The sequence below is a fragment of the Dermacentor albipictus genome, chromosome 3 (genome assembly GCF_038994185.2).
Source record: "Dermacentor albipictus isolate Rhodes 1998 colony chromosome 3, USDA_Dalb.pri_finalv2, whole genome shotgun sequence".
NCBI lineage: Eukaryota > Metazoa > Arthropoda > Arachnida > Ixodida > Ixodidae > Dermacentor > Dermacentor albipictus.
Window position 1 is genome coordinate 124,733,200 of NC_091823.1, and position 576,716 is coordinate 125,309,915.

The 576,716-nt window shown below is 44.7% G+C and overlaps 3 protein-coding genes and 1 pseudogene across 5 annotated transcripts in view; 3 read left to right on the forward strand and 1 right to left on the reverse strand.

The window, feature by feature from the left end:
• The first annotated feature begins 19,974 nt into the window (after positions 1–19,974).
• Positions 19,975–271,138, forward strand: LOC135909444 (MAM and LDL-receptor class A domain-containing protein 1-like). Of its 2 annotated transcripts, none has more exons than XM_065441402.2 (65): positions 19,975–20,245; positions 31,077–31,208; positions 32,898–33,151; positions 35,406–35,493; positions 55,607–55,750; positions 59,600–59,764; positions 62,668–62,771; positions 72,076–72,169; positions 79,365–79,520; positions 84,002–84,147; positions 85,884–86,000; positions 88,951–89,074; positions 89,663–89,800; positions 94,361–94,641; positions 97,559–97,667; positions 98,193–98,309; positions 101,162–101,301; positions 102,648–102,758; positions 104,419–104,635; positions 108,456–108,626; positions 111,479–111,706; positions 114,782–114,814; positions 116,366–116,500; positions 117,135–117,273; positions 118,683–118,791; positions 120,259–120,340; positions 141,436–141,561; positions 146,344–146,491; positions 153,694–153,805; positions 154,342–154,438; positions 158,008–158,058; positions 161,889–161,969; positions 169,382–169,587; positions 176,076–176,166; positions 179,557–179,799; positions 184,862–184,996; positions 186,928–187,073; positions 189,670–189,754; positions 192,155–192,274; positions 192,884–193,039; positions 194,691–194,773; positions 196,244–196,411; positions 201,701–201,797; positions 207,963–208,112; positions 211,875–212,048; positions 213,595–213,693; positions 214,539–214,693; positions 224,267–224,351; positions 225,340–225,498; positions 226,534–226,639; positions 227,685–227,835; positions 233,162–233,255; positions 238,811–238,927; positions 242,256–242,506; positions 244,569–244,800; positions 248,663–248,785; positions 251,985–252,109; positions 256,752–256,866; positions 258,652–258,726; positions 260,508–260,702; positions 261,433–261,564; positions 265,002–265,154; positions 269,167–269,275; positions 270,064–270,119; positions 270,860–271,138. In XM_065441402.2, exons 1-65 carry the CDS (start codon positions 20,134–20,136, stop codon positions 270,871–270,873), a joined length of 8,661 nt encoding a protein of 2,886 aa, XP_065297474.2. In that variant the 5' UTR covers positions 19,975–20,133; the 3' UTR covers positions 270,874–271,138. The 2 variants fall into 2 exon arrangements, with proteins under 2 accessions (XP_065297474.2, XP_065297475.2); XM_065441403.2 differs by having other exon boundaries at positions 62,671–62,771.
• On the reverse strand, positions 37,298–47,934 carry LOC139057094 (uncharacterized; annotated as a pseudogene).
• A 12,243-nt stretch (positions 271,139–283,381) lies between the features above and the next one.
• Positions 283,382–523,652, forward strand: LOC135909443 (MAM and LDL-receptor class A domain-containing protein 1-like). Its single transcript, XM_065441401.2, has 65 exons — positions 283,382–283,603; positions 289,086–289,217; positions 292,078–292,331; positions 305,366–305,456; positions 308,547–308,687; positions 313,995–314,153; positions 317,543–317,643; positions 324,379–324,472; positions 334,313–334,465; positions 336,287–336,432; positions 349,614–349,730; positions 350,298–350,421; positions 350,929–351,066; positions 352,746–353,026; positions 353,995–354,103; positions 355,269–355,385; positions 355,999–356,138; positions 361,948–362,058; positions 367,630–367,846; positions 369,144–369,314; positions 388,888–389,115; positions 390,105–390,137; positions 392,376–392,510; positions 395,881–396,019; positions 406,061–406,169; positions 410,653–410,734; positions 415,961–416,086; positions 417,628–417,775; positions 419,188–419,299; positions 419,834–419,930; positions 420,775–420,825; positions 429,990–430,064; positions 431,963–432,168; positions 435,594–435,687; positions 436,420–436,662; positions 442,359–442,493; positions 448,042–448,187; positions 449,107–449,191; positions 449,500–449,619; positions 454,562–454,717; positions 456,779–456,864; positions 457,686–457,853; positions 460,024–460,120; positions 462,520–462,669; positions 468,003–468,176; positions 470,553–470,651; positions 473,283–473,437; positions 478,558–478,642; positions 483,985–484,143; positions 485,143–485,248; positions 486,752–486,902; positions 491,586–491,679; positions 492,858–492,974; positions 495,985–496,235; positions 497,709–497,940; positions 505,074–505,196; positions 507,171–507,307; positions 510,251–510,365; positions 513,183–513,257; positions 515,341–515,535; positions 517,196–517,327; positions 520,030–520,182; positions 521,976–522,084; positions 523,019–523,071; positions 523,481–523,652. Exons 1-65 carry the CDS (start codon positions 283,492–283,494, stop codon positions 523,504–523,506), a joined length of 8,670 nt encoding a protein of 2,889 aa, XP_065297473.2. The 5' UTR covers positions 283,382–283,491; the 3' UTR covers positions 523,507–523,652.
• A 16,109-nt stretch (positions 523,653–539,761) lies between these two features.
• LOC135909442 (MAM and LDL-receptor class A domain-containing protein 1-like) overlaps positions 539,762–576,716 on the forward strand; it is a 269,265-nt gene continuing 232,310 nt past the window's right edge. For both annotated transcript variants that reach the window (XM_065441399.2, XM_070536030.1), the window contains exons 1-10: positions 539,762–539,991; positions 552,878–553,009; positions 557,821–558,068; positions 562,802–562,892; positions 564,262–564,402; positions 568,153–568,317; positions 569,031–569,137; positions 570,117–570,213; positions 574,506–574,664; positions 576,001–576,146. In XM_065441399.2, coding sequence (XP_065297471.2) covers positions 539,913–539,991; positions 552,878–553,009; positions 557,821–558,068; positions 562,802–562,892; positions 564,262–564,402; positions 568,153–568,317; positions 569,031–569,137; positions 570,117–570,213; positions 574,506–574,664; positions 576,001–576,146 — 1,365 coding nt within the window. In that variant the 5' untranslated portion in view covers positions 539,762–539,912. The remainder of the gene's footprint in view (positions 539,992–552,877; positions 553,010–557,820; positions 558,069–562,801; positions 562,893–564,261; positions 564,403–568,152; positions 568,318–569,030; positions 569,138–570,116; positions 570,214–574,505; positions 574,665–576,000; positions 576,147–576,716) is intronic.

Genomic DNA, 576,716 nt, shown 5'->3' on the forward strand with positions numbered 1-576,716 from the left:
TCACACCAGAATGTATGTTTCACAACTGTTCACAATTTTCCACAATAAAATATTCGAGCCACCTTTTATGTTCCGATGCTCAAGATTTATCGCCTTTTCAGTGACACGGTGGTCTTGCCTTTGATCTTTGGCTACGACTTGGGCTGGTTCCAAGAAGTGTTCCGGCAGCAGTTAAACCAAATCTGAAAGAAACGTGAAGTCGAAATTCTGGAATTTTGGAAGTTACCGATTAGCGGCAAGTATTATATCTCAAGTGAACGACGAGTGGTCGCTGCACCTGCTGATGTAAACAAAGCAACATTCGGTGTCTCTGCCTGTCAGCGGCGTTTCTTCGAGATACAAATGCGGAAAGTCGTGCTCCACATCTTACAGTGAGCATGCGAAACGCTTCCCTGAGAAGGGGTAAAAGACCTAAAATAATAAGCAGCACGTATAAATTTGGTGGTTAGGGCTACCCTTCGTCTTCATGTTGCAGCACGAGATGTACCGCATGGGTGCTGGCTCTCGGGGTGGAGGGGCGAATGCGAACGGAATTCGTAAGAATCATATCTGTAAATATTTCACAGATCTGAAGAGCTGGTGATGCTGACATTGTCACCTGAAGGTCCGGCACAGTCCCGATTCAGTCGAACGTCTGCTCTTCGCTGCCAGCGAGCGAGAGTGGCATGTCTTGCACGCCTTCCCCGCTGGGGACACTTGTGACGTCACACGAAGAGGTTCACTCGGCTGCTTGGTGAGGTTTCGGTTTCGTTTTAGCGCTTTTTTGCTCATTTAAAATTATTTTAGAATTTGCAAAAAAAATTCTATCAGACGCGTGACAGGGGGTCTCGGGAACCTAAATATTCCATTACTTTTACATCATCAAAAAGTCTCCAGAGTTGCACTTTAATGATGAAGCGCCCCACAGTGAACGCAGTTCTTTTTTCAAAACAGCAGCGCAATGTTCACCCCGACGAGGAACGCTATTATAATATCGCGTTACCTAATATCATTATTTTGTCTCCAGGGAGGTTCCGGCCGTCTATTTTCCCTGAGATCATGGGGTGTGATGCTGTTATTATTACCAGGGTTAAAGTAACTGATGAAAGTGTTATAGCCAATGCATTTCATAGTCATTTTAAGTCAGTGTTTACGCAAGATGACAGCTGTATTCCTGTATTTAACACGATATTCCACTTAATAGTAACGTCAGCAGCAAGCAAGCTTTATATAATCTGCTCGTTAGGCTGGAACTTGAAAGGTCCTGCGGCCCTGATGGTGTCCCAACATGAGATGGTAGGTCTAATTAAATTTAAAAATATTTGTGTGTTCTATCTTCACGAAAATTTCAAGAAGGCCGAGGTCCCGGTGGTTGTTGAAGTGCCAGAGTTAAGCCGCTTTTTAAGAATCGAAATAGGCAACTTGTAAATAATTCTCAATGCCTCTCATATCAAGAGCTCGTAAAATATTAGAGCATGAAATCCATAACTTATCCTTCAGCAATTCTAGAAATGCAATGTATTAACGGAACATAAACATGGATTAGAAAAGGTTTTATACCTGTACGCAGTTAGTCGTGACCGTGCGTTACTTTGGACACTCAATAAATAATTGTTCTCAAACCGATGTAATCTTTATTAATATTTCCAAGGCCTTTTACATGGTTTAACATCGCAATGCGGCAATGAGCATTGCTTAGACGTTTATCGCGAGGCAGTCCTGTCATCAGCGCGCGGCCAGACAATATAGACCTGTGATGCGCAAAGAGAGAAGCGCACTTCAAGGCACAACTACCACACAGATTCGTGAACCTGACCCTGAGAAGTCGAGCTAAGTGATCAAAGGGGCAACGTAGAAGGCTACTGTCAGAACCGCTTCGACCTCGGATTCCCAGATGGCTACGCGCTTGTGCCATATGCGGGGGCGAAGGTGCAATATACGAGGTGGAGATCGGGGCGGAACGGTGCGTCGGCATGGGCGGGATTTTGCGACCAATTTGTTGATTGTGATTGGCCGAGATACAGTCATCAGATTCCCTAGTCTAGTCTGCTAAGTAGGTCGATGGTTTTAAACGATCGACGACTTTAGACAATCTACGTTAGATGATCGAGCGAAGCAGTCCTTGAATTCACACAACAGTCCTCGCAGTGCCTCCTTATTGTCCTCCAACAGCTCATTGTTGATGTCGATATTTTTAACGCTTTCTTCATTGCTGCCGCTTTCCTTACAAGCGAAACACTCAATGACGTCCTCGAAAGCTTCAGCGTAAGTGACGGCAGTGCCACGGAAGAGGTGTCGGTGTTCATTTGTGAAGTTGGTGATCAAGACCATCAAGATCAAGCTTGGCCATCCCTAACGTCAATGATTCCCCTAGCCACGCTAATTCCGATGATAAGTACAAAGGAGACGTTGCACTCTGCGAGTACTTCGCCTTCGCATGTTCCCTCGGATGTTACTGCAATCATTGCACTAGCACGAAGTGGTATCGTGACGCTGTCCTCGGAAATATGAAGAGCGGCTCTATGGCGGCAGGCGTCTCGTGTCGTCGCTTTCTTTGTAGAGAACGTTGTACAGCGTCGGCGGAGGTCGATGATGGCGCCATACTCTCAAAGAAAGTCGATTAAAAGCATGAATTCACGGGACTATTCTCGGAGAACAAGGGAACTGATCGGAAACGCAGAATTTTGAACTTGCACGCGAGAAGTCCACACACCAAGTGGTTTGACGACATGTCCGCCAGCTTTCCGTACGTAGCAGTAACGTTTCGACCATTGATCAGCCCAGGTATGTTGATTGAAAAGTTGTCTCCAACCTGAGACACCCGCCGTGGTTGCTCAGTGGCTATGGTGTTGGGCTGCTGAGCACGAGGTCGCGGGATCGAATCCCGGCCACGGCGGCCGCATTTCGATGGGGGCGAAATGCGAAAACACCCGTGTGCTTAGATTTAGGTGCACGTTAAAGAACCCCAGGTGGTCAAAATTTCCGGAGTCCTCCACTACGGCGTGCCTCATAATCATAAAGTGGTTTTGGCACGTAAAACCCCAAATATTATTATTAACCTGAGACACCGGTGCCGTCAAGTCCACATCGGTCTGAGGTCGCGTCGATTGGAGGTCTAGTGCACATCGTGTCAGTGGCCTCACCTCGAAAGGTCGCTGACGTTAGTTTTCTAGGCTAGGGCTCGGAGACCGTCCTTTCGACATTCGACTTGTACTTCTCGAATAGAATGGTCATGATCGACGACCGCAGCTGGCGCCTTGATGACGGTGGCGCGCGCTGTCGGTCGATAAAATCTTCAATCTCAGGTGGCCGTTGTCCGAAACGGGGTAGGGTGAATTAAGAGGAAACCCCTGGAGTCCAAGGCGGTGGTACTGGTACTCTCGGTAGGTATGACCCGCCTCACCACAGTGGTAACAGAGTGGTCGTCGGTCGGGCAAAATTCATCCTGGTCCGGGACTTGAATCCGGGACCACCGCCTTTCTGCGGCAGCCGCTCTACTATCTTTTCTTCAACTGTGAGGTTTTTCTTTCGAGGAACGCGTATCGGTAGCAACTGCTACTAACGGATGGATGTCTGATTTTCCTTTACTTCTCTCCACCTTGCGGCTTTCCGCAGAACTATTACGTCAAACTCTTGCCTTTGCATCAAGTTGTTGACAAATTCGACTTCGCCCTACCATCTGCTAGCCGCCTAGTTAGCTCAGATGGCAAAGCGGCTGCCCGGAAAGACTGTGGTCCCGGGTTCGAGTCCCGGACCAGGATGAATTTTTCTTCAACTTCAAGGCTTTTCTTTCGAGGAATCTGTGTGGGTTTCCTTTGTATTAATTGCTACGACCGGGCGGATGTCTGATTTTCGCTAACCTCTCTCCACCTTGCGGGTTTCCGCAGAACTATTTCGTCAACTCAACGTCTATGACACCTTTCTGATGCAAGGGCCCTCGAATTTTTCGTCATACGTCCCATTTTATTAACGTGCTTGTGACACGCTCTGCACTTTCTGCGAATGGTTGCTTCATTGCATCAGATTAGGGAGAACAATGCTCTATCGCACACCTGCGATGTGAACAATATTATCAAGCTTAAGACCAGAGATACTCATTCATCAATGTATACCTGACCGTCCAATGTTATCTATGCGCGTTTGTATTGAAAGTTGGCGATAATCTATCTGCATCCTAGTACACCACGTTCCTCAATTTTCCATGAGCATTCATTCGCGGTGAGAATATAGATTGCAAGTTCCCTACTGCGATAGCTGGCTTTTGAAGAGAATACCGAGCACGTTTATTCTCGACCTTCTTCGCCACAATATTATTTTAACGATATAGGATTTGAAGCGCAGCTTTTCTTATTTTACTTTCGGAGCATTGTAAAAAAAGTCCAATGGGTCATATTCGCATAATTAAGATTTTTCACCTGAGGAAATATCAAGTGCAAAAGTGAACTGTGTATGTGTTAAACATTTCTTGACAGGTATATGCTAGTCCGAACAACTGACACATGATGGCGGCGAATCTGCATAGGCGAGTTGTCAAATCTTTCTTAAGTGCTATAGGGGTATGTTTGCTGGCTGAGGGCCTTCTATACCGAACGCTGCTGCAACGGTGTGTTTCCGGCGTGTTCGAGCCTGGTCGTGGTTGGCTGCTTTCACGGTTCCCACGCAGGCTTTGTTGCAGCTCCACTGCGTTAGCTTTCACTTCAGTCGCACAAACTCATCACCGATCTCCTATACGGAGTCAGCATACGTGACATGACTAGCGGACATTACGGACGACTCGCTAATAGTGGTTAAACATTCACGCCTGCAAGTTGCTATCTATTCGAATGAGACGCATGCAACGTCACTTTTATTCTACAATCGTTGATCTTACGTTTCAAAGTGCAATCGACGTTACAACACAAGTTGTGTTGTGTTTATACAGTTGATATCTACCACGGCGTCGCTGGCCGGCTTTCGCCACAACAAAGCCGTTGCGGAAGTCCCCTTTAACCTCTTTTTTTTTAACATGTCGGAAGAACTGCCCCCGCCTTACGCTTGCCGCTTCTCGGAAGCTTTTCCGCAAGGCGACAAGATTTTCCTGCCGCTGAGTGAATTGCTGCTGCCTCCCAAACAAAACAACCTGTCAGCACCACTTGCGACCAACTTGCTCATGCAACCGCTGCCAGTCGCCTGTGTTAACGAGCTTTTGCGTTAACGTTGCGTTTGAACTTCTAGGACAGTTGTAATGAACAGAAAGACGCACTCAGGCTCGCGCGCTCGGATCGCGGGCGCGGGCAGAGAGAAGGGTCAAATCAAACTAGGCGTTCTGGCGGATGGCTCATTCTCATCTGACATACATCATTTCGTCCACCACCGGCTTCCTGCCTGCAACCTTACCATCCCCGCCAGCCTCGGAACTACCGGTGTTCAACCGATTTCCGAATGACCCAATTCTGTGGGTGCAAGCACGCAACGTGCTCCGCACTCGCCATACCTGGCCCGACTACACAATATGACTGGTGGCAGCGGAGCGGCTTCGTGGTGGCATCGAGGCGTGGCACAACTTCGAAGGTCACAAGTACCAGTCCAGGGCAGAATGGAGCGCAGCTTTGACGGTTATTTTTCCCCCGCTCACATATATCTCCGACGAGCCCGGCCGGCATGGCTCCGCGGCAGGAGCTCCAGGGGTGCACCACTTTGACGCAGCAGTGGTGCTCAGCAACCACTGGACAGAGAGGTCCGCAGGCTGCCCCACTGCACACACCGGCTGGCTCACCGAGGGTCGTCGTCGGCTTCAAGTTGGTGGAAAGCGCATGGTGACAACGCCACCCTCTCCCGCGTCAATGCACCACCAGGCGATGCATCACAAGCCAACACCATCGCCTCCACCTCAAAACCCTAAACACGCCGCAGACCACTGTTGCTACTTTCGTATGGCAGTATACGCCCGCTCGGTTGCTGCGACGAAAACCCTGCGGAGCTTGGAAGCAGCATTATCTCGCTACTCATGCTGCACCTGGAAATAGTTTGGCAAATTGCTTCGCCACCTGCCCCGTGGAGACACCGGATGCAAGCCATTTTTAACGCGATAGCGTTAAGGAGCTCGTGTCGCAGAAAAGCCGGTGTCGTCGGCGTCGGTGTCGGCGTCGGGTGTCGGCGTCGGGTGTCGGCGTCGGTGTCGGTGTCGGCGTCGGCGTTTGCGGCGTTGACCGTGAGCGATAAATCACGGCAGGCGCTTCATAAATAAAAAGCAACTTCCAAGATTGGCCCGGTGGGAATCGAACCAGGGTCTCCGGAGTGTGAGACGGAGACGCTACCACTCAGCCACGAGTTTGATGCTTCCAAGCGGTGCAAACGCGCCTCTAGTGAATGCGGTGTTGCCTTCGAAACGAGCCGTGGAAAGTTATACTGCGGTGTATATCGGTAATTATGAACATGTAACGTACAGAAGTCACAATTACACGAGTTGCGAAGTGCGTTTCCGCTGCATTTCTTCTGCGCTTTCCGCACACGCAGAGCCATCTTGCGGCAAACACAGAAGACCCCCTCCTCTCAATGTACGGCGCTGCCCCGACAGGAGGCGCGCCGCGCGCGCATTGGGACCGCTGCCAGGCGCGTCGCGGGACTCCCTCTCCCCTGACGACGCTTAGCCGTGCTCCCGGTTTAGATCACTATCTATCTCTCTGCCCGTGCCGATCACGACGTTTGGCTGGCGTAGATCGTTTCCCCTCCGAGACACCGAGTTCTTTGGTTCGTTCCGTTCGCTCAGGCGCACGTTTCGTTGCCGCGCTGAACGCTGCGTTGCTCGACGCTCACCGCGTGATAGGTGGGCGCTAAGTCCGATGCGGGGCGCATCGTAAGTGATCGCTGTGCCGTAGCGCATTGTCGACCCCTTGGCGGGCCGACGGGAACGCTGTCGCGTCCCACTCTTGAAGGCGAAGCTTAAGCGTCCTCCAATTTTTCTGCCACTGGCCTTGAACTCTGTGTCGGCATCCGACGCTATACCATAAATTTCACCCCATCTGCACACGGATCACAGCTGGGAGACGCTTCATCTGTTACCGACAACGTTGCGAAAGGGCACGCGACGGTTGAGCCGAGGATTTCGCAGTTTGCACGACGCGTCACTGCGTCCAGCCGCTGTTCGGTGTACAAGATCTCCTACTGTGCCTGGCCAAGTGCAACGAGATAATCGTCGGCGAGACATGCGACACGAGCGCAACACTCAGTGCCGACCCCCAGAGAAGCTGGTTGTGCTCAGGATGGCCTGAACGACAACGACTCCCATTCCCAAGTCTTATCGATTATGGTTTCACAACCACCCGAGCTATCTTCAGCAATGTGGCCTAGTGTAATGAAGAGAAAGCCGCACTTATGCTCACACGCTCGGACTGCGGGCGCGGGCGAAGAGAAGACGAGGTCGAAGTAAGCCAGGCGTTTCGGCGGACGGCAAATTGCGTCCTTCTCTAGTTACAGTGTTCAACTATGCGCGAATAACACGGACGCAATATAAGTGGCTATGCCAAAATTTCTTGCACACTTATAAGCTTTACCATGCCATATAAGGCTATAACGACATCGCACAAGTACTACCGCTGCCGTAAGGTGCCGCGCCATTAAAATTATGTAACTTCCACTTTTAAGCACTGATATCGTTTTGCGCTTTCATATTTAAAAGTTTGAAAAGATTTAAGATAATAGGCCTGTGCCGTGAGTATTATGCACCATGATATTTATTTATGGGCTTCCATTCTCGGGGGAAATATTTAGGAATTATTCACAAGGTATGACCTGGTACGAGCAACTTTAGTGATAGAATACTGCAGCACTATAACCTTGAATACAGCATGGCTTATAGCATGGCATACAGCATACATATACCTAAATATATGCGGAGCCGCACGGCAAACTTCTACAACGGCGAAAATTCGCTGTTTCTTTTGCTTGCTTTGCCACATGGTATAACGTCAACATGGACAACGACGGCGGTGTTAGACAGTGTGCCAATGTAGGAAAAAAGGACAGAGAGGTTTTGTTCATTATAAAGAAGTTATGTTCGTTATGAACTACGACCAAATCCCCAAGCGTCTACCCTAATGTCACAATGGAGCTAAATATAAGCATCCCGGCACGTTTCACTGAGATAATTGAGTGTGCATATAATTGTTATCGCAATAAAACAGTTGTCTTGTAGCGCACCTACGTGTCCATGTTTGGGTAATGCTCGAGAAAAGAACCTCGGCTGGTGCAATAGGGCCTTTCGGAAACGAACGTAGGGAACAGCGTTACGTTTTCGCGAAACGAGCCACTCTGAAGTGGTTCCTCACTAAGCAGGCGGAAGGTTCGGTTCATTTTGGAATCTTATTATAGTGTGATGTTAACGAGATGTGTGGTCAGGCCCAGTGGGGATGACGGCGGTCGTATGCCGATCGACAGTTCCAAGGAAAGCGACCCTTAATCCAGTGCCACGAAACATTAGCAGGTTACAAGCAATTGGCTGTTTCCCAAAAAATTCGAAGTAATAAAAGCCATACCGAGGCATAGCGTTGAACTTAAATGTACGTAACGTGTGCTTGACGCAAAATGCGAGGCCACTTTTGCTGCGGTCATAAATAGCACCCTGGCCCTAACTAGGCGGCTGCCCGTAAACGCCCCCCCTCCTCCCCCAGAGGCTTCTGGTTGTCTGTACTGTGCTGGAGGGCCACTCGAAGCACCGCTCAGCCGGCTGCACGCTCCTGCAGGTGGCCACCTCCAAGCTCTAGAAATAGCTGGCAGAGAGAGTGCTCGTTTTGACGGACGGCTCAGTTCTCCCAGACCACGCCTCAGCCACCACAGCCTGCGCAGCATCTGCGTTCGGAAGAGTGTCGACTTGCCGACTGACCTTTACGGGGACCTCCACTGCCGTAGAAATGTTAGGCCTGCACCTGGCAGCGGACCTACTGGCGGAAGACCCTGCCGGACTGCCCGCTGGAGTGGCCTACGATTCACGCGCCACATTCCAGGCCATATGTCTGCTAGAGAAGGCTGGCTTTAGTGCCGTCCTCCTGGTGACCAAGCACCACGCCCCCCGAGCCAGTGGTGTCGAGGTCTCCCTGCATTTGATCCTACCGCACGTCGGAATCCCGGGCAACGTATAGGCCGATGCCCTGGCAAAGGAGGTGCCCCGCACGGCCACACCACTAAGCCATGCAGTCGTCCCCTCAGCCTTCGCGAGGAACACCCTGCGAAGGCTACTGCTTAGCTGCCACCTACACCCACAGGTGGCGAGAAAAAGTCTTCCTACTCTGCTGCGGGACAGCGTGCTGACAAGAATGGAGCGTCCTTCCTACTACGCTTGCGGATCGGCTGCTGTTGGACAACCGCCAGGAGCTTCCGCCTTGGCAGAACGAGCTGGTCGACCGGCACAAAGTGCGGGCAGAAAAAACACTGGAACATCTCCTGTGTCGTTGTCCCACACTAAAACTTCAATGAACCATCATGCTTACTCAGCTGCACCTCATGGGACTATCAGCGGTTACCAGACAAGAGCTCCTCTTCCTAGCCTGCCGACAAAGCGCGACGCTCTATGAATGGTAGAAACGTTTGAAAAGGGGTTTATGCTCGAGTTTTTGCGTAACAGAATTGTGTTTTCTGGTATATTCAAATTACTATCCTACGCTATCATGTCTGCAGGATGCGTTTAGGTTGTACTTTAAGACTGATGCATCTTAATTTGAAGAATTCAGTTAGTTCAGTAACGCCTCTGTGCCACGTGGAAGGCACACGTGGTTGTGATTCGGCATGATTTTTCGCCAAAAAACGTGGCTCTTCGTGGTCAAAAGTGGTGGGTGCGAACTGGACTTCCTCTTTCGAGTTGTCCATGTCTGTCTACGCGATTTTTGGATGCTGCGTGCCGAACGCTAAGGTTCCAAAAACTTCGCAAGCGTAAAATTTACGGGATAAATTGCAAACTGTAGGCATAACTCTTGGTGAGCGTTGCTTTGAGTTTGGTTAAGGATACCGCCTATGTATGAACGTAATCATTATTTGGATAGCGCAAATCCTGAGAAAGGATCTAACAAAAAATGCAAAGCAAGCTCTAAGTTCAACTAGCATCTACAGTCACCAAAGCAGGGGGATTAGGTGTTGTTGCGCGGAAGGAACATGCCCTTGAAACTTGCAAAAGAGTAGGAGTCATGCCATTCATGCACCGAAAGAAAAAAAATTGGGGTTTTACGTGCTAAAACCTGATTACGAAGCACGCCGTAGTGGAGGAGTCCGGAAATTTCGACCAACTGGGATTCTTTAACGTGCACCTAAATTTAAGTACCATGGTTGTTTTCGCCCCCATCGAAATGCGGCTGCCATGGCCGCGATTCGATCGCGCGACCTCATGCTCAGCAGCCCAACACAATAGCCGCTAAGCAATCACGGCGGATCATGCACCGAAAGGCTCACAATCTGAAAAAGATAGGCGAACAAGCGGGCATAAACGCTACATGTCGGCCCCAGAGAAGCCGTCCTGGGCCGCTATCTTGTTCACGTTCAAAAAGCCGACGCTCGATTTCGCCTCGCGCGATTGTCCAGGCTGCGCCGATATCGCGGCCTAAGATAATCTAGTCCAATCGCGTGAGGCGAAATTGAAAGTCGGCTTTTCGAACGTGTACGAGGTAGCGGCCCTGCTATGTATGACGTCTTTAACGGTTCCAAGGTTAAGAAAGAAATGCGTAATTAATCATCGCAAGAAGTTTGTTGGCTATTGAAGTGCGTGCTATACTACAAGTTTCCACTCTCTTGTGGCCGAATGTACGTAAGCCAGACCGAGGGCTGAATTAGAGAGCACGATAACGAAATACACAAAGGTGCTGACGATCAATTAGCAGCTCACTGCAACGATTGTGGATGCCGAGAATACTTCGATAACACCGTGGTGTTGTGTCGCGACCCGGACTTGCCTGCACGGCTGATAGCAGAGGCTGCCGAGATGATGAGCGACGACCTCAGAGCGGTTAATTAGCACGCCATCTATTTCGCTAACCAGTAAGAAGTTGTCGTTTCTAGAGGCAGCATGTGCCACCGTTACCTATTATATAGGTTTTCATTTACAGCCTCTGTTATATTTTACAGCGAAGCTATATGTTACTTGAAACCCACAATTTCGTCTCCGCCGTAAAAACAGTCAATAGGCGACTAGTGAAAATTACCTATATGTGCTGAAATTACGCATGCAAGGCACACCGCAGTATTCGTTTCACTAAAGAAAAGCGCAAAACAAGCGTCGAAACCACATGATAGATGATAAGGCACGTTCGAACAATGCGAAGCACGTAGCTTTGGCCGCATGTGCTTCCCGGTAACGTTAACGGTTGTACAAGCTGCAGTTGTCGGGAAGCGGCAACTGTATAGCATACGAACCAAGAAGTGACGTCACTACACTTTCATATGTAAAAGGTGAACCTGCCTAGCAACTGATGCCATTTCTGTTGTGATAGCGCTATGGGAAGGCCACGCATAGTTAGGACTCCCGGAGAGCAGCGGGAACTTGATGAGTGGCGACGAGAACAACAGTGCCAATATGCACAACGGCGTCGTGCTCAAGCTAGGCAGGACTCAGTGGTCCCTGCCCAAAGCAATCTACGCACAGTTAGGACGCCTTCTATACGGCACCTTTTAGTTAGGTACAGTGTACTTAATTATGTCACTGTCAATCATTTCATGTAGTGCATTTCCGAATCATTAATAGCTGCGTCACATTGGTCTACTGGTCTTCTAGACTTGTCCAGCACGTGCAAGACGAACATCCACACAATACAGAGCATATACAAAGCCAAGCACTTCGAACACGCCATGGTCTCCCCTGATATCCTTCGACAGACACAACAGTTATTAGTGCACGGGAGCACCCGGTCACCACATACATTAATGTTCAGACTCTCAGAGCACGCATGCGACATCTTTCACGGTTACATTCGCGCCACTTACCTGGTTTTTCTGCGCGGATGGCACAGGATACATACTCCCGTGTTGTGGCTAGTCACCGAGGCTCACTACCAGCTGGCTTAAGGCCTGCGAAGCGTCCGACATCAGCGTTGTGGTGTCTTCGGTAAATTCACCGCATGCCTCTCTGTTCCTCACATTGCCAAAAAGACTCACACGTCATCACTATCCTTTCATCGGCTGTCTCTTTTGACCTTAGGTGAGACCTATAAAGACCACGTACATATCTACAAGAAGGGTTTGGCTAGTTTTAACAGTTCTACAGGAGCTGTGATTGCCCCATCGAGCTCCATCTCTATACAGCTAAAGTTTTCGTTTGTTATGACATCGACAACAGTGGGACTTAAAGCGCTCGAAATCACCGTTGATTATGTGATTCAACAGCCGCCTAATCAATGCGTAAAAGTTATGATTGTATGGTCACCCTACAAGCGTTACAGTTTTCCTTGGGTCATATCACCCGAGAGCAGATGTAGTATGAAATTGAGCGCACGCACCACTAAAGCTTACGAGAACGGCCATGTTACTATATTTCCCTGTCGAGCTACTGGGCAATATCCGCAACGGCAGGACAGATGAAACAGCACGCTCGACTCACCAGCAAGATCAGTAGAACCAATGCCTTTGTCGAGAACCGATGGAGAGCGGCAATTTTACTTACTTGCGCGTAGCAGTACATTGCGACATCAGAATTCGTCGGATTTTATCAACTCTAGATTATATTCATTGTTCCTGGACGTGCTACCTCGCCTGCCACCCAGTATCTCCCGTCGTGAAGCAAGTTTAGTGTTCCACCCAGCAATACAGACTCAATATTGGAACAAATATATCGGCATGCAAACTGAAAAAAAAAGCAAGAACGATTCACTGTAATCAGCGATAAGACACAGCAAAAAACAGGATACACTGCCAAATGCCATGTAAGCAGAGAACATGTGTTAAAAATATCAAAATAAATTAATGTAGTTATACGTTGAAAACACAGGAATATTATACCACAAAACAGAGCACACCGTAAATGACATGTAAGTAGAGGAGGCTGCATGTTATCAAAAAGTCCACTCGGTTGTTCGAACGCGTGGCGTTTGTTTGCTACAAAAGAACACGACTCGAAAAAAAAAACATTGTCTTAACATTATCGATAAATGTCGCCATATTCATGAAACATAGCCTTTCGAAGTGGAAGTTTGGGCAGCGATAAAGCAGGAAATATTGCAATCGTACCATTTTATTCTTTGAATTTTCTACAGAGCTTGTGGGTGCGCAATTGACAAGTGATTTGGACGTTCACATTGACATCCACCGGCGTAGAACAAAATGCTGGGATGCCTTCATTTAAGCAGACCTCGGATGCTTGGTCTACAGTGCATGATTGAGTCGGTTGATTGATAATTGTTAGTGTAAGGAGCAACTCCAGTGATTTTTCGAGGTCTACGGATCTCAACCCTATCTGCTGGTTGCGTCCCTCTGTACACTGCCGTACACATCCGTCCTTTCGATGATACAGCATGCAGGCTTAAGAGTTACGCAGATTTTATACCAATGAATTTCAAGAATTCCGTTGAACCACTTCCTTGCCTCTCCCTCAGCTACCGGCTACATGTTGTGGTGACGTAAATGGTGGCATACGCAAAACATTGTGGGAATGAAGGACAGACGAGAGGGTCGAGGAGCCGGCGATCATGACCTATACAGTTTGGCCTGAGAAGTTGATTTCGCGAGAAGTTACGTTCAGTACGGACGGGCAAGTGACGGGTGGAAAGTGGGGCTGGATTGTTATCTGCACTAACCTCAGCCCTCCCTATAGCTTCACACACAGTTTGAGCCGATGTCAATCGCCTTCAGCTGATGTTAGACCTATCATGCGCAGTCGCCAAACTTGTGCGCTACTATCGGAGGACCTGAGCGACTGACCTGAAGCTATTTAGGCCATTAGGACGACGGAAACTTTTTTTGTAGTTCAGTTTTGACTGAATTCTAACTTCTTCATGTATGTCTACTTTATAGAACATATGTATTGTGTGCATGAAAAGCTTACGAAGAATGATAAGTAAGCAGTATAACGACGCGTACTGCAATCTCTCGCTCGCGGTTTCCGAAGGCGTCCGGTCGCTCACACTAGCTTCACTCTGAGTGATGCGACGGTGTTTACACGGGACAAAGCTGCGTGTTTTGCCAAGTTGCGGCCTTGTTTGACGTCCATCATGCGCGGCTTGCGTTATATTTCAAGCGAACGACGAGCGATCGCCTGTAGCACACTGATGCAAACAACTGCAAGGGGCCGTGCTTTGGACTGTCAGCGGCGTTATTCCGAGAATAATGCGCACGCTGTAAATCGACATGCAAATGCGGGAAGGAGCGCAACATCGTTTCTATTTGTTGAAATCGCAGCTGTTACTGTTTGACAGCTCCGAAGAGCTGGTGCAGCTGATATTGTCACCTGGAGACATTGTGCCTACGGTCCGGCGCGAAAACACAAATGCTGAGCGTCTGCTCTTCGCCGCTTTCCATTTCCGCCCTGGAGACACCGGCTTACCGTGCCCGCCTGCCGCGTTCGTGTGACGTACCGCCGTTCACGTCACAAAATATAAGTAGGATGCGAACGAGTTCGTTCGACTGCTTGGACATGTTTCGGTTTCGTGCTTTCTGGCTCATTTAACATTAATTTCGAATTTATGGAGAAATCATACTATCGGAAATGTAACAAAAGGTTCTAAGGAACAAAATATAGTCATTATCCTGATATGGCTAAAAGAAATCCCCGAAGTTGCCCTTTAACATACTATAGTAGCTCAAGCAGTAGATGACGGACGGTGATGTGCGGGACTTCGGAATAATTTTGACAACCTAAGGGTTCTTCAGCGTCCACAGAAGGCTATGAAGATGGAATGCAGCCGCCAGTCTATGAAGTCAAACCTGTCATACGAAGTCTGTTACAACAAAATGTAAGCAATAGTAGTTCATATCATATCGGATTTATTGTACTGGATTAAACAAAAACCTTTTGCAAAGAAACTTTTTAACATGATTGTGGCACTTCAAGTTTTCATTAAGTTGAGCAGGAATTATTTTCATTAAGCAGGAATTATTATTGCGATAGCTATACGTGGACACTCCAGGCGCATTTCTGTCGTCAGCGTCGTCGTCACCGTGAGGTTCCGTATAAAATCAAAGGGCGACGGAATCGTCGCCACGCGCCCAATGCTGCATGTGTGAGCGAATGCTTGCGAGGGTGAAGTGGCCATGTCTCGCGCATGCAACGGAGGAAAAAGGGGACGAAGCGCGCCATCTTCTGTCGCGCGTAAGGCTCCATGGGGAGGGGAAGCATGGGGGGGGGCGTGCGTTCTACTCGGGGCGGCCGCGCGCGGCCGACTGGGTCGCTCTATCTTGAAAGCCACCTGTGGCGTGGACAACAGCCCGCTGCGAGCTGTTTTCGCGGCTTAGTACATGTTGATGCAAGAGTCAGCACGAAGGCCAATTCGCTCGTTGCTGCTGCCGCACTTCCTCACACCAGCATTTTGACAGCGAGCTTCCGCAGTCATCGAGTGAGATGTGTTGAAGTTTGCTTGTGCTCACGTGACACTACACTCTAAGAAAAATCCCGGGGAAAACGGGAGTAACTGCGCAGTTATTCCCAAAAAGTACGCTTCCGTCCCTCAAGGAACTAACTGCATAGATGTACGTGCCGTGTACAAAGTTCGGAGAGTAAGTGTTTAAGTCCCTGGTCGGAAAGAGAGCAACGGGAGGACGAACGACAACAGTTACTCCCCACGCACTCTGCTGTTTCCATCCGTGTCATGGAGCGATGCGGCGAAAACACCATTGTCTATAAATCCTGAATAGTTCGAGGTTCGTGTACTGTCTAATGAACTACATGCAAAGCAGCACTTTGCCTCTTTCTGAGAAAATAGCGTGAAGTTTAAAAGCTGGAATGTGAAGAGCCATGCCCTTCGTGCGCAAACCATATAAGTGAGCGATACACATTAAACGCGCAAGTCATTGATATATTTCTAGATTTTCTTCGTCAATAGTTCCTAAGTTTATTTCGTTCCAAAAAGATTACGAACTTAACTGAAGCGATGTGTAGCTCAAACGGGACACGCTAAGCGACAGAGAAATTGGCCTTCTCTGTCATCTTGGGTACCCCATTGGGCTCGCTACACGTATACATCGCGTAGTCATCATCATCATCATCATCATCAGCCTAGTTACGCCCACTGCAGGGCAAAGGCCTCTCCCATACTTCTCCAACTACCCCGGTCATGTACTAATTGTGGCCATGTTGTCCCTGCAAAGGTCGTAATGTCATCCGCCCACCTAACTTTCTGCCGCCCACTGATACGCTTCCCTTCCCTTGGAATCCAGTCCGTAACCCTTAATGAGCATCGGTTATCTTCCCTCCTCATTACATGTCCGGCCCATGCCTATTTCTTTTTCTTGATTTCAACTAAGATGTCATTTACCCGCGTTTGTTGCCTCACCCAATCTGCTCTTTTCTTATCCCTTAACGTTACACCGATCATTCTTTTTTCCATAGCTCGTTGCGTCGTCCTCAATTTCAGCAGAACCCTTTTCTTAAGCCTCCAGGTTTCTGTCCCATATGTGAGTACCGGTAACGCACAGCTGTTATACACTTTCCTTTTGAGGGATAGTGGCAACCTGCTGTTCATGATTTGAGAATGCCTGCCAAACGCACCCCAGCCCATTCTTATTCTTCTGGTTATTTCAGTCTCATGATCCGGATCCGTGGTCACTACCTGTCCTAAGTAAATGTATTCCCTTACCACTTACAGTGCCTCGCAACCTATTGTAAACTGCTGTTCTCTTCCGAGACTGTTAAACATTACTTTAGTTTTCTGCAGATTAATTTTTAGACCCACCCTTCTGCTTTGCCTCTCCAGGTCAGTGAGCATGCATTGCAATTGGTCTCCTGAATTACTAAGCAAGGCAATATCATCAGCGAATCGCAAGTTGCTAAGGTATTCTCCATAAACTTTTATCCCCCATTCTTCCCACTCCAGGTCTCTGAATACCTCCTGTAAACATGCGGTGAATAGCACTGGAGAGATCGTATCTCCCTGTCTGACGCCTTTCTTTATTGGGATTTTGTTGCTTTCTTTGTGGAGGACTACGGTGGCTGTCGAGCCGCTATAGATATCTTCCAGTATTTTTACACATGGCTCATCTACACCCTGATTCCGTAATGCCTCCATGACTGCTGAGGTTTCGACTGAATCAAACGCTTTCTCGTAATCAATGAAAGCTATATATAAGGGTTGGTTATATTCTGCACATTTTTCTATCACCTGAGTGATAGTGTGAATATGGTCTATTGTTGAGTAGCCTTTACGGAATCCTGCCTGGTCCTTTGGTTGACAGAAGTCTAAGGTGTTCCTGATTCTATTTGCGATTACCTTAGTAAATACTTTGTAGGCAACGGACAGTAAGCTGATCGGTCTATGATTTTTGAAATCTTTGGCGTCCCCTTTCTTATGGATTAGGATTATGTTAGCGTTCTTCCAAGATTCCGGTACGCTCGAGGTTATGAGGCATTGCGTATACAGGGTGGCCAGTTTCTCTAGAACAATCTGACCACCATCCTGCAACAAATCTGCTGTTACCTGATCCTCCCCAGCTGCCTTCCCCCGTTGCATAGCTCCTAAGGCTTTCTTTACTTCTTCTGGCGTTACCTGCGGGATTTCGTATTCCTCTAGGCTATTCTCTCTTCGACGATCGTCGTGGGTGCCACCGGTACTATATAAATCTCTGTAGAACTCCTCAGCCACTTGAACTATCTCATCCATGTTAGTAACGATATAGCCGGCTTTGTCTCTCAACGCACACATCTGATTCTTGCCTATTCCTAGTTTCTTCTTCACTGTTTTTAGGCTTCCTCCATTCCTGAGAGCCTGTTCAATTGTATCCATATTATAGTTCCTGATGTCCGCGGTCTTACGCTTGTTGATTAACTTAGAAAGTTCTGCCAGTTCTATTCTAGCTGTAGGGTTAGAGGCTTTCATACATTGGCGTTTTTGATCAGATCTTTTGTCTCCTGCTATAGATTACTGGTTTCCTGTCTAACGGCGTTACCACCGACTTCTATTGCGCACTCCTTAATGATGCCCATGAGATTGTCGTTCATTGCTTAGTGCCTCATATTAAATCACCATAAGAATACTCGGGCATATTTCTTTTCGAAGTCACTTATGGTTGCAAGTACACTCAATGTTAAACTCTCCCCGCATAGCATATATCCTACTTTCGGGCACGTTTTTTTTTCTTTTTTAGCTGAGTAATTTTTTATCACGGTATAAATGCCTAATTTCATAAATTTCCACCTTTGTGGAGCCTCAGAAATAATGACAGTTACTCCTTTGAGAAGCATCGGAAAAGGGCGACTGTTAGTCCTCGAAGGAGCAACCGCATGGGGAGTAACAGTTCATCCCCTTGCACTTACCCCCTACGAGGAGGAATGGTTGTGGAAATTGAGTTCCTCCCCTAAAGGAGTAACCTCATTTTCTTCTTAGAATGTATGTTTGTGAATTGAGTTAGTATACCTGCGTTAACAAATTTATACGGCGGATAAAACCCCAATGCTTACTTCGTGTATTGCTGTCCACCAATTTGCTAGCGCACTCGATGCTTCGCCCTTCGGGCATAACTTCGACTTTTTTTGTGTGTTATCGCTTGGAAAGTCACGAAATAAATATCCAGCTTTACGAAAGTGATTGATGAAATTTGCTTTCATCACATAGCCAAACATTGAATCTTTCGTTACTATGCTTTTATTTTCGTGAGTGAATAAATGAAATTCTTCTTCTGCTTCTTCTTCTTCATTTAGCACGTTCGGTAAAGGCTTCTCAAATAGTTATTAATTCCGCAGCCATCTCTTTAGCTCAATGGTAGTGTTCGGTTCATGAAAACTACCCCAGGTATCTGGGGTAGCTTCCCTTGTGGTGATTCCCTTGCGCCAGCATTCAACAGAAGAGAACAATTTTGGAAGTCACTCACAGCGATTTTGAAACAGGGTAGCTACAGCGCGAAGGTGCAGCAAAGAGCAAGGGTGCACACACAAACACGCCTTGCTTTGTGTATGTCCCCTGAATGCCTACCAAAATATTCCAACAGTCCTCACAGAAAGCCACACTTCGCCTACCACCGCCCGGGAACCGAATGCACAACGCTTAGACAAAAACTCCGTGGGAACTGTCGATGCGACAACAAACGAGCATTCGGTTCTGCCTAGTTTACGCGGCATTCTAGCAGAGGCGGCGGAGACTTGGAGAGTGATGACATATGTGCATGTATTTCGTGGCGAAAAGCAGACAGTACGCCGAAGACCCCTAGGTATTGCACAATGCGACACTTGTGAGTCAGCTTGTGAGTGATTATCTGTGTTCTTCACGCTAAGGCAGGTCTGCGCCGTTGGCCAAGCATTCGTAGCTGACACCGGCCGAGATTCGTCCCCCACGTGTCAGGAAGCAGTAAATTATGTGCGTAGCCTCGTAAAACCGTGTTAAACCTCGAAGCTTTGCACAAACCCATCACGACTTGGTGGCCTTCGGGCTAGATTAGGATGTTTATATCTGCGAGAATATCAGTTATAGGAAAAGAAAGAACGCTTCATTTAAACACACATGACAATGTACGCTTGCTATTTGTTTTAACTAAATTTAATATTTCTAGCGGCACCGAACTCTTCCAAAAACCGTTTCATAAAAAAAAACGATAGAGAGAAAAACAAAAGAATGCCGCCAAGTGCAAGAGAAAGCTTAACGAAAATCGAGTTCCCCCCCAAAAAATAGAAGAGGTTAGACGAGGGTGGTGTGAAAGTCTAGGCTCTCGTTACGACGTCCGTGCGGGAAGCACAACGCGAGGTTTAGCGGTCGAAAATGAGGTAGCAGCGTAACGAGAGGAATGTTTCTGTCAGGAGGTTCCACAACGCGGTCCATTGTTTCCACCGATAAATGTTATCCGCACACGCTATCACTTTCAAGTCTCCCGCTATCTTTCCCAAGCTGTGTGCAGATCCGGCCATGGCGTCTGCTAGGTGACGCCCACCGCGTTCTTCCCAGGATATATCAGAATAGTGTTGGTCACGTGTAAGGTGCATAAATTCATTTTTCCGCATCGGACCTCCATACGCGTACCCTCTTACGAGGCTGCTACGGTTTTGCAGCCGGAGGGGTTTCGCCTACGATGGTGCCTGATCGAGGACCGTCGCTTCTAGCAATGTCGTCGTTTCACACCCCACGTGTCCTAGCACTGTCGCTGGTTCTGCTTTTTCCTTTCATCTCAGTCGCTGCTGCCGGTAAGTGTTACAATATTTTGCATGATGTTTTGATGCTAGGATCGTGAGAAAGTTAGGCTAGAAAAAGACGGCATTTATGAGTGAAATGTCTTAATTGCCTTGAAATGAGGCACTCTCCCAAGCTTTGCAGCTAGCCTATTCTTGTTTCTCACTTCGAAAATATTTTGGTGTTCAAGGTTTCCCCCTATGAAGAATAGAGTGAATAGTGGAAGAATTGCAGGAAAATTCAATGAAATATTTATGGTCGAATGATTCCTGCAGTAATCGTACCATTTTGCTAGAAATATGTGAGATCGAGAATAACAATGAAGGAAACTACTTTGAGAAATGTTTTTAACACCAATGTGAAGAATATCATTTATGGACATTGAGCCCGAGATAAAAAAAAAGAAAAGGGCTGACTGAACTGTAGTTGACGTCAACGTAATGTGAAACATGTGATTTGTAGAAAACGCTTGTATGAATAATTTGTAACCGTTGCCTATCGAAAGGCTACGTAAATATTACATGCTGCATTATTTACGTTTGAAGTAAGTAAGACAGAATGCTTCTAATGGCAAATATTAAGATTGAAAGCAAACTAAAACACAGTCTAACATACGCCGTGGCAACCGGGCATGCGCTCAGTTGCCCCAGCGACAATCGCCAATTAACCCAAGTGGCACACATCGGTCACCTCTGTGACACATAATTTTAGGCAGCACTATCACCACTATGAGCCTACGAAAACGGTGAGATAGGCTGCGTATCACCGGGATCTACCCACCGAACGGCCAGATAACCCCCCTCCCCCCTGTCACCTCCCGGCGGCACTTAAGAAGAATGATTTGCATTAATATAGCTATTCTTTGCATTTCACAATCAAGTCCATGCGTCGCATCACGTGGAGGTTAGGTCTCGGTGCTCTATAGCTGGAGCCCACTGCCTGCTCCATATAACCCGCCTTGGGTGGCAAGAAAATGCTTTTCAGGTAATCGGGCCATAGCCGCGATATTTAACTCCATTGTGATTGTGAATTAAAAAGTCTAAAGAACGAAACGCTGCTTAGGACACATTTAATTTTTGGCAATTCACGAGAAATACCTTAGATATCATGCAAAGCAGCACATGGAATTTCTTTATTCATTTCTCTCTCAATTTTTTTGTTCAGACTGATGTAAACGTCGCTTCTGCGATGCTGAGAAGTTACTTGCCCTATTTTTTTTTTACTAAGTGAGATTTTTGTTTAATGAAGTTGAGCTTCCGTGGGTAATTACTCCAGCAAAAACTTTCGAAATGGCCTCGCATTCCAAAGCCTAAATTTCCGCACATCGGTAGCCTAGGTTGAACCTCGGCGGGGTGTAAAGGTGCCTTCTGCTCATGCGCATAATTTCGCAGTTTTTGACTGTAAGCCCAGGTATGGGCATTACGTCTATTACATTGCCTCGCATTGTAGCGCACTCGTAAACGTGTTGGTGTACTAACACCTAACATAAATCGAGGTTTAGATAAAAAAATTGCAAGAACGTGTTGTTTTATTTCGTCTTAAGACACAAGTGTAATGGCGACGGGAAGACCACTTTTTGACGCGGGTACAAGGACATTATAAAAGAGACTTAGCAAATGCGAGTGACACACGGGAAACAAATATATATATATATATATATATATATATATATATATATATATATATATATATATATATATATATATATATATATATATATATATATATATATATATATATATATATATATATGGGGAGAGAGAGAGACAGAGAAAAGAAACGGGGTTAACCGAGAGGGCCGATCTTTATTTATCATAATATAAGAAGCGAACCAACCACGACACCAAGGACAACATAGGGGAAATTACTTGTACTTACTAATTGAATTATGGAAATCCACTTTCATTCAATCCCCTTTCATTGCCAATAATTTATTATTTATTTAAGTCCATTTCGTAATGCACTATAATAATTTTCGCTGTGTTGTCCTTGGTGTCTTTCTTGGCTTCCTATACATATACATATGTTTATTTCACTTTCCTTCAACACGTAAATTGGAAGCAATGTCAAGTTACTCTGCCGTTATGAGTAACATAAAAAAAGAAAGGCAGACCATGAACAGTGACATTCTTGTACTCATTTAAAGATCAGTGCAGAACTCATCAGCCCAGATTGATACGTGCGCCTTGTAATGCTTTATCAGCGTCCATTAGGGCATAGTCCTCACTTCGAAGTTGCTCTGAGGAAGTAATGGACTGGGAATTAATGACAGAGGATAGAGCGGTTACAGACAGAGTGGGATAGAGTGGGTCGTGTGCGCCTACCTGGCGCACACGACGTCCAGAGCAACTCAGTAGATCACTTGTTCTCTCCTCTTAAGGTCGACGGTGCCGATAACATTGTAATTGGCCTTATCTCAAAGAGAAAGAACGTGCGCGGAGACGCCCACTGTCTATTTGAGATACCACAGCTGCGCTTATCGAATGAACACTCTACGCACCTTCTCTTTCTGCCTAACGAAAGCGCACAATTCTTTTCAAACACTTTCGTGATCAGAATGAGAATGGATGAAACAGCATAACCTCGAGCAATACGCTCGCTAAAGGAATTCGTGTGCCTCGCTGCCTGCTCTGTTTTAGCGCAACGACATCGGAAGTGAACATTTTTCGCCCCACTCATCGCCATCGCGTCGAGATTTATTGCAGAGAAGGAATACTTTATTCATTTTTTTCCCTAGTATAACTACCCCACCAAGGAGAAGTGTTGGTTTGCTTATTCAAAAGACTTATTTATGGGGCATTACCTCCCAAAGGATTCAAACATCAATACACTAAATAATTTTGCAACCTCACGAGATAAGAGGACGGGTCGAGGTATCATAAGAGAAAATGACAAGCGCTGACAGCTAACTGGCGTGGTTTATTCGTAAAAGCACTATTTATAGCGCGCAAACATAGCCTAACCACAACCAACAACTACAAAGTAGAATAGGTAAAATTCCCTCAGGCATGGTCAACCACACGCACCTTGTCATGTCTACCATGTCCTGTAAGCTGTATTTGTGTTCTTACCCTCGCACGAATAAAAGTGGCAAACTAGTCTTATTTCTCACTTTCTTAAGGTCGCCCCGATGAAGGGTTATTGATTGAGTTAACGCGCCTATAATGTATATATATTTACGGAACTATCAGCAAATGCGGACCCAAAGGAAACCGAACTTTTATTTTTCACACCTCTCATTGTCGTACTTGCACCTTCGACCACAAAGTGTAGCTAGCTACAAAATTCAGCTATCAGTGCCTTGACGGATGTCACCGTTGAACCAAATTATTTTGCGCATCGCTTTGTTTTTAAAAATTTAAACATTATGTGTCTGCGAAACCATGGTGTGCGATCATAAGGAGCAGTGCGTCTGTATTCGATTTTGCTTTCTTTTGGAAAAAGGCGAACCATCTATTTCGATAGAAGATTAGTGGACCGCTATACAAAATAAGGATAGTAGTTCTGTCGGCCGTACGAACTTGTAAAAACACGCATACTTACTAAATTCACAAGCAAGGTGTCAGGCGCTTACAAGCCAACGTGAACACATCTCACACGATGACCGCGGAAACTCGCCGTCAAAACGCAGCAGTGAAGAAACGCGGCCGCAGCCACGAGCGAATCGAACTTCGTGCAGCCGCTCGCATCAACGCGAAGAACGCCGCGAAAACACAGCTCAGCCCGGACTCTGTACCCGTCGCAGATGGCTTTCAACGTACAGCCGGGCGCACGCGGCCGCCCGGGCTGCCCGCAATAGAACGCGTCCCGCCTGCCTACCCTCCCCCTGAAGCCTTGCGCGCGACGGAAGGCGGTGCGCTTCCTCCCCGCTTTCCACCATTGCGTGCGCAAGATCGAGCCGCGATCTCCGGCTCACCCTCGCAAGCGTTCCTCGCACGTACCGCAAACGGCACGCGAGGACGATTTTTTCGCACTTGGACTTTAAACGGAAACTCAGGGCGATGCCGACGTCGATGCCGATGGCAGAAATACGCATGTAGTTTCCTTGTAATTGCTATGGCAACAAGAAAAAAAAATATTCGCAGAATCCTCCTCACATTGACTGTCGATGATACAGCCTTTAGTATTTAAGCAATACAGCGATACAACATATGGCCACCATCCAAAGGAATTATGATGAGGCGTCTACTGCAGCGGGACTCCGCTTTCACGGTCCCCTAAAAACACCCGGCGCCATCTAGCGGCTACACACCGAAGCCTGCGGGCATAGCATTCGAAATGCATGACGCACCGGTGCGTTCGAATGCTGAGAAATGGGCCTCGCAGCAGGCGGGATTATCTCTCCCGCTTCGATGATGACGATGTTTATTTATCGGCATCTCTTATGATAAGGGGCTGTGACAAACTGCCCCCAGGCTGCTCGAGTTACGCAGGCATGCTTTACATGCTTTTCATTCCAGCATTTTTGATAACATCAGTTTAATCTTCTTTCTCGCCCTGAAAACTTCTCCATCTACATTGCATCGATACCAATGCCTGTAATAAATCCTGGTCGCATCAATTTCCTCCCCTATATTTTCCACTAATACTCTAAACGTATCTTGCTATTCTCGACCAATGACCAGTTGATGCTTCCGTCCACGTTACATCCAAGCGTTTCTGGAAGGTGTATCTTACCTATTGGTCTCACCTGGTGAATCCCTTCGCATTCCATTGGGACGCGCAGAGTGGACTGCAGATTTTTGCTGCAGCATACGCATGCCCATCTTGTTGCAAATATTCATTCTGGTATGTTTTTGTCCTTAAGCAACCAGCTCGAGTCTCAGATAGCAAGGCACTTTTGTTTTATCCTACATTTGTTCTCTTGAAATTTGTTTCTTCTCATTCTTTTAAATCTCCATAGCCTTGTTTTGTTTCCGTTCATTTCACCCAATTCAGTGTCTGTTTCTATCACTGTCTTTTTGATGAATCCTGCCTGTCTATTTGCACTTTCAAGTACCCTTCAGTTGTTTGCCAACAATCTTGGCCTGTTCCTCCATTCTATGCCCGCGGTTTTCAGGTAGAGATATTTGTGCACTCTAGCCACCCATTTAGTTCGATCGATGTTCTTGAGTCTTTCTTCAAAACTAATTTCGTTCTGGGCCTCTCTGACTTCAAATGAAGCCCTACCTATGTCAGCTGCACTGCCTCATTTGTGATTTCGCCGTGGACTCCCGAAGCCAACCGGCCTACCAATCGTTGGTTAACTTGCAGTTACTCCTTTCCAGATTGCACGCACCACCACATATTTATTGTGGCCCCAAAGTACTCTATTTCATTATCGCGCTTCCCCTTTACTTTCAGATTATCTTGGTGGGTGGTTGAGCATGGCTTTCCTTTCTTTATGCATGCGCCAAGGTACTTATATTACCTCACTGTGGCTATGGCTTGCTGCTGAATTGACACCACGTAATTACTCGTCGTTTCATTAAAGGCCATAATATCCGCTGTCTCTGGGTTAAAATTATGGCCTAGATTTGCCGTTGCATTGTCACAGATATTCGCAAGTATTTGTAAATCTCCTTCGTTGTCCGCTAGCAGCACTATGCCGTCCGCATACATCGGTCCGGGCACCTTCTGTTGCACCATTTTTCCATTACGCATGTACGACAAATCAAAGCATAGCTATATGTTTTCAAGTCCTCTTTCTGCCCCCACAACGCAAAACGTGAATAAGAACGGAAACAGGGGACATCCTTGCTTCAGTCTTTGGTGAATTTCCCCCACTTCCTTACATTTTCGGCCTTCCCATAGCATTTGTACTTGGTTGTCTCTATATATCTTCCTCAGCGGCTCCATGAAATCGTCCTCTATGGCTTCGTACTTGGAATACAGCATAATGATTCCCTCTCTATGTAGGCTCCCTTAATATCTAGACATGCTATCCATGAAGTTCTATTCTGAGCTCGCTAATTCTTTATGCACTGAGTTAGTAAAACAATCATCTAAGCGTCTGCCTGGCCGGAAATCATTCTGTATTTCCTTCAGTACGTCATTTTTCTTCATCCACTTCGGTAGTTCTGATTTTGTGGCGTGCATAGAAATTCTATATGGAACCGACGTAACTTTAAACGGCCTTTCCCAGTTCGACGTATCCGTATCCCCTTTGAATTTGTAGATGAGCTTTCATCTTGCTTTCACACCATTCAACCGCAATCTCCTTCATTCTAATCAGTTGCTCTACGGCATTAGTCAGCAGTGCCTTACTTTTCGGGCCGAGCTTATTGTTTAACTATATTGCGATTTCATCGGTTCCTACTGCCCTGTTATTAGGGGCATTTTCTTCTGCTTTTTCTTTTCAGTAAAATGTTTATATGCTAAATTTTGATCTCTCAGGCTTACCCGTCGTGGTTGCTCAGTGGCTATGGTGTTAGGCTGCTGAGCACGAGGTCGCGGGATCGAATCCCGGCCACGGCGGCCACATTTCGATGGGGGCGAAATGCGAAAACACCCGTGTGCTTAGATTTAGGTGCACGTTAAAGAACCCTAGGTAGTCAAAATTTCCGGAGTTCTCCACTACGGCGTGCCTCATAATTAGAAAGTGGTTTTAGCACGTAAAACCCCATCAATTTCAATTTTCTCTCAGGCTTCTCTGTTGTTGATGGACCTGTTCCAGTCTGAACTACGCTTTCTTTTGGGCCGAAGTTATCACTAATAACGTCTCTGATGTACCGCAGCGTATCGTCTCCTTTGAATATGTTACTGCCTTCACCCCTTATAGCTAGCTCTTTGTGAATTTACATGGTTACAGAATATTTTTAGTGGGCCTTTGACTCTTTTGCGAATGTCCATGCCTCCAATGTTCACTTCTGCATTTCATTTCGTCTTGCACGAGCTCACTCGCCACACTTTTCTTTTGCCGGTCTGCTTAAAAGTTGAAAGTCGTTGGAAAGAAGAAACCTGATTAACCTAAGCTCTTATTAGGCAAAAAAACGTTGAAAGTTTACCCCTGCGCTTTGCATAGCCCTGACTTAAAGGGGTTGGCTAGGTACGCAGTCGACGTTGTCTTTTTGTTGTTTCTGCTGTTTATGCGGCCGGTTAATGAAGGGTCAAGGTAGAGAAGCAAATGAGGACAGTGATTGTCCAGTAAAACACACCTGAAGCTTGATGCCCCATGGTGTTGATTACCAGGCGCCGTTTTCCTGCTGAAAAGTGCACATTGTGAAAAATGTAAACTTGCCGGACTAGGCGCTGCTTCAAAGTCCCCATGAAAGAACACCGGAAGTCATTACAAAGGCACACCCAGTTCCCATTTATCTAGCCGTTGTCATCCGTGCGGTTGCACATTGGATTTTGCGAATACTGATATCATCATGGGACAACAAAACTCCCGTACTCGAGAGAAAGCTAGAACACTTCATATTCTTGTGCACTCGCACCTGCGGATAACTCAGCGCTTCATTTCTCCAAGACAATAACCAATGCGCATGCTTGAATCACATGTGTACACACGTGCAGGGTCTCGATAGGTACTTTCGAAGCATGTTTTCTTGGATTTCCATCCGTTTTCGTTTTGCGGCGTTTCGCCTTGCATATACGGTATACATTTGTCATGCATTTTAATTGAAGCTTCAGCTGTAGAGCGCTTGTGCCGGGTCTTCTGTTTCGCGTCCGTTGGTGGCGGTGATACATGATGCCTTCAATTTTTGCCGTGTTTAAGAAATATACATCAGTAGTTGCCGCTAGCCTCAACAGCAACAATCAACAAAGACGCGCGCAGTAGGCGGCTGCAAAGATAGTGACTGGCATATTAGGGAATGAAATGAATCTGTGTGGCCACGTTCGCGGACCGCTGCTGCAACTGTCCGTACTTGTTACCGGCACTTCGAGATGCCCGGCTTTCCTCGAGGAACCCAAAATTTGCTCATCCACCAGCGTTGTATCACTAACCTTCAAACAAAGTTCTTCAGCCCTGGAACGTCGGCGAAAGTGAGCCCTGCTCGTTAAACAACGACAAAGGGAGTAGCGCCGCTTCCTGCCATAGTAAGTATCGCGCACCACTGAATCGTGATTTCTGAAGGGCTGCAGAAAATAGCGCCTCTTCCTTTTTACAATCTCTCTCTCTATATATATCCATACACATCTACCCTAGCCAGCACGGAAACTTATGCCTACTCTTTCGCCAGTGTGTCGATGAGTAAATAGGCGCACATTTGAATATATGCGTACCACATACGCACAATAAGCGACGGGCTGCACTGATATAGCACCAGAATGGTCGAAGCTGAATGCTTCGTGACGGTCCACAAGAGTAAGCGAGTTATTAGCGATGATACAACTTTGCTACAAGGTATGACAACGTACAAAACAACAACGTTTCAAGCCTACTTGCGCACAGCAAGAAAAATCTGTGGAAGTCAGCAATGTGACAAGCCGCTGCTTCAAAATATTTGCCAGATAAAGAACGAAGAGCAAAATACACTAATCCTGATTCCATTCACGAGCGGAAAGTTTGGATAGCTTGGAACACATGTATATTCGGCACCGCTTTTAGAACAAGCACGATATACGCAGCACGCGCCGTTTGGATACAACTTAATCAGCAATGTCCAAATCGCTTTCGCATGTTCTCTGAAGCTGTGGCCAAAGCTTCATATTGTCCACCCAGTCACCGTCTACGATACCTCCCTAAACATAGGTTTGTCAAGCCGCACCCTCGTCATACTAACCTATTGTAAACACGGACGCAACGGAGGCAGTTGAGGCACGCAATGGACGCGTCACCACGTAAACAAACATGGCAGCGACCACGGCATCGCCACGAAAAGGGTCAATAAACTTCACAGGTGGGCCTTCATGAAAGTGCGCCTTAGCTTTACGAACTTCAGATGCTATAGCTTCTGATAAGCTAAGTTACCTCCGTACAGATTATAAATGCGTAAGCATTCGTATGCCCACCCAACGAGAAAACTCGTCCGTCGTGCGCCCGTCTGTCACGTGAGAAGAATAACTATGAAGAAATTAATGCATCAAGCAAAATAAATCCGATAGGAAAAACCATCGCGGTGGTGAGTTGTGAACCTACGATTGACCACACGATCAGAAGCCGAGTGTTTTACCCACTGGCTAAACATCCACGCTTGCAGAAGGTGAATGTATGAATGTGTTTTACCGGCGATACAAAACAAATGTCAGATGAAAAGCGTTTGTCTCAACGCTCTGTTGAAAAACTGAGTGATGGTGAAGTGAAAGCCATCACATGGACGATATGTAGAGGTGACTTGGATCATTGTAGAAATCAGGAAAATTGCGATTTTACGAAAATTAAATGTTAAACACGCCACATCCCGATGCTTTTCGGTGGTCGCGGGATGCGCTTCCGTTTGGGCGTTTCTTCAGCGGCTGAAATGCGACCGATCTCTGAGGGCTCATGTGCTTCACGTCGTGTGACACAGACAGATAAACAATCAGTGAGTTAATAATGATGATAAGGTGTGATGATGGGCGTTATATGGGTGTCGTCGTGGTTGATAAGGGTTTCACGCGGATAGATAATCTGCTAAAGAGCGATAAGGGCTTACCATTATGATAAGAGTAATTCTGATTAGGTTGTAAAGGACCGATAAAGATTTACAAGGCTAGGATCAAGTCCGAAAAGGTTCATAAGGACCGCTATGAGTTTATGGGCGTCGGATCAGGTCCAATAAGGTTTCTAAAGACAGATCAGGGTTGATAACTGTCAGATCGATCGCGATAAGGCTACTACCAACCCATAAGAGCTGATAGTGCTCGAACCTATCCAGATAAGGCTGATAACGACCGATAAGGGTTGATAAGGATTTATGATGGTCAGATCAGGTCGACAAGGGGCTGTGTGGAGATAATCAAGTTGCACAATGATTACGCCTACTTCGACAACCACCAAAGGAGTTCTGCGTGAACTTTTTATATACTTCGCCACACCCATAAATTCTTAATAAAACAGTCGGAGAGGACGATGATGACATAAGTTGCAGCATGCAAGTATAAGTGCAAGAAAATTCTCGTTGAATGGGCGGAGCGTGGAAAGCAATAGCAATGTTTGCTGTTACGCTGAAGCTCTTAAGACGGTGTGCGCACAATACACTAGGCAGGCGTCTTGGCACGACACAAGATACGAGGTCACTCAATCTGTGCAGCATAAACAAGGCCTTGGCAACTATTAGGCGTTTCAGAACGCTGGCGTAGGATACTTCGATAGCGTACTATGGAGGCATCCAACGCTGGTGCGATGCGGAAAGCCGGCACCGGCTTTGCAGGCCTCCAGCTTTAATTGTGTACGACAGCTGACAGAAGTGAAGCTGGGAGCACTTGTAGCTTGAAGCGTACGGTTGGTTTTGCATGTGCAAAATGCTGTGGTGTGCCTATAGCTGCAAATAAGAAACGCCAATGTTTGCGCGCACAAGAATAGTACCAGCAATGCAAGGAACGCTGCCCCGACTCGACAGCAGAGGATGCGTCGTTTTTGTAGCCAAAGGCTCTCCGCGCGCTTGTAGACACTCTCACCATCAACGCGTGAACAGCGCATGCGCCGTCGATAGCAGGAACTCACGATAGTACCAACGGAGCGACGAGCATCAGCATATATATATATATATATATATATATATATATATATATATATATATAGTAGACATGCAAGTAGCAAGATTAGACATGCCGGCCTTCAAGTACGCACGCTGCATAGTTGTCATGCGTGCGCCGATACGAAATTAGACTTTCTGCTTAATCTCCAGTTCACAATGTGTCACTACGCTAGCACACGAAATGCAGGTAACCCGAAGCGACCTACGTGCAACAACCTTTTGTTCCTTCTCCAATTCGCAGACACTTGCACTTTCGACAAAGGCATCTGCCCTGAGTGGGTGTCGTCGAAGTGCAACATAGAGGCATGCTTCGAGGCTCGCAAGGTGGCCTCTATGAAACTCGGACCAACCTATGACCACACTCTCAAGACTGGTAAGAAAGAGCAGCGCAAGTTATCCCCTTCATTGATGTGCGTGCACCGCTACAAATGATGAAATTCTAGCGCCCTATGGTATACTGTGCTTCACCTAGGTATCGGAGTTTCTTCTTTTTTTTTCTCGAGCTGAGAATTAAAATGAGTTTCGTCATACCATATTATGAATCCATATCATAGTATATATTATGAATCCATGTTATATTAAACCTGAAACACTTTTATGACTAACTGTAGAATGACATCCCTATCAAATGACATGGCCTAACAAATCTTCTGCTGCGAAAATTTCTCAATTCCTTCGAACACAAACGAAGCCAGACGTAAATATCTGACCAATGAGTGGCTTTTTTCAGGTTTCCTTTCACTAGCACGCTGAAAGATACAGAGAGGAGTCGGCAAGGTGCGGCAAGCAATGCCCCGCCTCGACCGTCTAAATATCGAATGCTTTCGCCGGGGAAACAGCTTGTGGTGGCCCCACGTGACGGTCGCGGTATTTACGCTACGCTTTTCATCTCGAAGGCCACCCGTAGCAGACGCATCAACGCAACAGTCGTGTGTAGACCGGCTGTGCAACGGTTAAATGTTTTTTCAGTTTTTTTTCCGACTGCTGACATTAATATTTTTCGTTCATTCAAATCAAATGAGCTATAATTACTATACTGAGAATGTCTTCATGATTACGAAATCAGCCAATAGCTGTTCGTGGGTACATGTGCATGCGATGACGCTGCTTGGCAAGATTGCGATAGAGAGGGCATGCAATTTTTCGCTGCTTTGGAGACGAGATTTAAAATCCCCTGCTGCATGCAGCGCAACAATATTTGGCTCGCATGTTCGCAGGACACTTGTTAATAGATTGTCAGTGCTTTCTTGCTGTGTTCATGAAGTGTTTCAGGGCCCCTTTATTTAAAGTTCTCATGACAACTTTCGCCATCGTCAGCGACCTTGGCTTGTTTCGCGAGCTAATGGTGCAGTTAGAGCCGTATCGGAAGCGTCCTACCTCTTCTTTTACATCTTCTACATACGTCTTCTAGTTCTCTTCTACGATTTCACAGTATTCACAAATTGCAAACAATAACCATACGAGGTATAACAGTTATTACATGAACAATGCGAATAACCTTAATACATTTCTAAGTAAGGTCCACAGCACATAGCAGTACGCTTTTCGGAAAAAAGCTGTGATTGCGACTTCAATCAAAAACGTAAACGTGGACTTGGGAGCTTAATCAAAAATACGTCACAACTCAGATGCAGACCGCAAATTGAAGGTGATGTGGCGAGGGAACAGAGTGGACTTAGGATGCAGTAAGTGTGTAGTAATAAATTGGGCCACTTTTAGTAATTACACGTCGCGCTTACAGCTTCGATTGATATGGAAATGCCCATATATATATATATGTATATATATATATATATATATATATATATATATATATATATATATATATATATATATATATATATATATATATATATATATATATATATATATATATATATATATATATACGCATGTTCAATGGTCTGTTTTGCTTACCTTTAGGTTGTGTTTTTTATACTTTGTCCCCCCCCCCCCCCCAAGTGTATAGTGACATAAGTTTGTTCAAATAAAAATACGTTTCCGCCTATCGCAGTCACAATACTTCATCGCCCCCCTCTTTTTTTGCGTACGTCGCATGCAGCGGACGGCTGGAGCGCTTACGCGTCGAGAGGAACATCAAAACTTGGGTTGCCGAAAGCTAAACTGTCCCGAAAATTTAAGGGACCTTTCTGTTTCACTGCCTGGTACCACCAGTCCGGCACGCAAGCTGCAAAGGCCTCATTCTTCCGGGATCACAGCATCAGACCACGAAAATTATTTTACTCCACTCAGCCGGACATGGCCGGCCGCTGGCAGAGAGTGCGGTACTCAGAGAAGCTCGCCGAGGAGTTTGAGGTTTGTGGAGCCATGTACTTGGGATCTTGCCGTGTGCTTTGTTAGCGAACGCACGTAGTCTCTTGTGCCGTGGTTGACTCGCTCATAGAGGGAGAAGCGTTACGAAGCTGAATAGACCCCGTATTATCTCTTGTTTATACACTTTTCTGCAATAATGGAGAACTGATAAGAGCGGTACACATACGCCAGAAGAAAAGAAATAACAATGAACATAGGCGGAGACTCGCTGTCGCCACGTTCGACTCTAAAAAAAGAAGAAAATAAATAGATAAACAAATAAATAAATAGATAAACAAATAAATAAATAAATAAATAGAGTTTTCAGATACATGCTGAGCAGCGGGTACCACTGCACGATGTCACATGATACAGTACCACCGTGCGGTTTTTACCGTAGCGTCAGATATCACTATATTTGGAATCAACCCACGACAATGGTTGGACAGCTACAAGAAAATTACGGTTATGCACAGAGACAGCTAACGCTCATTGCTCAGAAATAATTGCTTTTGTAGTCCTTATATGACAAACTGTTGCATTTTTGGTAATTTGCCAGACAAATGCATCGCCCCAATATGGTAAAAATAAACTAGTGCGCTTGCTCAGACAGAAGTAGATACGTGCTTTATTTTAGCGCTACTACCAATTCTTCTTTCATGCTTTTTTATATGGTCGAGATGGAAATACGGCGTATCTACATTATTAAGGATAGCGGGGCATCTCATGTAAATTTGAAGGCGCGGGATCGAAATTTGCAAAATAAGTTCCGCATTAAATTAAATTATGGGGTTTTACGTGCCAAAACACTTTCTGATTATGAGGCACGCCGCAGTGGAGGACTCCGCAAATTTCGACCACCTGGGGTTCTTTAACGTGCACCTAAATCTAAGTACACGGGTGTTTTCGCATTTTGCCCCCATCGAAATGCGGCCGCCGTGGCCGGGATTCGATCCCGCGACCTTGTGCTCAGCAGCCCAACACCATAGCCACTGAGCAACCCCGCGGGTGAAAGTTCCGCATGTTATTTTATCATAGCAAATAACCTTAATCCATGATCTCCGAAAATAACGATTAGGGGCGCTGTAACGTAAAGCTATTGCAAATTTTTCTATTTTAGTTCTGCCCTCAGTCCACCATGAATGGTAAAAAAATTTCCGGTCCACCCCCACTTCGTCTGCCCGTCCCGCGACGTCAGGAAAACCGCGAAATCAGTGTGCACACATCATGATGATGTGTGCCCACTGACTATGCGTGATTAGACCGAACGAAAGAAAAATAATTTCTGATTTGACTCCTTTTTAGCCACAGTACTCCGCTTTTGATCGAATTTTTCCGGGCCACCCCCACTTCGCCTCTCTGTCACGCGACGTCACGAAAACCGCGAAAACTCACCGCGTCAAAGAAACGTGTACGCATTAGAGACGAATGAATATTCCGAACCAAACTGAATTTTTTGTTGAATAGCCGGAGGCTGCCCCGTTCCAAAAGAAATAAAAAATGGCTGCCTGCCCACTGCATAGGCACTAGCTACTCGGAGCTAGTGCTAGGAGCTAGGAGCTAGGAACCATTCAAGGGGCAATTTGAACGTGCCGTTGCTCGCCGCCGCGATTTTCTATCAGCCACCGCGAGCTAAATAAGTGAAAGCCTACCAATCGCAGAAGCCGGCACCAGCCTCGTTATACGGTTATCTACTTTCACTGGGCTGGCTCGGTTCTATCAAAACCCTCTCCAGTTGAGCGTTCTCCTCGCCTCTTTTTAACCAATTCTATAAGGAAATCCGCTCAATGTAAGGAATGCTACTCGCTTTAAAAAAAAAAAATGACCTCCTATAAACAAGGAGCGCGTTTGATTGGGCTTTTCAATAAACGCTGCGGATTACCGCGCACTGGTGGCGTCGTTGGCTGCGTAAATTTGAAGTCAGGAAAATGCAATAAAAACAGACTGGAATAGTTTTACGTGAAAGGGCCCTCAATTTGTTTTTTAACAAGACAAATTGCCACTGCAATCGATACGGCCGATAAAGCTACGAATCTTACCTGGGATAGTGGTGTTATCTCGGATAATAGTCTAATGCTTTGCTATTCGTACCAATGCTTCGAGTTTCGGGTGAAACTTCGACATTTATTATGGACAAATATCGCTGGAACTCTTCTCTCATGTTATACGATAACATGAGACAAGATTTGTCTGTCTAAATGCTTATAGGAAAATAAGTGCTTAACTGTGTTGTTTTTCTGTTTCTTAATTTTATCAGATTATCATCCTATACTCCAAGACAAGGCCAGATGAGAGAGGAGTGTTCGCTCTGGATGATTTGAGCTTGGAAAAGGGGGAATGCACTGGTAAGTCTAACACATATGTACGAGTATTGCTGATTAAACAAAACATCCGGGGAAACCTATGCACTTTTTATGAGTTGGGAATGCTATAGCATTAATGTCTAGTTGAACACCGCTGAGCGGTCCTTCGAGTTTTGCGCCGCGAATAACACACTATAGCGGCAGTGCTGCTCGAGCCAGCACGCAGCATCAGCCTGCGGTACCAACGCTGCATGCCACCGACGTCCTGCGCGAAGAGAGACCGAGCAAGCAGCAGCGGCCACAAAGGCCGACAAGCGCGCGCAGCAGCTAAGCCCTGTGCAGGTGAGAGAGAGAGATACGGGCCACGCTGTTACGACTTTGCACGGCTGCACCACTATTACGACTTTGAGGTGGTCCCGTAGCGCTCGTCACCCGTTTCGTGACAGAGCATTGGTAGCGAAGACTCCGAGTCTGGCGTCGGTGAGAATAACAAAAGGGACTTTATACACTATATACAGATCATTATACAGGACATGATCGGATCGGCACTGGGGCCGAGAGCTCACAGCAAACGCGACTGTTCTAGCACGCCGACGTCGGGCGAAAACGCGTGACACATCTCACCCCAATCAAGAGCGGCACTCTGCTCCTGGTGGGTCGGCGGATCCGGTTTTCGAGGCGGCCGCCTCGCGGCTTTATAATCCCCGAGAACCATTGTCACTCAAACGGCCCAATACAAAGCCAGCACTCGACGGTCGTCCGAGAGGTCCAACCAGCGTCCGCGCTGGCCACCCGGTTCAAAGTTCGCGCGCGCGGTGACCTCCAGGCAAGAGGACGTGCGGCGCCGGGCTGTCTGGCACTCGGTGACACGTTTGAACATGTTGCCCGCTGATTCTTCTCCGCAGGACACCGCTGCCTGACGGCTCAGCATCTTGATTTGTCAAGGGAGAATTTGGACGCTCGCAGGATAAATTCTGCATCTTGCAGATTCGGAATACGGGCTGGTGGTAATGGCACAAAAACGCGCAGGCTTTCCCAGAGCAAAAATGACTTGCCGTCGCGGCGATGCCCTCTCCTCTCAGGCAAAACCTGGCGTGCGAGCACTAGTAGATGCTCGACTGGCACAAACATCGCTCTCGTAGCCAGCGGTCACATTGCTCCTCGCTCCGACGACTACGTCTCGCCCGCTAATTCTCGCGCGCGCCCGCCTTCGCCCTCGACCGCGCTCCTGAGCGCAGCCCTTCTTAGGGCTCGCATGCCAGCTGGCATGGTTTTGTGAGCCGCCCTACATCCCTGAGGTCTGCTATCTCACGGATGACGCTCAAGGAACTGTTCCTGGTTTCCGCCTCCAGCTTTCGTACGGCCGCTCCTACGCCGTTTACCTCCTTCTTAAGGAAGCAAGACGAATCCTGCAGCCACATATACCTGGATTGCAACATCACCCCCGTCCTGGGTGCGTGTCACCTCCCGCCTTGCGCAGGACGCGCGGCTTGCACGCACGCTCCCAACGTGCTCCGTGAGCTGCCACGACGCCATCTGAAACAGCTGAGGATTACCGTTGCGCCGCCTAGTCGTGCCCGCCTACGCCAGTGAGCACGACAGCATCTGCGGGCGCCCCATCTGACCTGGAGGCTCCCTTCCGCGTATTGCCCTTCGTGGTGCCGAATGCGTCTGACGAGGGCTACCTCGTCGCATCCTACACTGTAAAATAATTTACACCCTTAAAGTGAAAAAGGGTGTAACTGTGTCTATAATGACACCCTTAGGGTGTCATCTATATGACGGACACCCGAAGGGTGTGAGTTATAGACACACTTAAAGCGTTTTTCACATTTAAGAGTGTAAATTATTTTACAGTGTACGCTGCAATGGACCACTCGGAAAACACCGAGGAGGAGGCCTCTACTTCGGTTGCCTCTGCCGGCGGTTGTGTCAGCTTCCCGTCGGAGGCTGGCACCCCAGAGAGCGCCGACACGTTCTTCTTGCTCTCCGCAAATATCGATGGTGCCGACACTTCCCTCTCCCGCACGGACTGGACCAACTCGCCCGCGACAAGTCCTGTCCGACCGGATCGTCCCTCACTTTCATCGCCGGCAGCCTGCCCGTCGCCCCCATCTAAGAACACGGAGTCGGCCACGCCCTCAGTGGAGGACGGCCCACGCTCTATGGCGGTGGCTGTTCGCTCTGGAAAGGAAGGTCTCGCCGACAGCCCTTCATCATCATCATCATCATCATCATCATCATCATCATCATCATCATCATCATCATCATCATCATCATCATCATCATCATCATCAACATCACCATCATCATCACCATCACATACTGATCATCATCATCATCATCATCATCATCATCATCATCATCATCGTCAGCCTCCTTATGCCCACTGCGGGGCAAAGGCCTCTCCCATAATTCTCCAACTACCCCGGTGATGTATTAATTGTGGCCATGTTGTCCCTGCAAACTTCTTAATCTCATCCGCCCACCTAACTTTCTGCCGCCCTCTGCTACGCTTCCCTTCCCATGGAATCCATTCCGTAACTCTTAATGACCATCGGTTATCTTCCCTCCTCATTACGTGTCCTGCCCATGCCCATTTCCTTGTCTTGATTTCAACTAAGATGTCATTAACACGCGTTTGTCCCCTCACCCAATCTGCTCTTTTCTTATCCCTTAACGTTACACCTATCATTCTTCTTTCCATAGCTCGTTGCGTCGTCCTCAATTTGAGTAGCACCCTTTTCCTAAGCCTTCAGGTTTCTGCCCCGTACGTGAGTACTGGTAAGACACATTTGTTATAAAAGTTTCTCTTGAGGGATAATGGCAACTTGCTGTTCATGATCTGAGAATGCCTGCCAAACGCACCTCAGCCCGTTCTTATTCTTCTGATTATTTCAGTCTCATGATCAGGATCCGCAGTCACTACCTGTCCTAAGTAGATATATTCCCTTACCACTTCCAGTGCCTCACTACCTATTGTAAAATGCTGTTCTCTTCCGAGACTGTTAAACATTACTTTTGTTTTTTGCAGATTAATTTTTAGACACACCCTTCGGCTTTGCCTCTCCAGGTCAGTGAGCATGCATTGCAGTTGGTCTCCTGAGTTACTAAGCAAGACAATATCATCAGCGAATCGCAAGTTACTAAGGTATTATCCATTAACTCTTATCCCCAATTCTTCCCAATCCAGGTCTATGAATACATCCTGTAAACACGCTCTGAATAGCATTGGAGAGATTGTATCTCCCTGCCTGACGCCTTACTTTATTGTGATTCTGTTGCTTTCTTTATGGAGGACTATGGTGGCTGTGGAGCCGCTATAGATATCTTTCAGTATCTTTACATACAGCTCGTCTACACCCTGATTCCGCAATGCCTCCATGACTGCTGAGGTTTCGGCTGAATCAAACGCTTTCTCGTAATCAATGAAAGCTATATATAAAGGTTGGTTATACTCCGCACATTTTTTTCATCACCTGAATAATAGTGTGAATATGGTCTATTGTTGAGTAGCCTTTAAGGAATCCTGCCAGGTCCTTTGGTTGACGGAAGCCTAAGGTGTTCCTGATTCTATTTGCGATTACCTTAGTAAATACTTTTTAGGCAACGGACAGTAAGCTGATCGGTCTATAATTTTTCAAGTCTTTGGCGTCCCCTTTCTTATGGATTAGGATTATATTAGCGTTCTTCCAAGATTCCGGTACGCTCGAGGTTCTGAGACATTGCGTGTACAGGGTGGCCAGTTTCTCTAGAACAATCTGCCCACCATCCTTCAACAAATCTGCTGTAACTTGATCCTCCCCAGCTGCCTTCCCCCTTTGCATAGCTCCCAAGGCTTTCTTTACTTCTTCCGACGTTACCTGTGGGATTTCGAATTCCTCTAGACTATTCTCTCTTCCATTATCGTCGTGGGTGCCACTGGTACTGTATAAATCTCTATAGAACTCCTGAGCCACTTGAACTATCTCATCCGTATTATTTATTTATTTATTTATTTATTTCAAAATACTACAGGCCAACAGTTATGGCCCATGCAGGAGGGGCTATACAAGGCATGTAAATACACTGGAACATCAAAAAATAAAAAGAAAGAACGGCAGTTTAACAGATTGCCGCTAACAGACAAGCAGAAAAATATGTATACACACGTACATATTCATATATATATGCTTTCGCACATATGCAGCTCTCATTCACTCAAACAAATGCTCTTCTAGAGCTTTAACAAAATTAGCGGACTGGAAGATGGCCCCTGGAAGACAGTTCCAGTCGGAAACGGTCCTCGGAAAAAAACTGTGTTTGAATGTTTCAGTTCTTGCAAAAATTGGTTCCAGTAAATGACTTCCTGTGTGGTGTGTTCGTCTAGACGATAACTGTTTAAGTTCTGTGGGATGCGAAATGTTTAGTTTATGTGCTAAAAGGTTATGCAAAAACAACAAACGGGACATTTTCCTACGTACTTGAAGTAGTTGGATGTTATTTGTTTTCATTAGTGTCGTAGGTGAATCAAGCCTTCTGTATTTGTTATAAATAAACCTAATCGCTTTCCTTTGCACCATCTCAAGCTGGTAAATGTCCTTCTTTATGAACGGGTCCCATAAGACCGACGCGTACTCTAATTTTGATCTGATGAATGTTATGTATGCAAGACGTTTAAGCTTACTTGGAGCGCCTCTAAGCTTCCGCCTCAGAAAGCACAGCTTGGAAAATGATGAACAAATGTCTGAAATATGCTCAGACCAAGTTAAATCGTTTGTTATTGTAACCCCTAAGTATTTATGATGTGTGACCTCCATAATAGAATGATTTAGAAGGCTGTAAGAGAAAGGAGAAACCTGTTTTTTGCGCGAAATTCGCAAAAGGACAGTTTTATCTAGGTTAAGTTGCATATTCCATTTAAGGCACCCTTGATGAACAGCTAATAGTGAGTTTTGTAAGAGGTAATGATCATTACGCTCGTTTATGCTCTTGAAGAGAATGCAGTCATCTGCAAAAAGCTTGACAGAGACATTTTCGGAAATAGCAGCCGGCAAATCATTAATATAAATTAAGAATAGCAGTGGGCCTAAAACGCTTCCTTGGGGTACACCTGACGTAACTGGAAGCACTTCAGATTTACAACCATTAACCTCTACGTACTGTGTCCTGTGTTTTAAATAAGCATTAATCCAATTAACAAGGTAAGTAGGGACGCCAATACTTTCCAGTTTATAAATAAGTTTACTGTGGGGAACTGTGTCAAATGCCTTGCGGAAATCTAAAATAAGTACATCAATCTGCCCCGATTTATCAAGCACAACAGAAAAATCATGAATTGTTGTAACTAACTGTGTCACAGTGGACATTTCTTTCCGAAAGCCATGTTGTGCAGGTGATAAAATGTTATTTTCAGCAAGATGAGAGTTAAGATAACCCGATACTATGTGTTCAAGCAGCTTGCAACAAGAGGAAGTGATTGAGATTGGCCGATAATTAGAAATGGTTAGCTTGTCCCCTTTTTTTAAATTGGCACAACGCGGGCCATCCTCCAGTCCTCCGGTACATCTCCCGATAGTAACGAGACTTGAAAGATCCTCGTTAAGAAAACAGATACCTGTGCTGCAAAACGCTTCAAAAAGGCATTTGGAAGCCCATCGGGACCCGCGGATTTTTTATCTGCGAGTTTACGCAGCATACACACAACACCGTTCACAGAGATAGTTGGTACGTCACCAGGATCTTCAACTGGAATTCTTGCTGTGGTTGCCCGTTCCATAAGGAACACGCTTTGAAAATACGAGTTAGAACTTTGCGCTATGATCGTGGAGTCGGTTACAACGCTGTTATTAACTTGAATTTTGGTCAAGTGGTCAGTCCTGCGACCTAGGAAATTCCAAAATTTTTGGGGATCACTTCTGATAAATTCGGGGAGCGTCGTGTCAAAATAACGTGACTTTGCTAGTTTTAACTTATAGGCAAGTTCCTCTTTTAGAACCTGGAAGTGTTGCGGACAAGGTAATTTTTTCTTCCTACAGCGCCTTACTTTACGTTTCATTTGAATAATTTCGCGACTTATCCAAGGATTGCGGCGATTAATACAAACCTTTCTAAGGGGAACAAAATGTTCTATAGTATACTGTACTGTATTCTTAAAGTGCTGCCATAAACTATGAAGGTCATCGCTGCTAGGGTTATCTAACTGTGATTGTAAAGAGTCGATGATTGCGTAATCGTCAGCGCGTGCGTAGTCCTTGATCATTTTAATCGGTCGCATCCCGGCAACAACTGACGAAACACAACAGAAGAACAAGAGACGATGGTCCGAGATTCCAGCTTCAACACTAAGCACTCCATCAAAAAAGGTTTGACTAACAAAGAAAAGGTCTAAGACAGATGTCTCTCTGGTGTATGCATGAACGGTTTGCTTAAGGTTTAAAGAAAACATCAGATCAAGAATAATATCACATGAGGCAGACAGGCCATAATACGGTTTATCCCAATCAATAGCAGGGAAATTAAAATCACCGGTAATAATTAAGTTCCTGTTTTGGTAAGGCAGTAAGCGGTCAAATAAACTATACATGAAAGAATCCGCTGCATCAGGGGCACGATACACAGCGCAAAGAAGAAAAGTGAGACCATGCGCAGTAACGTGCAACAACAAACTTTCATGCTGATCAATTTGTTCAAGCAGCGTTACGCTTACTGCACGTTTCGCAATCACAGCAACGCCTCCACCACGTGAGCCGCGATCGCGTCTGTATATGACGTAGTCCGGTGGCACAATTTCTTCATCAAGAATACCGCTATGTAACCATGTCTCGGAAATCACCAGTAGGTGAGGATCGTAAGAAATGAGCAGAACTTCAAGGCTATCTATTTTGTTTACAATGCTTCTAGCATTCAGGGATATCACACGTAACTGGCACGTATCTGGCGATGGGGTCGTCTTGACGTCACGACAACTACCGGCATTAATATTAATCGATGGTGGTTTATGCTTCGCTTGATTCGAAGAACCATGTGCGTAAAAAAAAGACAGTGATTCTGAACTTGTGGCTTGTCAAGTACTAGAAGCATTGGCGCGTTTCCTTCGCGGACGACCTGCATTTTTCCCCGGTTGTAAGGCTTGCGTTACACTGCTCTCATAACTGTGATCAATACCGCGTGAAGCGGCTTCAGGTACTTTAAACCTTTGATTTTTCTTTTCGTCCCACGCGTAGACCTCTTTGTTAATGACTAATTTATCATACTTAAGGTACACTTTATCCTCAGGCGCCTTATCTTTAGCAGTAGCCCAGAGCAGCTTTCTAATTGTTCTTAGCCTAGGTGAGAAGTCTTCCGAAATGTACGTTTGAGTTCCCTTTGTCATAATATATGGTACGCGGGAGTGCGAAGCCTAAACATATGAAGACGGTGCGCCGTGCGGTGGCGAAGAGGACCATCATCATCATCGACACCGATTTGGGAGCGCCGGCAGTGGCGCCTCAAAAAGCGTGGCGCGAGAGTGTGGCCCGTGGCCTGTGGCGTGAACAGTGCGCGAGGTTCGGCGGTCGCCGAAAAGCAGCTTCCTCGCTGGGCGTCTGGCCCATAGGAGCTATCGCCGACCACGCCAATTCGCCACACCTGAAGCAACACTGTCGCCCTCTGGGAGGCTACCTCGCCCCGCTCTTCGGCTGGGCACTGGTCCAGGAGGGCTGGCGGTCCGGAACCAGGGCACTCGAGCGTTCGGGTGAGCGGCCACAGGGCTACCCCGCCAGCTGTGGACGCGACCCGGTGACTGCGGCCGGCTACCTGAGCGCCGCGAGGCGGTCCGACCCGGCCGTCCAACCCGGCCATCCGACCCGGCCGACCGTCCCGGCCGTCCGACCCAGCTGTCCGACCCGGCCGTCCAACCCGGCTGTCCGACCCAGCCGACCGTCCCGGCCGTCCGACCCAGCTGTCCGACCCGGCCGTCCTACACTGTTGTCCGACCCCGCTGGCCGGCATCGGTTCAACGAGGTCTAAGACACGGCGACACAAGCTGCCGCCGGAACTGTAGGCCGATCGTAATCCACCGATACATATAGTGCATGTCGCCTATGAGGCATTTTGGGACATTGTGACGCGTGTGTGCCATTATCCGTGTTATGTATGTAAATACATGTCTGATGTGTGTTTTTGCTTTGGCGTGCTGCTTCTCCCTTTTTCTGGAGTGATCCGGCCCAATAACATCACAAACTGGCGAGCCTGCCAGGATCCACTCGTAAATACAGTGAAAGGGGGCAGTTTCGCTTGAGCGCAGACACACATTAGTAGACGGCACCATGGATTTAGAGAAAATCACGGCTATAGGACTCCAAATAGGATTGTCAGGCGCAGAACTTCGCAGATGGATTGAGGCCGAACAGGCAAAACAAAGGGACGAGAGAGCTGCGGAGCGAGAGGCAATCAAGGAAGCTGCTGAGTTAGCGCGCTTAGCTGACGAGAGGCAGCGTGAGATCCTCCAGCTAAAGCTGCAGCTTCAGGAAGGAGCTCGCAATGTGCCGGCAGCTGCTTCTGAAATTTTGACTGCGCCCAGCACCTCCTCGTCATCCCTCAATCCACAGAAGTTACTTCCTTTGTTCGACGAGAAACGCGATGACTTACACGCGTATATACAGCGGTTTGAGCGCGTAGCAACAGGGCAGGACTGGCCACAAGAAAAATGGGCTCTTGCTTTGAGCATGTGTCTGACTGGGGAAGCGTTAACTGTGATTGGTCGGATGACTGCCACCGATTCATTAGATTACCCGAAGGTAAAGAAAGCGTTGCTACAGAGATTTCAATTCACGGCTCAAGGCTACCAAGAGAAGTTTCGTAAAGCACGAGCAGTAGAGGGCGAAACTGGAAGACAGTTAGCAGCAAGAATTTCAGCCTATTTTGACCATTGGATTGAGATGGCTAATGTGCCTAAAACATATGAAGGTCTACGAGATCACATGATCTCTGAACAGTTTCTGCGTTGTTGTGAGCCAAAGCTAGTCATTTTCTTGAAGGAGCGAGAGTGCAAATCTCTTGACGAACTTGCTAGCTTGACGGATCGCTTTCTTGAAGCGCAGAACTGGACAAACCTAGGAAAGGGTCCCGATAACGCAAAGGATTCTGGTGGAAAGAACATTGAAGCTCCGAGGAAACCACAACTTATGTGCACCCTTTGTCATCGGTTTGGACATTTGGCTCCTGACTGCCGTGCCCCACCTAAGCGTATGCTGAAGTGTGAGTTGTGCGACAGAACGGGACACACAGCTGAAAATTGCCGAACTCGGTACGGGGCCAACAAACCAAGTTCAGCGTGTGCACTCGCCAAATCTCAACCAGTCCGAACTCGTCCAGTGAATGAATCAAAGCGTCCAGGAAAGAAGACTCGCCAATCAAGTGACAGCGACGGCAAGAACCCTGGGACTGCAGGAACTTTCCCCATCGACGGGATGCCAGTGGTTGAAGGCCGGCTGCTGGGAAGAAGTGTTCGTGTATTACGAGACACCGGTTGTAATACTGCAGTTGTCAGACGGGAACTCGTTCCACAGGTATATATGACGGGAAGAAAGAGGAACGTTGTTCTTCTGGATGGCTCAACAAGCTACCTGCCTGAAGCTGTCGTGCCAGTGAACACGCCGTATTTTACAGGCAAGTTAACAGTGGCATGTATGGACGAGCCCCTCTATGACCTTGTTCTGGGAAATCTTCCAGGCGTCAGAGGACCATACGATCCGGACTCTGACTGGAAGCACCCCGCTGCTCCCAACGCTGAGTCGTCGTCGATAGGGATGAAGCGTAATAAGGCGCCTAGGAAGCCTCACCATGTATCGAGCGTGGCTGAAGCAAAAATGGAAGAACAAGAACAAGGCAAGATTCGTCCCTTGTGCGTTCCAACAATCGTCTTACGTGACATGACAAAAGGACAACTCATTGAAGAACAGCGGAAAGACCCGACGCTGAAACATATTTTTGCGAAAGTAAGCAAGTCGTTTAACTCAGGAAAGGGCCACAGCTACGAGTTCGTGGAAGAAAAAGGATTGTTGTATCGCCTTTACCACCGGGCCACTGGCAGAACCTTTAAGCAGGTGGTCATACCAAAAGCATTTAGATCTGGCATATTAGAAGGGGCACATGGAAACACCATAGAAGGGCATAAAGGTATCAGGAGAACAACCAATCGTATCCTACAAGAATATTATTGGCCAGATGTACACAAAGACGTAAAACGCTTTGTGAAGTCGTGCGACAAGTGCCAAAAGACAACCTCTAAAGGGAAAGTACAGGCCGCTCCACTTCCTCGTCATTGTGTGCTTGTGTGTGCGTGCAAGAATACAAGTTCGTTCGGTCCTGAAGTCTTAGAAGCGCCGACACAAGACCCTCCGAAGTCGAGAAAGCGCCGGGGACCAGGCCAGCGGAAACAAGCCCACAGAGGAGCACGCCAGGCACGTCAACAGAGTGTTGCGTTGGAGTGTCCTTTTGCAGGAGTATTCTTTTACTGTTAACCACATAAAAGATTGTGACAATGTCAGAGCTGACTACTTGAGTCGAGTCGCGCGTAATCACCTGTTTATATATCAAAATGTGATTAGACATTGCGACATCTCAAGTGCTTAGTATTTAGTTGAAAGCAAACAGACTTGTGCGTTCGTTCTTTGACTGGGTGCAATGCCCTGTGAGCAAGATGTGTCGTGTACTCATATGAACAATCGGACAGACGTACATGACAATTTTCCTTTTTGTTCTGTTTCTCATCCCGCGTCCTTGTGTTAGAATAGTTGCGAACAACTTTCTCGAAAAGGGGGGTATTGTCATAATATATGGTACGCGGGAGTGCGAAGCCTAAACATATGAAGACGGTGCGCCGTGCGGTGGCGAAGAGGACCATCATCATCATCGACACCGATTTGGGAGCGCCGGCAGTGGCGCCTCAAAAAGCGTGGCGCGAGAGTGTGGCCCGTGGCCTGTGGCGTGAACAGTGCGCGAGGTTCGGCGGTCGCCGAAAAGCAGCTTCCTCGCTGGGCGTCTGGCCCATAGGAGCTATCGCCGACCACGCCAATTCGCCACACCTGAAGCAACACTGTCGCCCGCTGGGAGGCTACCTCGCCCCGCTCTTCCGCTGGGCACTGGTCCAGGAGGGCTGGCGGTCCGGAACCAGGGCACTCGAGCGTTCGGGTGAGCGGCCACAGGGCTACCCCGCCAGCTGTGGACGCGACCCGGTGACTGCGGCCGGCTACCTGAGCGCCGCGAGGCGGTCCGACCCGGCCGTCCAACCCGGCCATCCGACCCGGCCGACCGTCCCGGCCGTCCGACCCAGCTGTCCGACCCGGCCGTCCAACCCGGCTGTCCGACCCAGCCGACCATCCCGGCCGTCCGACCCAGCTGTCCGACCCGGCCGTCCTACACTGTTGTCCGACCCCGCTGGCCGGCATCGGTTCAACGAGGTCTAAGACACGGCGGCACAAGCTGCCGCCGGAACTGTAGGCCGATCGTAATCCACCGATACATATAGTGCATGTCGCCTATGAGGCATTTTGGGACATTGTGACGCGTGTGTGCCATTATCCGTGTTATGTATGTAAATACATGTCTGATGTGTGTGTTTGCTTTGGCGTGCTGCTTCTCCCTTTTTCTGGAGTGATCCGGCCCAATAACATCACACCCTTCAGCTTCGAAGCATTTCTGAGAAGTTCCGCTTTTTCAGTGAAGTCAAAAAACCTTATAATCACCGGACGCGCTTTCCCTACCGCTTTTCTTCCTAGGCGGTGTAAACTTTCTAGGCTCTCTACTTTTATTTCAAGTTTACGTTCAAAAATTTGTTAGAATATGTTCCTTAAGACTATTTACCGTCTCTGCTTCAGACTCCTGAATCCCATACACGACCAGATTGTTTCGTCGAGAATAATTTTCAATGTTGTCCACATTTCTCCTTAGTGAAGCAATCTCTTCGTTTAGTTCCACAAGCGTTTGCTCGCATGTCTCCATCCTTTTAGCTGTCTGTGAAAGCACTTCCAGTTTACCTTCAATGGAAGACAATCTCACGTTTGTCGAGGTAATGTGCGAGTCTAGCTTAACTCCGATAGCCTTTAGTTCACATGAAGAAGCTTTTTGATTTCGGAGAATTTCTTCGAGTTGATCTGCTATCCCTGGGCCTGGATTAAGCTCAACGTCCCCGCTTAACAACAGTGCAAGCAGACAAAATGAGTCAAAACACTCAGCAAAACATTCAAGCAAGACGCCTGGGCAAGGCAGCACAACCAAACAGAGGGAATCGCTTTTAAATTCACAGGAATTGCGATATCTACTAACCTGCATGAAAAAGACGAACAGGTTTAGCCGTGACTGCATCCTTCGGGTGCTGCCTTGCCCACTGGCGAAGAAATCTTGAGGGGCGGTTTCCATGAAATTTGATGATGTCGATGTTACTTGGGATAGCCATGGCGAATGCCGACAACGTTCATTGCAGCAGCCATCGGTGTCGTTGCGAAATCCAGTGTTGGCATGGAAGAGCATCGTCATCGTCATTAGTAATGATATTGCCGGCTTTGTCTCTTAACGCATACATCTGATTCTTGCCAATTCCTAGTTTCTTCTTCACTGCTTTTAGGCTTCCTCCGTCCATGAGAGCTTCTTCAATTCTATCCATATTATACTTCCTTATGTCAGCTGTCTTACGCTTCTTGATTAACTTCGAAAGTTCTGCCAGTTCTATTCTAGCTGTAGGGTTAGAGGCTTTCATACATTGGCGTTTCTTGATCAGATCTTTCGTCTCCTGCGATAGCTTACTGGTGTCCTGTCTAACGGAGTTACCGCCGACTTCTATTGCACAATGCTTTATGATGTCCACAAGATTATAATTCATTGCTTCAACACTAACGTCCTCTTCCTGAGTTAAAGCAGAATACCTGTTCTGTAGCTTGATCTGGAATTCCTCTATTTTCTCTCTTACCGCTAACTCATTGATAGACGTCTTATGTACCAGCTGCTTCCGTTCCCTCCTCAGGCCTAGGCTAATTCGAGTTCTTACCATCCTATGGTCACTGCACCACACCTTGCTGAGCACGTCCACATCTTGTATGATAGCAGGGTTAGCGCAGAGTATGAAGTCTATTTCATTTCTAGTCTCGCCATTCGGGCTCCTCTACGTCCACTTTCGGCTATCTCGCTTGCGGAAGAAGGTATTCATTATCCGCATATTATTCTGTTCAGCCCTTCATCCCATGGCAACCAGCCGAGTATGCCCGCCCCTGCCCCAGACACTCAGGTAACCGAGGAGTGCGTGTCAAGCAACTCGCCCTCTCCGCTATCGCCCGCAGCCGGCGATGACGCGCAAGCCTGCGGGCCCACAGCGGTGCAGCCCAAGAACGCCGGAAAAAGGAGGCGCCGCTTCTCGCGGTTAGTGCACTGCCCCATAATTCCCTTCGGCGACAGTGGTACCGCTCACGATCCTGCCGTCACGGTACTGTACCAGCCCACCGGTCGAAACACCACCTTCCTCGCTCTCTCGAGAGACGCCATCGCCGCCCAGCTCTCCTGCGTATTAGTCGCGAGACGCGTTCGCGTCAATTTCCGCCGAAATATAGTGGCCGCGGATACGACTTGACACCTCTCCTTGAAGCTTACGTCATCGGCAACGTACCAGTGCGGTCGAAAGCCCTGCACAACAACTCCTGTGAGGGCATTATCTATGGTGTCGACCGTTCCTTTGATACCCACACAGTCAGTGAGATCATAGAAGGCCTCGTCGCTGTGTTTCTTTTGCTCGTAAAGTGGCGCGAACGTCAGTATTACCTTCGCTGGGGGCGTCGTGCCTATCAACGGGTGGCTCTTTAAACAATTGCGCCCCGTTCGTGCTCGACTGCCCCGGCCACTCCTATGTGACGGCTGCGGTGTTTACGGCCACGCCAGCGCCAGCTGCTCATGTGACGCCCGCTGCCTCCGCTGTGGTGAGTCGCACGCAACGAAAGACTCCCCTGGAGTGATACCGCGTTGCGTTAACTGTGGCGGCCGTCACTCGTCGACTGAGCCGTGCTGTCCTGAGTGGCAGCTCGAGAGAAGGGCGGCCGTGATTTTGTCGTCCTCAGGGCAAAGAAGCGCTAGAGCAGGCCAGAGCCCGCGCCGCATCCACCAAGCCGCACGCAGCTACTCCTACTCTGTCTGCGGGCATCCCACATGGACGATCTTACAGCGACACCCTGCGTGACCACAGCGCCCAAACAGCTGCAGTTGAGCCATCTCACGGCCCTCCAACCGCTCCGAGCAGCGACCCAAAGGACGCGCTCGTAGCCGCGCTCGCTACTGCGCTCCGTGCCCTGCTGGACCACTGCCCAAACATCGACGGCAATGTGCGCCAAATGTGTCGAGGGCCGCGACGCATTTACAACTAAATGCTCCTTGAGAGCCGCATACGCCGAGGCCGTCGCCTGTGCAGATCGCCGATAGCAAAGTCGCCTTTCCGCGTCTGTGGCGTCATGGTGCTGTTAATGCTGTGGACCACCTCCTTTCGTTCCCCCTTCGCCATGTACAGATCGGTTGAGGTGTCTTTTACTGAGAGATCACCGCACTTTACCTCCGTTTTCACCTCATTCCTTAAAAACCTCCTATTACTAGTAGTAGATGGTCCCTTTCGCCCGCTCAGCTCCATCGAGGCGCACTCGTGCCATAGCGTTGCAGCTAATGGGAACTCAGTCGAGGCGCTCTCTTGACGCGGCGTCGCAGCCAATCGAACTTTAGGTGCCGACTGACCACTACAGAATTCAGACGCCAAATTTTCAGGTCAATAGGCCCTTTGACCTTTTCGTATCATAAAAAAAAAGAAATCTCAGTGCCCTTCCATTCTGTGAAGAAGGATGACCAGCGAAGCTCTTTATGTGGGCCCCATATTGGCGAACTGCATCTCCGCCGTCGGTCGGCCCGGCATTGCACTATCTTCAGGATCTGCCCACGTATGGGGAGTGCTTAACGCCTGCTTCACCTCCACTACAGGTCGGCCCGGCATTGCACTATCTTCGCGATCGGCCCGCGTTCAGGGAGTTTTTTTTTTACAACAACGACATGAAACTACGGTCGTGCAGGACGGTATTGCAGGTTCCTAACGAAAATGTGAGCAGGCTGACATCAAGCAAGCATGCAAATTTTAGGTCACCGTTATCTCTGGAAAAAGTTTCTTGTTCAAGAGATACTCGTGACTTGAAGTTTTTGTAATTTTCAATGTTCACAAACAACGTATCCGGTAAAAAAATTACCGACGATTACGTTACTTCCTAATGCGAAATTTGAGCGCAGCAAATAAACTGTTTCACCTTTTCGATAGATTGAGGCAAAGAAATCGAGCAACACATGTATGCGCTATCACATAATTTTATTTTTATTTTTCACACGTATTCCTTTAACAAAGACTCCACTAACAGTTCTTGACAGTCATGAAGGAAGCTTTGTGGTCGGAGAAATAGACTGATATATGTTCGACTTGGTACACCAATGCTTGATTCTCAAAGACGAGATCTATACAAGTGCCTCGCGAGGTTGTCACAGCCGTGGGACGCGTTACGAGCGAGAGGAACGGGATGTTCTCCCGCATAAGTGTTAGGAAATTGCTGTTTGTCTTTATGTCAACATTAAAGTCCCCCACTACTAACATCGGTGTGGATCGATGGACGGTTAATGCGAGTTGCAGGAAGTGCACGACGTCTTTCGTGAGTGCGGTAGCGGACTCACGAAAGCGGTATCAGTCGGTCGCTGCTAGCGCTGGGGGGATGAAAGGGGGGCGGAGCTGGTTACGAGGCCGACGATAACGCCGACGACGACGCGAAACCCAGGAACGGACGCCAAAGAGCCATTTGTGTAGCCAGCCCTCCTCCACAGTCTCTCCTCCTCCCTTCCATCATCCTCCCTCGCCCGGAGAGCCGACAGCGCGCATGCGCGGCGGCGGAGCAGCAGATTCGTCGGCGAGCTGGTTACGAGGCCGACGACAACGCCGACGACGACGACGACGCGAAACCCAGGAACGGACGCCAAAGAGCTGCGCTCTAAAAAATCACCAATAATATTATGCATTTTCGAAAATACCACAGTGAGATAAAGGCGCTGTGTGGCCGGAGTTCATGCATCAAATTGTTAGTCGCGTTGAAGGAAGGCAAACGTCTGCAATTCAATCTATATGATTTGACTGGAAGGTCCCTGACCAGCGACAGTGAGAACTTTATGAGGTTTACGAAGCACCCAGTAGAATTGCACACAAGGTAGGAGTAAGGCTGAGCATCATTAGCTCACTGCAGGTATGAGTCTGGTTCAAGGCTCACGACAAAATGTTGTCGCTGCTAATCCTAAAGTACTAATCATCAGGCTGCACTCTGTTGAGGAAAGGTTGCTTTTCAGCATTACGCATCTGCTTTGACGGGACAACTTAGATGGTTCACGTGGCAGAAAACATTACAAGGAATTCTTGCTTCAGGGCTTGCAATGCTGCTAACGAAAATATGCACGGCTACACTGGTCCCTTGGTTCATATATACAGCAGACTGCAGCCCCGAAATTCAACAACACTTGACTCGTACAACTTGACCTGGTACTTACAGTAGACCGTGAAATACTTCCATTGGAATGAAAAGGACAAGGACGTTGGACCTTCAACATACCCCACATTGACAGTCGGTAACGCCGATAGTGCTTGTTCACAAGAATAACGGCTCCAACAGCGTTAGCGGCAAATACAGGACACGGTCAACACAGTAGTTAGGAAAGCACCGCATGCTCGTCCTAAACACGCTGACAGAAATATCTTGAGTGAGTGTCTATCCGAGTGACATACTTATATCTGGAAAATAACTATTGACCATGCTGAATAATTTGACAACGTATTGTCGAGCCTAAGGGAGACTCAAGCTTGAAAAAATTCCACTTTGCTGGTAATCTGTTCAATTTCTTGGTCGCAGAATTAACAGGAGTGGTGTGCATGTAGAAAGACACACCTTTAAATTGGGGTAATTTGCACCAGAGAAAATTTGAAATGCTCAAAGAAATTGGTAAATGTTTGATGGTGCACTGGTATTGAAGCGAAGCCGTTTCTGCTTCTAGTAGATGTAACATGGTGTGGCATTTGCGTGGTGCATGCCCATGAAGATGACATGGGACTGGAGGGTGAAATTTAATTCAGAAGCATTGAAAATTGGTTTCTTCGGAAAAAGAAACATTCAGAGCTACACGAAAGTCTTGTAGTTCTTTTCGGTGACAGTCATTTTCATCACATCATCCATGGGCATGTAAGAGCATGTGTAAATTGTAATAACAAACCATCAACGACTCCAAGAATTTCTATGAAAAAAAAATCTTGTCCCACAAGTTCTGTCGCCGCGTACGACACCTTGGTCCTCTAATCTGGCTACGCATGACTACACCCTTGTCTATTGGCCCGACCGTCTGCATTGAAACGCTATCGCACTCGTTAGGCTACAACTGTCATTAAACAGCGATAAGCCGCGCCGACTAGCTGATGTATTCAAGGTGGAACTCATGGCGAGTTCGCAGCTCACGGCACATCAACTAGCGAAGTTCACGGCACGAAATCTGATGCTAGCTCAAGTTCTAGCAGCGTCTTAGATGGGAAACAAGCATTTCGAATATATGTCGCTATATGCCTGATTTCAAGAAGACATTTCTATTGCGGATTGGTGCTGTTGCAACTGGGTCGCAAGCCCCAAGGGTAGCGTTGGCCTGGCGGCCTGGGGCACAACTGGAAGCATCCGAAGGTCCTGGCAAAGCATGAGTCGACTGCTAGCAGAACAACTTGTTTATTCTAGCATCGCAAAAGAGCGGCCGGTCAGGTCGACCGAAGTGGAGAGACGGGAGAGCACGCTACTCGACGAAAGAATTCGGAGCCTCTCTCTTGGCGTCCGGGGGCAGCTGCTTTTATACTCTCGGAGTCGAGGGCAAGGAGGAACGCCTCGCCAGAGGCACACTTGACGGGGCACGGACACGCTGAGAAACACGTTGAGACGAGTGTAGTGACGCATCCGCCGGGCCGGCGCCGGTCAGACCTCCTCGCTTCACACTTGGGGAGCTCCTCTCCCCGGCTGCCGCGCTTCGACAAGCGTGGGCAGCAACATGCACACACACACACACGCACACACGAGTACACGTGGCATTGAAACATGCCTGGACGCGCTTGGCGAGGAGGCATTGCGGCAGCGCTGAACGGGCGAAAATGTCCGCCGCTTTGAATGAAGCCCCGGCGTCCGTTGCATCCGCGCCGGCTATACCGCACGTCGTAGGCGAAACGTAACAGTGCTCAATTCAGGAATCATGAGCCGTAATCATAGCAAAGGCACGTAGAGATGTGAGAGTTTGCACACGCAAGTCACAAAGGGACAGTGGCGATGAAGAATTGGCTTGCAGCTACATTTTGTGGCGGCTAGGTGTAAACAAAGATATTCAAAATCATGTCAATGCTTGTGCTACCTGTTGCCAACATCAAAGAGCCGTGGCTAAGGTACCATGCCCAGTGTTAAACTGACCGACCAAACCGTGACAGGTGATTCGTGCAGATGTTGCTGGTCCCATGGGAAGAAAGTGTTGAAAATCGTAGGTTCCTACAGCACATGGCTCGAAGTGCGGAGCTCAAAGAAAATGCAGTCGCCAAGCCTCATAAAGAACTGCGAAGCATGCTTACAACATTTCGTGTTGTTGATAACACTGTGCCTGATAAAGATCCATTGCTTGTTTTCGGAAATATCAAACTGTTCGTAAAAAGAAATGGTGTAAAGCACGTGAAAAGCACCCTTTACTTCGAGCATAGAATGGGCAAGCCGCTCAAGTGGTGTCCAAAACGAAATGAGTTATGGTGAAGGATAAAAATAGGCTCTTTGTTGTGTTGGCGGGCTTGTTTCTTACTTCAAGAGCACGCCAGAGTGTCCATGACAACAGGTCAAACAACCGTTGCTCTAGTCTGTTGCCGTGAACTGACCACTGCACTTTCGATCATGGCCATTGAATTCTGATACTGTAGGACATATTGAAGCAGATTATCGAAGTGTCATAAGAGTCTGTTTAATTATGCACGCGACTTCACCCGGGCACCAGTCTGTATAGAGGGCACCATCGTATAAAGGCTGGGAAAGCGGTCATGGACTCCATCACCATACAGCTGATCATTCTTCCTTCAGAACTGCTGATTGTAACACACGTTATACTCCCCTATATAATGCTGTATTAGCATTGAGAGTGTAAATTAACAAATAAATAAGGTGCCAACAGGGTAAAGTTCGTAACCGTTAGACCATATCAAAGCTGCCCTGAAGGAAAGTCGAAGGAGCAGCACCTCGCTAATATGTGACTGTAACGACATGGCAAAGGTAATATACACAATCGATTTAGCATTAGCGGACAACCGATACGGGATTTCAAGACCTGCGCCGAGTGTCTCCACGCCGAGAATGCTGGAAGAGCAACAGCATTCGGGGACAAGCAGGACCACACTTTGAGAGCCAAAGTCACAACGTTATCTGCTCGCTTCAGATTGCTACCAGGCATCTTCTAAAGGGGAGGAGAATTGCAGCCGTCTGGCTAACTTAAATGTAGTTTATTGTGGACAGCTTTTCATGGTCTGTGCCTGTCTCCTGACTACGAAGGAATGGAAGTTTTGCACGAGCTCACGTGCAAGGAAGAGCATCTGCAATGAACAGCAAGAAGCTTTTCTTGATGTAATACGTTCAAGGGCTGCAGTTCTTGAAGTAAAATTGCATTCAATATGAGCATTGTCCGTGACGTCCCCGGATTTTGCTAAAGCACAGACAATTTTGGAGCTCTGATGGTGTGATAAATTTATGAAAGCCTTTTTGTTTCACCGCTTGCTTTAAGTAGGTCAGGGTGTTGAATTCATTCTTTTTAACCTATTTTCCTTCACGCAGAACTTCCACAATACTTCGAGGGCCTTCCTGGTTCATTCATACATGTAGCAGAGAATAACTAAACTAAAGAAATAATAATAATGCCTATAGTTAGTCTTTATACGAAAGGAGAGCAGAATCACTTTCTTGAGTTTTTGTACCTAAAATCACAATTTTAGGCGTTTTAACAAAATGAGCCGGGATTGTATAACCCGTTTCATACCAAACTTAATACCCTGAGCGTTTGATGAGCATTTGCTTGTTTTGTTCACTGTGCTCAATATTCGCTACAGAGCCAGCGGATGGTTCATGTGACTTTGACTGGGGTGACACCTGCGGCTACAACCTCGGAGACAACAGCAGCCGTTGGCAGCTCCTTCAAGAACAGCGCAGAGACAAGTTTTTTTCACAGGATTATAACACAGACACGGAGCTAGGTAAGTTGGCAGTTGTGGCCCTGGCAAAGGTTGCAAAGCACCAATTGTCAGCTGAGTAGCATTGAGTCACCATGTTGATTCCTAGAGCTGGTCATTGCGTTCAAGGACATGGGGTGGTAGTAAATGCTGGAGAATTGCTAAATTAAAAATTCCTCCAGCTGGGTACTGAGCGCCTTCTAAGAACGCACGATGCCCATTTATTCGTTGTCACCACTAGCTGTGGCGTTAGAGTATCATCTGTATTGGTTCGTATATTTCGCTGCATTACAACTTTACTTGGTATGATACCTTTGTCAAAGGAACTTTCCAAAACCTTAGGGGACAATAATATTTTGCTCCGGAGCGTTCCTACATGAATTCAGTGTTTGTGAATAGCACTACTGGCTGAAACTTAAACGGAACTGCATCGTGCAGACTCATACACGACTGAAATATTTTATTGTGAAAACAACTATATGGACACTCCAGGCGTATTTCTGGCATCGCCGTCGGCGTCGGCCTCGGTGTCGCCCTGAGGTTCCCTGTAAAGTCCAAGGGGGATAAAAACGTCGCCCCGTGCTGTATGCTGTATGAACGAGTGAAAGCGCGCGAGGGTGAGAAGGCGATCGCGGCTCTATTTCGCGGATGCAACAACGACAAACAGCGAGGACACTGGCCTTACGTCACACGCAAGGTTTTGGGGGTAGGTTAGGGAGCAGGGGGAGGGGGGGGTGCGTTCTACTTTAGGTGGCCCTGGCAGCCACGCGTGCCCCACCGGGCCACTGTAGTTTGAAAACCATCGGTGACGGGTACCGAGTCCGCTCTGCGCCATGTTTTTGTGGCGTACTTCCCGTTACTGCGAGCGGCTGCAGGAAAGTGAATTCGCTCGTTGCTGCTGCCGCGTTCCCTCAACACAGTATTTTGACAGCGAGTTTTCGTGGTCATCGAGTAAGATGTGTTCATGTTGGCATGCGGGGGCATGACAACATGGTTTTTAGTTAGCATGCCTATGTTTACATGTTTGTACGGACGATAAAACTATTGTCCTTATTTCGTATAGCTTTCTATTATTTACTATTGCAGTTGATGCTACGCCTTTCGTGTGAAACTGCGAGCCACATCAGATTTGGCTGAGGTACAACTTCCATAGGAATACAACACTGACAATTCTTTGGCAGAAAACGATTTTGTTTTTCTTTTACAGAAGAGACCTATATGTTCGCATAGTATAGCCTATACTAACGTCTGATATCACCGGCGAGTATAGAAACTGCACAGGCATGCGCGTGCGACTTTAACTACGGAAGAAATCGTGCAACCGCTACAGCGGAGTCGGCTGTCAAAGGTGTGTGATTCACGCCCAACAGGTGGACACCCACTGGTTTATGGGCGGATGCAAGCACGGCAGGTGCGTGGCGTTTCAAGGGTGTGCCGTTTAGGAGAGGTGTCGCCCCACCATCGCCGTTGTTAGTGTCTCGAATGTAAAATAACCAGTAAATTTACCAAAACGATTTTCTCTATTCATTTCCTGAGTCGTCAAGTTGTTCGTTCGCTATCGTATTACGTCCACTAAAGTTGCAGCATTATATCTTCATAAATCAACCGGTAAACATAGACCTCTTAAGCTACCTTAGTATATTCAACTCAATTGGGATCGCCATGGTAGTAATTAACTTAATGTCTAACTTATTTTTCATGCTTGGAAAAACACTTTTAAGCCGCACGTATTGAGCAACAGAAAGCTGTCTCTGGAGTTTTTCATGTTTCTCTACAATTACTGAAACTTTTCGTTTAAACTCAATAATAAATAGTTTAATAAAAAATTAAGACTAATTATGCAATCAGGCGGAGTACAAAATATTATCTGAGTATCTCCAAGCAATGACAAGCTATACTGCCCTGGTCCTCTCCAGCTACGTGGCATTAGCATATTTTTAAAGTTTGGCTCAAGTTACGTGAAACACGCGATATTCTCAACCCCCTACTTTTTCTCGCCGGGTTTTTTGGGCCTATTTCTGACTGATTCCATTAAAGGTTATAAAAGCGGTTGTGGCATCTGTTCTGACTGGCTTTATCAGAACAGGAAGCCGTGGTCGTCAGCATCCGTGGTACCGGCAGGTTCGACAGCACGGCCTGGCAGGGTGGTAGGGGTGCTGGTAGATGCTATGGAGCTGGCCTGGGTTTGTGAGGACAGTTCAGGACCTGCTATGAAAAAGTAGTTTGCATCGGTCGGCGTCTTACAATATTACGTGTATTGGTGATGTTTGGATGAGTGAAAATAAGTACATATACTAATATAACCAAATTGGTAAAGCCTATGGTGGAATGGTGATTGATGTTATGCAATATTTGAGCGCCTCAGAACAAGGAGCAAGTATGTCGCTGTCATATTTCTTAGTGGTCCAGCATATGACGCGTTTCCTCCTCTGTGCATGATAAGAAATGTGGCGCAGCCTTTGCCGATCTCATTTTGTTCCAATCAACTGTGTCGTCAACTTGTCTTCGTCAAAAGTTCTATGGGATCTTTTAAATGGACTGACAACGAATTTTCATGGCACCAATTCCCTTTAGTGTAATAAAATATTTACGAGTCAGCGTGCCTAATCGTGAAGTGGTAACGCGCGAAAAGCCGTGGAACATATATCATTAGAATTTTTTTATTTGCCGTGAGCAAAACATTTGGATGTTTGATGGGCCAGAACCACAATCTGAGCGACGCCGTGGCGGGGGACTGCGAAATAACTTAATGTGCACCAAATGCACATTACAGAGGCGTTTTTCGAATGTCTTCCCCTTTTGAAATGCGGCCGCCGTGGCTAGGATTCGATTCTGCCATGTCGTGCTTAGCAGCGGAACGCTATGGATGCTTAGCCACCACGACCGTGAGGGCGTAGTCTCTCATGGTAGACACGCGGAAAACAGTAATAGGTAGGCGCGATTGGGATTATACGTCAACATGGGTGAGACGCACGCGACAATGCGGCCGTAGCTGTCAGGAAGTATTATTTTCTTTATGAAGCAGATGTTTTGGCGATTCAGGTTCTGCGAAGTGTTCAAACATTTCTGCAATAATGGCAACGTTTCTTTTTCCCCGTGGTTTCCTGTCCAACTGCTGTGCTCATTCAGCAGTCAAGAGTGTTTTTTTTTAGCCGAGCCGAATTAAGTTTTCGAACACGAAATAACGCTTTTACATGTGACACGCAGTACAGCGTGTATCCACGCGTGTGCTATTGTTGTAGTGCAGGCACCCACTTACGTCAGAACTAGTCGATGGCATTGTGTATCGCTCAGGAAGAGCGCACAACTCTGGGCAATTATTCGCAAACTCGCGCGCGTGCAGCAGCAGCACGTGCGCCGGCATGCATTGTGGGGAAGTGCGTGCCACTCGCCAGCGGGGGCTTTCTTTAATGCGTAACGCACGTAGAATACAGGACAAGCTCTAACAAGGTACGAACTGCAATTTTAAGCAATAAGTATGCCATGCCTAATAACAGCCGATTTACGTACAGTAATCTCATATATTACGTCTGGGGTACCAAGATTTACCAGCCAGCGCACGCTACTTACTGCTTTTGGGAAGTTTCACCACCAATTCAAAATTATAATTGTTTCTTAAATTGCGAACAGCGTCCTGGATTAAATCACTGTGAGTCATGGTCCGTTCATGTCCTTCAACGTCTCACCGCACATTCTGTCAGTTGTCAATCCCTTTAAAGAAATGGCGCTTGTTAGCCAATAGAGAAACCAGCAATGTATGTAGGCACCGATAAATGACTGCGGCAAGGTAAGTAGTGAAACATTGAGCGTCTGCTCGTAATGTTGAGGCTAATTTGCATATGCCTGGGGACTGGGGGTCTGACTTTTTCGCAGGTGGCTTGCTGTACCTGGAATTAAAGGACAACAACGGAAGTGGTGTGATAACGTCGCCAAAGCTGAATGGTAGTGGTGAAACCCAGTGTCTTGATTTTCATTACTACTTTCCTGGCTGGTACGCAGACTCGGGGACGGAATACCGCTTAGATGTGGCTATACAAGGTACGTGAAACATCTGTCTCGACACATATTTTGGACACAGTGTAGGATTGGAAATGTGCTGTCTAAAAGGAAGCCCCAGTTGCTTTAAGTATTAGAGGCCTGTGCTCGAACTAAAAAGCAGGGCCTTGGATGTTTGAGTCCTTGTGGGCCATCCTTATATAGCTGGTGGCCTGGAGTTATCGTAGACAAATTGGGTGAGCTTAGCCCAGAGCAAAGCAACGTTTTCCAGCTTGCTGTGGTGAGGTTGAATTCAATCTTTCATTGTGGCTGGTAGGGTCCTGGTAGAATTCCTCGTGGTATTCGCTCTTCAGTGCAATTTCGGATGACCTCGTGGTTTGGACATTCCCAAACCAACGTTTTGTAGAGGCCTAATGCTGGTACGTTGTGCGCATCTCTTAATTTCACACCAATTCGCATTAATTCGCACCAAAGCGCGAATTAAGTGCTTATTGCAGAGCCACACGCGTGATATTTTTCGGTGGTAGCACCAGTGACGTATGATGTTACGCAATAAACACGCAACTGCGTTTAATCGCCTGAACGCGGAACCATGTAAGGGCCACGGAAAAGCAAGCAGTACGACATGCCACCAACCGCCAGACAAAAAAAAATAAATCATTAAAGACCAGGCTCACACTAGCAAGTGATATTTGTTAAGCACCACACAACGATGCAAAGTGCATATCCACGACAAGGCATTCATAACAGCTCGACTGAGACATGTCAAGTTAAACGCCGTATATGTCAAGGACGTCTACATATGTCATTGCTTTTATGGACCGTGATATAGTAGCGATGCCGTTCAATGCTATTTCTTGTCACGCTTTTTGCGCTTCTGCAGTGGTCCTGCCCCCGTTATCAGTGAGATTAGCCGGCCGTCAACGGTGGATGGTAAGAATCGCATAGAAATTGAGTGGACAGCACAGCTTAAATATCCCGACGATGCTCAGGTTTCGTGAAGCAGTGCTTACGAAGATGCATATTGTATTGTAATAGTGAGGGTTCCTTCAAAGATTTCTCAAAGCACATTGCCGCTTTCGTGGTATATTAGTGCCGAGTCATGAAAAGGTGGCCCACCGCACATTCTGCAAGATTTGATGTGACGTAACCGGATATGTGCGCTGCTAAAGCTTGACGAGCGTCAGCGATACTTCTGTGAGTGCGGGTGCGTGCATGTGCGGGACTTTGTCACGTGCGATACAGTTATTAGCGCATTTCTGCGGTGTAAAAGTCGGCCCGTCTCATGTCAACCTGTCACCGTGTCGTATCTAGGTGCTTTCTTATCATTTCAATAGCTCCATATACCAGCAGTTTTCAGCTAAATTTTTTACTAAACCAACACAATGCTGAGCGTAAAGTGACCAGTCTTTGCTCAAGCATTTCATTCCTGTGATGATGGATATCAAACTGCTAATCAGTTGAACTTTCGGCGCGCAATGGCCGCCCAACGGGGTCGAAACCAAGTTAGTTGGCTCAAGTATATGCAATTTTGGAATGTTTTATTTTCTTATGAGGCGTGTCACATCAAGTAAATAAGGAAGTCAATTAAATAATTAATGACCAAATTATCATGACGCTGCTTGTGTTAATCTGAGGAAACTGGAAAATACGGTCATCGCCATACTTTGCGTCTTTTGCGGTCAATCAATGCTTCTGACTCCTGTATATTAACGCGCATGTGGAAAGAATCTGTTAAAAATAAAAAAAAAGTTTATAGGGGTGGGCGAAATTTTGCGGTCTGTATGCAGAATTTTCCAACTAAAATCAGCCACGCTATCAAAATGAGGTCGCACAATCGGCTACTTACGGTGCGCAGCATGAAATCCCACTGTCGCCTTGAAACACAAGCAGAAGGCCCAACGATTTCTTTATGCAATATGACGGCAACATCTTACGCGTCGCATCACCATAAATCCTGCCTTGGAACCCATGGTAAAAAACGACTTTGTTTTTCAAAGAAACTGACTATGGATGATGAGAATAACCTAGATAAGTCTGTAAAAAATGGAAAGTATTACTGTTTACATGGAAAGTAAAAATGCATAAAATTATTACTTTTTCTCTTTATTAGCAATTTACCATGCCTAATTAAAAAAATAACATAATTGAAGGACATCGCTTCGCTTCTAAGTTGTGCAACCTACGAGAGACAATGCACATAATCGTCTACTTTCGCTGCAATACTTTCTGCTGCGGCCTCTAAAAATTTCGCACTCGAAATTCACTCAAATTCTGCGGGGCCATCAAAGTGAGGATGGTGATGACTAATGCTCATGGGCATATTATTGTTTAATAAGAGCCTATGCCACTTGCGATCGCGGCAATAATGACGCAAGGAAGTTGCTTCGCAACATAAAAAAAGATGAAAAGAATGGAAAATTGTTCGGATCTTCACAAAACACTATCCCGGGTAATCCTGTGGAGTGGCCTCGAACTGACAGATCAGATTCTCGAGACAAATCGTATCTAAAGACGAGAAGAAATCTTTGAAATCAAGATTCAAGATAACGCATTGAGAGCAGGGGCAGGTATCATTTGCAGAAACAATTAAATAATTGTGTGCTATCTTTTGAAATATTAAGATACTTATGCGGTTGTTATTCTGTTATCTGTTTACTACCGCTCCTGAATATACAGTGCTTGTGGGTGGGTGTGGGAATCAGTGTATCTCCAGGAAGCAAAAATGACGAATAAAGGAAACCCTCGAGAACACTGTGCGATCATGAAAAATAAATAGCAAAATGAAAAGCAAGAAAAAAGTACGCAGCCATATTGAGTCACTCGATGAAAATACCATCACGACGATGCTTAGCGGTAGGCAAAAGCGTCTGCAGAACTGTTTTCTTAATTTGTTACTTTATTTTGTGCGTAAGAGCCCTAATTTGTTTAAATTTGTATTCCAGAAGGCTCGGAAATTAAAAAACTCTGGACGTGGTCTTCGCGCGAGCTAATGAAGGGATCATGGACTGCAGCCCACATCGCATTCATGCAACAAAACGAGTTCAGGGTAAGTCCATAGCGGAAGAAAGGCAGTTGAATGTGTTCTGCAACTTCGAAGCTATGAAAAAAAAAAATAAGGAAGCCAATGGTTGCATCGCCAATTGCATCGATATTGATACAATCTAAGGCACATTACAGATACATTGCTCCGAGTGTCCTGTTTGAGAAATGGCATGTTACCTAGTGCTCGGCGTCCGTACTTCAGCATAAGCTCGCCTTGTTCCATGTAAGGACGCATATCAACGGCGTACATGAGCAGGCCAATAAGCGAACGAAGAAGATTAGATTGAACTAAAAAGAAGGAGTGATGGCTTTAGGCCTCTGAGGCCAGCCGTCACAGACGTTGCCGTGTACTATGAAGGCTGTTTCACAGCAGACAGTTCTTGTGAAGCTTTCAAAAAAAAGATTAGAGAGCCACCACATTAATAATAATAATAATAATAATAATAATAATAATAATAATAATAATAATAATAATAATAATAATAATAATAATAATAATAATAATAATAATAATAATGGTAATAATAATAGCCATCATCATCATCATCATCATCATCATCATCAGCCCGTTTACGCCCACTGCAGGGCACAGGCCTCTCCCATACTTCTCCAACAGCCCTGGTCATTAGAAGGGTTAAAATCTGGGCCAGTTGCTACATACTTGAACGAAAAAACCAGTCAAAAACACAAAGGACAAAGGAGAGGTTCACACCACAACGACTGGTCACCACTACCAGTCGTTGTGGTGTGAACCTCTCCTTTGTCCTTTGTGTTTTTGACTGCTTTTTCCGGTCATGTAATAATTGTGGTCGTGTCGTCCCTGCAAACTTCTTATCAATCTCATCCGCCCACCTAACTTTCTGCCGGCCCCTGCTAAGCTTCCCTTCGCTTGGAATCCAGTCCGTAACCCTTAGTGACAATCGGTTATCTTCCCTCCTCATTACATGTCCTGCCCATGCCCATTTCTTTTTCTTGATTTCAACTAAGATGTCATTAACTCGCGTTTGTTCCCTCACCCAATCTGCCCTTTTCTTATCCCTTAACCTTACACCCATCATTGTTCGTTCCATAGCTCGTTGCGTCGTCCTCAATTTGACTGCTGAGATTTCGACAGAATCAAACGCTTCCTCGTAATCAATGAAAACTATATACCGTATAAGGGTTGGTTCTATTCCGCACATTTCTCTATCACCTATTCGTAAGCCTCCAGGTTTCTGCCCCGTAGGTCAGTACTGGTAAGACACAGCTATTATACACTTTTCTCTTGAGGGATAATGGCAACCTGCTGTTCATGATCTGAGAATGCCTGCCAAAGCACCCCAGCCCATTTGTATCCTTCTGATTATTTCCGTCTTATGATCCGGATCCGCCATGACTACCTGCTCTAAGTAGATCTATTCCCTTACCACTTCGAGTGCCTCGCTACATATTGTAAATTGCTGTTCTCTTCTGAGACTGTTAAACATTAGTTTTCTGCAGATTAATTTTTAGGCCCACTCTTCTGCTTTGCCTTTCCAGGTCAGTGAGCATGCATTGCAGTTGTCTCCCTGAGTTACTAAGCAAGGGAATATCATTAGCAAATCGCCAGTTACTAAGGTATTCTCCTTTGACTTTTATCCCCAATTCTTCCCAATCCAGGTCTCTGAATACCTCCTGTAAACACGCTGTGAATAGCATTGGAGAGACCGTATCTCCCTGCCTGACGCCTTTCTCTATTGGGAATTTGTTGCTTTCTTTATGGAGAACTACAGTGGCTGTGGAGCCGCTATAGATATTTTTCAGTATTTTTACATACGGCTCGTCTACACCCTGATTCCGTAATGCCTCCATGACTGCTGAGGTTTCCACAGAATGAAACGCTTTCTCGTAATCAATGAAAGCTATATATAAGGGTTGGTTATATTTCGCACATTTCTCTGTCACCTGATTGATAGTGTGAATATGGTCTATTGTTTAGTAGCCTTTACGGAATCCTGCCTGTTCCTTTGCTTGACAGAAGTCTAAGGTGTTCCTGATTCTATTTGCGATTACCTTAGCAAATAGTTTGTAGGCAACTGACAGTAAGCTGATCGGTCTATAATTTTTCAAGTCTTTGGTGTCCCCTTTCTTATGGATTAGAAATATGTTAGCGTTGTTCCAAGATTCTGGTACGCTTGAGGTCATGAGGAATTGCGTATACAGGGTGGCCAGTTTCTCTAGAACAATCTGCCCAGCATCCTTCAACAAATCTGCTGTTACCTGATCCTCCCCAGTGGCCTACGCCCTTTGCATAGCTCCCAAGGCATTCTTTACTTCTGGCGTTACCTGTGGAATTTCGAATTCCTCTACACTATTCTCTCATCCATTATCTTCGTGGGTGCCACTGGTACTGTATAAATCTCTATAGAACTCCTCAGCCACTTGAGCTATCTCATCCATATTAGTAATAATATTGCCGGCTTTGTCTCTTAACGTATACATCTGATTCTTGCCCATTCCTAGTTTCTTCTTCACTGCTTTTAGGCTCCCTCCGTAACTGAGAGCATGTGCAATTCTATACATATATACTTCCTTATGTCAGCTGCCTTACGCTTGTTGGTTAGCTTCGAAAGTTGTATCCTGTCTTGTCTCCTGTCTAACGTAGTTACCACCGACTTCTATTGCACACTCCTTAATGATGCCCACAAGATTGTCGTTCATTGCTTCAACACTAAGGTTTTATTACTGAGTTAAAGCCGAATACCTGTTCTGTACCTTGATCCAGAATTCCTCAATTTTCCCTCTTACAGCTAACTCATTGATCGGCTTCTTATGTACCAGTTTCTTCCGTTCCCTCCTCAGGTTTAGGCTAATTCGAGTTCTTACCATCCTATGGTCGCTGCAGCGCACTTTGCTGAGCACGTCCATATATTGTATGTTGCCAGGGTTAGCGGAGAGTATGAAGTCTATTTCATTTCTAGTCTTGCCATTCGGTCTTCTCCACGTCCACTTTCGCCTATCCCGCTTGCGGAAGAAGGTAATCATTTCCGCATGTTATTCTGTTCCGCAAACTCTACTAATAACTCTCCCCTGCTATTCCTAGTGCCTATGCCATATACCGCCACTGCCTTGTCTCCAGCCCTCTTCTTGCCTACCGCCCGCAGGGGCGTCTGCGCAAGCAGGCGTTTGGTGTGTTGCGACACCACGCACCCGAACACACGAGGCTTGGACCCTCCCGCGTGTAGCCGTGCGCGGCATAGCCGTGTCTGGGGAAAAGGGGATCCTGGGGGTTGACCCGAAGCTGGGTGTTTGCACCTTTAAGGCCCCCCCGCGGAGGCAACACACCTCTTCAGCCTCGGCTTCACATAGACGGCACCTCCAGGCTGACCCACCTGGAGGAAATCGGCAGTCGTCTTTTCCTGTCCCCCTCTGCAATCTTCATCTTTCTCTCCCACTTTCCCATCTTTCCTGTCTTCTCTTCACTCCCTATTACTTCCGTATTTCCTGGCGGCAAGGGTTAACCGTGTCTGATATATTCAACATTGGGTATATACATTTGGTTATAGTGGCGCGGTATAGCTGGTGTCTGCAGGATTCTTGGAACCTGCAGCGTCCCCTTGTTGGGCTCCATGGTGGGTGGCTACCACCGCCGCCGAATTTTGAAACCATCCAATGGCAGAAGCGTTCCCGCGACTTTCAGATCGGCCTCTGAAAAGAGGTCGCACCGAAGCAACATTCCAGTTCTTTTTAAAACCTAGCGATGACACATTTCCGAAATAACACGTTCTTCATAGTGAAGGCAACAACACCGTTAGAAAACTGTCACCATTCGCAGTATCGAAATGCCTAGCAAACACAATTGGATCGGGTTACAAGGCCTCAAAGATGGCTAGCGGAGACCTCCTCCTTTAACTGACCAAGAAAAGTCAACTAGAAAAGCTCGCGGAACTCACCAATATCGGTGACATGAAAGTAACCATCTCTCCACACCGCTCACTCAACACTAGCAGGAGAGTTATATCTGAAGAAGACTTCTTGAACCTCAGCGACGAAGAGCTACTCGAAGGATTTCAGGAGCAAAACGTAATTAAGGTTCAGAGAATAACACTACGACGAAATGACCAACACATCCCGACAAAACATGTGATTTTGACATTTGGTAGTAGCACTGTCCCTACTTCACTCGACGCAGGATATCTGAAAATCAACGTCAGACCGTACATACCCAACCCAAGGCGGTGTTTCAAGTGCCAGAGGTTTGGGCATGGATCACAATCATGCAGAGGGAAAGAAACATGTGCGAAATGTAGTGCCAATGACCCTCCTTCTGATAACTGCAATGCTCCCGCAAAATATGTAAAGTGCAAGGGCGATCATCCAGCTTACTCACGGAGTTGCCCTTGCTGGAAAAAAGAAAAAGAAGTAATTGCTCTAACAGTCAAAGAAAAAATCTCGTTCTATGAAGCCAGAAAGCGGCTATCGTAGCTTCCGCGAAGAAGTTACGCCGATGTGACGCAGATGGGGGCGGCGTCACAGAGGTTTCACGAGTCCTCCGAGCCCACGCGTAGTGGTCCCGCAGTGACCCCTCCCGTCCCCGTGATGGAAGCAGCCGAAGCTGCTCCATCCTCTTCAAGTGCCCTGCAGACACCAGTCCCGCAGGGCCCTAAGATCAAGCGAACCCCAAGGCCCGAGACACGTGTCTCGGCGCCTAACTCTCGATCCTCCAGCGCCTCAGAGAAAGGGATGGAGGTCGACACAAAAATCCCGGTGTCATTGACACCAAAGGACAAGCGCTCTCTTGAGCGCGGAAAAAGGGACAAAATCCCAATAACCACTCAGAATAAGAAAGCGATAACCTAAAGGTTATCGCTCATTTGTATAAGCCTTTTAAATCCATGTCACCTAACATCTCACCCCTTATTCTTTCCGTAGTGCCAATTCTTACCTTTAATTTTAAAATGGCTTTTATTATTCATCGGAATTGTGGAGGTCTCATGCACAATCTAGGTGACATCAAAGATATCATCAACATCTTTTCACCAGTTGCTGTATGTCTTCAGGAAACAAATCTCGGTCCAAAAAATAGTCAAATTCTCAAAGGTTTCACCGTTCTCCGAAGAGACCACGAATGTTCCACCCGTCTGTCAGGCGGAGTGGCTATAGTCGTGCAGGGCGGCACTCCTACCAGAAACGTCCAATTAAATACATCTTTAGAAGCCGTAGCTGTCACCATTCTATCTCAAAACCATCACCATTTGCTCACTGTATATTCCACCCCACACCCACTTCACTACTAAACAATTAGAAAATTTAACAGATCAGTTACCAGAACCATTTGTTTTAGTAGGAGATTTTAATGCTCATTGTACTCTATGGGGGAGTGTCAAAACTGACCAAAGAGGACAGTTGGTTGAAGATTTTATTTTATCCAATGACATCTGCCTCTTAAATTCAGGCGCCCCTACCTACTTTTCACCAACTTCCCGCACTTTTAGTTGTTTAGACTTAGCTATTTGCTCACCTTCACTTTTTAATCATCTTAAATGGGAAGCTCTCAACACGTCATATGGCTGCGACCACTTACCCGCACTCATCAGACTCCTGTCATCACCAAAAACCCTAGTAACTAGACCACGTCGATGGAAATTACAGCTCGTGGACTGGCCGGTCTTTATGGAGAACGCGATACTAGAAGATGTCTTTTCGCCAGAGCTAAGTATTGACAAACTTAATAAAAAATCACTGAGGTTATAATCTGTGCGGCCGAAAAGGCCATACCCCAGTCATCAGGTATTGTGCACATAAAGCTAAACCCCTGGTGGACGAAGGAGTGTGCTGACGCTAAAAAAGCACAAAATAAGGCCTGGGGAATCCTACGAAGGTACCCCACCTATAGCAACCTCTTAACCTTCAAACAAGCGAAAGCCAAAGCACAGTTCATTCGTAGACACGCTGAAAAATCATCATGGCAAAAATACATCTATTCAATTAATAGTTCAGTAACATCAAAACGAATGTGGGATAAGGTGAGGAAATTTAGAGGAGAGTACTCATCTTACACAATACCACTACTTACATACCCAGACACACATACAACACTACAGGACCAAGCCAACTCATTAGGTGAACACTTTTACATCTCCAGCTCGGCAAACTATTCAAATTCATTCTTAAAATATAAAGAGTCGGCGGAGAAACAGAGACTGCTCACCACTGGGGCTTCAGCTGAAATGTATAATAACCCCCTCACAATACATGAATTGAACAGAGTTTTCTCTGCCGGTAAAAAAACGGCAACAGGTCTTGACCGTCTCCACTACACAATGCTGGCACACTTACCTCAAGCATCGGTAGGGACACTTCTTAAATTTTTCAATATGATATGGGAGTCTGGGGTAATGCCCACAGATTGGAGAAATGCGATAGTAGTGCCCTTTTTAAAATCTGGTAAACGCGCAGCATTCTCTAGTAGCTATAGACCCATTGCATTAACAAGCTGTCTAGCTAAATCCTATGAGAGCATCATAAACACAAGACTCACATTTATTCTTGAAACAAGACGCCTAATAGATATGCACCAGTGCGGATACAAAAAGGGTTGCTCCACCATTGACGATCTCGTACGACTAGAACAGGAAATACGTGACACCTTCCTACACAAGCAATATTGTCTCACGGTTTTCTTCGATTTAGAAAAGGCCTATAATACGACGTGGCGATATGGAATCCTAAGAGACCTGGCTGACCGGGGAATTCGCGGCAGAATGCTAAATTGTCTATGTAATTTCATGTCAAATAGAACATTTCAAGTACGTCTCGGCACAACACTTTCACGCACATTTACAAAAGAAAATGGTGTACCACAAGGTTGCATTCTGAGCACGATACTTTTCATAGTCAAAATGAACTCTGTTAATAAAATTATCCCATCATCTGTTATGCACTCATTATATGTCGACGGTTTGCAAGTTTCTTGCCGCGCTTCAAATCTACCCGCCTGCGACAGACAACTACAAATAACGATAAATAATCTGACACAATGGGCCGACAAGAATGGTTCCCATTTTTCAACACACAAAACTGTTACAGTTCTCTTTTCCCAGAAGCGAGGTTTACACTGCACTCCAGTTCTCACATTGTATGGTACAACGCTGCCGGTCAAAGAAGACTACAAATTTTTAGGTGTAACTTTTGACACAAAACTGAATTTCCGTGCCCACATTACCTCAACTAAGATAAAAGCAAATAAAGCACTAAATATCATTAAGGTTTTATCGCACAAGCACTGGGGTCTGACCGAACATGTCTATTACGTATATACCGGTCTCTTGTACGTAGCATTCTCGACTACGGTAGTGTAGTTTATGGTGCAGCTAGGCAGTCCTACATTAAGCTACTTGATCCAGTTCACAATCTTGGCCTACGACTGGCGAGCGGTGCGTACAGAACATCGCCTGTCCAAAGTTTATATGTTGACTGCAATGAGCCATCCATACAGCAACGCAGAGCACTACTTACACTTTCCTATGTATTACGAATTCGATCATCACCACAATATATATGCTACAGCATCTTTACACAGTGCAAATCACGGATACACTACACAAACAAACCAAACATGACTCGGCCACTAATCTTACGACACGAAGAATACTGTCAGAATTACGATGTTCCTCATGAGGCCCTGCAGGTTTCTGAAAGGCCACCAAGGTTGCCACCATGGTACGACTTTTCACAGCTATGTGACTGGACACTAACACATCTAAAGAAAAAAGACATTTCACAAGAACACATAATACAAGAGTTCCGAGCCATTCAAGAAAAATATAAATATTACACGGAGGTTTACACTGACGGCTCCAAAACACAAGAATACGTAGGTGTTGGGATCGTAACAAAAAATTGGCAAAATAGCATTCGTATAAATAACTTTTCTTCAGTGTTTACCGCCGAACTTTTTGCAATATGGACGGCAGTAAAAAAAATTACCAGCGACAGGCAGATGAATGCTATAATATATACCAATTCGTTAAGCGCACTCAGACCTTTAAACCTTAACTCCGCGTCTGAACCCCTAATTGGTAATATCCTAAACATGTTGGCCTATAATGAATACGGAAGAACCTTACGATTCTGCTGGGTCCCAAGTCATGTCGGGATACCAGGGAATGAAGCAGCAGATAGATGCGCGTTCATGGCTGCGCACAAAGGTATAACACAAACAACACTTCCATACAAAGACAGTATCCGAGCGATTCATAAGGCCCTGACATCAAAGTGGCAACTAGAATGGGACTCATGCACAAATAACAAGTTACACACAATAAAATCCCTGCTTGGAGAATGGAAGTCGTGCAGTCACCAGCAACGCTTCTATGAGGTGATCCTATGTAGACTTCGAATCGGGCATACACACCTGACACACAATTTTCTACTTCAAAACGAAAACCCGTCAACTTGCGAGAAGTGCCATGAACCACTCACCATAATGCACATTATTATGACATGTCGAAACATTGAAACACAGAGACAAAGGCTTTTACAAAATCTCTACAACTTACACATACCTATACACCCCGCATCAATACTCGGAGATGAACCGCTAGTGCCCTTCACTGACTTGTTCATCTTTTTAGAAGAAACTGATTTTTTACACAAAATCTAAAGTATCGCAGCTTGCTGCTTTAAGACTTGAATTCTTAATATCTTGTGGCTGGCGCAGCATAGCCTTAGTCACTTTTGTGCCATTAAACCCGAATTAACTAACTAACTCGTCTTGCCTACCTTGGCATTGAAGTCGCCCATCAGTATAGTGTATTTTGTTTTAGCTTTACCCATCGCTGATTCCCCGTCTGCATAGAAGCTTTCGACTTCCTGGTCATCATGACTGGATGTAGGGGCGTAGGCCTGTACGACCTTCAATTTGTACCTCTTAGGTTCCACAACGAGACCTTCCACCCTCTCGTTAATGCTATAGAATTCCTGCATGTTACCAGCTATATGCTTATTAATCAGGAATCCGACTCCTAGTTCTCGTCTCTACGCTAAGCCCCGGGAGCACAGGACGTGCCCGCTTTTTAGCACTGTATATGCTTCTTTTGGCCTCCTAACTTCACTGAGCCCTATTACATCCCATTTACTGCCCTATAATTCCTCCAATAGCACTGCTAGACTCGCCTCACTAGATAACATTCTAGCGTTAAGCGTTGCCAGGTTCATATTCCAATGGCGGCCTGTCCGGATTGCCGGACAGGCCGCCGGTTATACTGGCCACATTATATTTAATTAAAGAAATACGAGAACGAAAAACTTTGCTGCTTGGCGTTGATAAAGAAATAAATTACCTACAGGTGAAGCTCCAGTGTACTATAGGAGGACGCAGCATCTTCAGGGCATTCTGCGCTATAGATGCCATCCGACTTCGGGAATGCCAAGGCAAGCGAGGTGAGTTTCTTTTCTTCTCCTTCAGCGCAATGGGATAATTGGTACCGTCATCGGGCCATCAAGAGTTCAGCGACCCGACGTGCTACAAGTAAACCTTGGTTCAATGCAGCCCTACGTTGTCTTCCCAATAAGACCCAAGGAATATATGCTAAATTTACAAACGGAGACTGCCTTATTGGAATAAATTATGTGATTTATTGAGAAATGTCCACGCAAAATATCAATAGAAGCGAAAAAGAACAACATCTTTTTTGACTCTTTTGACAGGCGGTTCAATATGAACCCGAGGAAATTCTGCAATAATGCGGAACGTATCGTGAAAAATTAGGTAGCTGCCTTGCCGCTTGAGCCTTGCAAGGGATAATAAAGAATGGGCTTGGTAAAGCCAATTGCTGCAACAACTTCTTCGCCTCCGTATCTTCCTTGATTGTATCAAATAAATACTGCCTTATCCTTCTAATGTCAACATTGACGATGCAGAAGATATATTGATTGATCATAGTGGTATTGGAGCACTTCTGGAGCATTTTAACCCAGTTGAACTTACAGCCGTGAACTTACTGAAGTCACGCACGTAGTTGGTTTTACTTTAGCAATAGTGCTCATGAAATCATTATCCACGTGCTGCTTTTCACATAAGTGAAGACTGGCCCGTGTTGTAGCCGATCCTAAATCCGAACCCTGGTAACAGGTGTATAAATACAGAGAGAAATCACCAATAAATATACCATGTATGAAACGGGAACACGTTTTACGCCCTAGCATTGTCAAGCGCACCAACAGTAATTGGCTATATATATATATATATATATATATATATATATATATATATATATATATTGTAAAGAAGAAGTGCGCCGTGCAGAGCTACGCAGCCGGATCGCCCGCGCTACTAAAGTGGGGCTCGGGCTAGACGCTGTTCCTGGTCTGACTGGTTAAGCGTACGCTGTTGCGTGTTCTTGTCCGCGTCCTTCGAGTCGGACTTCCTTTCCATATAATATATATATATACATATATATATGTATATATATATATATATATATATATATATATATATATATATATATATATATATATATATATATATATATATATGTATGTATATATATATATATATACATATATATATTACTTGGGCCGAAATCCCCAGTATACAGGAAGTAGCTCGTGATAGAATGTGCGGTAGCGCGCTTCTGTAGGCATTAAGCTTCTGGGAGAAAAGGTGAGTGGGCACCAGGAGTTGCGTGCAGGAAGCACCTGTGATAACACACGTTGGTGCCACATGCAGAACATGCACCAGCAGGGTGGCACCAGACGATGCGTTCATTCATTCATTCATTCATTCATTCATTCATTCATTCATTCATTCATTCATTCATTCATTCATTCATTCATTCAAATAACTTTATTCAGTGCCCTGCGATTTGGTGGGGTGGGCTTGGACCCCACCTAGGTTTCAGCCAACGGTTGTTGGCACTTGGCAGCTTCCTCGGCTCGCTGGACGGCCCAGAGTTGGTGATGCAGGAGAGAGCTGAGCAACGCAGACTCCCAGCGCGCGTGGACGTTGTCGCTGTTAGAGGCTGCATCACCGTTACCCTGTATTACAGCCGTACATTCCCATAGGATATGTTCTAGGGTGGCTCGATAGTTGCACTGTCTGCAGTTGTCCGTTGGGCATAAATCTGGTTGTATTAGGTGCATAATAGCTGGACTCGGATAGGATCTGGTCTGTAACTGCCGCCATTCTACAGACTGGTCTTTGCTTAATTTTGGGTGCGGAGGCGGGAATGTATGCCTCTGCAATCTCTGGTGTTGTGTAAATTTGTGAAATCTGTTCATTCGATCTTCCCACTCCCACTCATCGGTAGTCGGTGAAGCGGGGCCAACCGAGGCTCGGTCCGTAAGTTCTCGATCCATGCTGTGCGCCACCTCATTGCTACCGTCAAGTAGTGTGTGAGCGGGTGTCCAGGTGAGATCGACACTTTTCTCGTGGTTATTAGCTAATCTTAGGAGTCGTAGTGCCTCTGGGGAGATTCGACCGTCGGCGAAGTTTCGTATGGCCATCTGGGGATCACTGATGATTACACTCGCTGGTGTTTGTGCTATGGCTAGCGCAATAGCTATTTCTTCTGCGGTTTCTGCATGTAGCGTGTTGACTTTAGCGCTCGTCGTGCAGGCGGCTTGTCGTACGGCAAGAGTCAGCTGAAGCAATCAGTGACTCTGCAGCATATTTCTGTGCCAGCTGCAAGTGGAACGGCACTGACGTGCTCGCACAGAATTTGCTGTAATAACAGCAATACGCACCGCGACGAGGGCCAGAGCGGGAGCTCAACCGAGAAGGGAACTTGGAACGGCAATCGCTATCGCACTGATGATGGTGGGGCGATGACCATAGGGCAGTAATGGTCGCAGCAAGTTCGCCTGTAATTTGCTCAATACGAGACTACCGATGTTGGAGGTGTGACAGGGGAACGAGTGTTGTTGCCACAGTATCTCCTGGTTAAAAGCCAGCGATGCGGTCGGCCAGCAATGCAAGATTGTCGAGGGACATGTCTTCTGGTTTGGTGTCCAAGGCGACCACCAGATTCTGAGGCAGGCGCTGAAGGAACAGTTCTCCCAGCAGCTAGTTGTTTGCTGCGAACCTACAGTCACTGGAGCCGCCGTTGCTCAAGGCGATACTACCCATCTTGGAGGTGCGACAGGGGAACGGCTGTTGTTACCACAGTGTCTCCTGGTGAATAGCCAGCAATGTGGTCGGCCAGCTCTGCAAGATTGTCGAGGGACATGTCTTCTGGTTTGGTGTCCAAGGCGACTGCCAGATTCTGAGGCCGGCGCTGAAGGAAGAGTTCTCCCAGCAGCTAGTTGTTTGCGGCGAACCTACAGTCACTCGAGCCGCCGCATATAACGTAGAAGTTCCGACAGTCGACGGCCGCTGAGCTCCTCTTCGTGGAGAAGCTGCTGGAGATGCACGCGTACAGATATGGACTTGCATTGCTAACCGTCGTTTTGAAGTAGTCATAGGGGGTGGTGTCGTGGGGTGCGTCCACAACGTCTTGGAACTCCTCAACCACTTCTTAAGGAAGTGCCGAGAGAGCGTGGAGGAACCTCACGCACTGCGAGGTAATGCACCATAGGTGAAGAAGGCCTCCACGTGAGTAAAGCAGCCTGCAGGATTTTGTGGCTAAAAGGGCGGCGTGTGAATCGTACGCCGTGGCATAGGCCTCTGCGCGGGTCGTTGGTCTCTTTTTTGTGGCTGCGACGTATAATCACATCCGGGTCACCAGGTTATAGAAACTGAGGTTAGGTATACTACAACAATGCGCGAGTCAGCTGCCGAAGGTCCAGAGAACCGTTCGAACCGATTGCGGGCGTCGAAAATTAGCTTTTTTTATTCTTCTTCTGACTTCGCAGCTCGCAGCATGAGGCAGGAAACGCGTGCAGCAGCCCGTTATACATGTAAAAGGCGGCTGTGGAGGATGATGATGGCTGGTCGATTTTGCAACCAAACACACAATAACTGTTCACATGCGCTTCACAAAAAAAAAGGAAATCTATGCACGGCATTAGTTACTATATCGATCCTGCTTGTTTGCGTAGTGTATTGCAATACAAGTACCTATAGGAGTCCAGCATAGACTATCAATGTGGCGAAAGCCTGCAAAATAATGAGTTCCTGTGACGGAACACCAAGTTCTTTCAAAAACAAGCTCGTGGTCTACTAAACACGGCCACCGTAAGGTTCTCATTGGAATAAGGTTACACATTTTGGGATTCTTCAACTTTCATCGGAAGGGATGAGACTGAGGAAGTACAAAATCTAGGTGCCCGATACGTCTTATGTTAATACTGCAGACAGCATGACTACCGCAAAGTAGGCATAGGGATCATAGCTGCTTCAAAAGAGAAACAAAACATTATGGCCGAATTTCTTTTCACATTTCTAACTCTAGAACTTCCATAGTGCGGGATTATTATATGTTGCCGCCTCATTATGTATCCACGCGCGTGGATTATGCGCGCAAGTAGAGAACAGAACAGTTTAAAGGTTTATTTTGCCCGAAAAGGAATCGTGAGGGGAAGCAGCTACCATCTGTGCTTGTTGATACTGCTGACAAAAACAGTTTCGCTGTGGCGCTTTGAATAATATTTGGGGTTTTACGTGCCGAAACCACTTTCTGATTATGAGGCACGTCGTATTGGAGGACTCCGGAAATTTTGACCACCTGGGGTTCTGTAACGTGCACCTAAATCTAAGCACACGCGTGTTTTCGCATTTCGCCCCCATCGAAATGCGGCCGCCGTGGCCGGGATACGATCCCGCGACCTCGTGCTCAGCAGCCCAACACCATAGCCATTGAGGTGGCGCTTTGAATGTATACGCTCATTTGTTTGCTTTGAAAATGGTACTACGGTCCCTTTAATTGTATGACGCGCTCACTGTTTGTTTAGTGCAGCCTTGTTTGTGATTGTTTGCATCTACATTCCAAATGTAAAGCCACCTAGGTGCTGTGGGTAAAATAAATAGATAAATAAATAAAAATAAATAAATAAATAAATAAATAAATAAATAAATACTTTATTCACTCGGGTATATTAGAGATCTGTGAATATTCAGTCTACTGAGCACTGACTAAATACAGTAACGCTAAGATATGTATTGAACCATACGAAATAGTGTAGTTTTTAGAATACCTAAATGGCTGAATGCAATTTGTGAGTAAGCATCTCAATCCTGCCATTATTCTCAACGTTCGCCTAACGCGGCGACCGTTGAGTGTTCTTTTCGAATTTTGTCCGGGTAGTAAATGATGACTTAACTGTAATTATATATTTAAGAAGGTGCTTTATCCCACAGTACCAAATGACGCACAGAAGTTTATGTAGGCTGGGTCAATTGATCTTTAAAAAAATTACACCAATGCTCATTAAAAAGATATTTATCTTGAGATATTTCGCATGGCGAGAGAGAGAGAAAGGCAAAGGAAAGACAAGGAGGTTAACCAGAGATTATTTCGCATGGGCGGATGAAGTAATAAATACGACTAAAATTTTCTTTTGTCCAGTCTGCCATAATCAAAGGCGTATTCTCAAATGCACACAATAAATTCCAAAGTGACAAAGGTGTCTGCCTTTTCCATTGCCATATGACAACCGAATTCATGATATATTAGCTGTTATTTTCTCGCATTTTGGGCCCGAATCAGCACCGTGTTTGATTAACGGAAGAAATTGCTGGCCTTCATTAGACTGTGCACTTGTAAGGCTATAAGCTGGCTAACAGCCATAGAGTTATTATACTAAGTCCAGGGGAAAGGCTGGACGAAAAATGTTGCAACGGCAAAGGCACCACCATGTTCTTGCGCTTCATTTTGTAATGTTAAAAATAGTGAAATTCGAAGACAAGCCTCTATACTTAGCGTGTTCGTACCGACAAGGCGTAAAGTTCGTTCCCTATATTTTTCAGAGAGATCCGAAACGTATTCGTAAAATTTTGAAGTAATATTTACGCTGAGTGAAAGGATGCGTAATTGAAAAGGGCGATTAGAGATCACAGGGGGAGGCCTCCGTCCTGCAGTGGACATAACTGCTGCTGCTGCTGATGAGGAAAGGATGCGTTTGCAGGTTCCTGCACTAGATGGTGCCACACTACTGTTGGAGGCTCGGCATCGCGCTAATTGCACGTTTCATCTGAATCTCATCTCGTCGTCTGCGCCTACCCACCTGCACAGAATAGCGACATAACGGCACACTCACGGTTACCGATCTCAATGCGTAGGCGCTGCGGGGAGCTTTTCCTCTAGCGTTGATTATATTAACTCTATGTTGACAGCATTTTTCTGTTTAGTCACCGCGTTTCAATTCTGGCAGGATAATTCTAACGATGCATTGCAAACATCCAACCAGTATAAACAGGTTTTGAAGCAACCCTTCTATATTTTTCGTCATCGCTACTTTGCGGCAGTGAACGTGTAACTAGTAATTGCATGTTTAAAGTGTCTTCCCTGTCGGGACATATAAAAATTTATATAATCTATAGCTTCGTAATAATCACCTTTTTGTAGGCTTCGATGAAAGGAAGAGTGCGTGTGAAGTAAACTGGAAAAATACGTCTCGGGTATATTACGCTCCCTGTAGGCCTAGGGTACAGCCATTTACTCACTTCCTCTTGACATCTCAGCCTCTCAACGCTGCCTAAGGTCATTTTAGCAGGTTGTTTATCTATGAGAGTGACAGCAGTTCATTCGTCACTTATTGCGCAGCACGTGATCCTGTGATTGCGCATGAATGCCTGGTGTTACGTATTCGTGCTCTCCCTCTATTTTCTTTCTGCTATTCTACTTCCCTAGTTCCCTAGCGTACATGATGCAAACAGTGTTGTTTGGCTTAGTTTACCTCCCTGTCTTTGTTTACCTCCGATTTTTTTCGTCTCCATCTGTCATTTTCTGAACGACTCAGTGTCACGAAAAGCGGGATTGAAGGGTGAGTGCAAGTGATGAATAGCCCTTAGAAACATTACGCGTTTATGAAAATTCCTTAGGTGCTTCATTTGCCCTTGGGTCGAGAGAAGTCAAAATCACTGGAATAGCTTATTGTGAAATCATTCTTTGCTTGAAAACCGGGACAGATCCGAAGATATTTTTTCATTAATATGAGCGTTCACATATAAGTCTCCTGAGTGGGTGCTAACTGACTGAATGAGTTAAATAAAAATGTGAGCGATTGCTCCAAGTGTATGAATGAAGGGACAAAGTAATTCCTAAAGCAAATCTTTGATGTCAGAATTGTTCATAGAGAGGTGGAGCACCCAGAACATTTTGTTATACGAAAACGCAGTCACCAGATCAAATACTTTATTAGGGAACATTGGAGAGCTCCCTTGGAGTCACAGAAGATGGACAATGACTCTGAAGATTCGTTACCAATAAATACCTCCCTGCCTTTTCCTATCCTTTTTTTTTTCTCTACTACGGAACAAGCAAATTCAGAACTTGTGGATGAATGGCGTTTTTTTTTATTTTCTTAGAGATCACGAAAAGCAATATAGACAGCCAGGAGACTACCTCACTTTTGTCCTTGGAGCATCTTACATGTTCACAATTTACACTTAGAAATGACGGGACATGTTGATTTCACAGCTTGCCCACAACAGCAGTATTATTAGCAAGAAATTCTCGCATAATTTTTTATTTCACAGCTGAGGATGATGGCCTCTGCAACTTCGAGGATGGCTGGTGTACCTGGAAAAACCGCGCTATTAACGACAACGAACCACGTTGGCTTTTGGGTGGCGGTAACATGAAAACCACTCTGGCAAGGCCACCCAACGACCACACATTCGGGAACACCACAGGTAAATCCGCGTTTAAAATATTAGAAAGCGAGTGACATACAGCATCAAGTAGAGACTACGCATTGCACTGTGACCTCAACTTGTTGCATGAAAATTTGAGTGTTGGGCAATACTGAAGGTACATGTATCTTACATACTACCTTAAGGTAGTATTTGGGTATCTTGTATCTGCATCTGCATCTTGTATCTGTATCTGTATATGTATCACTATATGCGTTTTGATGCAATATGTAAAGTATCGCGTAACTGAAGATGCAAGATACACCTAAGGTGGAATTCACATGCCGAGAGCTAGTGACGGCAGCTCAGTGGACGCTTATACGCTAATTTTTCTAATAAACAATCCCACAGTGTAAATGGAATGCTGTCTGGCCCTGCTTCGAACAATTAACAAACTTTTACAAACTTTTTAATTAGAATCGCTAGCAGGAATGTTGCAACTGCAGACTGTAGATAAAGTCAGTGCTCATGGCATAGTGTTTTGCTGGAAACTTTGTGCTTGGAGAACTTTCATGAACAACGTCCTAAAAGTCGCGTAATGAAATGTATTCCTGTTCCAGCTCAATTGCCGTCAACGTTACCGGACCCGCAACTCGCCGCACGCCGTCTGCCTCACGCGGGCCGCCATTCGACGGCAGTTTCGCGCGCCAACGGCGAGATCAAATCGTCTCAAATGTAGACGATTGTAACTACAATTACTCCACTGAAGAATGGAGTTCACTAAAATGACCAAATGCGGCCAGACGCCAGTGACTTAGCAAATACTAAACTGTATCCAATCCGTTGTGCGTTACTTTCCCCCCGACATTCATTGCACAAATACCGTAAATACAACGAACAGGCCATGTTCCTTCATTGTGTCCACTGCAGTCATTTATACGTTCTTTCTTTTCACAGTTTGTTAAATTTTTCTTAGTCATCTTCTTTCGTTTTCTCATGAAGGCAACGGCCGCCGAAACCAGAACTCACTCGATGGACACTCTGCTAGGAAGGGCTGTGTTGTAACACACGAACACCTTGAGCACGAAGTTGTGGTCACTCAACGCCGCAATGTTCGCGTTAGTGTTGTTTCTGTACTGCAGAGTTTCATTGTTCTTCGTGCTGGGATGAGGCGCTCCAGTAGGGATAATTAAAACTGAGTAAGTCAGCGGCCATATACATCGGGCCACAATGGTACCAAGTAAATTGATGAGCCAACATCTTTAGATGACGAATCAACTACTGAGTGCCAGAATTTGCTTGTGTGAACACTCGAATTCGTGAGGTTGCTGCGTTGTACGACCGTGTTTTCTTAATTGTGGTTCCCTGCAAATTCAAGTGATCCAAGCTGCATCGCCTGTTGCAGTTTTTTCTTAATTAAATTTTCTGGTCATATAACTGGTCAATAAGGTAACTGGTTACATGTGATCAGTCACTGAAAAGAGTAACTTAATTACAGCGAGCGTTCCCAAGTAAAAAAATGAATCGATCATTTAAAAACTTACAAGAAATGTAGTTGTTTACACGTAAATAATTACATGTAATTTGTTACGTAAACGTCTTACTTGAAGTCAATTGGTCTAAGAGACGCTCTTTGCCAGCTTATTCAACTGCTGCTGCACGAAATATGGCCAGCAGCTGACCATAAGAAGTGATTTGGACAACGTGAAACGGAGCAACATGGCTGCCAGCACAATTAGCGAACAGCGTGAGAAGGTGTACAAAAGGGAACGCGGGACCTGCTTTCCTTTTACTGTATCCATCCAGCCATTCTTTCTGTTTAGAATGTAGCTTCATTATCCAGTTTCGATGTATTTTTAAAGCTCACTGCCTCTGGCAGGGTAATTTGCTCCTTTTTTTTTCTTTATGGGTACTTTGACATGACAAACTAGGATGAACAGTTATGGCGCTACTTAAAAAAATACATTATGGGGTCTTATGCGGCAAAATCACGATCTCATTGTCAGGCACGCCGTAGTGGGGGACTCCGGAAATTTGGACCAGCTGGGGCTCTTTTCTTTTTGGATGGGGTTTTACGTGCCAAAACCACTTTCTGATTATGCCGCACGCAGCTGTGGTTCTTTAACGTGCATCTGAATCTAAGTACACGGGTGTTTTCGTCCCCATCGAGATGCAGCCGCCGTGGCTGGAATTCAATCCCGCGACCTCGCGCTAAGCAACCAAACACCATAGCCACTAAGCAATCACGGCAGGTGCAATATTTTCTGACACTGCAGGCGAATTGTCATCGGCAAATGTTCTCCTAACACCGAGTTCAGAGTGTGAGATACCCTTGTATCGGTTCTAAGACAGTACGCAGCTACTCTGAGTGTAATGGCGTCTCTCTCCTTGATTTCATTCTCTGCTGTCTGATACAGTTCCACAGCTGGTTTCACAACCATGATCACTTTCCACATTTTTGTTCACCCACTTCGCTTTAACTTCATTTTCTCTGCCGCAGTCCGTGAACATGACACTTACTAGTTAGTTTCGAGACCCATATGCATATTTTCTTCACTGTCAGTCAAATAATTTCAAAAGCTGCCGACGCTTTTAAAAGATGTATTTCAAAAAAGAAAGTTAGAACGAGTAGAATCATTATGAACTGCATGGCGACTCACTGTCACTTTCAGGGTAAAAAAACTAACAGCCAAAATTCGTAAAACTTTGCACTTAACCTTTTCCTTAATTTTTTTAGAAAGCTAGTCCGTAGGCATAATAAATGGTTGTTGCTACAGGTACACAAGGAGATTCGTTCGTGCAACTCAACTTGTTTTAAAACAGGAAGCATCATCAAGAAAACACCGTTCATTCCGCAGTCGTTTCCAAATTTCCTGCGACAGGACAAGTGTTGCTTGCGGCACAGACCCTTTAACGTGTTCTTTTTTGAAACTGTGGCCGTTTTGATAGATGTGAGGCTCGAATATGAACGTTCATGCCTATGGTATAGGACATCATATGCCAGACTACATTGCGACTCTGAACATTACAAAGGAGCTCGGCAGAGGAATGTTGTATTATATGCACAACCAGTTATTGCTCAAAGCATCTTGTGCACAACATTTTCTGGGTCTGAGGAAGTAGCGAACACAAATGTAGAAGCCTTGCAACATTAAAACTCCATTTGTATTCCGTGAATGCGAAGTATCACTGAATTGGCGCAAGACGGATCGCTATCTACGGCAAACAGGCTGATGTCCAGAGATCATGTCCCGCATGTCATGTAAGAGCTATCCTTACTGAAGGAGTGCGCCTCCTTGATAAAGAACGATTTTTTTCTGACACTCAACCATTTATTGTTTTTTAATACATTGGAACTTTCTTCTTTCTGAGCTATACGATACACTTGTTAATATGTTATTTCAACGAGAAAATTGTAAACTCGCACTCTAAACTTGAGCTCCTGGAATAAATACAGTGGATTCAAGTCGCAACTTAAGACTGAACGAGACCATGGCACAAAATCTCCTGTACACGCAAAAAACCTGCAGCTCTATTGACAGCAAATTTACTGAATTTTGGTAATGCAGACAAAAAAATATGTAACGTAGAACAATATCCCTATCGCAACAGGCATTAGAAAGTAAGTAAGGGCGTCACTTAGATGGCACCCTGTTAACGCTTCAGACACGGCGCTCAGAATAAAAATTACCTTCGTTTCACGAAGGGTACACTATTTTGCGTGAGCATTCTTTCTGGCATTTCTGCCGTCATTGTTTCTCTAATTATGGTCTCAGATGCAAGATCACGAGAAGGACTCGGACCGTCCACAATACTTCACAGCAATGATGCACCGACTGTGCTTCCAAAGTGTCGATATCAAACTGGTTACGCGTCTTTCTGAGTGCCGAGTTGTCTGGCATATTATTAGTTATTTATAGGTGATAACTCGTTCTACTGAAACGGCCATTGCAAATATAAGGAGTCTCATGAACGTGACAATGACATCAAGGACCGACGTCATGGTTGCCAAAGCCATAGGGTTCAGAATATAAGCGGCGTACAGGCTGAAATTTAGAATGATGCCAAATCTTGTGTCAACTTTATTTAGACATGCATAAAGCACTGTGCAACATGCCGACAATATTTAGCAAAAAAAGACAGGCAAAGCATGCCTCCAGGTTCTTATACCCTAGTTATTTATTCATTTATTTTCATTTAGTCAGAATGCCCCTAAAAGCCCTGAGGGTATTACATAGGGGGAGGGGGTGCTGTTATACATCATCATTACCCTCTTCACGACCTAAATTGGAGGCGGAACCCCGTTATCGGATAGGCAACGTGGGATCACGTTAGGGCTTCACGTTACCTCTAACATTTTCTTGCACACGTTGTTCTAAATATTTAGGTACTGATGGTGCACGCGAATTAAAGATGACTTAGTTTTCTTACACCTGTCTGAAATTCTCGCTTTTGCCACGAGTGTAGTAATGTAAGCCTTCATTCAATGGAGACCAACTAATACGCTATTTTGTGCATGTTTTTTAATCGCTTTATAACAGGATCATACGTGTTCTTCAGTAACTTCGAGCAGAGAGCGGGAATAAAGGCACAGCTTATCAGCAATATTCTTTCCTGGAGCAGCAGGATAACGCAGTGTGCAGAGTTTTGGTACATCATCTCTGGAGAAAAGGGGACGGAACTCAAGGTAAATCAGCGTGTAGACATTCCTATTGGGTAGCAATGTTCAGCATTCTAAAACAACCAAGTGCCTATTTTCTATTTCAAGGGCCATGTGAAGCCTGAATAACATAAGCGTATTGTTTTCTTTACCGTGTGTTTATCAGAATTTCTTTTGATTGATCGTCAAGCAAAGTAGACAGTACAATAGTTGAAAAATTATGCTTCATGTTATGTGGAGAATAAATTATATTATTTTACTTCATTTCAATCTGGTCGGAATGTGAGGCTGCTTTACAATATAGGTAAATGTGGAATCTATATGCTAACTTGGACGTTGAAGCAACACTCGCGGTATATCACAGAGACGATGGCTTTGATGATCATATCAGTACCCGCAGGATATGTAGCTACTATGATAGCACCGGCCAAAATTCGAATGGCACGTGAAAAACGTCATGAGTAGTTGAGTTGTTTCGTCAAACATTGAAAAAAAACGAGAACAAGGTAAAAGCACGAGCCAACGTTTCGACAAGTGGACTTGTCTTTTTCGAGGCGTTTCGACAAGTCCACTTGTCGAAATGTTTGATCCCGCTTTTACGTTGTTCTCGTATTGCTCACCATCTTGAATTTCCATCTCCCGTTTTCCATGTGTTTTCCTTGGTCGAGCATTGTTGTATATGTCATTTTCGTGTAGAACACTTTCAACAGTACAGAGAAATCTCCAGACTGCTATACAGAAAATAATTATAAAATTTTACCAGGGTCCATATTGAAACATGCCCTCCGATAGTGGCATGTAATAATTAAGGTCACATATAGAAGGATTAGTTTACTTTCGACTAAAGAAGAGTTAAATTCTTAAGAAGAAGCTTCAGCTCGGGAGCTCAATATGAATACATGGGCAAGCAGAAATTGTTTTTCTCGGAAACCACTGCGCCAAATTTGATGAGCTTTGTTGCATTATAAATGAATACTTGAAATCCAGTGACTGTTGTAGGGGATTTTTCATTGAGGTCGCCGATAGTTCAAGTTTGGAAATTTTCAGAAACCGCGACTGTCAACTTTGCAGCTTTGTACCTCAGCAATGAAAAATGACCCAAGTCTCTCAATTCTATCTATTACTACATCTAAAGAGGAGAAAAAGAATGTGTTTTGCATGGCTCATATATACATGACTAATCTGTAAGCAGGACTTTTGCAATGTCCTTGTAAACATTCTAACAAATTCACGTAAGGCAGGAATCACTAAATCAAAGCTATGCGCTTTGGCTGTTCTAACTGATGCAGCTTGCAGAACTGCAATACCTGTTATTGCTGCAGAGTTGCTGATTGGTAAACTAAGACCTTCTATATTTTTCAACCTTTCCGTCTCCATTTCTTATAAAGAGTTCAAGCCCTAAATCGAAATGTTGCTTCTAACATTGACTAGAATTAGACTTCTTATCTCCAATGCAACAACTTTCATTGAAACCAGTCCAGAGGTTATCTCAGAGAGAAATTTTAGCCTTTTAATGCGTTTCAATAAGCGATATGTAGTTAGGCCTGAACTAAAGCTTCTTCTTAACGCAAATTTTCGGCAGTGTTTGCTTCGTCAGAGTCACCACAATATATGCATATCATCAAAACAAGCAAAAAAAAAAAACTAACTTAAGCAGACAGCGCAAATAGATACAGGCTTTCCGGGACACCCACATTCAGTGCTGTTACAAGTTGAGTATATCATTTAAGTTTTTTCACCCGTATGTGCCCTCGTGGTTTCAGGTCCTCACTCGCAACCCGTCTGACACGACGCGCAACCATCTTCCTCAGTGGACGCAGAAAAGCGGCACGTCCTCAGAATGGCAGCAGGGTCGCATCGCTGTGCCCCACGGAAATCAGGTGAGGAAAGAAGCTTCCAACAACCCTCACCAGTCGAAAGTTGCACTTTAGTGTACACTCGCCTGGTTGGTCTCGAGCGCTCCAGGTTGCCCTGGTGGCTTGTTCTACGTTGGGCAGGTGGACATCGAGCACTCGGAACATATTCGACTGGTTCTTTCAGAGCACCGCGCTCTAGATCGCAGTACTCCGAGGCGATTTCACCTTCGACATGGCAGCGCGACCGAGATTTGGGAGAGTTCTAATTACATGGCTTGTGCAGCTTCACTTGACGCCGTGATGTCTGTCGAGGCGCCATGCTCAGTGGTGCCTCGACCTCCGTATACGCATGGTTTCGGTGCCTTCGCTCTTTGTTTGTTTTCAACAGAAAAGATTCCTTGTTCCCTATTCCGGCTTTCGATTGCTCAAGCAAGTGGCTGAACGTTCGGCTCGGTCACGCCTTCTTTCGGACCAATCAAGAAAGGCCACTGAGTTGTTGAAATTCAAGTGAGAATATGGTAGAGACAAGTCAAATGTATCATTATATCTGCCTCGAAATTTAACCACATTATCAGAAATAGGCGCCAAAACTGTATCCTCACAGTTTTCGATAAATTATTTCATCCGTAAGGGCTTCTAGACTTTCCTAATAGGTCAAATTATTTTGTCAATATTGTGATACGTACGCTGCTACATTGTTATAGGCTTCGTTTACATGAATAAGACAGTAGCTTATAGCACCATGTTTTGGCGAGCTTTGCGTTCATGTGTACGAAAATGTTGGGCCGTACAAAGATGCATCGGTTTATTGATCCAGCAGGAAGTAGCAGTTTGAGTGGGCGAAGTCAGTATCCGTTGAATCGATGTAAATGGCCTGCAGGACGAATCAAGGGATGAAAAGAAAACACAGGACGCCTGGCGGTTGCTTTCTTTTTCTCTTGGGCGCGAGCCACAGTAGAAACAGATCTCAGCAAGTCTGGGACGCCGTTGCAACAGTGTTTATGAGCTACACATAAGCGCTTGTAAATCACATTTTGCTGAGGCCCCAGAGGAAAGATGCGTTAGCGATAGCATTCCCGTAAAGTAGGCTGCAATATTCTACTTTGAATTTGAAGTTACCTCACACATTGGTAAGTGAGTGTTTCTTTTTTACGAGAGTTCTAGTAATACTGATGCGTATTTCGGTCTCTTAGTGTTAAACGCGAAGGTTCCCTTTCCTTGTTTCTTTCAGACCTTGTATATAACGAGTTGCTAGGGCGAAGTGACACTGCTAGATTTCCTTTCTTTTCGGTTATAAAATGTTTCACTATAAGTTTCATTCCTTGTAAGGATTAGATAAACTGTAAAAATAACGCTTTTGATCTCCATGTTATTTAGAGAGCAATCGAACCTAAAACTATTTACTAATTTTTAAATTAAATTATGTTATGTGCTTCGTGCTGCTATGGAAAGAAGAATGATAGGTGTAAAGTTAAGGGATAAGAAAAGAGCAGATTGAGTGAGGGAACAAACGCGAGTTAATGACATCTTAGTTGGAATCAAGAAAAAGAAATGGGCATGGGCAGGACATGTAATGAGGAGGGAAGATAACCGATGGTCATTAAGGGTTACGGACTGGATCTCAAGGGAAGGGACACGTAGCAGGGGGGGGCAAAAAGTTAGGTGGGCGGATGAGATTAAGAAGTTTGCAGGGACAGCATGGCCACAATTAGTACATGACCGGGGTTGTTGGAGAAATATGGGAGAGGCCTTTGCCCTGCAGTGGGTGTAACCAGGCTGATGATGATGATGATGATGATGATGATGATGATGTGCTTTTCAAGACCAGAACAAAGCTCTGATTATGAAGCATGCCATAGTGAGGGACACTGGAATAATTTTGACTACCTGGGTTTCTTTTTGACTACCTGGGGTTCTCGAAAAGCAAACCGTATACAGCTAGGCGAAAAAAAAAAAAACAGACAGACGCTGGTGCCAAGTGTCCACAATTTGTATTTCAGCAGAGCCCGATAGATCAGGTGCGGTCCTGATTCCGCTGATTCCACTCGGCGCGTACCGTTAGCGTGCTGGGCGTGTCTTCGTCGTCTTTGTGGCCAAAACTTTGTGGAACGTAGTAGTGGGCTACATACATACAATTGCAGGATATACACAATATACTGCTTAGTATTGGGAAGGAACTTTTAACCAGTGGTGGGTTGCGCAATAACCCTGTTAACCGAACTCATTTGAGAGGCTAGGAGGTGGAAACTAAAAGAAATCGAAACTACTTATGACAAAAAATTCATTAGCCGATTAAGTCGCACTGAAATCAAGAGGTCAAATGGCTTTCAGACAAAAAAGTTATCAACCTGAATATAGCAATACCCTACAAACGGCATTCACATCACCTGCTAGTTTCCACATAGGACAGGAAACAAGGTTCACAAACAGGTTGCTCTGTAATCACTTCACGAACAAGCACACATTTATGGCGGCAAATGACGTCTATGGTTTCACAAGGATGCCATTGTAGCGTTTTCATTTAGCACAGCACATGCGAAATGAAAAAAAAATATTTGCGTAACAGATATCTGAAAAAGCTGTACATACATTTAAACGAAAGACATCATTGCTATGTAAAGTATATAAGAAAGGTATCAAGAATTTTGAACAGCATCGATACATCTGTCTGTTGACCGCCATGTGTAATTGTGCAGATGTTTTCAACGCGGCTGTCTGCGTGTAGTTTGCATTCTGGGCGTTCAATATATGGGTACTAGGCAACTAGCATTGTTGCACTCTAAAATACCACAGGTTGTTTTGCACAGTTCCCGCACTGTTTAATGATTACTTGTGTTTTACACTACAATGCAGTATAAAGGCAAAATACTATCTTGCACTGATAAGAGGTGTCAGCAGTTTGATTGTTCCGTCGCTCAAGGCAGACGACGAAAAGGAAAATGCTGCTAACAAGACTTTTGATATTACTACCAAGGTGGTGTTCCAGGCAACAGTCAGTCCTCCCCCGACACCAGCGTTCGTCGCCCTCGACGATATCTCCATTGTGCACCACGATCGGTGCGAAACCCTTCCGAAAGGCAGTGAAGCCTTGTCTGCAAGTGAGTGTACTGCAATTGCTTATGAAAAGTCTCGCTAAATTAGCACTTGTTCGATGTTTTCATTTCTTCCTTTCTTTCTTGATACTGGAAAGCTTAATTTTTTCTTATTGGGTGGTACTTTACGAGCTACAAGGCAGCGCTCTTTCAAGAAGCTGCTTGCCTACATTAGTTTACCTTGCCCCTACCCTACACGCTTGTTAACGAAGGTAACTGCAACGTAACGTCATTTTAACCATGCATTCAAGGAGCGGACATATCAAAGTCTCGTAGTTGTCTGAATATCTTTTGATAAGTGGATACGACTTCACCAATATCGCGCGTCATTTATTTATATGCAACATGATGTTATAATAGAAAGGTATATAAAGTGTATTAGCGACACCTCTCTTTTCTTCACCATTTCAACGATATTTGCAGTACAAATAAAATGTCCATTGCTTTAGTTAATACTTCTTTCACTGCAGTGCATGGGATTTATAAATGGTGTTTTCCCTAGATAATAAAACAGAAGAAAAGAAAAGGTGCATGGCACATGACTAGCACAGAGAACGACTTTGTGCATGCTGCGTCTTTGACGTTTAATTGCAGCGGAGCTTCTCAGCTGCGATTTCAACAACTGGAACTTGTGCCGCTGGTCATCTACGGTTGCATCGAGGCAAACTTGGACGTTCGTAGTCAACCCATTTTCTGCCCTGGGCCCTACCTCAAGACCGGATAGTGAGAAAGGTGCAGCGTCTCACTTAACAACCAGAATCCCCCGTCAGTGCGGTTTTTTGGAACACACTGGTGATTTTTCATTCACGGCATAATTTTGATGGCCACAGCACCAATTCGTGAACATGATAAAAACCTACGAACTAACAAAATCAGAGAATGGTGTCATCATTCGCCTAAGTGATTCCTGCGGCCCTATAACGTAAAGCTATTCCCATATGTATTTATTCCAATCTCCTGACGTCAAATTTGCTTAACCGCCGACGCAAACATCGGGCGGTGGCCCGCGGCGTTGACTGAACAGCGCAATCGAACGCTGTTCTAGTTTACACGAAGTTACTTTTCTTTGGTTTCAAAATGAATAACATTGCCTACAATGAGCGGCTTTTCATTTGTAATCGGCTGCCAGCAGGCGAGGAGCACCCTCAAGTGGAGAGGGTTTCGATCGCTCCTAGCCAGCGCACGGAAAATTCATAACCGGATGAAGAGGGTGGTACCGGCGTCCGCAACGGGACCGCTTTTCCTTACTTATTTTGTGGTGGCTGGTCTAAAATTGCGGTGGCGTGTAACGGAAGGCTAAGAATACCGCTAAAACAGCACCTCAGCAAAGAAGAGTTGTCAGAACGATGTCGTATACGTGTTGAACGGGCTCCATAACGGTAAGCGGCCATGCCAAAAGTTTTGTTATACGCAAATAAACCCATGCTCTCCGGCAGGTAGGAGTAGTCAGTGCCTGGGCGATCAGCGGCAGCCATCTTTTATTCCTTTCGGAACGGGGCAGCCTGCGGCTATTCAGCGAAAAATTCAGTTTTGTTAGGCATATTCATACATCTTTAACGCGTAGACGTCCCTTTGACGTTGTGAGGTTTCGCTGTTTTGTGACGTCGCGTGGCAGGCAGGTGAAGTGGGTGCAGCTGGAAAACTTGTGACCAATAGCACAGGACTAATGGCGAAAAGGCGTCGAAACGGAAATAAAATTTTTTTTTGTTCAGCCCAATCATGCATGATCAGTGTGAGCACGTAATGTTAGATGGGGATCTATTTCGGTTTTCGTGACTGCGCGTGAGAGACAGGCGAAGAGAGGGTGGCCCAAAAAAGTATTTGACCAATCACGGAGGGGCTGATTGTAGAATTGGAATAGAAAATTTGGAATAGCTTTACGTTATAGCGCCTCAGCATTGCTTTCGTCTGGTTTCGTCTCTGCTAGCACAGTGGCCGCTATTATGGCCACTTGATTTTGAGAAGTGACTTCGTTGCACATTCACGATGGCGCCACCTGCTAATGACAACTGCAAATGTTGACATCGGAGGCGACGTCAACGAATAAAATGCATGAGCAGCCGCTTCACTAACTTTGAAAGGATCCCCTTAACAATGGCGCTGGAAGTTCAGTGTGTACATGTCAAAATAAAGCATTCCTCAGCAATGCTCGAGGTGATCTAAGCACGTATCTTATGTGCTATTATGGCGCTTAGAACTACTTGAAAGTAAAATTTATTATCCTTGACACTCTTCTAGAGTCACAGGCAGCTTGTTGCGAAGACTATGCTGTATCGTACAAGGAGTAGGTGCCTTTAATTACGCCGTATGTTCTTGTTTGAGAGCTATCTTTCATTGTGCGTGACGTTTCCTGCACTCAAACAATGACGCTGAAATCACAAAAAAAATATTAGCACTGAAAGCCTGTTTGAATTATATGGACACAATATAGATGTGTCAGTTAGTGTTAATGCAGAAGGGGATAACAAGAAAAGTACAGTGATTAGTACATAAGTAACCACAGATTAGACACATTGTATAGCGTATAGGAACAAAGTTTACTAACACGATTAGGATACATAATATAAAACAGACTGCATCTTAGCATGCCTGTTCGTTCAGAACATATCCTTTGGGAGCCTATTCAAGATATGAGAAACACAAGCTTGCCCTGCACGCTTACCAAACCTCGTACGAACATGTCATTGTACGAGCGGTCATGGAACCGAGACTATGTGAAGGGTATGTACTATAGTACGAATTTAGGGGCTTTTGGTGACAATGACCGGTTGTGATTGTGTGTCTACGGTCCTTCCTTTCCTTATCTCTACTTTGTTACCACTTTACCTCCCCCTCCCCTCTCTCCCCAGCGTAGGGTAGCCAACCGGATCTTTTTCTCTGGTTAACCTCCCTGCCTTTCCCCTTTCCTCTCTCTCTCTCTCTCTCTCTCTCTCTCTCTAGGGGCTTTATGCACAAGATTTGTATATTCCCGGTTACTTGAACACAATCAACCCTATTTAGAGCATATAGAAATTCGTAATTCGATAGAAATACATTGCTTCCAAGGAATCCAAAGGCATTGTCCTCGTTTGCGCAACTCCACACAATATCTGGTGCTACAAACTCATGTACGACAGCTTCGTCGATCACGGGAAACAAATTCTCTATAGCAGAACCCACTCGGAAAAGTCCTGTGGTTTCCCCAACGGAAAGAATGATCTCGACTGAGGGAAACAAGAATGTGGAGGAGAGACGGAGAGAGAGAGGGCACAGTCAGGGAGGTCAACCAGAAGCAATTCTCCGGTTTGATTCCCTGCATGTTATTTGAAGAAAAGAGTGTTAGCAAAAAGGGCGTAGGAAAGCGAAATAAAAACAAGAAGTGCTGCAGGCGCTGACTGAGTACGGATGATCGCAAAGAAGAAGAATAATGCTTTAACAGTTGTCTGACGGGATATAGTATAATACACCTATGTTGTAGGATTCTCCCTTTCGAGAGAGGTTGGTCGACTATGCTTAGGCCCCAGGGGTGGCGTTCACATACGCCTACGCCTTCAGAATAGGAATGGACGACACAACAGCCTGTGACCACTGCTGTGGAGAGCAAACCATCAGCCATAATTTGTGGCAGTGTCCGCAGTACTGTGCACAGAGGCGGCTGCTTACCGCTGTTCGCTACAAGCATATGGATTATTTCTATTGCGCGGATGATCTGCTACAATATACTGTCCCGCTTTTCACAGAGTAAGTATAGTATATTTCAGAAAGGCCGAACCACCGTCCTCGTGACAGGGCAATGACAGTGTCTCAAGCTTCGAGATAGGGTCGCTAACATGGCGTAGTAGCAAAACGCCAACACGGTACAATCATAATCAGGAGCTTGCAAGTACTGTCGTCGAAGGTAGTGGCTTGGCACTTTTGCGATTGTTGGATTTTTCATCGAAGTGTTACCGTATTAAGTATATTGGCTGAGCTCTGTAGCTTTTCGCGCGTAAAAGAAAACGTATTCGGCAGTTTTTTATTGTAGTATTCATCACAATGCTGGAAAGTGTACTTTGTTAACGGGATGTTGTATTAATGACATGCGTCGTTTAGCGCAGTTATTTATCCCGTCGTGAACACGGAGCTCTCTTCTGCGTCAGCGATCCGAGAATGATTTCCTTTAGTAATGACGCAGCAGCGTTTAAAAATATTAGACGAAGGCAAAACGTATATAGGCGATGTTGTCCAGGATAATTAGGAATACATCTATAATAGCCTACCGATGCTAAAAAAATTTGCGCAGCCATTTTCTTTTACTTTAGAAATGGTACAGCAGCACAATACATGTGGGTGAAAACAAGACTTTTGACACAGCGTTTGTGTCCGTGTGTCAAGTCTTCATTTCTTCCATGTCTTTTTGTGTTGCTGAAGCCTCCATCCTGGTTATGTTTCCCCGGTGCTTCTAGACTAGATATCCTGATTGTCTAATACGCGTAGGTGTACTAAAAGACAATGCTCGAACCAGTAACTCGCTATTATGTTTTAGTTTAAGCCATTTGACACTAAATGAAATTTTTAACGCATAACACCGTATAGCAGCATGCCGTATATTAACCACGTAAAGATTTCTTTAACGCATGGTGCAGCACTCAGTAAATAAATCCGTTTAGTCGCCGAATACTTTAGTTCACAAGACTGTGCGGGGAGCTGGTGGTCCCCGGGAAATCAGCATTTAGAACGTAACCCAAAAACGTCTTTGCAAATAGGGGCGCCGTCATTTTGAAACAAGGGCTTGCAGCCCTAAATACTGTGAACTGAAATTTTCAATGAATTACTTTATGCAACCATGAATTTCAATACTGAACTAGACTGAGGTCTGCAAAGCGCGTCTCTTAGTGAGGTCTTTGTTTGCCGATAAGATATCTTCTATTCATTTAAGAGTGTCTTCCTGTCATTCTGATAATATGCAGAAGTCGCTCCATTCCCCTTCGAGAAATATAAACGCGCAGACAGTGATGGCTTTCCCGGCCGACAAAGCGTTATGAAAATCCTTGAGGCACGCAATATGCGAATCTGAACTTTAGAGGTTGTTCTTGACGCCACCTGGAATGGAAACACAAAGTCTAAGTAACTGTTACGTGATGAGAAAGCTGAGTTTCGCGCCAAAGGAAGGGTGCACTCGAACGTGTGCGGAAGTTGAATTTTTTCCTGGAGTTCGGAGCCCCCTGTATTGTTGAAGCGATAAAATGGCCATGCGCCTCTTGCAATTAAATAACGGGCACAGATGCATGTGCCAATCTTCTTTCACTGTTGTCGCTACTGTCTGCAACACAGGTGGCTTAGTCTCCGTCACAGGGGCAGCTCTGGCAAGTCTTCAAGGGAAAGTGACGTTTCAGTCTCCTAATGTGGGACCCCAGTCGGAACTGGCCTGCTTCTCGGTGTGGTACCACATGTTCGCCAGCCGGGGCGCGCGGCTCACGGTGACATTGGAAAAATCACCCTCACCGGGAGGTGTGAGAAAACGCTCGTGGCTCCTTTTCCGACAAGGCCGAACCACAAGCGACCGTTGGTACAACGTGCGGAGGACAGTGAGCCTGGACGGCGTCAATAACAAGGTATATACACTGCGCACTGCATAATTACACTGTTCTTATCGCGAACAATGGCGACTGAGAAATGTTTCTAGTAGAGTTGACTGTTGGGCTAGTTGGTCGTCCATATTTGAATTAGTAGCTTAGCGCAAATAAAACCATGAACACAACGGAGACAGACAAGGACAAGCGCTTGTCCTTGTCTGTCTCCCTTGTGTTCGTGGTTTTATTTGCGCTAAGCTACTACGAGAAATGTTTCGCCACGCCATGCACATGTATGCCATCGTGAGCCAGTTATCTCAGGGAACGCCAACATTTGCATTGGATGATAAGTATTGACAGAAAGTCTACGCAGAAAGTAGGACTGTTTTGTCAGTGGACGTGCACAAATGTTAGCGAAAGGGAAAGCTACCTGCTACAACCTATCATGTAATGAAATGCAAGGAAGGGTACTGCTCACCGCTTGAGAGAAATTCGCCATTGTCTTTCCGACTTCTCAAGAGGGCCCCTATTACTCCTGCAGTATGACCGGGACCATGGACGCAAAGCGAACAGGCTGGGCTGGTAGACGACAGCTCCTGGTGCTAGGCGTAATAATTATGTGCAATGGGTGCTCCTCTCTTGCCCGAATCTTGACGCTGTTACGAAAGCAAATGAGAGAAAAAAAAGCAGCAGCGTGGCCAAAGAAGTGTTGATTTTCCCTCCTTCTCCCCCTTAACAGGGACGCAATAGAGAAAAAACTATTTTACCTGTGTTAGTAAATTATCCGTGTACAATCCCGAAAACGCACTCTTAGCGCGAGAACACGCTTCATGAGCGAGAAACGATGGTAAAAGAAGAGGCGGGTTTGCGACGACACTTTGAAATTCCCCACATGAGCTCGCCGTGGCCCCATGAATTTTGATGATGTCTTCTCGATTCGGTTTAAGATCTTATCGGCAAGAATGGACTACATTGTATTCCGAAATTGCCAATGAATGAATACAGGAAACGTAAAGAATTTTCATTGAACTGCAAAGGTAGAAATACGAAAACCTTTGGGACCAGGGACGTCATAGTGACGCTCAGGCCCTGTGATTCCCACACGAATATAAAAAAATTAAACCTTGCCCGTCATTTTATCTGTTAGTAATGAACAAAATAATGCGGAATGAACGCCTAAAATGTTTTGAAAGTACTCTTATCAACTCAAACTGATTAATTGCTTCTGCTTAGTATTATTTTATTGTTCGTGTGCTCATAACTGCATATGCAGTAAATTGCTTATGCAACCAATCAGAAATGCAATGAGCCATTATGCACAATCTTTATCAGTCTCTGGGGTCAAGGAAGAGTGGGACAAATTTTAGATTTCCAGGAAAGGGTCACCATGCAGAGCGTTTTAGGTTGGTATAGTTAATGTATCTTCTGTCACTACTGACGTTATAGTAAATGACTAGCGAGTTTTAGCTTGCTCGCGAATTTCTTATCGTATACGGTTAACGGGGTCACTATAGAAGTGTGTGGCAGCAAGAACGCTACCAGCGACGTCTTGTGATGGTTCGTGTAACCCCAATGCCCTGGACATGTCGTCGTGTTACATACCAAAAAAAAAAATATTAAAAGGTAACGCGTTCGCGATTGCGACGTTGTCGAAAATTTTAAACAGCAGCGAATAAGGTTGAATTTGGTTACTCTAATAATAGCTCTGGTTTTGTCTCGCTGAGCTGGCGGACAAGCTAAAATCTGCGGACAAGCTAAATCTCCAAATTGGTACAAGCTTTTGAACGCGTTGCGCACGTGTTTTACGAACCGTGTAGATTGTTTCCACTGTCCCGAACAACTGTCCATTGCACCAGCTTCATTGGTGGACATTGTGGGCGGGGGGAGAGGGGGAAGGCACAATTGTATGTTTATTTTGCTCACAAATCCAGGAGTGCAGATTTATGGGCTAGTGGGTTCGTTGCAAAAATTGAAGTCATAGCGCTGGATTGACAAGGACACGAAAGACGACATGACGTGTGGTAGCTATAGATAGCTAGCGGACGTCCTGTCGCCTTTCTTTTCCGGGTCAATCCAGTGCTACGGCTTCAATTGTTGTGCGCAAAACATAAAGTGTGCGCTTTAACTGCCCTCTTTGTAAAAATTACTTATTGTAACGCTCGAACTCACAATACGAGCGTCAATCTAACGTCTTTTCTTTATGTATACTAAGAAACCAAAATGTGACCCCATCTTTAAATTTGTACAAATTGGGGCCATGCTTTGTGTGGTAGGCGGTCAATGTTTCAAAGTTTGTGATGTCATTGGGCGAATTACAGAGTAATAATAGAACCGCGCAAAGGAAGTGGCCTCCCTGATGGCTGCAATTCAGAAGGGTCGCACAAGTTTGCATTGTGTGTGTGTGTGTATGTGCGTGTGTGAAAGCGAAGGTTAAAATAATCGTGAAGTTGTTTACGGCTCCGATTGATATTTAATTGTTTTTTTTTTTGCAAGCGTCCGTATATTGCAGTTTACGCTGTTTAAGTTGGCATAGGACTGTGGTTGCGTCAGTTCCGTTAGTATGAAATTCCCGTTACACATTATGGTAAGGATAACCCTTGGATAATCTAAATTTATTTTTTGAAACATACACAATATTGTTTAGCTAGAAAGCTGGGAAACGCTTAATAGCGCTGCTTAAGCGGCCAGAAATTGCAAGACATGCAATCCAGAAAAAAAAACAGAAAAAGAAATCATGCTTGTTAATTTTGTAGTGTGTCTACCATTGTGCTATCAATAAGACAAAGCAGCTTTTTTTTCTTGATCACATGTTCCCTGAGTCATGCAACAAGTTTATGTTGAACAACTGCAAACAGGGTGATACTATCCGTGGGCCGAATGTCCTAACTTAAAAATTTTTGGCTTTGTAGGGTGTGAAACGAATGAGTGTGACATCGTGCCAAATATTTCTACTGCGCAGATGCAAATCGCCATTCAAAATGCGCCCTCTTTGCGTAAAGACGGCTTGGTGGTACTAGGACCACTTAAGTTAACCACGGGGAAATGCGACGTTCTTACGGACGGGCTAGGTAAGTCTGATCATCTTTCGCTTCCTTTCTGAATGCATTTTTATTGCTTATGTTTAGACGCCCTTTTTTTCTTAATTTTAGCCCTCTCAGATTATCGTTTGTTCTGTATTGTTGACATGGGCAATGGCTGCAATGCTATGCCACTTTTTCTTCCGGAGGCTGGTTGTAGTGGTGGATGAGTATATGTTTCCGTTTGCCTTACGCAGAAATATTTTCCGAGCTAAAGTTTGCAGCTCAAGTATCTAGCGTGAAACGTAAGTAGGGAAACGTAATTGGATATAAAACTAAATACGGAAAATATTCCCCGTAATCTACTTGCATGAGTGGCGAATAAATTAAGATATACCACTAATATGTGCGCCTTAGATCCGAGTGACGGTGTCAAAAGGAAATAAAGACCTTGTAATTATAGATTAGTGAAGTTTTCTAACAATATGAGCGTAAATACCGTGTTCTTTTTTTTGCGTTTCTTTCTTGGTATTTTTAAGTAATCACTGCTTAAAATACATTTTGTTACTTTCGCAGGTTACTGCGACTTTGAGTTCGACACGTGCGGGTGGACAGCTGACCCCGCATGGAAGAGAACGACGTCCAGAGCATCATATTATGGCACAGATGCATTCTCAGGACCATCAGGTTCTGGTGGGTGAGCCTTGCTAATATTTTACTCATCTATTTTTTTTGTCTCTGACATATAGGGAAAGAAATTGTCGGGTTCAGCGTCCCTAAACTTCAGAGTGCCTAATGAGGAACGTCGCGTACCGGGAGGTCTTCGCAGTAATATTAACCATCCAAGGCTCTTTCACGCGCACGGAAAGCGAGAAAGACGAGAGTTCTTGCGTTCCGACCCCATGAGAATTAATGCGGCCACTACTGCTCGCAATGCAACCCAGCACCTCGGGTTCGGCAGCAGAATGTCATAGCCGCTGGGCCTCGTAGTGCCTCGTAAGCCAAGACCATGTCATAGCCGCTCGGCCTCGTAGCGGGTCTGCATGTTAGGCGAAAGCGGTATGAACTTCTTCCTCATTTATAAACGCAAAATATCAGAGGAGTCGCCACAGATGTGGCCGGCATTACCAAAATTTATAGGTGGGAAAAGTACCAATGAGAAAACAAAAAGTAATCAAAGCACGAAAAACTCATGAATGTATAACATATTGGAACAAACACCAGCAGAGCAAGTCACACACACACACACACACACACACACACACACACACACACGCACACGCACACGCACACGCACACGCACACGCACACACACACACACACACACGCACACGCACACGCACACGCACACACACACACACACACACACACACACACACAGACACACACACACACACGCACACGCACACGCACACACGCACACGCACACGCACACACAGAGAGAGAGAGAGAGAGAGAGAGTGCTGCATATTTTGCCTTATTTTCTGTGTTTCACTTTGTCTGCACCCGTGTAGAGTCCCGCGCACTCCTTCTGCTGTTACGATAAGCAACCAGCAAACCAAACTTGAAACGTAACCAAGGCGTCGTGCTTCAGTTCAGTCTTGATAAAAAGACGGGTGACGGGTATCAACGATGGGCGAAAATTATTTGCAAGCAGTGTAAGCCCTTGAATGTTTCTCTGATTCCGGAGTGTTTCTTCTGGGAACGAAAATTTTAGTCAAATAGGCGGATCGCAAACCAGTTTTTTACTTCGTTTTTTTATTTAGGAGCATTTACCACATGTCAAAAGAATAGAGAAAAAAGTTTATTAAAAATTTCCATCTATGCATTGTGCAAGGATTGATTTCATAGAACCGATCTATCTCGACTTGCAACTGCTCCGGTAGTCCATGAATGCGGATAGAAAAATTGCTAGGGAAATAATTGGAGCACCTTAACTAAACCGATAGCTCAAAATCAAAAGCTGTCCACGACGGCGTCATTCGTAGATGCTGTGAGACTTTCGGACGCTAACAATGTGTACCGACAGACGAAAAGCTGTCGCAAAGTGCTTCAGATGATTACCCTAGCTCGTTGACTCCGTAGCAATAAAAAACAAAGAAAAGAAAACGTGGCTGCCTTTCGCGGAGCCGCCGAAGAATCTGAAATGAAGAATAGTTGGGTTTGCTTCGTCCCGTCTAAACGCTTTTAGGATCATAAGTCATTTCCAGCCGACCCGCGGCTACTCTTTATTAAGGAGGAGGAGGAGTAGAAGAAGCAGTAAATAAAGAGCGAAGGCAGGGATGTTAACTAGAAATGCGTCTGGCTGGCTACCTTACTCTGGGAGACGGAAAAGAGGGAACTGATAACGCCGGCGGGAAAACTTTTTTGCTTCAGCCTGAAGAGACAAGTTTTCGTTCTTTTTCTTTGTTCCGATGACGTCTTCATCGCGTCAAAGTTGGAAGCTTGAAAATCATAAGGTCACTACGCCACGTGGTAGCACTTCCGCGAACTAAATCCTGATGTCCGGAATAGATCAATTCGGGTAATAGCTTACTGTAGGTATTCGACATCTAAACTTTGTGAACAGGACTTCGACGATGTAGGTTGTTTCCATAATCGTCATCTGTTTCGTGAGTCTTTTTTCGAGATCACAAATAAAGCCTCCTCCCCCCCCCTCGCAATATGAAAGCGAGAAATAATTAAAAAGAAAGACCAACATCTGTCCTCACTTTCGTCTCTGGATGGAAGCGCTCGCAATCGTGTTTCAAAAGATTGAAGCCTGCATGGCATTTGAAAAAATCAAGCGTATTTGAATTTCTCTTTAACGCGGGCCTAACTTGGACCATTGCCGGTTTCGATCTTCACGACGAAGCTGCTGATCTTCAACGCTGGATGACGTGGCGAATGGCTTCCTCAATTTTTTGATGGGTGTGCGGGTTTTGTTCTTCAGAAACACAATTGAGAGCAATCCAATCAAGACCTAGAAGTGCGCAGTGACAATATTTTTCTTAATATTTTAAGGGCTTTCTTCAGAGCGCGGGAAAAAAAGTCCCACTAGAGTTAACGACATAGAAACAACTTCACTGAGTGTTATTGAGTGAGATGTGGTTCCTTTAAGTGCGCGACTCACGCCGTAAAAAGAAAATTTACACTTTCGTCTACATAACGAATATTAGGCACATTTGTTTCTAATGATGCAATTGGTAATAAACTCAGTAGTTCCAATATTAAATTATCAGTGAAGTAGTAAATGAAGTTTTCACCAATAGCACTTCGAAAAACAGTCAGAATAACTAAAGATGACTACGAACAATGCGCGGTGGTTACGACATATATGATGTGCCACCACGGCGTTAATGCGTGGTTCTAGTTGGGTGATCTTACCGGTATAATATAACCACGCAATTACGAGCTGCTTCGCCACGTAGAAGATTCTCTAGACGCTCCGCTTCTTTAGGGGAATAAGGAACAACATTTAGTGTGCAGGACAAGACAAGAACAATACTCCGCCTCGATGCCCATTTCGTGATCTTGAAGCAGAACGAATCGTTTGTCTCTTGCAGTGTATGCCATAGGAGTCACATCAATCCAGGCACCACGTGACGGTGCCTTGCTCACTAGTCCAGAGTGGTCAGGGCAAAGCCAGCCTCAGTGCCTCGAGTTCTGGTACGGGTACGGAGGAAAAACTGCCCCAAGTTTACAGGTAAGCCATTAATGCGGCGTTTTGCGGCTTTCATAATTCGATGTTATTCGTAACAGGGGGGCGACGGCGTTCAGGTCAGCAATAAAAAATGCACCGAAACCACGCACTGTGGGAATCGATGCAAGCAAAGCTTTGCATGCTCTTTGCTTTTATTGACGATAATTAACGGTGATTTGGGCGGTAAACGTGTAGTTTCTTCAGCTTTTAGCCCGATACGAGAGTGGTGAGTTGTAGTTAAACCATTTATTGCGTGCACTACTGCTGTTTCTCCGTGTTGTCCACGGAACACGGAGGGAGATGTGTTTGCTTCAGGCGCTATTGCGCATCATTGTTCATAATCTGTGAGAGGGCTGAACATTGCCGTTGCCTCATATTTCACTGCGACTTGCACTAATGACTCCGGCAACTACATGGAGCACAATAATGCCACAAACCTATACCATAGTCCTTACAGTCTTCCGTGTGCTTTAAATTATTTAACCTTAGTGCTGTTTGATCTAAAAACGACTCATATTAGTGAGTGCTCGAGAGGTGAAGTATAAAGTATTCTCTAAGCGTAGCGCTTCCCTCTGTCCTTTTTTAATTGTGAGGTGGGTAGAGTTACTGACAGGCACCGCCTTCAGCTGGCAATCTGTGAATCTGAAACTCAAATCATCGGGGGCGTCAGCGACTTCTTAAGAAACTTCATGCAAATAACATTGGGATTTGTGCAGTGGATACTCCGGCAACGCCAGCACACGCACGCGATACCATTCAGCATGAAAGCAACTAGGGTACTGAGCGCACAAGAACTATCGCTGTAAAAAAAAATGTTGGCTGTTGAATTGTTGAACAAGCCAAAGTTACCGCATAAGCTGCGGCCGCTGGGTATCACAGCGGCTGTTAAAACAACCCCAAATAGGTGCGAAAATGGATGAAATAAAAGTGTGTATTACCACACACACAGAAAAACAAGAAGACAACGTTTCGGGAGCGTGGGAAAGAACGACGTTGCTAGTACCAAACTTTGGACAAGAGGGCAAGAAAAGATTTAGCGGCGAAAAGCGTTACTAGTTTTCTGTTGCAATGTTGATACAGTCTCAAGCTCGCCTTGTGTGAATCGCCGAAAGAAATTTTCGTAAGCGGCACCACATTTACACATACATAATTTGAACACACGGAACGAGATCGTGGAAACGAATATACATTGCCAAAATTCACGTTTCTTGTGCTGTTTTCTCTGCGCTGCATAATATCCTTGAAGTGCATGGTTACATCAAGGTACATTTAGGTCGGATTTGAAGACATCACGGATCCCTTAGAAAGCAATTTTCAGTAATTATATGGCCGTTATTCTTCGCACGCAGGTGGAAGTAAAAGCGAATGGAAAGAGTGAAGTTGTGTGGCAAATGCCGCGGTACACTACAGAGTACTTGATGCTGGCCCGAGTGCAGATCTTACAAGAGGGAAAATTCCAGGTAAGTACGAAAAGCCAACACCTGCGGGCAAAGTACGGTGTGCCCTCTTGCTTCTTTCTGCTTTTTTCTGCATTGGATTTATGCATAACCTTATTGTTTGCTTGTGCTCATGCGAGTTGGTTAGTTACTTCACTAGTTGGACAAACTCGCAAAAAGGTTGTAAGTGGGCAAATCGAATCTTTAAGCGTTAGCTGTGGCGGGGCATTCTCGCTCCCTATCTCGGGTTCTCCCAATCGCATTGGGGGTTTGAAGGGCCTGCTTCCTTCGGCACAGGGATGCCTTTTTTTTCTCGTTTAAACTACTGAATTCCTCTCCGATGCTCAAGTGCCCGCCGTCTTTCCAAGCATAGCTCTGCCAACAGGGCCGCTGCACTTCCAGCGAGGCACAGCGAGCGAGCCTCTTGGTGCAATGATCTTATGGTAAACTTTGATTTATATGATTCGTGTTGTTAACTGTTTCCATGTATAATTACGTCACATCACTGTCTAATTTTTGTCCTTTTTACCTTTTCTTTGGTCGGTGCTGGCTTGGTATATTGAATTTACTCTGTATTTCTTTTATGTCATAAGGAGCAGCCGGTCAGCCTCGAGGCGCCAAGATCTCGTAAATACGTAATAATTAAACTACGCGGACGCAATTATTTACTTGTCTGTTACAGTCCTTACAAAGTAAGAGCTGCAGAAAGAAAGAGAAGGTTATGGACACACCTAAAATATTGTCATGCTAATTTATGACGAACGATTAGTGTGAAAGGACGCCACTAAGTTGATGCGCACGCTTTGCACTCGGTTTCTTAAAGAAGCAACATGGTTGAGCTGCTGGCCACCTTCTTGTTTGAGAATTCGGTTACAGCTGGCCTGCCGTAAAGTTTGCATCGCTAAAGCAATTTTTAGGCAAGCAAGTGGTTGGTAGGACATTCATCAGAGAATAAAATGGCAATGTTACATGAAGTTTGCGCAGGGAAATTTAGGCAAGATTTGTTGAACAGTCGTTTACTCTGTTCCACTGATGCGGCCTTCAATCCACTCCAGCAGTTATCTGCCGGCTTGTATGGTCCATGACAAAACTTTCCTGATGGCTAAGCTTTGCTTGCTTAGAACGGTGGTCTTTAACTACCACTTATGGCGAGGTGTAAAAAAAAGAACTATTGCGTTCGCGACTTGATGGACATACTTGAGATAAAGCCAATACATTTGCGTATTGCTCAGAAAGCCCGTAACGTCGCTTTAAAAAGGTGGAATGGAGTTCTAAGCAATGCACGTTTTGCCAACGTTCAATAAATGACATTGGCTGCCTTACCAACATCTGTAAACGTAATGACAAAAAAAAAAGAAACCACCTATGCTTGGACGAGAGAGACTTCGAAGGAAGATCGAGTGGCCCTAATGTTGCAGCCGAGTTGGTGTTATGAAAACAGTTTTTCCATCAGTGAAAATCAAGGCGCAGATATCTAGGATGAATTGTGGGTTTGCTTCAAGTTTACTTTACTTTATTCTTAAACTTCGCTGTACTGTACAAAATCAGCGTAGATATAGCGTCGCAATGGACGGCATCTGTACAATATTTCAGTGTAGATGCATCATCAACCTAGCGTAGTTTCCGGCGCTTTTTTGTTCCTAAAGTTGCACTTGCGCACTCGTACCTCACTGCTTTTTTAAAGGTGGTATTCCGCGCAAAGCTCGGGACCGACATGAGTCAATATGTGGACTTGGACGACGTCATCTTGCGACCAGAGCCATGCGTCCATCCAGTTGAGTGCAACTTCAATGACGGCGTCTGCGGCTACACGAACGACTTCCAGGAAAACTTTCGCTGGCTCGTAGGAACCGGTCGGTATGAGCAGCCTCGATTACAGCCACTCGTGCCTCGTGCAAGGGGTACGTGTAAATTTTTCTACGCTCAGTCACTGCGCATGTCCTGCGGCTATGCCGCTGTCACTTTATCCGCTTCGAAGGTTAGCACGAGCATCGGTGTTACTTAAAGGGACGCTAAAAGGGGAAAAAAAATTTGTTTGCCTTTAAGAGTAAGTTGCCCTGCCCATCAGTCATAAAAAATACGCCACGCTTACCACTGGCTTGGTAAGCCAGTGGCCACATAATCACTTCATTCCAATCGTCTGATGTCAGCGTTACGTAATTGTCGACGAAAGCATCGGGCGGTAACCGATAGCGTTATTTGAACAGCCCAATCAAATGTGTCCCCTTTTTTTACAGAAGGACAATTTTGATAGCTTTCAAAGCAAATAGCATTGCCTACCTTGACAGCTTTTTCGTATATAACTGGTGTACACCCGCCGTGGTTGCTCAGTGGCTATGGTGTTGGGCTGCTGAGCACGAGGCCACGGGATCGAATCCCGGCCACGGCGGCCGCATTTAGATGGGGGCGAAATGCCAAAACACCCGTGTGCTTAGATTTAGGGGCACGTTAAAGAACCCCAGGTGGTCAAAATTTCCGTTGTCTTCCACTACAGCGTGCCTCATAATAAGAAAGTGGTTTTGGCACGTAAAACCCCAAATATTATTATTATAACTGGTGTACAAGAGGCGATAAGCCCGCGTGAGTGGAGAGGGTATCGCTGAGTCCGAGCTAGCGCATCGAAAGCAGATACCCGGATGCGGAGTGCGCTGCTGACGCCTACGTTTGGTCTGCTCCCCCTTGCTTAGCTTGGGGTGGCATTACGAAACTTTTGCCGGCGTGCAACGTAAGGCCTAAAAAGTTGCCAAAACAGATCCCCAGCGCAAAAGAGTGGGCAGAGCGGTGTCGTATGCATTGCCGAAAGGGCTCGACAATGTTATACTGCCACCCGAATTTCTTTTGTTATACTACGAAAAATACGTTGTCGCCGGTAACTTCAAGCAGCCAGTGCGAGTGCAGTGCGTGGGCAGCTATGTGGTGTTCCTTTCGGAGCGGGGCGATCTCCGGCTATTCCGAAAAATTTTCGGCCCCTACAATCGACATTATAATGCATCTTTACCGCGGTAAGTTTTCGCGGTTTTGTGACGTCGTATGACAGAGTTTAACTGAGCACAGCCGAATTATTTTTTTACCGATAACGTAGGGCTAAAGGCGACACAGGTGTACAGTTATATATATATATATATATATGTATATATATATATATATATATATATATATATATATATATATATATATATATATATATATATATAGTCATATAATGCGAAGCCAACAAACACTGACACCAAGTACAACATAGGGGAAATTGCATGTGCTTAATGAATGAAATAAAGTAATGATAAATTAATGGAAATTAAAGTGGATGAAAAAAACAACTTGCCGCAGGTGGGAACCGAACCCACAACCTTCGCATGTCGCGTGCGATGCTCTACCAATTGAGCTACCGCGGCGGCGTTTCCCCATCCACTTTCTTGGGTATTTATGTGTACTAGTAGAACCCTGGGAGTGTTAGCCAGCGCCCCCACTCACAGACCTTGGCGGCGGACGTGGAACGTCTTTTTTGCCGCAGGCGTCACGAGAACGTGATCTTTTCGGGTGAAGGCAACTGGTCAATAAACCCACATATGCTACCTGAAGGCATCAATGTTGCCGGATTCGAGACCCTCGTTAGTAATAAACGAGAAGAAAGGGGGTTAACCGAGGGACCCGATATTTATTAGTCATATAATGAGAAGCCAACAAACACTGACACCAAGTACAACATAGGGGAAATTGCATGTGCTTAAAAATGAAATAAAGTAATGATAAATTAATGGAAATTAAAGTGGATGAAAAAACAACTTGCCGCAGGTGGGAACCGAACCCACAACCTTCGCATGTCGCGTGCGATGCTCTACCAATTGAGCTACCGCGGCGGCGTTTCCCCATCCACTTTCTTGGGTATTTATGTGTACTAGTAGAACCCTGGGAGTGTAGAACCCTGGGAGCACATGCAATTTCCCCTATGTTGTACTTGGTGTCAGTGTTTGTTGGCTTCTCATTATATGACTAATAAATATCGGGTCCCTCGGTTAACCCCCTTTCTTCTCGTTTATATATATATATATATATATATATATATATATATATATATATATATATATATATATATATATATATATATATATATATATAGATATATATATATATATATATATATACACAATTTGGTATATTGTTACATAATCGGTGTGCACACGTCATGTAAGGTAGTTTTCGAGATTATCGGGAAGCCGCGTGATAGTTTAAGTAGCGATGACCTGAACGTGGGTTCGCCAATCCTGAAGGGCTAGTGCTGGAAATAAGATTTGCATTTAGATACAAATTGAATTATCTTTACGTTATTGCGCTCCAAAAGACAAGCGAAAAAGAAAAAGACGGGTGGCAACGTCGCCTGGAATTTCTCGTACTAGTTCACTCTGCGAGGAACAATTCGCACCCTGGCGTTTTATCGTTTTTTTTTTCACACTGCTCTGCCTTGCATTTCTCACTCCAATTTTTTGGTGGCTCGTAACGCCTGTTTCAAATAATCTAAATATGTTTTATCAAATGTTAGAAGTTGTGTACTTAAGTTTCTGCGCATCCACCAATATTGACCTCCATATATTCTTATATATTCTGTAGGGTTTTTGACAATGCCACCTTCAAATCCTCTACGCCATTAGCAATGTTAGCCATTAGGGACGCATGCGAACAATTAATTTGATACCTGAAGCATAAGCAAGCTACCTTTGTAAGCCAGTTATTTTGCGTCGAAAAAGCCACTTTGGCATTCATTTGCCTAAATTACAATGCGCAGTGGTAGCTAGCATAGAAAGGAGCTACCGAACTTGAAAACTTGCAATAAGTGATGAACGCAATATATAAACGCAGCACGAAAGAAAAAAAAAGGAGTGGACAGGGTACCGTTTCTTTCTTCCTTCTTGCTGAGTTCCTTTTTTGTGATCTTACTGATGATATGTCCAGTATGCATTAACTATAGGTCATCAGCAAAAAGCTTTTAATAAATATGGATTTGCAAAGATTTCGTTTCATTGTTATCGCCCCCCTGCCTTAGTACATCCAATAACGTTTTCGTTACAACTGGTAATCACTGGTTCTCACCCATAACCGCTCGAATATTTTACGCACTTCTAGCGCACGTGCATATTCTTCGTGAATAAGCGAAGGGGGGTTGCATGAAATAAGACTGGCCTGGCGTTGTCTCCATTTTGTCCAACGTGTGGTGTGTGCGGTGACATAGAACATTGCCTTATGTGCTGTACTCTGTATAACGCGAAAGGAATGTGTTATTCAGGTCCCTCAGGACGACAGGAATTCCCCACAGTTCTCTTCAGGACATTGTTTTTCGCGCGGGAACCAGTTCAATAGGAAGGAGGTTTCTCGCCTTCTTTTAAATTACTTGCATGACACGGATTTGGCCTCCACATGGTGACCTTAGGAGTGACTTTGTGATGTTGGGAGGTCTGTGTCTGTTTTATGTGATATATGTATTTTAAGTGTCGCTAGGGTGGAGCAATTGCCGGCAGCTACTGCAAGGCTAATCGAACCAGTAGCCTACAACCCCTCAACTCAACTCAACTCAACTCAGGGGTACTTATAATTTCATCAGCAGTGGAAGAACAAGGAATAATTCACACAGATGTCTGCCTGGTTCTCCCGGTGTTGACGAATTTCTTATCAAATAAGTGAAATCTTGTTCGGATGTTCGAATGACCCTCCCACATTACCTACGTGCAGGTTCACCTCCATTCGCCTACCTTGACTTGACCGCGGGCAAGTCAGACCCCAAGGGTCCAAGTGTACAGAGGCTCACGTCGGGTTACGATACCGTGCGGCTACTTAGCCCTCTGTTCGATGCTTCAAACGACGACACCCAGCTGTCCGTTACGTACTACAGGCGAGGACCAGGTAAGTGCCACTATAGTGCCCGTCTTGCGTGAAAGCCCAAGTATTAAGATGTACGTGCTCGTAGTTTTACGCACGCAGGTGTTCTGCAAATGCATGACGATCTCGCGTGATCCAAGTGCGCACGCGCAGAACGAGGACCATCTTGCGTCTCACGTGTGCACGCTAAATCGAGGCACTTCAGTAAGGCACTCTATGTACAATCGAAGCCCTCTGCAGGCAGCTTTCGCGAGGAACTGCATTAGCCTTTGTCATCACGAGGGCTGTTAATACTGCCGAAAACTGGGCTAGTTGCTTAATAGCAATATGTACACCGGTTAGTTAACCACGCTTGAGGGAGGTTAGCACTCCGTGCTTCATAAAACATCACAAGGACGTCTATTATTCGTCCCTCCAAGAAGTTTGTCAGGAAAGGAAAGTCACAGGGAAATGTGCTTAGAACTTTGCGCCTCAAGACCATGGAGTGACAACAACGTAAAATAACACCAATGCGTAGTTCCCGAACTTAACATCAGCGTCGCCTAGAAACCTGCTGGTTAGAGGCAAGTTTCGCCGTGGTAGTTTTCTCGTCTCCCGGCAGAGGGCGGAAATATGTATGCAAAAGCAATTATTGTGTATTAGTTGTTGTTTTTTACATGTCTTTATTTACATTTTAGCCCTTATCGGGCTGCAGTGAATTGATTGTGCGTTAGTGGTAACCCTCCACACATACTTATGTGCGAAGTTGTATACAGGTGCTCCAGGTATGCAGCGCTTGAACGGTGCCTCACCAGGCCACATAGCAAATTCTCGTTACACGCTGGACGTTGCTCCGTTCCCTCTAGAGAGAGCATCCCACGTCAAGAAATATTCAAATTAGTTCACAATAATAGCAGAGATAGAACTATTTGAAGTACCGCGAGCCCATGATTTCAGAAGGCGAGCGCCATCACCAACATAGAAACCCTCTCAACTTGCCTCCGTATAACATCCCCAAGCGAAATTCCTTCTCGACGTTCTCCCATACCGGAGGCAGAAGGTCACGTGACAAGTAAGTCATGGGCTTCGCCTTCTTTTTTCTCTTTCTGGCATTCTTACTACGCGGCGCACTTCCGGTGACGGGCTAGCTCTTGCGTTTGTCTCGTTTCACGCTGAACGAAAACACCTCATTAGCGGTATACATCAGTGATACATGGGCACTGAGGCAGACGCAAGCTGATCACAGAGCCCAATTGCGCCGTGGACTCCGGTAAAAAAACAACAACAAAAAATGGCTGGTAGTTTCGTTTTTTTTTGCGTGCGAATGTAGGACTTGCGAACAAGTAGACGAAATGGCCCATCTTGATGGGGGTGAAGCTCAGAAAACGCCTATGTCTGGTGCTGTGGGGCGCACGTAAAAACCCTCTCGCGGTCAGAATTAATCTGGAGACGCCCACTACAGCGTGGCTCATGATCAAATCGTGGTTCTGCCACGTAAATCCCCAGAATTCAATTAGATTTACACAGACAAAATGGAAGTACGTTCCTTTTTGCCAAGAAGCTCAGACTTCCGGTTTGTAGGTTTTTTTACTTCTCTAAACCATCCATTGTCGTCCATTGAAGCAAAATATGTCAAAGAAATACCTGATGTTGCCATTAAGAATTCTAGAAGTCACGCGTGTCGGCGAGTGACGTCACCACGCTGCCATGTGCGTAGGCGCGCTTGTGCGATTGACGCCGATTATCCAGGTGGTGGCACGGCGCCCGCGAGAAGAAAGGCGCACACATTTGGCTTGAAAGTTGACCTCTTTTCACGGCGTGTATCGATGTAATACTTTGCAGGCACGATCCTTAGTGTGCAAATTTCGCAGTGCACTTGTCAGTTCAACATGGTCAGACCTGGTGACGGGCCCTTTAACGAACGCAGAATTCTCACGTGTGCGTGCACATGGCTTCTACGCATATGAAAGTAAAAAAAAAACCGCCAGGTATAGTCTCGCGCTGTGTCACATATGTCAGACGAGTATCACTTGACTATGATAGCCCTGTGTGGTTGCATGGACGCGAGAGATGAGTGAATAGCACGTTAATTGTGACGCCAATCACTTCGTGGTGGTCCATACTGAGGAGAGAGAGGGCTTAGCAGCCTAAAGGGTGTAAAGTAGTTTTATTATTATGTTGGCCTAAAAAAGTGAATTGTCTGAGATGCATCTGCTTAATAAATGAAATGTTCAAAAAGAGTGATAACCTTCCGATAAAAAGAAGGATTAAAGCTCGACTATTTTATTTAATAGAAGTAATAAAAGTGAAGAGGCAGTTTATTAACCAATTTTTACAGTGGTAATTTCAAGCTTGAGCGAAAAAAGTTAACATTCTTTATATTTGTTCTATGGATCATCATGACCTTAGGAATTGCATGCAATGAGCGAAAATCTGCATATACCCGCCAGAAAGAAAAGTGCAGCTATGGGTAGTCACTTAACATCGTTGATCAAATTGGGCAATATATATAATGGTACACAGATGATACGGTTCTTACGGCACGCGCAACATGTAATTTTCTTGCGTCTGCTTAAAATTTTCCCGTTTCTTGTGCGCCACAAACGACACGTTTAAGGGAAAAGTAATCGCAAATATTCATTCGAGATAAGCTGACGCCAGTTAGCAAATAATACAGCCAAGAGCTACCTAATGCATGGCGGTAGCATTGGTCTGAAAATGACGGCCAAAAAAACAGCCTATACCTTGTAGCTGGCAAATTTGTCGCAGACAAGCACTTTGTATTGCGCCTACGTTGGCTGCACGTCGTGTACTTTTTAAATAAAATATTCCTATTTATGCGCCGAGATGTTCATTCTTCTTCTTTTATGCACTTGTTTGTCCTTCACATTGCGCAGATATAACCACGGCCAATCTCTCCGTGTCCTGCTACGGAAAAGCCTCCGACAAGGCGCAGACCGAGTTGCAGTCCACTGTTGAAATGCCCGAGGTGTCCCAGTGGACAACGCTGAACGTGACAGTGAAACGGGGTGCTAGCTGTCAGCTGGCGGTAGAGGTCACTCGGGGTCAAGACACGAACGGCACCATGGCCATCGCGTCGGTACAAGCCACAGTCTCGGAGACAGGTAATGCCAGTATCTTGGGAGTGGGAAAGGGGAAGTGCCAAATATAATTACGATTCCACACGCAGCATACAGATATTCTGACAGCCTCGCACTCCAAATGTTAGATCAGGAGCTGCAGGGAAGGTATAGGCAACAGATAGATTAGACCACTCTATCCATTGCAGAATGGCGTCTTCACTCGGTCTTTTTTAATATTGCTGGAAGCAGCCGAAAGGGAAGCACCACAGACTATAAAAAGAAGAGCGCGAACAAGAGGCGGCAAACGATTCCGCTGTTTTCTGCGTTTTTTTGTTGATCGAGCTATTATCTATCATGTGCAACATTAACAAGCTGCCAAAGAAATATTATGAATGTGTTTTTAATAGGCGTAGCGCCAACTCGAGGGTGCCTATTGCTAAAGACTCCAAAGCACGTCGTAACTTCCTGTGCTATAGGGGGCGTTTTACGAAACTTGAGCCAAGGTTCTGACAAAAGCGGTTAATCGCAGCTGAATGCAACCTATGACATTTGATTTGCCGTCATGTGATGCCCTATAGAGTGTTTTTTTATATTCCATTTATTTGGTTCATAAACTAAGATCAGTTATGCATTTCTTTATTATTCGCTTTAAGGCCACGTGTGTTTCGTTACGCTGTAGATGAAATTCAGAAACGTATGATCTAATTGTTAGAGGGCAGCTCTTAGGCGTCCTTTCCTCCGGCAAACACCGGCGTCGGCGTAACCGAGCGAACAAGCACAGCGAATGATGAAAGAGTGAACGCGGTGCACAGTGCGGCTTAAAGACACGGGGAGGAAAGTGGAGGAGGAGGGTATGGCGAAAGCGTGAGAAGAAAGGTGTATTGCAACGAAAGAAGGCTACGAGATGGTGCCATAGTAGCGCGAGTCATTTGGGGGTCTGCCTGTGGTGACTTCTGTGAATGGCGCCCACGCATCACCCATGAGCTGCCTCTCGCGATCTCCAGATTACTGAGGCAGTTGCGTCACCCTTCGCTACGTTTGCAACGCGCCGCACGAAACAGATGGTCCGCGCCAACCAATAGATGTATATCGAGAAATGGCAACACGTACCCAGTCCCACTCAAACTTCAGATTAGGGTGTATCGTAATCCTCGGTGAATATTTTCTTCCTAGTTACCACTACAATGAGTGATGATAACATTAACAATGCGCCGGAACAATTCACAAATTTTACTAAGGTTTAAATGAAAGTTCAACTGATCATCTCTGATTTGAATTGTTTGTTAAGGCAAGGGTACTTTCGAGATTGAAAGACAAGGCGGCGCGACAAATAGAAGAGGCATAGAAGAGGCCATGTACATGCTGCCTGGTGATCTTCTTTTTTCAGCATTTAAAGGGAGCCTGCAAGCGCCCGCTTGTAGCAGCGCTCTCAACCGTTTTCCAGCGTTCAATTTCATCTGCGCGTGACGCCGTGTACGGTACTGACGCACTGTGAGGCCGGTGCCTAGAGCCACGGCCACTCGCTTCGCTACGGCCCGCGCGCGCGGTTCTTTCGCCAGAAGCACGGTTGAGAGCACTGCAATACGATAGCCAACCTCTAGCACTGTTCAAAGCCACCTAAGTTGATCTTGGTAGTTGGTTCTAATAATCCGAGGACACCTACTCACTTCTTATTGTGAATGAGAAAGCAGTAAAGTCCAATGGAACTCTGCTGAGCGGTCCTTCGAGTTATGAGCTCCTCACGGGCAAGCAAGGGCGTTGAAACGCTTGGCGTGTTTTGATTTTACCTTACCGAGGCGTAGTTAGAACGCAGACGAGAGCTTGCACGGACGCGAAACGCGCCGACAACACAGGCTTCCGGGAACAAGGGCGAGGTTGGCGCAGCGTCACGGCGATGCGCTGCGATGCGGGCCGCTCCCCGGGCCGCCCCGATGTAGGATTTGGGGGCGATCCCACCGCTGCCACCAGTTGTAGGAGTTGAGGAGGACTTCGGGATGAAAACTTGGGGGGTTTACTTAGGTTATTTACAGTGAGAGTCAATTACCAGTCTTAAAGTCATTACGGACCGGCATCAACTCGGACGCTGCGGCCCGTGGCGAGAATCTCGAAATGAGATCAAGCAATGCTCTAGGAATGCTCTCTTGCTGCTCCCGGTCTGCGTCTTTTAAGCCCTTTGGTGTCTCGAAGACACGTCACGTTCGGCCAATGGGAGAGCCCGCTCGGGTGTCGTCATTTTCGGCCAATGGTAGGCGCCCGTGCGATGGTGTCACACCCAGCGGAGAGGGTCGCTTCTTGGTTCCCAATTGTCCGAGGGCTTACTTCTCCATGCGGTCTTGCCTTGCTGAGTTGCAATGCGCCATCACAATAGGCGGATGGGGCGACGCTGCAAGTTTTCACGGTGCATTACAGCCGTCTTGCTTCGGGACCCACTTTCCCTGCAACAGTGCCAGGCTCTCACTTCACTTTCGGGAAGAGTCAAGCAGTGAATAGCCCCACCTGCGGCACACGAAGTGGGGGCCGCCAACTTGTTTGCACGTGCCGCGCCTCAGGAATGTGGTATCCGTGCTTCTGCGCTCCTTAGTTAGTTGTGGTGCTATTCGATGTGGTTGGTGAACTCGAAGTAGGCTCAGGAAACGGTCCCGTATCTAACACCGAGTAGAACACGCCCCTTTCCCTATAGCCTTCCCCCGAAGCCTAGCGCGCGACGGAAAGCAGCGCGCTTCCTTTTCGCTTTCAGCCTTTGCGTGCCTGAGATTGAGACGCGATTGCCGGCTGACCCTCGCACGCTTTCACTCGCATATACAGCGTACGGCTAGCGGCGACCATTTATCGCCTTGGTAACGGCGACTCACGGTAATGGCGACTCCGACGGCAGAAATGCGCTTGGAATGTCCTCATTGCTACGTTCCAGTATTTGCGATAACGAAGAGGTCATTAGTGTAAAGACGACGATGACGATTGCTTTAACAATAACATTGAACATCTTGGGTAGATATAAGTAATGTACTTTGTCACTGATGTTAACCAGACTGTGGTAGTTTGTGTGCACTCTTTTGTTGCACTTAGCATTGGTCTAATGCTGCGTTGGAACTGACAGTTGGGCTTTATTCATTTCAGCTATCGAGCGAAACGAGACATCGGATTCTCCCAGTGAGTATGCGAACTTTGTACACACTTTAATTTTTTTCGTCGGTGGGCTGAATTTTAGGCTTCAAGGAAGAATATGCCTGATTCTGAACCAGAAGAAATTTGTCGTGCATCTTTTTGATAATATAAGTAACATTACATACCTTGATAGCACATATTTTAATTTCATATCACGTTCACGAGTGTGTTACTTGATGTTTTGTATGAGAACAATATGTTTGTTCACTTTGACTAAAGAAACAAATTACGACTTATAGCATAGATTTGAAGCGTGTGTCCGCCCATCTGTTCTGTTTATAATCTTTAGAAAGTATAGATCACATGTGCCAAAGCACAGTGCTGACTTTGCTAACTATTGGTCTTGCGAACATTGCTGTGCATTTAGAAAGATGGCGACATTAATGTTGTCTTCCTGCCGAGAGCAATTACACTTCGATGGGAAGATACCAAAGAAAGCTATGAGAATGCGTTAGATGATTCGACAGCAGTAATTCTACGTGTCGTTGTGGTCTAAGTCCATTCAAGATAATGTTTATTTATATAGGTAGTAAAATAGCACTATAAAAATATTACCAGTGCTCATTCGACCAGAACCTCCACTTTTCGCTACATTATAACAACTTTCTGGCGATAAAAATAATTGAAATTAGTGTGCTTTAGCTGCCGCCCCAACAATATTTTATTGACTTGCACAAACATGTATACTTGATATTCTCATCAAGGGAGGTATTCTGTGAGAGTCCACCTATTAGATATGTGTATGTCGTCTCCTGCTGAAGTACTCATTGGCTGTGGCGGCTGGCCGCTGGGGACTCGCAGCGCAGCTTAGCCAATCAGAAGTTCAACAGCCGCCAAAATGGAAATGTCCACTTCATGGGCTCTTACAGAATACCTCCCCAGGTACGGCACCACTTCTATGTTATATGATTAGGTTGTATGAGGAGTGATTCGGATTATTTGAAAAAAGTTGTTACGTGATTACTGTTGGTAAGCGCAGATGCCAGCCACTCGTGGTGTTGGACATATCTGACAGCGGATGCGGCCGGTCAATGGAAAGCAGCACTTACTGATGAAAAGTTTTGTGACTTCGACCTTCGATATATATATATATATATATAAGCCACACAGCCTGCACACAGAACGAATTCCTTTTGGGACCTCTAAGTCACTTGTTCTTGCGTTAGTTTGTGCATGTGGAACAGTAATGAAGTTTGCGCCAGAAACATGATGAAAGAAAGGCGCCAATATAAACGCTCATCCTGTCTTTATGTCCTCCCTTCTCAGTGATCGAGTTTGCGACGCTAAATTCATTACTGCAAGTCAGATACGTACGATGATGTTTGGTGCGACATAAAACGAAACACTCCTTCTACAACTGCTTATCCGGTTATGTTTCCTGAGGTGTAGCATAGTTCTGATTTCCAAGATGCTTGCTTGTGAGCTGTGTATTTGAACCGTAGCATGGTCCATTGCTCCATGATTCACGACAAGCTGCTGCTGCTGCTCTTTTTCGTGTCGCAGTTCCTGATTGTCATGCAGAACGCTTTATTACAGCTCACTGCACATTCGAAGATGGCACAATGTGCGGCTGGAACGAGGATGTTATGTCGAAGCAATGGTTGCTCAACGATCCTTCCAAGAAGCTTCCCGAGTTTCCGCGATCCGACCACACCCTCAAAGCTTACAAAGGTGACTTCGTAGAGTGCAAGAATATATCATTTCTAAAAATATCAGACTAATGACAACCGCGCAGAATGAAGGCATGCTTTGGGTGTTACTATTATTTGTTATTGCGATATTGTGCAAGGTGCCCCTTGTATCCAAAGGTCAGCTGAATAAAGCGAAACATACAGGGACCGAAACTTCCGCTATAATGATGCAAACATCGTAGTGTCTGCAGAGGCCTAAGTGTCGATGCAGTTGGTGCTTAACTATCCGTGGAATTATTTTTTTTTGTTGCTTCAATCGCAACCTTCATTTTCACAACCTAGAGTTAAACTATTCGAGCACCCATGTCTCGTGCATTGGGGATCCTTTGGTGGTCAAAATTAATCCGGAGTCCCCCGCTATGGTGTGCGACAGAATCGAATTGTGGTTATGGCACGTAAAACTCCAGAAATGAATTCAACCCATTCAGGAGAGCGAGCTATATGTTTTTTTAAAACATTTTTTAAACTTGTCCGGTGTCCGTATTGTTTCAACTAGTGAGTTAGAGAAGTTATATTCAATATCGGCGCTCATACTGCACATACTTTTTGTTTTGCAGTCTGATGTCTAAGTGTTCATGTGCCGACATGATTGTTTTGTTCTGTTTCTTTTTTAGGACGTTTCGTATATGCGAAGTACGACGTTGACTACGACTTCGGGTCTCCTGTATTTAAAAGTCCCGAATTAGACGTTAACGCAACTCAAGGGGCCTGCCTCAGCTTCTGGCTGTTTGCCGTACATTCAAGGCACGTCGGGTAAGTATTCGTGAGAGACTGAAAAGCTGGATGGGGAATCGAAAATGTACTGGACCTTGAAGAATATGTTGAACTCTCAGTCCATTGCGGTTTATACGAGTAGTTGGGAAAAGTGCCATAGGCAAACTCCGGGAAGTTAATGGCGGATACGTGATCTGGTTGATTAGTTGTAGGGTTGCTTGCCCAAAGTAGTACCTTTGGGCCATACTCAGGAGCATTTACATATAAAGTGCGTCATCGAAGACAGAGTCATGCTACGAATAGTAGTACAGCTTCGAAAGCACAAACAGGCAAGAACATGATTTGCTAACGTACTTAGATAAACCATAAATTACCTAAGTTATCTGATATATCATAAAAAGCCAACACTGACACCAAGGACAACATAGGGGAAATTACTTGTACTTAATAAATGAAATAAAGAAAGATAAGTTAATGGAAATTAAAGTGGATGAAAAAACGACTTGCCGCAGGTGGGAACCGAACCCGAAATACGAAGGTTGTGGGTTCGGTTCCCACCTGCGGCAAGTCGTTTCTTATTCCACTTTAATTTCCATTAACTTATCGTTTCTTTATTTCATTTATTAAGCACAAGTAATTTCCCCTATGTTGTCCTCGGTGTGAGTGCTGGATGGCTTTTTATGATATGACTAATAAAATGGGGCCTCTCGGTTAACCCCCTTTCTACTCGTTTATTACATAACGAGGGTCTCAAATCTGGCAACATTGATGTCTTCAGGTGGCATATGTGGGTTTATTGACAGGTTGCCCTCACCCAAAAAGATCACGTTCTCGTGACGCCTGCGGCAAAGAGGACGTTCCACGTCCGTCGTCGAGGTCTGTGAGTGGTGGCGCTGGCTAACACCCCCAGGGTAATATTAGGACACATAAATACCCAAGAAAGTGGATGGGAAAACGGCGCCGCGGTAGCTCGATTGGTAGAGCATCGCACGCGAAATGCGAAGGTTGTGGGTTCGGTTCCCACCTGCGGCAAGTAGTTTTTTCATCCACTTTTTTTTCCATTAACTTATCGTTTCTTTATTTCATTTATTAAGCACAAGTAATTTCCCCTATGTTGTCCATGGTGTCAGTGTTTGTTGGCTTTTTATGATATGACTGATAAAATCGGGCCTCTCGGTTAACCCTCTTTCTTCTCGCCTAAGTTATCTGAATGAGATTAGGCATGATAGCAGTTTTTCAGTGGAAGTATACTTTCGTATTGGTTGAAATACATTGGGAATCAAAAAAACAAACCAAAGTCTTGTTTGGATGTTGGTCTCACGAATGGACTATGAACCACCAAGCTGCGTGATGGGAACGTAAATAAAAACGCAAGATATGAAATAAGCCGGTATAGAGAATATACAAGAGAAATGTCACGTACTTAACACGTGAACTTCACAATGCAGCTTCACCGTGTGGTCAGGGATTGATCGGCTATATGCTGCCACCGCTCCCTCAAGCCACCAATGGGAACACGTGCTGGTGAACTTCAAGAGGCCCGAGGGGAAATTCAAGGTACATCCTGAAATATTTATACAAGTGCAACGTTTGTTGCGAAACATTGGTAGCCTTTGAACATGCTTGTAAAGCTGCGGCACACCCTGTCCACTTGTCTCGGAAAAGGAGAACTTATGTCAGGGGCGACAACTTGAATTTCAGTTTCGTAACTTATGTGGTACTCTATCTTTCATGATGCGCTGCGCCCTCTGTGACGCCAAGTCATCCGATTGTGCTCATCAGTCTAAATCTGGAGCCATCCGCAACGACGTCAAATGAAACAGGTTTTATGAACGTGGATATTCCTTAATGTAAGGGGGAGGAGTGTGCAGTGGCATTGTGCTGCCAAATATAGTAATACCGAGTCTCATCCAAACTTTTGAAAAAGAAAACACTAGCTAGTCTCTGGGATGCTTTCTATATGTGCGAATTAGCAGACAGAATAAGCTTCTATTACGGCTGTTCAGTCTTTTAGCATACCGCACGATAGCTTTTCTGAGGACACTCTGCTTTCAGACGAGGAAACCGGATGGTGTAGCTCCTTGTAGAGAGCTGCTTACTGTACACACACCGCACCACACTATCAACGCTTGCGAACTTCGGCTTCATCTGGACATCGGACAGAACAGTCTCGTCTGTTGTCAATGTCGTCTCACACATCCAATACTGCACCTGCACTTTTCGTGGCCTCCGTGATCAAGGCGCTCCTTTCGAGTCTGTGCCAAATATGTGGAAAAGTGCATCATAATGAAGCAGTACGCAATATTTTTACACATTTCGTCAAGACAAGGATTGCAGATAAAGAAAACAGGCATTTCATCTCATAATATATGGTAGGTTAGGTATTCAAGGCAATATGAAAATGCAGAATGCAGCTTGTCATTTGTATATACCTGTTCTCTGTGTAAGCTGCACAAGTCGTTTTATTCAATTAGATTACAACCCAGTTCCCCAACACAGCCATATAAAGATACCTAGTACCTCATTGGACTTACACCATGAACTGTTCTAATTCTTCCCACACCTGATAATGAATTTTGTGTAATTAGGCACCAAATCATACCAGAATTCGTTCAATAGTGGCACAATCACTTATATATTGAGAAACAGGAAAATCCCGCACAACTAGAAAGGGAGACGAGTTGCATACCTAATCGAGCCAGTTCACTTAATTAACGTGACCTACCCTGCTTTCACGGTTGCTATGCGTTCACCGCGACAATACGCTGCATGATTAAAAGAAAACTGCGCCAGCCACCTTTTTAGAAATCTTCTGTGTTGGCCGCGTTGTCACTTTTTGCCAGACTGTCATTTTCTATTAAGGGATACTGTCAAGACGTGCCGCTTAAATGGTGTTAAATGCTCGTAGTTGCGTATTGCGAGGAATTGTAAAGATACGCTGACAGTGTTGTTATAGATATCATAGTTTGTTAAAAAAGGCCGTTTTCTGCGTAATAATTCCACTTTTATATGTGTCAATTTCAGCTATGGATTGTATTCTTTATTAAGCAAGCCCTAGTAGCGTTGGATGACATAGAAGTAACTCAAGGATATTGTCAACAAAGAGGTGAGTCTGCGTGGTAACTACACACTGGTACCTGTATTAGGCATCGTTTCATTGTTGGCGTGCGTTCCATGCAAACTTTGCAAATTGTAGGCACTCTCGGGATGAATGTTGCGTGAAACATTTGACACTTGATTGGTAAAGATTGTGAGTTCAGCGGGTAGTTTATAAACCTCACACTGTGATTGCCGAAGCGCTTGCAGGGTGGAAAGGAGGGTCATATGAGCAACTTAAAAAACCCATGTTTAAACTCGGAAAGGTTGATACCTTAAATACTATGATACGAGTGCTCGTGATGGTGTTCGTCTCTTTCGTCTTTGTCTAGTTGTTGCGCAGAAAGTTCATAATAAGTTATCATTTCGTACTAAAATTTTTAGAGGGTACTCTGGCATTTCGACTGTCGGCTACGTGTGAATGGTGGTTAGCAAATGAATTTTTCTCATGTTTCCACTTGTGGCAAGACATCTTGTGGCTTAGTGCACTTCGCTCTATCTGGAGGATTCAGGTATGGAAAGGCTTCGGGCTAAAATGTGTAGGATGCTTCGGTAAAAGATAGCACGAAAGCTTGCCACGAAGGACACGAATGTACTATAAAGATGAAAACGTGGCGGCAGAGAAATAAATAGAGTGTAAACGGAATGAAATAGGTATGCCCTATCGTGGCTGTCTTGCTTCGGTGGTGTAAGGCTGTAATGCACAAAAAAAGAAGCAACCTGCGGCGGTATTTTGTAAGAATATATTGTGACGGGGACGAGAATTAGACGGGGGTATGCTAATGTACTAGTAACAGAGACAGGCAATATTGATAGGGCAATGTAAGTGAAGGGGCACGCATGCGAAAGCTACCCACACCATCGCTATCTTCATGGCTCTTCGAATCGTCTCATTCATCGATGTAAATCTTTGTGCACAGTCGGTCTGCAATGCATCACTCCCGGTTGGGGAAGCACCGTCGCAGCGTTAGTTAGAACGGTGAGCAGTTAGCACAATAATGGTTTTAGTAGCTGAACGCGCATGATATCATTCGACAACGAGGAGGTCAAATAAGCAAGGTCTTATAGGGCCACCATAACAACGTTTTACATTCCATCGTTCTCGCTCTTCGCCATTGTCTTCGAAGTTGCTGCGTCGCCGTCATCACCAGGATCAGACACTTGGCGGAAATTAAGACAAAGTATAATTCGGCAATGGATACTGAAATTGCAGTCTACGGCTTATGGTGGGAAACGCTGAGGCTGCTACAGTAAGGAACTCGCTTCTTCACCGCAACTTGTGAATCAGAAAGCACCGCATGGCAAAAAAAAAGTTTTTTTTTTTCGTAGTGGTCACAATACGGCGACTGCGCAGAAGCGGCATTCGCAGGTGACCGACGAGATGGGGATGATGATGCCATGGTAACTTCGACCATGGCGTGCAAGATTTGAAAACGCCGGCTGATTTTCTTCCGGTCGTCCCAATCGCACGGATAGAGCGGAACTTCAAAGGTTGGCGTGGCCAGCTGCTACTCCGTGCCTCGGCTCCCGCAAGCGATGACTATTCATGCGTCGGGGAGGCTTTCGTGCGCTCTGGTAATGTTGCCGCAGCTGGGATGAGGCGAGAAAAGAATGTTTTTGCCTTGCCTTATGATTTTTTACTGATTTGGAAATGACGGCTCAAGGTGTACGAGGGGCAAAGTGCATGCCGGAGCCTATCTTCTCAAACGCGTTTTCTTTCCCTGCAGAAATAGACTCGCTACATTAGTGAGTACGTAAAAGTGGAACGTCTCTGCAAAAGATCGTCATGTGCTCGAAATACACTGTACTTCGAAATTTGCGGGCTATTTAGATAGGTCCATCATTCTGTAAGCCAGGTTTTAAAGCTGGCTCACCATAGTAGCCAGTATGAAAGCAGTTTAGCCAACTGGTATCGGCGCTTGCTTTCATCTGCGTATTTCGCCGTCGCGATATGGCGTGAGGCAAGACGTAGCACGATCCACCAACAGAAACATGCCGCAACCACCCACGTACTATCATTGAGGTGCACGTAAGAGAACTCCGAGTTGGCAGAAAAATTTCTGAGCTTCGCGCTACGGCGTTCCTCATAAATATATTGCTTTTTTTTCAGACACCTAGAATTTTGTATTGCGATAGCAATAATATGGGCACTCCAGGTGGTGATCAGTTGCGATGAACTCCAGCGCCGCATCTGAACAACTCAATAACGCAAATGCTCAGCTTAAGCAGCATGCGCGTGTTACAAAGAAGGAAGGACGAGTGCCACGCCGACGCTGACTGAACCAACCAAACTCGACACTCGGAACATGCTCGCCTCTCGCGATGTATCCGGCGCCACTGGCATCGCCAGTCCCTGCAGCGCCTGCGGAGAAAGCGAAACTATGCTCGTATTGCACGCAATATTGGCCTCGACCTCCACCACTGGAAAAGCTGGCGCCACCGTCGGCGCGGCGTCCTATTAGGGATCACGTGGACATAGCGGCCACGTCGGCTGCTTCGGGAGCGCCGAAGCGAGCTGAAAACGAGAGTTTAAATTCCCTCGTACCCTGCGGTCCTCATTTAGTGGCGAGATTTTTCGCGCTTCAAGTGTCTCTTTTACAACGCTTGAAAGCACTACACTAGGTAGTGGCTGCCTTTGAAGGCGCGCAACATGGTAGACCACTGCTCGGTGCCGCAGTGCCGGACGTACGCAACGGAGCCCGGTGTCAGCCTTATTCACACGTAGCCGCAGGACAAGAAGCTGCGTGAAGCTTGACTTGCGAAACATAAAACCGACAAACAGTCGTCGGCTACAACTCGGGTATGCAGCAAGCACAGACGCGAGGAAGATTTCTGCTATGGCGCCGGGTTTGCGATGTTCGGAAAACGCGCATTGAGACGCTCGCTCGAGTCCACTGGGTGGAGGAAGAAGAAGTTTGATTCGACACAGTCGCACTGCTGTCTAACTCCCTAGTGTTTTTGAATTTTTTCGACGTTATGTCAAATAGATTCGTCAAACACGATGGACGACTCGCCAAGGTACCTTCCCTACCGGAGGCCGGGGGGCCTTCGCCTCCCGTCGCTTCGATAGGAGCCTGCAGAAGAGCGCGATCTGGTAGCGGCGAGAGCTCCGTCATGACTACGCCTGACCTGAAACCGGGCCAGAGGCCACCGACTGACCCTGAGAGCAACCGTGACTGTAAGCGATACAAGGCTACTGAAACAGATGACGAGTCTACGCTTATTGACGATTGTGACATAGCTGACATCACAGATCTGGACGATGAAGGCTTCAGGCTTGTGCGTCACCACAAGAAGAGGACCATCGGAATCCCAGTGATTGTTACGCCTGCCACAGAAGGAGCCGACCTGAAAAAAGAAAATCCCATTGTTCTATCTACGGAAATTGAAAAGATTCTTGGCGCATCGCCAGTTAGGAGCCGATTTACAGCTCAAGGAGCCCTGCTTCTAGATGTACAGACAGAAGAGCATGTTAATTCCCTTCTCAGCTGCAAGTCAATTTCAGGGACTGGAATCTCAGTACGAGTGCCCAATTTGTATCTGCAAAACACGTGCATTATTAGAGGAGTGCCGAAGTGGTACACTGACGAGGGACTGTTCCTATACCTAAAACCACAAGGTGTTTACTATGCAAGGAGAGTCACGCGACGCGTCCAAATTTCCGAATCCGATTGGGAGTCCAGGCGAACCAGCTCCGTGGTTCTTATGTTCACTCCAAATACAGACTGTCCAGAGAAGATCAACTTGGGCTTCACAAGACACGAGACCATTGACTACGTTGAGACACCACCTCGGTGCTTCAAGTGTCAGCGCTATGGACATGTGGCCAAGTACTGCTGTGATGAGCAGCGGTGTAAGAGATGTGGAGGACCGCACGATTTCAATACATGCACGTGCAGCGAGAACTTCCTATGGGCAAACTGTAGTGGTGGTCATCCAGCTAGTTATAGCAAGTGTCCTACACGGGCAGTGACAATAAAGCGTAAAAAACGTTTATCTTGGGGCCAACAGGAAACGGTGAGAAAAATACAACGAAGAAAAAGACAAAGTCACAGAGAGTCAGACGAAATCAAATGGAGCTCAAAAAGTGAAACTGATTTTCCAAGCCTGAAGCCTTCTCCAGGAATCCAGGACACAGTGGTGCCATCACGCAGCGGACCGGCTAAAGCAGTCAAATCAATGAACAGAGGCCCCGTGGACGAGAAGACTGCTGAACAACCGCAACAGCCAAGTTATGTGACTGTACTGCAGCAGCCCCAATCGCGTTGCGATGAAAAAACACCACAGGAGGACTGTCAACAGGTGCTACGTGCTCTCTTCAAGGCCTTGCGATCCCACATGGAGAATATGCCGGCGAGCTCGATGAAGGAAATGCTCGAAGTAGTCCTGGCTCTCGAGTCGGTGATTCTAAGCTCTGCCTCTTGTTAAAGCACCTAGCAATATGGATGCGGTCAGGACACAGTGTTCACCATCTCGTCCACAGGTGCCACTTATTATGCAATGGAACTGTGCGGGTCTTGCGTGCCATTTACCTGAACTGTCGCTTTTCTTACGCAACATGCCTGTGCCAATATTGGCCCTGTCCGAGGCTGGTCTTCCAAGTTCCAGATCAATTTCTGGTTATGTCGCACATGGAAACCAAAGTATTCCGACATTTCCTAACGGAAGCTCCATGCTATACGTGAGACGTGAAACACCACATTACGTTCTACCAGTTCAAGACCTTTGCAGCAGTGCTTTGGAAGTCACTGCTGTACAAGTGTGGCTGGAAAACCGAAGCCTCAGCGTGGCCTCCGTGTATGTGAGCTCTCGCCTGAAAGTCTCGATGGGAGAAAATAGGAGACCTCTGCAACCGCTGCCCAGCTCCGAGGATTATATGTGGGGACTTCAACGCGCACCATACTCTCTGGGGCGACAAGACGACTGATGCACGTGGAAAGCAAATTGTTAGTGCTTTAAACACCGAGGGACTCTGCGTGGCAAATGACAAACAGCCAACGTTTTTTCGACCACCGGCTTCTTACGGTGTCATTGACTTGACGTTACACTCAACGACATCCTCGCATCGTCAACGACTAGTGAAGATAGAATGGGCAGTGATCATTTTCCTGTCTTCGGTAGCATTGCTGGATATAGAACCAACGGCCGAAGATCCTGTCCTGTGACGCATTGGGATACGTACAGAGGCGGCCTAAGCGAATCATCTGGAGACGTGTTCGCGGACATGCTACGTAGCAAGAGATCGGCTACCGCTGAGCAGAAGCTACCGGACCACTTCCCCGCTCCGGATCTAAAGCTCAAAAATCTATGCGCTGCCCGTAGAAGAGCGGAACGGAGGCTGATGAGGACGAAGGGCGACCCACCAATGAACACTATATATAACAGGATTAACGCAGTGATTCGACGTTATGCAAGGGAACTAAGAAGAGATCAATGGGCATCATTTTCTGCAAGCCTATCGGTCTTCACGCCAGTTCCAAGGATATGGTGGGTCGTTAATAACCTTGCCGGAAACTTTCGACCAAACAAGCCATTTGAAGCCCTAGCACTGAAAAGACACTCGCTTGTTTAGCGAATGCCTTCGCTGAAATATATTCTTCCGGCAGGTCAGTCGGCACAACCAACCCACCTCCGCCACTATCGTCGTCTCTAATGGATGCTCCTTTCACACTCAGAGAGCTGGAACTAGCTATGAGCAGCCTCCGACGTCGCTGTGCGGTGGGACCTGACCTCATCAGTAATCAGATGCTGACTAACCTACGGGTTGAGAGACGGCGTGATTTGCTGGCATTCTTCAACCAAGTCTGGGCCAGTGGGGCTATCCCGCATTTATGGAAGGTAGCATGGGTGGTACCGGTTCTGAAGCCTGGAAAGAATCCTGCAGCTCTGGACTCATACAGACCGGTATCACTGACCTCGTGTGCAGCGCAGCTAATGGAGAAGATGGCGCGCACAAGACTGACTTGGTATGTCGAGCAGGGTCGAAAACTACCATCGTGCATGACTGGGTTTCAGCAGCGTCTAAGCGCTCAAGACAATGTGCTGGACCTGTTAAGCAACATAGAACATTACAGTGCGGGCGGCCTGTCGACACTTGCTGTTTTTATGGATGTTTCTAAGGCTTACGACTACGTGTCTCAAAGAGCCATCATCAGCCAGCTACAAGTTATAGGCGTCACGGGTCATCTCTTGCACTTCATGCATACGTTCCTCAATGGTCGTCGCATCAGAGTTCGTCTTGGCGACGCTCTGAGGGATGAAATACGTATCTTTCGCGGTGTGCCACAGGGGAGTGTTTTATCTCCCTTATTATTTGACGTTGCCATGAGTAGCCTCCCAAGAGCACTAAACCATCGAACACCAGTGAAGATATCTACATATGCCGATGATATCTGCATGTGGGTCTCCGGCTACCAGCATCGCCGCCTCACACGAATAGTCCAGGGAGCAGTAAAAGCCATTCAAGGCCACTTGGCAACAATTGGATTATGACTATCAGCAGAGAAATCATCATTCGTACTATTTCCTGGAGTGAAAAAAAATCTACACGCTTGACGCTGAATTTTGACGGATACCAGATTCGACAAGTCACCAATGTCCGATTTCTGGGCGTTACCTTAGACCACAGGCTACTTTGGCGCCACGGTGTTGAACACGTTGTGGCGTCATCGTCACCCTGGCTACATGTGCTCAAGCGAGTCGCTGGCATACGGTGGGGCAACCACCCGATGTCGATGCTACGGCTACATACAGCGTTGGTTACCAGTCGAATGCTGTATCACCTACCTCTGATGTCACCCTCAGACAGCCAATACGAGCGCTTAGAAGCCATCCACCGAAAAGGTATCCGAGTTTGCCTTGGAGTCCTTCAGCCAGCGTCGAACAAGAAAGTGCTCTACGAAGCTGAGTCACGCGGTCTACGACTTCAGGCTTCCCAGGCTCTGATGATCCAGCTACTACGATTGAGTGAGTCTACGCCCGGTAGAGCCATCTTAAGACGTATAGGCAACAGGCCACGCTCACATTTTTATGCAGCATTGAACACGCTTCGCGTATTAGGATTGCGCTGCTCGAGACAGAGGGAAAGGATAGAACCGCACTGGACATTCGAGGACATCACATGCAACTTAAGTGTACCACGATTGCAATCAAAGAGCTGCATTCCATCTGCAGAAGCCAAGTCATTAGTCCTGGAACACCTGAACACGACTTACCCGAATCACCTACAAGTATACACAGATGGATCTGTCAAGGCAGACGAAGACCGCTGCGCAGCTGCATTCTGTATTTTCTACATACGTGGTCTGGTCGTCTGGACTGTGTAGCCTCGTCGACAGTTATGGAAGGCGTAGCAATAGCTTCCGCTCTGCGCAAATAAAAGACTTTGCCTCCGCAGAATGTGGTGGTCCTTACGGACTCAAAGGCCGCATTACAAGTATATCATGGTTTGCCATCCCTCAAGTTCCCACGCAAATCACTAGCAGTCGTGAAAGAACTCAACAACAAAGGCTTCACGGTAAAGCTTCAGTGGATTCCCTCCCACATTGATATCTCAGGAAACGAAAAAGCTGATGCGCTTGCATACGCAGCGCTCTATCATCCTCCCAAAATCAAGGCCCCAAAGAGTAATCAAGTGAAAAATCTGACATTCGAAATCACTTTGCGTCGCTTTGGGCTCCACCGCATCTGCCCTGTGCAACCAAGAGATTGCACCGAGAGGAAGCTTCACTTCTATATCGAATAAGGACAGGATCTGCTAATACACCGGCCTGGTTATTTGAAACAGGGCGAATCAATTCTCCGAACTGTACGGCATGCAACGAGACCGGAGACATTGCGCACTTTTTGTGGTCCTGCCAGCAATTCCAAGATGAAAGAGACACTCTCCTGAAGAATCTGCAAAACAAGGACCTTCCGCATGCGCGCCTGCAACACCTCATATTTCCCGAGGGATCAGCTATAGCCCGCAAAGAAACTTCACGTCTCCGCATCAAATTCTTAAGAGAGACTGGTTTGATGGACATATGGTGAAACCCTTCAGCGGTATTGTGCGAGGCACTCGGGCGGAGCAATTGCCGGGCTTGTTCGCCAGGCTAAACCCGCCTGTTGCTACAATCCACCACCACCACCACCACCACCACCACGAGTCCACTGCCCGATCTTGTCGATGCTATAGATACTGGCAAGTTCACTGGAGTGGAGAGGGAGCTGTAAGAAGCACATTTAAAAAAAGCATGGCATATGGTCATGTTTGTGTTACGAACTAATGCACTAGATTACAAAAAGCAGCAGCATGCAATCACACGCTGAGAACACCGATAAACTTACAGTGTGACGCAACTCGACAAATAGTATTGAAACGTCCAAGAATTTAGAAGAAAAAGAAAACATTAAATCGTCGCGACGGCACATCCCAGTCCCTGTAGGCGTCGAGGTCTCTACAATGAAATTATTTTTGAACAGCTCTGATAGCGCCCACGCAACAATGATTACTTGTATACTGTCAAATGCTGATATTCTGCGGCCTAAAGCTCATGACACGGTGCGAAAACGCGCACGCGGCGAAAGCGAAACAGTGTGCGGACAAGCATGCAGACACGCAGGCAGTCGCTACGAATCTGCGTGACCGCTGCATTGAGGCTTCATTCTATTACGCTCCATTTAGTTACACAAACACTATAAGAACCTATTTCACATAGTTTTCTCTCAGCATTTACCTACCTTTCACGCAAGAAGCCGGTTCGGCAGACTCCATCGCGGCGACCGCGTGCAGTGGCGTTCACCGTACGTAATCGGTAAAGAGATAGCGTCTGTAAACGATTCTGTGCTTTCAGTTTGCCCAAGATGATTATTTAGACAATAAAAAACTTCTCTCGTTTCGAAAGTACGTACAGAAATGTCCTGGAGAGCTCGTGCGTGGTGTTTTCAGTGAGCGCTGACAGCAAAACCTATGAGGAGCGCGTCGCAGGATCCCTCGTACTACGCCAACGAGGCGCTTCCGATAGATGGCGACTCCGTAACTCCTCGCCGCCAATATGCTTCGCACTCGCCTGTGACGAGGTTTACCGCGTTTTCCTTCCGAAGCGCATCTGTCGTGCCGCAAAGGAGCGAAATGTGGACATGCACTTTTAGGAGCAATACAAGAAGCCCCGGGCAGTGAGAGCCGTAGAAGTGGCCTCACGTCTAGTCTGAGTGTCGCCGCCGCTGCGTTCGATGCGTCGGCTCCATACTGGAGCTACAGGCGTGTACCTCTATCTTGTATGTGTGCGTGCGCGTGCGCGCGTGTGTTAAGAAATGGGAAACTTCCGCGCATGCGTGCGATCCAGCGTTGTGCTACTCATAACGCGGCTGTCGCGCAGTTCTCTGATGGGCCCTTCTTTGCCCTCAATACAGTGGTTCAGAGCCTGGTGCGCACCGCTTGGATAAACTTTTGACCTTGCCGCCGTGGCAATGCCTTTAGCGATGCCTTTGAAAATAATTTACCGTATAGTAATAAAATAATCGGAACATCTTTTTTGCTTTAGGCTCACTCAGACTCAGACTCACCATAATTCTACTTAGTCAACCTAGCACCGGCGGTCAGTGTATGCTTGAGTGAGTGGACTCATGAGTTTGCCGACGTATGCTATACCCACTTTCCATTCCCCTTTGAGCTCAGCGCTTTCGTTAGCGAGGTGGCGTGACAATAAGTACAAATGAGGATACGGCACCCACTCCAGAATTACTATCCCGAGATGGCATTAAACCAGCTTCCCTATGGCAATTTTGCTATGGCAATTGGGACTGTAACGAGCGGGCTTGTTGCTGCACCAACTATCTCGACAACGGATACCGTTTGGTCTTGCTAAGCTTGCGGAGCCACTTGCAGGATTCAAAGGACACAAATGACTTGCGTAGACATAGATAATAATAATGCAGATAAAAAACATAAGAACATAAGTCACGAATGGGTGTCAGGAGTCAGAATGCTTTAAAATCTTTCAGAGCTGTCAGGATTCGTTGCGCAGCGACCCCCAATGGCTTCACGGTTCGAACAGGCTTCTGATAACACAGAAAGTAGCCCTTCTTAGGTATGTCCGCACTTCACCAACATCAATGTGCGATCAAAGAATAAGGTGTTATTTCACGCGATAAGGACCATAGAATGCATCAGCGACCACAATTAGCCCAATTTACAACCAGATATCTCTTAAGCAAAGAAGGATGCCGGAACATCTTCTTCCCACGTCAGAATACACTACACTGCCAAAAAGTGGGGCACGAATAAAATAGCTTAATACAAACACAGACGGAAAGGTATATCTTTAGGATAATCCAATTTTGAAAAACTGAGCAGTGGCTGTTATTTACTTCTTATATTAGGCCAAAATAAATGCATTTGGTAGACCTGGGCACTGCTGCTTCCCCTTGGGTGTCATATTGCCCCGCAAAAAGAGAAAAATGAGCCAGTGCGCTCGCTGAGATTTTGTGCGGTTTGTCTTCTACCGCGGCCTCCGCTGGCATCGCACGCCTTAAGGTCCCTGAATAAAACTAATAGGTAACGACATGCTTTTACCTTGCCACCGCTGTTGCTAGGAGTATGAGAGGAGGCAGGAGAGAAGGTTTGCGCCTCTCAATTGGTTCAACGCCGTCACGTGGTGGTTTTCGCGCCTATCTCTATATTTTTTCTTCTTTTACGTGTCTCAGCTAGCTCACGACTAAGTCAGTTAGCCGTGGAGCTTCCGCGGCATGGCTTTTGAAAGAGATGTTGTATGTTTCGTCTAAGTTTGGTGGCTAATCGCGTCATTGAAGAACTCTGTTTCTGTTTTGTTTCATGCTAGGGATTGATTTTAAGAGTTTTGGAGGTGCGAACGTGCATTAACAGAGATTTTGTCTTTGTCAACGGTGTACGGAGCTCATGCATGGGTAAACTTAGGCACCGGTGCGATTCTCGCTGCTCGTTGAGATCAGTTTTCCTGATGGCGCTATTGTCAACAGGCTATGGAGTGCGCAGGCTGTGTTCTCTCATATATTGTGCTAGAAACGTTAGACGTGTTATTGCCGTAATAGTGAGAGTGCGTAGCTTTATCAGTCCATGCTTTCGTTAGGCGCTGCGAACATATTTATTTATTTATTTCATGTACCCTCAGGACCATTGGCATTGGAGAGGGGAGTGGTTACAGGCATACAAAACAAGAAAAATAGGAAATGTGATACAAGGAATAGGAGTATTGCAATAAAAGTTAACAAGTGTGTCTACTCATACAATATTAGCTAAGGCGTTCTTGAAAAGCTGGTAATCTTTGATGGTGGCTGTCAGTGCGGGAAGGTGATTCCACTCTGCTGCTGTACGAGGTATAAATGACTGGAAGAAAGCGTTAGTTCTACAAAATGGAACACCGACCTTGTAGGCATGATCTAATCGAGATGATAGGTGACGTGGGGGAGGGATTAATTCGCTACGCAGGTGTGGATGATGAAACATCTTATGGAACAGACAGATACGAAACGCTTTGCGACGTGAGGCTAGGGATGGTAGATTAAGGCTTGATTTCATTGAAGATATGCTAGCGGTCCTGTTATAGTTGGGAAGAATGAAGCGAACCGAGTTATTTTGGACCATTTCTAGTGAATGTATTAGGTTTTCATGATGAGGGTCCCAGATGGATGCGGCGTACTCTAGTTTCGGACGTATTAATGTTTTGTACAACAGTAGTTTGAGGGATGATGGCGCTTTAGAGAAGTTGCGGCGGATGTAACCGAGCATACGATTAGCATTGTTAATTATGAACGTGATATGTGCAGACCAAGTGAGAGTGGAAGTGATGTGTACGCCAAGGTACTTGTATGAGCTTACCGATTCTAAGAGGACATGATCCAAGGAATAAGTGGGGATACTGTTGCAAGTTCTTGATACACGAAGAGATTTACATTTTGTGATGTTAAGTTCCATTAGCCATGTTTTACACCACAATGAAATAGCGTTCAGGTCAGTCTGAAGAGCGGTTACATCGTCACTGCTTGTTATTTCTCTGAAGATTACGCAGTCATCCGCAAATAAATGGATATGAGAGGAAACAGAAGAAGGCAGGTCGTTGATGTAGATTAGAAAAAGAAGAGGCCCGAGGACAGAGCCTTGTGGGACGCCGGAATGGACAGGGTTTGAGTTGGAGTTAAGATTATTAGCTGACACGTATTGCGAGCGGTTTTTAAGGAAACACTCAATCCAAGCAAGAAGTTTGGGGTCAATGTTCATGAGCTGTAGTTTGTGAAGTAGCAGTTTGTGAGACACTTTATCGAAAGCTTTGGAGTAGTCTAGGAAAATGCAATCCGCCATTGAACAAGTATCAAGAATTAGGTGTAGCTTATGTATGAAAGAAGCCAGCTGCGTTTCACAAGAATATGTTTTTCGAAAGCCATGCTGTGAACTTGAAAAAAATGAATTGGACTCAAGAAAGTTAGCAAGCTGTGAATATAGGATGTGTTCTAGTATTTTGCATGGGATACTGGTTAGTGAAATAGGCCGATAATTGAGAGGAGAATGCTTGTCACCTGATTTATAAAGTGGAATCACCTTACCGACTTTCCAATCAAGGGGCAGGTATCCTGTGTCAAGTGACTGTTGAAAAAGTTTTGCTAGTAAAATAGATGAATAAACAACAGTGCTGTGCAAAAATTTCACGGAAATTAGGTCATGGCCAGGAGCAGAGGACAGACGCAACGATTTAATCACGGTTTCAATGCCACAGGGTTCAATTGTAATTGGAAACATAGCCTGGTAATCATAACAAGGTGCAGTGGGTGGGGAAACATTACAGGTTACGGAAAAGTTTTGGATAAATGTTTCATTGAGGACGGATGCGATATGATCACAGGGTATGGCATTCCCCGAGTTATCTACAAGAGTTATGGTGTCATCATCTTTTTGATTAATAACGCGCCAGAATTTCTTGGTATCATTTGTTAACATGGATGGCAGTGTGTGACATAAAAAATTGTTTCTGGCGTTTCTTAGCGCTGATACATATTCGCTTGAAGCCAATCGGTAGGCGCTCCAACGAGCTTCACTCGAGGAAAACTTTGCCGACCTGTACAATCGGCTCTTTTTATTTGATAACCGTCTTATATGAACATTATACCAGGGAGCGTCTGACTTGCTAGTTACGATGCGAATGGGAATGTACTTGTTGGTTAGGTAAGTGATTTTTTCTGCGAAGATTGCCCAGTTAGTTTCTACTGTGCGGCTGTCGAAATCCTGGAGGAAAACATCAAGGAATGAACATAATTCTCTATTAATCGCGTCAAAGTCTGCTTTATTGTAATTACGGATGGTTACAGTCCTTTTGGTGTGTTTAGGTTGTGTGAGATTTAAGTGAAAAAAGAGTAAAGAGTGGTCGCTCATTCCTGGAACGTGAGTGATGTTGGAAACTAGGTCGGGCTGTGAAGCGAGAACAAGGTCAAGTGTATTCGCAGCAGAGTCTGTGGTTCTAGTCGGTTCAGTTACAAGCTGTTCGAGAGAAAAAACGGAGCACATTTCTAAAAATTCTTTAGCTAGCGTGGAAGGTGGGTGTATCGTGGGGACAGTGTTAGACCAGGTTATGTTTGGCATATTAAAATCACCAAGCAAAAGTAATGGGCAGTTTGGGTAACGGGATGAAACGATGTTAACAACATCGTGTAATTCATTTACGAAGTTCTGTGTATAGGTAGGGGGCCGATAACAGAGCCCAATAATAATTTTTTTATGATTCAGGGCGACGCATGCCCAGACAGTTTCTAACGGGGAGTTGACGTGGATGCACTGTGAAGCGCAATTTTTCGTGATAGCGAGCAGTACGCCTCCTCCTTGTCGCCCAATGCGATCGCAGCGATAGACAGAGAAATTATTTGCAATAAGAAAAAGTTCGTGGTCTCGAATTTCAGGACGTAACCAGGTTTCAGTTAATACTATGATGTCAGCGCTGCAGGTGTCGATGGCGGAGTTAAGGCAGTCACGTTTGCTGATGATACTGCGGATGTTAGTAAAAAGAACGGATATCTGCGAAAAAGAGCGTCCACATCCCCTCGCGCGTCCCTACGGACTGCCGTGAGCCGAACTGGCGGGATTATCAGCTGAGGGTGGTTTCTGCACGTGCGGTTTAACAGAGTTAGTAGGATGCCTATCATGTGATAGCGGTTGCTTCGTATGCTCGTTAACGCAGTTAGATTCGGGATCGTACATGTAGTATTTCTTATTCATTAGTAATTTGTTATATCGGAGCTGATACGGACCTCCATCGGATGCACTTTTGGCAAACTCGGTTAATTTCTTTCGAGCGTGACGTGTAGCAGGTGAATAATCTTCATTAACTGTGACGTTTTTGTCCTTCAGCTTTTTCCGGGCAGAGAGGACTATCTCTTTTATCTTAAAGTTAGTAAATTTTACAATGATCGGACGTTGTTTTCCTGGCGAATATTGACCTAGGCGATGAGCGCGTTCAATGGCTGAATCCGGAAGGATATCAAGTGCGTCAGCCAAAACTACTTTAATTTTTTCTTCCGACTCAGCCCACGATTCCCGGTGGTCATCTAATCCATAAAAAATGAGGTTGCAGCGTCGCGATTGATCTTCAAGTTCGGTCTGCCGTGATTGCAAAGCAGCAGAATTGATTGACAGTGACTGTACCGAGGTCTGGATGGTGGCTATTTCGTGATCAATTTGGTCAAGTGAGTCCGTTTTATCTTCTAGGTCATCTAGTCTTTTTTCGATGGCGCCAATTTTGATTTCGATATTTTTTTGACTGGCTTTGATGGCTTTAATGTCAGTGACCATATCGGACTGGCTTTTTGCAGCTTGCACGGACCGAGCCTGAAGATCTTTTAGAATATGAAATATGACTTTCATCTGTTCGCCTGGCTCGTCAGGCAAGGACTGCAGTTCAGCCAGGGACTGAGAACGAGTCGGGGGACCTGGGTTCGACTCGATATCTCCAGAGCATAGTAATAAAACACCCATTGAAAAACAATCAACAGCAATATCACGGAGCACTCGTGGGCGCGGGAACAATAATAGGAAACGGTCGTCGCTCCTTCTGGCATACATGGAAAAAGCGTTACACACCTGTAATGCGCAAAAGTGCGGAGTGTGAGGCATGTTGACAGTGATGGTCCCGCGCCCACTGAAGAAACTGTCGCACTGGTGCCTTCTTATATCGACTGTGGTTGGTGACGTCATCGTAGACTTGGATGATGCGCAGAAGGCGGAGATGACGAGCGGAGCAGTACGGTAGGGGTAGTGCGGTTGATAGCAGAGCGGCGTCAGTGGTATCGGGCTGGAAGGGCATTCGGGTTCACCAGGGAGCAAGGCTGTGGTTGACAGCAGGAAAAGCGGCAGGAACGCCTGTAATGCGCAAAAGCGCGGAGTGTGAGACATGTTGACAGTGATGGTCCCGCGCCCACTCAATATTGCGAGGACAAGCTGTTCACTACCAGCGCAAAGAATTTAGCTTATTGTGATTAAGCTTTCTCTGCAAGATAAAGTGCTGCACTAGTTTGTTGGCTCATACTGACTTGGAACTGCTTAAAGATAAGGGGGAAAGTGGTCATTGATGGGAGCCATTTCTATGTTTAACTTTTGTCCTTGGATGAGCTTTGTTCACAAATGAAGTACAGTTGGCAATGTGATGTCTGCGCTTGAGAGCCAACAGATCAGTTTCACTGCATAAAGAGATGCCAGCGTCATGACGAAACGACAAGAATAGCTGAGATGCTCTGCGTTGATCGCGCACGTTTTTACATGACGCTCGCGTTATTCAGGCGAATATGTCACGTGCCTTGGGTCCGGTCATCATGGTACTAAGATGATTACATTATGAAGCTGCACAAGCTGGACACACGGCAGTCGACTGGGTGCACGCAAGTACACACGTACGCACTTCGAGCACCGCAAACGCGTCGGAGTTGTTGAATAGCCAGCTACATTGTGCTGCGCACACGCGAGTGCATCGCCTTTGGCGTGTGCCGAAACCTTCATTGCAGTCGTTTCATGCCGGAGAAGTGTCTTTAGAAAACCAAATAAACAATCTGATCAATGCAATAGAAATAACTCCGGAAGCGGGTTGATCTGCGCAAGCAGCGACATTGTTTTTGGCCAAGAGTACAATGCATGGCTGTGGACGACATAACACTCAAGCAAAGCTCTGACATGTATATAAACATCGTGTACATTACTCATACGTTATGGCCATGGCAATTTATTATGATTTGGTGATAGTACTTATACTGCTGATACTGGTACTGATATAAAAGGAATTTGACCACCAAACTAGCCTCCGAAGCCTTCTTCTAACTGGAAGCAGCAAGCCGACCCGAAGCCAAAGACAAGCGCGCAGTTACGCGCCAAAAAAGCATAAAAAGCACCTGCTTCTGCCAGTTTCATAGCATTTAATCATCGTTCCTAGCACAGCACACAATTATCAAGCCTTATGTACGGTAAAAATGTATGCATAAACACCCAACAACAACTTTAGTGTCTCAACTCGTGTAACTCTATGGGTGCCTTCCAACGGCACGACCAAGCTGCGAGGGTGAGCTACGAGAGAGAGAGAGCTGTGTAAAGACAAGGAGAAGGAGAGGCCGGCCGAGACGGATTATCGCTAGCTTTTAGTTTTATTCAGGGACCTTAGTACGCCTTGAAGCCCCTTAAACTTCGTAAATAGCGCCACGCTTCGAAGAATGCCTCCTCCTCCTCGCGCGCTCTGGCCGAGGCCAACGCCACGTCGCTATTGGCCTAATAGCATCACGTGGGCCCTCGCACCGTGCATCAGCGCCATTTTTGCTCGAGAAGCGTCTACGGAGTGGCGAGGAGCGCATGTTGGCGCCATTGCTACGCTCGAGCAGTGTAGGCAGCCCCATGGTCGAGGATGGCGCTTGAAAGAGAGGAGAAACGAGGAGGAGTGAAGACGGAGGAGGAGACTGTCACCACTTTATGAAGTTTAAGGGGCTATAAGTAAACCTCGGCTAACAGCACCCTTTCGGGGTAACCTGGGCGCGAACGCCGCATTACACTTTTCTTTTTTTTTTTTTGCTAGAGAGCGGGGCGAATGGGACGGCGGGAGCAAAACCAACTGGTGCGCGCAAATCTCGGAGGCCATATGGTGACACATTTTGCTGATAATTGCTCCATCGCCATGCTCGTGTTCTGTCTTCCGCTGGGCTGTAGTCATTTTAAAACAAAACGCTTTGACTCATTTTCTGTCATGTTTGTCCAGCGAATATGATAAACGACTGTTGTGTCTGCGCTTAGCCCTAGTTAGGGTGGGTTTAGATTTGCATGCGGTGTTATGATCGAGCTGTCGGATATGAGAGACATTTAGGCGTACATTCCCATGGCAAGATGATTTGCCTCCTCCCAGAAAAGATTGTTATGGTAAGCCTGGACATCAACCTGTCAAGTGCGATAAGCGTTCAAGCGGGCATCCTCAAGTCAACATAATTGCCCTCTTCTCCAAAACGGTGTCAGCCCTTTTATTCCTCGAGCTGACCCAAAAGAATGGACGAAGGAAAGATTGATTGATTGATTCTTTATTGGTTTATCACATATACATGCGATGGGAGGCGAAGGGAAAAGCCGTTCAAGGATGGCTTGAGGGAGTCCTTCGCCCCCATACTGGCAAAGACAACAGCAGAGCCACACATTTTGGTCACATGGTCGTACACTTCAACAAAACCATCATACTAAGCACAACATTGTCATAAACTTTGACTAAACCATAAAATTAAACACATTAGTTATTGTCCTACGTAGGGCATCATGCGTTAACGTACGTAACTTCACTTCAACGTCGAATGACAGCACATTTAACAACGTACGCGTAGTAATAGTGGCATTGAAACAATATAATTAAACACCAATCGTAGCAGCTCTAGGGGTCAATGTTAGGTTTGAAAGAAAGTGTACAAGTCAGATAATTTTGCTTCGCGAATATCGATTTGTTCTTTATTAAAGTCATTTAGCAGACGTGGAAGTTTGTTTTGGAGCATTTGCCGACCATAGCCAGTGCGACAATACGGAACATTCCATTTTCCTGTTGTTCTCGTGGCATATGATGCTTCCTTCAAATGGAGATTTACTAAACCCATGAAGAGATAATTATGACAGTCATAGTTAGGGCGATATTCACGCAACAATTTATACTCGTACGTGTCTTGTACTCTAATTATTTTACATTTTTAAAGAGCTCCACAGTAGAATGCCAGAGTGGCACATTCTCAATTATTCTCAAAACTTTTTTTGCATTACTAATAGGCGCGAGAAATTCGATTGTGTAGTAGTCCCCCAGACCAAATGACAAGAGTTTAGATAAGAAGTGAAGAGGGCGGTATAGATTAACAATTTTATTGACTTCGGAATTAAGTAGCGGTTTCTGTTCAGAATTCCCGTTATCGCACCTAACTTTTGTAATATCGCATTGATATGCTCAACCCACTGCAGCGATTCTGAGAAATGCACACCAAGTACTTGAACAGACCTAACTAGCTCTATCTCTGAGCGGCGATAAACAAGGTTACGTACTACTGAAACCTTCCTACCTATAGTATGAAACATCACAACCTTTGTTTCCTTTGTATTTATCTTTAATTGAGTATTATCTGCCCACGTGCTTAATTCCTCTCAAATGGCATTACCTTTATGAAAAAGGCAAACCGAAGGGCGGGAGGCAGTCGACGACAGAGTCTGACGAAAGCACTAATGCTTCCACAGGCTACCTGGGAAGACGTCGACAACCACAAGACAGCAAGGGGTAATTAAGGCCGTCTTGGCCCCCGTCTGATTGACCTGTCAAGTCGATAGTGATCTGTCAGTGATTGACCTGTCCCCATGTCGACATAATTGTCGTCTTATCCGAAACAGCGTCACTCCTTTTTATTCCCGGAGCTGACACAAAGGGAAGTACGAAGGAAAGAAAACCCGAAGGGCAGGAGGTTGTCGATGGTAGAACCTACGTCCACAGGCTTCCGAAGAAGACGTCGACGATCATATTGCTGCAATGTGTTATTTATGGTTGTTCTGGCCCCCATGCTAATCAGAACCGCTCGAGACTCGGATGAGAGTCACAACGATATACCAATGAAGTGAATACATGCTTTTCGACTTTTTTTTTCATCATCACGATGCCGTGCGTCATCGTCGTTTTCTGATTCTTGCGGTTAAGACAAACCTCCCCCGATCGAGATCGTATCAGCTGCTCCTTACGGAGAGAGAAAACTTGGCAACCTTGGCACTTGGCTTGGGTAAAATTGTATTAAATTTATCATGTCCTAACATCGGGAAAGTAAAGTAATTGAGAATGAGAGATGGCTTCACGCGCTTTCTTATATATTTGCATGTACGGGGGCCATAACATACAGCACTGCATGTGATTCGATTTCATTGCTGTGCGTCATGGCAATGCAACCTTACTGCGAAAAAAAAAAAACACATGTTAGGGCGTTTGAGACTGCTTTGAAATGGTTCCATATTTGGTATACGTTGACCCCGGGGGTTAGATGTTGTAACATGAACGCACTTCCGTGAAAGGGTCCTGTTTATCTGCAAAACCACAACGACATCTATATGAGGTCGCATATCGCTGGCCCTGTTGGCTCCAAGACCACCAATTTCTCGAAAATCACTCTGACGTAGTAGATGTTGGGCTGTTTACGCAAATTGTAACACATAGTCTCCCGACATCAAACATTTCTGGAGAGAGATCTAAGTGAAAATTTCCGTCGTGGAACAGGGTTGTGTGTCATGTGTCTGGGGCGACATTATTGTCCCAACGAGATCACGTCGTCGTGGGATATATGGATCGTAAACAGTTGATGAATTTATATGGGTGGGTGGGGATGCCAGTGAAGCGCTCGTCTAACGTGCCGCTATATTTGTAGCACCCACATTGGGTGAACTCTCCTCTGTATTACATTTTCATTTTCAGCTGTGACCTTTGATTGTCGTCTCGAAACATATTTGCCACAAAGTGTGGTAGTACTGTTGGGTTACAAACAAACCTTGCTGTTATCAGCGACCACAGCGTTCTGGTGGCTTTGTTCATGATTAATTTTGCAAATCAAGGGAGAAGGTTATGAATAAACACGCCCACTCCGGGACTAAGTACAATAAATATTCGAGATTCTATACGCTATACGATGCTACGAACACGCCATTTATTTAAGTCAGCTCGTTAGGTTGTCCGCCTAAGTGTGTAACCTAGGCAGGGATAAAAAGCACCTAGGGTAGTGTGTAGAGAATCCCAACTCGTAAGTTTGTAGACCGATTGATGTATATGTGCATTCGCGTAAACAAGTGCAAAACATCATTATCCACTTGCTTGGCGAAGAACGCTTTAAGCAGGCAAATGTATAATAGCGTGTCAAAGTGTCTGGCTCAAGATATGCACAGCAATATTTGCATGTGCAAGGCAAGCGCAGGTCCCTGCCCCCGAGCCTCCGACACACTAATAAAATTTGAATACTCCATGCAATGCGTTTCATAAGCCAAGTAAAAAAGTTAGAACCAAGAGTAGTTCTATAAAGCTGTATTCATCCCGACATGGTATGAAGAACTAAGGCTTCAATAGGCAGCCTGCACTCCATGTGTGCCTTGGAGACCACTGAGGATAATCACTACAAGGGCCTAGTCGTTCTGGGCAGAAGCGGGATCGGAAAAGGAAGAGATTGAAGGAAAGGCAGCTACTTTGACTAGAGTGTGTCCGGTTTGCAGCCTTGCACTCAGTGAGAAGAAAGTAAAGCAGAGATAGAAGGCATCACTTCTGTGAAGAAGTGCGATAAGTGGGCCGGTGATGACAGTTGTTCTTAAGAGCAAACGCGGGAAAGAATATGGGTTTCACAAGTGTCGGATGGTAAATCATAATGCGCACTTCGTTCGATCCCCCTTTTCGCCTAAATAATTTTTTCCTAGTGTTCGTTTCTCCCAGTGCTGTACCCTGGAGCAGGTCCATAGTTTTACTGGATCGATGACATAATCTGTATTTCAATTGATTGTGCGTTGGTCACTTCTTTCTTTCCTCTTTTGGTGTAGTAGCGATCGATGAACTTGTAGCAACCAATGGTGTACATGTGTTTGCGTTTGTTTTTCTCACGCTCAAGACTTTTGCTCTTGGGAGCCAGGCTCCTCGTGTCCTGTGTTCTATGGTCCGGGCCGTTTTGCCACCTGGATGCCCCGCAATGGCTCGGAGATAGGCTTTCCCGACCACACTCTGAAGAATCTGACAGGTGAGTGAGTTGGCAGCAACTTGTACAGTACACGCAAATATGAGCTGCAGCAAGAATTCGGGAGTACCTTTCGACCGTTCCGAAAGCCCAATCTCTTTTCGAAACGGGCACCCTCTTATACGTTTGCTCGTACGTCCGATGACTGCGCAAATAGTCAAGTGCCAAAACTTTGACATATGTGTGCCATAGATAACTTCATCTCAGCAACTTTCACTTTCTCACTTGGCCGTATACTTGGCCTTTCCTTTATGGGCACAGACGTTAATGGAACAGAAAGCTCCAAAGTAGAGCAGAAACGCTGTCCATGACGCCATTTGACATGATGTCTGGACCACAAGAAAATACTTTTGGTACTAATCAAGAAGCCCAGTGAGATATAAGTGAACAGACTCACGGCTACCTTGGGAAATACATTGGACGCGTCTTTTTGTTCAATGACTGCGTAGAAAATGGTAAACCAAATGCTTCATCCATGCTGTCACCATGCATTTTTGAAAACAAGTCACTCGAGATTGACCTCTGTTTTGTGGGTGATCAGTATGTTGACGACGAAGCATATGATACCTTAAGAATTTCAGTACATCTGTTTTCTGTAAAGGAGATTAACTGGCTCCAGCTAAGCTATGTAGCCATAGTAACAAGGTAATAAGATGCATAGAAAGACATATCTGAATATCTTAGAATATGCAGAGATTCATCCCAGTCCTAGCGTTATTCTTCATAGGCGGGAAAAACTTAATGTATTTATAGGGATGTAAGAATTAAGGAACAATAATAATAATGTGGCAAATCATTACCGCAGAAGTCCGCAAAGTAGAAGAAAGTTTACGAAATGCAAAAATGTACATCCATTTGTCTTGAAGCCCTATAGGCAACAAAGAATACTTGCTTGGGTTACCTGCGGAGCTTCGGGTACAAGACGAGTGAATATCGATTTTTACTTTTCAATAATAATACATTTAATGGTAATACTACTAATAATAGTGTAATGAATTACTTCCATGATTGCAGTCTAATGAAGCATGACCAGAATCATCAACAGCTTGACTGAGTCCTAACCCCCAAAACATCGCTATAGTGACGGAGTACTATGGAAAAACAAACCCGAGTGAATACATACCAGAATACATAAGCAATAAAAAGAGCAGCAGAAGCTTGATATGGGCGAGTTGGTTTCACATACTTGAAGAAATATGATTGCTTTTCTGATGCGATAGAGAGGTCGTGAAGTCACGGTTGTGCTTTTCTTGTTTCTATGTATATAAATCCTGTTTCTTGAAATAAACGTTTTGTTGGAAGTTAGCGCCTGTCCCTCGAACATATTCTTCTTTTAGCCCGCGTCGTTGTAGCGCTCATTTTTTTTCTGCAAGCAATATAAAGAAGCAGTGTTAGTGAATAAATACTAAGGTTTATCGGGCATGCCATAAAAAAAGAGGGAAAAAAAAGGTAATAGTTTAGGCGGCAAGACAGCACATATAGACGCTTGAAACATCGAAAGCAGTAAAGCAACGATTTCCAGGAGTGGAGTGGGCGGTGAAAAACTATGACCGCTTGGATTGCGTACGAAATGTGTGAAGCTCGGAATCGCTCATACTCTGGAAGGTAATGTTGGCTCCATTAGGCCTGTGTGAGATCCGTGAAATGCATGGACAGTTTGCAGCTTGCGCGTAATATTGTCTGGTTGAATAACGCAGGACCTAACATACAATAAATAGTGCTGCCTAGACTAGGGAGGTCTAAGTGTACGTTAGAATATTCATGTTTGTGCAAGAAACTATGGTAAAATAACTTAGTAACTAAATGTTGGCTTATAAAGAGAACTTTGTGATTAACAGACAGCCTCTTTGGAAAAGCAAATGAGCACGTTTGTCTAGGGCCTACAGTTACAGGGGACATGAATTATGAGAAGAACATCTCCAGAAATAAACAGTTCTTACGAGTGGATATGGCAGACACTGTCAAACCATAAACGTGAGCGTATTAGTATTCTTAAAGAGAAAAGCATATGGTGGGTGAATTCTGTCAGCAGTACCCTACCAGGCGATACTAGAAGGACCAAAAGGCCACTCCATAGACCATACAACGAGAGATGACACACATGATACGCGTAACATTATGCGACACAACGATGAGAGAAAGGAATGGTGAACAATGGTGCCTATATGGTATTCTGGTTTAGATGAAAAGCCACAAGCTAAGGTGCCGGGCGAGGTTATTCGTAGAACAAAACAGTGCATTATGGGAGTAGAGCAATACATATCTATTAAGAATAACGCAGTTAAAGTTGACATAGAGTTAATTGGCGCAAGAAGGTAAAAGAAATTTGTAGGCATTGCGTGCATTAGGCTAATGGGAAGACATCGGTCAATTCGAAACATCGTGTGAGGCCTTCGTCCACTGGTGGTCATAAGCCTTTTGTGATAATTGTGATAGTCATGATGACTTTTTTTAAAGACCGCAAACGCGTGTAGAATAAAAGAACATAATTTCCTCAGAGGCTGTAGGTCTGACACAAACGTCGCCTCGACATACCTGTGCTTCTGGAGCAGATTCGCATAAAACGTAATGGCCTGATACGAAAAGGAACAAAGTTAAAAAAAAACTTCAGGCTGCTTATACCGATGCGTTTCAACCTTGATGGCTTGCACAGGAGATAAATATATTGAGAAAAAAAATGAGGCAGAAGCGAAACCAGCGCCTTTATCTGCGTTGTGGCACCATTGTGTTCGTGACCCTAGAAAATTTCCGGTCGCTAGTTTTTGGCGCTGGAGTTTCACGAGGACAATCCAAGTATTTTGTGCCGGAGTTGACTATAGGTACGCCTTGATGTGTTCCAGTGAAATAAACATTCCTCATCAGTCGAACTGATGTATGCGACTTTCTTGTGCATTTAGGAGTAAAATTATTTGATCAATGTTTTACCAGCATAGTTAAAATAGTACCCACCCGAGGGTCCTGCATATTCGCCGGCTCATGGAGCTTGCGTATTCTCTTCGTTGCACGCTTAATTTGGTTGGCTGAAACGAATGTATTTTGTGACCACTGTATGTAAGGTAAAGGGTCTTGGTGTTCGAAACTGCGAATCTTGCTATCGTGCAGGCCCCTAGAGAGTATTATTTATTTATTTTGTTTAGAGCTACCGTTCGTTGGGACAATGCGTCCAACTCCTTTTCCTCGCATAACGCATGACTGTTCAGTTTGTCTCGCGTGTTTTGAAGCACTTGCGTTCCCGTAGTGTAACGTAAGCAGGCAGAAATAAGGCCCGCCATGTAAAGCCACGACCTGGGCTGTCATATGTGAGCCAGGTTAAAACTCGCTTAATAAGTAAAAATCGTCTGGTAAGCGCCGCCAAACCGTTAACGCTATAGAAAAGATTCTTGCCGCGCTTGTTGTGTAAAACGCATTTTCAAAAACCTTAGGAGACGAAGTTGTGATACAACGTAAGGGCAGGGGGAATAAATGAACGACGCGAAATTTCGCGAAAGAGTCATGGAATGCATATGCTCGATATCGGCAGTCCGAGGAGTCTAATTAAACGACGCAAGTTCCTCTAAAATGAAATTGTAAGACATCAACCGCAGTATCTGGCAGAAATGCGATGTCGTTCTTTCACAACCTCGGTAGCTTTCTCATTTCACTCTTTTTAGAGCGCAGCTCTTTGGCGTCCGTTCCTGGGTTTCGCGTCGGCGTTGTCGTCGGCCTCGTAACCAGCTCCGCCCCCCTTTCATCCCCCCAGCGCTAGCAGCGACCGACTGATACCGCTGGATGCCGCTGACGCCGCTAGAGAGTCAAGATAACGTGACTGCATAGAACACCGTCGCCGCCATGCAGAAAGAGGAGGAAAGGGTGCCCCCCCCCCTGGTTCTTAGCGCTGCGGAAGCGAGGGTATCATATTGTTTGTGTCGGCATCGGCGGCGTTGTCCCTGAAACCAACTCCGCAGCTGGGGTTGACTCACTATCGGCGTCAGCGGCATCAGTCAGTCGCTGCTATCTCTTCCCTCCTCCCTTTATCGTGTTGTCCGCTTGCTGCACGCGCTTCTGCCCCCATCGTTTGCCGCTGGGTGTACACGCCGCCCCCCTCCCACCCCTTCCTGCGAGTCTCCGGTTGTCAAAGCGCCGGCTCGAACTTTGAAGTTGGCGAACTGTGCGCCGCAAAGTTGCCCAACGGCTTGCTGGTAGTAGCTGCCTACTTCGCCCCTACCGCACTCACGAAAGACGTCGTGCACTTCCTGCAACTCGCATTAACCGTCCATCGATCCACACCGATGTTAGTAGTGGGGGACTTTAATGTTGACATAAAGACAAACAGCAATTTCCTAACAGTTATGCGGGAGAACATCCCGTTCCTCTCGCTCGTAACGCGTCCCACGGCTGTGACAACCTCGCGAGGCACTTGAATAGATCTCGTCTTTGAGAATCAAGCATTGGTGTACCAAGTCGAACATATATCAGTCTATTTCTCCGACCACAAAGCTTCCTTCATGACTGTCAAGAACTGTTAGTGGAGTCTTTGTTAAAGGAATACGTGTGAAAAATAAAAAAAAAAATTCTGTGATAGCGCATGCATGTGTTGCTCGATTTCTTTGCCTCAATCTATCGAAAAGGTGAAACAGCTTATTTGCTGCGCTCAAATTTCGCATTAGGAAGTAACGTAATCGTCGGTAATTTTTTTGGAGGATTTGCGCATGATAGGTTTGTTCCTTCTGGTGTTATACTTTAACCAAGCATTGAGCTACACTAAAGAGAAAGGCTATGCTTTTTCATTTCCCTCATTCATCGCAGGAAATTACCTGTACCTGAACACAACTGCAGTGGACTCTCACCATCCAGTGTCCAGGGTGTTCATGTGGACGCGTCCACCCACCGAAGCAACGTGTGTCACTTTCTGGTTTAGCGGCCATGGAGCCCCGGGCCGTCTGAACGTGTACAGGTCAGTACAGCCGAACTCAATATTCCGATGTAAATGCCGGAGCGTCAACAGACTACCCACTCCCTATCAGATCTATTTACGTGCATCTAGTTAGGCGCTAATAGGTTAGATGGCTGGATCACGCATGATAGTTAAAAAAGACATTGCTTCCAGCAAATAACCTAACCTTTCCGAGCACTAGTGGATTCAATAGGAAAGGAAGTTCGGCAGCATATTACGCTCCTCTAACAAGTGAAGGTGAAAGCCTGCTAGACGCGTGGTAATGCGTCAAGGTATACAATTGGAGGGGTCAGACTTTTTTCAAGACATAGCGAGTCGATTTGTAAAGTAAACGTATGGCGCTGCAGGTCGATATCTTACATGACACGTGTCATGCGAGCACTTAATGCCCTACCTCAAAGTTCTTTCTTTCTTTACGTATTTATTTATTTATTTGTTTATTTACTTATTGCATCTTTTAGTTTTTTTCTTTCGTTCCTTCGTTCTTTATTATATTCATTCATGTTCAGCCACTGCGTCTTTGCTTGGTTAGCGGGATATGAGCCATTGCTTTGGCGTTAAAATTTGTATCACTGGACTAGACTTTCGGGTACGAACCATTGCAATGAGCCACTTAAGGCTTTCACCTTAACAATGATGAGGTATTACGTGCCATGACCATGATCTCATTATGAGTCACGCCGCGGTGGCTCACGGTACAAGAGTGTTTATCCATTCTGTACCTATAGGAATGTGGTGTTAGTGGCCGATATCCAACCCGCGAAGTCGGACTGGATTTTAGTGGGATTGCCACTGAAGCCTTAGATATGCTGCCTATAAATATGGCTCAATATGGAGTGCGAAGTGTTACTATATGCCCGTATTCAGGGTACTTCTGCACGCTGTGTTCAAGACGCCCAGGGAAGCAGAATTTCCCTTATCTCAATGAGCCCGATTCAGCGCATTTCAATTCAAAGTCGTCGATATTTTCTCTGCGCATATAGCACGTCTGGCCTTGCTGCGATGGGTAATGATATCAAAGCGAATGGCCTAATTATGCTGACACAATCCAAATAACTCCCAGCAACATGCTGGGGCACTTTTACTACACGAAAGTAAAAAGCAGAACGGTTACCTTGCAGTATTGTCAATTAAATTATAAGCCTCATAGTTCATCGTATTTTTCGTTCAAGCAACATGTTTACCTGTGAATTTGATATTTCTCAATTTAACAGACCCCCCTTTCCTCTACTGTAATGCCCACTGGGCGATATGTAAATAAGTGAACCCAGGTAGTACCACTAATAACTTGATTTAACTACATTTTGTCATGTTGTAGTGACGATGAGGAAAGCACCAAAAAAATGTGAATGATAAAACTAGCGTTTTATTTCCTGATTCCCCCACTATGGCCTGACTCCTAATCAGAAGGTGGTTTTGGCACGTAACACCCCATAATGTTTTTAAAGGAGCATTTCTTGGGCGACCCTGTGCCCTCAATATCACGCCACACTCAAGGAACAACCGTAGCGGCGAACACAGCCGGCGATCGTCGAAAATATGATCAGTGGGTCAAGCGCGTCCGCTTTTATACATCAGTCATCGAAGGTCCCGGTGTAACCGCTGGTGCCCGCGTGCTTTCGAGAAAATACTGCACAATTCACATGGAGCATACCTTCAGTCAGATAACACAAGGTTCGCTGATAACAGACAGCGGGTAGAAGCATCGGTGACATTCGAGAAACTTCCGGTACATGCAGGCGCATACTGCGCTGAGCAATAACGTTTGTTAGGGGGTGAAACACGGTCACCTAATAAAGACAAACAAGTACACATGTCAATAACTTGCGCTTAAAAAGCATCGTCTTGATGCTGCAAATAAGCACAAAAGCGAGAAGCAGACACCCGTACTGAAGAGACAACAACATAACAAAGCTCTTCAGCGTAAAAGGGTTTAAAGGCACCACATGAACCACAGATCGTGTGCGGCGCCGCAGTATTTGCCAAATGTCGTCTGGGACGACCTCATAGTCCAGTACGCCAATGCGTCGGATTCTCTTGTAGGGTCTGAAATAGTATCGCAGTAGTTTCTCGCTGAGTCCTGGTGGTGGTGGTGGTGGTGGTGGTGATGTTGAAGCAGGCGGGGTTAGCCTGGCATACATAGCCGGCAATTGTTCCGCCTGATCCTCCTTCGAGTTCAGATCAGTGGTGTGTCACCAGGTGTCGATGAGCCCCGTGTCTCGCAGGAAGGCTAGCAGGTGGGTCGCTGAGTCCTCATCGGCGTATCAGGGTCCAACTCCAATACCGTCACCGGGCTGGTATTCGACGTAGCACCGTCGGACATTCTAGTGCTGGCTGTCGGTCCTCTGCTGGTTCTTGATCGGCAGGCGAGCGAGCTGTCAGGCCTCTTCAGCACACTAGAATGAGTAAAGGCAAGGTGCGAAAGACCAGGACTGAAGAAGGACACAAATGACAGGACCGGCGCCCTTCTTGAGTCCTGGTCTTTTGCGCCTTGCCTTTACTCATTAAAGCATGAACCAACTAGCCCAGGCAAGTTTTACTTGTGCACACTAGAGATAGGCTGCGACGTCGACATTTTCTTCGTCGGTGACGTGCGGGAGCATGGCGTCGAGAATCGTCGTCGGGTTCCTTCCGTAAACCAGCTTGAACGGCGTGACCGGTGTTGTTCCTTGTATTGCCTTGTTGTAAGCAAAGGCGACAACGGAAGCATGGAATCCCATGTCTTGTGTTTGTCGTCGACGTGCATTGCTAGCATATCCACGAGTGTCTTGTTCAGTCATTCCATTGGGTCATTTGTCTGCGGGTGGTAGGCAGTGATTCTCCGGTGACATGGATGGCTATGCTATAGAATGGCTTGAGTAAGATCAACTGTAAAAGCCGTTCCTATGTCAGCAATGAGTACTTCTGGCGCACCATATTGCAGCTGGATGTTCTGTTCTCGATGAAAAATTTGGCTAGTTCTGCTTCTCGTTTCCTTGCCCATTTCGGCGTAATGGGCAAGGCAGTCGGTGGCCACGACAATCTACTTGTTTCCAGATGTTGCGGTTAGAAAGGGCCATAACATATCCATCCGATCTGCCAAAACGTTCTGCAAGGAGGCTCAATCGGCTGTAGTGAGCCCGTTGGCCTTGTTGGTGGTACATGCGTCGCAGGCAGTAAAGGCATGCCTTGACGTAGCGGGTGACGTCTGCGGTCAGGTGGGGCCAATAGTACTTCTATTCTTGTTAGTGTACGGGAAAACCCAAAGTTCCCGGCTGTTTCATCATCGTGCAGGGCATGCTAGACTTCTGGCCGGAGTGCTGCTGGCACAACGAGAAGATAGTTTGAGTGCACTGGGGACAAATTATTTTTTTTTTATTACGAGGACGTCGTTGCGCAAGGAAAACGAAGACACTCCACGCAGAAATTTCCTAGGGACAACATCGGTCTTGCCTTCTCAGTAATCCACAGGGCTTCGTAACTCTGGGTATGCTCATTGCTGCACGGCGAGGTCCTCTGCACTTATTGCTGCTAGGAAGACGTCGTCATCCAGTTCGTGTTCCCGTAGCTGAACAGTAGGTGCGTGCGACAGGCAGTCAGCGTCACAATGCCTCCTGCCACAATTATACACCATGGTTATGTTAAATTCCTTGAGTCTGAGACTCCATCGTGCTAGTTGACCAGAAGGATTCTTTAAGTTTGCCAGCCTACGGAAGGCGTGGTGGTCGCTTACCAGTTTGAAGTGCCGGCCGTATATGTATGGCCGAAATTTCACCGTAACACAAATTATCGCAAGGCACTCTTTCTCCGCCGTAAAAACATTCGTTTCCACTTTTGCAGTGACCACCAAACATAAGCTATTACGCTTTCAGCTCCGCTCTTCCTTTGAACTAGCAAGGCACCGCTGACTACGCTACTTGCTTTGGTGTGGATTTCCATCCGGCGGTGACAAAAGCCGTCAATCAGCTCCTGAAATGCGTCATCTTGCCGTGTTTCCCGCGTAACGTCGACGTCGGCTTTCGTGAGGTGAGTTAATGGTACCGCAATACTTGAGAATTGTCTCTTAGAAAACGCCTGTAATGAGAAAACAAAGGAATTGGCGCGTAGCCTTTTTGTCGACGGGCAGCGGGAACTCAGCGGTGGAAGCTGTCTTCTGTGGGCAAGGACGAATTCTAGAGTTGCTGATAACGTGCCCTCGGAACACAAGTTCTTAGTGAACCGGCACTCCTCCAGCTTCAGGGTGAGTCTAGAGGGTTTAATCTCCTCTAGTACTGTCTGAAGCCGCCTCAAATGATCTTCGAAATTCGTGGCAAAGACTAGAACGTCATCCAAGCAAACGAGACAAGTCTGCCCCTTCAATCCTGCCAAGCCTGCGTTCCTCACGCGCTAGAACGTTGCAGCCGCAGAGCAAAGTCCGGATGGCATCCCCTTTAATTCGAGGAGGTCGTCTGGCGTGATAAACTAAGTCTTCTATCGATCCCTTTCATCGACTTCAACTTGCCAATAACCAGTCTTGAGATACACCGACGAAAATTGCTTGGAATCGCTCAGTCGATATAATGCCTCGTCTATAGGTTGGAGGGGTACACTTCTGTCTTCATTGTTTTGTTCGAGCAGTGATTATCGACGCAGAAGGGCAGAGTTCCATCCTTCTTCACGAAGACCACAACAGACACCCACAGGCTATTCGACGGTATCATCGCGATATCGTTGCACAGCACTTCGTCGACTTGTTGCCTTTCAGCTTCTCGTTCTCACGTCGACGCTCGATAAGGGCTCTAGAGGAGTGGTGGAGTGGATTCTTCGGTTATTATTCGATGCTGTCGAAAAGCAGTCTTTGTATCGGCGAAAAAAAAGTTTTCGAACTGTTGTTGCTTACACATCGGGATGCTTGGATTAATGTCGAAGACTGGTTCTGAAACTATGGGGGTCGCAGTAGATTCGGCGTAATCCGAAAGGACAAACGCATCACTGGTCTCCACAACTTCCTCGAGGTATGAGATCGTTATGCCTTTGATGACGTGCTTGAACTCCTGACTTAAGATGGTCAGCATCAGTTTCGCTTTTCCTCCATGTAGTGGAGCCATCCCTCTTGCGACACAAATTTCACGATCTAGTAGTAGACGTTGATCGCCCTCAATGATGCCGTCGATGTCTGCAGGTGTTTCGGTGCCGGCGGAAATGACACTGTTGGAGCGAGGCGGTGTGCTCACTTGTTCTTCGAGCACACACAAAGCGTGGGGCCTACGAGAGCTATCCGACGGTATCGCGTGATGTTCAGACAGCATTATCAACTTTGATTTCAGGTCGATGATTGCACCGTATGGTTGAGAACGTCCATGCCGAAAATGCCATCTCCTGAACACTATCAGAAAATAATGAAGGTGGCAGGGTAGGTCCGGTCAGGAACGTAATCCTTGCTTTGCAGATTCCTGTCGGCATTATTAGGTGACTCCGACTTTGAGGGCCTTACCATGCAGTCTTTACCTTATTCAACAGGGCATCGACTCTTGATGGAGTAGTCGGCTCCTGTTTCCAACAAAGCACTGACTGCCCGGCTGTCGAGAAGCATGTCGTGGTCGGCGGTTCTTTGTCTTGCGTTGTAGTAAGGTCTTGGCATTGGATCGCTGCTGCACCGTGTTGACCTGTCTCTGGAACGTAGCGTTGTCGAGTCTTCTTTTCTCAGCGTATTCTTTGATTCTAGGCGTCATCGGGGTGGCAGCGTTTCGTTCATATATCGTCGAGATAGTCTTTTCGGCGTCTTCGTCGTCGGCAAAGAATCTTCTTCAGTTCGACGAACAGCAACCGCACTTCCATCAGTTGCTGCTTCAGTTTTCCGGATATGGGCTCGCAGAGCAGCCTCGGGCTGGGCAAGCGTATGGTCTGCTTTGCGGGGACAAATAGCGGCCTGGTGACAGCAAACGGGACGGTTATCGAGGGCTCCACTGAGTAGCGGCGAGGAAGTTGGGGTTATCACGAGGGCGTTCACCTTGCTGCGGGCGCATTGCGTTGACGGTGAATCCCCGCAGTGCCATCTCGTGGTAAGGAAATCAGTGGTAGATGTGGCCGACTTCTCGGCACTGATTGCAGAGCGGATGCTGGCCGAGGGCACGCCATACATCAGTATTTCTTGGAATGCTGGCGGCGGCGGTCATGGACGACGGAACTGTGACGTTGCTGGGTGCTGCTGCAGGCGCGGAGGGATACGTGACGGCGCGCTATGGCGGCGCACGTGATTGCTTCCGGCCGATTGCAGTGAGCACAGTCGGCTATCATCGATAATCTGCGCTTCGGCTTTTCTACATGAGTCATCGAAGGTCACAGAGTAATCAGTGGTGCCAGGTGTCTTCCAGAAAGAACTATACAATTCGTGTCGTGCATACATGTAATCAAATTACGCAAGGTTCGGTGACAACAGACAGCGGATAGAAGCATGGATAAAATTAGAGAAACTTGCAGTACATGCATACGCGACCTCTGCTGAGCGATGACATTAATTAGGCGGTGAAACGCGGTTACCCGATAAAGGTAAACAAGTACGCATGGCAATATACTTTACCGCAGATCCATCGTGCAATTACCATGAATTTAGAACATAGCTAACTCATTCCCACATGGACGCTTCCATTCGCGATGTACAACGAGCAATATCTCCCTGTATACAGCCAGCTGAAGGTTAAATTACTGGCTAATGACTCGCTAATTCTAGGATAAGGTGCTGTTACCATGTTATTGGTAAAGGCAGAGCACAATTTTTCGTGCTGAAAAATACAGCAAGACACAGAGGTGGCATTACGCTTAGCTTAGCGCTGTTGGTTAGATAATCATGGAATATTGTTACTTAACTTGCGACATCTAAAAAAATGATACATCTGAAGAAGCATGCTCGTAGCACTTACTTTAAAATAATTACGCATGTTTATACAGCTGCTCAATTTACCATTGACAGTGTATGCTGCACAAATCGTGAAAAATGGAGCATATTGATCGACAAAGTTCGTATTGAATTAATTCAGAAAGTTTGCCTGAATCTGCCTTGTGAAATGCGGTGAAAAATAGAACATATGCTCGTGAAATTTAGATGCCTAGGTTGGATGACCTGTTTACATCTTTTGCCATCCACTGAAAGTCACAACGTGAGTGACAGTTACCAAGCTAACTTCTCTACAACTTTGCGTATTGAATTCAATCGCGTGCCCTGTGTTTTCGTATTGCTGTGACAGATTCACGAAAGAGACTGTGATACGGGACCCCCTGGTTTCTGTGTCTACGCTAATGACAGACGGCCGATGGATAGCGCGACGGGTGACCATCGCATCTAGAAATAGGTGGAACGTGAGTTAAAATTTTATTTTCCTTCTGTTAGTTACATTTGTACTTTTATGTTCCACTTTCCACGCTCACGTTCCGCGGTGAGTGCTGACATGAGGCTTGAACCTGCTCACGCACTATTTGCTACTGATTTAAACCGGAGGACTGCCTTACATTCATGCGCGAGAACTCGGCCATCCCTATATGTTTGAAGAGCCACGACAATAAGCTTTCTTAATATCTACAAGCAGATGGCAGTCGTAGTTTCTCCGCGTTGCTCAGAAAAATTATATTACTTGCCAGACTACGAGCCCTCATTACTTTTTCTTCAAAATGAGAAGGCGCCATTTTATGACTTTCTGAGTAGTCTTTGCGGAAAAGATCGATATTTATCCGGCAGGAGAACTAGGGCAAGAGCGATGACATGATAATGCAGGAAGCCACTTCAGAGCAAACATTGCTTTTTTTTTCATCTTCATTGCAATTATGGTTGCAATTATTTAGTGTACATATGCATGCTGTGCTGTGGTACTCACTCATTGCTTTTCTTTTTATATCAGCTCGTCTTTGAAGGCGTCGCTACCCCAGGAGCGACCATGGCTTCCGGAATAATGTTAGACGACATTGAGTTCCGCGACGGGGAATGCCCACCCTACGGTAAGATGCACAGCGATCATTTATGCGATATGTCGTAGGTCTCTTTCATCACATCGGTGCTTTGTGCACCTGGGTTTCCACGAGTGGACAGGGCGCAGGTTCAGATGCAAGGCTGATTTTATTAATGTGAACGGGCTTGAAAGCTCTGTTAGAGAGAGGAAATGTTCCATCTTGCACATCACCACTTACGACAGGGACAAGCACAGTTCTCTTTGTCTCTGTTTTAAGTGGTGCTGCTGGAGATGGATTTTACCAGCTTGCCAAATTTCTAATTCCAAAATAACGTTCTCCGAAGTATGGGCCCGACAACGGACAATTAATGATTCTGCAGAGTTTCCCTATCCGGGCGTCTATCACTTGCCTCTGTGACAACCACGGCGGCCGTAATTCAATCGGCGCGAAATGCAAAAACGCCAGCGTACATAGATTTAGATACACGTTAAAGAATCCAGTTGGTCAAAATTAATCCGGAGTCTTTCATTAAGGCGTGGCTCATAACCTTATTGGGGTTTTGGCAGGTAAAACCCCATAATTTTGCTTCTCTGACAGAGGTAACGCTTGAATGCCCGAAGCTTTGTCACCTTTCGTGCGCTTGTTCTTCATCTTGCAGCATTCTCTGTGCCTGGAGTAACGTCTATTTCGTTTCATTCGCTTCGTCATAGCAAACAATGGACAGCATGGATAAGCTCATCCTTCCTTGCATTGTTCACATCTGTCTCCTTCTTCAAACTTAAGACGCTTGAAATAGCGTGCACCATATCGTTGACAACTTATAGCTTTTTTTTTGCCTGAAGATGAATATTTGAATAACAACCGAAATCCACTATCACTCTGCAACCCTTTGAACAGCAGTAGTTGTACAAGGAGTGTCGCTGCAGCGGGCGTTTTGACAGGGGAACTTCGTCAGGGCCGCAACTGCTTTGTTGGTGTAGCAGTGGCTGCCCTGACGAGTCCCCTTGAATAAACTTTGGCTCCAGCGACACTCATTGTCCAACAACTACTCCTAACTTCAAGCCTCCATCTTCCTGTAAATTTTTGTCTTGTGTGGATGTCGCATCATTTGCTATCCCGGGGGAGATTTGTAGACGCCTTTAAAGAAAACTCCAACTGTCGTGTAGCGCATAACAATGCCTTTATAATTGCACATTTTTGCATTGAACAAGGTCAACCTTGACAACTGAAATGTCTCGCATCATACGGCAGTCTGTAAAGCAGTAATTGATGCAGAGGTGGTGACTTCAAGGTATGCACCTAAATGAACACAGCCGCACAAGTTTCTTGAGTGTTCACCCTCATCGGAAGCACCATGTGCAAATGGTGGCTTTCTTGGTCGAAAATATGACACACTGAAGTATTTTTGCTGGTTGCCCACGCATGACGTTCAAATCAGGATTTCTCTCGTTTAAGGGTCCAGTTTGTATTTGTGAGCGCAATTTCGACCTTTCGCAAAATAGCGAGAGCAGGCTGACTCAGGTTAAGGATGCTTGTTTGGCGCTAGACGTCACACTTGTAACCAAAACAGTCAAGCATGCAGGAGGTGAAGATGAGATTTTTTTGCATCGTCATCAAAGAAGTCACTGAAGTTGCCATGAGGAACACAGGGTATGGTTTTCTTCAACGACTTAAAGCTGAGCAAATTAGTAGGGATTCACTTGAAAGGCAGGCTTGAAAAACAGGCGTGATTGGCAGGTGTGATAACTAGACAGGTGACAGTCGGCGTTTGTGTAGCGCTTCTACTTTCGACCGTGCTTTCATGTCTACCCTTGTTGGTTTCTCTTGTAGGCGCCGAGGAAAGCTTGTTGTAAGTGCGGTAGGCAAAGTAACTCATCAATACAATCAAATTCGATTCAGGCCTATATTCTGGTTGGCTGGTCTACCAAGCCGTATTCTCTAAGGTTCTTTCTTCTGCATGAAATGGCCATTGCCTAAGGTCTATCGCTTGCTTCAATATCAATCGTGGAGTGTGACCATAAGGTATGAATTCACTTGTTTCCTTGCGTTTTGTAATTGAACGAGTAGCGCTCCGAATCCTGTTTGTCGAGCCTCTGTGCACACTCCTGTGTATTCAGGGTGATATATGGCCAGAGTAGGCATGAAATTGAGGCTACTTTTGGTGTCTTCTTGGTCAGTTTGATTTCATTTTTTTGCGAAGCCAAATCCCCGATAACAGTCTTGTGACTTCTAAAATGTGCATTTTTTGGTTTTTTAGCAATTTCGAAGTATCCGTGGACCTTAGGGATAACATGACGGCAAAACATGTCGACTACTGTCACTTACGAACTGTCTGGAGCATGGTCCTCGACTTGGATGATAGTCGAAGAGGCACTCTCTCAAGTGAACTCAGACAGCTCGAAGCTCCAATTACAACAGAGTTTCTTGCACGAATTGCATGTCTCGTCACAGTAAAGCTTGGTACCCTTCAATGATTCAGGACCCGGTAGCTTCCACGTTGTTGACAGTATCACATATGATATTCGTTATGGCGTCGGATGTTTCCCAGAATTCCCAGGTTATCCAGAAGTATCACGGCTCTGAGCTGGCTGCCACTTTCAAAACATCTTCGGCTTCCATAAGTGGACGAGAATGCGTTGAGCAATGCAACAAAAAAGCAAAAAAGAAACATTACACTCTGACATTGCATTTACGTGAGATGGAAAAACTCGATCAGGCCTCGCAGCACCGAAGTTCTCCAGTGTGGGCGTTGTTGTGATCTTTTTTTTTTAGTCTAGCACTGTGAGTGAGTGAATACTTTATTGAGCTTTAATAATTGTGTTATTCTGCAGCTGGCGCGGATTCTTCAGGGCAGACTTCCGCCTTGTATCTTCCCCGGAGGTTTTCACTCACTGCCTAGTCCGTCCTCTATACCAATGGTTGGCTGCCCTCAGTCCAGGGCTCCGCTGGCTTCTGATGTCCGTCGTGCACGCCACACTAAACATAGCTGGTCTTCGCAGCGGTCGCTGGACAGCAGTTCCTCCCATCGCTCCGCACTTGGGTGTTACATGATTGGGACTACGTCAATTTGTTGAGATGCCCATGTTGTGTGGTAAAATGTTGATTTCTCATTGAACAATGGACATTTGTCCTTATATAGAGCGGGTGCATTTTACTTAGCACGTTAAGGTTAGGGTATTACCCTGTTTGTAGTTGTCTCCATGCGACAGCTTCTTCCCTGCTAAGGGACTTGGGCGGCGGGGAGTACCGCTTTCTGCTGTCTCTGTAACTGTCTAAAATGACCGAGTGCTCTCGGAGTACAGGCGTGATGATTCTTCAACGCTCTTCGAGTAGAGTTAGCTGCTTCAAACATTTTAGGAGTAGTAGTGATGACAATTCTAAATATTTTGCGAATGCGTGGGCTGAGGTTTTGCAGTGGTGTTCGAAAGGAGCCTTGTCCTGGGAACAGTGGAAAAAACATCATTATGTGTTAACACAAAGTGGCCTTAAAATAATTTCTTACTGAGTGAAGTCAACATTGCCTATTTAGTACAAACATATGCATTGCGTTATTTGGATGACAGCTACTTTTACTTATGTATAAATACAACCTTGTTACTTTTTTCCAAACTTCTTAGAATACTGTACTTTCGAAGACGAATGCCTGCCTTGGTTCGTTAAAACAAATGGTAAGTACGTGCCCTTATTTCTATTCTTATTAGTACCTGCCCTTATTGCTATTGCTATTTATTCTAAACTTACCTTAACGAAGGAGCTTTCCGTACTTCGAAGCGAGATCATCTCGCATTGCTTGTCCGCGAACTGATAGTACCACCATAATCACATGGTGTACAAGAACAATGCTATTCGTTTCTTATGCGAATAATGAATAAAACAGCCCACATGGTGCTTCAAAATGCATTGTGGAATTGTTCTACAGTAAAATATACAGCATTGACGCTATGATTTTTCATATGCCATTAATTTCTTCTGTGTCAACAATAAGGTTATTTAAAAGTCTGCACAGAACAATGTAACCACTTACGTAAGTTTCACTGATCAAGAAAAGGAATTTGGTTCCGCCGAGACGCCACCACTAGGCACTAGGAAATTACTGCTAGGAAAAACAACTCGCACAGGAACAAAAATCAAAGGCAAGCAAAAAACAAGGACAAGAAAAGGCAAACACTAAGAGTACTGCTTGTCTTTTCCTTTTCTTCTTGCGTGAGTTGTCTTTTCATCTGCGCTAATTTAGCTCGTCAGCAGTGCAGGACCATGAAGCCCAACAATTATTCTAGAGATACAAGCACTTATGAAGGCATGGCGTAATCAAGAAGAACATGAGGTGCACGTGAATATATTTGAAAATATCTTCAAATATTCTACAGCTCCCTTGCTTCTCAACAGTAAAACTAGAAAATCACCTATCAAGAAAGGGATTAGGCAAGGAGACGTAATATCTCCAATGCTTTTAGCTGCATGCTTAGAAGAAGGACTCACGGCAGAGGACTGGAAAGTGCTTAGCAGTGAGTATGCGAATATCTCAACAACCTTCTGTTTGTAGATTACATTGTCCTCTTCAGTAACACTGAGGGTAATTTGCAACAAATGATTTCGGACCTTAACATAGAAAGTATATTGGTAGGGTGGATGCATAGGACTCAGGTAATATTCAATAGCCTGGGAAGGAAGCAAGAATTCATGATTGCCAGTCAGCCTCTACAGTCTGTGTATGAGTACGCTTATCTAGGTTGATTACTCATGGGGAACACTGATTATGAGAAATAAATTTCCAGAACAATCAAAATGGGTTGGAGTGCACACGGCAGGCATTACCAAATCCTGACTGGAAACTTACCACTGTTGTTGAAAAGAAAAGTGTGCAATCGTTGCATTCTACCAGTAATACCATAGGTTGCAGAAACTTGGAGGTTAGCACGAAAGCTTTAAAACTAGTTAAGAACCGCAGAAAGAGGGATAGAACGAAAAATTAAAAGCATACCGTCCAGAGACAAGAAGAGAGTGGTGTGGATCAGACAGAGAACGGGGATAGCTGATATTCAAGTTGGCATAAAGAGAAAGAAAAGGAACTGATCAGTCCATGCAATACGTAGAGGAGGCAACAGGTGGACCACTTCAGTTATGGAACGAGTGCCAAGGGAAGTGAAGCGCAGTCGTGCATAGTAGAGAATGGGGTACGGCGTTGAAATTAGGAAATTTGTAGGCGCAAGTTGGCATCAGCGCAAGAAATGGGTAACTGAAGATCACTGGGAGGTGCCTTTGCCCTGCAGTGGGGTTTAAATTGGATGGTGATGACGATGATGGCTAATAACAATATTTGCAGCTAAGGTAAATTTTGTGTAAGCGCTTGGCTTTGGGCCAAGAAAAGGGGCGTTCTACTCCAGTGTTTCGCCTTTCGGGCGAAAGTGAAACTTTTTTACTGGCTCTAGCTTCGAAGTTGCTTTAAAAGTAACGTTTCTTTTTTAAAAAAAGACTGTTGCTGCAATTAAACTACACAGCACACGTATTGGAGTTTAGCTCTAAATAACCGCGGCATATAAGGCATTGCTGTAGCCTCACGATTCATTGTTTTCTATCTCCGCCTCATCATCTTTATTAATTAGCTTCTCTTGTTTTGCTTTCAGACAGCGCAACTAACACAAGTGCACTTTGTACACAGCTATGGTAGGAAGAAAATTGCTTTCAACTGTCTGGGTTAAAGTTCATGATGAAATTAAGACGAAGTGAGTTTTTCAATGAGGTTATGGAAGAATTACAATCGATGAGTCAGGAACCTTGTGCTTTTTTTAATTCTTGATATCACACTGGTTATAGTGGGGCTGTCCTTAAAGGCCACAGTTATTAAATAAACATATTTGAGTCTAGTTTGTTTTGTTGTTTTGTTTTCTAAATTGAATAATTTCTTCAAACCTGCTACTGGGAGAGCATCGGAGTTTTGAAAATGAAGGGCAACTGTGTGTTACACATATATACCTAAAACTACATAAATACATGTGAGAAAATAGGGCAGTTCTTTCGCTTTTTTTCTCAAAGTCCTACTGCCAGTTTGACATGCTTTTCACTTATTTACTAAACGTTCATTAGCATGCTGATAGTCAATCTAGTTTAAAAGTTGTAAAAGCAGTATCAGAAATCTTGACAAAATTTACTGTACATACAGCTCGAATTTTTTAGAAAACGTTACAAAGGTGTGCGAAATTCGAAGCTGGAGAAAAATACAAATAAAATGTTGTCAAGGTGCTTTATTTTATAAAAACGTACAAGGATGATTGTTTGTTTTTCTTCTCAACGTTACTGTAACCTTTACCTTTGTTTTTGTGGACATGTCTATGCTGTTTTGCTTAGGCCTTCCGTTTAAAACCACGTTTTTCTTTAACCTGCCACAAGTCGATCAACAAATGGCACATGGACACATATATTGACCGATCAATGACCCGTATGTGCTTTAGTGCGCTTTCTCCGTGCGCTTTAGTGCGCTTTCTCCGATGCTATGGAAATTGCGTTTTCGTACCAGCCTTTGCGTTCTTCGCATCAAACGATAAAAAAAGCACGAAAAACAAAAACACACCAGTTAATCCATAAATTTGTCAAGTATCGAGAAAAGGCATCAATATTACGAGCGCCTCGCAAACAGAGGGAAAGGGGGATATCGGTGTGCGTATATTTTTCTAAGTGACTTGGTCACACCAGCAAGCACTTATGGCAAACAACTGCTGAGCATAGGGAAAGTGCGGCTCAAGGAAAACTTCTTTGTGACAAGTTAAGCGTCAGTGGAGATTCTTTTGTTTGGGATGCAGAAAATCAAATGCGCATGGGGCTCAGTAAAAGATGAATCTGACGACACCCAGAGGCAGATGAACGATTGCAAAAGAGGGTGTTTCTGTTTATATGCAATAATTTCGGGCCTGCCTCAATGACACAGTTATCAGAAACGTCTGCACATAAACGTCTTGCGTGATTAAATCCTAAGTGCAGACTAAAATTCCGGATTCGCCACAAGGCAGACACTATAGCTAACTTTATAAGTCACGTGTACCCGAGGGTTACATATTTTCGAAAGCTAAAGACATAACTCTCACAATAGAACAATAAAAATAAAATTGATATTTTGACCAAACAAGGCTGTACCTCACCCAAAAAAAGGTAACGCCTCGCGCCTTATCAAGATGGTATTGGCTGCGTTGAATATCGAGTTAAAAAATGTTTGCAATAGTCCATTATTTAAAAAAAATACTAAGCGAACTCATCGTTTGTTGAACAAACATTGTAAATGAAATATTAACCCAACTTATGTATCGCTGTAGATGACACTCCGAAAAGATCCGATCTTAAAAATGTGCTGGCAGACGTGGACGCTTTTCAAGATTTTCTAGTAGTCTATGGTATGTAAAAGCATACTTTACCTATAGCGTGTATATCTGATGAAAAAGAAATTTTCACAAACCAGAAATTATATACGAAGTTTCGTCTATGTTTTCAATCGTCTCATTATGATCAGGCAATGGGTCCACCTTTGAAGTGGAGCGGGCAGGATCCTTCGACAGGCTGCCTCGAGATCACACGACGCAGACCGAGGACGGTGAGTTTCCCAACAACTACGGTATGCGCTACATTTGAGAGCTTCAGCATCGCGAGAACGTCTTGCTGAGTGACTTTTTCACCTTGAATTCATTACTGCTTCAAAAGTCGGCAAACAACTTTCACGAAGTGCCTAATAAAATCTCACACAAGGAGTTGGGTTCGTCATTTCAAGTGACCATTGATTTGCAGTGTACTCTTGTAGATGGTAAAATACGAGCAATAGTTGAAATTTAAACGAACGCATTTGCAGCATTTTTGTTTAAAGATTATTTAAGGTGCCCTTATACGATTTGCGGAGATGAAGAAAACTTATAGAGTTCTGTGTTGTATCTTTTTTATTTTCCAAAGATACAGAGTGCGTATTTTTCGATTTCTTCCACAGCAAAATTCAATGTTTTCATGTGAATATATTTTTTTACAAATACGCTTTTACTGGCTTTGCTCGATGGGCAGTTTCTCGCTCGAGCCTTCTGTTTTCGTTTTCTGAATATCTGTTTCACTGTTTTCGTTCACACTAAATTGTTCTGTGTAACCGCAGACCTTGCACTTTCGCACTGTAGCCTATACAATTCACAAAATAAGGTACTAGGAAAACAGTGTAGTTCGGGTACAACGTAAATCTGGTTATGTATAAATTAGGGTTTGGCACAACTGCTATTCGAACACAAGTAGAACACACTTTATCCTTAGCATTATGCGGCTATCGGCCTGGAACGAATCATTCAGAAAGTTATGCTGCATAGAAACATTGCCGCCTTACCGTCCGTGAACTTTTCCAACTGCCCCACTGCAGCAAGCGCAGCTAAAGGTCTGCGAGAACCAGGGCATGACGTATTTTACGACAGTCATTTTCAGCCATATCACTTGAATTGCGCGCTTTTTGGTTGGTTGATCTGATTTGCTGGTTGATGCAGAGACTTCATCGCCCTAAGTGCTCGTCCGAGAATACGCGTCCAGGGTAGAGCTCCCCTGTCCTCATTGCGTCTACCCCCCCCCCCTCCCCCATCTCATCGTTTTTATTACCGTGGCAGGCAACACACCCACAAATAAAAAAAGTGAAACCGCTTCAACGTTTATCTGACGTCAACGGATGACAGCATACATTCTTTAGTGAGTTGGCGTGAGAACGGTGCGGAGTCACCGTGTCTAGTGGCCATCCTCATCATCCTCGGCCACCTTTTATACATGGCGCGCTCCAGCTTGCATGTCTCGGGCCTCGTGCTGCGAGTTGCGACATTAGAAGGAAAAGGGAAGATTCAAACGGAGCTTCATCTGTTGTTGCTATCGCTCCGAATGGTTTTCAGCTCTCTTGTTCACCGACTGACTCGTTGTAGTGGACCTAACCTCGGTCTCTATAACGTGGAGACCCGTACGTCATTGTACAACGAGCACGACTTCATGGACGAGGCCATGAATAAGAGACCGACGACCAGCGCGGAGGGTCTGGCCACGGTGCATATTCACCTACCTGTCCTCTGGTCACAAAGTCCTGCAGCCTGGTTTGCTCAGGTGGAGCTCATCTTCAAACTTGGGCACATTACCTCGCAGAGCGCGAGGTTCCTCCACACTGTCTAGGCACTCCCTAAAGAGGTGGTTGAAGAGTTAGAAGACTTTGTGGACGCCCCCCATGACACCACCCCCTATGACAACTTCAAAATGACGCTTAGCAACGGAAGTCCGTGTCTGCACGCAGGCTCTTCCAGCAGTTCATCCAGAAGGAGGAGCTCAGCGGCCATCGACCGTCCGCACTCCTACGTCGTATGCGGCGGCTCTTCAGCGACTGTAGGCTGGACGCAAACAGCCCGCTGCAGCGTGAGCTGTTCCTTCAGCGCATGCCGCTGACTCTAGCCGAGTTGGCTACCACATCAGCTGGCCGACGACATCACTGATAAATAAACAAGAGGCACTGTGGCAAAAACAAGCGTTCCCCTGTCGCACCTTGAAGATCGGCAGTCTCGCCTTAAGCAAATGATTGGTGAATTTGCTGAGAAAATTACTGCACTACGGTCTTTACCGCGACTACGATCGCTGTCCCAGATTCCCTTTTCGGTCCCGGCCTCGGCTTTCTCGTTCTCGGCTTGTCGGTCTCGGTTCCTGCCCTCGTCGTGGCGCCTATCGCTCGTATCACCACAAATTTGGTGCCAGAGCACGTCAGTGCTGTTCCCCTTGCAGCTGGCAGGAAAACATGCCGGAAATTCACTGATCGCGATCCGGTGACCCTTGCCATACGACAAGCCGCCTGTTCTACGTCACCGACAGGATTGCCGGAAAGCAATTTCTTGTGGACGGAGGGACAGAGGTCAGCGTCGTTCCTGCCATGTGACAAGATCGCCAGTGTGCAAAAAAAAAGAACGCGCTCCTTCAAACAGCCAGTAGCATTTCTATCCACTCATATGGCCAGCGCTTTCTTACCATCGATTTGAGTCTGCGACGCGCCTTTTGAAAGGCATCCATGGTTGCAGAAGTACGCATTGCCATATTGGGTGCGAATTTTCTCACCTACTTTGCCCTTACACTTGCCCTCCACGCTCGTCGCCTTGTGGACACGACTACTAGTATGTCTGTACAAGGCATCCTTGCGCCTATGACTTCAAGCGCTAGAACAGTACCACAGACACCCCCATCTGCGTTCACCACAATTCTGTCAAACATCGCAGCCATCAAGAAACCTTTCAGTATTCAGATGCCAGTACGTCACATTGTCACGCTTCATATTGCGAAGGCCAGCCATTGTTTTGCCAACTCAGACGCCTATCTGGTGACCACCTTGCCAACGCAAAGAAAGAGCTCGACCAGCTGCTGCAACTGGGTATCTTCAGTACTTCGTCGAGCAGTTTGTCTTCTGCTCTTCACATGGTACCAAAGCGTTACCCAAGGGTACCCGTGCGGTGACTACCATGCCCTCCGGGCGTGCATCGTCCTTGATCGCTATCGACTCACTGATATTCATGACTTCGTAGCCGACTTAGCTGAAACGGCAATATTCAGCAAGATAGGTTTAGTGAAGACCAACCATCGAATCCCTCTACAGCCAGCGCACATCCCAATGACTGTAATTGCGGCACCATTCGGGCTTTTCAAGTACGTCCGCATGCCGATCGAGTTGAGAAATGCTCCTCAGACCTTCCAGAGGTTTATCAATGAGGTCGTGCGGGGACTTCCCTTCATCTTTGTTTATCTTATTGATGACCGCCTGGGGGCTAGTATTTTCCCCAAGCAGCATAGGAACAATTTGCAACTGCTATCGTCTCTGCTCCAGGAATACGGCCTTCTCATCAGCCCCGCAAAGTGTGTCTCTGCAGTTCCTCGGACACCGCGTGACTCCCAACGAAATTAGACCATTGGACAGGAAAGTTCAAGCCTTACGTGAGTTCGCTTGCCCAACATCACTGCGAAAGCTCCTCGATTTTTTTTCGGCTGGTCAACTTCCACCGCCATTTTCTTCCTAACATCACCCGAATTGTACAGCTGACCGAGCTTCTCAATATCACTAAAGCTCCATCCACTGCACTCTCCTGGACATTCGGTGCCGAAAAGTCCTTCCAAGCTGAAGAATAGGAGTTGGCAAGGGCCACCCTGCGGCAATTACAGCTTGATTTGAATGAATTTGTTCATACTAAATAATGTAGAAACAGCGCAAAGGGACACTAAAGAACCCTGCTTGTGGATCCGCTACGTGTTACACCAAGGCGTCTTATCACGGATGCATCTAGTGCGGCTGTCGGTACCCTTCTACAAGGGGTCCAGAGCCACTGCTGGTGCCCACTCGGGTTTTTCTCTGAGGAGCTGAAGTCTGGAGAAACGCGCTACAGCATGTATGGTTGTGAGCTGCTTGCGGTATACTTGGGTGTTCAGGCTTTCCCACGCCTGGTTGAAGAAACGAGCTTTTACTTCTTCATGGATCACAAGCCTTTGACGATCGCTTTTCGCGGTAATCACAACACTTACACCGCACGAGGGATACGGCGCTTCAATTTCATCTCCGAGTTCACGGTAGACATACGATACATTGATGACCCAGTCAAGGAATCCTCAGGTGCCATCTCCCGTATCGACGCAGTATCCATCGCCACACTGGACTTCGAGGAAATTACCACGGCGCGGCGTTGAGACTTTGAACTTCAGACCTCGGGTCCTCTGCTACGCCATTAGCGCTGCCCGACATGTTCCCTCCATTTTCTTCAGGCACTATCACTTGCGACGTGTCAAGGGCTTGAACACGCCCATTCATTGCATTCCGACTCTATCATCAGGTATTTCACAAGCTACACGGCGCAAGTCATCTCGGTGTTCATGCCTCCCAGCGTCTACTTACTTCTCGTTTTGTGTAGCCCAGTCTGAAGTATGGTGTGCGCGGATAGGCTCGAGAATGCTTTCACTGTCAACTCTCCAAGATGGCATGACGCGAGAAGTTGACAATTTGCTCCTTTTGTCCACCTGACGCCCTGTTTGATCGAACATCGACATCGTTGGCCCGCTGCCACCATCCTCAAGCGCTTACTAAATACTTGTGTAGGCCGTTATACCCACTCGCTTGAAGCATTGCTCACTGATATAATGGCACTTACAGTGGCTTCCGCGTTTGTCAGTGGCTGGATCTTCTGCCCCAGCGTTAGTACGACCGATCGCAGCAGAGAGTTAGTATGTGATCTCCCCCACGAACTCACGTGCCTGCTTGGCCTCCGCCATATCCATACTACCGCGTATCACCCCTCGGAAGATGGAATAATTGAAGGCCTTCACCATAAACTTCAAGCCGCCTTGATGGCCCTCCAGGCTTGCTCTTCTTGGGTTGAAACGTTCCTCTCATCCTGCTAGGCTTGCGCTCCTCTTTCAAGTAAGACTTCGAGTGCGCAGCTGCGTAGCTGGCCTATGGCACAACGTTGCGGTTACCGGGTGAATTTTTGGCATCAGCTACTACTGCTACGCTATGTTCCAGACAGCTATGTTCAGCAGCTTCGGTTTCTGTTTGCCCGATTGCATTCTGGCCCTAGTAGAGGTGCGTCCTCTGTTAATGTTTTTGTCAGCAAAGACATGCCTACCGTGAGCCATATTTTCTTGCGGTGTGAAGGCATCCGACCATGTCTTACGCGTCCCTGTGACGGCGCTTTCAAGTTACGCAAGCGGGGATAAAACATTTTACCTTCGACCTCAGCGAACGTGAAGAAGTCGTGGCGATAGACAGAGTCAAACCAGCCAACCTAGAGACCTCGTCATCCTTAGCCTATTTCAACGACTTTACAACCAATGAAACGACGGATCTACCGGATCACCTGACATCAAAGGCTGTTTCTTGGACACGGCTGCACCGTTGCTCATCGACTTAAAGGTGGGAGCCTCCCAGCAGCCATTGTAATTTTCCTCGATCATGTTTTACATATTGCACGCTCCGGTGCCTGTGCCTCGCGCCTAGCAATGCGAGCTGCAAGATTAGATGAAAAAGGGATGAAGACTGAAAGAGAGCTTCTTCTGCTCCCGTTATCGGTCCGAGTGGTTCCCAGGTCTTGCGCTCGCCGACGCACCGATTGTTGTGACGGACCTAAACTCAGTCCCTATACCGTGCATGGCATTTATCGCGTCACCCCTCGCATGAGAGAAGTAAGAGTTGCGTCGAACTTCTCAAATTTAGTTACGGAACTATCATCGCGAACGACGCTCATCTATAGACTGTACTTAGCCATGGGCACTAATTGCACTATATCCGAGATCAGCGTGCATAATAGGGAAGAAACGCAGACACCCGATACGGAAATACGGAAATGGAAACGCAGATACCCGATACGGACCTAGCCAGGGTCCGGCTGCACAGTGCATGCAAGCTCGAAATTGGGCGCCTGGTCGCCTTCTAACGTGCTGGTTTATTTGCTTTCGCTGGAGATTTTGGTGAAAACTGACTTAAAATAATATAACAGGTACATTTAATACGAATGGCACTTTTGCATGGTCAGACCAGTTTTTGTTCCGGCTGCCTATCTAACAAAAAATATGGGCCGATCCCGAGGGTAATGCCATCCAAAAACGACTCGGGTCACTGTGTATATGCAACTGTGCATTTACCACTGGGTATGTGCTGCCCTTCAATGATCCTCTTTTACGCCAACTTGGGTCAGTGCATAAATGTGGCGTTTCGAAAGTTAATCATCAAAGCACATAACACACATAATCTCCAACCACACGATGATACTATGGTATAGTGCTAATAAAACGTGCAAAATGCATGTAGTGCACAAATACAAACAAACATGCATTCGGTGCACCATATTTGCAGATTTCATTAGTAGTCGCAAAAGAATGGTACCCAACTCTGTGTTTCGTTTTTTCTTTCGGTATAAAGCGATAACTCTGAACCCTCTTTACAGGCGACAATCTGGAATATAGAGATCCTCTTTCATTGGATTTTTGCGTGCCTGACGTTAGAGGTTTTACTATTTAAGAATTTCCTTGTGAAAGCAGGTTTTCCGGCCTGTTTTCTGCAGTGGGGTTAATGACATTGTTGGTAATGACTTTCAATGTTACAGAGTAGCATGCGAACTTTAACGCGACAGCGTTAAGGATCTCGTGTCACAGAAAAGCCGTTGTCAGCGTCGGCGGCGTTTGACATGAGCAAAAAATCTCGGCAGGCAATTCATAAATAAAAACAACTTGCAAGATGGGCTGCGTGGGAATCGAACCAGGGTCTCCGGAGTTTGAGGCGGAGACGCTACCACTCTGCCATGATTTAGATGGTTCAACATGGGACAAAAACACCTCTCATGAATGCGGTGTTGCCTTACAAACGTGCCCTAGAAAGTTATACTGCTGGGTATATCGGTAATTATGAGCATGTAAATTACAGAAGTCGCAGTTAAACGCGTAGCAAAGTACGTTTCCACTACATTTCTTCTGCGCTTTCCGCTTACGCAGAGCCATCTTGCGGCAAACACAGAAGACCCCCTCCTCTCAATGTACGGCGCTGCCCCGACAGGTGGCGGACCACGCGCGCATTGGGGCTGTGCGGGGACCCGTGCGAGGTGCGTGGCGGCCCCGACTCCCTCTCCCCTGACGACGCTCCGCCGTGCTCCCTCACGGGTTGCAGAATCAAGTGTCCTTCCTTTCTTTAGATCACGATCTATCTATATCTCTGCCCGAGCCGATCACGACGTTTGGCTGGCGTAGATCGTTTCCCCCTCCGAGACACCGAGTTCTTTGGTTCGTTCCGCTTGCTCAGGCGCACGTTTCGTTGCCGCGCCGAACGCTGCGTTGCTCGACGCTCACCGCGTGATTGGTGGGTGCAAAGTCCGATGCGGGGTGCCTCGTAAGTGATCGCTGCGCCGTAACGCATTGTCTTACACCCCTTGGCGGGTCGACCGGAACGCTGTCGCGTTCCATTCTTGAAGGCGAAGCTTAAGCGTCCTCCAATTTTTTTTACAGGCTACTATCTTCTATTCAAGTCCCAGGGCACCAAGGGAAAAAAGACGTCGTTGGCGTTGCGAGAGCCCCTGCTTTACGACTGTGGATCATTATGGTACTTTCTGCCCAAACTGTCAGATGGGGTAGCGCTCTATGTGGATGATGAACAAATACTCAACGGGGCCAATGTCTGGAAGCGTTACCAGTGGCGGGACGCAGCGTCGGGGGTAAGTTTGAGCAATCGCACTTGCTCTCCATGTATTGCATGATATCTGTGATATCAGATGGCCCTGCGGGCAAAATCAATAATCGCCCACCAATTCCATACTGACGCCAGTGCCAATACACTTGGCATGACTGAAATGTAGTAGGAAAACAAGGCTGGCATGCCTTTCACTGGATAAAAATTGACTTGCACTTTATTTGACAGCCTATTTGTTCTATAGCAAGATAATTGGAAATTTTTGTCCGCGAAATCCACGTAAATGCTTCGCAGCCCATCGTGTCCAGCGAAATCCACTCGCGATGCTGGGAACTCAGCTCACTTATTTAACATATGTTATTTCGTGGCACGAAATTAACCAAGTTACTGTGAAGCAGTAGCTGTCGTAGGAGATTATCAGTGCAAAGAAGAGCGCTTACTTTATTCTATTTTATTTAGCAACCTAGTGAAACGTATATATTTGTATACTCGGTTTTGATAATGCATGATCTTTTGCCAATAGAGAGTTGGTTCAGCGGCAAACGATACTACCATCATGCATGCAAGGCCACAGAGTGTTACGTTGGAAAAAATAATTCCTATGCATAGGCAGTTACGTTGGTGTAGTCAAAGAAAGAAAGTGAAGTCAAAGAAAGAAAGAGATAGCGAAAATTTAAGTTTAATTCTGGTACTCGGGGTGGTCGTGAGTTCTGGAGCTACCAAAAAGACATAATACAAATGTCTAATAAAGTGTAATAGAAAAAAAAATGCTTATAATTTTTGTGAATGCATATACCTTGTCTATTTGGATTGACATTTCCAGCGATTGTGACAAAATCGAAACACCTTCGAAGAATACACGACGGAACAGAAGGACGCTCTTTTAGATGATCGGAGATGGATGACTGCAAATAATTATGCAATGATGTGGCATTGAGATAAATATCATCGTCATCACTCAGATTTTAATGTGCACTGCAGGACACGGCTGCAATTTGTAGCTCCACCGTCATTCATTTCGCATCGCCTTGATCATACCACAGAGTTTTTGTTCCTCAATGCAAAACTGCAACCTTTTCAAGCTCATCCCACAGCTTGGAAAGAGTGGAACCAGCTGCCACATAATAATGTGGGTGCCACGGGTCAGTGACATTTTCAGCATGCCATAACAAATCTCAATGCATCCTAATAAGTTAAGGTAATATTACACTTGTATTATTGCTATTATTATTATTGCACTTAACTACCAATAACATTGTGTTAATTATTGTTGTCCTTTTACAGTGTAATTATTAATAGTGCTGCACATTTGTATTAAAATCCAGTCTTTTTATATGTTCATTGGATTTCAAACGAAAAATGCTACGTGCCATACTGATATTTATGTACTGTAAATTTGTGTAGTTTGGCTTACGTGGCCACCGCCATCTGCATTGCCGAAAGGCCCTGAGGGTAAAAATAAATGAAATTATATTAAATATAGCGAAAGGATTTTCCAGCGATCTCCAATTACCGCTTCTTTGTGCTAGCTGACTCAATGTTATCCTTGCAAATTTCCTAATTTCATCATACCACCTAATTCTCTGGCTTCCTCGACTGCGTTTCCTTTCGCTTTGCGCCATTTCTGTCATTCTAATAGACCACAGGTTATAGGCCCTACGTATTGCATGACTTGTCCAGCTCCATTTTCCTTTCTTATAGTCAACTATGGTATCGGATATCCCCGTTTGCGCTAATATAATCACTGCTTCCGTTTTTTTTTTAAAGTCACGACAAGCATTTTTCGTTCCATCGCTTGTTCCGTAGTCCTTACTTCTTGTCAAGTTTTATGGCGATAGCAAATTATATGGGCACTCCAGGCGCATCTCTGCCGTCGCCATCGGCGTCGCCGCGAGGTTCCGTATCAGCGAAAGCGTGTGAGGGTTAGCCGGCGGACGCCGTTCAATCTCGCGCGCGCGAGCAAGAAACGTGGCGCGCCCGGAGAGAAGGGGATTCTTGATGATGGGAAGGAAAGGTTGGGGTAAGGCCCAGACGCATGCCCTCTCCTGTGGCGAGCGAGGCAAGGAGGGCGAGGCGAGAGAGGAGCGGCGTTTCTCCGGTGGCTTTGGCGCAGAGTGTGGACAACCGCTTCGTCTACTACGGCGTTGGCCACGAGAATCGCGAACGCCGTAGTAGACATTTGAGACAGACTGCCGACGCGAATGGATACTATCTCCTTTGATCGAAGCCCACTGCTGCAGCTAAGATTAGACCTTCTTAAACCATTCACTGAACGTCAAGGCATTCCGGCACCTTGGACCTGTATGCGAGCGTAACTTAGATACTCCTTGAATTATTAAGGGCGCTAAACCGACAAAGTGTCCGCCCTACGTCCCTACGTCAACACGTCCCTACGGCGTCCGCCTTTGGCGGACGCCGTAGGGACGTGTTGCCGGCACTCATGTGTCTTGAAAGCGGTCTGCAACATGGCTTAAGTGCGCGCCTGTGCGGGCCTCATCTTCGAAGCGATCTGCGATGTTTTCAGAGTGCGCGTAGTGCCGGTAGCTTCGTGTACGCTGTGCTTTCGACCTTTCGTTCGCGTTGAAGCGACAGATGCGCAGAGGTCAATTGGCTCGCGGCTGCTGCCATGATTCCTAACTCCAGCGTTTTCACAGCCATTTTCCGCGGTCATCGAGCTAAATTTGTTCATGTTTGCGTGTGCGCGCGTGTCACCGTGCTGGTTAATTTAGTTAAAACACGGTGACGAGCTAGTTGGTTTGAATCCATGATAGAATGGGTAAGCGTGAATGAACAAGGACGTAGAAAGAAGCAGACGCGCAAAGACAGCGCTGTCTCTGTGCGGCTGTTTCTTTGTACGTCTTCGTTGAGTCACCCTTACATATTCTATCATTGTTAATTTAGTTAGTAAGAGAATGTTTACAAGTTTACACGGTCGATAAAACTACTTTTCTTACTTCGCGCAGCTATCTACTAATTTGCAATCGCAATCGGTGCTTTGCCTTTCGGGCGGAACTGCGAATTTTTTCTTCACGTGGAAGTTTCTGCCTCATACGTTAGTACTGGTAGAGTGCAACGATTGGACGTTTTTCTTTTCAAGTATAGCAGTAAGCGGCCGCTAAAGACTTCGTAATGTCTGCCGCATGCATCCTAACCTGTTTTCATTCTGCTGTTGATTTCCTTCTCATGATCAGGGTGACTTTGCATGAAAAAGAATTTATTCATTTTTTTATGCTTTTTGGGCAAATTATGAAGGGAAAGTGGCAAAACAAGATGATGGTTGACTGATTCCTGGCAATTTGTAAAATGCACCCGCACAGCTGGAAAACACAGTAGCCAAATGAAAATGTAGAACATTTTCAATGTCATCGTAAAAAGACACACTTTGTCGGTTTAGCGCCCTTAATAATTGAAGGAGTATCTAAGTTACGCTCCCATACAGGTCCAAGGTGCCGGAATGCCTTGATTTTCAGTGAATGATTCAAGTAGGTCAAATCTTAGCTGCAGTAGTGGGCTTCGATCGAAGAAGGTAGTATCTATTCGCGTCTGCAGTCTGTCTCAAATGTCCGTGGCCGCGCAGTGGTGTTATTTCTGCAAGGCTACAACTAAGGGTATTCAGACGCATAGTCTCTGCTTTAAAAACTGACCAGGCATAGCCATCTGTGCCCCGCAGGACTTCGATCTCGACTTCGAGCTCGAAGTCGACTTCGAAATCGACTTCGAACTCCGGTCTGGCATCGCAATTTTCTGAAGAAAAAAATTTCGTTGAGAAGCTCGCAACGTCGTCTTCATCCACTTTACTTTTCCCAGCTATGACTTTCGAAATACATTGACAGTTGACTGTGCTCCCGGAGTCTGTCTGTCGTGTACCACGAAAAGCTACACACTAATTTCACATGCGAGAATATCACACGATTGCTCCATGGTTAATGTGTGCAGCTCTTAAAACATTGCCGCAAAGGCACGTTCTCAGTATGCAACGGCTGATAAAGTTTCATTTTCCTTTGTCATATAATGAGCGAGGGCACGACGCATAATCAGGTAGGGCAGATAATCAACCGTCAATTAGAGTTATAGAACGTGTGCAAGGCGAAGGAAAGCGCAGTCGGGTACAGCAGGAAACTTGGCGTTGTTAAAAAAAAAAGGTGATTTGCAAGCATTAGCTGGTGTCAGCTGACACAAGCCAGGGACAATTTGAGAAAAGTGGGAGAGGCCCTCATGCTGTAGTGGACATTTATAACATGATGGTGGGGATGATGATTGAGAAGTTGAGGATTATGAAGACGCCTGACACGGCGGTAAAGGCTTCAAAACTATGACAGCGTGACAACATGACGTACACATTAAACGAACATTCGAAATCAGCTTTGTTTCATGTCGCAGGAAAGTGGAATATTCGTGAGAGATGTGAACGTTTACGTAGATGTTATGTAAATAACAGGGTCGTGCAAATAAATGAAAGTTTATAACAAGGAATAGAACAGTGTCCCGTTAGATCCAGCCTTCGAATGCAATAGTCACTATTTTTAAATGCGAACATTTTTCGCATAACTTTCGTATCTTTCAAAACATCAGGTGCACCTCATTTCATCAAAATTAGAGCAAAAGTACGGGAATATTTCACTTCTGCGTACATAGTACGGACGTAAAAGATGAGGACTTGCGTAGTGGAGCAGGCTACTATGCTTGAGCAGCCACTCTTCACAGGCTATACGGCCACCATTCGCACAATTTGAAGAGTCCTGTGCATGCGAAGCAACTAGTTGTTTGCTCCAAATGGCCCAGTTGTGCTTTTAACAAACAGCGCTTGATAACGTACTATGTAATGACTTAAACTTGCAAACTTTAAGAATATAAGGATGTGAACATAGTTTTATATTAAATGTGATAACAGCTGTTCAATATTCAAAAACTATTCGACCACTATTCGATATTTCAGTCGGTTTCTTTCTGGCACTAGGCGATTGGTATTGCATTCGGTATAAATATCAATATTCACACCCCCCTAGTAAGCCGTATGTTTTTGTACGATAGAAGCTCTTGCATGTAAATGCGTGTAAAAATGAAGGAATTTAGAATAACGAAGAATTACGTAAATATCTTTACCACAAAAATTTTGCATTTGACGAGTGCTGAGAAATGTGCTCAAAATAGAAATTTAAGTTTCAGTGAAGCAGCATTACTTTGTCTATTATGGTAGATGTAAAAGCTTGTATCCTTGCCTCGAAAAGTAAACAGGCTTTCTGCTCCTTCCGTTTTTAGTTGGCAGCATACTTATTATCTTCATTTCGTGACTGTCACTTGTATTATACACATATTAATAAGCAAGCAATCATGAGAACAACTGTCTAAGAAATAGTCTAATAAAGTATCCGCTAGATAATTCGGCACAGAACTTGGGATACGCACTCACTAGAGTCAAGCCTACGGCTCTACAGTACAATGGTTAAAATGTGGCTGCTGACGATCACACGTCTCGCGCGTTCCGTCCACTTTCACAGCTTTCTGGAAACAGAAAGTCTTGCGACGCCTCGTCCTATACTTCAGTCCCAGGCAGGAGCACGCAAGGAGCTGCAACACCACGCATTCAAGGCGTTCTTAATCGATTTGCGTTTTGATAATATAGGCCACTTTGATTGCGATAGAGAAAACACTCGCATACAGGTCTCCTTTAGTTTATGAGACTGCACATCTTGTACTACGAGCTCCCGAGAACGTGTAGCGTCCTGTGCGAAGGATGTATAATAATATTTATGTGACTGCTCCAGACTTAGCAGTGGAAGTGCGAAAGCAGAAGGGTCACACTTTTGGAGCAAGATAGTTTGCAAGACATAGCACGGCAATTTGCAAAGGGTAGCGGTTGGCTGCGTTTAAGTAGCTAGTTATTTATTACGAGTTTAATGGTACAAAGTAGCGATGTATGTATGTATGTATGTATGTATGTATGTATGTATGTATGTATGTATGTATGTATGTATGTATGTATGTATGTATGTGTGTGTGTGTGTATGTATGTATGTATGTATGTATGTATGTATGTATGTATGTATGTATGTATGTATGTATGTATGTATGTATGTATGTATGTATGTATGTATGTATGTATGTATGTATGTATGTATGTACGTACGTACGTATGTACGTATGTACGTATGTACGTATGTATGTATGTATGTATGTGTGTATGTATGTATGTATGTATGTATGTATGTATGTATGTATGTATGTATGTATGTATGTATGTATGTATGTATGTATGTATGTATGTATGTATGTATGTATGTATGTATGTATGTATGTATGTATGTATGTATTCTGCGAAACAAAGTTACAGTAAGAAACAAGCGATAAGCGGTTAAATATTTGTTATTAGAGCTCAAAGGTTGAGCAGCTTTCCTCCTAAAGCGCTTAAGTACTCATATGCCGTATTTTTTTCCCTTTTACCAAAGCACTAGTAGAACTATCACTTAAGCGCTTCTGCCATTCTGTGTTTGATATATTCTTTTTTTTTTGCAGTACTTTACCATTGATGCTGTTTCTGGAACGAATGAAGATGGCTTCGTTGCCATTGACGATGTGCTGATCAGCGAACAATGTAATCAAATGAGTGAGTAGCAAAAAGTATTTGTATCTTTTTTAATAAGTAAGCAAGCGAATCCAACGATCACGCCAAACCGGTCACATGTGACCCTGTCTTGGGTATTCTGTTAAATCTTATGTATCCACACTGAAAGACTATCATTGGGACGTCGTGGTCATCTCTAAAAGATTCACACCTTGCCACAAAAGTTTATGGGTGACGGAATCTCAGAAGGCGTTCAGTGCCCGAGCGGCCTGTAGCAGTAGCCAGTAAAACTGCACACAATTTTGTTAGCATGTTCGAGTCGAGGCCCGAAATGCAAGTACCAGGCTGTGTTGTGAGGCTGCGGAGATATTCAGCTTTTTCACAGATTCCATGGTCCGTAATATTTTCTGGTCGCGTGTACTTAGTCTAATAAGTGTACTTATTCTATACATAACGTTGCAATTTAATCTATTGGACATGTGCAGATTACACGTGAACTTCGGTTTTGTTGGCCAACACCAGTGTACTTTCTGTAAACCAACTTAGCGTATATGGACGGCAGGTAACTGAAAATATATTTATAAGAAGGCTATAATAATTATACTGGCTAAAAGAACAAAATGAAATAAATGTCGCAGTTTCGCCCTACTTGCGAAGCATAAATAACGAGAGCAAAGTGTTACACTACTACAACGAAGTAACGTTCGTAGTTACGGCAACTGTAAAATTTGCACTGAATGTTCGCTTGCCAATTAAATTACAAGGCATTATGTCACGCGTGCAGAGGCAAGCGACATCAGTTATTACTCGGTGCCTGCGAGCACTCGCTGTCACAACGCTGACGTGATGAAGAGTGGCGGCAACGAGGAGCAATGGCTTGGTGCTGCAACACACTTGACCGCACGTCTCCAAAACTTAAGATTACGCAGCCTCATAAACTAGGCGCGCGGGAAGACACAGCGTGCATGTGGGCATCAGCCATCTCGGCTCGTCCTTGGCTTTTACACCCGCCATAGGTTACACCCCAGATACCGCGCGCGGACCAGGTATGCACTCTCTCCTGTGGAGAGGCATGCGCAGATTTGACGTGGATAGAGGCGGTGACGCGCTCTCTCTTTTCGTAGGGCATACTTGATCGCGTGACCTCCTATAGCGGGCGTAGGGGAAGAAGGCAGGCATTAAGCTACCAATCTTCAAGGCTTGCGCTTGCGCCCTTTCTCTCGCAACCGCAGGTGTGTCTGCGGTGTCGGTATAATTCGCCGGGAGTGTCCGTATGGTATTGGACTACCTAAAGGTAGCCCAATGGAAGCACACCGATTGTCTATGACTGCATACATTTCCTCTTTTTGCGAATTTCCCTGTTGACGCGCCTTGAACATAGATACGCATTTCCAGCAAAGCTTTCCAAAGCAAAAAGTGTGCGACACGGGTTTCAATGCAGTTGCTCAAATTTTAGGCGCAGTTGAACGATGACAATGGGCTTTTTATAATAATAATTGAAGGCACATGCGAGCTTATTGTGTTTGCATATCAAACACGGCCATCGTACACTGCAAAAGGATCGTATTCCATCGCTGTGATCTATGCGAATCGAATGACAGGATGAAGTAAAAATGCCATTTTAATGCGGTAGCATTCCGCAGTGTATTCACAGGCTTTAATGACACATCGGCAATACTTGTATTTCCGGTTTGCTAGCGTCTTCTAGTGAGTGCCCGGATAGATGACGGCAGGGCTAATATCGTTTTCCACTGCAGGACTTTCCGCCTAGCACCGTAAAATTTTGACGTCACTGCAACCTTTTTATAGAGTGATTTGCGAAGAATCTGTAGTTATTAGAATTGCTAATTATTCATATTAGGGCATACCTTGCAACTGGGAAATGAAAAGGCGATCATTAGTGTATGTATAGCTGCTTAACGGAGATCTCATGAAATAACATGACTTCAGAGTGTCCCCAAAATAAACTCTAAACATTCAATGGCGTTCAAATCTAGACGGTGCAGAAGAGCTAGAAGGACGCTTTTATGAAATTGCCACACCTCTGCGTTGTGCGGTCCATTTTAATGACAGGCACTTTTCTAACACAACATTTTTTACGTGATGTGGTAGTTTCCTGAATAAAGGAAGGCGCCTTTAGAAATGTAAACTCTTTTCAGCAGGCCGAAATTTACAATTCATTTGCATAGCGCTGATGCTGAGAAAAAGATTTGTCCACTAGAAGATCAGAGATCGGTAATTTGCGATTAAGACAGAAGGGACTGAGTGATTTAACGAAAGAGTAGGTCAGTGACTAAATGTGTGGGCCAACGAGTTCATCAATTCGGTGAGAAAAGTGAGCATAGCAGAGGCTAAAATACTGGGAAATGAAATTTAAATGTTTGGGCGATGGAGGGGCGAGTTGTTGAAACCAGTGTTCTGACATCGCAAGTAGTGCTTATGCTGCAGAATAGGGCCAGTGTCTTGTACCTTCTGCCATTTTATATGAATGAATTCATAGATTTTTTTCTGTTTCAGTTTCATTTAAAATGTTAGTTCTGCTCTGTCTCTATTGGTGCTCTGAGTTTTAGAAAGAAGGAAATATATACGGTTTCTATTGCAAACTGCGGAATCGTCCTTGGGGAAAAAATGGCATCATGGGCACAGCGTACGCCAGAAACACAATATACGCAAATTATGTGGCATATGGCAAATTAACTGTGCAGTAGCTGAGAACACAAAGATAAAACGTTGCATACAGTTAGGTATATTACCTATAAAAATAATGGGTATTTGCTACGTATATATTCTACCTTGTTTTCTTAGTGGTGTTGAACTAATTCTGCAATATTGGTGCTCATATGCGTTTCAGCACTTCAGCCCACATGCATTTATTTCTCTGCAATTTATGTCTGATTCACTGATAACATTGTGGAACTGTTTCTCCGTCTTATTCCCGGACTAAAGTATATAATAATTTTATGAATTCGAAGCTAGCATGTTCTAGCAACTTGAGTATCTGTTCCATAGGAAGTTGAACCTCATGAAAAGTATGAAGGGCCGTAAGAAAAAGTCGTACGTAATCAGTACATAACTATTGAAAATTAAGCAGTTTCGTTCTTCAGGCATCCGGTAATGTCGTTTTCTGCAATAAAGAGCATTCTTGCAGCTATAGCAACGAACACTGAAATTTATAGAGAATGTATCTTTCTTACTTTAGGATTAGACAATAATTTGGTGTCCCTACGTGTTTTCTTTCTATTCCACTCGCTGTGAGACCAAGTCAAGTTTATCGTGCTAACATTTAGTTTCGACGCTGCCAAGATGGGTCCACTTTATAAAAACTTTAGTCGTCTTCAGTACTTGCCGCACGAAGCTTCACGACTTAGTATTCTTCAAAATTATGTAAACCTGCAAAGTTTGTATTTGTTCTCTATCTCTCCTTTACCGCAGCACGGTCGACACAGAGGTTTGATTGTGGCAACCAGACTGTGACGATAGAGCGCGTGTGTGACTTCGTGAGCGACTGTGCCAACGGTGACGACGAGCGGAACTGTGGGGCCTGCGACTTCAGCGAGGGCCTGTGTGGCTGGGTGGCCGACAGCCCTCTGAACCGGGGAACGACGGCATGGCGCCGCAAGTCGGTAGGCGAAGTCGACAACTCGCCGCTCACCAAAGCGAACAATAAGCGGAACGGTGAGTGCTCGTGGAAATAGCTGGGCGTTCATTGGAAGGTCTGGAGTCGCCGGAGGCTATGAAACAATTGAAACAAGAAATAAGTACGCGCGAAGGTGGAGGCAAGAGATCGTTAACAGTGGTTGAGCGAGGAATGCGGCCTCGGCTAGCATCTATTCGCTACAACTTGACTTCGCCAAGGAAGCAACTGCTTTCTCTAGCAGGTTTTTGCTCGCGTAGCATGCTTTCCCCCACCCTCAACGGAATCAGAAGGAAAGGGCGAGAGAGAGAGAGACAGAACAGTAAGCTTACTCGCTGTGTAAGGTGAATAAGATCGAAGTTTTCAAGCAAGTGGGGGAAGGAAAAGAAAAAAAAACACTTTGGCTTCCCTTACCCAACAATTCGTACAAGCTGATTCTCCTCTTTCGCCGTTTAGGGTTTGGGAGTACCAGCTAACGTATACCGGTACTGCTAAGGAAAGCAGTTCCTCTACTGATGAAAACACGTCCTTTTGTGAAAGCATTGGCACACAGAAGCTGTCAGTCATTGCTGTTCGTGGAATGAGATTCAATAAGCAAGTAAATGTTTTACGAAGGTTGCAAACAATTCATTTGGCACCGTATTTTTAGCTTTTCGAAGATGTCGCAAATATATTTATGTGTTAAAACTATATACCTTTTAATCAACGCTGAACGTAGAAATATTGTGATCCTACACAAAGCTAAAATTACGTTCGGCTGCTGCTTTTGTTTCTGTAAGCTAAGTTTACGTCACAATATGCGATGAATCAGTCACTATGCCACTCTGCTGCCGAGCATAGCTACGTGGTTTAGACCGTGACCATGTGCCGTAACCCAGTCCGATGGAAGCGTGAACTTGCGTCTACAGCGCATCGAATACAAATTAAAGGGTCGTAGATGGTCAGAATTAATCCAGAGCCTTGCTGTACTTCTCATCCCATAGCCCTGTGTTCTCTGGGACATTAAAGCCGGTTTATTGATAAGGCTTTAACAAAAACCATTTGATCATATCGTTCTCATTGCAAAATACTATAGTGCCACAACCATTACTCGTATTTTCTTGCGTTTTCTATGCGTTGCTTCGTTTTAATGCGTAAGCATTATAGAAGGGAAAGTCGGGCGAATTGGTTGTAATTCATGTTTCGGAAAGTAACAGCACTAAACAGACTAAGACGCAGTCAAAGAAACCCGGCATTGCACTCTCTGCGGGATCGGCCCACGTATGGGGAGGGCTTAAGACCTGCTTCATCCCGCCGTTGATCTGCCCGGCCCTGCACTATTGCCGGAATCGGCCCACAATAGAGAGGGCTCAACGACTGCGTCACTTCCGCCGCGGGTCGGCCCGGCATTGCACTATATCCGGGATCCGCCCACATACAGGGAGTGCTTAATGGCTGCTTAACCTGCTCCGCGGGTGCCCGGCATTGCACTATCTCCGGGGTCGGCCCACATAAGAGCAGTGCTTGAGGCTTCCTTCACCGCCGGCACGGGTCGGCCCGGCATCGCGCTATCTGCGGGATCGGCCCACCTATGGGGATATTTTTGCTTACTACGCCAACGACGACACGAAGATTTCCTTGGACGGTATAGGTAGACAGCTTCGCTGTAAAAGAGAATACCCATAGAGATACCTAGGACGCCTTAGAAAATGCACGTAAAGGCTTATAGTAGGGCTGGGCTAATTGAAATTTATAGGTGGGTCATCTTGAAATTTGCAGGTGCACCAACTAATATTTGGGTGTGGGCTTACCTGAAATTTGCGGCTCGGCCTACTTAAATTTTGGACTCGGCCAGCTTAAGTTTATGGGTGAGGCAACTTAAAATTTGCTAAGGGGCCAACTTGAAATGTTGGGTGGGCCAACTTAAATTAGGCGGTGGCCCATCTTAAATTTTGATGGTGGGCCAACTTAATGTTTCAACGTGGGCCCACTGAAATTTAGTGGTGGGCCAAGTAGATATGTGGGGTTGGGCCAACTTAAGTTAGGGGGTGGGCCAGCTTGAAATTTCGGGGTGAATCTACTTAAATTAGGGGATGGCCCAACTTGAGACTTTGGGGTGGCCCAATGTCCAATCGAACGCTGCTGAACATCCTTCGAATTATGAACACCTCACGGGCAAGCGAGCACGCTGAGACGCTTGGTGCGTTTACATTGGTCCTTAACGAGGTGCAGTCATAATGCAGGCGAGAGCTTGCGTGGGCCGGGAACGCGCGCATAACGGACACTTGCGAGAGCGACGGCGAGGGTGATACGCTGTAGCGGCGATGCACACTCCTCTCACGCAACACCTCACGTGGTACTGCGGCAGCTGGTGTTCCCTTTCGACCGATCCGCTGCGTGCTCTGTCGAGGCAAGCTCGAGCCCAACGTTTCGGCTCAATTCGTACGCTTGCATTGAAGAAGCCGGAGGCGGCGAGAAAATCTGGCCATTGCCTACTAAAGCCCAATAATTCTTTGCGACCGGACAGGGCAACGGTAGACGCGCATAAGCTAGACAAAGCAAGTATGCAAAACTAAGCAAGAACAAAGTCACGGCCGAACCAAACAATGTTCACGTTTTAGTAGACAATTATCAGAATTACTGTAGCTTTTCTCACTCCCTCGATAGTTACATTTCGGTCAACAATATGTAAAACTAAAAGAGGTAATGAATATTGCCTTTTGAAATGACGCTGCAAGATTGCGTGGAAATCAGAAATGCCGTGCAAAACGTGTTCGCGTGGTTAAACAATTTCTGAAGGTGGGAGGCGGCAGGGCAACAGCGTTTTAGGATAAAAAGAAAATTTCTTGAAGCACTAGAGGAATACACCTGTAATAAAACAACCTAGCCGAGTGATTGAACAAAAAACTGAGCAGCCATTTCACCTTGTGAATGTGGTTGACGAGCGAAGCTGCTCTGATGGTATAAATTATGCTGGTATAGAGTTTTGTTGGCAAGTAACTGTGCATAGAATTATTTATATGTCATTTATGCGGAATACAATGTAACATCAGACGCGCACTATGTAAAGCTCCATGTAATACATACACAGAGCTACCACCGAAGAGCTTTTACGGCGCAGCTCTAAAGGCGCACATGTCGACGCAGCTGCGACGGGGCGTCGTTTAGACGCAGGTGGCCGGTAAACTGAGCATCGACGCGAACTACAATATGTCAATGCCTCCTTTACTAGATGCCAGCCGCGTTGTCCGGAAACTCGGTTCCGGGCCTTCTCGCTTTTCTCTCCTCCGCGAAAAGGCAACGAGCGCCTCTCATGGCAAGCGCCTGCCACTTCGATCACGTGCTGCGGCCTGTGACGTTAACGCGGCATCGGTTAACGTATCGGAGGCTTGCGATAACGCTCGCTAACAGACGCCCGCGCACACAATGCGCCGGCGGATGCATTCAACTACCGCTGCCACATCCGCCGGAAGTTGAAACGGCAACGAGCGCCGCCTCACGGCATTTATGCTGAACTAACTTCATCTAAGAGAACGGCCGCTACAATAGGAAAGCGAGCAACACGGTGGGCATCTAGTAAAGGAGGCATTGGATATGCATTGACCAGGGTGCAGTCAAAGGGAAGGCACGAAACAAAGCATGTTTATCTGTAATTCGTGATTGAGCATACTACCTAGTTCACTAGCTGAATGAAGGTTGTAAGGACTATAGTTTTATTCTAGCGGACAAAATGGGGCTGTCCGTTTCCCTCCCGCGGAAGCCCATGTATCGACAGCAGACGGGAATTCCACAATATTTGCAACTTCAATATGAGCTATGTAATCATAAAGAGTAAATAAAACTCGGCGTAAAATTAAATTTGTCTTACGGGTAATTGTCATATAAGTTTCGGGGGGATAGCTTTGATAAAACAAGAGTTGCAGGTGTTTCCTCTAACCATACTCCTTCTGTAGATGGCCATGTATTAACAACAGATGGGAATTCTGTAACGTTTGCAACATCACTGTCGAATAACTAATTATGACAAGTAAATGAAACTCGACGTAATGATTAGTCGACTTAGCGGCTAATTTCAGTATGATTTTTTTCAAGATGTCCACATTACATTGAGAGCAACAGAGCATTCGCGAGAAAGTTGGCTTCGTCGCGAGGCGTTTTATGTTCGCCGCCACGATTTTTCCGGAGGGTAGTCATAGATAGCTTCACTGTAATAACAATTGCATTGAATTTATCCCGAAGTTCATGCTATTCACAGTAAATAAGGAAAAATCGGAGATGACTCTGAAGGCGAATTGTTTGGATATTTCTAGTGATATTCGATTCTTGTATCAATGAAAGATGCATGCACTTGTTCAAAAGAAAGAGAGAGAAGTACGCTGTTCTAATACTGGAGCCCACACGGCTCACCAATTTCGGATGCTATGGATTGGAAACCTGAAAATTAAGTACAATGAATATATTTTTACTCACAAGCAAAAAAATGATACATTTTCATGTTTTCTCCGCGCGAAAAGTCATTGCGTTTCGTCACGCTCAGACACTACTTGCTCCATCAGGTGTTTGTCTTGTTCAAATTATCTCATTTTGGTTTGTACCCACGCTGGTGACTCAGTGACTATGTCTGTCTTTAATTTTTGTGTGCAAAGTTCTATTGCAGTGTGAGAAATGTAGTTGCTTTACTGACATCTGTTGTGAATGTTCCTGCCTATTACCAGTGAAGAGTGAAGAGAAAAATAGAGTTAAATCGCCACCGTGAGCATTCAACCAAACAAAGCAGACTAAACTTGTTGGTTTTCGAAATGAAGTTTTGTGTCGAACACAGTAAAGTAAGCATCAAACCTCAGTGAGAAGGTGCGCCTTGTTGAAATATAGAACCAGAACCATTCGTATAGTTGAACACAACAACCCAGTGTGTCAAAAAAGCAATATATGTATAACCTAAAAACACACTCACAGTTCAAGGTCCCTCTATGTGCCCATTTCGAGTTCCGAATTTATAGCTTTATGCCAGGAGTTTCGTGGTGCCGCAGATAGTCGCCAAAGGTACGGCAGAGGATAGAGCAGAAATGACAACACTGCTTATAGGTGAAGAAACAAATCGACCATTGTTTTTATCCATTTCAGGATTTTACCTGCTGCTTCATTCAAATGCAACGAGGCCCACTCGAAGAACTACGCGTGCAGGCATCAATTCTCCAGTTATTAGGAACACTGACAAATTGTGCACGCTCATTTTTTGGTACAGCTATATTTTGAACGGTTAGTACGTTTATGCCAATTTCCATCCGCTTTTTTGGTATTTATTAGGTTTTATAATTGTTACATCGCTAAGAACCTAAAGCTTCTTAGCGATCACTCAAACTTGCTGTGTAAAGTAATATGCAATTTCGAACACTTTGGTTCTGTGCTCTTGCTACAAGCGCATGGGCGAATATGAAAGCATACAAGGACACAAGGACGTTTTTTCTCCTTACCTCTCGTACTGGTCTAAATGAATACTGCTGTATAAACCTTGTAGCTCTGCTTCCTACGAGAATAGACACATGCGAGTGCATAAAATTGATGGGAAATATACAATAAACAGTGGCTCACTTGAGTATCTTGCTTCGGCAGTCTTTTTTCATGTTATAACTGTTTTTGTAACTGTCACTCCTGGAGCAATAGTGTTCGTTTAGAAACGTTTTGATGCAATAAAAAAGCAAATCAGTGGTAACCGTGGACTGAACTTAATCGAAGTCTTTCCACCTGAAGCAAGTTAGCCATGAATTGATGAAGAACGTTGTGAAGATATGTGTACCTAATAAAAATAAGCTAAAATGAAAAAGAACGCCTTGCATTCATGTTCAGCTCTAAACTTTGGCAACGATACGTCACGATATTGTAAGAAAGGACAACTTGCCGCCAGTGGGAGCTGGAACCCCGGCCTCAGAATGACATGTGCGAACTTAAAGATGTGCTAGGTCAGCGGATGAACAATAAGGTAGATACAATGTCCTTTTTATTTCTGCAAAATATTCATGAAATAGGTTTCTGGACTAGAACCTGCTGTCTGTAGTTTGACAAAGGCCCGGAAACGATACATAAAAGCAAGACTTGACATCATGGCGCTATCAGTGCTCAACTTCGATGGACATAATACCAAGTTATGCCAAGCCTGAGCAGAAACTTAGCAGCAATAACATAGCAATACCTAATAGAGAAGTAAATAATCTATCTTTAAATTACACGAACATTTTGTAATGCAAGAAAAAAACGTCCCTCGAATGTTAATAGATACCTACATATTGACATGCACGGCTAAGGTAGTTTTGGAAATGTTTGTGGCTATGCAGTTGGATATGAGAAAGAGATAGATCGCACACACTTCAAGGAACGTGACTGCCAGAGTAGGCTACATGCTAGTAAATTACTCCATGGAAAAAAAGAGTTTGCTCTTAGAACTAAGTGACCATGTTGTAGAAAGAAAGCGGGCCCTTCCCTATCTTAAGCTACCTTCAGTGTTTGTGGGCTTCAAATTCTAGATGCCTGAAAGAAATGTAAACTCGGTTCTGTAGGGCTTTTTCTAATTTAAAAGAAGGGCCTTGCGTTTTATGCTTTAGGTTTCAGAGAATATTTTTTAGGCAGTTGTCTCTGCTGACATTCGTGTTTGAATTTGTGCTTTTGGTTTAATGGTCGCACCACATTCAGTTTTTTGGTAGTAAGTTGCGCTGAAATGAGGAATGAATCTTGCTGTCTGCATTCAGCAGCATATAAGTGTCAAATGACTGTATGCATATCTGTCTTTAGAAACAACAGCATTAGGAACCTTTAACAACTATAAAAAGTCGTAACCTAGGTAATGGCAGTCACTTTTACTCAACCAATGGCATTTTCTGGATCAGCAGTTTCATGTGCGCTCTGCTTGATTTTCATAAATAAGTCATTTCTATTGTAAACCTATATTCGCAAAGCCGAAAACAATCAGAAACAAAAACCAAAGTACATCTTACAATTTTCCTATCCATATTCGTCACACCACCTATTCATGCGTCATTATAACGCAAGAAAAGGAAGCAGGGGTTTACACCTCTACGGAGACAGGGACAAACTATAAAAAGGAACAATGCCAATGCCAACTCACGGCCAGAAGAAACGGTGTGTGGGTGATTTTTTTCTCTTGTGGTTTATTTCTGTATCACCCTCTTTTTCAGGAACACGTATGGATATCGACCTAATAATGAGGACTGGCGGCTATGGTTTGCCAGTCTGGACTCTTAGTGCGCTGAGTGAGACTCCTGAAGAAGGAACCTGGAATTTCGAAGTGGTCGAAATAGGCCGCTATCCATCAGAAATCAACGTGAGTCATGCAAAAAGAAAAGTTGTTTGTTGCCCCCGATGTGCTTACAGTGAACAAGCACAAATGACCTTACAACAAATGCGACTCAAGTGGCGCCTCAGGTTTTAGAGGCATCAGCTCAGCGTTTTCACTTAGCAAGTAGGGCTTTTTGCACATATGCACCTACAGCTGGAAGTCCGTAAGAAAAAGAGGGAATCTAATTTCTCTGCAGGGATAGAGTTTTATTGCAATAGCTATTACATGGAGGCTGCAAGCGCATTTCGGCCGTCGGCTTCGGCTTTGTCATAAGGCTCCGTAGGAAATAGAAGGGCGATAACACCGTCGCCGCGTTCCATACTTTGTCTGTGCGAGTGAAAACGTGCGAGCGGAACCCACAATCACGGCTCAATCTAGCCTACGCGAAAGAGGCGGAAGTGGGCAGAAAGCGCGCCGTCTCCCGTCGTGCAGGAGGCATCCAAGGTTCAAAGGCACCGGGGGGAGGGTAGACAGGGGGCGGCGTTCTACTCCGGCTGCAACTGCGCCTCTGGCAGCGGCGCGCGGTCACCTTGCCGCATCTTGAGAGCGACGACCTACGTTGGGGGCACAGTCTATGTGCGTCAGCTGCTCGCAGCTTTGTGCGTGCTGTGTGTTCTCGGCGCTCACTTTTCTTTGACGCTATAGACACCACGAATGTCACTTTGCTCGCTGCTGTTGCAGCGTTTCCTCGCGCGAGTGCTTTCACAGCGAGTTTCCGCGGTTGTCGAGTGAGATGTGTTCATGTTTGCTTGTGCGTGCGTGACACCATGGTTGTTACTTTAGCTGGTGTTCCTATGTTTACAAGTTTATACGGCCGATAAAACTAATACGCTTACTTCGTGTGCCTGTCCACTAATTTGCTATTGCAATCGATGCTTTGCCTTTCGGGCAAAATATCGACTTTCTTGTTTCACAGTATATGACTAACACACTTACCCCGAGATAGAACGATAGGACTACCTAGAGCAAACAGAGTTGCGTAAGGTGTTCTGTTGTCGCACACAATATTGCGTTAGGTAATCCCAACCCAGACACCACATTGAAAATAGGGTGGAATAAAAAAATGATTCTTTGCACAGTGGCAGGCGCCGACAGAAAAAATGCCCAGTAACCAGTCATCGCAGAGTCCTCCACTACGGCATTCCCTGTGGCATAAATGGGTCGTTTACTCAGCTTTAGCTTCGAAATTAGCACCTGTTCAATACATGGGCCTCTTAGTGCATGCGAACTGCTTGGGTAGAGCCTGCCGCCTTCGGTTATAGCATGCAAGCTTCCATGAGTGGTCAGGGCCTGTTCTCACAAATCCCTCTAGCATGGGACGTGCTCTGTATGTACGAGCTCAGATCGTCTGCTAGAGACAACGTAGTAGGGCCTTCCTGGCAATTGGTACCACCAGGAGGTTTTTGACATGCATGCCACAGGAACATTTATATATTCGGCATCTATGGAAATTCTGCCTTGGGGTCCAGGAGTCATATGGACATTACATCCTGCCAGTTGAAATAAAACAGAGTTCATAAAGCAATTAGCGGGGAATACTATAGCATAGCTGCCAAAACTAGGACCACTTGACGGTCGTGACAGTCTTCCAGATTATCTTGCTTAACAATCAACAGAAAATAATAAAGTTATCGTTAACTAAGATAGCAAAATATTACACCTCATTGAAAGATTTCCATTTACATTCCTATAGGGACTTAAATTTCCTGCATGTTTCACATAAAGGTACAAAAGCGTTCATATGACTTACTTATCATTTTGAGGAAACGATTAGAGAAGTCGAAGAATTGGTGTCAAATCTCCAATTTGTTTCCGTAAAGATTACAATTATCCTCTAGGAATTGTGAATTGCAGGTTGCGTTGTGCAAGTCACGTTTGTGTTCTATTATACAGATATTTTCTATCTTCGAAAAGTGTTCCCCGCAAACTAAATAACATAGTCTCTCTGTCTAATGAATTGAATGTTCTAGGACAGGTATGAGTGTATGTCAGCTGGCTGCTTCTGTCTTGTTTGTTACCTTATAAATGCCTTGTTAAATATTTAAATTTTGTTAAGAAGTGGGTTACTAAGGTGATAAATGTGCCATCATTAACGTCTGGTTACTTTCTCAGTTTGTGCTAAACGCAACTAATTTGCATGCTACCCTACTTGTGGTCATCTAATTCATTCCGTCTGTCTGTTCTCCATCATAAGGGACGAGATTATTTTCATCGCTACCACTGGTGAACTACAAAGACATGTTTGACTAAATGACTTACAGCTACTTAACTCTTTGAGATGTCTCTTGAAGTATTTTTACTTGCAAGTTTCTTAGCCTGGTACACATCAATACGCTTTCACGTAACCACTTGTCCACCCCCACTGTGTCCATCCCCCCTGTCCATCCCCATCTTCATTCCAATGACGAAATGCAATTTAAAACCTTTCTTGCACAATTGGATGACGCTCTGGTCTATGTTACTCGAATAGTATTGCTGTGTGAGAAAACCAAAAGAAAAAGGGCAAACGTGCACAACGAAATTTAAAAGAAAACTTCATGTGCCTGGGAAATGTTTACTTAGAACTTGTCCTTTCTTGCAGTTTTTTTTCTCCGGGGTTCACTTTGTACCAGGGCGCTCTATGTTCGCTGTGGACGACATCATGTACAGGGACTGTGCATTGCCAGGTGAGAGCACGAAGTATATTTTTCTTTTCTTAGTAATACATATGCGTTTATCAGTAAGCACGGAAATGTGATTTGGTTTACGCAGCTATTGCGAAAGTGTTTACTAAGACATGGTGCTACATTTACATTCAATGCAGAGAATCACTCAGCCGAAGCAGTTCTCGGCTCATAAGAAAACACTGCTTTTATACACTTTCCGTTATGCTTGAGGAATTTTGTTCTTCGGCTAAATGCTTTGTGGTTAAGTTTGATTTTATAGGGACGTCGCCAGGGACGCCTTCTGCATTGGCCGATTTATTGAACTCACGTGCTGTTCGGCGACCTTGCAGGCAGAACGCCTTACGTAGGCGCATTCGTGCCTTTCTTTGACTTTCGGGCTCAAAGTGGGGTTCTCACAAGAGGAAGGGTGCGAGGTCTATTCTAGAAATTTAAGCTTTGTACAAAATTTCAAGGGCAGCGAAACTACCCCGTGATTGGCATCGGGTTTCTTCACTCCCTTTTGAAGGAACTCTCCGTGTCAGAGCTGATAGTGGAGTATACGAAAGTAACATCCACTTGGGAAGCGAAAGAGGTAAGGTACTAATACAGAGACATAAAAAAGTCAGAACTTCATGAAACACTTGATTTGAGCAGAGGATCTGTCAATCATGAGCCGAATGCCTTAGCGTGGCGTAACGAAAGTCGCGCGTAATACAGCAAAGCTAAGTACAAACGGGGCAAAGCACGCCTTCCTGCGTCGTACTGTAGTCTCTAGGAAAAGGCAGATTTCGAGGAGCAAAAGTCTCCACATGACTCCTGCGTAATTTAAACATGCGCGCAGCTCTCGGGAGCACGGGTAGAAGGTATCACCAGTTGCGGAGCGCCTTTATGTTGTCCAGCCTAGAGCTGCTGGGCGATCGTCGTCCGGTAGCTATCGAGTACTCTAAATTGTGACAGTCACGTTTATTGTCCAGTGAGTATTACCGCCCCCACCAACGAACGCAGCCACGCCCGTTAACTTTTGCACTCCCGGGTATCGGTCAGGATGGCATTCTCAAAAGGCGTACCATTGGGAAACATGAACCTTTGCTGAACCACTTCTTGCGGTAACGTGCTTGAAGGTTGAGCTAACTACCCTAAAGAATATCTCACATGCTCTCACATACTCAACTGAAATTTGTGCGATGAACAAGTAGGACGTGATCCAGTTTCTGTGGCAACGAGACCATTTCCTTTCCTTAATTATTTGAATTCAAGAAACGATAAAGTAATGCAAACGAAAGTGGATGAATAAACAACTGTTCGAAGGTGGCATACGAAACCAGGTATTCGCATTACGCGCGCGATGCTTTTACCAACTGAGCTACCGCTGGCGCTGCTTTACCATACATTTTCTCGGGTATGCATGTTTATCTACTAGAACTAACCCTGGGAGTTTTAGCCAGCGCCACTACTCACAAGCCTTGGTGGCAGATGGGGAACATCTCTTCTGCCGCAGGCGTCACGCGTATGTGAACTTCTACAGCGAAGCTATTAAAGGATAGCTCTACCAGTCAGTGTGTTAAAACAAACTATCATCATCATCAGGATTGGTTCCAGCATCGTCTCCTTCCGCAGCTGGCTCGTTGGCGCCCCTTGGCGCTAACGCGTGAACGCGCTCGTGGCACTGCTGCCACGTTCGTCATCTTCATTAATTGATTAATTATTAGGTATTTATTTATTTATATATTTATTTATTTATTTATTCATTTATATATTTGTTTAGGAATCAATAATGCGTCACCAATCTTACAGCGAATTTCAGCGAAGCTGTTAAGGGCTAGTCCCCCAGGATCATGTCCGTGTGTAGGCACAAAACTACGAACTTGGGCCGATCCCAAAGATTGGGCAATGGCGGGTCGACTCCCGGCAGAGGTGAAGCAGGCGTTAAGCACTCCTCACACGTGCGCCGATCCCGAAGATAGTGCAATGTCGGGCCGTCCCGCGGCGGAAATGGAGTTCTCCATTGTGGGGCCCACGTACACAGCTTCGCTCGTCATCCTTCTTCAAACAGTGGAATGGCACTGAATTTTGGGGTGAAGGCTACTGGTCAGCGAACCCACACATGCTACCTGAAGGCGTCAATGCTGCCGGATCTGAGACCCTCGTTTAGGCGCCGGTTGTTTTTTGATCCACTTACATTTTCCATTAACTTACCGTTTATTTATTTCGATTAGTAGCTACGAGTAATTTCCCCTACACTCGCCTTCGTGTCTTTGTTCATAGGCTTCTTATGCTATGAGTCATAAAAATCGCGGCCCTCGGTTCTCTTTCCTCTCGCTAATGCCAAGGATATGTCACGGAATACCAGCTCACCGAAACCGTCACCCTTACGACGTGTGCTGATTTTCTTTCTGCTCATTTCTGCTTCATAATGTGCAGCTAAACAAGAAAATTGCTCAGACCTCCAATTTCGCTGTGCAAACGGCGCTTGCGTGATGAGCAACGAACGCTGCAACTACGTGGACGACTGCGGAGACAACAGCGACGAGCAGAATTGCGGTTAGTACCGTCCTGCAATACTTCAATCCAACTTAGGTAGTTTGAAAGATGACTCCATAATATATCTGAAGTTATCTAGCTGGTTTAGCTGTCTTACAGCAACAGGGGGCACCTAAGGCATCCGTAATTGGAAGAGGACATAAGAAGATCGTTAAATTGAAAACCCAGTCGCCGTATTATCGGCTACACATTGTAAAGGCTATGTTTGGGCCCAACTATTTGTAGCATCACTATCTTTTTGTTACTTTAATAAGTGTGTCTATATTTTATTCTGTAACTGTATTTTGGTATTGTGAAATTCAACAGAGCGTACAGCTTCTCACAGAACCATATGAGTTGACGAAGTCAGAAGGCCGTAGCCTAAAAATTCCAATAATCAGAATGCACCCTAATGACATTATGCACAGGTGACAGATGACAAAAGCGATGCATTGCTATATTTGCGGATACCTATTTAGGACTACAAGAGTGTATGCATCATTTCTGTGATGTATGTCGTCAGTATTCTTCCAGAATAAACTTTATTTTAATGTAAGCGGCTATTATCTTGTATTTTTGGAGCTTTTTTCTCTTATTCAGTCGGTTTGATTTTTGTCGTAAAATTATCAGGTGACCACCGACTGAGCTGCAACTTCGACACCTCCTTCTGCAACTGGGTGCCCCAGGCGCCGACGGACAAAACGAAAAAAACATGGAGGCTGACACGTCCATCACCATTCCTGTTACACTCACCGACGAGAGACCACACAACGGGAACGCCAGAAGGTACATTGCTTCTTACGAATGTTTGTAGGTCGGTAAAAGAACTGAAGCTCAATTGCACTTTTCAGCCGAGAATTTTCGCCGGAGATTGAAGGCGAGTTTAAAATGGCGTCATAATTCGGCATAGTGCTCATCGTCAACGTAAGACTACGGGGAACTCTGAATCTCCTTAGATTTATAATGTATTCTTCCTGAACCCTAGTTTAACTTATCCGGTGGAAGAACATTAATTTCTAAAGCGTCAAATGAAGGTAATCTTTTCTGAAGTTTCGCGCGGAAATGTCAGCGTTGGTACTTCACTATGACGTAATGGTTTTCATTGTAGTTTCTGGCAAACGTGGGTAAATTTCGCGCGCACATTCAAAAGATGATATTATTTGGGCATTGGAGTTTTATTTATTCTACAACGCATTACATTGGTTTCTTTCCAATAAAAATAACAACACCTAAGTATACACGGTTATGATCAGTGACGTTGCCGCTAGCTGATGCACGATCCAGAGTGACGTCGCCACCCATCTTTCATTTGTACTAATGAAGTTGGACATGGAATTTGTCTGTATTAAACTGATAAGCTGTAATTCATATCAACAAAGATACACGTTGGAAAAAGTAAGAAAATATGCTGTGAGGTAAAAGCAAAGTTGAGGGGGGGGAGGGATCTGTCTAGAGATACGCAAGTACTCCACGAGGTGTCAAAATGCTGCGGACGCAGCCCACACAACGCGTTGCTTATTAGTTCGTAAAACAGTCAAATATTTCTTACAGAATGTTTTCTTCGTGGAACAGAATCCGTGTTCATGTGCGCAGCTCCTAATACGCGCAGCCTACGTGGTCGCTGAGGGAGACAGTGTACAGTATCGACGACCTGCAAACTATTGCAAGACTTGCGCCAGGACCGGCCTTCTAACATAAAAAAGTTGCTTAGCTTTACCCTACCTCCTTACAAAATTGACAAAAAGGAAAGATGTCATTTTTTTCAATCTTGTTATTAAGTAGCAAACTAGCGATCTTTCTAGGAGTGGCTCATCTGAAAAAAATGAAAAAGAAGTCATTATGTCCAGCTTGCCATCGTGCCCGGGAGAAGCTCTGTATTGTTTTCATTAGCTTCGCATGACGACATTACGACTAGGGGTTTCTCAAAACGTCACTCATGAATGTTTCTGAAATACAGTAAATTTACGACCGATCTTAATAGCCTTTGCTGTGCGTTCCAGCGCCAAGATAACTTACAGATGTTGCAGTAAAATGGCGAAAGTGTTATTTTCACTGAAGCTTTACCGCTTTACCATGCAAGTTCGCAAGGAAAATTACTGATATTCTTTAAGATCCTCTGATTTTCCCAACGACACGGAACAATGAAAAATGTAAGAAAAAGTAGCCGACCCTGCCACTATGATCAGGTACCATTGAAGATTAAAAATTACTGAAAGTTAAATTTATTATCATGAAAGATTTGTGGCCGTTATAAGTTTCTCATTTTTATTTTCCGTTTGTTCCCTAAATATTAAGGCGCAGGCAAGCGGAGATTCTACTCAAGCAGTAAATATAGCACACCCAGATTATTTGCTGTCAAACGTTATATTTTTTCTAAAAATTACACATGCTCTAATATCACTTTCATTTTTCCTGATATCTTGCCCAAACTTTTCAGGGAAGTTCATCATGGTCGGATCGCGTACAACGATAAACGCAACCATCATAGGTCCGACACTTGACAACTCGACAATTTGCGCCGTGAGTATGCGATGTACCAATAAGAAACATCCCGACTCTTGTAGCGCACCTCCCTACCCTTGTGGTTTGTCGCGCACAAGATGGCGGACGTCGCTCTAGACGTGGAAATAAAGTAGAAGTGCACGAACTAGTGGCCAATAGGGGGTGTCCAGATCCAAGCTCCAGAGACGACCCTCTGTAGATGACAGAAATAGATCGCGAAGGCAATGCTTCTGCTTTCTGCATTTGCAGGAGGCGGTTTGGGAGCAGGAAGCACGTCAAAGACTCCACGTAATAAAGAGCACATATTTTCACCACTATTTCTTTTACTGCATCCTTGCTGTTCGCTCGCCTATACACTCTCTACACAATGATGCCATAAGCGGGAGGTCAGCCATCTCGTGAACGGCAATCGAATAGTTTGCCTGCATCCAATTTTTCGCTTATCCAAAGCTCGCTTAAACTTACGGGTCTTTTTTTTTCTCACGTCGTTGATCACTGATATTATCCTCAGAAGTGATCATTGGAGAATTACTGTTAGTAATGCAAACACATATCGTGCTTGCTTTAGCGCGCATTTGTTTCAGTTGATACACGCCTTATACCAAATCGCAGCTAAATTTAATTTGGACCTACGTTTCACGAAAAAATGCATGCTATTAGGGCTCCCAGCAGCAATAATTTACTTAGCTCAGTATATATCCTAGGATAATAGGTATTGTGCATACCAGGGTTTATTTATGAGTGGAGATTCTTTGCTAAAATTTTCTGCGGCTTATAACCAATCTACTCATTGAGGTGGTTTTCTAGAGGAGGTAGATATTGCACAAGAAATCACAATGCACAATTGAAAAAGAAAGTAACACAGTTACTCTAACCAATCGTGTAACCAAAGTGCACGTATTGCAGTTAAAGGATTGAAGCCAGTGAGTTCTCAAGGCACATCAACCAGGAACCAATTTTGTATATAGCCCCAGTTTTAGGATAAACGACGTCACGCTTGTGATAAGGGTGCCCTGTCGTTCCCCGTACTTTCCCATTTAACAGAACGCTTTTTGATACATTGAAGCACAAAAATATCAGGAACACGGACGTATTTCTTTTTGGAAACGCCTATCTTCAAACTGGTGTCATGGTCAGTATTTGGTAGAGATGGATATGGCGACTGCTTTAAATGTTATTTAGCAAAATTTTGGTAAATGGTTCAACGATTATATTGGCTTCTCACTCAACTATTGCTCGGATCTTAGAGAAATTGTGCTCAACGATTAAAGTTATGCGACATCCTGCAGATGTTTTCTGAAAATTGTGCTACCTTTTAAATGTACTTTAGAGAGCATACGGAAAATTATGCAGACTTCAAGGGTAAAAATTTTTCATTGTACAATTTTTTGGAATAGTGTCAGCCAGGTGGTTCCTATACTCGTCATGTAGAATGGTGTTTGGCTGTAGCGGTTCGAAAAGCCTTTCGATGTCTTTGTTACGTTACAGGTAACGTTTTCCTACGCTATGCAAGGAAAAAGCAAGCCATCGCTCAAACTCGGATTTCGCACAACGAAAGACGGACCGTGGGAGACTGTGTGGGCTGCACGAAGGCCGAGTTATTTCTTTCACTTTGTTGGCATCAGCATAGGGTTACCGAGACGCGCTCCTTACCAGGTAAAGTTGCAGACACGTCAACAACATTATATATACAAGTAATCAGGCCATGTGCTTTTTCTTTACGTATGTTGAGAGCGTAGATACTGGCCACTATAATCTTCAATATAATGGGATATGAGGTCTTTGTGTCACAATGTGAGGGTTGAGTGGTGGACAATCCATCTAAAATGTTTGTGCACTCGCAAACGTAGCAGTGGATGAACTACGTTTCTCGTTGGAAAGATTGTGCTTGCGCAGACAGTATTCCCTTTATCAACATCTTGAGATAGCTTGCTCAAGGCAATAAGTTACGGCATTGCATTGCGCAAACTTGCTATTTGAAGAGCAGCTGAAAAGGATGTCAAATTATTGATAAAACATGTGTCAAATCTTTCGGCACATGTAGTTAGACTGTCTGGAGTTTTTAAATTTTTGAATATTTTGTTTAGGGCTTGTCATAATTGCAATGCAATTCGCATACTTTCTATGCCTCCTGTACATATGTAGAGTTGAGAGGCCGGTATGTTCTTCCTATACGGTAAGATAAAATGCGACGGCTCCGCGTTAATGGATGTTTCAGATCCACTGCAGTTTCCGTGAGTGGAGATGGCTAGCATTGCGACGTAATAGAGATTAGGAACCGGATAGTCTGTTTCTGGGAAGCAGCCACCGTTGGGTGCGTGAAAAGGCTTCCAAGTGCTGGAGACGGTATATTGCACCAGGGCACTGAAATGACACCGGCCAAATGCACAAGTTGCATTTATTCCCGCATTAGAGAGGTCACATGCCTAAGTTGTGTTACAGCTACTGGGGTTCTTGCGGCCCAGTTTTGCAGTCATTCCCACTCTAAACTCGTACTGAACGCGACTGTGTTGTAGAGAGTGTTTGGGCACTACGGTAAAGAAATGACCCCCATCTCTTCAACAGGGAAGCTCTCTAATGCCCTGCGCCGCTGAAGCTCGCCGTATTTGTAAATGGTTATTGCCTCAATTCTCTGCCGTTCCGCTCGCTACGGAGAGGGACACATCTCGCCGCGGACAACGCGCTTGCATGTGCCTCCGTCTTGTTGCGTGGGTCTCCTCACGCAGCTTTGGAGCACGCATGTCGAACGCAAGGGAGGAGAGAGCATAGCTGAGCAAATGTGCAATTTTGCGACATAGGGTACCTTCGCAAGTGTTACAAATGCTGTTGAGTATCAGCTGTGATGAGCATCAAAAGCGAACATTCATCCTGAGAAGGACACAAGTTCTCCCGAGCTATTCCTCTCTCAACGCCGCCCGAGAGGGTAACTATAGCTCTGATTACGTTAGCATCCGTGCAACAGCAGCGCCACCTGCGCAAGTTACACGTGCATGGTCTACACCGCGATATTTAAGCAGTGTGCGTGGGTAGTACGGCTGGGAAGATATAAGGAATAAAGCTATATCATGTTTTAGATGCACCGGTTTCTGCAAGTAATCCACGTAACTGTTTTTACAGACGTTTCACTTCACAAACGCTAGGGACAGCCATAACCGTGTCTTAACTTGTACGAAAATCGTACACTCAATAATGGACAGCGCTTATGATTGTGTAAGAAAACACGATTTGCTACCGGTGGTTACGACATCCTTAGCCTCCACTTAATGCTCGCAGTACATCGTGTACTGTACGCATCACGGGGAGGTGGAGAGTGTGGTGAACACCTGTAGGAAGTCGCCTTTTCTTACAAAGCCATAAGGGTTTTCCTTTATAGAGTGCACGATTTTTTTCGTAAATGCAATCTTTCTGCAGAATTATTGAAACAGATCAAAAGATGTTCATGTTACTTTCTTTGCTTCCACTGTTTGTTGGCGTCATATGTCTCACACTATTAATCAAGCTCCCCCGTTTTGTTTTTAATTGCCGCTCTGTTGCAAGGTGTCCTAGCCAATCACAGATATCTCTTTAAACATTATTGTGTGTTATAGCAGATTGTGACAAAAAAAAACACATTGCCAGGCACACTTGGGATCAATTCGCAAGATTTTCCTATTCCGTGTATGTGCATTGATTATATTGGTTATTCACACAACTTTGAAATGTCAGGGAGGGAGAAACATAATAATCTTTTAACCAGACGCGCATTTTCTACCCCCAGAGGTGGGTGATGTCGTTACTTGAGGTGGCCATGGTTTGTAACCCAGGCGTGCGCCCTTTACCCTAGCTGTAGCTGGTACTCAGCGTGACGTCAGGAGCGCTTCCTGCTGGTGTTTCGGACCTTGTTCGGCGATTTCTTCCAAAATTGCTGGGATGCCAAGATTGTTTCCAGCTTAAAACGTAATAAAAATGTCAAATGAGAGCATCGTGAAACGCCCATTGAACGTCTAGTTTAGCACTGTTCACTTCGTGCCTGTTACGCAGTATCTGTTTTACACATCATAAACAAGGCCCGCCTACTACGAAAAAATCACCGCCCAAGCACTCTGTACAGATGGTTCACCAGCGAAGCTGAAACGTGCGGCCCCGGCGTTTATCACTGGGTTAAACCCGCCGCTTCAATAAATGACGGCTTGGTAGCCTGCCGGATCCTCGGTACGCAGTTCCTGCTTGCGTTCGGCTGCACGAGTCTTTTCTTGTGCCCGGGCTGCAGTATCGCCACGGCGGAGACGAGCTCGTTCCCCGTTCTGCTTGTGGCGTTGCTGATCGAACGCTGCCTGCACCTCAGTAGTACGTATGACACGTGGCCTGTCCATTTCGGAGCCGGAGAGAAACTGCTGCGGACGCTCTCGACTGTGACGGAGAGCAATGACGTCACTACTGCCGTAGCCAATCACGCACCTCTTTTGCTCTTTTTTTTTCGCGCATGTGTATCGGGTTGCGCCGGAGGAGTTTTCAGCGTACACGCGACAGATGGACGGAGGGACAGACGAATCAGATAGCCATATACGGCTTCGCTGTAAAAACTCATATGGCTACCATCTTGCGTAAGACGGTTGCAGCGCTCTCAAAAATGCCACGTCTAAACGAATATCGCCTTTATCCTATGCCGTTGTTGCTGAGAAAGTGACTGTGCATTTTTCAAGCAGCTCCTCATTAGAATTATTTCACCCGCATGAATTGATGGTACTACGACTGGCCGCTTTTTCTGGCACACGTTTGAGTAATAACAGGTGTCATGTTTTCAAACAGCGACGGCGTCTCTGCCCTGTCGGTATCTCAGCAGTAGTAACGAAGTTAAAAGTAGAAGTTTCCTATGCACAGCACGTAATAAAGCACTGTGCATGCAGCAGAGAAGCAGGAACGGGGTCATGTATCTGGACCTAAAGTAATATGCAAGTTGTTATTATGATGCAGTAAAAATTATTTATATACAATGTACAATATACAAAACATTTATATACAATGTTTTATTCATCAAGATAATCAAAGTAAATTGCCCATGTTTGTTAGGGTGAAGTTCATTAATGACTCATAACAAAAGTATAGATAAAGCAATGTGCCGTTTGGTCAACGCTTTCTGGACAATCTTGCTCTTCTTGTCAGCAGCAAACCTCATGTGCATAGGCCAAGTATGTGTGGTTTCCTGCAGCAACCCTGATAGATTTGCGCTTCACAATTCCTCCATCTAATATGGGCTAATACATGCAAATGTTTACAATATTTTGTCTTTCAATAGAAAAATAGCGCAGTCCCGCGCGAGCCGCGAAGCATCGCAGGGGATAGCAATTTATTACACAGATGCACGAAGTAAAAGTAGTATTTTATTGGTCGTTAAAACTTGTACACATTTGCTTGCTAACTACATTAACAAGCATGGTGTCACTCACGCACAGGCAAACACGAGATCACCTCACTCGATGACCGCGGACGTTCATTGTCAAAACACTGGCGTACGGAAGAGCGGCAGCAGCCGAATCGTCCATCTCGCTCCCTATCGCTTCTATGTGCACTAAGCGGCGGGACTACAGCGCACGCGAAGCCATCAGCCCTCGGTGTGGCTTGACTTTGTACCGATCGCAGATTGCTTTCTAGTGGGACCCACGCGGCCACGATCAGCCGCGTCGCATGCGCGCAGCCGTCGCCGGAGAAGAACTCCCCCATGCCTTGCGCGCGACAGAAGACGGCTTGCTTCCTCGCCGCCTTCCACCCTTGCGCTCGTGGGATTAGGTCACCATCCTTTTGGGCTCAGCCTGGCACGCTTTCACTCGCACCCACAGCACACGGCGCACGGCCGCGACGTTATTACACTTCAACTTCATACGTAACATGATGCGACGGTGATGCTGATGGCAGGAATGCGCCTGGAGTGGGCAAGTGATTGCTATCATAATTAAATAACGCACATTAAGAGCACGTGAAATCTGACATCTACAAATAAAGGACAAATTCTTTAGGCGAAGTTTCTTTAGTGTACTTGGAAGCAATACGTGGTTTTTGAGTGTTTATACGCGGATATGGGCCAACGAATATGTCACTGTTTATGCGATAGCTCTTGTTTTACACCTTCAGGGAGCATCGCTTTACAGTACGCGTCGATTGGTCATTCAAAGCAGACATTCTACCGGTTACTTCAGTCAGGCGTTGGGGTTGACGTTGCGACCTGCAACAGCAAAATTATTCCGAACGTTATTCCAGGAGAATAATATTCGTGGTTACAGCAGCCGGAGGGGACCTATGTTTTTTCGCAAGCGGAACACCTCGAAAACTTCGTTTGGGTTATTTGTGTGTACATATGTAGAAACTATGCCAGAGCTTTTAGCGATAAGCGTACATTGTTTAAAATCACCTCAACGAAATTTATCGCTGTGAATTCATGGAATGACTTGTGGGTCGCCAAAGTAAATCAAAGTGTACCTTGACAGGCAAGTACGTTTTCGCATGCATATCTGAACAGGCATTAGCTTTCTGCTATCTCCATCCTGGGTATGCACCTGGAGAATATTAGTGTAGTAAGTAAGCACTCGTAAACGCATGCAGTATAAGAGAACTTACAGTGTAGGACTCGTGAATGGACAAAATTTGGCTGTTTTGCCTCAGCAGTTATGGTGACCTGACTTTAATGCTTATCATTTGAAGCACTTTCTAAAATATTCGTGCGAATTGAACACGCAAGAATAACGACTAGAAATACAAAAGGAGTGGTCGTTTCGAATTTACCAGTTTGTTGTTTATGGCTGTTGATATGAATTTACTAGTTTGTTGTTTATGGCTGTTGATATGAATAAGCGACGCAGCGAGCTTGAGTTCTCGGTCAACTGCGCCATTTCATTTTACTAACGGAGCTTTGCACACACCGTGTTATCACCGGAATGTTTTAAGGTTTACTGTCTTCAACTGGTCTTATAGGTGGCGTTCATAGGAGAACACAGGATACCTGACAAGAAAGGTTACATCGCTATTGACGACGTCCATTTTTGGGAGAGCTGCAAGACGTATTTCAACCGTGAGTTGATGCCAACTGAAACGTTAACACATCTGTGTTCTAAACGTGTGTCATCAAGAAAGTATGTGTGCTGCGTGAATAAGCGATATTGCAACACACATTGCTAATGTGCTCAAGCAGGAGTAGTTGTACTGTAATAGAACTAGAGCATTGCAAGAAAGCTGAGCTTGCCATTTAGGCGTCATGCATTGGACAAATTATACGCAATGCAGCGTGCTTTGCGCGGCGTCGCACTTTGCCATAATGTAGTTATAGATGCATGCGCGTAGGGAAAGGACCGCGCACATGCTGTCTGGTCTTTTATGGACTGTACCTGTATTCTTGAAATACGATGATTTTCCCAGGAGTGCTTCACGTGAAGGTATCGGATTCATTATATCCCTGTGTGGAAGCCTTTCTTACTGGCGTTGCTTATGTGTATGGTTATGTTGCTTTGTTTTTTTCTGTAGTGTGGTGATCCGGTTCTGCGCTTCGTGGTTCCGATACAGGCACCACACTATGGATCACTGGAATACGCCACCTAAGCGCCTAAAACATGCCACCTGGCCTGTGCTTTACTGGGGTGTAGCAATAAGCTTGCTATGCGGACATATGCCGTCGTCCGTATTCATTGGCAAAAGCTGCTTGATTGTGACGAGATGAGGTCGGGAGGATAAATAAAACAGGAAGCGAGCTTATTTTACAGGTACAGAAGTTACAACTCAAACGCTCAATTGATATGGGAGCACGCTCCATGTCGGAGCAAATTACACGTCTGATTACAGTACATGCCTATGCACAACATGTAAGCACACACGTCGCACCAAAGAGGTCCTCGCTTAAAACATTCATTTCTTGTTAGGTGACTAGACGAGGAAATTTGACGACCGTGTCTCAGCCGATCACAGTGGTCGCGCTGTTTAAAACACTATGTTCATGGTCTCACCGCCTAGCTGGATTCCACCTCTGATGTCCTACCTTGGAACCCGCCTTCGATGCAATGAAGAGACAATCAGGAAACAAAGGTCCATGCTACTCCCACGAAAGTCGTCGACGTCAGACCCTTGCATGAATTAGCGGGCTCTCCATGACGCTCAGATTAGTGGAAGTTGATAATCCTGGTCTTGACTGTCGTGACAGCTTCCATAGAATGCCGTGGCTGCTCTCAACTGGAAGGCTGCTTCTTTGTTGACCTATGAATAGTAGGAACCGGTCTCCTTCATAGTCTAGGCGGGCGCTGGTGAAGTGGGCACTTCGTGGCCAGCGCCCAAAGACTGTCCTTCGCCGTTTTCAGACGTACCAACTTACGCAAAATTTGCAAGTACTTGAAACACATCGTGTATTTATCAGCGAATACTTTATGTCAAAGTGCGATGGCACACAGTGCTTTCGAGCACTGTGTGCCATCGGACTTTGACTTCGTGAGGATTTGACAATTGCATCATTTGCCCAACGACAATCCTTATGGACACGGAATGCAATGGATGGCAAAGGATTAAGATTTTCTGTGCCCAAATACAGCTAACACACCAGCTGAAAGTGATCTCTTTCCATTTTATACCATGAAAGAGAGCGAGAGAAGCTTTTTATTAGGAGGTAACAGATTCCGCGGGCCCGATGAACGGCTACGCTGGGCTGCTTCATTCAGAATCATTAAAAACTATAGTTTTCCATTAAATCCATCTTTGTCATCATCATTTACTTAGCTTTAAGACTTCAAAGGTGTAACATAAGAGGTGAAACGAGTTATGCGACTTTTTGTTCACTCAATAGTGTGAACCGAGTACCGACGGCGAAAATGCTTACTTAGAAATCCTTAATGAGAATTGAATAACAATTACGCAATAGAGTTTTTGTTTAGATTGCATTCGGGTGCTCTGCACGCCGTCGTGGCTCCGCAGGCAGACAAAGAAACATGGACGCTGCACATGGAGCAAACCTCTTTTCACTCCGTCTGATATCGACGCAGATATGTTTCCACTCGTGAAGTCAAGTGCAACGGGCTTCATTGCCCGACCACGTGGCCCTTGCGCAGGCCTTTTACTTTGCACATAGCTCGTCATGTTAAAGGAGCTGGGCTAGAAAGGCAGCCTTTATAGTTAATTATCACGCTGTGCACTCATGTTTGCCTGCATCAACAATTCGGTATTTTTACAAATGAAATAGCAATTTTACTCGCCTGCCCTAATGCTAAACGTTCATAGAATATATTACCTTGTTGCACCTGTAAATTGCAGATATTCAACAGCGCTATTCGTGTTAGAATTGTGGGCACAGGTATATATTTATAGAAATTATTTATTCAGAGCGATTGCGTGTCCGATTTCTTATCGCTCATTTTTCCTTGCGGGCCTACTATTCTGATATCTGTTCTTTAGCAGAAAGATAGAAAGCCTTAGTCCCCATCTGATGAAATCACCCAGAAAGATAACGGGGATTGGCCCCATCTAATCCGTATTTAAGATCATCTTTAGGACTATTGTATCGGCATACCTCAAATTACTCAGTTATTCTCTAGAATCCCACGATGGTATTTGTAATTTCAAGAGGAGGGAGCGAAAGATTGATATCTCGAGCGGTTATCATAGCGTCTAGAAATTTCAGTGTTTGTCTGTATTGATAGCATTATCTTCCTGTGACAAATACTCTCTAATATGTCTCAATTTTGTTCCGATATATTTCCCTAGTATTGCTGGCAGACATTGATACGTACTCAGACATCTGACTCCGTGTTTTTAGTCTTCGAATTTTGCTGTACTTACTCTGTTCCGCTTCCATATCGTCATTAACTGCTCCTGATTCAAAACTTCACGTTCTTGTACATTGCTTACATTTGAAATCGTCCTTTTTGATATGGTTTTCTATATTGTACTTGTGTATCTGCCCAGTCTATTTAAAGCCCTCCCAGGATATACATAATAGAGAAATAAACGAGCATCAGTTGTGAAGAAATACCTGGTGACATTGAACTAAGATAGAGATAACTTGCGTTAATTTCAACTTTCTGAAAGGACGGATATTATTCTAAATATGAAAAGGTTAAAGTGACATCGATCTTTCTCTTACGTCGTTACAGACAACATCGTGTTTTTCTTATTTGAAGGTATTGGACCTCTACACCCTGGAAAAGTAGTTAGAAGATTATGCGCCGTTAATAATTCAATATAGTAGCTTTTCTACTTTCGCTTACAGTTTCATTTCCCAGGATAATCATGACCTCACAACACAGTAGGAGGGCGGGCGGAAGCGTGATATTGCAACGTTTTCCCACTGCTCCCGGCGCGCTCGTTTGTCGGCTTTGGTGCACCATTGGCTCTCACAATAAGTAACAGCACGCAGGGCGACCAAGCGAGCCGGAGTGAGATGAAAACGTTGCAGTGTCCTGCTCCCACGTGCCCAGATACTGTGTCGTGACCTCACGACATAATATGTTACTGGGAAGCGAAACCGAAACTTGCTCCTGAAAGCTAGTTTATTACCTTTTTATGGTCTCTGAGTTGTGTGATTATTTTTTCTCGGGTTTAGAAGTCTAGGACCTTCGATGAGTGGAAAAAATTGTTAGTTGAAAAGATAATGGTAGTTCCTTTTAAAGGATTTGATTATGAACAAGCTTTGCAATATAGTAATGTCGCTTCCTGTACAAAGCTTGACATAAGAGAGATTTTAAAAATTCTGAGAGCGACTGCGTAGCCATGACCTCGATACACAATGCAAAGATTGACTGACGGGCAAGCTGTTACGTTATCACAGAAAGAACAGCTCTTAAAGACGGGACACAAGGAAGGAACCAAACACACACACTGCGCTAACAACTGCGTGTTTATTATCTTGCTTAGCCTTTTATACAGAGCACTCGAGCTGTACCAACAAGACCATGAAAAGAAAGCACATCTTGTCAAAAGGATGAGAAGAAAAAGAGACCTCACGCCCAGTTCATTCTTCTTTCAATGCAGTTTCAAGAAAATTGATTTCTTTCTTGGACAGTTTAAGAGATGGCATGCTGAAGCACTTAACATTTAGGCGGTTAATCTGAAATCGCATTTAAAGGGACACTAAAGGTTACCAGAAACTCAAGTTAAAGTGGTAGAGCAATGTTCTAGAACGTCTAAGGTGTCAATTTAATCGCGAACAGAGCTTTAGTAACCGAAAAATTGAGGTAAATGCATGACACGATTTGAGACCCGCCAGCGACATTCCGGTACTAACACGATGACGAAAGGACTCCTCATAATTTGTGTTACTAATACTAAACTATTCGTATTAAAAATATCATTTCATTCAATTATATAAGACGGAAAAAATGCTACTTGTCTACGTCTATTCGATTCTAAGAAAAAATAACATTTTGACGTTACCCTTCAGTAATATGGGTGTTCGAAAGGTTTCGTTTTCGCTCGACTCTGCGCACTCGACTCTGCGCCGCGCACGCTTTGGAGTTTCAGTACTTTCGATATCGCGTCGTGCTGTGAGGGTTCTGCTGGCTCGCGAAACTTTCATTTGGAACAAGCAGCGAGAATGCCACGTCCATGTGATGTCGTGGGAAGCCCTCGTTGCTTTCCCGCTCCGGAGAGCCGGTGTCGAGGCCGCCGTCGTAGTACGCAACGACGCCGGCAGTGCGAGCCCTCAGCAGCAGGTCGCGCTCGTCGGTGCTCAAATCGCTGAAGTTGAGCTCACCATCATCATAATCATCATCATCATCAGCCTGGTTACGCCCACTGCAGGGCAAAGACCTCTCCCATACTTCTCCAACAACCCCGGTCATGTACTAATTGTGGCCATGCCGTCCCTGCAAACTTCTTAATCTCATCCGCCCACCTAACTTTCTGCCGCCCCCTGCTGCGCTTCCCTTCCCTTGGGATCCAGTCCGTAACCCTTAATGACCATCGGTTATCCTCCCTCCTCATTACATGTCCTGCCCATGTCCATTTCTTTTTCTTGATTTCAACTAAGATGTCTATAAGCGTCGCGAGCCAATCTGTCGGTGTCGGGGTCCATTGCGACGAGCGTCGAAGTTTGCGTCATAGAATGAAGTACCAGCTTATGGGCGTCTTGCGCTGGAGTTTGAGGTATAGTAGCGGCACCTGGTGGTGGTGCGGGAAACGACATCTGGGTCATGCCAGCTTGGGTAGTATTGAGCCCTGGCTGTGGCGAAGCACGTTTCTAGGCCGAGTTTTGCGTCAATGCGCACTTTTTTATGCCCTGTTGCGGGTGCGAAAAGGCTCACAGACCACGCCGACCACGCTGCGAGCTCGCCGCAGCCTATAGTTTAACGAAAACGGACTCTCCGTGTGCCGTGGGACGTAATGTGGGAGGTAATTCGTTTCTCCTTCCGCTAGCCACCATACTCCCGCTTTCGCTCTGCTGTCGGCTCTGTCTTGGCTCTGTTTCTGGCCGCGCGTTTGCGTTTTGCGCAGAAAAGCCGTAGCGCCGTCTGCGGACGCCGTTCTACTCACCGATGGCGCAACGTCACTATGAGACCATGATGTCAGTATTCCTCGATCGGAGGGCGGGCGATTTGAACTGCGCTAGAGGTACGCGGACGCTTCAGAACGCATTTTCTCTTAAAATAAGTCTCTCCTTGGCACGAAACAAGCGTTTCGAGGTTTCTGTGATGGTATTTCAACAGTCCACGTTGACCTAATAGTAACCTTTTTTAGTGTCCCTTTAAGGGCAATGTGCATTCTGTGCCTATCTTGAGTCCCCGTCTTAAAGCGCTGTTATTTGTGGATACAGATATTTCTCGAGGGATCACCAACCCGACGCAACAGAATCTCGAAATCTGGATTTGATCTGTGATGCTGCTCTTAACGAGGCCCTTCAACCGGCACTACAATATAAACAACAAACATAAATGTATCATCATTTAGGTCTTAAGAATTGTGTAGGACAAAGCACATTCGCCACCGTTAGTATGTCTATAATTTTGAGTGAGCTGAAGACCTTACAATTGGCATGAAAATAGATTGGAAGCTCTAGATTTTAGGGCCGGTAAATTAAGCTGGTTAGCGTCGTCATCAATCTGGCTAGCGGGCCTGTTTCCTTTTTATTCACTTCTTCCGTCTCATCAATATCCACTTGTGCTGTACATACGCAGATACATGTAATTCGACAGCTGCTGTAAAATGCAGAGGCAGTGTTTGCACTTCTATATTGTTTCTTTCAAAATGTCCCCCCGGATTGTAACAGGTTTACCAGAGACCCCGGTACCAACCACGCCACCATTTACATGCGGTGAAAAGGAATTCCAATGTACCGGTATCAAAGAATGCATTGCAAAGTCGAAAGTGTGCGATTTCAAGGAGGACTGTTCCAACGGAGCTGACGAATCTCGATGCGGTGAGTGAAAATTTACTCTAAGCTCCGTTCATAAGGACTGCTCAATAGAGAGCTTAGAGGTTGCATGGAAAGCATTAAGCCTATGTCAGCGCACTGCAAAAATGTCAAATCATTCCGTGAAATATGCTTGTATCGAATGTTTAAGGATTCTCTGTTATATATGACTTACATATATGCAATATGTCATTTATGAGTAGCCGTTATCAATCATTTCACTATAATTATTTATGCTTTGTTTTACTTAAGCAGTTAATAATTTACCACCTGTTCTTGCATTTAAAAAAGAAAGCCTGTCACAGATACCTCTATGCAATCGCCTTCGATATTTTACTTTATGGATTGATCACTAGCTGAATCAAAATTCATAATGTATGTATAGTCGTGTTGTAAGAAGCCAACACACATTTGCTTTTGGCCTACGCCATATCCATGATGGTGTTGTTTGTTGTCTTATGCTATCAGTAATATATATATATATATATATATATATATATATATATATATATATATATATATATATATATATATATATATATATATATAGAGAGAGAGAGAGAGAGAGAGAGATAGATAGCGAGATCAGGTTTTATTGTCCACCTTCATATGTAATAGTTTAAGATATTTAGAATAGCGCATACACTGGAAGTCTCGAGGATGACAAACACAGGCATAGCACTGACACACAAAAAAGGTTGATTCATCGTTAGCGCGATATAGACTTGAACATTCTACAGCAAGGACGGATAAAAATTCACCCAGATACTCATCTGGGTGTTGCCTAAGTATGCGTATTGTGCCACTAGCTCATCTCCACGCTGACCGGTGTTATTAGCCATGTCATGATATTTGACCCGACCAGTATAAACCCTTATCAACCCTTCTGAGTCTTTATTAGCCTTATCGGACCAGATCCGACCTTTATCAACATTTTTAGGTTGTTAACAACATTATCATACTCGATCCGAGGCTATTCAACCCTTATTGGTCGGTACCAAATTATCGCAATCGATCCGATGCTCATCCATCCTTGTCAATCGTTACCAACGTTATCGCAATATATCCCATTTTTGAGCCTTGATCTGTCCTTATCAACCTTATCGGACTTGATCCGACCTTTATCGGTACTTATTGGTCCTTGTCAACCTTATCAGAATCGTATCAGAATTGGACCATTATAAGTCCTTAACCCATTTTGGCACCTTATCCATCCCAGTGGAGCCAGGCTCAACTGTGATAAGACTCATAGAGCCCCTTATCATACCTTATCAATCTTGTCACCTCATTGGTTGCTTATGTGTCCATGTTGTGCGACGCGAAGCACGTAAGCCATCAGATATTGGCGGCATGTCGGTCGCTGAAGGAACGTTCCAACGAAGGCACATCCCGCAAACACACACACGCATCGGGGTTGAAAATTTTGGCACATGCAGCATTTTGCTTACGTCTACAAGGCTCTAAGCCTGCTCTACATTTGGTCCTAGCGATGTCTTTAATTACACAACTACCAAAGTTTTGAGCAGAGCCTTCATATAAAATGTTTTTTGACATCTGCGTTGCGTCGCCGATACTACATATTCGCATGGTTCAGTTATATTCACAGTGTGGTAGTCTACTAACTGTACCTGTGTGCACTGGCGCATTCGGACGCAAGGTGTCGAGCTCTGCAAGGGCAGTTTTAGTGGCCGCGTATGGCCTTGGTAACAGGTGTTCTGTCGCCCTGCCGGGTTGTCGGCATGTACTGCCGACTTTGCCATCAGGAGAAACTATGAAGGATTGGTTGTTTTACAGAGAAGCGATGTGTATGTATACATACATATGCACATGTATGCATACACAGTGAACTTGTTCCATATATTTTTCATGTTTGTGCGTTAACAACAAAAACAGGTGAACGTGGCCCGATCCGCGATTGATTAGCGAGCCGACTCGCAACGGTTGTGGAGCAGGCGTCAAGCCCTCCGCCCCTAATAATAATAACAAACACAGTAAAAATGAAATAAATAAATCAAGATGCATTGTTTAAAGCCGATGGGTGCACTGTAATCGTTTGTGGCGAGCACACGAATTGATGAGAAGGAGGCATTGCCATATACGCAACGGACTAAACGTATGTACAACCATACACCCTTGACTCGCAAGAAGACAACGCCATCTACTGTGGGGATGTCTGTGCCGTACAAACAAAAGATGTAATTGTGGTGTCCACTGTGTATATATCTCCGGGCATGTACAGGTGTGATAACGAGAAGTTCATGTCCACGCAGTTTTCATTCGTTAGCCATGATGACACTACACCTGTGAGCATTGTTGGAGACTTCAATATCGGCACTTCAAAACCAGACAAGAAATAGTTGATTCAGTTTGGTGTTAGAAGAGTTTGGTTTGAAGTGCCACAACAATGCAAGCCACTCAACTACTCAATAGCGTTCGTGTATAGATTCCATTTTGGCCAAGAATTTAACATTGAAAGCGAACCAATCAGTGTATATCGCGGTAATCATAAAGCAATCGTCAGTACCATTATCAAATGAAGAAAATTAACAGCTGTCCCCTTGTGCAACCCTGAGTGATATGCTAGTTTCGCTGGTCATCAATCTTGACGGAATGGAATGGCTCCTCAATGTTTTCCTCAATGTTTTCCTACTCAATGTTTCGTCACTGTGACGTTGCCGGAGGGCCACACCGTCTGGAAGATTTCCGTGTCCCGTTGTCAGAGCTCGGTGGTATGGAAGACGTGGCCGGTAGAGGGCCCTTCCAAAATACGCAGTGTCTGTTATCAAGCTGCGAACGCCAGAGGTAAAGGAAGCACTGTTTAACGCTGGTGGCCTGCAGGTCAAATTGAGTTTTTACGCCGTCATTGACCCTGTACAGCATGACATCCCACTCAAAGTTAACTGGGCTGTAGGACTTTCCATCATCATATAGCGATGCGAAAGAAGTACGACAAGAGGGCTGGAAGGTGAGAGGTTCTGAGTAGGCGGAGTCAACCAAGCGTGTTGTGCGGTGACACTCCAAGACTTAACACCAGCCACTCTACCCCATTTCTTCAAGATCTTTGGCGGGTTCAGATGAAAGATGATCTCATTGACCCCTCCACCCCCAAACAGGGCGCAAACGTCTTTATGGATTGAGCATAATTAGAGAGCTTCACGTCATATATTTAGGCGAAGTTTGCTTAAATATCTTGTATCTGCTTTTTAAGAGATAAATAAATGAAAGCTTCTTTTTCACGGTAAGAAGCAAAGCAGACCGGAATGTAAATATTCCCTTAAGGAACTCAAGGTTTCACGTATGAAAAACAAATATGAGGGAATATATAAAAGGAAACAAAAGCTGTATTTTATTTCAAAGACGTCTGGCTATGAAATGAAAGCGCCGGGAATGTGCGTTCTGAGGACCTGTGCTATTTTGGTGTCTTTTTTCCGTATGTTAAAGAAAATTGCTGCGTTCTCTTTCTACAGAAATGGTATATATATATATATATATATATATATATATATATATATATATATATATATATATATATATATGTACTATTGACCAATCTTTAGCTAAGCTCTCATCACTATAAATGTTCATAAGAGGGTCTGGAATACTGGCAGGCATGACCATTTGTCTTTTAATTTTACATTATATTTTTGCGCTCCAAGCACCAAATCAAATGCAACAGTGTATTATGCCGATTCACATCTCTACTGCATATTAGCCACTCATGGCGATTTATTTCATTAAGCCCGTGAGTTATATGTCCATAATCTCCAGGGTCTTGCTCGTTTACAACGGACTTGTGCGGCCTGGAGAATGAGGACTCGGGCGCGCGCTTTGGTTGGAACTGGACAAAAGCGGAAGATGGCAAGAGGAAAAAAGGCTTCCCGTCCACAGACAGTAGATCAAATGTGCAAGGAGCCTATGCAGCCTATTCGCTGCTTAACCCAGGTAAGGTACATTTCGCACGTATCTCTTGATTCTAGCCTTTGCTTGGACTCTAACAGCCACTAGGCAATACTGCGTTCGGAACAATGCGATGTTTCGCTCATACCGTTTAAAATGAATTCCTACAGTGTGCACCATTTGTAGATAGATCACTAGGATATATTATCACAGACTACACCTTTATATCGAGGTAGTGACAGCCATCACATTGCTCTATACGGAAACGTACGTGATTCCATACACTCCTAAACAGATAAATTCTAAGGCGCTTTAAAACCAACCCTCAAACTTGCTCTTGATCACCTGTAGCTGCAACATGGTGACCTCCCCATGGAGGCACGTCAATTCGTGCACTCATAGAGCCAGTATGTGTTCATGCCGCGTCTGCTTTGGTTTCAAGATAATTATACAGTTTAAAATGTATTTTACTCTTTACTTCGCTTGTATATGGCGGCGCCAAATATCGTCTACGGTGCCAATCATATGACTGTAGTCATTAGTCTCTCAAGCACCTAAGTCTATTCTAAAAACAAGAACTACTAGCCTTGAAGTTGTCGGAAATATTTCCTCTTTAATGCGTTCCTTAGCTTCAGCATAGAAAAGTGGGCGATTGATGAACGTTCATAATCTGGCGGCAGCATTGTTGAGATCTCATATCCTGTTTTTACTTCCTTCGGTCCTTGTCCCAGTAGAGCTGCCACCACAAATGCATCTTCCTTCGCTGTCCTCGGCGATTCTAATTGTCATTTATACTGTCTTAGCGGTTTTCTTACAATTCCTATCGGAGTGTCTTAGACTAGGAATAATTTCAGCTTCTTTATTTAGTGCTTTATTTTGACGTGCGCGCTTACTTGCAAGCAACCATGCTGTTCTTTAATTGTTCTTCGCACGGAAGACATTACTTGAGATGTTGAGAGCATGAAGCAGACAAGTTTTCTGCAGTGCGTAAGCTGGTTCAAGTGATTACGTACAAATCTAATGCTGTGGTAGGCTGTTAACATCTGCTAAATTCGTCGTAGCTGTGTGCGAAAGAGGAAAAAAATAATGCCCACAGTAAGACGTACATAATCCGAAGAAACTTGCCTCAGGGTGCACATTGAGCGCGCACTCATACTTGATGAAATTTTTCTACCCAAATATTCGACATAGACTATTCAACTAATACATTTTTGCATCGAGAACATGAAGGCGGTGCGGCGTCAGTAATACGGTTGCCGAATTATAAACAAACATGTTTTTGTTTCTTGTTCCTTTGAAGGCGCGAAGCGAAAGTACGAGCTCGCGTTCTGGCAGTGCTGTCACACTGCGCGCTCATGTGCTGAACATACTGAGTGTGTCGAACTGGACAAACAGACGGCGGGCGCCATCAAAGCGAAGTAGCCCCCGAAGCCAGCACGCAAGTCCTGAACCAGGAATAAAGTATGTTAGCGAAAAATGTGCAAAAAGCATATAAGTTTTGTTGCGATTTGTTTTTGTGCAGTATTTGAATGAAAGAAACTAGCGCAAGTGCTTTGTTTTAAAACTATGTATTTATTTTTTTTTATCGCAGAAGTTCCAAAAGCCCAAATGAAGGGTTTGGCTACACCTAAGCTGGGACAAATCGCCCACTCCTGCATGGTTACATTCTATGCTTACCTTCCAAATAGATGTAAGTATGTGTCACGCTCAGAAGATTTTTGCATGTGCACGTTTGAAGTGAAGCTGTTCATGAGGTATACCTAGCGGAATTTTTCAAGCCTCTTGACCCCTGTGATTCATGCAAGCAAACCAAAGAGGTAAAACAAAACTTAAGTTCTACCTGCAGTATGCATAGTTTGCCTTGTTGAGCCTTTCAGAAAGTCATGTCTTAGTACAAAAGTTTTCGTATCATTGGTTGCATGTGACTATGCCGTTAAGGCCCAATTTTCGTGCACAATATGAATATGTGTTACAGGGGAACTTTATAATGCAGCGCTCACGTATGAGTAAACAGTATGCTGATATGAGCAGAGGTTCCCTGCCTATGACTTGACAGCTAGTCTGCCTTCCAAACTGACGGGTGGAATATCTTCGAAATTAAGCCTTTCATAGTAGTTCCAGAGTAATTTTCTTTTTCGAAGCTGCACTCTAATGAAGAACACCAATGAAAGTTTGACTGAATTAGTTGCTTACATGCTCTAAAGAAGCTCCTAGTACTGCGCTTCACTGTTTGGCCTTAATGCATCAACATAGCACAATGTGTATTCAACCCTCCTGGCTGTATTAACAACCAAGTTGTAGTTACAAGCGGCAAATTCTTGTGTTGACCTATAACAACCACAGTGTTTCTGCAGCAAAGCGCTGTTTCTGTTTGCTAGAAGTACACCACCGCCCATTATGCGGAGCGTATATACGTATATCCGTATATTTATTCACTATGCATTACAACTAAAAACATGCAACAAAGGCACAACGTAATATTTTTATTACGGAAGACTGCCTACAGAACCTGAGTATAGTTGTTTGTATTTGCAGCTACAGCATGGCTAATGTTCGGGGTGCGTCCACCTCCGGGGAACAACAACCAGCAACGTTCCTTGACGCTTCTTGGCGCCATTAGAGGAACGCAAGGGAAAGGTCAATGGAGAAAAATGTACGCAAAAGTCGGAAATTGGGATGCTGGAGCCAGAGTAAGTTGTTTAAAGCACATCTTTTGAAGTAGCTTACTAAACGCCTGGGCTTTTCTTGTAGATATGGTGGCTAACTAGTGGGTGGCGGACCGTGGAGTTTAACACAAAATGCCCTGAAGGGCCAAATCGCAAAGTGCATATTTATTTTCAAGGGAAATAAATAGCATTCCTGAAGAAGGAATGCAATATTGCATTGAAAAGAAAATATTCGAACCCTCCGTTGAAGGAACGTCGAAACCGGAGGAAATCCTATTAAGCAGTTCCACAAGAGCGCAAACTGGGAAAAAATGTACTGTCAGGAACTTTCATGTTTATTTAGAGCACAATGTTCTACCTTTCCGAAAACTTCACAATTGGCACCCGTATTTGCCATATGTGTTTCGCATATTTATTTAAAAAATTTTAATACACTTTGCATGACCTCCTGCCACATTATTTGTATCTGTGATGGAACAAGAGCACTTCAGCCTAGCACCACTCACCAAGGAACATAATCGAGGCATGATTGAAAGCACCAGGCATAATATATTCACAACATACAGGCATTTGATGAGATGGATACTTATAGGAACTATAGTAACCACATACAGGCCTATGGCTGATAACTACAATGTCTATCTCAATATGAATGATCTCTCGCCATGCGTTCCTTTGCTGTGGGACCCGCTCACGCATTGAGGCCGATGTGCTTATTCTGAATTGTTGACTGGCTTGCGGACGACGGTGCCATGGGTCTATCCAAAGCATGGTGTGGCTTGCAGCCACTCTGATGATAGCCATGGTATTGCGTATAGCCACGTAGTAACTCCAGCTGCTGCTGTCATCCCCGACAGCAAAGCTATAGCAAAGCCGTCATGGCAGTGGCCTGGGACAGCGTCTACGTCACCTGGTTCCCTGGACTGCTTACCCTGCAAAAGCACAGGCCCTCTAAACTTTAAAATCTTCATCATGTGGCATAGAACAGTGACCCATCTCGTTTAGCTCCCTGGAGTAATCATCCACTTCTGCTTCCGTGGACCGGTTGGCGCGCCAAGAGTGTTGGTCTTTGATGTCCGAGAATCATGTAGGAATTGGTTTGTGGTTCTCTGGACCGGGCGTCCAGCAACAACCGGCTTTCTTTGAAGGCCGAACAACACAGATAATCGGCACGCAACAGTGCTCCACACTTCTTCGTCATGCCTGCAGGGCCAACATCGGGTTGTCTTTTTTCCGCGTGCTCCTAGATATGCCACGACAACATCTAAAACCGTGTACTGGACATAAACAAAGGAAAGATCACTTAAAATACGGTCTTAAAACATGGTGGATGCAGAATGAAGAAAACCTTGGATTTTGAGGTAAAGAAGACTTAGTGACAGAAACTAAAGTGAAACCGTTACACGGTGTCTCATATCCGCTGCGTTTATCGGTGACGGAAAACGCTGGCAATAAAATCAAGAAAGTCTTGAAAATCTACAAGAGCAACACTTCCACTGTTGCAGGAGTATTAGATGAATCCATTGTAGCACAATAAATACAAACGTAAAATACAGTGGACCGCACGCCTCGGTTCTTTGGTTTCTATTGATTATGTTGCACTGGCTTCATTGGTTGCCCAATTCAGTGCTCACAATCAACAAAACCACGAAAGAAAGGTGGAAGTGAACACCAATGCAGCTAACTAAAACTTCATTTAAAAATAAGCGCAACAAATCAGGGGCAGCCTAAAGAAAAAGGAACACGAAAAAGTACACACTGGCAAAAAATGCTATATGTAGCACACGCAGAGCAGAAGAGGCCGAATCGGTAAAGGAAAAGGGCGTTTTCAAGATGTCTCACCTTTATCAAAAAGTTCCACTTAAGGCTGGCTAACATCGCTCTCTGCACCCTTCTTTATGTGAAACGCTTTTCTTTCTTGTATGGCTTTCTTGATTGTGCGTGAACAAATCTACAAATAAAGAATTCGTACCAACTCACGCAACTTTCCGTTCTACTAAAGTGGCTTCACGAATTATTAACTAAGTTACTTAAGAACAAGCTATTGCAGAAGTTGCTGACAGCATAAGCGATGGCTTATTCATTTGATTCGAATAGCAATACGACACGACGATTTCTCAACATGATGTCCTGCTGCAAACGCATGTTCGAGTTCTTGTCCAGCAGAGGGTCACGAGACGCACCACAGCATTCAGAACACCAACTACAAAGCTGAAACACTGAACACCAAATGCGCAAAAACCAAACTTATATCTAAGAATTTATCCGTTCACAAACACACTTCACGCGATAGTTTAGTGTACTGACAAGTCCAGTATTGTGAACTGTTTTCATATTCGTTCTTAGTCAAATCTGAAATATAGTGCTAAAGCGTGCTCTGCACTTTATCTATTTTTTATTGCATAAGGTGTTCAGATGCTTCGATTTGTCACCTGTTATAATATGAAGTTCCGCCAATGGCGTATCAACAACATCGCGTGCATACTGGTTCGACTACAAGGCCATATTTTGTAATATTCACGCAGCGCCTTTCTTAGTGCAACTAGCTTCGTGCTGTTGGAGACGAACGTTTATATGCGACCCGAGCATCGCAATAAATTACAGCCCATAAAATTCCATAATGCATTGGAAAGCTAAAGCCCACGTTATCTGTTATAAAAATAATCGCGTAGGCACAGTAGCACTCCGTCAATGACTGCACGAAGTAGCTCCACTCCTATATACCTTGTCACATGGCCTACCAGCCATCGGCGTGCAACCTAACAATCGTTTCCATTACCAATGCTTCAGATATGCGTTCGCTCGAACGTCACGGCGCATAGGGCAGTAATGTTCGCCTCATCATTAACTCGAAATCGTGCAAATCCATTGACAAAAATACTTCGGGTTATCATATAAATAATGTTACTTGAAGTTCTTTGCTTTGTGAGATGCATGAGCGAGGAAGAAGGCATCCAATTACCGACAGCATAACGGTACAACATACTAGAAAAACGGAAACATGCTTTGTATTTAAGCTTCATATACACTTCAGTTCTGAGAGTCGCGCGAAAAAAGTTACAGCGTGTCGTTGTAGATCTTGAAAGCCATGGAATTGACCAAAACTCATCACTGCCATGCAATGCGTGCCGAAACAATTACAATTTCACAATACTCTTCAGGCATATTTTAATTACAAAACGTCCTTTACAGTTTCTTATGCTACCTATGTGTGACCTGTTCCACCTATATCAGAATGTATATTGGGAACGTTAGGATGAGACATTTTGCAGATTATATAAAAGCGCTGTTTTTTCACAGCCGTGCAGTATTTTTCGGTATCTGGGGAACGGCGAATACTATTCTTTCCTAATGTGTTATCGTTCCGGATGGTTTCGAGCAACGACATTACGTGACGCTGAAAAAATGTGCTAGCTCATAACTGCGTGGAGTAGAATGATAAAAGATATCGTTTCGATGAAGTGATGAAATTTCAATTTATTCTGTTAGAGTGATGACGGGCATAACACAGAAACCAGCGAAATAATGAGCTGAAGTTTTCCTCTATTCATTTTTATTGCCATTTCGCAGTTAATGTTTTGCTCTAGCTACTACTACTACTAACTAGCTGATAGCTACTTAGCGCTCTAAAATATTCATAGCCTTCTTATACTTCAAAATATTTATAGGGGATACCGAAACCTTAGGTAGCATATCTCGTTTTAGCAACTCTATTGCGAAATAGAAGCTGGAGATATGGCGTATGTCGCTCACGACATGTAAAAGTAGTTATGATATAATGGTAGTAGGCTGATTTAGTATTATAACAAGCACAATGACATAAAAACGATCATTGGCAGACCTATCTCTTGACTGTCAAACCCCCCGTTACATCCGTGCTTCTTTACCTATTGTGGGAACGGCGGGGTCCCTCGGTCCACGCCAGCATGACAAAGTCCTGGCCGGCCGCACCCAAGAGCACTCAGCCGAGCCTCGAACCACCATTCGCACTCAAGAGTCACTTTGTCCTCCAACTTTTCAATTGCTGGCTCCGATGTAGGATTTCCATTCTTCCCCTCTCTCTGTGAAGGCGATGATGCCACTGGCCCACGGTGGCTTGCAGGGATGACGCCACATCCCCGGCGGCGGGCAAACCTTGCAGACTGCTGCACCGAACGAGGATCGGTGGAGCAGGCAACGGCCGGGTGAGCAAGGTCTACCAGGAACCCGGAGGCCCTGAACCTAGCTGACTTCCCGGACGTACACTTCGCGAAAATGCAGCAGACCACGTAGTGAAGCCTCCGAGTTGTCGAAGTCATGCAGGAACCAGAAGGCCCTAAACCATTCCCGGAGGCACACCTGGTGCGGCTTTCTTTCTCGACCTCGTTCTGACAAGTGCACGCCGCAGGTCGCCAGAAGCAGCTGCCGCCCGCTCGCTGCTAGTCCACCGCACAGACACCACATGGCACCGCACCACACAATTAACAGGAGGGTAAAATCGCAGGTGATGATCGGTGCTCGAGTGGTGCCGCTTCCATTGCCGTTGGCAAGTGACTTCTAGCGCCCATGAGGTTCTCGTGTGTGAAGTGATTTTTAAAAAGAAATGGAAGAGGTAAGTGCAGTGCCGTAACTGTCGCTCACAGGTTCTCGTCGCAGCCGTCGTAGAAGTGCTTTTTTTCGGTATAGTCGTTATCGTCGTGTTCGCTGCCGCTGCTGCCGGCCTTTGCTGAGGAACCACCGCCAGAGTCCTAGACTCCGCCCTCCACGGGCTCGGACGAGGACGATGCGCCGCTCTTATTCGCGGCGTGGCTACCTGACGAGCGGTTCTTCCGAGCCGTTTTCTTCAACAGCTTGCCTTTGCGTGCCCTGTCTTAGAGCTTAAGCAGAGCGCAGGAGACTGCTCCATCCCCATGTGCCATGCCAGACCCGATCACGGTGGCAGAGGAGGAGCCGGCGGAAATGCTCCCGAGCGAACGGCAGAACTGCAGCTCACAGCATGGACGTTGTCACGCACCAGGCAAGGCAGGCATCGCTACTGGCCATGGAACGGGTGCCGCCCGCCTTGCCCACGATCACGGTCCATCCTGGAATGCAGCCGGGACGCCACGTTACACGCGCCAATGTGGGAACGTACCACGCCCTGGGTAGACGCCTGCAGGCTCCAGTCCTGGCCGGCCGCCTCCATGAGCGCCCAGCCGAGCCTCAAACCACCACTCGCGCTCAGGAGTCACAGTGTTCTCCACCCTTCGACTGCTGGCTCCGATGTGGGAGTTCCCATACTATTCATATGGTTTAATCACTACGAGGCATGGTTTAAATCTGGCATTTAAACCTGGCAGGAGAGGTATAAGATTAGTAGATTACGTAACAGACAATGATGTGAAAATTTTGCAATTAACACAACTGAAACATTTAAAACTCTTGTGGTGAGCTTACGTGGTGAAAAATGCGGACATCACAATACCTAGCTCATAACTGCTTAGCATATTAAAAGTTCTCTGCGAAAGCAATGATAAATACCACGTAGGATTTCAGAAATGGAGATGCACTATAAAACTGTTCTCGTCGTTACAGTGGCCAACATACCGATTGCCAACATTCCTTTAATTACAAAAAAAGACAAGGGTGAAACAATTATTTTCTTCTACGTGATTGCCTTGGAATTAACGGAAAAGAGACAAACAATATTATCTTATAGTGAATATAACCAAGGGAGTATTAAGTAGCGTCGTGGCATGTGAAAACAAAAACTGCCTAGATTTAGCTTTCCTGAACAAATGATGCCGCATATAATGCATAAAGGGAACTTGTGACAGGTTTGTAGAGTAATAAGCATTTGTACTGTAGACAATACCAACCTTGTGACAACACACAACGATTGGATTACATGAACTGAGAATATAAAGAATTAAGGGAAATACTTTGTAGATTGCTCATACATAAACCTCTGAATATGTTTTTGGTGAAGGTCTTAGCCCTACCATGAACATCAATGATTTGACGGTTCATGCGATAATAAATACTAGGGTAGCCTAACACATTCAAAGTAGCTATTACAGAACAGCACAGTCGCAAGTGGCTGCAATCAACTTTAGCTACCGTAGGGCATTAGCCGGGCCGACACATAAACAATTTTATTAATTTCGCTGAGTAATCTTACCATCCCCGAATGCGAACGCATTCGAACAACATCAATCAGTTCTTCATAATTCTGCACGGTGGAGGAAGCTTCACGGATGGAAAAAAATGTCATGCACCTGAGTGTTCATTGAATTATGAAGAAAGCGGTTTCTGAGAAAGAAAACTTGGAAAGTCAAATAATATATCTCGTACGGGATTTCAACTAGGGACAAACGCCTTTCTGGAGCGATCGCTTTATCATCGTAGTTAACCCGGAGGCTAGCAGATCGAAGGGCGAGGGCGAATTTTAGGCAGCCCAAAGAAGAAGTACGCTGAAAATGGCAAATGAGCGATGCGGAATGCCGGAAGGGGGAGGAAGGTCCTTTTGGCATATGAATACGTGTGCTGTTGCTGTAACCTGCACAGTTATTATACTCCTACTTTGTAAATGCTCTGTAGGATTGTTGCGCGTCTTTTTTGCGGGCGAACTGATTTCAACGTTATCCACATGTGTATCGGTATTACCTACAGTTGTGTGATAATGATAGGCGGTAGCACTTTCGGAGTTCGAATGCCTAGAGGCTTCTCAGAGTAGCAGGTGAGCCGCTAATGCAATAACAACCACCGTATAATTGCGCTTATTATGCAATGTGTGTGTAGGGGGGACAGGGAGGCATGCAAGATAAGATCACTCAAAAAATGGCTGCCCTTTTAATGTAAACGTATTCTTGGTTTCAGTGATCACTCTTTTATTTTGCTTTCAACTTTATTACATTTATTGTGTTAACGGTATCATCAGCAGCAGACTAAATTGAAATATTATATCTGACAAGAAAAACATATACGGCACAATTTATTTCACGAGGACAATCGACGAAAATGAGAATAGTAATCGAGCACCTCTGAGACTTTCGTTGCTTCGGCTATGTGCCACATACTCTAATATTCTCTCACTTCGCTATGGCACTCGCTCATCAAGGCTGACCATGAGCATGAAGGCATGACGCCGACTGTATGACGCCGACGCACTGACGATGGAATTACAAAGAGATAATACCAATCGAAAAACAAAGGCGTATAACCACGATGGCATGACGAGAATAAGATGAAGGTTCTTAAGTAATGACGATGGTATAACAACGACAACGTGACGACGATGACATACACATACGATGATGATAAAGATGTTACGATCACGGGATTAAGAAGCATGAAAGACGGCCATGGCTCGACCAAGATGACATTACGACGACAGTATGATAATGGATGCATGATAGCATCTGTATGACGACTACTCAATGATCAGGATGGTATGGGAACGGTGGCATAATCAAGATTTAACGACGACAGAATGATAACAATAAAATAACGAACAAATAATGATTTTGCTGAATCGACGAAAGCTGTATGACAATGTCGGCGTAACGACAATAGAATGACGATACATTAACATACGGTGCGATGCTGAAACGACAGCATGACCATTGTGGCACGACATCGGTATGACGACAACGGCATTATGATATTCGGTGTCGAAGTTACAGTAATCACGATGGAACAACCACGACGGCACCCCGACGCCAGTATGACAACAAACGCATGAGGAAGACTACTTGATAGTGATTTACTGACTACAATAGCATACCGCGGGCATCAGGACAATGGTATGACGACGAGTGCATGATGGCAATGACGGCTCGACGATGACTATGTCACGAAACCTGTATGACGATGATTCCGTGGTGATGAAGGCGTCAGGAGAGTTGGATGACATAGCTGGAACGACGGCCCGACGATCACGAGGCCCTACTTAGTGGCCCAAGGTGTTCGATAAATTCGGTCATTGGGTCGGCTTAGAAACCATCATGAAGGCGCCATGACAAGAGTAAAATATTACGAAGGTAGTATAATGACGATGGAATCAGGCCAGAAGCACGTACCTAGTGGCCTGAGCAGGTGGACACACTAGGTTGGCGTTAGATTCTAGAATATATATATATATATATATATATATATATATATATATATATATATATATATATATATATATATATATATATATATATATATAGAGAGAGAGAGAGAGAGAGAGAGAGATAGTAGATAGATTTAAAATGAAATTATGGGGTTTTACGTGCCAAAACCACTTTCTGATTATGAGGCACGCCGTAGTGGAGGACTCCGGAAATTTCGACCACCTGGGGTTCTTTAACGTGCACCTAAATCTAAGTGCACGGGTGTTTTCGCATTTCGCCCCCATCGAAATGCGTCCGCCGTGGCCGGGATTCGATCCCGCGACCTCGTGCTCAGCAGCCCAACACCATAGCCACTGAGCAACCACGGCGGGTATAGATAGATTCAAAACGGCTTAAGCAGGAAAGGAATGCTATTCGCAATAATATAGGATAGGGACTAAAAATTTGATCCTTTTGTTTTCAGCAAGAGGCAATGACACTGCTATGTTAGTTCAATGGTCACAGCGTTTCCCTCGGGAGTACATCATGGATATGCGACCTGTTAGGTATGCTATATGGTAAAGATCAGAGAATTACTGAGTTAGGCTACATCTTTGTAGAGCATGCGAACGTAGCACTTTGGTTCATTTACGAAATCTTACCACGGTCATTCTCTGCCATCTTGTGTCAACGACGTTCAAGCTCGAAACCTGCTAGGTATTACGCATGGTATTTATACTCAATTACATTCGCAAGCTTCAAATAAAATATTTTAAGTCTGATTCATAGAAAACGTGTTCACTTCGTTCCAGTATGTGCGTTCCTTTGACAAAATTGCAAGTAGTTCAACATAAATAATTTTGCTTAACAGTTTTCACGATTTGTGGCTCAGTTAATAAGTATTTAGGTGAATAGGTAGTTATCTTAAGATTGATGCAAAATTACTTTTGAGTGGCCAACTTATGTGGAAGTCGACCTAGTTTTTGTGAGGCAGCAAGATTTGTGCCAAGGTTAATACGGATGTAGTAAAATGGGTAGCAGGAAAAGAATTATTCACGATGAAAGACGACACCATAGGAGCTTACTCGCGACTGAAGTTTTGTTGAAAAACACGCATTTCTTTTTCTACGCGTGGTGTCTTCATTCTCAGTTATGTTACTCTGACATGTGTTGTGAAGAACTCAAGGGCTCACACGAACGTTTTGCTGAGTTGCGTTGCCTACGGAATGTTGGCAACCGAAATTGATAGCGTGTAGTGGCACAATTTCATTTGTGAGCAATCCACATGACGACATTTTGCGTGTTTTGTTCGTAGAACTGCTAGCTATCACGTAGACCATGTTCTCTTAGTCGATCCGAGAATTCGCAAGAGAAGCTTCTCTCAATCAATCCAAGCATTCTCAAGAGAAGCACTACCGCGTGAAAAACTCGGACAAACTTGCTGGGGGCGTTCTAGTCCGTCTGCTATTCTGACACAATGCGTAGCACCTGTTTGTGCATTATTGACATTCATAATTAGGGCTGCCGTCTGTTTTTATTTCAGTTCGTGTACATGGCTAACACTCCTGGCGTGAGCATTGACCGCCCAAGTTATGACATGTGCCATCCAGACGCTCAAAGTGAAGGACGTGAGTTTTACCAGCATGTGGCACAAAATTCAATTTATGATTCATTTACTCTGACCTGGCAGTTAAACATTATGCTGGGAGTTACAGCCAATATTTACATCAGTTTCATCTAATAACGATAACAGAAAGCAACAAACAAAATTGTCAGGCTATGCATTTTATTTTTCCGTAAATTTAATACTAGAGGTCCTTTGTACACATAGAAGTACGCACAATCAACTGGAGTGAACAATTCTTTATATGCAGAATGCTAAAATGTCCCCTAACAACAGTGAGCGTTCAGAAAAAAATTGTAAAGAGGGAGACGAATTTTGAAGATTATCAACCCTAATAAAGAATTGGCTTAGGCTTTCTCGCCATTTTCAAAGATAACCACGCAAACCACGCGTAATGAAGGACTTCCAAATTGACTTAAAAACTATAATGATGCGCAAAAAATAATATATTCTTTCTAGAGCCAATCCCCCATTATTATTGCAAACATTGCAAGGCTTTTTTTTTATGAGACATATTTGCTGGTATTACATATTATGGCTATAAGAAGGAATGACAAGACGACTGCTTCGAAACATACCGGTTGTAATCGACTGTGTAATACGAAATAGTAGGTACGTCTTTTCTCTCATCTAGAGATGCTACTTTGACTATCCTTATTGATAGTAGGGGATGAGCTGGCCGGGGTTGAACTGTAATAACTGGCATAAAAATATGCGGCGTGTGCGGGAAATATCTAATTTGCGTACTAAAAATAATTTCCACTATTTATCTACATCTCACTCTAGTGCTTCCAAGGGCTGTGCATGAGCTTGTGCAGTAGCCAAAAATACATCTTTGTAAATAATTTGTACCTTCCGTTTACGTTAAAGAGTACACTTAGGTTGCTTTAGACTATCTGCGACTCTATCACTCTGGAAGTGCGTCTTTTTTTTTTTCAACGAAATACCAATGACAAAAGAAAACTGCTGACAGATATTTTCTTTTCCTTCAGGGGAAGCTGCCGAGAAGGTAACCTGCACCTTCTCCAATCCCACCGACTGCGGCTGGTTCCCCGAGAACAAGGTCACTGATACGAAGTGGGTTCTCTTCACTGGAGGTTCCAGGTATCCTGGGCTTCCATGGCAGCCCCCTTACCGTGATTCACAAAAAGGTACACATCATAATTACAAACGTCCGCGATTGCAATCCCCTACATGCACTGCTCATTCAAGAAATAGTGCATTCGCCTGCTACTCACTTTGAGCAGAGTCAATTTCCGGAAGTTCTTCTTCTTCAACGAGATTCATGTCTATTGCTGATCAAGAAATTCAGATGCTCCGTAAGGTGGCACACAAATGACTCCCATTGAACGTACAGAGCTCTAAGCAATAAAAATATATTGATTTCAACATTATGTGGGCATAACATAGGTCTAGGACAATTCGGCTTGCTTTCTTTTTCTGGGCTTTCTTTGTGAAGATGTGAAGAAATCTATAAGCTCCAGAAAAATTTTCCAATAATATCTGCAGTAGGTAATGTGGTTTAAATGCTTGGTGCGTACATGCTCATTTGCGTTCTCACAGAAAAGTTTTTGTGGGAGCTTCACGAACATTTGATACCACAATGAATGTAAAGCGTCTTTCATGTAGTACGTCTGCTAACTCGACATAGCTAGAAGTTCTCTTCTTAGTATCACTTTCATTTTCAAGCGGCATTGCTTACAGATAACACTGGAACTGCTGCAGTTGTATGGACATACAGATAGTTTAGGGTTAGGCTTTCTAACAATACGCGGACATCTTTTTAGTTTGCTTGTTTGAACATACGTTAGATGAAAGTAACAAAATGGTATCATCGTAAATCTAGAACATTTTTGCAATACTACGGGTTCGAAACTGCTCAAAATCATTTAATTGTTGCACACACGAGCTTTTTTCTTTATTAATTGTATTTTCTTCACAATTAACTGTATACGTCACATGTTTCACACCAGATATTTATGTTTAATTTATGTTACTTCAAGAGCGGCTATCGTTTGTGTTGTTCCCAATATATACCATGAAAATTTTCAACTTTGATTCAACAAGAAAGATATTGAAATCAAAATGTGAAACATAAAACACAATCTTTTGCTGAAAACAAAGAAACAAGCACCGACTGCGTATGTGGAATCAGGCGTTGGTGTTTCTATTCTGCCGTTATGTAGGAGCCTATATGTTTGCTCGGAACACACTTTCCGGCATAAGGACTGCCCACCTGGTTTCCGTCCAGATGAGCCCGACTCCAGACACTGGCCGGTGTTTCTCGTTTTGGTAAGTTACCATTGATTTCATTCACTGTCCTCCCATGCAAATGATTTTGTTGCCTAATTCATGACATCTTACGTCCGTAAACTGCGTAAGATAAAGCACGAAAATTTACGTATATCTGCGTAGAGTTACGTGTTACGTATGTACCTTGCTATTGTAAAAAAAGAAATACTTTCATACCATGGACTCCAAACCTTATTTGCAAATAAACTATCAAAAGAAGCTTCCATAAGCACTAAAAAGGGTGTTTCACGTCAGATCGCAAGGCACGATAGTGGCACTAACTTTGAAGTGGACTTTCAAGCATGACATTTTCTCTGCCTACAAATAATTTTAAACAGGACATAGTTGAAACGTTCAATACAGGAGTAGTGCTTCTGGAAATGTGGTGAGGGGGCGTTTGGCGAAACAGGTCAAAGCGTACTTTGCTGAAGCTCTAACTTCAAAATTTATTTCTCGCATCAGTAAAACTGCGAACAACTCTACGCCGTATGGAAGCAGTAGTGCGAAAAGCGTAAATCTAAACAGATAGTTCTAGTATATCCGGTATACCAATATACACAATGGCGTTTGCCTAATATCGGGTTCCCAGTCGCTGGTGGCGAGAGCTCGTCACACTTCGTCTAAAAGCAACGCCTTACAGACAACGTTTTGTGTTAGGCGGGTGTTCTTGTGAAAAAAAAAAGAAATCGTTTGCAAAGGCAACATATTCGATACTACGCGCCAGCCGGAAATTTACACCATGAATGAATCTGAATGCTTTGGGTTACCTGCAATTGTAGCTCTCTGTTTGTCAGGTGGAACTCCTGGTACGCTATGGTGGACATGGCAGACTAATGCCATATGATCAATCAAACACATTATTTCGGTCACTTTGAACCCATCAAAAAAGCCCAAAGGGCTGCTACTTTGTCTGTGATTCGCTCAAAATACCGCGATCACCAAATTCGGCAATATAGCGCAATTTGGCAATGTCCTTAATAGCGCCCCTGGTGATCCACAAGCGGTAGAAGTTTGCCCACAAACTCAAACTCTAATTTCTTTTTAGGTACAACATGTGGCAGCCAAACACTGGCTACCTGAACCTTATACAGCGTGCGGGTAATGCATCCTCCAGCCTGTTATGGACTCGCCGGGGACCTCAGGGCAAGGAGTGGAGGCAAGGTCAAGTACAACTGCACTCAGACGATCCTCATCAGGTGGGTTAATAGCGCGGCCAGCAGTTCCTTCGAAACATTAATATTGATGCTGCTAGCCAGACGCCTAAGTACTTGGAGTGGGAGAGTCGAATGCTGCACTGATGTCACAACACATGTTGGGTATTAGGGTACTACTGTTCGCATTAAAGTCCTCGTCAAACTGTACAGAGGGACCTTGCGTATACGCCTGGGAGATTTCTTCCATCTTTAATAGATTGAAATTAGTAGTTTTGAACATGTTTTTTTTTTGTAAAGGAACTTACGGTGTCACTGCATCTTTTACTCTGCACTTTCTGTCTTTTGCTTCATGCGGCAGCTAAAATGGTGCACTGTAGTGGTGGGTTTTCGTCTTGAGCGTTATCGAGAGAGGTAAAGGTCGAGAGTGACGCTAGGTGCGAAACTTATATGATGGGATAAGATGATGTTGTACGCATGCACTTAATATTGGAGCTCTGGGTCGGGCCTTTCCTCCGAGAGTGCGCACCAGCCATATACCATATATAATGGTACCATATACGTCCTCCACCGGTAATCGGGAGTTCAGAAGTTTGGTGCCAGGAAAAACGACCGAGACCACAATAATGGCGCTCTGCACAATGGCCTAGGCTGACATGATTTACCATGGTGCCGCGGCCGCCAATTCCTTCCACTTTCTTTGGTGCAAGACACGCAATGGGCGGTGCATACGAGGAAATAATGCAACGTTTGGTGTACAAAAGCATTTGCACGAAATCTATCAGCAACACGCAGTGACCACCCACATCACGTACGTGCATTGTCCGCGTCCTCTAAAACATGCTTATAGAGACCTGTATAAGCAGCTTTCCAGAAAAGTCTAAAAACACTTAGGGGTACCCGAATATAGCTAGGTAATTATTTTGTAATTCATCATCCGTAGAACTTCCGGCTTAATAAAAAAATGAGCTCTATGCTAATCCTCATTTGGGCATCATTCTGCCGGCCAAAACGATTTGATCAATATTCGGCAACTGGCCACAATGTAGTAAGTATAATGGACATTATAAAAATGACAGCTGCACCCCATTTTTTTTCGTTTTATATGAAATGCAATGTGTAGAGTAGTAAGGTGGACCGTCACGCCTGCCGACGTGTGGTGTGGTGAGCAAGGACTCAAGGGTGATAGTCGCACATGTTACACCGGTGGACATTTAATGAACAACACTGCACTGATACAAAGCCTCAGACCTAGCATGAATTGAGGCTTTCCTCGAATGTGGCGTGGGATACGACCACGCGGCACACTGCTCAGTTCCCGCACCTCGCCCACCAACACCCGAAGTCTGGGCGTCGCGGCACACGTTCCAACTGAGCTCGCTCACGTGTAGGGGTGACCTTGCTGTAGGCGTAATCGTCGCTTGCCCGATGTACGCGGCGGAGGTGGCTCGGGTTGCGTAGGCAGTGACGGTGACACGGCGACAAGCTGCTGGGGTGGTGGCTCAGGATCTCTGCTAATGCCGGAACTCCGAGAGTACAGCAACCCTGAGAACACTGGAACCGACCAGACACAGGACATGGCTGACCTTGCCTCGATAGCCCGTCACGAGACTGCCTAGCGGTACATCCCGGATAGCCATCTCGGGACTCGTTGTTCGAACTTCCCCGGCTCCTTCGATTCTCCGTGCTCGCTGCTTCCCGCTCGCTGCTTTCCGCGCGCTCCATCCTCCGCTTCTTCTTTCTCTTTCACCAGCCCTCGAGCCTGTCTCTTCTTTTCCCGCGTCGTGCCGCCTCTGCCATCGTCGTCTTTCACTGCACCATGCATTTCATCGTCATTGTTAAACTGGTTTTATAGAACAGTTACAGACATCAATCTGTCCAATTCTTATGCCGCTTCCGATTGTGCCTCATGTTAGGGCCAGAGTGCAGCTTTTTAGGTCTATGTACTGGTTATTGGTTACCCAAAACTTGCTACGGCATCTCTTGCAGTCTACAAGTAGAAATTATTCCTAATACAACCATAAATTCATTTTTTTGTTTTTTCTGGAATTCAATATGGGCAGTGATTTATTACAAGTTATTGATGTTTAATGCAAGTAAACAGTAACAGTGAATGAAATACCAGTCTCATTGTTACGGAAATCCTCAAGTATAACGTGTGATATTATTAGGTCATTGCCCAAATATTTTTCTCAATATGCAGCACATGGAGATATCAAATTTAGTGAAATGGTGGGTATTTCATTGAAGTGAGTTACTGTTTTTTGCACACATGCATGCTCTATCATAAAGCGCCTAAGCATTTATGTTCCACGACTAAACGAATATTACAAATATGAGGCATTTTCTTCATAATATTTGTAGTTTACCTAATTGGAACATTGGGCCTTACAAGGAGCTTTCGGCGTCCAACTTCTTATCAAAAATGTTCGATCCAATTTCAAGCTAATGGATCCGATAATTGAGCTTTGTAATGATCAACGCTCACCAAGGTTACCCCACGACGACAGGAAGAGGACCGTACACCGACTGCACATGCAGTGACGACGATGGAATTAGCAAAAAGAATGGGGTTAATAAAATGTTGATGGTATTATGAGGATGATGGCATAAAGGCAATAGGTGATTCTGAAGAACTCACGATAAGTAACCTCTACACAATTACCATGTCATGATGACTGCGACATTATCGCGACGACAGCGTTACGACGAATGTTTGAGGAAAATGGCGGGACGATGGCAATATGGCGACAATCGTATCAAGGAGCTGGAATGAGGACAATGACAGGAACATGACACTATCACGACCGTGGTATGACAACTAATTCATTAAGATCACCATATCTCTACGGAAGACGCAATTACAACGCTGGCATGCCATTTGTGACATAATCACGATTGAATTATTAAATTATTTTGTTTTACGTGCCTAACAGCGACCTGATTATGAAGAATACCGTAGTGGGGAACTGCGGAATAATTTGGACCCCCTGGCGTTCTTTAACTTGCGGAACATTATAAAAACACCGGTGTTATTGCATTTCACCCCATCGCAATGTGGCCGTCGTGCCCGGGATTCAATCCCTCGACCTACTGCTTAGCAGCCCAACACCACCATAACCACTAAGCAACCCCGGCGGGTAATGACGATGGAATGACCACATCACAATTATGATGGAATGACATCGTTGCAACAGCGAAGGCGGTATAACGATGAGCGTATGACGAGAATTTGATGACGTTTCTGAAATTATGACCATGTTACGACAGCGTTACGAGAGCGACAGGACCAAAACAGGAGAACCATGATCATATGACGACGATGGAACGACCATGACCACGAGGGCATACGTAGTGGCTCATGTTAGTGGACAACGATAGATAGATAGATAGATAGATAGATAGATAGATAGATAGATAGATAGATAGATAGATAGATAGATAGATAGATAGATAGATAGATAGATTGATAGATAGATAGATAGATAGATAGATAGATAGATAGATAGATAGATAGATAGATAGATAGATAGATAGATAGATAGATAGATAGATAGATAGATAGATAGATAGATAGATAGATAGATAGATTAAAATTGATCACAGGTACCGTTTTCTCCGTTCCCAAAAAACGCCGCTAATATACATTGATGTGTGTGGCGTACAGCCGATGTGTCGTGGCCTCCCGTAGACCGACAGACACCACTGAACTAACATTTGAATAAGGCTACAGTTTTTATAGTATTTAGTTTTCTGGAGTTTCAAATAGCATGTACGGGCGTAATGTGGGCCTACCCGCCATGGTTGCTCAGTGGCTATGGTGTTGGGCTGCTGAGCACGAGGTCGCGGGATCGAATCCCGGCCATGGCGGCCGCATTTCGATGGGGGAAAAATGCGAAAACACCCATGTACTTAGATTTAGGTGCACGTTAAAGATCCCCAGGTGGTCGAAATTTCCGTAGTCCTCTACTACGGCGTGCCTCATAATCAGAAAGTGGTTTTGGCACGTAAAACCCCGTAATTATCTTTTTCTTTAATCTGGGCCTGACTGAGGCCCGGGCGCGAGTCGAAGCCGAAGCTCCTATGGGCAAGCCCTGCCCCGGCCCGAGTCAACAATTTCTTAGCCGGCCCGAGCCCGTTCCTGGCTTTAGGTGCAGCCTGGGTCCATGCAGTGCTTTAGTGAGGAGCATAGTTACCAGGCATTTTTATAACTGGTTCCAATGCAATTTTTGTTAAATGCAGCAATGGCAAAGAAACTGCGGTGTGGCTAACAAAGCCCTACCTAATGTTCAGCGGGGATAACGTGACAATTAGTTCCTCAATCTGTTAATTTTGCATGCTGTTAGCAGGATCAATTCGTTGGTACAGCAAATGCAGAGACGTAAAATAGAATAAAAAGGGAAATATCGCATTATTTGACAGACGGTTGATGCCATGTATGAAAATAACTGGAGTGCATCATCCACTATAAGTTTACTTTTCAGGGAAATAAGCTTTGCTTAAAAAAGGAAAAAATGCAGTATTGGAGCAGCATTAACTGATAATTACCACGTCATTGGGGCTAAGAAACGTTCATCACGAGCTGCTCTGGTAATTAGCATTATGGCTGTCCTGAGACTCAGTAAAGCCGTTCGTACCTTACTTGACAAAGGCCCAGAATTACTATTTTGCATCTCACAGGTGTTAAACTGCCATGTATTTCAAATAGACGAGTCTAATGTGTTAGGCACATGGGATTTGTGATTTGCGCGAGATAATTTGGACTCGTGGCACTCATTAGCGAACCGTAAAAATACTAAAGCAACTAAGTTTTCGGGCTTATCAGCTTCATTTAGGAAACAAACAAGCAAGTATACGGCTCGTCTATGTTTCACGTAAACTTTAATGAAACCTAATGAAGTGGCATGTATTAGCTTTATTTTAGTAGTGAGCACTATCTTCGCCTTATCAGTTTTGAAGCTACTTATATGTCCTTGCAACATGAGTAATTGCCAGCGGAACAGTCGTGAGAATATATTCTGTAAACACAATGACAAGGTAATTTGACAATGTTCTATTACTTTTGGCCCATACAAATACGTGGGTCATCAGTGTTTGGGTTGACCAATACAGGAAAGCATTATCACGGCCTTTCGCGCTAAGAATTTTTCAGATTTGCCTTCATGCCCACCTTTCAGGAGTTATCGGTAGTTTATTTGAAAGACGGGTATATATTCTTGCTCAGAAGAGTACTGAGAGATGTGAGTGTACAAGCGGGAAAACATTGATACGAACATGTTCAGGATGCTTTGTTCGTAGATATCGATGACCACTGGCAGTAATTTTTTCCAGCTGTCATTAATGGGTGTTTATTTTACATAACATATTGCAGCTTGTCTTTGAAGCCATGCTCATGCCAAGCAACCCCGGCATGATCGCCATTGACAACTTCGTCCTCAACGACACCCGTTGCAACAGCGATGAATGTACGTAATACTTCTTTTAGCATCGTAGAGTTAAATTTATTCGGAGCTTACTAAATGGTAATTTACTAAATAAGTATTCCTAAGGTATCTGTAGAGTTCAATGGAATATATATTTCAGCTATGACACGTGATGCAAAACTATAGAATGCACTATGGTGCTGTGAAATATTAAGGCCTATGCCACATTTCCTTGATAACGTTGAACGCTGAAAGAGAAGGGGTGGCCTTCACCCCACGAAAGCTAACAGTGCTGCATATACATTGCAGTTTACAATACATCAAAATGATATAGGTTAAATAATGAACAGTTGTATTTTGACAGGGGCTTAAATTGCTATTGCTATTGCGCAGCGAGGAGGAGAATATTTAAATTAGTCTGCTAGGTTGAGTGATACGATTTAGGCAGGAGTGCCAGCAATAACAGTAGCAGAGACTGGCAGTTACGCCGATGGGTGAAGTACTAGTGCTTCGGAACTAGCCAGCTATCACTCCCAGCTGAGAGTAATAGCTAGGCTTAGCGCTTTGGTTTATCATTACCCTTGTACGTTAAGGAGAGTCTATGCGTGGGCGCAATTATACGCGGATGTGACGTACGTGTATGGAACAAAATTACTGGCAACCTGAAAAGCTTCAACGGTCCGTGTAGGTCTTGTAGAGGTGTCGCACAGGCGCTATCTTCACTCTCCTGTAAGCAGCGGCGCAGGAATATTGCATGGCTTTCACGTTGCGAGACGTTTATACAATGAGCACTAATACTTCGTTTGCAGTTTCTAATATTCAGAAGATTTAGAATAAAATACATTCGCTATGAATCGAAGTTCTCTCGCCTGTTTGCCGGGCTGCGACACTCAAGCAATTCTGTCATGCCCAAAAACATCGGAGATTTCACCCGCGAACATTTGTCGAAATTTACCCCTGCGCACCAGTCGAACTCCATAGGCAACGCTTAAAAGGATACTTTATTTCAAGATACTGGCCGAGTTCCAGCAAATTTTAATGAGCTGCGTCGGGATGGTACTTGGTTCTAGTGACACACACATTTCCGGTATTTGACATTGTTTTCGCTTTATAGCAGTCTTTTGGTCAGGCCAAATCACTGCTATAACACAACCCTAAGTGCCGACATATTTTCATAAATGCTATGTTATTGCAAGGACATACGCTCTACAAACTATGTCGGTCTTTTCAAATATATTTCATGGAAGCGCTGCCCATAGATTTGCGCTGGTACTTTGCGGCGATGTTCAGCAGGTTGTCAAAGGGCAATGCGAAAATTCCTGGGGCAATAACTGAATCAAGAATATAGACCTATTTGAGCTGCTTTGGCGGCAGTGTAGCGTAGCATCTACCATGCATATACCGCATAAGTAAACAGGACGAAGCGTAAGCACAAGACTTGCTGGCAGGCTCCCTAGGTAAAGATATAGCATGCTGAAATCCATGGTGAACACCACGATGTCAGCGACAGCAACGCTGACTGCGGAAGTTCACCTGGAAAGTGCACATGATTGCGATTCTATTAAAAGTAACTTGGAGTAAATTAGAGTAAATAAAAGTAGCAGGGTTGAAATGGCGCGTGACCCCGGCGCAAGACCCCGGCGAGGGTGAGTGGGGCTATACTAATCCAGGTACAACCAAATTAGGAAGGCCCACTAAGCTTGAACAAAGACACTCCCTCACCAGAATAGAAATTAGCCTCCCTAGTGCATCATTCGGCCACAACCTCCCCAATGATACCTACAATTAACTCATGGCCCTCAGTCCCCAGCCGCTGCGCAGCACCTGTACAAGGCGGCGGTCAGACCTGTAACGCAGCAGAAGAATCTCTGGGTCCGGACAGGCCGCCAATGGAAACTGACCCTGTCAACCTTTAATTGTCTAACTCTGACGAGTGAAGCTAGCTTAGCAGTACTGTTCGAGGAACTATCAGACATTGTTTGGGATATCATCGCCCTTAGTGAGATTAGAAGAACTGGTGAGGCTTATACGTTGCTGAATAACAGCCATGTCCTCTGCTATAGTGGTCTCCTTGATAAGAAGCAATACGGAGTAAGATTCTTAATCCATAAGGACATAGCGGGTAACATTGACGAATTCTACAGCAATAATTAGAGGCTAGCGGTAGCCGTAATCAAACTTAATAAGAAGTATAGTTGAAACGTAGTACAAGCCCATGCTCCGACATCCAGCCACGACGATGAGGAAATAGATCAGTTTTATGAAGATGTTGAATTATCGATGAGGAAAGTCCAAACTTGGTATGCAGTTGTAGTGGGTGACTTTAATGCAAAAGTGGGAAAAAAGTAGGCGGATGAACAGGCAATTGGCAATGGCAACTACGGCGTCAATTCTAGGAACGCTAGAGGAAAGGTGCTGGTAGAATTCGGAGGAAGGAATGAGCTGAGAATAATGAACACCTTTTTCAGGAAGCGTAGGAAGAGAAGGTGGGCCTGGAAAAACCCTAATCTTGAAAGAAGGAATGAAATTGATTTCACACTTTCTCATGATCCCAGCATAGTGCAGGGTGTTAAAGTGATAGGTAGGTTAAAGTGGAGTGATCATAGGTTAGTAAGGACTAGGATTCACCTCAATTTGAAGAGAGAAAGGGGAAAATTAGTCAAGAAGAAAGAGGTCAATTTGGAGGCAGTAAGGGTAAAAGCCGACAAATTTAGGCTGGTACTTGCAAAAAATTTTCACCTTTAGTACAGAGAGATGATGATGACATACAGCTAATCAATGAAACCGTAGCGAGGTTGACTTCAGAGGCAGCAAATGAAGTGGGAGGCAAGGCACCAAGGCAACCAGTAGGCAAGCTCTCCCAAATAACAACAAACCTAATAAAGAAACGACAAAGAAAGATAGCGTCTAACTCAAGAAATCAGGTAGAATTCGTGGAATTGTCAAAAATGGTCAACAAGGTGAAAATAAGGGATATTCGAAATGATAACGCGATAAAGACTGACGAAGCCATAAAACATGGACGCAGCCTTAAATCAGTGAGAAGGAAACTTGGCATAGGACAAACCAAGATGTATATACTGAAAAATAAGCAGGGTAATATCGTCACCAATCTCGAAGGTATAATGAATGGAGCAGAAGAATTCTATACTAACCTGTACAGTACCTAGAGGACTCCATTCCGAACGATAATGAACAGGATACAGAAACTCCTCCTATAACTAGAGATGAGGTCAGAAGGGCCTTGCAATGCATGAAACGGAGAAAAGTGACAGGAGATGATGGAATAACAGTCAATTTAATCAAAGATAGAGGAGCTATAATGCTTGAATAACTGGCGGCTCTCTATACGAAATGTCTATCAACTGCAAGGGTCCCAGATAACTTGAAGAATGTAAACATTCTATTAATCCATAAAAAGGGAGACATTGAAGAACTGAAAAATTATAGGCCTGTTAGCTTACTACCAGTAATATATAAAATATTTACCAAAATCATCTCCAATAGGATAAGGGCAACACTAAATTTTAGTCAACCAATGGAACAGACGGGCTTCAGGAAGGGATTCTCTACAATGTGTCACATTCATGTCAGGCTATCGAAAAATCCACAGAGTGCAATAAGCCTCTCTGTATGGCTTTCATAGACTACGAAAAAGCATTTGATTCAGTACAGATACCAGCAGTCATAGAGACATTGCGTAATCAAGGAGTACAGACCGCTTACGTAAATACCTTGGAAAATATCTACAGAGATTCCACAGTCACCTTATTTCTGCACAAGCAAAGTAGGAAGATACCTATAAAGAAAGGAGTGAACAAATATTCAAGCTATTAAACTGGGAAGGTTTAGGAGTAAGCATAAACGGTGATGAGCTCAGCAACCTTCGGTTTGCCGATAACATTGTTCTACTGAGCAAAAACGTGGACAACTTGCAACAAATGATTGAGGACATTAACAGAGAGAGTGCAAGAGTGGGGCTGAAGATTAATATGCGGAAGATTAAGATAATGATGAACAACCGGGCAAGGGAACAAGAATTAGGATTACCAGTGAACCTCTAGACTATGTGAAGGAGTACGTTTACCTAGATCAACTAATCACAGGGAACTCCGACCATGAGAAGGAAATTCTCAGAAGAATAAAAATGGGTTGGATCACATACGGGAGACATCGTGATCTCCTGACTGGAAGCTTACCATTATCATTGAAAAGAAAGGTATACAATCAGTGCATTTTACTGGTTATGACATATGGAGCAGAGACTTCGAAACTGACAAAGATGATCGAGAACAAGTTAATGACTGCGCAAAGAGCGATGGAACAAAGAATGCTAGGCATCAGTTTAAGAGACAGAAAGAGAGTGGTTTGGAACAGAGAGCAAACGGGTATAGACGACATTCTAATTGACGTGAAGAGAAAAAAAAAGGCACTGGGTAGGTCATGTAATGCATAGAGTAAATAACCGTTGGACCATTAGGGCGACAGAATTGGTACCAAGGGAAGGGAAGCCCAGTAGAGGATGACAGAAGGCTAGGTGTTGCGACGAATTGAGGAAATTTGCGGGTGCTAATTGAAATCGGCTGGCGCAAGACAGGGGTAATTGGAGATCGCGGGCAGTGGCCTTCGTCCTGCAGTGGACATAAAATCGGATGATGATGATGCTGATGATGATGATGATGATGCGCCAAAATAAGTTACATACGAATATATTTAGCAAATATTAGAGACTAGAGATACACCATGACGAAACTAAAATATAGAGAAGCTTAATTTACCCATGAATCAGTGTACCCCTTCAGCATGAACTGCAGCAGCTTTTACTTCTTTCAGGACAAATGTACTTGTAAATATTCATGTGTCATAGTAATCAGCACAGTTCAGTATAGGAGGTTAAGCAAGTTTCCCAATCAGATCATGACGTTTAAGTTTAACTATGGCCTCATTATTGCAGCCAATGAAAAATGCCTTCATGTTATAGTTTGTTGTCTCTAGTTTCCCAAAGATTGAGTTTGCAACATAGTTGTTAGTTATTGTTTACAAGATAAGCAATAGAAAATGATTGCTGGTTTTTAATCACTTAACTTTATCTATAGTAATGATTATATATGTTCACTGCAGAGGAGACAGTTCAAGTACAGCTTCCTCAAATCATTTGGGAAAGAAATGTAGGACAACCTGCGCTCTTTTTTCCAAATTCGCTCGGAGCTTTGTTTTTTTGCATATGTGCAATGTCTCCGCTCAACCGTACAAATCAAGCGTTTGTTACAAATATTTTTGAGGTACTTTTCCCATTAAGATGGGATATGTTTATTATCAAGTACGGTAATCTGTTATGGATTCATTTTTACGTGGAATTTTTTTAGTAGTAACATTCTGCTCGCAGCTCTCAGCAGCCACACAGCCAAGCCTTTTAGTCGCAGATCCGCGAGCGCACAGTAACATGTCACTCTGCAAAATTGTGGCTCTTTTCCCCTTTAAGCACGTGGCGCAAAGCAGTGAGGGCGTCATGAAATTTGAAAACTGTATGGAGATACTTTTTTTCATGGACTGCGTACTATAAATATTGTGGTCTGTTTTGTAATTCTTTCAAGCAGCTGGAGTGTGCAACTTTGAGTGGGACTCGTGCGGATGGCAGTTGCACAACTGGGAACGTACAAGTGGACGAAGCAGCAGGTTGCCTTTAGTTGATCAGTCTACTAAGTCACTCTCAGGTAAGCTAAATAATCACTTGGAGATTCTGCTACTGTTTCAGAATTTCATGGGGCCCGTATACTAACTTCTTGTCCAGAACTGCTACTCGCTACACAAAGCTTTCAACCCGCCACGGGGGCCAGTTAAATATTTTTTCTCGTGAAACACTATAATTTCACCCAGTTTTCAACCAGCTTTGACGTTTTGGATGCAGCTGCACGTATTCTGTATTCTGTATTTTGATGAATCTGGTAACTTTCTGGCTATGCACAAATCATGTTCCAGCTTTATTTCCGGAAACTCCAATTTATGCTGCCAAAGGTATGCACGCGCACGTTTTCCAAGGTATTTCAGGGAAATGCACTTCTTTTCTCAAGAGAGGCACAGATATACTTCGTTCAATGTCAAAGATTGGTAACGCATGAAAATTGTTAGCAGTGTTTGCTCGAAATAAACCCGGATGTCCTATAACCCCCTTCTCTAATAACAGTGTCTTCAGTTCTACCTAAAGGAACCTCAGGCACACATCTGAAGACTTGTATGAAGATACAGGCCTGGTAAAGGCCTGTATAACCTACGAGAACAAAGTAATGTCATATTGCTGAGCTCATGTAAAATGCTATTCAGCTAGCTATTTTACTTCGATATTCAAATCGCTGGTTGTGCTTCTTTTAGTATTTATTCATGTGTGTTTACCATAAAAAAATATCCTGGACATTTTTAATTGTCATGGCGAATACAGGAGGTATTCAGAGACCTAGATTGGGAAGAAATGGGGATAAAGGTTAATGGAGAATACCTTAGTAACTTGCCATTCGCTGACGATATTGCCTTGCTTAGTAACTCAGGGCACCAATTGCAATGCATGCTCACTGACCTGGAGAGGCAAAGCAGAAGAGTGGGTCTAAAAATTAATCTGCAGAAAACTAAAGTAATGTTAAACAGTCTCGGAAGAGAACAGCAATTTACAATAGGCGGCGAGGCACTGGAAGTCGTAAGGGAATTCATCTACTTAGGGCAGGTAGTGACTGCGGATCCGCATCATGAGGCGGAAATAATCAGAAGAATAAGAATGGGCTGGCGTGCGTTTGGCAGACATTCTCAGATCATGAACAGCAGGTTGCCATTATCCCTCTAGAGAAAAGTGTATAATAGCTGTGTCTTACCAGTACTCACCTACGGGGCAGAAACCTGGAGGCTTACGAAAAGGGTTCTACTCAAATTGAGGACGACGCAATGAGCTATGGAAAGAAGAATGATAGGTGTAACGTTAAGGGATAAGAAAAGAGCAGATTGGGTGAGGGAACAAACGCGAGGTAATGACATCTTAGTTGAAATCAAGAAAAAGAAATGGGCATGGGCAGGACATGTAATCAGGAGGGAAGATAACCGATGGTCATTAAGGGTTACGGACTGGATTCCAAGGGAAGGGAAGCGTAGCAGGGGACGGCAGAAAGTTAGGTGGGCGGATGAGATTAAGAAGTTTGCAGTGATGGCATGGCCACAATTAGTACATGACCGGGGTTCTTGGAGGAATATGGGAGAGGCCTTTGCCCTGCAGTGGGCGTAACCAGGCTGATGATGATGATGATTCGTAAATGCGCACGTAATGCACTTTCTCATCGTGCGTATTCGCTCCAACCAGAGCTCTTCAATTGTCCCAGTTGCGAAACTACTTATTGGCTAATTTTTCAAAATAAGTGGATGCTGATGAAGCAATTGCATATGGCGTCTTTCACTGTTACATCAAATGTGAGACACCTAAATGTAGCAGTACCACGAGGTTGTGCAATGCTCCTCCATCCTCACTAAAAAAGACAAAACAATTGCGCAGTAAGTGCGACTTGCTTCATCTGTTCCTCAGTCACAACCTTCTTTCAGCACGATTTGCTCTATTGAGTGCTGTGTCACAGGAAATTGGCAGTGATGCGCTCAAGGAAAGTTATTTTGCCGGTGACTGGTGCCGCGTCATTCAAGTAATCCCCGCATGTTGCCCTTCAATGAAACTCCACGTTTAAGGTGGTTTCGCAAATGGAACGATCGAAAAGCTCTGCTCCCTGACATTGTTACGTGCTCATTTAACTAATATTTTAATGCGTAAGCATTTTTTGGCGAGCTCCCTAGTCCTGTCAGTGAAAAGTGTAATGCAGTGTATTTGCACAAAAATTTCTCATTTCGAAAGTTAGGATGTTTAATCCTTTGGATAGTGTAAATCTAGATGACTGGTAGCTTTTAGGAGGTTAGGAACAACTTAAAGTAAAAAATTAACTTAGTACATAAGTAGAGACACATAATAAATGAATAAATACAGGCACATAGGGCTTGTTAGAAAACGCATGGGGAAGCCAGTAGCAGGGGTGGGCCAAATGAAATTTGGGGGTGGGCCGACCTAAAATTCGGGTTTCGGTCAACTTGAAATTTGGAGGTGGGCCAAGTGAAATGTGGGCGTGGGCGAACTTTAAATGCGGGGTGGGCCAACTTAAATTAGGGTGCAGGACAAAACGAAGTTTGGACATGGGTGAAGTGAAATTTGGAGGTTGCCGAATTTGAAATTTGAACGAGGGCGAACTGAAATTTGAGGGTGAGCCAACTCGAAATTTGATGATGGCATAACTTTAACTTGGTAGTGGGAAAGCTTAAATTTGGGGTGGACAACATGAAATCACGATGTAGGCCGACCGATATTTGAGGGTGGACCAGCGTGAAATTTTGGCGTGGACAAACTTAAATTTAGGGGTGGGCGAACTTAAATTTGGTGATTGGCCGAGGTGAAATATCGCAGTGGGCCAACTTCAGATTTGGGGTGGCCCAACGTCCTATTGAACGCTGCTGAGCGTCCTTCAAGTTATGAAGATCTCGTGGTCAAGCTAGCGCGTTGAGATGCTTGGCGCGTTTTGATTGGGCCTTACCAAAGTGCAATCCGAACCGAAGCAAGAGCTTCCGTGAGCAACGAGCGCGTGCATAACATAGGCTTGCGACAGTGAGGGTGACATGGCGTCGCGGCGATGCACTGTCCCCTGGCGCAACGCTTCACGTTCTGCCGCGGCAGCTGGCGTGTCCTTTCTGCCGCTGTGTTCCGTCAAAGCGCGCACGTGGCCGTCGTTCCGGCTCAATCGGTACGATTGCATTGAAGGTTGCGGATGCGGCGCGAAAATTGTACAATTGTCTACTAAAGCCTGACCATTCTTCGGCACCGGGTGGAGGCGCATAAGCTAAGAAAAGCAAGTAAGCGAAACTAAGCATAAACGAAGGCACAGCCGAGGCAAACAATGATTACGCATTAGTAGGCGATTCTCAGAATTTCCGTAGGTTTCTTTCGTTTCAGTCAAATGATGTATAAAATTACAGGAAGATACGCCCTGGCGAAGGCCCCTGGCGGCCGCATGGTGAGCCCTCAAAGCTGGTACGATGGCACTCAACAGAAGTGCCTCCGCTTCTGGTACTTCCTCGCTGGCTCCCGCGCGGAATCGCTGAATGTCACCCGATTGCTCAACGAAGGCCAAGATGAGTCACTCTGGTTTGATACTACATTCAGTGGCAGAAGTCGAATGTGGTATCAAGCATCTGTTAACCTGGCCGTTTACGACAAAACACCTACGGTAAGCGGCTCTCAACTATCCTTGAGCCATACATTACTAATAGAGAAACTAACTTCCTTCAATGCTGGGTAGTCAACCTTCGCATGTCCATGCCTGCTAAGCATGAATATTTTAGCATAGCAAACGGAGAAAACGCAAGCAAACTTGTTTTGATGTCTGACATTGTTCTTGTTGTGTTAGTGTTGGTTAAAAAATTGGGTTTATTTTCAACCTGTGCTATGTGCAGTCTGAATCACTATTTATACTTGAGCTACACAAAGGTGACAGCTGCAATATGTTTCAATATTCAGAATAATGCATTACACTGTTCACCACCTGTGGTCATGAGCAAACAACAAATTAAGCACATGCGCAATTTGTGATGTGTGGGCAACGATGTAACAAAGACAAAGGTGATGCCTGACTTTTGTTGAGAGAAAGGTGAAGGCAGATATATACACGAAGAAGTACGGTATATCTCTAAATAACTTTAAGAATTCAGCGCCTATTGTATCGCAGAAGCACATACCAATTCTCGAGAATTTACCAAGAATTGGCACACACCATATGGCACATGCCCAATATACAAACAAAAAATATAGTCATTGAAAGAAACCATTAACTGCCATGAGCTGTTGCAGTAAGGCAGGGCTGCCAAGCATGTGGCCCGCGAATAGGTTATGAGTGGTCCGCGACAGAGTTTAAAACTATAGTGCACTGCAATATGCATGATTGTGCTGCAATCATGCATTGCGCAATCATGCACTCAGGCCTAGCATTGTGGTATGATGAGGAAAACAATAACTTTTTTTTTGCCAACAACAGCGAACGACATGAACCATTGGTGGCATCGCAGGCACGTTAAAAATTTCCTGCGAGCGTCCAATCTCTTGCTGGGAGCAGAAACGGCACACAAACACCGCAAAGACTCGTCAGTGTATTGTTGGGACACTATTCTACGGTTCGGCTTCAGGGCAGGGTGTCACGCACAGAGCCACTTGTCTACACCTACCGAGCGCCTAAAATGTGGCGGTTGGCCTGCGTAATACCGGGGCGTCGCACTAGGCCGACTAAGTGGACCCACGTCATCGTTCGTCTCTATAGCTGAGTGTTGCTTGTTATTAAGAGATGAGGCTGGGTGGGGGGCAGGGGGGGGGGGTGTTTGAATGAAATGAATGAGTTTATTTCACATATTTACAGCTCGCCCCTTGTTATGAAAGCACAGAATGCACAGAATGAAAGCACATACCTTAATAAAAGCGCACTACATGTCGGAGCACTTTCGATACCTGAGCAAACACCACACACAGCACCCGAGATGTCCACTTTTAGGTATTAGTTCTTCCTAGGTTACTCAACGAGGGAACTGAGTGACCTTATCCCGGTAGATATCAAAGGTCAAATTGTTCACAGCGCTCCACTAAAGTTGGTCCTACCAGTTCAATAATTCAAAGGTACTTCAAATAGTGCTTGTCTTACCAAGTTCTTCAGCCTCAACTTAAAACGAACAAGGGAACCAAGAAGGGTTTATAAATAACCAATTCACAAGGCTTTTACATCTGGCCGAAGTGAAGGTTGCAAGAAACACATTTGTGGGAAAGAATAATTTTGACGGTTGAGAGTGTTTGTTTTTCAGCTAAATGCAGGAAAGCTCTAGCATTACCCAACCGGTATGATGCCGTCACAGCTATTGAGAATTATATATGTGAGCTCATTAATAATAAGGTTGTGCAGTGAAGAAGCTGCATGGTTTGGTACAGTTGACAAAGCTTTCCCAAGACAAGGCAGAAACACACACACACACACGCACACACGTACACGCACACGCAAAGAAACAAATGAAACCAGTAGCTTCGTATGTACGACTGTTCGACTGTTGCGTCTTCTGCTGTGTGTAGTTTTCGTTGTAAGCTCAAAGGTGTGAATGAACTACGACTTCCATTTCTGCTACAACCTAAGGCTATTACTGCGGAGGAGTGTATACTGATGCCAAAGTATGCTATTCTTACATCATTTGTACACAAACGCATCACTTCTTCTAGGCTTTTGAAAGAACAGAAAAATTGCTTTTCGCACCCCACAGATCGTCTTCGATGCAACTACCTCTGGTGACCCGGGAACAGCTGTAGCCGTGGACGACATCACACTGGGGAATGTACCTTGTCCTTCCCCCGGAAGCTGTTCCTTCGAAGAGGATATGTGTAACTGGTTCAACAACAAGGATTTCACCTACGCCCAATGGTATCGACACCGTGGTGCTACAGTTTCTAATTCGAGTGGTGTGCAGAATGACCACACGTTGGGCACAACTGAAGGTAAGACATTCTTTTCATTCTGTAATATGTTGCTATTCACCGAAGAGTGTTGTAGAGATTGAAGATTTAACCAGTCATGCCCAGTTGACTTGTCATTATTCTTGCATCGGATTTTCACATCAATGATCCTTGAATGCAGCAGGCAATTAGCGTTGCATTCAGATAGTCAATGCTGATCACCGTTATTAAACCGCTCTGGGGCTGCAGAACTGGAAAGGGTGTCCCGCGTGCTATCCTTTTGATAAATTGAATTGCATCGATGCATCTTAGAAGGTCAAGTCAGGCCACTAATTTATTAATCTCTCAATAAGCACACATTGTTGTCAACGTTGTTATAGCGCTCTAATCAAATACTTGATAATAAAGGAGTGACAGAATGCAGACACCTCGAAAACTGAAAGCTTCCGCAGGGTCAAGCAAGCATTTCAGGAAACAAACAGCATATGTTTTGTACAGAAGTCGCTTATGTACATGTACAGCTGCAAACAACGTGAAAGTAGAAGCGTGGCACATATTGGTTATCAAAATATTAGGAGCAAGTGCGGCCTCAATATTTCTGTTATGCCAACTTCAGTATATGTAACGGTAGCTGAATACAAATGCCGGTCCACAGTTCAATATTCGACAAAGCCTGCACTCCCATAATCTCCTGACTTCCATCATAGTGTGTGCCCATCAAACATCATATGTATATATATATATATATATATATATATATATATATATATATATATATATATATATATATATATATATATATATAAGAGGGTGGTGCCACATTTAATTTGTATATATATATATTTACATGTATGCACAGGTCTGGTATGGTTTGGTTCCCGGTGTGCAATTTCCGCACAGTACCTGAACTTCTTAATTTTTTTGACCTGCCACACCAGTTTTTTCGAGAAACACAACTTTTAGAATTTCCCTTTCCACAACTTAGGTTATCATTAACTACGCCCCCCATTTTCTTCCTAATGGCATCTTCGCTAAATTGCAGCCACAGTGACGCCTTTATATCAATGCACAACTTTATTAGGCACTTAACCATATACCTTAAGAAATCAACAAAACATTGTCTATTAATCGTTTCACTTCATCTCTTGATTTGGAATCTTTTTATTTCAAAACTCTATATAGCTTTCTTGTTTTAATTTTTTTTTGCTCTCGCCCAGGCTTCATTGTTAGTTTTATTTTGGGTATAGTTTGATAGGGCACTTATAAAACCACCTGCTTCTTGCCCATAGTGAGTATAAGTCACTGCTGAGAACGTAAACAAAACATAACACATGAGGCATCGTTGGCTTCGTCTGATCTTACTGCATCAGATTTCTGCAATTCAGGCTTTCTTCCTCATTGTTATCTCAGCCATTAAGACTAATCCTAACAACTTATCGCACCAAAAATTTGCGCACAATTCCTCCGTAATTACTCTACACTTATGCGAACAGCGGAATCGCGTCATGCATCATGCTACGAATACTGCAGCCGGTTTCTTGCCTCGCGGTTTCCTCTGGGCAACTGCGGCGTCTTAGCGGTGCCGCTGTGAAGTCCGTGTTAACCGGGTGGCGCATACACACTGGGACCCAAAAAGGCGCCAAAGAGGTTACCTAAAAAGCGATACATACCCAGTAGCACATACCCACGTGAACGACTCACATTTTACACGGCACTTAGTCCCCGATCGGCCCTCATATATAGACTGCACTGCACTACTTTCGGGATCGACCCCCATTTTTGGAGGGATAGCTAGGTAGCCGTAAAGAAATTGGTCTGACTGCCGACAATGCTCTTAGAATTCAAAGGCGGCTGAAGTTTCTAACTGCACGAACCAGACAGTGCTTTGGGATTTCTTTAAAAGCTTGTGCATGCTTTGATGGCACCCATTTCCACCAAACGGTATTTTCATTCCTGCAATTTCTATTTCATACGCTGTTTAGCCTGCTTTCTGGGATCACAATTTTTTCAACTCTATGAATTTCATCTATGACGCACCGTATATTTAACATGAGAGTGAAGAATACTAGCGAGAATTTTCTACAAAGCACTAACCTACATGGTATAAATAATTTTACGCATAAACGAGGAACCGGTCTATGAGTAAATCAAGGGAATCCTCGCTGCTTGCTGCTTCAGCAACTGCCAGCTGTCCAACCCCTGCTGGCTCTTTTAGTGTGACATAATTTATATACCCAGAAAGATGTATGCTAACGATGTCACAAAAATGTGTACCAGCTGCAATCATGAATGACCCATTCAACAGCGTGGACACTTTATCTTCATAGGATTTGGTATTAAATATTTCCGGTGGTTGCAGCCCTTTAGTGCGTTAAGTAGCCGGGATGCTTCTGTGAAAAATTGTTACAGCATTGCTTTTAGCGTATTGTCCCCACATGTTTTACCACAGTCTATTAATGCCACCAAGTATTGTTTCAACGTATCAAATAAGATTATACACTATTTGACACTATACACTATTTGACTATTATACAAGCCTATGAATTATTCGCCATAAAACTATGAGATCTAGATTTCTGCCACGGAGGCCTTCGTGGAGCTGCCATTTTTTCGCAATGCTAAGAATACCCTACAAAACATTAGTGGCAGACATTCTCATGAGTGGTCTTGAAAAAGAAATTTTTCTCAAAAGAAACTATTTTTCCCTTATAAGTGGGCGCTCAGCATAGAGAAGGGACCAGCTCTGTTATTTTGTCAAGTTTGATGCAGTTTAAAACTGTAGATGACGTCCGACACTTACGAACAGAATTATTTCTGCTAGAAGACACATCGTATTTTTTCTCGTAGTTTAGCCAAGTAAACGACATACTCCTGCTGTGCTTAAAATGCAATGGGGACGCGCACACAAGCAAAGAAATAACGAAAAGCGCAGACTGCTTATTTCTGTCTTTCATTTATTTTTCTACATGTGTCCTCGTACCCTTTGAGCATTAGTTTCAATAAATTTGAAATGACACGCCCAACTTGCAGTAATTCTGCGCTCCTGCTGTTTCTTTAAAATAGCAGGGAGAACTAGGCGCTTTGTTTCAATGCAATGTCAAAGGAGTAAATGAATTTAAATAGTGGTAATAAAAAACTCTATATGGAACAATATATCGAATGAGGTTGCCTTACGCCTGATCCTGTAAGATATATTGCGCCCTCGCGAGACAATATATCGAGGCGAAAATCTACTGTTGCACAGGCGTTCAAATACTATGAGTAATTGTACTTGCCACCCTTTTGATTAAAACTCGACCGGCACATCAAGCGAAGTAGAACAAAGATTAATGTGGGAGAATAATGCTTTAATACGAGGCGTTTAATTATACACGGACACCAAATATTTCGTCAAACAGTGCTGTTTGAGAAGATAGCACCAACAATGCGACAAGGTGGTGGCAAATACACACATAGCGCTGTGTGTGCCTGTTTTTGACCGTATGTTGCATTGTTCCATTGAATATGTTACAATACATTCTAGCTGAATTGAATTGAATTGACTGCTAGGGGTATACGTGTCAAAATCACGATCTGATCATGAGGCATGCCACAGAGTGAGACTCGACAATATTGACCAAATGAGGATATTTAACGCGCACAAAATACACGGTAAAGAGGTGGTTTTACATTTTGCCCCCATCGAAATGTGGCTGTGACAGCCTGAATTCGATCCGGCAATCTCATGCTTAGCAGCGCAAGGTCAGAGCCGCTAAATCCCCACGGTGGGTCCTCCTAGCTGAGACTGAGGTCTAAGCGTGGTGTTTTTTGATGTCCTGCACGTATGATTATATGCTGTCTTGAGTTTTCCCACTCATTCTACATTCCATACCTCAGCGTTCGCCGTATTTGTTTCACTCTGCAGGGTACTATCTCCTGCTCGACGCAGCTGACTTGGCAAGGACTTCAACTGGTAACCTGAAGAGTGAGAATATACCTCTGGGTCCATCGGCGTGTTTCAAGCTTTACTACTTTATGAAAAAAGATTGTGAGTTTGCTGCTTCAACATATATTCATAGTGATATGAAGTAGAAACCAACAAGGAATGACGGTTAGAAGATTCCCCCCCACTGAAATGTTTCGTACGCACTCCAATAATTCCATATCTTGCCCGCTTGATTCCTATTGAATTTTCACGAAATTTAAGTTTATTACATATAGATTCTTTAACAGTTATTAGGAAAGCACAACGATAATACATAAAAAATTAGACTGAATTATGAAACGTTCCTTCAGGGTTATGTCACTGCCAACTTTAGACTACTTTTACTATTTCTGCAGATCAGTATATAACAATCGAATACAGCCGTAAATAGTTCAACAATATAATCACCACCTCCAGCAACATACAGTTTTTTAATCCACAAGGGCAACAATTAAAACTAAGTGCTAATACCCATTTGCTTTACTGTCGCTATTGAATGCGCAAATAGAGCAAAAAAACGATCTTTCACTTTGAGCAATAACCATAGAGAGCTACTGACAAGAAGCCTTTTGTTTGCAGTCTCAATACACTGACTGACTGCTGCAAGTTAGTTGTACAAAATATTCCTCCTCGCATATCACTTGTAAGCTGTTGTGAGAAATGTTCACAGCTTGCCATAATAAGAACACATTATATAATTAGGTGCCTTTCTTTCGTGCCAATGTTTGCACGTACTTCCTAATGTTCAAAACTCGGTATCAGAGCGAGAAGCAAAGAAAAGCAAGAAGGTTAACCAGACGCACTTCCTGTTTGCCGCCATGCCCTGGGAGATAAGAGTAACTGGGTGACAAGAGAAAAAAGAAGACAAGATAGAAAGAGCACTAATTTTGCACACGCTTGAAGTTGTACACCAAGTTCAAATCAGTAGTATCACTTTATTATACAGGGTGATAATTTCTAAGTTTTATGGAATTTTTCAAACCACCGTGTTGCAGATAACATAATTTTTGTCCTTGGGCGGGATTATTAAAGCGAAAGCCTTATATGTCTCGTAAGTCAGTCGACCTTGAGCAAAAACGCGTCGATGATACGAAACGTCCAAAAAGGCTACGAACCCTCGACCTGTCATGGGAGTCGAACTAAGACCAATTGTGGGTGTCGAACGCAACAACTTTGGTGTTAGTGAAGGTGAAGTTAATTCAGGCACAGTTAATGAAGATAGACTTAATCCACTCGAACCCATCACTTCTGATAGGAATCCAACCCTTCACCAATGGGCGAGTCGAACGCATGACCTTCGGTCGGAGTTTTTACCCTCGGCCTTTCGTGAGAGTGGAACGCTACACATTTGCTGGTAATTAAAGCGAAGGTAATTAGGATACAGGTAGTCAAGATATAGTTAATTAAGACACTCGAACCCCTTAGCTTGGTGGGAACCGAACCGACGACGTTTGGTGTTAATAAAGGTGAAGGTAACTAAGGCATACATAATTAATATAGTTAATTAGGACATTCAAACCCATGACCTCGGGTGGAAGTCAAACTCTCGACGTTTGGAATTAAGAGGGATCACTAAGCGAATTAAGGGGGATGACTAATAAAATTATAATGAGGAGTAAGGGAATTAACAGGATGATAATAAGCGAATTCAGGGAGATGGGTACGTCATGCATTCATCTTTAATGCAACGAAACTTGGGCTTTCGTCTTCAAGGGGTCTTAGGGGTAACGTAAGAGACCCTGCGAATTTTTTCACAGGCGAACATTACTTGCAAGAGAAATAAAAACGCAAATTCAACTAACTCATAAAAATGCACAAATTATTCTTTTGAAAAATTTACTTTAAGGCACATATTGCAATTTACGAATTGTAGCAGGTGAGTTTACTTGGAACCCGCTTGGAAGGAATTTCCGGAATGACGCCAGTTTACAGATATGCGCCATCAAACTTGACATGAAAATGCACTGTTGTTCCACTTACTTTTCAACAAAACGGTCTTTTCTCTAATGAACCACGAAACTCGAAAGCCCATGTATTCCGTTCCACAGTTTCGGAAATATCCCAAAACTAGCGTCATCCTGGAAGTTCCTTTCAAATGTATACGTTTTGCAAGATCACCTAACAATTCCTAAATTGAAATATGTGCTGTAAAGCAAATAAGGAGTTCATATATGACTTTTCGGTAATTATTTGGAGATGTGTTTCAATTTCTCCTGCTAATAATGTCTGCTTCTTAGAATAATCCAGCTGAAGGGCAAGAATAATCATATCTGCCACAGGCGATCTTTAAAAGCTCCAGAAAACTTAAAAATGATCACCCTGTATATGTCAAAGCCAAAGCATGGACGCGCTCTGTGTGCCACCTGATTCCAACATTCTGTAGAGGCATGGCTAATTAAGATAGCTAATAAGGGAGCTCGAACCCACGCCCTTGGGTGGGAGTCAAACCGTCGACATTAGGAATTTAGAGGGATCAATAAACGCATTAAGGGGCATATGGCTAAGAAAATTAAGAGAAGATGAAAATTAACAAAGATACGTGACTCGTAACATGTTAATTTTGCGTAGATCGTCTCTTATCAATTTGGTACCTAGCACCAGCATTGCTGAATCCGTGTACCCGCGCCTTTTATTCCAGGAGGGTGATATCGCGCAGGCGGGTTGATTCGAAAGTGCAGTGCGGTACCGGACTTTCTTCCCAGCTTTTTCTCTCATTATTGCCATGCTAACATATCAATGAAATTTGCTTGTTCGTTCACTTCCAAGCCAATAAATTGTATTCTTGCCTGCGATGAAGACTGGCACAAAGTGGATTCGAAGAGATCGGCCATCGCCTCTCGTTCTTAAGAGATTGGAGGTCCAGAGTAAGGCTGTGTGGCCTGACAAGTCTCGTGGACGTCTTGGCTATATAAGTTTAAAGTATTTCGAAAACGCTTCGCGTCCAACATCCCTAGAAAAAGAATTCTATTATAACATGCAGAATACGTTGTTGTATGGATCCATAAAACATATTAAAACACACATACTTAGTGTCAGAATTATGTAAAACATACTGTTTTCTACGCACTGACACCTATAGGAACAAGAAAATTTCTCCATAGTACTTCCAGCTCAAGCGATGAACGCGTTTCATATGGCTAGCACAAAAAAAATGAACGCCAGAGAGGGCATTGCGTCATACAGCATTTAAATAAAATTGTTTATAAAGTTCAAAAAATAACAAACATTTATTGTGTGATCCACTTTTTTTTGTCCTTCATAGCTGGAGCATCGTTGACTGTTTCATTCTTCGGTGACACTGGCCCCCCACGGACAGTGCAAGCCACTAAGCCAAGTGAATGGACCCTTCTCTCTATTGAACGCTCCGACCTTCCTCAAGTCTTCTCGGTATGCAGCCATGACGTGTTAGATAATTCAAGTTTTATGCAGATTGAGGCGATGTGCGGTTCAATTGCATGCACAAATCACTGCCCTTTATAACCTACTTGCGAGTCGCAGTGCACGTGTAACCATCATATATGCGTCCATTGTCTGGTATTCAGATGAACAACCAACATTAATATGTTTGCATCACATCCTTTAAAATCTGTGATTTTCGGCATCACTAATGTCTCAGTGGTTAAAGTGTGCTGCTACTTGGCAAGAGTCCCAGCAACGGAGGCCGCTATTTTATGAAGTCAAAATAAAAACATACTCTCATATTTTAGTTGATGTACACAGTAAGGAACCTCAAATGAGAAATTAAATATTCAATAGCCATACAGCACGACATATATCAACAGTGGAGGTGTTATGTTGGAATGGTAAGCACATCATTAAACTTTATTATCATACCTTCATAGGATGACAAGCAGCAGATACCTATGCCGAAAAAAAATTGCAGAAAGCTGTTGCAAGCAGCATTTAACCTTCGCAGCATGCTGCGAAGTGCATTACCTGATCCTGGGTTTTGTAGCGTCAATAAACACCATGCCACAAAACGAGTAAGAAGACGCAAGCAGACAGGTTCGTCCATTTGGGCTTTATTTAGGTTGACAAATTGCACGTGATATGGCAGAATACATCTATTTTAGAAAGCGAAGTTGGGGAGCAAAGTAATGCAACCAATACAATCACAATCATCAGCCTCTTTTTGTGTCTACTGCAGAAAGAATGCCTCTCCCAGCGATCTCCAATTGCCCCTGTATTGCGGTAACTAATCGCAAATTTTTGGTGGTGTGAAACTAGTGCAAGCAAATGTACAGCGTTTGTCATAAATATACGGGCTACTTCGTGCCACTCCCACACAGTAACGAGCGTGTTTCTCCTAAAATCACAAAAGGACTGAATTGGCCGGCTACGGCTGTTCGGTCCGAATCGTTTTACTTAATACTCGGCACTGATATGACTGTGTCACGCGGGCACTCGTGAACACCCTTCAACTAATGGAGCACGAGACTCCCTAAAGGAGTTCGATATCAAGGGAGTCACACGGCAACTGTCACACACAGTCCTGTCACACGGCAACTATAGCGAGCCTTGCACAAAAGCTGCCAGTGGCACACAAGCGCATCTTCGACTTGTGTACGCGCACAAAAAAAATTCACGTCTTTAAAGAACCATTTTAGCTAGAGTTCATTCAGTGAAATATTATGTTCAAAGTACCACGAAAATTTGACTCCTTGTTTGCAGTTAAAATACAATCAATAAACATAGCGATACCCAAAGAAACGCTGCCAACCACTTGATTACTCGTGGTTTTGTGCATGGCGTGCCGTGGCTACCGACTTTGGCTCTGTTTGTCGTACTCCTGTGCCCTGACCGCAAGATTTTAATCGCGGCCTTTTCACGCATGGTTGCGAGGCACCACGCAGCACAATCACGATGTTTATAGATGCGGAGGAAATATCGCCGCGAGCAAGAGGAGGATTGTACCAGCGATAGGAACTCTCGCTATAGAGAATATAAGGAAGCACAGAACTCGGGGAACTGCGGTGGTTCCAGGATGCAGTCCACTGAGGTTTATCCTGGCTGGAGCCCCATAATGACAGATGTGGCCAAGGTCTTGGCCGAATCCGTGCTTGTTGGGCGCCCGGTGGAATTTTCTGGAACGTGTTGTTCAGTGGTGTGGTATCACCACTGTTATGGAGCAGGAAAAAGGTGCTCCTACGTTGAGAGAGAGTAGTGGTTCTTTATGAAGAAGGGAAAGCACTGTCTTCTTCAGCCCTTGAGGGAGCGCGGCTCAGCGCGATGTTGAAATGCAAGAACCAACGCGTCATTATCTCTCCTCACGCGCTCGCTCCGCTGGCGCTGTCTTGGCGCATTTCGTCGTCGTTGGCACGACAGCGGTGCCGTCATACATACATACATACATACATACATACATACATACATACATACATACATACATACATACATACATACATACATACATACATACATGCATGCATACATACATACATACATACATACATACATACATACATACATACATACATACATACATACATACATACATACATACATACATACATACATACATACATACACGTTCTCCGATACCTCCCATCCACTCTCTAGCTATATTACGTGAATGGCTTCCCACACTTCACAAATATCAGTTTTACAACTTTAACACTACTAATGCAAACAGATCAAAAGTAGTTGCGGCTGCCAATGTGACACGTCTACTACTTTGCTGGTTGTTAAGAAAAAATATTAGGTGAAGTTGCTTTCGCTTTCATGTGTGGAGGAGCCAGCTGCTGCGAAGGGGGCGCTAGCATAAGCTTGTATCGCCGCCTTTCGGGGGCAGCGGATGATGGCCGTTCTGCGAGGGTTGGAGCGCATTTCAGAACAGCGGTTCACTCACGGTAACTCTTGTGGAACGCCTGGCGTCGACAGGCAGCGGCAAAACTTCCATTTAATAAGCCAAGCCGGCTTGGAATAATGAAATGGACTTCGCATATTACAGCGTAGCTGTTATACCTCAGAACTAAAAGAGTGAAAGCATAAAGCAAAAGCGTATCGCCGGGTATTCCCCAGCTGCGTTTAATCGCGAGAAGTGCCAAAGCATATTGTGATAAAGAGTATCGCGATTAAAACAAGTAAAACCGGAATAGACACTGTTTAGTATGGATTGCGGTATGACGTCATGGGCTCTCTGGGCAAACTGCGTAGCCTCATCTCAGTTTCCTTCCACTCGTGCAATGGGTAGGCCGCGTGCCGTGCGGAGTGCGGAAGAACAGCGCACCTACAAAGAACACCGTCGCGAACATAATCGGGAATGTGCGCGGCGGCGGCGGGTGGCACGTAATACGGACGACGATCGTGCCGCAAACGCCAAGGGTGTGCACCTTTGGTTGGATCACCCCTACCGACTTCACTCCCACGGTAATTGTGGGTGATTTCAATATAGACGTTCCCCTGTCAGACGGCAAGTGGTTCATGGCGTGTCTCTTGAAAAGGTTGGGCTTTGAAAGTTACACAAGCTTCAGTGTGCCCACGATGGGTCATCAGTTGTGTATAGGCCTCACTTTGGCCAAGAACGTTTCATGTGTCACCACAGAGACATTGCCCGTATGTCATAGCGATCATAAAGCGGTACTCACCTTGCTGACCAAATGATTAATTAAAAAAGCAAATGAAAGAAGGTTAAAAATAAAATAAGAGTATGCAATTTAATAAAAGAACAAAAAAAATCCGGGAAAGTGAAATTCATTGTGGCGTGTGAATCAACATACTTATCACCTAATGTACAGCTCCGCTGGTCGTCCACCTTCAAGGAGTGGAATGGTTCTGATATTTTTAAATTATAAGTGAGTGATTTAACTCTGCCAAACTTTACATTAAAGAATTTCGGCTATGAAATGCGGCCTTTCTGCAAAGTTTAGTAAGAACAGAGCAGTGGTAAGCGCAACATCATTTTCCTACCATTTTGAGAAAAGAAAGCGTGCATTCCTGTATATTTTTCCGGTTGTGTGGTGCGGTTTCTGCAGCACTCTTGACGTCACAGGCCATTGTATCATGAGCACGACGGATGCATTCACTCTGCAGGGCGTTGGCTTACCAGAGCAGCTCCTGCTAAGAGCAAGTGGACACCCTAGTGGTAGCAGGCAACATAGCCCGTATAGCTCGGAACGATACTCTACCTACTCTCACGTATAACTATGGCACGTGAAAACCTTGGCATTGTGTGCGACTAATGCACTTCAGCTTTTTGAACAATTGTTGTCATGGGAATTTTTCTGTTTTATCTCGGGAGACGTGTAAATTAAAAAAATATGATCGAGGCCGTGCTTTCTCGTGCACATACCGGCCAAGAGAAGCTGGTAGGTTGCAAAAAGATTTTATGAACAGAAAGCACATATGGCGTAACAAGAAACAGAGTGTCATAATATCGTTACCAAATATTTGATATTTTACCCTAATATATAAGTCGGAAGAGAAAACTTATAAGATTACGCTCCAGAAAATGTCACAGCGATCACTTCAAAAACACTATCAGTGATAAAGGTCACCTGTTACTCAAGTTGGTTACGAGACAAAGGGGAAACGTGTTAGTGGAATGACTGGGAAACCTATTCCGGGTGGATATTCGCAAGGTGAGCAAGAGTGGTTAGACCTCTCATAAATTAGAACGCGTCAGCACTTCCACCATGCAATAAAACCTACAAGCATTAATCCCCGTATTTCTGCAACGTAATGGTGCTGGTCCCAATGTGATGGTAAATTCAAGGCATCGAGCTGCGAAAGCACAGCTAACTGTGTTTTTTGGGCACATTGGCGGATATTTATCTTACTACAAGGTGTAGCATATTTTTTGGGAAACCTGATAACTTGAAATTATGTAAGCTCAACAGTTTGTAAGCTGATGAAAAGTACACGCCTAAATGGCAGACAGCGTGCGCTGTGTGAATTGCGCCTGGGAACAATTAAGGAAGAAATCTTTATTCTATCTTCACGGCTTTCTGACAGCAGGCCTGGCCCACGTAGTACAAAATAAATATTACTTTTTCCAATTATCAGCGAGGGTTTGTATCTTATTGCGCAGGTTGTAATCACTGGCCGGACTGCTGGTGGCCGTAGTGACGTCGCCATTGATGACATCGACGTGCGCCGCGGCAAATGCGAAGGGACACCGCTTACTACGAAATCTCCAGCGCCCGGTATGTTCTAGGTTACCTGGATAGCCGAACACTCGGCAAAAGTGCAGGTGCTCTTAAGGCAACAGTTTATATTAGAGTTGGACGGCATGTTAAAAACAATAACAAAACAAAATCAGTGCTATGACAACTATGTTTTTGAACATTCTTTATGCTAGTTCACAAACAGTGCTTATCTCTGAAGGAAAAGGAAAAAAAGAGGGGGATCTTTTACTGCTGCTTCGCATAATTTGCCCCACCTTGTGCAAATCAGCGGAGTGTTACACTAGGGTCTTATGTTTCGAAATGAACAGTTCTCTCCATGGAAACTTCTCATAGCAATTTCCTGTAGCAAATGAAAAAAAAAAGAGCCAGTGAAATAAAACCCAGAAGAAAACCTGGAAGGAAATGCGGCACATAAAATGGCGACTCGGAAGCGCAACTAGCAGGCGAATTTTATTACATTTCCTATATTTATACAAGCAGAGTACGGTGAAGGGTATCGAACCGAACCGAACTGAATCAACAACTGGAATGGAACCGTTATTTTCTGCAGAATCGGAACCGAACCGGAACCGAACCGGGCCTTTACTTTTCCACCATCTTGAAACCAAACCTGAACGGAAAACCGAACTGAGCCTGAACTGAACTGTAGCACCGTTCTGAACATGTTCAACAAACAGTTCAGAAGAGTATGTGGACCCCCTGCCAGGGCACGTGAGAGGGGGAAGGTGGGTCAAGGCTAAAAGCCTCCCGTAGTCACCAAATGATTCCCACGCAACCGCCAAGATTCCTTAATACCCTAAAACAATATCAATTCACTTGTGACACTCACCAGGTTTTCAGGTGTTTTCAAACCGCAAGTACATCTTGTCAGGTCACCAAAACCGACTGACTACCGCAATGCTGGATGACGGTCTGCTTCTGGGTTCGTTTTAAGCATGCGAAAATACAAGTGCAATTGACAGGTAATTTTTTATTCGGTGGTGAAATAGCAAATTGGAGAGGAAAGCATCCGTTTGAATGTAAGGGCCCTGTAGATGCACTTGGTAACAGGGTCACTGAAGGAATACATCAAGACGAGCTCGATTGCAAGTTTAGGCTTGTGTAATGTGAATTCGTCATTCTTTGCGAGGACAGCGCTTTTGTAAGCAACAAAAGGATGAAAACAAGGAAAATCACAATGGTGGCACGTATTTTTAACCACGGTACCTCTCATGCAGTGTCAGCACTGGCTTACGGATTCACAGAGAGCGGCAAAGCGGTGGGAAATGTTGGCACTGCATCAACTCGTCCGCTTTAGGCAAGGGTGATTCAAATTTAGGAGCCGCTAGCAGCGGAACTTTGGTCGCCAATTTTCTGCGCAACAAAGCCATATATTGTCCCGCAGAAGACGAGGATATACATTTCCGACAAACGAATTATCGATCAAATATAGCCCAATATAATCCTTTAGCGTTCGGTTGAGAGCCAAATTTAGAGAAATGCGGTTGAGCAACACAGCTAAAAAGGAAACAACACGCACACTGATACCGCGAGCAGCGAGCATACGGAATTTCGGGGGCGCACGCCATCAAAACGGGTCCTACGTCGTGCATTAGCACATCTTTCGTTTTTCTCATTTCCCAAGGAAATTGCTTACCCCGACAGCGATGTTTATTTGGTTTCCGCGCATCTTCTCATTTGCCATCTGCATTTTACCAATAGCATTTGTACTTAGTGTTTTTTGTTTGGTTGTTTGATGCTTAACTCTGAACAAAATACTGTTACGAAAGTAATAAATTTTTCGTTTCGATTATCCTCTTACAGAAACCACACCTTCTGTTGAAATTACGACACCAGTAGTTACGCAGCCAGTGTCTACGCAGCAAACTACTTCAACAGGTAATAAGAAAATTATATTCAACCTATTGTGTGCCTTTTCCAGATCCTATAGGAGCCAGAGGTCGGAGTTTTCAAGTACTGTTGAGCATTAAGTACAAGTTTTGAAGGCGAATAGTTCTATGTCTGAGCGCGTTCCATTATTAGCTCTTGTGTAAAATTTAAGTCTTGTCAACTTCAATTTTTTCCTAAGTGCATTAGTAAACCACAAGGGAAACACGCGAATCTATGTATGCTGCGATTGATAGATGGTACATCCTAACGTTACTAATAGCAGAACCAACAATTATTGCTTGGAACAATACCTTGGCTTAAACTGCAATTCTAAAAATGAAAGCTTGAATTGATTGCGCTGTTATCTTGACAACACCGGCAAGATAACTGCAAATATAAAATGTATGTGCAGAGGGTGATGCCTTGTTTTGAAGTTTAAAAAATACGATCCTTCTTGAAATGCTCCTTTTTTGTTGCTCACTTGCTTTAAGCATGAGTAATCTAAACTATCTCTTTGTGTGTATTTATCAACAAAGGTTCTTCAGCGCAACGTTTGCGATATCATTGAGAGTGTATGTAATCACAATTTCGAAGCAAATCGAATAGTGTTTGCTGATTAATTCGTATTTGATTCTAGAATTCCCTATTAGAATTGCGACTTGTCTAAATTATTCTTGTGCGGGAAAGCCAAGCTCGTTGCACGAAGTATCCAGTTCCTCTTCACACACGTGATGGAGTTCATTTACGCACGATAGTCCTCAGTCGGTGGGTGAGCCTGTCTCCCCCGAGGCTGGTTATTAGTACGTTGTCTTTATTTTAACAATTACATAATTTTATTTTCACAACCTTTATTGTCATTGCGCAGTTAATATGAGAGTACGTTCCTTTGCTTCTCTATATAAAGTTTTGAGTTTACCTGACAGCGAAATCTTAACGCCTGTACATGTATCGAATTTCGTAAACATGCGTTTTAATACCAATCAAACTTAACAAAATTTCGCGTTTTCCTTTGTGTATATCAGAATATGTAGCTGTCTTTCTAAAATAGCTCTCCTCATTACTATTTCAAAGATACCCGTATATATATTAATGAATCCTAGAATGCTATAGGTAACACCAAAGTGCATAAAAAAGAGCTCTGATAATCTGATAACAGGCTGTACTTTTTATACGTAGCATTCGACATGTAGCATTACTAATATATTGATTTTTATGCAGCTTAGTAAAGAAGTGCACAAAATTGGCTCATTTATTGATCTCAGTTCTGCAGACTTATACAGAAAGCCGGAATTCTACGCTCACGCCATTTGATCGAGCCAAACAAAATGAATAGGTTTGCAGAACGGTCCCTCTACATCTTTGCTGCTGTAGAGTTCTAAAAATAACGCTCTAGTTTGAGTACGAAGCACGCTCTAAGCATAGCTGGGGTATCTATTTTTAATATATTGTTCTCGGCATGTATTCATTTGCTCCTAATGCCTTGACTGCCAAATTTAAACACATTTAGTCAGTCAGGAAACATATGTAGGATGAAATGATGGGGAAAGACTAACTAGAAAAGGCGGGGAGGTTCAGCAGTATCGGTGCCTGATTGAGTACCTCACACCAAAGGAAGGAATAGTAAAATAACATCGTGCGCGGCTCTCAAGCTGTACTTCAGTTTTATTCTCTGCGTACATACTTATGTTTGTTATTTTTTTTGGGGGGGGGGGGTAGAGGTAGGGTAACCAGATACGGTAGGTTTTATAGAATGAATCGTTACTTACGCAACACTTTATGTGACATTCTAGAGCCAGCTCTTCTGACTACAGGAGTGGTAACTCCGGAACCAATCACTAGTGAATCTCCAGCCCCTCCAAAGCCGAAGCCTGCCTTGGTATGCAGTCGCAGCGAGTTCGATTGCAGAGACGGTAGCACTTGCATTCCAGCGGCACTGCTGTGTGATGGCGTTAACGACTGTCCGAATGGGCTCGACGAGAAGTGCGGTGAGAATTTGTTTTCGCAATAAGCTTTACGTTAGTGAGCTCAAGTGTAGTCGTTGGTCTGCTGAAATCTCTCTAAGTTTTTATTGCTAGGAGATGTCGCACTCTAACTGCACATTAATTCACACGGGCACTTGAATGGGAATCGTAAAAACGTGTTTGCTTGCGTTCAGTCTGGTGAAAAATAAAGATTTTGAGGCGTCTGCAGTTCAGCAACACATTGTAACAGTGCAATTTTAGATGTGCAGTATGATTTGTGTTCAGATAATAACCAATGAAATGTCCAGATGGTCGTTTGCTTCTTCCATGTCAATAGAACTATGTACGTTTCGCAGCAAAAGGGTACAAAGTGATTTAATAAGTTCACCGCCTAAAGGTGGTGTGGCTTTAAACATACTTATTTTGTTTATTATTATCTGTCACAACTTCTCTTCACTTTCCCATTAGTACTAAAATTGGTTTCCACAGTACGTTCTGATGTTCGAACAGTTATCATGATGTTCCGCGAATTAATTTGGGTGTTTCTGAATTTTTATGGTTTTGGTATCGGCCTTTAAATTACTCCAGCCGCTAAGCTAAGCTGAAGTAGTCTTCAAATTATGCTTAGTATAAGACAGCACCTATAAACGCTCCCTCGATATCTTTCGTTTGTTAAGGAAGGAACTGCTTCTCATATTCTAGTAACTATACGTCAGATTCCCTTGTTCTGTGTTTCTTCTTTCACCGACCGCAGGAAGCTTCATGCCATGCAAGGAAAACGAATTCTTCTGCGCTACTCGCTCTCCCAGCGCTTGCCTTCCGCGCTCTCTGCTCTGTGATGGTCACGAGGACTGCGCTGGAGGCTCCGATGAGTCTTTATGCCGTGGTAAGAAAGCATTCGCCTCTAAAAAACTTTGCCACTGGCATCCTCCTTACGTGCATAGACTTAATTGAACGATTTCTCTCTGCCAAAATTTTCATGAACTAAATCACTGCACCATAAAATATGATTATTTAGGTGCCGTTCTACTAGAAGATCAAGATTGCGCGTAGGTGCATGTTTCAGTACATTATTTTAAGTATTATATGAGCTCGAGACATGGGTCCATGCTCCTAACGCAGATTCTAGACAACGAGTTTCTTAGAAAACACGTGCTGGCTCATTGTGATATCAGTAACATTATTAGCACAGAAGGCTCAGAAATGGTGATTCTTACAAGTTCATAGATTCATGAATGGGGTAGTAGAATCATTAGCAATTTCTTACTGTTTTTATCTTTCCTCTGAGTTCGTTGCTTGGTAATGTTGGCTACCATTCGGTTATTTGGTCCCATGGACGTGAAAGTCAAGAGGATGAAAAATAGTAACCATAAATACAACGCAATCACCATTTGGTATAGATTGCTTAGTTCTTTTTAATTATTTCTATGATGTAGTCTTAACCCAATAACGTAGTATCAGCTTTGAAGTTTTTACTTATAGTTTAAAGATTGTTGTGGAGGAGCTGAAAAGTGATCTGCAACTAACGTAGCAAGTTGGTAGTGGGGGTGTAGCAGGAGGCGGGTTTCACAAGTTCGTTCTGCTTCGAGTAAACTGTAAACTTAATACTAACTCAATCATATTATCACACGAGCAGCTAGGATTTTTTATTACCCATCGACATCGGCGGTTTTATGCAAAATCTGTGGCGGTAACCGGTGTTATGTATATGGATGCAATGTAGAATAATGGAGAGCAGGGAAACTTCTTGCACTCTTCATATGTAGACTAGATAGCGAGAGTAGTAGTTATCCAGTTTATAAAAAAGGCCAAGCCAGTTGTGCCACAGCGTTATGCTATCTTTGATTTTTATTCTTTGCCATCTTGTCATCACACTGCTTAACCAATATATGTGAGGCGGCTTATTCTTGCTATGATGAAACAGTACACCGAAAGATATTGACTCCAAGAAGCGTGACAAGTGCTCGTTATAAACTAAAATTCTGCAACAGCTCGCATGGTTATTGCAGAAATAAAGCACCCAAGCGTGCCCTATAAAGAATGAAAACGAAAGACAATCATGAACATCTTTTTTGACAGAGTATAAACAAAGGGTAGCCATTGCGTTTTTTTTCTGATGTTGAATTTGTTCATTATTACGCACGTGACGTAGCTAATTGTGTCCTGCAACAATGCTCACAACTTTGAAATGAGAAGCACAGCCGCCATTTAGCAATGTGTCACCATGAGGAAAAGTGCATTACTACTAGCATATTTCAACTTCTTTATTTTGTTCCACTATGTTCACGTGAGACTGAGGGAACTTGAGAATTCATGTAACAGTGAAAAAGAGGGTTTGTGCTAACTGCTTTCTCGTTTTTGTTTTGTTCCATTGCGGGAATGTTCAAAAAGAAGCACGGGAATCAGTTAACGATAATATTGCTCCTCAAATGCCGACAGATTAGAAAAAAGTTGCGGCTTCACCTTAGTTTCCAGAAACACGGGTATTATTGTCAGGCATACAGATTAGCTCATGTGCAAGATAACTGCGCCATTCAACACATGGAAAACATTCCTCCAATTCCCATCTCGGAATAACAGTGAACGGTGGTGCGATTAGAAAGAAAGCAATGTAGCGAGACGTTTTTATTATCACCGCAGACAGACGCAGTAGCAATCTCACTGCCTGCCACAATACCAAATGATACCTAGACTCAGTGTATCTCGTTGTAAGCACTGCGGCCCAGTTAATATTCTGTGGTACCAGCAATATCAAGGCTGCAACTTCGTTGTAATGGCGCTCCGTCCATCGGCCGCGCTATCTTTTGCGTATCCACTAAGGGGGACCTGCCAAGAATGGGGACCCACCAATAGCACATACGCAGTACCCAAGTTGTTTGTCAGGACACGCATGTGTCCAGTGGCCCAAAGTTAGTCACCCAAGTGTTCTTCTAGAGCAGACAGCAGCCAACACTAAGTTGTCTATTCAGTCACTTGCGCAGTGGCCCATATTGTCTGCTCGGCCAGAAAGCAGCCAGCAAATACCTACTGGCCCAAACTAGTAGGCAACTTCGGTCAGTGGTTGAAAGAGGTCAGATGTAAACAGAGAAACCAGAACCTCTGGAATCTTCCGAAAGTGTGCTAATTGAAATAAAGTTAAATACAAACCGTCGAAGGTAATTATAGAAGTATGCGCTTATTTGTAGCTCGTCACACAGCACGACAGTCCAAAGCACCGGTGTAACAAACAGCAGCGCATCGCTTCAGCCACCACCAAGTGTGCAACCTCCACAGTGGACATAAAGTCACCATTTACGCAACCAATGAATTAATGTGGCCACCTGCACATGCCCTCTCTGTGTCCACGTTACCCGCTCAATTGCTCATCTCCCCAGGCCGGCTTTGAAAATTACAATCACTTCTCTACAGTCACGCCTCTCACGATATCCAAATCCGCCCTGTTGAGTTAGACAGCAGCGTTTTAAAAACCAGCAAATATATCGGCTACCCTTCAGTTTCACTTAAAGAAAAATAGGTTATGCATCTGAATGGTTTTTATTTTGTTGTCACTGTTTACAATGTCAGCTGCGGCAATTAGGTAATAAAACTTTATGTGACAGTTTCTGGGTGCTCTCGTGTTTTTCACTCCACCTTTCGTGTGCACTGCTTAAATGTGACGAAATACGATGTTCACAACATTTCCGTTCATTTCATCTTATTCTCTGTGGACCCAGTTATGATGTTATGATGTTATGATGTTTTAAGAACTGTTGTCGGCACGAAAGCAAAATATTTGTTTCTCTATCTTGTAGCGATGGCGAATCATTTGGTGATAACAGATAAGTTTTTTTTACTGCGGTGTTTTTTCCGTGGTGCCTACCGTAGCGTAAATTTTGTAAGTTATAATGTAGCTGTTGCTTAAAAACGAGGTAAGATTTTACAGGCAACATGGGTGCGTAAATAGAATGTTTACGCTCAAGCTGCCTGTAATAATTGAAGATGCATAGTCAACTCTCATTGCTTACCGCCAAAGTTTGTTACTATTTCTTGATCATAATCCAACCACTGCACATTTATTCCACGGCGATGGTATTTCAGGTTTGTAGATTTACTGGTACAACTCCGGGAACCCGTCGGTCGGCATTTACTAAGACTCAAATAACTATGACAGATCAATTCCCTGTCTTGACGTGAACAGCATATAGTTACACAGTGTAATTCACCCATCAATAAAACTGGCCCAAGGAAATTGAACTCTCGGCAGAACCTTTTCCAAAGCTCCATGGACTATTTACAGTGCACTTTTTCAAACGCATTCTGTTCTATTTCTTTCTGTACAATCAGCGTGCCCATCTTACCTGTGCCTGAACGGCGCCATATGCGGATGGACACCACAAGCACCAAGCCCCACCTGTGACTGTAGTCGTGGATACGAAGGCCGTCGCTGTAACTTGTTGGCCAGCAGCGTACCAGAAGCAGACAATTTGACAGGGAAAGGTACTTCTTTCTTCGACGCTCATTATTAACCACATTTTTGGGGATATATGTCGGTTTGGCTCCGGTCGACGTAGTTTGCTGTCAGAGCGAATACGTGAATATGTAACAACCATGACAGAAAACTGCGTTTTCTTGGGGGGGGGGGGGGAGGGTCAGCGCTGATAGCGACTGCATATCAAATTCAGTTAAAATGCATTGTGTAGCCATGTTCAAGGCTGACGTCGAAGCTCAGGCAGCTCAACAGTGTTTCAGCTGTTGCAGATCCAGGAGAAATTCTTACGGGCGTAATTATTTCAGTAAAATTTCCCAGACATGATTGTCTGCCGACGTGGCTATATCGAGAAGAAAACAAGCAAAAAAAAATTCGTGCTTCTCGACCCATACTAGTCGTTTTCAGCATCACATCAAAATGACTAAGAGCAGCACGACGTGTGAATATGCCGCAGAATGATGGGATGTAATCTTCTTTACCTATCATTGTGACAGCAATTGTGTATACACTCCACGCGAGGTTTCCCCGTCGGCGTTGGTGTCACCGTTTAGCTCGGTGGTAATTTAGGTATATGTATCCTATATGTGATACGAGCCGCCACGATTTCTTACGATCCTCAAAAGTGACGCGCCAAGTGACGTCAGAAGAGACTTACAAAAAGCGAGAACCTCCAGGAGCACAGCCAGACAGCATTGTAGCTGCCACCCAATGAAGTCCTTCGCAGCCCCCTTATCACTTCTTGCTTTCTGCAACCCTCGAGCGCCGGAATGCGCTTATCCATGCCCTATATGCGGATTATATTGCAGCCCCATTCATTCATCACAGTTGCTCCTACCATGTTTGACGTTTTTGACTAAATGATTCCTTATAATTTTGAGAATCGCAGCCTGCCAACAAATGTAATAAAATATAATGTTCACAGCTCGTGCCTTTTATCTTGGATCTTCTGAGTCCTTTAATAAAGATACAAAATTACATCAGGACTTAAACCAGAAATTGATGTAGTTTTACTGGAGCTGCCCTTTACGGGCAGCTCAGAGGCGTCCGTGTGATGTCCTTACAGTCTCCACACGGCAGGTTAAGGCTTTTAAGGGTGCCAGAAATATTTGCCCACCCACGTATCTCACGTCAACGTTAGTCGGGCCCACGTGATAATAAACACTGTCCGAGAAAATTGGGGGCAACACTAAACCTTGCTATAAAAGTCAGTGCTTCTCCTTTCGGGCAAAACTTCATTTTTTTTCACGTGTCTGATTGAGAGTTCCAGCGGAGGTTGTAAAATTAATACTCCAGCCATATGTATTTAGTTCAGAATGATGGTAGTTGTCTCTAGACAGCCCATATTACGGCCTGTATTTACGAGATATTCAGCCAGGTTGTTAGAAGAAGTCAGCTTTGTAAGAATTGGGCACGTCTACGTCTATTTTGGGGTGCTTAGGAAAGTGTGTTAGAGTTGCCTGACCAAGCAAGTAACCGAGCACAATATCCTACAGATCGAATTGCTCTCGTGAATGTCATCATGCGCGTTTAGTGAAAAATGGTAGAAGATTGTGCAAAACTCTGAGTTATGCTCTGCGAAAACAAGCTGTCTAACTATGAGTGGTCCCGCAAGCTGTTCTCTTGCTTATATCATAGGCTTTGTAAAGTAGATACGGTTGTTCGTTAGTGTAGCGTTAACACAGTATTTGAAATCTTTTATAGAAGAATTAGCAAGCTGGTGAAGGCTCAGCCTGATTGCGGTAGAGATAAATCACAGATTAGGACAAGAATCGCCAGAGATAGAATCTGGTGACCCGTGGTGGTTGGTTGTTGGTTAGGTATAGGGCTGCTAAACATGAGGTCGGCGGATCGATTCCCAGCCACTGTGGCTGCGTTTCAGTGGAGACCAAATGCGAAAACACCTGTGTACTTAGATTTAGGCGCACGTTAAAAAACCCCTGATCACCTAAATTATTCCGGAGTTCCGCACTATGGTGTGCCTCATTATCAAACCGTAGTTTTGGCATGTAAAAGCCCACAATTTCATAGAATCAGATGCACGGTACATTCCTGAAAGGGATAAGTTGTCACCCCGTTTAATCGTAGCTTCGTGCTACAATTAGGGTGGATGACATTTTTCGTTTCTTTCATGTACGTTCCTCCACCTTTCAGACTTGCGCAAAACCGATTTGCAAATGCAGGTTTTCTTAAATCGGGCTTACACATATTTGCCTCCATTACAATACAATGGGCAATGCTGATAATTACAATGAATTGACACTCTGTCGTATAATACAAATCACAGGGCAAGAAAACTGTGCTAGAAGCATGCAATGTGCCTCGAGGTCATATTATTTGCACTTAAGATCCGAACATAGTAAATATCTGAAGATATTACTCGAACCTTAAACATCTTGTAAGAGTCACTGAATCAATTTTTTATATTTATAACATGACTTGTTTCGAGAAGCCTGTAAACTGCTCAACTGGAAAATGCTGTTCCTTCTAGCCTTGGTATGACATCTGAAGAAAAAAATCATTCGTAAATCAATTTTTTACTGCACTCATAGCCATAACTTGTGCAACTTCACTGCATTCAGAAGAAAACATATCTGCAGATATACAGGGTGTCAGTTTTGGGTTTTATAGAATTTTAAAAATTACATGTGGCAGATAGCATAACTCTTGTCCCTAAAGATGAAACATCCACCCGAACAAAGGAAACCCAAACGGGTACCTCGAAAGGAAAGCTTCACAGTTGAAGAAAAATTCGTCCTGATCCGGGACTCGAACCCTGGGTTTCCTTTGTAGCACTTAGCTACGTTCGGGCTGATGTCTCATGTTCCCTTAGATAATTACTTTCCTCTGCCTTGAGGGTTTCCGCAGAACTATTACTTCGAACTCTTGTCCTTGAGCTTGATTTTCCTCAGAAGCGGAGAATACAAGCGCGCCAAACCGGAGCACATATGTTCCACTACATACCCAAAACTCAGATTATGAATTATTTGATTTACGGCACATATTACAAATCACTAATTTTAGCTGTTGAGCCTGCAGGACTTATCTACTTAAAATTAATTTCGAGGATAGCGCCAGTTTCGAGATAATGTTTGCTAAAGTGCAGAACGAAATAGATGGGTGCTCATTCTACTTTTGTGCTGCAACACATAGACATTTTTGTTAGAAGTGTGAGTAGAACAACGATGCATTTTTGGGGCAAGTTTGATGGCGCGTATCTCATACTGATGTCATTCTCGAAATTCATTCAAGCGGATTCGCTTTGCAAACTCACCTGGCACAATCTCTAAATTGCAATATTTGCCGTAATGTAATATATCCAAAACATAATTAGCGGATTTTTGTTAGTTGATTATGTGTTTCTATTCCTCGTGAATGTCTTGCAGAAGAAGCCTTATGCAAGTATTGTGGTTTCTTGAGTTATATAATCCAGCGCAGGGATGTGAATTGTGTTACGTGCAAAAGTCTATTTTTTTAAAACAACTTCACAATACTTTAAAATAATCACCATTTGCTGGTATGTTTTTGTTTCAAACAAGTTCAGAACCGCGTGTTCCGGTTCAAACTCAGAACACCTCAAGTTATGTTGCACAGTGTAGTGCTTATTGTTTTGCTTTTCTGCCACATATGGAAAACTTATCACATGCCATCAATAGTAAATGATATTAGAAAAATAGACGTTAGGCCATCCTGAATCCATGTTCACAAAGCAGTTTGTGCTATAAATCGCTTGTTGATACGCATGGCAACATAGGTAAAATATGGTGATGTTATCGAGGCCAGCCAGCGAGTGCTGGCAACTTATATGAACCAAAGGCTTGATTAACGGTGACCCAAAATTCATTGAGTTCTTCTAGGCCTGAGTTGTCATACATGCAGCGCTTCGTATCGCCGATAACTGGCTGGATAGTGTTGATGCCACCAAAGGAGAGAAACATATTGCTTCAGTGGCAACACCATGAGTACTTGTAACCATTGCTCGATGTCATTCAGGCTGAATAATTTTCTCGACTTGTTTTACAGGTTCTGGATCTGCTGCCGGCATTGTTACAGGCATAATTGTTGTTTTGGCTATCATTCTTATAGCCGCAGTAGCCACATTCATTTTTATCCGCGGACGGCGCAAGGCACAGTGAGTATTTCCCCATGATTTCTAAAGATGGTTTTGTTTATTCGGGTATTATTTCAATTTTGTTGAACTTCACATCGAATCATAAATGTCCATTTTTTTTCTGAGTCATGTAAAATACGCAGCTTTCTGTTTTGATACTCGGGTCAGTATCAACGCACAACTAATTTTTTCATTGTGCAGAAAGCAAGGAGAACGAATAAAGAAATACACTTTCACATACCACTTCCAAATAGGCAACCAGCTTATTTATGCTCACTGCGTTCCTATGTCAGGTCGGACTGATAAAAATATTGTTGCAGAGGAATTTCGAGCACAGCCTCCTTCTATATAGACAAGTCGTGATGAGCGTAACTTCAAGTGAGGGGCTAAATTTAGCTCAAAAACCCATTTGTCAATGCGTAATGCTGTAAAGGATCAATGTCGGACTGTTCATGTCTTTCGGTATTTTTCTTCTGATAGATTCACATACAAAGACTGTCCTATAGCATTAATGCAAGTTTTGTTATTGCTATGTTGCGTTAAAAGTCAGCTGCCTTAACATACCTTAAAATACCTTACCTTAAAGGCAACAGTGCTACCAACGCTGCATGTGTCAAGCTGCAACTGACATACAGTAGTGTCAGCATAGCCTTGAAGCAGCGTTACCACTATGGTACCTTTCTCGCTTACTTTAACAATATCTCACTCGTAGCATTGTTGCATGGTACGAAAGTATAAAACTGCAGAACTTGAGCCATTCGTGAGTATTCGGCATATTGTGCTGACTGTATATTGATGCTTCTTCGTAGGAACTCACCAGTCTTTCTCGACAATCCTTCATACGATGCTTCAACTGATGAAACAAGTAAGTAACGTATGTCAAATATGAGTTCAACACAGAACTCACATTTCCAGTCCAGTGTCGTACTAACAAAACTCACGCAGGATAAATTACATGTGAGGCTTATCCTCCACTTGTGAAAATTTGTTGAGTACTTTGTTAGGGTTACGTTTAAGGCCACAATAAAGGAAGAAAAAGAAACTGCCCGTCCTCATCAATTCTAAATGCATTGTGAAAAGTGCTAGAGAAGCTACGTAACATTCTAATGTTCATCGTCTTGCTTATTAAGAAAATATCCGCGGTCTGTATTTATACTACTCGTGCTCTGCAGCAGACGTGACTTTGACGTGCATGGCGGAAGTGCTCTCGGCTTCAGTATTAGAAGGTGAACGTATACAGGATGGGCCCCCGCGTCGTAAATTTATTGGAGTTCCTGTCAGGGGAAGCATCGTAGAAAATGAATTTAGAACTTTTGCGCAGCTTTCTTTTATTTTTCAGTCTTATGAATCTCCCGCTTCTGCTGTCATTTGCAATAAAACTACTTTCTTTTTCCTCTGTTTTTTTTGGGGGGGGGGCGGGGTAGTACTGTCCAGTGAAGATGTTACCAATAATTCTGGCAGTAAGCAGTAGGTTGACTCGCACTTTGTTGTTTAAAAGGCTGGCTTTTCACACTTACCCTCAATTGAGGCTAAAATTTTACTACAAACTTTAGGGTACACCTTCTTGATTAAGTAAAGACTTTCTGTTCTCTTTCTGCATTCTAGGGATCTTCAACTGACGGGCCAAGGTACTGCAAGCGTACTGTGACGTGATAAGCTCATGGAACATGAACACACTGTACAAAGCGAAGAGTTGACCTCTATTTATATCGTTTATATGTTATGTTGTTTATATGTTCGCATCCAAACATACTCATCAGCAGGAAGAATAGAGAAGCCGGAGTAATGATGTCAACATGTTACCTTTTTGCGCAAGTTCACTCGACAAGCTGCAAGGCATAAATCATGTTTGTTTATGGCAATAAAAAAAAAAGACGTAAAGTATGATGGTTATATGTAAAAGGAAAAAAAAAGCATGAATGAGAAGAAGGCTACAAATGCGCCACTACACATAAGGTTTCTAATCAGTAATATGACAGTAATATTAGTGAAACAAAAAGCAACAAAAGAGGCAAATAACTTACCTGGGTCATTGTACAGCACGTAGCTACTGATCTCATAAAGAGAAAACAATTGAAGTTTGAACAAACTATCTGAGATAATGCAAAAATAAAGGAGCCGAACGGGAGTAAAATATCCTACTTCGTGTGTGAGGTGCAAGGCTATCTGGCATAATGATTTTGCTTTCGGTTGAATAGATGTGTACACCACGTAGGCCTTCTGCACTGAGAGCACTAGCCCAGTGTCGCGTCGGAAGATCTCAAAACACTACAAATCGCTCATTTTGTGACGCATACCATTGAGTTAAATTTATAGGTTTGCTCAAAACTATAATCAAATCCTAATCCAAAACATTTCCTTGTTTTCTAGTAATTGTCGCTTATGATAAGTTTAGGTGTTGACTCTTGGTAGTAAACACACCACCCGAGCTAACATCGTGATGGAAGATGCGGCAGTGTAGTGTGTAGGTGAAAAGCGTTGGGCGCTGCATAGTGAACGAAAACCTCGTTCAAAGTACTCGTGGAGCTCACATGCTTTACATAAGCGTCTATCGGGCCTAATGAAACCAGGCCTGGTCCTTCGCATCGGTTTAACTATTGTCTGAGAACGCGGAAGCGTCCTGTTCTGCTGCTACGGAACGGATGGAATATTACCGAAAACGTCACAAAAAACGCCTGCAGAGGAGGCCTGTCCGAGTGGGGCAGCGAGAGAGTGTTTTAAGTCGATGGGATTTGGACAATGTATGTGAATAGGTTGTTAGAGGTTGTGATTGCCTAGGTACTATGGCCACTGTGTAGACTAACCACGTAGATGGTAAGAAGCCTATCTCAGAGTTGGGGCTTGACATACGGCATCGAAAAGTGGATTGCTTGGTGTGGAACTTGACTTGGTACCGCATTTTATATTGTTTATGGAATAATCGGACGCACGAACCCAAAAGTGGATGAGTTGGCTTAATTTTAGCTGAAGTGAACCGAAACGTCCAATCCTCTGCACACGAATGGAGGAATGTTGCTTTTAAGAAGACCCGCCATTTGAGACCAATGACAATGGATTTTACTGTGCACATGCAGGCGAACGTAGGCAATAATAAAAAAGTACTTGGGGAAATGTTGAACAAACATAGAAATAATTTTTGTTGACAAAATTAAAAATATTTTCGCCCTTTTCATTTGAATATTTGGCTAGCAGCACAGGCCACAACTTTCACAGGCTCGGACATCAGTGCCAGTAGCTGCGCAATGTGCGTAATTGATTAAACCCTCTGCCTAATAGAGTCAGAAAAAAATGACAGTTAGGAGAAGCTCGTCTGCGCTAACACGTGCATTTTGTCATTCACAGCAGTCGAACTCATGGCTTCAGCTTCAGGCAACTTAGATGTGGTATTGACTGACCGAAAAGGAAGCCTTTGGACGCATACCTACTAAATTATTACATTGGTGGATTCATTGAACTCTACAAAGCAGTACGTAAAATAAGCTTCAAGAATGCCAGGGGTGGCTCAAGAGGCAATATTCGCTCAAGAAGCACCCCGCGAACTGACGTATACGTTGGTTACACCGGCAGCTTTCATGTCGCTTATGCAAATCAAAATTAAGAAGGAAACTACGGAAAATGATTGATTGGGCACACGGATTTTTTTGTTTCCTTGTAGAACCACTACCTTTGTTGTGTTCTTTCGCCCGTATTCATGCTCTGTTATTGGTACTGGCCAAATTTTTACCGCCCATGAAATGGGCACGCGCTCTTGCGCAACAAAGGCGCGGGTGCGCTCGTCGCCGCACAACACCTAGTGTGGCGGCTTTATTTTCCTTTTTTTTTTTACGCGCGATGTAGTTCCAGAGCTTTGTGGCACGTGACGTTTTAGACGCTGTGGTGGGTAGCGCTCGGCAAGCGGCAACTTCTCACTACTCTCGCCACCCTCACCCTCTGCGTCGGCTGCGGGAGAGCAGAACGGCAGCGGGTATCCACGGTGGCACTCGCCCCGAAGCATACTGCATATATATGACGAAGCTTATAAGTATATCCACCCACCGAAGCGCTGCAGGTGTGCTAGAAGTTTTGAAAATATTCATTTATATTCTTCGATTGCGTGCAAAATCCCCGACATGATTACGAGGCAAGCCGTAGCTGGAGAGACTCCGGATCAATTTTGACTAACGGGGGTTCTTTAGCGTGCACTCAACGCACGGCACAGCGTCGTTCTTGCATTTCGGCCCCATTGAAGTGCAGCCCCGGTGACCAGGATCGAATAGCGTGCCTTTGGGTTTAGCAGCGCAATGTCAAGGCCACTACGCCACGACGACTACGGGTTGCGGATGTGCTGGTTAACGGCTCTGTTCGCTACATAATTACACAATTAAGCAACTAAAGCTAGCCAAATAACCACCTTGCAATGCTCACACGCCTTCTAACACCTTAATTTCTTGAATAAATCGTATAGCTCCCTAGAATGATACGGCTGCTGGCTTGCTCCGATAATAATTGTTGATGGTTTCCATAAGATTTTTTCCCCGCTTTAGTGGAACTAGTGCAACAACGTGCAAATAGCGCGCGATAACCAGGCCCACGTAGCAAGTATGCATTAATTCTACCGGCGGAGCTCGTCAGCCTTCGCTCGCTGGCTTAACCGGCAAAATAAAAGCATATCGCATTTTTTTATCACTCATGGTGCCTAACATAGGGGTGACACGAACAATCACGTAGATAAATTTGACACAGACGTTCTGCGAAATTTGATGTTACATGCCTGCAACAGCACAAACAAGTCGTAGTAAATAAGGCAGGGATCAATGAGCGATCACAATGTAATCAAGCAGAGTCACAATAACGGCATACCTAATCTCACGATGACTGTAGCAACGCAGCCATTCAGGCAATGTGGCGACACACCGTACTCATAAAAAAACCTTTATTAATAATCTGTAGCGGTAATTATGAAATTCCTATTACTCAGGCTGTTTAACTGTTTATTTATTGGGCTATATATTATTACTACGAAGCATTCTTTCGCTCATGCGAGGTACCTTGCGGTAGGTAGGCAAGTTCCTGTCTCGCTTTCTCACAATAAATGAAAATTCAGGCCTGATGCGCTGAGCCTCACCTTCAACACGTTAGGCATACAATCGAATTTCGCCTTTACGCGCGCATTTTTTTTATGTGCCAACGCAAACTGCCTTCTTGAAAGAGCTGGCGTGTGCCTCACGTGACCTAACACGAACTAGAGTATGTGCGCGCACGCCGCTTTCCAGTCAGTCGCAGACAATTACCAATGTGTTTCTCTTGCGTCACGAGCGGGAACGTGCCAGATTCTCACATTTTTGCTTGATTGCCGCTAAAGCTTTGAGACGCTGTGTTAGCATGCCTCAAACTTTTGGGATTGGTCAACGCTTCCATTTCATACATCTGTTTCAGACATCAGCTACAACGCTGTGGAATGTACGCGAGAAGTGCGGTGACAAAAACTGATCACTCCATACGTTGCGTCTTTGGTTCGCTGTGTGCCAAACACGCTTGCTCGCGCAAACGTATACATGAGGCTGCAAAAAAAAAACGAAAAGAAAAATCTGAAAAAAAACGCAACAAAAAACAGGATGATCTAAAGTCACGCATTTCTATAGCCGCGAGCCACAGTTTGTTTCTCAGGATTAAATTTTTTTTGTTCAATATTTCGCTTAACAATAAAGAGACCTGTTTCCCACAATTGCGATGAAGAACATCGAACTATTGCTAAGTGCGGACGCAGTCACTGCAAGAAGTATATCTAGCCTCCACAGCGTTGCACCTAGGACGCCGGGGGGGGGGGGGGTCGGAGGCGTTCAGTGGTGAGGTAGAAGGGGCTTTTCTGGAACTGTCGACCGGGTGGACGTGTCATTACACTTCGCCAGGTGTTCCGACATGTAGTAGGTGCATATACCAGTTGCATGCTGCAGGTTGCTGCATCTGGTGAACTCAAACTGGCTTTGTTACTATTAATCACCACCCCGTTTCGAAGGGGATGCCAGTAAACCGTCATTAACATCATCATCAAGGAAATCAACGTACCAGGCCATTGGTAAAGGGATGTGACATATATGCGCCACGTAACCTGGATACCTGTGTTTATTCTTCGGTTCACGTTATGGCGCCTCCTCGCAAGGTACGAACCGTTGCTGAAGAAGTGAATCGTGGAGTTACGGGCGCGGCTGCAACCAGGCAGCATCGGGCTCAGCAGGCCGCTGGGCAGAGAGAAGCACAAGCCGAAGCTCGCTGTCGACGCCGGGCGGGCAGTTCAGATCGTTCTCGTGAAAAAGACGCGAAGAGACTTCGGCGTAAACAACCTGTAGCGTGTGGTGCCGAAAACAGAGCTCCTCTAGAGTCGCTCCTCCAGCTGACGCTGTGCCTGTGCGGCGTGTGCCGTGCACGCATACTTTTTTTTTTACAGCAAAGCTGTTTATGCGGACCCTGTGCCGTCGTTGTCGGACTTCAATAAAAAGCTACCAAGTGACCTAGCGGGAGAGAAAAAGAAGAGCTCAACAAGGGGAAAGGAGTTGGAGTGACCCCTCTCCCCTTGTGAGAATGCCATGTTACACGCGAATGTTGTGCGGTTGTCACACGGTGCATTTTCGGCGATCGAGTCAGATCGGCATCGAATTTATCGACGATTGATTCCACCCTGCAACGAAAGAAACATATGTTTGCGGCAAGCGGCACTTCCTGCGACCGCATCTTGCTCTCACTAATGGCGCGCAAGAAAAAAGGCCAAGCAGCTGGCACGCGCAAAAAAAGGCACGGCACAACACAGACAGAAACCTGATGGGCAAAAAAAAAACAAGAAAAAGTACCGGGAGAACCGCAAAAAAGGCACTCCTATAGAACGCTCACCACACAAAGCAGGCAGAAGCAAAAATCAGCTGAAAGAATGGTGAAACAAAACATCTACAATATAAACTGCTTGCACAGTATGACTTGAATGATGTAACACTCGTTGTAACTAACAAAGCTTCGTTGTTCGACCGTCTTCACTGACTGAAAGGGGCACGAATTTTTTTACATGGAAACTGCTGGTGTGTTCGCAAGGTGCTGTATTACTTACGATACGTATGTTTCTTTGTAATATGAAAGCTGCGACTTCTGCTTTAGCAAGGCAAACACTTTAGTCAAGGAAAGATGAGCTCCTTGTGCCTTCCCATGTAACTTTTGTAAGAAATTACTCAAGGAAATGAAAATATGCTACATAAACAGTCTTGGGAATCTGCTAACTCTGTTGTGACATTCGCCCACCAGGCTCATTGATGACCATCATGGCATAATGACTACTTTATGAGAGCAACTGACAAGGTAAGCAGGGATGCAAGAAACACGGCGTCGGCGCAACGCGCTCCGTCTGAAATGACCTTCTGCCATAATAATGCGCGTATCCTACTATAAAAACAGACTTCCCTGAAGCGTTGCATTTTGGATCGAAACAAATTTCATTGCTTCGGCTGAGACGTGGCTAAAAATTGATATCAGGGACGCTGAAATCACCCCGGCAAACTACGTAATTGTACGGAAGGCGGATTACAGGAACTGAGAGAGCCATATAGCGAAAACATCAGGGGACACGTGGGAGTTGAGAGGCCCTACAGTGCATGTGTGTGTGTTTCTTTAGCCAAGTGCCATTGCGGAACTGAAATATGGTTATACTACCAAAGATCAGGCTTACTACATACGTTCACAAACTGGGCTCGGCTGAACTCAGTGGTTCCGTGAAAGGCACTAAAGAGTTTTGCTAGCGACAAAAACTAGTCCTACGTCGTCCACCTGTCGACAGATTTTACACTATAGTTTCGGTTTGAGAAAATCACTGGAGTTATGCGTGGTGGTGGCCCTGTTCCTTGCTGCTCGCTTTGTACTTCAGTTTTAACTAGTTTTTTTACATTGTGCTTGGCCTTCATAATCATCATCAGCCTGGCTATGCCTACTGCAGGGCAAAGGCCTCTCCCATACTTCTCTAAATATCCCGGTCATGTACTAATTGTGGCCGTGTTGTCCCTGAAAACTTCTTAATCTCATCCGCCCACCTAATTTTCAGCCGCCCCCCTGCTACGCTTCCATTCCCTTGGAATTCTCTCCGTAACCCTTAATGACCATCGGTTGTCGTCCCTCCTTATTACATGCCCTGCCCATGCCCATTTCTTTTTCTTGATTTCAACTAAGATGTCATTAACTCGCATTTGATGCCTAACCCATTCTGCTCTTTTCCTATCCCTTAACGTTATACGCATTATTATTCTTTCCATAGCTCGTAGCCCATAGCCATACCTATAGCCATACCATAGCCATAGCCATTTCCATACTCATAGCCTGGCCTTGATTGGTGGGTAATTCAATTAGAAGTGTAGCGACCTACCAGCCCATTGTAACAAGGTACAAAGCCTTTTTTGCCTTTTCTCTTGGAGTGTCTCAAACAGCTTCGGAAATAGGCAGCCGAGATCGGTGGCACGAGCCCTAAGACCACCAGCGTGTTTTGAGGCACATGAGTGAAACACAGGAGCGCGTACAAGATTCTGCCAACACACACCATGGGCATGACTTCACCATGCCGGCATGGCTAGCCCCTGAACATCAAGGCGCTGACAGCCCGCCTCCAGTGACCATGGTAGAACCCAAGGATGGTGAGACCAAGAGGCCTCGTCTTGATGAAGCACCCGACGAGGAGAACGACAGTACTTAAAACTATGATTGACCTAAGCAATTATGAAGCCATTGACTGCCATGAAGACCCCTTCAAATTCGTAACCCACAAAAAAAGTGAAGGAATACCGGTGGTCTTCCGACCATCAAAGGAAAGAGAGAATTTTTAGCAAGTGAATCCAAATCATAGTGCATTAGAAATAGTCTCGGCAACAAATGAAGGAGTACAGTCGTTCCGAGTAAACCGATACGGTAGTTTTTCAGTGAGTGTTACCTCAGTAGCATCGGCAAAAAGCCAGCTTTTACTGCGCAAAATAGCAGGGCTAAGAGTTCAGCCCTATATACTGGTTTCCTACAGTCAAAATGTCGGAAAGGTTCATAACGAGCCATTCAGTACAACTGGTCGAGTTTTTGAAAGATTTTGGAGTAATATTAGTCCGCCGACAACCAATATACTACCGTCTGGAGGATAGTATAGTTGAATCCTGCTCTTTGCACAGTGGAGACCCTTCACTTCAGAGATGACAAACCAATGCCTCAGGGTATCTACTTTGGCTTCACCAGCCAACCGGTGGAAGAATACCTTGGTCATACCTTGGGGTGTTGTAACTGTCAGAGGTTTCGACACGTGGCAGAAAAGTGTCGTGGATTACGTCGACGTAAACTCTGCTCCGAGAACCATGAGCATGCTGAATGCAAGTCTTTGCGACAGCCTAAATGTGCAACTTCTGCGGGTAATAATGCGGCTTCCTTGTCAGGATGTCCACAGAAAAAGGATGCATCCATACTATGCAAACATGAAATAATTCATGGAAAGCAACACCGACACAAACAGCCTCTTTCCAACCTTGATGCGATAAGCGTACAAAAAAAATTGACCGTGTACAGCAACTGAACCAATGTCCAAAGAAGCATTGTATTCGATGGAATTAAAGCAGCAAGGTGTACAAGTGTCCCAGCGACAGCGGAGTCATCATTCTGCTACGGCCACTGAAGGTCGCAAATTACAACAATATCGGCGACTTAACCTTCTACAACTTCAGCAATCTTCTCAGAACACTCCTCAGCTATCGCCGCAGACGGCGACCGAAACATCGGCATTCAAGGATAACACCACGCCAATCAGTATTGGACAGATGATAATACCCATGCTGTCGGCTGCAATTCGAGCAATTGTCACAGCTCTACCTCAAGCAAACAAGCTTTCCGAGGTAAAACCACTGTTCTCTATGGATCCATTATTAAGCCAGCGGTCCACATCAGTGCTACCAGATGGAAATCCTGCATAGTCGTTATGAAAAATGTTGTAATGTTTCAGTGGAACTTTAATAGCCTACGATCCAAATCTGCCGATTTTCGCAAGTGAGTTGCACAATATAGCTTCCTTGTGCTGCGCATACAAGAGGCTGGAGTACATAATGACTTTTGTCTTGCTAATTACATAATAAACGAATCCACTCGTCCAGCTAGAAATAGTACAACAATGCTCTGCATTCGGGAGGATTTGCCCTCTCACCTCATTCAATCAAGCAGTTCAGATTTTCCTTAATATGTAGCCTGCTAAGCATATCTCGCTAAAATTTGGGGAACAGTCGTAAGCATATAGCTGCAAGCATCAAGACGTATTACGATTGATAATTTGGTACATATTTTTAGCATTAGAAGAGCAAACATTAATACACGTTGGGACTTTACCGCACACACAGTCACAAGGGGGAGCAATCACTGTCATGCCCGTGTTAATATCGTTCAATGCGCAGCCCTGAAAATGCAATTTGTCACAATTTAATGAAGGATCTGTGGATTATTGCATCTATGCAACGGCAGTTGCATAGACGTAACAATCTGCTCTAATGATCTTGTTACCGATGCTGGGTGGACAACAGATACAGAAACGCGTGGAAACGCATAATCACTGCTCAATTCTTGTATCACATCCGCGATTAAGAAGTACTGTGAAATGAATATCAGTGGTTATAACAAACTGGTAGCTCTTTTGTCAACGCTTGTCCAGTCGAGTGTATTGTGGAGCTGACGAAGAGAAATCTACAGCTGTGATACAAGAAACAATGACAATGTGTGCGAAACAAGTGCACACTCCTGATCAGTTGATGGAAAATATGAACAGTTGAGAGCTATCAGAAGAAAAGAAATACCTGCTCACCGGAGTAGAAATATGGAAGTGTACAGAAATACGCAGCAAATCCCCTCAGCCATGGGGAGACGACTACAAAAATTAAGGAAAGCAATCGCTTGAATTTGGCGATAGATTGTCGCCCTTGACAGCAGTTCTACGACTATGGATAATTATCCGTGCATTAAGTGGGCGTTAAGGACCCCAGGTGGTGCAAATTTCTGCGGAGTCCCTCACCGCGGCCTACCTTATAATCAGACCATCGTTTTGGCACGTAAAACCCCATATTTTAATTTTTTATTTTATTCGTTCTTAAGAAGTTCACCACCAGGGGAGGAATTGGCGCTGTCTGTAGGCCTGGTGTAATCGTAACACAATTTGACCTGCCCAATGGGAGGCATACAGAGTTTCCGCCTCCCGACTGTAGTCCTAATGGTCTTAGCTGCGCACTCTCGCCCTGCATTAGAAAAATATTTTCTGGCTTGACACGGAATGTTTGGACCGACTCACCATATAACACTACGAATTATAAAAAGATCGCGAAAAACACAAAATTTGACGCACACGCGAGCTGCGCGCAACCAGCACTACGGATAACAGCGGGAACGAGCGACGGATGTTGGCGGTGGCATTGCTGTCGCGTTGGCTGGTGTCAAAGTGTCAAACCTTTCCGCGCTTGCCGTCTGGAGGCAATGCATGGCGTCTGCCACTACTGTACACGCTATTAACTTCTAGCACATCTAGCTGAGACCCACCCTTCTTTCAAGTCTATCAGCGCTGCATAGTCGACTTGTAGCCTTCCTATGACGATTAGCCTGTCAGACGGCCTATTGTACCGGACACGCTCGCGGAGTGCATTCACATGCGATTGCCTGCACAATCGCGGCGATTTCGGCACGACGGATATCCATACAGGCACAATGGTGAAGCCCGATATGTCGTTAATGTCACTCAATTCTGCTTCGGCGTGTCGAAATTTCAGGTTGTCCTGCAATCTACCTGTTTGTTCACCAGCAGTCTAGAGGGCATCACCGCAAAAAAAAAAATTAAAAAAAAACAGAGAGAGAGAGAGAGAGAGAGAGGAAAGACACAGTGCGTTTTTTTTTTATGCCTGAAACGCGAGCACTTTTTTTATGCCTGAAACACGAGCACGAACACTGTAGCAGCGAACTACAGGTTAATTTTGACCACCTTGAGTTGTTTACTATTCACCAAAACCTAAGAGCACGAGCGATTTCACAGTTCGCCCCCAGCGAAATGCGTCCACTGTGGCCGGTACCTAACCCACGACTTCGTGCGGAGCAGCTCAACGCCGTGACCACTCACATACCACGGCGGGTGGCCGCAGCCCATGCTCTTAGTGTACTCGGTTGGCGAGGCATCAAGATCAACCAGTTTCATCGCTTCCCTTTAGCTATTCTGCTGGTAAGCCCTGCTTTCTTTCTGAGTGCGCGCCGCGGGTGCAGCGTCGCATGTGCCAAGATTACCATGTCATGTATACGCTTACGCTTCGCTTCCATCTATCGACAGAAGAAGAAAAAGAATTATGGGGTTTTACGTGCCAAAACCACTTTCTGATTATGAGGCACGCCGTAGTGAAGGACTGCGGAAATTTCGACCACCAGGGGTTCTTTAACGTGCACCTAAATCTAAGTACACGGGTGTTTTCGCATTTCGCCCTCATCGAAATGCGGCCGCCGTGGCCGGGATTCGATCCCGCGACCTCGTGCTCAGCAGCCTAACACCATAGCCACTGAGCAACCACGGCGGGTCATCTATCGACAGACCCGTGTGGCATGCAGCAGAAAGAGCGCCAGCCTAGCTATTATCTTGATCATTAGTCATGCACCGAGAATTCCGGAAAGTCAAATGGCATTCAAACGGTACATATGTTTCCTATGTACGGGTTTGTATTCTATTCACATCGAATTAATACAATTTTTCACAGCTCTGAAGATGAATCTCGACCAACCATCCCATCTTTCCATCTCCTGCAATAGAATGTTCTATATATCGAAATGAGTCTTGCCAATTACCTCCCCAGAAGATCTACGCGTCAATGTAAGACGCAAATGCAAAGTCAGTGTTGACCCATGTGACACATGCGACTTCTCCATACGCTTCTTCCCACCTTCAGTAATATGAAAGTTTTCCATATGCGTATTTACTAAGGAAGCATTGTACCCTGTGTAATTAGTCTTTGTTGTGCCACTCTACGTGGCATGCTTTTGTGTAGTTACCAATAACGCAGATACCTCGCTGCATGTGATGTTGCAAGAGAACACTCTTAGGAGGCTACAAACTAATACATACCCAACGCCAGCTAAGTTACACCAATGGTACCCTACACTATACTCTCCGCAATGCCCGCACTGTGGAGCGGTAGCTGACCTCTACCACATGGTGTGGGCTTGCCAGTTTAATCCCATAGTTGACCCCATCCCAAATCCCTCAAAAGAGCAGTGGGAGGCTATTCTGCTCAGCGATGATCCTGACCGTCAGCACTGGCTGGTGGGGAGGGCCAGCGCAGCAGCAGTAACCAGTGGGCTACCGGAATAGGCGGCCCACCCACGAGTTCTACGAATATCCTGTAAATAAAGATGTTTTCAATCATCAATCGCTGCATGTGATGTTTGGTAGATATGTGCGCGCGATGAAGAGATTTAACGTGTTTGTTAAAAGGGAGAAGTTAGATAGCAAGTATGGACGTAAGGTTTGCGGACGTAAGGAATGGACGTAAGGTACACCACGGTCCACCCCTAAACGGAGCAGTTAAATTGTGCTTATGGATTAAGGTAAGGAGTCAATGCGGATATCCATATGTACAGACTTATTCACAATGTTTTCGCGTAAAAACTGGCTTGTGTTGAGAGTCCTAACAAAAGTTTTTGTCGTTAAAAGCGGGTGGAATCGTAATTTTTTTACATCTTGCACATCAAAACTGTATATAGCAATGCAGCAAACCATTCAGAAGGCAAAACGTTTTTCGCTTATGACCAAACACACACAACAATATTTACTGAGTAAACTATAAGCGTAACTCTTAGCTATCGGACTCCCAGTGGTGCACCATATAAATGTCCGTTAGTGCATCGGTAATGCTGCAAATGCAGAATTGATCTGACCAGTATAATCGTAAGCAAAAAAAAAGCATTTGTTGAAATGAAAACAGGCACAAGCTTGACGGATGGGGACAATTTTGTTTGGCAGGGAAGTGTTATCTGGGCCCGCTAAATGTTGCCCCGTCTCGTGCACAGCTCTATCTCAGTATGTGTTCGAGCACCTAGATAATGCCCACGCGGAGCTTATCGGGAAATATCCGATCCGTGCCGGTCGCTCGCACAAAACGTCAGCTGTCTTTCTCGCATCCAAGTTCCGCCTCCCTACACTTGGGGACGACGGCATACGCTTTCACAGGCCCACCACCCATGCACTTGCCTCTACGATGGTGCCTGACCGAGGACCTACAGCTTTGACAGCGCAAACGTATAGCATTGAACTTCTTTTTGCGACTTCTTTGGTTCTGCTATTCGCCGATGCGTCAATTGCCGCAGCTCGTAAGTACCTCAGCGTTTTGTATCTCTCCCACGTGTGAACCTCACGCCGAAGAAGAAAGTTAACGCCACGTGTAACAGTTTGTTGAGCGCATGTCTTCGCTAGCTTCCTTTACTTGAACTCGATGCAATCGGAGTAAGTGGGCTCGTGGGGTCAAAATCATTTCGCATGCTCAGTGTACGCCCTAGTGCCTCTGACTGAGGCAACGTCAAGCCGGGCAGGGCTTAAGTGCACCTGCAAGGAGTAGGCGAGCTCACTTCACACACTTGACAAAATTCACGTAAACGTTGTCATCTCGGTCTGTGTCAATACCAAAGGTGACTAGACTCGCTCGTGTCTAGTTCAAACAAAGCTAGTGTCGCTGAGCCCCAGTGAACCATAATGCATTTGTATGAACGTAGGATTATATCACTGTGAGCATGTCGCGCTTGATTGACTATTTACTAAACTGGCTACGAAAAGAAAAACACACCAGAAGGAATGGAAAAGAAAGTAGAAAATGTCCACATTTTCGGATAAGTATGACATTTTGGAGTAACCATGGAACTATATAGGACTTGTAGATACGGCAATAAACTATAAGTGGTTTAGAGGATCCAGTGAACTGTGATGAAAAATAGAACAAATGACACAGCGCTTATGGGGGCAGGTTAGAATGGCTCTCCGGCTCAGATAATTTGAAGTAAATGGAAGAAAAAATTCGAAGAATTTCTTATTCTTATGCCAAAGTGGGGTAGATGGAAGTATAGAGTTATATGTAGATTTAAAATACATGTTCACTTTCACGGAAGGTAAGTTCTCCGTGTAATAGTTAGTGTGAGAATTTAAAGGATGCATTATAAACTCTGTTTTGAAGCTGTTTTCTTGTTCTTCATATAGATGAAATTCACCAGCTGCTCTTCCAATACGTTTTCACAATGCAACCATTCATCCGTTTGCTTAAGAAGATGATAGTGTTTCGAATCAATTCGAGCGCGTATGCGGAAACGCATTAAAATAATTGACCTTTCGGAATATTTGTGTTAATTTATATTTTTTGTTTGAAGGCCCAGGCCTACAGGACCTAAGAGAAGTATTACAAGCTACTACAAGCTACGCAACTTGATAAAAATTTATTAGTATACTGAGTTTTTACTTGATCATCTAGCTGTCGTGCTTATTCAGCTTGCAGATTCTGGTCCATTACTGGAGACAAAAATTTAAAAATAAATAAATGAGCGATCTTACTCTTTGAAGGTGGATAACCAGCGAGGCTGCTGAATAACACCACTACAACTGCTCAGGGGGGGTATTCAATGCTTCAGGGCTCTAGAGTAACCGTAATAGTATTATGTCAGCGTAATGGAAGGAAAGGGAGTAATCATAATTTCGACAGTATGGCGCCGCCTAAAGCGGTGCTGCAGCAACAATGAAATCACTTGGTAGGCTGGGTATATTATATACGAAAGACTAGGACCGTCCCATTCCCCGTCGAAAGCTGGCGTCACCACGAAAGTTTGCGCAGCTGTAATCTTTAACGAAAAACGTTTGCGGGGAATGCTACGTGTTTCACATTGCTATCACGAGCGTCTTATGATCAATTATGTGGTTGGGATGCTTTTAACATCGAAGCTCTACTTGGCTCACCCATTGGTCCATCCGTTCGTCCGTCTGCCAGTCACCTGTACGCTGAAAACTCCTTCGGCGCAACCCCATGCGCATGCGCGAAAAAATAAAAGTGAGAAAGGGAGGCGTGCGATTAGCCAAAATCACTTAAATAGCACAAGGCCTATTTACTCCCATCCATGACGACACGCTACCAGGCCCGAAATTTTCATTGAAACGGCTGGCGTGATGAAAGCGGTGACATCAAAAGCACTGTTGCCTACTAGAGAGCGTCCCCATTAGATTCTATGGCAGTCGGGCCAGGTAACATGACGTCATGGATTGGACTGAAAAGGCCTTGTGAAAAGGTGCTGCCGGATTAGCTGTGCCTGTAGTGCCGTCGTTGCTCTCCGTTACATCCGAGCATGCATGCAGCCGTTTATCTCCGGCTACGAAATAGGCAGGCCACGCGCCATACGTACTCCTTACGAACAGGCAGCTTTTGACAAGCAACACCGTGAGCACAACCAGGAACGAGCTGATCTACGCCGTGCCGATGCTGCAGCCCGGGTACGAGAACATGCTCGTGCAGCCGAGCACAAGCAGCAACTCCGCACCGAGGATCCGGAAGACTACCAAGCCGTCGTTTAAGGAACCATCGGTATTAACCCGGTGATACACAACGCAGCTGCACGTTTCAGCTTTTCTGGTTAACCATCTGTACGGAGGGATTGGACAGGGATTGTTTTAGCTTGTTCTTTACTGAAACGTATGCTGTTCTGCCTGTGGTATGCATTATTCCAAAGAATGTATGCACTGTTCACTGCACTTTGCTGAGTGCTTCTAGCCTCTACCTTACTGGGCCATGAGCCATTACATTTTTTCCTTGCTTACGAGGGTATGAGCAATTGATGACAATAAAATTTGTTGAAGGAGAACAAATTACACGGATCCCTAGGCATATACAGCTTCGCTGTAAAAACATAAATGTGCCTATTCTTATGGTGCACGGTGTTCACACTTGACTGTGATGGTGCATTGGGCTCTTAAAGAAGAAAATGAAATTGAACAAACAAATTATATTGGCTAGCGATGCGTAAGAAAAGAGTTCCAATAGCAATTCTTTTGCTCATGCATCAAAGAGCTTGAATGTCCTGAAATGTAGTACTTTGCACGAGTAATAATGGTAAAATATTGATGGTGGAATACACACTTAAGAAATTGTTGGTTATAACTACTCTGTAACCGAGCACGGTATGTAGTTCTATTCTCAAGACATAAAACGTATGACGTTCATAGAGGTGGACCTCCGAGCATGTCAACTGGATTTGCGAAAATTTCCCTGGCAACATCCTGTAGCAGAGAAATGCATTAGCACCATTAAAACAAACAAAAAAGGAAGAACACCTGCACAGCAATTGCTACAGGACACCGAGAATACATAACTACCCTTTTTCATACGAATCTTATTGTAATGAGGTCGTAAGCGGCTTATTTTTACTTCTTGAGAAGCGCTGCAGTCTTTGCGCATACATTGTAGGTTATTTTCTCTACATATTTATCTGGAAGCCGCGCCCTTTGTTATATAATTAGTATTAAGTGAAGCAAAAGAGGCGGTGGTGGGGATGGAGATAGTGGTAGCACCCACAGCGCACAACAAAACGAAGATGGTAAATCCTTTTTTTTCTTGGCTGCTCTCGTGGTTTCTCCTGCCATCAGCTGTGTAGCTATCAGTTTTATCTGTCCTATCTCAAGAAATACGAAGAGTTTGCGGAAGAAGCAGCTTGTATTAAGCGACGAAAGTAGCTCAAGTAGACACAATATAGGTATAGATTGGCTTATGGACACGAAATATCTTTCCGACACTGCTTTCCTGCAAAAGAATCACAAATAAGTAAAAGGCGAAACTGGGCAGAATGTCAGCGATGAAAGCCCTTTGACTTCGTGTGTACTCCAGCTGTATCACAAGGACAGCGCGCGCAATATATATTGTTTTGCATTTTGTTGTGAATTTCATAGAGAAAGACAAGTTTATACAATTGCCTCAGAACAAAAAAAAATTATGGGGTTTCATGTGCCAAAACCACGATCGAACTATGGGGCACGCCATAGTGGGGGACTGCGAAAATTTGAACCAGCTGGGGTTTTTTAAAGTGCACATAAATCTAAGTACACGGGTGTCTTCGCTTTCTGGCCCCATCGAAATGCGGCCGCCGTGGCCGGGATTTGATCCCGCGACCTCGTTTAAGCTTAGTTTCGACAAAGAATCCACTTTCAGTTCAATTTGAGCCAGTCGGTTTTCTTTGATGTCCTCAATGTCAGCTGCGATTTCCTTGACCTGCTTGAAAATGTGAGCAGAGTCAGTACCAGGATTAATTTCAGTGTCCCCTCCTGAAAGCAGTAATTTCCTGAGGGAGATAACAATATGCAGCAAGCAACACAGCCGTATGCACGGCAGCAACAGCAGAAATACGATCGCTTAAACGGTAACATTTGCCGTGATGTCTTCTCACATGCACAGCAAAAAGCAGAGTATTGCCAGTGATTCATGTGCTTACGGTGCTCCCGTGTCTAGTGATTGCGCAGCCCAAGAAGTGGTCACTGATACTCGTCCGGCTTAGTATCGCTGCATGTAAAAGCTGCGTACCTTCCTTTGCGCTTGTTGTCGTCGAGTAATGTAGCAGCCGTAATGGTTATGCCAAAGTGTGCTCCCCGGCGTGAAGGCGGTTGAAATCACTGTGCTCATGCGTAGCCGCAGCAGTTAAATCGAGGGGAGGACACGTCATATATATATATATATATATATATATATATATATATATATATATATATATATAGAGAGAGAGAGAGAGAGAGCGAGATTTATACATAGATACATATACATATGCTTTCGTTCAAGTTATTGTAGGCAATGTAATGTACTTAATTGTGCAATAGTGTAAAAAGTGTTACATTTTCACCTCTCTGCCTTCCCCCCCCCCCCCCCGTATATAATACCCACATCTATGGGCCTTTATTGCTTTTTCTGAATAAAAAAAGAAAAAAATAAGCGTAAACAATTAGATATATAGGTACAGAATTTTTCAATGGGTCCAACGTATTAGGAAGAGTGAGAAACACAACTTCGCGGTGATCTTCCGTTTACTTGGACCAAAGATAAACGCGAACATGTACTTCTCATCCTTTCTCATGCTTCTCGTCAAACAGCGCTCGCAATAGAATATATATTCGACAGTTTGTGTAAAGTTTCTTATGTTCATTTGAGATATCTACATTCTTGGACCACTGCGTGTGTACCACTGTGTACCACGCCTGGCAAGTGCTCAAGAATGTCTATGAGCCACTGTAACAAAGGGGGGCATACACATATGATGTGTACTTACATATCTGTAGTGTGACACGAACGATATATTACATATGTGTCGTTCATATTTCTGCATGCACCTCTCCACACGATTCTTCTCATGACAAAGGTCGAACTGGGCCGACCTCATGTTGCCTGCATGCACCTGAACTACTGATAGATTTCAGTATAGATTATATAAACATATACTTTGCATGACATATGCAATTTATTACTTGTGCAATCCATAAACATTGCATGAGACTACGCTTAAAGCGAAAATAAGAATTGTACGGATCGTGTTTAGTTGTATATAGCATTGTATATTTAACAACAGAAAATAACTTCGCTGCACGCAGATTGCAACATGTACGTCTGCGCTGCGCAATTGCGTAAGAACAGCGCTACAAAAATGTTCTGCGCCAGTTACGACTACCCAAAATGCTTCTTTAAAAAAGTGCAGTGCTTCACGGCTACCGGTACATAGGTGACACAACGTTTCTCTAGGAACAAGCCAGATAACGTGTCTTAATCAAGTTCTGTTTCTTCCTTTATAGGCCATTGCTCGTTTGAAGATGGGATATGTCCCGATTGGGTATCTACAAATTGCAGCAAACAGGCTTGCTTTCAGGCACGCAGGGTTGCCGAGATGAGGCACGGACCTACCCAAGACCACACACTCAATACAGGTAAGAGAGGAGAGCCCATTCATTGAAAAATTCTCTATGTAAACGAAACGTTTGCGTTTAGCGTTACTTGTCTTGTTTCGTGCCCTTTATCCCTTTTGGAGATGCATATTGATTGCACCTGTTCAAAATAAATTTAGCCGCATGTCATACGTCTTCAGTGTCTGAAGAAGTAAACCATAGTTTCACTAGTATTTATGTTTCACTGGATATTGAAATAGTCACGAAAGTGTACTCAGCGCCTGAACTCCATCAAAACATAGACTTATCTACAGCGTGCTTGTAAAGCCCACCTGTTTCGGAATGTTTTGGAGCCGCTCCAGTCAGTTGTAGTGGCGTTACGCGCCAATCATCTTATAGATCGTGCAGCTTCCGTTTCAGATAGAGGCGTACCGAGTGGCACGGTGCGCGAGATTATTGCCGACGGTACCGCAATGACAGTCTGTAGAAGAAGAAGGAACACTAATATATATAGATGATATCGACTTTTGTCTATATGTAGCCTATTAGAGCGAAAGTAGACAAAAAGAAACGAACATCTTATCGGCTTTCTCCTATAGACAATTTATAAAACAGGAGGGGACAAAAAGAATCCACACCCTATCGACTCTCGTCTATAGACAGTCTATAGATGAAGAATGAACAATAATATATAGAGACTATATCTGCTTTTGTCTATAGCTAGTCGATATAGCGAAAGTAGAAAAAAGAAATGAACATCTTATCGACTTTGTTCTATAGACAATCTATAAACCTGCAGTAAACAAAAAGAATCAACACCCCATCGACTCTCGTCTATGGATCGTCTATAGACGAAGAAGGAACAACAATAAATTTTGGCGATATCGACTTTTGTCTATTGGTAGTCTGCAGAGCGGAAGTAGAGAAAAAGAAACAAGCATCTTATCGACTTCTACAGGTAGTCTATGAACCGTGAGTAGGCAAAAAGAATCAACACCTGATCGACACTCGTCTATAGGCAGTCTGTAGACGAAGAAGGCGATAGTGAGAATAGGCGAGTAGGCTAAAGAAGGCGAGAATAGTGGCGATATGGACTTTTGTTTATAGATAGTTTTTAGACCGAAAGCGGACAAAAAGATACAACCATCTTATGGACTTTCTTCGATAGGCAACCTATAGAAAAACAATGAGCAAAATAGAGCCTGTATCGACTATAGTTTATAGGTAGTCCATAGAGAGGAAGTAGACAAAAAAATACAAGCACTTTATCGCCTTTTTCTGTAGACCGACTATAGAATGTTAGTAGAGAAAACGAAGTAGAGACCTTATCACCTTGTGTCAGCACAATGTCTGTAGACTGTGAAAAAAAGACCGAATCTATAGAAAAGCAAAGTCGTGTAAAGAAGTCTGTAGACTTTCTATAGACAGTCTCATCTCATTTTTGTAAGGGACCTCTCATTCTTTCTTTCCTTGGTCCTACCGCGTGTAGTGTGCAGATTTCCCCGGGCTAGATTCTTTGAGCGATGTGAATTAGTACTCTCGTGCAACAACATGCGACGTTTTCGTAGATCGCCGTTTCCAATATATATAGTTATCTAAGCGGGTCATGCGTATTTAAAACTAAAACAAGAAAATTCATAAGTTTAGGTTTACTGGTACTTGACCGAATAAGTAGTTGAAGCGCAAAACACAAAAAAAGAGGGTGGAGGGGGGGGGGGGACGTATGAAGGCGAAATGTTCACAGGCGCATCTGCGTTTTTAAACATATCTTTTTCTGCATGGTGTCGAGTAGTTGAACAGAAATAATAGTAGGCTAGCCTAAACAAACATATATTTTTTCTATATTAGAAAGTGGTAATGAGATTTATTTGCAAGAAAAATAGTTAAAAGCACGCATAATAATTGGGAACAATAGCGCGTGGTGCTCCACTAATGTTCAAGGTGAACTGCTTGTCATTAAAATAACGAGACCTTTCTGGTCAGAAAGTTTTATATATGCAACACCGAGTGACTGAAATGATGAGCGAATTGAGAAATTGGCATTCAACTGCGATATCGCTTAGTCAACGTGAAAATTTTGGGAATGAGCACTTGCGATCGTACGTCATTTACAAGCCTTCGTAGCCACTTATTTACTTGCTCGGTGTTATGTTTTCAGCAGAAGGTTTCCAGCAAAAAAATTTATTTCGCTGGAGTGCGGCAGCTCAGTATGATAGGATAGTGAAGCCTCTTCATTTATTGCTAGTTTGCTAGTTAAACGAGTATTACTCACTTGAGTGGACACGAGGTGCAGAGATGTACTTCTTGTCATTTTTCTTGCCTTTTTTGAAACAATCTGCCAGGCTGTCTAAACAGCAGTGAGCCTCCGAATTTTGGTTAATATATGGGAACTCATATCCTGGCTACCTCTAACTTAATATATAAAAAATAATGAGATGAAGTTTATTATATTAAGACACTTTGAAAGTAATCACAATTAATTACCTTCCGACTCATATCTCTTGGCAGACTCATGAGAACTCTTTATTCAATTGGACACCCGTCCTTGTCCGTTCTCAACATTGGAGCATTTCGAATAGGATTTGAAAGATAATAAAACAACCATAGCTGCACGATGTTTATTTGTCGTTTTACGGCATTTCAACTATTTATATGCTCTTCAATATATAAATATGTAGGCGTGGCATGAAGGAAAATGTAATATATGTGGACTAAATCGCTCACCTATGAAATGCTAGGGATTTTTAAATCCGCAGATGTACTACTATCTAGTGTTCACTTCCTTCGAGACACGGATTGTACGCTGCACATTGCTGAGAGGCCAGATCGACTCAAAAGCCTCCATTGCGTCATTCACTTGTGAAAGCCACACTTGTGTTCATCGCTTCCGACACGCACGCAGGTGACGGCTGGTGCGCTTATGCGACGACAGAGCAACCAGCAGGCGGCCTCTCTGTTGCCCAACTTTCGAGCCTCGCGGAAGGACCTTTTTGCTTCACGGGGTGGTACCACCAGTCAGGCACGCAGGACGACCAGGTGAAGTTCTACGCTGGCCATGCGCCTGGCATGAGCAAGTTGTTCTACGCCACTCAGCGAGACATGGCCGGCAGGTGGCAGCGGGTGCGGTACTCTGAGAAGCGCAGTGGACAAATTGAGGTCAGTGGAAATTTGTATCATTTCAAATACAACTACTGTGCTACCGTAATAATAATAATAATAATAATAATAATAATAATAATAATAATAATAATAATAATAATAATAATAACAATAAATTCAATCAATCAGTCATTTAGTGTGTCCAAGAACAACACTGAAGTGAGGGTGCTGGCCCACAGAAAAAGCAAAACAAATGTAACTGGACAAAGTGCTACGTGATTAAGCACAATACAGCAGTTACAAGCAATTACAAAACGGAAAACATGTAGGGAAGGAAAGAGAAAGAATGCCGAGTCAGGAGGGGAGGGTACGTAGAAAGAAAGCTTAAAAGAAAGTGTGAAGCTTGCAAAAGAAAGAAAAGAACACGTTTAGAAAGATATCAATGTGGAGGAAATGGCTGTTGTAGAGATTTTCCGTTCGGTTGACAGGCACGTTTTATAAAAGAGGCAGGAGCCTGGAAGGACCTATGTTTGCTGTTACTCTTGTGTGCAACCCGTGCACAGAAGCAACTAGAAAAGAACATGTATTAATTGTATGAATGATTTTCCATGAAAAGAGGACGTTGGTACGTCTACGTCCGCAGGTAAGTGAGGGAAGTGTCGAATAATTATTCAGACTTGAAAAGTTGTTGCTGCGAGAAGCCAGAAAATGGCGTTTGCATAAAATAATATTTTCTACGCACCTTCAATAGAAACACTATTTGATTTGCTCGTGCCATTCTACACCACTAGGGATATCCAAATATCGAGAGACAGATGAATGGAAGCAATTTCAGGACGGCAAGTTGAGTAAGGAAATCTCACTGAAGTCTGCAGGAGGAAACGAACGCATGCATGCCTCGTGAGGCTGAGCGCTTAGAGTGGGTGGAGAAGCTCAACGTTGTATCAAAAAGCACACCGAGGTCGTTTATTTCAGCAACTCTCGTCAGCACTGCATGATCCGCAGAAAGAGGGAAGAAGATAATATGTGTTTGAGGAGAGTGTGACAGAACTCTTGTTTTCCATGAACTTAATGTCAGTCACATTAACTGGCGCATTCAGAGAACGAGGTAAGATCAAGCGGCAGACAGCGCCAGTGTCCCAAGGAACCTAGGGACACACCATTAAGTACTCTAAAAACAAAAGAAGATTTATCATTGACGTTCAAGAACCACTAACTATCCACGAGATGGTTGCGTAGTAGAAGTAGAAGAGCAGCTTCGACGCCGCAGTGTGCAAACACTAGGAAATGAATGACTACATGATTAATGAACTATTGATATTCATATTTGCAGATATACCATGGCACAACGACGCCAACACCAGATATGTGAAATGGTGCATAAGCTGCACCTGTTAATATTTCCCACCCTCAAGCGTCACCACCAAACACGTTGTTCCCATTTCAAGAGTGGTCTTCAAAAGAATGCTTTTCACTAGAAGGTTCGCAAGCACGAACGCCTCATCAAGATGAGGTACCGGCCTGCTGTAAAGTCAAATTTATCAAAAATTTCTTTTAGATGGATTGCCATTCGAGCCAACTTAATTCGTGAAGATAGGACTGGTTCGGTTTTATTATCTTGCATATGCGTTTTCCGCAAGCTGTGCATTCCCATTAGAAATAAAATACAGATTAATGGTTCATCCTACAAGAAATTGGCGATGGGCACTGCGCATTGGTGGGGGGGGGGGAGGGGGTGTTGAAGTTCGAGACCTTCTTCAAGAGTCCCCACAAAAATGTGGCATATGAGAATGGCATCTGAGCCAGGCTCTCGGGCAACAGTCTTCAACCAATGGAAAAACAATGTTCAGCTGTCTCGGGCACATTACGTATACGGCAGCTAACAAAACAAACCAAAATACTTCTCTTTGCAATCATGTTTTCACTGGCGGTGTTTTTATTGCTTCGCTATCTATCGCCAACATTTACACGCTGCTCTTTACCCGATAGTTTACTTCCCGTGATTCTGTATTGCATTGCATATTACAATTTCCAATGCTTCTACTTTTTAATTTCTTCTTCAATGCATACCACATGCCCTTGTTTGTTGCAGTTCTTGCCTGAAGTTTACTTCGCGCCTTGCTTTCTTCGAGTTCACTTTTTCATCGCGTACTTGTATACAGTGTCACTCAAGACACTATACAAGGATTTATTATCCCTGCTTCTCCCGCCCCTTTTTTTACCGGTCAAAATATTGCTACGAATGAGATGGGTTTATTTACAAGATGGTAGATGGTTAGCGTAGAGATCAGGGGACATGTCTGTCATACATGGCCAACAGGTAGCATCCAGCTCCACGCGCATACCTCTCCTTTCTTTTCCTTCGGCTAAGTTGTGCAGCGTGACAATATATTTTTTCAGGTGAGAATGTGCTAAGAAGAGTTCGCTAAATGTATATTCCTATTATCTCAAAACCCCTCTTTATAAATGACATTTTTATCAGCCCACAGGCCATAGAAACTAGATCCTTCAGAAGTCGCAGCGTGTTGATAATGATCACGATTTTCTTACTATAGCACATACCTATAAGGCGAATTCGCCAAGAAATGCGTGGTTCATATTGTACCGCCAACTAGCTTGCCAATCTGATCGCCGCGTACAGAATATGATTATTATTCCTGCATTACGGCACATATCCATAAGGGTGGATAGGCTGCGAATCGTGTCGACTTGTTGATAATCACGATTCTGATTTCCACATAATGGCCCATACCAACAACGAGGGAGTGGAGAAGAAGCGGGCGGTAGATATCATGCCCTCGCCAATTTTCTCTCTGAGATATGTGCGTTTTGATTACTAAACTTTTCATACTAAAACTTTCGCTTTGAGACAAGCACGCCGGTGCTCCTTAGAACACCGGCGTTCTGATAGCGAGTGCTCGTGGCCATTGTGAGATCCTTTGTTTATTTGCACCATGCTTGTTTAGTTAGCAAGCCAATAATTACTGCAATGTATTCGGCCAAAATAACTTCCAACGTTAATTTATGCGAGTGTCTTATACACTTCCATATAAATATTATTGCTAAGCTTTAAGAGCGAAACTACTTTTTTATTTGGAAGACCTTCATTGAGACGTCTACTAGCGCATGGCGCATGCCATGCCTATACATGCTTTTTCTGGGTGTTTTCGCCCTGAGGAGATGTCACTATAATAACATGTTAGTGACTGGGTTCTGTCCATGAAGGCAGTGATTGATAAAATTTTATTGTGCACTAGCACAGTAGAATGTAATAGCGCAATTTCACAATGCGTGCGCGCATAATACGTGTTTGTGGCCGCGTCCTTGCAGAACGTTTGCTCTCAGTGATAATAGATGCTGAAGAGCAAGTATGCCTTAGTTTTAGCAGATAACACGAGCTTTGTACGCGCTCTTTTTGTTGAGCTCTCCGCGGCCCGCTAGCAAAGAACTGCTTGCCTTCTTTAACGTTACACGATAAGCACCGAAATCAAAGAGAAAACACACGCCCCTTCTAGGCTGACTCCTCAATTAAGCATTTAGGCTCCTTAACTTTCAATACTGAAATGACTTAGCAGGTAAGCGTACGAACATAGCGGTCGGACCAAAGCTATCCTGCTTTGCCGTTTTCCTGTCAAAATAACGTAACGCAGTCGACCGAGGCCAGTGATCGGCGATCAAGTACATTCATGTGTACGTGAAGCTTCAGTTTTTATGGAAGTTTTTTGTGCTTTAATGCATTGTGAAACAGTTTTTCATTTGTTTAAAACAAACTGCATTCATTTCAGTCATGTAGTGGTGCCATTACCACTGCCACGCGGGTGTCATAACGTCTTTCGTGTGTTACAGTCCATAGCACCCGCTACGTCAATTTTTCTGTCCTCATTACATGGAAAAGCAAACTGAAAGTATATTACACAGCGAAAATCGCTATACACACGAAGCTCGAGTAAGCATACATGTTTCCCAGAAGCGCATCTAGCCAGGCGGAACTTCCTGGTCAGCGTACACTAATTCCAGCATGCGCTGCATTTTCCCGATAGAAGGATCTTGTAGATCGCCGGCTTTCGGCATGATGACCGCATACTCTCGATCGCCAGAAGCTGTATAACCACACAACTATGGACGTATCGTAAGGAGGACCACAAGTATATTATAACGGAGCTCTTAGGCGCCCGTTGCGGGGTTTCGCGTCGTCGTCGTCCCTCGTCGTAAACGAGCGAAGTAGTACATCGAAGGATGAAGGAGCGAACGCGGAGAGCAGCGGGGAATGAAAGACGGCAATAGCGAAGAGAGCGTGAGGAGGAAAGCAGAGTAGGAGGGGTGCAGGGGTACCATTAGGCAGAAAGCGGAGAAGGATGGCATGGCGAAAGCGCGAGAAGAAAGGCGGAGTACCGCACAAGACTCTGCGGCGACAGCTGCTAAGAAATGGCTTCATAGTAGCGCGCCATCGTCTGTTCACCGATGGCGTGCTGCGAGCGCGACCACCGCGACGAGCGACACCATAAATGAAAACAAAGCGCTGTGTGAGAAGGGGTCTATCTGCGGCGTCTACTGTAAATCGCGCGCACGCGCTGCATCTCGCGATCTCCCGATTAGCGTGGCAGTCGCGCCCCACTTGGCTCCGTTTGCAATGTGCCGCACGAGACAGATTGTACATGTCAGCCGATGTAGTGCGAAATGAAAACAAGTATATGCTGCGCTCAAATTTCTCATTAGGGAGTATCGTAATCATCGGTGAATTTTTTAACGGTAATAACCTAAAGGAGCATGGCATGGCGTCAATATCTTGTCAGAGTGTCCGTTGGACGATGTCCCAAAGAAGTATAGCATCTCTACAATCTACGAAACAATGATCTGAATTCTCCGCACGTGGACAAAGTCGACCCTTCGTTGATGAAGGCAAAAAGCAGCCTCTCGAGTTTAAGCACGTTTTAACAGGAAGTGTTTTCGTATGCAATTTAAAGAAAATGTTTTAACTGATGGAGTAATAGTCATTTTGCCGACCCAATTAAGTGCATCCTGTTAAGGCAGACCTAAATAACGTGCACGATATAAAGCATCTGGGACAATTTCATACACTAACAAAGGAGAAATTGCTTTTCGACTCGCAGTGATCATGTGATCCAGGCTGAATTTCTATTTCCGTAAAGGAAATGAGTCAACAACCCCCTTGAGAAATTTTCAGGAAGCATGATGGACATATTTGTAATCTGGTGTCACTGTAGTACATAATGAATATAATGAAATAATCGGAGCTGTAACATTTCACGCGAAAACGGATGGTCACGATGTCAGAAGAAACACAGGCCATTTTGTCTTAGATATGGACTAAACTTTGGACACCACGTCCATTGTGGGAGGAACAGATTATCATCCCACACGGATTCACAACTCGAGCTCTAAATGACTGTTGCAAATATGCAATGCAATGTCTGATTGCGAAGTCATGATCAGTGCAGTACTTGCAGCACATACATGAGACGGCAAACTAAGAACACATTGCAAACTTCAGCATGACTGAAGGATGACAAATTACTCCCCCGCCATGAATTCGCTTTACGTTGTATTCTTCCCACTACTCGCGACCAATAAGTATCGCAATTTCGATGGTGTAAGGGGCACTCCGAAATAGAACAGATCTTTCTTTCTTTTACATTGAATGCATGCGTAGTGTGATGGCGTTGTAGTCCCTAGCCCATTCAAATACCTGAACCACTTTCAAAGTTAACTATAGCACTAGAACCCGCGCAAAACTCTTCTGTACAAGAGCAGTCCTTACACTCTATTTATCAGTACATAAAACAGCCCCGTCCACATATGCGAGGACCCAAATCTCACTCGACAGCAGTGTAAACACCTGGAAATTTTGGTTTCTGAATGCGCATAAAATATGGCTTTAAATACAATCAGAACAGATGCGGTGAGATAGAGCATTCTTGTCTTACTGATGATAGAAACCTCATCGGTTCAATAAAGAACCGTTGACTATTACCTGCATCGAGCCATTAGCATAACATATTCTGTCACCTTCAAGGAGCCAGGATGTATTATTTCTATCCTTGTAAATATTTTCATGAAGTTTTTGGCAAGTTTTTTGGCAAATTACCGGACTTTGACGGGAAGCGCTCGCCGCTAAGCCTACCGAGGTTTAGCACGACTACGGGCGTTTGCGGGCAGCCAGGCCCGCTCAGCGATAGCGATGCAGCCTGGACCCGACTCCCGCTCCACGAAATATCCGAATTTTGAGCCATCGACGAGTAGACTAGCCCAGAATTTGCTAGAAGCACAAGAGATGGATGACGACCACCTCGGCGCCTCCGACTCCGAGAATTCGGCGGACGGGGAGATCGAGGACTCCGCCATGCAGGAGCAGCAAGACACTCACAAAGAAGACGAAGCAAATTGCGAATTCGTTATGAACAAACGCCAAAAGAATCGACAGAGGAAGAACGGACGGAACGCCGCCAGCGCCGGGAATTCCCCGGCCCCACCGCCGACAGCTGGGGCGCCAGCTTCCGGCGCGCTGAAAAAAGACGGGAAAGGAGCGCAGCGGCAGCCTAGGCAGAGGCTGCCCCCGCTCCCCAGAGACGACTTCAAGATTATTTTGCGACCGAAGGGACTCGTAGTCAAGTCGCTCCAACAATTTCAAGTGGCCCGGGCCGTAGCCGCGGCATGCAGCAACAAGTTCGAGGGAAGAGACCTAATCACGAGACTTCGCACAGGGTCCAACATAATAATCGTGAGCACACCGAACGAGGAGGCCGCCCAGCTCGCGAGGCGTGTCACTAGCCTCACTATCGAGGGACGCTCATATGACGTGAACGCTTACGTGGCCGCACCGCAAAACACCCGGCGTGGCGTGATACACGGAGTGGACCCCGGAGCGACACCGGAGGAACTGAAAACCGACTTGTGGACGCGCACGCAGGGTGTCACTATTCACAGCGCCCGAAGACTAGGCAAGACCTAGACGGCCGTCATCACCTTTGACGGACCCATCACACCGAAACACGTCATCTACTGCGGAGCCGAGTACAAGTGCTACCCGTACCGGCCCACAAGACAAATCTGCTACGTTTGCTGCCAACAAGGTCACCACTCCGACGTGTGCCCAACACCGGACGCCCAGGCTTGCAAAGAGTGCGGGATGCAGAACCCGCCAAAGGATCACCAGTGTACCCCGAGATGCCTGATCTGCGGAGGCAACCACGCTACCGGATCGCGGGAGTGCCAAGACCGACTAAAGAAAGCCAGGGACCTGCGAGGAAAGGCCAACAGTGGCAACAACGGCGGTGGACGCGAGAGCAGACGTCGGAGCCGGGACGACTGCGGCAAGAAGCCGAGATGGTTCAGCTCGGAGGGGGAGACTTCGCGGAGCCGTTCGAGATCCCGGGCGTCGCGGAGCCGTTCACGGAGCCGCTCACGGTTCATCCCGCCCCTGCCGCCCCTGGCCATTAAGGGAGGGAGCCAGCTGCAGCAGCAGCAGCAGCAGAAGAAGAAGATGAAGAACGAGCCTACCCGAAAGAGCGGCGGCGTCAAGGTGAGCTGGGGAGCCGAAAACCCTTGGTTTGCTCCGCACTCGGGTGTGGTAGCTAATGAAAAGAACAACACAAACAGCAACCGCGAACAGCCTAGACAGGAGGACGCAGAGAAAATAGCGCTGAGACGCGAATTAGAGCTTTCACGCGCTAGGCAGAAAGAGCTAGAACGCCAAATAGCACAGCTAACGAAGGCAGTGCCAGACCTTAGGTCGAACAGCCCTCCGCAGCCACAGACCGTACAAACCCAAGCCCCATGGCAAGCAGGCAACGAGGATTTCGCCACGTTTAAAGCAGAGATTCAGCAAAGGATGCAGCAGATGATGCAGCAACAGCAGCAACAAATGCAGCAAGTGCAATTACAAGTCACAGAGCTCCGGAGCAGCATCCGCAAGCAGAAGTTTACCGAGAACATTAGAGAGAAGGCCTACCACCGCCTCGCGCTAGTATCCCTCGCCGACACATCCGCAAACAACACCGAGGCTTAAACATGGCCAGTACAACTTTACGCAAGCAAGAAACCTTATACCCCTGTTACACGGGCACTTTAACGGCCGTTAAGGAAAACGGCAGTTGGCCTTAACGGCCGTTAGGCGGAGTTACACGGCTGCGCGAGCGCCGTTGGAAATCCAACGGCGATTGAAATCAACGGAGCTCGCCGGTCTCCGTTGCGCCGCCGCTTCCGTCCGTTTCGTCGTGCAGTAGACAAGATGGCAGGCCCCAGCAGCAACGTGTCCGCGCTTCAGGTGAGCGCGCCGGCGCAAAAGCGCTTTGCTCGTAGTGCGCAACCAGGAGAAGCAAATCGGGTGGACAATCACGGTCGCAATCATAAGGTGGCCGGCTATCCGCCATTTCGCGGCTGTTCTGGGGTGCGCGTCGCAAAGTCGTACCACGTTCAACACTGCACCTGCTGAATCGCGCAGACGGTCACTCGCGGTACGAAAGAAAAAAGGATATGCACAGTGAAGCTGCGGTTAGTACAAGCGATGAAACGTGAAATGGGACGCTTCACCACGTTGAAACCACAACAAACGCAGCCATTTTGCAACGCCATGGATCGGATTGGATCAGCTAATTGAGCTCCTTCGCTAGTTTTGCAAACAACTTTTGCAAATAGTTAAACAAACACATTGTACAGCATGTAGCGCAGAAAATAATTGGAGAAACAAAATTTTTTTTAGAGTTGGCGAGGTAAAAAGTTCAAGAGTCACGTGATCAATCGTCGAAACGGAAGTGAACCGACTGAGCATGGAAAGTGCCGTGTGAGCGCTGCCACCACCGTTCCGTTCCCACTGCCGTTACGGCGTTCAACTGCCGTTCGCGTTAACGGCCGTTGCAAGTGCCCGTGTAACAGGGGTATTAGATATATGGCAATGGAACTTCAGAGGCTACCGTAAGAAGCAGGGCCTCCTCCAACAATACATTCACACGCAACAAACACCGCCTGACATCATATCGCTTCAAGAGACGGGCACGACACCAACACTCGGCGGATACACGTGTTACGAGACTCAAGAGCAAGGACGAACGGCAACCCTAGTCAGCAAGGCACTCATCGCCATAAGCCACGACAGGATAGCCGACACCGACGTAGAGCACATGATTGCAGAAATTATACCTAAGAAGAAAAGAAAGAGGGGCAGCATATTTATTGTAAATGCATACAGCCCCCCGAAACCGAGGAAGGCAAAATTCTACGAGCTTTTTCATGGCGCACGCAAACTAGCGAAAGACAGCACGATAATCATCCTAGGAGACTTTAACGCCATGGACAAAAGCTGGGGATACCAAACAGCAAACCCAAAAGGCAAAACGCTAGTGGAGGCAGCAGAGAACACCGACTGCAACCTCCTCACAGACCCAGACACTCCAACCAGAATCGGAAACAGCGTTAGTACCTACACCTGCCCCGACCTCAGGTTCATACGAGGAGCGGAACAAGCAGTGTGGGAGAACCTGTTAGAGAACCTAGGTAGTGACCACTACATACTCAAGACGCAAGTAACTTCGGACAGGCTAAGGCGTCAGCTGGGATCGGCAAAAATTACGAACTGGAGCGCTTTTCGAGAGGCATGCGATAGGAATCTCGCCGAGAACGGGATCCAATCGATAGAAGAGTGGGGGAAAATGCTCATTGAAAAACAGCGCAAGTACACCAAAGAAATCGCGCGAACGACGCAGACGCCCGAGGTAGACGCCAGACTGCTCAAGCTGTGGAAAGCTAGACGCAGGCTCACCAAGAGGTGGAAGAAACAAAAATACAAGAGGAAGCTAAAGATAAAGATCGCAGAAGTCACAGCGAAAGTAAAGGAGTACGCGGCGCAATTGGCAAGGCAAAATTGGCAGCAATTCAGCGGCTCCCTCAACGGAACTTTGAACACAGCGAGGACATGGCATATCCTCAAGGCTCTCATAGATCCGACCAAGACCAAGGCAGAAAACAACAAAACCATCTACCGGTTCATCCAATAGTTCGAGGGACCAGACTCGGAATTCCTGGAGAAGGTACGCGTTAAATGCTTCGGGGACACAAACCCAGCAGCTTACGCAGAGCGCTACCGAGGCAGAGAAAACGTTAACCTGGACAGACCCATCACGCGAGAAGAGGTCTACGCAGCGATTCGAAACACAACCAGAAACACGGCCGCGGGTGCAGACAAGATAAATAACGCACTCATCCGCAACCTCAGTGAAGAGTTAGTCGCAGAATTAACCGACTTTCTCAACAAACACTGGGAAGCTGAGACCGTTCCCGAGGAGTGGAAGCATGCGGAGGTAGTGATGATTCCTAAACCAGGCAAGAAACTGCAAATTGAGAACCTCAGACCGATCTCGCTCACATCGTGCCTGGGAAAACTGTACGAACGAGTGGTGACGCTGAGACTACAACAGTACATGGAGGACAACGAACTGTATCCCCACAGCATGTTTGGATTCAGAGCAAAACTATCGACCCAAGACGTACTACTTCAAATCAAAGAAGAAGTACTCGGGAACGTCCCCAGGAGCGGGGAGAATATAATAATGGCATTGGATATCAAGGGGGCTTTTGACAATGTAAGCCACGAAGCTCGGAGGATCGGAGGATGGAAGATCGGAGGGCTCCGATCAGAGAAGTTCCTTACTCCAAACAAAGGGACGCCTCAAGGGTCGGTCATCTCCCCCACGCTTTTCAACATAGCAATGATTGGCTTGGCAAAACAGTTAAAAGAAATCGACGGCATACACCACGCCATGTATGCCGACGACATCACCATCTGGGTTAACACAGGCTCGCTCAGACAGAAAGAAGAGAAGTTACAAGAGGCAGCCACCTGCGTAGAGGACTACGTCAGAACAAGAGGGCTAGCCTGCTCCACTGAGAAGTCCGAGCTCCTGAGAGTTTGGAGATGAAAGCAAAACCGCACAGTCCCCACCAGCGACGAGTTAAAGCTCAAGGTCTACCTCGAGGGGAAGCCGATACCGGAAAAGACGCTCATCAGAATCCTGGGGATGTGGATACAGTCAAACCAACGCTGCACCCACACCCTCGCCCTACTCAAGGCATCCACCCTACAAGTGGCCCGCATGATCACGCGCATCTCACACAGACGCCATGGCATGCGAGAGGAGGACACACTCAAGCTGGTCACAAGCTTGGTCGTCAGCCGAGTGGCATACCGCCTTCCATTCTACAATCCCATCAAGAGTGAGGTACAACAGGCGAACGCGATTCTATGCAAAGCCTACAAAACCGCACTCCACCTTCCCCACAACACCTCTACCGAAAAGCTCCTAGCCTTAGGACTACACAACACCTTCGACGAATTGAAAGAGGCGCAACTAGTCTCCCAACAACGCAGACTACAGCAGACCCCATCTGGCAGGGAGCTCCTGAAGAAACTAGGCTGCGCCGATCAACTTCAAGAAATACAGAGGACCGAAACAATTGCGGACGAGTATCGCAACACACTAAATGTAGCGCCCATACCCCGGAACATCGATCCCAACCTACACAAAGCAGGCAGAGAAGCGAGGGCTGAATACCTTCAAAAGACACTAGCACCCCAAGAAACGACGGTATACGTGGACGCAGCCACATACGCCAGAGCAGCTGGGCATAGCAACAGCAACGCTGTAGCAACGGTGATTGATTCGAACCTACGCGAGATAACCAGCGCATCACTACAAGGCTGTACGATAGTCGAGGCTGAAGAAGCGGCCGTCGCTCTAGCGGCAGCGGAGGGATATTGGTCTAAACGGTCTCTAACAATCATTACAGACTCGCAAACAGCGTGCCGCAACTACCTATGCGGCAGAACAGGGCACGTAGCGCTCCGCATACGCCGCTCCGGAGACCACATAACAGCACGACAAACAAAAGAAGAACGAAATAGGCATACTATAGTATGGGCGCCGGGACACACGGGAGTGGCAGGGAACCAAGAGGCGGACAGGATAGCTCGAGGGTATACTTATTACCGAGCATCCAACGTAGGCGACCTCGAGGAGACCGAACCTGTACCCCAAGACTATTCGGCGATACTAAATTACTACAAGGGCTGCAGAAAGCGGTATCCACCACCGCACAACTCCCTCAGCAGAGAGGACTCTGTCGCGTGGAGGCAGCTACAAACGGGCTCGTACCCGAACCTAAACGTACTCAGCAACATTTATCCCACACAATACAATGACAAATGCCCATGGTGCCACGAAACACCCACGCTGTACCACATAACGTGGGCATGCCAGAAGATAGACGTGGTACCCGTTATACCAAACCCGAGTGCGGAGCAATGGGAGGGAGTGCTCTCCAGCGATCGCCAGGTCGACCAAGAAGGTCTGCTTCGGCGAGCACAACTGGCAGCAGCATCCAGCGGAGCCCTGGACTAAGGGCAACTGACCGTCGCGCTAGAAGATGGATGATTCCATCTGAAGACCGCAGAAGACCAACCAATCTAGAGCTAATAATGTTTTTCACTTACTCACTCATGAAGTCTTGTCTGAATGCAGCGTCAGACTAGACTTATACTGTTTGGAGCTTCTTGGCCTATAGTATAGCCTGCGCAGTAAGAGAATGCCACGTTTCAATTCTTAGATTTGGTACATAAATACCGGCGCCGACAACGCAAGCGATTCGTTTGATTTCGCAATATTTTTGTTTACGTGTCCTTTCGAAGCTGCGAACTCTATCGTTGGCGGAGATGGTTTGCTTTTCCTCAATCAGGAGCGCCAGTCTTTCGCCGTCAGGTCAATTTCTCGGAAGCCAGGCTTTGGGTTCTGTATACCTGACGCACCTTGCTTTCCAGAAGTGTAATTCAGAAATACACATAATATTTCATCGAATGTCCCTTCACAATTGCTACCATACGGCCGGTCACTGTAGTTGAAATTTCCAGCGGTGCATACGTTTCCCTTCGGTGTAACATGAAACCGGCTTTTGTAGTTCAGCACCTCGAAACCTCCAGATCAGAAAGTACCAAAAAGCAACATTTACGTGGTCACTTTACGAATGTCTCACAGGACATTTGTCTACATTTCAGAACTGATTTGTTATCGTCTCAATATTTGCAGATAATGATTCGCCTGCACGTCCAACGTTCCCCCGAGAGAAGCGTCTTCGCGTTGGACGACTTAAATGTGGAAAGCCAGGAATGTGCACCTGGTAAGTTGAATTTATTCATTTATTTAGATGCATATATTGATCCTTTCCATCGAGGGAAGCCTCTCCAAAGAGCAAGGAATAGAATAGAACCGGCAAGAGTGACAGCCGTTCTATTGATGTTCGTGGTGTTATAAAGGGACCTGATACAGTTTGACAGGTGGTCCGAATTTTCTGGGTATTAAAAAAATTACAAAACTAACGTGACTTCTTAAAGTGCCCCTCAGCAGCCCCATAGCACATTTTGGTTATACGCTGCAAGTTGTTACGTGCCCTCTAGGGAGCGTAACAACTTGCTTGATTTGATTTGAACTTGATTTTTTTTTAAAAATCGGCTCATTAATAGCCGAGATAGAAATATTTCAGTGCCGCGAACCAATGATTTCCCCCGAAAGAGGCGTCCGCTGCGAAGCAAGACGCTCTCTCCACTTGCGCCATCTAGTCTACGCAAGCGATATTTCTTCCTTGCGTTCTCTCATACCGGACCTCGAGGACGCGTGATGCATACGTCACAGGCCCCGCCTTCATTTTTTTTTATCCTCGCTTTCTTTTTGTCTGCCGACGGCATTACGCACGAGCTGTTGCCTCGTTCGCGCAGCGCACGGTTTTGCGCGCTGTTCACAAGGAAACGTGACTAGCGGTATAATTCAGTGCTACACGAATACTGAGGCAGAGCAAGCGGATCGCCGAGCATGATCAAGCGCTGGAGGACGGTAGAAAACGGCATCGGGCGAAAGAAAAAAATAATGTGACGGCACATCCGTTAAAACAGAACTGACGTCATTTTGTTTTCGAAGGCGCAAAATTTGCTTTGTTGGACTGCCTTTAGAGCAAATGTTCCGCCATTCGACTTGATGGGCGTTTCGAGCTTTTAGCGCGGAAAGCGATGCAGGAAATGGCCAGCCGTACGGTTGTCGAAATCGCACCCCTGCACAGGGCATACATTATTTGAAGGCCGACGAAAGCTTTAGGTGTAGAATGCTGGTCCAATCGTCGGACGCCAAGCCCGTTGGCCATCACAGTCACACGAAAACAACATCATCATCATCATCATTATCATCATCATCATCACCTGGTTACGCCCACTGCAGGGCAAAGGCCTCTCCCATACTTCTCCAACTACCCCGGTCGTGTACAAATTGTGGCCATGTTGTCCCTGCAAACTTCTTAATCTCATCCGCCCACCTCACTTTCTGCCGTCCCCTGCTACGCTTCCTTTCCCTTGGAATCCAGTTCGTAACCCTTAATGACCATCGCTTATTTTCCCTCCTCATCACATGTCCTGTCCATGCCCATTTCTTCTTGATTTCAGCAAGGATGTCGTTAACTCGTGTTTGTTCCCTCACCCAGTCTGCTCTTTTCTTATCCCTTAACGTTACACCTATCATTCTTCTTTGCATAGCTTGTTGATTCATCCCCAATATAAGTAGAACCCTCTTAGTAAACCTCCAGGTTTCTGCCCGATACGTTAGTACTGGTAAGACGCAGCTGTTATACACTTTTCTCTTGAGGGATAATGGCAATCTGCTGTTCATGATTTGAGAATGCCTGCCAAATGCACCCCAGCCCATTCTTATTCGTATGATTACTTCAGAGATCACACAACCTGCAAACTCGCAACGACGAATAATGTTTTAAACTCACACCTATTGAATTCAGTGGACACACACTTCCGAGATTAATTCATTTATGGTCGCGTTAACTGGGAAGCCCGCGTAATGCGTTTCCGTGAGGAAAACCTATTCAGATTTTATCAAAAGTCTCCCTTTCTCTGTCTCTCTCTCTCTCTCTCTTACTCTCAGTTTTAGCTTGTGGAGTGTAAATTTGTAAAACATACCAACGCCGTGCACTACAGAGCAAGAGGTGCCGTAGCGAGAACACTGCAATGAGACTTCTTATAATATACCGAACAGATAAATAAAATACGAACCATTTCAAAACACGTGAAAGAGGCATGTGCCACTTTGTGGTATAGTGCATCTTAATCAGTGCTCACCCTAATCATTCGCCAAAAAGAATAACAAGCCAGTTTCCCCCGAAAAGTGACAAATTGATTGCAACACCGGAGTACTAGACAACTTTGTGACGTCAGGGTGGCAGTTTTAGCGGCTGTGTAAGTTACAGTAAACATTCGCTTACTAATAAATAATAAGTATGGTGTCAGGCCCGTACAAGCAAACTTCAACAGGTCTCACTTGACAACCCCGAATTCTCAATGTCACAACGCTGCCGGGATCAAAAGTCGCAGAAGTGTCGAGCGAATGTTTCGTTTTGTCTCTACAGCATAAATGTGTGCCCGAAGTTTGAGATTGCGCGACCTCGAGCACTAGGCAGGCAATAGCAAAGCGCACATGAAACCAAAAGCTACCGCGGCTCGTCCCCTCCCCCCGTCCCCCGGTCGAGTTGCACCCACCGCAGATTAATTCTAAAATGAGTTGCGCGGGGCCGCACTCAGCCATGCAATACGCAGCAGAGACCGCGCTAAAACAGGCGACACGTGCTCACCTGACCGCCCCCCCCCCTAGCATGTGCTTAATCACGTTACAGAGCACTCACCTCGCCTTCCATCTCTTGCGCGCACAACACTGCGCGAGCAGGAAGACGGAGTGCATCAAACCACCATTCTTGTCAGCTCACCATGGGATTCTACCTCTCGTGCCTACAGTATAAAGGCGCACGATAGGATCTTATCGCACTAGAATTGTATACGCAACCTCATGGCGACGTCGACGGAGGAAATTTTTGCTGGTTTGTCCTTGTAGTTGTTCTCGCACTAGAGACAAAAACCAGGGACACAATACTTACAAAAAGAAATACATTTTGGAAAAACATGGGAATTTTTTCCAAAGTGTATTTGGAAAAACTTTCCTTGTTTAGGGCTATAGGGAACGAGTTCAAGAGTATTGTGGGAAACGATCGAAGTGAAAGACATTGCAGAGCTGTGGTGGCTGGATATCATATTCTCTCCCGCGAGTTTGTAGACCCCTATTGCCCTGAACAGAAAATTTGGAAGATTTTATAGTTGGCATGAATTTAGTTTCTTTTATTCATTTTTCTCTCACTGTTTGTAACCTTTTGTCGATTTCGTTTCAGAGCGCCCGAGCGGTTCCTGCGACTTCGACTGGGATGAAACGTGTGGATATAGCCTGGGAAACGGCAGCGAAACATGGCAGTATGCAGGCGTGCATCGACAGCCCTTTCACGGAGTAGACTATTCAACAAACACAGACAGCGGTTAGAAAACTTCTCGCTAAAGCTATTTTTTAAATGATTTCTTATACTCGCGGACAACTTTCTGTGGCAGTGAAGAGGACGCTACGGAGGCAGAACATGCGCACGCATAAAAGCGCTTATGAATGATTAACGCCGAAAACATCATTGTTGATTACCTATGTCATACCGAGTATTTGTATGAGGTGTAGACCACGCAAATAGGTGCGAAGAGTGGCGACAATAGTTTGGCGACGATGGTTTTATAAGGACTACATGACAACCATAATATGAGGATGCTAGAGAGAATACTGCGGCACGACGAGAATGGTTTGACAATAGCTGCGTGACGGTCATAGTATGACGACAATGTGTTGGCAAGGACACCATGGCGACCATGAGGAGATGACGGCTGAGTGACGACAATGACGTCACGACAACGGCGAGACGACGACGCGACGCCGATGCTTGTGCGATGCCAATCTGGTTACGATGTTAAAACGACCACATGACTACAATGGTGCGACGATGACTGTATGACGAAGACGGCATGATGACGATGGCATGACGTCAAAGGAATGACGAATGTTGAACCACGGTGATGGCGTAAGGACAAGGACATGACGACAGTGCGTTGACAACAGTGCAATGAATAAAATAAAATGACGACGACGGAAGAACTCTGACTGCATTTTGATATTGGCATTACGACGGTGGGAAGATGACGTGTTAATGACGATATAACAACGTAGTGACAGCAACACAGTAAAAACGGCGGGAAGATGACGATGACACGGCAACAAAGGAGTGAACACAATGTCATGAAGGCAATAAAATCATGACGGTTGAATGACGACGACAGCATGACAAGGACATGTTGATCTCAGATCTCACCTGTGTGCTCACTTGCATCAAAAGCCACCGTGGGCCACATTAGTTCACACTCTATACATACAGTGTTTGCTTGCACTACGTCCGGTGGCTTTCCGAGCTTAATTATCGCCGGAATCAACCGAAAATCTTTCGGTGAGAATATTGGCACGTCACTGCGTGCGACCTGGCTATGACCTTGACTCCCAATGCGCGAAGAGTTGTTTTGCATTTCTAAGTCCCACATTCTCATTCGCCCCTGTTTAAGGTGGGGAAGAGAAGACAAAACTCCCGATTTACACGACCAAACTAAGGCAAAATACACCACTGAGTGTGGAATTTCACCTATTTTCCTGCTTTTCTCTCGCGCGTTTGGGCGATTGCGAGATCGTTGCAGCTGCAAGGTTGCACTGATTCCGTATCTGTTTTGAGCAAGAAAAGTGTTGTCGAATGCTATCAGAATACTTGGCTGAGTAACACATGTCCAGAAGCACCACTCCCCCCCCCCCCTGTTTTCCTTTCATTGCCACAGAAAGCTGTCCCGAGTACAGGGTCATTATTGTTCTGCGTGCCTTATCGTTTTCTGCTCTCTTCCTCAAAGCAAGTTACTATCACGGAAAGAGGCCAGCTCGGAACATGCACTGAATTTGCGACGCAGCTTAGGTTGATGCGAAAGGGAATTACCATTGCAACGGGAAATCACCATGGTAATGTTACGTTATAAAGGAAAGTCACAGCATTCTTAAAGCATTATACAAATATGTGATGGACAGGGAGGTTTGCTCAGTTTGCTAGTATATCACCGAAATTCCGAGAGGCTCAAAAAGTAAGAAACTTGTTTCAAGCGTCTTTAACGAGTCTAGAAACACCACATGTATCCATTAGATATTACGATTCTTCGTTGTCTACAAATGAGTTCTATATATCTATTATACCTAAAGGCTGCTGAGCCCCATAATGAAACAAGTGAGTTATTATTGCCTATGTGTACGTTACTGACATAAAACTCTATTTTTTTTCTTTGAACCGCCTAGTGAATGTTAAAGGAAAGATGTCTCGTAGGTGGAGAAAGGCGTCTCCGCTTTTTTATTGTCCTTAAAAAGTATTTTTCTGACTTAAAAACATAAATTAAGGCGTAACAATAGACAGATAGAATTTATTGAGAAGAAGGACAGAGAGATCTTCATGAGCTATTAGTTCGGCCTTGTTCTACAACTCTGCAGTGAGGAAGAGGGAAGGGGAGTGAAAGTAACAATGCGTGTTAGGTTGCATTGTGATGGTCCATCTTTATTTTCACGTCAAAGCCTAATTACGAAAACATTTCAGGTGTGCTTTTCGTCGTCTCTTACAACACAACCAACAAGATAATGTTGGTGCCATTTCTACGAAAGTTGACGGGCAAGAAGGAGCTGGAATATCTTACGTACAGATCCGCTTACAAGTGACGGACGTTAACTCCCTAATGGCTATTATGCGTAGCCTTTACAAATATCTATTTTTACTGGTCCTTCGATTATTGTAAGCCCCAAGGGATACGGCTAAAGCAGTGAATATGCTTGACGAAGAGCGTAGCACTCAAAGTGGCAGCCACAGCAAGATAAAGGAACAGACGTGAACACCAGAATAATGAAAGAGTAAACAACCAAGGTATTACATACCGCATATTATGCGAAGAAAAAAAAGCCAGCAAAATTTCCATCAGACGTTGTTAACGCAATTTGAATAAACAAGAAGTCATAGGCTCCAAATATATGCTATGGAAGACATACAATACAAACCTTAGGCGTCATAGCTTCTGCTTTGTACGCACTGTTATAAAACGAACAGAGCACAAGGTCTGAAAGCAATGTGCAAGGGAGCGCACAAAGCTATGCTCTCTATACAAGCTAGACACAGGAGTGGTATCTTCACTTGTGGACATATTGTTGTTTAAAGTAGTTTTGAGGCCCAATATGCGAAATAACACAGGCCTGTGAAGGTGTGATTAGATCGCACTCAACTTCAGCTGATACGTGGAGGACGACGTAAAAAAAAGAAACACTGATGCAGTTAGTGTGGCAGAAAGCACTTCATTAGCACCGCGCCTACCTTTCTACACGGCGGGGGGGGGGGGGGGGGTGAGGAATCATCTTTCTGGCAGCGAACAGGGAAAACGCTCTCAGCATAAAATTTCGTTCAACTTTCTCCAACCCTTTTCCTGTTAATGCCTCACGCCCTTCGCCATAGTTTAGGGCCGGGAAGATTCGTTGCCACCACAGCAATTTTGATAGCGTTCAAGAAATGGTGGCCATGACGTCACTTTCGGTACTTCCAGTAGGCGAACGCATGACCTTAGAGACTCTTTTCCGCTGCTCCCTGGAAGCCATCGCTGTGGATGAGATTCGGATACATTGCTCGAAGCGCCTCTTCTGTGGTCCTGCTACAGACCGCTCCGCGTACGAGCCGCGCATGTGCGGATTGCACATGAAGGTTAGAGGGTCTCCAAAGACTTGAAGTTTGCCTTGTCGCGAAGAAGCACAAGGCGAAATGGATCATCAACATTCCGCGTAATGGTATTCTTGGCGGAACTAGGGCAAGTATTCTGCCTTCCGTCCATGGCATATGTATTGTGCACAGGCAAGCTATAAGCAGACGCATTTCTCGTGAGCTTCAGTGCGTAATAATAATAATAATATTTGGGGTTTTACGTGCCAAAACCACTTTCTGATTATGAGGCACGCCGTAGTGGAGGATTCCGGAAATTTTGACCACCTGGGGTTCTTTAACGTGCACCTAAATCTAAGCACACGGGTGTTTTCGCATTTCGCCTCCATCGAAATGCAGCCGCCGTGGCCGGGATTCGATCCCGCGACCTCGTGCTCAGCAGCCCAACACCATAGCCACTGAGCAACCACGGCGGGTTCTTCAGTGCGTATTGATTGGTCTGAGCGGAACGCAAAGTAACCATCAAGCTAACGTTGTCTAATACTTCAATTAGCGCTGACTAACGCCGACGGTTTTTCGTTGGTCTCATCTCGTGCACCATCAAGTTGGGGCGCCTGCAACGCCACTGGTGGTTATGCTCATCGCGCTAGTGTTGTGAGATTCTTGGTAGCGTCCAGGGTGCTGTTTCTTTTGCCGAGAAGCAGTTATCTGGCGTGCTTTTCCCGCCAGCATTTCACATTTCGCAGAGTTGAAACACCGCCCGAAGAGTTCAAGCCCAATGCTATACCTTGACATCGCAGTCAGTGCTCTGCCCTTTGCGCTAAATTGCCATTTTATTTTTACTGAGCAATGTAATCATACCTTACTTTATGGTTGCATGATGACAGCAAATTTTTATCTACGTGATCACCTCACTCTAATGTCTATGACGCTCGATACAGTATTACGAGCTTTTAAGATATTACGTATTTCTCAAAGTACACATTTGTTAATTGTTCCCTTTTAGGGGGGACAAGCATGTGGTAGTTTCTACAAACTGAGTAAGTAACATGTGCACGTATTTCTTTACAGACAGTTTAAGAGGAGGAGGCGCTCTTTTCTAGGGCCCTTTTTTCTTCTCATGAGATCACTGTAGAAGTGGGCGAATGTAAACTTTTTCGAATACGATTGGAGTAGGAATAACAAGTTTCGAATATGGAATCGAAGACCTAATGCAGATGGATATATTTAAAAAAGGAGTATTTATTTCGGTATAATTACGTACCGCGATTCTACGGGCTGGAATAGAAAAGACAGCTAACTTCAGTGAAAAATAATTGGTTTGAAGATCAAGGTCACTAGTTGTCGTACAAAATTTACGCGAATTACCGCTCCACAGCTTTACAGTCTGGTTGCACGCCCGTATTACAACCACAACAACAACAACAGAAAAAGACGTCTCCTGGATGAGTAACTAGCTTCACAAAAACGTTAAGTAAATGTTGGCCAGAGAAACGTCAGAAGCTGTGCAGCTGCGGGAGGACTTGGTTGCCCAATACATGCCTCTAAAAGAGCCCGTCGCAAGGAACTTCTGAGATTGTAGCCTAAAAGATCACTGCTACAGGAGTAGACTTGCAAAAGCGCTAAATGACCGACTAAAGGTAACAATAACAAATTGTCAAGTAGAGCTTTGCCGCAAAACCAAAATAAAGCTAGCATTACCAATTTGCTTTCAGGATTGCTTCGCAAACTTTTGCCGTCTCGTTCGACTTCTGATGATTCGGGGTAATTCGTTCAGCAGACGGAGAAGAGTACCCCTACTTTACCACTCGGTTGTTGTTAAAGAACTAAAGGCTAAAAAATACCGAGGTAATCCTTTTGGAATATGAATTTGTAGGAGGCAGTATTTGGCGTAATCGAAGATTCAAAAAATCGGCTTTACTCAGAGAACAAATATGGACACAAAGGAGTATGTAAGTTCCTTCGTGAAATACAGTTCTTGAACACTATACGCGCCATTTTTTAAATAATAATTTGGCTTGCTTGATTTCTGCGCAGGTGGCCTGGTATATATACACGCGAAGAGTAACTACACACGGGCTGTGCTGACGTCACCAACAATCCCTGGCCAGGAGAGTCCACACTGCCTTCAGTTCTACTATTACATTGACCATAACAGTCAACCCCAGCAGTACCTCCTTAGTGCGACAGTGGAAGGTGAGAATTATACTTCTTCTAAGGACAGAGAAAATGAACAGATGACTCCGAAAAATAATTACTGAACGTTTATAACATGCTGTGATGTCCACTAAAGAGGAGCCACACTGAAAGACAGCGGTTAACCAGGCAGCAGAGCATAACGATGTATGTTGAGATGTTCGCGGGTTCAGGCTCGCCCCAAAAAACGGAACTGCACACTTTACCTTTACATTACCGGTGTCACACTGTCTGGCATCGCTTTGAAAGTTAAAGAGTCGTCTAACAGAAAGTAGAATGAACGTACAAACGAATCATATACGAGCTAATTGGAAAGAAAAGTTCTCAGCTTTGGAAGCTTCGTCCACCTCGGGATAATAATGGGTCATGATACCGCAGGACTTAGCTTTCATCTTTTTATGTGTAATGGTAAAAAGATGGAAGCTAAGTCCTGTAGTATCATGACCCAGTAATCTTTATGTGTAGCGGTACAATCAGTGTGTTCTTTCTTCCCAAAACCGGGACTACGAGTCCCGTTTACGCACAGCATGCTCACTGAGAACCCCCAACGCAATGGAAGCCTAAGAGGCCGCCATCGCTCTTTCAGCAGCGGCAGGCTTCACCACGATTCAGAGCTACTCCAAGGTCGCCATAAAGAAGCTCTCTCGTGGCACCGTAGCTCCTATGACGCTGCCACTGCTTCACCCCCATTCTCTCTTCTCGTTCTCACCTTCCCCCTGAGTCGGGAAGCGAGGAAGACGATGACGACGAAGAGGTTTTCACTTGCCCCGTCAAACTTGTGTGGGTCGCGGTGAAATCGAAAAACCCGGGGAACGAGACCACCAACATGCTCGATGATTCATCCACTGATCGGCGGGACAGGTCTCCGACCCGGATGTTTCGAATAGAGAAGCTTTGGCTTCATACAATGACATCACCACCTACTATAGAATCTCGAGACGATCGAGACCACCACTTCACTCTAAACTCACCAAGTTTCAGGAGATCATCTGGCGATGACTCCAGACCCATTCCTTTGCTTGCCCCCAGATCCCATCTTCCGTATACATCAGAACACCGTGAATTCAAAGGGCGCCGCCATATTGACGAGCGCCGGTCGCGCCATCTATCCCAACCGCCGCGAAGTCGCAGGCCTGGGCTGCCACGCCGGGAGATGCGACCCGGCGCGAAAGCGCAACTTGGGCTTTCTAGCTGGGTGGAAGGCGTGTTTCGTGTTTTTTCTAGCCTGTCATTTTCGATGTCTCGATTCAATCAAACTTCAAGACCTCATGCAAGTCCGCAATGGCCACACGGAGTGATGTGCAGACTGCAGAAGCGAATACATCGGGTAACCACGTAAGCACGTAACCTATGAAGGATTTTACAGTACTGTGTTGGTGCCATATATTATTAAAGCACGCAGAACATTGTCCTCTGCACTTTCAGTTTGGTCTTGTTTGTCATGGTCACTACTGGGTTGGCCGCGTTTGGGAACCAACTGGCGAGGTAGTTTGACTGCCTGATTAGCAGATGCCTGCCCTTCACCACCTGCACATAGAAAACAAAATAGATGTTATAGTAAAAAGGGCTGTAGTTCTTACCCATGCCATCAATGTTGCGAAGATATAAAGTCCTCTCAAAATGAAATAGAAAATGCACCAGGCCAATTGTATCGTGCAACCACTTAAGAGTACAACATTCGGAACACAAGCCTACAGCACTCGAACAAGCAGCATATGATGCTAAACCTGCACTCATTGGAAAATGAGGAACTACAGTAGTTATAATGTTCAACTACATGTGCAGTCAAAGCCCGTATAACAGGGCGAGCATGACGGATGCAGGTGTTGTACAGTTGCACAAACCATGACAGGGCACATAAAATTACCAACCCTACTTAAAGCTGCATCATCAGGGAAGCCTTTGGTACAAGACAACAATCGCACCTGCATTCCAAAAAATTAGCCCCACCAACTGCAGCTACCTGGTATCAGACCTGTTTCGCTTGTGCGAGGCCATATCGGATTGTTCGCGCTCCCTTAGAAAAGAAAACAGTAAAAAAAAACTGGTGCGAACGAGCAAAATTTTTTTACAAAATACAACAATAATAAAGCACCTTATTTTCCTCGCCTTATGAACGGAAAAATTTTGCGCTTATCCCCGCATAACAACCCGCACGCAGTTTAGAGCTCAGGAGGCTCAAATGAATTCGTTACGAATGACACCTGCAACACCAGCTCGTAAAGACAGGCGCGCTGCAAGAACGCCTTCGGCGACGAGCAGTCGTCGTTTACGTTTTTGTGGACGCATGCTACGTGACGAGCAGACTTCGGTTTACTTTCATTAGCAATAACGCTCACCAGCAGGGCAACATACTATCGCCTACAACTTGTCGTTCACGCTTGATGGTCATGCCGTGCACCAGCTGCAAGGATCGCTAACCGCAAACTCAACTGTTCCGCTTAACCGTCGGGAGCTCTGCCTGAATGAAAACACGAAAAGGCTTGCCTTCTTGTTATAGCCAAGGCAAAGCACCGACGCGGGATTCTGCTCTGTGGGCTTGTCCAGAAAGTGCTCAGAGTAAACCTGCGTGTTACACATATTACGTTCGTAGGGCGCAAAGTTGAACGTGGCACCAAAATATACACAGATCGAATACTGACTCGTGCATTTACACTGGGTTGGTAGTTCTTCCTATTCACTGCAGCTATCCACCGGTGGCGCAGCTTGTCATTCTTCGTTGTGGATGGAAATCGGTGCAGGCTGAAAACACCGCACCGGCACGATTCCCTACGCGTATTGTGCTCTTCGCCAACAGCGCTAAGCAACCTGCTCCTTTTCCGCTGGTTATTTTGGCACCCAAACACGACGCAGCGATGCCCAGTTGACTTCTTGTACTTTGGATCCGCGTGAACGGGCACATTTCCGCATTTTGGAGTCCTAGAGCTAGCGCTAGCCATGTCTGCTGATCGCCGGCGAACACACTTTGGCAGCCCAGAACAAAATGGCGCTGGTCGACCGGGCAATCCGGGTGCGAGAGTATGCGTTCGATTAGTCTGGGTGCGAGGCTAGCGTATTCTGGTCTATACCTCGAACTAATCGCACCCTACTGTAAGCTATGTGGAGAGATCGCCACACTCAACCGCATTATCTAGGAATGCCGGAAGCACTCCCTCCTCTTCTCTCTTATCGCGGCTCCCTCATCCGGGACAGGGAATAACATCCTCGCTGGTACCAGCCCGGAGGATCAGCTCCGGGCCCTGAACAGAGCCGCGGAAATGACCGGCACACACGACCTGACATACTACTCCCCCCCCCCCTTTACAGACACCTTTTGTCCAATGAAGTTGCACCTACCTATCTATGTTTAGCGGTACTGAAATTCTCTATGGCGCTTTTTTTTTGAGCAGGCGCAAGTAGTCGGAATGTCTGGATGAGATCTTCGAGCGAGCTAAGCAGAGGATCTTGGACCGCAGCACACGTGACATTTCAGGAGGAACAAACCTTTAAGGTAAGCGTGTGGTGCAAAGAACGCATAAAAACTGTCAATCTGCTTTAGTGGAAGTTCAGTATCGAACGCAAGCATGACTATTGAGTGGATTCAGTGCATATGGAGTGTTTTCGTCTCCGCGGGTCATTTCTTCTTGCCTAGAGTACCCAACATGAACATGTACAGGGTTCTCTATTTCTTCTGTGCGCCGAATTAAAAAGGGAATGCTATGCCAGACATAGCAATGGTAACACTTGATCTATAAAACTCGTTGAGGTGGCCATTACTTAAAAAAAATGAAAACAACTTTTTGAATCTTCAACCTATTTACGCTAGTTATATTTATATTTATTTTCCTTACGGCACATATTACGATATACAAATTGTAGCTAATGAGCATGCAAGGCATATCGACTTAAAACGAATCTTGAGGATGGCACCGGTTTTGAGATATCCGCCTGCAACCGTGAATATGCGGTGTTGTTCTACGGTATTTATTAAGTGCTAGTGTACGCATTCAAGCAAAAATATCTTCTCGAAACTAGTGTAGTACTGAGAATTCGTTTCAAGTGGATATTACATGCTCATTCACTAGTTAAAATTCGTAGATTGAAATATGTGGCGTAAATAATTGATTGCGAAGTTCATTAGCGTAATTGTGTAAAATATTTAGTTATGCATTTTCATTTCTCGGAGAAGCAATGGCCGCTTCTTCGAGTAATTTGGATCATGGGTTAGAACAGTACTATCTGCCACAGACAATCCTAAAAAAATTGGAGTAGCTAAAAACTACCCCGCATATTTTAGAATAAAGGAACACTAACTCATAACATTAAGTCAACCTAAAGTGCTAGAATAATGCTCGTGAACGACTGAGGCGTCAATGTTATCGTTAAAGCTTCAGTATTTGAGAAAGTGAGGTACATGCCGGACACAATTTGAGACTCCCCAGGCGTATTCAAACACTAGCGCGATGACCTAGACACTCCTCATTAGAGTTCCGTCATTAATACTCATCCACTCGTAATGAAGACATCGCTGGTCATTAATAGATGGAAGGAAATGCTACTTGTCCGATTCTATTCCATAGTTAGCAAAATATAAGTCCGTGACGTTGCCCTTGACGACGACGAGGGTGGCCTTAAGGTTTCGTTTCCACTTGACTGTGAAAAAGGAGCGGCGCCTTTCGAGCGCCGTTTTACGCACCTATGGCGGTGATGGCGTACGTAACATCACCAATCGCCGCTGGAGGTGGGCGATTTTATTTGCGCTGAGGGTATGCTGGCTCTCCAGGCGCAATTTAGGTTTAATGAAAGTGTTTTCTTGGCAACGAAACAAGCATTGCAAGGCTTCTGGAATGGCACTTTAACATTCCACCTTGACTTAATGTTTGAATTTAGTGTCCCGTTAAGTGCTTCATAGAAGCGCACTTGCGTGTAGTGCTTTTTACTCTGCAATGCGGATTTCTACGAGTGGTAACGCAGGTTATCTGGGAAGAAGCTAACGCACGTAAGCTCTCGAAAAGTGTTGCGCTGCGGCGATAAAAAATGAGGTCGCATTTCATCGACCAGCTTCATACCAACTAGAGAATATATGCACTCACTCTGGAGAATGTTTTGTCGTGTCTATAACTCCCGAATCTGTACCAACAGAAAAGGATCTACAGGCGAAGTAGTACATAGTACATCTACTTCAAAGGCAGATGCTTTCTTTTAAATCACATACATTCTCTCATTGTGGGTTTTGCCGAAATGTACAGTAGGTTTTATTTTTGCCAATGATGTCTTTTATTCTGTCAGTACTCTATTCTTTAGGACGTCCGCTGAAGTAATCACCAAGCGTGTTCCGAGACATTAAGTAAAAGTAAAGGGGGAAAGAAATAAGCTACCCTAGTGGCGTTGTGCCTAAGGGCTGGATTCTGAAATGCTATTAACCTTATACCCTACCTTTCGAAAGGAGTCCTCCATGCTACCTAAACGTTAGGCGCCCTCGGAAGGCCACCGCGATTTCTAAAAGCTTCCTTTCACCTTCCCTGCTGAGGAGCGCCTCACCAAAGGAAGTGTAACGTTAGAGGCTTCTGGTTTCGAGATTACTTACAAAAAATGCAAAATATTTGTAATGAATTGCCAAGGTAAAGTGCCGGGACTGTTAAAATTGCATTTCTACTTCTATGCCGGGGCATAAGTTCCATTCTTTGGTTAATAACGTAAAAATAGTTCAAGAATGATGCATATGGCAAGGAAGAAAACTCAGCCTTGCAACTATGGCAGCATCTGAGTTCGGTTTGTCAGGTGTCGCTTTCTTTTTTTTTTGCGTACGTTTTGTTTCGTGTGCGTGTGTATTTGCCGAGAATGCCCCTTTCCTGTTTCAGAAGACTTCTGCGTCGTCTCCACCGGGACTTTTAATGGGTATAAGAGTACATTCGATGTACCCAGTAGCCCCAGGGAGTCCTCCGATTGAATAGAACCTGGTCATGACTAAAGCCTCTCTATACACGTTTCCACCGACCAGGCGGCGGTGGCGCGTGTATAGAGAGGCTTTAGTCATGACTACCCTCGCTTCACTGGCGTTTGGTAGCCGAACGTACTTGGAATACAGACGTAGGCATATCAGCTGTGTCACCTCCCAAATACATCGGCACAAAGAGGGTTGGGATACACACACAAAGTCGCCTAAAACACTTTGCATGGCACCCGTTCCCTAAAAACGCAGTGCGATGAGGACCTTCAAAAGAGCAGGCAGCTGCTCTCCTCTGTTGTGAGTGTTACAATGCAGTAGCAGCTCTGCCAGTATGGCTGTAACAGCTCGCTTGTAAAAACTTTGCCGGGTAGAAAGTCCACTTCGCCGTGGTATTCCAGTGGATTCTGCCTGTCAATCAGACACCCGGCTGTAGTCAAAGGAGGAGGCCTTGTACACAGTGCCGTAAAGGAGTTAATTTGCTCGTCGAAGAAACCGTGCATAGCTTTCGAAGCTATCGACTTCGGATAAATATCGCACGGCGGTCATTCTCGCCACTCGCTTTTCACAATATCAAAGTAAGAAGATATGGCACAAAACGCGACCCGCGGAACCAAACTGGACGTCAATACACGGCGCCTGGCTACGCGGCCTTGGCTGCGCACGGCACCTATTCTAGCCGAGCGTACCGCGTACAAAATCGTGCGGAGAAGCATGTGTTCTGTGAGAGGAGCACAGTTAGAAAGCACGAAGGTAGCATTCCGGCTCCCTAAGCGCGGGGAAGCACCAAGGAAGCCCTGACTTAGTGCACCTTAGTAAGGTACGTTCCAGAATTGACGCCAGGTCGCCTTACAGCGTGTGAGACATCCTTAGTAAGAAAAGGAGTGTTTCAGAATCCGGGCCTAAGCCTTTTAAGATGCAAAGCTGGAGGTCCCGAGATCAAATCCCAGCCGCGGTAGCAGCTTTTCGATGCGGGCGATGTGCAAAAACACCCGTGTACTGTGCACTGGGTGCCTGTTAAAAGACCCCAGTCGGTCTAAAATAACCAGAAGTTCCCCCACTACTGCGTGCCTCATAATCATGTCGTGGTTTCGCCTCGCACAACACCAGAATTCAATTTTCGCAATGTTCTTAAAAGAAATGCGCGGAATAAAAAGAAGCTACCCAACATGGAATCAAACTGTGACCCTATAAATAGCCAGTCGCAAGAGTTACAAACACTGGGAATGATAAAGCACATTAAGAGTTCAATGGCACCTCTATAGCTGCTCTGACAGACTCACCCCACGCTATTAAGCTCTTCAGTTCGTCTATAAATCAGCACCAAGGTGAAAGAATTTAAGCGAAGCTAGAAGTTAGATGTGGAGGCAATTAGCAGCCAAGAGCACAAGGTAGTTGCGTCTTTGTACTTTACGACCGGGGCGACTCGGGCTATATAGACACTTCCACTATAAATGCCATGCTCTCATTGGTATAGTAGATTGCTAAGCGTGCACCTGGGAATGTTTATTCCAACGAATACTGCACAAAACAGTGTTATGCTTCATGTGCATAATGCTGTGCCGGCGCCGATGCTACACCAGAAAAAACATGCGTCTCTAGAAGTATGATTGCCTGCTACGCGATGATCCTCTGACGATTGGTAGCTGATCTATACAACAGCACTGAGCTGAAACTACTTCCACAGAGCCAGCCATAATCTTTGAAAGGCGAGTAGAAAATCATAGAAAAAAAAGCAATGAATTTCCACTGCACCCCCAGGGATGCTATCTACATGAAGTAGCAAGTTAACATCCGTCCATACCATTTGACCATGTGACGTGCTCGAGCTATGACTTGGCGCAAACCACCGGGAAATACACTTCTGGGTTTTTCATTTGCTTCAAATGTTCAAATGCTCGAGCACCCAGAATATTGCAAGGTGTATGTTTCGCAGAAAATGTCCTTTTAGCACCGCCCAATTATTAAAAGGGTGCACTAGGAGCTCTTTGCTAACAAAATCGCGCACTTACGATTTTTTAAGAGAGAATTTAGGTCCAATAAAGTTGTTCCGACATCCAGTCCGCACGATGATGTTGAAATACTGATTGTGTATGCTTCGCCAACTGTTTAGCATGAAAACTTCGAACCGAGAGAAAACTTGTAGTCTCATGACAAGTGCACTTTCTTTCGGCCCATTAACGAAATGTGAGCTTTCATGCAGCTTATAATATTAGGCTACGAATAGTAATGCGGCTACAGTTGGTTCTCAGGGAAAGCAGCCATGTCATAGCCCGGCTCTTCATTGGTTAACTATTTGTATTCGAATGCTTAACTGCATCGGCACCTGCACTAACTAACCAGTACTTCTAACAACCAAGTGCGCAGTATTCAGTATACCAAACACTGACGTTTCTCTGAATTAGTAGGAGATTTGGATTTGGATTTATACATTGTTTATTGTTATGACACGTACAAAAAACGGGCTTACCTATTATATACAGCATCAGGAGGTCCCAGAGTGAGAAGCTGCCAGGGGGACCTCCTATCATTAGTGGGTGCATAAGAGTATTAGAGCAGCAAGTAGAGGGCGAACAAACAAACAAAACAAAAAAACGCGTTAAAAATACAATTCGTAGGGAACAAGTGCAAATAAATAGAAGACAATTAGATATATAGTAAGAACAGCGTTATACAGTAATATCACAATAAATACTCATAAGCAGGAATATCTAGTAATCTAGCAAAAATTTGGCTCTTCTGCATATTATGAACAAAGAAAAATTCAAAGTGTTACAAAGAGGTACGACATTGCTTAATCTCTTACCACCTTCCATGCTGATATTCATCATTTTACATAGAACATTCAGTAGGTACCATACACCGTGTATTAAGGAAAGTGAACCAGCAGTAGGGAGTAGTTTTTTGCTGTCGACTATGGCAAAAATTCTTTAAGTGTGCCCCCCGTACGACTCAGAAAAAAAAAATCATCGAGGATTACGATACTCCCAAATGCGAAATTTGAGCACAGATGTGTACGTGTTTTCATTTGACGTTATATTGGCTGGAGCGGACAATTTGTCTCGTGCGGCACGTTGCAAACGGAGCGAGGTGTGGTGCGACTGCCTCGCTAGTCGGGAGATTGTGAGAGGCGGCTCGTGGGTGACCCGTGGGCGCGATTCACAGCAGCCGCTGCAGACAGACATCGTGCAGCGCTCTCATTCCATAAAGACGACGCGCGCTATTCGGGCACCATCTCATAGCCATCGTCGCTGCAATGTCCGTCTTGCGCGGCACTGCGCCTTCTCACGCTTTCGCCGTACTCACCTCCTCCGCTTTACTTCTCGCGCTTTATTTCATATCACCGACTGTCATCTGCCACAGCGCTCCGCGTTCAGTTTAATCTTTCGCTGTGTTCGTTCGCTCGGTTACGAGGGACAGCGCTGAAGCTCGTCACAGGAACGGGGGCCTAAGAGCTGCGCTCTAATAGTGCAAATTCAATAGCGCTGCCATACATGGGTGCGACGCAAGTTCGCAGAAAGTTTGGTGGTAATTCCATTTTTTTTAAAGGTGGATATGTGTATATAGAAGGCTGCTCTCTAGGTTGGGAAGAATTCATTTCTGCTAGCCCATTTAAATTCCATCTCGACAGCGAAGTTCACCGCCACTAAAGATACAATAAGTGCTACATTCCTGGGGAACGTCGGAACAAATGAACTATGAATGATGAAAGTTACTGAAAATAAACGTTGTAAATCACATGTAGTAAAATCGAAAAAGAAAGATAGAGTATGCGGTGTTATAGTGAAACACAATTTCAAGAAAAAGTACGTTCAAATTGTGCAAAAGTACGCACGTGGTCTGTATTTCGAAGGTATAGGACATAAGAAAATGTGAAATGGCTTATAATTCTCCAAACAAAAGATTGCGAGAAGTGTCAGGTAATAATAGTAGCAGGATGAGAAATTTTGCCGGTTGAAGTCAGAAATGTCCTGATGCCGAGAGCACCATATGTTGTCGACGGTACCATGGTGGTTAGGCACATAATCTCTCTATGCGTGTGCGAAGTAGGCTTGGAACTCACTGATAGACAAAACTTGTCAAGCTTTAGTAAACAACGTGTGACGCCATCTAATAGTTGAGCTTTAGTTCCTTTCGATGCTCCTATGTGAAGTGCTTGATGGTCAACACGCATGTCATGCAAGAAGAAAACCAAACGAAAAAATGTTGCACTGCACTGATTACTATGGCTGCTAATGACTTAAAACCGAATAAATCTAGTGTGTGAATACTCACTACCACATCTTTTTTTACGCGCAGATCAAGTTCAACTGCACCATCACAGGAAAGAAGTTCCCCCACTCCCTCTGTGCCATCGATGCTATTTCGGTTCGAGGCTGCAATAGTAACAGAGGTGAGATCTGCTACAAACTGCCGGGATCCATAAAAGGTGTCTCAGCTAGCAGGAGGAAAGTTTCTCTTAAAGAAGCGAAGCCCACTGTGGGAATCCAAACAGCTGCACTTTGGTAACGGCGACCTGGGAAATTCTCGAGTGCTTCGCATTTTCCTGATTTCATTACCTAGCAATAATTAGCAACTAAGTTTTATGATGATGAACACTATGGCAGACAGTTAAATAGCGTGCAGTTAGAGCACCTGTGAAGACAAAGCCTTTTATTCAATTGTTGGAAGGACGTTATCTTTTGCGTAGCTCTCCTTTCACATTTATACGAATACATGCAGAGCATCAATAAAAAAGTTAGAGAGGCACTTAAGTCCCCTTGCGAGCACTGAATGAGAAAACATTAGGACTCTCCAGCGCAATAATTTTGATTTGGTCATGTGCTTGAGTTTTGCAAAGTCAGTTTTGAGTGGGCCACCCTAATTTTGGGGGTGGCTAAGTGAATTTGGGGAGTGGGCCTGGTCGGCTTTTAACATGAACCTACCCAATTTTCAAATTGGCCAAAGTCAATATTTTGCGTGTGGGCCATGGCGTCCGTCCGATGCCATGGCTATTCGACATGCTATTTCCCAGTGTGAACCTAAGCAGATCCAGTGCCGGGAACATGACGTCGTCACTTGATAACGTAGGTTTTGGTAACATGGAATGTTAACGCCGGACGAAATCCGAATTTTCCGCTTCATGAGGAATGTAATGCTATCGCATTAAAAAAAGAAAAGAAAAACTACTAACTGCGCAAACAGGACGTATGGACTCGACAACGCTTCATCTGTCCCATTCTGCACATACCGTTCTTTGCTTTGTTAGTCGTCTTTCTTTTTTGGACATCGACGAACCGGCCTGAGTTAGCCACTTATTACATTATTGAAACAGTGTAACCACAACAGTGCGTCTGCCTTGTATCATTTATGCGCTTTACCATTCATGATAAATAAACAAGTTTAGGTGTAACCCTTACTGGCTAAGTAAAGCTGCGCTCTTTGCCATGGCTAATCTGATCTATTGTTTGGTATGTAAAAAATAAATGTAAAAAGCAGGAAAATCAGATTTCGAAAGTAGTAAAAAAAGAACATTTAGAACAAAATACCCAAGAAATTCGGCTTCATCATACTACGCTCACGGGGAAAAAAGAAGTGTGATTGTTAACCTCGGAATGACAACTGCTGACCAGCTATTTTGTACCAAGGAGCCCCAATGTTCCTTGGAGCATATTTCATCTTACTTTTTGTCTCATTCAAAGAGAACTGATTTCATTGTCGCGGCACTATTGACTGTCGTCTCCTCACTAGCAGTACTTCATCATCATCATCAGCCTGGTTACGCCCACTGCAGGGCAAAGGCCTCCCCCATATTTCTCCAACAACCCCGGTCATGTACTAATTGTGGCCATGTCGTCCCTGCAAACTTCTTAATCTCATCCGCCCACCTAACTTTCTGCCGTCCCCTGCTACGCTTCCCTTCCCTTGGAATCCAGTCCGTAACCCTTAATGACCATCGGTTATCTTCCCTCCTCATTACATGTCCTGCCCATGCCCATTTCTTTTTCTTGATTTCAACTAAGATGTCATTAACTCGCGTTTGTTCCCTCACCCAATCTGCTCTTTTCTTATCCCTTAACGTTACACCTATCATTCTTCTTTCCATAGCTCGTTCCGTCGTTCTCAATTTGAGTAGAACCCTTTGCGTAAGCCTCCAGGTTTCTGCCCCGTAGGTGAGTACCAGTGGCGTAGCCAGAAATTTTTTTCGGGGGGGGCTACGCCACTGGCCCAACATATATATATATATATATATATATATATATATATATATATATATATATATATATATATATATATATATATATATATATATATATATATATAGCTGCACGTTGCAGCTCAGCGTTCTCCTTAAGAGGAAGCTTTAGCTCGGGTGCTCCTATTTAAGTACATGTAGAAGGGGAATTCGCTTTTCCCTGCAACCACTTCACCAAATGTGAGGAGGTTTGGCATTTAAAAGAAAAAGTTTAATTCTAGTGACTACTGGCTTCGAATTTTTCATTTAGGAGGTCAATTATTTATTAAAAATTGGCCAAAATTGAACATTTTCAGGGAACGAAACTATCAAGTTTAACACTCCGTGACTCAACAATGAAAAATGATATCACAATTCTGCGAATTGCATCTAATAGTACATCTACAGCGGACAAAATAGATATGTTACACATGAATCTCAAAAAAATTTAGTATTGTAGAAATACGGCTTTTGCAGAACGCTTGTACACAACGTAACCAATTCACGTAAGATACAAATTGACACAGCAAACTTGTCCGCTTTGACTCTTATAATAAATGCCGTTTACAGAACCACAATATCTGTTCTTCATGCATAGCTATTAGATCTCAGAAAAGCGTTTCTGCGTTTTACAAGTATTTGAATAGGCCGCGTCGGATTGGGCCCGAGCTAAAGCTTCCTCTTAAACAATTTATCGAGGGATCAAATACATGAATAATAACTGCATTGTCATTGCCAAAGATGCTGCAAACGAATTCTTGAAAGCTACGCTCTGTAAATACAAGTAAAATATGTATTTTTTTCATAAATTTTATACTCGTATGTGCCAGAAATTGTGCCCAACATAACTGACCTCAACGCTTCCATGTTTTTTGTCTATTTATTAAGTAAAGAAAATATCACACGAACTTTAGAACTATATCAGTTCGAAACCAGGAGAGCAGTGCATGCCGCTGATATGAATAATTAAACGGCAATGAACTGAACAAGTTGAGGACAAATATCTTAATGAAACTTTGTCATTCAAGAACCGTGCTTACATTCTTGTATATATGCAATGGCCAGTGAAAAATCTCAATGACGCTGTCGTTTGTTCCAATGTATTACGCAGGAGTAGCTGTCCCTTGTCGTGTATCGTGAGTAATTGCACCGAAGTTATAGTCGCGACAGAGAGCACGTATAAAAAGCAGGAGTTCTGCAAGATATATGAGCGCAAGTCAAATGAATGAGCCAACAACGGGGTACTTTATTTAAAAGTAGTCTTCATGAGAATTTAGACATCTGTCCTATTGACTAACGAGTTGCGTGATTCCCGTCTTATAAAACTCCTTGGGTTGCTGCTTCAAAAAGTCTGTACCTGGTTCCCCTGAGCTGTTTTTTCGGTTGCCCCAAAATGCAGAAGTCGCAAGGTAACAGGTCTGAGCTGTATGGCGGATGTTGCAGCGTTTCCCACTTGAACTTTGCCAGTTTTGTATTAACCACATAAGCGACGTGGGGACAGGCATTGTCGTGGAACAAGATGACCCCATTCGTCAATTTTCCACGTCGTTCGTTCTTGATTGCGACACGCTGCCGTTCTGGCGTTTCACAATATCAGAAACAATTGATAGGCTCTCAAGATTTAGCAAATTCTATCAGTAATGGACCCTGTCGATCGAAAAAAAAGTCAACAACACCTTTCCAGCGGAAATGATGGCCTTTACGTTCTTTGGACGTGGTAAATTCGAATGTTTCCGCTGTAAGCTTTGCCGTCGTGTTTCAGGCTCGTAGTAGTGGCACCAAGGTTCGTCCCCGATCACAGTTGCAAACAAGAAGTCGTCATGCTCATTGTGATACCCGATCAGATGAGTCAAGGCAGCGCGAAACTTCTCCGTCTTCTCGCGATGGATAAAAATATTGGGGATCCATTGCGCACCAAAGAGCCGATAACCGAGAAGCTCATGAATTATGGCGTGAACCGAACCGTAACTGATGTTCAGACGGTCTGCCAGTTCATCGATGCTTATCCTCCGTTCTTGTTTCAGCAGCTCAGGAACCTTTGAAATTGTGTGGGGGGTGATTGCACGATGTTTTTAGCCCGGTCTTCGAATTTCTTTGCAACGTCCTTTGAACCGTTTGCTCCAACGCTTCACAGTGGTCAATGAAACGCAGTGTTCAACGTACACGGCAGTCATATGGTGATTAATTTCTGTTTTGGAAACACTTTCAGCTGTCAAAAACTTCGCGACACCGAGTTGTTCAACTTTTGAAGTGTCCAGTATGTGACGCAACCATATTCAACCCAGTGTATGAGAGCATTAAAGAACATTTATCTTCACACCTGCGTGTCACTTTTGTAAATGAGACATGCCGTTCTCCTACGCGCATGCCGCGCAGATAATGAACCGAACCATTATTGCGCGGTTAGGGTAGGCTCACTTTCATTTGACTCGCCCTCGTTCATAAGAAATGCAAAGATACAATGGGATATGCAAATGCGAAAATACGGCTTGATAAAGGACAAAAAAAGTGTCACTGGAAACAAAGTTCACTGCATGCATACACAAAACCTCGCAACAAGATATTTAAGTATACGTATAAGTCTCCGATGAGTTTATGTATGTAACTGTATAAGTTAACTGTATATAATGCGTCTAATAACTGTATAACTGTAATAACTGTACAATGCGTATATAATACTGTAATAAAGAAGTAACTGTATATAATGCGTCAAACAAGGCAAATAAACATGTTGCACAATCATAGATTCACAGAATCCTAGATTCCGCCCCCATTCCATCCACTCCCCCGATGTATTGCGCGCGACGGAAGGCGGTGCGCTTGCTCCCCGCTTTTCTCCTTTGCGCACACAAGACTGAGCCACCATCGTCGGCTCACCCATTCCACCTCCCCTCCTACGCTTTTACTCGCACATACAGCATGCAGCGCGTGGTCACGATGTTATCACCCTTGGACTTTATACGAAACATGAGGGCGATGGCGAATGCGCCTGGAGTGTCCATATAATTGCTTTCGCAATAATATAATAAACGTATCCGGCAACTGAAGCGTCCCGTCGCCCATTACTTTCCGCAAGGGAAGTATCAAAATCGAACTTTCATCATACGACAATTCGCTGCGCCGCAACAATGTATTTTTTTCCTGTGAGGCGGAGGCACCGAAACGAAAAAAAAAACGCATAGGAAAGTATCTTGGCCAGAATCTAATGCCTACTTCGGGCACCTAATGGGGCTACGGAAGGAATACCGAAGAAAACATGAGACGCTTGGTCCACTGAGAACCATACGCATACTGCTCAGTATCCTACAGCGGCGAAAGACGACTTTCCGGAAAGGTTCCGCTCAAGGAATGCGGTGCAATCCTTCGAGTCCCCAAAGTGATGGCGGCGAGCGACCATTGTTTTTCTTCTCGTCTGCTAGCCAGAAAGCGTCCAAAACTCTGTCCGATGAAAATCCACTTGGCCAGAGCAAACCGAACGCGCACCGAAGTCGGGGCCATACGAGAAAATCGTATGCGCCCTGGTTGGCTCTGGCATCCCGCGGGTAGGGCAGCGAGAACAACAACAAAAACAAATTGACGAGGCTCAATGTGTCCTCGCGAATAAAGGTCAAAGCAGAAAAAATAAATAAGAACGTATTTACTTTGGCTGGCTTTAGTGTCTTGACATGGATGTTCTGGCGTAAGTAAAAAAAAAATGCTGATATTTTTTTTTATGTGACATGACGGCACAAATGAACCACCCCAACGCTTCGTCTCATTGCACCTCGCTGCCTGCTTTGTCAACTCGTCTGCTAGTGTGTTGATTTGGCTTGTCTCGTTGTATGTTCCGATGTAAGACTTTAGAAAAGTCAATAGACCTTTGGCGTCAAATGTTTATAACAACACTAAACCCACAAAGTTCCGCAATTGAAAATCTAAAGCACAACTTTGGAAATGTTAATGCACCTTTCACATCAAGAGCTTATGAGATTTATACCCATAAAGTTTCGCAATTGATATCCATGCGCTCCATAGATTCCGTGGCCTCAGTGAGATGCCGCGGCGAGCCCGCTCACCATCAAAGCGCCCTTGAAACTTTGTGCTCGGATGGGACTGCTTGGCGTTATGTGACTCCCGGTGTAAGGGCGTTGCCACGAAATCCAGCCCGAGTTTGCAATCTTCGCGGTTAAATGTCTTTTCGATCATCAAAAAGACATTCTAGACAAAATCCAGTGATTTCCTGCGCCGGGGGTCGCTTTGGTCGGCGGTGCATGGACAGCACGAAAAAATTTCGGGGGGGGCTGAAGCCCCATAAGCCCCCCCCCCCCCTGGCTACGCCCCTGGTGAGTACTGGTAAGACACAGCTATTATACACTTTTCTCTTGAGGGATAATGGCAACCTGCTGTTCATGATCTGAGAATGCCTGCCAAACGCACCCCAGCCCATTCTTATTCTTCTGATTATTTCTGTCTCATGATCCGGATCCGCAGTCACTATCTGCCCTAAGTAGATGTATTCCTTTACGACTTTCAGTGCCTCGCTGCCTATTATAAACTGCTGTTCTCTTCCGAGACTGTTAAACATTACTTTAGTTTTCTCCAGATTAATTTTTAGACCCACTCTTCTGCTTTGCCTCTCCAGGTCAGTGAGCATGCATTGCAGTTGGTCCCCTGAGTTACTAAGCAAGGCAATATCATCAGCGAATCACAAGTTACTAAGGTATTCTCCATTAACTTTTATCCCCATTTCTTCCCAATCCAGGTCTCTGAATACCTCCTGTAAACACGCTGTGAATAGCATTGGAGAGATCGTATCTCCCTGCCTGACGCCTTTCTTTATTGGGATTTTGTTGCTTTCTTTATGGAGGACTATAGTGGCTGTGGAGCCGCTATACATATCTTCCAGTACTTTTACATATGGCTCGTCTACACCCTGATTCCGTAATGCCTCCATGACTGCTGAGGTTTCGACAGAATCAAATGCTTTCTCGTAATCAATGAAAGCTATATATAAGGGTTGGTTATATTCTGCACATTTCTCTATCACCTGATTGATAGTGTGAATATGATCTATTGTTGAGTAGCCTTTACGGAATCCTGCCTGGTCCTTTGCTTGACAGAAGTCTAAGCTGTTCCTGATTCTATTTGCGATTACCTTAGTAAATAGTTTGTAGGCAACGGACAGCAGGCTGATTGGTCTATAATTTTTCAAGTCTTTGGCGTCTCCTTTCTTATGGATTAGGATTATGTTAGCGTTTTTCCAAGATTCCGGTACGCTCGACGTTATGAGGCGTTGCGTATACAGGGTGGCCAGTTTCTCTAGAACAATCTGCCCACCATCCTTCAACAAATCTGCTGTTACCTGATCCTCCCCAGCTGCCTTCCCCCTTTGCATATCTCCCAAGGCTTTCTTTACTTCTTCCGGCGTTACCTGTGGGATTTCGAATTCCTCTATACTATTTTCTCTTCCATTATCGTCGTGGGTGGCACTGGTACTGTACAAATCTCTATAGAACTCCTCAGCCACTTGTCCTATCTCATCCATATTAGTAATGATATTGCCGGCTTTGTCTCTTAACGCATACATCTGATTCTTGCCGATTCCCAGTTTCTTCTTCACTGTTTTTAGGCTTCCTTCGTTCCTGAGAGCATGTTCAATTCTATCCATATTATACTTTCTTATGTCGGCTGTCTTACGCTTGTTGATTAACTTCGAAAGTTCTGCCAGTTCTATTCTAGCTGTAGGGTTAGAGGCTTTCATACATTGGCGTTTCTTGATCAGATCTTTCGTCTCCTGCGATAGTTTACTGGTATCCTGCCTAACGGAGTTACCACCGACTTCCATTGCACACTCCTTAATGATGTCCACAAGATTGTCGTTCATTGCTTCAACACTAAGGTCCTCTTCCTGAGTTAAAGCCGAATACCTGTTCTGTAGCTTGATCTGGAATTGCTCTATTTTCCCTCTTACCGCTAACTCATTGATCGGCTTCTTATGTACCAGTTTCTTCCGTTCCCTTCTCAGGTCTAGGCTAATTCGAGTTCTTACCATCCTGTGGTCACTGCAGCGCACCTTGCCGAGCACGTCCACATCTTTTATGATGCCAGGGTTAGCGCAGAGTATGAAGTCTATTTCATTTCTAGTCTCGCCGTTCGGGCCCCTCCACGTCCACTTTCGTCTATCCCGTTTGCGGAAGAAGGTATTCATTATCCTCATATTATTCTTTTCCGCAAACTCTACCAATAACTCCCCCCTGATATTCCTAGTGCCTATGCCATATTCCCCCACTGCCTTGTCTCCAGCCTGCTTTTTGCCTACCTTGGCATTAAAGTCACCCATTAGTATAGTGTATTTAGTTTTCACTCTACCCATCGCCGATTCCACGTCTTCATAGAAGCTTTCGACTTCCTGGTCATCATGACTGGATGTAGGGGCGCAGACCTGTACACTCTTCATTTTGTACCTCTTATTAAGTTTCACAACAAGACCTGCCACCCTCTCGTTAATGCTATAGAATTCCTGTATGTTACCAGCTATATTCTTATTAATCAGGAATCCGACGCCTAGTTCCCTTCTCTCTGCTAAGCCCCGGTAGCACAGGACGTGCCCGCTTTTTAGCACTGTATATGCTTCTTTTGGCCTCCTAACTTCGCTGAGCCCTATTATATCCCATTTAGTGCCCTCTAATTCCTCCAATAGCACTGCTAGACTCGCCTCACTAGATAACGTTCTAGCGTTAAACGTTGCCAGGTTCATATTCCAATGGCGGCCTGTCCGGAGCCAGTGATTCTTAGCACCCTCTGCAGCGTCGCAGGTCTGACCGCCGCCGTGGTCAGTTGCTTCGCAGCTGCTGGGGACTGAGGGCCGGGGTTTGATTGTGTTGTTCATATAGGAGGTTGTGGCCAAGTACTGCACCAGGGTGGCCAATCCTGCTCTGGTGAGGGAGTGCGTTTCCGGTTCTGGTCACCGGGATCAGGCCACACTCCAGGCCTGTTGATGCAATTTGATCAACACGCGGATTTTTTCTTTTTTTTTTATCCGGTGGAAAATTGCCGGCACCGGGATTCGCACCACGGACCTCTTGCACGCGAGGAGGGTGTTCTACCTCTACGCCGCCGCTGCACTTGCTATACTTATATTCAGGCAAACATTTGAATAGCCGTTTGAGACCACGTATGAGCACAGCGGAGATTAGTTGCAGATAATCCTGCCGCATGCTGCTAAATACCACTTTACGGATGGGTTTGAGTGCTGCTTTTTTGAGCAAATAACGCTGTTATTGATTATCTGTAGCAACCGCGGAAGGCTCTACAGTCAATTATTGTACATGAGAATCGTTGCAGAGAGCCGCTTTCTGTTGTGACCCTGTAAATTTCACTTGACATGAAACTTAGAAATTGTTCGCAAAGCAGCCTAAGATAGCACCACCGGTGAAAAATAAATAAAGACTATAAGCACGGAAGGAATGCTACAGCAGCGCAAAAGGACATCGACTAAAGGACGACGTCAGACACACAAACAGGCGTTGTCTTACGACTTTCAGTCGTCCCTTTCTATTGCAGTGACTGTATCATACGTATTGTCGAAGCCCAAGTGCACTGTTCTCAGCGATCCAAACACGGCGATCAGTACCCACGGTGGCCGGCACCTTTTGCGCAACCGGTGAGGGGTGGATGGCCGCTGCATGCAGTGACCATGCTTCACTGGTATGCATTCACTGCGTACCAAACAACATTAGTTCGGTGTCTCTGAGGCCCACCGGTGAGGTAAAAAACCTCGGCCGCCCCGCGGGCCCATTATCGCGCTTGAATCCCTGAGCACTGTGCATCCTATAGCCACAGGTGCGCTTATGCACAGCCCGTTTTTATGGCACTGAGCCACGTTGCACTCCTTCCCAGAGCGAATCAGTGGTTCAATCCACCATCGCGCTATCTCAGTTTCAAGCGCACATAAACACGAGAGGCAAGCCAGTATAGTATCCAACGTCGTCGCTGAGTAGTAACACAGGAGGCATTGTCAGCGTGATGATTGGTTTGCAGCCACGGAGAACTTGTGTGACTTTGAAAACGGCTGGTGCACTTGGAGCAACCGCGCGGCTTATCTCAACAATTCACCGTGGATACTCGGCGGCGGGACAACGAAGACAACACTGCCGAGACCACCCCAAGACCACACCTTCGGGAATGCCACAGGCAAGATTGATTTTTGAATATTGTTGCCCAAAGAAAAATTTATTATCGCGTTCACAACATTACCCGGAGACAATTTCGTGCTACATTTCGTACTCTTGAGAAAGTATTTTCCTCTAGCCAAATTGCTCGCCTGTAGGTCAGTTGCCAATCCATATACTTTCGCTGTTAATCCGTGTGGATTGCTCACTGAAACTACCCTAATACTGCGGAGACAACTTTTTCATGCAAGCGCCAAAAAAGATTGCCGACCAACATTCACCATAGCGTGCTCGCTACACGAGCTGTGTAGCTGTGAGCTGTGTTCACGCTCAGCAGACGGAAACAAGGACGTTTCTAAAATATTCAGTCTTATGACTTCTTTTTTCTTTAAACAAATGTTAAAATTCGTTTAAAGCTGCAACTATTGCTTTCCTATACCTGAATGAAGACAAAATGAAATTAACTTAGCTAAAGTGTGAGTAACAAGACAAGGCTGTCATTGGTATGCTTTCACTGAGCTATTTGCAGCTTTGACAGAGTTTTCTCTTGAAGCGGGAACGCTTTGCTATTGTTCTATTATGAGCAATGCTTCTAAAGACGAAACCATCGTGGGCGCAGCGTTTTGCGTTCATGTTAAAACTTTGACGCCGACTTCTCTTCTCAAACAGACGAAAACATCGACTCGTTTTGATCCTCGTTGGTGGCACAAAGTGTTGTGAAACGTTTAAATGTACAAGCCAATTAAGCAAAGACCATTTACTTTACCTTCTTGTAAAAGGACGGACATTATCACTAAGGACGCGGCAAAACCAAACGAGCAACGTGCTCTACATATCCATAGCGAGATAGCTGCAAGGCGTTACTGAGTGAAAAAAATAGCGCGCTTGTTGCGGTGGAATAAATTTTGCAAACGTGAGTTCAGCAATTTATTTATCGAAGTTTTTTTCCTGGCAGCAGTTGCAGGATTTACCTTGATGTATCACAGGGAAAACACGCAACGTAACTTTGCGAATAATGACAAGTGGTGAGCTCTTTTACTTTGTCTCACAGGGCAACCACTCAAAGATGAATGCTTCAGCATATAGTACCTTCTATCATGGAATAGAGCCTACATGCTATTTCTGAGTATGCTGGAAAGACATGACGATCGCTGTGCGGAAAATCGAAGCAGTAAGCTTTGAACCATTGCTGAAAGTGCACTCGGTTCATGACGTCAAGATTTCCTCTTAACTGAAGTGCAAGTCATATGCCTTATTTATATCGCGAAGACCAAATACTGAGTCAAGTGAAGTGCTCGTCATTTATGTAATTTGTCGGTGGCGCAACGCGCGTTTAAACACACAGTCTTTCCTTCAAGAGAGTGTCGTTATACAAAAGAACCGACGCCATTACAATTGTTGACATTAATGACATTTCACGCTTTGGTAAATTTACTACCGACTAACGGGCGTTACGAAAATGACGTTATGCTGTAGGACAGAAAAATGACACTTAATAAAGCAACCTTTCCTATACGACAGCTGGCAGCGTGGCATCTTCGGTAAACTTATCCACGTGTGAAGCACTTGGTGCTAGCTGCCTCTTGTTATTTGATAAAACCAATGCGTAGCTGCTCTATGATATCGGAAACACTTAGTGTAATGTTTTTTCCGAGATATTCAAGCATAATCAGTGGCGATTATTAAGCGCGAATGTTAATTCTAAAAGCGGAATGTCTTTCCGCAAAGCTTTTTCACTATGGACGTCCTTCAGGGTGATCAACGGTGTAGTCCGAAGGCACGAAATTCATAAGTGATATTGACCACAGATCATCACGCGAGCTTTCCGTTTCTTTTATTGCAGGATCCTATTTGTTCTTCAGCAACTTCGAGCAGAACAAAGGCAATAAAGCGGAACTCATCAGCGAGATCCTCACCTGGAGCCGCAAGACAACGCAATGCGCACAGTTTTGGTACATCATCTCTGAAGATCCGGAGATGAACCTTGAGGTACACTATCATTCAATAGGTGTTTAGTTGCTGTTTTTTGGAGCTCAACTTACCAATGAAAGAACGCACTTTTCTTCTGGACGACAATCTCCCGAACACTCCGTGAAGTACTTCTTATAGCACTTCAAGACTCGTAATTTAGTTTCGCCTTCTCAGCTGTTGCTAAGCGACGTAATCGTAAAAACATAAATCCGAAAAATAACAACGTACTTTACGCAGGCATCCGATGTGTGGCATGCTGCTGCTCTTAGCATTTACGATATCAGAATAGCACTCCCTTGAAAACAATACGCCAATGTGTCAGCAGCGTAAATTCAATAAAATTGATGCTGTCGCCTTCAGTTGTGTTTGAACGAAGAACCGAAAGACATCGTATAAGCACTCTACGCCAATGAAAACAAAATTGACCGACGATTACGACACTCCCTAATGCAAAATTTGAGCGCAGCTCTATACGTGTCCTCATTTCGAAATATATCGGCCGGTGCGGACAATCTGTCTCGTGCGGCACGTTACAAACGGAGCGAAGTGTGACGCGACTGCCTCGCTAATCCGGAGATCGCGATACGCAGCGCGTGGATGACGTGTAGGCGCGATTCACAGCAGCCGCCACAGACATACATCCTCCGCTTTTCGCCTCATGGTTCCGCTGCATCCTCCTCCTCCGCTTTCCTCCTCGCGATCTTTTCGCTATCGCCGTCCTTCATCGCCGCTGCACTCCGCGTTCGCTCGTTTACCCTTCGCTGCGCTTGTTTGCTAGCTTACGAGGGACCTCGAGACCAATGCTCGCCCCAGGCACGCGCACCTAACAACTGCGCTCTAAACAGTTGAATAATAATAAAATAATCATGAGCCATTCCGATCTGTGAACGTAGATGACCAGCGATGCTGTTTTGCACCCGACACAGAGGTGTCATAGTATGTTCAACAAAGCCATGAACTCATTAATTATCGTTAACAGATGCCATCGAGACAAAAGGTACGCACACACATTTATTGGCATTCGCGTAGACGATGGGACTGCCACCCCGAGAAGCCCAAGGAAACTGAACACGTGTGACATTTGGACGGGACAGTCACCACGGGAGAGCGGAAAGGAAGGAAACTAGATACGCAAGCGCTTGGAACGCTGACAAAGAGAGGGCAGTGCTAGTGTAGGCATTAACGATGTGGATCGGTCTTTTGGGCTAAGATCCGAATGTAGCCCTCATGCGCGGGACCCCTTTGAATGCCAGGTGTTACAAGGGTGGTTCAAGGGGACGTTACAGGTCCCGGAGCCCGTCATCCGGAGTCAACAGGGGTATGTGGTGTTGCGTTTGGACTCTTTCTGCACTATCTTCGGGATCAGCCCACGGATTTTTGCACAAGAACACGCAAAATGCACGGAAGCCTAGCCATAGGCAGCTTCGCTGTAAGAACATTACAACTGCATCCCACGAAGCTTTAAAAGCTAGAGGGCGTTTTATAACTCCACTCATCTTGTTTACAAGAAGCTTTAGACGGGTCGAAATAAACGTAGCCATCGACAATCTCAACGCCTTTCATTCGTGATTGAAATTAGGGAAAGCAGGCCTTCACTAACGGAGAAATGGGGGGGGGGGGGGACTGGTGGGTTGTTCGTTAGCCGTAAGTCCCACAAAGAGAAACGTGCCGCGCTACAGCATGCAAAAGTAATTTATTACCTCAATTAAAGACTGCAATGGGGGTCATTAAATGATTGCTGCGCTCGCTAAACGAAAACTACCGCTTGCCGATCACAGTGCGACAAGACGTCCACAGCGACGCAATCGAAGACTGCCCATCAGATGCTCTCAAAGAACGCTAAGCATGACAAGCTTGCAAAAAAAATGCAAATTCTAATAAGATCAATCAAGGTAAGCGAACAGCTCGAACGAACGAACGAACGAACGAACGAACGAACGAACGAACGAACGTTTTCCTCGACAAGTCCGACCATCGACCATCGGTCACCAAGCAGTCACAAGAATGGCCGAAAACGGCAAAGGATTCTATTCGCTTTAAAATCGCTTCGCGCGTGTAAACAGCTCACGACACATACGATGGTCAGGCGGCACGTCACGTCGGGGACCGCTGCATTGCACGAGCTGCACGTTGGACTCCAGGCGCGGCTCCACGGGGGTCTCGCTTCTGCGCTAGGTGTCTCTTTTATCCGGTGATTCCACCCAGGTTGGGGCCAATAGACATAGTCCTTCGGCGACGGCCCGGGCGCTCTGGACAGCCTTGAGCTGAGCGATGAGCTCTGTGCTTCTGAGCGCTGAGTCCCAGGAAGACTGGTCGGGAAAGTCCGTGCTCGCGTTGGCAGGGCACAGCCAGAGCATGTGTTCGAAGTTGTCGTATTTGTGGCCGCAGTGTGGCATTCAGTAGGAAGGTCAGGATTGATCCTGCTTAGTGTTGTTGGTGTGACGTATGTCCCAGCCTGCAACTCTCTGTAAGTGGCGGCCTGTGATTTTTTGAGCTTAGGGTGAGTAGGAGGAAAAATTCTTCGTGATAACCTATGATTTGAAGTAATTTTGTGGTATGATACGAGCGGTTCTGATACGAGCGGGTCTAGGTCCCTCCAGGCTGGGCTGAAGTGAGAGGGCGGACCGCAGACACGGAATTCATTTCATTTCATTTCATTTATTTTACCCTCAAGGTACATAGTACATTATAGAGGGGAGGGGCTAAGGGAATACAAAGTAAACATCGGTAAAAGTAACTCAAACAAGAAAATAATTATAACAGCAGTAATAATTGCTAATTGAGTTGACATCCGATGATAATAAACAGAGGTACAAAAGATACAAATACAAATGTGATGTACACAATGGTAAAGAGATTCAAAAAAACATAATATGTACAGTAGATTTACAAAATGCATTGTTAACTTTTTGATCATGATGCTGATGAAAACTGATGAAAACGCTGCAATAGAGAAAGGTACATACACATAGGCAAGACAAATGGTAAGTATATTACAAAAGTCCGTTTTCAAGTGCGTTTCTAAACATAAGTGGATTAATTATACCTGTTAATGAAGGGGATAAGCTGTTCCAGTCTTTGCTAGTCATTGGTAAGAATGAATTTGCGCCCATGATAGTATTGAAATGAGATATGCTAACCTTCTGATTATGATCACGACGAGAAGAAATGAAAGGTGCTGGCCTGATCCAAAGAGTGTGTAAAAAGGTGTTATGATAATAGATTTTGTGAAAAAGACAAATGCGTGAGTGTTTTCGGCGGTCGGATAAGAGAGGAAGGTTTAATAAACATTTCATGTGTGTTACGCTTGCTGTCCGATTGAAGTTATTTAAAATGAAACGGGCTGAACGGTTTTGTATAGCTTCCAGCGTATGTATTAGTGTTGAATGCCAGGGATCCCATATTGATGAAGCATACTCAAGTTGCGAGCGAACGTAAGTGGTATATAGTAATTGTTTTAATGATGATGGCGCACGAGAAAAATTTCGGCGTAGGTACCCTAAAGTGCGGTTAGCTTTGGACACTATGATATCAATATGCGATTTCCAAGACAAATTGTTAGTTATGGTTACTCCTAAATAACGATACGAGGTGACACATTCAAGTGATATATTAGTGAGAGAATAATTTGGAGAACTAGAGTTAGTACGAGAAACCCTCATAGTTTTGCACTTCTTAATGTTAAGTTGCATTTTCCACGTGCTGCACCAATTAGTTATTTTATTTAAGTCTGTTTGTAGGGCTGTTACATCGCAGTTATTGGAAATTTTGCGGTATATCACACAATCGTCTGCAAATAAACATATGTTTGATGAAATATTAATAGGTAAGTCATTAATGTATATAAGAAACAAAAGTGTGCCCAGGACAGATCCTTGAGGGACGCCTGAGCCGACAGGGGCTAGAGAGGAAGTACATTCATTAGCAGAAACAAACTGAACGCGCGATGTAAGGAAGCTACAGATCCACCTAAGTAGTGTAGGGTCAATGTTTAAAATGCTTAGTTTGTGTAAGAGTAGAGCATGACACACCTTGTCAAATGCCTTAGCGAAGTCCAAAAAAATACAGTCCGTCGTGAAGCCTGCGTCAAGGTTAGAGTGTAAATCGTTTGTAAATGTGAGAAGCTGTGTTTCGCAAGAGAAGTTTTTTCTAAACCCGTGCTGGTGAGGAGTAAAGAAATTATTATCGTCAAGGAAGTTAATGAGATGCGTGTAGATTACATGTTCCATAATTTTACAAGGTACTGAGGTAAGAGAAATTGGTCTATAATTAAAGGGATTATGAGTGTCACCTGATTTGTGTATGGGAACGATTTTTCCTGTTTTCCAATCAAGCGGAAGCATGCCAGAGTTATATGATTGCGAGAATAGATATTGCAATATGATAGATGAATATTCAACTGTGCTAATTAAGAATTTGGTGGTGATTTCATCGACACCGCAGGAGGAAGTAATTTTCAAATTTTCGATTATTTTTTTAGTTCCTGTTGCATCAAATATAATAGGGTCCATAAGAGGAAAGTTACAGCCCTGTAAGACGGGACATTCGTTGTTAGGTGCGGGAGAGGAAAATGATTGCACAAACGCGCTGTTCAAGACGTCTGCGCAAAGATAGCTGGGAACCTGACTACCAGACTGTGTTAATGCAATCTTATTTCCACGTTTACATTTTACTACGCTCCAAAAGCGCTTTGCATTTGTTTTTAGTAATAATGGCAGGGTTTTGCTAAAAAATGTGCGCTTAGTATTTTTAGCAGTGATTGAGTAGTTGGAGGCAGCGTTTTTATATGCAAGCCAATGTGCAGGCTTTTTCGTCCGTTTAGCAGTGCGAAAAAGGCGTCTCTTCCTATTTGAGAGCATATTAAGAAATCTGTTATACCAGGGGGCTTGATTATAAGAATAAACGCGCTGGAGTGGAACATGCTGATCGATTAATTCTAAAATTTTAGTCTTGAACATACACCAATTTCTTTCAACTGATCGTTCAAAAAACTGCGGCAAGAAGTCGTCAAGAAATGAACATAGGCTTGAGTTTATGGCAGAAAAATTGGCTCTTTAGAAGTTTCTAATTGTCTTTAGTTGTTTGCATTGATACTGCTGGGGGAATGTAAGCGTGAAGTGCAAAATGTCATGATCACTCAGACCAGGTATGTGAGTTATCGATGAGACGTTGTCGGGAGAAGTTGTGAGCACGAGATCAAGTAGTGAGGTTGAGTGCCGAGTTATTCGCGTTGGTGAGGTGACCATTTGTGAAAAACCGAAGTCAGAACAAAGTGTAATGAACTCATTACATTCAGTAGATGAGGGCTCAGAAAACGGACTGATGGGTGACCATACGATGTTTGGAAAATTAAAATCGCCCATTAGATATATTGGCACTCCAGGATAGCGTATTGTTATTTGGTTCAAGTTGTCATACAGGTCATTGCAAAAGGACAAAGGACTTGAGGGTGATCGGTAACAAACCCCTATTAGTAGCTTTTTAAATTTTATTGTAAGGCAGCACCAGATGATTTCTAAATCTGAAACAACCGGCACACAAAAGCCCTCTAATCGGTCACTGATTGCAAGAAGCACACCACCGCCTACTTTACCGGTGCGATCGCTCCGAAAAACTGCGTATTTATTTCTGCAAAAAAAACAACTCAGAGTTGGCTACCCTAGATGACAGCCAGGTTTCAGTTAACGCAATGATGTCAGCGTCACAGTCATCAATAATGGCACACAGTTCGTCCCTCTTTGGCAGAAGACTACGCATGTTCGAGAAAAGCACCGAGCAAGAACACAGCTGAGAACCACCTCCCCGTTCGTTCCCCTATATTTCTTTTAAAGGGAATTCGCGTCCAGAGTGAAGAGTACGAGGGCTGAGGTCGTTCTGTGTGCTATCGAAAGCTTCTATTTCAGTAACAGTATTATGAGCTTCATTGTAAACATACGTTTTTCCACCGATAATCAATTTATTGTAATGCAACTTGAATGACTTTTTTGTGTTTTTTCCAAATTCGATCAACTTTTTGCGGCAGTGTCTTGTTGCTGGGCAGTAATCTTCGCTTACGGATATTTTTTTTTTCATCCTTTAGAACTTGGCGCTTGGAAAGGACTAAGTCCTTACATTTGTATGTTTCAAATTTTACTATTAGTGGTCGTGCTTTCCCTGTGGCAAATCGCCCGATTCTGTGCGCTCTGGCTATGTTGTTACTAGAAATATCAACTTTTAAAGTGTCGGCAAAAATTTTCAGTATTTTTTCTTCCGATTTGGAATAGGTTTCATCAGCGGAGTCAGGCACATCGTAGAACAACAAGTTATTCCGGCGAGCGCGGTCTTCGGCGTCGTTTAGTCTTGAGTGGAGTGTGCGCGTGTGCTTTTCGACGCGGACTACGGAATCCCGCACGTCGTCGAGATCTGTCTGCTTTTGTTCAATTGCAAAAGTTTGCTGTTCAACTTTTTCTAATCTGGCTTTTATATCCGATATTACCTGACAAACTGACTCCTGCTTTTCCTTTAGGTCTGATATTGACGTAGCCATAGATTTCTGTAGGGTTTCCATTCTTATAGATCGCTCGTCTAGATCCTTAAGCGTTTTCAAAATTTCTTCCACAGCATTCGAAGATTGCGCTTTTTGCGAACCTGTACTGCGACCGGGATTGCTCTCAACGTCACCACATAACAACAAAAGCAAAGAATAAAAAGGATCAACCAAGGCTTTTGGGCATGGAAGCACGACAAGGAACAGGTCATCAGATTTGAAAGAAGCGTGAGGTAGTTTTGGGAACCTACTAACCTGCACAATGAAGAAAAGCGTGCGTAAGCCCATCGTTGTTTTCCCTTGTCGTACCACCATGCCCACTGAAAAGCGATGCAGCCGGGCCTGGTTATATATCCTTCGCCACCAATGCTGTACACGATCTTGCAGCTGCGCAGTCGTGAACATTGTGCACGTGCACGAATGTGCGCATGTGCTGTCTGGCTGTCGGTAGAATGACGGGCGAAAGGTAGGCGAAGTCGTTCTCGCTTTCCAGAAGAGTCGATGCGTTGCCGATGGGCGGACCCTGGTGCTGGAAAGCCGTAGTCGAGCCGCACTGCCGTGCAGGTACCGAAGAACTGAAGAACTGCACAATGAAGAAAAGCGTGCGTAAGCCCATCGTTGTTTTCCTTGTCGTACCACCATGCCCACTGAAAAGCGATGCAGCCGGGCCTGGTTTTATATCCTTCGCCACCAATGCTGTACACGATCTTGCAGCTGCGCAGTCGTGAACATTGTGCACGTGCACGAATGTGCGCTCTCGGGCCAGTTGGTGTGCCCGCTCGTTCGGATTACAGTCAGGAAGTCCGGTAATGGTGCCCATGTGGGCCGGGAACCGGGTGATGTGTGTTGACGTGAGGTTGTCTCCTCCCGTTTCTTGGAAGAAGATGGTGTTGATAACCGTAGCTGCTTTCCTAGAGACGAGGGCCGACGAGATGGTTCTAATAGCTGTTCTTGAGTCCGAGTAAACGACTGACGTGCTTTGCAGCTTTGAAGGGCCACCGCAACAGCCATTTCTTCTGCTTCGTGAGTGAAGTTGGTAACTACCATGGCTGCGTTGACGAGTGAGCCATGGGCGTCCACCACAGAGACCGCGTAGGCGCCTCGATTCCAATATCTGGCCGCGTCAACGAAGAGGACTTGCGTTTCGTTACGTTTGATGTTGTCGAGGATTACCTTCGCTCTCGCTTTTCTCCGCCCTTCGTTGTGGATGGGGTGTATACTTGGTGGGATGGGTTCAACGGTTATTTATCTCTTGGCGTTTGTGCATAGTTTCGACTTCTCTGGTGGCATCAAGAGGGGCTGTATGTCTGCTTCTAGTAAGATCTCCATTCCCACCCTAGTGAGTGAGAGCCAACTAGTTTGGGAGTTTCGCTGTGCCTCAAAGAGTTCGTTTGCCGTGTTGTGTAGCCCCAATTGGAGGAGTCGTTCCGTGCTAGTGTTTCTAGGGAGGCTTAGGACCTTTTTCAATCCCGTTCTGATTAGTGTATCAATTTCATTTAGCTCCGTCTTCTTCCAGTTGAGGAAGGGGGCGGCGTAGGTTACGTGTCTGCCCAGTTGAAAATGACAACAGAGGTTGTGTTCAGTACTACAGAAATTTCTGTTGTACAACAGGATTTTCTGTAGTAACTACAGATTCCTGATGGAGCGACAGACTTTTCTGATGTACAACAGACATTTGTTGTTGCTACTACAGAAGTACAGTCTGTCGTATGTCTGTTGTTACAACAGAAAGCTGAAGCTCTACAACAGATTTTTGTAGTACTACAGAAATTTCTGTTGTACAACAGGATTTTTCTGTAGTAACTACAGATTCCTGATGGAGCGACAGACTTTTCTGATGTACAACAGACATTTGTTGTTGCTACTACAGAAGTACAGTCTGTCGTATGTCTGTTGTTACAACAGAAAGCTGAAGCTCTACAACAGATTTTTGTAGTACTACAGAAAAAATTGTCATCACTACAGGCACCCTGTTGTCCCAACAGAAATGTTCCTGAAGTAACCCGAAAAACATCTGTAGTGCTACAGAGAGCTGTTGAAATACTACAGAAACCTATTGTGGCAACAGGCCCCCAATTGTCACAACAGAAGTGTTCCTGAAGTAATGCGACCAACTTCTGTTGTACTACAGGAAAATGTTGTACGACAGAAGCCTATCATTGCAACAGGCCCCCATTTGTCATAACAGAAGTGTTCCTGAAGTAATGGACAAACTTCTGTTGTACTACAGAGAACTGTTCCACAACGGAAACCTATCGCCGAAACATGTACCCAATGATGACAACAGAAGTGCACTGAAATTGTGTGATGCGACAAGATTCTGTAGTGCCCGGTTGAAAAAGACAAAAGGAATTCCTGTCGCAACTACAGAAATTCTGTTGTACGACAGAAGTTGTTGACATTTCTTAATTGGGAGACATTTCTGACATTACGACAAAAATTCTGATTTCGCAACAGAAGCATTCTGTCGCGACAACAAGAGTTCTGAAGTCGGAACAACAGCTTTATATCCTGACAGCGATTCCGACGTTACGACACCAATTCTGACGTCGCAGCAGAAACATTCGGTCGCGACGGCTAAGAGTTCCGAAGTCGCAACAGAAGCGCTTTCCGTCGCAGTCCTTTAAAATTGTATGTTTTCGCATCGGTGGTGTACACTGTACTTTTCTCTTGCGCGGTATTCAATCGCGCTTCTCTGAAGCCGGCAATGCTGATGGCACCGACACCGGTAATAAAGTCGACGTGGCGAATAGTTATAATTGTGCCGTGACGACGCGGCACCAGCAACGCCCTACCGGCCTCCTCAAAATCGGCCGCTGATCAAAATCATACCATCTGCGGGAATGGCTGCGTATCCGTTTTTTTGGTAAGATGTGGCACACAGGCCTGTGGACTTACATGTGCTGTTACACTGACACATTAGTTAATTTCCCAGGAATATTTCACAAGCTTATGCGAAGCGGAAAAGAAGATTTGGGTTGTTCCACAAAGTTGCGTGAAAAGCTGTCTCGCTCGGGTCTCATTAATCTGGTACAGTGCTGCCGTGAGAAGCCAGTATGCTGTCAGAAAGAACTCTCATCCACGAATGTTCATGTAGCTATTTTGCATTGAACACACGAATTATATGCGCGCTCAAAAGTGTAAAGAACGAGAGACAACTGTCGAAACTAGCAGTAATAACCCTAAAAGTCAACGTTGTCTATTGCTGAATTTCTTATTTAATAAGGATATCGTACATCAAAATCGATGTTCTAGCACTGCAAGATGTACCTGTCGATGGTACGAACACTCTTGCTCTTCTAGAGATGCGGCACTTGACGCGGTGGAGTGATAGCGGATCTTGGCTCTCAAAATGCAAATGTAAACATCAACGCATCGGCACGTCGTACTGTTCACATGGCAAAAACGTACACTCGAAAAGCATGTCAGGGGTGGTGCAGTGGTAAGATGCCGAGCTCGGAATCGTGAGGTCGCATGTTCGAATCCTAGGCGGAGACGTTTTTTTTTTAAATTTTTTTTTACTTTTATGTTTTTCTTTTTTCTACTAACAAATTTACATAACCTTACGGACGTCTCTGTCAATTTTTTATTAAATATTGATCAAGAACTACACAACTTTCTACTACAGGACGTCACACTACAGACAACAGAACTACAGACAACAGAACTACAGACAACAGAACTACAGACAACAGAACTACAGAAACAACGTCCCAAAATACGACAGTCTCTTAAAATTTCCTGTTGTGTTTTTCAACTGGGTGAGGTTGTCCGAGGCTTTCGTGTCTGAGGCTTTCGTGAGGTTGTCCTCTTTCAGTCCGTCCCTTTTGCTGGCAACCCATGATATGACCCTGGTGAAGTTGAGGGTGCTCTTTGTGATGCGTTTTAGTGCCTCCCCGTTGTCATTGCTGTAAGCCCCTATGACCATGCTTAGGACCTTGATTGTGTTACACCTGGGGATGTTTCCTCCGTCCCTGGTGTGTAGGTGAACGGGGAGGGAGCTAAGGGGCTGTTTCAGCCTGGGGCCTTGTTTGCACAGAAGGAGCTCCGATTTGCTGGGGCAGAGCTGCGGTCCCGTGTTTGCAAGAAAAGCTTTCGTGGTGTCCAGCGCTTGCTGTAAGTTCTGCTCCAGAGTGCCTAGCTGGCCGCTCGTTGACCCGGGACTTTCGAGAGTTTGTTTGCGAGATCATGCATTGCAATGTTGAAAAGAAGCGGCGAAAGCACTGACCCTTGCGGGGTACCGATGTCACCTAGCAAGTGCTTTCTGCGTCTGATCCGTGCGGCGTTTATGGTGGCTGTTCGATTATCCAAAAACGATCTTACAGAATTGTGGAAATGTACTCCGAGATCTAAAGTGGAGATTTCGTTGAGGATGTGCTCGTGCCTGACCGTGTCGAAGGCCTTGGTTAGGTCGAGCACCAGGATGCCTTTTATATCCCTGGATTTGTTGCCTATGATGGCGTTCCTGATGAGTAGCATGGCGTTTTGTGTGGGTAGTGATTTTCTGAAGCCTATGAGATTGTGGCGGAATAGGCCGTTTTCTTCAATGTGCTCTCCAATTCTGTTGTAGATGGCATGTTCTGCGACCTTCCCGAGGCACGACGTAAGGGAGATGGGTCTCAGATTCTCTGCATGAAGCGGTTTTCCGGGTTGGCAGTTCGCCATTGGCAGTTCGCCATTCTTCCTGCACCCGTCCTTCAGCCCATACCTCGTTAATTTTGCTAGTAATCATTTTTATGGCTTTGTCATCTAGATTTCTGAGTAGGTTGCTTGTTAGTCCGTCTGGGCCGGGGGCCGAGCGTCCGTTTAGTTCATGAAGAGCGTGCGCAATCTCCGAAACTTCGAAAGGACGATCCAGCGAGAGTCGGGTCGTCCTAGATCTCTCGTGTACTCGAAGATAAACACGTAATGGGCTCTCGTTCGAGCTGAAACCCTGAGATCAAGAGCCAGGGCGCTTTGCTTCGACACGGACATACCATTTTCTGAGAGGTTGTGGAAGTGAATTTTATAAAAGCTAATGGCGATAGATGCCTAAGACAAGCTCTCTGAACACTACCAGTTAGCGAAACTGCCCTTGAGGAACACGGGTGATGGATGGACTGGATGAAATGCTGCGATTTGACGTGACACAAGCGTTGCGCATGACATTTGTTTTCAGGCACTTTGTATGCTATCCCACCCTCTCCTTATGATAAATTAAGACCTATTATTTTTGCAGTCTTAGTTCGAGAATGGGATAATGGTAACGAGATATAATCTTCAGGCAAAAGGCCTTTTCTTTCTTTTTCTCACCTCCATATTGTACCTATTTCACTTACAACCACGGACTATGGGCCTATAAACATTTTAGTGGCACTTTTATTGTGCCTGTAATGGCCAATTTCAATGTTCTTGCCTATATTAGGCTTTAAGAGCCTAAAAGTGCCTTTTTTTCTCCTTGTCCTAGCCTCATTTCGTTTATAATGCTTTACTCGCTGGAGAATTTGTATGAAGGCGCCCACTTGTTACCGCAACCAATTTCCCAATCTAATGAATGTCAGTAACAGCTTTAAAGGAAGCCGATGGCGTCGCTGTGGGAAGGGCTCCAACCGCGCTATGCGACAATACATTTGAAGGTGACGTAGCATACTTGTGCGCACACAGCACTTTTTTTAATCGACATCATTTAGAAAGTTATATGCTAGGACGAAACTCTAACAAAGAATATCCGGCTCGTTTTGGACATTCAGGAAGTCAATATAATTGCATAAAGGAAGTCAGCAGTATTGCTTACGGTCACCGATTAAGAAGCTTATTTTTTAACACAAGCTTTATGGCACATTTCAGATATAGTTGTTCGCAGGCTGACAAGAAGATGCCCCCAAGAAATTTAAAACTACGTTGATTTAGATAATGGCGTTTATTTACTCAAGGAAAGTCACGGATGTAGATAGATGTACTTGTTGGGGCGTCCAGAGTAACTTGGCCCGCCCAGAGTTACTTATTGTGCACCCAAATCAAGATAAACAAGTGTTCTTTGTTTACCTTGAATGCTGTCACCGTAGATCGGAATCCAACCCAAGTCGTAGTGCTCAGAAGCGCAATACACTAGCCACCAAGCCGCAATAGACGATCTAAATCAAGTGTACAGCAAATAACGCGCATAATTAGATAAATACATAAATTTTATGAAGTAACATTAAGGTAACTGGCTCTGTGGTGAACGTTTCTTTTTTTTGTGACTGTGTGTGGAAGTTAAATGGGTTGATGCTAGCCATTGATGTTATTTCGCCGTACTATAAGTGTCTCGCGCATTGGGCAGAACGAAATTGGGACGCCAAGTAATTTCGTCGCGCGGTCTCAGGGATAGACGTTTCTAAACTAATCAATGGGAACGTTTGTAATAAATCTACACAATTTGGTCATTGCTGAAAAACCAAACAACTAGTCAGATGGTGCATCATGTGCTTTAAAGTGATTAATTATGAATTTAAGTGCACTATCGTATAAGCTAATTGTGCATAGCAATCTGTCGCGCAGTAATCAATTCCATCTTCACGCATTCTAATAGGCGAGGATTTGCACTACGTGGGACAGCCAATAATAAAGAAAAGTATGAGACCGAAAGGCCAGCTGCATAATATAGGAGGAAGCGCTTATAGTTGTATACTCTGTGTCTCCCTTCATCCTACAGGTGCAAGCTAGAGACACGTCCGGCGATTCTGAAAAGGGCGTTCCCCTGTGGGCACAGAAAGGCGGAAGGTCACTGGCATGGCAGCAAGGTCGCATCGCTGTGCCCCATAACCGAAGGGTGAGAACCTTTAAGACAAGAAAGTGTCCCCAAGCTGAAAGTGGCACCTCGATCAAGAGTCGCCGCATTTACGCCGCTGTTTATGGACGTTTGTTTGCTCCAACGACAAATACTATATATCCGCTTCAGTAGAAAATTATGGAAAATTGTTAATAAAATTGAACATGTTATGCTACTTTATTATCTGACACTCGAAACTGCAATAAAAGCATCATTTCTCTTTCACAAACTTATCCTACCAAAATTATAATAATTTACGCATCTGCCCGTACTGTCCCGGGCTTCATTGCAGCCGCAGGCTACGGCGGTACCTGGTTGATAGAATTTTCGCTCTTAGTGCTAGAAGCTAGCAACACGTGTAATTTTTTTTCTATCACTATATAATTCTTTTGCTTAATTAATATGGTCAATCCTATGCCACTGTGAGGCGAAGAAAAAAAACCTATACCGATTTTATACAAGAACAAATATAGTCACTATGGTGTCATAATGTGCTGCTTCCCTTGATGACAGCACGGAATCGAAAAAAAAAGTTGTTCTCTAACGCTTCTTTGCGTTATCCCCAAGGTCCTCTTTGTGGGTACTGCCAGCGCGGCCTCGAAGCCAGGCTACATCGCGCTCGACGATATTTCTATCGTGCACCATGACCGCTGTGAAACGCTACCCCAAGATGGTGAAGCCTTGCCTGCAAGTGAGTGTCCTACGTTGAGTGCATGCAGTACGGAAGTATCGTGCAAAGTAAAAGTTTATCCCTATAGGCTGCACTCCTAAAAATAAAAAAATTACGCTTCACGTATATCATAAAAAAATGAATATGTTATGCCTAACAAAACCGTAAGGCATTCTAAGCCCAGCTACGCAAGCACTAAGAAACAATTGTGACAAACGATGCTGTGAAATTAAAAGAGCGTAGAGCTGGCACACGCTGCCACATAATTATTTTTGCTGGCCAAATCCTTACCTTAACTAGTTCACGAGGGCCTGAAATGCATCTGTGACTCTTAATGCGACAACGAATGTTTTCGTCACGTTAGGAGTTGATGTTGCACTTGGCTAACTAGTGCGACTTCAACATCGTTGGACTTTAAGATAATGCCTCCAAAATACTTTTACTTGTAAACAGTGTATGCTAACCCTAAATGACTACCTAACTTGTTTGGTGAATAGCCAATCACAAAAGCAACTCCTTGAAATGCAGCGCACCTGCTGAGCTGCTCTTTGGCGGGATGGAACTTCTGCCATTGGTCTTCGACAGCTGCCTTGTTGAAAACATGGCATTTCGGGCTCCACCCTTATTCCAGCCTGGCACCTACGTCAGCTCCGGAAAATCCTAAAGGTAGAACACCTGTATGCAATATAGCACTGAGAATGCGCCCAGAAACCGATCTTCCATGATCATACGCTTTATTGCATTTCATTCCACTACCACAGAGTATGCGCCAGGGTGAACGGAACCTTTAATATAAGGAAAGAAATCACTGGGCAGTGCATTCATTAGTGTATGCGATGCCCGCTCTCTTATCCGCGTCTTTCAATTAGAGCGTTTTCATTGCGTTCCTGGTAGTGTGCGTAAATAACACTGCAAAATGGGATCGTGCTACTGTATACAAAGTGTCAGTTTTATGAAGCGTCCAATGTTGCTAAAACACGTAAAATAAATAACATCAGAAGCCATGGCTTGAAAACAGGCGTGCCCACATAAAGGAAATGAAAAGTAAATTTTAAAGGCCTTGTAGACATCTTCAAAGGCGAAAACGTTTGCTGCAACAATTTTCTTATTTCGAATTGTTTGCACTCCACTGGGAAGACAAAACATCAGAATACAGTTGAGCTACACATCTTCAAGCAAATAACTATAGGTACACCGAAGGATGTTCAAATTTTAAATCATCATCATTGTTACAATCTTTACCATCATTGTCAGCCTACTTATGCCGTCTGCTGGCTGAAGGTCTCTCCCGCCGATTGCCAATTCCCTAATCTTAAATCACAGTCTCATCTTAATAAAAACGAGGACCAATAATGACTCTGCAATATACCAGACCAAAGGACCAGTATCTGCTCCTAGTACCTTGTCTCGAGCCTAGCCAACACGGCACCCAGTACTGTCAAACCACCGTGCAATCAAAAAAGACCGGCCATCAAGCTGCCCCCTAGGTTCACATGGGTCACTATATAACCCCCTCCTATGCTCTCCAGAAAAAAAAGAATAAAAATACAAATCTGTGTGTACATTACTTGCATTTGAAAGAAACTCTCAATGGATCCTTAGTTTAACCGAGTAATAAACGCTTACATAGGCTGAAACAATCGTTAAACTGCGGAAGAGGGCATGTTACGAGCTTCGCCTAATTGTGCGGAGGCGTGCTTTCTATGCGCATCTTTTTTTCTTCTCCTGACTGTATACGCATACGTGGTACGGGGTGCAGGTCCGGTGAAGCCCTTCTTTTTCTGTTTCTTTTTTGTTGGCGCTACTGGCATATGTATGCACAATGTCAAATAAATAATTCCTTTAAAATGATTCCATTTAATTTCATTTGGTATACAGTGTCCCATTGCTTCAAATTGACGATCAATTCCGTCTTACGCTGCAATGTGACAGCTTGCTGGTTACCTCATATGTTGGAGCGACCACCTCACAAAGGCGTTAATACAGGCTTTGATTCAGTGACAAGGATGAATTTTTCTCCATGCACGAAGCTTTCATGCTGAGAAATCCATGTAGGTTTTTTTTTTTGTGTGTGTGTGGCTTTGAGGTACAAGTCAGGGGGAATTCAAATTTGGCTTTCTTTGTTGTATCTGCTGTAACTGTTCGCACCCTTCAAATAAGTTCATTCTTCTGGTTACCGCCTAATTTAGGTAACGGGGAAAGTTCGAAGTACTATTTATTTGCAGCCTCGCAGAAGAACAGTGGATAGCGGTTATGAGGGATGGGCGGAGCGTCATGGTTGACTTAAGCTGATCCGACTATAAGAAGCATTTGATTTCTCGAAAACGCTTCTTGTTTCGACGCAGGCAACATCGCATACCTGGAAGGAACAAATTTGAACAGCAACCAGGGATCAGTGGAGCTTTACTCCACTGTGGTGGGACCCCAGTCGGAAGTAGCGTGTTTCTCGGTCTGGTACCACATGTTCGGTGGACGGGGCGCCGTGCTGAGGCTGAAGGTCGTCAAGTCGCCAGCCTCGAGCGGGGTGCGCACCACTTCGCCGCTGTTGTTCCAGCGGGGCCGCACCACAGCAGATATTTGGTACAACGTGCGCAGGACGGTGAGCCTCGACAGCATCCACAACAAGGTAAGCCGTGCTCGGGTCACAAATTCAGTGACAACGCTCATGTTTGCATTTGAAATCCCGGCCGCACTGTGATTTGACCATCTTACGCCTTTAACAATAGCGAAGACAGTGCCGAAAGGCAGTTAAGCGACAATAGCTCCCCTGACAACAACTACCCTATTATAGGGGCGACGACTTGTCACGTTTACAAATATTTTTGATTGCGGCTCCCTTTTTTTCCAATATACCACCAAGAGAGACTGTAACGGCACTTTCCATCTGACAGTACACATTACCGCGCATGTGTTTCATTTTCACTGTAATAGGCATGGTCTTCTTTATCGGTAAAGCACCCTCCATATTTGAACTTTCTTTTGTGTTGACCCAAATTAATATATCCTATTCGGAAATAGCATCTGTCACGCAATCAACCGTAAAAAGATTAAATTGAAAATTTCTGTGCCAATGCAATAAGCTTTCGAGAAAAGTTCTAGGTACGCCATAAAAAGAGGCATTAGTGATAACACCGACCTTTACTTTGTAAGTACACGAAATGAACGAAGATTAAGAAAAAACAGCTCAATTCGGAGCCACAAAAAGCAGAACAACCTGTCAGAGTCCGCACCAAATCTCCACATCTTTGCACCTTAAAAGAAGGAAACGTTTTTAAGTGCTCTATAGGTTCTGCTCAAGAGCTGCCACAGGCAGCCTTAGTGGTGCATTCGGTACTGGCCAGCGTCTTCTCTGTGCTGACACTTCCCACAAACTATAGTGTAATGCTATTCTCCTTATGAAGTTCGCTGCAAGAAAGCCTTGCGCTTCGGGGAACGTCCTCGTTAGAGATTAGCGCTCTAGAAAGTGACAGGATGGATTCAACTTTTCCAGTGCATGTATTAACTTTGCAAGCAGAGAATCAAGCGCCGCAAGCACGATGGACTCTGACGTTGCCGTTCCTTATACATATATATTTTTTTTTTACCATGACGCAGCTTGTCTTCGTCGTATCGAGCGAAAAGTCAATGAACAGAGAAAATGGGCTGGCTCTGGGACCTATGAATTTTACCTCTGGAAAATGCGACGTGCTTACGGACGGGCGGGGTAAGTGTCGTTTTCCTTTGCTGGTGGTTGTTCTCAGGACTTGCTCTTGCGTGACTGAAATGTTGTACAGAATAATGGTGTGGTGGCGTGCCTGCGTGTAAGCGTAATGTTTTCTTAAAAGCGATAAATCTGTCTAACCGGCCTCAAAGCCGCACGAACTAAAGGTAAGACAACAATACAGTCACAGTGATTAGATTGGTTCGAACTAATAATCCCATGACGGCGACATGGGTTCGCTACCACTACTTCGCAATCGATGTGCAATGCACGCAAAAGCAATTTAGTAGCAGGCCTACTCTCCTAGCCTGCAAAGTAGTGTTAACAGGTTGCGCTCAGTGTACCGTTGCAAAATATGAGATGTCGTTGAAACAACCGAAACCGAAACAATAAAATGATATCGCATTCTCACAGATCACAATATGAGATTATTCTGCAATACATTTTAAGTTCAGTTCATAAACGTAGCTTACAATTAACCTGCGACCTTTCTGTGGCATTGAACCAGCTTGATACTTCATACTACTTCGCACAAGATCTATAGTCTGTGTGTGTCGCTACGTGCATGTCTGCGCGCGTATTTGGCGGTTGGGGAAACAGCCGTCTCGGACGTCGTAAGTGTCCTACTTTAGCCGTACAACTGTAGCACCCTGCAGCAGAACGGGGATCATCTGTGCTCCCTTTCTCAATCGCATTCTCTTCTAAAGTTCCGAATTAACTCCATGCTGCTTGCCTTTGGGGATCGCACGAGAGCCGATGCATTCAGAATTTCATGCGCGATGAAAACTATGCTAAAGACAACAAGAAAGCGGGAAACTGCTTGTGTCCATACAGCCAAGGGACGAACACACGGATAGATTGGAAGGTAAACAACGGTTCTAGTTATATACGGATCCGTCTTTCTGTTCCCTTCTCCTTTGGTGCTTTGTTCACAAGGAATCCGCAGCATGATTTCCCTGTTTATACTCTCGCTGAAATGGTAGCTGCATTGTTAGTTTACGTCAAGCAAAAAGAATGATCTTATTTTTACGCCAACCTTTATGCAGTTTCCTGACATCATTGTCGGCTAATGTGAAATGATATGAGCACTGTATCCTTATTACCGTTTTGTCTTTGCAGCCGAATACGTATCATAGTTCACCAACGACCACTGATTGTACTGTTGCAGGCTACTGCGATTTTGAGTTTGACACTTGTGACTGGGTGGGGGACAGTGGATGGTGGCGGCAACAAAAATCAAGCGCATATATTGCATTGGACCCGATTTCGGGACCTGTCAACTCCGGTACGTCAATCTCCTCATTTTATTCTTTTTAACACGTAAAAACAAAGAGCAGAGTTGTTTCAAATGCACAGGCGCTCCCACGTCACCTGCACCAATTCTTTTACTCTAGCGGAACACGAAACCAGTAGTCTATATAGAATAATAGAACGAGTGCCACGAATACGCAGCAGCAGAAGGTAAATGATTAGGTGGTGTTATGGGATAGGGCACTTTGCATGTATAGCACGTAGTCAGCTGAAAGGAGCCAGATCAATTAGTGATCGCTGGGGGTGGCCTTTTTCCTATAAAGGAGACATAAAACACAGTGACGACGATTTTTTGAAGGTACTCGTGAGTATATTAAAATTAAAACGCCTGTCGTGAGAAATGTGTACATCACAACCGGCACAATCAAAACTTATCACTCGATGAATACCGCGTGTGTAGCGAGATATAAACTTAAACCCAATACTAAGTCCTCCTTTCGGTGATGCGTCAAGTGTGGCCTGCACAACAGCTGTTTTAATGTAACGAGAACGAATTTACGCACTGGGGAATAGAGAAGCGAAAGGAGGCACATCAGCCATTACGTTTGAAATTCCTTCAGCGAAGCCGGCCGTTTGGTTTTTCGCAGTCTTCGTCCTCACTGCGACGAAGCGCATGGCGTCGCCCGCTGGCGCCACTGTCACCAGTCCAGAATGGCCAGGACAGAAGGAGCCTCAGTGCATCGAGTTTTGGTATTTGCCGGCCGGAAAGAACGCCGCTCGCTTACAGGTGAGGTGGCAGATGCCAAGAATCTAAGACTTAATTTATTCTTAGCGTGAGTGGGTCAGGATCGTTATGAAAAAGAAGTAAAACAAATTGCACGCTAATCGCAACGCTGGCGTTTTCTGAGCTTTTGAAAGTGGGGCAGAAGATGAAACAGAACTACTATGCAAAAGCGGCATGAAAAAGTAATTCAGCAAGAGAAATATATATATATATATATATATATATATATATATATATATATATATATATATATATATATATATATATATAAGTATAGAACGAAAACCGAGTAGTGCTCTGTCCTCTCGCCCTCCTCTTATTGCAATAGCAATTATATGGACCTTCCAGGCGAATTTCCACCATCGGCATCGCCTTGATGTTCTGTATAAAGTAAAAGTACGACAACATCGAGGAGATGGTGAGCGCCCTCTTCCCAGGCGCGCAAGCGAGCGAGTGATTAGATGTGTGCTAGGTAGGAGGGGGGGTGGGGGTGGCAGGTTAGTGTGCTTTTCTTCTACTCCGGCTGCGGCGGCTGGGCGAAGCAGGCCACTTCTTGCGAGAGCTCATGTCTTCCTGTGTTTTCCTCACATTTCTCTGTACTTTCCATCATGTCAGGTGTTATCCGCACAAACACTTCTGAACTAGCGACCGCTACGACAATTTTTCAGTTCGGAAAAGACGTTCACAAAGACTGCTTTTTTATATAAAATGCACACAAACCCCACAATGTGCAAGAAGCCAGAACGTGGCAGGCAAAGTGTTGAGAAGCGATCAACAGAAACGTTTTCACAATGCCCGCGACAACATCAAAAGGACTTGGCATGACTGTGCCGCCTCGGCGTTGTGCGGATAACGTGCAGGAATGGGCTCATTAGTTCCGAACAACTGTTTATATATGCATTGCACAAGTGGGGACAGCTGTGCTACCTTGGCAATATTCATGTTATTGGAGCACGAATAAAGAAAGACTCGGAGGCAGAAATTACCAAAGCTTGCTTATTGGAAGCATAAAATACCAATGTACATAGTACAATAGGGGATAGGAGAATCAGGCAGAAAGAAGGCAAGAAATTAAATAATAAACAACAAAAACAGGGCACTTAACTAATTTTCCGTGAAGATATGAAATGTGCAGATTAATAATTACTTTTATGAGCAGCTAACGCAAATGATCGGGTCATTTCAATAAAGAAGCCTAGCTATTTCCCTGGTTTACTCTGCGAAGCTCACCGAGCCCGCTCTGCCTCGTTTCGAATGTTTTAGGACACGTGATGTGATCCACTTGCTACGGCAGTCATGTGAGGGTGAGAAAAAGGCCGAGCAGTTTAAGCGGGAGCACTGCTGCAGTGATGCGCGCTGTCTTCCCTCTCACCCGGTATTGGATGTCTCGTGTTTTGTTCACGTAAGGGAATGTTAAATGGTGAAGGGAATGAAACGGAGTGAAGTGGTGAACGAAACCTTCGCTCCCGGAAGAGCATGCGCACTCCTTGCTGGCGGCGCTCCTGATCAAGTTAAAAAAAGATAAGGTACAGGCTCGTCCACTCTTAGGGTGAACACGGCTCACCGTCGCCGCGCTCCGCGGGGCGCCAGTGCGTCCGGCGCGGCGGCGCATCGAAGCGAAGCGGCGCAGGCGCACACGGACCCAGGGGAGGTGCTTCGCGTCGTCTGCTACAGCGCTGGAGCGCGCCGCATCTTGCTTTGCTGTACACTTCGCTAGACCCAGGTGACTGAGTGCCCGAGGCGGCATTGCAGGAAGGCGCACTTCACTAACTTTAGCATTTTCCAGCTGGTGCCGTCTACAGCTTGTGAACAGCCTGCTTAATCAATATACATAAACAGAAGCAAGATTCTCATCACATATGTCACTTAGCATGTTTTTTATATGTGATGAGGATAAAAATTAATAATCATTTTTTCGCGCTCTTTATTAGGCTGGGACACTCTTATTTTACTCTCACAGCACTTGGTGTCGTGCATACCGAGAAACCTATTAGGCGCGCTCTTGGTTGGAGTCATCATGGGATGAGCCTAGCGCGCCGTTTCGCGCATGTCTTGATGCTAGAACGAATGTGCTTAATTGACTTAAGAAAACGACCGAAACCCGCTATAAATTTCGCAGAAAGTTAGAGAGCGATTGTTCAATCACGCATCATCATGTTTGCCATGGATTTTACCATTAAAGGGGGCAATACTATTACTTCGACAACAACTAAGAAGTGATATCCGCTGCTTCGCACTCTCTTATTGACGCGCTAATGTCGCTGGTAGGAGAGCATGGAGCGCTGTACGCGATGTAGGAAAGTGCTCTCCCCGGCATAGCAACTGATTTGGCGGCGATTTTACTCCCCCTTTTCATCTTTCTGCATCCTTTAAAAAAAACTAAATTCATTTTTGCTGTCACAGCTTGTGTAAAATCACCGAAGCGGTGCCGGTCCGTTGACGGCTACCTGATGCGAGATGTCGCATTCTCATTTTGAGGAATCGTCGGTCAATTATTTGATTACATTGATTAGGTGAAGTAAAACATATGGCGCCGACGTTTCTTTTTTTGATGTTTTTTTTCTCCTTAGAATCAATGCACGCCGCATGCGAATGCTGTTTACGTCCGTTTCGAATAGGTAATTAAATTGTAAAATCTATAATCTACATGTCTGTTTTCTAGTTTAAATTACGTCTTGCCGGGTAATTAAGTCGTTATTTGCTTCTATTTCATTTCAGTACTTCCTCAGAATAGGCCATATGCATATTCTCACTTGCATATAATAATTTGCTAATTGTGCGGTATACGTCCCGAAGCGACACATGGAGTTACGCCATAGAGGTGGGCATCGGATAAATTTGGAGATTAGGAGGAATTTATTTCTTTTTCTTTGGGGGGGGGGTAGGCGGGGGGGTCTGGGCTGAGTGGGTAAAACCCAAATATGAATACGGCACAGGAACCCTTGCCGCGGACAAGCGATGCTGTTGCCGTCGCGGGGAAGTGGCCGGTCCGTGTGTTGGACGAAGGCGGCCACGACATTTAAACCGACGGTCATGAGGCCGGCATGGTGTCGTCTGCCCACAGCATGCCGGTGGTCGGCAAACGGACTCGCCGTTTGTAAACCCTAAGCCCGGACCAAGCCAGATTGCTGTGTTAAGGCCAGTCTACTTTTTAACTGACCATGGTTGTCAGCCCGATCAACCGCTGCGCCCCCCCCCCCCCCTTTTATTTGCGTAGGTCATGCTACCCCATCCTAGCTTAATATGATGATGCGGTGCAGCCAACGACTACTCAACTGGGTGACTGGCCACTCAGGAGTTACAGTTTCTGGCATGACTCGCCAAATCGAAAGATACCAGAGGTGTTTCTATTAAACGCATTTCCGTCGACTTGCATGATGAATTGCATTTTGTTCGGTTGCTGGTTGCCATGGCACTTCGGCGATAAAAACGCTGTAAACGTGCAGGATAATTTCATTTCCCCGGTGCGCTTTGGAAACTAGCCATGTCGCGGGTACTGGAAAAAGAACGACGACGCATTGTAGATGTGTGCCTACAAAACTATTCTCAACGCGTTATATCGGAGATGACAAAAAGGCCACTGAAAACTGTAAATAGAATCGTCCAGGCTATTACAAGAAGGATGGAAGAATTGCGGATGCTCCCCGTAAAGCCCGGCAAAGAGTGACCATTGTTGAGGCGGCTTCAGCAAACCCGACCTCCACCATTCGAGAAATTAAGAACAGCCTCAGGCTGGGTGACGTCCCTGACATGACTATCAAGCGTCGCCTCTAGGCCCCAGCCTAATTAAGAACGCGAAAAAAAAGACCGTATTTTTACCCTCATCACATATGAAAAACATGCTAAGTGACATATGTGATGAGAAGCTTGCTTCTGTTTATGTATATTGATTAAGCAGGCTGTTGACAAGCTGTAGACGGAACCAGATGAAAAATGCTAAAGTTAGTGAAGTGCGCCTTCCTGCAATGCCGCCTCGGGCACTCAGTTACCTGGTTCTAGCGAAGTGTACAGCTAAGCAAGCGGCGGTGCGCTCCAGCGCTGTAGCAGACGACGCGAGGCACCTCCCCCAAGGTCCGTGTGCGCCTGCGCCGCTTCGCTTCGATGCGCCGCCGCGCCGGACGCACTGGCGCCCCGCGGAGCGCGGCCACGGTGAGCCGTGTTCACCCTAAGAGTGGACGAGCCTGTACATTAGGTTTATGCGCCAACACTACGATATGATCATGCGTTGCACTGTAGTTGGGGACTCAGTTTTTTTTTATCACTTTAGGTTGCTTAACGTGTACCTAAATAGAAGCACATAAATAATGACATTTTAGTTGAAATCAAGATAAAGGAACGGGCATGGGCAGGGAATGTAATGAGGAGGGAAGATAACGAATGGTCCTTAAGGGCTATGGACTGGATTCCAAGAGAAAGGAAGCGACTAGGGTAGGTCATGACAGCGAATTCAGATAATGAAACCGAAATAATTACAAGAATAAGAATGGGCTGGGGTGCGTTTGGCAAGCATTCTCAGATCATGAACAGCAGGTTTGCTATTATCCTCAATAGAAAAGTGTATAACAGCTGTGCCTCACCAGTACTCACGTACGGGCAGAAGCCTGGAGGCTTACGGAAAGCGTTCTACTTAAATTGAGGACGACGCAATGAGCTATGGAAAGAAGAAGGATGGGTGTGACGTTAAGGGATAGGAAAAGAGCAGATTGGCTGAGGGGAACAAACGCGAGTTAATGACATCTTAGTTGAAATCAAGAAAAAGAAATGGGCATGGGCAGGACATGTAATGAGGAGGGAAGATAACCGATGGTCATTAAGGTTTACGGACTGGATTCGAAGGGAAGGGAAGCGCAGCAAGGGCGGCAGAATGTAAGGTGGATGGTTGAGATTCAGAAGTTTGTAGGGACAACATGGCCACAATTAGCACATAAACAGGGTACTTGGAGAAGTATGGGTGAGGCCTTCGCCCTGCAGTACTCCTCCCATACTTCTCCAAGTACAGGGTACAGGGTAAGTACAGGGTACTTGGAGAAGTATGGGAGAGGCCTTCGCCCTGCAGTGGGCGTAGCCAGGCTGCTGCTGATGATGATGATGATTTTTTGTTTGCCTTTCGATCCTATTGAAAAGCCGCCACCATTTGTGGTGTCAAATCCGCAACCAAGTGCTAAGCAGCCTAATGCCATAGCCACCTTACCTACCATGGCTGGTTCTCATCAAACCACCGTTGTGCACTGGCCCGAGGCACCAAGCGTGTTTACTAAGTAAGCATCGGCATTTTATACCACCCATAATACTACAAGCCGTACTTAGTTTATCATGATTCTATTACCTTTGCGCGACTGTCAATTATTCGCCATTGCGGTAAGCTGCAGCGCTTTGTTCAGCCGTCTCACGGACTCTTACAAAACGAGAAGAAAGGGGGTTAACAGACGGGCCCGATTGTTATTAGTCATACGATGAGAAGCCAAATAAAGAAGCGATAAATTAAGGGCAACGAAAGTGGATGAAAATACAACTTGCCGCAGGTGGAGAACGATCCCATATCTTCGCACTACGCGTGCGATGCGCATGCGTCGTCGAACGCGTGCGATGCGATGCGTCGCACGCGCAAATCATTTTTTCATCCACTTTTATTGACCTTAATTTATCATTTCTTTATTTCATTTATTAGGCACAAGTATCTTCCCCTATGTTGTCTTTGGTGTCAGTGTTTGTTGGTTTCTCCTGATACTCTTACAAAAGTGATTTATGACTCAAGTGCTAAAGTAGGTATGAAATATTTTCATTTTTTGGCTCACTTCATTATTGCATACAGGTCAAAGTAGTGGTCAACGGGAAGAGTGAAGTTGTTTGGCAGCAGCCCCCCTACACGAGAAGCGAGTGGATGCTAGCGCGGTCACAAATCCTACAGGAAAAGAAATTCAAGGTGAGCATTATGGCTTACCAACTGTCTTCTTCGGGCATTGACAACACTTCTTGTTTTATTTATTCGGCATACCAGCCATAGACAAATCAGGCCTGTCATGAGAAGCTGGATTTACACTACTGGACGAATCTCTGAATTAATATGTGCGACAAGCATGTCGTGGCTCAGCACCCGCGAGTCATGTGCACAGAATGAAGCCGCAGACAATCTTCTGGAGGCGTATCACCTAACATCTTGTCAGCCAAGCGCTGGTCTTAGGACTGAATAAGCGATCGTTTCACTCGTGTGAACCCATTTTTAGGCTCGGTTCACAAGGCAGACTGCATAGGGGAGTTTGAAATGCACGAGCATTTCTATGGTTACCCAACCACAAAACTGACCGCCCGTCCCTTCTTCCCATTAGACGACCGCTTTCAATATAGAGCCATCCAGCGGTGGAAGAAGACGATGAACGCGCCAGCAGTGGCACGAAAATTTGAACGTGGGCCAACTTGAAATATACGGGAAGGCCAAATTAAACTAGGGGGTAGGCGGACTAGAAGTTTGGGGGCTGGCCAACTTAAATTTAGGGGTGGCGAACTTGAAATTTGGGGGCGGGCAAACGGGAAATTTCGGTCTGGCCCTACTAGAGATTTTGGGGTGGCCCAACGTATAATTAAAAGCTGCTTAGCGTCCTTCGAGTTATGAAAATCTCGCAGCAAAGCGGGCGTGTTCAGATGCTTGGCTCATTTTTATTGGGCCTTACCGAGGCACACTCAGAACGCAGGCGAGGGCGTGTGTGGAGAGTGTGATCGTGAAGAGGAAGAGGCGCTATTTTCCGCAGACCTTTAGAGAGCAAGAAACGCGCGCTTAACACAGGCTTGCGGGAGCGACAACGAGGGTGACATGGCATGGCGGCGATGTCAGTGCTCACGGAATGAAACGCGGCAGCGAGTATTTCGTAGAACCCAACATATGTGCAGAGAACTCGAGATTACCATATCATGCCGCTTTGAGTCTGGTCACTAACGGTGACTCTGACTCAGCTCTAAGTGTACACACCAAAGTTACGTCGATGTGACACGACCTGCAGCCGGTGTAAACGAAAGTATGGGCATTAGTTATCCCTAAATTGACACGTTTCATTCCGTGAGCACTGTACTCTCCCCTCAAGCAACGCCTCACGTGCTACTGCGGAAGCTAGTGCTCGCTTTCGACCACTCTGCTCCGTCGAGGCGGGTTCGCGCCCGGCATTCCGGCTCAATTGGTACAATTGCAATGAAGCGGTCGGATGCGGCGAGAAAATTTGACGACTGTCCACTTAAGCCTAAGCATACCTTGCCATCGGAAACGCCATGGGTAGACGTGCATAAGCTAGGAGTAGCGAGTAAGCAATAGTAAGCAAAAGCGAAGCCAGAGCCGAGCCAAACAATGCTTAGGCTTTAGTAGATAATTCTCAATATTTCTGTAGCTTTTTGTGTTACTTGATGAATCACGACGCGCTTAACAGCGACTGGGACTAGTGGCTTCTGGTGCGATTTGGTGCAGCCGAGCCACAATGCGCTCCTCGGTGGAATGAAATAGCGAGAGTGCCTACTATGTGAACATAGTCTAATGGCACTAAAGCTCCGTGTCAGTTGCTCGTAGAGTGAAGTCATAAGTGAAAGGTAGTGAGGTTAACCAGGCTGAGCCAATTAGGCTACCCTGCACTGGGGAAGGGGTAAAGGGGACTGAAAGAGGAGAAAGAAGGAAGTTCACGCTTTGCCCAGTTACACGGACAACCGTTCATCGCTGAGTTCGTCACAGGCAGTCATACAGGCTGGTGCATTTCAAAAGACGCAGCAGTGCCTTTGTAGCGTTGCACCTCTAGCAGACACACGAGGCAACGGACCCAATATCTTCTCCTCCGTAAAGGGTCTGTTATCTGAGCGCTCCAAAGCTGTCCGAAGGGCACTCCTCTCTTCTTGTGTGTGGAAGTCACATAAGAAATGTTTGGTGGTTTCCTCAACAACACATGTGCTGCAATTGGCACTGCGTGTCATTCCAATTAGAAATGAGTATGCATTTGTAGAAGAAACTCCTATTCGCAGGCGGTAATGTTTTTTCCCGTCGTTTGAAACACGGTAAAAGCTGTAATTACATATGTGGGTCCATGGCATATAGGCGTTGGTTGGTAAACTCTGGGGTATTCCATTTTCATAGAGTTAGAACGTGGGCAAGACCGCTGAGGTGCCGCGCTTCATTCGTTCTCGACAATGGTATCGAAGTTCTTTCAATTATATATGTGCCTCACGGGCAGCTTGGTCGGCGCATTCATTGCCAGTCATGTTGCAGTGCCCAGGTAGCCACTGAAATACAATGTCGAAGCCTCTGTCCACCGCTTAATGGTAGCGTATAATCGTATCTCTGCGCCCAGTTGCTTATGTGAGTGGCGGCGTAGAGCTAATAAGAGCGATAAGAGTGATTTCACCAATCACCGGTGATTGAGGCACAGAGAGAGAGAGCAGCGAAACTCATTCTACGGAACACAACATTCTATTCATTTCACTGTAACAAGCTACGGCCGACAGGGAAACACCTACGTACGACAGTCATCGTATGAGGCCTGAAGTAAAGAATACAGCAGAATGTCACTCATTCAGGCAAGCGGATTGTGGTTCAGCGGACCCATCACCTCTGGCGCTGTTCTTCTGAAATAGGTTAAATCACCCCACGGCATTTCTGCTCTTAGAGGCTCTCGTGTGCGTGTCCTTTTTAATGAGTTAGTATTCTTGGGTACTTCACGCACTCTGTATCTATCTGCACTTCTAACCATGTTTCTGTCTACCTTGACCACTGGATAGTCATTTACGAATGGGTAGTGCATCGGGCTGCTGTGCTGAAGGAGCAGGGTTGAAAACAAGCCGTCACACCGACATAGATCGCTGAGTGTGTGACAATGCGTATATATGTGCCGCCCTTCAACGTACCTCCTTCACGCTGATATTTGTCACTGTACACGTGAGACTGGGTATGTGCTGCTCTTTTCAGTCGGTATATTTCGCAATGGTTTAGCTAGCTCCACCATCAATGCACTGTTTATGTGCCGTTCATCAGTGATCCTCTCGCCAACTCTAGTCACTGTCAGTATGCCATTAGGAGCGCGACGAGTGAGCCAACAATCCTCAGCATTCGCACGCGCCGTCGCGCATCCTCCTGCTCTCGAATGCCACTGGCGGATTTTTCGGCAGCGTACCTAGATGGTGCAGTGTGTCCTGAAAAAAAAAAGAGCGAGGGGAGCCCGGCTGCCGCATGACGCGTTTCTCAGCGTTCGCATGCATCGGCGCACCATACATCTCGGAGGCCCCGCGCAAGCTTCGTTGTGGCGGCGCTAGATGCCGCCGAGTGTTCTTAGGGAAGCGCGAAAGAGTAGTCCCGCTGCAGTACACGCCTCATGCGTAACTCTGGTTTCGGTGGTGCTAATGCGCAGTGGCGCTATATTGATTTCAAACTAAACGCATTACCGTCGGCAGTGATCGTGAGATGTGTTGTGCTGAATTTTTTCTCCTTTATTCTTTTTCTCTCTCTCACTCTCTCCATCTCTCTGTGTTTTTGTTTTTTATCGTTGTTGTTTCATTTAGGTAATTTTAAGGTAAGTTAAGGTAAATTAGGGTAAGGATTAAGGTTTAAGGTAACTTAAAGTAAATTAAGGTAGAATTAAGGTAACTTTGCTACCCAGTGCATGGTAGCAAACCGAACAATATGTTTCCGGTTAACTTCCCTGCCTTTTCCATCTCATTTATCTCTCTCTCTTTCTCAGCCTCTCGTTTAATGAGGAAGCGCGATACACAGAGTTTGTAAAACAAAAAATGAAGTTTGCTAAAGATATATATTGCGAGAGTCTGTTGGTGCGTTTTTAATAGTACCTTCTGAGTAGCGCAACGATAATAGTAAGCGTTAGAATCAGTTTAAGGGAAGTGATGGCGTATTACAGAAGGCTAACAGCTTCTTTGCCCTCACCACCCTAGCTCATTGCAAAAAACATCGAAAACATACTTAGTGTGGCCTATTAGGCACGGCATAAATATATTGCGCAAGCATTAAAACACAGCAAATTTTACTGCTGTGAGCCCACATATATTGTACCAGTATTGAATTATTGCTTGAAAATGTATATAGAATCAGAATTTATGCAAACATTTGTGACATAGTTTGTTTCAGTAGTCCTGAAATATGAAAGCATCAAATTGAAACGCAACAAATCAGATGGAATATCAAACAACTCAAAAATGCGCTACCTATTGTTGAACAGTTCGCAAACTTACGCCACCCAATGGGTCAGAAGTTTTCTGCCATTAACGTACGACAGAATCATTTAGGTATCGGAACAATGAGTGACGTTGGCCTATGATTTCCTGGCGTGTGCATATGATACGAATTTTCCACTTCTCTGCATGATCAACGTTCTCTAAATATTAACTGGAGGAAGATACGTAATTTTTATGTAGACGACTGCACAAGGCGCCTTAGAATGTGGGCATGAAAAGTAGAAAATAACTGCCAACGTACACAGGTGAAAGAGAAAAGGATGGTATAGAAAGGCAGGGAGGTAACTAAACGTTGTTTTGGTTGGCAGCCCTGCACGGGAGGAAGGAGTAAGGAGATAAACAGAGAAAGAGAGAAAAATGGGCGAGCACGAACAGAGTACACTATGGAGCGGTAGGGGGTGGTGTTCCTAAGGTATAGGGGGAAGGCTCTTAGACATCACAAGCATCCGTAACGCTAAGAATGTCTTCTGCGTGGATGTTCTTTGGTAGCACTGGCCTAGAACGCTTAGTTCTGATAGTGGACGATTGTCCAATTGATCCACCACTCTGCACATCAATTACCTCTCGGCCCTATAGCGCGGGCAGACGCAGATAATGTGTGCGAGCGTCTCTTTATAGCTGAATGTGTTGCAGACTGGACTGTTGGGCATTTCAATGAGGAAGACATAAGAGTTAGCAAATACAACGCCTAGCTACAAATGATACAGCATGGTCTGTTCATGTCGTGGCAACGCAGGTGGTGTGTGCATCTATATGTCCGAAGAAAACGAACACGAAAGGACACACGGCGACAACGTTCGAGTGCCACAGGTGCAAAGTGCACTCACGGGACATAAATCGCAGCCCAGCTGCAGCGTCTGTTCGCGAAAGCGGAACAAAGACACATTGAGCACTTGCATGTGCAGATCGGGTGACCTCACCGGCATTTTCATTCCCGTTGATGTTGGAATGACCTTGAAGCCTTTGAAATATTATGTTGCGTCCCTTGTCATAACTGCAATGAAGTATCTGTCGAATTTCTCAGGCCAGGTGTTCATTGGGTCTGTGGCGCATTGCACTTTGTATGCACATGATTTTGTAATTAATTGAATCATAATGGTACATTCAAATTTTGTACGATTTATAAGTTTTCGAAAACCACGTTATATTAAGACTATGCACGTTGCAAAGCTATTGCCGTTGACGTGATCTTGATAGTACGGAGCTTTAATGCAAGAAGCGAATTTTTGCTGTCAACTTTTTCCACACGTATTCATTCACTGATGGCTTCCTCGTTCTGGTTCAGGTGGCATTCCATGCGAGATTCTCGGAAAGCCAAACGGACCCGATCAGTCTGGACAACATCGTTCTGCGGCCAGAGCCATGCGTCCATCCTGTCCAGTGCGACTTCTTCGATGGCCTCTGCGGTTACATCAACAAATTCCAAGGGGACTTTCGCTGGCTTGTAGGAACGGGTCGGTATGAGGCTCCTCGCATGCAGCCCGCCGTGCCACGAGAAACAGGTATGTTGTGCATCGACGAAGTAACCTTAAACGACTTGCAGTGACTCCCGTGCCAACGTTTACTGCTTCGTACAGCTACGGGAAATTACGAAGTTTTTTATTCTTCTAGTTACCTATACCTCGTTCATTGTTAAAGTGGTGTTTTGTGTCGCAAAACTTACCTCGAACCACTTCGGTTGTTCAAATCATGAAGAAAGCAACTGGTCGAGTATTAAGTCACAGTTTAACCGTTAGCTTTTCTGAGCTCGTTACTGAGCTTCGCGCCTTTGACGCCATCCGCAGGGGCGGGCCGATACCAGAGATAGTGCCGTCTTCAGCTTTCGTGCGCATGTGCCGCTGGGTATGTGCCATTAGTTATGTCGCCAGTCACTGGGTACGTGCAATCATCGTCACGCCAACCTATTCATACACTCATCGTTGAGCCATTTCACTTCATCGCCTTCATACCCTTGTCGTCACACAGTGGCCATCGTGCCGTCGTCGTCCTACACTCGTCCCCATTGCGTGCTCGTCATGTCATCGTCGTCATAGCACCTCCGTCATTCCATTTACGTCCTTCCATCATAATGATGTTATCATTCAATCGCGAATATACCAGTGTTGTCATGTAATTGTCGTCATTCTAGCTTCGTCATCTGATTCTCGTTATGCCGTCATCGTCACGTCCTCTTCCTCATAATGTCGTCATCACTATGTCGTCATTGTATTATATTTATCATTTTAAAATCTTCATCCCATAGTCATGCTGTCTGTACGATAGCGCCTGCATGGAGCTGTGTCAGTGTATGCTCAGAAACAGGGTTAGGAAGTCAGTCCCTAACCCTTTAGTCCATTTGTCGAGTAGCAGGCCAGATACAAGCGTCTTAGGCCAACCCCCCCAACTTTCCTATCATTGAACTTCTCTATCTTTCTTTAGAAAGTAGGCGAACTTTCGAGCATAGAAGAGGGGTGTAATCGTTAAAACGAGCATGCTAAAAACATGCGCTACACTGAAATATACCATAAAATAAGCAGGGTCTTAAAACACCCAAACGACTTGGTGAGCTGGATGTAGGGAGTGACAACGCCTAGCACACACCACAGCTAACGCTTGGACGTTCGCGCTACATACACGTAACTATGTTGTAAGTGTTTTTGCTTATAAAATACCTCATACATGCCCTAGGCAAAGCGACGCCCTTCAGTGGTTGTGGGCGAAAAGTGAATGATCCACACGAATTTCGTTAAGAGTGAATGCTTTATAACTGCGTAAAATTTTATTACCCAAATTGCACATTTCCGACGCGTCAATGCGCAGATTCCCCTCCATTCGCTTACCTGGACCTGACCACGGGCACATCGGACGTTACCGGACAAGTCGCAGACAGCACCTCAGGGACGGCCAAGGCTGTAGGGCTTCTAAGCCCTCTATTCGATGCCCCTGACGATGGAACTCAGCTGTCCGTCCAGTACTACAGAAATGGGCCTGGTAAGTATCATTGCGCTGGCAATTTTCCAAATACGAATAATGTTTCTATATTCGCTGCATTCGCAGGACATTTGGGCAGTGAGATGAATCACGCAGAATGGCTTGTTGCATAAATTAAAAATGTGCACGTTGAACTAAAGCTAGCCAGATCAACCCCGTCAAGCAACTAGCGCTTACAAGAACTTCTTTCTGGTTGGTGAACATTGCCGTGACACCAAGTACTTTTGTTGAAACACCGCGAAAAAATGAAGAGCAACGCAAGAGAACTCGCCTTTACTCATTACAGAAATGCGGTATGTGTCGGCAGAAACACACTTAGGCTGACAAAGACAAGGGGTTTTAGAAGAGTGACGCAAGTTTTTAACCCTTTGTTGTAATCCAAGGGAACAGGTTGTCCCGGTCACATGAACAAGGGGCCAGAACGTACGCACAAGTTAGGTAATGTAACCATTTTGGGTACAATAAAAACTCGGTGCCCTTCCACTCCGTGAAGAAGGATCACCAGCGAATCTGCGCATGAGGGCTTCTTAATGGTGAACTGCACCTCCGCTGGCGGGTCGGCCCGGCATCGTAGTATATTTGTGATCGGCCCTCGTATCGGGAGTGCTTAACGCCTGCATCACATCCACTGCGGGTGGCCGCGGGTCGCCGGTCGTCGGCCCGGCATGGCATTTCCTTGGGATCGGGCCACGTATGGGGAGTGCTTAATGCCTCCTTCACTTCCGCCGCGGGTCGGCCCGACGTTGCACTATCTTCGGGATTGGCGCACGTATGGGCCGATCCCGAAGTGCATAACGCTTGTGCCATCCTTGCCGCGGGTGGACCCGGCATTTCACTATCTTCGAGATTTTTTCCTGCCCGCAGACACAATAGTGGGGATAGTAACTCTTGACAGCTTCGCTGTATTCTTTGTATTTATTGTCGCGTTCCTAACTAGAACGGCAGTATAAGAGACATTACTTCAGCGAGACCGCTGTCGTCCGCCATCTTATTCTAACTCCTTCATCCTGTTCTTATTCCTCTTCCTCGTCTTGTTTGACCTTGCTGGAGCAGACCGCTTCACTCCTCCGCACTTCGTTGTTCACACATCCTGGTGTAAAATTTAAAGACTTTGCTGATGGAGGCATACTCAGTTTGCCCAGAGTCTCCCAAGTACCAGATGGTGTCCAGGATACCACGCTGCGAAGCAGTCCTGATTACTTGAAAGGGCCCCTAAAACTTGTCATTGGAAGTGTCACTGCCTTTCCGTATTAGAACGTGGTCACAGGGTTGTATGTTAGGTATGTCGCTGCTGCGTCTTCTGTCAAAATTTCTCTTCATTCGATCTTTATATGCCTCTTGTTGTTTGGCACTTTTCTTACTCTCAAAAAGCTTTGGGTTATTATGAGAGCCCAGTTCGCGAACCGCTGAAAAAATAGGCACAGTCCCTGATGCAGCGAAAAGGCTGCATCCAAGACCACTCCTGCAAGACGGGTTGTGATGTCTCACTGCGGCTTCGAGGCAGCACTTCCAACCACTTGCAAATATCGGATACATGTTTATGTACTGTTTCGTGTCTCGTACAGCATGTTCGGCGAGGCCATTACCAGCTGGGTGATATGGTGAACAAAACTTGATTGTCATTCTGTTATTTCCCGCCTACTTTGCAAGGTTCTTGCTCCAAAAGGCAGGACGATTACCACACAATAAAATCTTTGTGTCTCGAAAACACTTAGCCTTAAGAAGAGCAATGATGCTGTTGGTGTCTTCCTTTTCTGCACTGGTCATAACCATCTTTGTACATTCATCAATAGCCAGAAAGAAAGCTTGTGTTTTCCTGATGCCTTCCCCTTTCTTTCAGAGCTCTGCGAAATCCAAATGAACGACTTCAAACGGTATACTTGAGTGGTCTGTGGTTATCAATACATCTGTGGGTTGCCTGCAATTGGCTTTATTCGTCTGGCTCAGATGGCATGTTCGGATGTAGGTTCTGGTATCATCCTTCATACCTGACCACGTAAATCTCCTGAGCAGTTTATTGTACGTGCACCCGAAACCGTCATCACCAACGGACTCTGGGGTGTCATGATAGAGATGCAGTATTTTGGGAACCATTGAGCCTGTAACATGGTATTTGCCATCGATACACTTCATTTCTTCGGTGCACTCCCAAACCTTCATGTGATTAATTTCTTGAGGGTAATCAAATGTGGTCGGTACCGGCAAGCTGGACAGTGCATAAGCTTCGGCGAGGAGAAGACCGGGGCGATGGGAAATAATGAAATCAAACTGTTGGATATAATTTACTAGTCTAGCGATGCGTCCTCTTGGTTGTGTCATGCCAAGAAGGTGAGTCAGTGCCTGGTAATCCATGAAATTGGTGAATTTTGTGCCTTCAAGGTAAGTTCGAAAATACTGCACAGCTTTCAAGACAACCGGTGCTTTTTCTTCTGTTGTAGAGTAGTTTATTTCAGTTGGCTTCAGGGTATAGCTGTAGTACCCGACTACATAATGCTTTTGGTGGTTAGATTCGGATGAGTTCTGGTAGAGAATGGCGCCGGTGGCATAATATGACGCATCTGTTTTCAGTACAAACGGCAGGGAGAAGTCTGGTATCCGTAGGATATGGTCCGGCGATATTATTCTCACAAGTTCACCGTACGCAGTCTCACTTTCGTCATCCCACTGGTCAGGTATACCTTTCTGCGTCAAACGTGTGAGACATCTCGTCTTAATGGCATAGTCTTTGATGGAGACCTGAAATATGTCCCGCTAGACCTAGAAAAACACGCAGTGAGTGTATATCATATGGCTTTACTAATTCTCAAACGCTTTCAAGCGATTCCTGCTTTGTACTTTTCGTGGATCCGTCAAAAACTCTTCCAAGTAACGCCACCTTTTCTTTGAAGAAGGCATTTTTCTTGAAGTTCACTTTGAGATGTGCAAGTGTGAAAACGTTCAAAACTTGTGAAATGTGTTTTTCGTGTTCCTGCTTTGTTTTTGAATAAATAATGATATCATCAGTGTAAACGTTGTAGAACCTGTCCACGTATGGCTTCAGGGCAAGCAAGTGGGCACTACGTGAGCGTCATCATACATTTGAGGCTTTTCATAAACACTGACTTGTTTCTGTGGCAACTATTGACGTGTACTCATATCCTTCAGTGTGGCATGTTGACTACTCCTCTCGAAACAATGAGTAAGGGGATACGAACTTTCTTTTAGGTTACATGTTGGGCTGGGTGGAGAAACCTTTCGTTGATAGGCGTTGAAGTCATCTTTTACGTTCAGCTCAGTTTAATTAGGAATGTCTCTTGTTGTGCGGGCCTCTAGTTCTTGTGTCGATTCCGCTGTTGGTAACAAGAATTGTATGCACTGCAGACGGTCTTCAAATGTCACTGGTGCTTTTATCTGAACTTGGTTTTGTATATCTACAGATAGGCCTTGTGTAATTAAAGCTGTAACGGCTGGCGATGTGAGCTTAGGTTCCGCTTCATACAACAAGTGCGTTTTTCGAGTAAGTACTGTAGTAAAGAACCACATTGGTATGTAAAGTGCAGAGCCGCATCCCAACATTCAAGAGGGTTTTGATGGAAAGACGCCGAAAAATTTATTTTGCAATTCCTCCAGCAAGCTGGTACCTTATCTAAAAACAGCATATCATACCACTTTCTAGCGGTGGCTCCGAGGTAGGGACGCATATTATGAATCTTCTCATCGTCAGAGAGCCACCAATTCTCCTCACATGTATAATTGTAAAACCAACGCCAGTTGTTGGGACTCGCAGAGCTTTCCTCCAATATACCTGGTTCCACAATGTTCCCTTCGAGGTTACGCAACCTGTGCAGAGTTGACATAAGTTCGCTCTGATGTATCATCTTTTGTTGCTGTTGTTCGATGACATTAAAAATAAGGCTCACCTCTGTCGATCTTTCCTGCTTAAGGGTGCATCTTTACGAAGGCTCCAGGACCAAGTCCGCAAGCTGCCGCAGCTGTAGATCCACTTTAACTGCAGAAGTTCTCCGCGGCTCATAGAACCTCGGTCCAGCACCACCTCTACGAGGTTGGCCGTTGTGACATCCCAGGCAAGGTCTTTCGCTGGCTCACCTAGCACTTGGTAACGGCTAAAGTATACGTCTGGTCGTGACTTTGTGTTAACGAAGAAAGTCATCCACATGTTCACTTCCACGGCTGCGCCAAAATATAGCGTTCCTAACAAGAACACCAGTATAAAAGAAATAACTTCAGTGAGGCGGGTGCCGTCCGCCATTTTATTCTAACTTCTTCATCCTCCTCTTAACCTTCCTCGTCCTCTGTGACTCTGCTAGAGCAGACCACTTCATATATATATATATATATATATATATATATATATATATATACAGTCAAACCTCGATATAACGAACACGCATATAACGAATTATTGAATATATCGAAGTCTTCCGAAATATTTTTGTCAAACACATGTATTTTTAACTTCCTATAGCGAACGCGGTTTGGCATAAAATGGATATAACGAACTTCACGACGCCAAGCCCTACCTCACTTTAATAGCAGGCGGCAGGCTTCGTTGCACTACAAGTTTGTTGTGCGGCGCAGCAAACGTTCAGGACTACCTCGCAGGCGCTGACAGCGCCACAGATGCCACGTCGTCATCGTGAGTTGACATCCAAAGAAATCGTCCGCATCTCACAACCGCTGACAGCGCCGTTTCCGAACATTCCGAACATTCCGACTTCACAAGAAGCACTTGCTGCGTTGGATTTACTGCGCCGCCACTGCAGTGCTATTCAGGGCAGGGGGTTTGCCCATGTTGAGTGTTTGCAAACTGTGGAACAGGGCGTGATACGGAATGCGATCAACACCAAGAAGCAGGCCGCGATAACGCAGTTCTTTGTGCGTAAATAAATGAACGTGACCCAAGTAAGCATCGTTCGAGTTGCTGTGCCTTCTCTGATTGAATTTTGCTGCTCTTGCATGTATTTTTTACGAAATTTTATATTACGAATTATGGATATAGCGAACTAATTTCCGACTTTTTAACTGTTCGTTATAACGAGGTTTCACTGTATATATATATATATATATATATATATATATATATATATATATATAGAGCAGACCACTTCATATATATATATATATATATATATATATATATATATATGAAGTGGTCTGCTCTATATATATATATATATATATATATATATATATATATATATATATATATGAAGCGGTCTGCTCCAGCAGAGTCACAGAAGACGAGGAAGGTTAAGAGGAGGATGAAGAAGTTAGAATAAAATGGCGGACGGCACCCGTCTCACTGAAGTTATGTCTTTTATATATATATATATATATATATATATATATATATATATATATATATATATATATATATATATATATTGTAACGATGTTAGTAAAACAAGGATATTTATTAAAGGCGAACTTGTGCCCACAAGTAAAAGTCACTGAGGTCGTGCAGAAATCCGCGGCAGTCGCGTTCTCAAGCTGGGCTCGAAAACGTCTTCCTCTTCTCCTCGCGTGACACCTCGTGCGCGTGGCGCGTGCGAGCCGGGTCCAACTGGCTGCCCGTGCCACGAAGATCGCTGCCTGTTGTTGCTGAACAACGCCACTGTACGGCGTGCACAGTGCCCAATGCAAAGGGCGCGCAACTTGAATGTCACCAAGTTTGTCGTGGCATTATCCCCCTCCTTACCGCATCGGCCCGATGCGTGAGAGGAAGTAGGGGTTCCTGTGGGCGCTTACTTTTTTGTTGTTGTTGCTGTTGTTCATGACCTCTCCAGGTAGGGTTTCATGCGGACAACATGTACAACTTCCGTGGAGTTGCGCCGTCTTGGGCTCTCGTGTCTAGCGGATTTCACTTCGTAAGTGACGTCGCTTATACGACGAAGTATTTCGTAAGGGCCGAAGTATCTGCACAGAAGCTTTTCAGACAGTCCACGGTGTCGCACTGGGGTCCATACCCACACCTTGTCACCGGGCTGGTAATGAGCTTCACGACGGCGCTGGTTGTACCGGCTGGAGTCGATGCGTTGTTGGCGGCGATTTCGGTACCTTGCCAGCTGTCGTGCCTCCTCAGCTCGTTGCAAGAAATCATCCAGGTCAGATGAGTTATGGGTTTCTTCATCTAACGGCAACATAGCATCCAAAGTTGTGGATACTGCTCGGCCGAATACAAGTTCAAACGGGGTGACTCGTGTTGTTTCCTGAACGGCCGTATTATATGCGAAGGTGATGTATGGCAAAATTTCATCCCACAGCCTATGTTCAACGTCGACATACATCGAAAGCATGTCGGTCAGTGTTCTGTTAAGGCGTTCAGTTAAACCGTTTGTCTGAGGGTGGTACGCCGTAGTTTTCCTATGATCAGTATGTGTCATTCGCAACAAACATTTCATTAGGTCCGCAGTAGAGGCCGTTCCACGATCGGTAATAACAACTGTGGGAGCGCCATGCCTGAGCACGATATTGTGGACAAAGAATTTTGCGACTTCGCCAGCCGTTGCATTGTACAGGGAATCAGTTTCTGCGTAACGGGTCAGATAGTCCGTGGCCACAACTATCCACTTTTTGCCTAAAGATGATGTTGGGAAGGGTCCAAGGAGGTCGATACCGACTTGTTGGAATGGGGCTTTTGGTGGCTCTATTGGCTGGAGGAGGCCGGCCGGTTTTACGGATGGAGTCTTGCGCCTTTGACACTCGCGACAAGTCTTGACGTAGTGCTGCACTGATGCTAATAACTTGGGCCAGTAGTATTTCAGACGAATCCTGGCGACTGTACGGCTCACGCCCATGTGTCCAGACGTCGGCTCATCGTGACAGGCATGCAAAATTTCTTCTCGCATAGATGTGGGTACGACAAGTAAAAACTTTGTCTCGCTGTTCCCGAAGTTTCTCTTGTAGAGTACACTTCCTCGCAGACAGAACGAGGATAGCCCCCTAGAGAAAATACGCGGCAGTTGAACGTCGAGTCCCTCCAGGCGCTGTATAAGTGGAAGCAAGTCCGGGTCATCTCGTTGCTGTTGAGCAATTTGTGACGCGTCAAAAATGCCAAGGAACGGGAAATCCTCTTCTTCTGGCACAGTTGTCTCGACGGGTGCGCGTGACAAGCAGTCGGCATCGCTGTGTTTCCTCCCGGATCGGTATACGACAGTAATGTCATACTCTTGAAGCCTGAGGCTCCATCTTGGCAGTCGTCCAGATGGATCCTTGAGATTCGCCAGCCAGCAAAGCGAATGGTGATCGCTGACTGCTCGGAATGGTCTACCATAGAGGTAGGGCCGAAATTTACATATTGCCCAAATGACTGCAAGGCACTCTTTCTCGGTAGCGGAGTAGTTGGCCTCTGCTTTCGAGAGCTTACGGCTGGCATAAGCAATTGCTTTCTCCTGGCCGTTATTCCACTGCACTAGTATGGCACCGAGGCCGACGTTACTCGCATTGGTATGAACTTCAGTGTCGGCTGTCTCATCAAAATGGGCAAGGATTGGAGAAGCTTGCAGGCGTTTCCTTAACTCGTCAAAGGCGTCTTGTTGTTCGCTTGTCCACATGAAAGGTTGATCTTCTCTTGTCAGTATTGTAAGGGGCTCAGCAATGTTTGAAAAGTTTTCCACAAATCTTCTGTAGTATGCGCATAAACCCAAGAAACGTCGCACTGACTTTTTGTCTGTGGGTGTCGGGAACCTCGCAACAGCTGCTGTCTTTTCGGGATCTGGCCGAACGCCTTCAGCACTGATGACGTGTCCGAGAAACCGAAGTTCATCGAAGCCGAATTGACATTTTTCCGGCTTAATTGTCAAGTCTGCTGCGCGAATAGCTTCTAACACTAGTCGCAGGCGCTCTAGATGTTGGTCAAATGTGGTGGAAAATACGACCACATCATCCAAATACACTAAGCATGACTGCCATTTCAATCCTGCAAGCACAGAGTCCATCATTCACTGGAAAGTTGCCGGTGCGGAACAGAGGCCGAATGGAAGTGCTTTAAATTCGTAGAGGCCATCAGGGGTTACAAGTGCTGTCTTTTCACGGTCCCGTTCATCCACCTCTATTTGCCAATATCCACTCTTGAGATCCAGGGAGGAGAAAAACTTTGCACATCGGAGCCGATCTAACGTATCGTCGATACGCGGAAGGGGGTACACATCCCGCTTGGTTACGCTGTTCAGTTTACGGTAGTCGACGCAGAATCGAAGCGTGTTATCTTTTTTCTTAACCAGCACTACCGGAGACGCCCATGGACTGCTGGAAGGCTGAATAACGTCATCTGAAAGCATCTCCTCTACTTGCTTCTTGGTGATCTCCCTTTCTTTTGGTGACACCCGATACGGGTGCTGGCATACCGGTCTTGTGGCGTCCTCTGTTATGATTCTGTGCTTCGTAACAGACGTGCGCCGTACCTTCGAGGACGTGGAGAAGCAGTCAGAAAAATCCTTTATCAGGGCATATATCTGTTTCTTTTGGGCTTCAGGGAGTCTCTGGTTGACGGTAATTGATCTGTCGATACTGCAGGTTCCTGGTAGGGCAGTTGACGTAGTTAGGCTGCATAATTTGGTCGCTTCACAGAACTCGTGGAAATAGGCAATAGCTGTTCCTTGTGCGATGTGTTGGAATTCATTACCGAAATTTGTAAGTGCGACATTTGCACGGCCATCGCTTAACTGAACAAGGCCCCGAGCCACACAAATGCCTTTGTTGAAAAGGAGCTCTATGTTTCCATCTGCTATGCCTTCACGGTCAGAAAATCTTTCATTCTCCACAAGAACCATTATACTGCAGCGTGGCGGCACAGTTACGTCATCGTCAACGACGCGCAGTGCAGCGAGACGTCGCTCCTCCGATTCTTCCACAGGTATAGCTTGTTTTGTCGAGAAAGATACACTGGACCTACGTAGGTTAATTATGGCGCCGTTAGCTTGTAGAAAATCCATTCCCAATATAAGTTCCCGTGAACATTCTGGCAGTACAATAAAGTCAGAAACGTATGTGAAGCCTTTGATCGTAAGTCTTGCGGTGCATCGGCCAAGGGGCGTAATAAGATGGCCGCCTGCCGTGCGTATCTGCGGGCCAGTCCACTTCGTCACAACTTTTTTAAGGTGCTTCGCCATCTTGAAGCTTACTACTGAATAATCAGCGCCTGTGTCGACTAAGGCATTCAGCTCGCATCCGTCTATTATCAACCGCAAATCTGACGTAATCGTTTCGTTCCTGCACCTGTAGACTGGAATTATCTCGTCACCGCACTGGAATCGCGTTGGAGGATCTTCGAAACTCTGGTTATCAGCGGCCTCACCTCCACAGGTCGCTTGCTTCAGTTTTCCTGGTGCGGGCTTGGTGAACGACGCCTAGGCAATCTTGGAGACGCGCGTGGGCTAGGCGATCGGTAGCGCATGGGCGACGGTGCCCGTGGTTGATGTTGGCGAGGAGTAACGGGGCTTTGGCGCATCGACAAGTATTCTTCGATCTCCGCTGGCCGTTCACCGTTTCGGGGGCACGGTGCGCTTAAGAGAAAACCCCTTAACCCAACTTGACGGTACGGGCAGAACCTATACAGGTGACCCGCTTCTCCGCAGTGGAAACACAGAGGCCTGCGCTCGTGGTCACGCCAGACGTCACTTTTGCGGGGCCTTTGTTCCTCGAAACGAGGTGCACTGCGTGCTAAAGGCTGATAGGCAGCCGGTGGTTCCAGTAGACGAGCTGCACTGCGTACTGTCGACGGGTAGGGAACGGTCGTCGCAACTGCTCCACTACTGTGTACCGCGGGTTGCCTGAGTACGTCGGCGTACGTTGGGGTGCGCCGCATCGGCTGTGGCTCACGCTCTGGATCCCGTATGACGTTCCTGAGTTCGTCCCGGACAACGTCGACGATAGATAGCGCAGCTGGAGCCTGAGGTATCTGCAACTTGTTGAGCTCTTCCCTGATCACTGACCGGACAAGCTCCCGCAGGGCTTCCAGGTCGTTTGGCAGGCCTCCAGGGAAGACATGGACAGGTGCGCAGCTTGCCTGACGGTTGTATTGCCGAGCCCGCTGTTCCAGTGTCTTTTCGATGGTCGTTGCTTCACATCTGAACTCGGCGACCGTGCGCGGTGGGTTGCGGACGAGAACTGCGTAGAGTTCCTGCTTTACTCCACGCATGAGATGGCGCAGCTTCTTATCTTCACTCATGGTGGGATCAGCACGCTTGAACAGGCGGGACATGTCCTCGATGTACATCGCCACGTTCTCGTTTGTGAGCTGGTTCCTGGCTTGAAGTGCGATTTCCGGCTTTTCTTTACGATCCGTGCTCGCGCACGTTGCTAGCAGTTGTCGTCGAAATTCCTCCCAAGAGGTCAAAGAGGGTTCGTGGTTTTCATACCACGTTTTTGCGAAGTCTTCCAACGCGAAATATACGTTACGGAGCTTCTGTCTTTCGTTCCATTCATTAAAGCTCGCCACTCTCTCGAACAGTTCCAACCAATCTTCCACGTCTTCGAACGAGTCACCATGGAATGTTGGCGGCTTGCGAGGTTGGCTTACGACTAGCTGTGCCGGTGTTACCTGGGTAGTCATTGTGGCGGCGTCCGTTGTGGGAGTTTCTCTTGGCAAGAAGAGAAGAGGGCCGAAATCGGGCGAGTCACCTCGAAGACGGCGGCTGGTCCGCTGGTGTACAGGTGTCAGTTCCACGGGATGGACTCGCGGGTTGTCGGGGCTACGCTGACTTGCGTTCGTGGGGCTTCGACTCATACCCCGCACCTCCACCAGAAATGTAACGATGTTAGTAAAACAAGGATATTTATTAAAGGCGAACTTGTGCCCACAAGTAAAAGTCACTGAGGTCGTGCAGAAATCCGCGGCAGTCGCGTTCTCAAGCTGGGCTCGAAAACGTCTTCCTCTTCTCCTCGCGTGACACCTCGTGCGCGTGGCGCGTGCGAGCCGGGTCCAACTGGCTGCCCGTGCCACGAAGATCGCTGCCTGTTGTTGCTGAACAACGCCACTGTACGGCGTGCACAGTGCCCAATGCAAAGGGCGCGCAACTTGAATGTCACCAAGTTTGTCGTGGCAATATATATATATATATATATATATATATATATATATATATATATATATATATATATATATATATATATATATATATATATATATATAATATATGTATATATATATATATATCCCCAAGGTGTTCGCCTACAAGCAGCTTATGGCAGACGAGGTAGAAGAGCAGCTGATTATAGGCGCCATCGCTATATCTGACATATAACTTGGCCTATCGCCCTTAGTGGGTGCGAGCCATGACAGAGGTTCATCATCATCATATGTGATAGACCAGTAAAACTTTATTGAGATTTTCTCATTAGTCTACATGACAGGTTGGTGGAAATACTGGGTACAACGACGTGCTCCATGCACCAGACCCCGTCCAGCAGCCGGAACACGAGCCCTACCGTCGTTGACACCCCAGTGCATCGAGCCAGCCGAAGGCAACGAGGCCTGCAAAAGACATGAAGGTCATCATCATCATAATAATAATAACAATCATTATCGTCATCACTAGATCTCTTAGTCGAGAGAGCGCCTACGATGCCAACTCAAACCTCCGTGGGAAGCCCCACGCCAACCTATCTGTCGTTCAGAACCCGCGGACGCCAAATACCTTTGACGGATAACTGTTTGAAGACATGGAGGACTGGCTGAGCTAGCTTGAACGTATCGCTGACTTGAATGTCTGGGGCGACGCCATTAACCTTTGCAAGTCTACTTCAGCTTAGAGGACGGCGTACGCACGTGGTTCTAAAATATGAAAGACATTTAACAGCCTATCATTAATTCCGCCGTTGGCTTCTCGATTCTTACACAGGCGCTGATCGCTGAGAACAAGTTCAACTTGCGCTTCGGTCCTGTTTTCAACTGCCTAATGAGACGATTACGACGTACGTTGAAGACATGACACGCCTCTTTATTTGAGTGGATCCTGTCATGCCAGAGGTGCAAAACCTGCGTCATTTTATGCGTGGTGTGAAGGAACCTCCCTTTGTTGGTATGGTGCGGAGACCCCCAAAGACAGGGAAAGACTTCTTCGCTGAAGCTGCCACGATGCAGAAAAAACCTCATCAGCGTCCAGCCTCATTATACCAGGAAGTGAACGCAGCATCAACTGCCGACATGTTCATAGCCTCCAGGAGCAGCAGCACCGAATGACTTCGCGAAATTACTCGTACTGCCGTTTGCCAGGAAATTCAGAAGATTTACGGAGTGAACCAGCCTGTAGTCGGTTCCATCACCAGTGTTATCCGTGACGAGGGCCACCAGGATCTCAATATTTCTTGGTCCAGCGATGAGACACCGGCGCTTGTGCCCGCATCCAGTCAGCGTCTGACATATGCGGAAGCCTCCTTGATATATTGAGTGCCTACATCTCACTCCGACATCATTCAAATCAGCACACGGTGGTTTATGCTTCGACGGCAGCCGTGCGTTGCAGCGAAAGTCTGATTTCTGGCACAAATCGGACAGACGACCACTTTGCTACCAGGGCTGCGAGGCCGGACACTACTGCGAGTGAGCATGCGGATAACGTGCACTGCGTGGCTTTTACATCGACTCCTCTGGTCGCAAAGTTGGCCAGAGGAAAAGGGAAATTGAAGATTATCTCGTGAAGCAGCGCATGCCATTGTCGCGACATCAGTCACAATCAACCTCTCCGAGGTGATCCTCACCGATCTCCTCACGTTTTGAAACAATGGCACAGAGGCACTCGCCAAGTACTAGACAGAAAAACTGAACACACTGGCTGTCGGGGGCGAAATCGCTGAAACTCGACTTGCGCAAGACTTCCCATCGGCGCTTGTACGACATCATGAAGATTCAATGAAGACAGCAGGGTCGACACGTAACAAATACAATTTATCCACACTTATCGAAGAAAAATTTGATTATGGAGTTTTACATGCAAAACCTACGATATGATTATGAGGCATGCCATAGTGGCAGACTTCAGTATAATTTGACCACCTCGGGTTATTTAATGTGCACCTAATCTATGTACACGGGTGTTTTTCGCATTTCGTCCTCATGGAATTGCCACCACCATGGCTGGGATTCAATTCCGTGACCTCGTACTTAGCAGCCCAACATCATAGCCTCTAAGCAACCACGGCGGGTTCATTCCCTCTTGAGTGAAGTGACAAAGAGGCGCTGGTGGTGACCACATCTGAACTTGGGGACCGGGTCTCGGTTGACATAGCTGGTGCTGATAAATAGTGTTCGGGTCAGTGCGTTAGTGGATGTAGTTGCGGAGTATTTTATTATAGGTGACAAACAGGTGACAGTTACTGAAGAAAAGTTATGACGCGTTGGACAAGGACGCACATTCGCACAGCTCCTGGTTAGGTCACGTGGTTATCCCTCTAGGTTGCTGTGCCGCCAGAGTGAAAATTCGTGCGCCGGCGTTTGCTGTTACCTGCTTCAGCCTCCATGACTGTTCTTGCCAGCTTATTCTCGGCGTGCATTTTCTTCTAGAGTACGGTGCAGTGACACATCGTGACATTCTTAACAAACCGGGCCACAGAGCGAGACGTACACCACAAGCGTAAGCAACGCTGCGCATTTTAACGATATCGTGACGTTACCTGCCAGGGTGACTGTGCTGGTTGAGACCAAGAACGAAGGACATTAAGATGGCGCCGCGGTCGCTGAAAGCAATGCATCGCTTTTATTGCTACAATGTGCATGCGCGAAACGAAGCCTTATGGAAGTTCGTGACGGGTGGTCACGTGATGCTTGTTACTAATTTAAACTATGAACACCTGCACCTTTGTCGCTACGCTGCCGTGGCCTACGAAGATCCCATAGCCGACATTACTTATTGCTTCGCATCTGGAGAAATCCTCACTTGTGGCGCTTCTCCTGGATGCATTGACGTGAACTTGAAGCTTTCGGACCAACTGAAGGTGGCGCTTCACGACCTTCTAACGGAATTTTAGTCATGCTTCGTCTCTTCCTCTAAAGTCTGTCAGACGCCACTCCCCAAACATGGTATTATTTCCGATGATGAGGTATTACACATTCGACAGCAGCCCTACCACGTTTCCACTAAAGAATGCCAGGCTATCCTGGCACAAGTAAAGAAAATTCTCGACGATGGCTTCATCCAACCTTTCAGCAGTACGTGGTCCTAAAAAAATACGGAACGCTACGCTCCTGGGCCGATTACAGGACGCAACACATGGTCACATAAATAATGCCTACCCTCTGCCGCATGCCGGTGACTCTGTAGGCAGGTTGAGGCACGCTAAGTATTTTTCATCCATTAACTTAAAATGTAGCTATTAGCAAACAGGTTGATGAGCGAGAACAAGAAAAGACTCCGGATGACCCCTACGAATTGCAAGTTTCTTTTGGCCTCTGTTCTGCTCCAGCCACTTTTCAGCGAATGACGCACACCGTTCTCGCACAGTCGAAGTGGCAAAGTTGTTATGTACATCTCGACGATGTGGTAACCTTCAAAAGTTTCAAAAAACAACTAAAGTGCCTAAGAAAGGTCCTTGAAGCCACCTGCTCAGCCTATCTCTCGCTGAAACCTCATAAGTGTCATTTCGGCTACGTGGAGCTGAAGTTTCTGGGACAAGTTGTTAATGCAGCTGGAGTTCGACCCGTCCCTGACAGGACTACGGCCATCGTCGCCGTTTGCGTCTGATCAGACCAAAAAAAAACAACGTTTTTTCTCTTGTGCGCTTATTGTCGTCGATTCGTTGCTAACTTTTCCAACATAGCCGAACCTCTTTATCGGCTCACCCGAGAAGACGTATCCATCGTCTGGACCACAGAGCCAGAGGCTTATTTTAAAAAGCTAGGACAGCGCCTGCCGACAACACCTGTCCTTGCCCACTTCGTTAAGGAGGCAGCTACAGATGTCCACACAGACGCTAACAACATCGAGCATGGTGCTGTTCTTGTAGAGCAACACGGCGGCATTGAGTACGTCACCAGCTTACGCAAGTTGCACTCTCTCACGAGCGTAGTCCAATTATTCCATTTCAGAAAAAGAGTGCCTCGCAGTCATGTAGGCGACGAGAAAATTTCTGCCTTACCTATATGGACGCCCCTTCGAAGTTGTGACTGATCCCCACTCGCTATGCTGGCTGGCCAATCTCGGCAATTTCTCTGGCCATATAGCTCATTAGAGTCTGTGCTTTCAATAATTTAACACCAAGCCCTTTCGTGCGCACCCGTAGAACCTCCCGCTCTGGGCTCGGAGAACAGTGGTTTTCTGAGAGCCGTTACTCGTTCTAACTTGATGTCATGGCAGCGAACAGATGAGTTACGCCCACTTATTCATGAACTAGACGGCCAAAAAGCTGAGCTTCCTGGGTGCGTCACTCACGAACTGTCCTCCTTTTGTTTCATGAGAGATGGTCTTCATATTAAAACCTCCCGTGGCAGTGGCAAAACCTATTTATCGCCCTGCGCACTGAACACCGCAATGACATAAATTTCGCATGCCAAGACGAGCCTATATCAGGGCACTTGGGCTTCCCACGTGCTCTCGCCCGAGTGCACCAACAGCACTATACTGTCCACGCCTACCGACTAGTGTGAAACGCTACGTGTCAGGTTGTCGTGAATGTCAGCGCCACAAGAAATTGCCTGTGGAGCCAGCAGGATTACTTCAACCGATTGAACCACCCTGGAGACCGTTTGATTTCGTGGGCTTGGACCTTCTCGGACCAAGCCCGTTGTTGTCTACGGGAAACAAATGGAATGTAGCGCAACAGACTTGTAGTGCTTGTCCCCATGTGTTTTCTTCTTTATGCATACGTTTTAGTTTGCGCTGCTATAACCTCGAGATGCAAAACCGACTGGCCCATTCTTTCACCTTACCTGGCGATGGAGTACCTGATTTGTTTTGCCGAAGCCAATGCCTTACCTCATGGCACAGCTGCCGAAGTTGTCCAGTTTTTCGTGCTCCACATCCTTTAAAGACATGGCATCCCGTAACACGTAATCACAGATAGAGTAACGGCATTTACAGAGCTGAAGAAGGAAGAAGTTTTCAAGCTGAGTTGTACTAGCCACCGCGAGACAACCGCCTACTTTCCTCAAACAAATGGACTAACACAGAAATTAAATAACATTGCAGACACGTAGTCAATGTACGTGAACGTCCACCACAAAATTTGTACGAGATTCTTCCATGCATTATGTTTGCATACACCACTGCAATGCAGGAAACAACGCGGTTAACGCCATTCCACCTGGTCTGCGGGCGCAACGTGCAAACCACGCGACAACGATGGCGACTTCCTCTAGGCGTCCCTCCATATTCTCAGTGTGCTGAAGAAGCCCGTCAAGTGAGCCATCTGTACTTCCATTGGCGGCAAAGAGCAGAAGCGTGACGTTAGAACCTCCACCACCTAGACGTCGCCGCGTCCGCGGTGGCCTGGTCTGCGTTCGTACCCCTATACGACGCCCCGGCTTGTGCGAAAAACTTCTAAAGTGCTATTTCGGACCCTGCAAAGTCTCGATACGCATCACTGACGTCACATACGAGGTCTTTCCAGTCGGTGTCTTGTTTCCGCGTTGACAGCCTTGAACCGAAACTGCACAAGTACTCCTGATGCCATACTTCACACTGTTACGTCTCAACACCATCAAGGGTGTTAATTGACCATGAGCCATGTGTGAGCCATGAGCCAACCGCACCTCACCGCTAACCACACGTCAGCGCGGCATGGACAACAATTAAAAGCACTCTCCCCACCATTACCTGGAAACCGGAGAAAAGGGTGAACGGCAAGGAACCACGACAACGAACGGATAGGCGCAGTTAATTAGACGACTCAAAGCCTCACCCGTCCCTCGGCACTTATCCAGCCGTCACGACAGCGCGTAAACCAGCCAGCTGTTGCAGGATTCCACGAAAGGCCCTCAGCCCGCCCTTCACCTTGCAGACTGAGCGAAGAACGGGGTGGACAACGACGAAAGAAGCAGATGTCGCCAAATGATTTCTATCTTCTATAAATTCCTAACCAGTTTCTTCGAGGCTGAGTTGCTGCGAGTTATAGATAGCATGGGCGTGGTATCGCAATGGCGTCGACGATGGTGACTTGCTGCTAGACAGTCTTCAGATTCCCTAGTCGACGCGCCTAGAGAAGACGACGGGATTAAAAGCAGATACTTTTTCGAGAGTGAGAACAGAGAATCCTGGTGTAAACTGAGACGTTTAACTTGGCCCTGCATAGAGTCGGATTCCGCAATGGAGCCGTGTAACTTAGCTAATAAACCCATTTTCCTTCATTTTCTACAACCTGACGTAGCAGTCGATGAGCTTGGTGGATTCCATGCCCCGAACGCCACCCTAGGCGTGACAACGCGGTTGGGTGCCTGCATTTGCGCTGCTTCATAGGTATGACAGTGAGACAGTTTATTTATTTCGTTTCGTCTCATGCCTTCGCCTATTTTATTGGGTGTATTAATGCCTCCGCTTACCAAACATTGGGATTCCTAAAACGCGATCTGCGTCATACACCTTATCACGTTAAACTACTAGCATGCAAGGCACTTGTACCCACCAAGCTTGAGTACGCCACATCAAACTTGCCTTATCCATTCCAACGAAAGCATCCAGAATTGTGGGGCGAGGTTTATTCGTTCACCGTATTCTTATAACGCCACCGTATCTCTACTAAACACACAGTCCGCCTTAAACACACTACCATCCCGGCGTCGCAATCAATGCGACGCCGAGAGGCCCGGGACGCCGACCCCACATTCTCCCGATTCCCTGCGTGATACTGAACTTTCTGAAATGATACTAGAACTTTCTCTGCATTCTTTTTTGCCGATCATCGACGAACTGTAACGACCTGCCTCGCCACATCGCCGAAATCACTTCTTCATCGACATTTGCTAATAATCTTAATACTAACATAGTTCACTGAACACATGTGGCCACTAATTAGAACAACCAACATTTCTAAACCCCACCATTTATGTATACCCTCAGTGAGAGGTCTTTACGCAGACAAGAGTGAAGCGAAGTGTGCGCGTGTATAGTTATGTAGTGTTCGCATTATTTTTTGTTTCTCTTCCTTTGTCTTTCTGGGGACATCAATTATCTCTTGTTCCCTGCGTCTAAGCAGATCAGGGTGCCTGTGTGTCTTTTTTTCTCGCGCAGAGTCGATGTATCTAAGGGCGGGGGGGGGGGAGGTGGGGGGGGGGTCTAATTTCACTTGGTGATGTTCTAAAAGCAGCGTATAGAATACGACGTAGAAGAGGTGCAGGTTTTGCTTGCCATCGCTCGATCTGACCGAGCAGTCAAACTTAAACCTGACCTTTGTTCAATCGTTCAAGGCACTATATATGTATATCCTACAACAGGATCACATTAGCTCAATTTTCGAAAGTCACCATCCTATGAAATCACCCTACAATGACACCAAGAAATGCATGCAATGAATTCATTAGTGCATTTCAAGCATACAAATTATACTTTATACTTAAAGGTGGATGAAAGGGGGCGAAAGACTACTGGCTTAGGTAGGATGCGAATCCACCTCTTCGGATTACGTTGTAATGCTTTTACGCATAGAGCTACTGCAGCGAGGTTTTCCTATCCACTTTCTTTAGTGTTACACGTGCAATAAATCTCATCCTGGGATTGACTTAAATCCGAAATTTAAACGATATTAGATGGAAAATTTAAACTCGCTGCCAGTATTAAAGAAAATCCCTTCTCGCAAGGCTCATTCTCTGATGCCCAAATGTGAAAAGCTGCAATCAATTCTTATGTTTGACGTATTATTAGCATAGGTGACCAGCGAATCATCAAGCGCAATTACGAAGAAAATATTTTTTTAATTTTGTGCCAGGTGTATATTTTAAATATTTCCGAATCACCAGATGAATTCTTGATATCTGTTAATTTTTCAAGTAGATTAACGAGTAGATTAACAATAGGGCAGTAGTGGCAAATAAACACATAACAATTTGGAGCGGTAAAAAAATGATTTCTTTGCTGTTTCACTTCTTTGTTTCCTGCAGGAGCTAATGCGCTCATGGTTGTATGTAAGGCTTTTTTGTGTTTCGCTACGTTCCAGTGTCGTAAATGCGGCTTCAAATATGGAACAGTGGCAGCGCTGCGTTCGCATTTGACACAACCTGTGTCGACAACATCAGAATGGTTAGACTAGTACCCGCCGTGTAAGCTTAGAGGCTATGCCGTAGCGCTGCCGAGCTGGAGATCCCGGGTTCGACCTGCGGCTGCGGCTGCTGCTTTTCGATGGGTCGACATTCAAAAACACTTGCGTACGATTGTCACACCCGGTGGCCAACCCCGGTGGTCAAAAAAAGTTTGGAGTCCCCCACTACGCTGTGTCTAATATTTATATTGTAGTTTCGGAACTTAAAGCTCCTGAATTTTTTTTTAAATAGCACGGTTTATCCCAAACTCATATTCAGAGTACAAGTGTGCACTCTGTGGAATTGTGCACTTCGTTGATTTCCTTATATGGGGTAAACTTTCGAATTACAAAAAATAATCAAGTGGGATCAAGGTGTAATAATGTGATTATTGATTCTCGCATTCTGCAGATATAACAGCAGCCAATCTCTCCATCTCCTGCTATGGAAACGTGCACGACCCAGTGAATATCACGGCCCAGTCCTACGTCGAACTGGTCCAAGTGTCTCAATGGACAACTCTGAACGTGACACTCAAACGGGGCACCCACTGCCAACTCTCAGTGTGGGTGACTCGCGGTGACGGTACCAACGGTACCATGGCAATTGCATCCGTGCAAGCCACGCGCACAGAGCCAGGTAATACTGCTTCCCCGCACAACTATGGCTGGAGAAATTTCACCGACTTGCGCGCCTTCTTGAATCTATGTGTTTCAACTAGAAAAGTGTGGCCTAGAAAACTTGTGATGGAGGCAGAGATGGAGCAATGCCGTGCTGATTTTATGGCAGGATTTCTCACCAGTATGTTGGCCGTGCGTTTATTAACATTTGAAAGCAAATTGATGAAAGTAATAGTAAGAGTCTACAAGGAAGTCCCTTTGACGGAAATGTGATGACATGCCCCAGTGACGCTCAACCGGATCGATTTCCGACCTCAATTGCCTGTCTGAACCCGCCTGTTGCTACAACCCACCACATCACGGGAGCAATTTAAACACATGAGCTAAACTGTGTCCAGGAAGCGAAGATGTAGCGGTTTATACTTCCCAACGTATCTCCATTAAAGCATCCCCATTATTTTCCAAATATCTAAGGACAGTTCGACATTCCTGCGCACTATCTTTTCATTTAAAAAATCAGAAGCTCTATGACATTTGTCGCCACAACGGATTAGAAATTAATTTGTTATAAAGACTTAATACGTGCTTTAGCTGTCAGCCGTACCTGCTTCATATATGGAACCTATCGAGTCGCAAATGTCGTGTTTGCTAACGTAGTAAGTGCTTTTTTTTAAAAGCCAGATTACTACTTTTTGATCTCCACACAACATGTACACACTCTTTGCGCAGTGTCTCAGCTGCGTATGTGAGTTTACTGCTTCCATCCATTCTAGTTTAACTATACAGAAGTCACGATATGATTTAACACATTCTTTTTTAAAAAAATATAGCACCAAATGTGTGTGTGAGATGTTTTATACCCATAAAATTTGCCACTTGTTTCTAATATGCACCAACAATTCTTCGATCAATTATCCTGTTTGTGCGTTTCTTGCGATGATTTCCTTCGGTAATTTTAGATGTGATGTTGAAATGTTTATTTGCTGCGAATTTTCTTTTCTTTTTCAGCTGCTGCACCGAAGGGGAACTCTGATACTCCTTGTAAGTTATGTCATCTCTGGATCTGTTGTTTTAAACTGCTTTAATGCACGGCTGCTAACAATGTTTGAGCCTAATACTGGACTATGTGCCGGTTAACTCAGTGCCATAAAAATGTGTACCTGATCAGGAAGTTAGTTGTTTTATTTTTATCCTAGAATATCCTGTACGTGTCAAAAACATTTAGGCCGTTCTTATGCACGCATTTCTTCACTTTGTGTACGCATTCCATATACATCTCAGTGATACGTGCAATTGTGATCAGTAAGCTTAACTGCAAATCAGCTGTCGCCTGTGCACGAAGAGTGGCGTACAGAAAGGTCGTCTTCAAGAAATTGAAAACGTTTTTCGATATTTAATGCATAACGTTAAACTTCGCAATGTTAAATTTTATGTGACAACTGGACCTCTGCTGCACTTCAATATGCTCTAACTATTTAAACAGCCCTCACACTATACGGCACCTCGGAGCCTTGAAAAATATAAATCAGTTAGTTAATAAGTAGGTAAGTAAGCAAGTAAGTAGGTAAGTAAATAAATAAATAAAATTACAGAGATGCTTCCGGGAAAACCGTTTGTGCTGCAAGATCATTCATGAACGCGGAACTGTATCTCCTGCGAGAGGCAGTGACATATATGTGGTAAAAAGTCTGTTCTTTCATAAAAAGAAGTATTGTAAATGTTGATGAAACACGCGGTAAATAGCACGAAGAATGCCAATATTTCGGCTTTTGTAATCACTATACACTAAAAGACTACCATCCTAAAACTTCTGTTCTGGCTACGACTAAATTTAGTTACAGTCAGAGAGCCTACATGTTTCACATGTTATTAATAATTACTACTTTCAATTCTTGAACAATGTTAAAGATTCTATTTGGTCAAGAGACATTCATGGTCATCATTATCATCATCATCGTCGTCGTCATCGTTGTTGCTGTTGTTGTCATCGTCATGGTCATCAGCCTATTTATGTTCACTGCAGGACGAAGGCCTCTCATTGCGATCTCCAATTACCCCTGTCCTGTGCCAACCGATTCCAACTAGCACCAGCAAATTTCCTAATTTCGTTGCACCACCTAGTCTTCTGCCGTCCTCTACTGCGGCTCCCCTTCACTTGGTACCAATTCTGTCACCCTAATGGTCCAACGGTTAGCTAATCTGCGGATTACATGACCTGCCCAGCGCCACTTTTTTCTCTTGATGTCTATTAGAATGCCGTCTATAGACCCGCCGTGGTTGCTCAGTGGCTATGGTGTTAGGCTGCTGAGCACGAGGTCGCGGGATCGAATCTCGGCCACGGCTGCCGCATTTCGATGGGGGCGAATTGTGAAAACACCCGTGTACCTAGATTTAGATGCACGTTAAAGAACCCCAGGTGGTCAAAATTTCCGGAGTCCTCCACTACGGCGTGCCTCATAATCAGGAAGTGGTTTTGGCACGTAAAACCCCATCATTTAATTTTTTTTAATATCGTCTATACCCGTGTGCTCTATGATCCAAAGCGCTCTCTTTCTGTCTCTTAATGTTATGCCTAGAATTCTTCGTTCCATCGCTCTTCGCGCGGTCCTTAACTTGTTCTCAAGCTTCTTTGTCAGCCTCCAAGTCTATGCTCCATATGTCAGCACTGGTAAAATACACTGATTGTATACTTTCCTTTTCAATGGTAACGGTAAGCTCCCAGTCAGGAGCTCACGATGCCTGCCGTATGCGATGCAACCCATTTTTATTTTTCTGTGAATTTCCTTCTCATGGTCAGGGTTCCCTGTGATCAGTTGACCTAAATAAACGCACTCCTTCACAGACTCTATAGGCTGACTTGTGATCTTTAACTCTTATTCTCTTGCCCCGTCATTTATCATTATCTTTGTTTCCTGCATATTAATCTTCAACCCAACTCTTACACTCTCCCTGTTGCATGTGTTCATATGTTTTCCCCTTCAGGACACATCTCTAGGTCACACGTATTGAAATTAGGGCATTCTTTCAATTATAATGTCGCGTATACATGAAATGTTCTTTGTTTTAAGAAGTTCTTTCACTTGAAGCCAGTACACATATTTATCCTTTCCTGCTCCACGCGGTCAGTGTAGAGAAGGTTTAAGCTATGAAATGTGCACGAGCTACTTCGCATTTAAAACGAAAGATATATTGATTAAGATGTGTGGTGATTTCTGACGGTCGATGAGTTTTTTTTAATGTTGATGTTGCCAATCCATTACAATAGTTTTTTTTTTTCAGATCGGTGCACATTCGAAAGTGGAACTATGTGTGGGTGGAGTCCGGGAAACTTCTCCCTTAAATGGGCTTTAAACGATCCAAGCAAGAAGAGTCCCGACTTTCCGCGGTTTGACCACACCCTCAAGGCATATAGAGGTGACCCGGTTATGTCAATTATTTATCATTTGTTATGTGACTGTAAAAATATGGACGAATGTAACCAAACGCTATTAGCATTGATGTTATTTTCTACAGATACCACCTTGAGATTCCGTATGGAAAGAACCCGATTAATGAGTTACCTAAGTGGACTGCGGAATAATAACCCGTTGCTCTTAAGTGCTACTCAGCAGTGATACCCGCCTATTCAAGGCCCCACGCTGAGAATGCGTATCCTTGGCATTGCGGCTGCGCAGCACTTGAAGCAGCTATTTTTCAACGCACTGTTTTTACCACCAAATACAAAAACGAACACATTCCTATAATCAGTTATGCTATAATGCACTTACTGAAGCAGAAAACATACGGGCGAAGCAGAGCAGTTATGGCTTTTGATGTGCCAGAACGTCTTACTATTTATTTCTAAATATTTAGTTATTTGTAATGATAACCATTCTAAACGCTTCTACGTAACAAATTTTCATATAAATTGCCGGTCCGAAAGTCAATGCCACTTGGAATTGTGTGGCGATATTGATTACATGAGATCTAGAAGCTAATAAAATACCTCCGTTTGCCCAACTTGCCTTCTTTACAGAAGTGAAAATGTAAATATGCTTCTTCTTGCTGAGACTAATATAAAATTTCCATGTGAGCCACTAGCTCAAAGACACCAGCTTATAGATGCACACCTACGAAGCTGTCGCGGTGGTCATAATCGACAATTTATATTTTGGCGTATCCCATCTCGAAATAGCACAGTATATTATGAGGGACTATGCAAATACCTACCATTAGTGGGGAGCTTCACAATAACTTCGACCACATGTGGCTTCCTTAATGTGCACCTAAATTTAAGTACATGAACGTTCTTTCCTTTTTAAGTCCGCCCCCCTTGGTATACAGCGGCCCTGGCCGGAACCAAAGCCAGAACCTCATGCCGAACAGCAGAACGGTATGGCAACTGAGTCATATTGGCTGGCAGAAACACCCAAAGGCCTGCAAAAATTTGGAAATACAATGAGTAGCACAGGTTAGAGCATGCCGGCCGTTACGTAGTTTTAGAAGTCTCCAATATTGGTGCCCTCTCTGTCGAATAAGTTGCACTGCACATCGTACTATTCTATAAAGGATGCACATTTATGAAACGCACGCTTCAGTGCCCTCATCACTAGGGCTATAAGGTCTACTCTCTTTCAACTAATATTTGCATTTACACCTGTTATAAACTGCCTGTGGTGATTGTTATAAAATTGCCCCCAAACGAACGACAGACGACGCAGTACGCGATGAAGCACTCATCAGTCCTTAACTGTTGATGCTGCCATATGCAGCTGCCGCTTGCACCTTTCACGGGGCCGGGCACTACTTGACATGTAGCCGTGAAACAAGTGACCACGTGTCACCATCAGGTGCAAGTTTGTGAACGTTGCACGCGCACTCACGACCAAAGCGCTGAACTCGGACGGGGACGCGTTGAAATTGTCATTTAAAGCATAACAACTTAATTTCGTAGTGAGTTTTTGACAGTGAGCTACAATGCACACCGTTCGGAGTTACTGAAAGGGATACCTTTATAAGAATTTTCGTATCCTCGTGCTTATTTAGACCGTTGTTCGATATAGGGATGTCACAGCGCGACAGCAATTGCACAGAGGCACATTAAAGAAAAGTCACCCACAAGTGTGGCCTCAGTCGTGAGATATTCGTCTTATACACCCGAACGCAAATAGCCCGGAAGTGAAATCGGCGATGGGTAGTTTGCACGCGCGAAGGAAGCGAGCGCTGAAGGGGAAAGGTGCTTAGAGGTGAAGAAAACTGCGCACCGAGGAAAATAGGAAGAAGTGCTCTGAGCACGCTGTGAGTCTAGGGAGCGCGGCAAAGCAACGCCACGCAGATGAAAACCTAGGTGCCATTCAGGGAAGTGGTAAAGGAGAAAAAAGTCGAAGCATCGCGGAGGAGTAGAGTAGGCAGAAAGGCGCTGGGTTGACCTCCTCTGGTAGTCTCTCGTCCATTCCTCTGTCTGAGGAATGGACGTACGAGTTTCACCTCGTAATAACATCGTCCCCTCGCGCAGTATGTTGTTTGTGCGCTTAAAAGCGTGAATTAATAGCGTGCGCTTAATAGCGTGAATTCTCGTGACAATATAAAAGTATACTGCCTCCTTCAACCAAAAGTGCACGATTGTTTTACAGTAAGATAAGGTAGATTCTTTTCATTTTCACTATATTTTAAAACAATTTGCCCTGTCGTCGGGCTCATTATAGCGGACGAGATATTGCCTCTTCTGACTGCGCATGGATTCAGGCTAGGATGTTTTCGCAGCCAACTTCGTGGCCGAAGGCCCTCAATACCTCCGGCATCAGGAATTCCGTTTTGTGCATTTCCAATCGACACCTGTTTCTTTTGCGAACATGCCTTGGAATCCAACAGAGAATTGAAGACCGTACTCTGATACCAGTTCAAGATTAGGTGTGAGCAATGAGTGTTTTGCTAATATTGTTGGTGAAACCCCAACTCCAATTTTCTTGCCCACATTTTTGCAATTAAAATGAATGAACTAGTAAAGCCTATATTTCCCTGTTTTCTTTCAAGGTTTCTTTCATGATTCGAACAAAGCGCTAGCTCATTACGTTAGCGCCAAAATTAAAGCCGGCAGCAGACACTAATAGAAGCTACATCAGAGCACGTACTAGGAACAATGGCGGTCTTGATCGCCTGCAAGAGGTTATCTTAAAGAATACCATGAATAACGCTGCAAACGCACGACGCATAGTTGCCAAATGGCCTAAAGCAAGATAAGCTACCGCTGCCAACACTGGTACTCTGTGCACAGATTAAGATGACTAATGCAGAGCAGATTAATTCTACCTCATTTGGTCCTGCGCCGCTTACCCCATTCCCCTCCCCATGTGTAGGAACTGGACTCAGTCTGGTTAACCTCCGTGCTTTTCCTTCTTCCCCTCTCTCTCTGTTCTCAAGGGAGCTCCCTGATATAACCCTTACAATACCCACTGGCGGCTCCAGAAGAAAGTTAGGCTCCACCCCCCTCCACCCCACTGATTATGCCGGAACTTTACTGCTCACAGTACTAAGCATGCAGCAAGCTCCCCTCCTTTGCTGCTTATTTTGATGAGGGAAAGCAGCGCCCCCCTTTCATAGAGGCTGCACTGCATCCACCCCTGACCACACGGTCACGCGACACCTAGTGAATATAATATAACCTAACCCTGAAGCCTAAAAAGTCATCGCTACAAACGGCAATCATACTGGGGAAAAATGTATAATATTGACTATCTTTTACTATGTGCAGAAGTATTTTGATGTTTTTCGAGATTCCATGTTCATGCATAAGCCACTTTTGCAGGACGCTTTGCATTTGCCACAAACAACGAGGACCAGGAACCGCAGCATGCAATTCTCATCAGTCCCGATTTGGATGTCAATGCAACTGGTGGAGCATGCCTCAGCTTGTGGGTGTTTACCGTCCATGCACAACACGTAAAGTGAGTACTCGTATTTAGCAGAATTAAAAAGATGATTATGTGAAAAATAATTGTGCGAAAGAAAAGGCAACGAACATAGATGAACTATGTCTTTTGTGTCGCAATATTACCAGGCATTCAATGTCAGTAAAAACAAAAATACACTGCAATAAAGTTGGAGGCCAATAACGCGAGATAAATTGGCAGGAGCGTTAACTGCGGTGTACAATCCCCTCAAGAGGATTCCGGCAGATCCCATGCACGATTATTATCTAAGTTACGCGAGAGCATTCGCACAGCACACGTATTGTATTCAAGTTCAAGTACATCCGATTGAGCGGAATGTGATGCCCCGTCCGGTTAGGCTTCATCCCTCCTCGCGTCAGCATCGCATGGACTTGAGAGATGGCGGCAACGCGAGGGTGGCGGTGCTCTTTTGCTCTGCTGTTGCTCGTATTGGGCGCCGCTTCCCAGGTGTTGTCCTTGCACCAGGAATAGCTGCTCGCTTACTATGCTGCATGCCCGGTTTAGTATCGCCGTAGCGGCTAGACTCTCCTTTTTTTCATGGCGATGTCATTGCGAGACAGAGAAAAACGGGGTAGCATAGCCAAAAAAAATTATCTCGCGTTTCAGACATTCGCGAAATACCTGGACACGTGGAACTGTGATGCTGCAAGAGGCACCTTTCAGACCTCACAATGGTTACCTGCCTCAACGGTCACTTCTTTGGTGTATATCCGCATGCCTTGATGCTTTCATAGAGTAACTGGCGTTTTAGGCTAGTTGGTTCCTTGTCCACATCTCCTAGCACAAGAAAAAAAAACTTGAAGTTCATTTTGCTTTCATAGCACCTCTATACCTTTTGTTCAAATGACTAGTCACTATTCCACAGACGCTTGCTCTTCTTCATTTCATATTTTAAATAAACTTTATTACAGTTACAGTTAACAGAAATGAAATCTAAAAAAAGTCTGCATTTATGTTATCCGTTATATTATCTATTGAATGTTCTAGCCCGTATGTTTCAATTAAGAAGTCCTCTGTGAAATATTTCACTAGTTTGTTAAGTGTTTCCCATAAAAGATAGCAGTAAGGACGGCAATTTTCTTTCACGCAGGAGAAAAGTAAATTAGGGCCGCTCAGATGGGGTCATGCTCAGAGAAAGTCCTAATTATGCTAACATCATATATCACCGAGATACTCGATGATCACTCGCAAACATTCACGCGTAACAACAATGAGCGAACCCACAAAATGAAAGCCGTTGATTACAACGTGAGAGTTGCGCGCTCTGACCAGCGTTTACTCCTTGTCTCTGAATCATCTTTTCGGATGCAGCTTGCCCTTTCGCGCGCGTCCCCGCTGTGCATTCAATCAGCCCTGGTGATTCGTGCTCTATAGAAAGAATGGCTCTTCGAGCTGAAGTTGGATGTGATAGTTATAGAATAAAAATTGTTGTACAATTATGACAATCTTACTGTAGTTACTCATGACTACGTTTACTCGAGAAATTGTGGCTATTTTAGTCATTTTATGACATGCAACCACATTTGATCTTCCTAAGATAAATTTGATCATATGAGGTAACGCTCCAAACACTTTCGGTTGTACATTCCAGCAATTCATTTATTTACAGCATTTTATACCCTAGTTTCTAAAGAACATAAGCCATATATGGAAGAAGACGCAAACTACGAGCAGTTTTGTTTATACTCTAGGTAATTCTTTTTAGAGGGTGAAAATAGTTTACTTACACGTGGAAGGAAGGTAAGAAGAACTATAGTACGCGATAACGAATGTCTTTCATGACTATGTTGATGTACTAGGGAAATGACTACTGCATTGCTATATTTATCATGCATTAAGTTTAGCGATGCCACTTGTTCATACACGTTCATTATTTATTTTTATTTTTCGGTAACCATTCGTTTTTCATGTGCTAACAACTGCTAAGATTACCACTCGGCGTAAGACGCGCCTTCATATACAAGAACTTTCTTCGAATGTTTCTTACCCATTCTCTCTCAAGAGAATGTTCTAAGCAGATTGCATGCGCGACCCGAATACTGGTGTACATTTCGAGAACGTATGAAAGCACCAGCGATTTTTCTGTACGACGAGTACTGTATAAACAGCCGATGGATTTGACCCATAGATAAGCATTTCGATGATCCAGAGAAGCTTCCTCGAGTACTTGAAAGATAAGATTGATTTAGTCCCTCGGCTGTACAGGCGCTGATTGTCTTTGCTTTAGTTTACAAGCGGCGTCCTCGTAAAGCAGTGCTGCTCGCCATTCTGCACCAGCTGCCTACTGGCTGTGCCTTCAGCACTGCGGCGAGAGGTTCGGCATGCCCTTCCCGATGACCCAATGGCAGGGCACCTCCTGTTCTTCCCGCATGGTCACTAAAATTCAGGACTGTTACTGGCCACGTCTGAACTGCGAGGCCGCCAATTACGTTGAGAGATGCCGATACTGTCACCAACACAAGAGACAACCGAGAAGGCCAGCCTGATTCCTGCAGCCAATGGAATCTTTTCGCCGACAATACCAGCAGACCCGGATGGACTTTAGCGGCTGTTTTCAACTGCAACCTACGGGAAGAAGTGTTGTGTCGTGACTAGCGACTAGCTTACCCACTACAGCGAAACAAAAGCCCTTCACAAAGATAGTGCGGCCGAAGGAACTAAATTCTTCGTCGAGAGCATCCTGCTCCGACCTGTGGCCCTAGAAGTCCTCATAAGCGACAGAAAAACGGTTTTGACAGCGGAGCTTATCAAAGCGATTCTGCAATACCCCCAGACAAACAACCCTAGGACAGCCGCCTGCCACCCGCAGACGAATGATGCCATGAGAAGCCTAAAGAAGACCCTCGCCGATATGTCGGCAATGGACACTGATATTGAGCACAATACCTGCGATGTCGTCCTTCCGTGCACAACGTTCATCTGCAATTCCGTTGTACAGAAATAACGCATATCACACAATTCAAGTTCTTTACCGAAGGAACCCCGCAAAAACGCTAAACATCATGCTTCTGGGCGTCAGCCACGAAGACAACCTCGACACTGTCACATATCTCCATATATTCCGCATATTCCAAAGAAGCCCGATGGCCAGCCCGTCTACGCATCAAGAACGAGCAAATAATCGAGAGTTTACACTACAATGTTCGACAACACTGCTAGAAATACAAACCCATCAACCGTGTTAGGACGCCACTATGTCGACGTAGACCCACTAATAATGTTCTTGACCATACAGGGCACTCCAACGTCCTGGCGTATATTGGACTATGAGGTTGTGGCAGGAGGCGTTATAGCAGCCCGTATGACTTACCGTAGTCCGCGTAGCGCGCCCAAAACGAAACGCACACTTACGCACACTTACGCACACTTACGAAATTTCGGACTTCATTTCTCACTTATTTTGTTATTTTCCTTTCATACGCCTACTTCTTACGTTACGTGCATTTCAGTTAATTTCTCGATAGGCAGTCGCTAGCTAAAGCCATGTATAGCCAAAACATATCGTAATATCATCGCTAAGATCGTTGCAACGGTACTACTAACTCACCTTACTTTGGCCCTGTTTTGGACAGGAAAGAAGCCATTACTCGATCATACAATTTACATGCGTATCGTACATAAATGGCACCGCTTTCGCGCTACAAATTACGCAAACGGAGCTATTCATGCCTCTCGCTCGGCGTTCAGAGAGGCACTGCTCGGCAGAGCGTTTGTCGGTCTGAACGGGAATTGTCGCGTGCGAGAGCGCTCACTCTCGCCATGGCTTGCGGAAGTTGTAGGGCTTGCAAGCGTGCAATTTTTGTTAAACCGATAGCTTGAAGGGCCTCGTTACGGAGAAAATCCGCCTTCGTCGGCGTTGTGCGTGCATTGACAGTGAGCCAAAATTTGGTACCAATTTGGTACCGCTTGCAGCTGCTGCAGTTGCCGGGAAACGTGACAAGCAGTCAAGGACCCTTTATTGTTATCGCGTTCTACTCTTAAAGGCGAAGCTCAAACGTCTCAGAAGCTTTTTTTAGAAAGCTTTCCCTTGCTCGGCTATGGGACCCCGTGTTCGACCAGCATAGTCCAAAAATGGTGCGAAGAGACTCAGGTGGCAAAACAGAAGTTTGCTAAACGCGCCCACCGCGTTTGGCCATGGCAGGCCCACTAGAAGTAAGGAGCGAGCGCGATTGAAAGAAGAGACCGTAGAACCCGCTCTTCCTGTACTCTAAGTTCAAATGTGAGCTTTCTAATCCCTTAGTATATGTCATGCGCCTTGGCATTCTTGTTTAGAGGAAAGAAGTCGTTGCTCAATGGTTGGCACGGTTGTCGCATCACGCGTAACGGAATCGGAGCTATGTTTAACCTCTCACTGGGCATACAGAAAGGCACACCTCGGCAGTACGCTTTTCGATCCAACAAGGACTGGTCGTGTTCAGTATATCTCACTCTGCCCTAGTTGGTATAATCCATCGAGCTTAAACCAATGCTCATCAGGAGTAATGAGGCTCTGAATATGTGGCCTTTCTTCCACAGTCTAAGGGTTTCTCGGTTATGGTGACCCTGTGTTCGAAACGTAGGGTCTAAAATGGCGTGAAGAGACTCCGGCAGCAAGAGAGAGGGATGTCAATGCACGTTCACCGCATTTGAAGGGTCCACAGCGTCCAGGTACTGCCACTATGGTGCGCCAACTATAAATAGAAAGCGAGAACCATTGCAGAATTACACCATGGGAGCCCCACAACCTGTGTCGTGAGTTAATGAAAGGTTTTCAAGGCGTGAGTAAATGCTACTTGTCTATTTGGTTACGTCACGGCCTTCCCTCAGGTGTTTCATCGAAAATTTGGTTGTATGCGGATGACTGCGTCGCATACGGAAACATTCAAGGGTTTATGACCACATCCCTCTTCAACAAGACCTTAATCGAATCTCCCATTTGTGTTACTCATGCTTAATTACGTTATATACAGATAAACGCAAGTTGATTGCCTTTAGTCGTAAACGTATGAATTCTTCGTGTAACTACTTGCCTAACAATTGTTCCCTTTCCAGAACATACGCGTATAAGTATCTAGGCGTCCATCGTACACCAACTTTTTCACGATCAACTCATATCAGCACAATTACAGCAAAAGCAGCCCGTACATTCGGCTATCTGAACCGTAACCTTTACAATGACGCTCAAACTACTCGCAAGCTACCATATCAAACATTTGTCCGCCCTCAACTTGGATATGCTGCGCCCATTTGGTCACCTTACCAACCTTATCCAGTCCATAACCTTGAAGCTATTCATAACCGAGCCACTCGATTGGTCATCAGAGGTAATAGCATACACTCTAGCGTAACAAGAATTAGGATAGCACTTACACTCCCGCTTTTAAAGAAACGTTGACCTATTTCGCTACTTTGTTTATTGCGCAAGATAACTCAACATGAGTATTCGTTTTCCCTAACTTTAATTCGCCCTGCCGTTCTTGAAGACGTCCGCACAGTGAACATAGCTTTCGATACCTATTTGCTAAACTAATGCGTTTAATTCATCGGCCCTGTCACACGCCATTAGGTATTGGAATGAGCTTCCTGATATAATATCTAATATTGTTAATCCCATGACTTTTAGACATGAGTTGCGCACATTATTAAGATTTATTTTGAATTGATTATGCGAATATTTCAGGTCACCGTGTTTAAAATAGAATTACCTCAACATTAACAAAGTTCTCACTCCAGTCTGAGTTGTATAAATTGGACGACCTTTATCGCTAGCCATTGTATAATTTCCATGTCCAAAAGGGTGAATTTATGCACAATAAGTTCTTAGCTCTTTTTCATTGTAGCCCCCATCACGCAAAACTCAACTTCGGAGCCTGTGACGACCATCATTACACTAGCGCCCATACGCTCTAATCTGCACGTGCAAGACATCTTTGTGGCGTAATACCCAGCAAAGCCTACGCAATTTTTGCGAATAAGCGTACATGCACCGTCTGCGAAATCACCGACATTTGTCCCCGAGAGGGAAGCGAGAGCCGAAGGAGGAAAGCGCCTGGAGATGGAGAAGAGAATCACACGCCAGAGTGCCAGGCATCAGACCGTCGTTGTCAACGTAGCGTCCGCGACCGCGTCCGCGCCCTTTTCGTTTGTGCTTTGACTCCGCGGTGCTTGCTGTGCATGTTCGCAGCCTCACCCTAGAGGAAAGTCTAGGTGGCGTTGAGCGAAAAGCTGAAGGAGAAAGGAGGCGAAGCATCGCGGAGGAGGAGGGTAGGCGAAGGATCGCCGGGTTAACCTCCTCTGTCAGTTACTACGGGTTTTTGTGTGTTATGTACATGCCGGGTTCGCCTCGTTATCGAGATACCGAACGTCCAGCGAGAAGGGCGGAGCAGCAACGCAAGCGGTGGCAGGCCGAGCGCTGGTCGACCAAGCGCCGGGCACGAGCTAAACATGCCCGGCAAAAGGCGCGAGCTTGGCTTGCCCAGGAGACTCCCTAGGAACGTGCTAAGCGGCTTCCCACAACGCAAATATTCTACGTGCAAAGCACAAAAAGAACATAGCATCCATACGTTTGCGCGTAACCTGCGTTCCCGAAGCGAAACGTCACTGTAATTAATTTTCACTTTCATGTTTTGTTTGCAGCACCCCGACAATGATATTGGAATACTGGGGCCTTGAAACCCGCACTTATGAGATATTTTTTTTTTCCGTAACCGTTTTCCTTCGGATACAAACTCTTACGGTAATTGCTTGACGCAAGACGCACCCGCATGTATTGGAACTTCCGAATCTGTCGCGAAAGAATCCTGTCTAATCTAATTACATGCGCACCTTGAATATTGGTGCGCATTCTATACGCGAGCGTCAACAATGACGCCAGACTGCACAAAGAGTTCTGAATTCCACGAATTCTGAATTCCAAGACGTCCACGTAATACACGTGGACGTCGGCCACGTGTATTACGTGGCCGACGTCCTTGATACATAGATCAGATTTTCGTCGATCGGCGAATGCGCTCGCCGCTGTTGTTGTACTTTCTTTATCGTTTACTTTGCTGGTTTATCTAAACTGATAAGTCATGCATTTTTCAGTTTTTTGTTCGTCACCGTTGTGACAGTATGAACGCAGTTAAGTATCAGTAAAAAGGGAATTTTAGAGTTTCGTCCATGCGCGACTAAAGTAGTTTGTAGTGGTATCGCTGGCTCATTGACTTCTCACTAATAAACGCATGTTACGAGTCACAAGAAAAAAGCGCGTAAAGTGGCTGCTCACTATAGCCGTTACAGGAAAGTCGGGATCAGAAACCTTACAATACGGTTAGGTCAGGCACAACTCACAAGCTGGCTAACCTCTGAAACCCATGTGTATCCCTCGCCATCAATTGAAGTGTAGGAAAAATCTATAAATGTGAATGTTTTTTACAATATATTTACCCTAAGAGGAGACTTTCTGTGAACCACAGAAGATATCATTGCTGTCAGTATAACGACTTGTAAGGCGACCGTTGTCTACAGAGGGCTATAAACAGTAATAGGTGAAGAACACTGTTGTAAGTCTTTTGGAATGCAACCCGTATTGAATATCTAGACAATTATAATCGCTAATTTGTCCTATTGTATTCCATGGGTCTGCGCAAGTTGCTTTTTCATACGTAATTTAAAAATCATAGCTCGATGGCCACCCGCTTGTTTCAGCATGTGTTCATAATCCATCGTGATGCTGAGTGGCGAGCGTATCTCTCTCGAAAACGGAATTAGCCGGGAGCCGATCACGCAGCAGCAAAGATCCGACAGGCAGAGCCTCTGACGTCTGCGTGTGTGTGCTTGCAGAACCCGTATTACATGCACGTTAGGCGAGCATATCTTCTTAGCGACATGTCTCGGCATGTCTTCGCCATCTCTGCTTGCTGTTGACATGACTATTCTTTCTTCGTCTTGTTCCTTCAAAAATTATGGCACGTACTCACGAGGGGGGGGGGGGGGGGGGGTATTGGCCATGGTTTTCAATGGAATCATGATATCAATGTCTTCCTTCCTGTTAACTTATGGATCTGTATAGTATGTATACCTAATTAATAGCGATTATAAATTATTTTTTTATTTCTTGAAAGCTGGTCGTGCCACTTTTGACGAACATGCTGTGGTATGAAAATGACGCAGTTCAGGGTTAATAATGAGAAAAAGATGTTTAACATAAGAGTCTCCCACAAGCCATGAATTACTCATGCACAATCTGACACACTTCGTTTCAGACTCGACGAAGGGTACTTGTCCCGAAAAGATAAAATGCTAATCACCGAGAGAGAAAGGTCCATACGAAATAGGGGCTGCTTTAAGTGGGTATTTCTTACGGAATTAGATTTCTGGCAGAAGAGGAGGAAATGGTCCAGGGATTCTATATCCCCACATGTTGCATAAAGGTTCGATGGTGCGAACCCACACCAACTCAGGTACGGATTTAGTTGCAGTATTCGTCATCGCGATAGGGTAATAGAAGCTTGGCATTGCCGAGAGGGATAAGACCGGGCATTCCAGGGAACGCTAGATGTTCGTAAACCGGTGCAGAAACGAAGGGCTCATTTTCTCTACGTAGGTATCGTTGTCGCCTTCGGAGTCTTGTTACCGCCAGCAGACTAAGGTTAGGTAAAAAGAAACATTCTGGCCTACCAAGCGCTGCTTTTTGCAAGCTGTCTGCAGTCTTATTAAGTGCTAGTCCACAACGTGAAATTATCCACAAAAGCCGAATTTCTTTACCATAATGGGGAATGAAAAAGTGTATTAATTGGTACAATAGGCAATTATGTGTACTTTCTAGCGACATAACAACTGACATCAGTCTGAGAGCAATATTATGAGACACATTTTCGGAATTTTGTAAATTACTAAGCATGTGGCCATGAATTAGGCCACATAACTTTGATTGTAATCGGGAAGGCGGGTAGCAAAGCTTCATGATAGTGTTTCAGAGTCAAAGCGTATCGCTGATTTCTCAAAAACTTTTGCTTGGGCTAATAGGTTCATGCTTTTTATTCTGTTCTAGGTTCATGCTTTTCATGCTGTTCTAGGTTCATGTTCTCATCTTTTTCTGTGGCGTCCATGGACACTACATTGTAGGAAGGAAGATCTTCCAGATACTATTTCAAGAGTCCGACTTGTGTCTGTTTGGCTATGAATTGAGCATTTTTCAGAAATACGTAATCAAACTTAGGAGCATCACATGTTGTTGTTGAAGTGGCACATTGAACTTTTAGTAGGTTAACGTTTATTTCTGCTAAAGTACTGCATAAATACTACCTGAAGGAACATGTACCGCGGCCACATACAATCAAGAAATAGTGCAGTTTGTGCGACAAAGACCGGGTAACTTGTCCCAGAAATATGTTCGTATGCCCTGAAAAAAGTTTCAGTGTTAGCAGCTGAAATATAGACGCTAAATCTTGTATGTTTGCGCCTGGATACTGTCCCAGGTTTGCAGCATACTTAGGGACACAAAGACGCTTACGTAGGGGCCGTCTCTCTATCATAAATAAAAGTTGCAACTTATAATTTGGACAGCCAGATATCAACGCACAGCCGAATTGAAGACTGCTCTTACATAAGCGCGATAAATGTGCATGATTCCTACGCATACCAAACTTCCTGTTGCATTTTATCGTCAACGAAGAGCGATTTCACCTTTTCTCACAAAGCTCTTTTTTTAATATGAGGACGCAAATCTTATCCAGGATCGTAAATGATTCCCAGATACCTTATAGCGTTGGCCTGTGGAATCAGTTGATTCTGATACTCATGGGATAAGGAAACTGATTGATGTGAAGGGAATACGGGAAGGTCTATTCATTCGTTAATACAGCGAGCTTCACTTTCTTCTTTTTCTCACTTTCGTTTCTTTTCGCTGAGTGTCTGTGTTGTCCATTACAATGCTTCGCATTCTTTCTGGGTGTCTGTGTCTGGCCGCAGTATGTGTTTAACTGCGGATTCACTGCGGCACGTGTCCCTCAAAGTCCTAACATAACTTAGGTCCTGCGATGTCTTACATATAAGGCTAAATCTTTCCTGCAGTCTCTACATACGGTGTGGAGGCGATCAGCGGTTTGGAACAATCACTCGCGCCAGCCACAGATGGGATCACGTAATCGTCGACTTCGAGAAGCCCGAGAGTAAATTCAAGGTGGGCGCAATTTCTTCGACATTTTTCTGTGTGCACCATGGGGCATGGTTTTGTAGCTTTGCGCAAAACGTTTTTTTACAGCCTGGCATATTCAATGTATGATCCAGGTTAGATATAACCCAATAAGCAGAAGTGTATTGCCCCTTGTCTATTTTCTAGAGATGTCCTACTTTTATGCGTGTTCTGCACTCTTCGTCAATACCGGCTTAAAACAACGCATATACGCGCCGATAGATTAAAATTTAGACGTTTATAAATGGTATCCTCCAAGCGGCCTACTTTATGCGGCCCGCATATAAATGGGCCTATCCGTTGCAGAAGAGGGCCGCATGAAAAACGGCGCGCATAACACCAAATCTTTATGCGGTATTTCGGATCCAATCTGCCCTGATTACTAGGCGGTTTATGCCTTTATGCGCTTTTTCCAGCACAAGGTAGGTCGCTTGTATTTACACTGACTAACCTGCCTGTCTTACTATCTTTTTTCCCTTCTTCCTCCAAGAGCATGTGTCAGCATTATAAAACTGATGTGATGATGTGATGTGACATGCGCAATGAGGACGACAAAGAATGTAGTCATTCTAGTCAAACGTTACATTGCTAACATGCGCCTGCTGAATGTTTTTAAGTCATGTTCGCAGCAAGCTGCGGAGAATTTTCTTAAGTAGATTGAACGACTAATTGAGGCAGGCTGCCCACAACCTGTGCTATTTTCTGTAGCAGAAAAAAATCCTGAAGAAGTCTCAAACCCGCCAACTGGTGCAGGAGCCACCTCACGAAAAATAAAAGGTAGCTGTCATACCTTAGATACACAGCATGTCGCATAATTTGAAGAAAACTGCCAAGCGAGCTAATGTAGAGGCGGTGTGTTTTACCCCGTGCAAGCTTTCGAGGATCTGCAGAATGACCAAGCCTGTTTTCGCAAGGCACTGGCCTGTGTCACAAATCAGGAAAGCAAGCACATCGATATTAAGGCAGGAGTCGCTTACGAAATTCCGTTTTTCATGTGGTAGAGAGTACGTAGGCCCGTCCGAGCAATGCCTCAATGATAGACTGAGGCATCATCAAAACAGTGTGAGAAATCGGATAGAGGGCAACTTTAAATTCATTGTAGAGGTTTTAAATATAAGGCAAATTTTCATGCCTGCCAGAAGCCGTGACAAATGGGTTAGACTAGTAATTGAGGCCAAACGGAACGTTGAGGCAGGTGATAGGTGCGTGAGTGTTGCATCAATCCCATTATCACACAAAGGACTGCTTTACCTGACTGCGAATGTGCGCAGATGAACTGTGATTGCGTTCCTCGTACAACATAGTGGCGTTATTTTCCTGATTATTCATTGTTGGAAGTAAATAGGGCACCATGTGTGTGTGTTTCTCTATTTGTCCGTCGTCTTCACGCTATTCACATCAGATATTGCTCTGTCAACACGCCCAGTTATTCATCTCAACACTATAAAAATAGGTGGCGATGATTTGCGGCAGAAAGCAGACTGTTCTATATCATACACTTTTACATGTGCATAACTCATAAGAGATTGTGAACAACATGCGAACGTGTCCGACCTTTCAAGTTACAGCGCTGTGTTTCAAATTTCACTCGCATCATTAGCACAAAAGTCCATCCATACTTAATCTGAATACAATGACTGCATACGTAGTTTAAGCAAATTAATCAAGCCGTGACAATGGACAAACAGACATAATGCTCTGAGCAAGCAACTAAAGGGAGCAAAATGCGTTCAATTTCATTCTCTACGCTCTGCACGAACACATTTCACATATGCTTGGGCTTATGGTTTATTTTTCACAGCCATATTTCCTTACACTTGCAGGTGATAAGCAATTAGCCCACATTGTCAGCAGGCACTAAGGTGTACTCATTTATGTCCTTTTGACCTACTGGCATTCAGCTACACTTGCGCTCATTTACACTCACCTAAACTGACTTAGTCACTTCTCACTCTTCTGAAATCAGTGGAAATGAGTGACAGGGCTTCTGAATTTGTGTATACCTATATCGACAGTACAGCGTGTCCAAGTGCTTTGTTGTAAATTTCATGCGAGCAATATTGCAAGGATTTCTCTCTCTCTCTCCGCCCCACGACACATTTCTGCTGGAGAAACTGCTTTTTCTTCGTGTGCTTCATAAACATATGATCTTTCCTCACTGCAATGAACAATAATTCTGGGCCTGATTTTCATTTACCGATGCTGTTGTGAACTCTATAGTTGCACTGGAGAATCGGAAGTACTCCTTTCTTTAGTGGCGTTGTTATTAGTGATATCTCCAGCTTTAATTTTGCCTAGAAAAAAATTTAGGCAGGTGAGAACAAAATGAAATGTTAGAAATTTGATAATTTGAGAAACAAAAGCTCAAGAAAATGGTCTTACTAAGGCCTATTTTGGGACTAGTGGGTACCTCACAGTATAAAATCAACACTACGTGGCGATCACTAGACAAAAGGAAAATGCCGAACTTGTAGAGATGCTTTTTTTTCTTTCATACTATTTTAGCAGTGCAGCGCCACTTTCTGACAACATTCTGAAATGACGCAAGTACTGAAATTCACAGATTTTTCAGTCTGCAATAAAACTTGAAACTGCTAATTCCCCGTGAGATATCGCGCCGTTAAAATTTTACCAGTGGCATAGACCTTCACTCCTTCGACATGTAACGACTGTACTGCTCCTCTCCAAGAGATATTGTGGCAAATTCTCCTTTTGGCGCAAACCGACACTTCGGTGCTGGCGCGTCGTCGGTGTTAAACGATTATTTTCTCGTGAAACAAGCTCCAAGCTAAATTGGGCCTTGAATTCCGATGAACTCGAGGCATTCAACAGGAAAGTCAGCAACATCCACAAATCACACATGACAAGTTGAAAGTGCGTAACGCGCCATAAAATTGTTCAAAATAAATCCGTAGTTCGACCAATATCAACTACGAAATGCAATGAGCTTATTCCGCAAAAGTTCACGAAGGTGATAAAAGAAGAGAGAAAGACTTCATGATTAGAAGGCTACACGCGATTACTGGCGCCATTGTGAAAATCCCCGCATGAAATTTCATCAAAAGGATGTCTGGCTACGCAAGAAAAAATCCCGCCACCGGTAATCCAATTTGAGGAAACCCTAACGGAACTACGCTTGCAGTTATGGTTAATTCACATGCCAAAACTTGAATGTGCGTGTCCACTTTAGTACTACACTTTCAGATGTTTAATCACCGAATATCGTTATCTACTGGCTCATAATAATGCAATGGTAAAATTAGGTTTTTAGTAGTATGGTCAGCAAAAATCAACCTACTGAATCAACACTGGTTCCCGGCTGTACAGCACGCACTCCGACGATCCAGCACACATGGAGGTCCACCGCCGCTGATCGTCGCACTGTTGCCGCACACCCACGACTCGTCGAAGTTGCACTGGCTTCTTAAAATTCCCAGTAATGTCGGTGAAGTTCAACGTCACTGAGATAACCGAGATAGTTCCTCGGCGTGGTCAGATGACGTCCCAACGCAAACACAGTCGCATAACACTGTTGGCACAAAGAGATGACGACAGTTACCACCGAAAAGTATCGCCTCTTCCGCCGGCCCACGCCATGTTTTTGCTCCGTCCCAGCCGGAGCAGTCTCTCCTCTTTTTGCGCCACGCAAGCTGAGCACAGAGGCGACGACTGTTTTCTTAGTCGATTCTTTCTATCCTTCTGGCTTTCGCTTTTCTTTCTCCCTCACAGCTTCACTCTCACCACTCCTTGAAGCTTGGACTTTGTAACGCTCTCTCAAGGTTTCGGCGCCCTGTCTGGGCGCCAAATTTGTAGGTGTTTGGCCGCATACAGTCGTGAGCAGCGTGCTGTCACGCATAACTTCGCTTGAATGCACGCTTATATGTGGTTGTCTGGGCTTATTCGAGAACATACCGCTCATATGGAGGACGTCATGCAGTACTTCACTAAGAGTGTACCCTTTAGACTCATGAGGTAGTAGAAAGGCTGCATACTTAGGCCTGCATGTTACGCTTAGGCATGAATTTTTATGCTTTTACCCTAGATTACTGCCTTCTGATTTAGTGTTTGTTTTCAGTGAAAGACCAATTTGAACAAAAGCTTTACAGCTACTTTACACTAAGCCAGCGTTTGTGTTTTCTATATGAATAATATAAGTTAATTGCATTGCAAAAGTTATTTCCAATGCAGAAATGCTACAGAAAAGCTGAAAGCTGATAAAGCAATGTATTGCGGCTTTCTTCGTCAGCTTTCAGTGCAGATCATTTTGCGCTTCCGGAGAACGCAGTATATGGTTAAATCTGTACGATTCGAAGGAGTAATATTATTAGCGATCACCCTCGCAGCAGCGAGTATTTCTACTCCATTTTCAGATATTAAATTACACGTCCGATGGTTTTGATCGCATTATTTACGTGTGCATACAGTTCATACAGAATGTCACGTTCATCCCTGTTTCTCTTGTATGTTTCAGGTGTGGATATCATTTTACATGGAGCCCGGCCTAGTTGCTCTCGATGATATACAAATAGATTCGGGACCATGCCCGCCAAGAGGTAAGCAAGATTGTGCCCCTCCTTTAGAATGCAGCTCTTAAGCAACCGTTCCTTCGTTTAGCACCGGCGTGCCTCGGCGTTTTTTATCTCGTAATCGAGCGAACGCGGAGCGCAAAGGCAGATGAAAGAAAGGCGCGCGAGGAAGAAAGTGGAGGAGGAGCGGAGGGGAGACGGCCTGCGCAGGCGCTGGGTTGCCGGTGGCCAGGGCAACTTCAGCCGCATGGGCGATCTCATCGGCGCTTCCGAGGGGAAGGGGATGCACGGCGGCGTGAGGTGAGGAGAATAGGTGTTGTGTGGAGGGTTACGCTCGTCCTCAGCGTCAGCTGCTGAAGTCAGTCCATGGTACCAGCGTGTGTGGTGAGGATCACTGCTCTTGCAAGGGGCGATGGCGAGCAGCTGCGAGTAAGGCTCGATTTGATTCTCCCTTGGGGGCTGCCGCTGACACTGGTGGCACGATTCCCCCGCGACGACGGGCCCGCTCTCGTAGTTGGTGGAACGAAAGCCTCAAGAAGAAAAGCGTAGCGCCGCGCAAGACGGACTGCGCGGCGACGATGGCTACGATACGGCGCCAGAGTAATAATAATAATAATATTTGGGGTTTTACGTGCCAAAACCACTTTTCTGATTATGAGGCACGCCGTAGTGGAGGACTCCGGAAATTCTGACCACCTGGGGTTCTTTAACGTGCACCTAAATCTAAGCACACGGGTGTTTTCGCATTTCGCCCCCATCGAAATGCGGCCGCCGTGGCCGGGATTCGATCCCGCGACCTCGTGCTCAGCAGCCCAACACCATAGCCACTGAGCAACCACGGCGGGTTGGCGCCAGAGTAGCACGCGGCGTCTGTATGGAAACAAAGTGCTGTGCCAGCTGCATGGAGGCTGCTGTGAATCGCGCCTACGCGTCACCCACGCGCTATCTCATTCACCCTCCCGATAAGGAGGCAGTCGCGCCACACTTCGCTCCATTTGCAATGTGCTGCACGAGACAAATTGCCGCATCAGCTACGCTGCTCATAGCGCCCTCTTCCTGATATAAACTGTGTGCCTACATATTCATAATACAATATTCTGACACGCGAAATGAAAACACGTGTAGAGCTGCACTCAAACTTCACGTTAGAGAATATCGAAATCATCGGTGATTTGTTTTAGTCAAATATCGAACTCCCACGTTAACATAATTATCTAAACTAGACTCCTGAAATAACTGATAGTTTCACATCGGAATAACTCTTTCGGTAACTTTGTGATGCCATGTCGCGGTAATACACAATAGCCGCATAAAAAGCAGGTGAGATAATATTTATAAGTAACATAAGATGAAGCAATAAGCAGGCACTTAATTTCCAGCACCCGCCGTGGTTGCTCAGTGGCTATGGTGTTAGGCTGCTCAGCACGAGGTCGCGGGATCGAGTTCCGGCCACGGCGGCCGCATTTCGATGGGGGCGAAATGCGAAAACACCCGTGTACTTAGATTTAGGTGCACGTTAAAGAACCCCAGGTGGTCGAAATTTTCGGAGTCCTCCACTACGGCGTGCCTCATAATCAGACAGTGGTTTTGGCACGTAAAACCCCATAATTTTTTTTTTAGTTTCCAGCATGCAGTTTCACTTTGCGAAACGTCACCAGATGGATTTTGTGTGCGTCCTGCAATTGTGCGCCTGCGACTCGAGCGTATGCGTCATGTGAGCCGCAAGAAGACGACGGCGATAGCGACTTTCGCGTTAGAAGTGCCTCGCTGTACTTTCCCTCTGATAACGAAACCCGCGTAACGCTGTGGGGACATTTAATAGAGCGCCCGCTGTGGACGCACCGCAGCCCTAGTGACAGGTAGGTCACCGCAGATGTTCTCTACATAAGCCTGCTATTACGCAAGGGTCGACTGTTATTATTGCCACGTGAACATTGTCAAATGCCTTTGACAACTTGCAAATCGCCGCCCCTGGCACTATGCTAAAAATTTAAACGCGAACCATTTCGACACCACTAGAACGCGTTGCTTCATTCCCAGATTTGTCCATTTCCACATTCAGTAACAGAGGCCTAGATCAGAATGATAAATGCGTGAAAGGCCTGCGTTTTGTCTTTAGCTGCTAGCGTTTCAAACTGTGCATACAATTTCATGGGGGGACTGCATGCTTCGTGATAATAAATAATTGTGGGGTTTTACGTGCGAAAACCACTTTCTGATTATGAGGCACGCCGTATAGTGGAGGACTCCGGAAATTTTGACCACCTGGGGTTCTTTAACGTGCACCTAAATTTAAGTGCATGAGTGTTTTCGCGTTTCGCCCCCATTGAAATGCGGCTGCCGTGGTAGGCATTCGATCCCGCGACCTGCTGCTCAGCAGCCTAACACCATAGCCACTGAGCAACCACGGCGGGTGTCTTCGTGATAGCGACAACGCCTAAGATTTGTTGTGTCTGCGTGTCGGCCCAGTTGCAAAGGCGCCTAAACAAACCAATTTACTAACTAAACTAATAACTATGTAATACAAATACAATAATAAAAACTAACATAACAAAAATACTAATTTCATTATTAGTCACTGAGCTAATTAGACTCAGTAATACGGAACTTAACTAAATAGCTCAACTTTCTCACAAAGCCAACTAATAAATAAGTCAGCTTATCGAATTTAGTAACCAATTTAACTAACATGTAGGCCAACTAACCAAACTAACTCTAACTCGGTATAACTAACCTTACTAAACCAAATAATAACTCGCCTATCAAACGAAATTTATGCAACTATGAATAACTTAACTCATTACCTAACCTAAAAAACTAATAATTAGACTAAGTAAACTAATTATCTAACTATTAACCATCTTAACTAACTAACCGAGCTTACTGACGGTATTAGGCACTAGATCAACTAAGCTTGCTGGTCAATTAAGTTTATTTCATAATAACTAGCTGGGCTAACTAACTAGTCAGCTACCTTAACTAACCTCTAAATAACTTATTAACCAGCCAAATATGTTTAACTAGAACAAAGTATCTAAGTAACGACTAATCGAACCGAACTTACTAACCAACTACTAACTGAACTAAGTAAACACACTAATTAACTAATGACGTGCCTAATAACTAAGTGAGCTAAGTCAACTAACCAAATACGTAACTTTCTTAAAGGAACATGGCCAACTTAAGAAACTAAATTAACGAAAGTAACTGAACTAATATTTGTTGAATAACTAATAATTTACTAATGATCTAACTATACTAATGCATTTTTAGCGAACTCACGAACCAAACAGATTTCCTAAAGTAACTAATTAACTAACAAATCTCATTACTGAAGTATTTTTGAAACGCAATAATTATTTACCTTTAATTGCCTTAACTAAGATAACCAAGCAAATATAACTAGCTCATCTTACTAACAAGAGGGACTTTTCCTATTGAACGATATTCATGTTCGCGCATCAGGCGTAGCGCAATAATTCCCTTCAACTTAGGTCAGTGGCTCTAGAGCTACTATCTCTGTATATATGACACTTTCGGCGGAAGTTTCATGACCAGAAAGAAAAGCATAAAAGGACCCTGGTATTACTGAGATTGTGCGATGCCTGATTTTTCCTACATTGGCGAGAAAGCGTTACACTACCAATTTCTTAACACTGAGGCCAACCTTAAAGGCGGTACAGTCTAACGCAGCGTCTCAAAGAGCTATCAGGCAGTAGGCAAGAGCGTAAGAAAGTGGCATGCTCTCGTTTTCAGTCACCTTGTGAACAAGGGAGGTGGTGCACGCGAAAGACAGTGGTAAGATTGGCAATCACAGGAGCGTTAGTTTCCGTGCTTGTGGGCGAAGGAACACTAGCGCATGCACGCGTGCTCTCGCTTGTGCTCTGCAACATTGGAGGAATTATTTTATTTATTTATTTATTTATTTACATATCTACATTCACCCCGAGGCATTGCTGTACGGGGGTGTTATGGATTTTGTACGAATATTCACCTTTACTACCGCTACAGAGAGGCTGGTTAACTCGTCCACATGTTCTTCTCAAAATAACGCACTGAAACAACACGCCTAACCTAAATATTCTCACTCAAACAACTACACGTCTTCGATTGCACCATTCCTTGCACCATTCGGCTAATCACGGATTGCACCATTCCTTGCACCATTCGGCTAATCGCTTGCACTTAAATGCATCGTCGATAGTAGTTCCTGCACAATTTCTTATTCTGCGTCTTTTGAGGTGCGACGGTGTGGTGTTGTCTCGTTAAGTGGAAGCATTAGCTCCACCCCGACTCCAGCGCCGCCTATTCAAGTCTATGTCAAACGCAGAAATGCTATTATAATGGAACCCTTAGGCCGATTTTAATGAAATTTGGTGCATTTGAGAGAAAAAGTTAAATTCTGGCGACTGTCGGCAGCAAAATACTAATTTATGGCATTGATTTTGGGCAATGATGTCGGAAAATTAGTTAGATCGACAATAATAGGGGCACAACTCTTACCAATCCGTGAATATGCATAAAAAAAACATATATTCCAGTTTTGCAAATTGCATCCATCAGGATATGCAAGGCAAACTAATTCGATCTATTAAGTTAAATCTTACGTCGGTTTGTACCACTATTTACGAAGCTTTTTAAAATTCCTACTGAGATGTTAGGGCTCTATTTTAGATCCATTTATAATACATATAACATGCCCGCTGTAGATGTAGTATTAGATGCATTTCAAAGAATTGCGATATCGTTTTTTATTGTTGAGCTAAAGTTGTAAAATTTATAGTTCCGCTTCCTGAAAAGTTGCGATTTTAAACAATCATAATACAAAATAAATGTATAACTAAAAAATTTGTTTCGAACAGTCACTAGACTCTGTTTTTTTATAATGCAACAAACTTCGTCAAGTTTGCTGCAGTGGTTGCTGAGAAAAATTACTTCCCCTTTCCATGCACTTCGATAAGCGCTGCCGAGCTACATCTTCCTCCTAATAATACCTTCCTAAGAGAAACATTCCATTTGGAGGAAAAATATGTTTTTCCTATACTTCTTAGACAAATAATTTGAAGCTTATAATGGATCCCAATCCGTTTCAAAAGAAATAATACCGAATGTGTATGCAAAATCAACAAACTACTTCTAGAAATTGCATAGTGGAATGCCTGTAGGAACATTTCATTTGGGCCGCAAAAGTTCTTGGCAAATATTTGGTACTGGATGTGTTGTAATGCGCCTACGTTGTGCTTCCTCGTTCAGATTTTTGCTCCTGGGAAGTGGGATTTCCGTGCCCGATAAAACAAGCTCCTAACAGCTTCGACGCCTGGAAAATTCGGCGCGCCGCGGATATTCGATTTGTAGACCATACCAAGAAGAATTTGACAGGTGAGTAAGTGACGAAAACTTGCTCTGGACGTGCTTGCACGTGCTCTGGAGACTTGACGAACGTGCTGTGATTATGGATGCACTAAAAGTATGCTAAATAAGTTTTAGAGATATAAAATGTGGCTTAACACACTTTCTTGTTAATATTATGGGGATAGGTCGGTTACTGCGAGAGAAAACAAATGTTGACAGTTGAACTTTGCGCCATGTGCCCAATGCCGGTGCGTCAGTGTGACGTCACGTATTTCAAAACATTGTTTGGTGTTTGAGACCGTTGTGGCTCAGCAAAAGCTCCTAACACTTACTATAGTCAGCTTTCAGCTCATTCAGAGTACAATGCTATCAATCTCTACCGTTTAAAGCTGAACTAAACGCTAGGGCAAGCGCCTTCAATTTCATGACTTCACGGGGAGCTTGTGCGAGAACTTCAAGGTAGTGACGTCACTCCTCTTATGTACTTGTGCTTTTTCTTTCGTTTTTGCGCCGTATAGTTGTATACACTCTATAAATGTGAAGATGTAAAATTGTGTGTAATCATCATGTCTGACAATGCAATGTCACTAAACATTTATACTTCACAACTTGAGGTTGTATGTCTCGCTTCAGAAAATTAACGCCGCTCGAGAGGGCCCTTCTACTACCAAACAACACTTCGCTTGGGCAGCTCTCAAATGCAATTGTGGGTGCCGCTTTTTTTTTCTCCCGACCAGACTACTTTCTGAGAAATATTCAATTTTACCTGGACTTCTTTTCCAATAAACATGACTGGACCCTCTAAACCTGCTTGACGTACCACAATATTTGCGTGACAGGAGAAGTTAAATCAATCCACCAATGTGGATTTCGTGGAAGTCGTGTTGCCTGGTCTTGTCCCGCTTTCGCGAGCTGTCACCAAGTATACACGTACATAATATAAGCAAGCTCAGCCTACAAGCATTCCTTTTTTTTCAAGGTTCTTTTTTTTTCTTCTGATAGAGAGCGACTCTGTGCTGTGTTAAAATCACTGTGGCCCAGTTGGCTTTCAGCCATTTTATGTGAGAAGGGAAAACAAGGACGTGCGATCGTAAGACACGAGCCTCTTTGACACCCTGTAAGAAATTAATATGTCCCTATAGACGCGACAATGAGCAACTATACAGTCGAGTGTAGTTTCGTGGCACTTCCATATTACCGCAGAGGCTAAAGTCAATCTCAAATGTCACAGGTCAGAAGAGCAATGAGTGCAGCGAATAGTTTGAGAAAACGTTCGAGCATCGTGAACCCAATATGCAATCACAAACAGCGAAGGGGACAGATAGCCGCTCCTATATTTGTGGCTTTTGAAAACGAAATCAAAATCTCTATGCTGTCGGGAGTAAGAAACGGCTTAAAATACCTCCGAACCATCCAAGCTGATGCAGCGACGGGCCACCAACAAGCGAAATTCTGAATGCTGGCAGTGTATGACTTGCTTCATCTAAATGAAAGTTTGACCTGCAATCAAGCTAGCTGTATGTCAGGCTGATTGGTTAATTTTTTTCGTTTACTTTTTCTTATTGCAGGTCGATACTTATACCTAAACACAACTGCAGTGGTCTCGCACCACCCTGTGTCCCACGTGTTCATGCAGAGACGTCCACCCACAGCGGCTACTTGCGTCACCTTCTGGTGGAGTGGCCACGGCGCCCCTGGCCGGCTGAATGTGTATAGGTTAGTACGCTGAAATTTATAACCAGAGACAGCCGAAGACCTGCTTTTTGCATTGTAGAATCGAGTTTGACGAAAAGTGAAATGACCTAAGCGGACGTGATGACTGTGGTTATGAAGCTTAATGAAAGGAAGACGTCCTGTTTAGTCCAGATCAACGGTAAAGGAGTTGAGTAACCAGTGCACACCAGATGACAATAAGAAGAAACTAAAAACTGCAAAAGGAAACCGCCCTCTAGATGCACCACTTGACGGTGGACACCTCAACAGCGAGCAGCAGTCAGTGGTTAATGTTTTCCGTTATGTTCTAGGTACACACAACTACAGGATACAGCGAGCAGTAGAAACATTTTGCTAGTGCTTCTGCAGCCTTCTTCGTCAAGTAACGGCAGTCCTCGAGCAGGAAACGTGGCGCGAGAAAAAATATATGCTCGAGGTAATAAATACGATCCGCGAACGAATTGAAAGTAGCCGCAATGAATAAGACTTTAGGCTAACTGAGAGAGAAAGTGTAGTTTTTTTGTACTCCATATTTTAATAAGTTGTTGCCATGTCCCATAGCCACAGTACTTGCAATCACCCTATTTTTGATATAATACCCGTTATCGGGTGTACGCTTTGATGGGAGAACAAAAGAAAATCAACCTGTTGGACTGGGCAAAGTCAATATAAGCAAACCTGAATACTTACATACTTGTAAATAGTTCCAGAAGCTATTCAGAACTCGCCGCGGTTGTTCAGTGGCTATTCTGCGTTGCACTGCAGGACACAAGATCGCGGGGCTGGTCCCTGCCGATGTGACCGCATTCTGTTGAGTCGAGAGTGGAAAAACGCTCATATATGGTGCATTTGCGTACACGCTAAAGGGACGCACTAAAGTGAAGCAGTAGATCAGTTTGCACTGACTGATCAAAAAGTAGCTTTTTCTTTAAGTTTTGTTGTGAGAGGTTTCTTACTGCAGTGGGAAGTCAGGGTCAAAGTTTCATTTTTTTTTAGCGTCACGCCGAAACTCCTACGTCGGTACGGCATTGAGACGTCACGAATTCCGAAGTATTTTCTTCTATTTTGGCCGCTGCAGCTCTGTAGACGTTTTTCAAACATCTGAAGTTCAGTCTTAGGCACTTTTAGAAGACAATGTTGACAATATTTGCAGAAAAAAATTTGATAGGGACCAATCAGACGCCGAAAAAATTCATTATGTCACAGACAGCGCAAACAGCGCAATATGAAGACAGCAAAAAAAAGGAATACAAAGATGGCACTTGGACATCACAATGACTTGATGCCTCTGATCATACAAGTTCATCCACATATCGCAAAGGATTTGTTATTCGTGTTTGACGCTGCTGTTCCCGCAATTATATCCGCAATATTAAAGCTACACTAAGTATGCCATGCTCGTATTACAATTGCAGATTCACGACGGAGACAGCGCTAAGAGATCCGCTGGTTTCAGTGTACTCCCACTCGCAAGACGGCGAGTGGCTAGCACGCACCGTGACCATCACCTCAAGCAGAGAATGGAACGTGAGTTAGGATTCTTCGGTAGCTTTTTACAGCGACGCTTTAAGGACATCCTTGCACCTGTTTTTGGTGCGGTGGTGAAAGCTGTCCGTACGATGGCGGGCTCACTGTCAGAGTTTCCCGGCTGCGCTATAGTAGCATTTTCGTCAGAATTAAAACACTCCTGTGATGACCCAGAAAAATTACGACTAAGTGTCATAAATGCGTATGTTATTATATGGGAGTATCCTCTTGACGACACTAATTGAAGGTTTCAGAATTTCGGCTGAACTTCGTAAATATTATTATTACTTCTTTTTTCTTGAAATGATGCCCATTGAATAAGGCTGGTGCATTTCGGTGAAGTTAGAAAGAAGTCTAAGGAGCAATGTCCCGAATTCCTGGATATGCAAGCAGAACATTCAGAAGATAATTAGCTGATGATATGGCTTCCATACTTTTGACCTACAAATGGAAACAAATGCAACGAATGCTAGCAAGGAATTATAGAGACTTTTATATATTTCACCGTCATTTCCTTTATTATTTCTGTTTCAGCTTGTCTTTGAAGGTGTGGCCGTTGCAGCAACAAAAACAGGGTCCGGGATTATGGTTGACGACGTTGAGTTTACCGACGGGGAATGTCCACCGTATGGTAAGAGTACCAAGGATTATTTAAGTGCTGTAAAAGTCAGGTTGCAGAGTGGTTTTGCAGTCAAAATATTTCTTTGCAGCCTCCTTGAAATGTTTTCTCGAGGCAAATTGTGGTACAACATACAAAAATCTCTTTAAAGGCGGGAGCAATAAATGTAAATAATCGAAAAAAAATTGAATTTGCCTTCTTGCTGCTATGTATCTGATTACACAATATTCCATCGTACAACGTGATCCTTATTTCATGGTTATTCTTTGCTTTTTTGTAAATTGGATTCACTTCTTTTGAGTTGTAAGTTGTCAAGTATTGTGCCTCAGAACCTCTAAACACAGGGCACTTATGTTTGTTACGGTGTTCTTGTTGTTCGAAATGCCACCGTTCTTTTTGTAAACGTTTATACCACGATGCAGCAAATCAGAAGACGCTGTGGCATCTTTTGGTTACTGTTCTATTTAGGTGATCTCTTGCAAGGCAATTCCGTAGTGGGCTTTTATTCACTACACTACGCTTCCCCCCTCCTCCAACGAGAAGAAGAAAAAGAAACCCTTCACAGTTCGACAGGATAATACGTGGACAACGTATGTGAGCTTCAGGGTGCGTCAACCTTCCATTGCACCAAGGATTGAGGGGGGCAGTACGTTTCGGTACCTTTATATAGAGCACTAGAGCACCAAGCATGCTAAACGAATCTTAATAGTTGCAAGCGGTAATTTGATTTGCAGAGACGCTTTGAAACTTTTGAGAAGACCACCCCCTGCGTGCTTACTGGCTGCTTATTGCACTTTCGATGGCTGTTCTTGCAACGCTCATATGGAATTCCTTTCTCTACATGCTTGCACTGAAGAATTATGCTCATTCGAGGAAGAGTGTCTGCCATGGAGGATTCCGAGAAAGGGTAAGTTCTCAGATGTACGATTATTTCATTTTATGCCCTAAAAGAAACGACGCTTCCTTCTGTCATGCAAATTATATTAATTAGAGTTCTGCCTTGCAATTGTAAGTTTTATTGCACGTGCACTTCGTTCATCTGATGAAAGAAAGCAGTTTGAATAACGAGAAAATAACGGTGAATGTATGCCTAACCTGACTATTAAATTATTCACACAACCAAATGGTTAATTTTAATGCTTTTTGAAACTCTGTCCGGCTTTCGTAATGGGCGAGACAGAGAGGGAGAACGCGTAAGGATATTGCGGATGTTAGCCTAGCTACAGATGTGGCATGCCTTGCTTGGATGAATTTATTGCATATATATATATATATATATATATATATATATATATATATATATATATATATATATATATATATATACATGCACAACATCTTTATGACGACAATGAATTTTCTTACAATCAGCAGATGCATTTGTGTGAGTCCTATCATGTCGGGTGGCGTTGAACATCTACTGGCCTTCTGTTTACCACTTTCCAACACTGATGATGGTAAAGCTCTGAAATTTTCACTATGGAGGTAACTTTTAAACTCACAACGGATAGTTTGTTACCATTGTAGTATAGCTGAGATTAATGAGCGATGCTTTTTATGCATTTGTTTTCAACACCACAGGTATTTTGATAAGCGTCGTTATCTAATTCTGTTAAGAGCATATTGTCACGTGGTAGTGACGGTGAAGAAAGAAGCAATAACACAGTAGCAATACTGTGAACGAGAAAACTAACTTTTATTGGGCGAACCTGTGCCCACAAAAACAGGCTACACTTATAGCACAACGATAGCGGCGAACACGGTCGGCGATCGTCGGAAAAACTGATCAGCGGGTCAAGCGCGTCGGCTTTTATAGATCAGTCGTCGAATGTTCCAGATTACCTGATGGGACCCGCGTGTCTTCCACAAAGTTCTACACCATTCGTGTCACGCGATGAAATCTGATAACACAAGGTGCGGCGACAACAGACACGCGGATAGAATCATCGACAACTTTCCAGAAACTTCGGATACATGCAAGCGCGTCCCGCGCTGCGCGATAAGATTTGTTAGGCGGTGAAACCTGGTCGCCCGATAAATATAAATACACGTGTCAATACCCCCCTCTTAAAAAGCATCGTCCCGATGCTACAAAGAGAGCGAAACACAAAGGGACACTTATTAAACATAAGCAACAAAACAACGAAAAGAAATAAAGTCCAAAGGTCAGTTACGCGAAGTCCCAAAGTTCGTCAACGCTGGTGGTACGGCTTGAGCCGCACAACGTGGAGAATTTCAGGTCGTGAGCGGCGCCGCTGTGACAGCGAAATGCCGTCTGGCACGACCTCGTAGTCCAGTGCACCAATACGTCGGATGATCTTGTACGGTCCAAAATAGCGACGCAAAAGCTTCTCGCTCAGTCCTCGTCGGCGTATAGGGGTCCATACCCAAACACGGTCGCCGGGCTGGTACTCGACGAAGCGTCGTCGGAGATTGTAGTGTCGGCTGTCGGTCCTCTGCTGGTTCTTGATTCGCAGGCGGGCGAGCTGTCGGGCTTCTTCGGCGCGCTGGAGATAGGTAGCGACGTCAAGATTCTCTTCGTCCGTTACGTGCGGCAGCATGGCGTCGAGCGTCGTCGTCGGGTTCCTGCCGTAAACCAACTTGAACGGCGTGATCTGTGTTGTTTCTTGCACCGCCGTGTTATAAGCGAATGTTACGTACGGCAGGACGGCATCCCAGGTCTTGTGTTCGACGTCGACGTACATCGCTAGCATGTCGGCGAGGGTCTTATTCAGCCGCTCCGTAAGACCATTCGTCTGCGGGTGGTAAGCCGTTGTCCTCCTGTGCCTTGTCTGACTGTATTTCAGAATGGCTTGGGTGAGCTCCGCTGTAAAGGCCGTTCCTCGGTCGGTGATGAGGACTTCTGGGGCGCCATGTCGCAGCAGGATGTTTTCGATAAAGAATTTCGCCACTTCGGCTGCGCTACCTTTCGGCAGTGCTTTTGTTTCAGCGAAGCGGGTGAGGTAGTCCGTCGCCACGACGATCCACTTATTTCCGGTTATTGACGTCGGAAAGGGTCCCAGCAAGTCTATCCCGATCTGCTGGAATGGTCGGCAAGGAGGCTCGATTGGCTGTAGTAATCCGGCTGGCCTTGTCGGCGGTGTCTTGCGTCGCTGACAGTCTCGGCATGTTCTGACATAACGGACGACGTCGGCGGTCAGGCGCGGCCAATAATACTTTTCTTGTATCCTTGATAGTGTCCGGGAAAATCCGAGGTGTCCAGCGGTCGGATCGTCATGTAGGGCATGCAATACTTCTGGACGAAGTCCTGACGGGACAACAAGAAGGTAATTGGCGCGGACTGGCGAGAAGTTCTTCACGAGTAGACTGTCTTGAAGCGTGAAGGAAGATAATCCGCGCTTAAATGCCCTGGGGACAACGTCGGTGTGCCCTTCCAAATAATCGACGAGGCCTTTAAGTTCCGGGTCCGCTCGTTGTTGTTCGGCGAAGTCTTCCGCGCTTATTATTCCAATGAAGGCGTCGTCATCCTCGTCATCTTGCGGCGGCGGGTCAATGGGGGCGCGGGATAGGCAATCGGCGTCTGAGTGTTTTCGTCCGGACTTGTATGTTACGGTGATGTCGTATTCTTGTAGTCTGAGGCTCCACCGTGCCAGCCGTCCTGAGGGATCCTTTAAATTCGCTAGCCAACACAAGGCGTGATGGTCGTGACGACTTTGAATGGCCTGCCATATAGGTAAGGGCGAAATTTCGCTGTAGCCCAAACGATGGCGAGGCATTCCTTTTCGGTTGTAGAATAATTGCCTTCCGCTTTTGACAACGACCGGCTAGCGTAAGCTATCACGTGTTCATGTCCATCTTTTCTCTGGACCAGGACGGCGCCGAGGCCTAGGCTACTGGCGTCAGTGTGGATTTCGGTATCGGCGTGATCGTCGAAGTGCGCAAGTACGGGCGGCGACTGCATGCGTCGTTTGAGTTCTTGAAATGCCTCGGCCTGCGGCGTTTCCCACTTGAACTCGACGTCGCATTTAGTTAGCTGCGTCAGCGGCTCAGCGATGCGTGAAAAGTCCTTGACAAAGCGCCTATAGTAGGCACACATGCCAAGGAATCTGCGCACTGCCTTCTTGTCGATTGGCTGCGGGAACTTTGCGATGGCAGCTGTCTTCTGCGGGTCGGGGCGTACTCCAGATTTGCTGATGACATGGCCTAGGAATAGAAGCTCATCGTAAGCGAAGTGACACTTTTCCGGCTTCAGGCTGAGCCCTGATGACATGATGGCCTCTAATACTGTCGCAAGCCGCTTAAGGTGATCGTCGAAATTTCCGGCGAAGACGACGACGTCATCCAAGTAAACAAGACAGGTCTGCCACTTCAATCCTGCTAAAACCGTGTCCATCACGCGCTGGAACGTTGCAGGCGCCGAGCACAGTCCAAACGGCATAACCTTGAATTCATAGAGGCCGTCTGCCGTGATGAAGGCGGTCTTTTCGCGATCCCTTTCGTCGACTTCTATTTGCCAGTAGCCAGACTTGAGGTCCATCGATGAGAAGTATTTAGCATTGCAGAGCCGATCTAATGCGTCGTCTATCCGTGGGAGGGGGTATACGTCTTTCTTCGTGATTTTGTTCAGTCGACGATAATCGACGCAGAAACGTAGGGTTCCGTCCTTTTTCTTCACTAAAACAACTGGAGACGCCCACGGGCTTTTCGACGGCTGGATGATGTCGTCGCTCAGCATTTCGTCGACTTGTTGTCTTATAGCTTCGCGTTCTCACGTCGAAACTCGGTAAGGGCTCTGGCGTAGTGGTCGAGCGCTCTCTTCGGTGATTATGCGATGCTTTGCGACTGGTGTTTGTCGAATCCTTGATGACGTCGAAAAGCAGTCTTTGTATCGTCGAAGCAGACTTCTGAGCTGTTGCTGCTTAATCGCGGGGAGACTAGGATTTATGTTGAAGTCTGGCTCGGGAACTACGGTCGTCGGGGTAGATGCAACAGAATCCGAGAGGACAAAGGCATCGCTGGTTTCCTGTATTTCCTCGATGAATGCGATCGTCGTGCCCTTGTTGATGTGCTTGAACTCCTGGCTGAAGTTTGTCAGCAACACTCTCGTGTTTCCTCCGTGCAGTCGAGCGATCCCTCTTGCGACGCAAATTTCACGGTCGAGTAGTAGACGTTGGTCGCCTTCGATGACGCCTTCTACGTCAGCGGGTGTTTCGGTGCCGACCGAAATAACGATGCTGGAGCGAGGCGGGATGCTCACTTGATCTTCGAGCACACTCAAGGCGTGGTGGCTACAAGGGCGCTCCGATGGTATCGCTTGATCTTCCGACAGCGTTATTGACTGCGACTTCAGGTCGATGATGGCGCCGTGTTGGTTCAGGAAGTCCATGCCGAGAATGACGTCTCGTGAACACTGTTGCAGGATAACGAAGGTGGCAGGGTAAGTCCGGTCATGAATGGTAATTCTTGCCGTGCAGATTCCAGTCGGCGTAATGAGGTGCCCTCCAGCGGTCCGAATTTTGGGGCCCTCCCATGCAGTCTTAACCTTCTTCAACTGGGCGGCGATGCGTCCACTCATTACGGAGTAATCGGCCCCTGTGTCGACTAAGGCAGTGACTGCGTGGCCGTCGAGAAGCACGTCAAGGTCGGTGGTTCTTTGTCTGGCGTTGCAGCTAGGTCGTGGCGTCGGATCACGGCTGCGTCGTGTTGAACTGAAGCTGGAACGTCGCTTCGTCAAGTCGTCTTTCGTCGGTGTAGTCTTGGCTTCCAGACTTCGTCGGGACGGCGGCGTGTCGTCATTAGGTCGTCGAGATGGTTTCTTCGTCGTCTTCGTCGGCGGCGGAGGATCTTCGTCAGTTCGACGAACAGCAACCGCACCTCCATCGGTTGCTGCTTTTAGTTTTCCGGATATGGGCTCGGAGAGCGGCCCCGGGCTGGGCCGGTGTATGGTCGGTGCTGCGGCGACAGGTAGCGGCCTGGTGACGGCGAACGGGACGGTCGTCGAGGGCTCCACTGAGTAGCGGCGAGGTAATCGGCGATGTCACGAGGGCGTTCACCTTCCCTCGGGCGCTGTGCGTTCACGGCGAAGCCTCGCAATCCCAGGTCGCGGTATGGGCATCGGCGGTACACGTGCCCGGCTTCGCCGCAGTGGTAGCAGAGCGGGCGGTGGTCGGGGGCGCGCCAAATGTCCGTCTTCCTCGCGTAGGTGCGCTGGGCGACGGGTGGGCGTGCTGGCGGCGGCGGCGGCGGTGGACGACGGAATTGCGGCGTTACAGGGACCTGGCGTTGTCGCGGAGGGGGAGCTTGACGGCGTGCGATGGCGGCGTAAGTCATCGCTTCTGGCTGGGGCTGCGGTAATTGTGGTTGCACCTCAGGAACTCCTAGCGATCGGTGCACCTCTTCTTTCACGACGTCGGCGATCGAGGCCACTTGAGGCTGCGACGATGGCAAGACCTTGCGCAATTCTTCGCGCACGATGGCCCTGATGGTCTCGCATAAATCGTCCGTGGCCAGTGATTGAATTCCGGAGTAGCTTGTTGGCTTGGTGCGTCGGTCAAATTGCCGGTTCCGCAATTCCAGTGTCTTCTCGATGCTCGTCGCCTCACGAAGAAACTCGTCGACGGTCTTCGGTGGACTTCTTACCATACCGGCGAAAAGTTCCTCCTTTACGCCACGCATCAGTAGACGTACTTTCTTTTCCTCGGACATTTCTGGGTCGGCGTGGCGGAACAGACGGCTCATTTCCTCAGTGAAAATCGCGATCGTCTCATTCGGCAGCTGCGCTCTTGTCTCCAGTAGAGCTTGGACTCGCTCTTTTCGCACGACGCTTTGAAATGTTTTCAGGAAGCCGCTTCGGAAGAGGTCCCACGTCGTCAAGGTGGCTTCTCGATTCTCGAACCACGTCTTGGCGGCGTCCTCCAATGCGAAATAGACATGTCGTAGCTTGTCGTCGCTTGCCCAGTTGTTAAACGTAGCGACCCTCTCATACGTTTCCAGCCAGGTTTCCGGGTCCTCAAATGTGGAACCGCGGAACGTCGGTGGTTCCCTGGGCTGCTGCAGGACGATGGGGGACGCTGGGGCCGCCATTGCGGTTGCCTTGGCCACAATCTTCTTGGTCTTCTCAGGTAGAAGTCCGTGCTCCGGGGGCAGCCGTTGAAGACGGCGGCTTGCTCGGTGGTCCGGGATTACGTTGGTGTTCTGTTCGCGGTCTGGGCTGGGATCACGGCTTGTCGGGGGCGTCCTGTACATGGACGAAAAGCACCTCCACCAGATGTCACGTGGTAGTGACGGTGAAGAAAGAAGCAATAACACAGTAGAAATACTGTGAACGAGAAAACTAACTTTTATTGGGCGAACCTGTGCCCACAAAAACAGGCTACACTTATAGCACAACGATAGCGGCGAACACGGTCGGCGATCGTCGGAAAAACTGATCAGCGGGTCAAGCGCGTCGGCTTTTATAGATCAGTCTTCGAATGTTCCAGATTACCTGATGGGACCCGCGTGTCTTCCACAAAGTTCTACACCATTCGTGTCACGCGATGAAATCTGATAACACAAGGTTCGGCGACAACAGACACGCGGATAGAAGCATCGATAACTTTCCAGAAACTTCGGATACATGCAAGCGCGTCCCGCGCTGCGCGATAAGATTTGTTAGGCGGTGAAACCTGGTCGCCCGATAAATATAAATACACGTGTCAATATATAAACAAGTTACAGCACTCTTCATTGTCGTGCAGTAAAGAATAGGTTCGTTCTTTAAAGCTATATTCAACTTGCCTACTCAAAATTCTAAGACATACTCTTGAACAAGATGCAAGTTTTATACGGATAGATCGAAAGGCAATGATAATATTTGCCAAAACTTGTTGCTGAGCTAATTCCTTCATGACTTAAAAATAAAGGTGCCGGCGCTAATTAGACGAGAACGAAGTGACACAAACGGTGCCTGAAACTCGAAACGTGAATATACTCTAAACGTGAATCAATCTGTTACTCAGTGTCAGTTCAGTTTACGTAATTTTCACGAGCAAAGTATATGTATCCTATTTTGCTAATGCAGGGAAATTGCAGATTCATTGCATACTTAGGAAAGCCGATAGACCAGTGCCGAAATTGTCTGACGCAAGACTACACTGTAGCGCGAATATTCTGCACACGAATTTAATATTGTCGTGGTAAGAAGCTGCAAAAAGAATCTGCGAGCGCTTTGTATTGAAGACAAGACAATCAGGCTTGTAAGCATCTTATCACGCAATGCCTTACTATTCACTCAAAACGACCGCATAATGATCACATGATGTATACATCGAAATGTAATCATCACGCCAAATACAACATTTAACCGCCTCCATGTCGAGCACATAATCAATCAATCAATCAATCAATCATTTTATTTCCTTAAAGAAGGAGGAGTACAGGACTAAAAGCTTGGACAGCTTGACGGGGTCCCGACCCCTTGTAAGTTGGCATAACAGCAAGATGACAGCCAGTCATACACAAGAAATGAAAAAAAAAAACATCACAATGTAACGGGTAATACAGAGTGAAACAAGACGGCAAGAAATAATCAACACTCATAAATAACAGTGGAAAACAAAATTAGGAGAAGGCAATGTCTAGTCTTGCAAATAAATAAGTTGACAAAAACGTTTAATGCGAGAGTTTCGGTTTCTGGAGGGATCAAAATTTTGTCGGTCTAATAGGTTTAAAAGCGAAGGTAATGTATAGGATAAAGATTGCTCATCATAAGAGGTTCTTGGGGTAGGTACGAACCACATTTCTTTATGTCGGGTCTGTAGAATATTTGTATTTTCCCCATAATAATTCTGTCACCTCATTTTTTTCGTACATTTTATCCTAGGTGATATGTTGCTGCGAAATACCTTGAAGCTCTCATGTGGTCAACTTCTTTCCAGACTTTCATGTATTCATCTCTCTCTCCCTCAAGCAACTCCTTGGTACAACACAAAAAAAGAACTAGCTCTGCTACCTTACGTGTCCTGTGTTAGGCACAACATTATCAAGTTTTTTTTTAATTTAATGCGACTAACTCTTTGCTGTACACGAGACACTGGACGGAAGCGCTTCAAGCCGTCGGGCCTCTTCAGTAAAAAAAAAAGGGGGGGGGGCGCCTTATCAAAAGTCGACGGGAACGTAGAGAAAGTCGAAGTTGGTGGCATACCATTTATATGCACTGAGATCAGGCAGCATAAAATATAATGTACTGATGAATAATTGCATATTTTTGCTTGATTGGCATCATGTTTTTCGTTCCATTTTCAGAATTCACATGTTTTCGCGATCCTTTATTTCTTTTATTATAGTCGAGCTTTTCAGAAAATTTTTTTTGTGCGTTCCATTTTTCTGTGCCCTCATACACGTCGAACCTGTCTTCTTACGCAACGAATTTGGGTGACAGGCCTTTGTTCTTGCACAACAGGTCCGGCGGGTTGATGCCCAAGATATTGCAATCAATTGCGCAATATGGTTAATTTGCTAGTACATTATCGCTAATTACACCCGTACCGTAATCTTCACCTGCTCTGCGACTAATTCTTGCTTGCTGTATTGTTGAGTCCCTCATTTTGATAACTTTTGCGATGTTCAAAAGCAAGGAAATTGCCCCCTTTTTTCAAAGATTATATACACAGATAGTAAGATCAGATACGGCAAACAAATACGAAGGTCCTCCGAGTTAAGAACTCCTCGCACTGAGGCGCCAGGCACATTTTGAATTGGCTTCACCGAGGCCCAGACTGAACGCAGGCGAAAGTTTGCGCAGTCAAGAAACGCACGGGTAACACAGGCTTCTGCACCTACTGCCGCAGCACGTGTTCCATTTTGTCCATTCTGTGGCGTTATCTGCCAATGAGAATTTAACGCATTCGCATTAAAAATAAAAAGAATGGTAGAACCAGGCTCATTGCGTGCATGAAGAATCTTGTGTCGGGAGCAGATTTTTGCCGCACTTGCTGCGTGGGCATATAACCAACGCATGGGCATAGAAACATTTCCCACATGTTGATTCGGCTGTCGTCAAAAGGCAGTAGAGTCATCGGGAAGGGCTAAGCGGATTAACTCTATTTTCTATGCATGCTCCCCCATCAGAGACGGCGTTCGAAGTGGAGCGAGCGGGATCCTTTGATAAGCTGCCCCAAGACCACACGACGCATACCGAAGATGGTGAGTATTTCTAGAGCCAGGTAGCGGGCTGTTTGGGAATGTTGCAGCGTCTGTGCAGCGTCTGTAGCGTCAGGGGCCAGTCGGCCATAAAAGGAAAAGCACAAGAAGCACAACTAGGTTTGACTGCATTGCCAGTTACTTCCTTAAGTGTAAATACGTTATCCTCAGGAAAGCCAGAAAAGACGCCGAGACAACCCACAGCTGGCAGTCCTACGTGTAGGCTCAAATGTGTTGGCACAGCGGTGGCCACGCAAGTCCACGCATAGTACTGTGCGTTTGTGTATAGTGGATGCAAACGTACAGTGAGACTGCCTCACCGACATTTCAGCTAACACAGGAGAAAAAGTTTATTTTGTAATATTTGATGATAATATATTTCTCTTTCGAGAATGATATTAAGAGCCGTTTTAAGCATGCATCGTACTGTTTTATCAAATATTTCTGTTCACAGAATATTTCCATTTATATCCTATTTTTTATCACTTGAGATATAGGTTCCTGATGTACTACAATATAGCTCCAGCGTTGTATTTATTTAGTTATTCATTTAGAGCACCATTAATGTCATTATGTAGTCACAGTAAGAAGTGGTACAGCAGTCGTTTTAAGCATGCATCGCGCTGTTTTATCAAATATATCCGTTCAGAGAATATTTCCATTTATATCTTATTTTTTATCACTTGAGATATAGGTTTCTGATGTACTACAATACAGCTCCAGCGTTTTATTTATTTACTTATTTGTTTAGGGCACCGTTAATGTCATCATGTATTAAGAAGGGGTACAGCTATGGCGCATTCCTGGTGAAGATTTGAGTCTTGGACGCAGATTAATACGGGTCGCTGGCGATGGAGGTGTGAAAGGGATTCTATTCCGCTTATGCAATTAGCACGAATCAATGCGAGTACAAGTTGGCACGGCAGGATAGCACTTTAACTATCGGCTGTAAAAATGTTAGGCATAGATTATAAACAGAAAAAATAGTTATATGAAGCTAACTAACAAAAATCCCAACATTCATTTAGCTCGACCCCTAATTCCACCAGTAAAAGTGCCCCCTTTAAATTAATATAGTCAGGGAGCAATAGGCATTAGATGGGGGTAATTAATAAGCAATATGAGTCTTGACATAATTACATATGCCGACTCAAGCTGGAAGAGGCAGCTGAAGCACATTACAACGCCAAATATCTTCCCAGAACTCCAGAAACAGCGCCAACATGAATATTTCTTGAATCTCGAGAGCATAAGGCATAAAAAATGACGCCACAGACAGGTTACGTGACGTGCAAATCAGTTTCTTGTGCTCAGCTCGACAGAAAGAAAAAGAAAAAGATCGCCTGCATCTTCGTGCAACTAATCCGATGAGAGGGCGTTGCAGCGAGCAAACATTGTTTCCTGGGTCAAATATTTCGTCAAATAGCGTGCTTGCTTCGAACTTTACATCATAGACAATGACATGTTGAAATAGAGTTAACCGACGGGCCACATTTTTGTTAATCGTATCATGAAAAGCCAAAAACAGACACCAAGGACAACATATGCAAATTAGTTGTACTTACTAATTGAATAAAAGAAATGATAAATTATGGGCAATGAAAGTGTGTGAATAAACAGCTTGCCGCAGGTTGCGAACGTTCTCACGTCTTGACATTACGCGTGCTATGCATTACGCGTGCGCGTGAGCATCGCACCTGTCACCTCACGGCAAAGAAAACGAGGTCTGTTCCGAGACTCGATCACAGGTCGCGTCGTGTGATCATACCAATCAACGTGGTGCCTCTAAATAGTAGCTCTGTAGACGAGATATTGCAACCTTTCGAGGTGCATTTTGATGCAACTTACTGTTGATTTGATCATTAAACTGAAGTGCCTAATGCTTGGCTCTTATTTTTAAGGTCACTACCTTCTCTTCAAAAGCCCTGGCACCAAGGGAAACAGGACATCTCTAATATTGCGGGAACCGTTGCGATATCAGTGCATCACCTTATGGTACTACCTACCAGATCTCTCCGATGGCGTTGTGCTGTACGTGCAAGACAAACCAATATTAAAGGGAAACGGTGTGTGGAAGAGACACCAAGAGGAGCACCAGATGTTCTGGGTGAGTGCGTAGTGATATCACTCATCGTACACGAGTTCTATCCTATTTTTTTCTTGTTAAAGTGAAGTCATATATTTAAGTATTTATAGTGTCAGGTAGCGCACTTATATTTCTTCGAACAGGATTGCCTAAAGAGGCGGACAGTGTTTGCACAATGAATCGAAATGCCCGAGTCACTGTTTTAAAACGTATACCTAGATATTCATAACTTAATTGTCACTTCGTGGTAGATATTGCGTTTTATTAATTGTAGCGGCACGAAATGTAGCCATACGATTTCGTCTCGGTTAGATTGTGAGATATATTTCCTTGGAACATGTTTTATGAGTAACACTCATGCCCAGGTAAGCGGCGTCACACTAGCAGCAAAATTGCACGTTGTTTACGATTTATTGTTCACGATACATCGTTTTCTGCATCGAAGAATGAATAGACTTCCAGAGCCAGTATACTCTACTATACTTTGTGAATGAACAGCCGCCGCGGTACTTCATTGGCTACGCAGCTGTGCTGCTATGCTCGAAATAGCATTTTTGAACTCTGCCGCGGTGGCCGCACTGCAACGGGCGTGAAATGCAAAATCAATCGTGTACCACGCATTGAATACAAATTAAGGAACTCCAGGTGGTCAGAATAGTTGGGGAGCCCCCCACTGTGGCATGTATCATGATCATGTTGTGTTTCCGGCACGTAAAACCCCAGAATTGAATTTTTTTTTTATGAATCCGGAATGAGTATTTAGAAAGTGCAAGGTGCTATCAGAAGCAGTGCCACTGCTTCTACGTATATCTATAGATATGCCACCTTAGCTCACCGGCCACAATTCTTACGTGAATTACAATAGGTGCTTTAAAGTAGTTCGTTAAAACCTAAATAGTTAAACCCAGGTAACCAACTCACAGTGTGAATTTAGATATCTTGTCCAAATAATGTCCGCTTCTTCGAGTAATCTAGCAAGAAGAGTCGTACTATTGTATCTGCTATGGGCCAATTTTTTAAAAATTAAGTTCAGGTAGTAGTCACGGTTACCACTCTTACTTATGAATTTCAGTTTATAAGTTACTAAACGCTCATTGAACACCGCTAGAAGATTGGTTCAGAGAACCCTAAGAGATTATACGTAGCCCTCTAGGTCTCAATTCGCTTGAAATGTGCGGGCGCGCTTGTGAAATTTTAGCGGGCGCGAAGGGACAACAGAAACCCCGTATCTATGTGCTCGCTTTGTCTATGAGGTGGGACGGGCTCCAGTTACAGTTTAATGGGCTTCTGGAGTGATCTATTTTATAAAAAGTACGGGCCTTTGCTATCTGAATGAGTGTTCCTGCTAATTGATGTGATGGCCACGCTGAGCTAACCTGCTGAATGCTTATCTAATTTATCCGCTTATTCGACTGTCGATAAGCGATGCGTGCGTTTCATGGCGGTACGATATGTTAATGACCGATTACAAGCGGAGGGTAATTTGACGTCTCTTTATCTTTGCTGAATGCGCTAAGCTAAGAGGAAGAAGTAGCTTTCTTGCTGGGTAAAAATATTCCTGGCATACTCGTTGGCTACTCAAGTTGATTCTCTAGTCTACAAGTTACGCAGCCTTTTGTACAATTGTCAAAGGTTTTCATTTGACCTCCCAGAATGATCTGTTGGTGCCGGGCATGTCATTCTTTTTATTTTTAAAAAGGCATGCGCATCTATCTGTCTAAGAACTTTATGTAAGCTATTTATTTCAAAACTTTCGTCAGCCGCTGGTTAGTACCTGAAAAGAAATATTCAGTAGAACAGGAGCAACACATGACCCGCGAGATGGACCCTGCCATCGCTTAAAGAAAAGGAAGTGAAAATAAAAAAAGTACGCTACAGTCAAATTTCTGCAGAGTAGATATGTTACCTACTGGTACTCCTACCAATCTTTATCAAAGCGTAGCACATATTTTTTTTTGGCGCGATAAAAACATCTCCTGAAGGCACACAACCGAGTGTTATGCAGTCGCCTGTGGGAAACATGTAATCATGTGCAGTTTCGGTCTTGCGATTTAACGGTCCACGCGTGGCGACAATCCCTTTTCCAGCTCCACCAGCACTGGTAGCGACGCCTTCAAGCTCACACCTATCTTACTCCCGCACGTCTTGCCCTCCTCCTTATGTGACCGCTGCGGTACTGATTGCGCTCACGTCTTATTCTTTTTCCCGGCACACTTGTCCCCTGCCTCTTGGCACCTAACCAGTCCGCAGCTATCTTTACATAACTGAAATCTCTTTACATGATATCTTTTACATAACCTGAAACTAGAGGACAAATTAGGGGATAATTTTTAATGGCGCCTCCTCTGAATCAGCGTGGCAAAATCACGTAGCTCACGTTAGTTAATCATTTTATTACTTAAATTTCAATTGAGAATTTTGCATAATTCTTCTCAGATCTTTGTTTGTCGTGAAACATTCATGTTCGTTTGCATCTTCTGAGCCCGACTTACGCTCTTTGTTTCTCTCACTTTCTTCTTAATCATTGCGGACTCTCCAATTTGCACACTCCTGGCAAGCTTGAGTATGTCAGTGCACTTCTCTAGAAATGTGAAAGCATACGAACTGAATCTAAGCGCAGGATAAATAAATAAATATTAACCGAATATAGTTCGGTGCTACTTCCGCATGTGTATCGTGTACAATAAAGTAAATAATTGGACAGTTATTGAAACTTTTCTAATTGTGTAACATCCCTCTGCAATTGTCCTGGGAGCAATGTCCGCCGCTTCAAGTGTTCCGTACCCGACCGCAGAATGGCGACATTTACCAAGTCCACGTCGACTCGCTCTTTTATATGTCTCATTCCATAAAAAACCAAAAGTTCGGTTAATGGGAATAGACGCGTTTTCTCCTTTCATATCCCATTCGCTTCACTACATTTTGTAAGCGCAAGCTTCAATTGAGTTGTCCTGCGGTGTCCAGAAATATGACAGTAGCAGCTGCAGCCACACTCTGTTTCACTGAAACGTTTTTCTGAAAGCATGTACCAAGTCACTGTCTAATGAGTTGCTTTGGTAAACAGAGCAAGCCTAGTCCACTGCATTCAACGCACCACTTTCACATTACAGAAGGCCAGCTTACTATACACGCTGTAGGCATCATGTCAGTCCTCTTGAGGGTTATTCATTTAAATCTTGTCTTAAAGTTCATCCGCGTGAGCTATTCTCTACGCTGTCTCAAATTTCTGTACCGATGTTATCAAAATGTCTTGCTACTGCCTTCTTTTTATTAAAATCGTCGCGGGGATCTTTCTTTTATGAGGCCGATTATTATCAATAGCGGTGGGCGGCTGAACAGCGGCCTCCGAATACATATCTGTACAATTAGCTACCTATGATTTCGCAAGTATGTGTGTGTGCGTGTGTCCGTGCTATAAAATTCCTGTCCGTTTATATTTTTCCCAGGAGGATCCTATTGTCGCAGTTTCGGGGCTCAATCCAAAAGGTTTCATTGCGATCGACGATGTGTTTATCAGCAAGTTGGCATGCGATGAGACGAGTAAGTGACGAACTTAAAAAATCGTATTATACGAAGGCGCGAAATAGAAAGCAACTAACTCCAAGAGAGAACACTGCATGCGTCAGCATTGCCCTCTACTTATATATCACGGAATCTTTAAAAAATTAGGTGTGAATTCATTGCTGTTTCAAAAGCATAGACCCGCGGCATCTACATCTGGCATGCATTTGCAGCGCTAAACGACTTTTTGTGCCACACATACAATTATTCTGAGGCCTACAGTCGCAATACTGATGCTATCAAGAATCACGAATAACGAATAATTCCCAGAAATGTGTGTACTGATTCTGGCTATCGCGGTTGCTATATTAGAGAACTTCGGAGAATGCGCAGTTTATTGAGTCTGAAAGTTCAGCCGGTGTATGTTGTACAACAAAGAATATTCAAATTTATGTCGCTTCCCGTGTTGCCCCAGGTAAAAATTATTCTTGTTTAAAAAAAATAAATTTAAGACTATACATCATGATTATGAGCCCTCGTTATCTTTTTCAATCATTTCAAGAACTAACATGAACATAATGGAGTGACGAAATAAGCGACTATCTGGCTGTAAGATGGAAGCTGCTGAACAGAGCACGTGTTGTTGAATGTAAATGGGGACACAGTTCACTGATACGAGTTTCATTGGTTCAGTATAGGTATAGGAGAAGTTTCGGAAACACTCAGATCTTGTCGGAGCAGGACGCTCAGTTTCGCAATTTGTCTCTGCAGCGTCATCAACGGAGAGGTTTGACTGCGGCAACCAGACTGTAACCATTGAGCGGGTGTGCGACTTTGTGGTCGACTGCGATAACGGCGAAGACGAGCGAGACTGTGGCGAGTGCGATTTCAGCGAAAGCTTGTGTGGTTGGCACACCAATGACAAACTGAATCATGGCGCTATGTCGTGGCGGCGCTCTGCCATAGCAAGCGTCGAGAACTCTCCTCCAATAGGGGCCGATGGCCGTCGACATGGTGAGTGCTAGCGGTAAAATACATGAAGTGAGCGAAAAAATTGAAACCACTGAATGTTGTGAAAGTAGAAACGGATTCATGATGTGGAAATGCAGGCGTAACATTCTGTCCCATTTTGCGGGATTAACTTGTCATAAGCATTTCTATGCTTATGAAAATTTCGCAGTGTTTACTTTTTCCAGGTGCAGCGCTAACTACCTTAGTATAGAGCAGTCCGTGTGCTGACTGAGAATAAACAAGGCGAAAAGCCTCGGAACATTCGCTCTCCGGAGCGAATGCATGCAATATGACCTTCAGAGTGACATCTTAAGTCGATAAATAATACGGCATCGATATAAATGGATCATAAGCTTTCATTTTTTTAATACGTTCGTTTTAGGCGGGTCGATTTCACTTTTACATAGTATAGCGGCAAACACGACGCCTCACTGAAGCGAAGCGTTTTCTGCTCGACAGTTTAACCAGTCAGCGTTCATCATCAGCCTATTTTTTTATGTCCACTGCAGGACGAAGACCTCTCGCAGCGATCTCCAATTACGCCTATCTTGTGCTGATTCCAACTTGCGTCTACATATTTTCTAATTTATTCACACCGTCTAATTTACTGCCGTCTTCGACTGCGCTTCCCTTCCTTTGGCGCCCATTCTGTAACCCTAATAGCCCGCTAGTTATCGGTCCTACGCATTGCATGGAACGCGCAGCCCCATTTTTTTCTCCAGCTCCAGCTTGGCTGAAACAGATTTGCCTGTTACCATGACCTCGACATGACCACTCTGTCACTAAGGCAAAAGAATTTGGTGGTCGCAGGCGGTGAATAATAATCATCACTGATATGTTGTTTTATGTATAAAAATACTACACCTTAGAATCTTATGTCGAGCTTGCTCGGTACGCCACTATTTTTTTGCAGCAGATAAACACGCGTACTTGTGTATATTGTGTTAGCGTATAAGAGGGAAAAGTCGTAAGAATATTTAGCTATCGTTTGAAGTCATTTGGCTGGAAAGTTCTAACAGACGTTACCATCTCGTGGATAAGACAGAACAACTGAAGATGAAACCGTTTCGTAAGCACTGCTTGAAATAGAGGAAGGCTACTGCTGATGTGAGCTCAGTAGCCACTAGAATGGCCCGCATAGGTTCTATAACGTATTCGAAGTTTTCTGGGGCAGACAGGGTGCTTATGCTCAGTTAAAGGAGTACCTACAAGCCGTAGAAGAAATGATAGTGCTCCACGGTGTTTCTAAATTATTATGCCAAGAATAGGCTAAAATTTTATAACAGCGGCATGCACCTCTGTGGAATTTGCACACTTTTGGGACCAGTCGCTTGAAATCTCAAATTTAAGGACAATGTTTTACTAAGCGACCGCCTTCGCTGTTTCGTCATTCCCCGTCACAGTTGCTCAAGGCCTGAATGCCCGAACTTCTCTACTGTTCGAACACATAGGTCGTAATAAGTAGTTCTTAAATGACATGCGATTTCCACGCAATTCACGACGCTGTATTGAAGCCTTAAAGACGACCACGCCCGTGGCTGTAACATTAGAAAGCGTCAATGTTCCTTTTATTACTTTTATTTTTTTTGCTAATCTACCATCTTCGTATTAAACGTGTCCTGAAGCACCATTCGGCTTCTGTGAAAAAAAAGAAAAACAAAAACGCAGTCCGCGGTTCACATACGCTGCTCTGAATATTGCCTAATTTTGCAGTCGTGCGCGGCGTGTGCAGCTATCATGCGGAACGCGAAGACACCTTTTTCTCAAGCACTCTCTTCTCAACAGAAGCCTTCTCCTCACTTTTTTTCTTGCGTTGTGTTTGATCATATTACATATTCCCACAGGTGGCTGTTATAGACCAATAGTTGACATTAATCAAGAAGGGCGTTTGGATCAGTGTGCTTCTCGCTACTTTTATTGTGTTTATTATTAACGCCGTTTCACAAACAGGCCGAAGCAAGCGAACATCTGCTTACGAATTTCAATAACAAATGTATACTTCCGGAAGAAGCCGACCATCTTCTGCTCGCGCAACCTTACGCGAGATCGCTTATTGGTGTCTTAGACGTCGGGTCTCGGTAATTTTGATTAGTTTTGAACACTCGACTAGCCTCCAACAACGCTAAACTTAAGGCCAGACCACACGAGCACTTGCCACCGCTCGCTCACTACTGGCCGCTCCTGGCTAGACGCCTTTGCACACATCGTTCCGTATATAGCTATTGACAGCGCTCTGAAAATGCGCAAGTTGAATGTGGCTACTATCCTGCAGTCAAGTTGGGGCAATACAAAACAGGTCTGCACCACGCAGCACGGCCAGACGAGAGAATATGAGCGCGAGCGCGCACTCGAGCCCCTGAGGTACACAAAGCCAACGCTGCGCATACGCACTAAACTTGCATGCATAGCTGCGGTCTGCCATGTCGCGTAGACAGGCGGCCGCCGCGGGGTGCCGCGATGAGTCCGCCCGATGAGTACAGTGCGGCTCGCTGATGGCAATCGCGTTTGGCTATGTGGTATTGCGTTTGCCTATCTTGTGACTCTACGTTTGGGCTCGTCGTAAGCGCCAAAATCGGAAATGTTGGCGTCTACGTGAACTTCCAAAATCAAATTGCAACTCTGCGCCACGGTTGGAAGTTGATTTTGGGTGCGCTGCGTAGGCTATGGCGGTGCCTTCGCAGTGCAAGGCACAGATGAAGGACTGGCAGCACCGCGAAGACATCGAAGGTGACCTTTGATTGCAAATATCTCCGCTTCTGCTGAACTCTTGAAGTACTTAGCGGCAAAATATGTCTGAACTAGCCTATTCTTACCTTAAATGGATTCCTGGACTTGGAGAAAAAGTGGCTCAGAACCCCTTTAAAGGGGTTCTGAGCCACACACACACACAGTTAGTTAGAAGTTTTGGTTACACATTGTAAGGTGCATTCCGCTGTTCAGGGAGCTTTATTATATCGCAGGGCCTCTACAAGCTGGTTCATTAATAAAGGCGATAGCAGAAATTAAAATGTGCGTTGTAATACTGCCAGGAGGCAAGCTACGCTAAGAATATATACGTTCTCGCCCATTGCTTCGGTCAGCGTGCGCAAGCAATCTTCCTTCCGTACCTTCTTCCATGCCATTGCCAGGATACCACGCCACGTTATACCATGAGCCCTGCCTCCTTTATTTACTTTCTTCCTGTGTTGCTAGGCAGCGCATTTGCCATGCTGGTATGGAGCGTTCTGCATTGGGTGGTTTACTGCAGTCCCGTGCTGTTAACGATAGCGTTGCTGGCAGTGCGTCTCACACATTAATTTGAGCGTGTTACCTCTATTATTTTATTGGAAGCGGCACTTTCTCGAAAGAGAAGGCGTGTAGTGCTCTCTTCAAAGTTTCAGATGCCCTCACGGCGTGCAGCCGTTCGATAATTTGCATACAGACACGATCTCTACCGCGTGATCTACCATGACCTTTTATAATGAGCGCGCTTGCATGTTTTACTCCTGTCGTCACATTGGCACGGAGAAAGTGTAATTCATTGGTGAGCGGGGCTGACTGCTTTTATGCACTGTGGCGCTCGCGACGGAGGACTTTTGATGCGTCGGGGAGGCTCTCCGACGCTCCCGTACTGTTACATATGGCTTGGATGAGGCGAGAAAGAAATGATCTTGCGCTGCTAACTGATCGCTTGCTTATTAAGAAATGACGGCTGACCGTCTAGGAAGGGCAAAGTGAATGCTCATGCCAATATGTTCTCAAATGAGCTCATTTATGGCCAAACGCATGTTCCCCACTACATTAAAAAAAGAAAATTACATTATGGGTTTTACGTCCCAAAACCAGGATCTGATTATGAGGCACGCCATAGTGGGGGACTCCGAAAATGTGGACTGCCTGCGGTTGTTTAACGTGTACCTAAATCTAAGTACACGGATGTCTTCACATTTCGCCCACATAGAAATTCCGCTGCCGTGGCCGGGATTCGATCCTGTGACCTCGTGCTTAGCAGCCCTACACCACAGCAACTAAGCGACCTTGGCGGGAACCCACTACATTTACATTGGGTATCTTTAAGTGGAATACATCTGGAGGAGTTTGTCATGAGCAGGAAACGCACTATACTTCCCAATTTGAGTGTTTTGTGAACTTGATTCTAAGTTTTTAAAGGGCCGACTGCTGGTGTCGGCGCTTGCTTTCGCCTTTGCATGTCGCTGACGCGATAGGGCGTGAAGCTGGGGGTAGCATGGCCCGCCCACAGAAATGTGCTGCAATAGCTCGTGTACTTGCAGATTCAGGTGCATGTTAGAGAGCACTATGTGCTTAAAATAATCCGTCAACTACGGCGTGTCTGGTAATCATAGCTTGCTTTTGGCATGTACACCACTGAATTCGTTCATTCATTTACATTTTAGCCGCAATTGCCATAGCAACGCATTGTCCCGCTATCTGTAATGCTAACTGTAATGGGAGTCACTTTGTCATCTGATCATGAAAATATTAACCTTGTTTACTTGCAGGAGTCAGTGCTGCGAGTATTCGAATGTATCAGCACACAAGCGATAGCATTCAAAATTATACACGACTATTATGCCACAGCACCCCCCCCCCCCCCAAAAAAAAAAAGATCCTTTCATGTGTATCAGTGTTGTCTTTGTCAGCAGGCAGATGAACCTCACTGACTGGATTAGGTATGCAAGTCCAAAAGGAAAATCTGCAAAGTAAGCGTCACTAAAATGAGCGAATGCGCAAACAATATTTCAGCTGTAGTGTAGCACGCTTTACGAAAGGTGTTGTTTTTTCTTTTTTGCTGCTAAGAACTATCAGCCTAAGCACTTCGTACAGATGGTTAACCAGCGAAGCTGAAACTTCCGGCCCCGGTGTTTATCCCTGGGTAAATCCCGATGGTTCATTAAAGTATTTCTCAATTATTGCTTACGTCATCGTTTTTCTGAATTAATTAATAACGATGACGAACGCGGGAGCAGTGGCACAAATGCGTCCGCGTGGTAGCACTCAGGGCAGGCAGCGAGCCAACTGTGGAAGACCACGACGCTGGAGCCATTGCTGATGTTGATAGCTTTGTTCTACACGCGGACACGATGCTGAGGAAACTAGCCCTTAACAACTTCGCTGTAAGGAACACCCGTGTGTTCTGCTACATGAGTTTTAGCGCCATTACCTACTGCGTGTCGCCGTCTCAAGGCTGCATGGAGTCAGAAATTGTGCACTAAAGGTGAAAGAACCAATTACGCATTTATTTATTCGATATTAGTATTCTAAGTGCCACGCAAGCGGGCATTAGGATAAAAAAAGGTAATAACCAAATGTTAATCATATTGAAGACACTACTACTAGTAGCTTTTCAGCATGTCGGCTTACAACAGGTTTATTTTTGTATATATTTATTTATGAATACTTTACGTACCTTCAGAGGCATCTGGCAAGGAGGGAACGCGGTTAGGTCAATGCAGAACAAAGGCTATTCCGAAATGCAAAAAAACATATCACGTACCAAAAGCAATATTCCCACAACCCAATAGCCCGCAACATCAAACTAAACACAGTAAAAAGCAGCAAAGGCTCCGGCGCGCACAATGTCGGATGCCAAGGATGTACGCATCGTGCTTGCATGCTTGCGCGACCCAAGCCTGATGAGGGGCCCTGCAACATTACTGACGCGGCACGATATTCTGATTGAAATGCATTATCTCTTCCAGGGTACTACCTCCTCCTTTATTCCAACCGCACTAGGGCCGTGGGCACAACTGGACACTCAAGAATTTTTTCTCCGGCAATCAGGAATACCAACAAATTGTGTACTCTCAACTTTTGGTACAACTACTTTTTCAATGGTGAGTGCACTTTTTGCCATTTGTATTTCGTCCATGGCCTTGTGAAAGGGGGGCGGGAACACAGAGTTTCCAGTGCTAAATTAGGTATACTTATACAAATGCCTTTATTTCCATAAACGTACAATTTATGGGCGATTTAAGGAAAAAGTTGCTCGCAGCAACTTGACGGGCCTTAAACCCGGTCTGAGGGCAGCAGCAGAAGGCACAGGCACTGATTTAGAGCCGACAAAACAATACATAAGCGAAAAAAAAAACAAAGACAATGACAACTTGGCTTAGACAGTATGCCAGCAAACAGAAGTGCAATGGAGAAAAGAAAAAAAAAAGAAAAACGTTACAAATCATAAAAACTACGCGAATCCACAGTGTACAGTATTGTACAGAAGAAGCAGCAATAGAACAAGGTAATCATTTTAGGAAAGAATAAGACATGATTTGACAGAGGCTAATATCAAATTGAGATATTTGACGACAGTCTACTTCAGAAAATAGTCACAAACAGCCCATTAAATCATCTTCAAAATGTCACTGAAATGCTCATATAAATGCGATACAGGACAGGAGGTGACATCTATGTTATTACATTTAAGCGTGTTTAATAGGCGTGGTAAGCGGTGGTACAACATTTGAAGAGAATAGTTAGTGCGAGGGTGCGGCACATACCAGTGTTCAGGTGACCGTGTACTGTGTTCTGTTCTGTTTCTAGTTAGCTGTGCTAACGATGTGATGTATAGCTGGCTTTGTTTTGCTTCTTTACGATAGGCTAGTAACAGCCTCAACTGCGACAGAGAATGCAGTGTGAGTAAATTCAACTGTTTCAATAGAGGTGCAGTGTGAGCGTCTACTGGAGCGTTACAGATACTACGTATGGCCTTTTTTTGAAGCAAGAATAACCGGTTTATGTTTGTGGCAGACGTCGTACTCCACACGAGGCAGCAGACTCAGGAAGAGAGCGTTGAGAACAAAGGTATTGAAATATTATTTTGCTAGAGCGCACTATTGGAGAACCACTTAACGGAGTATTGAAGAATGGTCCACAATCTAGAGGGGGATTCTTGCTAATTCTTCATTCCCGCTGGTGTAGCCGTTCAGGATTATAGCGCAGAACTTGAGGCCACATTATAGACCGGTGAATGCGCCCGCGTCAGCCAGCGGCGCGGGCGCGGTGCATTCTGGTTGACGTGGCCGGCGTGGAATGCAGCATGTCGCATGTCTCGCCGGCTGCAGCAGGGGCACGCCGACAGACGGCGGATACTTCAGCCGCAACCTCCCATTCCATTATTCCACAACCTCCCATTATCCCCGCAACCTCCCATTCGCGCAACGACCACTGGCCCTTGGGCCACCCCATATGTCTTCAACGTAAATCACCAGCTGTGGAACTAACTTTCATGTCAGATGATGATATAACCAGCGCTGCAGTAGACCCGGCGCTTCACACACAAAAATCACTTCCTTCCAATTTTCCTCGTTCTATTCCTCCTTTCACTTACCTTCTGTGTAGGGCAGCAAAACGGTCACTCGTCGGGTTGACCTCCCTGCCTTTCCTCTCTTGGCTATCTCTATCTGTCTCTTTATTATTTGCTAATAGCGATATTCCTTTATACAGAAGAAGTGTCACTTGCCCTTAGTTTTTTTCGAAGGGATATAGCTAAAATAAAAATGGCGAATTTTTGGCAATATTTCGATTTTTAAGCAACTCATAAATTTGGCGAGCAAGAATTGATGAAATAAGCGCACAGTCATGTCCACGTAGAGGACCGTTTGAGCTTCATCCCTTGGGCTTAGTGGGAGCAGTCACATAATTCTCTAGCACCTTGTACCGAATAGTAAAAGGTAAACTAGCTATTTTATGTGAGGGCGATACAATTGTATTTTGTGCCAAAGTTACATCTAGCGAAATTTTATTGCGATAGCAATTTTATGGACGCTCCAAACGCATTTGTGCCTGTCACCATCGTCGTTGCCATCGTCGTCCCCGTCAGGTTCCGTATTAAGTCCAAGGGCGCGAAAATCGTTGCGGCGCGCCGTATGCTGAATGTGTGAGGAAAGCGTGCGAGGCAGATTCGGTGATGGTGGCTCAATCTTGAAATGCGCTGTCTCCTGTCGCACCCAAGGCTCCGCGGAGGGATAGGACGGGGGGCGTGTTTCACCCAAGGCGGCCCGGGTGGGCGCACGCGGCAGCCCGGGCCACTGTATCTTGAAAGCCATCCGAGGCAAAATACTACTATGAACTACGAACCAACTATGTATCTTGAATGAACAATGAACTAAACTGTAACTGAGGCGGGGTCGGAGTGCGCTGGGCGCTGTTTTCTCGCTGCATAGTTCGCGTTGATGCGAGGCCCAGAACGAAGGTCAATTTGCTCGTTGCTGCAGCCGCGCTTCCTTACTTCAGCATTTGACACCCAGTTTTGATGGTCATCGAGAGATGTGCTTATGTTTGCTTGTGCGCGCGTCATATCATGCTTGGCAATTCAGTTAGCATGCTCATATTTACAAACTTACACTGCCTATGAAACTATTATCCTTACTTCATATTGCTGTCCACTAATTCACTATCGCCATCGTCGCTTCGCTTTTCGGGCGCAGCTGGGACATTTTAGAAAGCGAAATGTTACGCCAAACTTTCTTGGAAAAGGTGGTGTCATGACCTGTTACACCATTTTCTAACAAATGTTTCATTTTAATGCTTTAATACAACTGCCAAGCTTCCACACAGAGTTCGTGCTTTTCCACTTGGCAATACTGGATGTGGCTATCAAAGCTGGTGCCCTGTAGTTACAAATATTGTTTCCTTTAGGCCTGAAGAGAGCAGCACAAGCACCATGACTCATGTAGGTATTGCGTTCTCAATAAACCCTGTCATTCCAAAGTAACAAAATGAAACCAGGACCCGCATCCTCAAAATGGTCTTGACTAACGTCTTTGTGAGAGAAAATTTCACCTAATACTGAGGCTGGACATTCTACTAAGGAAGGCGGTCAGCCAGTGGCAAAGAACACTTTCGGTCAAATAGCTTGGAAAATTCAGATCCAGAAGACATAAAATTATTATTGCATTTGACATTCTGGTAAATTACCGAGAAAGTGATCCAAATATTCAAGATAATGAAAGAAAAAGAAAATACTACTTCATGAAGCGGAAAGCCAATTCTCGTTGAAGGTTGACGTCATGGTGAGTAGATACAAGGACAACGCCATCAGTAGCAAAGCATGATGAACAAGGAATGCTTCTATTTAACATGTCAGCTACTATATCATGATGTCAATGCCTTTGCGACTTGTCGAGCTACAAGAAGTGAGCCATGGCGTCGCGAAATGCAATATGATTGCATGCAGTTAAGAGGAAGCCTTAGCTCGAGCCCCACTCCAAGCCTCCTATTTAGGTACATGTGAAACGTAAACATACTTTGCTGACATAACCTCTTGGTTGATTTTAATGAAATTTGTTGCATTTGAGAGAAATACTTAAATTATAGCGACTGCTAGAAGTGGAACATAGATTGAAGGGCTATTGTTTTTATTAATGTTGTCGAAAATTGCTATGTCTGAAAGAAACAGAAGCACGAAGTTTAGAACCTGTAAGTGTCTGCAAAAAACAGATGCTGCAGTTTTGTAAACTGCATTTGTTAGAATATCTAAAGCGAACAGACTTGTTCTAAATCTTTATATCTTGCGAGAATTTTTTACGATGTTTACAAGTATGTTGCAAAGGTCTTACTCACATATTAGTACTATACTTAACAGCCATGTACAATATATCATTTTTTCACTTAGAATCTACTGTTACATGCAATGTACACTATTGCGATACCATCTTTAATTGCTCAGGCACATCGCTGTAAACCTAATAGTTCTGGTTTCTTAAAATTGACGATATTTAACAATATTTACGTAGGAATTGATCGTCTAAGGAAAAAATCCGCAACGAATTGTAAATAGATTACCACTTTCATTTTAAATGCTACGAACTTCATCAACTTTGTTGCAGTGGTTGCGTAGAGAAACGAATTGTTTTTCTCCATGTATACACAATTGAGCACCGAGCTAAAGCTTCTTCTTAATATTGCAGTCGATACCTCAGCACAGAAAATATCGGCTAGCTTCCATTTCTAGGAAAGAGAGAGAGAGATGAAGAGTAAAGGCAAGGAGGTTAACCATATATTAGTCACCGGTTTGCTACCCTATGCTGGGGATGGGAGATAGGGGTTAGAAAGAGGACAGAGAGGAAAACTTAAAAAAAAAAGAAAAAAACACGCACACATGGAGGCAGACACACACACAAGAGGCGTTGCAGTTAAATACGTTCACAAAGGCCGGTAGATCGCAAAAAGCGCAATAGTGCTTGCACGGCCGTCTTCTCTGACGGTAGGTTTTTTCGGTGGTGTAAAATTCTTTTTTCCGATAGCGGTTGGTCGTCCAGCTGGTCAAGTTCGTGGTGAAGGCATTCCCTCTGTGGACTGTACTGCGGGCAGGTGCACAAAATATGTTCAATTGATTCTTCATGGCCGCAGTGGTCAGAGGTTGCGGTGTTGGTCATCGCCATGTAGAATGCATAGGCTTTGGTAATGGCAACGCCCAACCACAGTCGATATATAAGCGTGGCATCTCCATGGCAAAGCTGTGATGGCGCTCGAAGACTTAATGTAGGATCAAGGGAGTATGGTCGCGTATTTCTTAAATGTGGCTCATTCCATTGCGACGCGGTGCGCTGCCGAGCTAGTAGGCGCAGCTTCCGTGCTGCGTCAGTTCGAGAAAGTGTAATTTGTACGTGGTGCTCCTCAATATGGGCTGAGCGGGCAGCTTGATCAGCCCGTTCATTGCCGATAATCCCACAGTGACTTGAAACCCACTGGAAGGTTATTTCATGACCTGCATCACTTATATGGTGTAACGTCTCTGTAATATGAAATATTAGTTGTTCGTTTGGTCCGCGTCGTAAAAGTGACAGTAGAGACTGCAGTGCTGCCTTCGAATCGCAGAATACCTTCCATGTGTGTGGTGGTTCGTCACCAATGTAACGAAGGGCAGTAAAGAGCGCTGCGAGCTCTGCTGCCATCGATGTTGTCGCGTGAGCCGTCTTAAATTTCATTGTTGTAACTTTCGTTGGTAAGACGATTGCCGCCGCGGAGCTGTTTGGCAGGACGGATCCATCAGTGTAAATATGCGTACAGTCACGGTAGTTCTCGTGCAAAAATAGTAGCGTGAGCGGTTTAAGGGCTGGTAATGATAGATAACGTTTTTTTTTTCGCGATGCCAGGTATTGTGAGGTTGAGTTTTGGCTGAGCGAGGCACCATGGAGGAATCGCAGGTCTGGCAGCCGTAGTGAAACAAGCTGGCAATGATTCATCATGTGCGGTTATCGTTTGGCTGAAAGATGTGCGTGGTCTGTCCGCTGGTAGAGAGGCTAAATGGTGACGAGGAGTCATTATTTCTAGGAGAAACTATAAGAAGGCAATACGCTTCTTTAAGCAAGCATTTTATATCCAATGTGATTACAATGCCTGCGAGAGAACTAATATTTTTTCATCTGTCCCTATTCTCAGGCAGCAAATTGGCCCTCGACCTGTACATGGACCTCGGTGGTGAAATTTTTCCAGTGTGGACACTTGATGCATTGACCGAAATCCCCGAAGAAGGAACGTGGAATGAAGCAGTTGTGGAAATCGGGCGCTACCCGTCAGAAGTCAGCGTAGGTCACACTGACTGGAATCGAAGGATTCTCTACCAGCTGTTTTCTTGCTGGGTTGCAATGGATGGTTACCGCAAACGTGACACCAGCGATATACGTTATGGAAAACTCTTTAGATGCTGATAACACGTTTGTTAGCTTAGACGCACGTAGAGTCGTTTCATTTTTACTATGATGGTCGTTGAGCCATCAAGAACAGCACGTGTTTGTGGCCAAAAAGTCCAAATATTAATTTATTCGATAATCGGAGATCTTAAGTGAATCTAGAGCTGGTGTGGTGGGCATCTAATAGCACAAGTACTAACCCTAAAAAGTAAATAAACATTGATGACATGACCAGGTGCAGATTCAGCAGAAGAATGTTGTTCTATATTTCAGAATTTATTCAGCTTTGATGTACTGAGAATACAGTGTAGACACGAGAACCAGCTTGCCGCCATAAGCTATCTCAGTGGCATATATACTATTTCAATTGTGCACGTCTATAGAGCTAATGTTGTGAACACTTACGTTTTACTAACATATGTCTGTAAGTAATCAAAAATCTAAGACACGTATGTCAGACACACAACATATATTGATTGATATTGATATACTGATATTTGAGGCAACCCTACGGTAATTTTTCCTAGATTTTCATATAGTGAGGGACATACAAAGCAACTGAACAAGCACAAGAAAAAGTTCAATATTGCGAATTATGGTTAACCATTTACCTTCCTCGAGTGCATTGTCATTTGTACGGCACATCTGAATTTGCCGTCAAATTTTTTCTTCACGTTAATTTGGTGATTTCTTCAGTAATATCAATGTCTTCCCAATCTGCAAGAAGAATACGCAAAAACCTTTGTACATATTCAAACACCAAATATTGTGTTTTCGTGAAGCGTGTGCTAAAAAAATTCTGTCTTCTTTTCAGTTCTTTTTCGCCAGCAGTCATCGTTCGCAATCATCATCTGTGTTCGCCGTAGACCACATAACGTTCAGTGACTGCGCTTTGCCAGGTAAGACCCCTTAAGTGAAGTATACAGCAATACGCAGAAACAGTCAGTTAAAATTACAGAGAAAGGAAACAGCTGCTGGAAAGTCGATGCAAAACACCACGAAAATTACTTGCTCATCACACAAGCTGCATCGAAACGCCAGAAACTAAAACATGGCAGTAAACCTACAGAAGCATCGGAAGTACCAGAGTACAATAGTCCGGAAGGAGCATTAGACCTCAATCAGTTGCTGTGAAAGATAAAAGGAAAACTGAAAAGATGTAATCGTCCAATTTTTTCTGCACTTTCTCTGCTTCTGCTATCCCCAGCAAAAGAAGGCAACTGCTCTGATGTGGATTTCTCCTGTACAAACGGAGCCTGTGTAATGAAGTACGAGCAGTGCAACTATGTGGACGACTGTGGTGACAGCAGCGATGAACAAAACTGTGGTGAGTTTGCGAGCGTTGGCTATGTTGGTTCTAAATTTGTAATGCTTTTTTATAGTGCTGAACTCTTTCTGCATGGATTGGTAAAATTGTGCCCATTTTCCGCGTCCTTCAGATTTATCAATTGCTTTCAAGAGCCATTTCTCACAAAATAAACTGTTAAATGTGACATTTTAAGTAAAACATGGGAATTTATAATGCAAGCAATTAGACAATTTTCTGTAAACGTTCTGAAAATTCGTATTTGAAAGGTCAAAGGAAATAGAATGAAATGCATGCACAAAATATTTCTTTGAGATGTTAATCAAAACGCATGAGCGTAAGAGGCATCATAAGTATGAAAATTTAAGTCCACCATGGTTGCTTAGTGGCTATGGTGTTGGGTAACTGAGCACGAGGTCGCGGGATCAAATCTCGGCCAGCGGGGCCGCATTTCAATCGGGGCGAAGACACCCACGTACTTATATTTAGGAGCACGTAAAAGAACCAGGTGGTCCATGATATTGCGGAGGTCCCCACTACGGTGTGCCTCATAATGAAATTGTGGTTTTGGCACCTAAAACACCATATTTAATTTTTTAAGCATGGAGACTTACTCCCATGCGCTCGTTTTATAACGTTTACCTAAATAGGGGAAAGCTGCAGCTCCGAAGTGTCAGGAACATGCCTGCCGCACTTATCGTGCAAGAATTGTTCATCTTTGCTAATTATAGCGTGCTTCTCGTTGCTTTCGTTTAACATTATTCCAGGCTTCGGAATAGACGAGTGTTAGGAAAGAAAACGTTCGACACATTCCTCGCACTTCACATACATTTGAACCGTTCTGACAGGAAGCTTGGCTATCGGTGCATTTTCTGATGGTATCAGAGCCTGCGTGTGCTCTTTCGGGCGCTCCCAGTAAGCAACAAGGCCGTTTGTAGGACTTGTGATAAATTATAAAATAAACATGTCAACAAGTCAATTCCTTGTGATTGATTCCGGCGAAATAGTTTGTGCGCTCGTGGCTCAGTAAAATTTCTTATGTCGGAAGGCATCTTTAAAGCTTCTGAAGTACATGCTTAAAACACTAATGAAGGAAAGTAACGCACGGCGCAAGAACTTTTGGGCTACAACAATAAAAGGGGAGTGTGAAACATAGACAATGCCGGGCGGTAGAAATCAAATGATCGTACTAGCGATACTTGGAAGGTCACTACTGACATCGATAACGGAGTATGATGAAGGCAGGACAAATCACTAGCGAGTATTATCGGCCTACGGCGTGCCAGTATGCCGATGGTGGTGCGTGATGACGATGGTGTGACAACATGGAAACGGCGACCATTGAGACGAAGAGCGTGTTACGACAACGGAATCATTAACAGAATGGCATGCAAAAATAAAATTGCGACAGCGTTGCAGTGATGACAGCTATGTGATAGACGCGATTAGAACTGAATGAGCGTACCACTGGTGACATGACAGCTGCTGCATGTGCACTTCAGTCTCCATTCGTTTGCTCCACAAAGGCCGGCTACCTTTCCGACCATTCGCTTTAATATTAAACGGGAAATGTGGCGCATCTCGGCGGAAAAAAGCGCAACCTGCAACTTACACCGTAGGCCATGGAGGAAAGTAGCACAGAGCCACCTCTGACCAAAGCATATAAACCTTCGGACGCCACAAAACTTTCGCGCTATAAGCACGTGCATCTGAAGAAGCTAATTGGTGCTCGGCTACGAGTGTTCACTGCAGCTTTCGTCCTCTCCCACCACTGCCCTCTTCCATCTCGAACCACTTTCCCAATACAAATGGAACACCGATTGACCTGTTGTTATCATGTCATAAAAATTTTGCAGCCGGGGCGGCTAAGTGGAAGTTCCGTACAAGGTCCGTTCCGTTATTTGGTAAGTGCGCGAAGCACTTGACGATATTGTCTGTCGAAGCTTTACCTTTAAGAAGAAAAGAAACTGTCTGCTCTGCGAAGTACAGAAATAACTGAGAAATAACAGAAGTGGAGTGTTTGATGTCCACAGGTAATGGACAATGCATCTCGTAAGTCGCTCATGAAGCACCAGCATACAACGGGTCTACATGCTTCTATGTAATTTAAATTGGACTTCGTGCTGCGTAGAAACCACGATGAAAAAAAAGCCATTTCTGAATTGCACAGTTCAATGCAGGTGCGGTCCGGATAAATGGTGAATTTCCTAGGGCTCTGATTGAAGAAAGTGGTCGAATTCTTTCCTTCTTACAATTACGTGTTTTGAAAACTAGTTTTGTTCTTGTTGCCCTAGCCTCAGCTTGACGACGATGACACGCCGCAGTGAGGATTAAATTTCTGTATGACAGCTCATACAGAACCAAAAACATTACTTTAAATGTTGCGCCAGCATAACCACACATGTTCGCGCTTTGCACCCGTTACTTGGGCAACATCTTTTCAGAGGCCAGCTGTGTGGCATCACGATGGTGAAAAGTGCACAATGACTACGCACCAATGTAACGCTCCCGCCCCTCCAGCATGATGTGCACAAGGCCTCGATGAAATAGAAACTCACGAATGGTTCCGGTGACAAAATAAAATCCTGCCGTATTTTAAAGTATGCAGAATGTTAATTAAAAAAAGACGTGTGTCAAAGCACAACCGCCTGCTTCCGTTTTTTTTTGCCTAATTAGGAAGTCCAAAATTTCAGAGCTCATTCTATCAGTGAAGCATTCATAACATGAGCACAGCGCGGTAGACCGGGAAAGAGAAAGACACATGCGGCGCCGTAAGCAAGTATGGAAGCTTTGAAGCACCGGTCGGCCGCCTATTTGATGTAGCGGAAAGGATCCTTAAGCAGATCAGATGTCTTGAATACACGCTCAGCCACGACACCATTTAGAAAGAACCGGCTTGCGGAGCTCTTGTATCTACACGATGTATCCCATAGACTGAGCAAGATTTGGCAGCGCATTGGCATAACGACGGTTTTCTTCGGATGAAAAAAAGGAAGATGTTCAATCGCCGCAAGCTCGTGAGCTTGTCAACACTCCAGCCTCCCAACAGAGTGGGTCCTCTATGAAACACTGCTGCCCCGTGCCATAGCCGTGGTGAACTTGATTCTGCTGTTGTTTTCTTTTCTTTTTTTTTGGGGGGGGGGCGCAATACCTTGGGTAACGTGGTAGGCGCCTGTAATGACAGTTTATCATGGAAAACAGACTCCAAGGTCGTCTAGGAATCCACTGCCGGTAATGGGGCTGCATTCCTTTATTTGAATTTTTTACTTACAAGTACTGTTAGTTTGGTAGAAAGCAGCACGTACAATAACGCTACAGTTCGTAAGTGACGCAATAATAGATACAAAGAATGAAAATACATATACAAATATATAGAAGAGTGCAGTAGACAATCACGTAAGGCACTGAGCATGCACATTTCGGTGTGTATATATATATAATCGTTGTACACATGTTAAGTAGGGATTCTCGCTGTTATACTGTTTCTCGTGTAAAGCGCTGTTTCTCGTGGTTATACTAGTGAAAAAACGAGAGAGAGCAGCTAGTAGCATCATTGATGAAGTACTGCTTGTTGACAACATATTCATTCTAGATTCAAACATTTCTATGGTAGAGCTTTCACCTACGAATGCAGGTAAGTCATTCCATTATTTGATCGCTTTTGGAAACAACGAGCAGGTAAGGTGCGATTGTGCTTGTTGAAAAAGGCCGTCTCTGTTTCTCCTTAATTGTCCACCTTGTGCTGTTAGATATGGCGCGCTGTCAATGTTAAAATAGTTTTTAGAAAGGAGGAAAACGTTTAGCCGAGCTGCACGCCGTGATTTGGCTAGTACAGGCAAGTTTAGTTTTCTTAGCATTTTGGAAACAGTCTGTCTGCGAGCGTGTTGGAAAGGATAAACCTTGCTGTCCTACGTTTAAATTTTTCTATTTTATCGATCAATCCAGTCTGAACAGGGTCTCATATAATTCTGGCATATTCTAGTGTAGGTGTATTCTATGATAGATATGGGTCAGTTTTGTTGACTGAGATGCTGGTTGTAGTTTCCGTCGAAGGAACCAGCACTTATTTTCCACGTTTTTCCAGACGTCCGTGATGTGGTCTTTCCAACTTGAGCTTGTTCATAATTTTAGCCCAAGGTGTTTCAATGTGTCAACTCTAGCAAGTATGACTGTGTTCACTGCATATTCATGTTAAAGCACATATTTATCTATGTGTTATGCGTAATACAGAAATTTTGTCATCATTCATTTGGTTGTTTCATCTTTCGCACCACCTTTGAATATTCGTTGAGGCTTCATTGAACAACTGTTCATCTTCTTTGGTATTTATTACTTTGTACAATCAACAATGATCAGCGAAGAACGTTCAACGAAGATTTTCAGCGAAGAACGTCTGCCTTGCCAGGCTGTGCCTTGGCAAGGCACAGCCTGGAGCTGACGCGTGATATTATAGAATTAGCAGTCTACATTAGGAGGTTTGATAGTTGGTGTGTTACTTCCCTGCCTATTGCCTTGAACCAAGACTATATACCTAAATCTGTTCCGAAGGCTTCGCATGTGCCTTGTGAAATGTTACACTTGACCTTTAAACGGATATTTATATCCCCTCGTTTGACAAGAAGCTTCCTGCTCCATTTCGTGGTCTTAGCGCAAACGCCTCTTTCTATACGTATATGGTCTTTTCGTTAGCACTAAACATCTTAGAAAAACAGCCTCACGTGTGTGGTTCTTCATGTGGGCCTGTCTTCCGCGCCATGCTCGTTTTCGCATGAATTACAAACTTGTCGAGTCATTGCCAACATTCACTACGTTGATGTGGAAGAGATACAGAAGATGTGAGCGTCTAGTTTCAAGTGGAACAATGCATGGTGGCAGCGCGTGCAGGTTCACGTAAAAGATGATTGATGGCGCAAATTCTACAGACTACGAATGCGCGTCGTAACATCTACCGTGCACTTTTCAGGCGACCACAGACTGAGCTGCAGTTTCGAATCCTCCTTTTGCGACTGGGTGCCGCAAGCCCCACCTGATGGAACCAAGAGTACTTGGCGATTGACTCGTCCGTCATCGTCTCTACTAGAGTCGCCAACACGAGATCACACGACAAGCTCTCTTGAAGGTACGTCACTCACACGCACGCACTAATTGCCTCTTGACGTTTCGGAGATTATTTCCGACTTCTAACGCTTTTGAATGAGTACTGAGACGAACATTTAACATTTCACTTTGCTTGCTTTCTTTAGGCAGCTGTGAACTCTACAATTGCGGTCCGTGGCCTCATTTCATAGGCGGTGTCCCGAATGATTAATTACAGCCCATTTCGTACGACCCATTCAGAACACGTGTCAAGCGCAGCACGGCTGCTGACCTAGAATAAGAGACTCACCGCGCCGCCTTAGCCGGAGGTGGTCGTCCTGTCGTGCCACAAACAACTATAGCATAAATCAGTCAGTGCAGTGCACTGGTTAAAGGCCACCCGGTTGTTCGGTCCACCCGGTTGTTCGCTTCTCGGAAACCGAGAAGATTCACTCTCCCCGCTCTCCCATCGAGGGATGAACGGACTAAGCTTTCATCAGCACGGCCATAGAGCGTGTGTAAGCGTCAATTGTGTCCGGTGTCATAGGACCGCCACGACAGGTTTCGATGACCTCATGACTCTCCTTTTTCACGTCCTAAGCAGCATTGCGCACGGCGCCTGTTTGAACTGGTCGGGAAGGGCCCGTTATTTATGTGTTACCATCTCAGAGAACTGGGGCTCCGCAGCGTAACTACTGGGTCGGCGGCTCCACCGTAAAGAGATAAAAGCAAGACTAAGGTTTGCAGGACGCTTAAGCTTCGCCTTTAGGAGTGCAACGCGAAAGCTTTCAAAGACTCCTGACTGCTTTTCACACTTTCTCGCAACTACAGCTTATGTAACCGTAATGTTTACCGGGAAAGGGTGCCAGCGAACACTATGCACAAAGGCGAGCGTTCTGGTTGAAACGCAGCCTCTTGCGTCGGCCGATCCAGGAGGTAGTCCAAAACCATGCCCCCTGCCCTCACCCCCAATATTACATCATTTTTGGGTTTCTGTTATTGTTTCGCACTTCTAATATTTAGGTCTGAGAAGAAGTCTGAGAAAAGGCATGCGCTGTCGGTGATTTCTTTCAATTACATTTCTTTGTGGGATGTCATTCTCAAAATTGTCAAGAATGTATGACGCGGTATCAGTAACTTTATTGATAAAATGACTTGGCAATATAATCCGTATACACCGCATGACATATAGCAAGGCGTGGCAGATATATATACCTAAATGTGTATGGAGATTGTATCTCACGGACAACTCCGCCGACGTCGACACCAGATTTACTGCGACATGGGACCATTAACACTATCGCCTAAAAACCGCACATGCTTTCAAAGTAGCAGAAGCTCAACCACATGGTTCCCAAACGAAAATGAATGACACTGAGCAGTATGAGGATTGAGAAACATAATAGGATATTTTAATTTGCTAGATAAGTGGTGTGGAACTGCCAGGCTTGGTGACATCGACATCACCTTGACGGTTTGACTTCAAGGCAAATTTGTTGTCTTTTAGCAATAAGGCTTGGTATAATGTTGTTACTCACAAAAAAATGAAGAAGGGTGCTTTGCACGTTTCATCGGGACGTGCCATAGCGACAGCAGGAACAGCGCGAGCGACTTGTGTCGTGACATCATGTGGCCTCCACCTTTTCGGCACAGAAACCAAGACGGGTTCTGAAAAGTGTTATAGCAAATTATTTTCAGAGATGCAGCGCTTTTCAGCATGAACCACCAATTCCGATCAATGAACGAATTCTTCAGCACGAACCGACAAGTCGCCTATCCAGAACATTTGGAGCACTCACGCGCAGTACCTGGCGGGGTTCGCCGTATATGAAAGTTGCCAGTGTAAACTTCACTGAACGTAGCAGTGCACTTACTGAATGCTGTAGCAAGATATAGAGACAGTTGCCGGACACATAAGATTAAGGTTGACCAAATAACGAACTGTGCATCAAGCTTAATTTTAATCCCACAATGAATCTCTCGTTACCTGCTCCTTACGAGAACCTTTTCAATGTGTTGTTTCCATAGCAGCTTCGCGCGTGCTTTTGTACTATAGGGGTGTTCGACCACGAGCAGTATTTAAAGCTGTCTCTCGCTCTTTCAGGACATTTTATCATGTTCGAGTCTCCTTCGAAAGCAGAGAATGCAACCATCATAGGTCCAACTCTCGACAACTCCTCGTATTGTGCCGTGAGTATGCGATGTGTTATATTCTATTTACTTTGTCTTCAAACATACAACAAGTAACAGTGCAAGGGACAGAAACAACATATTGAAACGGACAAAGCACTGTTCCTTTTGTTCGTTTTGTTTCTTGCGCTGCTACTTGCTTTAACTTTACCGTGCACTAATAGGCGAGAGTTAGCACTGTTGTGGTGTTCAAAGCATTCTGTGCTCTTTTTTTTTTACTTATCAAGCAAACGCAAGTGTTTTTGAGGTAAATATGTTTACTCTTCTGACTCTTCTCAGATGTAGTACATTTATGTCTGTTCTTACATTACTACGCTGTTAAGACAATATGCAGACATGCATATTGCAATATGCAGACATGCATCGACCAACTGAAATAAAAGCGCGAGGAGGAGGAATAAGTTTATTTGTAGAAATGAGCGTACGATAGAATCGTCCGAGGTAGGCGGTGTCCATAGTCTAGGATGCCGTGGGCCTGGACCGATAGCTTCGCCCTGCTCACCAGACGATGCTGGTCTTGAGAGCTCGGGCTTGTCAGCTGGGCCTCCCACTGCTCGATGGTTGGTCCGGTGATGAGTTGATGATGACAACAATGCCTCGAGGAAACACGTCTCTCTGGGTGTTCTTCGTACTACGCAGGGAAACACAACTGGTGCACGCAAGGTAACGCTAAACATCCCATCACGACTGTCTTACGCAATCAGCATCACCGTCAAATATCGTCAATGACAGCAAACAGCACAGAAAGCTTCACTTGCATAAATTCCCACCGTGCGTAGGATCTGCATAAAATTTTTCTTTTTCTTTTGTAATTCACACAGGTGACGTTTTTCTATGCGATGCAAGGAAGAAGCAGGCCGCGGCTTTCGCTTGGCATCCGCTCAACTAAAGATGGACCATGGATGACAGTTTGGAAGCAGTCCAGGACAAGCAAATTCTTTCACTTTGTGGGCGTCAGCGCCGTATTCAAGAGTGGCGCTCCTTATCAGGTGATCATATCAAGACCCATCTGACCAGCTTCTCAATTTGAGCGGCCCCTCACCACACACTATCAGATATTTTGGTCATAGTGCACTCGGCACCGTAAAGCGCCATCTAGGGAGTGATTTACCGGACAAAACAAAGTCCAGTTGGTTCATCATCAGTGCAGATAAGCGAAAGTGAAATGCCACATCGTTTTAGCTGCCGGGGAGTGAGCTTCAATGTGGACATTGACACTCTTGTCTCGATTAGCAGGCGCGAGTGACATTGATACGCTAATAACAATATTCATGGCAATTGAATGGTGAAGTGCAGCCTAGCGAAGTATTTCAGGCAAACTTAATACAGAAACAGCTGCAACTGTTGCAAAGTTGGTGGGTACAGATTGTGATCAGTAGTACACGAGCCTGTAAAAGAAGAAAGGCTCGTGCGCTCAGATAACGCCATTACATATATTACGCCTGTGGCGGTATTCAACGCATATGTGCCGCTGTTTATTTAGCAGACTTAGTTCATAAAGTCAGCCTGCTCTTACGTTGATAGCAAATTTACAAAGAACGTTGCCGGATCGTGCGCCTCTAGTATTCTCAATTCTTTGATCTTGCACGCCAACTCAAGCAGATTAACTTCTGAAAGAACGCTTATTTATTTTTTTTAGTGTCGAACTAACACCATATCAGCTGGATTGGGGCTATGTAGCATGTAACATAACTATGAATGTAAGGCGGCAAGAATGAGTTAGCAGGTCAAATGTGCAATAATAAAAACCCTGACAGCCAAGGATGTTATCAGTGCAAAGTTACTTAATTGTATCTTGGACGCACTTCTCTGTAAAGAAAGAGCTTGCAGTTATTTAGAAACACACTAAACATTGCAACATTCAGGAAGCACGTTTCAGTCGTCGCTTTATCTGATGCGCCTTTAATATTTCCTATGATTTTAGTCGCGCATGTTGTGTGTAGTACACAAATTTATTTCATGTACGATGAATTGTTTAAGCTGGGAAGCTTCAAATAAATTCTAATTTCTGTTGCAACTGAATACGCATCTTTACAAGTGTAACACCATGTGATCCAATCACCTATTCTCAGAAACAAAATAGGCTGATAGGCGTTTATTTTGTCACATATGATCGGTGCCATCTTCATGTCCTCAAATATTTGCTGGCACAAATTTGCAGGTTATACATTGAAAACCAAGAGTGGCTGTAAATCACAAAGTGTGCCACAGATATTTGCAAATGGGTGTGCTGCACGACACCATAGGGGCAGTTATATTGCGCAGACTCACACTGACTTTTCACACTTTATTTTGAATACGTTAAACGAAGTTACAGAGGCGCGCAATGTGAAGAAATCAGCAAGAAGTCACGAGGTCACGTAGAAACTGATCTTTCTTATTAATACCTCCTGCGATTTTTCATTCTCTCACCATGTATGTCTATAAATATGGCCTAACCTTCATAGTTTTCTATAAAAAATGACGAGGAACCGTTGCCTGCGTCTGACATATGCATGCCTTTCGTGCATCTTCATGTTAGGGCTGCGGTGCTCTTTTGAGAAAACTTCGTAGTGTCTTTCAGTGTAACTTATTGGAAACAAGGAGCTAGATTCTTGTATGCCTTTATGTTTAAGTGCCGAGGACCATCACCACTATGCACCCGCCAAGAAAAATGAAGCGAGTAAAAATTTGTAAACGTTTATAGGTCTGTATCATTATTAATAACTTATATGAAAGTCCTATGTTGAGCTTTTGCTATTTCTCGAATAGAATGATCTGATTAATGCAGTTTCAGTAATAGATAGCTAACAGGCAGCTGAACAAAGAAATGATTTTTTCTCTCTTGTAATACCTCTCTTTATCAACTCAGAAGTGTTAATCAGTATTGGATTTACTTCTCAATGACAGTGTTTCATTATCCGCTATACGTTAGCTGGCTACCACGTACTGTCTCGTAAAATCTTTTAACGTATGCAATGCACTGCTACTATTTATTCGTTATACTAATGCCATTTTTCGGCTCTGCTGTATGGAAATAGCTTTGTTTATTCAATTGTACCACACGCAATGTTTAATGTGCTCTTCCTGCAAAAATACTAACTCGCAATACATTCTGATAAATCAACAAATAAGTAAATAATAATATTGAACTTCAAGTTTTTTCATACGGCTTAATAGGTGGCTTTCATAGGAGAACACACAACACCTGAAAAGCAAGGCTACATTGCTATTGACGACGTCCATTTCTGGGAGAGCTGTACAGCAATGCAAGAAGGTGAGCTGATATTAATGCGATATCCTCCTCTCCAGCACCGCCTCCAATATAGGAAGCTTCAGCTCAGAAGCTCTTAATACACAAAAATGGAGAAATCAATTCTCTCGGCATCTGATGCACCAAATTGGACGAGGGCATTTTTTTGCATCTCAGTGGAATACTTCCGTCCTACCGACTGCCATAAACAGAATTCAAATTAGACGATCGATTTTTTCGACAGAACTTACTTAAAATAGCAGAGAAAAGGAACTGAAATATATGGCTTAGAGCTTTGTAACTTAAAAATTGAAAAATATATAATTTTGAAGACTACACACATTCAGGCATCTACAGCAGCCAAGATTGATACATTAAACACAGTTTTCGAATATATTAATAACTTTTAGTTGTACTTCTGCAAAACCCTCGTAAACACTAACAATTTTCCGTGACCTGTAAACACCTACATCACCTTCGTTTCATTGAAATTCTCTAGCAGATGCAGTGCAGGACTGGGACATCTGCTTTTGGTGAAGAGTTGTACATTTCTAAAGTTCTTTATTCAATTTGGTTATTTTACTGATTTCTGAAGCTGTTCTTAAAAAGCTCTGATGCCCTAAATCAAAATTCTGCTTTCTGCAATCTGTAGAATTCAGAATTCGCTCTCATTGAGGCAACGATATTATTCAAATTGCTCCAGTGGATGGCTAATGCGAGTATTGCTTTTTGTTATGTGTATTCGAATGTAGAAATCAGAGTTGGCCATGTTCTATAATTTCCTGCTAAGGCCCAATCATGACAAAAAAATGCAACGAAGTATGCGTTCAAAACGACGCTATCGCCTAAGCGATGTTGTTTTCTGTTACCACCAAAGTATAAAGATGCAACCAGATTCCTTTCTTGCAAGCCTTGTGCCATGAGTTCATTTGCTTGAAAGACGAAATGATTGCAGAGATGTCGCTTTCCGAACGAGGCTGTTCTGTATGTCACCGAAGTCGGGATTTATATAAGGAAATTTCAATTCCAGTAACGTACTTTAAAAAGAAGGAAATACCATTTGCGCTCATAATATTTAGCACGTATTCTTAAGGTATTTTGCGTGGGTGAGATGAAGAATGAAATATTACGTTTCACAGCGTCTGTTAAGGGAACACGTAAATTTTTAGAAATCAATTGAATCGATAAAAGAATGCAAAGAATCTTGTGAACAAGCGAGTTCTGTAGGCTCTTGCAGACAGGAAATTTATTAACCATTCATTTCTCTATCCCTCCGAAACATGGATACAAAAAATATTGAAACAAGTTAAGATGACAAAGCGCACTGAGAACCATTCGCAGAGAAAGCAAATTCACCAGTGAATGCTTGTGCAGAAAACTAGCGCACAAATAACTATACTTAGGCGAATTTTTTTTCTCGCTAAGTACGCATTGTGAATTTATGGAGGGGATAAGCGACACGTGAGAAGGCTATGAAGGTGCGAACAAGTTACGCTACAACAATGAGGATACAGTGAAAACTGATTGCACTTCTAAGGGTGCTTGTTTGTACTATGACGAAGTCCCATATGCCTTTACGACTGTTTTGCCCCCATCGTCCACGAGGGCAAAGCAACCTTTTGTCTTGGCTACGTCTTGTGGCAAGTAAACATGATGGTGGCTGCTGCAGGTGATATGAAACCTGCATGTAGTAATCTTTAATAGGTATAGTGGTCAGTCTCTCGTGTCGAATGTTTCTGTGTGCCCCAAGTCCTCAGAATAATACAGATTTTTAAATTATGACTTCTGTCACAGCAGCTGCACTTTGGTTTCTCTGTCGTTTCAATCAATCTTGACAGCCTTAAGGGCAAATGTATTAGATGAGGGACAAGCCAGCACCTTTAAAGTTTGACTAACGCTCACAGCGTAGCAATAAGATTTGTGTTTTTTTTTTGTCCTTAGCAAATAGGTGTAACACCACAAATAGGATTAACGCAAAATACTTTTGTGGCTCTTAGTAATCAACAACCCCCCTTTTTTTTCTTCACGATCTAGCTCTGATACACACTGCCTCGGGCACAAACCCTACCTTTGCCACGCACGGAGAGATTTATGGTTAGCGCTTGTCCATTTTGTGCGTGTGCATATAGGACTAATGCATTTGGAGCGACGCACAGTCGTTGTCTTTGACTCACACAGTGAGTGTTCGGTAACAGCGGTCGCGACGTGATCTGACATTCACTGTCCTTTCTGCACGTTTTGGCTCCTCATAATATTTTGTCAGTCTTGGTAATTGGATGTTTCAAGTTTTGCACATGATCCGATTTAGAGTACGAGAAGTCATAGCATAATAGCAATTGTAGGCTGCTTATAAACCACTTCTTGGTAGAGCCAAAGTTGAGTTTACCTTTGATTTTTCCCTCTCTCATTATGACTTCTCTCAGAACTGCCAGCAGCACCTGTGCCAACCATGCCTCCTTTTGTATGCGGAGTAAATGAGTTCCAATGCGGTGGTCTCAACGAATGCATTCAGAACTCCCAGGTGTGCGATTTCAAGACGGACTGCTCCAATGGAGCTGACGAATCTCGATGCGGTGAGTGAAAATTTATATAAATAATCAATTTTCTAAAGAAATGGGTATGGCACGTGAAGCAGTATGCAATTGTTGCTGTTACAGGCTTTGGTGAGGTATTACCACAAACAGACTACTAATTAGCTCTTGGTTGGTTTTAGATCCAAACATGCTGCGAAGAAAATTCAGCGCAGTTATATATGTTTGTGTTTCTCATAATTATTACTCTATGAAGACCACGGAATGACCAGTGCAGCTTCGAAGCGACAGTACTCAGACACACAGAGACAGAGAGAGAGAGAGAGAAGTGCTGCATTTATTGTAAGCTGGCGATGTTTGCCAGCCAGATGGCCTGGCTTGCTGGCGTCGTCACTAACTATCGAAAATACCTGAATTACAGAGTATAGCATTTCCTCTAATAGGCAGTCTATTAAGTTTCAAGTTGTTGGACTTTGTCAATCAATATAAAAAATACGATGTTGGTGTAATGAACGAAAGCTTAAACAACAAACAAAAGTTCTTGCCCCGTAGTGTTCTTCCATGTTTTCTTCCTGTAAAAAATTTCTATTTTTACTAAAACGCTCAATCTAGCAGTACTTTATCATCCTTTTTAAGCATTATTCAATGCTTCCTAAACATTAAAGGAAGCCAGAAAATTAAGGTCGAGCAACCCTTTAGGAATTGTGGGCACACAGCACTAGCAAGGACACTTTTGTAAGGCCATAAGCTTTCAATTTGTTAAGTATACTATTTCGTTTGACACTGAGATATCTAAAACGTTTATGGTTGAGCCCTAAATTGCGTTTACCAGTATGATGTACTTGGCTATCAATGAACAGCCATTGGTGGCCTCCTAGTTACAGAATTTGGCTTTAGAAAAAGATGCTTACGGAATTTATATGCAGCATGTAGCACTCCGTATATCTTTTAGGTTATCGCCTAAAGAAAGAAAGATTGCACAGAGCGTGGTATGTAATGACAGCAGTTCTTGGTGTTGAGGTACGCCTACTCAAGGCAAACGCAGCGTCTAGTTCGTCCGCAGAAAAAAGTCACTCCCGGTGGGTGTCACGTGAACGTGCAGTAGGGTCGGATGTCCACAGTTCAAGCGGCACTCCTGCTCCGGTACAATGTCTCATGGCAGACTGGTACGGTTCCACAGGAATAGGCGTCAAGTTGCTTGCTTCAGTTCCAGTAATCACGTCACACCGTACGATAGTGCTTTCCATTAGCGTAGGAAAGGTAATAAAGCTGATGCTCTAGCAGTAGTCAGATGTTCTCATGACCCTCAAACTCCGTCTTCTAGGCGTGGAATTTCATTAACGAAGGCTGTGACCTGAAGCACCGTGGCCATACGTAGGTCGGTACTGTTAGCTGACAATTTCCTTCATACACAGCAATCTCTACTGTAGCGGTATAAGATTGGTTGGTGCTTGGAAACTTGGAGAGAGCGTATGAACATTTAAATAATTTACCTACGCTTAGGCTGGTGTGGAGCATAAAGCCAGCGCATCAATGTTTGTAATTCTGACTCTCAAGGTGCCTTGGCTGCCCGAATAGACTGGCAGCGCCTCATCGACCATAAGCGAGAACGTGGCAATTGATGCAGCCTTAAGAAAATGGATGTCGCAGCGGGCGATACGCGCTGTGATGCTGCCCCATAGCAAGCGTACTCAACAGTTGTTAGAGCAAGGGTATTTTCCAGAGAAGTGTACGAAAGGCTCGTTACGTCTCGAGACACTGCGAAGACTTGAATTTGCTATAATATCACAATGGCTACCCTCGCATGTAGGTGTAGCGGGAAACGAAGCACCTTCGTTTTTTGCGTTTTTTTGCGATGCAGCTTATATAATGCCCACAACAATAATCCTAAGGTGTCCTGAAACATGTCCTGAAACGAGCCACTGCCAATCAATTCCAGTCATGATGCTCACTACCACACGTCTTCTTTGAAGAGGTTGGTAAGACAAGAGGCCTTCCTGTTGTATCGCCTACGCATGAGGTTAGGGAGTGTTCTTACATGGCTAAACACAATCACAATTACCATGTCGTTTTTGTATGTGACCTAGAAGACTCGAGAAGATGTGGGACATTATTTCTGGCAGTGTCATAGACTCGCTAAAGAAGGTAATGTCTTGTTTGAAACACATCAGCGTCGACGTGCCCAACACGCTAAAATAAGCGACGCGTTTCTACCAAGGCCCTGGACATTCAGGCTGGAAATGTTCCAATCTGTATTGAAGTACATCAGTGTGTGGATTTAGATTATGACTGGTAACGTTAGAATCTCTGTTCAGGGTATTGTATTGTGGGGGTGTGTGGGCCGTTGCGGCATAGTGTACTGGATTGCTTACAGCTAGGCTACGATTTCACGGTCATGCTCATAGTAGTGTTATAGGGACACTAAAGTGAAAAATGAGTTCTTCTCCATCAATAAATTACCGTTTACAACACCAAAAACACCACTCTTGCAACGATAAGACGTTTGGTAAGCCAGAAAAAGCGCAAGAACGAAATATGGGTGGCGACGCCTACTGAAGTTCCCGCCCCTGGGGGCTGTGACATCTTGGATTTTTATGGCATCTTCTAGGGCCTACTAATTATATATATCGGTACAGATTGATTACATTGTGTTCTAAAGGAACCAAATATTAAACATGGCAAGTTTCGGGAATCTTTACTCAGCTAACGCGGCCCAAATGCGAAAACATACTTTGGAATCCTTGACGTCACGCTGACGTACCAGCGCTGGGGTTTCGGCGCAAAATTAAAATACAGATACTTGGACCTTCATTTTCTCATCTAATAATGAAACTATATTTTTGAAATGACTGCCTGCATGGTTCTCAAACAGTGTTTCATTAGTCTAAAAACTGATTTATTGTTTTGCTTTAGCGTCCCTTTAAGCACCGTTGTGAATGTCAGCTTGTTCGCCCGTCCGGCAATGCGCGTTGAATTAGGACGCACTGAACTTTACACCCGTAGATTTTAGGTTTCTTAAACTCTGGTGAAAGGCGGAGTCGACGTGACATCATTGCCGGCTATTACCAGCAGCCATAAACATCCTCTTCCTCCTGATTCTTGGTGTGGTATCTTGACCATTACGAAGTCTGTCCAGATGAAAGACAGGATTCATGCGTGAACGGTCATACATAGACAACGTTGCTGACATGGTGACATAGGTCGAACACGAGGAAGCATGTAAGTGATTACCTGTTGATCTTGCTTCTGATCTTAAATGGAGTTACAATAACGTCTCCCACTAAAGCAACATTAAGGCGTTACAAGTAGTAAAAATTGGTGGCAGGTTTTATCTCTGTATTTGTGGCTTCTTACCAAGGAGATCGTTTTATGGTGCTCACTGAGGATGACCCGTTTTGCTAGCATAACAGTAGCGCAACACTGAGCCCAACGCCTTTTAATTGGCCCTCGCAGAAGTCGTGGACAGCTATTCAAAAACCACTCGACGCTCCAGCTACGAACGCAAAATTTGTATTTGAACACCACTTGTCCCACAGGTTCACTTAAGCACATGGCATAAGAAGGCAGTCATGTTGATATCGAGTCATTTTTCCAAAAGGAGCATATCAGGCAAAAGTGCTCGTTGTTAGAATTTACCTAATACCCACTGTCTGCATAGGGTATATTAATAAACAGGCTGCTCACACCATCCAGCAGATGTCACACGTTCTGACTGAGGGGGATCTCTCTTGGACAGTTCAGATAAAATACATAAAGAAGGGTCTCGCTGTGATTGGCCATCTCTTCAGGTTATTTGTAGGAAAGACCTAGAGGTGCACATGCACTGTATTTTACAATTGTGCAACGGAGAGTAATATTTGTGTAATTCCTTTCGGCTACCAGTCTTGCCTGACACTTGCTAAACCAAAAAGTGCATCTTTTGGAGTATCCATTCCCAAACGTTTAGGATATGCCTTGTCTTATAGCGCAGCGATATTACCGGCTAAATCTATTGCCTTCGCTAAAGACTGTGCAATCACCAGGCACGTTGCCGCTGAGACAATGCGTGCACACGTCCGGAACTTAGCCCCGGGCACCTTCCCATAATCTTGCTATTCTTTCCGCGGAAAGGCCTCACACAACATTCAGTACAGCGGCCTGCACACATTGTTGGTCGGTAATAGGTGAAGCAAGTGGTCACGCATGCTTCTTCTATAATTTTTGGGCCGTTGTCAAGTGCACCTATATATTCCAGAGCTTCAGAAAGTATCGCCTCCCATTGTTTGAACTCGAACAACTTAGGTTATTTCTATTGTACGATAACTTCATTATCCACACGCGCACTTATGATTCTACTATACAGATGATTTGTGGCGGTGGTGTGGTTATAACTACACAAGGAATAACGCTACGATTCTAGATATCACATATTGCGAAGGCATACAGCTGAAGAACTTATGTATCTGTGCTCTGGACTTGAATTCTTGTTGCAGAAATTGTGGAACTCCACTGCGCAAGTAAAAAAAACAACAAAAATGAAACACGAGATTTCCTTCTAGTGGCGGCATCAGTGGAACTGATGACGCACACATGCCTGCTCGAGCACCACAGTATGACCAGCTGGTTGTCTTTCCTCCTACTAGGAGAGACACTGCGAGGTAGCTTCGCAACCTGGCACGTACATTTTCGTAAGCGAGCTGAACACAAAAGATATACGGTGTACGAAACTACAGTAACGAAATCATCCGCTGCAACTCGACCCAGGCTTCGCCGACCCGGGGTATTGCTGCTGCATCGACTGTGGATAGGAATCACCTTCGCGAGGACTAAACAACACTAACTCGAATGAAGGATAGTGCTGCCTGCGACGTGTGCCCTGGCGAAAGGAGCATGGACGAGATGTTCTGCCGCAGACCTTGACTTTATTTAGATGGACAGGTACTCTCCAACGTATTGCAACCATGGGACGATCATCCATTATCCGTGAAGGTGCTACATGAAAACCATCCCCATTACTCGCCGGCGCACTAGGCAGACCAGACACTTTTGGGCCTCTTCATGATGACTGGCCTATGGAAATGTATTTGAGCGCCTACACAGCCCACGTGCAAGCATGCAATTACACTGTCTTAACTTTCCTCATGCGATTCCCCTGTAACCATTCCCCTGCCTAAGGTAGCCAACCAGACGTTTTTTTTATGTTAATATTCATTCTTTCGGGACTATTCTCCTGTCCTTCCTTCAATCAAACCAAGCCTACACTCTCGTCCATCTTGCCTAGTTGATATGTTAGCTTTCTTCCGGGCTAGTGTATTAGTTTGCTTAATGCAACATTTCCCTTTAGTGGGTACATTTCAGGAGCCTGCACACTCCACTTATCATTATATTTCACACAGGGTTCTGTGATTTCACCACGGACTTGTGCGGCCTTGAGAATAAGGACTCGAGCGCGCGATACGGCTGGAACTGGACCGCGGTGCAAGACGGAAAGAAGAATAAGGGCTTCCCGACCACGGACAGCCACTTAAGCGACCAAGGAGCCTACGCTGCGTATTCCCTGCTTAATCGAGGTAAGCTACACTCTAAGAAAAATTTCCACTCAATCGGCTCGTCTTGTGCCCCAGCAATATTCGTCATCCATCTCATCTAATCATCACCTACCTGTCTAAAGAGATCCCCTGAAAAACTTTTCATAATCGTGAGAAAACATGGCCTATCTGAAGTAAAGGCTGCTATGAACGTGTGAGCCAAATGTTACTGCACTGCATACAACATAAAATTTTCAAGCTTGTGTCAAACACAGTGAAAAATCACTTTGCCTCGCTTCCGCAGTGCCGTTACATCGAAAGCAGTTGGCCGACCAACGCTAGTGGCTGATTTCATGTAAGCGAAAGCATTCTCGGTAATAATTGCTAATTTTGAGTCAAATCAATGAAAAAAATTCACCCATGATTACGATACTCCCTAACCCTAAATTTGAGTGCAGCTCTATATGAGTTTTCATTTCCCGTGTCAATATTTTGTATTATGGTTATATATTGACACGTGTACTTGTCTTTATCGGGCGACAAGTTTTGTCGCCTAACAAATGTTATCGCACAGCGCGGGACGCGCCTGCATGTATCCGAAGTTTCTGGAAAGTTATCGATGCTTCTATCCGCTGTCTGTTGTCGCCGAACGTTGTGTTATCTGATTTCATCGCTTGACACGAACGGTGTAGAACATTTTAGAAGGCATGCGGGTCCCAACGTTTAATCTGGAACATTCGACGACTGCTCTATAAAAGCCGACGCGCTTGACCCGCTGATCAGATTTTCGACGATCGCCGAATGTGTTCGCCGCTATCGTTGTGCTATAAGTGTAGCCTGTTTTTGTGGGCACAGGTTCGCCCAATAAAAGCTAGTTTTGTATTCCACCGTATTGCTTCTTTCTTCACCGTCACTACCACGTGACAATATCTACGCGGTTTATATTAGAAGAGGAAGCTGTGAATAGCCCTCTTTGTTTCCATAGTGACGACGTGCGCTACTCTGGTGCAATATCGTAGTCATCGTTGCTGTATAGCCTGGGTGGCGGGCCACTACAATGTTTTTTATCACTTTCGTGTTTTTCGCGGTCCTCAGGAAGCGTTACCCAAGGGAGCGTCACATCGAGCCTTGCTCTTAGTCGATCTCCATCGCTCCTTGCAGGAGCAGTAATACACATCACATGCGCTGGAACTGCAGATTGACCTCAGCAGCTAACGCCGCAGACAAGCGTCGCCCCCCGCCCTCCCCCAGCTCAGGCCACAATGCCCCCCCTCCGAAGCCCACATGAGATCCGTGCGGTCTAAAAAAGTTACAATGACGTTTCACTTCGTAATCGTGGCTGACACGCAATCATATTGCGCAGACGAAGCTATCGGTCCTCGTTGCGCCCAGATGCCTACACTGTCCTCATCGCAGATCGCATTAATCACAAGGCGGCCTCGCCATACGCAACAGCCACCGGAGTAGGACGCCCCCTACTGGTGTTCGCGTGTCATCGAAAGCAGGTGTGTGCGCACAACCGCTGGATTAAACAACAAATTAACGACGTGATTTTCAACTGGCACTATTTCACGGCGCTGAGATCACACGTGTGCGTAGTCAGGTTTTTTTTTTCGCAGACTTTCTCAATATGGAGGAGAAACTTAACAAGCAAAATCTACCTTGTTCGAAGCATTTCGATTACGTGTCCTACAATTATCTACAGCCCCCATCAGTAACATTTTGTGAGTTAGAAAAGCGATTAAAAACTAGCTAGTTACTTTTATTTGCTTATTGAACGCCGATGACTCAGACATTATTGGCAGTTTCTTCGCAAGTGTCTCAGCAATAGGCACTTGGTCTTACTCGCGCATAGTATTCCGTCTTCTTTTTTTTAAACTATGTGCTTTATAGGCGGACCATTCCTATTATAGTGAATGTATACGTATAGAAAACAATTCCATTAGGCGTTAGTGATAGTTTTAGTTTTAGCCCAGAACAAACGTGCATAGCGCAACACAATACAACGATTTAAGAGTGCACAATGTCTACAAATTGCTAATTTCATTTCCGCGCAGCGATCAGCATGGGAAATCCATCTGAGAGATTGTTGAGCCCTACTTTAGAACAACTAGTTTCTTTTATCTTGTTCAACATGATCACGGATATTTTGCGTCACAAATTATAGGTTTATAAGGTTAAAATGCTCGCTATTGGAACCCTCCCCCTTTCCCTTCCCTTGCTCCCTTCCTAGTCTCCCATAGGAGGTCGCTGAAAACAGGTCCAGTGTACGTTGAGCCCAATGCACAATCTTGCGCTTAAGAGATTAACGTACCACTAGTGTATTGTTTAATAAATTTGTTCGCCAAATTCACGAAAAATACTCGCTCTTAGGGCAGTTATTAACACAACATGTGTACTTGTTCTGTAATATCGCAGAGGCGCCCGAAGGCACCATGACGGCTTTGGTTACGCCGAAGATGGGTGAAATTGCGCACTCCTGCGTGATAAGTTTTTATGCCTACGTTCCCACCAAACGTGAGTATATGCATTACATTCTACGAGCTACTAGTTTGCTCCCGAAGGGAATATTGCATAGTACAATTCCACTAACAGGTTTTGAACGTGTGCATGAGAATTTGCGAAAAACCATACGAAACAGCCAAAATTTGCAAAAACGTGCCTGAGTGATCTGACGTAGCTTGCTTCTTGGCGCTCGCCACGAATATATATAGAGTTTCAACTACGGTTCCTGAAGCTTAGAATGCCTCATGGTAACTTCAATTCTTTAGTATCGCAAACGCTTCCACGCCAGTCGAAAGCTTTAGGGCTCCATTTCCATTTCAGTTGAAATATATGTGAAGTGAATTTACTAATTGCTGCTGTTTGAAGCCGGCGGAAGATGCAAGAACCCGGAATTGCTTCTGATAAACCTTCAGAGAATTGCAGAACACAAGATGGCTAATGGTATAGCTTACACATAAATGAGGTTTATTCGTAATTGGATATCAACGAGAGGAGCGCAATTATTAAGTCCCAAATTGGCAAAACTGCGCTGAACACCTTTTCAATTCTTGCGCATTCAGTATGTCATGACAATGCAGTGTGTTTGTTAGTTTTCGAGCAACGAGTGTGTAAGAAGGCACAGAAATTTCTGATAGCAGTACTACCACTAGCTTCCGAAGAATTTCTTTTTATGCCGGAGTGCGTTTCTGGCATAGGTTAATAGCAATCGACGTGATACTGCAAAATGAGTAGGCCGCAGAATGTTTATGTACACTACTCGTTGGAGTCACATATGATGAAAGTACTTGAAAACTTTAGCGCCGAACGAAACAATACCATCTATTCCTTGAGGTGTTTCCGATGTCTTTATCATTTGCGAACTGAAGCTTCATTCGTACAAAGCCGTTATAATTAAATATTCTTTGAAAGTGTTTCGCACGCGAAAGTACTCAAGCGTAGCTCCGCACTAGTTACCTAGTTTTGCCATTTGATACCTAAAGCTACAGATGCTTAAATCTGACGCCCTATATTTCTTATTACTTCTTTTTATTAAAACGTGTTGAAACCATGTTGAACGTAAGAACAGTTTATTTCTGCGGTGAGATTTCATCTTCGGCGCAAAGGTCTCTTTAGCGGAAATGCCTTGATATCCAGTCACAGTCAAAAACCGGTGGTAACTTGACATCTTGATAACAGAGAATGCAAATCTCGTTATTCACGCACGTATTAACATATGATGACCAGGAAGTCGAAAGCTTCTATGAAGACGTGGAATCAGCGATGGATAAAGTCAGAACAAAATACACTATACTGATGGGCGCCTTCAATGCCAGGGTAGGCAAGAAGTAGGCTGGAGACAAGTCTGTGCGGGAATAGGGCATAGGTTCTAGGAATAGCAGGGGAGAGCTATTAGTAGAGTTTGCAGAACAGAATCATATATGCGGTTAATCAATACCTTCTTCCGCAAGCGGGATAGATGAAAGTGGACGTGGAAGAGCCCGAATGGCGAGACTAGAAATGAAATAGGCTTTATACTCTGCGCTAACCCTGGCATCATACAAGATGTGGACGTGTTCGGGAAGGTGCACTGTAGTGACCCTGGGTGGTAAGAACTCGAATTAGCCTAGACATGAGGAGGGAATGGAAGAAATTGGTACATAAGAAGCCGATCAATGAGTTGAGAAGAGTTGATCGATGAGAAAAAGCCGATCAAGAAAGAAAGCAACAAAATCTCAATGAAGAAAGGCATCAGGCAGGGAGATACGATCTCTCCAATGCTATTCACAGCATGTTTACAGGAGGTATTCAGAGACGTGGATTGAGAAGAATTGGGGATAAGAGTTAATGGAAAATACCTTAGTAACTTGCGATTCGCTGATGATATTGCCTTGCTTAGTAACTCAGGGGACCAATTCCAATGGATGCTCACTGACCTGGTGAGGCAAAGCAGAAGGGTCGGTCTAAAAATTAATCTGCAGAAAACTAAAGTAATGTTTAACAGTCTCGGAAGAGAACATTAGTTTACGATAGCTAGCGAGACACTGGAAATGGTAAGGGAATGCATCTACTTAGGGCAGGTAGTGACTGAGGATCCGGATCATGAGACAGAAATAATCAGAAGAATAAGAATGGGCTGGGGTGCGTTTGGCAGGCATTCCCAGATCATGAACAGCAGATTGCCATTATCCCTCAAGAGAAAAGTGTATAATAGCTGTGTCTTACCAGTACTCACTTATGGGGTAAAAACCTGGAGGCTCATGAAAAGGGTTCTACTTAAATTCAGGACGACGCAACGAGCTATGTAAAGAAGAATGATGAGTATAACGCTAAGGGATAAGAAAAGAGCAGATTGGATGAGGGAACAAACGCAAGTTAATGACATCTCAGTTCAAATCAAGAAAAAGAAGTGGGCATGGGCAGGACATGTAATGAGGAGGGAAGATAAACGATGGTCATTAAGGGTTACGGACTGGATTCGAAGGGAAGGGAAGCGTAGCAGGGGGTGGCAGAAACTTAGGTGGGCGGATGAGAATAAGACGTTTGCAGGGACAAAATGGCCACAATTAGTACCTGACCAGTTTAGTTGGAGAAGTATAGGAGAGGCCTTTGCCCTGCAGTGGGCGCAACCAGGCTGATGATGATAATGATGATGATGATTTACAGGGAGCGCGCAACTGACTTTCGGACTTCAACATCGTCCGGTCGACCGGACCAGACGGCACGCTTTCAAAATTCTGGCAACTATCGCCGCAGCGGAAGCCTCCGGGAAATGGGTCAAGCTTTCAGTGAAAACTGGAAACTGGAAAACTGGAGTTCAGGTGAGCTTCGCATAGAATCCCCTGTTCAGACAGTGAAACTTTCTTCACTCTTCTCGCCTAACATATGTTGAATAATGATCGGAGGGTCCTGCTGCCAAATCAGCACAACTGTATTTCATTGGGCGATTCTTAGTATCGGCATTCTCTGGGAACTCACATGGTAAAGGAAAAAAATGAAAAGAAAACAAAACTCGTTTTAGCGTTATGGAATTTCAAACTGCTGCGCGTGCCCTAAAGTATTGCTAATTCATTATAATTTTTTTGCAGTGTTCTTCTCTATCCTGGCATTCTCTAGCTTGCGGTAGCAGCAGTGACTTTTGGGCAGTGCTACGCTGCTTTACCATTGCATTTTAACTGTGCTAGTAATTACGCGGACCCCCGAGGCGCATTCAGGCCTTCGCTGTCGGCGCTGCCACATTGTTGTCCCAGTTCCGACGGCACATGCGCCGCTCCCGCGTCGAACAGGCCGGCGAGTGCACCGAAACTACGCGGATGCGCCCAGTTTTGGAGGTCACGTGACCTGGGCCGGTTGTCATGGTGAGCATAAAGAAGGATAGCGGAGAACACCAGCGCCATGAGGCGCACCGCAACCTTTGCGACCGCGAACACATAAACCGTTACGGGCCATTACGCACTATACGAGCGTTATATTGTGTAAATATATCCAACATTTCCCTTGTGGTCAATGGTGCGCCTTTAGAGGGATACTACGGCGCGTATTTTTGCAACTTCTCACGCAAAATCCTCCTACATCCTTGTTCTATCGCATGATCGGTAAATTCGGGCGTATATATATATATATATATATATATATATATATATATATATATATATATATATATATATATATATATATATATATATATATATATGTCATATATATATATATATATATATATATATATATATATGACATTGTTTCCTCAAGACTACGCGATTACATGCGCATATTACGCTAACACGGTGTAATGATGTCATTCCTAATGCGCGAAATCCAGTCTCACTAGAGATCACGACACGTCGTTCTGTAATAAGCACACGGACTACAATTCGCCGGATAAGACACCGCCAAATATATTTTTACCTGGCCAAATGAGGTTAAAAAAAAACGCCATATCAGCACGCCCGACGTTGACCTTCAGCGGCCGCAATGTTTATACGAGCCTAACACTCTTCCAGAATTTTTGATGATGCTGGACATTAATTCTGCAGTTACCACGCTCCAACGCGGTCCGTTGGTAAATAATGATAATAGCCAGTATAATTACCTCTAGAGAAAAAGCACTTCATAGCACTATGCATAGACTCGCGAACATAACGTAGTCGCAACGATACATTGATTCGATGCATGACACCCGTTAAGACGCCTGACCCTACTTAAATTCGAAAAAAAAAATTGATAACAGCACAAAACTAGATTGTATCATGAGATGAAAAGAAAATGCCTTTATATAACGAAGCTGTTTTTGTAATGTCGAGCACGGCTGAAGTTGAGTTCCCCGTAGGAATCAGTAGTAGAAGCGCCGCCGGATAGGTGCGATAATAAACGCGTGATGCCGAGCTTCCCGCGATTCGGTGGTACCATCTAGTTAAAGTGTCTGCAAATGCATGTTGTCTCACACACAGAATTTTTAAAGAGCCATCGCAATGTTTTGTAATATGTGTAGAATGAAATTTACATACAGTCCGTATGCATGGCAACATATGCAGAGGCCTATTTCTATGTTGAAGTTTCAATATTTCTAATGTAATGTAACAATAATTGTATCCATTCCGAAAATATTTGCTCTGGCCACATTGATAATTGCTTCATGAGTGCTCCATTGCGGTTGCTACTCTTTCATCCAGCTTTCCCCTGCAATTAGTTATATCAACTATATCACAGTGATATGAAAAAAGAACTGCAGAGAAATAGTTCCGCCTATTGCCCGCCCTATAATGAGCTGGGTATTCTCTTACTACAACGACGGTGTTACGGCGCAATACTAAATTTTTGACTCTGTTTGCGAATAATGTCTTACGGCAACATTGTTTCTAAAGAGACATGCATGGAAGCTGAACACGTTGTGTCAAACCTGATGAAAACGGCAGCAGGCCCAAGTTTAACAATTTTCATGAACAAGAAGTTTCGTGAACTCCATCCCTTGTTCACAAGGCAAAATATGCTTTTCGTAGCAGTTGAATTCGGTTGGCTAAGACCTAATTGGCGCGAGCTCGTGAATGCGATTATTTCAAGTAATTTTGCAACTGTGAATAAACCGGTTGAACATGTTCTAGCTTGTTTAATTCGCACTCAATATGTGAAATGATAATTGGAACTGTTCTTTTATTTTTGTGATGCGTTTGTGGAGCGTTGAAACATTCCGTATGTACAAAGGGGCTGAAACGGAACAAACGCCTTTCAATGTGTTATTGAAAGGCGTTTGTTCCGTTACATAAGCAGACATAACTCGGGCGCCTGTGTAACGCTATGCAGTGTGGCTCCACGACACAGAAACATAAAACTGGGACCTTTGACTAAGACCTGGCATTGTATTGACGTGCGTTAATTGTCTAACTTTATATTTTTGTCAAAAAAAAGATTAGTATTCTAAGTCCGTGCAGCGTACCAGCCAATCGTGATATTCAATTTATTAGTGAAAGCAGCCTGCTAAATTTATTTATTGAACAATGGCTAAATTAACTTTAATGCGTAAAATATCTTGTAGAAACACTGAAATTTTACCATCCTCAATTCGTACAGTGGTCTCTTAAATCCTTTCTGGCATCGACCTGCATGACCTATATGTAACTACCATAGCAGTTTTACACATAGAAAATGGTACCTAGGCAGGGAAGTGAATAGACGTGGTCAATGGTGGAAAATTACAGTGTATATAGTGTCACGTTGTCGTGACCGCGTAGAATACCACACTCTCAAAAGCGTGACTTCAAAACGCTACCTCTTCACTGGGCGAAGTTGTGTCCATAAAAAAAAAAAGAGTGCCACTCGCCGCACAACGATAGCGGTGAGCACAGCCAGCGATCGTCGAAATATGATCGGTGGGTCAAGGGCATCCGCTTTTATGCATCAGTTTTATACATATACTCATATATATCAGTCGTCGAACGCTCCAGCGTAATCGCTGGCGCCCGCGTGCCTTACAGAAAGTGCTACACCATTCGCGTCGCTCATACAATCTGATTACATAAAGTTCGGCAAACGAACATACATAACAGGTAGAATCAACGGTAACATTCGAGTCAGTTCCAAAATCAAACAGGCACGTCTTGCGCTGAGTGAAACATAAGTTATTAGCAGCGTGAAATGCAGTCCTCGGAAAAAGGTTAAATGAGTACACGTGTCTATAGTGTGAAACATCACTTTCGTTGATGTTGCACTTAAAATGCATGAGAAAACTTCACTTTTCTTCCTGTTTCAAAGGGTAGTCACCTGCTTTTACTTCACGGAACTGACACTCTTCAATGTGCTGCTATAAGGATTTACCTAAGTCATCTTCCTATTTTATTACGATGGCATTATAGGTAGACTACAACCATTTCGGTGATATGAACTTCTGGCCTAAGACCTTCTGGCCTACGTGGACCGATCCCGAAGGTGGCGTCCCAAAGCGCTATAGCTGTCTGGGTAGACTGTATACGAGCAACTGGGACGTGACATGCGCATCAGACTTGTTAAAGAATGACTTTGGCTTTACAGACGCGTACAGCCGAATGGTTAGAGTATTGGGCTGTTGTGCTGGAGAACAGACATAAAAAACACTAAATTCTGGAGATTTACGTTCCAAAATCATGATTTAATTATGAGACACGCCCCTAGTGAGCACTCCGGACGAATGCACCAGCGTTTTTGCATTTCATCGCCATCGAAATACGGTCGCCGCTTGCGTGACTCGATCTCGCGTCCTAGGGTTTAATAGCGTGACACCGTAGCCGCAAGCCTACCACGACGGGGGGAAAACAACGATTCGATCCCACCATAAGTTGCTCTTTTGTTCACAGAATTATAGCCGGACATTGCCAACTGTGGCGGCATCTAACAGCAAACTTGAGGAGTGTAGACCTTGAGTGTGTAGAGGAGTATCACAGTAGGAACTATGTCGGAACGTTGTAAGAGATACGAGGTATATAAACGTCACTTTCATAAATGAGTGTGCAAGCTTGCCCTTGACGCTCGTGGTCAACTCTCGAGAGGTCAGTATATTTGGTGAGTTAAAGGTGCTAAGCTTTGGCCGAGTTTTTTTGTTTCTTTTTCAATGGCAGTGCTATCGAGTCCTGATGGATACTTCACTTAGCAGAGCCTCTAATATTGTTACGGCGCAACCAAGGGTCGCGCCAGTCAAAAGAAGACGATTTGACGTCTAGAGGTGGAATTACTCTCGACAGCCGTCTTGTTTATGCATCGTGTCCCAGTTGTTAAGCTCTTCCTTGTGGTTCTCATACCACACCTTCGCCGTGCCTTGCAGGTAGAAGACAAAGTTAGCCAACGTAATCGTCGGATCCCATTTGTTGTGGGCACTTACACGCTCACACGTGGTGATCCAGTCGTCCATGTCGAGGCGGTCGGTGTCGCAGAACGTTCCTTGATCCCGCCGCTTATCCAGCACAACCGCAGCCGTTGTAGGTGTTGATATGGGCCGCGCGATGTCGGGTCCTGTTTTGTCCGTCATGTTGTCTAGTCCGAGGTGCCGATCCCTCCGGAGCTCCGTTGTTGTTTTTCGTGGCGAAGCCGCACCTCTCACCAATTTGTTACGTTGCAGAAGTCACATATAAAGGTGTATTTAGAATATTTATGCGAGAGACAGGGATGTATAAAGAAGATGGTTGGTGATGGTGATTCGAACTCTACACGTGAAATCGTCTTCTTCTGACTGGCGCCGATCTTGGCTCCGCCGTAACAATATATTCACGAAGATACTGAAATATATACTATGTTTATCCTAATATGTCACTTTTCTATGACCAATTTATTTATTTATCTTATTGTTTATTTATTTTTTATTGATTATGATCGCTTGAAGAAATCTCTCAGGCAAAACTTTTTTCTTTCCTATCGAACGCCACTATAGAAAGTTCATACTATCTGATAGAAAAATGGCAACACTGTTTCTTTTTCGCAGTTCGTGTACATGGCAAACACTGCTGGCGTGAGCATAGACCGGCCCGAGTACAGCATGTGTCACCCAGATAGTCAAAGTGAAGGATGTGAGTACATTTATTTACGCATTTATTGTGATTGCGATGTGTTTTGATCAGGCATGGGTAACAGAAAGCTTTACAAACGAAGCTTTCCTGTTCTTGCCCGTGATGGTATGTATATATATGCGTGTGTGTCGGCGTACGTACAGCAATATGTGGAAGCGGTATATACCCACAAAATATAAGTTGCAGCAAAGCAACCTATATGAAGGAAAGTGAGTGCATATTCCGTGTGCGCGACTAAGCAGTGAATGACGACCGCAAACATATCCTGATTTATTGGTTAGTCATATATATATATATATATATATATATATTTATATATATATATATATATATATATATATATATATATATATATATATATATATATATATATATATATATATATATAGTCCTAATTATTTATTCAACTTCTCGAATATTATAATTTCATAAATAATGTGAATTAAAAAAATTGTTGAGTGGCATGAAAAACTCCCGATATAACTTTCTGGTGCTCTATACGTTCTACATAAAGGTGTTTTTCCTCGCGTGAAAGAAGCCTGCGAATTGACGCAAGTGCCTCGAGCGGCCAGTTGCGCGGCAATGTAATGTATCCTTTATTTAACAGTTCACCAAAGGCTTTTGCGAAATGTAAGGTTAACATGTAAGTGATGAAAAATGGGCAATTGTGATTCGCGTGAGAAGCCCTTTCAGAAACTATGCATGGATAGGTGAAGAAATCATTTTTGATCGAGAAGTGCCATGCTATGAACATAAATGGTATACTCAGTGATATTGCATGGGGTATTTCTAAATGAAATGGGGCGGTCGTTGCATAAATAGAAATAAAGAGGGTTCTACGCATCGCATTTAGTTGTGCACTGTTTCATTAACCACTTCACGATAGCCTCACTGCTTAAGTTCTAGCACGTGATTTGAATGTGCGTAATTCTTTTTAAACTGTTTTGCACAGAGCAGCTGCACAAGAAAATTCGAATAAAAATGAATCAACAACTAACTGGTCAAAACAGAAATAGCGTTTGCATTTCGATAAGTAGTCGGTCAAAAAATACGAACTTAATTGTTCTTGTAGTAAGTAGCGCGTGAAACCCAGGTGGCACTAATGTGCCACAATATAAACTGTAACTCGCCAGCGAGTAATAAAACATTAACTGAAGCATTCTATGTCTCGGTCAAGTAAAGGTATTGCCATAGCATTGTGAGAGCATAACTTTTGATCGTCTGTGGACCACAGAACAAGTCTGAACTCATGCTCATGTCTGACTTTTGAGATAGACTGTGACGTATACTGTATACTATACGATATACTATGCTATATACTATAGTATGTATATAGTATGTGTATACTCTACTATGTATACTATACGTATACTGACGTATACGTCTAGGCACCCCAAACCGTTTGATTTTGATTGGAATTTGCGCTTCTTACTGACTCTCCGCTCTGTCAGCAAGAAAAATGTGGAAAAAGCCGTCGTAGCTAAATCTCATCTTAAGCTGAGGTCAAAGGATTTGGTATGCTTTGTCATAATTATTGAGATGGCTGTTTGTTTCTACGCTGCTAGGAATACAGACTAAAGACCTATTCCGCTTGCAATTCAAGAAAGCGGTTATCCTGCTACGGGAGGCGATTGTTTGTGGCACTTTCATTGCACAATGCGTTATGTGTGACGCTTTTCCATCATCTTGCTTTACGCATGCGCAGGAGGCCAACCAGAAGCGTCTACGACCGCCTCTAGTAGACAACGCTTTTGCGATAGGATAATTCTAGAACGCTCTTCCACACACACACAAACACACACACACACACACACACGCACACACATACACACACACACACACACACACACACGCACACACACGCACATACACACACACACACATGTACGCACACGCACGCACACACACGCGCACACACACACACACGCACACACACGCACGCACGCACGCACACACGCACGCACGCACATGTCTAAACTCTTAAACTAAAGAGTATACCTGGAATACAATTCTCAAACATGCAGCCTAGGGCATACATCCTGTCAAGTGAAGGCGAATCTCACAAAAAGCAATATTTGGTACACAGTCCAGACTGTATTCCATTGATGAACGCGCTGTGATCCCACCACTTAACTTTCTGCTTTCGCGCTGGCTACGGATGACGCACTGTACCCACTGTACTAGGCTGGTAATTGAAATGTTGTCAATGTGAACGCATTTGCTTCTATATTGCTGTTATATGTACTGTATTATGTATTATGCTGTATTATTCTATAATGCTGTATTATGTTGCGGGGTGAAAGGTTTTCAATGTAGATGGCACTGGCTTTACCAGAAAGGTATCAGCGAGGTAACACCACTGGCACATATAAGCACTTGCACTGTACTTGGCAGCATTGAACTTGAAGCGTTCAGCGTAGATATGCTTGGCAGATAAGTGGCTGTGCCAACATATTTTTTGAAAATATTGCTGCTTGTAACGAAACATAAAAACAAAATTAGGCAACTGTGTGAGACAGAAACTAAGTTTTAAAAGACCTATGCAAGTGGCATGTATTCAGTATATGAGATGCAACAATAAAGCTACTATAGAACATAGAAATCTTCACATACATATGTAGATTTTATATTGCTATAACAAGCACTTATATTAATATTTGTGACGACCTATGTAATTTCGATGAGAACTGCGTTAACGTTTCCTTCCTGCTTTAATAATCTGCCTGTTTGCTTTTCTTACTCAATGAATGGAAGAATCTCTCTCAAAGAAAACAAGGGGTATTAATATAGCTGTATTGATGCCAGCGCACTGCAAGACAAAGGTCAGTTAAAACATTCCAAGGGAGCAAGAAGTGAAGGCCGTATGCAATTAAGGCATACCTTCCTTAAGCACCTAGATAAAAGAACCATGTATCAGTTTGTCTACTGGATTTGTTGGCACATTGCAGGCCTTATAACTGACATATTTGCAGCACTCGGGACTTTGATAATTTGCCCACGTGTTCACTGCAACTCTGCAGACTTGCCATGCCTTATTCTAAGTTGCTTAATTGAAACGAAGCCAAGAAGGAAAGCCGTGTCCAATTTATAATTACTGGCTAGCACACACACAAAAAAATACGATAAACAGACTAAGACAAAGTGTTCCGGGTGCAACGTAGGACATACAACAGCCGGTTGTATTAAGAGTGCCACTTAAAAGGCCATCCGTTTAGGTTTATTGCATTGTCCAGTATTTCTACTGTTACTAGGTTTTTTGTGTGCTAGAAGGATATTGTGGAAATATTTTACATATAGATATAACTTGAAGAGGGTACACAAATTTGAGCTAGCCTTTTAACGGTCCATTATGCTGTGTTTCTGTTCTGTGTGTGCTAGACACCTATTATGGAATAGCAACAAGCCCGAGTAATGTTCCGTGTTGAATAATTCGTAAATTCTACGGTCGACAATCCAAATTTTGATTGTTCTTGCAACTCTGGCACTAAGTGCGTACTCTTCTAGCATTGATCATGTGTCATCGTTAACGTGTAGAGCACTCTCTCCAAGCTGCATTCCGCTAGCTGTACAGCTATGTAATCATTTTCTGTCGACAATTTCAGCGAACGTCTTTGATAGGAGGTTCCACGCACATTTCCCACCTCGGGCAGCCGCACTAACCAATATGCTATGAGATTGACTGAAACAATTGATTTATCTTCCAGCGCAATGCTAAAGGAAGGAGATACAGTTTCTCTTGAATAGCATAGTAGAAATTGTCCAATGAACAGTGGCCCTAGCTGGCTGTACTATACATTATGCAGATTTTTGCTCCTTTATGGTTGTATACAAGGTGTTTGCTTGTCGCATGAAAAGACCTTCACGTTCAAAAGGTAAGACCAAATGGTTGGTGAGGACCAATGAAGTTTTCTTCGTGGCCGACATTTTGTGCTAAGTAAGAATGACTACAGCTGCGCTAGATGACACGAATGGTGCAGTAAGTAAACCTTCACAGTTGTCACTGTCAAATTCTCGTGTCACATATTTGTTGGTGCCCAAAGTGGTCGTAATTATTACAGAACTGTCAAATGCGCATTCTCCAATCGCACGCGCAGTTAGAGATCGCGGTCGTACGCAATAAAAACTCTTATGGCCCCAAATGTAGGGGTGCTACCCATGAGGCAAGGTAACACCCGTGAACTCAGTTTTTCGAGTGCATGCGCCATTTGAATGATTTCGCACACACGCCTTAAAGGGACAGCAAAAGAGAAAAACAGTTTCCAGCCTCGCTAGTAAATTATCCTTCTGCAGCACCTGAACGACCTTACCAATAGTCACTGTTAGCGTGAAAGGAGGCAAAAAAAAAAGAAAAAGAAATACGCCAAAGCGAAAGGCAGCTGGTGACGTCGGTTAAAGTTCATACACTAGCTCACTGTCACACCATGCGCTTTAGCAATGCCTGTTCGCGCGTAAGCCGTTGCTTATTCCTAAAGATGCACTGTACTGTAAAAAGAGCCAAACACTTAAAACGTTTCAAGAACACTTACTGAGCACAACTTTCAGAATGCAAGAAAAAAGAAATATAGCTTAACACATGCGACGTCACCCTGGTGGACCCGTGCTGGAGTTTGGGCACGATATTCGAACAACTCAACTGTTACACACATTTTCTCTTACAATAATCAACTTGTTACAGCTAAATGAATCAAAATTGAGTTTTTCAAGAATGCTACATCAGTCTTAAACTGATCAAGTGTTTTTCTGCAGCGTCTATTTAACATCACCATATGACAGCCGCCACCGAGCCAGCAACGACTATAAATTAAATGAAATTCTGGGGTTTTTACGTACTACAACCGCAACGATTTGGCCGTGTTTATATATCAGGGTAAAATATTTTTATTGCCCAACTACGTGCGAAAAAAAATGAAGCAAGATTGGAAGTTAAAGCTTTTTCTTTCTTTGTGTTCTTTTCTTCCCCAAGTACTTGCGCTATTAAAAATATTTTATATGAAAACCACGATCTAATAACGGGGCACGCCGTAGTGGGGAAGTCGGGAATAATTTTGGTAGCTAGATTTTTATTAGGCGCGCCCAACGCACTGTACTTGAGCGATCTCGCGTTCCTTCCCCATCGGAATGCGGCCACTGGGGCTGGGATGAAACCCGCGACTTCCAGCTAAGCAGCCCAACGCTATAGTCACTGAGCTCTCGCGATGCGTAACGAATTTAACAACCTACGTGCGCGAAATTCTCCACATTACTCATGCGATATGTTTTGTACCCAACACATTGCGGTAGTTAGCTTTGTCACTATAAAAATCAAAATCAATTGTAGAGTCTCTTTTTTGTTTGTTTGTTAGGGGAAGCGGCTCGCCAAGTAAGTTGCGACTTCTCCGACTACACGGAATGCGGCTGGTTCCCAGAGAATCGGGAGGATGACGAGAAGTGGCTTCCCCATACCGGAGCTTCTAAGCTTCCCGGGCTCCCATGGCGGCCCGTCGACAGTGCCTCCCACAAAGGTGCTTACTAAAATCCTACTTGTGTTCACTGGCTTGTGGAGATAATTTCAGCTCAGCTTGGCCTCCCGGCCTCCCTCGACTTCCCTGTGCTGTGCCGGTAAAGTTTGTGGCCGAGCTTACGGCGATTTGCCATGATTACTTTGAGCGATGAGCATAAAGATAAAGACTCCATTATTATGAACGCTGTCGACATTTGTGAATTTAGTTTGCCTAGGGCTAATGCAACCGCTAGAAATTCAGCCAGAAATGCGGATAAGAAGCGCGGAAAATTATAATTCGGGATGACCAGTCCAGAGCAGAAGAAAAAATGCCAATACCAGAAGCTTTCTTTCACATTTCGAGGTGTCTGTCGCATTGGCAGCGTTTATCGCTGTACCAAATAAATTCTGTAATATTAGTCTGTTGAAATAATACAAGAGAGAGTTTTGCTCACAGGCTACCTGTGTGCTCTGTGGCACATCGCAAATAGGTGTAACTTCCCAGATGCCTGCATTAAAAGAATAAGCAAAGTTTGTAGAAACAGCACTTCTTTCGCGCTTTTTGTCATTTTCTCTTTTATACCACTGGCCCTTGCATCGCGGATCACGGCTGCAGTTAAGAAGTTAACTAAATTGTGGGGTTTTTCGTGCCAAAGCCACTTTCTGATTATGAGGCACGCCGTAGTGGGGGACTCCGGAAATTTGGACCATGAGGGGTTCCTTAACGTGCGCCTAAATCTAAGTACACGGGTGTTTTCGCATTTCGCCCCCACCTAAATGTGGCCGCCATGGCCGAGATACCTGCCGGCAGTTGGCACAATGCTAAATCAGGGTGATTATTACGCTTCCATGTGCGATTCTGATCACACATTTTCCGTCCGCCGGCTCATTACGTACAGTGTGTGGGCCCTTTATTGGCGTGCTTGTTTGCAACACTCAGCGTAACTCAGCCTACCTCATCTTTCACTCGTTTCAAAATTGAAGGACTGTGCATGTGCTTATGGCTCCAAACGTTGTGCAGGAGCCTACATCTATGCCATCAACACCGCGCCGAGGATAAGTACTGCCCGTCTCGTTTCCGTCCGTATGAGTCCAACGCCAGACACTGGCCGTTGCTTCACATTTTGGTAAGTCGCGCCCGGTATATCGACCATTCCATTCAAAAAAGAAAAAAAAGAGTAATGGAATTAGACGCTGAATCCCAAGTAAACCCTGTATCAGTGAATGAGTTCGCTGATGGTATGCATGAATATTCAGTTCATACCTCAGGAATGAATGAAACTGTAAATTAAAATCTTGCATAGGACTATAGTGGTGCATTTTCTTTTTTTTTTGTCCTTCTAAAGTACTCTTTTTTTTTGCTTTCGGCATGTCTATAGCAGAAGTGATACGTACCACAACAACTGTTCTATGTCCAATCATGGTGTGTGGCAGTGATGCGAATAACAGTCCAGTGACATAAAACTTGGGAACTCGTCTAGCTGCCGCTATTCCTCATATAGCGATTAGTTACTCGGACAGAAAAACATTTATTGTGCACCATCAGGAAACAGTGAACTCCGCGATATTAAGATGAGTATGAGAAAAGAGTGCGTACGCCGTACAAAACTGCGTTCTTCATATATATATATATATATATATATATATATATATATATATATATATATATATATATATATATTTATATATATATATGTATAATAATTTCCCCTATGTTGGCCTTGGTTTCAATGTTTGTTGGCTTCTTATGATATGACTAATAAAAATCGGGCCCCTCGGTTAACCCCCTTTCTTCTCGTTTATATATATATATATATATATATATATATATATATATATATATATATATATATATATATATATATATATATAAATAAACGAGAAGAAAGGGGGTTAACCGAGGGGCCCGATTTTTATTAGTCATATCATAAGAAGCCAACAAACATTGAAACCAAGGCCAACATAGGGGAAATTACTTGTGCTTAATTAAGGAAATAACGAAACGATAAACTAATGCAAATTGAAGTGCAGGAAAAAACAACTTGCCGCAGGTGGGAACCCAACCCACAATCTTCGCATTTCGCGTGCGATGCTCTACATATTGAGCTAGAGCGGCGCCGTTTCCCCATCCACTTTCTTGGGTATTTGTGTGCCCTAGTAGACCCCTGGGAGCCAGCGCCACCACTCGCAGCCTTTGACAGCGGACGTGGAACGTCCTTTTTGCTGCAGGCATTACGAGAACTTGATCTGTTTGGGTGAAGGCAACTGGTCAATAAACCCACACATGCTACCTGAAGGCATCAGTGTTGCCGGATTCGAGACCCTCGTTATGTAATAAACGAGAAGAAAGGGGGGTTAACCGAGGAGCCCGATTTTTATTACCACCGGTAATAGTGTGCCGGACATCCCGCTTCACTGACAGCTGCGTTGATACGGACCACGTAATGGTAAGAACGCTCTTCTGAATACGGGCCCCAACATTTAGCAGGGTTCAAGGTAACACATCTTAAGATCATCCACTATAGGAGGTAACAAAGAACGCATGATTAAGAGCAGCATGTCGCGCACCTTTTCGCGGTTTTCTTTTCATCACCGCTAAGAAAAGTGAGAAGCTTCAATTGCCTTTGCAGGTACAACATGTGGCACCCGAATGTCGGCACGCTCAAACTTTTGCGGCGTGTGGTTAATTCGTCCGATGATCTGCTGTGGATGCGCCAAGGGCCGCAGGGCAAGGAGTGGAACCGAGGTCGGCTACAGCTGTACTCCGAGGATCCTCATCAGGTTGGCCCCTGAATTTGGTTACTGCATTTAATTATCCATTGTAGCTTTAAAAAAGGCATACACGCCTACGATGTCTGCAAAGGCGGTCTCCTAACCTGGAATACTTGTGTCCATATATAAAGCTACGGCAAATTTCGTAAAGACGACTTCGCTAGCTTTCGATGAAGGACTCAATGCTCGATGTCTTCAAATTTCGCGTCACTTTAGTACAGTAGCAATCTGATTCGATTTGGGTTAGTTCGCCTTACCGCCTATAATGTAGCGGGCCCTCTGCATCTTTTTTTTTTTTAAATCAGCGAGTTGCCCGTAAGAGTACTTCCACCAGTCCCTGGAGTGATCTGGACTTTTCCCTGAAAGCGGTTGGCGACGATTGGTGGCGATGTGCCGAGGAAGATAGAGAACGATAATTCGTTCAATAATACTGCATCAACAGTGTCGCATTACACACAGATGACGTCTTGTGGGTGACTCTGGATTCAACGTACCTCCGCTGCGAGCTAGCGCCTGCGCACAGGTACACCAGTGCGCTACTTTTCTCGAGCCGAGGTGAACGCAGCACGAGGACCCAAAGTGGAAAAAGTAGGGCACTGCGTCACAACGCCTTCTTGCATGCTGAAATGAAGTGCACGAATAGGGAGATTAGTTAAAAGCGGGAAATCACTTGACCTCTGCGGCACAAGAAAGGCTTACGGCCTGCACCTCTCTTGCTGTCGTTCCTGCCATTGTGGACACCTTACTAGAGAAGTGTATATGCGGTGTTAATTATTATTATTATTATTATTATTATTATTATTATTATATTATTATTATTATTATTATTATTATTATTATTATTATTATTATTATTATTATTATTATTATTATTATTATTATTATTATTCATAATGGCGTGTTGGCACGTGCTATCAAGCGTGGTGTTTTTACAGTCCTGGCGTGTCTATGTAGTTTGCTCACTAAGGTAAATTATGCAAGACATAAAGTTAGCTTCCTTTCAACGTTTTCTTCACCTTGCTCGCCCGCAATTTCAGTCGACCCTCAGTAGCTTCGACTGGCCCTGAGTTATTCACCTTTTCTCTACAATATTGAAAATGCAATGGCACCCCAAGCAGGGCAACATACACCTCATTTGTCATTAACAAGAAACAGCACCCACCAGACTTTACATTTACAATAATTTTTTTTTCAGCCAGTGTGCACAGTGCTAGCGTAATATTTATAGGCTTGATTGCATGTCCTTTTTGTCGCTTCTCTGAGTCAAAGTTTCACCTGTAGAGGGAGCAAAATAAGCTAGCCAATCATGCGCTTTTGTCCACATTCCCCAGTTGTTTTCCTCTGCGCCACCCGCATTTTGACGGGTACATCTTCTTTGTCTTCTGGCAATGTATCATTTAAGTCTGGTTCTCATGCACCTACAGCACTAGACTTCCAGCCGGCCTTTGAAGTAAAACATTTACCGACGCACTTCAGCTTCAATTCACCGCACCATCAATACGCGCTAGCCATCCGCGATGGAAAACTCACCGCGCTAGCAAATGCAAGCCTGTGAATCATCACTACCCTCTGTACACGCGTACCACCCTCTATAAAAGGACCCCATAGCGGTCTGTGTTTCATTGTGACCGCGTATTCCTCTTCACTGCGACTACCTCGCAATGTTTTTTTTTTCTATTTTCTCTATTGGCCCGAACCACTGGGTTGCCGTACTTACCTATCATTGATATATAATTTCCCGGTATTGTGATCAGCTCGTGTGTGATTTTATTAGAGTGAGGAGCCTTATTTCATTATATACAATTTAATCCAGAGCATCGCACTCCTCTTCACGTAACTGCGAGATTGTCGATTTTTCACAAACTGTCACCTAACAAAGCGATGTCTTCCGAGGGCCTTAATCCTGATAGATGCTGCTAAGCTACCACAGGCTCATTTACATAGAATGTGTTCACTATTTGTATACAGTGTGTTCATGGATACCATGCAGTGGTAAACGACATCTAGACGATACATATGTATGACTTAATAATGAACTAGTATTAACCAATTCCAAACATCTTCAAAAAAAGTAAATAATTCAGTTAAATAGATATCTTAATTGTGAGCCACCAATAAAGCTATCAGAAAATACTTTGTTACGAACAAGACAAATGTTAAGGTAACATACAAAGAAAACAGCCCATATATGATTCACAAGTAATGCGCAACAAATATACAGTGGTAGAAAAAAATACTGACATGTTCTCAGCGCAGCAACGCAGCTTACATAGCCGCGTTGGTTTTTGAAGTGCGTAAAGACCGCTATCTGGAAAAAAGGCAGCTCACTTACGACGACGATAGGGGCAGGTAATGCGCTCGCATGTGAGTGCTACTAGCGGTGAGTTCTCGTATGTACTTGTAGGAACGAACATGCGCCAGACCTTCTGTGCATGATCAAGGTGAGCGGATGGGGAAGGATATAAATATGTGAAGATGCGTGCTGATGTGGAATCGTTATCATGATACACAGAATCAGAGAGTCGAATAAACTTGCTGTGCATGTCAGGTAGAAAGAGATTGAGAGATTGTTTTAGAGCAGTTAGGCTTTGTTGACGAAAATAGCATGACAATATCAGTCTTGGTGCTGTATTCTGTACATATTCGATTGATTTTCAATAATATTCGATCTTATGAGGTATGAGTATGCACGCGGTCGTGTAAGGTGTATCGTAAGTAGGTATAGAAATGACTGGCAACCATTAAGTACATCCGCTGGGATGGCTACTGGCCAGTAATTAGCTTCCTTTATATTTTTTTCCGCAATGTACCATTCTAGCATACTTTCATTGTTGAGTATGTAGTATTCTGCACAATTTCTTTATATCCAATGAAGGATCACAATATGTTCTGCTAATGCGACCCTACTTACCTCTTGAATGAACACAAATAAGCGGCTGTCCATTTGCCTGGCCCTTTCTACACATCCTGTGGCTGCAACAAGACTATTAACTGTGCTATATCCAATAGTCTTGTTCTAGCTAATAATAAAACTAATAGTCTTGTTCTTGGGCAGTTCTAAGACCGTTCTGCTACTATCCAGGTGTTTCTTCCCAATCAATGTATGAAGCTCTAACTTGTTTTCTTGCAATATCTGGTCAAATGCAAACTATGAATGGCATTCAATTTGGCTTGTAAATGAAATGTTTGGTAAGCTGCATTTAAGCGTCGCCTTGTAATAGCAAAGGGAAGAGTATTGTACCACTACGTCATGAAAAGTTGTCATCGAATAATTTTCAAAGCTATTCATCTTGCAAAATATGTGCCTCTCCAATGCCAATATGCTCCGAAAAACAGTCGAGCACTGTATTGAAGTTCTTCTATTGGCGGCAAGCGCGCGTTTGGCGCCCCTAATGTAGCCACCATATTCCCCACGCCAAGAATTCTTTGTGCGCCTTAACGGCTCGCTCTATGGTCTCGCTACCTTTTTTTTTTGCATTAACTTATTCTTTAGACAGTTGTAAAATGCATTGCAGTCTCTCCTCTTTCTCTGGCTGGGTACAAAACTCACGAGCTATTAACGGAAGAAAGATGGCGTAACCATCTGTGGCTATGCGCACGCTTGGAAGAGGGGCAGTCTCCAGCAAAGCGAAAATACATAGACAAGCTAGACCTTTCCCGTGGTCGGTTACCGGTCATTGATTTTCGCTGCTTTACTGGTTACCTCGCAGTCATTCGCACATAGACCTTTCGGTGTTTCTCAACAACCTGTCGCTAATGCTTCGAAGCATTATTGACTACCTCAGAATTGGTTGCGCACACTGGTATCTTGAATACTGTTTTCAGAAAGCGCATATGAGCTAGATGGCAGAAATGTTGGGACCCTAAAGTACACAATAAACTGCACCTTGTCAAGCATTATATATAACAATATAAGTCTTCATGCATAGATTTCGATTTTATGGAGGCATCCTTTGCCATTTACATATAGAACACAAATCTCTCGCCCACAGTTATCTCCTGTAAAAGGAACGGCCTACTTAGGAATATTGCGATGGTGAGCTGACAATATTGCACATATCTTTAACACATCTTTTTCTGAACAGGTACCGACAAAACTTTTTGGTTCCATCGTATGCAAGCATCATCTATCCCTGCATTCCACTTTTTTTTAATTAAAGCACATCTTAAGTCACTTTTCACTGTGTTTCACAGTTTGTAAAACTTAGTTCATATATGCACAACTTCTAGCTTATTTGCTTACAACTGGCATTGCCTATCCACCATCTCCATATTTTTTTAAACTCGAGGTTGGCTGATCATAGTTTTTAAGGCTTTTTCGCTACTAAACTACAACTCATGCACAAACTCCTCGAAGCATTGCGAGTTACTCGAACCAGCCCTTGTAATCACACAATTTCAATTGCGCAGGAGCGTTTCAGGATTCGCCGACACGCAGGCGACTGGCACTAAGGTGGTCGGCGTGATATCGAGACTGTTACCGCGGCAGTGGGAAATCGTGGACGCCAAATGCATTTATGTATATGATAGAAGATTTTGTAATATGACCTGGTATATCTAAAAATTTCCAGTGTGCGCAATTGTGAATTGTGGACAGTTCAGTGTCACAATTACTAGTGATGTTAATCGCTGCCTGGTTCGTCCCTTATACATTTTAACCACTTCATTTTTCTCGTTAATACCGCATTCCAGCTTGTGTTTGAAGCTCTGCTGAACGCCAGCACCCCCGGTGTGATCGCCATAGACAATTTCGTCCTCAACGACAGCCGCTGTGACAACGAAAAATGTACGTGATTATTTTTCTCACAGTAAAGATGTTCGTTTGTGCTCATTTGATCTTACACATTCAGAGGGTATAAAGGCACTGAATAGATAATCAATGAAACTGTATAAAGAGAACGGATAAAATAGTCGCAGTTTTAACCTAAATGTTAAGCATTGATTCCGATAGCAAATTATTAGACTACTCTATAAGTACAACATAGACACCTATAAGCAGCACATCAGAATAATTCCGGAGTCAACCACAACGTAACAGAGAAGGCTGCACAAGCTTGACTATAAACACGACACGAATCGAAACGGTGGAGGAAGTGGCTACTGCGTTAGCCATAGCCCAAACCAACGCATACTATATATAATCAGCGATTCCCAGACGGCAGTACGCAATTTCGCGAACGGCCGGATCTCAGCTGAGGCGCTAAACATACTCATACAAGGCAAACCGACAAGGGAACGCAGGTGCGTCCAAATCCTACGGATACCAGCCCACACCGCCAACTCAACGGGAGAGGACAACCCTAACGCGGTGGCACACTACGTAGCTCGAGGACTGACTTTCCAAGCTGCGATGAACGTAGACCTCTCGAGAGGGCCTTACGAACTATGGGAATGGGAAGACAGATTGACCAGGTTCAGCGACATCACCAACCATTACAAGATGCAAAGATGCACTTATCCTCGACCCCATCCACAACTCACTAGATCGCAAGCTGTCCAGTGGCGACAACTACAAACCAAATCCTACAAGAGCCCGATACTAATGCATGCTGTTTATCCAGAAATATACACAAGAGATAGATGCAAAGTGTGTGGCACCAGAGCCACGCTACAACACATGCTATGGGAATGCCAGGAACTAATACAGGACAATGCGAGCGAAGCTTCCATCGACAGCCTCCGCGCGCGGTGGTAGGCCGCGGTGCTCAGTTCAAACCTAGAAGGCCAACTCTGGGCAGCCTAGTGGGCCAAGGAAGCGGCCAAGAGGCAAGAACTCTAGGCCGTAACCTCGGCGGGTCCCACAGCCCACTAACTCGCCGGACGCGAATCATTCTGATTCAAAATAAAGTTTGCTCACTCACTCACTCACTCCCCCTATTTCGGCATGCCTCATAGTCAGATTGTATGTTCGGCACGTGCAACCCTAGAATTTCAAAACAATATATATATTTTTTTCCTGTTTAGACGGAGTATGCGACTTTGAGTCCGACACGTGCGGATGGCAGTTGCACAACTGGGAACGCACGACGTCGACAATCGTTGGACTGCCCGCTGCTGATTACACCACTCGGTCACCTTCAGGTAAGCTCTCTGGCTTTGGCAGTGGCCACCCGCGTGGCTGACATAAGATCGCAACATGCGAGGGAACGCGAAATACTGAAAGCTGGAAAGAAACGGTGCGAACAGCACAAGCTGCAAGGCGGATCAGGCAAGACGAGTACAGATAAACGACCGAAGCTTCATTTGATGAACACGGGGCATAAATGCAACATCTACACGCGCATGCTAGCCATAACTCTAGACAGTGATCTGCACCCGGAGCAGCCCAAGATGACGAAAATCAATAAAACTTTAAGACGCAAAACAGGGTATGAACAACATCGTTGTTTAGAAAAAAAAAATCTTTCTTTTTTATAGCGATTCTTGTTATGGGCTCGCAATCCTGGTCGATTGGATGCCCGCGGTTGTGTGTCACTGGAGTCCCGAAATTGTTTGCGAGAATATCACAAATAAGGAAAAAAAGTTGTGTGGCGAGGATTTGAACCCACGACCAAAAATTGGCACTCCAGGGTGCTACTTCTGACCGATTCTACGGCAGTGGGCAATGGCTACCAGGACTAACGCCCACTCAACATCTGCTTACTGCTTAGAGCTGGCGTCCACGCCTTCTTCGTGTATAATGGGGCCGTATAACGTAAAACTATTCCAATATGTTTCTATTCCAATCTTCTGACGTCAAATTTGCGTAACCACCAACGTAAGCACCAGGCAGTCACCCGCAGGCTTATCTGAACAGACCAATCAAACGCTCTGCTCGTTCATAGGAGGTCACTTTTGTTTGCTTGAAAAACGAATAACATTGCCTACACTGAGCGGCTTGTCGTATCTAATTGGCTGACAAAAGGTGAGGAGAACGCTCAAGTGGAGAGGGATTCGATGGGGCCGAGCCACTCCACTGAAAGTCGATAACCGGATGAAGAGGGTGGTGCCGGCATCTACGATTGGTCGGCTTTTCCTTACTTAGCTTGCGGTGGCTGGTCGAAAATCGCGGCGGCATGCAACGGAAGCTCAAGAATGACGCTAAAACGGACCCTCAGCAAAGAAGAGTTGGCAGAATGAGGGGGTAAACGTGCCGAAAGTGCTCGAAAACGTTACACGGCCACGCAAGAAGTTTTATTATACGCAAATACACCCATACTCTCCGGCAGGTGCCAGTAGCCAGCGTCTGAGTGATCGGCGGCAGCCATCTTCTATTCCTTTCGGAACGGGGCAGCCTGCGGCTATTCCGAAGAAAATTCAGTTTTGTTCGGCATATTAATGCATCTTTATCGCATACACGTCACTTTGACGCGGTGAGTTTTCGCGGTTTTGTGACGTCGCCTGACAGGCAGGTGAGGTGGGTGCAGCACGAAAACTTTTTACCAATTGCCGAAGGCTAATGGCGCGAAGGGGTCGAATCAGAAATAACTGTTTTTCTTTTTTCTGTCAAATCATGCATAATCAGTGTGTACACATCATATCAGGTGGGGAGGTATCGTGGTTTTCGTGACGTCGCGTGACAGACAGGTGAAGTGGGGGTGGTCGAAAAATGTTTTTGACCATTCATGGAGGGCTGATAGCAGAATTGGAATAGAAAAGCTTGGAATAGTTTTACGTTATAGCGCCCATGGTCGGGGACAACTTCTGAATTCCTAACATGCTCCACGCATAATAACGCAGTGCACTTGCCTTTCACCTCTAAAAGAGAGCCGAGCTATCTTGAGTCCCCTCACAGTCCTATGATCTTTGCACTGCTGATGTAAATTCTAGGTGTATTGGCAGACTTGTTTTGTTTTGTTTCATGATAAAGTGTTATTTTTGGTTGAGCGCTGATATTATGGTCAAACATTACAATTTTCCACGACGTAATGGTATTTGAACACGTTACAGATACCTGCCTGCAGCCATCCTGTAATGTAACATTGCGCGCTAATAAATTTTGTTTCATCGCTTAATCCGTGGTCATCTTACTGTCGCTGTTTTTGCTACCAAGCGCTTAAGGTGCGATCTTCACACTACAGGTTAGATATTTGATGTTCATAAGCAATTACCGGAAATTTAAGTTGGCGCCGCATATGACCAAACTTTCATTAAGGAATGCCATGTGTGCAGCACTGGCTTCATGGTAAACATGCTTCACAGGCAATATAATAATATAAAAAATATGACCTGTGGCAGTTTCTAAAAAAATGGCTGTGGCTTAGCTAAGGTTAAGCCCAGGATGCGAAGCATACTAGCCTTTATTTTAACGCGACAGCGCTAAGGAGTTCGTGTCGCAGAAAAGCCGGTGTCGTCGGCGTCGGCTCAGGCGTGCGGGGCTTGCTCAGGCGCACATTTCGTTGTCGCGCCGAACGCTGCGTTGCTCGACGCTCACCGAGTCCGATGCGGGGCGCGTAGTCGCTGCGCCGTAGCAAAGCCACCTAGAAACAGTCTCTGTTGCACGCCGCAACCTTCGCTTCTCATTCCAACGAGCAGCTCTGTCTCCAGGAGGCATCTCACCTCGCGAGTGTCTAGCAGAGGCAAGCGCAGCTGCTTATATACCGCCGCGACGCCGCGAGCGAAGGCGCGAGTTGGAGCCCCGTTTCTCCTCTGTCGTGACGTCACGGCGTCACGTGGTATTGAAGGCGACACCGCCGCGCCTGAGGAGCTGGGTTGAGCTCTAGTAATATGCTTCGCATAAAAGTTGACGTACGAGTCAATGCTCATTGACTGCTTGATACTTAGAGAAGTGGATAACCGTGCTCTTGTCAATGTAGTGAGCTCGTCTTTCAGGGGAAGCGTGTTCTGCCTTCTACTCAAGGATGCATATAATCACGATCTGTGGAGCTAGTATTTATAGCATTGCTTAGCGTTACTTCAAAGACGCAAAGTGTACCCTAATTCCAACGGATTTCCTAACAGGGCAGTTGGTCCGCAGAAACGTAAGGGCTCACTGAGAAAGCGTGGTACGTTGTGTTGCGCATGTTTTTTATAAGAGCCTCACACACACATATCTGGCGTTCCGAGAATATTCATAGTTCCATTTTTATCACGTGATGCGTATATCTCGCAGGAAACTTCGCCTTGGTAAAGGCGCCTGGTGGCCGCATGGTTAGCCCTAAAGGCTGGTACGACGCGACTCAGCACAAGTGTTTGCGGTTCTCGTTCTTCATGTCGGGAACTTTAGCGGAAACGCTGAACGTCACCAGAGCGCTGCACGAAAATCAGCAGGAGTCTCTTTGGTTCGGCACCACATTTGACGCGCCAACGGAGCAATGGTTCTCGGCCTCTGTCAACCTACCTACTTCCAAAGAAGAACTCACGGTAAGCATACGAAGTTCTCTCTGATTGTACGCTGATTGAAACTCCAGCTTCCCTACCCCGACAGCGTACACCCCTCCCGAACGCCAAGGGACGTATTGGTAGGAGCCGCGCTACGCACATAAGTTGTGCAAACTAATACTGCGCTGGAAAGAACCTAATGAAATCTAGTGAAGCTCGCCACCCCGTCTGTGGTGTAGCCGCGCACAAGTAAAAATCCAGAAGGAAAGCTAATATTATTAGTAAATGCTCATATTGTTTATTCAGCAAACAATAAAATGGAGCGGAACAACTATAGCCTACATTACAAGTTCACATTCTGTACTATCTGCGACAGTTATTGATTCATAAGCTGTATTCTAGGGTTACGACCGTATGACCTTTAATGTATACAGTAATTCGTACCTAAGGCCCGCAAGCGTGGTCTGGAATGCTTTCATTTCTGGTTTATGTAACTAGTCACATTCTCTGACAATTTATTGACGCCTAGCAACATCAATGAATTGACTTTGCTTGATTTTTTTAATAAGTTAGGACATGATGTTCAGGAATACCTATGCGTGTGCTGCACACAGCTGGGTACACGTATGTGTATATACATACCTCTATGTATATATATATACCGTGTAGATATTCCTCTGTGTATACACCGTGACATCCACTAGCCGCTGCGTCCTACATGTAAAGTTTTGAAGGCTGGGAAGGCCCTTCAGACAGGCAGCTCACATTCATTTGCTCATAAAACTTATTGACCCTATCAGGTTATGTAAAACATTGTATATTTGACCAAAGAATGTGGCGCTCCAACTGTCCACGTATATTTTTAAAGCCCGTGAAATTGAAGCCCTGATAATATTTTGGTATTCAGTTGCTTCCCGTAGTTTCCTACCATAAGCAACTGAATGGCGAGATGGCTACGTACGTCAACCAGAAGCGTCTGCCTTCAGCCTGGTTGCTGCAGCCCGTATGCCTTGCTGTCAAACAAAACAGTCTGCTAAGAGACGCATGGCTCTGCGTCGCGCATCGTGTAATTGCCGTCACAAGGTTTCGCTCTCTGGGCACAACTGCGGTACATCGGTCTCAGATACAGAAGAGAACAAATTTTATTAGATGTCACTCACAAGGCGCGATTTGGACGCGTTCTTCGTCGATGTAATTACATTCGCTCGTGGTAAGGCTTCCCAGTACCAGTGGTTTGGTGCAAGGTGCAAGCACAAAAGTGTAGGTTTGGGTAAGTCAGAAAACTTTAGTCGGGAAAAAGAGTGCGTGAAGGCAGAAACCAATACATGCATATATGTCCGCTTACATTATAATCGCGTACGGACATCGATGTCCGTATTGGCCGCGTCCTACGTAGTTACTATGCCCACATTAAGAACCTAGCGCTGTTTATAAACTTTTTATACACCGGTAGATTAAAGTTTCTTCAGTTTTGTTGCAATTTGAAAACCACTTCCTTCTTTTCTGACCACGCAGATAGTTTACGACGCAGTGACTTCTGGTAATCTTGGCAGCGCAGTAGCCGTGGACGATATCAGCCTGGGTAATCTGCCTTGTCCTCCTCCTGGAAGCTGCTCTTTCGAAGAGGACATGTGTAATTGGTTCAATGCCAGGAGCTTTAATAACGCACGATGGTACCGCCACCGAGGTTCTACCGTTTCCAATTTGACTGGCGTAGAGAAGGATCACACTCTAGGCACGAAAGAAGGTAAGGAAGTGTTTGCTATCATCGACTTTTAGTTTGCGCACACCCAAAAAAAAAACAAAGCCGGAGAACTTGCAGCATCCACGTATTTTTCTCGTAACCCTCTAAACGCCAATTTTTTCAGATGTACGGGGTCGTCTCCCTTTAGGGAAAACACGGGAGCACGAGGGCGCATTCCGCGGCGCTCCACATGCGCCTGCCAGAACTACTTGCGCAGGCGCGTTGAGAGCCAGTGGCGGCGCCTACGGCGTGTCGTGTGCTACTTTGGCGGCGGGTGCAGAGCAACACATAGTACTGGCACCGTATCTTTGCCTGCATCGTGGTTCACGAACGCCCGTTCTTCGCGTCCACCTTCACAACGCGCTGGGTGTTACATGGCACGCCGTACAACAAACTGCATGAAGTTGTAAATAAGTAGTACGAGAATGACAGTTTTTAATGCGTAAGCAGTATAGGGCTACTTCCCTCAGAAATTTGTCCGTTCGTCCGTCTCTAATGCGTGACGCGATGCGCTACATAGTTACACACATAGAGTCCTTTTGGGGTCTATATGAGAATGCCTTGTGACTATTTCGGACTACTTTAATTCATGACTTGTACTCAACATATAGAGTACTGAAGATGTATTAGGAATAATTAAGACTAAATGGTAATAAAATTAATTGCGATGAAGCTAAAGCTAGGACTTCCTAACACTAACGAAGGGCAAGTAACACTAAAGGAGAATGAAATTATCAAGTATTGCTAATTACTAATTAACTAAGTGAACCATTTTAATTAATAAACTTGTGGAATTTTGACTAGCCTAATTAAGCACAATCGAGCTTAATATAGTTAAGCCTAATAAGGAAAATTTAAGGGTACTAAAATTGTTTATGCCAATTTTTATCGATAAACAATATTTTGATTAAGGATGATCATAACTATTTAAGGGTATTTAAGATGACTCTCGCGTAATTATTAATAATTACGATGAAATTAGATAAGCCTAAGATGCCCTAAGACTAATGAATGGTAAGAAAATGTAGTGTAGATTAATTACAATTAAACTGCTCAAGAATAATGACAATGATCGATACTAAATAATAATAATTAGCCAACTATAATGTTAATTTACGTTATAATAATTAGCGAATTCAAGATAGATTAGGAGTCAGTTAAGCGCAATTAAGGATCAGTTAGATTACTTAAGAAAAAATTAAGGCTATGTTTACATAATTACCGTTAGGTTGAGTATATTGCTAATTACCAATATTTAAAGGCATTCACATGACCTAAGCCTATGAAAAATAATTATGATTACATTACTTAAACCAGAGCGAAGATTATTCAAGGTAATTAAGAATAATTTACATTACATTACTTCACCCTAGTTCAGATTACTTACAATTACACCTATTTCGCCCAAAAAACATGTTTCCGACAACTTAGGTTCACCATTTCGGTAAGTGCAATAGGTTATGGAAATACTTGCAGCTCACTGCGCCATCCTGAGTGCAATGTGAGTGCAAGTAGGGCAACTTTAAATAATGTTTACGCATTATTTGACAATTCCTACTGGGGGCTTCTGCAGTAATTTTCAAGCGAAGCTTGTATTGGCTCACAAGTTGCGGTGGCGTTGTCGTGGTCACGCAAGAAAAGCCAGTTGGTCCTAAAGCAGAGCAGCTGCCGAAAAGGGCGTCTCCAGCTGCATAGGCGCGCGCTTACGCCACGCGCTCCACCGGTCAGAGCCGTTTCGCTTCTGCTGGGGCGGGAAAGTGCACATAAGGGTCTAGCGCGCGCTGCACCAGCTTCACTTCCCTTCTATTCAGTCTCGGAAAACGGATGGGACGGCCACGTTTTCGTGTTCTCCCGAGGAACGGGCAGCGTTCGACGAGCGGCAGCGAGAATTCGCCCGTGAAAGGGCTCGGTGTCGGCGCCCCGATCCAGCCGTTAGAGCCATCCGAGCCCAGGCAATCCGACAGTAACGAAAAGATCCCGAGCTGAGGGATCGGCAGGCGGAACCAATTCGGCACTGTTACTTGTTGGTTACTTAACCATGACGAAGGTCAGGTACACGCAGGACAAGCTTCGCTTACCCCCTTGTTTCGGTAGGGGAAATGTTATTCATATTTTATAGAAGTGGTATTTGTTTCTATATTTGACAGCACACCATATGCATTGCAAGTGTGCCCTTGTGGCTACTGGATGGTCTCAATTACCATATTGAAATCGTAACAAATATCAGCACTGCTTTCTTTTTACCTGTAGCGCTGTGTAGTGAATGGGTAAAGGTGATGTAGTCGACTAGATGTGCCTGAGGCTACATGGACACATGTAGTGCGTGTTAGCATCTATTAAAGCGAAACCTTTACTGGCCGCGAACGTGCGATTTCGCCGTGGCGGTGATCCGAGGAGGCACATGTCGTCACAACGCACGCCTCCCCGCGGATATTCCTCTCTCTCTCGCTCCCTAGTCACTACCGCGCATGCGCCACTAGATGCACCGAGCCACAGGTGTTCCGCCGCTGCGCAGCGCCGCGCCTTTCCGCCGCCACCATTTGGTATGACGTCACACGCGTACCTCGTCGTTGCGCTCACATCCGCTCGCTTCGCCAGCTGCGTCGCATGCCTGATAACATGTCGGAGGATGAGAAATGGAGAGCTCGCGTGCGCCGCAACCACACTTGAGGCGGCAATATGGACGGTGACAATACTGATAAGCAGGAGGAGGCCTGGAATCGACATCGGAACGAGATGAAGAGGAAACGAATCGCCCAGGAAACAGACGAATAGCACGTCGAACGACTGGCTAAACGCCGCAACATAGCTAGACAACCAGACTAACCTGGACTTGCAATCGAGATTAACCAAGGCTAACCATGCCATGCCTTAGCTTTCGCTACGTATATCCTTGCATAGCCGAGCTAAATCACTGCCAATTTTGTTCACGATAGGTTGTTTTGCCACTCAACACAACTTAGCCGTCCGTTCATAGGAAGGGATGATCGGATTGCTATAACGGTAAAAGTGTGCGCATTCACAGTTTGTGATTCTACAATAGATGGACTGGCTCAGATGGTAGATTATATTAAGCCAAGGAAAACAGTGAGAGAGAGCACAAGTGTGAGGGAACGGAGCGACGAGAATTGTGTACGAAAAGTCAATGCTGTAATGTGAGCCTCAGATCCTCTGGATTTCGATGTGTTATAGAGTCACGAAAAATGGCAAGAAGTCTCTCATAAACTCAGAACACGTGAAACAGCAGGTATTGTGCGAGCACTTCTTTACTCTTATGAGCAGTTTTTTTGGCGACGGGCGATAACAGCCAGCGATTTACGTGCAGTGATACAAAATACTTACCGTCGTGCACGCTGGAATTTGATGTGATCGAATTTACGACGGCAGCATCAGGCTAGGTTTTGCGCTTGCTGTCAAAGTAGCAGATGACACGCCGTACACCCCACTTTTGGCTTTCAACGCGCATAAACAAGCAGTTGGTTCAGTCGCCGCATGTGGCGCTCTGTGGAGTGCTGCCGAACGCTCACGTGTCTCTCCTAAAGCGGCAATCACATGCAAGCGATATTTAAGAGACAGCGACAAGTGACGCGACAGCCACACTCTGTCGCGCTGTCGCATAGCGGCGTGATGCAAGCACATGAAGGCAACAGCGCGAAAAAGTGTAGCGCCAGATTTACATTGTTATGCGAATAAGTGCTCTCCTGCGACGTAAGGAAATTTCAAACCTAACAAGAGCTCAACGTTTTACCTAGATCGAACTTTAGTAATCATCCTTAGTGAAACTGCGTACCATGCCGCAAACGCAAAATAATCTGGTGCCATCTGGTGAGCAAAACCTAAAACACTTTTGCGGCTCTGTGTGGCGTCTCACAGTGTCAAAACAAACAACCGATCGCAGTAATAGCGACAAGAAAGCGCCGCCATTTTGTCCTCAACTTCAGATGAGACGAAGTGACGGCTGGTTTTTACTATTCATTTTTTGCCGTCACAGCCGAGAGAAAATTGTAAGGGTGAATTCAGATCGAAGCGGGCGGATCGGGGCGGACTGGTTGCTGTTTTGTTGTCGCGCAAGAGCTGGCCCCAGCGCGTATCACCGCTCTGACTTCCCGTCGTCAAGCGATATTTACTGGACGTGACTTGATGCGACTAGCGACAACGATGGATCGCCCTCTGCGACGGGGAAACTTCTATGTCATCGCCGTCGCTTGTCTCTGTCGATCGAAAATCACGTGTATGAGGTTGCGCCGTGGACGATCGTGAACATTTTGATATGTCATAGTGGCCAGAAGCTTCCTGCAACTTTGTTACTTACCTCCTGTGCGGCTGTATGACAGCAATTCTCTCTTCAGTAATTTGATGCCATTCATAAATTGCGAAAAATGTAATGTCGTGTCTGCCAAGGAGTGTCGTATTGACTAATGAACAGCCTCATCACTATCATCGCACGGTGACTCCGCCTCGGCATTCCGTGCATGATACTTAGAATGCAGACGCCAATGAATATGCGTTATGTCTGAAAGAAAGCTGCTGTGTTTCGCAATGAAGCACGCTGAAGAGGCCAAAATGCAACGATAAACGGCGTCTTCGGTGGAAAATACGACTGCATGACAGAAGAACACTACTTCGCTTTGGGAAGTATCTTTTCTTTGGGGGGGGGGGGGGGGGGGCATGTCTGTTTCTTGGGGCAGTGGCTATAAAATGTACTTGCTTTAGGCAGCAGTCTTAGTTAATTCCAATGAATTTTTACTTCATGTGTTCATTTGTATCATGGCATTAAGACCGAAAGGCAGCCGCGGCAATAGTAGCGGGCAATCAGTGCGTGTCAGTATAGTTGTGCTGTTCTTTCAGTGAAATGATCAGATGGTTTAGGTGCATTGAAAAACTTGTGATTTCACTCGTAAAAGCCAAAGACTACGATTCATTGACTTTCTTATGTTTGCTTTAACAGCTTCTTCTCGCCTTGTGGCAGTTTACGTGACTTTTAACCACGTCTGATACATTTCGCTGAGTGCTATGGTTGGTACATAAACACACGGAGGTGTAAGCAATGTCTTTCAGCACATGGTAGATGTTACCGAAGACGATATGCATTAATGAAAGCAACCGTATGCAAGCGTAGATTATTATGAATATTATTCTTTGGAAGCCCTGGGTCTACTTCCCAGAAAATGAATAGTGACTGCCTCTGACCCTTGTGCATTTGCGTTCAGCAAGCTGCAGGGCGCCCCGATCATGTCGTAATTGGTATATTTATCTGGAGTATTCTTTTTGACAAGTGGCAGGTGGTGGTGCTACCATATCATTTCTTTCGCCAGGGCGTTGCATCTATTCGCTGTCCTCAGCCTCCATCGAGCACAAAAGCATTCTGCTGCAACAAAATGTATACGGTTAGTTTGTTCCCGAACCAAGCTTTTATAAGCATATTAAAATGCGAGCTGCTGCAAGGACAATCTACCGCGTGACTCTTTATCGTCAGTGGCCAAAAGTGTTAAGCAGAGCCTTTGATTCGCGCATTGGTACAAGTAAGATAGCATAGCTAAGCTGGCGTGTAAATGCTTCGTCAATGCGCTAAGTTATATATGATCCTTCTATTTCGACATTTTCACATACTTGCAAAGCAAAGATGATTAATAATAATGCATGTGCAAGAAAATATTAATGAAGCACGTCACCGGACCCTACCTCTGCGGCGATGATTCAGTCTCGTTACCGCAACACCGTAGATTTGGGCTTCCAGGAAAGCTCTGTACTATGCCTTGCTCAGCGGGCCAATGAACTTTGGCAGCGCACAACTTCATTAGTCTGACAGTCGGGCCTGGTCAGCACTGAAGTACACGTCATTAAGGAGCAAATAAGCCGGAATCTGCTCTTGCAACTTCCACTTTCTTACCAAAGTCCACGCTCGAGAATTTCCACTGCGGATGTGTCTCTCGCAGAAACGGAAAAATGTCAGGCTTGACTCATTAGCATGTTAGTTGTGGAAACTACAAATTACTCAAAGCCAAACGCTAAGACGTAAAATGCGAACTACTGCGTGCTTCAACAGGACTTCTTAGGAAATAGTCTGCGTTTTCGCCTTCGCGTTTGTCTGCCTGTCATTTTCCGTGCACGTCAAATATGTTATCCAGTCAACATTCCTCACTGCACGCAGCAGCAGACAATTTGGATGCCGTAATGCACACACGCGACGAAGGGCAGTGACGGGCGGTGTGACCGCTGAGAAAATTCGCAGCACGGACATACTCCCGAAGCGCAAAGAACCTTTGCAGACATTGCGATGGCGCGAGTGCTTAATGTAGGCGTAAGTTATTGTGCGAGCACCGTAGATTATGCCAGCCATGCATAAACTTTTTTTTTGCATGGGAAGTGCCTGTCTCGAAGGGGTTGATGCCTTCACTTACGGCGGGTCCAGACGACGGGTAAGGTGTGGAGTTCTCCTACCTGTGACGTGATTAAAGGGCCGCACTTGGTTACAACCAGTGCATGTATTCATATCATAGACTAAAAGGAGTCGAAAGATCTGCTCGAGGGTACAAGTACACTGCATGTCGACGGCGGTTATTTGTCGTCCGGGTGAATAGTTTACTTGTCTTAGAGAGCATGTAAATGCAACTACATTGATATATATAGAGAGGCTAGTCACTGTAGACAGGAGGGTCCACGATGCAAACTCACTGTGGAAATGACCAAATAGGAAAGATAATCATGCGTAGTCAGACACACGCACGCGCACACATAGATCACAGACACCCAGACGCAGAAATACAAATGACGAGACGATTATTGAACTGATGATTACCAGGAGAATGAATGTGGGACGCCTTTTTCTTGATCGGTACCTTGTGTCATTTATATTCCGTCACTATTCAGGGCATCGTTTGGGTGCCGCTGCATAGCTTATGTGACGAGTCACTCAGCGCGTCACGCAATAAAAAAGAGAAAATGGATCGGTACATTACGATATGTGGCCCAGTAATCGTCATGGTAGCATTTGCTGATTGATTCTTCAAGTATCACTGGCTGCACCTTTCGGTGGTTCTGGCCGGCTGTGCAAAACGTTCGTCGGCGGTCACTATTAGTCCCCATTAATTAATTCTTTATGCACACACCTATCTTGTATGTGGTTTCTTTCGCAGGATACTACCTCCTCCTCGATGCAGAAGATATGGCTCCAAGATCACTTGGCAGTGTGCAGAGTCAGGCTCTCGCCTTAGGCCCTGCTGTGTGTTTAAGGCTCTACTATATAATGAAGCAGAACTGTAAGTATTGTTTCCCGAAACGTAAATAGTGTTTCAAAAAAAATCCGTCAAGGTGTCTTAGAAACGGGCGCGAAAATAAGATTAAATAATTTCTTCGAGAAAGTCTTTGGCGCTGAAGGCAGCATTTTTGTAATATAGGCGAGGTAGTAATTGGACAAGTAATTATGAAAATTAATCAAATCATCATCGAACAATTCGAATGATCATTCCTAATAGGGAGTAAAATTCACAAATGTTTCTAGACTTTCGGATTGCTGCTGTGGCTAATTTTCATTGACTTCCGGCCAATTTTGTGCAGGTACCCGAAATTGAAATACTGAAAGGCACAGCTTTTACGCCGCTATCAGACGCCCACGAGTGACATAGCTGTTTCCGCCTCACCGTCGAGCGTGCAGAGCAAGATGTGGGTGAAGTCACTGTATGATAAAGAAGGTTATCTAGGATTGCTGATACAATATATTAAATATGTAATAGTGGCTGACCCGCCGTGGTTGCTCAGTGGCTGTTGTGTTTTACTGCTGAGCAAGAGGTCGCGGGATCGAATGCCGGCCACGGTGGCCGCATTTTGACGGGCCGAAATGCGAAAACATCCTTGTACTTAGATTTAGGTGCACGTTAAAGGACCCCAAGTGGTCAGAATTTCCGGAGTTCCCCCGCTACCGCGTGCCTCATAATCCGAAAGTGGTTTTGGCACCTAAAACCCCATAGGTAAATTTTTTTAACAGTGGCTGCAAAGTCAGCCAAGTGTTCTTGAGTCTTCCGCTGTTTGAATATGCGTAACACAGCCACATATAGTCTCCAATGATTGTCGACCTGAAGCTTGACCTCCAGCCAGTTCACCGGGCTGAGTACAGCGCCGCCCCTTGGCTGAAGAAGACGTCACGGTTCTCAAGAATTGCCGTAAAGACTCAACATGCGCACTCACCATTTCTGTCGATTGGTGGCACCCCGAGTGATTGTCTGGAGAGAAGGTGGAGGGTTGAGTAGGGGAACGTTCTTGAATGCAGTCGTTAGTCGTAGTTATAGTGCCTTGAGATGATGTTATAGAAATAATTTAATATATATATCGGGTGTTCGTTTGATGTTATTGCCATAGCAATTGTATGGATATTCCAGATGGATCTCCGTCCTTCCCGTGGTGCTCTGCGTAAAGTCCAAGCATGCGATAGGATCGCGGCCGCACATCGTGTGCTTTAGGTGTGAGGGAGAGCCGAGAAGATGGCTTGGTGTTGCGGCGTCTTGCGCCCGCAGGGAGGGAAGTGAGGAGAGAGTGATGTGGAAGAGTAGGAGGCTAGCGCGCGCTTCTCCCATGGCCTCCGCCTCGCGCGCCGGCCATCGCCCCTGGATGATGCTGACGTATACTGCCTGAAACCTACTCACCCTTTCCCCTTCTATCCCCTCATCTTTCATCCCCCGCCCCCATCCCCATTACGCTGCGCCGTGCTCCCACATGGGCTGCAGAATTGAGCGTACTTTCCCTCTCCCAAATCACGAAGAAGGAGCGCGCGCTTGGAGGGCTGGGGAGAGGCACGTTGGCGCTCATTTTATCTAGTACGAGGGCGGCTCGGAATGGCGCGGCGCAGCACGTCCACGCCAGCCCTATCTTGGAGGTAATCTGCTGTGGGTACAAAGGCTGCGCTTGCCGAGGGCTGATAGCTCCGTGTGTGATGTATTCCCCCGCACCGATTTCGCGTTGAAGCATTAGGACGCCCAAAGGGCAATTCACTCAGTGCAACTGTCACTCTTTATCACGCCCGTGTTGCCGTAGCGAGTGTTCACGGTCATAGAGGGAAATCTGCGCATCTTTACTTGTGCACGCGTGACCTCATACTTGGTAACGTAAATAAAGGAATGTTCACTGTAATTTCTATGACCAATGAAACTGCGAACATTGCTTCGTTTTGTTCTCTAGTAGCTATTGCGATCAATGCTTCTCTTTTTGGGCGGTACTGCGACTTGTTTGCGCATTCGTAGCGGGAGCGTCATTGAGTGTGGGATTTCTGGACGAGCGCCGCCACTTGGTCGGGCAAGCAACAACGGTGCAGGCCACTGCGCCAAGCCAATGGACTTCACTCTTCGTAGAAAGAGCGGACCTACCCACCGTGTTCACGGTAAGTGGCCGTGGCACCTTACTCGTGTTTCACACTTTGCGGGCAACGCCGTGCGAGCTACACGCAATAACTTGCGTGACCAAAATTGATCACTCCGCCCGTACCGTGGTCAAGATTCGTGGTCCAACATGCTCACGCTAGCATGTGCGTGCAGCTGCTGCGGTGGGCCGGAAAGAAAAAATACACAATAAACAACAGCATTTAAAGAGCGCATTAACGACCGTATAACGCACTTTTGTTATTTTTAAGGATTAAAAGGCTTTTGTTAAATGCTGAGCCTAGGTAATGAACAGTTTAACCTAATTGCTGGTAAAATACGCTCGACTATTTCTTGGAGTGAACGCATCAACTGCAGGAAGTGTTGCGTTGCACGCCACATACTGTATGAAACGCAGCCTAAGCAGCGTGCGTATTGAAGGGAAGCCCGTGAGCAGGCTTCCACTTTGCAATCATACAAAAAGCGCTCAACCCCGATAACAATGCCCACTTTACTACTACTACTACTACTACTACTACTGTTAAACAAGAATATAATATTATTAATATTCGCAGGAAGGAGAATGTAAGGAATAATATTATTGAGAAGTCGTGATACTAAACACTCTTTTCCTTTCCGAAATACGTGAATCTTATTTATTTATTTTTTGATTACGCTTACTTCTAATGCGCGAAGCTGTGGAAAATCATTTTGATGTCAATTCCCCTACCGCATAAACCATCCGAGTGTGGAACGGAAGGACTTTTCGAAGCTAGCAACAAAATCATTCGCGCGTTGCAGTTGAAAATTACAGTGTGGAGCATACAGGTTCGTCGTGGTCACTATTCGCGCTTCCAAAGGCGTTTTCGTTCCAATCCGAATACCTGCTCTGCCCAGAAATGCCGTATGACCGCAGGCTTGTGTGCACACGCTGTCACCTCTGAGGACACGCACTGGCTTTCCAGGGTCACTGGCCAGCATTCAAAGGCACCGGCCGCACACAGTGAACATAGGCTATGCGGGTTGCGAAACTTGCGCGAATTCTCATGTCGCTTGAACACCGCCGCTTGTGGTGACGCACGGTCACCATCTGCAACTGTTCCTAGTCACGATTTGACCCCGTGCACGTTGTTTTGTGTTAAGTGGCAGCAGTGAAAAGCGAAACGTTACCACAACAAATTACCGCAAGATGTATTCTTGAGGTAATGTATGCTTACCGTATTACAACATCATATGAACGGGAACATTATTTTACCTGTTGCCTTGTCACCGGAAGTGCCATACTTAGCATAATGGATCAGAATGCATTAGGAACAAATGGGGAGTAGGGTGATTTTCTTGGCCACTCGGCAGAAATCCCATGTGTGGTGGCTCCAGCAGGTAGAGACGCGAGCACTTGAAGAAAAGAAACCCACATGACAAACCAGCTGTGCGTTTCTTTTTGCTAAGTGCTTGCATCTGTACCTGCTGGAACCAGCACACTTTCAGTAAGCAATAGTTTTAAATGGTGTATGGTCTTTTTTTTTGTTCGTTCACACGGCTACGACAAGCGTTTTATGGCGAAGCGAGCACATTGTCTCTTTGCTGAGAGCATAAGCTACCACAGAGCTCACGAATTATTTTTGAAGTTACATTCCCTTTGGTATGTAGTCAGAATGTTTTTCGTTTGGTTATACAAGTTGCCTACAAACGCCAGGCCACCTGCCTTGTGAGCTTGGCTTAGAGGAAAAGTGCATTACCTTCTGCTCCTCGAATCGTTAGCACTAAACGAGGCCATCCCAGCGGCATTTGGCTTTGACCATAAGGGAAAGATTAATTGTTACTGGTATGTTGAAGACACTGTTCCTTCTGCAATCGCAGAAAACTTTCTGTGGCAATGAAGGGAAAGCTACTGGGACGGAGTTTGGGCACATGTGTTACCGCGCTATGTGGTCCGCCAACGTTTCACAGTGCTTTTGGTTACTCGGAACAGACGCTGAATCGACGCAGCTTCCACGTGCGATGGTTTCGCGTTTGCCTAGACAAGGAGGGAAAAGACGTAAAATAAGTGAACTTTTACATTCAGTGGTGTGTTTTGTCCTATTTAACTGCTGCTAATAAGGTACCTAGGTTATCTCTTCCCGAGCTTTCACTAACATGGACGAAAACGCAGGACTCTTTTCAGAAATGCTCGCTCTTGTGCGCGCTTTGCCTCCGTAACTTTGCCTTCATTGCCACAGAAAGGTGTCCGCGATATAGTGCGCCCGAGAAGTTTTTATGCGATCTGATTTGTGTATGGTATGTCGACATTTGCTCACTTACTACGCAGCCGACGGCCTTTTTTACAAGCAGGCAAGCCATTCATAATGTAGACGTGAATTTATAAATGTGTAAATATTGCTACAGCCAAAATGTTTCCAAAGAGCAAAAGATGAGGCGGGGCATGGAGAGAAAGCTAGTGGCTGCCCTGTATCCATGTATGGGAGACAAACACCCTGAATGCACTGCTGACGTAGAGGGTTTAGTGGGAAACGATATACTTTGTATCTTGGATGAATCACGCATCTATTACAAGTGTTAGCCTTACATTACGGGACTCGAGCGTGGCAACCTCCTGTTACTTAGGTGACATAATTATTTCAGCATCCAGACGAAGATATTGGTCTATGATTTTCTAGAACCTCACAAAAATGTATGCGCCGAGTCTGACTTCATGTCCGGAATAAAAAATTTTTCTCGCTGGGGTAGACCTGTCCTTCTCATGACAGCAAGACGTCAGGCTAATGACATATCATAGATTGTCTACGTCAGGACTGCGCATGTCCAATAACACTACAGTAATTTTAGTTGGCCCAACGTAAGCCTTTAAAGCGATAACAGCTGTGGATCCTGAATTTCGTTGAAACTTGGTGTCGCTATACGATGGAAGATTTCGAGTTGTGCCTTTTTGTTCTATTAGGACTTACATTTTCTCTTGCGTCATGCAGGTTGTTATTACCGGCCGTACCGAAAGTGGTAGCAGTGACGTCGCCATCGATGATATCGACGTGCGTCGTGGCAATTGTGAAGGGACGCTACTTACATCAAAAGCTCCGGTATCTGGTACGTTGACACTTCCTTGCTACTTAGTAACTGTACACAAAGCTTCTTTAAGTAGAACAATAACTGTGCCTCAATGAATGTTCAGAAAATTGTGTTACGCTAAAATAACCAAAGTGAACGTTTTGAAATGATTTTTCTTAGTGCTAATACACCTCTCGCACTGAACGTTTCATTGTCGTTAGAGTCGAATAACATTAGTATCTAATGACATTATTCGGGTACTGCACAGCAATATTTAATGCCATTAAAATCGAATTACCTCCGCAGTCTAATGAGAGAAACTCATTCGTGTTCGCACTCGAAGCGAATTGATATTCTCTACTCCAGCGAAAAGGAAAAAAATATGATATTGAGTGCAACTTGAGAAGCGTTTACGTGAAAGGGTCAATAATGTTGCGCGTTTTAAGGCATCTGTCATTTTAACGAGAGAAAATTTGTATGGGAGGTTGTCCCAAAATGTTTTTACTCTCCACCGCAGCAGTGTCGGGCCGCCGTCGCATTACTAGTTGGCTATACTGCCAACAATCGGGTGCCTGTGTGCACGTATGTATCCGTTTTCTCGAACGGCATCAACAGGGCGAGCGCACTGGAGCCAGGCAAATACGTTTACTCTCATAAGGTTGTGGCAAAATAACCTAAAGCACCTCCGTAACACCAAGTGCAATAGAAAGGTATATGCCGTGATTGTGGAAAAGTTAGGTAAAGTCAGAATAGACACGACTTTGGATACACACGGAAGGCTTGCTTGAGCTGACTTGCTCCAAGGTTTGTCAGATACGATCAAGCCAACGTTCATAAACTTTGCAATACCCAACGTTCTCGGTGAACAATGGAAGCAGCATGTACCACAGCTGCAACAGTGGACGCGATTTGCTTGAATGCGCTGTTCAATTTCGTTACTGCGTCTTGCATCGGCGTCTAGTTCACAATCAAGCCTCTTCCTCTGATTAGTATACTTTCCTCGCAAAGCATAGTAGACAGCAAATAACCACTTCACCTGCTGCAACTGGGCGCCGTCGTTCAACGTTGCCATGTCAGTCGTATTGTGGGCGTTAAATTTATCGGGTATGGCTACTAAGCTGGCTAAACCCCGTCTTGACTTATGGTCAGATAGTTATGGTTATGGTGTCCAGACATTCTGAAATAGAGGTTTTATATCACTGTTGTTCCAGTGAAGCAACGCCCCATATTTCAGACGCTTTACATATTCCTTGTCCTAAATTTCTCGCGTTTTTGTTAATAATTGCCATTCATATCATAACCAGATGACTATATCTTTTCCTGTGGAGCACCAGCACAGGTGAAATGGCAATCGTTGCACCTAATGTCGTTAGAAACTAATGATATTAAAACGTCCAGTGTGACAGCTTGTGATTTAAATCAAGATGAAAAGTTTTGCGGCTGGGCACGTATTCATGAATGCGAGCCAGCGCTCGGGGTGTCCGCCCTTCTGACAGCCTTCTTTTTTCTGAAATAAAAATAAGAGAAAAAGAGGCAGTCGCCCTATGTAGTGACAAGAATAATACTAAAAAATATTGAAGGAAAAGAAGAAACAAGATCATAGGGAGAAAGGTCAACAGCATCCAGTCTTTTACACAAACGAACATATCGAGATAAAAAGCGATGGCAAATTTCACCACGCTGAGTTCCTACATATTAGCGTATCCAGATTTGCAAACACAGTCCCGTGACTGCGGTATCTTCTGAGATGGGAACACAGAGATACGACCCTTAAAAGCGTGCGTCATTACAGAACACACACACAACTAATACAAAAGCGTGCGCAAATGCAAAAACTGAAAGCGAGTAGTGGCTACATCGGGGTTAGTATACTGGGCGGCATCTTGTACTCTTTAAGCGTGTCTATGTCTTCGTTCGAGTGCGTTCAACGCTTTACGCTCTGTTGTTTTCGATGGCCAAGGGCCCAGGAAGTTTGCTAGTGAGAACGGTCGGTGGGTATCAGTTGAGGGTAGCTTTTGATACAGCAGCCGTCTAATCGTAGCGTGTCTGCGGCATCCGAGGAGTGGATGGCAAATAGCCGCATCGTCGTTGCCCCAGGAACAAGCCAGCGGTGCAGCCTATTTTGTGCGCTATAGAAAAGTGCCTTGTGTACGCTGTTCTATGGTGCAGTCGATGAAATAGTATCTTGGTATGTGTTGAAATGTATTTTCGCACTAACCTTTTTTACACTGGTAATCTCTTTGTGTGAGCAGTACTGCTCGCTTCCGCTTAGCAACTAGACCGATACGACAGGATGTGCACGTACAAGAATGTGGCGGAGTATGATATTAACAACGTTAGTCATTTTGAATGCAAATAAAACGCACTGGTGTGTTTAAAGTTAAGTAAAACCAGTTGTATCGCGCACTCACTAGTGGTGCCCACCGGTTAATGATTTTGCTAGGTGGATACTAGCGAATGTGTGCCTATACTTACCAAAGTATAACACCGCCTTCAGGTTTCAGCTTTAACCGCGAAGTTGTCTTATTAATAAACGGTGAGGTAAGGAGTCATTTTCGTTTATCAAACATGTAGTCACTGTACATGACGGCCTGCAAAAAAAAAACTGTTATTCAATTGTCAAGCCGATACGTAGAGAGGAAGGAATAGATTGCAGTGTGGTTTCATTTCCGACATGAGCACATGCCAACTCTACAACATTCCGATTGTATTTGAGCGTGAAGCTTTTTTTTCTCAATGAAGCAACGTTATGGAGTGCTGCAGTGTTATTTGGTAGCCTGTCCGGAGTCCGTGGGTAATTTTGACTTCATTATTGCTTCAGGGACCTCATTATTGCTTATAAAATTTTTTTTTCAGCAACCGCAGCTTCAGACAGTGCTACCACGGCACCAGTTACAAAGCAGGTGTCCTCAGCACAAACAGTCACCACAGGTAATCAGAAAACTAATCTTGCTATTCTCGCGTGTATTTCTCTGTACCTGTCAGTTACAGCTCAGGGGGGTTGTCAACAGAAGGGAAGGGTGGCAGGGGGACACACTGGATATTGCAATCAACGAACCAAGACCCTTTTCTTGATACAAATATTCTCTGACGCTCAAAGTTTTTGTTGATTTCGCTATGTGATGTTGGGGCGTCTCTTTCAATTAGTTTCCTTGCTCTTGTGGCCTAGTTTGTGCCGTTTTCCCAGTCTTTTTGATCTTTTCTTTATTTTCTTGGTTATTATAGTGCACAAGTGTGGAGTTGATTAATAAAGTAAGTTACAGAGAAGTGAGAAGCGCTCGTAGAAGAGCGAAAACTTTTTATGCACCAGTAAAACCTTTGCAAACAATAGAACAGACGACAAGACACACCCAGTCATTAAATATTCAATGATGCCATCATTTTCGCCATCCAGCATCCCTGCAGATGTTTTTCGGCTTTCTGGTCCTCGGCCTGAATTATTAAAGACCTTCATTGCAAAAAAAAAAAAAATCTTTTACGTGCTGCACCTGCTTTTGATAATATCATGATTACCACGATCACTTGCGAGTGCCTTCTCCAGCGAATCGCTTTAGCGTGTTGATAAGTTTATAATTATAAATACTCTATCAATTACTATACAAGGTGTTACATTACACGAAGCTTTAAAAGAAGGCTGACGGTTCTACACAAGCAATAAAAAAGCCGGCTTTGCGGAGCTTTATTGAAAAACCACCATGATATTTTTTATTCTCTGACCTACAGTTATATACATAAATGTAATTAGCTTACCTTACCACGTAAAATGCCATGTGAGTGTGTTCGCACTCGTGGGATAGCAGCACCATCAAACGGTCTCTGGGGAAGAGTGAGCTGTTTATCTCAGATTCGCAGCTCAGGGAAGCGCATTTCCTCGATGTCCCTACGCTACATTCGCCTTGATCTTTTAACTTGCCGTGGAAAGAATGCACGCTTGCTGTTATCGAAGCTGCTAGGCTCAGTAACAGATAAAGACCTTGCTTTCGGACTGATTCTATCTGTTGGCGTTGCTATACCGCGTGTGAAAGCACACAATCAGACCATATTTTGATATATTGTCATCTTTCTCTTTGACAGAGAAAATAAGGACGCCATCGCCAACTTGGTCGAAGCTTCCTAGTTTAACGTTGATACGGTTCTCTGTTACACTTGAATTGGATCACGTGACAGTTGGGACATCTACTGAAATTTGGTTTGTTAGTGTTTACCTGATTGGACGTAAGAAACTGAACAAAATACTCGGAATTGTTCAACAAGGCTCCGAACAACATGAATTTGGCTCCATTGATGTAGACATATTTATCCTATATTAAAGCTTCGTGCACGAATGCCGAGGCCATCCTATTATAGAGATACAGGCGACTCCATATGAAACTTCCGGCTCCTCAAGTTGTTCGGGTGCTGGTAGCAAGTAAATTGGGCCTGCTGTCCTTGAATAAACTAGGCCACTTGGTAATAAATTTGGGTACAATATGGAAAAACTCAAAAAGCGATACTGCGAGATTTTTTTTCTTCTCTTTTAGTAACTCATTCAAGACCATAGCAGGTGGGATACACCACACCCGCAAATGCCAACGAAAGCTTCACTGCAATAAGGGCCCATGCTTTGGTCTGCGACAACTGTAAAAGCGTGCTGGTTTTCTCATGGCCAACACACTTACCACTATGCGTTAAGATCGAATCTTTGATGGGGCAAATTAGGTTTTACCTTTGCTGCCGATATTTTTTTCCACGTAAACACTATGGTAGCTGCGATAGACAAAACGACAACTGCATGAAATAAAGTCCTATAACATTTCAGCTCTCTTGTCTCGCAAATCGGGGCGCAACCAGGTGGTCAGTTTTCGACTGCAGTTTCTCTTATCTCCACGACAGGATTTAAGTCAGCTGTCTTCAGAATCACTTCTTCCCCCACTCTGGTGGGTAAAGTTCATCATGGCGCAAACCAGCACCATGGCCTGGAAACATTTTTGCTGTGAAAGTTAACTGGATCAACGTCGTACGCGCAATGTTCCAGAACCACCTCCTGCTCCCACAAAAGAGGTTACTCGGGCACCATGGACGAGTCAAGCTCCGGCTACCCCGCAACCGCCACTTACTATGGAGTGCAAACGTGGCCATTTCAACTGCCATGACGGAGAGACTTGCATTCCAGGGTCACTGCTCTGCGATGGCGTTAAGGACTGCCCCAACGGACTTGACGAGAAATGCGGTGAGGTTTTTCCTTGAACTATTCTTTTCATTAAGGTTGGTGTAAGCGAAATTATCTTCGGACGGAAAACTCATGTTACAAATTTCTTGTTGTTTCGGAGGGCATGTTATGAAAATGTTTGTTAAAGGCACTAGCACATTAGTACATCCTGCAAAATAAAAAAAAATATATTGCGCTTGCGTTGAAATAGGTCTGACGTTTTTCGGTTACTGGGTAACATGATATAATTATCGATTCAATTCATATATAGACGTGACTGAAAATTTTTATTTTGTGTAAGCGATAAAAACAGAACACAGAGGTTGCGACCACCTTTTGTTGTCCGAAGTCACGATTCCCTTAGAAAGATGACAAGAAGTTGCAAGATAATGTCCTAGCAGTACGCGGCGCTTTTGTACCTGAAGGGTTACGTTTCGTTGTATTACGTCTCTCTCCCTGCTTTCCAAAATTTCATAAAGCACTACAGTGCTTGTCAGCACTGTACTTTGCAGATCTTCAATTGGGTACCTCGGCGATGAGCAGATTACTTCCTTATTTTGTTTGTTCAGCTAAGTTGCCTCGCTATAGCGTCCTCATAACCTTGGTACTCGTTAGGTACATTGCCTTCAATTCTTAGATTAAAGACTGAATGCATGCGGAACTAATATAAGTTGTTTAGACACTCTCTGTGACAATTGAATTCATGTGGGTCTAGACAAAAGGCCCCTAAAACACCTTTCGAACACCACGAGTGGAAATGGAAATATAGGATGCAACATCAACGCGTCAGCTCTTTCCACACGGTGATCATCCTTCATCCGTATGCCTACGCGAATAAATACGACTTTGTACGATGATCAGCATGAAGAGATAGTTACTTTCGCACTTGCATATTTATTATGCAAGTGCGGAATAATAATGACATCAACCGCGGCAACCGCGGCATAACAACCGCGGCATAACACAGGCAATGACATTTCCCCCCTTTTTGGCAAGCCACTCAGTGACTAGCATAGCTCGACATACTTACTCGCGAGTACACTGACTCCTGCTCACTCCGTCCTCAATCTACAGGCGTGAGACGAAGCGTTAGTCAATGACAAATTGATTGAGTGGAGGTGAGAATGAGTGAACATGATTACGAAGATTACTGAGTGCCGGTGCGTGCCAATAAGAACGAAAGGTAATGAAGGCGATTGTGAATTGACTTGCGTAGGAAACTTAGTGGCCGTCGGCGAGCGCGAGATGACGCGAGTATGTATGCGAGTGAGTTCTGGTGAGCGGGAGATGAAGCGAGTATGAGTGTGAGTGGGGGCCGGGCTATGATGAATGAAGGTGACTACAATACGACGGCGAGGGAACATTGTTGAGTGCGAGCGGGCGTGAGTAGGAACGTGAGTGAATGCTGAGGAGTTTTAGTGCCCGTGAATGAGTATATATCGTGCGAAATTATGAATGAATGAGTACGAGTCAGTGTCGGCTTATTGCGCTGACCTATGGTAATGAGAACCGATCTAAAAACCAAATACACCCCCCCCCCTCTCCCACCCCTGAGCTGTCTTCGGGCGCTGAGGAGGCTATTGAACAGATTCGCAGCACAGCCTGAGTTAATCATCTAAGTGTCTTTCTTTCGTTTAAGACCTCTGCATCCCTTTTGTGGTTTCTTCTTCACTGATTGCAGGGAGCAGTGCACTATGCAGAGAAAATGAATTTTTCTGCGTCACTCGATCACCTAGCACTTGCCTTCCACGTTCCCTACTTTGCAATGGTCTGGAAGACTGCGCCGGAGGCTCAGATGAAGGTTTGTGCGGAGGTAAGCAAAGAAGAAAAAAAACAGTGTTTCTTTGAAGTGAACATCCAAGAGAAAAAAAAAAACACATTTCATGTGAGATTATTCGTCTACCTACTATTTCCATCCTCGGTTTGCTTACCGACAAGAATAAGATGACCGTGAAAAGAAGCACAAACAAAATCTAGCCCAATCGAGTCCGGGCATGCAGCGTGGTACGCGAGTACCCATCCTTGGCGCGGCGCCACCGTTGTAGAGGAGGCACAGAATACGTGCGGCAGGAAGCTGAAGAGCACCACCGTAATCGGGAGGTCAGACTTTTGAATTACATGTCTGGCTTGCCCGTGCAAGGGTAGAAGGTCTCCTGGGACGGCCCAGTGCGCTTGGCTGCAAAAGCGACGAAGCCAAATGGACGCGCTATCCCGATCCACTCAAACGGCAGGAGTAAAAGTAGAACAAGCGTGCTGTGCGCATACTCGCGCACAACTTAGAAAATCATTGTGTATGGATTCTACCGGAATCCTCTAACTTCAATTGGAAGTTTTGCTTCTTCAATACCCAAAAAGTCACTCTTCCCTTGAGAGGCACAGTATGCCAGAAAAGACGCAACTAAACAACTAAAGGCGAATGGCGACGCCGCTTTGAATTTGCCCCACCAGCCAGCCATGACGTCATCAATTTTATTGCTGTCCGCATAGGTCTAGTTATCGCACTATCGGCAATAACCGGCTGATTTGCTGAGCGGTTCTATTATACTTGTGTGGCTTCTAAAGCACTACGTTGTAAGCCTTGGGCCGATCACACGCCTTTGCTCGGCACACGTATTGATAGCGGTGTGTATTTCTGTTGCATTTCTTCTCGTGTTTAAATCTGTTTTCTTTTTTCGATAACGCATTTGTATAAGTTCACATATTTTTCAATAAAGCATCAATTTCGAGTCAACACTTGTCCGCGTGTTATTTGTTTCCATCGGAGCTCAATTTGCCCAGCTTTTCACTATGAATGCAGCACATTGTATTCAAAGATTGCCAATGTCTGAGCCTAACCGCACCCTCGGAAATGTAAAAAAGAAAGAAACTGGGAAATTTATGGCGCCAAATTGACGTGTTGGTACTAGAGTTTTAGCGCAAAATATATTTGCAAAATAAATTATTTGCAACCTTTCTTTTTTTTCTGTTTCGATGGAAAGCGCATTGCCGAAAAATTAAACAAAGTAGAGTTTTGTAAGTGTAATTTATCAGTCTAAACTCATTTGGTGTTTCTCTTCAGTGTCCTTTAAAGTTATTTTCAACATACTGAGCACTGATACTCTCACACAACAGAAATATTTCGGTATCTCCATTTGCCCGTCATACCATTCGCATTTCGCAATATCAATAAAGATGCCATCCTCTTGAACTTGGCAAACAGAAAAACTGCCTTCCATATTTAGACAAACGTGGTCTTTGTTCGTACACCCACAAAAAGTACCCTTGCACAAGATCATTTTCTTATTGGCCGCCATTCACTCGCGGTAGTGATTGGCGCGATAAAAAAAAAAAACGCTGCAGTCGCAAAGGTGCTCAAATTGCAGATGGATAAGTTTTATGAACAAAGGCTCATAACAGATAGCCGTGTGAGCCGATTGGGCAGAATTATTGCAAAAACCACATAGCTTTGACGGGACACGAATGACGGCTGCGACACAAGCGTCCGAAAGGAGCTATTGTTTCTTCAGTTTATTAAGTCTAAATTCGTGTTGTATTTTTCTGACCCGAGTTCGAAACAATGGCACTATATTTTGTAACTATCCATTCTTTTTGCCCTTGATCTTCGGTTTGGATAAGGTCCGGCTTCATTTATCGCTGGAACTAAACGGATGTACTACGCGACAGACAATAGGTGAACAATAGGCAGTAAATTGGATTTTTGCTAAATGCAGCCCCTTTTGAATCACACGCTTACCTATATGAGCCAGAGTTGAAGGCTCGTATAGCTAAGCGTGTATACAGCTAAACTAAAATCAAGATTGCGCATATGGGCGACCTGGCCAGTAACAAAATGATATGTCCAACAAAAAGCTTATATATTAGTATTTCGAAGCGACGGCAAGCAACCTTACCTTTCAACGTGGACGAAAAAATAATTCGCCGCCGGCAGGAGCGGAAACCACAACTTTCGCACTACGCATGCGTTGCACGACCACTTGTGCTACGGCGACGTCTATCAATCCGTCCACTAACGTAGCTATTTATGTTGACTATGAATGCAGGGAGTGTCACTATGAATGAATGAATGAATGAACGAATGAATGAATGAATGAATGAATGACTATGAATGAATCCTGGGAGTGTCAGCCAGCGCCATCCAGAGCCATCGTGGGCGGATGTGGAACATACTGTTCTGCCCCATGGCGTCACGCAACACGTGAACTTAGGAGAACAGGCACGTGGCTAAAGAACTTTCGTATGCTACCTAATGACAAGGCAGCCAGATTCGAGACCTTTACTATAAGTGAACCAGAGAAGTAGGAAACCGAAGGGTTAAATTTTTCTGACATTTGGGTATATATATATATATATATATATATATATATATATATATATATATATATATATATATATATATATATATATATAGTGAGTGAGAGTGAGCCGGATGCTTTACAGATTGTTCCCTTCCTCCTCTAGAAATAGTGTGTACACCACTTTCTGTAACACCACGTACCTCTGTATGTTTCTACTCAGAGTGCCCGCCATATTTCTGCCTGAATGGTGGCACATGCCAATGGACGTCGTCCGCACGAAACCCCACTTGCAACTGCCGTCGTGGCTACGACGGCCATCGCTGTCAGTTAATAGCCAACAATGTTGCAGAGGAGAACAAGGTCACAGAAAAAGGTATTTACAACTGCGTCAGGCGCACAAAATATACGTGTTTCTTGGTACTTTTCATTGCATAACTTTGGCAGTGGCCCATCTATTTATACATTCTTTGTCTTAGACATCGCTGACATGACAATTTTGACTATTTAGGTTTACCATTGAACGAAGGGCCCTGGACAATTAAATCGGAAAACAATGCGAAGTTATAGAAGGTTTAATGCAATATGCAATTTATTAGCTTTTCTATACGAACAAGTCTATGTATCGTTTCTCAGGAAGTATTTGTGTCATACCATTGTGACACAGAAACTGATCACGCGGAACGAGAATATTGTGAAGCTTTGCATTCAGTCACGCTTGCTCAGTCGTCTGTTACCGCACCATATGCAAACAAATAGCACATTAGACAACCGAGCGAGCCAGAGTGAGTCCAGAGCTTCATGTTGTTCCAATCCGCAGGAATATCTTCTGCGTATTCACACACAGACCACTGGTTAAACGAAAGCAAGAATGTTTGGTGGAAGATTTTTCATATGACTATATATATGACAAATTATAAGTGCACTGTGGGGATCGATAATAAATATTCTAGAACTTCCAAGTTTTTTTCGGAATTTGTTTCAATCAAAATTGAACACATGATGCCAGTACAAACTTAAGGAGAAAACATAGGCAACTGGTAAAATTAGCTTATCTTAGTAAATCACACTATTGCAGTAAGGAAACGGTGGCTCTTGCAATATGAACCGGTAATCTATAGAAAATGAAAAAGCGATTGGCGGTTGGCAATTACGTCCGAAATGTTCCGTAGCAGTTTGTCGTGACGGCATAGGCTTCGACAGCGTCTACTCATGATATAAGTAATAATTCGGCTGAATCGGTTGCAAATGATTTTAAAGGAAGTTAAGAAACCAGTTAATCAAAATGTTTCGTAGCAGTTTGTCGTGGCATCATAGGTTTTGACAGCCTCTACTCGCGGTCTAGGTAATTAATCGACAGAATTGGTTCCAATTAATTTTAAAGAAACATAAGAATCTAGGTAACAAATTTCGAGAATATTTACTCCGCCATGACAGCTCAGCTGAGAGAATATTAGATGGAACACGTGACGTCGCGTTGGAGTTGGAGCCAGTATTCTGAGTGAAACTTGCAAGAGGTTACCCGCCGTGGTTGCTCAGTGGGTATGGTGCTGGGCTGCTGAGCACGAGGTCGCGGGACCGAATCCCGGCCACGGCGGCCGCATTTCGAGAAGCGAAATGCGAAAACACCCACGTACTTAGATTTAGGTGCACGTTAAAGAACCCCAGTTGGTCGAAATTTCCGGAGTCCCCCACTATGGCGTGCCCCATAATCAGAAAGTGGTTTTGGCATGTAAAACCCGATAATTTTTTTTAGAAGGTTGGTCTTGAATTTTTTCTACTAGTAAACAAAATTGTTAGGCCAATTTACTTGCTTTAGTTTTAGAAGAATGCCGTGCCAGTGTCTTATCTTAATCTCAGTTTAAGCCGTTCCACATCCCTAGATAATTAGGTGTTGCTCGTTAATGGTTCGTATAGTAAGCAACTGTAGAGGCACTTCTATCCATCACTTGAGCAGGTTTAAAGTAGTATATAAATATCTGAGGCTACTGTTGGACCACTCGCTATAAATCAAAACTGATAAATGCATTGTAACCGTTGCGCAGACATCGGACAGCATCGTGTTTTTCCCAATAAACCCCCCAAAACACAGTAAAACAGTCCAAATAAAGGAAAACACACTTTATGATAACACGTTTCGAATATTCTCCTTGTGTTTTCTCATTGCAGCAACTGGATCTGCTGGCGCCTATGCTACTGGAGTCACAGTTGTCATTGCTATCATTGTAACAGTCGTAGCAGTCACAGTCGTCCTGTTGAGAAGGCGGCGCCTCACGACGTGAGTAGTTCTTGTCTCTTTCGACGATTATCGCAGATCTGCCTAACCTAATATGGAGTAGTGGAACTTCATACTCGAAAGGCAGTTCGTCGCGAAATATCTTTTACTTTCCTTCCTGTGGATCTCATTTGAAATATCAGTAGATTGCTTTTGTTGTAGATGAAGGAAAGCGCGTATGAACGCAATAAAATCAGAACTGGACTTTTCAGGGACCTTGGGCTATTTCTGTACATTGGTATTCGGTCAGTGGGTTCCTTAGCTTGCTTTCTCTAAACATTAAGACGCCGTTTTTCAGGGCAGTAGCCAGTATCCCTAATTCTTACCCGCCACAGTAGCGTGTGGCCTTGGGCTACTCAGATCAAGCTCACGCGTTCGATCCCCGCTGCGGCGGCCATGTTTTGATGGGGACGAAGTGTTAAAGTGCGCGTGTACTTTGCGCACGTTAAAAAAACCTATGTGGTAAAAATGATTGCGTAGACCCTCTCTATGGCGTTCCTCGTTACCAGACTGCGGTTTTGGCGCATAGAAACTCAGAATTTACGTAGTTTCTTCATCCTCCTACCTTAATGCATCTGCTAATGATCATTATTCTGCCACGGTTCTAACTTAGGTTCCTTACAGTTAAACTTATATTTGAACACAACTTAGAATACTAATGCATATTTTGCCTTTTGCGCACAAGCACCGCCTTTCATTACCTCCTAGCATTGCAGAGAACTGAGCAATGGTTACGGTAAACCACATGCCCATGCTAGTGGTGTTCGGAGTACACTTTAACTAGTAGGTGAATCTAGAATCACTGTTTCCTTTCCGAAAGTTTCTCCTAGTACTATCTTTTTAAATGAACATGAAGAACACGAAGTGGCATAGCACAACTATTCTTTTCTTGTCAATGTTTGTATAGTACTGACGTTATGTTTACACTTTTCTTTAGGAACACCCCAGTCTACGACAATCCATCATACGATGCTTCGACTGATGAAACAAGTAAGCAGCACGTTTTATTTTATGACTAGCAGCCTCTTGAAAGTTTTGTTAATGATGTCTTCTCAGCAAACTTTCTCAAATCATGGATTAGCATGTTATGTCTATATGGAAACTCGTTCATTACTGACAATGTTACTTGTAAACAAGATTACGACCAGATTTAAACCATGCATCTGCCGCCAGTTTTGCCAACTACGGAAATTTTTAGTGGCATCGCATTTTTTTTTTGCACTGTGAAGTTGAAATATTGACAAAAGTCGTGGCTATAAATGTTCGTGAATAATAAATGGTTCTTAAAAACTGGCTTATCAGGCCTGTAGCGACGGGACGCTAATTCTAACGAAAACTTTAGTTTGCTCATGTTCACCGTGCCTCACCGAACCTCTTCTGATCACGTCCTTCTTTCCAGAACTCTTCAACGAAGAGGCCACATGACTGCGCCAGCGTCTGGGCGAAAGGGACGCAGCTTACTTTTATGCAGCATAAACGCGGCTAGCGGATACTTATTATTTGCCTTATTTATACTATGTTTTACCAGATTTATTCGTTATCGCAAGAAATAAAGGATATGGCAAAATGCGTTCTGGCTGTCTGGCTGAGCTATAGCACTCAGCTACACAAGGTATGCAGGGAACCAGTTGTCATAGGAGATGGCCATAGGGACAAGCTTCTTGCACGTGTGACAGCCGAAACGAATTCCCTAAAGAAGCAGACTTATGTGTGAACACTACGTCGTAAAACCTTCTTGAACTCTGGGAAAGATCACCTCACTGGTAGCAGACAAGTATCGGGAATAGCCAACTGCTGACATTATACAAGACGCATATAAGGAACGAAAACATTGTAATGCATGTTGTGAACAATAAAGCCTCTGATAGCGTGGGAGATGAGATTATATTTTAGCCAAAGCTGTACATTAGGATCGCTAGAGAAGCGTATGGTACTGCTACCCGCTTACACCAGCATTACGGTCATTACGACAGCATGCGAGTGATGGAGCACTACGTGCACTTAGTAAAACAATTTTCTTAAGGGATCTAACGACCCTGTGGACTTTCGCGTTAACCTTCCTGACGCTCAACTACTGTCCTGGTTTCGTTAGATGAAAATAACTAGTTGAAGTTAGCCTAGGTATCCTGCTATTAAATGGATCTGTGATTGTTAGAAATACCGTTTTGAAAATTCAAAAACTATTATTGCTTGTTAACAGCTGCTTACCAAGTATAAATATATTAAGCAACTTGCAAATTTCAGACGGGTGTGAGGTGTTTTATTGAAACATTCTGAGATTTTCGTAATGGAGAACAAAATCATAAGGAATGTTAAAGTTGCAGTGTTCTTTTGAACATATTTGCGCCGGATTGTGGGAAAGCTGAGGCACCGTTCTTCAGCCGATGAAACATGCAGCTGTCTACTATCTTACCTCAAAGGGGAAATCACTCATACCAGGAATAATAAAACAGATATCACTTATCATCGAGCGTATACTATCGTTCACTTGTGCACTATCATTGTAGTTTGGCCATATGGGCTCATGCCCATGGGCAGATGAAGCTTATGTACTTGGGGGCAGCCCGCTTCGTATTTTCACATCTTAAACATTGTTTACCCAGTTTCATCGACTTAGTGCATCTATTCATGAGAAAACCCTTGTCCGGAAGATCAATAAAAACCTCCTTGTCAGTCTTATGAGACACTGCGCACTCTACGTGGCATCGGCAATGAACATTTGAAAGGAAGCATACTGATCCGCTTTAGTTTAAAGAGGGCATAACTGCAATCTCAGCATACCTGGGTTACACTGTGGTGCTTGAACACCTAGACACAGCTTATCAAGGTTACCTGCAACGCACACAAGCTGGTCAGTCAACGTGGTTGAAGTGCCTGCACTGCAGCATATTGGTTCCCCCTGCCCTGCGGTCGCATAGCCAGGCATATCGACAATGACAGAGAGTGCTGCTATTACAGCTGCGTTACCCTGGGTTGAAGAGTTCCCCGCGTGAAACATCATCGTTTTAACGGACTCGAGGCCTGCCCTTTAACAACTCTCCCATGGCGTTTCTTCTAACAAAGGTTGTCGGAAATCACTGGCTTTAATCAATAACTTTTGAAGTAAGGAATGTGGTGGTGTCTTCCTGTGGATACATTCTCAGGTCAGTACCCCTTGGACTAAAAGAAGCAGACAAAAGTGCATAGGAAGCGCTCTCAAGGCCACCAGCAGTAGGTGGACCGACTGACCAGCCAATCTTAGAAGACGTCATTCGCTGCCATTTTCGGTCGTTTTGGACACTGCAATATGAGCCGTGTGTAGTGAAGGGGCTCGGTGAAGGGGCTAGTTAAGAACAGGATCGACTTGCACCTTGAAATGAGCGTTTTAAACTGGGCGAGGTACTTTTTCGTTATGCGGAGGATGTCGGCAAATTGGTAACCTCTAAAGAAGACTCTACTTAATAACTCGCAGAAAGGAGGATTTACAACCACGTGCGTAGAGCAGATCATATTCTCCGAAGGATCGAGAATAGTTCGTAAGGAGATTTCATTCCTTCTACTCGCATATCTACGTGACACTGAACTAACACACATGTAGTCGCAGATTCCTGAGCAACAAAAGAGACGAACATGCGTAGAAATTGCTGGCTCCGAGTGCCAAAGCAACACCGCCTGTATGAAACATCTCGATCAACCAACCAGCCGCAATGCTTCTTGTCTGAAACCTGTCATGTCATATGTACCTCCAACATGTGAAATCAAGCAATATCTACTCGTGGTAAGACACCGTAAGCAGTGTTTGCACTAGTTCGTGTCATTTTATTGAAAGCTTCTTATGGGCCACATATCTTATCATTCAAGAAAACCTACCGAAGTTAGAAAGCCGCACAACGTGGTTCTGCCAAAATGAAGTAGAAAACAGCCGTAATGCGCGCATTGTGTGCTATAGCATACGCCACGACACTGCGGCTCGTTAAGCTCAGGCACTTCAGCAAAGCGACTGGTGTTCGTTCCTTGCTATATCAAGTTTGTCAACTTAAACCATAAGCAACGATTGATGAACATGAGCAAGTATCTGAAACACTAGTGCCATCGTATGCATGGGAAATGTAAAGTTGAAACTACAAGCCTTTCAAGTCACAGTTAAAAGATATTAATTTAGTTTTGCAGCGACACTGGTTAAGTGCTGTCCAGTTATCTCTCCACGCGCCAGTATTTTTCTGTCCTGTGGCATCAATATCACGAATGAATTCGATACGTACTAGAACTATTATTGCGATAGCTATCGCGTCACTACTGCGTATTACTTGTCTTTATTCGGAAACAGATAATGAGGTTTTGCTGCTGAGCTACATTTACTGCTCGAATGCCATGCAGCACTTGCGGCTTGGCCGAATGAAAATTCGCCTTGTAATCGACGCAGTGGGGAAACGTGCGTCCGCATGTGCAGTATCTTGGATCTGTTCATCTGGGTGAATTCAAGCTGGGGGTTTACACCTTCGTAAAGCCCTCATGTGGACCCACTTCGGGCTAGCAGCTGAGAAATATGTTTCAATGGAACACCTAAAAACTACACCATAGCCTCTGATTTTCTACGTGCCCTAAGTCGCTGTGAAGTTTAATGTTCGTTGTTTCTTTATTCGGAAAAATCATCACCGCTTAAATTTTTTCCATCCGTTAGAAATCTGTTATAGCTCCTCCAGGTTATTCTCGCTTACCGGAGAGCAGAAACTGATAACAAAAATTTATTAAGAGTAGTTGAAATAGGTTTCTTTATGTCGTCTGAATGCTAATGTCCGTATAATAAAAATTGGCAATAATAACTACCACCACTTTTACTGTATCAAATAGACAAAGCAATATGCATATCCTGGTTTGCTTTGTATGGCAGCAAAAGCTCTGAAAGTCAAAGCCTGCAAGCCTGTTATATTGCACTCACGCATCCCTATGCATGTCTTCCCGAATATGATGTAACACAGCGGAAGCCTTGCATAACCTGCCTATCACGAAAAGCGCTTGCATACGTAACACTATGCGCTTACCGACATATGCCCAGTGTTTCCCAGAACACCATTTTTCTTTTAGTTCGTTGTGCGTAAAGAAGACGTTATAACGGTGCACTACTTCCGCACGAAGCACCGGCTATGCTGCCTAAGGCAAACTAAACTGAATATTGACGGAAAAACAACTATTTTTATATGACACCGCAAACTTCAGTTTTGTTCAACGTAGGAAAGTTGGGACGAAGCTCTTAGAACAATGAGCAGGTAGTGCGCTCTCCGTTTTTCTTTGGAAGATTGAGAATACTCAGCCGTATTATTTTATAGCTCTAAGCATATCAGTTTGTAGTAGACGACGAGAACAAAAAAAAAATGTTTTTCGTGCTGTTGCTCCCTGACAACGCTGAGCATCAAAGGGTTAATAACGATCCAGCAGGTACTGCTCTACTGTGCTTTATGAGACAGAATGCCTTGGATTGAGTAGAAATAGGCATTCTTGGCCTCGTCCAAGCACGCCATGCCTTGATAAACCGATATACACTGAGTGGTAGACCTACAACCATGTTCTATTTGCACCAAAAGTGTTCTATTACAACCTGCTTTTAAGGGATAATAACCAAGCTAACGTCAACACATATGAAATCCCTTCTTTCGAACGAGGAATCTAATCTAAGTGTTCTTAAAGGCGAACCGAACAAGTAACGCTCCGCCTCCTTGCCTTCCTTCATCCTGCGGAGGACACAGACCCTCTTGCGTTATTACTTCTCTTAATTTCTTAAGTGCCCCACCTTGTCTTTCCTTCTCTTCAGCTTATACTTGGTCTCCTACTTTTAAGATGCATATTGCTGGCCAATTTTCAGCAGGAAATTTACGCCACAGATGTAAAAGCTCCGAATTGCGTCAATAGGGCGCCAGCCAGGCAACGAAGCTGTTTATGCCAGTCATTGTCACGTTAATTACAACATTGAAATATAAAATGGACACACGAATTCTAGATCGCAATGACATTTACACGGCTTTGCTATAATATGACAGATGCGTAAATATTATTTTATAATAGTTTTGCTAGAAATACCTATACACAATAGAAATATATATTATCCACAAACATTACGTTAAAATTCACAAAAAATTCACAATGACTAAACATTTATAACAGCTGAGAGTCAAGCTGTCCCATGAAGATCAAGCAATATTACGTTGAAATGCCTTCCCATGGTCAATTTAATGTGAAAAAAAATATCTTTAGGTCGCTTCTTCTTGAAGCATTCAAGTGACAGGCGAACAGCTTGAGATTTCACAATGACACTGACGTAATGATCTCTGAATATTTTACTGCGCTGATTAAGTAACGGCTCAAAATTCAGGTGATCTATGCAAAATCACGTAACATCATGTCCAAAAGCATATTCAAAGACAGACATAAAAATATTTCACAAAGTTAAGTTCGAATGAGCATATGCACAGCTTTGGTACTTCACGAACGCATTTCACTACTCGAAAGAAAAAAAAGAATCTTTTGTAATTCAAATTTTTTTGTTAGCAATGTAGCTTTCGTTTAGAGATCACATTACAAAGCAGCCACAAGAAATGTAAGATCGCTTTTCTGATCGACATTAAGCCTGAAAATGTTGTTAAGGGATCGAATCTGCTACGTTGTGAAGCGGAGAATAAATGGCGTCCAAGCCACGGCAACCATGACGTGTTTCCGGCTCCAGCAATTGCCCCGGGCCCGTGCACTAGGTAAAAGTGTGGGCTGTGAAATTAGCTTTTGTAACTGTCAGGGAGCAGTCGCAGGGGGGTGATTTGGAACACCGCATATGCTGAATATTACGAGCCAATTTCATGGGTTCTGAACTTTACGGCGCCCCATCGTTCGACCTAATTTATGAATAAAGGGAAAATCGGACATCCACTCGTTCGTAGCAATTCCTACAAATGAGAGGAAACCGTATGGGTTTCCTTTGCAGCAATTGCTACGAACGGGTGGATGTCCGATTTTCCCTTTATTCATTACTTCTCTCCACCTTGCGGGTTTCCGCAGAACTACTACGTCAAACTCTTGCCTTTGCTTAGTTTTGTCGACAAATTCGACTTCGCGCTGCCATCTGCTAGCCGCGTGGTTTGCTCAGATGGTAGAGCGGCTGCCCCGGAAAGGCGGTGGCCCCGGGTTCGAGTCCCGGACCAAGACAAATTTTTCGTCAACTCTGAGGCTTTTCTATCGAGGAACCCGTATGGCTTTCCTTTGTAGCAATTGCTACGAACGTGTGGATGTCCGATTTTCCCTTTATTCATTACTTCTCTCCACCTTGCGGGTTTCGGCAGAACTACTACGTCAGAGCCAGTTTATGACTCAAAGTCTGCTGCGTTGCCAAGGTGTACCTCTTTGGAGTTTTCTACTCATACAATCATGTTACCGCTTCGCCGAATTTACCGAACTACATAGAGAGGCGAATGCTACTATATTCTGCCTAATTGGAGCAAATCACGTGTAATTCGCAACTACCCTGCGCCGAGAGGGTTGCCCGGGCTCTCAAAAACTGAACTAAGCCAACGAGTGCTATTTCTCCGCGCCATCAAACGCAACATCACTTAGGCTAGCAACTGCGTTAGATAGGTGGTAGACCGAGCCAAAGCACGCCCATTCGATTGTGTTGTGGGTTCTCCTGTGTGATCAATGGAATCTTCTATATGGCCAATGTAAAACGGTGACCGAAATTCCGGATTTTGTGTCGTGTTTTGCTAAATTTTTCGGACATGACGCACGAAGTGTATCAAACATGCCAGACATGAACGGACTTGGCGCAATCCAATTTGCCACCCATCCGCCACTTTCGTTCGCGGGACAATTCCATAGCTTGAAGAATGCCATGCGGGTGATAAATATTTTGGTAGAGCTGGGTGATGAACGAAAGTGAAAAGCATCCCTGTTGTCGACCATCATGGTATTTCAAGTAGATAGTATGCTAGTCAGGCATAGAATAGGGCAAAATGAAGAAAAAGCTTTCATCGTGCTGTTGTTGTGATAAATAAACGATATTAATTTTATTGCAATAACATAACTTCTGGACTCGCCGATTATTTGGAAACTTTTGTGGCAACTCAGAAAAAAACACGAATTGGTGAACGTGTCATACCACACCATTCATAACTGGTGATCCTTACCGAACGAAACATTTTACAGCTAATGCCACCTTTATTTTGCTACATTGCGACTTCAACATAACATTCATGCATGATAGCTATCACTTAACTTCTTGGTAACGGCGCCCAATGCCTTGAGAAATGCACTTAATAAGCTGGAAGAAAATAAAGATTACAGCTTTGGGGTGAAGAGAGCGTATGGCAGACCACGCTTGGTTCGATGGACACAAACACTGACTTCATCGCGGCTCATGCAGAAACGGCACCACAACGTCTAATGATATTTTTCTTTCTCAGAAAAGGGCAGACAAGCTCGGGCAAGTTCTCAACAATCACGGAACAAAGTATTTGCAAGATAATGATGACCTACGTGTGCATACTTATGGCTAGCACAGAACTCGAGGACTATAATTCTCACTTCCGATGGCCTCCCACGCAGCGACTGTGCCCGTTCAGACTCTCGGCGAATAGTGTAGCAGAATGTACGGCACTCTGTACTGCAAGCTTCAAGACTCACGAGGCTTTGAAAACTCGACTACTGGAGGTTAACCAACCATGCGAAGCAGTATTCACGTAACGAGAATGCGCGCGCGACGTGGCAGCAGTCTCCGCCTAGTGACAACACACCTGAGAGGACGCCACTTAAAATTTCTAGGGCCTATTGCGTACTTCTAGGCATGCTTCTAAAGATGCAAACATTTAGTTAGGAGACATTTCAATTATTACCGTGGACTCAATTGTTCAGGGGAAAAAGACATGCGCTAATCAGCTGCAAGAGTGACCACAGAACTCGACCTAAGCGAGCATCCGACTTCACTCAATCTGAAACTCATGCACGAGGTTGAGATGAACATTGCTGACATCACACGCAGGATTTATACCACCAAGCAACCTCACTTTATCCGCATCTATGTGAGGTTGGGGTCGGATCAAACGTGGAGGTCGACCTCATCAGGTTGGAAGCTCGTGTGGTTGGCCACCTTTGATTACAAACGCTTCAAAATGGATGGTTCTACAACAAATTTCAGTGTGAGAACAAAAAATTGTAGGCATCCCATCACATTTCGTTAGTCGATGCTTCATTGACTGATTGAAAACTCTACTTAAACTGGTGACCAATTGCATAAGGTTGAGGAAGGTGATAAAGTGAAAGGAATGAGGTCGGCCTTCTTAGAGATCGCAAACGAAACGTTCATTTTTCTGATAAACTCTCTTTACGGCGCCTAGTTCTAGTTCTAGTTCGCCTAGTGCCTAGTTTGGCTCCTGTGAGCGAACTCGCGGGTCTGATATTATGCTGTCACACAGTTCGCTTTTCGATGGAAGCTTTATACAAAAACGAATGTTCAGCGTACGTTGGGTGCCCGTTTAAAAACTGCAGCTGAAAGTAATTATTCCGGAGCCCTCACAGGGCTTCCTTCCTCCTATCACCTAAAACGCCAATAGCGGAAATTTAAAACTCTCTCGTTTGTTTCAATTTCATTTTCTTTCTTTACTGGTAACGAGCCTAGGGGTTCACGCATAATTTCTCATAATTTCGCTTCGAAGCTGTGCCAAACTACCGAACTGATTGCTCATTATGCTGAAACTGTTAGATTCAACTTCTATCCCCCATTAGCCAAATTTCAGCACTGCTGCCGAATTGCATGCCGGTAGTTGTAATCTTTAGCGTGCTGGTGAGAAGGTGTATTATCGAAACATGCTAATATTCATTTTCTAACTTGACTAATTCACTAAACCTTCAACATTAGGAGGAAGCACATTCAATTATGTAAGGTAATTCTACCTGAATAAGAAGCAAGTTTGAGCTGAAGAGATGAGCGTCATATTTAAAAGATGAATCTTGAAAAAAAAAATGAAAAATTTCAAGCAATATGCAACGTCCATTGCCGAGAGAGCACTATTTAAGAGAACTAATGCCACAGTGATGACGTACTTTATGAAGCATTTTGAACATTGCGATGCTTCCATGGAGGATAGCGTCGACTAACATGACAAAACACCGAGGCTGATAACATTCTTGGAATTTTCAGACGATGCTATATTGCTCGCATAGCAAAAGCATTTAGTAGTGAGATATGAACTTGAGTGTCACATGGCATACGAAGGTTTCAATGCTTAGCGTGCCGTATGTGCGGAAGTATTGCAACAAAGTTTTCAAAAGACGTTCACCTACATTTATATTGTAAGAACAAAGTACATTGCGGAACACGCATGTTATCTACTGGCAGAAAACTTGGATAATAATTACTTTTAATGCCTTGTAGTATACAAAATAATTTTAAACATAACACTGGACCGCGCGATCTCTTCTCTTACTCACGTAATTTCGCAACCGTAACAGATAGCAGTGCAACCACTACCAAGAAATAATTCTATAGAATTTTATGTTTGGTTTTTATTTGACTCTTTCTTCTTGACGTCAAGGTGATAGACGACATGGAATGCAACATTGATCCGCAGAAGCATTATTCGATGAATTTATGGCACACTTTCTCAAGTAGAAGTTTATCTAAAATGCTCTCTTTAACGGCAGATATATGTGCTACCATTAACAATGACTTCTGCAAGCTCACGGCAGGCTTGACAGCTTGTCTAGGGCATCTTTTGTACAATATGTCTTCCCTTTCGTCAAGCATATCTGCCGATAAAATTCTGACGACGTAGTTCCCTCAGCCTATGTCAATATGTCGAGTGCTCTTGTTAATTTCCCATCAATAGCACACCCATTGCAGATGGTAGTGCGATAAGGAACAACATCCTTTGTGTTGCAGCAGATACCTAGGTTCCCACTTGAATAGCTGCTGGCAATTCAGTGAAGTGCAGCAACTCGAATTATTGCTACTTAAAGCAATCTTAGAAATTTTGGTGAGCAAAAATATTATGCCACAAATACGTAGGCATTATTGTGCCTTGAGCATCCAAAAGACCAATACTCGAGTTCGGCAGTGCGAGGCGTGGTGTAATGGCCGTATTTTTCAGTAAATTCGGGCGTACCATTGTGCCATTGGATGTCAGTAGTCTTTCTAATAAAAGGAAGCTTTTCAGTGACCACCGATAATTTCGTACAATTGAAAGCTTTGCTTATTTTATGACCAGAAGAAAAACACCAGACATAGCGATCGCTTTGGTTTTGAACTAATTTCACCAGCAGAATTCTCGTGTCGGTTGCAATTATGGATTGCTTGTTGGCTTGTTCCTAACTGAATTGCCTGCAACTACTAATTGAAATGGCTAAGAATCCGTGGCCTAAATGGCCGTCGATTGGACGCGGGGGTTAACTAAAGGGGGAAAAAACATGAACTTGCTTTGCTTGCGCGCACTCGTCTGACCGGAACTTCGTAACTTCCTGTATATTGTGGACAAACGTAGCTTTGTTTCCCATGCCACCGAAGCCCGTTTGCGGTAGCTATTTATTCTTCATAGTTATGGGACTGGGTGTGGAAAAGTATGATGCGCACACATGCACGCTCGCACACACACACACACATTCCCGGAACTAGGGTTAACAATGGGTAGGACGATAACGAGAACACAGAGCACGACGCTGAAATACAGAATGCTAGCTACGCGTCGAAACCAGACGCAATAAGCAGCGTTCATTTCTTCCTTACCATTGAAGCTTTGGGAAGGAGTCCATGCGCCGGTTATAACGCGACGGCGTTAGGGGCCCTGTGTCTCAGAAAATCCGGTGTCGGCGATATTGTCCGCGAGCAAAAATTGCCGTATATACTAAGGTATATGTTAGATGCCATGCCTTGTCATATGACATGCGGTGTACGCGGGTTATATTGCCACACCATTCTATCACTAAAGTTGATTATGTCTTACGTTCTTGACAAAGTTATTCCACGGAATATCGAGAAAAAGACTCTAGAAACAAATCTCATGAAACGAAACACCGACAGCTCATGGCTTTTAAGTTAAATCTTCTCAGATTGAAATATTAAAACTGCGAAACAATAACAGCAACCTGACAACGATCCAATTTTCATGGCGCGGCTGTGCAACACCTGTGCACTCGGCCCATGTAAGAGGCCGCATTTCTACCAGAAAGCTTGCTTCATCCATAGAGTTTGCCGCTAGCGTTTCCCATTAAACATTACGGTTGCATAAGCTGCAGTTTCCAGGGAGCGTGAGAAGCAGCCAGATATATTTGAATGTTATCTCATTCCACTCTTAAAGGCGAAGCTTAAGCGTCCTCCAAATTTTTTTCTTTCAAGATAGGAACATTTTTTGTGATAACAGTCAGCGAAGAGAAGATTCCACACATATCAAAACCCGCCCCCTTCCTTTTTCTATGCCAAAAGCAAATATTTCCATATATCCTTATCAGCGTGCCTGTGGAGCCATTAAGCACACGAGCGCGGTGAATGTGCTGAGTGCACGAGCACCTACTGCCACGATCAGCCAGATGGCACTGTCTGACTGCTGCCCGGTGTTTCCCTGAAGTCATCCTCAAACAACGGCATACACTTGAACGATATAGCAGTTGTCACACCACGAACAGGATAATAATGCGAACCACAACACTGTTTCACAGCCCTCTCGTGCTCAGACTGCCTCAGAGGTAGGTTGGAAGGGAAACATTACATTATTTTGTAAAAAACGCGCATAATAGGTGTGACGCAATCAATGTTTCTCACTACAAAAGCGTCATCTGAAAAACGTCCCGTTGGTCGGATTGTTCAGATAACGGCTGTGTTAAAAAAAACATGCACGCTGCTTCCTCGTGCTAGTTCCTCGCATGTCATGAATGTTATGTTTAAGAAAACTAACGATGCAGTTGAAGTATAGTGCCGAGTTTTGTGTGCTTCTCGTTCTCATTCTGTTTTTTAGTGGTACTTAAATCAATTCTGTAATAAATCCCAACTAGCCCAACTTCTAACTCTAATTGTTCTCCAGACATCATGCATGGGTGGTACAGTGCGACCGTGAGATCGAACGAGTGTTGCCGGGCTGAATGTGACAAGTGAGAAATTTCTGCACCCACCGTGATGGTGAAATTCAAAAACGCTAGTGTACGCTGCATTGGGGTAACGTTAAAGAACCCCAGCTGGTCAGAATTAAACCAGTCTCCCAATACGGCCTCACGATCACATCGTGGTTCGGCAAGTAAAACCTCGAAATTAAATTTAATAAAAAAATATCGCCGCAAGGAAACAAAGAAGTAATCGCAGAAACCTGAGGCACACCTAGAATCGTGTACTTTTTGGTCCATATTATCTGTTTTGATACCCCGCTCACTCAGTCTCGTGATGACGGCCATAGAACAAAGGCGATCAGGTACAATGTTGCCCACCAGAAAACATTGGACGGTGAAACCGATAACGATATAGATAGTTTTAGAGCCTTGAAGGACAAACGTAGAGCGAAGGGCAAGGAGTCCTTGCTTGTAACGAGAAATCTCTCCGTCATTTGCTTCAATTACACTTCCTTTTTATTTCATAGCTGGATATCGCGCCGACGCAACATGTTTACCGCCGTAATTGGCAGTTTGAGAAATCGCTTGATAAAATAAACACAGATTCAGCAAAAATATATTGTCTTTTATCCAGACCCGAATGCAAGGTTTTCAGTATCTCAATTATGCAGGCAAAGCAAACGTGAAAGTCGAAAGTGTCTACGCAGCCAGATCTGCCAGAGAATATCTTGCCACGAAAGTGAAAACACGGTAAAGCAACTAACGCCACTTCGAGTGCCGCTGTGATTGGTTGAAATATACACAGTAAACGCAAAGCATAGACACAAAAGAGGAGCGGAATATGAAGTTTTATTATACAGTTACATAGTTACATACATTTGCATGCGGAACTCTTTGGTGGCGTCCAATGATGTAATCTCCTTGCTTATGTTATAACACATATTGTGCGCAGTATTTAAATCGCGCGAGCACCTCTCAGTTATCTGATTCCTTACATTACGTTGAGGCATGCTGGTGCGATGACAGAAGCACAGGCGACTGATTGTCTACAGTGCTTGAAGTTCTTCGCTACAAATTATGAGCCGCCTGATAGGTTGGTACAGTGTCAAAATTTTCAGCAGAAGAAATAGTCGCACTTTCGCCTAAAAGGAGAAGCGCCCATTGCGATAGCAAATTAGTAGACATCTATACGAACTAAGAATACTAGCTTTATCGGCCGTATAAAGTTGTAAACATTCGCTTACTAACTAAATTAACAAGCATGGTGTCACGCGCGCACAAGCAAACTTGAACACATTCGATGAGCGTGCAGAATGGCTGGCAGAACGCTCGAGTGAGAAGGTGCGGCAGCCGTATCGAGCGAATGGACCATTGCGCTGCCTATCGCTCCAACGCGAACTAATTGGTGAGAACGCAGCACACACAAAGCTATCAGCTCTCACTCCCCATCACAGATCGCTTTCCAGGTAGGGCCCGCGTGTCCGCCCAACATGCAGCCGCCGACGGTATAGAAGCCCCCCTCTCCCTCTCCTCCCCCGGTGCCTTGTACACAATGGAAGACGACGCGCTTCCTCCCCGCTTTCCTTCCTTGCACGTGCGAGATTGAGCCACCATCGTCGGCTCATCCTCACACGCTTTCTCTCGCACATATAGCATACGGCGTGCGGCGATGATGTTGTCGCGCTTGAGTGGTCTCCGAAACCTCATAGTGATGGTGATGCAGACGCCGACGTCAGAACTGCGCCTTGAGTGTCCATATAATTGTTATCGCAATATAAAGCAGAAAGAAGCACGAGTAATTTTATAGATATCTTTTGTTTTTCGTAGCTTGGTTTTCGGTGATATGGCCAAAATATTCTATGTATTGTTTTTCCGTAATTTTTCCGGAAATAAAATGGACATAGCTTATTCTAAGATGGGGATAACTTTAGCTCTCCTAATGACGGCAACTTTCTGTAGTAAGATTGTGTCAAGTGCTGGGATGCATTTGTAACAGATAATACTCGTACACATAAACACGCTACGTAGAATATCACCGAAAAAAAAATGGCGAACTATGTGACGCATCCAAGTATCCACTGAAGAAGTCTATACAGCCATGCTATTTGCGGCATGACTGGTCCTGATAGCAGCTGTACCTTATCGAAAAGCTCAGACCGATTGGCTCGCATGTACAAACTTAATCCGCATATCTTGCATGCCTGGTGAAGCTACAAAAGAAATTTAAATGGGATCCATTCCCATCAATCAATAAGAGTAAGATTCAAAGCGTGCGAAGAAGGGAAGCTTGTTTTAGCTACAATAATTTTGGGGAACATCCGTAAGTGCTCTCATAGCGAGAGCAAACATACATTCTCTAATTCAAAGAAATAGAGTTTCTGCGGATAAATTTTAATGCATAAACATTCTTTGGCGAGTACCTCATGTCTGTCACGGAAAAGTCATCGAAAAGTGTAATGCCTTGTGTCTGCGAAAAATGCGTCATTTGCGAATTGAAGATATTCAATCATTATGATAGCGTAAAAGTAGAATATTGGCAGCGTTATAAGCAATAAGGAACAATTTAGACCAAAGAAAAAATGATTGGCGGAATACCCGTAGGGATACATAGGACTAAATGCATGGGGAAGCATTTAGTTATGATGGACTAACTGAAATGTGAATGTGGGTCAACATAAAATTTGGGCGTGGGCCAATCTCAATTTATCTTTGGGCCAACTTGAAGTTTGGCTGTGGATCTGGCCGAACTTAAGCTTGAGGGTGAGCCTACTTGAAATTTGGAGTAGTCCAACTCAAATGTGGGGGTGGACCAACTTAAAATCTGGGGGTGGGCCTACCTGAATTATGGAGGGGTGCAACTAAAATATGGGGAGGGCCAAGTTAAAACTTGGGGGTGGCCCAACCACAATTCGGCAATGTCTGATTTTGAAATTTCAGGGCAGGCCAACTGAAATTTGGGGGTATGCTTACATATACTTCAACAGCTGCAGTAGAGTTCCTGCATATTTATATGAGATAATCACCATCCAGTATAAGATAGATCTTGCTAATTTCACATTTTTTTCATCCATTTACGCTGCAAGAACACGCCGTGATCTCAACGTAACATTCTTTTGAACGTACGCCAACTGCTTTAAGTACTCATTTTGTCCAAGGACAGTAATGAGCGGAAACAACTGAGAAATGACGTGTTGCAGCCATCTCTCGAAATGTTTTTATCGCGTACCTATCTATTTCCTGCGTCAGGATATAGTGTTGTTTATTGTACATCTTTGTTTGTAGATGCCATAGTTCTGTGTACTTGTTCAATGTGAATTTTGCTTGTTTATGCATTTCTATAATTTTTTTATTTTTGTTTTTTCTTCCTGCCAATTGTTTGTAATACGTTTGATTGTATTAACCCATCCTGCTGAAATCCCTTTTTCGGATTGCAGTATAAATAAATAAATAAGTAAATAAATAAATAAAAAGATAAATAAGGAAGGATAGCAAAGGGAAAAACACATATCATTTCCCAAACAGTAATTATGAAAAATTTTCCCTTCACCCTATAGGGACCCATTCTGTTAAGAAAATTTCTGAATCTTTGCTTCTTCCATTGAAGTTAATGTTCTGTATTAAAAATTTCTCGTTTTTCATTTTTTTTTATATTTTTCAAGCTTTCAGTGTAAAATACATTACGCAGTTTGATTTTTCTGCAGAGGTTATCTTTCTTACGCATGCTCTCCAACAAACCAATGCTGAACTCTCAATTATGCGAAACAGAAATTCTCATGGAGTGCACCTTGCAAGCGGAATAGGCTTTAAATTTTGTTTATGAGGAGGTGAGTTCATCACGAGCAGTGTTAGTGTCGTTTGGATAAATTTCTTTGTGGATCAGTCTAACTCAGCAATTCATTGGCCCCCCTTGCGAATTGTATTTGTGGATAATTGATTACAGGCTTTCTGTAACAGGTTACGTATGTACAAATAAGCTTATTGAGATATGATTCGACCCATTAGCAGACAACAGCAGACAGCAACCTGCCATGCCGAAGCTAGGTTAAGCTAGGTGAGATTAGACTTAGTTTAAAAAAGCACAAAGATAATCGGAAACCGTATTTCGTTATGAATCGGTACGAAACACATGGACTGCATCCCACTTTAGCAAAAAGTTCCGAAAATATTTTCCTTATATTGTTTAAAAATGCCGTAGACTCACGCTTTCCAGTCAGCTGTTACGTATGCCAATATATCATTATTGGCAATATTTTAAATGAATCCAATTTGTAAATCACACAAGGCAACTGCAAATACTGCTCGCTGTTGCAAAGCTGAGAACCCGTAGGCGTTTCATGCATGCAAGTGATGCCTCTTATGCACATCACATTGAGTAGGCGTATCATTGATAAGAGCACCGTTGTTTCATATCCTTGTGTCCGCCAATTCCACGTATTTGGTGATAAGAAAAAATCCGACAATTTTGTATTGGCGAGACATGATAAGTCGCGGCCGCTGAAAGATGAAAGTTAGATAGCGCTAAATCAGCAAACAATGGCTATCTAATCGAAAAACACTACCTTTGTTTCTTTTGTCGCTTTTGTACGAGTAGTGAAACTTGTAGTACTCGGCACACATAAGCAGATGACCCCGAAAGAGCAGTGACAAGCAGGTGTCGAAGTCCTGCTGATTGTTCCTGCTAAATGACATACCAAGTAATACAACTAGCAAGCGAAAGTTTGCCATAGAGCAGAGGTGGGCCGCTACGGCATAATATGTGTTAGGGTCAGCCGCGGCATCGGTGCACCATGACAGCGCGGAGGACCACAACTGTGCTCACGACGACGTTGCTTCTACTCTGGTCAAGTGTCTCTTACGTGTCGGCAGGCAAGTGTTCTTAATGGCAATGCTCAGTTCTAACGTAACCAAAAAAAAAACAGAAAGCTTTAAAATGCGACAGAAGCGGCATTCTATGTGAACAGTATAGCCCGAGTTTTAGAAATGTCGCCCGTTTCTTTTTTTTTTTTGGCAATGTTGAAACACTAGAGGTTTTAAAATAACCAGTCACTGCAGAGAGGGGGCTCCCCATAATAGCGCAAGATCTGAAGGGAGTGCTCTGTGGAAGAGTATAGTGCAGTTGCAACAGTGAGAAGAGCAGTTTATATTTCATTGCAGGTTATGTGCATATGATTAATGGGTTGGTTGGTATGTATGTATGGATGCACAAATACAGTGCCTTTGATTTTTTAATAGCATAACCTAATCTAATTTACCGTAACTTATTTCAAACCGCAATAATTCACTTGACAGTCACTTTAGCCTTCGCTAAAGAGGATGAGGGTGAAACCCTAACACTCACGAATCAGTCACTAAATTACTTAACATTCTCCTTCTAATAAGTTGCTTATTACTTCTTCTCCCCCACTAAAGATCGTGATTTTCAGTGCCCTTGATTAAAATTAGCATAATTAGGTGTATATTAATTATTTTCGCCTTAGTTAACATCAAGTTGTGGGTTTGACTGCCACTAATGGTCGTGAGTCCGACCATCAATGCTACCATGCATTTTAGGGCCACTTAAATTTAATCCCACCAAAGGTCAACGGTTCAATTCCCACGAAAGGTCATGGGTCCGAGTGCCTCAATTAACCTTGTCTTATTGACACCAAAGGTCACGTGTTATTTTTCAACTCTCACCGATGGTCGTGCGTCCGACTCACAAAAACGGTAGTGGGTTCGAGTGCCTTAATTCGTCTTAACGCCAGAGTTCGTGGTTTATTTCGAGGCCCACTAATTGCCATGGGTTCAAGTGCGTTAATTACTCTATCTCTATTAGGCGTGCCTTAAATTATTTCACCCTAAATATTACAAGAGGTCGTGCCTTCATGTGCCTTAATTACCTCGGTCTTGTTGACACCAAAGGTGCCGTGTTGTTTCAGCTCTCACCGTTGGTCGTGCGTTTGACTCACAAAATGTTGTCGGTTCGAGTTCCTTAATTCGCCTTAACGCCAAAGGTCGTGGTTTATTTCGACTCTCACTAATGGTCGTGGGTTTGAGCGCCTTCATTAACACTATCTCAATTAACCATGCCTTAAATAATTTGCCCTAATTATTACAAACTGTACTGGGTTCGAGTGCATTATTAACTTCGGATTAATTAACATCTGAGGTCGCCGTTTATTTCGACTCCTATAATAGTCGTGGGTTCGAGTACCTTCATAAACTTTACCGTAATTAACTCCAATGCTCGTGGCTTAGTTTGACTCCCCCTAATCGTGGGTTCGAGTGACTTAATTAACTTTATCTTAATTAACCGTGCCTTACATCACTTCGCCCTAATTAACACCAAAGGTCATGTGTTCGACCAGCAATGGTGGTGCCATGATCAATTCTGGTACCATTGAATTTTGGTGCAAACAAAAGTCGAAGGTTAGAGTCCCACCAGTGGTCATGGGTGGCACTATCAATTTCGGTACAATTGAATGCTGGTGACATAACGCCGGACGGTCACTTTTTAGATAACGCCGGACAATTGTTTTTTGACCAATGAGACACTCAAAGCTTTCGTCTTGAGAAATACAAAGAAATCAATTATTTAAAAATGTACCTATGTACACGTGGTTTGAATCGAACAACTCGCATTCGTGAACCTAATGTTTTATTATAGTGCCACAAATCACGGAAAGAAAGAGGCAGTATTACACCGATTCATTGCTGGCTGCTGTTGCCCCCACGTTCTTGTGTTGCCACAATATCGGGGGGCTCTCTCAATATGTCCACTTCGTTTAAGGTGCTTTTCAGTTTCGCTTGTTTCAAGGTGTCGTGCCCGGTAAGCATCCTGCCTTGGCATTTGCGCGCTCTATCGTATGAAAAAAAAAATCCGCCCAAGCACTCCATGCAGATGGTTTACCAGCGAACCTGAAACAGGCGGCCCCGGTGTTTACGACGGTGTAATTTCGAATATTCGTTTATGCATTTCGTTTATGCATTCTATGCATTTCGATGGGGGCGAAATGCATATGCATTTCGCCCCCATCGAAATGCGGCCGCCGTGGCCGGGATTCGATCCCGCGACCTCGTGCTCAGCTGCCTAACACCCCGGTTCTGCTCGCGGCGGTGATGATCGAAAGCTTCCTGCTCCTCAGGAGTGCGTATGACGCGTGGCCAACCCATTTCGGAGCTGAAGAGTAACTGCTGTGCGTGCGCTCGGCTGCAACGGAGAGAAATGACGTCACTAGTGGCGCAGCCAATCACGCACCTCTTTTTCTCTTTTTTTTTATCGCGCATGCGCGTGCTTGCGATAGAGGAGTTTAAACGGTACAGCTGACAGGCAGACGGACGCACGTATCGTGTCATATACAGCCTGGCTGTAAAAGATGATGTCACGCGTAAAACGCAGCCTACCTCAAAGCAGGCATTACACGTGGAATAAAGTATATAGCTTCTTTACATAGTATGAAAGAATGTGATAAAATGAACTAAAAATGTTTGAACATTTCATTTCTGACTCGCAGAAGGCCACTTTTGCAACTGAGACTGATCGATGCTGTTAACATTATTATTAGAAATAAAAATATAGCATACATAAACTACACGTCCAGAGAAAGAAATGCAGGCTAGGAATTCTCTCCTGAATGAGACACCACATCCACACATTTGAAGAGTGGAGAAAAACAAAATGAAAGAGGAGTGGAAGGAAGTGAAAGAAGTAAAAGTGAAGAGGAAAACACTATTAAGCGCAAGGAGAGCGAGGTTAAGTTGCTGTAAGTGATCCATCAGCACACAGCGACAACTTTCGAACGTTAGGCATTCTAACAGCAAGTATTTAAGCATTTCCCTGTAGTGTCCACAAGCCTCTCACGAAGGACTCAGCTTGCGTCTTTGTCGGTGAAGGGGATGTGCGACATTAATGCACCCGATGTGTAACTTGAAGAACAGATAGCTACTGCAATGAAAGAAACTACGCCGAGAGACAGATTTATGGCGCACGAGATTGGTGCACGCCCAGAAATTGGAGGTGCAATACATTTGGCGACACGTTCATTTGGCTGTGAGCACTGTAGGCGGTGCCGTATAAGCAGTCGGGCAAAGTCGAATTTGTGAAAACTCTCATCAGGGAAGTCAAAATTGTTCCCTGACGTCACCATTTGTTCTCAGATGCCCACATATGATGATATCCATGGAAGCATCAGTGTTCTCCACTTAGGTGGCAATGATTTTGTCTTCTTAAATACTTCACGTAAAAGCGGTGATTCAGAGTTGGCGCTGGATAATAACCTCCTGAGAATTCAGCGGGAATCACTTACTATAACTGCCTATGACATGTCATTTCGTATTTTTGATTATGCACTTCAGCATGATATTGGTGCTTAATATTTGCGCAAATGTCGAAGGTGCCGCATAATCTGTTCGAATAGAACACTCTGCTGCAGGCTCTGCGCAATAAAATGCAGAATTTGTAGGGCCTTCACGAACAGAGGTGCCATGCATTAAGCCTAGTAAAAATATGAACTTGAATTATTTAGAAGGTATGGCGCCAGTCGACGTACACTTACAGGGAATACTGCTGTGTTTTTTGGAACCACTGGAATTCTTGAGTTGACAAGCAGCAAAGCATGGCCGTTCTCACGCTCAAGGGTGGGGTTTTATTCCACATCCAGAATCTCAAGGAAGGCAGACGTCATTCCGCCCTTGCGCGGCTCCGGCTTGCTGCCGAGTCGCTCAAGGAACTTTCTCCTTAGTGGGCCTCATAAAGGGGATATGCGTGCTGGAAGGCCCTTTGACATTTTCGCGTGCGTGGTAACAGCAGCGAGCGCGCTCCCAATAAAATTCCGGTCACCAGCCGGCAAGCCTTAGGGCGTGTTTTTCAGTCGTTTCGACGTACCGAAAGTCTTGCTTTAAGTTTTCAGGTAAAAGAAAAGGAGCGCAATCCCTCAATACTGCTGCTTAGAAGGTTTATTATATCTTATGTCCAACTGGACTTGTAAAATTACATTAAAAAAATTAAACAGGAAAATTATGAACAGAAAAAAAGGCGATGAAAGTCTCTGGGCGTCTTTTTTGCGCTAGTAATTGGTTTTGCTTTCATTCCCTCAGACTAGGTCAGTGAAGAAGATGAGAGGCTTTCGACTGCTTATGTTCGTAAACGCCGAAAGTTGCTTAGAGAGTGTGGAGCATACACTGCGTAATGTTGCCTAAAGAGCCTGTGAAACTGATCACGAACAGGTATGCAAGAAGCACATGATTTCTGATGGTAGCAGTCTGAGCGACAAAAGCGCGGCAGTTTGGGCAAGTTGGTATGTCATGACTTTTTTAGGCATGTATCGCAGCTCAGAAAGAGCAAAAAGGAAGGTGGAAGGGGTAATGAAAGGGAACGGCGAACAGAGTGAGCGCTCACTTTGTTCTCCGTTCCCTTAAAAAGTAGGACGATACCTATAAAGAAAGGAGTCAGACAGGAAGACACAATCTCTCCAATGCTATTCACTGCCTGCTTGGAAGTATTCAAGCTATTAAACTGGGAAGGTTTAGGAGTAAGGATTGACAGGGAATATCTCAGCAACCTTCAGTTTGCCGATGGCTGTGATTATGGGACCCTCGTCTGTATATTGTCTGTTACCAATTCACTGTATTTAAAGAATAATAAACTGAAACTGAAAGTGGTATTGTTCTATTCAGCAACAATGCAGACAAGTTACAGCAAATGATTGAGTACCTTTACAGAGAAAGTGTAAGAGTGGGGCTGAAGATTATTATACAGAAGAGAAAGATAATGATGAATAGCCGGGCAAAGGAACACGAGTTCAGGATCGCCAGTCAGCCTCTAGAAACTGTGGAGGAGTACGTTTACCTAGGTCAATATTTCACAGGGAACCCTGATCATGGGAAGTAAATTCATAGAAGAATAAAATGGGTTCCATAGCATGCGGCATACATTGTCAGCTGATGCATGGAAGCTTACCATTATCACCGAAAAAAAGGTGTACAATCAGCGCATTTTACCAGTGCTGACATATGAGGCAGATACTTGGAGACTGACAAAGAAGCTTGAGAACAAGTTAAGGACCGCGCAAAGAGCGATGAAATGAAAACTGCTATGCATAACATTAACAGACAGAAAGAGAGCGGTTTGGATCAGAGAGCAAACTGGCATAGACCATATCCTAATTGCCATCAAGAGAAAAAGATGGAGCTGGGCAGGTCATGTAATGAGCCGGTTAGATAACCGTTGGACCGTTAGGGTTACAGAATGGATACCAAAAAAAGGTAAACGCTGTCGAGGATGGGAGAAGACTAGGTGACGCAGTTGAAGATGGCAGGAGATGGCCTGTTTGTTAACCTTGTGAACAAACAGGCTGTATCTCGCCTTAAAGAAAATTGGATTGCAAACGTTGGCCAGTTTAAGCCCCATCCCTCGCCTCCCTCTTTGCAGATTTACCGATGCGACTGTTATGCTCGCACATAGAACCAGCTGCTCCATGACTCATAAAAATTGTGTGCATAAATAAACCCTGCTGCAGCAGAAGACTGATATTGTAACAGGTAGGCTAGAAGTTATAGTGTAGAAAATCAGAGGACAGGGATCTCTCATCATAACCATATAAAAACCTAAATATGGAAAATGCAACATTATATTGCTACAGGAAGTTTTTCGAAACGGTGTTTATCTATAATGCATTCCCCAGCACTCTCAGAACGCGGAGCTTGTGCAAACATCGCTAACTTCTTTCCTGTGTGTTGTGAAAGCTGCTCTCAATAGCTTTAGAAACAGAGAAGTCTCCTTTTTTCCTCACTGACAACATGGTTGCCTCCCCCATATTTTACTCGTAATTGTCGCAACCTGCTTGCATACAGCGAACGGATAACTTGGCGAATTCTTAGTGAAGTGCACTGCTATACGTTAGTTTGTGACGCATGGCATACTGGTGCCATGCGTCACCAGCTTTCGTCTTGTGCAAGTCTTTCACTCTCGTTTCACTTACGTGCTGTATACCCCAATGACAACGTGCAGTCACGTTATGCGACGCTGCAAATCTTCTAGACTTAAAGCAATTTGTGGGTGATAAACGTAGACTCTTGCAATTATTAGGGCGCGAGCACGTTTCTTAGCACCGAGCTTGATAAAATGTAGATTTGTGGACAATTGTTGTAAAAAATTTCTGATACCAAAGGGCACAACAATATTTTATGCCCAACTCTGCATAAAATGAACATATCGTTGTCAATCGCAAAAGTCCGCTAGACACGCGTCGAAGTGTAACTTCTGCAGGGAATTTCTATAGTCAGCTGGGTCGATATGATATTTCCAGTTTTGTGAACAAAAGCTGTGTTCTATCTCGATGACAATTTTCCTCTACCGTTTCAGAAATGATGCGCTGCGCAATGCTCCCGTTTCATCATGGCTTTCAAGCAATTATTGCTGGCAATTATGTTTCCACTTTATAGTATCGGTGGCACGAGATATGGCACATCAAAAGTGGTAACAATGTATCCGTTCCGTCGGTTGCCAAGTAGGCATTGCTGCAGCTTTTCATGGGAAATTGTTTCTTGGAGTTCAATCTCATATCGCCATGCAGGGCCAGACAAAAGCAATCAAAGCGCATTATTTTATCTTTTCTCTGTATGGGACTAAGCTGATGCTTTGTTCCTCGCACACACAAAATTCTGTAATAATGTTTTTTCTCTTCAATGACATGATTGTAGGCCATTATGTCGCATTTGGATGACCGACGAAGCGGGAAGAGAAAGGGCTCTATGTTGCGCAGCATGAAGAGCTTATTTTTTCTACGCCTTTGAACACATGCTGTGCGGCTAAAGTCATGGCACCTGGCCAATGTACAAAGTGTACGCCCCTTCCTTCATATGAAGTAAGCTCCATGTTAGCAAGGGCTTTATAGAATATTCCACTTGATCGTATCCAATTATTGGAAGTTATCATTGCGGACCAAATGAGAATTTTTACAGAGAAAGTTCATTGATAGAAATTCGTCTGTCTGGTCTCCCCATCCAATGTATTTTTCTGAAAAACTGCTATTGGTTCAAAATTTGGCTGCGCGGTTTGTTCCGCGTTGCTGTGAGGGGGGGGGGGGATATACCACAATTATAAGGCAAATAAACTCGTTCTTTCACTATACCCATTGCATGTCCGTCCCATCATTGCTCGGTGTTTTTTTTTTTATTGATATGATATAAGGAGATGTTGGCGCGCAATTTAAGGCGCCGGCTACTCCTTATCTCTTGGGTGGTTCCGTCATACGTCATACAGGGTTCACGATTACATATCAAATATTTTTTTCGCACAAGCACCAGGACTTATAGCGCAACGTTTCCACAGGAAGACTATGACGTAAGGAACACATGGTACATACAATATACATGGCAAATGTCTCCACACCTATGTAGTCGAAAGTCTCAAAAGTACAAACGATACTGTCGCCTAATAACACATTTAGCTAGGCTCAGTGGCGCCCTGGAATAGGGGCCCACCCTTGCCGGAAGAGGCTCCAAGTCGCCGGCGCCCAAGACGATGACCGAGACCTCGAGAAGCTAAATCCTTGAAGGAACCAAATAAAGTTTCTCTCTCTCTCCCTCTCTCTAGTCAGCAGGTCAGCGTGTGCATACAATATACATGGCAAATGTCTCCACACTTATGTAGTCGAAAGTCTCAAAAGTACAAACGATACTGTCGCCTAATAACACATTGTCTAGACAGCGGGTGGTATATAGATCGTGTAAATCTATTAGCACATACAGTCACAACAGAACAGTCAACATAACATAATTCCCAAACAGATGCATATATATAGTGACATTGAAATGAACAGAACAATGAAAGCACTAATAACGTCCAACAATGCCGCTGTCTTCAAGAAAAGTCTTTAATGCTTTTAGAGCGCTCTTCAGCAAGGTCGTTGTTGGCCAAGGGCCCAAAAGTTTCCTTAAACTGAAAGGTCTGCGGTCTAATTTACTTAGCACTGATTTAAGTCGGCATCTTGGTGTGTCGTGATGTGGGCAATCTAGAAGGAGGTGATATATATCTTCATCTACAAATCCACAATAACATTCGGGGGTTTCCGCTCGGCCAATTCTGTGTAAAAAATGCTTTGTGTAGGCCTTAATCGATGAATAAGCGTTTCCATAGTTCTATCTAATGACAATGAAGATGTGAATTCAACAAATGGATCAATATGATATAAGTCAGAGCTCTTAGAATTCTGGTCAAACCAAGTGTTTCTAGACATGTTGAAAGACGTTGTCCTTATAATGCAGCGTAATTCATTCTTTGATATTGGGATCGGAGCCGTATCATTTTTCAAGTGCGCTTGTCGTGCTGCTTCATCGGCTGCTGTATTGCCAGGAATGTTGCAATGCCCTGGTATCCACTGGAATGCTATTGCATGTTTCGCTTCGCTTGCCTTTGTGAGGTTTTTAAGTGTTTCATATATTATACTGTCGCTGAATGTTTTCCCCTTTGCGCTGCAGAGTGATGTTAGAGCCGCCTGTGAATCGCTGAAAATTACCCATTTCTGCGCTTCTGTTACTGACAATATAAATTTTACCGCACATAGGATTGCGAACAGTTCAGCCGTTGTGGACGAAGTCGCACGAGATAACTTAAATGACTCTTCTTTGTTGAGGTGCGGTATAATGAATGATGAAGTTGAAGAGGTTGCTGTACTGGAGCCGTCTGTATAGACGTGTGTGTATCCTGAATACCGCATGTACATCTGGTACAGTGCTGGTTGTTGAGCAGCTTGAATGCACATGTCTCTTTTGCTGAAGATCCCTTCTATTGACAATTCTATTTTTGAAACTGTAAGCAGCCATGGAGGATATTCGATGTCTGAGTTCCAAAATTAATTTCCTGGCAATATGTGAAGATTTTCTTGAATTTCTATATGAACACAACTTCTATTTCGTTTCATTATGTCTAGACAGGGTGACTTGCCTGAGGCCAATAGATGCAACGGATGACTTTTTATTAATTCCAGGGATCTGCAATGTAACGACAGGTTTAGGCAGTAGGCAGAACACACGGGGGTATTCACGGAATGCAGGCGGGAGAAAATCTTGAGGGCAAAACACTCTGATGGCGCAATATTATCCTTGAAAAGCTGGAACTTGGGTGGTTCCAGCTTTCCTGCTGGAAGCGCAGCATTGCAGACTTCTTCCCACTGTTGCTTTCTGAAGGTTTTGCACTGCTCTTCGTTTTGTTTATTGAGTTCGGCTATCTTTTTCCTTAGCTTTAGACTGAGCCGAGGGAATAAGCTGAAATGGAGCTTTCATTGGTGTTGGCGAAGAACGCTTTTTTTTGTTTAGCGAACATTTCAACTGCAGAGCACATAACCAAATGGCACACGCTTTCACGGGTAAACATCTCGCGTAAGGCAAATGTGTGGTGCTCGAACATGTGTGTCCACGCATGAATACGAATAGAACGGCGACGAAGTTACGATGACGACAGAATGACAACACTGGAATGATATTTTGAAACAACCACAGTGACATCAAGAACGCTGTACGATGAAGCCGCCATAGTGACGATGGCATGACGACAATGAAATGACGACAGCGTGACGACGATGGCACGACAATGGAATGACAACGTGGAAATAACGACGAAATGGACTGCGACGGTTTCACTACAACGGCATGGCGATAATGTAATGACCACGTTTTATTGACGAAGGCCGTGTGTTGAAAAAGGGCTGACAATGATTAATTGATGGGAGTAGTAGGACAAAAACGCCTTAGCTATGTCGATATGCTGACAATGGGTCCGACCCCGACGGCATAACGACGACGCAATGACGACGATGCAATCACTAAGTAACGTTGCATATTTCGGACGCGCAGGCTCCTACCGCAGTAGGGATTACGGCATCGTTACAATACACAATATGGGCGCTATATCGAAAAGCTATTCCAATTCTGCAATCAGCCATCCGCGATTGGTCCAAAACGTTTTTGGAAAAGCCCCACTTCCCCTGTCTGTAACACAACGTCACGAAAACCGCGATCGCTCCCCACCCCATCCATAAATAAATAAAATCCTATATTACGTGTACACACTGATTATGCATGACTTGGCCGAACAAAACAAATATATTTACTTCTGATTCGACGCCGTTTCGCCATTAGCCCTCGCCTATTGGTCAAGAGTTTTCGCGCTGCACCCACTTCACTTCCTGTCACGCGACGTCACAGAACCACAAGAAGTCACCGCGTCAAAGTTACGTGTACGCGTTAAAGATACATTATTATGCCGAACAAAGCTGAATTTTCTTCTGAAAAGCCGCAGGCTGCCCCGTTCCGAAAGGAAGAAAAGATGGCTGCCACCGATCGCTCAGGCACTGGCTACTCGCACCTGCCGGAGAGCATGGGTTTATTTGCATCTAATAAAACGTTTTGCATGGCCATGTAACGTGTTCGAGCACTTTTGACACGTTTACGACCTCGTTCGCCCAACTCTTCTTTGATGACATTTCGTTTTAGCATCCTTCGTAAGCTTCCGTTGCATGCCGCCGCGATTGTCGACTAGTCACTTCAAGCTAAGTAAGGGAAAGCGGACCAATCGCAGACGCCGGCACCACCCTCTTCATCCGGTTATCAATTTTTAGTGCAGTTTCTCGACCTCATCGAATCCCTCTCCACTTGAGCGTGCTCATCGCCTCCTGTGAGCCAATTAGATAAGACAAGCCGCTCAGCGTAGGCAACGTCATTCGTTTTTCAAGCAAACAAAAGTGACCTCCTATGAAAGAGGAGCGCGTTTGATTTGTCTGTTGAAACAACGCTGCGAGTGGCCGCCCGATGCTTGCGTCGGCGGTTACGCAAATCTGATGTCAGAAGATTGGAATAAAACGTATTGTAATAGTTATGCGTTATAGGGCCCTCGTCATCATCATCAGCTTGGTTACGCCCACTGCAGCGCAAAGGCCTCTCCCGTACTTCTCCAACTGCCCCGGTCATGTACTAATTGTGACCATGTTGTCCCTGCAAACTTCTTAATCTCATCCGCCCACCTAATTTTCTGCCGCCCCCTGCTTCGCTTCCCTTGGAATCCAGTCCGTAACCCTTAATGACCATCGGTAATCTTCCCTCCTCATTGGATGTCCTGCCCATTCCCATTTCTTTTTCTTGATTTCAACTAAGTTGTCATTAACTCGCGTTTGTTCCCTCACCCAATCTGCTCTTTTCTTATCCCTTAACGTTACACCCACCATCTTCTTTCCATAGCTCATTGCGTTGCGTCGTCCTCAATTTAAGTAGAACTCTTCTCGTAAGAATCCAGCTTTCTGCCCCGTACGTGGGTACTGGTATAGGGTATAAGGCCCTATATCAGCTTAAATTTACAAATCTTAAAAGTAGTAGTTTGTATAGGATAGATAGTTTGTATAGGTATAGGAGTCACCTGAAGAGTAACTGTAACAGCAGAGAAGAGTTTGACTATTCTTTTACTGCGCCTGGTCTTTCCGCTATGGAATAGTCTGCATCCGCTACCCTTGTGTTCCCGTCATTGGGTCTTCTCATGAAATGATTACTTCAACCTCACTAAATCGCCAAGGGAAGTACTACATTGCTCCACACCTGTACTTTATAGATCAAAGTCTACTGTTCCATCAATGTTCACTTGAGAGCCAGACACGCTAACCACTCCAGTACCATGCATAGTCCTCCCAGAGCTCTTTCTCAAAAATTGCCGGTTGCATGGCCACGGGCTGTAGACAATACGTTTACGCAAGTGTAGCTGGTGTGCGCTGTGGCAATACTTCCATGCACGCTTTTGAATTCTATAGTCATTCTCAGAGGTCCCATGACAACGACAGCTGTTTGCCGCATTGAACATTAGTCAATCAAGTGTGGCTATGCCAAGTCTTACCGTCCTGGTTGTTCTTATCGTAATATTTATTGCGTAAGCATTAGGAGTTTCGAAGCGGTAAAACGTGTGGTGAATATATATATATATATATATATATATATATATATATATATATATATATATATATATATATATATATATATATATATATATATATATATATCGTACGCGTCACTTCACATAACGTACGTCACTCCTCGAAAGACATAGCGGTATGTCGAGAATGAAGCTCCTGGTGGGATGCGATGGGTGACCTGAATGCAGGCGGAGCAGTTGGTTATTCTCAAAACCTGAAAACCTGAAAACAGGTTCTCTCATGTCAGCAAGCGAAATTTTCTATAGCTTCATCCGACCATGAAAACTGTGTCAATTCCTATCTGCTGCCTTCAAATGCTCACCAAGCAGTGTTATCGGCGGCATGATTCGATAATGTCATGGTGATTTGGAAGCCACTGAAACATGACATGGTGGCCTTTCTTGGTCAAGCTATGCAACAACTTTCTGATATAGAAGACCGGGCGTCGTTCTTGAGACCTTTGCCGCAGGGCTTCCAGAAAAAGACTGCTCCTGTAAATTCCTGCCTAGATTGGATTGGGAATCTAGGTTCTCCATATTCAAGTGAGAATCCGTATAGTGCTTTGATCACGTGATTCGGTAGAATTCTCTGTGTCCGTTGATTCTCAACGTTGGTGCGTTGGCACAGCATGTATGTGCTGAATGAAGTCCTGACATATCTATTAGTTTTCAGGAAGCCCAAATCATTTGAATTTTGAAGCTGCTTCGCCTGAGCATTATGTGCCAGATAGAAAAAGTTAAGCTACCTCAATGTTTCACAAGTAAAAATCTATCGAGATTCAGAAAGGAGTTACTCATTTCTCGCTTTTCTATTACTTTTAGACACGTGTACATTTGAGGACGGGTGGTGCAAGGAATGGGCAACCCCAAACTGCAGCAGACGTGCCTGCTTCAGTCTACGCAACGTCGCCAGTATGCAGCATGGACCCGTTGAAGACCACACTCTTCGAACAGGTGAGCTGTTGTGTCAGTGAAGCCACGCTTTGTGTACCAGCGCGCGAAAATGCTTGTCTTCCTTAGATTTTAAAACAAAATTTTCACTTTTAGATTGACGTGCAACCGTTTTAAAAAGCTGTCATCGAGGAAACGCTTCGCCATTGCTATATGCTAGGATGCAGCAACAAAGCAGTTTCATATAGGTTTGCTTTATCGATATGGTTCTGAGGAAGCAGCTAGGAAAGCGTTAAAGAGGCAGGGATGATTTTACACTCATACGACCAATCTTTAAAGAAAGCTTGCGGCAGACAATGAAGGATCTAAACTGGTGGTGACATTAACGGAAATTATTGTTCACAATCTCTCTTCTTCCCCTTACTCATGAATGCATGAGGACACCCACGACTTCATTAATCTCTTGTTACATTTAATAGCTGTTGCACACCTCGGTGCGCCAAATAACCTCCACTTGAAGAACTTCCAGCTCTAGCTCTTCAGCTGGAGCCGTTAATTCTTGCGTGCCCTCTCAGGCATGCAGGAATTAAAGGCATCCACAAGACTTTTTTACGCCTGTAAATAAGCGTTCAGCTTTTCAGCGGAATGCATACTTAATGAAAAGGCTCAACGTTTATACGCAAATTTGAGCTTTCTTATGTAACAGAGTAATAATAAATGCTAAGGAAGTGATTGTCTGCAATTCCCAGGGAGCAATATAAAAATAGAGAGCGTATGATCGTGGAGTATTGAAGGATGTAAAAGATTAGCATGTCCATTTGAACACCTGCTTCTCCTGACATAATTAACCGATTAAGGCCCAGGAAACATGTACCAGTTACATTTTCTTGATTTGTCTGCCAGACAATCTTTTCACACTGTAAATACATAGTAAAAAGTTTGTGAGTGGCCCTTTGTTCTTTGACACTCTACAATAGTGTACTTTATAAAGCTAAGCATTTATGGGAGCAAGACCTGATGTAGGTCACGAAATGTATGTGCTATATCTTAGAGCTTCCAAAAACAAAAAGGCTCGCAGCGAAGAGTGAAACAAAATTTTGCGTGAACCCGCATCCACACCTTCTGCCCGCAAAATTACCGCTGTAGTGGGAAATATTGTTTTCTACTTCGGTGTTTGTGCTTATCAAGTCTGCAACATCACTTCATCAAGTAACAAGAAAGGGTTTCACTGTTGCTTTCTGAGGCGCACGTAACGCAAATAAATTATTGACGCAAGTCTAGACTCGATAATTGGCGATGAATATGCGCAATCAAAATTAAAGTATTCAGCATTTGGTTAAGGGCTGATTGAAACACTCAAGAGACTGGTGACATATCCTCCAATGACAATCGGTTATTGCATTTCAGTCCTGTTGCATAATTGATCTGTGGTATTTTCGTGAGAATTTTCAGTGATTTCAAGAGGGGGCGTCTACGTCTGGTTCACCAACCTGGGTTGCCCTACTTTTATTGTACCCGCCGTGGTTGCTCAGTGGCTGTGGTGTTGGGCTGCTGAGCACGAGGTCGCGGGATCGAATCCCGGCCACGGCGGCCGCATTTCGATAGGGGCGAAATGCGAAAACACCCGTGTGCTTAGATTTAGGTGCATGTTAAAGAACCCCAGGTGGTCAAAATTTCCGGAGTCCTCCACTACGGCGTGGCTCATAATCAGAAAGTGGTTTTGGCACGTAAAACCCCAAATATTATTATTATTATTACTTTTATTGCATAACTCATGTCGACTGGCATAGGAATATACATAGTCTTTGTTGTTTTCTGTTTCCTCCCACTCTTTTTCTAATTTCCATGGCTTCTATTTATCTAAATTTGCTCCAACACTTGTCACTAGTTTATTCACTGAGTAGACAGGAGCATCGTCATTTTTGTCGGCAGCAAGAAAAGAACCAGGAGGAATGTATTTATTTATTTATATAAATTACCCCTAAAGGCCCTCACGGCTGAGGGTATTACATAGGGGAGGGCGGAGGGTGTACAGGATATTGATAAAAAATAGAATAAACCACAAATTATATGGGAAAACATTTTAAGAACACAGAATGTGACAATCGAATATAAGTACCAAATACTGTTAATTCCGACAAGCACAAAGACAACAAACGAAGCAATAACATGAACAGCGCAGTAGTAAAAAATTATACCAATCATACATCTTCCAAATAAAAGCATAAGATGAAGTAGAGCAACAAGATCTGCATTATTAGACATACAAAATAAAAATAATCAGTTCGAACATGACCCGCCGTGGTTGCTTAGTGGCGATGGTGTTGGGCATGCTAAGCATGAGGCCGCGGTATCCAATCTTGGCCACGGCCGCGGTGTTTCAATGAGGGGGAAATGCGAAAACACCCGGTACTTAGACTTAGGTGCACGTTAAAAAACCTCAGGTGGTCTAAATCTTTCCGGTTGTCCCTCACTACGGTGTGCCTCATAATCATATCGTGGTTTTGGCACGTGAAACCCTATAATCTAATTTTTAATTAGTTCAAGCCTGAGATAATATTATACGCATCACGTTAAGCAGTAGTTAGGGCAGAGAACTGAGTGCAAAACTTATCGGGATCAGTGGCAGTAGCAAAGCGTGGAGGCAGAACATTCCAGTCAGTTCTGGTGCGTGGCATGAAAGATTGTGTGTAGTTAAATGTACGACATGACAAGCGCTGAACTTTAAACGGATGCTCGCGTCGGACAAATATGGAAGAAGGCAAACGAAAGTCGTTGTGAAGTGTTGAATGGTGATACAGTGTATGAAAAAGTGATAAACGTGCAGCTTTTCGGCGGTGACATAGTTCTTGCAGGCCTGCGCGTTCCTTTAATGCTGTGGTGCAGGTATGATTGGAGTAATCGGAGTAGATAAATCAAACTGCGTGGTTCTGCAATGACGCAATGTTATTTATTAAATGTGCTTGATCCAAATTGCCGAGGCATATTCAATTTTACGTCTAATTAGTTTACAGAGGGCACGTAATCGGAGGGGAGAAGGAGCATGCTTCAAGTCATGTTTTAGGACACCTAATGACCAATTAGCGGCTGCAACAATAAGGTTAATATGGTGGTTCATGTTAGGTCTGAATGAACGTGAACACCTAGGTACTTATATGTAATTACCAATTTGACTGTAGCATTATTTAAGGTATACGCGGTTTGGGTTCGCGACTGCCGGTTAGTAAAAGACATGAATTTTGTTTACGAAAAGTTAAGTTGGATGAGCCAGGGCGAGCACCATGTTGTTACTGAATCGAGGTCAGATCGTAGGGCTAAGCGATCATCGTCAGAATGAATATTTTGGTACATTTGGCAATCGTCAGCGAAAAGTCTGATTTGCGAAGAAATGGAGGTAAATAAATTGTTAATAAATATCATAAAAAGCAAAGGGCCAAGCACGCTCAATTGTGGGAAGCCGGAATGTACTTGACGTAAGGATGAATTATGGTTATTAACAGTGGTGAACTGATACATGGAAGAGAGAAAATATTTAACCACTGTAATAACAAGAGGATGAATATTTAGAAGTGTTAATGTGCTCAATAACTAATTGTGAGGTACACTATCGAAAGCTTTGGAGAAATCATCGTCATTGGTGAACAGACGACGTGCGCTACTCTGGCACCGTCTCGTAGCCATCATCACCGCAGAGGCCGTCCTGGGTGGCACTGCACTTCTCGCGCTTTCGCCATACATGCTCCTCCGCTTTTCGCCTCATGGTTCCGCTGCACACTTCTCCTCCGCCTTTCTCCTCGTGCCCTCTTCACTACCGCCGACTTTCGTCCACACTCCGCGTTCGCTTTTCATCCTTAGCTGTGTTCGTTCGCTCAGTTACGAGGGATCCCGAGGATGCCGACGTTCGCCGTAATAACAGGTGCCTAAGAGCTGCGCTCTAAAAAAAAAAAAACGAAATCCTCTTGATCCTTTCTGCAGAATGCGAGATAATCGTTAGCTGGTGGGGAACTTCAAGGCGGTGTCTTTGAGTCTTTCGTTTTTCTTGGTCACAAAGTAAACTTTCGCAGCAACAGTGGTGTATTTTTGGTATTGGGGAAGAATAACTTATAGATACGGAGGAAAGCATTTATGGCGAAAGCAATTATATGAACACCCAGGCGCATTTTTGGCGTCTTCGTCGCAGTTGCCGTGATGTTCCGTATATTGTACAAGGGCGATAACACCATCGCCGCGCGGTGTGCTGTATCTGCGAGTGAAAGCGCGCGAGGGTGAGCCGACGATCTCGGCTTAGTGTCGCGCCCGCAAGGGAGGAAAGTGCGGAGGAAGCGCGCCGTTTCCCGTCGCGCGCGAGGAACCACGGGATGGGGAGTTACGGGAACGTTATACATAGGCAGCAACTGCGTGTGGCGCGGCCACATGTGGGCGCGCGGGTTTTATATTGAAAGCGATCTACTTTGCGGACAGAGCCTAGGTGGGCCGACGGCTCGTGGCTTTGCGTTACTGCTTCTTAGCCGCTCACTTTGGGTAGGAGTTATAGACACCAGGAAGGTCACTTCGCTCACTGCTGCTGCCGTGCTTCCTCAAGCCAGCGTTCTGATACCGAGTGGCCAAAGTCATCGAGCATGACGTGTGCACTTTTGACTGTGCGCTCTGACACCATGCTTGTTAGTTTAGTTAGTAAGCGAGCGTTTACTAGTCTGTACGGCCGATAAAACTACTATCCTTACTTATTATTGTTGCCTACTTATTTATTAGCGCAATTGATGCTTCGCCTGTCATACGAACCTGCGAGTTTGTTTTTTTCGTTTATTGCCCCTTTAATCCCTAATACAGCATTCTAAATGCTGCTTGCAATGCTCTTTCATCTTTATGCGTAGATCGAGGCTCGTGCGCCTACGCAACTGCTGGCCGTGACATGGGTGGACCCACCATAATTTCTCGCCGGTCTACTGGGCCACTGTGCTTTACCGCATGGTACCACCAGTCCGGTATGGTGCACCACGCCGCAATATTCTCGGCGAAAGACGCCGATGGCATGCACCTTGAGTTTTACACAACCCAGCGCGAAATGGCCGGGCGCTGGCAGCGGGTGAAGTACTCGGAGAAGCGGAATGGTTCCATCGAGGTGGGTGCAGACTTGTCAGATACGAAAGCGATAGCCTTTTGCTGCTGCTGCCCCGGGTTTCAGTGGTTGGCCGACGACAACCTAGCTTAGTAAAATAATGGAGAGCGTAAGAGACTGCCCATTTAGGTGTCCGCATGTATATTACACAGAAATGAAGCGCCGGGCCTCACCATCAAGCAACCTTGGGTGGGCCAGCAACTGCTTCCAGAAAATGGGTCCTACCATTATTGGTAGCCTGTGGTTCAAAGGAAGAATGTGTAGCAGAGTAACCGACCAACTACCACTGACTTTGAGAATAATACTTAATGATTTCAGTTGGAATAAAAGAAATATATATCTTGTTCCAACGCCGTTTGCGTAACGCCACGATATGAAAAGCAACCCTGATCCGGTCGCTGTTCAAAGAGTTGTGAATTAGTTAAAGAAAATAACTTTTAGTGTCAGGCTTGGCAGAACCGTAGTTGATGCTCAAGGTTAGAGCGCAATAATGCTCGTAGCACCTTATGAAGTGGCGCCAACATGCACCTGATTATGTAGGCATCGTACCCCCTCGATAACACGGAGAACCTCTTTAGGGTTGACGAAGCCAGCTGTCATTAATAGTCCAAAAGACTGCATTGTTGTGCGAGATGTGTAAATATTGTGAGAGAGAGGAGTGGCGAAGCAATAGGCCTGAATTCTTATCAAGTAACAACTTAAGCTAAAAAGACAGAGGGAACATTGAAAGCGTATGTGTAAAGCCAACTAAACAGGCACTATGCGCGATATCTTAAAATATTGGCACATTTTGCCTAGCCACTATATTCATTTTTGCGCGTGCAACACACTCACACAATGAAATAATTTAAATAACTTTTATAAGAAGTAAGCTCATTATACAGTGTACTCGTAATCATTCACAGTCATTCGCATTTGCAGTACAAAACTAGAAGTAGTTTAGGCTTTATCTGAACTTCAATCATCGATAATATTTATATTTATATTGAGTAAAAAGAAAAAGTAAGCTGGAGGTTTACTATTAACAGTCACTATTAACAGTCACTTAAGTATCCTTACTTGTTTGATCACGAAAGCCTAATGATTACTCTAATTCATTGGTTAAATCGATTTTAAGTGATGACATACATTTATCGCGTTTCCTTCATAACAGTTCCTTAGTCCGCCTTAATTCATCTTGCTCTAAGTTTCACCAACCTTAATCCAACTTAGTGCACTTTAATCCACCTTAATCCACGTTACACCAATTCGTACCAACATTAATCCCTTTCACTTCACCTTAGTTCACCTTTAATTCATCTTAATTCACTTTATTCCACCTTAAGTCATATCACTCTAACTTGTTCTCACTTTAATCAATTTTACCTAACTCTAATTCATCGCCGGATTTCGCAGTGCTAGCTGCAGCAGGCTCATGCCTGGAAGGTAACGTCATCACTTGGTCACATGGGTTTTGGTACCATCGGATGCCAAAGCCCGTTGACGAATTTCATGCTTCATGGAGCGTATAATGTTTTCGCATTAAAATGACTTGGCCGCCGGAAGAAGCCAAACGCACAAACTCTGCCGCGATGCGTATGGTCCCGTTCCAAGTGAGCTCGGAGCAGATTCGGAGAACGGTCGGTGGTATCCGTGCGTATGCGTATTTCGGAGGCACAAGCCAACACTAACCCCGCGCAGCAGATTTGATGCGCAATGCTGCGATATTTGTCAGTAACCCATTGAGCGCAGTGGTCGTTCTTGTCATTCAACGACAAAGCCGATTCTTCCTGTAGCTTAGTACATTTGTCTGGGTCCTACCACGCTACACAACGGATCGCAGCGAAGGGGAGCCTGCTATGGATTGAAGACAGAGAAACCGTTGCTAGGACAAGCGTGCAGGCGGTCTCCAAGGGAGCTCCCTACCTGTTTATTGATAATCTTTATCTGAGATTGCAGGGGTTTCGTGATCGAAACTTCGTGAAGACTCAGCGGCGCATGGAGGCTGGCGGCGAGAACGCCCGCCCCATTGGCGCTCTGTGGCATAGCGCGGCGCACTCGAAGTACCAGGCTAACCTGTTCGATGCACTACATTTTGGCCAGACAAAGGTAACGCGCGCCACCAGAGAAAAAAGGATCAGGTAAACGAATCATTAGATGTCGCTCAACAAAGTCTACTCATCACGCGGTGCCGTCGTCGTCTTCATTATTGGATGCATGTACTTTGGGGCCGCTTTCACGGGACCGTAGCGTATTTTATTAATTAACCTCGGGTCATTGGGAACAGTTGGATGAATAACTACTGTGTCCAATAAATGATTAAAAAGCGGTGACGTCTTCCTTATTCTTGTGCAGCGTCTGCATGTTGTCTCTTACCACGTTTTCAAATATGCGCGCGAACCGCAGGTGCTATCACACCCCTATTACTTCAGACGTATGATAACCAGCACAATGAATCCGTCATGATCCCTTATATGGGATGCGTGTAGTGGGATCTCAAATTGTAGCGGTAACCATTGACTGTTTCGGGACATAAGAATACGCCTTGTAAACGAAAAGCTAGCTGTCGGAAGCATCACTTATTCCCCAGACCAAATTATTCCCCAGCCAAATTATTTATTATTGGGGGCGCAGGGCCACCTACTATGTTTATCATTTATTATTTTCTAATTTTTTGTTGCGCCTTCCTGTCCACCAACACGCGCTACTACCATGAAAAAGCAAATAGCCCTGCAACTGCCATGATTACGACTTAACGATAAGAGAAAATGTGAGAGAGTTAAACGAGATGCGAAACGCGTGGAGGATAACTCGAAGATATATATCCAGTTAGCAACCCTGCATTGGAGAAGAGGTCAGGGAAGACAGAAATATACAGAAGAAAACCCCATGCAGAGAGAGCGACAGAATGAGAGAGCGACATTAAACAATGATTCGGCTTTGTGCCAGTTGGTTCTGCAGGGCTGTCTCTCCCTGAGTTCGTCTAAAGTTGTGCTGAAACATTTTGAATTATGATCGCGAATCGCAAGGCAGACAAAAAAGGCAGCCTTTATACAAGAACCCTCTATCGCATGCACATGGTAGTGAAACACTCCGTAGAAGCCCACATGTCCTCTAATTAGGTTTGATGACGATTATAATGATGATGACAATTTATTGGCACCCCTTTGAAACGGGTCGGTGACTAATGGTCCCCTAGGCTTCACGAGCTAATCAGGTATTAATACATCCTGATCAGGCAAGGGTTTCGCTCTCCTTTCTCAATCTCTTCTGTCTTCCTTAAATCATCTAAACCTACCTATGCCTCTAAAGGCTCCGGTCCCATCAGTCTCTTTGTTGCTTTTTCTACCAATACTCTAAACGTCCCTTGTTTATCTCGACTGTCTATCCGGTAATGCTTCTATCTGCTTTGTATGCCAGTACTTCTGGAAGATAAATATTACCTTCTGGTCTCGTTTGGTGTCCGCGAATTCCATTAATATGCTGTCGGGCATGAGGCGAGATGGCTTGCCTCCGCTATGCAGGAAGCCACGACACATTTATGTAGAGCGAAAAAAAATCAAGCTCTCCAATAGCGATTGAACACACGATGTGAATTCCAGGAAATGTCACGCACATAAAAACAGGTAAACATACTGAACCGAAAGTACAAGACACATGTGTAACACAAAGAGGTGGCAGCGTCTGTGCAGCATGGGGGAAGACGATCGTGTCGTGGATGTGGACAACCTGCGGGTCGAAACGAGAGATCCCTGACTTTTAATTGCGGAGGTTCAGCAGATGGTGTTTAAATTGGCATTGATTGGTCTTTCCTCACCATTTATTCAAGTGAGCATTGCAATCCCGGAATAGAGTGCATGGTCGCGCTTGCCGCCGCGGACGTGGAACTCGGAATGTCAGAGCGAGCAGCAACAGTGCACCGAGACGTCCCTACGGAACTCTGACACCAAATCCATGCTGCAGCAAATAATCGACGCCCTGCAGCTGCTACTATCTGGCTTAAATACGCCCATGATGCTTAAAGCTGCTAAAATATGCAGTCTCTTGGTTATACTGCTAAATAGACAGTCTCTTGGTTATACTGCACTAATGACGACGTTTGCCAGCGATGATGCATACGCTGTGAAGCATGCACGCGTGGTTTGCTTAGAAACAGTACATGATGTACAGCTCTAACCACTATAACCTTAACCAGGTCACCCTCCTTCCTCTTCACATCTATCACTTTTCTTTCCCGAAACCCCTTCTCTAGCATGGAGTGACAGGACAGAGGCACTTCACTCATGCTGACCTCTCCACCTTTCTTCCGTCAAAATTCGCTGTTTGCTTACATTTTTTAGCAATATTGCATTTTATCGCCCAAGTCATTTCAAAGAAGGTTGATAGCCCCTTGCCGAAACGTTGGCTCCTGCGATACTCCTTCTTCTAGCACTGCTCATGGACTTACACTGCAAACTTTGAGCAATAACAAAGCTGCAGTATTGCACAATGTTTTTTTTTTTCTTAGGAATCAGTCAGCTGGCTTTAAATGTATGTTAAAGCTTCCTGGCTCTGCATTTCATCACCGAAAGTATTGTGTAATATCTGTCGTCACTCTCGCCTACCTGTACTTCAAATCCTTCACAAATTCAGCAGTCACGCACTTCCTGCTGAAATAATTTCTAACTGAAGCTCTGCATATGCCTATGCTCCAACGATTTCATCCCTGCGATTTTTTGCTCGTGATATTTAAACCATAAATAAAAATTGGTTTTCAGGTACAGATTTACTACTTCGTCAGGGACTCTTTTGAAGAAGCTACTTTTGCCGTTGATGACCTGACATTGGAGAGCGGAGAGTGCCCGCAAGGTAATAACAGCCTGTTCGTACAATGCACCTTTCGAATGCGAAGTCAAATGAGTTAGTTTGCTCCGGTGATAAACTGGCTGTGTGTAATATGCGCCAGTGAAAATTCCGCAGTCATAATTTGAGATATGAAAGTGTTGCGTGCAACGAAGCCAACGTGCCAACCTTACCACTAATAAGCCACTAATAAGCTAATAAGCCAACCTTACCACTGTCTTCAGCTTCGTACTTATCTTCGCGTAGACCTCGTCTCACCATGTCTCCCTCTACAAATGTCCTCCAATATCACTGCATTGTTGTTTGATACTGTGAATTCGAATGAACCGCTGTTTGCATATTGAAATAGCTTGTGAACGGAGCAGTCCAAATGTACAAACACTGCACAATAATGAAGTTAAGACACCTGCGGTGCAATAGCTATACTATAACTGACATTATTGTTATGACCACTGCGGTTCATATCTATAAACATCGCATAGAGCTACACGTTGCCTTGTATGAAAATAAAGAGAATTGAATACATGCTATTTAGTTTTATTAGCATTCACAAAACCTTTGCTTCACATAAATCTCAAGGTTTGTGTGAAATCAGCAAATGCCTTTAATCGTATGCCTAAACAGACGCATATCACACAAGATGATTCCCAAATACTTGCGAACATTAACCATAGCTTGTTATTTCTAGTAAAGAAAATGTACCGTTCTCATATGCGGAACCTCAGAAGTGGCAAAATAAATAATAAGTAACAAATGAGTAAAAATTGATGCCTAATTTTTAACTACGTCGTGACCTGTATTAATATATTGTACTAGACGCTCAAGCATATTCGCAAGTTAACACGTAGTGTTCTGTAAAAGATTTTAAGAAAACACGAGCAAATTTTGTGAACTTCAACTGCGCCAGGGACGAGAAACCCAGTTAGAAGAAGAAAGGATTGACGCAGACTAGCAACTTGTTGTTCTCGCTAGTTGCGTTGTCCTGTCTTCTTGCACCTCTATGTGTCATGCCTAGCGCAGTTTAAGTTCATGAAAAGATGTCTTACCAACTAGCCTCCCAACACACTATCGCTGAAGCAAAGCATATATTTGACAGGTAAATAACAACAATAATTCATATGCTGATCGTACTAAGTTGTGTCCTTATGCACTCTCATTTTACCGAACGGTAAACAGATATTGTTTATATTATTGAGTTCTATGTTTCCTACATTTAATTCATAAATGCTATATTAGTAAATAATTGCGTACTATACCGGAGAAGATGAATAAATAATACGAACAAAAGTGTTTTGGGCCCGAGCGAGCTATGCACTTCGTCCCAATTATTTCAGCCCTCGCTTCTGTGTAATTGTAACAATTCAACGCATTCCAGAACCAACGGATGGCTCCTGTAACTTCGACTGGGGCGACACATGCGGCTATGATCTTGGAAGGGGCGACAATAAATGGAAACTTGAAGGAAGCCCGCGGAAGAGCTTCTTCCTTCCGGACTATTCAACAGGCAGTTATCACGGTGAGCACGTGACACTGTGTAGCTTGAGCATGACAAGGCTTCAAGAAACATTATTTTGCTCATTGTATTCATTCCAAGTTGAGTTACTGCTTTGACATGCATACTTTTCTGTGCCGCACCGTTTCTTTTTTTTCCCCTTTGCTGTCGTGAGCTAAGGTCATTGTGGTATAATTTATTTCTAAGTAAGCATGCACTCCTGTCAGTCTTTGCTTGCTGGGTCACCATTAATCACTTCAAGCCTCTATCTTCTAGCTAAATTATATCTCGTTTGAATTCTATGGTACTCTAGAGATCATAGAAATTTACCTGTGATTTCTTTGAAAAAAGCGCCAATTGAATGAGCCAACCTTACGACTGTGTTTAGCTTCGTACGTATCTTCTCGTACACCTTATTTCGCCATGCCTCCCTCAACAATAGCTCCCAATATTATGGCATTGTTGTCTGATACTGTGAATTTGCATGAACCGCTCTTTACATATTGAAATAGCTTGGGAACGGAGCAATCCAAATCTACAAAGATGGCTGTGCTCTTGTGAACTGAGCACACCCTTGAAGACAGGACTGGTAAGCAGCCTCAATGACTTTGCCCACATCAGTCTCGCAATTGATATGAATACAAAAATAAATACAGCTCAGTCAATAAACATTTCATGTGCGAACTACAATGTCGTAAGATTTCAATGCACAATGCCACTTCCATAGCGCGAGCCAAAAACGCAAACACATGAGGAGAACATGATCGTGGGCTGGTTCAGCCAATGATCAGCTTTGCAATAGACATGCTACTATGCACTTGGTACGATCTTCCCAAATAAGTTTAACACACTGTTCCGCAAAAAAAATTAAAATATAGTTCGCATATGTAACGATCGTGACTTTTAGGAACGTTATCACGTACAGTAACTGCGCTTCATGTTGTGGTTGACTGCTTTCTTGTCAGAGTGGACATTGCAGGTTGGGTATTTTAATCGCTTTTGCACAACGTGCAGGGCAAAAAACTACCTTTCAAAATACATAATCATGGGAGCAAAGCGAACAAATTACACTATTTCTAGGCAAGAATTAACGATTTGCAGGTGCTTATTCCTTCACGATACGCACAATCAGCACAAATTTAAACGCCAATAGCAATTGACTCCCGAGATCGCCTGTAGCGCGCAAAAGCACGTAGAAGTGCGATGTGTTCCCGCCTTGTCACCAGTTTTTAAGCATGGATTAGCCCCAAGTTACCATTTAAAGTGTCTGTTACAAATTGTTAGAAACTGTTAACTTTCCCAATGAGCGTGGAAAAGAAACCATGTTTTTAATAGAATCAAACTGCTTGCGTTTGAATTTACTCTTACCGTATATTAGCCCATCAGTGCACATGTGTCTCCTTTTGTGCCATGACTGCCCATATTATTTTGCATAACTCGGTGCTCTACATGAGCTACGAGGCATTCGAGCTTAAAACTTAAATAGTTGAGATTTTATGCAAAGGTTCCAAATTGGGAAAATGTATGGCACTGAATAGCATGTATAAGTCTGTCATGGCGGGCAACGTAATTACCTGGTGAGACCCTAAAACGTCCTGCTGTTGCTGCCATGAGCAGCTTTGAACAATCATTACCTTCTTGGCAGTAAGAGTAAATGGATAGGGTTCAAGTTACCGCTATATTCTAGCCGCTTCTGTCATATCGAGGCCAATTTCCAGCTTATGTCTGTTTTACTGACGCAACAACAGTGAAACATTTTGCCCTTCGTCTTGAACTAAAAATGAGTAAAACTGCCATCAAGTATTGCGAAGAGGCACATTTAACGCTGCTGTTTATTTTGGTCAAGTGAATCTCACATTGTCACTGCGGTAATTTCTGTGCAACCAAGCGCTTCCAAATACAGGTGCTAGAGCTGCGCTGTATAATTAGTATTCTTCAGCATTACAGTTGTCTATGGGGAAGGAAATTTAACACGTGATAACACTAGAAATGTTTCCGTAAATGTCAATGTTTTTCAATGTCTCACTACGGCTTACCTAACGTGGTTACCATTCATGAAAAAGAGGATAAGCCGTGATGGAATAACCTGAGAAAATTACCATTTTACACATCGCGCCCGAATTTATTTATGACAAACGCATGAGTACAGTGCAGATACCATTTGTCAGGTTTAATCACACGATTAGCATGCATATCCTACTTCTTGTTTCATATATGCTCCGAGCTGGCTGACACTCAGACACTCTTAGTAAGGCTCCTTACAGCGCAACACAACACACGGACAAAAGGAAGGTATTAAACGACGACACGACGCTGACTCTCAGCTGATATTTTTGTTGAAGATATGTCTGACATAAAGACAGGTGGCAGTTCATAACCATGACATGCCCGAGACACAAAGATCATGGTTATGAAATGGCACCTATACATGTGTTAGACATATCTTCAATAAAAACATCAGTTGAGAGTCAGCGCCGTGTTGTAATTTTATATCTTCCTATTGCCCGTGTCCTGTGTTGCGCTGTAACGAACCTAATAATTAATCTTGACCAACTGGCCCAATTTGCCGTCTCGAGACACACAGAAAAACGTGGTGCCGACGTGAAACAGTAGTAGTAGTAGTAGTAATAGTAGTAGTAGTAGTAGTATAAGTAGCCGCTGTTCGTGAGGCTTAGAAAGAAGCATCTTGCATAGCACGCTACATACTTTTACCTCTGTAGAAATAAATGTTGTACCCGATTTTGGTGGCGCACAGCTGTGACCGACACATTAGCGTCAACGCTATCTGTCGAGATTGCTGTTATAAAAAGAAAAAGTTTCATTTACAGCTGCGGTACCTTTATCCAGCAATATGCTGCATGGTAAGGAGGAAGGCGACTGCATCAACTGTTGGCTCTCCCTGTTGCAAACTACGCAGCCACCTACGAAAGCCCCGCTGCCCGCGTATTTCCAATGGCCAACAAATAATATGGAGAAGTGAACTTTCCTATAGGCCTTATTAGTTTCGTTTCGAATAAAATACTCGGTAACCGGCAAGACCCATAGTTAGCAGTATGACGCTGCTACTATTGGTCTCATTTCATCGATCACCATCATTCTTGCTCTGGATGACGGGAATGGAGAGTGGAACTTTCGTGAGAAAAATATACTGGCTCGTGTTAATTTCCACAGTGTTTCTGGCTGTTTGCCAAGCGATCGAGCATATGCACGGGTTCAATCCTTGTTTGTTCCATGTTGGTTCAATCCATGTTGGTTCAATCCAGCCGAATACACACCCAAGTAGGAGGCAGGAGTAAAATGCTCAGTTTACAGTAAGGAGTCCCTACCCCCTTTTGGCGATACGTTTTGCAGCTTTGTCAGTAAACAAAGACAATTGCGCTTCTCTCTTTTTACCATTTAAAACGCGAATTAGGGCATAGTTAAGTAAGATGTAGTTCATTAAGGCACTCGAGTGCACGACCTTTTGTGGCAGTCGAGCCTACGACTTTCGTTTTGATTAAGGCGAAGTAAATTAAGTCACAGTGAATTAAGATACATGTAATTAAGGCACTCGAACCCACAACCTTAGGTTGCGGCATGATGTGTAAGCATTGCGTGGTAGTCACATAGCCTTCCCATTGTTCCATGTAGGGATAAATAGGTGTTCATTGAATTTTATTGTTGAGAGTTGGAAGAATGAAAGGGTTCTAATGCAAAATTATGAAACCATATGTGACTAGCTCCGTCCCTGAGGATATGTTGTAGCATATGACAGAGATGGTCATCTTTTTCCAGGTGGTGTCGTGTACCTCGGTCTCAGAAATAATTTTACGAGAGCTGTCTTGACTTCTCCAAAGCTGCCTGGACGTCCTGCAGTTCGATGCCTTCAGTTTCGGTACTACATTCCCTGGACTGAGGCGACCCCCGAAAAGGCGTATAACATTACAGCTTCCACCACTGGTAACACTTCTTCAGTGCATATTTTTACCATTTTGATTAATTTGCTACCAAAGACCAGTTTTATTTTCACCAACGACTTTATCCGGATTATTCGCAAGAAAATAGCGCCAGTGATTCATTTTATATGCCTGCTAACCTTAAGCCGTATATTTGGTTTCGTACATATTAACACAGTCGATGCTTTGAAATGTGTGCTCATTTATAGAACATACTTCTGCCAGGTCATTATTATTTGTTCGCTGTCAATGCTGTGTAACTTCAGGGTTTCTATTTTTTTAGAGAACACAGAAGAAACTTTGAATTGCTCAACGTGTCTTTTATCTCAGTTCTACTTTATGACTTCTTTGTTAATCTCATGATATAGCTTTATCTCGCTGCCATGTAGCAATTACTCTGACCACCTAACCTAGACCGGAGGTCTCAATACAGTATTTGACTATAGGACCTCCTTTCGTATTTCATATCTATCAACACATGCAACGATTTTGAAGCAATAAACTCAGAAAGTTTTGTCGAGAAAACGTTCAAGAAAAAAAGAACCGTGGAGGCTTTAAGTAAGCGTTGCTTAAACTTGATCGATAAATACTGTATAGCTAAAAGGTTCACTTCCGATGGTGCCGATAAGTTTATCTAAAATATTGTGTTTTGAATAGTTTTTCCGCCATTGTTCTTGTAATCTTCATGAACTGTACATGTTGACGCAACTTTTTCAGGCAGCTTAGCTGGGCGTGAACATCTCTGGTACCAGCCTCCTGAGGCATTGGTTAGGGGCACCTGGGCCACTGTGGACGTGACCTTCAAACTAAAAAATGACTTCAAGGTACGTCTATGAAGAATTCGTAGGGCCATGTAACGACTGAATAATGATTGTGGGTATGTTTTTTTTTCACTTTGCCATTACAGCATTATTTATTCAAACTAACGGATTTCAAGATATAATAAATGATAAATGTGCAATTTTTAAGTTATGTTATGGGGTTTTACGTGCCGAAACCGCTTTCTGATTATGAGGCACGCCGTAGTGGAGGACTCCGGAAATTTCGACCACCTGGGGTTCTTTAAAGTGCACCTAAATCAAAGTACGTGGGTGTTTTCGCATTTCACCCCCATCAAAATGCGGCCGCCGTGGCCGGGATTCGATCCCACGACCTCATGCTCAGCAGCCCAACACCATAGCCACTGAGCAACCACGGCGGGTAGGTGCAATTTTTAAAACATGAATTTTAATTCACCTTGTTTCGCTACAATAAGGCGGTATGATATCTTAGATATTCAAGAATACGAATTCAGTACTCTCCTAATTGTTCAATTGATTCTTACCATTTTTTGTGATTGCTTGCAGAGGAAAACATGATGCCTGATGTGAAGTTATTACTGGGAATTTTTTTTTTGCCACTTACCCACCAGCTATGTTAACACATAGACAATGCATGGCTCCAAATAAATAGAACATCGTGACACCAACGGGTTGTTTCGGTGCAGGCTAGCCACCGTGGTTGCTTAGTGGCTGTTGTGTCAGGCTTCTAGGCACGAGGTCGCGAGATCGAATCGCGGCCATTCCGCATTTCCATGGGGGCGGAATGTGAAAACACCCATGTACATAGATTTAGGTCCACCTTAGAGAACCCCAGGCGGCCCAAATTTCCGGAGCCTTTCACTACGGTGCACCTCCTAATCAGACCGTTGTTTTGGCACGTAAAACTCCTTAATCTAATTCTTGTTTCAATTTTTTTATGAAGTTGATTGTGAAACTGTCACAGGCAACTTCAAAAAAGTATTACGCAATGGCTTCTATGCAGATCGAATTCCAATGCGCCTTACAGTCGGAACAGTTCATTGCTAGACCCTTCTGCGCGATTGATGCCATCACACTTCAAGACTGCACTGGAACGAGAAGTACGTAACATGGTTTTTCTGTAATAAGTACCATATAGACAGCGCTCTGTGGTGGTATCGTTACTGTCCCCCTTAAAGTGGCACTTTGCGATATCTTACGCTTGCTTTGTTTGATTCCGTAAACGTGACTGAAGCTAGGGAACGAACGCATGCAAAAAAAAGGCGCCAGTGAAGACTATTGTTGCCTGTACGAATACAAACTGACTTATGGATCCCTCCACGTCGAGGCTCATCCCATCGCTGCTAATGCACTGTGTATTCACTTTAATATTTCTATATGTTTTTCATGTGGTTCTTATGGAAATTAGAAGCAATTGATGTAGAGCCCTTGGAGTTTCAGTAAGAATTATACAGAAAGGATGAAGAATTACCAGAATGGCATACAGAACATTTCAGTAAGGATGGTTTTGAATCAACTTCCTGGTGTGAAACGAACGAGCCATCCAGTGTCTCCACAGCTAGAGACCACGTTCACTTGAGCACAGGTGGGCGTGTCTCAAAAGTCCGGTGATAAGCGTGTTACTTCGTTGCAACTTTGAGACACCGTTTAAGATAAGTGGTATTACAACTTCTTTCTTTCCGCATTTTCGAATTCTCAACAATAGAGATATGGCATTAGTACTTATGATGATATAATGACGAACAATACTGCAGCCTTGAAATAAAAAAAACAATAACGATATGAACCAAGAATTGCCGCCCTTCAATTTCATGTTATCAAGTTAAGGATAATTGACGCCATTCCATTTACCAGCTGCCATTTGTCAAAGGGAAAACGAAATAGAAACGCGCTGAAAGTACTGCCACATATGCAAGAAAATCCAAGTGTGCCTGCATACCCACCATGTTGCCAGTCAAGTAAAATGAAGTACTCAAAAGGAATTAAAGAACACGCAGAAACATGCGAATTCGACTACACTAAGCGACTCAAGCAATACCACCATGAATAATGACTCAGTTGCATAGATGTCTGATTTCACTTGTAGTACGCATCCAAAATGTGTTATGCTAAGGCATCTTCCACAACAGTGAATGTGCAATAGACGCGAGCCTTGCAGTGCTTACCGCGAGTGCTGGTGGAGCTTGCAATCATTTCTCATTTTATGGATTTTATTAAAGCGTTACGGGGGGCGGGGGAAGGGGGAGTATTGCTGACTCCAGATAGATTGATGTCTTATTGCCCCATGTAGGGTCGATAACATACTGTTGTTCTACACTATACATTTGCAACAGAAATTAATTCCTCTTTGAAGCTTCTGTTGGAGTTGAAAAAAAGGTGGTGTTTCTGCCAGCACTGTCGTCCTCTTCTAATGCTTAAGAGGAAGCTTTAGCTCGGGTGCTCCTATCTAAATACATGTAAAAGGAGAATTGGTTTTTCTGGGCAACCACTGCACCAAAGTTGGCGGGATTTGCTGCATATAAAAGAAAAACTTAAAATCTAGTGACTGTTGGTTTCAAATTTCCGATTTAGGTCGTCAATTTTTTATAAAAATTTGGAAAAAAACGCAAATTTTCAGAAAACGAAACTATCAAGTTTACAACTCCGTAACTCAGCAAGAAAAAATATATCGCAATTCTGTGAATTGTACCTGATAGCACATCTAAAGCGGAAAAAATTGTTATGTTACACATGAACCTCAAAAAATGGCGAAATGTGTAATTACAACTTTTGCAGAACCCTTGTAAACAACGTAACAAATTCACGTAAGATGTAAACTGACATAACAAATTTGTCCGCTTTGAATGGTCTAATGGATGCCGTTTACAGAATCGCGATATCTGTTCTTGATGCAGAGCGTTTAGTTTGTAAACTTCATGCTTCTATTTTTTTCAAACGTCTGAATTTTTGATAATCCTTTTAACAAAATTCACGCCCTAAATAAAAATGCCACTTCCAACAGTAACTAGAATTTAACTTTTTCTCTCAAATGCAACAAATTTCATTAAACTCGGTCCAGAGATTATCTCAGGAAAACGTTTCTGCGTTTTTACATGTATTTGAATAGGCCGCGTCGGAGTTGGGCCCGAGCTAAAGCTTCCTCTTAAAGGTAGTTCTGCGCCAATCATTACTTTTCTGCAAAGCCTTATTCAGGAGTCGAGGGATTGATTGATTGCTTTTCTTTAATTCTGAGTCAGGCAGGCATACACTGACTAGCACCGACGCCATCTTTCAGCGCTCTGACTTATTTTAGTCTCCCTTGTCCCCTATCACACTCCCACTGAGACAAAAAAAATAATGCAGAAACTCCACTAGAGTTGTCCAACTATGCTTAAGCGTGCCCACAAGTTTGAGCTGGCCCAATTCCAAATTTAATATTGGCTAACCACCACATTTAAGTTGACCCACCTAAACGTTTAAGTTGCCCACCCCTAAGTTTAAGTTCGCCCATTCTCATGTTTAGCTTCGTCCACCTTTAAATTTACCTTGGCCGGCCCACCCCTAAATTTATCTTGGCCTACTACCAGATTTGAAGTTGGCCCTCCCCTACTATGAGCTTTCCCATGCATTTTCTAAGGCGACCTATGTATCCCTATTGGTATGCTCTCCTTTTTTTAGGAAGGGGGCTAAATTGGTTTTATAGCTTATAATGTTACGAATCATTGACATTGCCAAACACCTACTAAATCAAACATCTACAAAATATCTACTCGGCATTGTTGCCAAATTTACAATGTTACAAGGCATGTTAGCAAACATCTCCAGGGCATACCATGATCAGTCTCTAACTCCATACCACGCCAAAATAAACGCCTTCAAGTACTGTTTTTTTTTCACGTACAATTGAGGAATAGAACAAGCTGCCGGCTGATGTCATTATTAGCATTTATGCTGTTGACAAATTGATTGCTTCTTGCTCATAGTCATGTATCACACAGCATCAACTTTCTCTTGTTACTGTACAACCTGTTCTATTGTAATTTAGCGCTTATGTTTTGTGCTGTCACTACGCTGAACTTATTTTGTGCATTTTTGTACATTTATGGATCTCCTGCAAGGGCCCGCTGTGAGGGCCTGCCATATTTGATAAATAAATGAAATAAATTTACGATATTAAAGCCACTGAATGTCTTAACTTTGGAAATTACGTATTTTTGTGCATATACAAGGCATTACACTTTTTTTGTGACGGGCTAGTCTACTCGCCAACGAATGCTTACGCATTGAAAACGCTTGGTCTTCAATCGTGCCATAACCACCACTACTGAACGTTTTGCTCATTGGTTCAATTGAAAGCACACCACGGTTTGGGAGGCGGGGACGGTCGGCAGACAGCTGTTCCAACGATATCCTCATATTTAGGTGGCCATTTGAGCGATTGATAAAATGAAAAATGTTTGCATGTTTAAGAATTTGGAAATTTCTCTTTATGTGGTTGATTGAGTTGCTTTTAGGAAAATTACATTACTGCTTAATTACTGCGGTCGACCGCCTAGTCCAAAAAGAGTTACAATTTAGGATTAGTATTCGTTTGCATTCCACATGTGTGACTTACAAGTAAACATTACAAAACATAACGACAGAGTTGACTGTGAGCAAATGGTCCCGGTAAAACGTTAGGGAGCAATGCAAGCAGCATATTGCCGTGGTACATCTACAGGCTACAAAAACTGCGCATTGCAATCGCATGAAAATGCACTCACGTATATTGCACGTATTATTTTCATTTATCTTTTTACAGAAGGTAATGACGATATTTGCTTGCCATGCGTGTCATAATTTCCAAGTTGCATGTTATATTTGCTTTTACTGCTGTTAATAGTTTTATTTTGATTCCTGAAGTTACGTTAGTAGCTAATACTCGCAATCAATAAAATCAGCTACGCACGCCTAGAGCAACGTTGTCCCACTTCTTAACGCAGATTGGGCTTATCACACCCGCATATCATCCGCATATTAACCGCATGTCACCCGCACATCAGACCCGCATATCACACCCACATATCGCACCCGCCGTGGTTGCTCAGTGGCTATGGTGCTGGGCTGCTGAACACGAGGTCGCGGGATCGAGTCTCGGCCACGGCGACCACACTTCCATGGAGGCGAAAGGTGTAAACATCCGTGTACATGGATTTAGGGGCACGTTAAAGAACCCTATGTGGTCAAAATTTGCGGAGTCCTCCAATACGGTGTGCCTCATAATCAGAAAGCGGTTTCGGCACGTAGAACCCCATATTTTTTTTTTTATATCTATCACGGCTTTCTTTAAAAGCAGCGGAACCGTATCCTTCTATGTTGATCTACTTTATCCGCAACTTAATCTGGAGACATCGCTTACTGGTGCTATGCTTAGATTTGCAGAACCGACACTGCAGCTTCGAAGACGGCTGGTGTACGTGGAAAAATGTCAACAAACGAAGAAACAACAGATTATCCTGGATTCTCGGTGGGGGAAAAGTGAAGACTACTCTACTGAGACCACCTCGGGACCATACTTTCGGAAACAATTCAGGTGAGGCACGCACCACCAACAAACAGTGAATGACTTTGGTTTATTTTGTGCATTGTTCCTCTTAGCCATTCACAGAATTCGTTTTGATGAAACGTGGTACATAGGGTATAAACAGGGATAAGGTACCTCAGAAAGGCTGGCCAACGTTTCGATAGGACAACCTATCTTCGTCAAAGGCGGCTTCCTCATCCTCGGCATGTTAGGTTTAAAGGGTTAGTACAGTGATGTCACGTGCGATTGTTGTCGGTGGGGGCTTGATGAAAGGAGTCATTTGTAGGGTGTGTATTTGACGAAGTGACTGCAAAGCTGTAGTGGCAATAGCATTACATAATGCAGATCATAATACAGACTTTCGTTACCGGACTGGTGCTGTTAATTCACTACTCGTATGACTTAAAATAATCAGTGCGCACAAACTTCATCCTTGAACGCGCAAAGTGTCTGTTTTTCGCGACATCTGCCGTATTTTAAAGCGATTCATTGTGCATTCTAAGTGCACTTCATTTCAACTAAACTACAGAAAATATTGTATATGAAACGTAATGAACCATCCTCATCTAACACAACAAAACCAGTGATTTAGAAGACTAGGTAAGTACTGAAAAGTGAGAACGGGGGGGGGGGGGGGGTGCAACATAGCCTGCACCTAAATCTGTACACTATGTGGCATCAACTCGTCCAGCTAAGAGATAGAAATCGAGTTCATTGGATGCGAAAGGTGGGATGTCAACCAACACAAAATAATACGGAGTTGTCACATTCATTCAACTATGTCGCTTGACAGGAGGAACTTCAATTGCGCATTTGTCGCCTTCTGGTGTTAAGACTGCACACGGCGGCCCTACAAATTGTCTGATGACACAGTGGCCGGTCATTGAGCTGTGCCAAAGCTGACTCAAGAAACTGTCTCTGGTAGCTGTAGAGAGCACAATGTCAAGGTCAGTAATGCAGGAGTCAGTTCTGAGTCGCCATACAGCCCTCAAACACATTATATCTTGCTTATAATTGACACAGCCCATTACCGTGAGCTCGAAACTTACATGTCATATGTGGACCTTCAGCCGCAAAATCGAACCACCACCGCCACCACCACAACCTGCGCAGCATCTTCATCATCCTCACCATCATGTCTCGTTCATTGGTGTTCTCCGTAATGAGAGCCACGATAGTGTTGCCTGCTGGGGCAACATTTGCCAATGCATCTGATAACATTTGCGCCTTGTCTAATGATGTGTGGAAATCTCCATCGTCATCGAATTATAAAGGCGCATCATAGGACATGCATTAGTGGCTTTAGGCTCGCATGAGCGCATTTTTTACTAGCTTTTTTTTTCAGGTTCATACGTATTCGTGAGCAACCACGACATAAGAAGCGGTGACTCAGCCGGGCTTATCGGAGAGAGCCTTCCTGAAAACAACATGATATCGCAGTGTGTCGTGTTTTGGTACATCATATCGGGGCTCAATGATACGAACCTTAAGGTGAGATTTGTACTTATATGGCACAAGATTTTTCTCGCAGTTACATCATAAATATTTATGGAATATAGCACTTCTTTTTTCACCAGCCATGATGAGACAGGCGGGCCAACGAACTCCACTTTATCTTATCTTTTGCATTTAGCTCACCGCTCTCGTAGCACCTTAAAGGTTCCAATGAAGTGCAACACTTCACTTTGGCTCTTGTGATAAAGGTTTGAACGATAAGAATATCACTATTATTGTAAATATTCAGCATTGAATATGACTACTACAACACACACGATTATCTCAAGGCCTACCCTCCTATAATTCCCGCGACGTTTAAAGGGTCCCTGAAGTGGTTTCGACAAATTTTGTAGAGGCCAAGGTATAGCTACAGTGGAGCATTTGCGCCACAATTTATGTGAAGCGTCTAATATTAAAACTGCTACGGACGATTACAAGCTACCTATTCCTTAGCCATGCTTTTTTTCCTCAACTCCTCCGCCGAGTGATCGGAGCTAAGTCCCGCTTTCTCTGGCTCGGCGTCATGATGCGACATTATGGCGTCTTCTTCCAGTTGTTTTCGAG

What these genes read in the sequence shown, in the direction of transcription:
- LOC135909444 (XM_065441402.2), top strand. Translation starts at nt 20,134, where the DNA reads ATGGTGCCTGATCGAGGACCGTCGCTTCTAGCAATGTCGTCGTTTCAC. An exon ending in CTCAGGACCATCAGGTTCTG is followed by an intron (nt 98,310 to 101,161) that starts GTGGGTGAGCCT and finishes TGTCTCTTGCAG; the next exon opens with TGTATGCCATAGGAGTCACA. An exon ending in CACAACGGGAACGCCAGAAG is followed by an intron (nt 193,040 to 194,690) that starts GTACATTGCTTC and finishes CAAACTTTTCAG; the next exon opens with GGAAGTTCATCATGGTCGGA.
- LOC135909443 (XM_065441401.2), top strand. Translation starts at nt 283,492, where the DNA reads ATGGTGCCTGACCGAGGACCTACAGCTTTGACAGCGCAAACGTATAGC. An exon ending in TGGTGAAGCCTTGCCTGCAA is followed by an intron (nt 350,422 to 350,928) that starts GTGAGTGTCCTA and finishes CTTGAAATGCAG; the next exon opens with CGCACCTGCTGAGCTGCTCT. An exon ending in AGCCACGCGCACAGAGCCAG is followed by an intron (nt 389,116 to 390,104) that starts GTAATACTGCTT and finishes TTTCTTTTTCAG; the next exon opens with CTGCTGCACCGAAGGGGAAC.